Source organism: Pogoniulus pusillus, chromosome 2 (assembly GCF_015220805.1).
Source record: "Pogoniulus pusillus isolate bPogPus1 chromosome 2, bPogPus1.pri, whole genome shotgun sequence".
Classification (NCBI taxonomy): Eukaryota; Metazoa; Chordata; class Aves; order Piciformes; family Lybiidae; genus Pogoniulus; species Pogoniulus pusillus.
In genome coordinates this window covers 5,484,349-5,935,386 of record NC_087265.1, presented here as the reverse complement: position 1 = coordinate 5,935,386, position 451,038 = coordinate 5,484,349, and the positions used below count along the sequence as shown (strand labels likewise).

Below are 451,038 nucleotides of genomic sequence, written 5' to 3'. Positions count from 1 at the left end.
AATCTCATCAGCCCCCCTGCCTTCCGCTCTGCCTGCTTCACCTTGTGAACCTGGGGGGGAGAAGCAAAGGAGGCAGCCTCAAAAGTCTGTATTTAACAAAGGCAGGTAAAGAATTTTACCTTTTTAATCTCTTTTTTGGTATTTCTGATGCTCACTGGCTGGGAAATCTGCTGTCTCTCTTCTACATTTTAACATGTACATGCATATATTTAGGGTGCATGCACATAGGTCTCGGTATTTAACTGGTGTATTGCAAACTGTATCCATGTTCCAAGAAATAACAATGGAATGCAAAGAACTCTTCTCAGTTTGTCTGCAAGAAACGAGCTCTCTGCACAACCTTTGCCTACAAGATGGAACTGTACCTTTTCTAGTCCTAAAAACAACAGCAAACAGGAAAAGCAGACTTGCTTCTGAGCTAGAGTTTGGGGTTTGAGTCTTGCGCCTTCCCTCTCGCCCCGGTGCGACAGTGTGCCGTGGGATTGTGAAGTGTCACCTGGTTTTGGTTGGATCTCCACAGGTTGTGTGTTGTGGTGGGGTTGGGTTTTGTTTGGAAGAAAATTTGAGCTGTTTCTGGTGAGATGCTGGAACAGGTTGCCCCAGGGAAGTTGTGGATGTCTTCTCCTCAAAGGTGTTCAGAGCAAGGTTGGATGAGGCCTTGAACAACCTGGGCTAGCAGAAGGTGTTTTTGCCCGTGGCAGGGGGTTGGAACTAGGATATTGAGGGTCCCTTCCAACTCAATCTGTTCTATGAATGTATGAAAGAAGAATCACAGAGCAGTCTTTTGGTATCTGCTGCTGGCTGAAATTTGCTGCTTACTCCCTGGCTGAAGGAGCTGCTGCAGCTGGATAATGAAAGTGTGGTGGCTTGTCCAGATATGGCTCACTTGAAGTTTACACATAGCTAAAGTTATGTTTACTCTTTTTATTTACCTTCTCAGTATCCTGCCCACTTCTACTTCCCTCTAAGTGTGTGGTTCACTTCATCTTTGTTTCACAAGCAAGGACTTTGGAGTGAAGATGTGCCCATGAAAGCAACATCTGTGCTCCAAAGAGTTCAGGATCCCAACAGCTGTCTGTATGTTGGATGGTGAACAATCCAGCCTTAACCTGACAGCAAACAAAGATGTGAGCACACCTTCTAGTGGCCTTTTTGTGCCTGAAAGGGGATATGAGAAAGCTGAGAAGGGGCTTCTGGCAAGAGTTTGTGGTGACAGGGTGAGGGGCAATGGCTTTGAGCTGGGAAAAGGGAGATTTAAAATGGAGATTAAGAAGAAATTCTTTCCTGTGAGGGTGGTGAGACTCTGGAATAGGCTCCCCAGGACGGTTGTGGTTGCCCTCTCCCTGGAGGTGTTCAAGGCCAGGTTGGATGAGGCCTTGAGCAACCTGGGCTAATGAAAGGTGTGAGGTTGGAACTAGATGATCTTCCAACCCAAACCCTTCTGTGGTGCTGCGTCACATGCAATGATGAGTTTTGCATCGATTCTGTGATCCCATCATGTTTTAGAGGGCAGATGCAGTAGCTGCAATCAATCTCATGGCAGCCAAAGCCTTCTGACATTGAGTGCCTGCAGCATTCCCAAGAGGAATGGAAGACACAGCTTCCTTTGAAGTGCTGGATTTGAAGTCTCCACAAGGACAGTAGGTTGTGTCCATAGTAGCTGGGCAACTCCTTGTCACCCCATTTTAGACAGAGAGCATGATTCCAAGCTCTCACTTTGCCTGGTGTGATCGTGCCTTCAAGTGCCACAAAGCACAGCAACAGTGGAATGATGTCACCCAGGTGGTGTCACCCCAGACTGGTGTTAGGGTAGACATCAGCAGGAAGTTCTTCATGATAAGTGGTGAAACACTTGAATGGGTTGCCCAGGGATGTGATTGAGGCCTTGTCCTTGGAGACCCTCAAGATCAGAATTGGTGTGGCCCTGGGCAGACTGATCTAGTAGGAGATGTCTTTGTTGACTGCAAGGTGGGGTTGGTCAAGATGACCTCTGAGAGTCCCTTCCAACTCAATGCAGTCTTTGACTCTCTGTCACCCAGATGTGGTAGAACCTTTGGTGGGAAGGTTTGCCTGCCTGAAGCTTCTTGAGGAGCAGAAGTGTGTTTACAGAGATGCTGAAGAGATGAAGATCAAAATACACAAGTGTGTACCCTCATGGAGGGGTGGTGGCTGTGATGGTCCTTCCCTACCCACCTTCTTGTTCATGGAGAGGTAGAAATGCTTTTAAATGTGGTCACCTGGTAGAGCTGGAGGAGAGCAGATGAACTTTTGAACACACAATCTCTTTCTGTACATGCTTCTTCTTTACAGCTCTTTTCCCTGTAGGACAATTCCCATTTTTTCCCAGGACTCTGCCCAAGTGAACTTTGCAGCAGTGCTGCTTTGAACCTCACTCAGTTATTGTTTGGAGGCTGTTGTCTTCCCATGAGTCACAACCTTGATTTCTATTGCTTTTGTGTTGTGTTGTTTTGCTTTCAGCTAGCGTTGGAGATCTGCCTTTGTTCTTCTTGGAATCATTCTTGGGATATTAGGAGGGGAGGAAAATAGGGAAGGAGCTTTTCCAAATGGTTATTGAAGTGTGGTCTGCAGAGTGCCATTTTCCTAGCAAAAAAAAAAAAAAAAAGACAATACAAAACCCCAAATAAATAAAGTCACATTTCAGTAATCTTAAAATGCTTCTTTTGGTTCAGCAGGTAATAAACTTGGTAAATCCTCTCTGCCTCTGTGAGCTGAAAGTGGTGCAGGTTTGTGCTCGTGAGGAGAGGTGGAATGTAGAACCTGCAAAATGCAGGCAGCAATCTCTGTAGCTTCACTTCTTGAGTGATTTGTTTTCTTCTCCAGGGAGGGTTAGTTGTTGTTTTCCAGTGCATTATACAGCATGTTCCTGGGTGGTGGAGTCACCAGCCCTGGAGGTGTTCGAGAAAGATGTGGACATGAAACTTGGGGACAGTCTCAAGTTGTGCCAGGGGAGGTCTAGGCTGGATGTTGTTAGGAAGTTGTTGTCAGAGAGAGTGATTGGCATTGGAATGGGCTGCCCAGGGAGGTGGTGGAGTCACCGTCCCTGGAGGTGTTGAAGCCAAGCCTGGCTGGGGCACTTAGTGCCATGGTCTGGTTGATTGGCCAGGGCTGGGTGCTAGGTTGGCCTGGCTGAGCTTGGAGGTCTCCTCCAGCCTGGTTGATTCTATGGTTTAATGGCCATAGTGGTGTTGTGTTGAAGGTTGGACTTGGTGATCTTAGAGGTCTTTTTCAACCCACACAATCCTGTGGTTCTCTGTGTGGCTGTTAAATGTGTCTGATGGGCACCTTTGACACTGTGAAGCTCAAGTGCCTAAAGTTCATTCAGTGAACCTTTTTTTTCCCCTTCCTGTGCTCATTCAGCATCCTTCATGATATTGAATTAGCATCCCTGGAGGGGTTTCTAAGCCATGTAGATGTGGTACTGAGGGACATCACTGAGTGGTGGACTTAGTAGTGTTTGGTTAATTTTGGACTTGATAACCTTAAAGATCTTTTCCAACCATAACTATTCCATTTCTGCTTACTATAAGATCATCTAGAGTCATAGAATGGTTTGGGTTAGAAGCAACCTTAAGGATCATCCAGTTCCAGCCTCCCTGCCATGAGCAAGGACATCTCCTACTAGCCCAGGTTGCTCAAGGCCTCATTCACTGTGGTCTTGAAGACCTCCCGGGAGGGAGCATCCACAGCCTCTCTGGGCAACCTGTGCCAGTGTCTCAGCACATGATTTATGATAGATGTATTTAGCAGTAATTTTGGTTGGAAAAGACCATTAAGATCCTTGAGTCCAACCACTAAACCAGCACTACCAGGTCACCACTAAACCATGTCCTTCACCACCACATCTCCATGGCTTTGAAGCCCTGTCAGGGTTGGGGAGTCCACTACTGCAGAAAGGGGATGGAGGGAAACTTGAGGGGAGATTGAGACTAGAGATGAGGGAGGAATTCTTTCCAGTGAGGGAGGTGTCTCCCTGGGAACAGATTGCCTGGGGAGGTTGTGGATGCTCCCTCTCTGGAAGTGTTCAAGGCCAGATAGAATGAGGCTTTGAGCAACCTGGGTGAGTGGAAGGCATCCCTGCCCCCATGGCAAGGGGGTTGGAACTGGATGATTCTGAATGTCCCTTCCAAGCCAAACCTTTCTCTGACTCTGTGAGTTTATAGCTCTTGTTACAGTATTTCCCTCCCCTGCCCTCCAAGCACTTCTCAGACATCACTTAGGAAATACTAAGCTTGTCCTTGGGTCTTGGTAGTCAGCTGGAATTGTTTTCAAGGAACTCTGCTGAAGTATCTTAATCCAAGACTGCTTGGCCTTGCAGGCATCCTCCTGTGAGCAGGTCCTTCTGAATGGCCTAATAAAGCATTAATGCTGTGACTTGTCAGACTAATTATGTCTGGAGAATGCTTTGTCACTAATTGAAGTGGATGTAATGGTAAAGCCTTTCGGCGGTGCATCACTGAGCATTGCAGAGCAAGGATGAGGAGCAATGGGTTTAAACTGGCAGAGGGGAAGACTTAAACTGGATGTTAGGAAGAAGTTCTTGACAGTGAGGGTGGTGAAATGCTGGCACAGGTTGCCCAGGGAGGTTGTGGAGGACAGCACAGAATGTGATCAAAGATCAACCTCCCTGGAGGTGTTCAAGGTCAGGGCTGAGTTGGTGATGTGCTGGGGTGAGAGTCTCACTGCTCCTCCCTCTGGTCTTCGTGTGATGTTCCTCACCATGAGGTGATTCAGCTCAAGGTTTCCTTCACACAGTGGTGTTCAGGCTGCTCCTTAACACCCAAGTGAGGCATTTTCTCAGCCCTTGTGGTTAGTTTTCCTTTGAGGTTTCAGCTGTGCAGACACAGAGCAGTCCAAGCTACCCTGTGGTGCTCTCTTCTTCCATAGTCAAGTTTTCCCTGATGGCAATCAGGCTTTAGCAGCATAAGTGGGGGGAAAAAAGTCCTGACAGCAGAGGTTAACTTCAAGTGAAGTTGTAGTGGTTGTAGGTATCATTGGAAACTCCCCAGAGATTCTCCTCATGTTCATGTTTCCTGTGCTGGAAGAAGGTACAGTTGCTAAAGCTGAGCCTGGGAAAAGAGTCAGGTGCAGGGCAGAGAGCAGCTGGGGCACTTGGATGATGTCTGTACTTCAGTTAATGGAGATTTAAAACTAAGCCTTCTTTCTGGTTGATTCTATGATTCTGATTTTTCTGGAAGCAGGAGGTCCCTCTGGATAGACAGAGGAGTGGGTAGGTGGGCAGAGGGATGGCTGGATGGACAGAGGGATAGGAGAGTGGACAGAGGGATGGCTGGCTGGCTGGATGGACAGGAGCTGCTGGTGAGCAGCACAGGCTGGAGAAGAGTGAAGGTTAAAACCAAACCCCAGAGGGTTTCTCCTTGCAGCCCTGAGGGCCAGGCAGCTGAGCTTTGCAGGTTGCCTGTGCCCTTCCTGCCTGGCAGTGTGATGCAGAATGCAGGAGGTGGTGGAGGTTTGGGAAGTCCAAATGGCTAAAGCTCCTCTTTTTATGTTGTTTGGTGGCAGGCACAGATCTGCTGAGGGCCTCTGGTTCCCTTCCCACATCAGCAGCAGATGGCAAGGTCTGTATCTATATATTCCTCTCCATGTGGCACACTTGGGCCCATCTGTGCTCCACAAACAAGCCATGGCACAACTGGAGCTGCTCCAGAAAGGTTATGATCATCTCCTCTTTCTGCCAGCCAAGCCTTGATCCAGACCCTGCATTATAGCTCGTTTCAGGGGCCAGCTTTTGCATCCTGCCCACTGCTCCCCTTTTGAAGCCACCTGCTCTAGTGGAAGGTGTTCCTACCCATGGCAGGGGGGTGGAACTGGATGATCTTGAAGGTCCCTTCAAACCCAGCTCCTTCTGTGATTCCATGATTTCTTGCTGCATCTCCACCTTAGAGACTCACAGAATGGTTTGGCTTGGAAGGGACCTTCAAGATCAGCCAGTTCTAACCCCCCTGCCAAGGGCAGGGACACCTTCCACTAGCCCAGGTTGCTCAAGGCCTCATCCAGCCTGGCATTGAACACCTCAGACTGCTTCCCTCCAGGGAGGCCAGATGGGAGCAGGATCCTCCTTTTTATCAGCAAACACTTGAAAGTAAAGGCTTTTATTGTTTAAAGGGAAATTTGTCATATCCAAGGTGATCAATCACTTGAAGCCTCTGCTGCCACCAAAAGAAACCCCTTTGTCTCCTTTGCAGCACCACAAATGCTTGTTGTGGGGCTTGGGGACCTGACTGTCACAAAACTACTTCTGTTTGTAACCTAACTCACAGCTAAAGCAGTGTGGGTCAGGCTGCTCAAAGAGCTTTTTGTGGCACAGGCATGGAGTGGTAAGGAGCAGAAAGGTAGGATGGAGGTGGGACTGAAAGACCTGGAGTTGTCTGGGGGTGGGTCAGTGCTCCTTTGTGGCAGTAGTGATGGTTTAGCACTTGAGCCTGCTTTCAGCACAGGAGACACAGGGACCTGTTGGAGCGAGGCCAGAGGAGGCCACAGCAATACTAGTAGGGCTGGGAGGCCAGGCTGAGAGAGTTGGGCTTGTTCAGCCTGGGGAAGAGAAGGCTCCAGAGAGACCTTGTGGTGGCCTTGCAGTGCTTGAGGCAGATCAGAAAGCTGGGGACAGACTTTTTCTCAGGGCCTGTTCTGGCAGGACAAGAGGTGATGTATCTTTGGGTGAATTAACAAGTGTGGCCATGAGGTTGAGGGTGGTTCTCCTCCTTGTCAGACCACATATTGAGTCCTGGGTCCAGTTCTGGGTTCCTCAGTTCAAGAGGCAAGAGTGGAGGCTGCAAAGCTGCTGAGGGGCCTGGAGTATCTCTGTGAGGAGCAAAGGCTGAGAGCCCTGGGGCTGTGGAGCCTGCAGAAGAGCAGCCCCAGAGGGGATCTGAGCAATGCTCAGCAAGAGCTAAAGGACCTGTGGAGAGCAAAAAAGAGGCTGGGGCCAGACTTGTCAGTGGTGCCCAGTGCCAGGCCAAGGGGCAGTGGGTATAAACTGGAAGCCAGGAGGTTCTACTTGAAGAGGAATTTGTTTGGTGTGAGGGTGCTGGAGGTCTGGAGCAGGCTGCCCAGAGAGGTTGTGCAGTCTCCTTGTCTGGAGAGCCTCCAAGCCCAGCTGGGCATTGTGCTGCTGGGCAAGCTGCTGTGGGTGCCCTGTTTTAGCAGGGAGGTTGGACTGGATGATCTCCAGAGATCCCTTCCAGCCCTGCTGGGATCCTGGGATCATATTCTATAGATCTTCACAGACTTCGTTGCTTTAACTCGCTGCCCAGTAGTGAGGAACAAAAAGCACAGAGCCTCAGTGGCATGGTGGGAGGGGGCAGCAATCCTGTGTAGATGTGGAAGTTCAGAATCCTGGGGTGATTCTGAAACTCTGAGGTAGCCTTTGCCCAGCAAAAGCCCTGCAGCTGCTTGAGGTCTCTCTCGTTGAGAGCTCACTGGCACAATAAACCATTCATGTGAATTCAGGAGAATCAAGGTAGAAGTCTCAGGACAAGCCCTGTTCTTTAGGTGAGGTTTGCAGTGGCTAACTTGGGTGCAGTGGTGAGGGCCTCAGGAGAAGCTGTGGAAATAAAGCAGCATCACTGCTGGCTGCTGCTTGTCTCTCTCTGTGTGCTTGAGCATGAGCCTGTCTGAGCAGATCCTCCTCTCACGCAGGAGGGGACGGGGGCAAAACCAAGACCAGATTAGAGGAGCTGTAGCTTTGAGTCATGCCATCTGTGTGGGAAGGATGTGTCACCTAAGCACCAAACTACTCTTTATGCTTACCTGCTGCTGAAACCTTGCCTGGGCAAAAGCTGCTGCTGGTTCCCTGAGGAGCTGGGGCCTTCAGAGGGAAAGCAGAATGTTGTGTGTGGTGACAGTGCTGTGCTGGTAGGACAAAGTGTGCTGAGTCCAGTCCTGCTGCTGGTAAGCCCAGACCAGCTGGTTCTCAAGGCTTGGGCAATGCTGGGTGGAAACTTGCTCCTAGAATTGTTTTGGTTGGGGAAAAGCCTCTAAGATCAAGTCCAACCTTCAACCTAAGACCACCATGGCCATTAAACCATGTCCCAAAGTGCCATGGCCACTTGTTTCTTGCACACCTCCAGGGATCTGAAGCTGAGCTTGCTATGGCTCTACCTCTGTGTGTGTCTAGCAAAGCTCTGATCCTCCTGGATTAGGCTGGGGGTGGAGTTCAAGGAGGTGATGTAGCTGCAGTTGATGGACATCCATGTCTTAAGTGGTTTAGTCAGTTCTTAATGTGCAAGCATATACTGATAAAGTCCTAGAATCATGGAGGGGTTTGGGTTGGAAAGGACCTTTCAAGGTCACCCAGTCCAACCCCTCTGCACTCAGCAGGGACATCTGCTAGAGCTAGAGCAGGTTGCTCAGACCCCAAACAACCTGACCTGCAATGGTTCCAGGCACTGGAGCATCTGCCACCTCTCTGGGCAACTTGGGACAGGCTCTCAGCACCTTCAGTTTAAAAATCTCTTCCTTCTCTCCAGTCTGAATCTCTCTCTTTCAGTTCAAACCATCCTTGTCCTGTCACAACAGGCCCTGCTCCAAAGTCTGTCCCCAGCTTTCCGATCAGCCCCTTTAAGCTCTGTAAGGCCACCAGAAGGTCTTCCTGAAGCTCCTGGCAACTCCATTCCACCTTCATTCCCTCCATCAAGCAGTGGGTAAGGAACAATTTCATGCTTGCTGAGCACCTTTATTTATTACTTCATGTGAGGAGGGAAATGCTGCAGCAGTCTGGGGAAGGAGGTGACCCTCTGCTCTTTGGTAAATACTTAATTGCTCCCTGAGGGTGTTCTAAAGGAACCAACCCCACTGCTGGTACTGCAGGGCTGTCCCTGTTCCTGCAGCTCTTCCTGCTCTCAGGAGCACAGTGGCACAGTTTTTCCTGCTTCCCAGTCTGCAAACCTTCAGATTTCTGCCCCTAGATTTGGGTTGTGTGGTGCTTAACTTCACCTGCCCTTAAAGAACAGGGTTCTCAGATGCTGGAGCAGGCTCCCTGGAAAGCCGAATCCCCATCCCTGGAGGTGTTTCAAAGCTGCAGAGATGTGGTGCTGAGGGACCTGGTCTAGTACCAGCCTTGGCAGAGTTAGAGAGTGGTTGGACTGGGTGATCTTAAAGGGCTTTCCCAATACTGTGATTTTCAGATGTGAAGGAAGAGTTGCTTTGAACCTCTGCTGGCATTCGAGCACAATTAACTTCCCTTTTTGTCTATTGACACTTAAAACTTTGAGTTCCAAGGGCTTGCTCTTCAGCAAACAGAATCATAGAATGTTAGGGGCTGGAAGTGACCTCAAAAGCTCATCCAGTCCAACCCTCTGCCAGAGCAGGAGCACCTAGAGCAGGTCACACAGGAATGCATTCGGGTGGGTTGTAAATGTCTCCAGTGATGGAGGTTCCACAACCTCTCTGTGCAGCCTGCGCCAGGGCTCTGGCACCCTCGCAGTGAAAGTTACCCCTTATGTTCACATCAAATCTGCTTTGCTCCAGCTTGCACCTATTGCCCCTTGTCCTGTCACTGGGCATACTGAGCAGAGCCTGGCTCCAGCCTCCTGACCCTGCCCTGCACATCTTTATAGGCATGAATGAGGTCACTGCTCAGGCTCCTCTTCTCCAAGCTAAAATTCCCCAGCTCCTTCCACCTTCCTCAGCAGGGAGATCACAGTATCACAGTATCATCAGGGTTGGAAGAGACCTCACAGATCATCAAGTCCAACCCTTTACCACAGAGCTCAAGGCCAGACCATGGCACCAAGTGCCACGTCCAATCCTGCCTTGAACAGCCCCAGGGACGGTGACTCCACCACCTCCCCGGGCAGCCCATTCCAGTGTCCAATGACTCTCTCAGGGAAGAACTTTCTCCTCACCTCCAGCCTAAATCTCCCCTGGCACAGCCTGAGGCTGTGTCCTCTTGTTCTGGTGCTGGCCACCTGAGAGAAGAGAGCAACCTCCTCCTGGCCACAACCTCCCCTCAGGTAGTTGTAGACAGCAGATTTCCACTCCATCTCTGTGGCTCTGCTCTAGACTCTTTCAAGCAGTTTCCTGAGGTCCTTCTTGAGCTGAGGGGCCCAAACCTGGAGACAGTATCCCGGATACATCCTCACTAGGGCAGAGCAGAAGGGGAGAAGAACCTCTCTCACGAGGTTCAGCTGCATTTTCAGCTTTCCAGGGTGGAATTCCCTCTCATGCTGCAGTTTTCACAACTGATTTTAAAAGCTGCCAGGTTTTGCTCTAGACCTGAAGCCTGATGGGTTTCATCTGGCTCTGGATTACAAAACCAGCTGATATCCAAAGGCCAGAGTGATCCCTGTCTGGTCTCTCCTGTGCCAGGCATCTCTTTGTAGGTTATCAGCTTTCCTCTAAACCATCAGTTGAATGTGCTGCTAAAAACTCGGTCACCTCTTAGCCCAAATCAATGCTGACAATGTCACGGAGGCATTTCAGGGTCTGTTTTGAAGACCACTAACCCCTTACTCATGGTGGCTTTTATAGCTTAGGATGAGCTTTTGTTGAGGACAGCCACACAGGGATGTCACTGGCCTCCTGATGTGCCTGTGATGCTTTCTCCACACCCAGCATTCTGTGCTTCTGTCCTCCACAACCTCCCTGGAGGTGTTCAAGGCCAGGTTGGATGAGGCCTTGAGCAACCTGTTCTAGTGAGAGGTGTCCCTGCCTATAGTGGGGGGTTGGAACTGGATGATCTTTGAGGTCCTTTCCAACCTAAACCATTCTATGACAAAATCCAGTCTAAACCTTTCTCTGGTGCAGCTTGAGGCCATTTTCTCTCATCCTATCACTTTTTACTAGGGAGAAGAGACCAACCCCCACCTGGCTCCAGATTCCTTTCAGGGAGCTGTAGAGAGCAATGAGGTCTCTCCTCAGCCTCCTTTTCCCCAGGCTGAACAGCCCCAGGTCCCTCATCTGCTATTCTCCAGCCCCTCACCAACTGAACAAAGTGAATGGCTGCATCACCTCACCCTTCCACATCCCTACCAAGCACAGCTGAGAACATGGTCAAGCATTGCCAGAGCTGTCACAAGAGCTTCCCAAATCCAAGGTAAGCTGTCTCCTTCCTTGAAAACCAAGGTGCCCTCCACAGCAGCAATGCCAGCACACCCTGGCTGAGGTGGCAAGGCCACCTTTGCATCTGGTGGCTGCAGGTTACACGACAGCAGGCGTGGGGGCTGCCGCCTTGTTGAAGGACGCCACAGCTTTAGCCACAGGCAGGGCAGTTGTGCAGCTGTTTCTATCCATCCACCACCGTGGTGTGTCTCTATAAAAAGGCCAATGAAGTCATCATGCTTTTAGCCTCCTCTGGCATCGTTTTCAAGGAAATGAGCTGGAAGTCTGCCAGGCTCGGCGGAATGAAAACTGTTTCACAAATGACGTTTGCCTCCCCCCTCCTTGCTGCTTTGTTGCAGAGGGGGAATAAAAATGCATCAAGGAGCCTGAGTCACTTCTGACAGGTGAATCATAGAATCAAGCAGGTTGGAAGAGACCTCCAAGCTCAGCCACTCCAACCTAGCACCCAGCCCTGGCCAATCAACCAGACCATGGCACTAAGTGCCTCATCCAGGCTTGGCTTCAACACCTCCAGGGATGGTGACTCCACCACCTCCCTGGGCAGCCCATTCCAATGCCAATCACTCTCTCTGACAACAACTTCCTCCTAATATCCAGCCTAGACCTCCCCTGGCACAGCTTGAGACTGTGTCCCCTTTTTCTGTTGCTGCTTGCCTGGCAGCAGAGCCCAACCCCACCTGGCTACAGCCTCCCTTCAGGTAGCTGTAGCCAGCAATGAGCTCTGCCCGGGGCCTCCTCTTCTGCAGGCTGCACACCCCCAGCTCCCTCAGCCTCTCCTCACAGGGCTGTGCTCCAGGCCCCTCCCCAGCTTCCTTGCCCTTCTCTGGACACCTTCCAGCACCTCAACATTTCTCTTGAAGTGAGGGGTCCAAAACTGGACACAGTACTCCAGGTATGGCCTGGCCAGTGCTGGGTACAGGATGAGACAACATGAGAAGATCCATACAGGAGACTGGGCTCGTCCTCAACGTGTGTGTGAGTGGGGAGGGACAGAGGGGCTCAGGAGGCAGTACAGCCTCTTTGGCATGGGGCTGAGCAGCAGGAATCCTGCCTTACCTCAGCATCAGACTGGAGGGAAGGGCTTGTGGGTTTTCTGCTGAGTGCATGACACCAGGGATGTGTAAGGCCAAAGAAAAATGAAGTGTCTCATGAATTCCAGCTTTGGAGGTTGTAACTTTCCTGCTTGTTCCTTTTTGTTCTGCCCCTGGTGCGAGTTCTTCAGGTGAGATCCCCATTTATGTCACCAAGGGAGTGTCAGTGGGAGCACTTCTGTTAGAAGCTTGTGTTAGCTCATGAGCTCCTCCAGATTCTACCACTGAGGATCATAGAACTGTTTTGCTTGGAAAAAACCTCTAAGATCATCCAGTCCAACCTTCAACTCAACACCACCACAGCCATTAAACCATGTCCCAGAGTGCCATGGCCACAGGTTTCTTGAACACCACCTCCTTGGGCAGCCTGTTTCAATGCCTGAACACTCTTGCAGAAAGAAATTGTTCTTCATCTCCAACCTAAACCTCCCCTGGTGCAACTTGAGGCCATTTCCTCTTCTTCTACCACAGAAGCACACAGAGAATGTTAGGGTTTGGGAAGGTGTCCTCCTGATACTGCCCTGCACATCTTTGTAGACATGAACAAGGTCACAGCTCAGGCTCCTCTTCTCCAAGCTGAAGAGCCCCAGCTCCTTCCACCATTTCTCTTCAGGGAGGTGTTCCACTCCATATCTGTGGCTCTGCTCTGGATTCTTTCAAGAAGTTCCCTGAGGTCCTTCTCCCAAACCTGGAGACAGTATTCCAGATGTGACCTGACCAAGGCAGAGTAGATCACCTGATACTAGGCAGAAGAAACCAACCCCCATCTGGGAGCTATGGAGAGCAATGAGGTCTCCCCTCAGCCTCCTCCAGACTTAAAAACCTCATTTCCCTCAGCTGCTCCTCTCCAGCCCTCTTCTCCAGAGCCTTCACCAGCTTTGCTGCCCTTCTCTGGACACATTCCAGCCCCTCAACTGAACAAAGTATTGAAGGTTTGTCCTCACCAGTGCCCAGTACAGGTGGACAGTCCCTTCCCTACTGCTGGCCACACCATTGCTGATCCAGGCCAGGACATTGCTCCTAGGATGCGATGCCAGGTGAGCTGGAGGTGTCATTCCTTATTGCAATGAAACCTCACCTTACTGACTTCAGTAATGAAGTCCTTGTCTCGTTGTCTGGTGCCACTGCAGAGCTGAGCAGCAGGAGCCACAACAGATTCCATACAGCTGGTTAGCACTGTTAATAATAGCCCCGAGGAGAAGTTCTCATGGTGGCTGTTGTGTTAATGACCTTTGTGTTGTGTTAATGACCTTTCAGGGAGCAATCTGCTGCTGGGAACTGCTTCTGCAAAGTCCTACAAGCCACAACTAGCAGGCAGGCTTCATATTTTATGGACTACTGTGGATTGTATTTCAGGATGTGAGCTCCCATCTCAGCAATGTCAGGCAGGAATGCTGAGCATGTGGCAGTCTTTCCCCTCACTTTACAGTTGGAGGTGTTGGTCACTTTTTATCTGAATGTTTTCCACTTAAATGAGCTGAGGAAAAGAGAGAAACTCCCCCAGATGGCTCCCAGGCACACCTAACAGAACGTTTTCAGTTGGAAAAGCCCTCTAAGATCTCCCAGTCCAACCAGCAACCCAACAGCACCATGGCCATCAAACCATGTCCCCAAGTGCCATGCCTACGTGTTCCTTGAACACCTCCAGGCATGGTGACTCCAGCACCAACCTGGGCAGCCTGTGGCAATGCCTGACCACTCTTGCAGCAAAGAAATTGTTCTTCATTTCCAACCTCAACCTGCCCTGCTTACAATTTCAGACCATTTCTTCTCGTTCTATCACCTGATACTAAGGAGAAGAGACCAATCCCCACCTGGCTCAAACCTCCTTTGAGGGACCTGTAGAGAGCAACCAGGTCTCCTCCCAGCTTCCTCTTCTGCAGACTACACACTCCCAGTTCCCTCAGCTGCTCCTCACCAGCCCTGTCCTGTAGACCACTCAGCAGCTTTGCTGAAGTCTCTCATGCTGCAGTGTAACCATGAGCTGTGTCCAGTTCTGGGCTCCTCAATTCAAGAGAGATGTTGAGGTGCTGGAAGGTGTCCAGAGAAGGGCAAGGAAGCTGGGGAGGGGCCTGGAACACAAACCCTATGAGGAGAAGCTGAGGGAGCTGGGGGTGTGCAGCCTGCAGAAGAGGAGGCTCAGGGCAGAGCTCATTGCTGTCTACAACTACCTGAAGGGAGGCTGTAGCCAGGTGGGGTTGGCCTCTTCTGCCAGGCAAACAGCAACAGAAGAAGGGGACACAGTCTGAAGTTGTGCCAGGGGAGGTCTAGGCTGGATGTTAGGAGAAAGTTGTTGTCAGAGAGAGTGATTGGCATTGGAATGGGCTGCCCAGGGAGGTGGTGGAGTTGCTGTCCCTGGAGGTGTTGAAGCCAAGCCTGGCTGGGGCACTTAGTGCCATGGTCTGGCTGACTGGATAGGGCTGGGTGTTAGGTTGGCCTGGCTGAGCTTGGAGGTCTCTTCCAACCTGGTTGATTCTATTATTCTATGAACACTTCAGCCCATTTCTTACTCAGCATCCCTCAGGTCAGGAAGGCTGCAGCCACCTGAGCTGTCTGTTGGTGAAGGGATTTAGTTATTATGGTATTTCTTGAGTGCACTCACTGAGCTTTGATCTAAATCTCACCCTTTCCACAGCAGCTTCTGGCACCTTGCCTTTAGATGAGTCTTTTAGAAGTTCACATCTCACCTGAGTTGCATCTTTGGTTTTTCCATTTGCTAGAGTCAGAGTCTGGGAGTCAGAGGGGTTCAGAGCGAGAGAGAGAGAGATCAAGTGGGCAATGTGTGATGCCACTTTACCAGGAGCCTTTCAGATGAATCCTGCATGAATTTGAACCCCCTTGGGATGGGGAGATGCCATAAGGACTGAGAGTAGCACTACTCTTCTTTGGCCCATGGGAAAAAAACAAAGTAAAAGGACTTTTATGTCAAACACACCTTTCTAGTCAGTTTGTTCCCTTCTTGGGAGCATGTCCTTGGTGAATACAGGCATTGATGCCTCAGTACTAAATAGTGGAATTTTTCCTTCTCATGTGAGTTCCAGAGGGACTTGGACAGACTGAAGAAGTGAGCCCAGCTGCACCTCCTGAGGCTCAGTAACTGAAGAAGTGAGCCCAGCTGCACCTCATGAGGCTCAGTAAAACAAAGGATGAAGTCCTGCACCTGGGTTAGGGCAACCCTCGATATAAATCCATGCTAGGAGATGATGGGATTGGGAGCAGCCCTGCAGAGAAGGGCTTGGGGATGTTGGTGGGTGAGAAGCTGGACAAGAGCCAGCAAAGGGCAGTTGCAGCCTGGAGGGATGATGGCAGCCTGGACTGCAGCAAAGGAAGTGTGTCCAGAGATGGAGAGAGGGGATCCTGCCTCTCTGCTCTGCCTGGAAGCATTGCAAGGTTGTTTGGGGCTCTGAGCAACCTGCTCTAGCTGCAGCTGTCCCTGCTGAGTGCAGCAGGGCTGAACCAGATAAGCTTTAGAAGTCCCTTCCAATTCAAAGCATTCTGTTCTGATTCTCTCATTCTGACCTCTGAGGTGGGAAAATTCTTGTGTGTGCACCTGCTGTGGACCACCCAGAAGAAATTGGGTTTCTTCCTTCAGCATAAGTGAAGTGGAGCCACAAACCACGTTTGGGAGAGAAAAGAAGCAGGCCCATCAATGCCAAGAGGCAGTGAGCATCATGTAATAGACCTCTCTGCAGCTGCATCACTCTGCAACCAGTTCCTGGAGGTCTGTGGCTCTGAATTATAGATCAATCACCTTATAACATCTGCACTTCTCATTGTAGCTGCTCCAAGCTAACTATTTGCAGCAGTAGTGCTAATGGTGGTTTGAGTTGTCCAAAAGACAAAAGATTTGTGTTATCTTTACTGCAGAGTAATGAGACAGAGGCTTGCCCAAAGGGGCAAGTGTTGGAGACAGGAGGAGAACTGAAATTCTGGCTGCTAGTCAGAGCTTTGTAATGGGAATTTACAGCTGATGTTTGTGCCTCTATGCATGTAGAAGTTTATTTGTCTTGGAAGGAGGAACCGTAGAAGATGGAATGGCCTAGGTTGGAAGGGACCTGAGAGATCATCAACTCCAACCTTCCCGCCATGGGCAGGGACACCTCTCAACTAGATCTGGCTGCTCAAAGGCTTCATCCAACCTGCCTTGAACACTCCCAGGCAGGAGTCATTCACAGCCTCCCTGGGCAGCCTATTCCAGAGTCTTACCACCCTGATAGTGCAGAGCTTCTTCCTAAGATCCAGTCTAACCCTGCTCTGCCTCAGCTTCAAACCATTCCCCCTTGTTCTGTCTCTAGACTCCCTTAGGAAAAGTCCCTCTCAGTTTTCCTCTGGGATCCTTTCAGGTACTGCAAGGCAGCTCTAGGGTTTCCCCAAAGTCCTATGTTAACCAGGCTGAACTCTCCTGGCTCCCTCAGCCTATCCTCACAGCAGAGGTGCTCCAGCCCTTGGATCATCTTTGTGGCCTCCTCTAGGCTTGCTTTGTGTCCTTCTTATGCTGAGGACACCAGAACTGGGCACAGTGTTAGCAGTGGGATGTCACAAGAGTGGGCCAAAGGGGGAGATGCTTTGAATCTCTGAAGAATAAAAGGTTCTTTGAACAGGACCTCCCCTTCCTTTCCTGGTTTATGCTCACTTCAGTCAATATTCTGCTAGCTAGCAATCTCCTGCTAACAAAGGAAGGAGCTGTGTGCTGTATCTGAGCTCGCCTGGGAAACCTGATGAATATACTCAGAGCTGGGTTCGTGTTCTTCAGGAAGCCTTCCTTTGATCTGCCTTCTTTCTGTGCTGTGCTTATGTGGCAAACCCTGCTGCTGGCTCGAGAACAGTAGGAGGAGAGATAAATCAGGCTGTTTGACATCATCTTGATGATGTTTTCTCTCAAGACTCTCAAAGGACCTAAGTAAAGAGCACTGGAGGGTGTGACAGGTGCTGCCATGTGAGGAGAAGTACCCTTCTGAGCTCCCCTTCCAGAGGCTTACCCTTCATGCCAATGACTACATTCAGTCAGGGAAAAAACCACCAAGCACCAAACCAAGGCTGCTGCTGACTTCATGTCATGTAAATATCTTGGGGTGACCCACAGTAGCTTTTGCACTGCTTCCAGTCTGGGTTTTTCTTCTGAATCTCACACTAATGTTAAAGTTTCTACAGCTAGTTGGAGTGTTAGGTTGAGAACTTCACCTGGGTCCTCTTTGCTGCATGATATCACCAAAAAAAGGTAACAGTTATTTGGCATCTTGTTCATGTTTGTTTCATTTTAGGCTTATTTGAGGTTCTTTTTCTTTCTCCTTCTTTGATCCTCTCTTGAGTCACTGTTTGGAATATCCCATTTGGACACAGGGACCTAGACAGGCTGGAGGAGTGGGGTCAGGAGAACATCAGGAGGCTGGATGTTAGGAGGAAGTTGTTGGCAGAGAGAATGATTGGCATTGGAATGGGCTGCCCAGGGAGGTGGTGGAGTCACTGTGCCTGGAGGTGTTGAAGCAAAGCCTGGCTGGGGCACTTAGTGCCATGGTCTGGTTGGTTGGCCAGGGCTGGGTGCTAGGTTGGTCTGGCTGAGCTTGGAGGTCTCTTCCAACCTCCTTGATTCTATGATTCATAGATATCAATAAGATTCTCTCTCAGCTTTCTCTTCTCCAGTCTGAACAGCCCAAATCTTTCTTCATAGCAGAGATGTTCAAGTCCCTTCATCATCCTTGTAGCTCTTTGCTGGACCCTCTCCAGCAGATCTTTGCTTTTCCTGAACTGGGGATCCCAAAACTAGACACAGTATTCCAACTGTGATCTCAGCAGAGCAGAGTAGGAGGGGGAGGAAAACCTTTCCAGACCTGCTGGCCACACTTTTACTCATGCCTCCCAGGATACCTTTGAGTCTGTGCTGCTACTCAGCCTGCATTAACCTGTCAGTGTCAAAAAATAACCATGAAAACAAGACACTGAAGATGATTTACTCCTGACATTTCCATTGCCTCTAAGTATAGGCTTTGCCATGACCTAAGAATTTATATGAATGCTTTAAGAAAGAGGGTAAGCAGCACCATAGTCAAAAGTGAAGCTCTACTTGGGTTGTGTTTTTACCCTCTCTTTAAAACCCACTGTGTTTTGGTGGTGCTGCCTTTAAATATAGCAATGAAAGTAAACAACTCTGCTTGCAAATATTTGGGGTGTATATATATATATATGTGTGTGTGTGAAAGAAACCCAAGTCATGCTTTTACAGATAGTGAGTCTAGCAATTCTGGTTCCAGAGGACAGGATCAAAGGAAGCTGGGTCTATCAGTTTGTTGGGTTGGGTTTTCACTTAGTTAATCATTCAGCTGCTAGTCTAGTTGGAAGCTGTTCAGCATTAGATCCTGCTTTGTCTCCTGTGTTTTGGGTTGGAAGTGACCTCCAAAGGTCATCCAGTCTAAGATCATCCATCATCTAAGAGGGGAGGTTGTGGCCAGGAGGAGGTTGCTCTCTTCTCTCAGGTGGCCAGCACCAGAACGAGAGGACACAGCCTCAGGCTGTGCCAGGGGAGATTTAGGCTGAGGTGAGGAGAAAGTTCTTCACTGAGAGAGTCATTGGACACTGGAATGGGCTGCCCAGGTGTGATGGTTTGGGCTCTTACCCGCCCCCCCACACTTTATATTTGCCCCAGCTAACTCAGACGGACCCTGGGAATATAGATGAAGCAATTTATTTACAGCTAGCAGAATTTACAAGCAGCTATTTACAATATATACAGTTATATACAATTATATACAGAAATATACAAAGGATAGACAATACAAAAGCACAACTCCCCTCCCAGAAACCTGAGTCCCCAGGAGGGGCTCTCAAACCACCCCAACACCTCCCCCTGGCCCCTCTCAACCTTACCCCAGTTCTCAGGAAGAAGAGAGGTGCAGCCAAGAGGTTAGGGAGCAGGGTTAGAAAGCAGTGATGTTAGAAAGATGTGTCTCGGTCTAAGGCAAAAGCAAGAGTGAGAGACAAAATGGAGAAAGTTTACTTCTTCTTCCCAGAGCTCTCAGCGAGACTCTGAGAGAAGTTGACATCAATTGTTTTCATTTCACTGCCTGTTATCTAGTTCTGTTACCAAAACATTCCAGCTTGCTTCAAACTAGCACACCGGGGAGGTGGTGGAGTCGCCGTCCCTGGAGCTGCTCAAGGCAGGACTGGACGTGGCACTTGGTGCCATGGTCTGGCCTTGAGCTCTGTGGTAAAGGGTTGGACTTGATGATCTGTGAGGTCTCTTCCAACCTTGGTGACACTGTGATACTGTGAACTCGACACCACCATGGCCATCAAACCTTGTCTCCAAGTGCCATGCCCACATATTCCTTGAACACCTCCAGGGATGGGGACTCTACCACCTCCCTGGGCAGCCTGCTCCACTGCCTGACCACTCTTAATCCTCATGTCCAACCTAACCCTCCCCTGGCACAATTTGAGGCCACTTCTTCTCGTTCTATCACCTGGCACTAGGGAGATGAGATCAGCCCCACCTGGCTCCAATCTGCAATCAGGCAGCTGTAGAGAGCAGTGAGGTCTCTCCCCTCAGCCTGCTCTTCTCCGGACTAAACAGCCCCAGGTGCTCCTCATCAAACCTGTTTTGCAGCCCCCTTCAGCAGCTTTCTTTTGTTGCTCTGGACCTGCTCCGGTGGAGATCACAGCCTCAAGGAAAAACTTGGACTGATAATTGACTTAGGTAAGTGCTTTCTAAATGCTCAGCTACCTGAATGTTGTGGCTTTGGGTCTTTTTTGTTCCAGCTTTGTGGAATGGCTGCTAGGCAGAAAGGACTGGCTGCTGAGTCTGAGGGAGGGAATGCCTCTGAGGAGGCCTGCAGGAGAGGTGCTCAGAGGCTGCAGCAGCTCTGCTGGGAGCACAGGCTGGGGGAGATGGGGCTGTGCAGGCTGGGGAAGAGAAGGCTCTGAGGAGACCTTGGAGTGGCCTTCCAGTGTCTGAACCGGGGGGGCTACAGGAGAGGTGCTCAGAGGCTGCAGCAGCTCTGCTGTGAGCACAGGCTGGGGGAGTTGGGGCTGTGCAGCTTGGAGTAGAGAAGGCTCTGAGGAAGGTCTAAAGGAAAGGTGCTCAGAGGGCTGCAGAAGCTCTGCTGTGAGCACAGGCTGGGAGACTTTGGGCTCTGCAGGCTGGGGAAGAGAAGGCTCTGAGGAGACTTTATTGTGGCCTTCCTGTGTCTGAACTGGGGGGTCTGCGGGAGCTGTGCTGTGAGCACAGGCTGGGGGAGTTGGGGCTGTGCAGCCTGAGGAAGAGAAGGCTCTGAGGAAGGTCTATAGGAAAGGTGCTCAGAGGGCTGCAGAAGCTCTGCTGTGAGCACAGGCTGGGAGAGTTGGGGCTGTGCAGGCTGGGGAAGAGAAGGCTCTGAGGAAGGTCTATAGGAAAGGTGCTCAGAGGGCTGCAGAAGCTCTGCTGTGAGCACAGGCTGGGGGAGTTGGGGCTGTGCAGCCTGAGGAAGAGAAGGCTCTGAGGAAGGTCTATAGGAAAGGTGCTCAGAGGGCTGCAGCAGCTCTGCTGTGAGCACAGGCTGGGAGAGTTGGGGCTGTGCAGCCTGGGGAAGCGGACGCTTTGAGGAGACTTTATTGTGGCCTTCCAGTGTCTGAACCGGGAGGGGGGAGGGGGCTGCAGAAGAGGTGTTCAGAGAGCTGCAGCAGCTCTGCTGTGAGCACAGGCTGGGGGAGTTGGGGCTGTGCAGGCTGGAGAAGAGAAGGCTCTGAGGAGACCTTATTGTGACCTTCCAGTGTCTGAACTGGGGGGGCTGCAGGAGAGGTGTTCACAGGCTGCAGCAGCTCTGCTGTGAGCACAGGCTGGGGGAGTTGAGGCTGTGCAGCCTGGAAAAGAGAAGGCTCTGAGGAAGGTCTATAGGAAAGGTGCTCAGAGAGCTGCAGCAGCTCTGTTGTGAGCACAGCCTGAGAGGGTTGGGGCTGTGCAGCCTGGGGAAGAGGAGGCTTTGAGGAGACCTTATTGTGGCCTTCCTGTGTCTGAACCGGAGGGGGCTACAGGAGAGGTGCTCAGAGGCTGCAGCAGCTCTGCTGTGGGGACAGGCTGGGGGAGTTGGAGCTCTGCAGGCTGGAGAAGAGAAGGCTCTGAGGAGACTTTATGGTAGCCTTCCAGTATCTGAAGGGGTCTGCAGGAGAGGTGCTCAGAGGCTGCAGCAGCTGTGCTGTGGGGACAGGCTGAGAGAGTTGGGGCTGTGCAGCCTGGGGAAGAGAAGGCTCTGAGGAAGGTCTATAGGAAAGATGCTCAGAGGCTGCAGCAGCTCTGCTGTGAGCACAGGCTGAGAGAGTTGGGGCTGTGCAGCCTGGGGAAGAGGAGGCCCAGAGGAGGCCTTATTGTGGCCTACCAGTGCCTGCCGAGGCCTGTGGGGGGGCACTACTGACAAGGTCTGGTATTGACCGCATGAGGAGCAATGGGTTTGAAGTGGCAGAGGGGAGGTTGGAACTGGATGTTAGGCAGAAGTTGTTTGCAGTGAGGGTGGTGAGACACTGGCACAGGTTGCCCAGGGAGGTTGTGGAGCACAGAAGCACAGAATGGGATCTTTGATCCCATTCTGTGCTTCTGTGCTCCACAACCTCCCTGGAGGTGTTCAAGGCCAGGTTGGATGAGGCCTTGAGCAACCTGTTCTAGTGGGAGCTGTCCCTGCCTGTGTCCAGGGGTTGGAACTGGCTGAGCTTTGAGGTCCCTTCCAACCTAAACCATTCTGTGAGAGCTCAGGAGGGACTTTTTTAGGGTGTTGGGTAGTGATAGGAGTGAGGGGAATGGATCCAAGCTAGAGGAGGGCAGATTCAGCCTGGATGTTAGGAAGAAGTTCTTCAGCATGAGGGTGGTGAGAGCCTGGAACAGGTTGCCCAGGGAGGTGGTGGAAGCCTCATCCCTGGATGTTTTTAAGGCCAGGCTGGATGTGGCTCTGAGCAACCTGATCCAGTGTGAGGTGTCCCTGCCTATGTCAGGGAGATTGGAACTGGCTGATCCCTGAGGTCCCTTCCAGCCCTGAGAGTTCTGTGATTCTGTGGACAACATAAAATAGAAGCAACTTGCTAATGTTAATGAAGAAAAAGGACTCAGTGACACAACAGTGCCCATTGGAATGGGCTGCCCAGGGAGGTGGTGGAGGCACCATCCCTGGGGGTCTTCAAGAAAAGCCTGGATGAGGCACTTAGTGCCATGGTCTGGTTGATTGGATAGGGCTGGGTGCTAGGTTGGTCTGGCTGAGCTTGGAGGTCTCTTCCAACCTGGTTGATTCTATGATTCTATGATTCTAACTATGGGTTAAAATATGGCCTTTGCCAGCAGCACAATGCTTGTTTATGCTGGGTGGCCTCTTGGTGACCTCAGGAGGTTAAATTTAGTGCCTGTGATGTCAGCCAGTTTATCCACACAAAGGGCAAGATACAGCAATGGGATCTCTGGCACTGGATCTCCTGTGTAGTTCTCATTCGGGTGCAAGGGTGGATGAAAAGCCTCTTGTGGCTTCGAGGTGTTGTCTTCAAGAGGTAGCTGCAGGCCTGCAGTTCAAAGATGTGAGCTGCTTGGGGTTTGTGGTGTGGGATCTGGCCTTGGCTTGTTAACCTCTGCACTGGGATCCCGAGAGAGAGAGAGAGGCATTACAAAAGGAACACGAGGGGATGGATGTTCAGAACAACACCAGATGTCAGTGACCAGCAGGGAGGCACTTCTGCAGTAGTCCTGTCTTTCAGGGGTGAGGAGCTATGATGTAGCTACTCTCTGGTCCTTACAGACAGGTCCTCTCTAAGGATTGCCCTCCTGTACTCAGCACTGCTCAGGCAACACTTCAGAGATGGGTGCAGTTTGGGGTCCTCACTACAAGTAGAGATGAGGTGGGTCCAGAGGAGGGCAATGAAGAAAATGAAGGGTCTGGAGATCAGGTGTGGTGAGGAGCAGCTGAGGGAACTGGAGGGGTTTAGTCTGGAAAAGAGGAAGCTGAGGAGTGACCTCATTGCTCTCTACAGCTCCCTGAAAGGAGGTTGCAGTCAGGTGGGAGTCAGTCTTTTCTCACAAGGAACAAACAATAGGATGAGAGGAAGTGGCCTCAAGTTCTATGGGAGGATTAGGTTGGACATAAGGAACACTTTCTTCCCCAAAAGGGTTGTCAAGCTCTGTCTGAGCTTGCCCAGGGCAGTGGTGGAATACCCATCTCTGGAGGGTTTAGGAAGCTGAGTAGCTGTGATGCTGAGGTCCATGGTTCAGCAGTAGGCTTATAGTGCTAGGTTAATAATTGGGCTTGATCTTAGTCTTCTCCAGCCTAAATGACTGCATAAAGTTGATGTCCTAGCATCCTAGGAATAGCAGAGTTTATCCTTAAGGGGGAGAGATTGCTTGCAGGAGCTTGCAAGAGAACTGCACAGCAAATCACATCTCATTCATTGGAACACAAACCCTGTGAGGAGAGGCTGAGGGAGCTGGGGGTGTGCAGCCTGCAGAAGAGGAGGCTCAGGGCAGAGCTCATTGCTGTCTACAACTACCTGAAGGGAGGCTGTAGCCAGGTGGGGTTGGGCTCTTCTCCCAGGCAACTAGCAACAGAAGAAGGGGACACAGTCTCAAGCTGTGCCAGGGCAGGTCTAGGCTGGATGTTAGGAGGAAGTTGTTGTCAGAGAGAGTGATTGGCATTGGAATGGGCTGCCCAGGGAGGTGGTGGAGTCACCATCCCTGGAGGTGTTGAAGCCAAGCCTGGCTGAGGCACTTAGTGCCATGGTCTGGTTGATTGGCCAGGGCTGGGTGCTAGGTTGGACTGGATGATCTTGGAGGTCTCTTCCAACCTGCTTGATTCTATGATTTGGAAACACTTGCTGGTTTTGTGAGCATAGCAAATAGAGTCACAGAATCAGTCAGGGTTGGAAGGGAGCACAAGGATCAGCCAGTTCCAACTCCCCTGCCATGGGCAGGGACACCTCACACTAGATCAGGCTGGCCAGAGCCTCATCCAGCCTGGCCTTGAACACCTCCAGGGATGAGGACAGAGGAAGGCAAGCTTCTGTCGAGCTAGGAAAGCTGATTTAAAGCAGGTGATTAGAGCGAGGTGTAATAACAGCCAGTACTGTAGCAGTGACTTAGGAGGAGGGAATGCCTCTTGGAGGAAGAGCAATGTCAAGTCCAACTGTTAACCAGACCATGAACCCAGACTTGTTGAAAAGAGCCATGAAGGAGGATGGTGAGTCACCAGCCACGGGGCTAATTTAGGCATCCGTGGAGATCTGAGCTGGAAACAACAATGAACTACATGTTCAATGAAAAGAAAAATTGCTTCTTCACTCCATAAAGGCTTGTCATCACTTTTGGGGAATGCCACTTTATGCATCCAATCAGTGCTGCAGAGAAAAGCAGCTCTGGGTTATTCCTGGAATGCACACACAGAGGATCTGGATGGGGAGGGCAGAGGGTTAAGCTGACATGGCTCTTGTGAGACTCTGTCGACATGCTGTGTTCGTTTTTAGATGTCTTCAAAAGAGGCTGAGAAAACTGAAGGGCTCTTAAATCCACAGAAAGCAGACTAAAAGGGGAAGGATTGCCTAATGAAGCAAAATGTGAAGTATTCAATGACATATAGCTTGCCTAAAGGTGGAAGAGAGGGATCTGCAGCTCTCTGCAGAGCATAAAATGCTTGGCAGGAGTGAATGAGATCTGATCTTTCATCTGGATATAAATATTAACCTCTGGAAAGAGTTAAGGGACAAGATGGGTGGCAAATGGCTGAGAGCAGCCCTGAGGAAAAGGCCCTGGGGGTCTGGGGTGATGCAAAGCTCAACATGAGCCTGCAGTGTGAGTGCAGCCCAGACAGCAACCCTGTGCTGGGCTGCAGCAGGGCAAGGGAGGGGATTCTGCCCCTTTGCTCTACTCTCCTCCGATCCCACCTGGAGTCCTGTGTGCAGTTCTGTAGCTCCCAACACAAGCAGGACATGGAAATGTTGGAGCCAGTACAGAGGAGGCCACCAAGATGCTGAGAGGGCTGCAGCAGCTCTGCTGTGAGGACAGGCTGGGAGAGTTGGGGCTCTGTAGCCTGGAGAAGAGAAGACTTGGAGGAGACCTTGGAGTGGCCTTCCACTATCTGAGTGGAACCTACAGGAGGGCTGGGGAGGGACTATTGACAAGGTCTTGTAATGACAGGACAAGGAGTAATGGGTTTAAACTGGCAGAGGAGAGATTGAAACTGGATGTTAGGAAAGGGTTCCTTGCAGTGAGAGTGGTGAGACACTGGCACAGGTTTCCCAGGAGGGTTGTGGATGTTCCCTCCCTGGAGGTGTTCAAGGCCAGGTTGGATGTGACCTTGAGCAACCTGTTCTAGTGGGAGGTGTCCCTGCCCATGGCAGGGGGTTGGAGCTGGATGAGCTTTGAGGTCCCTTCTATCCTAAACCATTCTATGATGTCCCTCAAAGGCTCCCAACAATCATTTATTGAATTCTGTGATGGAGATGATGAGAGGAGATAATTGCTGGTGTTGGTTTTTAAATGCACCTACTTGAAGGAGTAAAGCAAATCCTACAATGTGAAACAACTACATGATCTAAGAGGTCACTTCTGTTACTGCTACCATGATTCTGCTCCATGTATCATATAAAATCTGACCTTCTAAAATACTTGGTGCATTAGAATTGCACTCAACCCGTTTATTACGTGTTCTTAGGCCTTCTTCCCAGGCATATTGGTTGTTAATCATGCTCCTTTCAAGTTTTTCTCCCTGCAAGTAGCCAATTTTCACATGTTCCTGGGTCCCTGTGTTCAGCTCTGTACCATAAGTAGTGATGGAACTATTGACACTTGTTAAGTTGATGAAGAGCTTCAAGTAGGCTTAAGGGATGAAGTTAAAGACAGGGTTACATTAACAAATTAATTCAAATTCCAGATTCTTCTTCTTTCCTCTTGAAGCTCAGAGATTCTTCCAGCATAGAGTCATGGAATCATAGAATATGCCAGGCTGGAAGAGACCTCCAAGAATTGAGGTAGTTTTGATTCAGGCAAACCAAAGGAATTTAGTTATCTCTCATTTCAAATTAGTTGTTGTTGTGAGTTCAAGGCCTGCCTGGATGTGCTCCTGTGTGATCTGCTTTATGTGTTCCTGCTCTGACAGGGGGGTTGGACTTGGTGGTGTTCAGAGGTCTCTTCCAACCCCTACCATTCTGAGACTCTCACCTCTGAGTGAAGAAAATGTCCCTGTTTTTCCATCTGATTGCTGCCACTGATTTGCCCAAGGATCCATTTCAGCAGGGACCTGGTGTAGTGCACAGAATCACACAGAAACATGCAGGTTGGCAAAGCCCCTCAGGATCACCAAATCCAACCTAGAACCCTCCTCTACAAGATTCACCTTAAACCAGATCATAGAATCAACCAGGTTGGAAGAGACCTTCAAGATCATCCAGTCCAACCTATCAACCCTTAAACACATCCACGACCCTTAAACATATCCAGGCTGGGTGACTCCACCACCTCCCTGGGCAGCTTATTCCAGTGCCTGACCACTCTCTCCATGAAAAACTTTTTCCTGATGTCCAGTCTAAACCTACCCAGTCTCAGCTTGAGGTCAAGCTCTGCTGTGTTTTGGCTTTCCTTGGGAGCTCAGAAGCATCCAGCTCTCTTCTCCTTCATGTTGCTGAGAACAGGTGGCCTGCTGTAGGGTCACCAAGTATATTTTGGGCTGAAACTCGAGCAGGCTGGAGCCAGATTGGCTGTGCTAGCCACATGAGTAATTAGGAGCTGATACACCAGAGGCTTGCTCTTGCCTGGTGCTGCTCAGGAGGGAAGGCTGGAGAGGCTTTGCTCCTAAGGATATTTACTGGATGTTGCTGGTAAGAACATTTAAATCCCATTTAATTTCTTTTCCCTGCAGTGGGGTCTTGAGCTGTTTCCTGATCCTGTAAGGTTTGAGGAGTTGTGGTTATGCTTTGCCCATAGAAGTCAGATTTTCCTGTTAGGATTGACCAATTGCAAATTCCAATAGGAGGAAAAGAAGCTGGAATTCAGTTTTGGAAGCATAACTGAAAGGTGTAATAGGGGCAGCTGGTAGAGATTGTATCCTTGTACTCAACCTCTGCTTCTTGACTTTTATTCATAACCTTTGGCTTACTTTTCCACACAAGATGCTGCTTATTAATGGGAGTTATTTTAATGGTTATCATTCTGCTTTAACCAATTGATTAATTTATTTTTTGGGGGGTGTGTGTAATTTCTCTCAACACATTGGAACTAAGAAGGGACAGTATTCCATGTTCCTATATTTAACCTGCAGTACTAGACTCCACTTGCCTCAGAAGGAATTGCAGCTTAGCCAGCTAAACAAAACCCACCCCTGTCATTTGATAGTATTGGTTTTCATGGCAAATATCTTTGGACTCAGGAGCAGCTGTTCCAAAGCCTCATCCCCTACCAACATTAGAAACAGGGCTGCAGTTCCCTGGTGGAAAATTGTACCTTTGCCTTGCAGCAAAATCCTTGTGTTAATTAATTTGTTTGAAGGGGTTTTTTTTGATAGCAATTTGTGCTTTGCCCTCCATCCAGCTGAATGGATTTTCATCTCTTAGGTCTGAGGAAATAGAGAGGGGAGGCAAAGCCACAAGAGCTTAACAAAAACCAAACCTCAGAGGACATCTATGTAAGCTAATGCAGGGAAAAACACAAATTGCCTCATTAACCTAAGGCCACTGAAACCCAAATTCTTGCAGTCTTTTCCTACATTATGTTTTTATTTATGGTAATAAAAAAGGGATTTTTAATACTCTTAATAATACTATTATATTATTATACTCTGTATTATATAGTATGTAATGTTGTTATCTTATTAATATTATATATTATTTAAACATTATTAAAGTAATACCTATTATTAATGATATTATTATTATTAAAATAAGAGGCAAAGCTCCCATTCAAACAGGAGCTTGAGTAATGTGAGGAAATGGTAGAGAATAGTTGCAAAGAAATGAAATGTTCTTCATATCACACTGTGGTGATTGAAAAAACCATAACAAAACAGGCTTCCAGAAATCAGACTTCCTCTGATACCAGGGCTGGGTGCTAGGTTGGACTGGATGATCTTGGAAGTCTCTTCCAAACTGGTTGATTCTATGATTCTATGGGGGTTGTTTGTTTAGTTCCAGTATTGGTGACACAGCTATTAGAATCTTGTCCCAGATTGTGGTTCCTATCAAGATGTTTGAAACTCAACCCAATGCATTCCCATAATGGTCAAAGCAATGCCAGAACCCAACAGCTTTCTGGGGTTCAAGTTCTTTCTGCTGTTTCAAGTTCTTTCCCTGGTTTGCTGGGTTGGAGTAATCTGATTAGCTGCTAACCATGGGCCCAGGTGCTTTATGAACTTGTTTAGTAGCTTAGAATCATAGAATTGGCAGGGCTGGAAGGAACCTCAAAGATCATCGAGATCTACTCCCCTCTGCCATGGCCAAGGACACCTCACACTAGATCAGGTTGCCCAGAGCCACATACAGCCTGGCCTTAGAAACTTCCAGGGATGAGGCTTCCACCACCTCCCTGGGCAACCTGTTCCAGGGTCTCACTACCCTTATGGTGAAGGAGCTTCTCATAGTTATAGAATCACAGAATCAAGCAGGTTGGAAGAGATCTCCATGCTCATCCAGTCCAACCTAGCACCCAGCCCTATCCAGTCAACCAGACCATGGCATCAAGTGTCTTTTCTTGAACACCCCCAGGGATGGCAACTCCACCACCTCCCTGGGCAGCCCATTAGTTCTTTATTCATGGCCTAATACTTTCTTATTCATTTGTTGCATGACCAGTGAGTGGGGGAGAGACAGAAGAATACCCTCAACATGGAGGAAGAAGAATATGAGGAGGTTGTGGAGGTAAGAAGGAAGTCTGAGTGTGGAATATTTGTCTCCTGCCTTGTGAATGAATGTATTAATCACTTGAATGAGACGTTGATGGCTGCTTGCTGTTTGATCTCTGACAATTAGGCTGCTGTGAGATGCCTGTTAAATGGTTTCATCAATAAAAAGCAACAACAACAACAACAAAAGTGCTCTCAGTGGAGCAAGGTCTCCCTGGGTTCCTGTCAAAGGCTTGATTATTGCCATTGCTATTCACCAAGGTGTCCTGGCACTGAAGTGCATTAAAAGGAAATGCCTCCTTGTGAAAAATGAATCAGGTTATTGGGTTTTCCCCTTGCCCAGCTATTCCATGAAGGCCAAGTGCTGCCATTTTTCAGCCTCACTTTGCTCACAGTGGTGTTGGTAGGGGGTTTATTTTGCAGCAGTTCTGTAATTTCCTTATTCCAACTGGTGGTTTCATAGAATCATAGAATCAACCAGGTTGGAAGAGACCTCCAAGATCATCCAGCCCAACCTAGCACCCAGGCCTGGCCAGACCATGGCACTGAGTGCCTCATCCAGTCTTTTCTTGGAGACCTCAAGGGACAGAGACTCCACCACCTCCCTGGGCAGCCCATTCCAATGCCAATCACTCTCTCTGTGAAGAACTTCTTCCTAACATCCAGCCTAGACCTACCCTGGCACAACTTGAGACTCTGTCCCCTTGTTCTATTGCTGGTTGCCTGGGAGAAGAGGCCACCCCTCACCTGGCTACAGCCTCCCTTCAGGGAGTTGCAGACAGCAATGAGCTCTGCCCTGAGCCTCCTCTTCTGCAGGCTGCACACCCCCAGCTCCCTCAGCCTCTCCTCATAGGGTTTGTGTTCCAGACCCTTCACCAGCTTCATTGCCCTTCTCTGGACACCTTCCAGCACCTCAACATCTCTCTTGAATTGAGGGGCCCAGGACTGGACACATCACAGCATCTCAGTTTCTCTCTGTGTGGAAAGAGGCAAGTGCAGCCAGTGGCTCAAGTATTCAGTGCAGCAAAAGCAGAGGCCCTCTGATGTCAGCATCTTTGACTCTGTAGTTGAGTTTTAGACCTGTCTGTCCTCTGTGGTGCAGTCTTCTCCCAAAGATTCTTGGAAATGGAGAGTCATGGCAGGAATTCCCTGTCTTCCAAGTGGCAAACTTAATACTTGCATTGTTGCTGTGTAGATCTGCGGTGATGTTGGTCCCAGCACAGATGCAGTCAGTAGCAAGAGTAACGGCTTTAAGTCGCTTTATCCTCTTCTATCCACGTGGGTGATGCCTAGGAGGTGTTGAAGGTCTGTGTGTCCATCATTCCTGGGATGGAGAAGCCCCTCTATGTATGTAGTGTTCATGTGCTTGGTCTCACTGGTGCAGTAGAATCTCTGCAGCCAAACTCATGAAATCACTTGGGGTGCCGGTGAATGAGGACTAAAAGCAAAACCAAGGTGCCAGAGAGGTTGTGGAGTCTCCTTCTCTGGAGGCTTTCAAAACCTGCCTGGATGTGTTCCTGTGTGACCTGCCCTGCCCACACATCTTGCTTTGGCAGGAGGGTTGGACTGGATGATCTCTAGAGGTCCCTTCCAACCCCTAACATTCCAACATAGTTTCTCTGCTTAAATAAGGGTTGTAACCATCCCACACCTCTACTGCGAGGCTTGCTGATTACTCCTCTGCATAATTATAGATGCAGTGGGCCATCTCTTTTCCCTCCTGGCTTGCCCTCTGTCATCCAATCCATGCTAGAGAGGATGACTTGGGAAGCCACTTCCCAGCCTTGCCTCTGTGCCCACTGCAGTGCAGAAACGCAGCAGTTTTGTGGCACCAAGGTATCATTAACCAATTCAGCCTTGGAAGTTGCAGAGATGGAGCTAGATTTAAACCTGTAGATATCCATGGGGCTGCATCAGGGATTGATCTGTTGACAGGGCATTTAAATTCACAGTTCTATGCCTCACTGTTGAAGTCCCAGCAATCTGATTAAAGACAAATCCCTGGGAACTGGGGAACCTACAGCTTGATGCTACGAGTGAGTGCCGTTGGAATGAGTTTGTTGCTGAGACAGATGAGGGCAACCAACAAAGAAGGTGGCCTTACCTGCTGCTTTATTTCTATTCCTAAATGAAGTTGTGATATGAAATACATGAGTGGTTATAACCAATTGCTCAGTGTCTCACAGAAGGTTTGGGGCTGGAAGGGACCACCAGAGATCATCCAGACCAACCCTCCTGCCAAAGCAGGGTCACCTAGAGCAGGTCACACAGGATCACGTCCAAGCAGATCTTGAAAGTCTCCAGAGAAGGAGACTCCACAACCTCTCTGGACAGCCTGCCCCAGGGGTCCAGCACCCTCACAGTTAAGAAGTTTCTTCTAATGCTTTCATCTCTTGTGTTCCAGCTAGTACCTGTTGTTCTTTGTCCTGTTGCCATGAAAAAGAGCTTGGCCCCTTCACCTCGATATCCACTCCTCTGATGTTTATAGACATTGATAAGATCCTCCTTCTTACCCTTTCCTTCTCCAGAATAAACAGCCCCAGGTCTCTCAGTCTTTCCTCATAGGAGAGATATTCAAGTACTTCAGTCATCCTTGTAGCTCTCTGTTGGACTCTGTCCTACAGATCCCTGTCTCTTTTGAACTGAGGAGCCCAAAATGCTTACAGTATTGCAGGCGTGGTTAGACCAAGGCAGAGTGGAGGGACAGGAGAGCCTCCCTAGACCTGCTGATTGAGGAAAAGGAGAATCTAATAACAAATGTAGTCATCTCCCAACTCTGCATCTCTGCACTCCATTCAATGGACTGTTGATTTTGGCAGTGTGACAGCTTTAAGCCTTAACTGGCTTCATAAGTTTCAAATAGGGAATGAGAGAACACTTTTTGCCAATTGAATGAGTTAAAGGCAGTTTGGAAGATAGGAGTTATTGGTCAGAAAGTCCTTTTCAAAGGCATTGTTGCCACCTAGTCACAAACACACCAGGCCTTCATCACATTTCTGGAGAAGACTGAAGGGAGAAGTTCTTCCCAGAGTGAGTGATTGGCATTGGAATGGGCTGCCCAGGGAGGTGGTGGAGGCACTGTCCCTGGGGGTCTTCAAGAAAAGACTGGCTGAGGCACTTAGTGCCATGGTCTAGTTGATTGGATAGGGCTGGGTCATAGGTTGGACTGGATGATCTTGGAGGTCTCTTCCAACCTGGATGATTCTATGATTCTATGATACAAATACCTGAGGGGTGGGGGTCAAGTGCCTGGGGCCAAGCTCTTTTCAGTGGTCAGCAACAGTAGGATAAGAAGCAACAGCTGCAAACTAGAACAGAGGAGGTTGCACCTCAACATGAGGAGAAATTTCTTTGCAGTGAGGGTGCCAGAGCCCTGGAGCAGGCTGCCCAGAGAGGCTGTGGAGTCTCCTTCTCTGGAGACTTTCCAAATCCACCTGGCTGCATTCCTGTGTGACCAACCCTAAGGGATCCTGCCTTGGCAGGGGCAGTGGACTCAATGATCTCTAAAGTTCTGTGATTTCCTATTGCCATGTAGTTGTGTTTGTGCTTTGTGAGCCTTAAATGCTCCCTGTAACAAAATCAGAGAATGGTTTAGGTTGGAAGAGACGTCAAAGCTCAGCCAGTTCCAACCCCCTGCCACAGGCAGGGACACCTCCTGCTAGAACAGGTCACTCATCCAACCTGGCCTTGAACACTGTCATGGAGGGAGCATCCACAACCTCCCTGTGTAACCTGTGCCAGTGTCTCACCACTCTCACTGCAAAGAAATTCTTCCTAGTGTCTAGTCTAGGTCTTCCCACTTCGAGTTTAAACCCATTACTCCTCGTCTTGTCATTACAAGACCTTGTCAATAGTCCTTCCCCAGCCCTCCTGTAGCCCCCTTCAGGTCCTGGAAGGCCACTCCAAGGTCTCCTCCAAGCCTTCTCTTCTCCAGGCTGCACAGCCCCAACTCTCTCAGCCTGTCCTCATAGCAGAACTGCTGCAGCCCTCTCAGCATCTCTGTGGCCTCCTCTGGACTGGCTCAAACAGTTCCATGTACTGTATTTTTTTGGCCCATGCTTATTTGTTGCTGCTGGAATGATTCACAGATTCATAGAATGATTCAAGTTTAAAAGGACCTTGAAGATCATTCAGTTCAGCCCCCCTGCTATTGTCAGAGCCACCTTCCTCTAAACCAGGTTGCTCAAAGCCCCATCCAGCCTGGCTGTGAACACCTCCAGAGAGGAGACATCCACAGCCTCCCTGAGCAACCTGTGGTATGTTGAGGGGTTTGTCTGAACAGCTTTTTGTAGAATCAGTCAGGGTTGGAAGAGACCACAGGGATCATCCAATTCCAACCCCCCTGCCATGCCCAGGGACACCCTACCCTAGATCAGGCTGCCCACAGCCTCATCCAACCTGGCCTGAAACACCTCCAGGGATGAGGCCTCAACCACCTCCCTGGGCAACCCATTCCAGGCTCTCACCACTCTCCTGCTCAACAACTTCCTCCTCACCTCCAGGCTGAATCTCCCCACCTCCAGCTTTGCTCCATTCTCCCTAGGTCTCTCACTACCTGACAGCCTAAAAAGTCCTTTGCAGCCTTTTTGTAGCCCTCTTGCAGGTACTGGAAGGCCACATTAAGTTCACTGCTGCTATGGACAAAGGCAGAGCAGTCAGTGTTGCAGGTGGTACTGGTGAATGTTGCAGACCTTGGCTACTTTAGGATGACCTCTGAGGTACTCTCCCATAGTCTTTTCATCACCAAAGCTGTGAGATGTGGGATGGACAAGTGGACAGAAACGTGGCTGGCATGAAATGGTGCTCACTGGTACACAGCCTAGCTGGCAGCCAGCAATTACTGATGTCCTTCAGGGAACTGTAGCTAAGAAGAACTCTGAGGCCAACCTCAGAGAGGGGAACCTACTGCAATGCTCTCAGAGTATTGCCCAACACTTGGAAAATGTATGGTTTTGGGATGCTGCTGCTTTGTTTTAGTATGGTCATCACAGTCTTCTCTCCTGTGGGCAAAATGAGGTCAGGATCCTGCATGAATTACCTGGGGGTCTGACTAACTGAGGAATATATGGGGGAAAAAAACCCCAATCATTAATGCAAAAACTGAGCAGGTGCTCAGAATTACTGAGGATGCAAGTGTGGCTGTGGAGGAGCTGATGAACTACAGTTCTCTTTCTCCACAGCTTACCAGAAGATAAAGTTTGGTCTTCTCTATGGTCAGTGCTAAGAATGATTTGGTTTCCTCTTCCTTTTTCTTTCCATAGTACTACATTGAAGAGACAATTATTGAGGAAGGTGAACCACATGAGGTAAAGGTCCCTGTCACGTTGTATGTGGTGGATGTCTGTGTGTAACTGATGTGTAATGATAATCAGTGACCTTTTGTATTCTGAGGTTCAGTGTTTCATATAAAGCAGACAACTATCAACCAACACTTGCTTCTTCATGCTTCACTCCCTCTGCAAGATGCTGTTATGGAATGATCTAGAGGAATTCTGGCTTGTTCTTGAGCATCCTGGCTGCCACTCTTGGGTTTCCATTAGAAGGAGCTGAGGATGTGTCCTATCAGAAAAGCACTGTGCTAATTTCTGCCCTGCCTTGTGTCATGCTGTCAGTCTTTACTCCTGCCCAGCAGCTGTTTGCACAAGAGCTGACAGAAAGAGGTTATATGAATAACAAGAAACCCAGACAGGGAGATTACTGGATGAACACATGGACAGCAATCCAATTCTTAGTGTAAAAGCCAATTATTAGGGTGAAAATAAGCACAGCTGCAGTGGATCTGAATGTGAGTTGCTATATACATGTGGCCACCAGGCAGAGATATATTATACTTGACCTTCTTGTGAAGAGAATCCTTGAACACAGGATGGAAGGGAGCTCATCTTGTCCAACCCTTCATGGGAAAAGCATGGTCATCATTTCTCTCCAAACCTCTCTTCTCCTTTCTGTTGGGGTGTTGGTTCCTACTGAAGGAGACAAATACAGAAAGTGTGGCACAAGCTGTGGCAGTGCCCTTGGTGTGTAGAGGAGCAAGTGTCAGGCAGAGCCTTTCTGCAGCCAGCCCTTAGCAGGACCTCTGCCCATCAGCTTCTGCCTGCTAGAAGCAGCCACTGGCTGCGCCAACCTGCCCTGAACTTCAACAAGTGCCTCAGTGAGCAGAGAAGTTTCCAGCCCTGACCAGAACTGGTTCTGCTCTGGCTCAGGCTTACCAGTGTATGCTGATAAAGAAGTTGATAAATGATTTAATGGGTGCTTGAGTGACTGATTATTGAAGCATCCCAGCTGTGTCTCTGCCAGGGCTGTGAGCTGGCCATGAGAAAATGCTGTTTGGTGGAAAATGTGAGTTTTAGGTCTTTGTGCATTGTGTGTTCACGACAGGATGGCAAAGACTTGGCCTTGGCTGTCTCCTGTGTCTAGGCCTTTCCTTTTGCATGAAGACAGTAAGCATCTTTGAACTGCCTCCACAGATTTCAGTTATGTCATTAGAAGCCCTGATTCTGTTTCTTCAACACAAATTGGGCACTGAGAATGTTTCTGCACTGGGCTGTAGTTGCCAGTGGTGTTGCCACCTGAGAACTCTCCAGATTCCATGCGAAAAAGAGGCCACAAAAGCCTTCTGGATACTTACAGAGTTTGATAGCAGCCATTCCCTTCATTCCTTGTGGGAGATTTTTAGCTTGAGTGATCCCAGCAGGAAAATGGTCACTGACTTTTGGTCCTGCAGATGGTTCCTAGATAAGCCCTGAGCATCCTTTGCTGAGAATAGGGCAGGTGAAAATTGCTCATTGGGTGGTCTATAGTCGTAAAACAAACAATTCTTTTCTTCTTTATTCCCAGGTGGTCACTGAGATCACTGAGACTGTTAGTACAGACTACACAGACTACACAGATTCTGAAACAACTACCTACACAACTGAGCCTGCAAAACCTCCTTCTCCTGCTGCTGCTGCTGCTGGAGATGCACCAGCTCCAGTCAGGAAGAAGACAATCCGGACAAAAGTGGACACATCCAAGTTTTTGACACCTTACCTGCAACACAGTAATAAAATGAAGGACCTGTTCAGTGAGGTAAAGTCTTTCTTGAGGAACATCAGCTTTAAAAGTATTTAATAGGCACCTTCCTGCTGCTGTTTCATCTCCTGTGTTTAATTTTGTGTGGTATATTATTAATGTGGCTTGCCTGAAGTAGAAGGTTTCCTTCTTTTAATTAGCCATTCTCTTGCCTCTCCTCTTTTCTGCTTGAGTGCATGAGATATGAAAAGTGCCTTGAGGCAGGTGGCTGAATGCTGTCAGAGATGTCAGGTAATAGGACTCCTGCACTGCTTGTAGTGTCTGAGTGAAGGATCATAGAATAGTTTTGGTTGGAAAAGACCTCTAAGGTCATAGAGTCCAACCTTCAACCCAACACCACCATGGCCATTAAACCCTGACCCAAAGTGCCATGGCCACACATTTCTTGAACACCTCCAGGCATGGTGACTCCACCACTGCCCTGGGCAGCCTGTGCCAGTGCCTGCCCACTCTTGCAGCAAAGAAATTGTTGCTGATCTCCAACCTAAACCTCCCCTGACACAGTTTCAGGCCATTTCCTTTTGTTTTAGCATTTGTTACTGGGGGAGAAGAGCCAAATCTCCACCTCACTCTAACCTCCTTTCAGGGAGCTGTAGAGAGCAATGAGGTCTCCCCTCAGCCTCCTCTTCTCCACACTAAACACCCCCAGTTTCTCAGGTGCTCCTCCCCAGCACTGTTCTCCAGACCTTTCCCCAGCTTTGTTGCCCTTCTCTGGACCTGCTTCAGCCCCTCAGTGTCATTCTTGGAGTGAGGAGCCCAAAACTGAACCTAGGATGATAACAGAGACTAATGTTTCTTGAACAGCAAATCTCAGTATTATTTCTAAGAGAATATTACTTTATGTCTCTACCTATACTCAAGTAAAAATCTTTGTGCACGGTGTACAGGAACAAGGAGCAACCTAAATCCCTGATGTGGCATAGCAAAGCCCAGTAAACCAATAAGAGAGTCTGTTGTGGAAAGAGGAAAACCACTCTGCACAGAGCCTCTTTCCTGTATTTTAAAGTCTGTTATCCACCAGCATGCACTCTTTAGAGGGTAATGTGAGAGCTCAGGTCTAGGAGTGCTACCCTCACCCACATATTTGCTTTATCTTTGGTCACTGAACCAAATAACTACGAGTTTATCAATATCAAACTCCTAAGGAGAATATAATCAGTTGAAAGTTAACTAAAGCAGGCTAAAGATAGAAATTTGTGGATTAATTCATAGAGTGGTTCAGGTTGGAAGGGACACTAAAGATGACCTAGTTCCAACCCCCTGCCATGGGCAAGGACACCTTCCACTAGGACAGGTTGCTCAAGGCCTTGTCCAGCCTGGCCTTGAACACCTTCAGGGAGAGGGCATCCACAACCTCCCTGGGCAACCTGTTCTAGTGTTTCACCACCCTCACTGGAAAGAATCTCTTCCTAATATTTGGTCTACAGCTCCAATCTTCAAGCTTCAGCCCATTGCCTCTCATCCTATCAGTACTAGCTCTTGTCAAAATGGGTGCTTTGTCCTGTGTCAGATGGAAGAAAATCAGCTGGTTGAAGTAATCACAACTCTGTAAATATAACTGATGCCAGTTTCTGTTATTCCATTATCTGCCCCAAATGCCTTCACTAACCAGATAAAGAAGTCAGCAGTTGCTATATTGTTTCTGCAGGGCTTTAGGATGCATCTTAATTGTATTTGTCACTGTTTTCTTGCAGAACAAGTACAAAGAGAAATACAGGAAAGAAAAAGGCAAACCCTATGCTTCCACAAGTGATACCCCAGAGATCCGCAGGATCAAGAAAGTGCAGGAGCAGCTCAGTGAGGTAGGCAGCAAGGGTCAGGATTTGCTGAGTGGGAAAGCAGCAAATCGAGTCACAGGTTGAAATGATGGAAATGGAAGTCCTCCTTTTGGGGTGATATGGTGCTAAGGCAGACAGAAAGTTCAGCAGAAAGAAGAGTGAGGAACACAGAGCATGATTGTGAGTGCTGCCTTGTGGGTTCAAATTGAGGGTTCTCAGGAAGCAAGAATCAAGAACCACAGAATTAACCAGGTTGGAAAAGACCTCTAGGATCATCGAGTCCAACCTATCACCTAACCTTTCTTATTAACTAAACCATGACACAAAGTGCCTCATCCAGCCTCCTCTTAAACACCTCCAGGGATGGCGACTCCACCACCTCCACGGGCAGCCCATTCCAATGCCAATCACTCTTGCTCTGAAGAACTTCTTCCTAACATCCAGCCTGAACCTGCCCTGGTAGCTTGAGGCTGTGTCCTCTTGTTCTGTCACTGGGTGCCTGGGAGAAAAAAACAAACCCCACTTAGCTACAACCTCTCTTCAAGTAGCTGTAGCCAGCAATGAGGTCTGCCCTGAGCCTCCTCTTCTGCAGGCTACACATCCCCGGTTCCCTCAGCCTCTCCTCACAGGGCTGTGCTCCAGGCCCCTCACCAGCCTTGGTGCTCTTCTTTGGACACGTTCAAGCACCTCAACATCTTTCTGAAATTGAGGGCCCCAGAACTGGACACAGTACTCAAGATGTGACCTAACCAGTGCTGAGCACAGGGATGTGGTGGCTCCTTCCTGGCTGACCCACAGCACTACTTCATTGTGCCTAAAGAGGTCTCATAGCTTCTGACTGGGAGGTACAGGCATGGGAGATGGTTCACAGATTGCATTGGGTTGGGAGGGAGCCACAAAGGTCACTTTGTCCAACCTCCCTGCAGTGAGCAGAGGCAACTCAAACTAGTTCATGTTGCTCAGGGCCACATCAAGTTTGATCTTGAACTGTCTTCAGGAAGAGGGACCTCAAGCACATCCCTGGGCAATCTGTATTTCACCACTCTCACTGTGAAGAGCTTCCTCTAATGTCCAACCTGCTCCACTCTCAAACCATTGCCCCTTGTCTTATCACCACAGGCACTTATAGACACCTCCTCCCCAGCCTTCCTGTAGGCCCCCTTCAGTTATTGAAGTGCAGCTCTAAGGTTGCCCTGAAGCCTTCTCCTCTGCAGGCTGAGCAGCCCAAATTCTTTCAACCTGTTCTTACAGAGGTTTGTAGCTTCCCTCTGGACCCACTACAGCAGGTTCATATCACTCTTGTGTTGGAGCTCACCAGTGCTCAGGAGGAGAGTGTGTGCTAAGTTCTGCTCCACTCCTGACAAGATACTTTGAGGACCATGATGCAGCAATTCATGTGCTAATGCTGTCGAGCTGGGAGTGGTATCACCATGTCGAGGTGGTTCTGTACCCGCTGGGCACAATCAGTGGAATAGAACAGAATGATGCTGGGTGGAAAAGACCTTCAAGACTATAAAGTCCAACCATTATCTAACTCTGTCAAGTCTGGTGCTAAACCATGTATCTGGATCACATCTCTGCATCTTTGAAACACTGCTGGGGTTAGGGATTCAACCACTTCCCTGGGCAGCCTCTTCCAGTGTTTGAGAATCTTTTCAGGGTATGAGTTTCTTCTGATATCTAACCTAAGCCTCCTTTGGTGCAACTCAAGGCCATTCCCTGTCATCCTGTCACTTGTTAAAGCAAGAGGAGACCGACCCCATCTTGCTCCAAACTCCTCTCAGGGAGTTACAGAGAGCAAAGCCTCCTTTTGTGCAGGTTGAACAGCCCCAGGTCCCTCAGCTGCTCCTCACCAGCCCTGTTGTGCAGACTGTGATGGTTCTGGTTTGACACTGCAGATGACGTTTGCATGGCAATGAGCTGTGCAGTGCAGATGTACCACATAGCAGGGGGATCTCTCCATCTCCTTAGACAAGGTGGGGGTGTACTCTTCAGAAGAGCTCTGATTACAGGACGACACTGCCTCCAACTTGGATTCACAGCTCTTGAACCTGTCTCCAGGCTGCATTTCTTTGTCAGTTGACTCACAAGAAGTTGGTTTCCATAGGATGCCTCTCTGAGGAACAGCTGGTTCCTAAATACTCAAATTGAGTTCAGGTTTTGGGTGCTTGCAGCATCAAGAAGTCGATGTTCTGCTTTTAAATGCCAAACTGTCAGATTTGGCTGTGAATGTGACAGTGTTTTTTTGGGTGCCTGGTGCAGGTGAAATACCGCATGGCTGGGGAAGTTGCCAGAACTATCTGCCACGTTGATGAGAAGGCCATGGACATAGAACATGCAAAGAAGGTGTCACAGCAAGTGAGCAAGGTGAGAGTTCTGGCTTTCTGGCAGGCTTGGTGTATCATGAGGTTGCTGCTATGAATAAATGTTTGAACTTGGGGCTCTAAAGCTGTGTTTATACAATGGTTTAGAAGCACAAGGAGGGAGAGCAGAGGAGGTCACAAGGTGAGAGTAAGTACAGAACGGTTTGGGACAGAAGGGTCCTTCAAGATCATCTAGTTCCAACCTCCTGATGTGGACAGGGATGCCTCCCACTAGACCAGCTTGCTCAAGGGCCTGGCTTTGAACACTTGCAGGGTTGGAGAACTTCCACAGCTTCTCTGGGCAACCTGTTCCAGTGCCTTACCACCCTCATGGAGAAGAATTTTTTCCCAGTGTCTAATCTAAATCCAGCTTCTTCCAGTTTGAAGCCATCACCTCTCATCGTGTCACTATGGGCCTCTGTAAAAAGTCCCTCCCCAGCTCTCCTGTATCCCTCTTCAGATACTGGAAGGCTGCTCTGAGGTCTCCCTGAAGCCTTCTCTCCTCCAGACTGAGCAACCCCAACTGTCTCAGCCTGTCCTCACAGCAGAGGTGCTGTAACCTTTGGATCATCTTTATGGCTCTTCCAACAGTTCAATGCCCTCCTTGCGTTGGGGGCTTTAGAGCTGGACCCAGAACTGCAGTTGGAGTCTTATGAGAGTGAAGTAGAAGAGGGCAATCACCTCCCATATTAAATGCTTTCAGTTGGCATTAAATGTTACTGGTTTAAGAGCTTTCCCTTGGGGAAAAGAAAAATCTTTGTATCATGGAGTTAGTTCACTAAAGACAATGTTTTCTAATGATGGAGTAACAAATGTGCTGCTCTTTCTTTCCAGGTATTATACAAACAGAACTGGGAGGAGAATAAAGATAAGTACCTGCTTCCCCCTGATGCTCCAGAGCTCGTGAATGCAATAAAAAACACAGCAATGTTCAGCAAGGTAAGAGGGGAAAACCTCCCCAAAAAATCACAGGCCTGGGCAGCTGAAGTGCAAGAATCATCCCACATCAAAGGTGAATTCATAACAAACATCCTGACGTTTTCCTGTTGTTTAGAAACTCTATACTGAGGACTGGGAAGGAGACAAAACATTGTTCTATCCCTACAATGACAGTCCAGAGCTCAGAAGAGTGGCAGAGGCTCAAAAGTCTCTGAGTGATGTAAGTATCAAAGCTGGATTGACAGCTGCATGACTGCACAGTGTAACTGGGTGGGCATCTTGGTAGACTTTGAGTAGGTAGAGAAGCTTCTTAATGCAACAGAAGGTCAAAATACATGGGTGGGCTCTGATAGTAGTGATATTTGAATTCAAAAAATAGGTGCTTTAGAGCAGTGTAAATCTGTTGGCAATTTGATGCCAGATGATGAGTGAAATACCCAATTTATTACAGGTCTTCTGAGGTAAGCAGCAAGAGGATCTCCTGTATCTCTCCATATTCCTGGAGAAACTCTCAGGCTTGGCTCTAAGCCCAGTTTTCACTGTTGTGACTGCAAATCTGTCTCTCTAGAATCACAAAGAGTCACAGATTGGTTTGGATTATTCAGCTGTGAGTGAACTTGGAAGCCGTTCAGCATTAGATCTTGATTTGTCTCCTGTGTTTTGGGTTGAAAGTGACCTCCAAAGGTCATCCAGTCCAATCCTCTCTGCAGTCAGCAGAGACGTCCTCAACTAGATCATGTTGCCCAGAGCCCTGTTGAAGCCTCACCTTGAATATCTCCAGGGATGGGGCCTCAGCCACCTCCCTGGGTAACCTGCTTCAGTGTTCCAGCACCCTCACAGTGCAGAACCTGTTCTAATTCTCCTCTTCTCTAGATTGAAGCCTTTGCCTCTCAGCCTGTCTCTGCAGATAAAGAGTAAGGCATTCATGAGGTTGTGTGTGATTTGCTGAACCCTTCAAGCAGTTTTCTGGATGTTCAGAAGTTCACTAGTCCAGGTTTATCAGGAGCAGCAGAGAACTATCCATGAAAACATTCCCAAGGAACTGATTCTTTCCCTCTGCAAGAGACTCCTCAGTAGCCCTCCAGCATAGAGAGATGAAAAGGGCTCATGCTGCAGTAGCTGTGGGCAGAACTGCTTTTGTTGATGACAGCGTTGGTGCTTCAGTTGGTGATTCCTCTAAGTGTTGACTTCTTTCCTGTTTTCAGATTGTCTACAAAAAAGGGCACGATGAACGTAAATCTAAGTTCACTTCTCTGCCAGATCCACCTGAAGTGGAACAAGCCAAGAAAGTGACAAGGCAGCTGAGCGATGTGAGTAGAGTGCAGAGCTCTTCTCTCTGCAGAAATGTCACTTTTGGGGTGAGGGAGGCAAAAAAGGTACCTGAAGGAAGGGAGAACAAAAGAAAAGAGCAGAGCTCATATGAAGAAGCCTCTGGTTTTCAGTGCTGGAAGCCAGTTCCCTTCCCTGAAGTGCCTAAGAGAAAATGCTGCCCCAGCCTCGGGTGAAAGGTGAAACTTTGTTCTTGCCAGTGAGTTCAGATTCCACAGAGCAATGTGTTTAGTTATTGGTCAGCATTGTGAAGGTTCCCTTTTCAGTCTTCTCCAGGCTAAACAGTGCCAGGTCTCAGCCTCTCCTCATCAGAAAAATGCTCCAGAACCCTCAGCATCTTTGTAGTCTCTGCTGGATGCATCCTAGGCACCACTGACAAGAGTCTGGCCCCATCCTCCTGCCCTCCACCTTTTAACTTGTTGAGCCTTGAGCAGATTCCCTTTGGGGCTACTCTTCTGCAGGCTCCACAGCCCCAGCTCTCAGCTCACAGAGATGCTCCAAGCCCCTCAGCATTCTTGGAGCCTCCACTGGACTCTCTCCAGTATAGTTGCCTGTATCTCTCTTGAACCTGGGAAATCAGAACTGGACCCATTAGTCCAGATGTGACTTCACTAAGGCAGAAGAGAGGGACAGGAGAACCTTCCTCAACCTGCTGCCCACACTCTTCTCAGAGAGTTGCATTAATCTCTTGTGGTTACATTAATCCCTTGAAACAAACCCATTTGGTAGGTGAAATAAGGTAGCATTTCACATAGGCAAAATGTCTTTAGTCATAGAATCAGTCAGGGTTGGAAGGGACCACAAGGATCATCCAGTTCCAGCCCCCTTGCCATGGATAGGGACACCTCACACTAGATCAGGCTGTCTAGAGCCTCATCCAGCCTGGCCTTAAACACCTCCAGGGATGAGGCTTCCACCACCTCCCTGGGCAACTTGTCCCAGGGTCTCACCACCCTCGTGGTGAAGAACTTCTTCCTAACATCCAGTCTGAACCTACCCATTTCTAGCTGTGTTCCATTCCCTCCCGAGTCCTATCACTACCTGACACCCTAAAAAGTCCCTCCCCAGCTTTCTTATGGGACTTTAATCTTACCTTTCTTAATCTTACTTTCCACAGCATAAAAGCTCAGTTGTCATCAAGAAAATGGTTAGATGTTTAAGAGGGGCAGGGATCTGCTGGAGAGGGTCCAGCAGAGGGCTGCGAGGATGATGAGGGGACTGGAAGGCATGGCTGATGAGGAGAGGCTGAGGGACCTGAGGCTGTTTAGTCTGGAGAAGAGAAGACTGAGAGGGGATTTGATCAATGTTTCTAAGTATCTGAAGGCTGCCAGGAGGGGGGGGACAGGCTCTGCTCACTGCTGCCTGGGATAGGACAAGGAGCAATGGGTGTAAGTCGCAGCAGAAGTTCCATCTTAACACAAGAGCGAACTTCTTTCCTGTAAGGGTCCCAGAGCACTGGCACAGGCTGCCCAGAGAGGTTGTGGAGTCTCCTTCTCTGGAGCCTGTCAAGGCCTGTCTGGATGTGTTCCTCTGTGATCTGTGTTAGTATTGTCCTGCTCTGGCAGGGGAGTTGGACAAGATGATCTCCTTGGGTCCCTTCCAACCCCTAACATCCTGTGATCTTGTGATGTGTAAAAAGCAACATCAGTGACACAGTGCTTTGAAATGAAGAAAATAGCAACCTACTAAATGCTAAGCTAACTAAAATGTAGATTTTTCTTTTTAAACCTTGGGTTTGATATTTAGGTTGTGGTAGCAATTTAAAAGACCAGTTTAAAAAGATCATTTCTCTGGGGGAAAAAAAAAAGGAATTTAAGTTGGAATTTCAAGCAACCATTTTGATTGTGAATTACACCACCCCCACCCCCTATTTATTTATTTATTTATTTAAGTTAAGCACTAAAAAAATGTAGAAGTACCTCCTGTGGAAAGTGATGGTGACTGTAGCTGCCAATGCAGCACAAAGTCAAACCTTGGGAAGACAGGAACTGTGTTGAAATGGTTGCTACAAGATTCCCACGTGCTTGAGCGTGGTCTCATAGCAATCACACCAAGCAGCCCAAAGATTCAAAGAGATTCTTCCTAACAAATTTCAGCAGCAATAACCACTAAGTTCTGCCTCCTAGAAGAGGGGATTCATTTCTCTCTCTGTTTTCAGTCAGAGAAATCACTGAAGACTGAATGTTAGTGAGGAATACCACACAAACTCCACACGATTCAATGTGAATCCCACCGGAGACCTTTATTATCACACACTATCACAGTATCATCAAAGTTGGCAGAGACCTCATAGATCATCAAGTCCAACCCTTTACCACAGAGCTCAAGGCTAGACCATGGCACCAAGTGCCACGTCCAATCCTGCCTTGAACAGCTCCAGAGACGGCGACTCCACCACCTCCCCGGGCAGCCCATTCCAGTGCCCAATGACTCTCTCAGGGAAGAACTTTCTCCTCACCTCGAGCCTAAATTTCCCCTGGCATAGCTTGAGGCTGTGTCCTCTTGTTCTGGTGCTGGCCACCTGAGAGAAGAGAGCAACCTCCTCCTGGCCACAACCTCCCCTCAGGTAGTTGTAGACAGCAATAAGGTCTCCCCTGAGCCTCCTCTTCTCCAGGCTAACCAATCCCAGCTCCCTCAGCCTCTCCTCGTAGGGCTGTGCTCAAGGCCTCTCCCCAGCCTCGTCGCCCTTCTCTGGACATGCTCAAGCATCTCAATGTCCCTCCTAAACTGGGGGGCCCAGAACTGAACACAGTACTCAAGGTGTGGTCTAACCAGTGCAGAGTACAGGGGCAGAGTGACCTCCCTGCTCCTGCTGACCACACCATTCCTGATACAGGCCAGGATGCCACTGGCTCTCTTGGCCACCTGGGCACACTGCTGGCTCATGTTCAGGCAGGTATCAATCAGCACCCCCAGATCCCTCTCTGTCTGGCTGCTCTCAGTCACTCTGACCCCAGCCTGTATCTCTGCATGGGGTTGTTGTGGCCAAAGTGCAGCACCCTGCACTTGGAGCTATTGAACCCCATCCCATTGGACTCTGCCCATCTATCCAGGCTGCCAAGGTCCCACTGCAGAGCCCTTCTGCCCTCCAACCCAGTCACATCTGCCCCCAGCTTAGTGTCATCTGCAAACTTGCTGATGACTGACTCAGTTATTGTTCACTCTGACTCCATTTATTTAGTCTTGAGCATGGAGCACACACCTACACATTAGCATAATCTAGGCAAGAACAACTCAGACTCTTACATACATCACACCTTGTTTTTCTCATAAGCCAGGTGCCCCACTATCTTTCCTCTCCCGTGGGAGGCATCCTGAAGCTGTGGGAACCAAGGCTGAATGGTCACAGGCTGGCCGGTTTTATTCCTTCTCACATCACATTCCCGCAACTGAAGTGGCCAAATTCTATTTAATGTTGCTTTGACAATAACTGATAAAGGGGTTGTAAGGCAGAGGGAATCATAGAATGGTTTGGAAAGGATCTTAAAGATTATCTAGTTTCAATCCCACTGCCATGAGCAGGGACAGCCTCCTACTAGACCAGGTTGCTCAAGGCTTCATCCAACCTGGCTTTCAATACTTCCAGGCTTGGATTATAGAATCACAGAACTGTTTTGGTTAGGAAAGACCACTAAGCTCATCCAGTCCAACCATCAACCCAGCACCACCATGGACGTTAAACCATGTCCCCAGAGTACCATGATTAGTAGGATTGGTTTAAAGATATTTGTGCATAAAAATAAGATCACAGAGCCAAAAGTTTCAACAGCTGGAACCAGTCTATCACCAAAGAAATCTGGATCCTCCATCTGACCAGCCTGTTGTGGTGCCTCACCACCCTCATGGGCAAGAATTTCTTCCTAATGCCTCATCTAAATCCATCTTTTCCCATTCTCATCTTGTCCCTGCCTGCCTCTGGAAAAGGTGTAGCAACTTTCAAAAGACCTTTGAACCCAAATCTGTGGAACAAACCCACAGTTGTTTCTTGGGGACTCAATTTTATCACAGAATCACAAAATGTTAGCTGTTGGAAGGGACCTTGACAGATCATCTAGTCTAACCCCCCTGCCACAGCAGAGTCATCTAGCATAGGTCACAGTATCACAGTATCACCAAGGTTGGAAGAGACCTCACAGATCATCAAGTCCAACCCTTTACCACAATTCTCAGGGCTAGACCATGGCACCAAGTGCCACACCCAATCCTGCCTTGAACAGCTCCAGGGACAGCGACTCCACCACCTCCCTGGGCAGCCCATTCCAGTAGCCATCCAGGTCATCTAGGAACATGTCCAGGTTCCTATGTGTCTCTGGAGAAGGACACTCCATAACCATTCTGGGCAGACTGCTCCAGTGCTCTGTACACCCTCACAGTGAAGAAGTTTTTCCTTGTGCTCAGGTGGAACCTCCTATGCTCTGTCTTGCACCCATTGCCCCTTGCCCTATCATTGGGCATCGCTGAGAAGAGCCTGGCTCCATACTCCCAACACTCACCCTTCAGTGAGGTCACCCCTACAAGAGCTGGATGCAATAGAATGCTGCAGATTGGAAAGGCTTTTTGCTGTCTGTTTGCTTTTCTGGTTGGCTTTGTGGTAAACTTTAGCTCTCCTACTGTAACTCCAAATGTATTTGATAAGAATGAATGCTTTCAGCTATAATCCCTTTTGCCTGCTACAATAAGGATGTATCCTTTCTATCAGGCAATCTGCAATAATGCAATATCCTTTCATTTTCTTCTAGGTTATTTACCACAAGGACTATAAAACCAATGTCAAAGGCAAGTGGAGTCAGACTCCATGCTATGATGTGGCAGTTGCAAAAATGAATGCAGAAAATCTAAGCATGGTAAGTGAGGACTTCAGAAAATCTCTAACAGATTCATCCTCTCTTTATGTTCATATAGAAAGCACTGAAGGATTTTTGCCTGGTTCAGGGAACTGTAGAATTGTTTGGGTTGGAAAAGCCATCTGGTCCAACCATCAACCCAACTTCACCGAGGCCATTAAACCCTGCCCCAAAGTGCCATGCCCACGTGGTTTTTTCAGCACCTCCAGGGAAGGTGACTCCACCACCTTCCTGAGCAGCCTGTTCCAATGCCTGACTGCTCTTGCAGCAAAGAAATTGTTGCTCATCTCCAACCTAAACCTCCCCGACACAATTTCAGGCCATTTCCTCTCGTTCTACCACCACCCCCCACCTCACTCCAGCCTCCTTTCAGGGAGCTGTAGAGAGTGATGAGCTCTCCTCTCAGCCTCCTCTTCTCCAGACTAAACACCTCCAGTTCCCTCAGCTGCTTCTCACCAGCCCTGTTCTCCAGACCCTTCACCAGATTTGTTGCCCTTCCCTGGACCTGCTCCAACCCCTCAATGCCCTCCTTGGAGTGAGTGGCCCAAAATAGAACCCAGTATCTGAGGTGCAACCTCGCCAGTGCTGATTACAGGGGAATCATTTGCTAAATAAGCTACTTGGTGGATGTCTGATTTATGATGTAAGTGCATTTGATAGGCTGTTTTCTGTTTGTCTACCTTCCTCACAGAGAAAATACCAGGAAGACTTTGAAAACATGAAAGACCAAATCTACTTTATGCAGACTGAGACTCCAGAGTATGAAGCTAATAAGCGAGCTTCAGAAAACATCAGCAAGGTGTGTCCTGTGTGCTGCCTGTTGGCTGGCTTCAGAATGGCAGAATCACAGAGTGTCAGGGGCTGGAAGGGACCTGCAAAGCTCAGCCAGTCCAACCTCCCTGCCAGAGCAGGACCTGCAAAGCTCATCCATTCCAACCTCACTGCCAGAGCAGGACCTGCAAAGCTCAGCCAGTCCAACCTCCCTGCCAGAGCAGGACCTGCAAAGCTCAGCCAGTCCAGCCCCCTGCCAGAGCAGCAGCACCTAGAGCAGGTCACATAGGAACACATCCAGGCAGGTTTTGAATATCTCCAGAGAGGGAGACTCCACAGCCCCCCTGGGCAGCCTGTTCCAGGGTTCTGTCACCCTCACAGGGGAAAAAATTCCTCCTCATGTTTACTTGGAGCTTCCTCTGCCTCAGCTTCCACCCAGTGCCCCTTGTGCTGTCACTGGGCATCACCCAGCAGAGCCTGGCTCCAGCCTCCTGCCACTCACCCTCCACATCTTTATAACCACTGCTGAGGTCACCTCTCAGTCTCCTCTTCTCCAAGCAGCACAGCCCCAGCTCCTCAGGCTCCTCTCATAAGAGGGATCTTCCATTCCCCTAATCATCTTTGTGGCTCTGTGCTGGACTCTCTCAAGTAGTTCTATGTCCCTCTTGAACTGGAGTGGGGCAGAGTTCTGAAGTCACAGAAATACTGAATTTTCTAGATTGGAAAAGACCTTTAAATTCATCCAGTCCAATCATTAACCTAACACCTCCAGGGAGGGGACATTCACAACCTCCCTGGGTGACCTATGCCAGTGTCTCACCACCCTCACTCCAAAGAACCCTTTCCTAACATCCAGTTTCAGTCTCTTCTCTGCCAATTTAAACCCATTACCCCTTGTCCTGTCGTTACAAGACCTTGTCAGTAGTCCCTCCCCAGCCCTCCTGTACGCCCCCTTCAGATACTGGAAGGCCACTCCAAGGTCTCCTGGAAGCCTTCTCCAGGCTGCAGAGCCCCAACTCTTGTAGCCTGTCCTCATAGCAGAGCTGCTGCAGCCCTCTGAGCATCTTGGTGGCCTCCTCTGGACTGACTCCAACAGCTCCATATCTTTCTTGTGCTGGAGGCTCCAGAATTATACACAGTACTCCAAGTGGGGTCCTGTGTGCAGTTTGACCTTGAATGTCACCTTATGACCTTCCATGATAGCACCCATCAAGTGAGTTTTCTTTCAGTGAAGGAGAATTTGCTCCATTGTTTTGTTGTGATGCTGTGTGGTTGATTTTGAGTTGGAGCAAATCACAAATGTTCTTAAGCAAACCAATTTAGGCTGGCTGAATGTGGAGCAGTTTTCCAGTTTTTATCTCTGTGATGCTGTGCTGGACCATCTTTTGTCCAACATACAGAACTCCTCTGGCTTCTGCACTAGAATCTGCATCAACAGAGGCAATCTCTGGTCATTGTTGTAAGAATGTGACTATTCAGAGCTGTGAGCTGATAGCTGGCAAAGCAGAGTGTCTGGAGAGGGACCTAGCAGTGGGGACATCAGCTAAATAGCTCTTGATTGTTTTATGTCTCTGCCTCCCATCTCCTCACCCACTCAAATCTCCAATCTGAGTGTCTCCATGATTCCTGATTTAAAACCCAGGATATCTTCCTCAGAAGTTTGTGATGATAAAGATTAGGGAGCTTTTGGCTTTCAGTAGTGATCTCTAAGCCCTCACCCTGTTTATTTTCATTCTTTTGAAGAAAAAATACAGAGCAGACTATGAGAAGAACAAAGCTATTGCAGACTATAATGTGCTGCCTGCCACAGAGAACCCCTTGCTGAAGCAGTTGAAAGCTGCAGGAAACATACTGAGTGATGTAAGTATTGTCAAAGTATCATAGGATGGTTTGGGTTGGAAGGGACCTTCAAGATCATCTAGTTCCAACCCCCCCACAATAGGCAGGGACACCTTCAACTAGACCAGGTTGTTCAAAGCCTTGACCAACCTGGTCTTGAAGTACAGCAGAGTGGTTTTCAGCTAAACTCAGTTCTTCCCAAGGCTTCTCCTTTGGATCTCTTGAGTTTTACAGACCAACATCTGTCATGAGATCCCACCACCCAGAACTATGTAGGTATTGAGACATTTCTCCACACAGAATATAGCAGTAGCTGTGGTGTGATGTTTGGGGGTAGTTAATTATTGTGTAGTTCATTTTAGACCCCTGTGGAAAATGGGTCAGAGGATGGCAGTTCTTCCCACCCTGCTTTAAGGGAGTTCAGTTGGTGCAAATAAGGATAAAAGCTGTGGCACTTTCACACACTCCTGTAGTGGCTCTGGTTGTTCATTGTCATGGCTTTACTTGCTGTTTTCACCTGCCTGGACAGAAGTTGCCTATTTCTCAGTCCCAAAAGTTCCAACCCCATTAGTCAGATCTTCCTCTACAGACTCAAGGGTCACTCTAAAGAGCTTAAGTAGTCATTGGAATCACAGAAACCTTCAGGTTGGATCACCAAGTCTGACCCATATCCTACTTAGAATCATAGAATCAACCAGGTTGGAAGAGACCTCCAATCTCATCCAGCCCAACCTAGCACCCAGCCCTATCCAGTCAACCAGACCATGGCACTAAGTGCCTCAGCCAGGCTTGGCTTCAACACCTCCAGGGTTGGTGACTCCACCACCTCCCTGGGCAGCCCATTCCAATGCCTGACCACTTCTGCTGGGAAAAGGTTTTTCCAACTATCCAGTCTAAACCTACCCAGTGGCAGTTTGAGGCCATTCCCTCTTGTTCTGTCACTACTTACCTGTGAGAAGAGACTGGCACCAACCTCTCCACAAGGTCCTTTCAGGTAGCTGTAGGCAGTGATGAGGTCTTCCCTCATCTTCCTCTCTTTCAAACTCACCATCTCCATCATCTTCAGTCACTCCTCATAAAGCTGAATTAAAATGCCCTCTGATTTTTAGCCTTCTGGCAAAGCTTTTCTCTCAAACCATTTCAGTTTTGCCTGTGCTGGGTTGAAGGTGTTGTGAGTGGCAGGGAACTCTGCCTGACCCAAAGTGATTTTTTTCTTCTGCAGAAGCTGTACAAAGAAGCCTATGAACAATCCAAAGGAAACAGAATGAACTACTGTGACACCCCCAAGTTCCAGATTGACAATGCCATGAAGAACTTCAGTGATGTGTGTATCTGAATGGTGTGGTGCTGCTCAGTGCTGACACCCCTGATTTACTTTGCTTTGTCAACTTGTGTTTGGTTTGGTTTGTTTTCCAGGTTAAATATAAAGATTCCTACCAAAAGAATATTTTGGGACACTATTTGGGCAGCTTTGAGGACCCACATCACACACACTGCATGCAGGTGGAAGCTATGAAGAGTGATGTAAGTGTGGCAAACGTTTGCACCATCATACTTCCATTTTAGAGAAAACTCAGCTGGGGTTTCTCACTCAATGATGCTTTTGTTCCTAGAAAAATTACAAAGCAGATTATGAGGAGGAAAAGACAAAATGCTACTTCCCTCAGACCATAACTCAGGAGTATGAAGCCATTAAGAAGTTGGAGCAATGTAAAGATGTAAGTACAGGACACTGGTTGTACTCAAGTAGCCACCTATACACAGTATCTGCTTCTGAGGCAGGTAGACATTTATGCTGTGGTTCCAGTTCACAGATTCACAGAAGGGTTGGAAGGGAGCCTCAAAAGTCATCTTGTCCAATCTCCTGCAGTCATCAGGGACATCTCCAGCTAGATCAAGTTGCTCAGGGCCTTATCAAGTCTGACCTTGAATGTTTTCAGGGATGGGGCCTCAAGCATATATCTGGATGACCTGTTCTGGTAGAATCACAGAATCAAGCAGGTTGGAAGAGACCTCCAAGCTCATCCAGTCCAACCTAGCACCCAGCCCTCTCCAATCAACCAGACCATGGCACTAAGTGCCCCAGCCAGGCTTTGCTTGAACACCTCCAGGGACAGTGCCTCCACCACCTCCCTGGGCAGCCCATTCCAATGCCAATCACTCTCTCTGACAACAACTTCCTAACAACATCCAGCCCATACTTTCCCCAGCACAACTTGAGACTCTGTCCCCTGGTTCTGTTGTTGGTATTTCACTATCCTTATTGTGAAGAACTTCCTCCTGATGTCCAGTCTAAATCTCCCCTGCTCCAGTTTCAAACCATTGCCCCTCACCCTATCACCACAGGCCCTTCTAAGCAGTCCTTCCCCAGCCTTGCTGTAGATCCCCTCTTTAGATATTGAAATTCATCTCTAAGGTCTCCCTGGAGCCTTCTCTTCTCCAGGCTGAACAGCCTCAACTCTCTCAGCCTGTCCCCATAGGGGAGGTTCTCCAGCCCTCTGATCATCTTCATGGCCTCCTCTGGACCTGTCCATCAGGTTCATGCCTCTCTTGTGTCAAGGGTCCCCAAGCTGGGCATGGGTCTCACCAGCTCCATCTGCTTGCCACACTTCTTTTGTTGCAGTCTAGGATGCCATCGGCCTGGGCTGCAGGTGCCCATTGCTGGCTCTCATCCAGCTTCTTATCCTTCGACTTAACTCGCATGAGTTTGGAGTTCAGGCTTAGCACATGTGGCTTTTAACCACTACGTTCATCTGCACTTGTGAGCCCTTGGTGACATCTAGTGATCGATACCGGTATAGCACCACCTGGTTTTGAGCAGCTGAGCTCCATTTAAACAGAGGGAGAGTACCAAAATGAGGGACGAACCCCAAACATTTACTTCCTTAAGCCAAAGTATTTTTACATTTATGAAATCATAGAATGGCAGGGGTTGGAAGTGACCTCTGAAGATCATCAAGTCCAACCCCCCCCCTGCCAAAAGAGAATCACCCAGAGCAAGTCAGGCAGGAATAAAGCCAGATGGATGTCTGTATTTTAACAGTACTTTAGTTGCTTTAATTAATAATAGTTTTATTTCGTTATCAATAGTTGGAGAGTACTTTACATATGTGGATATAACATACTAACATTCATAGAATCAAGCAGGTTGGAAGGGACCTCTGAGCTCATCCAGTCCTACCTAGCACCCAGCCCTAGCCAGCCAACCAGACCATGGCACTAAGTGCCCCAGCCAGGCTTGGCTTCAACACCTCCAGGCACAGCAACTCCACCACCTCCCTGGGCAGCCCATTCCAATGCCAATCACTCTCTCTGACAACAACTTCCTCCTCACATCCAGCCTAGACCTCCCCTGCCACAACTTGAGACTCTGTCCCCTTCTTCTGTTGCTGTTTGCCTGGCAGCAGAGCCCAACCCCACCTGGCTACAGCCTCCCTTCAGGTAGCTGCAGGCAGCAATGAGCTCTGCCCTGAGCCTCCTCTTCTGCAGACTGTACACCCCCAGCTCCCTCAGCCTCTCCTCACAGGGCTGTGCTCCAGGCTTCTCTCCAGCTTCATCACCCTTCTCTGGACACCTTCCAGCACCTCAACATCTCTCTTGAATTGAGGAGCCCAGAACTGGAAGTTTCATCTGAACAACAAAAGAATAGACTAAATTTTGGAACAAAATCTACCCTAAAGTTTCTATCATGTGGATTTCTCACTAGTGGTTTTCTTTAAGAGGCAATGGAATGTTTAAAATGGGCCAAATAATATGAAGATTCTGTTGCCATGGTTTATGTCTCTGTGTGTATATAATTTTCTTTCAAGGAATGTCAAGGTAAGTCTTGGCTTGGCTGTAAAACACTTTGAAGAATGTCCATATGCTCTCAGGTGTAGATTACACTGTACCCCATGCTTTAAAATACTGTTATTATCCAAAATGTTAACATTTAGGCTTTAAAAGTACTTCTAACACTTTCATTTTCTCTCTGCTGATGTTAAAAAAGGATTTAATCTGCACACATGCCAGAACTGCTGATGATCATAGAATGGTCTGGGTTGAAAGGGACCTCCAAAGGTCATCCAGTCCAACCCCCTCTGCAGTCAGCAGAATCCTCTACTAGGTCAGGTTGCCCAGAGCCCTGTTGTTGAGCCTCACCTTGAGTACCTTCAGGGATGAGGCCTCAACTGTCTCCCTGGGCACTCTGTTCCAGTGTTCCACCATGCTCATGGTGCAGAACTTGTTCCTAAAATCCAATCTGAGTCTCCTTTTCTCTGGTTTGAAACCATTTTCCCTTGTCCTGTCTTTGTAATCCCAACTCTAAGCCTTATGAAATGCTCACAGGAACTTTCTGCAAATATGTTTATTCTCTTCCTTCAGCACACCTACAAGAAGCATCCTGATCAAACTAAATTTACTCAAGTGACTGACTCTCCAGTGCAGAAGCAGGCAGAGATCAACAGCAAACAGCTGAGTGATGTAAGTAAACTGGTTGCTATACTCTGACATAGAATCATATAGAATCATAGAATCAACTAGGTTGGAAGAGACCTCCAAGATCATCCAGTCCAACCTATCCCCCAGCCCTATCCAATAAACTAGACCATGGCACTAAGTGCCTCATCCAGTCATGACCAAGTTCTGCCCTGTGGCCACCTTTGCTTTATCTTCCAGTTTTGAGAGAGCTCACACACACCAGCTCAGAAACAGTTGTGGGTGTTCAAAGGTTCCCTTGCCTCTGCTAGACAAGTGGATTTGCATCCCTCCCTAACAGGTTCTAGTCATCAAAGAATGTCCCAGTGTCAAAAAATGCCAGACTCTTGTGATGATAACAGCCATAGAATCATTTGGGTAGGAAGGGACCTTTAAGGTCATGAAGTTCTGCAGCACTGCCAAGTCACCACCAAACCATGGCCCTCAGCACCCTTACACGGCTTTAGAAGCCCTCCAAGCATGGGGACTTCTCCCCCACTGCTCTGGGCAGCCTGTTTGGAGCTTGACAACCCTTTCAGGGAAGAAATTGTTTCTCGTGTCCAACCTAAACCTCCACTGGCACAACCTGAGGGCATTTTCTCTTGTCCTCTCACTTGTTCTTTGTGAGAAGAGATCGACATCCACCTCACTGCAACCTCCTTCTGGGGAACTGTAGAGAGCAAGAAGGTCTCCCCTCAGCTGAGCAACTCACTCTTAAGTTGCTAAGGAAGAAGCCAGTAAGGGTTTTGACCACCCACTGGGCAAGGACTTAGTCTCTGACTTTCCTTGTGGAGGAAGTAACAGGAGGGCTTCAAGTTGTGTTACTCAGCACTACAAAGCATTTACAGTCTACAAACACTGGGCTGCTAAATGTCTGTCTTCTTCTTCTTTCATTTCCCTTTCTCTCTCTTTCCCCTCCTGCCTGCTCCCTCTCTGTCCCCTCCTGCCTGCTCTCTCTCTGTCCCCTCCTGCCTGCTCTCTCTCTGTCCCCTCCTGCCTGCTCTCTCTCTGTCCCCTCCTGCCTGCTCCCTCTCTGTCCCCTCCTGCCTGCTCCCTCTCTGTCCCCTCCTGCCTGCTCCCTCTCTGTCCCCTCCTGCCTGCTCCCTCTCTTTCCCCTCCTGCCTGCTCCCTCTCTGTCCCCTCCTGCCTGCTCCCTCTCTTTCCCCTCCTGCCTGCTCCCTCTCTGTCCCCTCCTGCCTGCTCTCTCTCTGTCCCCTCCTGCCTGCTCTCTCTCTGTCCCCTCCTGCCTGCTCTCTCTCTGTCCCCTCCTGCCTGCTCCCTCTCTTTCCCCTCCTGCCTGCTCCCTCTCTGTCCCCTCCTGCCTGCTCTCTCTCTCTGTCCCCTCCTGCCTGCTCTCTCTCTCTGTCCCCTCCTGCCTGCTCTCTCTCTCTGTCCCCTCCTGCCTGCTCTCTCTCTCTGTCCCCTCCTGCCTGCTCTCTCTCTCTGTCCCCTCCTGCCTGCTCTCTCTCTGTCCCCTCCTGCCTGCTCTCTCTCTGTCCCCTCCTGCCTGCTCTCTCTCTGTCCCCTCCTGCCTGCTCTCTCTCTGTCCCCTCCTGCCTGCTCTCTCTCTGTCCCCTCCTGCCTGCTCTCTCTCTGTCCCCTCCTGCCTGCTCTCTCTCTGTCCCCTCCTGCCTGCTCTCTCTCTGTCCCCTCCTGCCTGCTCTCTCTCTGTCCCCTCCTGCCTGCTCCCTCTCTGTCCCCTCCTGCCTGCTCTCTCTCTGTCCCCTCCTGCCTGCTCTCTCTCTGTCCCCTCCTGCCTGCTCTCTCTCTGTCCCCTCCTGCCTGCTCTCTCTCTGTCCCCTCCTGCCTGCTCTCTCTCTGTCCCCTCCTGCCTGCTCTCTCTCTGTCCCCTCCTGCCTGCTCCCTCTCTGTCCCCTCTTGCTGTTCTGCCTTCATCTTTCTCTCCTCTTCCCTCTTTGTCTATGCAGATACTGTATAAAGCCAAAGGTGAAGAAGTTATTCACAAGTACCACCTCCCTCCAGATGTGCCCCAGTTTATACAGGCTAAAGTCAACGCCTACAACATCAGTGATGTAAGTATAATTGGAACCCAGAGCTCTTGGTCCTCTTTACAACATGAAGTTTCTGTTCACAGGTTGTCAGGGGTTGGAAGGAACCCAAAGAGATCACTGAGTCCAAGCTCCCTGCTAGAGCAGGACCATAAAATCTAGCTCAGGTCACAGAGGAACACATCTAGACAGGCCTTGAAAGGCTCCAGAGAAGGAGACTCCACAACCTCTCTGGGCAGCCTGTGCCAGGGCTCTGGGACCCTTACAGTCAAGAAGTTCCCCCTTGTGTAGAGGTGGAACCTCCTGTGCTGCAGCTTCCATCCATTGCTCCTTGTCCTATCCCAGGCAGCAGTGAGCAGAGCCTGTCCCCTCCTTCTGACCCCCAGCCCCCAGATATTTACAAATATTGATCAAATCCCCTCTCAGTCTTCTCTTCTCCAGACTAAACAGCCCCAGGTCCCTCAGCCTCTCCTCATCAGGCAATGCTCCAGTCCCCTCATCATCCTTGTAGCTCTCTGCTGGCCTCTCTCCAGCAGATCCCTGTCCCTCTGAAACTGGGGAGTCCAAAACTGAACACAGTACTCAAGTTGGGGGACTCAGCAGGGCAGAGTAGAGGGACAGGAGAAGCTCCCTTGATCTGCTGGACAGACTCGATCCCATTGGCCTTCTTGGCCACAAGGGCACATTGGTGTCAGCTAGAAACCGTTTGCTCAGAATTCACCTTTTCTTCCAGAACTATTACAAAGCTGGATTGGAAGAGTTAAAATCCAAAGGCTATGATCTGAAAATCGATGCTATTCCTATCCAGGCTGCCAAGGCTGCTAGACAGGCTGCGAGTGATGTGAGTACCTCCTTCCTAAAGGAATTGTTTAATCCTTAAGAGCTTAGTTAAACAGTGCACAGGTTTCTCCAGACAGCATTATGAGAGGTGAGAATCATAGAATGGTTTGGGTTGAAAAGGATCTCCAAAGGTCATCTAGTGCAACCACCTCTGCACTAAGCAGATTTTGGCCAGAGCCCTGTCAAGCCTCACCTTGAATATCTCCAGGGATGGGACATCAACCACCTCCCTGGGCAACATGTTCTGGTGTTCCACTACCCTCATGGTGCAGAACTTGTTCCTAACATCCAATCTAACTCTCTTCTTCTCTAGTTTGAAGTCGTTGCCCCTTGGCCCTTATGAATAGTCTCTCTCCATCCTTCTTGTAGATTCTTAGTCTTTCCCAGAGGCTTAGCTTGTGTGGAACTTACTTTGTGCTCACCTTAGAATTGCAGCATCATTTTGGTTGGAAGAGACCTTTAAAATGGTCAAGTCCGACCATTAACTCAGTGCTACCAGGTCACCACTAAACCGTGGCCATTAGCATCTCATCTCCACGGCTTTGAAACCCCTGCCGGGATGGAGACTCCGTCTTGCTTGCTTTAGACAGGCAAATGCTACCACACTGTGGTTGTTAACCCACATTTCAGAGGAGAGATTACATCAGCAGCTCTTGCAATCCTTCCGTGACATGTTTCCAGGAAAGAGCATCTGGTTTCTGCCCTCCCTCCCTCCTCCCTCCCTTTCTCCCTTTCCCTCTCCCTTCTTCCCTCCCTCCCTCCCTGCCTCTCCCCCTCCCTCCCTCCCTCCCTCCCCCCCTCCCTCTCTCCCTCCCCCCCTCCCCGCCTCTCCCCCTCCTTCCCTCTCTCCCCGCCTCTCCCCCTCCTTCCCTCTCTCCCCGCCTCTCCCCCTCCCTCCCTCTCTGCCTCTCCCCCTCCCTCCCTCCCTCTCTCCCCCTCCCCCCCTCTCTCCGCCTCCCCCTTTTCTCCCCCTTCTCCCCACTGGTGTCTCTTTCAGTCAGCACAGCACACCTCTCTGCTCCCTTTCCAGTACAAATACAAGGAAGCCTATGAGAAGGCTCGGGGGAAGCACGTTGGCTTCAGAAGCCTGCAAGATGACCCTAAGCTTGTCCACTACATGAACGTAGCCAAGATTCAGTCTGATCGCGAGTACAAGAAAGACTATGAGAAGGCCAAGACTAACTACCATACACCTCCAGACTCGTTCAGTGTCCAGGCTGCTAAACATTCTCAGGATGTAGCTTCCAACACCCACTACAAAAACCTGATCCATCACTACACTTACCTGCCAGATGCCATGGCTGTGGAGCTTGCAAAGAACATGATGGAAATTCAGAGTGATGTAAGTATTCCCATGATCCCAGTTCCATGGAGGTTTGCCTGCATGCTGTGGCAAAGGAAAGACAGGTCTCTATGAAATGAAAATGGCCATTCCTAGGGGGGATGGTGGTCTGAGTTTCCTGTCTCCTAGAGAAGATCATTAGGAGTTTGTTTTGCTTTATTCTTTAGGGCTTCTTTGAAGTTGTCTTGGTTATATGCTCATGTGAGATAAGTATGATGGTGTAGTTGGACTATTATTAACTACCTGGGACAAAGGAGTGGACAAAACCTAACTGTTGATATTATTAGAGATACTTCCAGAGACATCTGGCATAGAAGATCTCTCCTGGGACCTTCTAGATCCTTCGTGCAAACAAATAGTTATTGGGGCACTCTGTACCTCTTGTTGGAGATGGAATTTGGCTCTGGATGGATCCCTGCAGAGGTCTGGGTTGGAAGGAACCCTAGAGATCATCTACTTCACCCTCTCTGCCATGGGCAGGGACACCTCTCAACTAGACCTCGAAGCTCCATCCAACCTGTCTGGAATGCTTCCAGGGGAGGGGCATCCACAACCTCCCTGGGCAGCCTATTCCAGAGTCTCACCACTGTCATATTGAAGACCTTCCTCCTAACATCCAGTCTAACACTACTCTCCCTTCAGCTTCAAACCATTCCCCCTTCTTCTGTTGCTAGACAACCTCATGAAAAGTCTCTCTCCAGCCTTCCTGTAGGGTAACTTCAGCTCTCAGGTCCCTCCTTCTCCAGGCTGAACATCCCCATCTCCCTCAGCCTGTGCTCAGAGCAGAGGTGCTCCAGTCCTTGGATCATCTTTGTGGCCTTCCTCTGTACTCTCCGAGACCCCTGCTGTTAGTGAACAGACTGGTTAGGCTGTGGTCATTGTTTTGAACAGAGTTATTACAGCTCTGGGGAGAAAATCTTACTCCATCTTGGCTTTCTCTCTTCCAGAATGCCTACAAACAGGATTACAACAGCTGGTTCAAGGGTATTGGATGGAGCCCCCTTGGTTCTCTGGATGTTGAAAAGGCCAAAAAGGCTGGAGAAGCCCTAAATGAAAAGAAATATCGACAGCACCCTGGGACCCTCAAATTTACAAGCTTGAATGATTCCATGGCAATGCTTTTAGCTCAGGACAACACCAAGAAGCTGAGTGATGTAAGATAATTGTTGTTACTCATTTATGAGTTAGATGTGACTGGCTGACAGGCCAGCTCAGAAACCTTTCCATCTTAAAACTGGAAAAACAGTAAAATTGCAATTTGTTGGTAAGAATGAAACAGAATTAGAATGGTTTGAGTTGGAAAGGGACCTTAAAGACCATCCAATTCCAACCCCCTGCCGTGGGCAAGGACACTTTGTAAGAGATTAGGTTGCTCAAGGACCCATGCAACCTGGCTTTGAGCACTTCCAGGCTTGGAGCTTCTCTGAGCAGTTCTCTGTTCCAGTGCTTGGTACTGGAAGAATTTCCTCCTAATGTCTAATCTAAATTGAGCTTCTTCCAGTTTGAAGCCATTAGCCTTTGTCCTGTCACTCTATGCCTTTGTAAAAAGTCCCTCTCCAGCTACCCTGTAGCCCCTTCAAATCCTGGAAGGCTGCTGTAAGGTCTTTCTAGAGCCTTCTCTTCTCCAGGCTGAACAAGCCCAGTTCTCTCAGCCTGGTCTCACAGCAGAACTCTGCCAGCATTGCTGTGGCCTCCACTGGTCCTGTTCCAACCTGTGCTGTGCTGAGGACTCCAGAGCTGGCCTGAGCACAGCAGAGGGGCAGAATCCCCTCCTTGCTGCTGGGGATCAGCCCAGGACACAGCTGGGGCTGTGCTGGCAATGCACATTGATAGCTCATGTTGAACTTTTCATCAACCAGCACCCTCAAGTCTTCTCTGTAATGTCTCTGTTTGTCATTATGACCAACCTTGTGCTTGTCAACAACAATTTGCTTCTTATTCTTTGCAGATAGCATATAAGAAAGAGGGTGAAAAAGTAAAGCACAAATACACCCTGGATCCTGATGTTCCTCAGTTTATCCAAGCCAGAGTCAACGCCATCAATCTGAGTGATGTAAGCATAGCACCAACAGTTTGTTTTCCAGGATATCTTTGTCTGTCACTTCCTTAACAGAACAAATTAACCTCTGTTTCTTCATGCTGTGGTGCTGAATTTAGAAATGCACAAGCTGTGAATTCAGCTAAACTTTTACTTCCAGGAGGCAGTTAGTCTGGTGCTTCTTAAGCACCTTTTAATGCTGTCTGATCATAGAATCATAGAATCATAGAATCAAGCAGGTTGGAAGAGACCTCCAAGATCATCCAGTCCAACCTAGCACCCAGCCCTAACCAATCAACTAGACCATGGCACTAAGTGCCTCACCCAGGCTTTGCTTGAAGACCCCCAGGGACGGTGCCTCCACCACCTCCCTGGGCAGCCCATTCCAATGCCAATCACTCTCTCTGTGAAGAACTTCCTCCTAACATCCAGCCTATACCTACCCTGGCACAACTTGAGACTGTGTCCCCTTGTTCTATTGCTGGTTACCTGGGAGAAGAGGCCACCCCCCACCTGGCTACAATGTCCCTTCAGGTAGTTGTAGACAGTAATAAGATCACCCCTGAGCCTCCTCTTCTCCAGGCTAAACAGGCCCAGCTCCCTCAACCTCTCCTCATAGGATTTGTGCTCCAGGCCCCTCACCAGCTTTGTTGCCCTTCTCTGGACATGTTCCAGCAACTCAACATCTTTCATGAACATCCTTCATGAACATCAGAATGAGAAACCACTATCACTTGTAACACAATTTCCACATCACCTAAAACACACTGCAGAGGCAGGCAATTCTCTGTACGTTGCTTCCTCCTACTGGCCTCTCAGAGGACATTGACTCACCCAGTGGAAAGACTGCGATGCCTTTTCCTGCCATTCCACCACTACTCTGCTTCCTTTCCACCACTCCTTGCACCCATCCAACACCCTGAGTATCTCCCTTTGTGATATTAATTTTTTTTGGTGGTATTATCAGCCCTCCAGGCACTAGATAAAAGCTGCCATCTCCTTTAGCAGCCTTGAAATACTTTTAGCCTGGCCAGACACTAACTGCTGACAAAAAACCCAGCCAGACTGATTTCCTCAGTCACTTCACAGAATCACAGAATGTTGTGGGTTGGAGAACACCTCTAAGAAAGAGTCCAACCTTCAACCCAACACCACCATGGCCATTAAACCATATCCTAAAGAGCCATGTCCATGTGGTTCTTGAACACCTCCAGAAATACTGACTCCACCACCTCCCTGGGTGGCTTCAGAGCACACAAGGCATGATTTTGGTGCCAACAGGAAAACAATTTGGAAAGCTCAGTCAAATGACAAAAGATTTTGGTTAAGGGATGGACAAAAATACCATTGAGTGAGGGGTTCCACATAAAAATTGCAAAATGTGGTTGTGGAGTCAATGATTTAGCTAGATGAGCTGAACTGACTGTCTTGGTTGGCTTCTGGGTCTTGGTGGACTGGCTTTTGGGTCTTGGTGGGCTTCTGGGTCTTGGTGGGCTGGCTTCTGGGTCGTGGTGGGCTTCTGGATCTTGGTGGGCTGGCTTCTGGGTCGTGGTGGGCTTCTGGATCTTGGTGGGCTGGCTTCTGGGTCGTGGTGGGCTTCTGGATCTTGGTGGGCTGGCTTCTGGGTCGTGGTGGGCTTCTGGATCTTGGTGGGCTGGCTTCTGGGTCGTGGTGGGCTTCTGGATCTTGGTGGGCTGGCTTCTGGGTCGTGGTGGGCTTCTGGGACTTGGTGGGCTGGCTTCTGGGTCTTGGTGGGCTGGCTTCTGGGTCTTGGTGGGCTGGCTTCTGGGTCTTGGTGGACTGGCTTCTGGGACTTGGTGGGCTGGCTTCTGGGTCTGGGCAGTAGATTTTGTTGTTGTAACATCACTAGTTTGCATGCAGGTCACTATTTCTGCCTTGCATGTGTACAAATTGAGTATTTTTATTCCTCAAATGATAACAAAAATAATATCTTAAACCTCTTTGTTGAAGTTGCTGCTCATAGCACTGCTGACTGAGACCTTTTCTGTCCTTACAAGGCTAACTACAAAGCTGACTGGAAAAAAACCCTTGCCAAAGGCTACGACCTGAAGCCAGATGCCATTCCTATTATTGCTGCAAAGGCTTCTCGAAATATAGCAAGTGATGTAAGTAGCATTTCCACCAAGTGGGCTGCACACAGCTACCACAGCACAGCTGTCTATATGCTCTGTGTGGAATGGTGCAGAGCCACTTAGAGCTGAGGACTGAAACTCTTGTGATACTATGAAGCAGCAGCTGAGTTACGTGAACCTCTGGAAGAAACTTGCTTCTTTAGAAGTGTAGCCTAATATGAGAGTGCTGCTGAGATGGGGCTCTTTGTTCTGTGGGCCTCAAGTGTTCACCAGCTCGTTTGCAAGTTCATCTGATGTAATTTCACAGAATCACAGAGTGTAAGGGGCTGGAAGGGACCTCCAAAGCTCAGCCAGTCCAACCCCCCTGCCAGAGCAGGACCTCCAAAGCTCAGCCAGTCCAACCCCCCTGCCAGAGCAGGATTTGCAAAGCTCAGCCAGTCCAACCTCCCTGCCAGAGCAGGACTTGCAAAGCTCAGCCAGTCCAACCTCCCTGCCAGAGCAGGAGCACCTAGAGCAGGTCACACAGGAACACATCCAGGCAGGTTTTGAATATCTCCAGAGAGGGAGACTCCACAACCCCCCTGGGCAGCCTGTTCCAGGGTTCTGTCACCTCCACAGGGAAAAAATTCCTCCTCATGTTTACTTGGAGCTTCCTATGCCTCAGCTTCACCCAGTGCCCCTTGTGCTGTCACTGGCATCACCCAGCAGAGCCTGGCCCCAACCTTCTACCACTCACCCTCCACATCTTTATAATCATTGCTGAGCTCACCTCTCAGTCTCCTCTTCTCCCAGCAGCACAGCCCCAGCTCCTCAATGTCTCCTCATAAGAGACATGTTCCATTCCCCTAATCATCTTTGTGGCTCTGTGCTGGACTCTCTCAAGCAGTTCTATGTCCCTCTTGAACTGAGGGCCCCAGAACTGGACACAGCACTCCAGATGCAGCTTCACCAGGGCAGAGTAGAGGGGCAAGAGAACCTCTCTTGACTGCTAACCACAGCCCTTCTAATACACCTCAGAATGGTATTGCCCCTTCTGGCCACAAGTGCACATTGCTGGCTCATGGGCAACCTCCCATCCACTAGGACCCCCAGATCCTTTTCCCCTTTGCTGCCTTCCAACAGGTCAGGTAATATGCCTGTCCTCTCTTCAACACAGAAGCACAGAATGGGTTGGCTTTGAAGGCATCTTAATAATAATCTCATTCCAACTCCCCTGCCATGAGTAGAGACACCTTCCACAGGTTGCTCAAGGCTCTGGAGCCCTATCTACCCTTCATGAGCTTTACAGAAACGTGGCTGTCTTCAGACAGCTTCCCTGAGTGGCCACAGCAAAGCTTGGTGTACTCTGACACAAGCCACGAGAGGACATTTGGAACACAGAAGTAAATCAGCTCAGTGAAGCAGAAGGCTGCAAATGATTTTCATTCCCCACCTTGAATGTGCCTCCCTCCAGTAGCTGAATATTGGGGTAGCTAATTGCTTGGTTGCCTTGGGTTTTACATGTTAGGCTGTTAATTTAAAAGATTAGATGTTCCTGAGAGTTAGAAGTCTGTGACAGTAAGTCAGAATGTGGCAATGGTGAGGGAGGGCACTGCCTGTCTAGGTTTAACTCTATACCTGGAGTCAAGACAAGCTGAGAAATCCTGCACTGCTTTCCCTTTTGTTGACCTTAAAATCCTGTGCTGCCTGGCAAACAGTTTATGAGTTTATAGAATCCCAGTCTGGTGGGGGTTGAAAGGGACCTCTGGAGATCATCCATTCCAACCCCCACTGCTAAAGCAGGGGCACCCACAGCAGCTTGCCCAGGGTTACAATGTCCAGGTGGGCTTGGAATCTCTCCAGAGAAGGAGTCTCCACAACCTCTCTGGGGAACCTGCTCCAGGGGTCCAGCACCCTCACACCAAAAAAAGTTCTCCACATTTTCAAATATAATTTCCTGAGTTCCATTTTGTGCCTTTTGGCTCTTGTCCTGGGCACCACTGACAAGAACCTGGTCCCAGCCTCTTGCTCCCCACAGGTCCTGCAGCTCTTGCTGAGCATTGATTAGGTCCCCTTTATATCTGCTCTTCTGCAGGCCCAACAGCCCCAGGGCTGTCCCTTGCTGTTGAAATCACAGAATGGTAGAGGTTGGAAGGGACTTCTGGAGATCAAGTCCAATCCTTCTACCAAGTCACATTCACCTAGAGAAGGTTACACAGGAACACCTCCAGAGGTGGAGACTCCACCACCTCTCTGGACAGCCTGTTCCAGTGCTCTGTCATGCTTAAAGAAGTCATAGAATCATAGAATCAACCAGGTTGGAAGAGACCTCCAAGATCATCCAGTCCAACCTAGCACCCAGCCCTCATGTTTAGATGGAACTTCATGTTTTAATTTCCTGCGTTCCAAAAAGTCTCATGTTAAGTTTTTGTATTCAAAATGCTGAGCTTCCATGGGTTCAGTTATCCCAGGTGTGTTTTCTTTCCTGTAGGTAAAGCTTGCTTCTCTTTCTTCTCCTGTCTCTCTAGTACAAGTACAAGCAATCCTATGAGAAAGATAAAGGCAAACAGGTTGGGTACCGCAGCCTGCAGGATGATCCCAAACTCGTGCACTACATGCACGTGGCCAAGATCCAGTCGGATCGGGAGTACAAGAAGGATTACGAAGTCACCAAGACCAAATATCACACTCCTTTGGATATGTTCAGTGTCACAGCTGCCAAGAAAGCCCAGGAAGCAGTGACCAACACTGGCTACAAGCAGCTAATTCACAACTACACGCTCCTGCCTGACTCTGTGAATCTGGAGCTATCGAGAAATGTGATGCAGCTTCAGAGCGATGTAGGTGATGAATGCCAGGAGAAGATTTAAGGCCTTAGCTGGTTGTATAGAATCATATAGAATCAGTCAGGCTTGGAAAGGACCACAAGGGTCATCTAGTTTCAACTCCCCTGCCATGGGCAGGGACACCTCACACTAGAGCAGGCTGGCCACAGCCTCATCCAGCCTGGCCTTAAACACCTCCAGGAAGGAGGCTTCCACTACCTCCCTGGGCAACCCCTTCCAGGCTCTCACTGCACTCATGGTGAAGAGCTTCTTCCTAACATCCAGTCTGAATCTACCCATTTCCAGCTTTGTTCCGTTCCCCCTAGTCCTATTGCTACCTCACAGCCTTAAAAGTCCCTCCCCATCTTTCTTGTAGTCCCCTTGAGATACTAAAAGGCCACAATAAGGTAACATCAGAGCCTTCTCCTCTCCAGACTGAACAGCCCCAACTCCCTCAGGCTCTTCTCACAGCAGAGCAGCTCCAGCCCTCTGCTCATCCTTGTGGCCCTTCCCTGGACACCTTCCAGCACATCCATATCGCTGTTGTACCAGGGGCTCCAGAACTGGATGCAGTGCTCCAGGTGGGGTCTCACCAGTGTGGAGTAGAGGAGGAGGAGGATCACTTCCTTCACCCTGCTGCCCACACTTCTCTTGCTGCAGGCTCTGGTTTTGTACTCAGCCTTTCTAATTTTCCTCATCTCATTGTGTTTGTGTTTTTCCCTTTTCCTTTCTTTTTTTTGTTCAAAGAATGTGTACAAAGCAGACTTCAATAACTGGTTGAAAGGAGTTGGTTGGATACCACTTCAGTCCCTGGATGTAGAAAAGGTCAAGAAAGCCACCCAGATCCTCAGTGAGAAGAATTATCGCCAGCACCCAGACAAGCTGAAGTTCTCCATCCCAACAGATGCAATGGAGCAGGTGCTGGCCAAGCAAAATGCCCAGACCATGAACAAGGTGAGAATTGCTGCAGGTGATGCTAACTGAGACAGAGATTGGATCTTGGTCTGACAAAATCATAGAATCACAGAATGGTAAGGATTGGGAAAGACCTCTAGAGATCATCCAGTCCAACGCTCTGCCACAGCAGGATCAGCTAGGGCAGGTCACACAGAAACACATCCAGATGGGTTTCGAAAGTCTCCAGAGAAGGAGACTCCACAACCTCTCTGGGCAGCTCTCTCCAGGCTTCCAGCACCTTCACACCAAACAAGTTTTTCCTCCTCTTCAGGTGAAATCTCATGGATTCCAGTTTGTGCTTATTGCCCCTTGTCCTGTCACTAGGTGCCACTGACAAGAGTTTTACCCCAGCCTCTTGCCTCCCAGAGGTCCTTTTACTCTTGTTGAGCACTGAGCAGATCCCCTTGGGGCTGTTCTTCTGCAGGCTCCACAGTGCCAGGTCCCTCAGCCTTTCCTCCTCACAGAGGTGCTCCAGGCCCCTCAGGATCTTTGTAGCCTCCACTGAACTCCCTCCAGTAGTTCCCTGTCTCTGTGGAACTGGGGAGGCCATTTAATGCTTTGTCTCTTAGTGCAGGAAGTATTTTTAACCAATGAGCTGAAACCTCCCTGAATTTCTGTCAGTTTTGTAGAAGCTTCTTTGAAAAGGAAATCTAAATTTAGATGAAATTTGAGTTTCCTTCCTTGAATAGAAATCTTCCAATTTGTCTGGGATACCATTGGATCCCTATTCCATACTTGCCACAGAAAGAGGATGTGTGAGATGAAAAGAATCTCTGCTGTGCATTAAATCAGGGAAGAGTGCAGAATGCAAATTCTCAGTTCCAGTATTTCTTAGCCATCAAAACATACTCTGCAGATTCCTCAAAGCTGTAAAGAGCAAGAAGAAATTTAATACTGCCACTCAGCAGTGATCTTTGTGAAGGTTATGTGAAGTGACATTTTCAGGTTATTTCTAGTGCTTATGGAGTCATAGTAAAATGATTAACTGCAAATAAGCAAACCAAAAGCAAGCTCTACCAGGAGAAGTTTAGGTTGGATATGAGGAACAATTTCATTGCTGCAATAGTGGTCAGAGATTGGAACAGGATGCCCAGGGAGGTGGTGGAGTCACCATGCCTGCAGGTGTTCAAGAAAGGTGTGGGCATGCCACTCTGGGACGTGGTTTAATGGCCATGGTGGTGTTGGATTGAAGGTTGGACTTGATGATCTTAGAGGGCTTTTCCAACCTTAATGATTCCATCTCAAGTTGCGCCAGGGTAGGTATAGGCTGGATATTAGGAAGAAGTTCTTCACAGAGAGAGTGATTGGCATTGGAATGGGCTGCCCAGGGAGGTGGTGGAGTCGCTGTCCCTGGGGGTCTTCAAGAAAAGACTGGATGAGGCACTTAGTGCCATGGTCTGGTTGATTGGATAGGGCAGGGTGCTAGGTTGGACTGGATGATCTTGGAGGTCTCTTCCAACCTGGTTGATTCTATGATTCTATTCTATGATCATTCTTTTCCTTTCTGCCTGCAAAGCCTTTCTAGTGCTAACCATTACTTTGTAACTGCAGAGACTCTACACTGATAAATGGAACAAGGAGAAGACCACTATCCATGTGATGCCAGATACTCCAGAGATTCTGCAGTCCAGAGTGAACCAGATCACCATGAGTGATGTGAGTTACATTCAGTGTCTGCTGCACAGGTCAAAAAATGGTGTAGTTTCTGTGGAAAGTTCTTTTTGGAAAGCATTTAAATTTCAGCTGTGGGATGCTTTGTTAGGTCTTTATAACGAGGTTTTTGTTCTCTTTCACGTTAGAAACTTTACAAAGCAGCATGGGAGAAAGACAAGAAGAAAGGTTATGACCTGAAGCCAGATGCTATTCCAATAAAAGCAGCCAAAGCCTCCAGAGATATTGCAAGTGATGTAAGTTTGATCTGCTGACTCTCCTCAGAGGAGCTACAGAGGCAGTCAGGACGTTTTCAGGGTGCTTTTATGAACAAGCATTTTGGCTTGTCTGTGTTTCAGTTCTGTGTATAGTGGGACAAGCCTTGGCTCTCCATTGGAGTAACAGTTGTGCTATTCTACTCTTTCTCTAGCAAGCTGTCAAGTCTTGTGTGCCTGTGTTCACCAGGCTGTTCTGTGAGATTATAGAACTGCAAAATGGTTTGGGTTGAAAGGGACCTCAAAGATTATCTATTTGCAATGCCCCTTCCATGGGCAGGGACAGCTTCCACTTGGCCAGGTTGCTCAAGGCCTCATCCAGCCTGGCCTTGAACATCTCCAGGGAGGTTGTGGAGGACAGAAGCACAGAATGTGATCTTTGATCACATTCTGTGCTTCTGTCCTCCACAACCTCCCTGGGCAACCTGTTCCAGTGTCTCCCCACCCTCACTGGAAAGAATTTCTTCCTCATCTCCAGTCAAAATCTGCTCTCATCAAGCTTCAACCCATTCCCTCCTGTCCTTTTATAGTTGACTAAAACTGAGCTTTTGTGATGAAAAAGAACTGACTTTTTTGGTATCTTTTCAGAAGTGAAATTGAACTTCATAATGCAGGGGGGGTTTGACTGAAATGTTTCTGTCCTTCCTTTTTCCTGCTGACAGTATAAATACAAACTAGCCTACGAAAAAGCCAAAGGGAAGCACATTGGGTTCCGCAGCCTTGAAGACGACCCCAAGCTGGTGCACTTCATGCAGGTGGCCAAGATGCAATCTGATCGTGAATACAAAAAGGACTATGAGAAGGCAAAGACAAATTTCCACACTCCAGTGGACATGTTCAGCGTTGTGGCAGCCAAGAAAGCACAGGAAGTGGCTACAAATACCAACTACAAGAACTTGATCCATACCTACAACGTCTTGCCAGATGCTATGAGTCTCGAGTTAGCCAAGAACATGATGCAATTGCAAAGTGATGTGAGTGAGCTACACTTCAGCCTTTCTTTGTCAATTCAGTGATGCTCAGTTTATGAAAGCATGCTGCAAGATGCAGGTCCATCTTCTTAGTGGAATTAGTTCAGTTATGTACTGAAATGTAGTAAATTAAAGGTGACCTTCAGCAGGGATAGCTGTTGTGTTTCTCTAAGACTGAAATATTTGGGCTCAGAAAGGAATCATTTATATAGAAAGTAAAATGGATTCTTTACAGACTCCATCAGGCTCTTCAGGAGCAACAGTTGTTTGCAGGCTAAGACAGGAAAAGCTTCACCTTTCGCTAAGACTTTCATCTTGTGCTTCCAAAACGACCTCTTTTTGGAAGGGGAACCCAGCTAGGCTTACTCAGAGGCTGTCTGAGGGGCTTTTTTTGTCTCAGTATAGTGATTCAAGATGATCCTCTTCTTCAGGATGGCCTTGGCTTGTAATCTCACCTGTCAAGCTATACCCATCATAAAGAGGATCTGAATGTTGTGTGAAAGATGGAATAATAAAGGCCCCACTGTAACAAATGTGTCTCACAGTATCACAGTATTATTAGGATTGGAAGAGACCTCACAGATCATCAAGTCCAACCCTTTACCACAGAGCTCAAGGCTAGACCATGGCACCAAGTGCCACGTCCAATCCTGCCTTGAACAGCCCCAGGGACAGCGACTCCACCACCTCCCCGGGCAGCCCATTCCAGTCTCCAAATAAACCTTGCATGCACCTTGATGCTGTTTGCTTCTTTTCAGAGCAAACACATTCCAAATGTAATATTAAACACAAGAAGAGCTGTCATGGGTTACAGACTTTTTGCTTTCATGCATCTGATTTTTTTTTTTTCCCTTTCTGCCTCCAGAATCAGTACAAAGCAGATTATGATGAAACCATGAAAGGTGTTGGATGGATGCCACTGGGCTCCCTAGAAGCTGAGAAGAACAAAAAGGCCATGGAGATTGTTAGTGAAAAGAAGTATCGCCAGCACCCAGACAAGCTGAAGTATTCTGTTCCTATGGATTCCATGAACATGGTCTTAGCTTTAAACAATGCTAAAATCATGGATGAGGTAAGAAAGTGATCACTAAAAGTCATTCAAGCTTGCAGAAATAAGGCACAAATTCCACTTAATTGTGTATAGTCAGTCCTCTTGTATGCATAGCTTTGGAAATCATCCAGCTTGGCAGCTAATGAACATGCCTGACTAATTGTGCTTCACCTCAATAGACCTTTGATACAGCTGAATATCCTGATGCCTCTAAGAAAAACATAGAGAGACAAACCTGGAGGTTACATTTTATTAACAAAGTTGACCCAAGGTAGCTGATTTTAGACTTCAGCAATTGAAATCTAGGGGTTGAGAGCACTGGAGTAATCTCTTTTGGAAGTAGAACTTTAACTAATGCCTGTTGCAGCAATTTTGCTACCTGATAGGGAAGTTTTTATCCTGAGAGATTTATTTAGTGATTCTCCTCCTGATCTGGTGTAATCTGCTGGTGTTCTTTAGAAGTATCTAGATTTGCTCTGCTTTTTAGTTTGATGGACCATTAGAATCTTACACACACTCTTCTCAGTTCTGTTTCCTCTAAGCACAGCTCTATTGCCTCTCTGAACTGACACTTGTTTTCCAGCAGATAAACCAATGATCTTCCACCTCTAGCAATTATTTCTGGCTTGTTTTTTTTGCTTGTGGGTTAACTTTGGTAGACAGCTAAGCACCACACAGCCACTCACTTCCTCCTCCTCCCCACGGTGGGATGGGGGAAGAGGAAAAGCAGAGTAAAACCATAAAGAACTTATGGGTCAAAATAAAAAATGTTTAATAAGTGAAAAATAAAAAAGGAAAGAAAACAAAACAAATGATGCAAGTGCAACCACTGGGCACCTCCCCTGGGCAGATTGATGCCCAGTCATTTCCCAAAGGGAAGATGTCTGACCTCTCTAACCCCTTTCTTCTCCCTTTAGTTTTGCTGATCGTGAGGTTTCATGACATGGAATATCTCCCTGATGATTTGGGTTCATCTGCCTGGTTATGTCCCCTCCCATCTCCTTGCAGACCTCCCCTTAAGTCTGTGGGGGCAGAAAGAAACAGAAGGGCTTGATAGTTGTGATGGTTTGAGTGTTACCTGTGCCCCCACACTTAAGAAAATCACCCAGACTAGACTCAGCTCATCTGGAAATTGAATGAAGGTTTATACTGACAGCTTAGCACAATGTACAAGCAGACAGTTACAATATATACAGCTAGAGACAGAAATAGACAAGGTAAAAGTAATACAGAAACACAACAGCCCTCCCAGAAACCAGAGTCTCCAGGAGGGGCTCCCAACAACCCTTCTACCTTCTTTCCACCCCTCTACCTTATCCCAGACTTTGCCTTACATGCAAGGTGAGGTTGGAGGATCAGCCAGGGGGATTAGAAAACAGAGGAATTAATTACACAGAAAGCAGGCCAGGGAGAAAAGTACAGGCACCAGCTGCAACAGGGAGCCACACTGGGTTATCTGTGTTTATGTTCCTGTTCTCACACATCTCAGCAAGCCTATGAGTGCAATACACATCACCACTGTTTCCTTTTCACAGCTTATAATCTAATTCCTCTCACTAAAACATTCCAGCTTGTCTCAAACTAGCACAGCTACTGATGTATCCCAGCCCATAAACTTCATGCTCAGGACAAAGGGGGAAGGTTTCTGAGATTGAAAGGATCTTTTGCTCCTGCTTTTGCCTGCATTTATTGTGACCACTGGACATTAACTGGACTGAGTATAACTTTGTACACTTCACGTTGGCATTGGGACTAATTTGGCTGTTCCATGAAACCCATTTCCATTCCAACCCACTGGTCTTCTTTTCCTCATTCCCCTTCTCTGCTGGGCAGGGCTCATCAAGCTACTAGGATTTAACCTTGGATTTGGGCTTAGCGTAGACAGTTGACATCTCTTGTTTCTCTTTTATCCTTCCAGCACAAGTACAAACAAGCCTGGGAAGAAGACAAAAAGAAAGTTCACATCACCCCAGATATCCCACAGATTGCTTTAGCAAAAGTGAATGCATTTAATCTGAGTGATGTAAGTACTGTTCGTAAGCCTGGGATGTAGCTCTTGGGTGTTTAATTAGGGATGAGGCAACAGCAGATGAAACTATCTCTAATTCTCAGTTTCTTACCTTGTAGTAACTTTACAAGCAAGCTACAAATTTTCCTTTTCCCCACTTCCTTCCCCAAAATTAAGTACAAAAAGCTGCCAAAGGGGGAAAAAAAGACTATAAATATATAGTCAGGTTATGACATAGAATCATAGAATGGTTTGGGTTGGAAGAGACCTCCAAAGGTCATTAGTCCTGATCATATGGGTGACTAAAATATACTGATTACTACCAAAGTAGTAGAATTTATCTATTATCCATCTTTGCTGCTGCACTTAGCATTTTATTTCCCCATCAACTATGTTTTGCACTGGATTCCAAGTTCTGACAGATTAACCCTCTACTTTTGGTCACGGATGACAGAATGGTAAAGGTTGGAAGGGACCTCTAGAGATCATTGAATCCAGCCCCACTGCTAAAGCAGGTTCACTAAGGGCAGGAAAAAATCCAGATGGGTGTTGTTAATCTCCAGAGAAGGAGACTCCACAGCCTCTCTGGGCAGCCTGCTTCAGAGCTCCAGTACCTTCACAGCAAAGGAGTTTCTCCTCCTGTTGAGACAGAACTTGCTGTGTTCCAGTTTGTGCCTATTGCCCAATGTCCTATCACAGTACACCTTTGAAAAGAGCTTAGCCTCTTCTTCTTGGCACCCAGCCCTCAGATATTTATAAACATTAATAAGATCCCCTCTCAGCTTTCTCTTCTCCAGACTAAATAGCCCCAGGTCTCTCAGTCTTTCCTCATAGGAGAGATGTTCAAGTCCCCCAGTCATTCTTGTTGGACTCTCTCCAGCAGGTCCCTGTCTCTCTTGAACTGGGAAGCCCTAAACTGGACACAGTATTCCAGGTGTAGTCTCACCAGGTGTGATGGTTTGGGTGTTTACACCCCCCCACACTTTGGAAATCACCCAGACTAGACTCAGCCAGCTCTGGAAATTGAATGAAGCTTATATTTACAGCTTAGCTCAATACACAGGCAGATATTTACAGTATATATACAGTTACAGACAGAAATATACAAGGTAAAAGGTAATACAGACACACAGCAGCCCTCCCAGAAACCTGAGTCCCCAGGAGGGGCTCCCAACCACCCTTCCAGCTTCTCCCACCCCTCTCAACTTTAGCCCAGTCCCAAGGAAGAATGGAGGTTCAGCCAGGGGGTTAGGAAGCAAAGAGGATTAATCAGAGAGATGACAGAGAGGCTAGAGAGAAGTGCAGCTCAGGCAATTCCCCAAGAAGAAGAAGTGGTGCCTTATCTATGTTTGGTTTCTTGTTCTTATACATCTCAGCAAGCCTAGGAGTGAAGTAGACAACACCCTTGTTTGTCTTTCACAGCCTGTAATCTAGTTCTTTCCACCAAAACATTCTAGCTAGCTTCAAACTAGCACACCAGGGCAGAGCAGAGGGAGAGAATCTCCCTAGACCTGCTGGGCATACTTTTCCTGATGCACCCCAGGATGCCATTGGCCCTCTTGGCCACACAGGCACATTTCTGTCCCGGGTAGTGTCACAGAGAGTTTTTCAGTAGGCAGTTGTTAAATCTCCAGATGCTGAATAATTAATAATGTATTTGCAGAGAAATAAACATACTTGTCTATTTTTAATAGCTGTCATCCTTAGAGATGTAACTTTTCACCATTGTTTTATTGTCATGCCTTTTTGTTACAGGTTTTCATCACAGAATGATTTAGGTTGGAAGGGACCTTAGAGATAATTCTGGCTGCTAGTCACAGCCTTTTAATTGGGATTTACAGCTGATATTTGTACCTCTGGTCTATAAATGTAGAAGATTATTTGTCTTGGAAGGAGGAACCACAGAATGATGCAATGGCCTAGGTTGGAACACAAACCCTATGAGGAGAGGCTGAGGGAGCTGGGGTTGTTTAGCCTGGAGAAGAGGAGGCTCAGGGCAGACCTCATTGCTGTCTACAACTACCTGAAGGGACCTTGTAGCCAGGTGGGGGTTGGGCTCTTTTCCCAGGCAAGCAGCAACAGAACAAGGGGCAGAGTCTGAAGTTGTGCCAGGGGAGGTCTAGGCTGGATGTTAGGAGGAAGTTGTTGGCAGAGAGAGTAATTGGCATTGGAATGGGCTGCCCAAGGAGGTGGTGGAGTCGCCGTGCCTGGAGGTGTTGAAGCCAAGCCTGGATGAGGCACTTAGTGCCATGGTCTAGTTGACTGGATAGGGCTGGGTGCTAGGTTGGACTGGCTGAGCTTGGAGGTCTCTTCCAACCTGGTTGATTCTATGAAATTCTATGACCTTAGAGATCATCTACTCCAACCTCTCTGACATGGGTAGAGATATCTCTCAACTAGATTTGGCTTCTCAAGGCCTCATCTAACCTGGCCTTGAATACTCCCAGGCAGGAGGCATCCACAGCCTCCCTGGCAGCCTATTCCAGAATCTCATCACTCTCATATTAAAGAGCTTCTTCCTAAGATCCAGTCTAACCCTACTTTGCCTCAGCTTCAAACCATTCCACCTTGTCCTGTCTTTAGACACCCTCATGAACAGTCCTTCTGCAGCCTTCTTGTAGGATCCCTTCAGGTATTTTAAGGACACCTCTAAGGTCCCCCTGGAGTCTTCTCCTCACCAGGCTGAACAACCCCAGCTCCCTCAGCCTATCCTCATAGCAGAAGTGGTCCAGCCCCATCTTTATGGCCCTTTTCTGGTACTGGTGTCCGAATGCTATCATTTAAATTAAAGAATGTGATTCATCTTTCTTTGTCCCTGAGTGCCTTAAACAACTGCTCAAGGAGTATAAAGAATGTGATTCATCTTTGTCCCTGAGTGCCTTAAACAACTGCTCAAGGAGTACAAAGAATGTGATTCATCTTTCTTTGTCCCTGAGTGCCTTAAACAACTGCTCAAGGAGTATAAAGAATGTGAATAGTCTGATTCAAGTCATCATATAACATTAATCAAATTATCTTCAAGTGCCTGTGCTTTAGGGGTTGGTTTTTTTTTTGTTTTGCTTTGCTTTAACGATGTTTCTTTTCTTTCTTTTCACAGAAAATGTACAGGCTGTCGTTTGAAGAAACTAGGAAGAAAGGCTATGACCTCAGGGCTGATGCTATCCCTATTAAAGCTGCCAAAGCTTCCAGGGACATTGCTAGTGATGTAAGTGCTTGAAAATGATCACTTCAGATAGTGTAAACCATGAATTTCTTGGCACAATGTTATCAACCAACTATCTGAAGTGCCTTTATTCTCTGGTTTGTAAATAACTTTGACGTATTGATGTGTGTCCTAAAACATTTTCGAGCAGGGTTAAAGAACAATTTCCCCATTAGAAAGGTTAGAAAGGTTAAGGAGATGCTTGGTGTGATGGTGCTTGGACGCTGTGTAGATGTGCGTTGTGTTTTTGTAGTTTAGACAAACTGGTCAGAGATCAGCCTCAGAAGTATCTGAGAAGAGCAGATCAGGACTTAAACTGTACCACTGCAGTAAAAGGAATTTGTTCTTTTCCTGAAAGCCCCATTACGTTTCTTGATGCTGATTGCTTCTGGAATCAGAACCATTCACAACTCCTTTGTGTACCTATGGTGTGTGCACAAAGGGATTTGCTGTGGCAGAGGCAAAACCATCCTGAGAGACAGATGAAGTTAGAGCTCACATTTGATATTGACAATACTGGGGATGTTGCAGCCACTGCAAAGTCAATTTGATCTGCCACTGCTCTCGGTCTGAGGGAAGGATGCTTCCATTGTGAGTTCCTTCCAAGCAGTAAAGGAAAAAAAAATAAAGAATTGATCCTTGGTCTGTGTAGATTGTCCAAGGTGGATAAGAATTTGAGGAAAGAATTAATAAGTTGGATTGTTTGCTCTATTAAATGAAAAAACATGTACTCCAGGTGGGATCTGATGAGAGCAGAGTAAAGGGGCAGAGTCCCCTCCCTTGCCCTGCTGGCCATGCTGCTCTTCATGCAGCCCAGGACATGGTTTCATATTTTCATTGTGCTATTCATAAAGAGATTGGAAAATGATTTAACCTCAGGGTACATTGAACCTTGTGCAGGAGCAGAATAAACTGTGGTAAGGAAATTTCATTTAGTAGGAAAGTGTTTCCAGGTACTTTTAAAAGGCACATGAGACACTGTTGTGCTTTGGAGGGCATCCTAAGAGCAGGTGGACAAAGCCACCACTCTGATGTCTTCTCAACATTGTGGAAGTTTTGCTTGAATGTACTTTTTGTGAGTTTGTTTTTACCTTCTGAGATAGATGCTGCCTATTAAAGTCTCTGCCTCTGCTTCTTTACAGTATAAATACAAATTAGGCTATGAACAAGACAAAGGGAAACTTGTAGGCTTCCGTAGCCTTCAGGATGACCCCAAACTTGTCCATTACATGCAAGTGGCCAAGATGCAGTCTGACAGGGAGTACAAGAAAGCCTATGAGATGGGCAAGACACACTACCAAACTCCTTCTGATGCGCTCAGCATCGTGGCAGCCAAGGAGGCGCAAGATCGCGTAACCAACACCAACTACAAGAGGCTGATCCACCAGTATATGCTGCTGCCAGATGCCATGAGTTTAGAGCTCTACAGAAACATGAATCAGATACAGAGTGATGTAAGTGGCTCTTTTCTTTCTGTCACTCACAGCTGTGACTTCTTTCCCCTGTGTTTTCGTTATGGCTTTGTATGGAAAGCAATGGGAATGTTTTGTGTTGTGGAATCAGATAGAGGTTTGGGTTGGAAGGGACCTCAAAGATCATCTAGTTCCAACCTCCCTGACATGGGAAGGGACACCTTCCACTACACCAGCTAGCTCAAGGCCCTATCCAACTTGGCTTGAAACACTTCCAGGCTTGGAGCTTCTACAACTTCTTTGGGCAGCCTGTTCCAGGGCCTCACCACCCTCATGGAGCAGAATTTCTTCCTAATCACAGAACAGTAGAGGTTGGAAAGCACCTCCAGAGATCACTGAGTCTAATCCCCCTGCCAGGGCAGGATCCCCTAGGGTAGTTTGTACAGAAATACATTTAGGTGGGTTTGGAAAGTGTCCAGAGAAGGAGATTCCAGAAGCTCTCTGGGCAGCCTGCTCCAGGGCTCTGTCACCCTTACTGCAAAGAAGTTTCTCTTCATGCTAAGGTGAAACCTTCTCTGTTTCAGTTTGTAGCTGTTGCTCTTTGGCTTATTGCTGCTGACCACTGAGAAGAGCTTGGCCCCAGCCACTTGACACCCACTCCTCAGACATTTGTATACATTGATGAGATCTCCTCTCAGATGTCTCATCTAAATCCAGCTGCTTTCAGTTTGAAGGCAACAAAGCTGGTGAAGACACTAGGGGAAAAAAAGTGTTATGAGAAGCATCTGAGGGAATTGAGATTGTTTAGTGGGGAGACCTCATTGCTCTCTACAACTCTCTGAAAGGAGGTTGCAGTGAGGTGGGGGTTGGTCTCTTTTCTCTAGTATCAGTGTTGGAATGAGAGGAAATGCCCTGAAATTGTGCCAGGGGAAGTTTAGCTTGGAGATTAGGAACAAATTCTTTGCTGCAAAATGGTCAGGGATTGGCACAGGCTGCCCAGGGAGGTGGTGGAGTCACCATCCCTGGAGATGTTGAAGAAACATGTGGACTTGGTGCTTTGGGAGAGGGTTGAAGGTGTTGGGTTGAAGGTTAGACTCAATAATCTTAGAAGCCTTTTGCAAGCCACAAAGTTCTATGAGTCTATGGTTCCCTCTCTTCCTCATTGCCTGAGCCATTGGTAAGCTGTGAACTTTCCCTGTTGTGTTGTGATTGGCAGAATGAGTACAAGCAGGATTACAACGAGTGGTTCAAGGGGATTGGTTGGAGCCCTGTTGGGTCTCTGGACGTGGAGAAGTCCAAGAAGGCCACAGAGATTGCAAGTGACCGCAAGTACCGCCAGCATCCCAGCCTCTTCCCCTTCACCAAGCAGACCGACGCCATGGACCTGGTCCTTGCCAAGCAGAATGCAAATATCATGAACAAAGTGAGTTGTTTGTGGGGCAGATGAGGCAAATGTAACCCATTTTCCTGGAGGCAGGGAATCAATGTGGCTGAGTCAGGAATTATAAAACATATAATTGTTTTATTTTCCTGGAACCCTGTCCCCAAAACTAGAACAAAAATTAGTGTAGTTTATTAACAGATTCAGTTTGATGAGGAATTTCTTCCAAAAGGATATTATAGGTAAGTTTAGATATTGATGAAGTCAGGAAATGGAAAAGGCTAAGCCATAAACACAGCTTTACCCCACTATCAATCAGGCTGAGCAGAAGATTAAGGGAACAGCCTGTATTATTCATGGGGATGAAATAGACATTCAGCAATGATCCCTTGCTGGATTCCTCTGCAGGAGCAGCTTTCTGATGTTGCAGGCAACATCCAATAATAGAGATCCATGCTGCAGAAGCCCTTAGGCAAGTGCCAGAGCTGCCAAACTCAGAAATGTCTCAAGCACTTTTCCCTGGGTGGGATGGTTGTGGAACCATGCTGCCTTCTCAGCAGCAGGGGGGAGCCAAAACTGCTAGGGTGCCCCAGTCCAGGAGGCAGCCAGGAAGTTGGCTACTGATAGGGTCTGAGAGAGTGCAGTCCAGATGCCTCCAGCTCTCTCTCAAAGGACCCCAGGGCTTGCCAAGCCTGCAGGTTTGCACAGAATGGTGCAAAGGTGGGGAGACCTGCCCAAAAGCAGCGACAGGATGAAACCAAGAACCATACAAAAGGTAGGAGCCATCCAAAAGCAGAGATGGCCCAGTCAGAGCTGGAACCTGTCCTTCGCAGTGGCAGGGGGCTCTAAAGGCAAGGACTCTCAAGGCAGGAAGCCCCAAGGCAAGAACCCTTGCTCCCTTTATGCTTTTTCTAGACAAAGTGTCCATTTACACTGGGTGTGGAGACCCATCCAGCCACCAGCCCGATTCCAGCACAGGCTTCCACACAGGTCAGGCCACGTGTGGAAAGAAGACACCTTTGGCTGCCCCCCTTCAAGCCTGCAGGATCAAGGGGGGGAAGCAGTTTTTATGTCTTCTTCTCCCATTCAAACCCATAGAGTGGGAGGGAGAAGAAAGGAATTTGGGGTACCCCTGGACACTCATATCACACAATTACAGAACTTTAAAGGTTGGAAGGGACCTCCAGAGATCATCTAGTCCAGCCCTCCTGCCAAAGCAGGATCCTCTAGGGTAGAGAATCATAGAAATCAGCCAGGGTTGGAAGGGACCACAAGGATCATCTAGTTCCAACTCCCCTACCATGGGCAGAGACACCTCACACTAGATCAGGCTGCCCACAGCCTCATCCAGCCTGGCCTTAAATACCTCCAGGGATGGGGCCTCCCTGGCCAACCCATTCCAGGCTCTCACCACTCTCATGCTGAAGAACTTCCCCCTCATATCCAGTCTGAACCTACCCACCTCCAGCTTTGCTCCGTTCCCCCCAGTCCTGTCACTCCCTGATAACCTAAGAAGTCCTTCCCCAGCTTTTCTGTAGGCCCTCTTAAGATACTGTTTCAGTCAACACTGTCTCAGCCTCTGTCACCACCTTTGCTCTGGGTAAAACAGCTGCCCCTTACAGGTTAATGAAACACTCAGTTACTGACAAATACTTTTAGTTAAATAAATATTTTCATTGCTGCCTCTCCAACCTCTGTTCTTCCCATTCTTATATAGAAATGACTGGCACTGAAAATTGTGGTAGCAGGGTTTTGTCAGAAGTAAGACAGCAGATTCTGGATTAAGGCAGAAAATCACAGAATGATTTGGGTTGGAAAGGATCTTCAAGGTCATCTAATTCCAACCCCCCAGCCATAGGCAGGGATGCCTCTTACTAGAGCAGGTTGCTCAAGGTCCCATCCAGCCTGACTTTCAACACTTAGAGGCTTAGAGCCTCCACAACTTCTCTGGGCAACCTGTTTCAGTGCCTCACCACTCTCATGGGGAAGAAATTCTTCTTAATGTGCAATCTAAATTCAGCTTCTTCCAGTCTGAAGCCATTACCCCTTGTCCTGTCACTCCATGCCTTTATAAAAAGTCCCTCTCCAGCTCTCCTGTAGCCAACTTCAAATCCTGGAAGGCTGTTCTAAGGTCTCCCTGAAGCCTTCTCTTCTCCAGGTTAAGCAACCCCAATTTTCTCAGCCTGCCTTCAAATGAGAGGTGCTCCAGCCTTCACTGATCATCATTGGAGGCTCCTCTAAACCCACTCTAACAGCAAAAAAAATCTATAGTTTTGTCTTTTCACTCTTCCTTATCCAAAGTGTGTAAATGCAAAGTTGAAAACCTCTCAAGATCATTGTGTCATTGATATTAACACATCTGGTGTTACTTCTCTCAACAGCATGCTTATACTCAGGCTTGGGAGAAGGATAAAACTCAGGTTCATGTGATGCCTGATACACCAGACATTCTCCAGGCCAAGCAGAACAAGACAAACTACAGCCAGGTAGTGTTTTTAATACTTTCTGCTTTCTTCAGGCTTATTCCAAAACAATTAATTGGTGTAAGTTAGAAGGAATGGAATGGGGATGTTGAGAACAGAGGGATGAATTTGTATGTGAGTAATGGTTTTCAGAGGAGCAGCAGGTTATCATCTTTGGGTTAGCAAAGTAACAGTCAAAATGACATTATAATGTATGGAAAATACATGTCCTGTGTTTGGAATCTGGGTGTAGGTGCAGATTTCATACCCTTACCACAGAAATCAGTCATGTTAAGGGTTCCTTGCTGAGAAATTACCCATTTGTGCTGCATAGCTTTAACTTGGCACGTGGGAAAAAGAAATCTGTGCCATGATTCTAACTGCCCTGCCAGCTTTCAGACCTGAGAAGGTGACAGTTGTGGCAGTATAGAACACAGGTTTTGCTTGACATGATTCCTCAGAGGCAAATCTTTGACTCACTGCTTAAAATCAACTGTGCCCAAGCTGAACTAGCTATTAAATGACTAAGTTATAGCCTTATTAATTCCATTTTTAACCCAGTTGGAAAGTTTGCTCCCAGGGAGAGATGTTTCAGATTCTCCAGATATGTTTCAAATCCCCAAGATATTTTAGAGTAGGATGCTGCTGATAATGTAAACACTTTAACCACCAGCCCAGGATCTGGAAGACCTGTGTTCTATGCTTCCCAGGTTCCCATTCCAGTAACTTTTCTCTCACAACTGAAGCCAGTTCTCCTGTAGTTGTCCACTGAGGTGGCCAGGATTTGGTTGAATGGATCATTGACATATCTAAGGAGCTGTATTAAGGCTTTTTAATTAATTAAGGCTGTTTTTCATTTTAGAAACAATACAAGCTTGGCTGGGAGGAAATGATCAAGAAAGGCTATGACCTCACACCTGAAGCCATGTCAGTGAAAGCTGCCAAAGCTTCAAGGGACATTGCAAGTGATGTAAGCAACCTTTCTAGTTCAATGTGATGCATAGTTGCCATAACCTGCAGTCCCACCAGATTGAGATGCACCTCTCTGCTAAAAGTGTGGCCTGGAGCAAGGAACAAAACTGCTGGCAAAGTTCCTTCCTGATCTCTTCTTGTCAGTGAGGACACTTTAAAAAAGATTGCTCAAGCATCTCGAGAGCTCCAAAGATTGTGTGTTGCTAGGAGCTGTCTGCTCTTTTGGATGTTGCATTTCCAGAGCAGCAGTAAATTTGATGTGATCAGCTGACCCCAGGGGCTGTACTGAGAAGTCCTCTTTCCAGCTCTGGAATAGCCACTGCTGCCATCACTGCTTGGCATGAACGCAGCTTCTCCATTTATGGAGGAGATTTTATTCATCACAGCATCACAGAATGCACTGAGTTGGAAGGGACCCTCAAAGCTCATCTTGTCCAACCTCCCTCCACTCGCCTCCAACTAGAGCACTTGCTTAGGGTCCTGTCAAGTATGACCTCAAATGTCTTCAGGGATGGGGCCTCCACCACATCCCTGGGTAACCTGGTCCAGTATTTCACCACTATCCTGGTAAAGAAGTTCCTCCTGATGTCCAACCTAAATCTCCTCTGCTTCAGTTTCAAACTGTTGCTCCTCATCCTGTCCTCACAAGGCCTTCTGAACAGTCCTTCCCCAGCCTTCCTGTAGGTTCCCTTCAGATATTGAAATGCTGCTCTAAGGTCTCTTGGGACACCTTCTCTTCTCTAGGCTGAACAACCCCAACTCTCTCAGTCTGTCCTCATAGGAGAGGTGCTCCAGCTCCTGATAATTTTCATGGCTTTAATTGTGGGGAAATGCTTCCAGTGTTTAAGCATCTCTATTTTTCATGGATGATTATTTTATTCATCAGTGTATCAAAATTTGGGAGTTCTGAAGAGTCTCTGTCAGTCAGATGGCAGAGAAACCCAGCCTTAGTGAACCCTGTGCACTCTTCCTCTCCAGCAACACTTTTCATTCCCAGAACATGATGCCCATTAACCAAGGGGTTACAGAGGCCGTACATGAGGTGCCAGAACAAGCTGCTGTCATTTAATTCATAATGAGAAGCATTAAACTGAGAGAATCTCTTGATGCTTTGCTTATCTCTTTTACCACTCTCTGTTTCTTATTCTAATTTTACCTTTGTAACCTTCATCCTTCTTTCAGTACAAGTACAAAGAAGGCTACCGCAAGCAGCAGGGACACCACATTGGGTTCCGAAGCTTGCAGGATGATCCCAAGATGCTGTGGTCTATGCAAGTAGCAAAGATGCAGAGTGACAGGGAATACAAGAAGGACTTTGAGAAGTGGAAGACAAAGTTTAACATGCCTGTGGACATGTTGGGCTTCCTTTTGGCTAAGAAATGCCAGGAACTGGTTAGTGATGTAGACTACAAACACATACTCCACCGCTGGACTTGTCTGCCAGACCAGGTTGATGTCACCGAGGCAAAGAGGATCTATGACCAACAGAGTGATGTAAGCTTCCTCTGCATGGACTGAACTTCATTTTTGTCCTGCATGTTGGAAAGTATCTTTAATAACTCTCTTGTGCTGTTGGTGCAGACCAGATTGAAGCTAAAGTCCCAGAGAGCCTTTAAATGTGGTTTAATAAATGAACAGGGGGAGATAATGATTTTGATGACTTTTTGTTTGTTTTCCTTAACAGAATTTGTATAAGTCAGATCTGCAATGGCTCAGAGGCATTGGGTGGAGTCCTTTGGGATCTTTGGAATCCGAAAAGAACAAGAAAGCTTCTGAAATACTGAGTGAAAAGAAGTACAGGCAGCACCCTGATACTATTAAGTTCACGAGTATCCCAGATGCCATGGATATTGTCTTGGCAAAATCTAATGCCAAAAACAGAAGTGATGTAAGTTGCCTCTGGAGACAGAGCATGTGCTTCCAGAAAGGAATCTTCATTTTCAAGTCTCCATATCAGACTATATGCTTAAGATGTACAAACAGATGTTTATAGCCAGTGCCTTAATGCTCAGCTGTCAAGATGTTGTTCAGAGGAGTCAGGTCTAAGAGTGCCGTAGAACTTAGTTAATTATAACAGCATGTGATGGTTTGGGTGTTCCCCCCGCCCCCAGACTAGACTCAGCTGGCTCTGGAAATTGAATGAAGCTTATTATTTACAGCTTAGCAGAATATACAAGCAGATATTTACAGTCTATACAGTTATAGACAGAAATATACAAGGTAAAAGGTAATACAGAAACACAACAGCCCTCCCAGAAACCTGAGTCCCCAGGAGGGGCTTCCAGCTGCCCCTTCACCTTCCCCCTACCCCTCTCAACCTTAGCCCAGTCCCGAGGAAGAATGGAGGTTCAGCCAGGGGGTTAGGAGCAAAGTGGACTAGTCAGAAAAAATGGATGGTGCAGTTGGAGAGAGAGAAATGCAGCTCAGAGCTTCCCAGCAGCAGAAGTAGGTTATCTACGTTTTGATTTTTGTTTTTATACATCTCAGCAAGCCTATGAGTGAGGTAGACATCAGCTTTGTTTTCCTTTCACAGCCTGTAATCTGGTTCTTCTCACCAAAACATTCTAGCTAGGCTCAAACTAGCCCACAGCAAATAAGCCCTTTACAAAGTAGGGTGTAAATGTGCTCTCATAATTTTGTTTCCTTGTCATTGGATGGATATAAAGAGGGGGGAAACGAGGCGGTAATGCAGTGTCTTTGCCATTTGATGGATATAAGGAGGGAAAGCAGGTGGTATTTCATAGAATCAACCAGGTTGGAAGAGACCTCCAAGATCATCCAGTCCAACCTAGCACCCAGCCCTAGCCAGTCAACTAGACCATGGCACCGAGTGCCTCATCCAGGCTTTGCTTGAAGACCTCAAGGGATGGTGACTCCACCACCTCCCTGGGCAGCCCATTCCAATGCCAATCACTCTATCTGACAACAACTTCCTCCTAACATCCAGCCTAGACCTACCCTGGCACAACTTGAGACTGCGTCCCCTTGTTCTGTTGCCCGGGAGAAGAGCCCAACCCCACCTGGCTACAGCCTCCCTTCAGGTAGCTGCAGACAGCAATGAGGTCTGCCTTGAGCCTCCTCTTCTGCAGGCTGCACACCCCCAGCTCCCTCAGCCTCACCTCATAGGGTTTGTGTTCCAGGCCCTTTGATTTGAACACCTTGTGTTGCTTACATGGCTCATGCTTTCAGTCTGTCTTTGCTTAGCTGTCACAGGGTAAAAGTAAGCTGAATTTACTGCTGTGCAATGAGCTTTTCACCAGACAAGGCATTTTTGTGTCTCTTTGCAGATACTCTATAAAGAAGCTTGGAACAAGGACAAGACTCAGATTCACATCATGCCTGATACTCCTGAAATTCTGTTGGCTAAATCAAACTTGATTAACATGAGCGATGTAAGTGTGTCTCTAGGATCTGTCTCCTATGAAATGTGGATGACTTCTTGTGCCTTGAGTGTAAAAAGCAGTGGAGTAGTTCTACAGTTCTAACACCTCTAAGCACACTTGGGATCTTTGCCTGTGAAAACCATGGTGCACTGGGAAGCCCAAACAGAGTTACTAAAGCATGAAGTGGAATTTGCTAGGGTATAAAAAAATAGCAAGAAAATACTCAGCACAAGTCAGCAGTTTTCTCTTTCATCCCCCCTCCATAATCATATTAATGTTGTAAATATGTGGGCAGTGATTTTAACAAGCCTCCTATTGTTGTTAAAATGTCTCATTGTATCTAACTGCCTCTTTAGAATGATGAAGAATTGTTTGCTTTAGATCAAATTGCTGCTTATAATGGGGCAAGTGTAGACTGCACAGAAAGGTGATGAAATGTTAGTAGCTCTATCACAGAATCAACCAGGATGGAAGAGACCTCCAGGATCACCCAGTCCAACCTAGCACCCAACCCTATCCAGTCAACCAGACCATGGCACTAAGTGCCCATCCAGTCTTTGCTTCAACACCTCCAGGCACGGTGACTCCACCTCCTCCCTGGGCAGCCCATTCCAATGCCAATCACTCTCTCTGACAACAAATTCCTCCAATCACTCTCTCTGACAACAAATTCCTCCTAGCATCCAGCCTAGACTTTCCCCAGCACAACTTGAGACTGTGTCCCCTTCTTCTGTTGCTGGTTGTCTGCGAGAAGAGCCCAACCCCCACCTGGCTACAAGGTCCCTTCAGGGAGTTGTAGACAGCAATGAGGTCTGCCCTGAGCCTCCTCTTCTGCAGGCTGCACACTCCCAGCTCCCTCAGCCTCTCCTCACAGGGCTGTGCTCCAGGCCCCTCACCAGCTTCGTTGCCCTTCTCTGGACACCTTCCAGCACCTCAACATCTCTCTTGAATTGAGGAGCTCAGAACTGGACACAATACTCAAGGGGTGGCCTGACCAGTGTTGAGTACAGAGGAAGAATAACCTCCCTCCTCCTACTGGCCACACTGTTAAGAACTGAAGAAGACAAAAAATATGACAGTTGAAGTTGAGGGTAGAGAATCATGGGCCTGTGTATTTTAGCTCTGTAGAGGACTCTAGGAATCATCCAGACCAGTATCCTAGGTATAGGAATTTTTTTTATCTCAAATGGGTTAATCAGCAAACATAGAGGTAGTCACTTGTAAAAAGTTTAGCTAATCAATTACAAAATACCTTACAGAATCTTCCAAACCCCCAGCATGTTGAAAGTTGGAAGGGACCCTTGTAGATCATTCAGTCCAACCTCCCTGCTAAAGCAGTGGGTAGATCATTCAGTCCAACCTCCCTGCTAAAGCAGTGGGTAGATCATTCAGTCCAACCTCCCTGCTTAAGCAGTGGGTAGATCATTCAGTCCAACCTCCCTGCTAAAGCAGTGGGTAGATCATTCAGTCCAACCTCCCTGCTAAAGCAGTGGGTAGATCATTCAGTCCAACCTCCCTGCTAAAGCAGTGGGTAGAACATTCAGTCCAACCTCCCTGCTAAAGCAGTGGGTAGATCATTCAGTCCAACCTCCCTGCTAAAGCAGTGGGTAGATCATTCAGTCCAACCTCCCTGCTAAAGCAGTGGGTAGATCATTCAGTCCAATCTCCCTGCTAAAGCAGTGGGTAGATCATTCAGTCCAACCTCCCTGCTAAAGCAGTGGGTAGATCATTCAGTCCAACCTCCCTGCTAAAGCAGTGGGTAGAACATTCAGTCCAACCTCCCTGCTAAAGCAGGGGCACCCACAGCAGCTTTCCCAGGGTTACAATGTCCAGGTGGGTTTGTGTGATGGTTTGGGTGTTACCAGCCCCCCACACTTAAGAAAATTGACTAGACTCAGGCAGTCTGGCAATTGAAGAATGAAGCTGTATTTACAGCTTAGCACAATATACAAGCAGATAGTTATAATATATACAGCTATAGATAGAAATATACAAGTGAAAAAGTAATATAGGAACACAACAGCAGCCCTCCCAGAAACTAGAGTCCCCAAGAGGGGCTTCAAACCACCTTTCCTCTTTCTTCCCACCACTCTACCTTACCCCAGACTGCCTTATGTTCAAGGTGAGTTTGGAAGGTTGTCTGGGGGGTTAGAAAGCAGAAGGATTAGTTAGGCAGCAAGTTAGGTTAGAGAGAGAAGTGCAGCCCAAAAGACAGAGATTCTGTTCTCTATGTTTATGTTCTTGTTTTTATACATCTCAGCAAGCCTATGAGTGCAGTAGACATCACCATTGTTTCCTTTTCACAGTCTGTAATCTAATTCTCACCAAAATATTCTAGCTTGGATCAAACTAGCACAGTTTGGAAGCTCTCCAGAGAAGAAGACTCCATAACCTCTCTGGGCAGCCTGCTCCAGAGCTTCAGCACCCTTACACCAAACAAATTTCTCTTGACATTCAGATGGAACCTGCTGGGTTCCAGTTTGTGCCCATTGCTCCTTGCTGGACACTACTGACAAGAGTCTGGCCCCATCCTCTTGCCCCTCACCCTTTAGGCATCGATCAGCCTTGAGAAGATCCAAATAAAAAGCTAAATATGGAATTTACTTTGATAAAAGAAATTATTTGCAGCCTCCTGCTTCGTTTTCAGCAGTCAGGGGAAGAAAGCTGTGGTGTTGAAAACCTCTCTAAAGGCTTTTATTTGCAATGACTGCTTTGAATCCTTCTCCAACAGAAACGTTACAAGCTGGGCTATGAAGAGCTGAAGAAGAAGGGCTATGATCTTCCTGCTGATGCTATACCACTCCAGGCAGCAAAGGCATCCAGAGACATAGCTAGTGAGGTAAGTCTGGCAGGGTGAAAGGAACACTGGGCAATAGAACTGGCACACCCTTCAAATTCAGTTGCCTTATTAAAAGCTAGAGGTCTAAAGTTTGAGCAGTGCCTTGCTGTCCTCACCAGAGGTTGTTTAATTCTTAATGATGTAAAGTTAATTAAACACAATAGTTTATTGCTACTAAAAAACATGGTAATGTATTGTGGATGTGGAAGGAAAACACTGCAAGGATGGGGGAAATGTGAAAGGGAAAAAATGTGGTAGGAAAATACGAAGATATAAAATTGATAGGAGGATCTTAATGGCTGTGTTAAGAGATAAATTGAAATCAGAGCTTCAAAAGAGGTGGTAATTATTGCTTCTCTGTTCAATTAGTACAAATACAAAACTGCATACAGAAAGCAGCTAGGCCACCACATTGGAGCCCGCAACATCGAGGACGATCCCAAGATGATGTGGTCAATGCATGTAGCCAAGATCCAGAGTGACAGAGAGTACAAGAAAGCCTTTGAGAAATCCAAGACTCACTTCAGTAGCCCAGTGGACATGCTGGGAATTGTGTTGGCCAAGAAATGTCAGGAGCTGGTCAGTGACGCTGATTACAGGCACCCCCTGCATCGCTGGACCTGCCTACCAGATCAGAATGATGTTGTCCAGGCCAGGAGAGTGTATGACCTGCAGAGTGATGTAAGTTGTTCTTCCTGGCAGGGTGAAAACCACAAGTGTCTCTTGTGTTCTGTTGCTTTGTTTGAGAAGGACCATGTGTGGAGCTTAAGTATAGGCTGATTCTGTGTGACTGAGACTGTGTTGTGGCCATACCGTCTGTCCTGGGCAGGGTGGATTCCTCCCCCGGTAGAGTAAACTCATTACAACATGGATTTTTGGAAAGTCAGGGAAAATGAAATTGTATTTCTTATAGTTTCAACTAAATACAACAGAATAAAGAGAATAAACTAATACAGAAAATATAATAACTTTAAGGAAGATGGGGAGGGGGTCATGCAGCGGCAAAACAGCAAAAGCAGCAGCAGCAGGTGAAAGAGTGGTGAGGGAAGATAGCAGCAGGCACAGCAGGAGCAGCAAAGTGCAGGTCCAAGTTGTGCTTCCAGACATGAAAATGATAGAATCAACCAGGTTGGAAGAGAGCTCCAGGATCATTCAGTCCAACCTATCACCCAGCCCTCTTGATGCTCCAGTGAGATGAACTAATCTATTGTTGCCATGATATGGCCTATCCCTAGAATATTCAGCTCCCCACTCAGAGCTTCTACTTTTAAGTTTCTCTATTCCAATTTTTTCCATGTCTGAGCTAGAAGTCTATCTCAAAAGGCCACACTGTCCTGCTGAGAGTTGATGTGGTGAAGGGTCAGGGATGAAGCTCCTGCTTTGTGGTGACAGAATATTCCAGTCTTGCCTGGAGCAGTTTGGAGGTGTGCTTGCAGCAGGTGACTAGAGATTGCCAAATGGGCAGGTATTTCCTAGGAAGGTGAAGCAGATGGAAAGGGAATGTTTGTGGATTGCTTGGCACCTTCTTGTGCTGCTGTAGGAATGGAGAAAGAGATGTTGGAGCTGAGATTGGTGTGGGTGACTTGTTGGTGGATGCTGGGCTGACATAGGGGAAAGTTTTCTTACAGGTAAAGCTTCCCTGTGTAGGAGGAATGGTTCCCTGGAGTGAGAAGATTGCTAAGCTGCTTTGTGTCTTTGCTTGTCCTTTCAGAATGTCTACAAGTCTGATCTTCTGTGGCTGAGGGGCATTGGCTGGTCCCCAATTGGTTCCCTGGATGCCGAGAAGAACAAGAGGGCGAGCCAGATCCTGAGCGACAAGAAGTACCGGCAGCACCCGGACACCATCCGTTTCACCAGCCTGCCTGACTCCATGCCCATGGTTCTGGCAAAGCACAACTCTGCAATTATGAACCAGGTCAGATTGCTGCTGCTGTTTGCAAGGCAACGGAAGTGAGGACCTTGCTTTGCCAGCACGTAGGGCTCTGTCCTTCCAGGCTGGAATTGTGCCAGGGGAAAACTGCACCCCCTAGCATCAGGGGTTTGCGCTGCTTGTTTGAGTTGACACTGTCTGTGGTGTGGCTGGAGCAGCGAGTGGGTGTGGTGTGGAAAAAGAGAGAGGAGTGTCAGAAGGGTTCGAGAGCACTGCTGGTGTCCCTGAGCCAGTGCACAGAAGAGGCCCCCAGCCTCTCTCTGTTGCTGCCATTTAGTGTTGGAGTTTGCTGCCCTGCTCGTGTGTGATCTCGTGTGCCCTCGTGCTCCTCTTTGCAGCGTGCGTACACCTCAGCCTGGGAGAAGGACAAAACCAGCATCCACATCATGCCAGACACCCCTGGGATTTTGCTAGCCCAGCAGAACAAAGTGAACTACAGCGAGGTAGGTGCCTGAGGTGGGCCTGAGGGCTGCTGCGAGTGCCTTGCTGCGTGGCAGGAGGCAGAGGTGTGTGAGGGGAACGTTTGTGTGTGTTTCAGAAACTGTACAAGCTTGCGATGGAGGAGGAGAAGAAGAAGGGCTACGACCTGCGGGCAGATGCCATTCCTATCAAGTCTGCCAAAGCCTCCAGAGACATTGCAAGTGATGTAAGTACCCGGCAGCCCTTGGCCACCCAGCCTACTGGGCAGTCTCCAGGGGCTTGTGCTGACACCCAGGGTTTGCCACCTTTAGCCAAAATGAGACCACACAGCTCCTACCTGTTGTCAGCATCCAGCTAATCTGTCAGTGAGTTTGCTCTGGAGGGTCTACCTCTGGCTGTCCCTACATGTTATGAGTAGGCCGAGGGACTGTGTGGCTGTTGTGGAGAGAGTAAATGTGGAGGTGACTGATGCACAGAGTCCAAAGCATCATCTCTTCTTATTCTGTGGCAGCATTTCCTCATGCAAGAGCGTGGACTGTTGAGGTGATGTGCAGCCCTTGGTTCTGCCAGTCTGCTCTCCCATGATATTGCAGCTGAGCTGGTTATTAGGAACAAAAATCCAAATCAAGTTTTGCTGTCACTTAAGGCACTTCCAGATTCTCTCTGGACTGAGGGCAGGTCCAGTGACTGTACAAGCTGTCATTACTATACTCCCGAGTATCCTTTCAGGCTCAGCACTGCTGGAGCTGAATTTGCTGTCTCAGAAGATATTCTGTAGTTCAGATTTCTTCTCCTTACAGAGATGAGTTCAATCTCTCCTCACTCTCACTCAGCATTTCAGTAATAGAGCCATTACTGTCCCAAGCTCATTGCAGCTGAGGACATGCACTGGGATGGGACAATAAGGCTCCTGAGCACTGTGCAGGAGAGCGTGGTGCAATGAAGTGTGTCAGCTGCTCTGGGCTGTGTGGGTGAGGGCAGACAGGGCTGCACAGGACAAAGCCCAGGTTTTCTGCTGGAGAAGTCTGCTGGTTTTCCCCCAGTTTGGCATCCCAGCCAATGAGCTATCCTCTCAGTGGGAGTGCCTGGGTTGTGTGGAGATCCCCTCTGCTTGCAGGAATTGCTCCTGGTTCCTCTGCTAGCTTGGTTAGAGATGACATCTGGTCTTCTCTGTACCTCCAGTGCATCTGCATGTGGTGGGGTGGGATGCAAGTGTAGGGCACAGTTGGAATATGCTGTGCTTAGTCGCCTCTTCATATGGTGATCTTCCCAGGCTCCATTAGCAGAGCATTTGCTGACAGAACAGTGTCAGAAGGGAGCACAAATGGGCTGACACTGAGGTGCTTTATCCCCACAGTTCAAGTACAAGGAAGGCTACCGCAAGCAGCTAGGCCACCACATTGGAGCCCGCAACATCGAGGATGATCCCAAGATGATGTGGTCAATGCACGTAGCCAAGATCCAGAGTGACAGAGAGTACAAGAAAGCCTTTGAGAAATCCAAGACTCACTTCAGTAGCCCAGTGGACATGCTGGGAGTAGTGTTGGCCAAGAAATGTCAGGAGCTGGTCAGTGATGTTGATTACAAGCACCCTCTGCATCGCTGGACCTGCCTGCCAGACCAGAATGATATTGTCCAAGCCAGGAGAGTGTATGACCTGCAGAGTGATGTAAGTTGGTCATTCCTATTCTTTCCTGTCTGTGGGAAAAACAGATGTGTCTCTTTTGCTCTATTGCTTTGTTGGAGAAGATCCCTGTGCGGGACATGAGCTCAGGCTGATTCTGTGTGACAGAGACTGTTGTGGCTGTACTGTCCTGCTGAAACGTAGAATGGTTTGGGTTGGAAGGATCATTAAAGGTCATCTAGTTCCAACTCTAATGTCAAAGGCAAGGGCATCTTCCTCTAGACCAGGCAGGTCCAAGCCTCATTCAACCTGCCCTAGAATGCTTCCAGGGATGGATCATCCACAACTTTCTCAGGCAACCTGTTCCATTGTCTCACCACCATCTTAACAAATAATGTCCTCCTAATACCTGATCTAAATCTACTCTTTCCCAGATTAAAGCAGTTACTGCTGTGCTTCTGTTGAGAAGACACTTTCAGTTTCTACATTTCTCATCCAAATCTCTTTAGTTTTTCATCTTGCATTTCATGAGAAATCTCAGCTGTTCGGCATTCTGCTTGCTGAGATTTTGTCATTGATAAGTAAGGCTCAAAGTTTGCATGGGGCCGTATTTTTTAGTCCACAAGAACCCTGTCTTGCTTGGAGTGCTTTGTGCAGGGAGTTGTGCCAGGTGGCTTGAGTTCTATATGACAAGAGAAGGGCAGTGAAATCAGTTTCTTTTGGAGGATAAAGAGTCGAGCAAACACGAATTGTAGCACAGTGGGGAATGGTTTGAAGACCACTAAGTGGTGAGTTATTAGGCTTCTCCTATACATCTGCCAGCTAAAGATTGCCAAATGGAACACAGCTTTCACACAGAGACTAAGGCGATGAAGAGGGAGAGTTTGTGGGGTGCTTTGAACCTGCTTGTATTGTTGCAGGCAAGCAGAAAGAGTTTGTGGGGATCTGAGGTTCATGAGAGTCCCTCTGTGGTGGTTGATGGTTCACTGTGGTTTGGTAGATTGAGCTTCTGTGGATAGGAGGATTGGTTGCCTGGACTGAGAAGATTGCTAAGCTGCTTTGTGACCTTGCTCGTCCTTTCAGAATGTCTACAAGTCTGATCTTCTGTGGCTGAGGGGCATTGGCTGGTCCCCAATTGGTTCCCTGGATGATGAGAAGAACAAGAGGGCGAGCCAGATCCTGAGCGACAAGAAGTACCGGCAGCACCCGGACACCATCCGTTTCACCAGCCTGCCTGACTCCATGCCCATGGTTCTGGCAAAGCACAACTCTGCAATTATGAACCAGGTCAGATTGCTGCTGCTGTTTGCAAGCCAACGGAAGTGAGGTCCTTCCTTTGCCAGCACGTAGGGCTCTGTCCTTCCAGGCTGGAATTGTGCCAGGGGAAAACTGCACCCCCTAGCATCAGGGGTTTGCGTTGCTTGTTTGAGTTGACAGTGTCTGTGGTGTGGCTGGAGCAGCGAGTGGGTGTGGTGTGGAAAAAGAGAGAGGAGTGCCAGAAGGGTTTGAGAGCACTGCTGGTGTCCCTGAGCCAGTGCACAGAAGAGGCCCCCAGCCTCTCTCTGTTGCTGCCATTTAGTGTTGGAGTTTGCTGCCCTGCTCGTGTGTGATCTCGTGTGCCCTCGTGCTCCTCTTTGCAGCGTGCGTACACCTCAGCCTGGGAGAAGGACAAAACCAGCATCCACATCATGCCAGACACCCCTGGGATTTTGCTAGCCCAGCAGAACAAAGTGAACTACAGCGAGGTAGGTGCCTGAGGTGGGCCTGAGGGCTGCTGTGTGTGCCTTGCTGCATGGCAGGAGGCAGAGGTGTGTGAGGGGAACGTGTGTGTGTGTTTCAGAAACTGTACAAGCTTGCGATGGAGGAGGAGAAGAAGAAGGGCTACGACCTGCGGGCAGATGCCATTCCTATCAAGTCTGCCAAAGCCTCCAGAGACATTGCAAGTGATGTAAGTACCCGGCAGCCCTTGGCCACCCAGCCTACTGGGCAGTCTCCAGGGGCTTGTGCTGACACCCAGGGTTTGCCACCTTTAGCCAAAATGAGACCACACAGCTCCTACCTGTTGTCAGCATCCAGCTATTCTGTCAGTGAGTTTGCTCTGGAGGGTCTACCTCTGGCTGTCCCTTACACATTATATGGGTGGACTCAGGTACTGCGTAGATATTGTGGAGAGAGCAATTGTGGAGCTGACTGATGGGCAGAGTTCAAAGCAATGTCCCTCGTGGACATGGGGTAACATCTCCTTGTGCAAAAGTGTGGATTGTTGAGGTGATGTGCACTGCCACTCTGTTCTCCTTTGATGCTCCAACTACAAAACCCAGCTAGATAATAGCAAAGAAAGCTCAAACCAATTTTTTGTTGGAAAATAAAGGCAGTAGAAAAGTAAATTGAAAGAAAATATTACTATAAAAATGGTTTGCACATCTGTTTGGTGCCTCTGTTTAAACTCCCAGGGTAGTCTCTTTGTCCTTTTGGTCTTTATCTCCTTAACAGTTTGAATAGGATCTTACTTGAATCTTGTGCTTGCAGGTCGCTTACTGATTCTTCAGGTAGGACGTGGAGCTTTCGTATTGCTGCCATCACATGGAGACCTTTCTTACTCCCACATACTGATTAGCAGCATTAAATATGTAAGGCAGGGAGTGTCTTCAAAAATGTGAAATCCAATACAGGCAGAAGAAGTTCAATGAATACTTTTGTCACTGTACAGTGCAGTTGATCAGCTAAATGCTGTCTTGCTCTAAAGTCCATATGTTTGCAGATACTGAGCTGTCTGGAGGTTCTGCCACAGGAGTTTCTGGGGATGTAAAGAAAACTAAACTAAGATTGACTGACAATATTTTTGCCTGCAGTTCAAGTACAAGGAAGGCTACCGCAAGCAGCTAGGCCACCACATTGGAGCCCGCAACATCGAGGACGATCCCAAGATGATGTGGTCAATGCACGTAGCCAAGATCCAGAGTGACAGAGAGTACAAGAAAGCCTTTGAGAAATCCAAGACTCACTTCAGTAGCCCAGTGGACATGCTGGGAATTGTGTTGGCCAAGAAATGTCAGGAGCTGGTCAGTGATGTTGATTACAAGCACCCTCTGCATCGCTGGACCTGCCTGCCAGACCAGAATGATATTGTCCAGGCCAGAACAGTGTATGACCTCCAGAGTGATGTAAGTTGTTCTTCCTGGAGGGTGAAAACCACAATGCCTCTTGTGTTGGTGTCCTAAAGGGTCAGGGAGGAAGTTTATGCCATGTCCTGTTTTACGGTGACAGAATAATCCTGTCTTGCCTGGAGTGCTTTATAGAGAGTGTTGCAGCAGGTAACTGGAGATTGCCAAATGGGGCAGGTCTTTCCCTGGGCAAAAAGAACAATGAGAGGACAGGAGGGTTTATGTATTCCCTCTCATTTCCTCCTTTGTGCTGCTGTAGACATGGGGAGTGAGCCTGAAGTAGGAGTTGCTGCATGTAGGAGCTGAGCTTGAGGGTTGATTCCTAATGACTTACAGCTTAACCCAGAAGAAACACAGTTTTGGAGGCCAAGCTTCCCTGGGTAGAAGAGGTTGCCCGGAGTGAGCAGGTGGCTGAGCTGCTTTGTGTCTTTGCTTGTCCTTTCAGAATGTCTACAAGTCTGATCTTCTGTGGCTGAGGGGCATTGGCTGGTCCCCAATTGGTTCCCTGGATGCCGAGAAGAACAAGAGGGCGAGCCAGATCCTGAGCGACAAGAAGTACCGGCAGCACCCGGACACCATCCGTTTCACCAGCCTGCCTGACTCCATGCCCATGGTTCTGGCAAAGCACAACTCTGCAATTATGAACCAGGTCAGATTGCTGCTGCTGTTTGCAAGGCAACGGAAGTGAGGACCTTCCTTTGCCAGCATGTAGGGCTCTGTCCTTCCAGGCTGGAATTGTGCCAGGGGAAAACTGCACCCCCTAGCATCAGGGGTTTGCGTTGCTTGTTTGAGTTGACACTGTCTGTGGTGTGGCTGGAGCAGCGAGTGGGTGTGGTGTGGAAAAAAAGAGAGGAGTGTCAGAAGGGTTTGAGAGCACTGCTGGTGTCCCTGAGCCAGTGCACAGAAGAGGCCCCCAGCCTCTCTCTGTTGCTGCCATTTAGTGTTGGAGTTTGCTGCCCTGCTCGTGTGTGATCTCGTGTGCCCTCGTGCTCCTCTTTGCAGCGTGCGTACACCTCAGCCTGGGAGAAGGACAAAACCAGCATCCACATCATGCCAGACACCCCTGGGATTTTGCTAGCCCAGCAGAACAAAGTGAACTACAGCGAGGTAGGTGCCTGAGGTGGGCCTGAGGGCTGCTGTGTGTGCCTTGCTGCGTGGCAGGAGGCAGAGGTGTGTGAGGGGAACGTTTGTGTGTGTTTCAGAAACTGTACAAGCTTGCGATGGAGGAGGAGAAGAAGAAGGGCTACGACCTGCGGGCAGATGCCATTCCTATCAAGTCTGCCAAAGCCTCCAGAGACATTGCAAGTGATGTAAGTACCCAGCATCCCTTGGCCCAATAGGTTCTTAGAGTTTTTGTGCAGAGATAAAGACAGTTTAAAAGTAGGTTTTAACATAACAATACATTGCCTATGTGTGGTTGGCATCTCTGTATAAACTTCCATGTCCATCTCCATGTTCGTCACATTTTTACTCATCAGGAGACTAAATAGGAGTGGTTTTGGTAGACATGCTTGAAGGATATAGTTTCTGTGCTGGGTACTTTGTGAACTCAATTTTGGTACTGCTCTGGTAATTTGGACACCTTTTGTACTCTCATTTACTAAGAGCAATTTGTGGGGGTGAGAATAGCTTCAGAACTGGTCCATGGATACTGTTGTAGCTATAGAGCTCAGTTCACAAGGTGAATACTTTCTCCCTCTTAATCTCTGCAGTTTCAGAAGCTGAGCTGTCTGAAGGTTCTGCCCCAGAGGCTCCTGGGGACATAAGTAAAGCTATGCTGAATCTTGCTGAGAACCTTTCTTATTTCCTATAGTTCAAGTACAAGGAAGGCTACCGCAAGCAGCTAGGCCACCACATTGGAGCCCGCAACATCGAGGACGATCCCAAGATGATGTGGTCAATGCACGTAGCCAAGATCCAGAGTGACAGAGAGTACAAGAAAGCCTTTGAGAAGACCAAGACTCGCTTCAGTAGCCCAGTGGACATGCTGGGAGTAGTGTTGGCCAAGAAATGTCAGAGCTTGGTCAGTGACGTTGATTACCGCCACTACTTGCACGAATGGACTTGCCTGCCAGACCAGAACGACGTTATCCATGCTAAGACAGCTTATGACCTGCAGAGTGATGTGAGTACTGGCTGATGAGTGTGGCAGAAAGTGTAATTTCCTTGCACTGTAAGCTCTAGAAGCTGCACTCCTGCAGAACTCTCTCTCATACAGTGATTTTTCACACTTGGTTTTCTTTACCTTTTCCAAGCAAGACCATTAGGTCTTTAAGAGTGAATGAATCTCTTTAAGAAACCTTGAGTGTTATCAAGTTTTATATGCAGCCTATCAGTCAACCAAGCAGTAGAATTAGCTGATATTATCCTTGATAATAGTCTAATTTAATACTTTCAACTGCATAGAAACAGAAAATTGCTTTTTTTGGGCTTTTTGATTTCAAGATTTTGCCAGGATTCCTTGCTCCTGTGTTGGAGAAAATAGTTTCAGTTGAGACCTGCTGTTCTTAAGAAGTGACTAAATAAAGGTTGTGAATAAAGGTTACAGGAAAACCTTATACCTACTTCCAAGATTGTGTTTTAATCCTTTTACTATTTAACCATTCCCTGACATTCTGTTGGGTGAAGAGATGCCTCTTAGAGACAGATAGCAGGGGCTGAGGCCAGGTTGCTAGCAGAGATTCTCTCAGATTGTGCTAGGAAGAAGACAACTTATAGGAAGTAACCATTAGCTGCATGGTGTATGTTAAATGAGACATGAATATTAAATGAGACAATTGTCCTTGTGCTTTGTACCAGAACTGCTACAAGTCTGACCTGGAGTGGTTACGGGGGATTGGTTGGGTGCCAATTGGATCCTTGGAAGTTGAAAAAGCCAAGAAGGCAGGAGAGATCCTGAGCGATAAAATCTACCGCCAGCCTCCAGACACCATCAAGTTCACCAGCGTCCCTGATTCTCTGGAGATGGTCTTGGCCAAGCAGAATGCACAGACCATGAATAAGGTGAGTCTTGATTTGGTGAGGTGACATATCAGCAGTCTTCACCTCAACCCTGGAGACAGCGTTAGAGCTCCAGATCTGTGGTTTCCTGTGTGGGATTTCAGCCTGATGAGGCTCTAAATGTGTGACTTACCTTCTTGGTAATCTGGAGGTGAAGTTGTTTTCAGCAGATGCTAATTTAATAGTAATACTCTGGGGAGCATTCTGTCCATTTTTTTTCTAAACATATTTTTTTGACAGAATTCTTTCTTGTTTGCTAACAAGTCAATAAACTTATGCCCTCTTTCAAACAGACCTTGTTCACCTTGTTCATGTTGAGCATTCTGTGTCTTTTATGGCAAAACAATAATTTTTTTAGCAGAGTTCTTTCCAGGTTATTGATTCCTTACCTGGACACAAAGTCTCTTGGTGAGTGAATATAAAATCTCCATTACTTTGGAATTAAAATATTCCAGATTTGGAGAGCAGATTTATGATTCTTGTGGTTTAGGAGGTCTCCAAGTAGTCCACTTTTCTTGTTTATTAATTCCTCTCCTGGACATGAAGAAGAGTGACAATAAATTCTTATTACTACCTAGAGAATAAGGGTTTTCTAGACTTGCAGTACAGATGTGTAATTGTTCTTATCATAGAAGCACAGAGTGGCTTGAACTGGGAGTATCTTCAATGAACATTTAGTTCCATCCCCCTGCCATGGGTAGCAACACCTTCCACTAGACCAGATTGCTCAAAGTCTCATCCACCTCAGTCTTAAACGCTTCCAAGGATGAGGTTTCCACAATTTCTCTGGGCAACCCATTCCAGCATCTCACCACTCTCACAGTAAAGAACTTCTAGTTTAGGAGATGTGCAAGGAGTCCCTGTTGGTTTCCATCCCTACATACTTCTAACCAGCATCATTTCTCTGCAGCGTTTGTACACTGAGGCCTGGGACAAAGACAAGACTCAAATCCACGTCATGCCTGACACCCCTGAAATCACCCTGGCCAAACAGAACAAGCAGAACTACAGTGTGGTGAGTGTGGGGCTTCTCCAAATGCAACTGCTCTGTTTCATGCCTGGATCATCTGCAGTCTGATGAATCTAGGTGATCATAGAATGGCTTAGGTTGGAAGGGATTTTAGAGATCAAGCTCCTCGACATGGTCAGGGAAACCTCTCAACCAAATTTTATGTCTCAAGGCCTCATCCAGCCTGGGCTTGAACACTCTCATGGAGGAAGCATCCACAGCCTTCTGGGCAAGCATATTCCAGAGTCTCACCACCCCTGTACTGAAGAACTTCTTCCTAAGATCCAATCTAAACCTACTCTCCATTAGCTTCAAATCATTCCTCTTGTCCTGGCTGTAGACACCCTTAGGAATAATCCCTCTGCAGCCTTCCTGTAGGATCCCTTCAGGTATTGGAAGGCAGCTCTAAAGTGCCCCTGGAGTCTTCTCTAGGCTGAACAATCCCAGCTCCCTCAATTTATCCTTGCAGCAGAGGTGTGTCAGGCCTCTTGCTTGTGTGCTGCAGTGCATAGACACAACAGTGAGCACTGCTAAACGTAAATTCTATTAGACATTGTGTCTCATGAATTTTGGGAGTCCTCTCAGCCACTGTGCATACTGTTGGCTAGGGACAAAACTAATTCCAACTCTGGAAATAGCCCAAAGTTAATTTCCAGCACAGTTCTGAAGAGCAGTGATCCCAGTTCTAGATGTCAGTTTAAAGAAACAATTTCACCTTGGTAAGAGGTGGGTTTAAAAAGCAAAGATTGCTCCACTTGTGAAGAAGAATGGATTATCTCTAAGAAATGTCAGTGATGTTTATAGTGTTGAAGGGGAAAAAATGTTACCTGATGCATTTATCAAAGACCTTCTGTTGATGTCAGTTGTTATCAGCTGCTGACCTGGGGTTTTGAGTTAGACAAAGCTGGCTTAGAACAAAGCTAACCACAGGGTTTTAAATCTCTTCCAAAGCCCTTCAGTTTGCATACAATGTAAGATGTAGAACTTTACTTATAAACCCTCTTGTTTAATTCCCTAACCAGAAACTCTACAAGCAGGCCATGGAAGAAGACAGGAAGAAAGGCTATGACCTGAGAAGTGATGCAATCCCCATTCAGGCTGCCAAAGCATCCAGGCAAATTGCCAGTGATGTAAGAACCTACTGCTCTTCTTCTTTGGGTGGTGATGAGCTCACAGTTATCAACTGGATTCATAGAATCATAGAATCAGGGTTGGAAGGGACCCCAAGGATCATCTAGTTCCAACCCCCCTGCCATGGTCAGTGACACCCTACCCTAGGTCATGCTGGCCACATAAAAACCATTCCAGTTCAAGTGTGATCCTAAAGAATAAGGTTTTGGAAGCAAGTTATTAGATATGTGTAAAGACTTAGTTGTGAAAGTTAAATGTTGAGAAGCTGTAAGGAGAACAGAATGTTCATTTATAGCTCATAAAGCTGTATCTTGAATTAAATCTCAACACTCTATAATTACATTCAGTAAAGATTAAATATATTGAGTAAGGAGAGGATTATTTCTCACTGCTATAAGTGTAGATAGTTTTTTTTCACACAGTATCACAGTATCATCAGGGTTGGAAGAGACCTCACAGATCATCAAGTCCAACCCTTTACCACAGAGCTCAAGGCCAGACCATGGCACCAAGTGCCACGTCCAATCCTGCCTTGAACAGCTCCAGGGACGGCGACTCCACCACCTCCCCGGGCAGCCCATTCCAGTGCCCAATGACTCTCTCAGGGAAGAACTTTCTCCTCACCTCCAGCCTAAATTTCCCCTGGTGCAGCCTGAGGCTGTGTCCTCTTGTTCTGGTGCTGGCCACCTGAGAGAAGAGAGCAACCTCCTCCTGGCCACAACCACCCCTCAGGTAGTTGTAGACAGCAATAACTTCAAGGAGCTTACTGCCAGAATCCCTGTTTAGGACTCTAACACGAAATTCAAAAGGGGAGTGTAGGAATCCATGGTCTTAGACTAGAATGGTCTAGTCAGTTTGGTGTTTTTTTACTCTAGCCTGTAGAAGAATGCAGAAGCCTTGTTATTGCAGATATCCAACATGAGGAACTGGCACTTAAAGGTGATGTAAAATTATGACTCCTTGGTTGCTATTTCAGTACAAGTACAAGGAAGGCTACCGCAAGCAGCTAGGCCACCACATTGGAGCCCGCAACATCGAGGACGATCCCAAGATGATGTGGTCAATGCATGTAGCCAAGATCCAGAGTGACAGAGAGTACAAGAAAGCCTTTGAGAAGACCAAGACTCACTTCAGTAGCCCAGTGGACATGCTGGGAATTGTGTTGGCCAAGAAATGTCAGAGCTTGGTCAGTGACGTTGATTACCGCCACTATCTGCACCAGTGGATGTGCCTGCCAGATCAGAATGATGTTATCCATGCCAGGCAAGCCTATGACCTGCAGAGTGATGTGAGTAAATTGTTAATTCAGTAAGAGACAATTAAATAATCCTGGGTCTTTCAGTCAGTGATGGAATAATTTTGGTTGGAATAGACCTTTGAGATCATCCGGTCCAACCATTAGCCTGGCATTGCCAGGTCACTACTAAACCATGGCCCTCAGCACCACACCATCTACACCTGTTTGAAATCCCTCCAGGTATGGGCACTCCTTTACTGCCCTGGGCAGCCTGTTCCATGGCATGTTATCCATGCCAGGAAAGCCTAAGACCTGCAGAGTGATGTAAGCTCTTAGTGCCTCAGTGTTTAGTGAGGAATGTCTTTGATGCTTTACATAAGTGGGTCAGGCCATCTGCTACCAAAGTGGTAGAACAAAGATTTTGTGTCTTGTTGATAGTTACATGGTTAATTATAACTGAGCTATCCAACAGGACATGTTATTTAAATGATATTTAAATTGATTTCTGTAGTTCCAGAGTTTTGCTCACTTATTTGACTCTCTGTAATTTGTGATTCCACTCTCAGTGTAGGTGAAATGTATTTATGTTTTCCAAAGCTTTCTCTGGAGTTTTGTATTGATTTCAATTAAATATTGATAGTGATTTTAGTTAACTGTGGAAAAAATGCACTCTACAAACTTCATTATTGGTTTTTATAACTAGAATAACTTGTGTCCTGGTTTTTGTACCAGAACTGCTACAAATCTGACCTGGAATGGCTGAGAGGTGTTGGCTGGGTGCCAATTGGATCCTTGGAAGTTGAAAAAGCCAAGAGGGCAGGAGAGATCCTGAGTGATAAAATCTACCGCCAGCCTCCAGACACCATCAAGTTCACCAGCGTCCCTGATTCTCTGGAGATGGTCTTGGCCAAGCAGAATGCACAGACCATGAATAAGGTGAGTCTTGATTGGGTGAGGTGACACATCAGCAGTCTTCACCTCAACCCTGGACACAGCATTAGAGCTCCAGATCTGTGATTTGCTGTGTGAGATTTCAGCATGCTGAGGCTCTAAATGTGAGACTTACCTTCTTGGTAATCCGGAGGTGAAGTTGTTTTCAGCAGATGCTAATTTCACTGAATCACAGAATGTCAGGGGCTGGAATGGACCTCCAAAGCTCATTCAGTCCAACCTCCCTGCCGGAGCAGAATCACCAATACCAGATCACACAGGAACACATCCAGGCGGGTTTTGAATATCTCCAGACAGGGAGACTCCACAACCCTCTTGAGAAGCCTGTTCCAGTGTTATGTTGCCCTCACAGGGGAAAAAATCCCTCATGTTTTGTGATGGTTTGGGTGTTACCTGCCCCCAAACACAAGAAAATCATAGAAAAGTCATAGAATCATAGAATCAGCCAGGTTGGAAGAGACCTCCAAGATCATCCAGTCCAGCCCTATCCAGTCAACTAGACCATGGCACTAAGTGCCTCATCCAGGCTTTTCTTGAACGCCTCCAGAGATGGTGACTCCACCACCTCCCTTGGCAGCCCTGTCACCCAAATCACCCAGACTAGACTCAGCTGCTCTCGAAATTGAATGAAGCTTTCTGTTTCCAGCTTAGCACAATATCCAAGCAGATATTTACAATCTATACAGCTACAGACAGAAACAGGCAAGTTAAAAAGTAATACAGAAACACAACAGCCCTCCCAGAAACCTGAGTTCCCAGCAGGGGCTCTCAATCACCCTTCCACCTTCTTCCCACCCCTCTACCATATCCCAGACTTTGCCTTATGTTCAAGGTGAGTTAGGAAGCCAGAAGGATTAGTCACACAGATGACAGGTTAGATTAGAGAGAGAAAAGTGCAGCCTCAAAGGCAGAGAGCATACAACTCTCTTATGTATGTTTGTGTTCTTATCCATCTCAGCAAGCCTATGAGTGCAGTAGACATCACCATTGTTTCCTTTTCACAGCCTATCATCTAGTTTTTCTCACCAAAATATTCTAGCTAGGCTCAAACTAACACATGTTTCCATGAAACTTCCTATTCCACCCATTGTCCCTTGTCCTATCATGGGGCATCAATCTGATACCTTCCAAGTTAAATGAGATTTGTCAGTTGTGAAACTTAGAGTATTTCTATACCCTCGAGTTGGTAATGCTTTACCTCAATTTCAGTTGGTCTTTAATATAGTGAATTTCTCTACTTGAGCTTATCTCACAATCTGGTAATAAACCAAAGAATTTGAGGGCAGTTTATGGATTATCCATATTTTCAATAATTTAGCATAGTATTTAACATGTAGGAGTTCTTCTGAGTTTGTAGCCATGATCTCTTGTTAATTATGTCGATAAACTTATGCCCTCTTTCAAACAGACCCTGTTCATGTTGAGCATTCTGTGTCTTTTATGGCAAAACAATAATTTTTTTAGCAGAGTTCTTTCCAGGTTATTGATTCCTAACCTGGACACAAAGTCTCTTGGTGAGTGAATATAAAATCTCCATTACTTTGGAATTAAAATATTCCAGATTTGGAGAGCAGATTTATGATTCTTGTGGTTTAGGAGGTCTCCAAGTAGTCCACTTTTCTTGTTTATTAATTCCTCTCCTGGACATGAAGAAGAGTGACAATAAATTCTTATTGCTACCTAGAGAATAAGGATTTTCTGGACTTGCAGTACAGATGTGTAATTGTTCTTATCATGGAAGCACAGAGTGGCTTGAACTGGGAGGGTCTTCCATGAACATTTAGTTCCAACCCCCTGCCATGGGTAGCAACACCTTCCACTAGACCAGATTGCTCAAAGTCTCATCCACCTCAGTCTAAAACGCTTCCAAGGATGAGGTTTCCACAATTTCTCTGGGCAACCCATTCCAGCATCTCGCTGCCCTCACAGTAAAGAACTTCTAGTTTAGGAGATGTGCAAGGAGTCCCTGTTGGTTTCCATCCCTACATACTTCTAACCAGCATCATTTCTCTGCAGCGTTTGTACACTGAGGCCTGGGACAAAGATAAGACTCAAATCCACGTCATGCCTGACACCCCTGAAATCACCCTGGCCAAACAGAACAAGCAGAACTACAGTGTGGTGAGTGTGGGGCTTCTCCAAATGCAACTGCTCTGTTTCATGCCTGGATCATCTGCAGTCTGAGAAACCTTCCCTTCTCATTCTTTAAGTTGATCCCAAATACATATCCTCCAAACTGTGTCTTTAAACCCATGTTTGCATAATGGTACAGGTAGTGCACAGATACAGCAGTGAGCACTATTAAGAGTAAGTTGCATGAGAGGCTGTGTGTCTGCAGTGGATTGTTGAAGTCCTTTTTAGCACTGAGCATTCTGTAGGGAAGGCACAAAATTCATTCCTGTACTGGAAATGCCATAAAGTTAATTTCCAGGATGTTTCTGAAGCAGGGACCCCAGTGTTGGATGTTGGTTTAGGGGAAAAAAAAATCACATCAGGAAGAGGTGGGTTTAAAAAGTAAGTTTTAATCCACTTGTGTAGGAGAATCTCAGAAATCACAGAATCACAGAAACATTCAGGTTGGCAAAGCCCCTCAGGATCACCAAGTCCAACCAATATCCCTACTTTGCAAGGTTCACCTTAAACCATATCCCCAAGCACCACATCCAAACAACCTTTAAACACATCCAGGGTTGGTGACTCCACCACCTCCCTGGGCAGCTCATTCCAATACCTGACCACTCTTTGCCTGTAAAGATTTTTCCTAATATCCAATCTAAACCTACCCAGTGGCAGTTTGAGGCCATTCCCTCTTGTTCTATCACTAATTACCTGTGAGAAAGAGACCAGCACCCACCTCTCCACGGGGTCCTTTCAGGTAGCTGTAGACAGTGATGAGGTCTCCCCTCAGCCTCCTCTTTTTCAAACTAAGCAGCCCCAGCTCTTTCAGTCACTCCTCATAAGATTTATTCTCCTGAAAATAATCCAAAGCTGTAGTTACTGCTGTGCTAATTAAAGTGTTGAAAGAATCACAGAAGCACAGAATGCCACTTTGGAAGGGACTCCAAGCATCATCTGGTACAACCTGCCTAAATGATAGTGTAGTTGAAAGGAGCTGACCCTGTCAAGCTGAGTCTTTAAACTGCCCACTGTACTGGAACACACTGCTTCCTTTGGGAGATTGCTCCAGTGTCTAACTGTTCACAGGATCACAGGATGTTAGGGGTTGGAAGGGACCTCCACAGATTACCAAGTCCAACCGAGCTCCCTGCTGGAGTAGGAACACAGAATCTAGAACAGGTCACTCAGGAATGCATCCAGACAGATTGTAGAATCAGTTGGGGTTGGAAGGGACCACAAGGATCAGCCAGTTCCAGCCCCCCTGCCATGCCCAGGGACACCCTACCCTAGAGCAGGCTGCCCACAGCCTCATCCATCCTGGCCTCAAACACCTCCCTGGGCAACCCATTCCAAGCTCTCACCACTCTCATGCTCAACAACTTCCTCCTCACGGCCAGTCTGAATCTCCTCACCTCCAGCTTTGCTCCCTTCCCCCCAGTCCTGTCACTCCCTGATAGCCTAAAAAGTCCCTCCCCAGGTTTTTTTTGTAGCTCCCTTCAGATCCTGAAAGGCCACAAGAAGGTCACCTGGGAGCCTCCTCTTCTCCAGCCTGCAGAGTCCCAACTCTTTCAGTCTGTGCTCACAGCAGAGCTGCTGCAGCCCTCTGAGCATCCTCCTGGCCCTGCTCTGGACACACTCCAGCATCTCCACATCCCTCTTGTAGTGAGGGCTCCAGAACTGGCTGCAGTACTCCAGGTGGGGTCTCAGCAGAGCAGAGTGGAGGGGGAGAATCACCTCCCTCTACCTGCTGGCCACACTTCTCCAGGGAAGGAGACTCCACAACCTCTCTATTCCAGTCCTCTGTGACCCTTACAGTAAAGAAGTTCTTCCTCATGTTGAGGTGGAACTTCCTGTGCTGTAGTTTACATCCCTTACCCTTTGTCTTGTCACATGGCACAACGGAGATATGTTCTTATGAGAAACGTTCTTATACTGAAACATTTTCTTCTGAATTAGAATGATTTTGGTTGGCAAAGACGTTTAAGATCATCAAGATCACCATTAACCCAGCACTGCAAGTTTATCACTAAACCATCTCCCTTAGCACCACATCTACACTTTCATCTTCTGTTGATATGAATTTCATATCAAGTGCAGATGTGGGGCTTTGAGTTCAGATTGTTAAATAAAAGTGGGTTAGAATAAATCTTGAACCAATTTTTAAAGTCTACTTAAAACCACCAAACTTTGGCACAGCTTCTATTATACAGAACTTATGAACCCCATTGTTTTTTCCCCAACTAGAAACTCTACAAGCAGGCCATGGAAGAAGACAAGAAGAAAGGCTATGACCTGAGAAGTGATGCAATCCCCATTCAGGCTGCCAAAGCATCCAGGCAAATCGCCAGCGATGTAAGAAACTTCTTTGTTCCTTTGCGTGGTGACTTCTGATCTCTGCAACCTGACAATTATCAACTGGATTCCATAAAAAAGCATTTCAATTGAAGTCTGATCTCAAATAATAGATTGTTGGAAGCAAATTATCAGATGTTGAAATATTTATTTGGGAAATGAAATGTTGAGAAGTTATTAGGACAATGTAATGCTGCTATCATGTTCATATTATAGCTCATAAGCCACTATCTGTAATTAAATCAGTGTGTGCATTATTATATTTAATAAGGGTTAAGTATATAATAACATAAGTAAATATTATTGTATTTAATAAGGATTAAGTATATTGAATAGAATCATAGAATGATTTGGGTTGGAAGGGACCTCCAAAGGTCATCTAGTCCAACTCCTGTGGTCAGCAGTGACATCCTCAACACAATGGATCACATTGTCCAAAGCCCTGTTGAGCCTCACCTTGAATATCTCCAGGGATGAGGCCAAAAGCAACTTCCTGGGCAACCTGTTCCAGTGTACCAGCACTCTCATGGTGCAGAAGTTGTTCTTAACATGCTTTCTAAATCTGCTTTTCTCTAATTTGAAGCCATTGCCCTCATCTTGTTGCTGCAGACCTTTGTAAACGTTCCCTCTCCATCCTTGTTAGCCCACTGCAGGTACTGGAAGGTTGCTATTCAGTCTCTCCAGAGCCTTCCCTTCTCCAGGCTGAATAACCCCAGTTTCCTCAGCCTGTCCTCATAGCAGAGGTGCTCCAATGATGAGGAGAAGATTATTTATCACCAATATTAGTGGAGATTGTTTGTTTTCAGAAAAATTACTTCAGAAATCTGTTTAGGATCAAAACACAGATCTCAAAAAGTGAATGTGGAGATCCACATTGTTAGCCTCAGAGTGGCCTATTCACTTGGAATTTTTTTACTCTAAGACCAATTCAGAAACTTTGTTATTGCAAATATTCAGCATGAGTAACTGGCACTTAAAGGTGATGTAAAATTATGACTCCTTGGTTGCTATTTCAGTACAAGTACAAGGAAGGCTACCGCAAGCAGCTAGGCCACCACATTGGAGCGCGCAACATCGAGGACGATCCCAAGATGATGTGGTCAATGCACGTAGCCAAGATCCAGAGTGACAGAGAGTACAAGAAAGCCTTTGAGAAGACCAAGACTCACTTCAGTAGCCCAGTGGACATGCTGGGAATTGTGTTGGCCAAGAAATGTCAGAGCTTGGTCAGTGACGTTGATTACCGCCACTATCTGCACCAGTGGATGTGCCTGCCGGATCAGAATGATGTTATCCATGCCAGGCAAGCCTATGACCTGCAGAGTGATGTGAGTAAATTGTTAATTCAGTAAGAGACAATTAAAAATCCTGAGTCTTTCAGTCAGTGATGGAATCATTTAGGTTGGAAAAGACCTTTGAGATCATCCAGTCCAACCGTTAGCACTGCCAGGTCACTACTAAACCATGGCCCTCAGCACCACACCATCTACACCTGTTTGAAATTCCCCCAGGTATGGGCACTCCTTTACTGCCCTGGGCAGCCTGTTCCATGCCAGGAAAGCCTAAGACCTGCAGAGTGATGTAAGCTCATAGTGCCTCAGTGTTTAGTGAGGAATGTATTTGGTGCTTTACATAAGTGGGTCAGACCATCTGCTACCAAAGTGGTAGAACAAAGATTTTGTGTCTTGTTGATAATAAAATGGCTAATTATAACTCAGCTCTCCAACAAGACATGTTAATTAATTGATATTTTAATTGTTTTCTGTAATTCCAGATTTTTGATTACTAGTGCTTTGCCTTTGTCTGCATTGTGATTCCACTTTTGGGGCGGCTGAGATGTATTTATGTTTTCTAAGGGCTTTCTCTGGAGTTTTGTATTTATTCAAATTAAATATTGATAGTCCTTTTAGTTAACTCTGCAAACTTCTCAGAACCATGTAAACTTCATTATTGGTTTTATAACTAGAATAACTTGTGCCCTGGTTTTTGTACTAGAACTGCTACAAATCTGACCTGGAATGGCTGAGAGGTGTTGGCTGGGTGCCAATTGGATCCTTGGAAGTCGAAAAAGCCAAGAGGGCAGGAGAGATCCTGAGCGATAAAATCTACCGCCAGCCTCCAGACACCATCAAGTTCACCAGCGTCCCTGATTCTCTGGAGATGGTCTTGGCCAAGCAGAATGCACAGACCATGAATAAGGTGACTCTTGATTCTGTGAGGCAGCATCAGCAGCCTCTGCTCCATGTTAGGTGATTAATGAGAAGCTAACTTCTTTTGCAATGCAATATTAATCTCTTCCTCTGTCCTTTCTTTTTCTCTGTGCCCTTTCCTTTTCTCTCTGTGCCCTTTCCTTTTTCTCTTGTCTCCTGTCCTTTTTGTTTCCCCTTTCTCCTGTCCTTTTTTTTCCTCTTGTCTCCTGTCCTTTTTTCTCTCTTGTCTCCTGTCCTTTTTTTTCTCTTGTCTCCTGTCCTTTTTTTTCCTCTTGTCTCCTGTCCCTTTTCCCCTCTGTCTCCGGTCCCTTTTCCCCTCTGTCTCCTGTCCTTTTTTTCCTCTGTCTCCTGTCCCTTTTTTCCTCTTGTCTCCTGTCCCTTTTTCCCCCTCTGTCTCCTGTCCTTTTTCCCCCTCTGTCTCCTGTCCTTTTTCCCCCTCTGTCTCCTGTCCTTTTTCCCCCTCTGTCTCCTGTCCATTTTCCCCCTCTGTCTCCTGTCCTTTTTCCCCCTCTGTCTCCTGTCCTTTTTCCCCCTCTGTCTCCTGTCCTTTTTTCCTCTCTGTCTCCTGTCCTTTTTTTTTCCTCTCTGTCTCCTGTCCTTTTTTTTTCCTCTCTGTCTCCTGTCCTTTTTTTTTCCCTCTCTGTCTCCTGTCCTTTTTGTTTCCTCTGTCTCCTGTCCTTTTTTTTCTCTTGTCTCCTGTCCTTTTTTTCCTCTTGTCTCCTGTCCTTTTTTTCCTCTTGTCTCCTGTCCTTTTTTTCCTCTTGTCTCCTGTCCTTTTTTTCCTCTTGTCTCCTGTCCTTTTTTTCCTCTTGTCTCCTGTCCTTTTTTTCCTCTTGTCTCCTGTCCTTTTTTTCCTCTTGTCTCCTGTCCTTTTTTTTCTCTTGTCTCCTGTCCTTTTTTTTCTCTTGTCTCCTGTCCTTTTTTTTCTCTTGTCTCCTGCCCTTTTTTCCTCTGTCTCCTGCCCTTTTTTTTTTCTGTCTCCTGTCCTTTTTTTCTCTTGTCTCCTGTCCTTTTTTTTCCCTGTCTCCTTCCAGCGTTTGTACACCGAAGCATGGGATAAAGACAAGACCTCCATTCACGTCATGCCTGACACACCAGAAATCCTGCTAGCCAAACAAAACCAAGTTATCTACAGCCAGGTGAGTGAAACTGAAGGTTTGAGGGAATCAAAGGCTTTCTGACAAGTACAGTTTTGTCATCTCTGAAATTTAATTAATCTGATAACATCATTGAGTCCTTTAGTGACACAAATTGCCAGCTCCAGTGCTAAAACTCAGAGTTATTCCATTGCTAGATTTATTTTCCTTGGGGGGATCTAATTGGGGTTTTACAATTTATTATCTCCCATAAAAGAGCAATAATTTCTATATCAAGGTAAGGAAAGAGACATTTTGACTTCTAGAACATACTTTTCCTTGTCTTCCCTAAAGGATTTCCACTTTGACAGTATCTACAACATAACAAGATCCTTGAAACCTGCATTTTATTTCTATTTTCCTAGGGAAGGTAGGGCTGTGTTCAGTTATTGAAGTTGTCTGAGTATTAACAATATTGTTTAGGGACTTGTTTTTATTACCCAGGTGCACTTAACTGAAGTCTCATTCTGGTTTTGACACAAAACCTGTGGTTTTCCTTACAGAAAATGTACAAACTAGCTTTGGAGGAATCAAAGAAGAAGGGTCACGACCTGCGTTTTGATGCCATTCCCATTCAGTCTGCCAAAGCATCCAGAGAGATCGCCAGTGATGTAAGCAGGGCTTTTAATTGTGTCTGTCTGGATTTGGTAACAGTCAGAATGTTTGTTCCGTTGTTTCTTAATCACAGAACTTTAGAGGTTGAGAGAGACCTCCAGAGATCATCTAGTCCAACCCCTTGCCAAGGCAGGATCCCCTAGGGTAGTTCACACAGGAATGCATTCAGGCAGGTTTTGAGTGTCTCCAGAGGAGACTCTACAACCTCTCTGGGCAGTCTGATACATGGCTCTGTCACCCTCACTGGAAAGAAGTTTCTCCTCATGTTGAGGTGAAACCTCTGTTCCTGTTTGTAGCTGTTGCTCCTTGTCTCATTGTTGCTGAGCAGCGAAAAGAGCTTGGCCCCAGCCAAGTGACCCCCACCTCTCAGATATTTGTACACATTGATCAGATCTCCTCTCAGTCTTCTCTTCTCCAGACTAAACAGCCCCAGGGCTCTGTCTTTGTAGTGGAGATGCTTAAGTCCCCAAATCATTCTCGCAGCTCTCCTCTGGACTCTCTCCAGCAGGTCCCTGTCTCTCTTGAACTGGGGAGCCCAAAATGTAATACCCTAAGGTTATAAAATAGATAACGCTGAAATCCAGTGATTGTAGTGCAGGCCTTTATAATGTGAAAGGAATGGGGCATATATCAGAGGAATAAATAAACCAAGGGTGAATACTGTAATAATTCCATTCGATGTCCCTGGATGTTCAAGTAAGGTAATCAGTAACACAAATGAGTCTATGCTAGAGTTGGTTAAATGAATTGGATTCAAAAGAAGAAATAGCCTTAAATCTCTCCCCAAAATAGATACATTAGTAATAAATAAATTCTAAATGATTGTTTTCCTCAGGAAAAAAAACATCAATAGTTCTGTTTAATTACTGTGTCTGAACACAAAAGCAGGAAAAGAATTCTGCAGTGATTGTGATAGGGAAGCATCACTTAGCACCCAGAGAATATGAATTGTTTATGCTCCTTCCTTAGTATTTAAACTGTCTGTTTAAATACTAAGACCAACCAACTCAGACTCATCAAGGTCTTTTGCAGTGAGATTTTAAAATCAGTCTTTACATTTTAATCTTAATAGTGAAAGAATGTGGAGCATCAAACTTGTTGGCAAGTAGGTGACAGGAAATGTTCTGTGGTGATATAAAATAGCAGGCAGAAGGATACAACAAAAATCTGAAGAAGGTACTAAAACAGGTGAAAGAAATAAGCTTCTTCTCTGAGCAGATTGTTAATGCTTTTGTTTAAACTCTGTGAATTGTTTATTAATTAGTATGTGTAATAGTTTAATTGTTTATTGTATTTATTATCACACCATGTCAATGTCAATCTATTTTATTGCAGTACAAGTACAAGGAAGGCTACCGCAAGCAGCTAGGCCACCACATTGGAGCGCGCAACATCGAGGACGATCCCAAGATGATGTGGTCAATGCATGTAGCCAAGATCCAGAGTGACAGAGAGTACAAGAAAGCCTTTGAGAAGACCAAGACTCACTTCAGTAGCCCAGTGGACATGCTGGGAATTGTGTTGGCCAAGAAATGTCAGAGCTTGGTCAGTGACATTGATTACCGCCACTATCTGCACCAGTGGATGTGCCTGCCGGATCAGAATGATGTTATCCATGCCAGGCAAGCCTATGACCTGCAGAGTGATGTGAGTAAATTGTTAATTCAGTAAGAGACAATTAAAATCCTGAGTCTTTCAATCAATGATGGAATCATTTTGGTTGGAAAAGACCTTTGAGTTCATCCGGTCCAAGCATTAGCACTGCCAGGTCACTACTAAACCATGGCCCTCAGCACCACACCATCTACACCTGTTTGAAATCCCTCCAGGTATGGGCACTCCATTACTGCCCTGGGCAGCCTGTTCCAGGTCTTGACAACCCTTTTGGAGAAGAAACATTTCCTAATACCCAACCTAAACTTCCCGTGGCACAGCCTGCTCAGTTACTTGTGTCAGACATGTTGATAGAATCAGAGAATCAACCAGATTGAGACCTCCAAGCTCATCCAGTCCAACCTAGCACCCAGCCTTAGCCAATCAACCAGACCATGGCACTAAATGCCTCACACAGGCTTTGCTTGAGCACCTCCAGGGACGGTGACTGCATCACCTCCCTGGGCAGCCCATTCCAATGCAAATCATTCTCTCTGCCAACAACTTCCTCCTAACATCCAGCCTATAGAAGGGAAGTGTTTAGTAATCGATCATCACATTTATGTTTGTTTCTGTTTTCTTCATCCTTAGCCTCATGTGTAAAATGTGTGTAAATCTATTTGTGGTGTTCTTCAGTAACCCTACTGTGTTTATGATTTAATAGTTATTTTAATGTTCAGTTGTTTACAAAACCATACCATGCTAATAGGTAGGAATATCTACAGTTGTACATGTAGCCTGAGATATGCTTAATTATAATTACCTTAATCTTTGATCACAATCACACCTGCACATGTATCTGCCATCATTTTTTTTTCCCCAGGCTGTTTACAAAGCAGACCTGGAATGGCTAAAAGGTATTGGCTGGGTTCCTATTGGCTCCATGGAAGTTGAGAAAGCCAAGAGAGCTGGAGAAATCCTGAGTGACAGGAAGTATCGTCAACCAGCGGACCAAATCAAATTTACTAGTGTGACAGATTCTTTGGCCATGGTCTTAGCCAAGCAAAATGCTGAGATCATGAACAAGGTGAGGGTTTATTTTGTCAGTATTGTTGCTAGCTAATGGAACTTGTTCATGAGGTGGAAAACATGAAATAAGAAGACTAAACACTTGTGTTGTAGGCCTAGAGAAAATGAAAGCCCTAATGCAGCCTTTTCTCAGGCATCTCTGTCTGAGCTAAAGAATTAGTAAAACCATAAAGAAAAAGATTATTTTTTTACACATTGATGAGATCTCCTCTCAATCTTCTATTTTCCACACTAAACAGCTCCAGGGCTATCAGTCTCTTTCCATAGAGGAGATGCTCAAGTCCCCAAATCATCCTTGTGGCTCTTTGCTGGACTCTCTCCAGCAGGTCCCTGTCTCTCTTGAACTGGGGATCCCAAAATCGGACACAGTGTTCCAGGTTGGGATCTCACCAAGGCAGAGTAGAAGGGGAGAAGAAACTCCCTACCCCTGCTGGCCACACTTTTCCTGATGCACCTCTCCTGGCCACAAGGGCACATTGCTGGCCCATGCAGAACTTTCTGCCCACCAGCACTCCAAGGTCTTTCTCCACGGAGCTGCTTTCCAGCAGGGCAGCCCTAACCTGTGCTGATGCCTCATATTATTCCTCCCCAGATGCAGGATTCTGTATTTCTCTTTATTGAACTTCATGTGGTTTGCCTTCATCCAGTGCTCAGCTCGTCTAGATCTTGCTGGACAGCAGCACAGCCTGAGGGGTGTTGGCCATGCCCCAGTTTTGTATCATCAGCGAACAAAAAATGTCAAGGATATATTTTCTATGACTCCTGCTTTCAGTTTTGAAGTCTTCCCATCACAACCCTGGCAAAGGACCTTGCTAAAGGACTGTGTTTCCCTCTCTCCTAGCGTTTGTACACAGAAGCCTGGGATGCAGACAAGACGTCGATTCACGTCATGCCGGACACGCCAGACATTCTGCTAGCGAAGGCCAACGCCGCCAACGCTAGCCACGTAAGGACCTTGGCATGGAAGCTAAAGTCGTGGGAGCTCACACATTGAGGAGCATTTCTTTGAGCAAAATATCACAGGATCACAGAATGGCAGGGGCTGGAGGGGACCTCCAGAGCTCAGCCAGTCCAACCCCCCTGCCAGAGCAGCGTCTCCTATACCAGATCACACAAGAATGCGTCCAGGCGGGTTTTGGATATTTCCAGAGAGGGAGACTCCACAACACTCTTGAGAAGCATGTTCCAGTGTTCTGTTGCCCTCACAGGGGAAAAAAATCCCTCATGTTTTGTGATGGTTTGGGTGTTACCTGCCCCCACACACAAGAAAATCATAGAAAAGTCATAGAATCGGCCAGGTTGGAAGAGACCTCCAAGCTCAGCCAGTCCAACCTAGTACCCAGCCCTATCCAGTCAACTAGACCATGGCACTAAGTGCCTCAGCCAGGCTTTTCTTGAACACCTCCAGAGATGACTCCACAACCCCCCTGGGCAGCCTGTGCCAGGCTTCTGTCACCCTCGCGAGGAAAAAATTCCTCCTCATGTTTCCATGGAGCTTCCTATGCCTCAGCTTCCACCCAGTGCCCCTTGTGCTGTCATTGGGCATCACTGAGCAGAGCCTGGCTCCAGCCCCCTGGCACTCACCTTTACAAAGATTATAAGCATGCATGAGGTCACCTCTCAGTCTCCTCCCAGCAGAAGATTCCCCAGCTCCCTCAGACTCTCCTCATGAGAGAGGTGTTCCATTCCCTTCATCATTTTTGTGGCTTTACTTCCAAAGTGATCATTCATGAGAATTGTAAGGAAAATACTGTGAAATGTAGGAAGTCTTTCAGACTCTTGACAAACCATTTTCTGTCTTCTTTTTGTGTAGAAACTTTATGTGCAGGCCTGGGAAGAGGCCAAGAAGAAGGGTTATGACATGAGAGCTGATGCAATTCCAATCCAAAGTGCAAAGGCATCGAGAGACATAGCAAGTGATGTATGTTCTTCCTCTACATTTCTTTTCAGTTAGCTAGAGAAGTAAGAATGAACAAGTGATGTAAAACATACCAATCCATGGTGGATCAGAGTCTCCTTGAAAAGCCTACTAACAAAGGATTCACTCCAGAGAGAAAATGGGCAACAGGTTCTAAAGGGAACAATGAATTCTAAATACTAACATTAAGCAGATATTAAAAAGAAAAAAAATGGAATGAAAATTAACAAAAGCAGTGGAGCAAAAATCTGTTAGGTAGTTCTAAACACTGAGTATTTTGTAGCATAGAAAAATAAACTCTGATCAGCAGCAGTAAGGAATTCTGGGAGACTCATCCCAAAGTCACGCTTGTGATCAGCAGCAGTATGGAATTCTGGGAAATTCAACCCAGACTCACATTTGTGATCAGCAGCAGTATGGAATTCTGGGAAATTCATCCCAGAGTCACATTTGTGAGCAGCAGCAGTATGGAGTTCTGGAAAGTCCATCCCAGAGTCACATTTGTGATCAGCAGCAGTATGGAATTCTGGGGAATCCATCCCAGAGTCACATTTGTGATCAGCAGCAGTATGGAATTCTGGGGAATCCATCCCAGCGTCACATTTGTGATCAGCAGCAGTATGGAATTCTGGGAAATTCATCCCAGCGTCATATTTGTGATCAGCAGCAGTATGGAATTCTGGGAAATTCATCCCAGAGTCATATTTGTGATCAGCAGCAGTATGGAATTCTGGGGAATCCATCCCAGAGTCACATTTGTGATCAGCAGCAGTATGGAATTCTGGGGAATCCATCCCAGAGTCACATTTGTGATCTGCAGCAGGATGGAATTCAGGGGAATCCATCCCAGAGTCACATTTGTGAGCAGCAGCAGGATGGAATTCAGGGGAATCCATCCCAGAGTCACATTTGTGATCAGCAGCAGTATGGAATTCTGGGGAATCCATCCCAGAGTTCCTGTGTCCTTTAATGTTTCTCTCTGTGTTTGCAGTACAAGTACAAGCTGGCCCACGAGAAGCAGAAAGGGCACTACGTTGGGTGCAAAACTGCCCAGGAGGATCCCAAGCTGGCACTGGCGGCGCGTGCCATGGCGCTGCAGAACGACCGCCTCTACAAGAAGGCCTACAATGACTCCAAGACCCAGATCCACTTGCCAGTGGACATGCTGGCAGTGCAGGCAGCCAAGGAGTGCCAGACGCTGGTCAGCGACGTTGACTACCGCCACTACCTGCACCAGTGGACCTGTCTGCCTGACCAGAACGATGTGATCCATGCAAGGCAGGCCTATGACCTACAGAGTGATGTGAGTGAGAGTAACTATTGTAAAGCTTCATGGCAGCTGTGTCAGGTTCTGGGTGTTAGTGACTGGGTGAAAATCCTTTCAAGTGCTCATTGCTGAGCTTGCAACTAGTCTTGCTATGCTTATTTTACTCCAGATTGGAATAAGCTGATATTAAAAAGAAACTCTTCACTACAAGAGTGATGAGGCACTAGAACCAGTTGCTCATAGAAGTTATGGAGGCTCCAAACCTGGATTTATTCAATTCTAGGTTGGATGAGGCCTTAAACAACCTGGTGCCACTGCCTGTGGCAGGGGGGTTGGAACAAAATGATCTTTAAATTCTCTTCCAACTCAAACCATTCTATGGTCTGTGATCTTTTCCAAATTAGTAATGTTTTCAGCTTAGGGGCAGGAAACATTCTGGGCAGTTGATGTGGAAAAGAAATGCCTGTGTTGCTGCAGAATGTTTGGTTGCAGATGGCATCACCGGTCTGCACGGAGCAAATGCCTTTAAAAGATGAGTAGTGTCCTAGCTCTGGACAGCAGAGATTTAGGTGTGTGTGGGAAGGACCTGGTACACCACAGTCTCATTTTTCTGCTTGCTGTGTAACTGCAGGAGAAGAAGGCTGGGGGGAAAGCCTTGCGTGAAATGTCTCTGCAGACAGAGTTGTCTCTGTGGCAGCGGTGACCTTTGGTTTCTTTGCAGAACGTGTACAAGGCAGACCTGGAATGGCTGCGAGGCATCGGCTGGTTGACAGAAGGTTCTGTTGACGTGGTCAAAGCAAAGAAAGCCCAGGAGCTGCTGAACGAGAGGCTGTACCGCACGCGCCCCGAGGAGCTGAAGTTCACCAGCATCACCGACGCACCAGACGTCGTCCGGGCCAAGATCAACGCTGCACAGATCAGTGATGTGAGCTCAGCTTTGGTCTACCTTTCGTTTGCATCGTGGCATTTCCCTCCCTTTGTGGTGGAGTTGTGGTGAATTATGCAAAAGTAATAATCTGTGTTAGTTCTGATATCCAGGCAAAGATTGTGAAGAACTGTTTAGTGACATTCAGTCTCACCAGAAGACCTATTCACTAGGTTCAAAATGCACAGCTTGGAAATTTATACACACAGGGAACAGGCAAAAGTAGAACACTTATGTCTTAAAGTGGAAAGTGCTAACATTATACTGGAAGAGAAGGTTTTTATACTGCATATCCACTAGATGGACACAGGAAGCTCCTTTCTGTGTATGGCAGAAGGCAATTAGTGAATTACAAAAAGCTTTAAGTATTTACCCACAAAATAGCATCAGACAGTACCCAAAGCATATGAAGGAGTTGCTGTCAGTGGTCTCAAAGCCGTTAGAGGCTTTGCAGTTTCCCAGGCTCTTCGCTCAGGAAGCTGGGAGTCTGTAGCATAGTCTCTGACCTGGTTCCTCTTGATTCCCAATTCAGCAGAAGCCTTGCAGAGAGGCAAACAGGATGTGATGCACTGTGCAATCTTGGCACAATGTTGTACTGGCTATGCATGCTTATTGCATGCAGGCATTTAGAGCCTGTTCCTGGTGAACTCGAGGCAGTGGAGTTTCCAAGTGTGCAGGCATTTAGAGCCTGTTCCTGGTGAACTGGAGGCAGTGGAGTTTCCAAGTGTGCAGGCATTTAGAGCCTGTTCCTGGTAAACTCGAGGCAGTGGAGTTTCCAAGTGTGCAGGCATTTAGAGCCTGTTCCTGGTGAACTGGAGGCAGTGGAGTTTCCAAGTGTGCAGGCATTTAGAGCCTGTTCCTGGTGAACTCGAGGCAGTGGAGTTTCCAAGCGTGCAGGCATTTAGAGCCTGTTCCTGGTGAACTGGAGGCAGTGGAGTTTCCAAGTGTGCAGGCATTTAGAGCCTGTTCCTGGTGAACTCGAGGCAGTGGAGTTTCCAAGTGTGCAGGCATTTAGAGCCTGTTCCTGGTGAACTGGAGGCAGTGGAGTTTCCAAGTGTGCAGGCATTTAGAGCCTGTTCCTGGTAATCTTGAGGCAGTGGAGCTTCCAAGCAGTTCAGGGTGCAATAAGGAAGCAGCTCATCCCTTTTATCAGTACAGCCCAAGACTAATAGGCCTTTGGACATAGATTAGCCAATCTGAATGGCATGTTTCCAAGCTTGACCATATTAGGTGAAACCAGGGCTTTCATTTTCATTTCCTGCAGTTGCTTCTTGCAGCACAGAAGGAGGGGGAGCAGGGAAACATATCTGGACAAACCACAGTGCTTAGACTCAGTGGCTCCAGCTTCTTTGTCCTCTTTCCCACAGTTGCTTCTCCCCACAGCAGAAGAGTGGGGAGAGCAGAAAAACATGCTTAGGCAAGGCAGGACATGTATAAGCCCATTTTTTGGCCTATTTAGGCCTATCACAAGAAGAGAGTACAGTTTCTGCTTTGGTAATTGTGCTGGTGGGCAGGTTTGGGAGTCACCTGCTCCTCCCCACCCCAAATTCACCAGACTAAAGTCAGCTGTCTGGAAGTTAAGGAAGCTATATTTTACAGCTTGGCACAATTTACCAACGTATCTGTATACAATATATAGAGATATTTACAAATACATACACTAATATACAAGTTGAAGGTAATACAGAAATACAAAACCCCCTCCCAGCAGCCAGACTGCCTAAGAAGGGCTTCTGACCAACCTCCTACCTTCTTTCCACCCCCTCCCTTATCTCAGGATCCCTCTTACATGCAGAGAAGAGCTGGAAAAGGGCAGTAAGGAGTTAGATGAAGATTGATTAATACAAGTTATGCAGGTTCAGGCAGAGATAGTGAAGTAGGTGACAGCCAGGCAGAGACTGACTATCTTTGTTATGGTTTCTTGTTTTAATGTGTCTCAGCAATATAATTATCACTATTATTTCTTTTTCACAGCCAATGATCTAATTTCTCTCTTTAAAACTTTCTGATTAGCAGAGCTGGTTTGAGGCGAATTGGAATGTTTTAAAGAGAGAAATTAGATCGTTGGCTATAAAAGAATAGCAATGATGAAGTCTGTACCCATTCATTGATTTGCTAAAAGGGATAAAAGCCAAAATGCAAATAATTCTGTCACTTCTGCCTCAGAATCCTTCCTCCTTTTGCTGCTTCTTCACTCTGCTCTAATATCTTCCATAACAGATAGCAAGTGAGCTCTGCTGATTGTTTTGTCTGCCTGGAAGAGAGAGGGAGAGGGGCTTTGAGCCCCTTCTGGTCAGTTTCTTTGTCCAGGAGGGGGTTTGGATTGCTGCATTATTTCTAAGTTGTATGTGATTGTAAATACTTGTAAATATATTGCACACATATGCTTGGAAGCTTAGCTTTGCTGTAAATAGAGTTTTCTCTCACTTCCAAACTGTCTGAGCTGCTTTGGTAAATTTTAGTAGTGGGGGAAGGGTGGAGGGAGTCTCTCAACCTTCTACAGGAATGACTAAGCTACTTCAAACCAGTATTATCAAGCAATTCCTCTGAGTGGGTTCTTTTCCCTCTTCAAACCATAGTGAAGTGTCACTGTGCTTCCTTCCTCCTCAGCGTCTGTATCGTGAAGCCTGGGATAAAGACAAGACCCAGATTTCCATGCCCTCTGATACCCCTGTGATGCTGCAGTCCAAGGTCAACGCTCTCAACATCAGCAATGTAAGAGAAGAAATCCTCTGTGTGTGAAGCGTTATTAAAGAGGAAGAAGAGTGCTCTTCCAGAGCAGGTGTTAAGGATATCAGCAAGTCTCAACTGCATCTAACAAGGATGATCAATTTTCTTTGCAGAAACATTATCAGAAGGCCTGGGATGAGGCCAAGGCGAAAAGTTATGACATCAGAGCTGATGCCATTCCCATCAAACATGCCAAGGCTTCCAGAGACATTGCTAGCGAGGTACAGTCTTCTCTTAATATGGTTGCTATGTCCAGGAGAAGTTCAGTTCAAAGGGCTAACAGCTTAGAAAGCTGGAAGCCTACTGTTAACTGCAACCAGGGGGGCAGTATGTGGCTGCTGATGTTGTCTCTGTGTTTCTAGTACAAGTACAAACTGACCCATGAGAAATTTATCCCAGAGTCACATTTCTTAGCAGCAGCAGCAGTATGGAGTTCTGGGAAATTCATCCCAGAGTCATGTTTGTGAGCAGCAGCAGTATGGAATTCTGGGAAATCCATCCCATGGTCACGCTTGTGATCAGCAGCAGTATGGAATTCTGGAAGGTTCATCCCAGAGTCACATTTGTGATCAGCAGCAGGATGGAATTCTGGGAAATTCATCCCAGAGTCACGTTTGTGATCAGCAGCAGGATGGAATTCTGGGGAATCCATCCCAGAGTCATGTTTGTGATCAGCAGCAGTATGGAATTCTGGGAAATCCATCCCAGAGTCACATTTGTGACCAGCAGCAGTATGGAATTCTGGGGAATCCATCCCAGAGTTCTTGTGTCCTTTAATGTTTCTCTCTGTGTTTGCAGTACAAGTACAAGCTGGCCCACGAGAAGCAGAAAGGGCACTACGTTGGGTGCAAAACTGCCCAGGAGGATCCCAAGCTGGCACTGGCGGCGCGTGCCATGGCGCTGCAGAACGACCGCCTCTACAAGAAGGCCTACAATGACTCCAAGACCCAGATCCACCTGCCAGTGGACATGCTGGCAGTGCAGGCAGCCAAGGAGTGCCAGACGCTGGTCAGCGACGTTGACTACCGCCACTACCTGCACCAGTGGACCTGTCTGCCTGACCAGAACGATGTGATCCATGCAAGGCAGGCCTATGACCTACAGAGTGATGTGAGTATGTGTGCAGACATGGTGGTTGCCCTTTGTGCTACTTAATTTATTCCTGCCTGATTTTGATAGGTTAGACTGGGTGATCTTGGAGGTCTCTTTCAACCTGGTTGATTCTGTGATGGTTTCATGAATTATAGAATGGTTTGGGTTGGAAGGAACCCTAAGGATCATCTAGTTCACAGAATTACAGAACTTCAGAAGTTGGAGGAGACCTCTGGAGATCATTGACTCCAACCTCTCTTCCAAGGCAGGATCACCCAGAGTAGTTCACACAGGAATGCATCCAGGTGGGTCTTGAAGGTCTGCAGAGGAGACCCCACAACCTCTCTGGGCAGCCTGCTCCAGGGCTCTGTCACCCTCACTGTAAAGAATTTTCTCCTCATGTTGAAGTAAAACCTTCTCTATTCCAGTTTGTAACTGTTGCTCCTTGTCTTATTGCTGCTGACCACTGAAAAGAGATTGATCCCGGCCACTTGGCACCCATCCCTCAGATATTGGTACACATGCATAAGATCTCCTCTCAGTCTTCTCTTCTCCAGACTAAACAGTCTCAGGTTTCTCAATTCCAATCCCTTGCCATGGTCCTACCAGACCAGGTTTCTCAAGGCTATGTTCAGCCTGGTCTTAAACACTTTCAGATATTAAACACATCTGATATTAAACATCCACAAGGGATGTTTCTGATGTTACTGCTCTTATCTGCTCTTATTCTATCCTTTAAAAAGTATTGGTATTACCTCTGATTGTTTTTAACTCTTAGTTGGTGTCTGTTATGTTTGATATGCTTTTGGAATATTGTGGTTTGGAGACCATGAAGTCTCCCATTATGAGGAGACTTCTGGAATAACACCTGTGTGCTACTTTGGACTCAGGTGGCTTTTATTACTAGTTGACTTGGAAGTTTGTTAATGGCAATAAAACTATGTAAAGTGGCAGGTAAGGTATTTTAGTAGCTGATGTCAAAGCAGGAGGAGTCAGTCCATCTGATTTCCTGACCTGACTTTGCTGCTTACCAGTTGCTGCTTCAATTTTGAGTTTCAGTGGTGAGATTCATTCTCCTTGCTGATAGATTTGTTTGATTAAAACTTCAATAATGTTGCTCAATACTGTTCAAGAATTTGCCCATTAGGTCAAATCCTCATTACCTCTAACTCCTTTATGTCCTATCTTTTTTGTGACCAGCTTGGCTTTTTTTGTGTGGACTTGTAAACTGAAGAGACTAGAGAAACAAATATTGCGAAGGAGGCAGGAGGACTCTTTTAAGATCTCAACACTCATCATTCTTTATGGCAGTATGGTTTATAGAATCAACCAGGTTGGAAGAGACCTCCAAGATCATCCAGTCCAACCTAGCACCCAGCCCTATCCAGTCAACCAGACCATGGCACTAAGTGCCTCATCCAGTCTTTGCTTCAACACCTCCAGGGACAGTGACTCCATCACCTCCCTGGGCAGCCCATTCCAATGCCAATCACTCTCTCTGTGAAGAACTTCCTCCTAACATCCAGCCTAGACCTCCCCTGGCACAGCTTGAGACTGTGTCCCCTTGTTCTATTGGTGGTTGCCTGGCAGAAGAGGCCAACCCCACCTGGCTACAGCCTCCCTTCAGGCAGCTGTAGACAGCAATGAGGTCTGACCTGAGCCTCCTCTTCTGCAGGCTGCACACCCCCAGCTCCCTCAGCCTCTCTTCATAGGATTTGTGCTCCAGGCCCCTCACCAGCTTTGTTGCCCTTCTCTGGACACCTTCCAGCACCTCAATATCTCTCTTGAATTGAGGGGCCCAGAACTGGACACAGTACTCAAGGTGTAGCCTGTTGTTTCTCTTCTATTTAACTTCACAAAGTTTAGAATCATAGAATTATTTTGGATGGAAAAAGACCTCTAAGATCATCCAGTCCAACCACCAACCTAACACCCCATGGTCATTAAACCATGTCCCAGAATGCCACATCCACACACTTCCACTTATCTGTTGTTTAAGGAATCAGCTACTTCAAACCTAGTTCCCAGGACACTGAACACTTTTTGATTGAGAGCAGCCCTGAGAAAAGGGATGGGGGCAATGAAGGGGGGTGAGAAGCTCAGCATGAGCTGCCAGTGTGCACTTGCAGCTCAGAGGGCTAACCAGATCCTGGGCTGCATCAAGAGAAGTGTGGCCAGAAGGGCGAGGGAAGTGGTTCTTTCCCTCTACTCCACTCTAGTGAGACCCCACCTGGAGTAATGTGCCCAGTTCTGGAGTCCCCATTACAAGGTGTGCTGGAACATGTCCAGAGAAGGGCCACGGGGATGAGCAAAGGGTTGGAGCTGGTCTGCTCTGAGGACAGATTGAAAGAGTTGGGATTGTTCAGTCTGGAGAGGAGAAGTCTCTGAGGAGACCTTATTGTGGCCTTCCAGTATCTGAAGGGGGCCTAAGGAAATCTGGGGAGGTACTTTTTAGGATGCCAGGTAGTGATATGACTGGGGGGGGGTGAAGCAAAGCTAAAAGTGGGTAGATTCAAATTGGATGTTAGGAAGTTCTTCACTGTGACAGTGGTGAGACACTGGAACAGGTTGCTCAGGGAGGTGGTAGAAACCTCATCCCTGGATCTTTTTAAAGCCAGGCTGGATGTGGTTCTGAGCTACCTGATTTAGTGTGAGGTGTTCCTACCCATGGCAGGGGGTTTGGAACTGGATGATCTTTGAGGTCCCTTCCATCCCTGACAGTTCTATGATTCTGAAAAGGATGACTCCAGTAGACACTTAATGAATGTCTGCTAGATGACGTTTCAATGTGACATTTCACAGTATCATCAGGGTTGGAAGAGACCTCACAGATCATCAAGTCCAACCCTTTACCACAGAGCTCAAGGCTAGACCATGGCACCAAGTGCCACATCCAATCTTGCCTTGAAAAGACATCTGCTGCTTTATGTAGTTTAAAATAATGAACATTTTAAACACCAACTTTTCCTAATTACTTTTTTCCCTGACTTTGTCTGTAGGCTGTCTACAAGGCAGACTTGGAATGGCTCCGTGGAATTGGCTGGTTGCCTAATGATTCTCCAGAGGTTAAGAGAGTGAAGCAGGCCCAGGATCTCCTGAGTGACAACGTGTACCGCACGCCCATCGACAGCCTGAAGTACACCAGTGTGGCTGACTCTCCAGAAGTTCTGCTGGCCAAGGCCAATGCTGAGCAAGTCAGCATTGTACGTTGAGCTCTTCTACAAGTTGTTTTAAGGCTTAGCAGCAGAATCTCAGAGAAGAAACCCCAAAGGGGTTGGAAGGAAGCTCCACAGATCATCAAATCCGGCCCCCCTGCCAGAGCAGGATCCTAGAACCTAGAGCAGGTTGCACAAGAACACATCCAGACAGGCCTTGAAAGTCTCCAGAGAAGGAGACTCCACAACCTCTCTAGGGAGCCTGTTGCAGTACTCTGTGACCCTTGTAGTCAAGAAGTTCTTCCTCATGTTGAGGTGGAACTTACTGTCCTGTAGTCTATACCCATTACTCCTGTTACAGGGAGCAAATGAGAAGAGTTTGTTCACTCCCTCTTGACCCCCAGCCCTCAGATATCTATAAACATTGATTAGATCCCCTCTAAGTCTTCTCTTCACCAGACTAAAAAGCCCCAGGTCCTTCAGTCTCTCCTCACAGGGCAGTGCTCCAGCCCCTTCCATCACTTCTGTAGCCCTCTGTTGGACTCTTTCAGGTAGATCCCTTGTCCTTCCTGAACTGAGGAGCCCAAAACTGAACACAGTATTCCATGTGAGATCTCACCAGGGCAGACTAGAGGGCTAGGAGAACCTCCCTTTGAGCCATCCTGTTCCCTAAGTGCCAGGTCCATGCACTGCTTGAACAGCCCCAGGGATAGCAACTCCACCACAGTCAAAGAGAAATTTCGCTGCTAAAGTCAAATTGTTTGGTGGTATTTTAAGTCAGATCCAACACTTCCCCAGCAATTTTATTTGTTAGAGATAATTGGGGAGAGAGTTATGGAATTTCCTATTATTAACAAGTGAGTTTCCATATGGACAATATCATGAAATGCTCTGTTTCCACAGCCAAAATACAAAGAAGCCTGGGAGAAGGACAAGACTATGATCCATATTATGCCAGACACACCTGAAATCAACCTAGCCAAAAGTAATGCTGTTAATTATAGCAAGGTATGCTTAGCATTTTATTTTCTGCTTCTCTGTAAACCAGCGTTGTGTATCCTGTGAATTTCATAGAATCACAGAATTCCAGGTTGGAAGGGGACCCCAAGGATCATCTGGTCCAACCTTTCTAGGTGATAGTGCAGTTGAAATGACGTTGCCCAGCACCCTGTCAAGACATGGTGTAAAACTGTCCCATATAAGGGAAGCCACTGCTTCCCTTGAGAGATCTCAACATTGACCTTAAAAAGCTGAAAGTAACTCATGTGAAGCTCATAGAATGGTTTGAGTTGGAAGGGCCAATAAAGATAGAATCATAGAATGGTTAGAGTTGGAAGGGCCATTAAAGGTAGAAGCTCATAGAATGGTTTGAATTGGAAGGGCCACTAAAGATAAAAGCTCATAGAATGGTTTGAGTTGGAAGGGCCATTAAAGACAGAAGCTCATAGAATGGTTTGAGTAGGAAGGGCCATTAAAGGTAGAAGCTCATAGAATGGTTTGAATTGGAAGGGCCACTAAAGATAAAAGCTCATAGAATGGTTTGAATTGGAAGGGCCACTAAAGATAAAAGCTCATAGAATGGTTTGAATTGGAAGGGCCACTAAAGATAAAAGCTCAGAGAATGGTTTGAATTGGAAGGGCCACTAAAGATAAAAGCTCAGAGAATGGTTTGAGTGGGAAGGGCCATTAAAGGTAGAAGCTCATAGAATGGTTTGAGTGGGAAGGGCCATTAAAGATAGAATCATAGAATGGTTGAGGTTGGAAGGGCCATTAAAGGTAGAAGCTCATAGAATGGTTTGAGTTGAAAGGGCCATTAAAGATAGAATCATAGAATGGTTTAGGTTGGAAGGAACCTCAAAGATCATCCAGTTCCAACCCTCTGCCATAGGCAGGGACACCTCCCTCCAGCCCAGGTTGCTCAAAGTGTCACCCAACCTGGCCTTGAACACCTCCAGGGAGGGGACATCCACAACCTCCTTGGGCAACCTGTTCCAGGGTCTCACCCCCCTCACTGTCCATGTTGGAAAGGTAGGAAGGTTTTCAGCAGTGTTTCTGGCTAGGAGCAGGACTAATGCACAAACACTGTCCCAGTACTTCAGCCGCCGCGGCTGTGAAGTGCACGTGTCCCGACTGGCAGATCCCAGAGCATTTAGCATCTGTGTGGCATTCTGCTGTCCTTTCAGAAAATGTACCAGGAGGCTTGGGATGAGCTGAAGACCAGCTATGACCTGAGGGCGGATGCAATCCCCATCAAGGCAGCCAAAGCATCTCGAGAAATCGCTAGCGAGGTAAGCGCCGGGAGGTGTTCCAGCCCTTCGCGTGCTTCCAGAGAGGCCGGGTGGTAATGGTGCCCTTTGCTCTCCCCCCCAGTACAAGTACAAACTGGATCACGAGAAGCAGAAGGGCCACTACGTGGGCGTCCCCAGCGCCAAAGACGACACCAAAATGCAGTTTGCCCTCGGCATAGGCAAAGTGCAGAGCGACCTGGAATACAAGAAGCACTTTGCCAAGTGGAGGACGCAGTGCCACCTGCCAGTGGACATGCTGTCCATCGTCTCAGCCAAGCAGGGCCAGTCTTTGGTCAGTGACATCGACTACCGCCACTACTTGCATCAGTGGATCTGCCTCCCAGATCAGAATGATGTCATACACGCCAGGAAAGCCTACGACCTGCAGAGCGATGTAAGTTGGTGTCAAGATTGACCTTCGTGGCCACCCTGGCTCCTCTGAGAACCACTGAATGGTTTCAGTTGGAAAAGATCTTTAAGATCATCGACTCCCATTGTCACCTAACTACCAAAGCTGGGGCTAAACCATGTCCCTCAGCACCACTTCTCTGTGGCTTTGGAATGTCTCCAATCGTGGGGATTCAACCACCTCCCTGGGCAGTCTGTTCCAGTGTTTGAGAACCCTTTTGATGAAGACGTTTCTTGTAATTTCTAAGCTAAACCTCCCCTGGTGCAACTTGAGGCCATTTCCTTTTCTTCTGTCATAGATCCATAGAACTGTCAAGTTTGAAGAGACCTTTGAGAGATCATCAAGCCCAAGTGCTCACCTCATTACCTCATGCCTACTGCTAACCCACTACCACTAAACCATTTCCCTAAGCACCACAGATACGTGTCCTTTAAATACTTCCAGGGATGGTGACTCCACCACCTCCTTGGGCAGCCTGTTTCAATTCCTGATAACCCCTTTGGTGAAGAATTTTTTCCTAATATTCATCCTGAGCCTTCTCTGGCACAACTTAAGCCCCATTCCTCTTGTCCTTGTTTACCAGGCAGCAGAGCCCAATACACACCTGGCTCCAAACTCCTGTCAGAAAGTTCTAGGGAGCAATGAGGTCTCCCCTCAGCCTCTTTTTCTCCAGGCTGAACAACCCCAGTTCACCCCAGACCTGTTCTCCAAGCCCTTCATCAGCTTTGTTGTGCTTGTCTAGTCAAGACTAAGAGTCTACTCCAGCTCTAAGCAGTGAGAATCTCTGCTCCGACCTCCTGTCAGAAAGTTGTAGGGAGCAATGAGGTCTTCCCTCAGCTCCTATTTCTCCAGACTGAACAATCCCAATTCACCCCAGACCTGTTCTCCAGACCCTTCCTAAGCCTTATTGCCCTTCTCTTGGGTCTACTCAGGCTCTAACCAGTGGGAATCTTCTGCTGAATCCAGTGAACTGGCTTTGCTGTTTCTTAGGGATGCAAAGCTGTGTGCCAATGTTATCCAATGTCAGGCTTGAAGTGTGTCAACACAGCAGTAAAGCTCATGCTGGAATTCCTCCTCTTAACCAGCAGAAGTAAATACCACTGCTTATGATTCTTGCTGGGCTGTAGAGGGAACTGTAGCTCACAGCATGGCTCCTGTTTTGTTTTTCCAGGCTGTTTACAAAGCTGATTTGGAATGGCTCAGGGGTATTGGATGGCTGCCCAACGATTCAGTTGGAATCAACCACGTCAAGTATGCTGGAGATCTCTTGAATGAGGTAACAAAATGGGTTTTTTCCAGGCTCACATTTTCTGAGGGCTGTTTGCAGTCTGAAGTATTTTTTTGATGATCAAACACAGCTACATTTTCCAAAGTAGAAAACAGAACTGGACTCTTTCCATAGCATTCGTTCTGTATATGGAGAGCTTTCTTTTCCATGTCACCTTTCTTGTCCTGTCTGTGTTGTCAGGATTTCTGTGTTAGCTATGGAGTCACAGAAACATCCAGGATGGAAAAGCCCCTCAAGATCACCAAGTCTAACCTAGAACCCTACTCTACAGGATTCACCTTAAACCATATCCCTAAGCACCACATCCAAAAGACCCTTAAATATATCTGGAGTTGGCAACTCCACCACCTCCTTGGCTAGCTCATTCCAGTGCCTGACCACTCCCTCTGTGAAGAACTTCTTCCTACTGTCCAAACTAAACCTATCCAGTCTCAACTTGAGGCCATTCCCCCTCGTTCTGTCTCTTCCAACATAATATTCCCACATAATCTGTCTGTTGTCTTCTCTTGTGTAGAGAAAGTATCGAACCAAAGCTGAAAACCTTCCGTTTACTCCAGTGGCAGACAGAGTTGATTATATTACAGCAAAGAACAGTGGTGAAATTCTCAGCCAGGTGAGTTTGCTGGGCTGTTAAACTGACCTGTACATTTACATGATAGGATTTGAACTTTAAAAGGGTATTTATTGTAACTTTTAATATAAAATACCCATGCCAGAGTTCTCAGTCTCTGTGAATTCCATGAATCTGTGGCATAAAGATGGACAGGACTTAGCTCATCTCCATCACTCTCCTCAACCAGAATCATTGACATGCACACAGTCACTTGCACTCCATCAACCTTCCTATTTACACCAACATGAGTTTACACTTCTAACTGTGTAAAAATAGAGATGAGCAAAGCTGGTGTGCTGTCACCTTGCCATTCTTTACAGTTTTTGAGGCTGAGATAGTGCTGAATAAAGAGTTTTTCTCTTAAAAAGCTTAAAATCTAGTGCCCTGCTTCAAGCATCTTTTGCCTGGCTCTTTGCTGTACCTCCCTGCAGACCAAACTCTGACTTCTGAAGATTCTTCTTGGAACAAGATTTTTTTAATTGCCTCTGAGAGTTGTTATGATTTCTTCTCTTGTATCATTTCTTTTTTGAAAGTACCTATTTGGGTGTGTATTTGGTGCATCACAACCAATAGCCTTGCAATTTCAGGGTGTTATACATTATTGCATGCATAAAATAATGGGTCTTGGTACTCTGTCTTCCTAATTTTATGGTTGTGCTGCAAGGTAGTCATTTCCTTCTCCGTTCTAGATCAAGTATCAGAAGGCATGGAATGAGGCCAAGTCAAATTATACTCTGACAGATACACCCCAGCTGGATATGGCTCGAGAGGCAGCCAGAATTCTTAATCAGGTATGTGACCTCTCCTTGACAGCAGACAGCATAGCTCACGTAAAAAGCTCTTTGGAGGAACACAGCAAAAGTTGACTCATTAAGAGTCACAGAAACATCCACGTTGGCAAAGCCCTTCAGGATCACCAATCCCAACCTATAACCCTACTCTACAACATTCACCTTAAACCATATCCCTAAGCACCACATCCAAACCGCCCTTAAACACATCCAGGCTGGGTGACTCCACCACCTCCCTGGGCAGCTCATTCCAGTCCCTGACCACTCTCTCTATGAAAAACTTTTTCCTATAACCTGAACCTCCCCAGCCTCAGCTTAAGGCCATTCCCCCTTGTTCTGTCTCTACCTGTGAGAAGAGCCCAGCAGCAGCCTCTCCACAACTTCCCTTCAGGTAGCTGCAGACAGCAGTGAGGTCTCCCCTCAGCTTCCTCTTTTTCAAACTAAACAGCCCCAGCTCCTTCAGTTGCTCCTCATCAGATTCATTCTCTAACCCCTTCACCAGCTTCATTGCTCTCCCATGGACAAAAAGAAGATTCTATAGGGAGGATTTATTATCCTTGAACTTTCATATAGATCACTTCAGTATGATTATGATTATTGTAGCGTTGAATTCCTCTTTGCTTCTGTTTTCCACAGAATTTATACAAGGAAAACTGGGAGAAAGAAAAAGCCACTGGTTACCTCTTACCTCCTGACAGCGTGCAGATCTCTCATGCCAAACGCTCCAACGATGTCCAAAGTGAGGTAATAATCCTTCTCCCTAGGAGAGCAAGGGCTTGGAAGCCTGCAAATGTTAAAGGCTCTGCAAGCTCAACAACAGGCAGAGAATGATTTCCATTAGGGGTAAAACCCAGACCTTTTATGACTCATGAAGTCCACTGTCCTCCAAAAATCCAGACACTTTGTCATTATGGGGTTTAACAGATCCAGGCTCTCCTTTCCACCTTCATTTTCTCTAGGAACTGTCCTTTCAAAATCAACTCAGGTGGACTTCCTTACGTTATAAATGTCAAATAACTGATGTTTTGGTTAAAATATTTAGCTCTGCTTTTACTTTTAGGCATACTGTGGAGTCTTCCTCCTTCAGCAGCTGTAAGCTAGTATGCACATTGCATTTTAAGCTTCTGCACATGACTGTTGACTCTTGGTTTGAATACACAATTTATCAAAACTGGGTGATGTAAATACCTTAAGCAAACATCCTCTCTTCAGACTGTCTCAGTTTCTTACAACATCTGTTACAAGACTGAGGCTAAATGCACTAATCACAGAATACTAGAATGGAAGAGCTTGGAAGGGACCTCTGGAGATTGAGTCCAACTCCCATGCCATGGCAGAGATACTTAGAAAGGGTCAAACAGGACCATGTCAGAATGGGTTTTGAATGTCTCCAGAGATGGAGACTCCACTGCCTTTCTGAGCAGCCTTTTCTAGTGCTCTGTCACCCTTAAATAAGTTTCTCCTCATGCTTAGATAGAACTTCTTTTGTTTCAGTTTGTTCCTGTTACCCTTTGTCCTGTCACTGGGCACCACTGAGTAAAGACTGGTCCCTTCCTGCTGGCACTCATTCTTTAAGTATTGATGAGATTTCCCCCTGCCCCCGCCCTCAGTCTTCTCTTTTCTAAACTAAAAAGAGCAAATTCTCTCAGCCTTTCCTCATAAGAGAGATGTTCCAGGCCCTCAGCATCTTTGTAGCTCTTGAAGAAGCACTGGGAATCATAGAATGGCTTAGGTTGGATCAACTACTCCATAGAATCATATAATCTACCAGGTTGGAAGAGACCTCCAAGACCATCCAGTCCAACCTAGCACCCAGCCCTGTCCAGTCAACTCCCACCTCGCTGTCACAGGCAGGAACACCTCTCAGCTAGACTCAGGCCTCAAGGTGCTGCCTACAACTTGCAGCCAAACCTGGCCTCCGGGGACTAGCTGCAGTCTCCTACCCAGCTTCAAATCAAGCTGGAAAATATCTTTTGTTAAGGAACATTTCCTCACAAGGCTTTCCTCTTGTGTGGAAAAGGAGATTTACTGGGGAATGGCAGCATATTAGTCTAGGAAACTGCATTTTTTGGTGAGAGGACTGTGTGAAGTAACACAGCTGTTTGTGTCCTATTTTTATCTGAAAACCTAAAGATGAGAGCTGAGCTCCCTCTATCACCACTTTGTGTTAACAAAACCATAGCTCTTCACAAGCCCACACCACAGCAGATGCACCCAGTGTTGATTTCATGCCTATCTCTTCCCTTTTCCCATCAGCTTAAGTACAAAGCTGAGTATGTCAAGCAAAGAGGCCACTACGTCGGAGTTCCCAGCATGAGAGATGACCCAAAGCTGGTGTGGTTTGAGCACGCAGGCGAGATCCAGAACGACAGGTTGTACAAGTCAGACTATCAGAAAACAAAGTCCAAAATCCACATCCCACCAGACATGGTGTCAGTTGTGGCAGCAAAGGAAGGCCAGAACTTGGTGAGCGATGTGGAGTACCGCCAGTACCTGCACGAATGGACTTGCCACCCTGACCAGAACGACTGTATCCAGGCCAGGAAAGCCTACGACCTGCAAAGTGATGTAAGTGGTGTTACAGATGTGCTGTATTACAGAATGATGGAGTTACTAAGGTTAGAAAAGACCTTTGAGCTCATCAATTCCAACCATGGCTGCTAAACTGTATCCTGAAGCACCACATCTACACACTTCACAATATCACAGTATCATCAGGGTTGGAAGAGACCTCACAGATCATCAAGTCCAACCCTTTACCACAGAGCTCAAGGCCAGACCATGGCACCAAGTGCCACGTCCAATCCTGCCTTGAACAGCTCCAGGGACGGCGACTCCACCACCTCCCCGGGCAGCCCATTCCAGTGTCCAATGACTCTCTCAGGGAAGAACTTTCTCCTCACCTCCAGCCTAAATTTCCCCTGGCGCAGCCTGAGGCTGTGTCCTCTCGTTCTGGTGCTGGCCACCTGAGAGAAGAGAGCAACCTCCCCCTGGCCACAACCACCCTTCAGGTAGTTGTAGACAGCAATAAGGTCACCCCTGAGCCTCCTCTTCTCCAGGCTAACCAATCCCAGCTCCCTCAGCCTCTCCTTGTAGGGCTGTGCTCAAGGCCTCTCCCCAGCCTCGTCGCCCTTCTCTGGACACGCTCAAGCATCTCAATGTCCCTCCTAAACTGGGGGGCCCAGAACTGAACACAGTACTCAAGGTGTGGTCTAAGCAGTGCAGAGTACAGAGGCAGAATGACCTCCCTGCTCCTGCTGGCCACACCATTCCTGATGCAGGCCAGGATGCCACTGGCTCTCTTGGCCACCTGGGAACGCTGCTGGCTCATGTTCAGGCGGGTATCAATCAGCATCCCCAGATCCCTCTCTGTCTGGCTGCTCTCCAGCCACTCCGACCCCAAGGATGGTGACTCCACCACCTCCCCTGGCAGCATGCTCCTACTCCTCACCACTTGTTTTGTAAAGAAATTTTTCCTGCTGTAGTGGTTTGGGTGTTAGCTGCTGAATTAGTTGGGGCAATTAATGAGGCAGGGATTATAAAATATTTAGTTATTTCAGTTCTGAAAAGCTGCTCCCCCAAACTATACACAAACCCATGAAATTTGGGTTTTAATTCAGTCAGGAAAATCTTCACAAGGTTGCTTATAGGCAATTTAGTACTTTAGGAGAAGCAGAAAATTGGAAAAGGTTTAGCCACAGAATGGCTCCACCCCACTTACAAATAAACAGCCTGGAGCCCTAGGGGAAGTCTGTTTTACTCACAGTGGTGGAGTAGAATTTAGCCATAATCCCTTGGCTCCTTTGCAGCAGTGCTGGAACTCCTCAGCGTCTTGATAGCCTTTGAGAGGCTTCTAGATCTTCCCAGGCTCTAGCAGGGTGCTGAGAAAGAGGCAGCAGATCTCTGAACCCACCTTGGTTCCTCTTGGCACAGAGATTTTGAAGAGGTGCAGGCAAGATCTCTTGCAGGTGTGCAGAGAGCACCATGTCAGTGGCACTTCTCACCAGGTTGTGAGGCACTTAGTGCCTTCCCCTGGTAAACTTGAAGTACTTAAGTTTCCAGGTAGTTGAAGGCCAAAACATCACAGAATCACAGAATTTCTTAGATTGGAAAAGACCTTCGAGATCATTGAGTCCAAGCATTAGTTTCACACTGACAAGCCCTTGACTAAACCAAATCCCTCAGCACAATATCTCATCACTATGAATGGCTATGGTTAGAAAGGACCACCAAGATCATCCAGTCCATCAAGGCTAAGGTGGTCTGAAGCATGAAGCAGAGCACAACACATTGTCCAAGCCAAGAGCAGTGAGGCAGAGCAGCACACACTGAGGCAGAAGGAGCACAACTGCTTGCAACTTAGCTCCATTTCTATTACTTGCCAGAGTGTAATGACTCCTTTGGCCACAGAGATTCACCAATCAGAAAGGCATTTGCCAAACTGACCAACCAGGGCTTGCTCACCCTCGTTTGGGCAAGACACTCACAAGAGCATAAACACCTGTGGGTACCTGATTATCACTTTGGGAGGAGACATAATGGCCCAAGCCTTTGCTTTCTTCCTGCCCTTGCTTCCCCCATCAGCAGAGGGGTGGGGCAAGCCAAGACATCTAATAGGCTTATTAACCTTCCATGACACCTGCCCCCCTTCCCCCCAAATAATTCACCAGACTAGATTCAGTCATCTGGAAGTTAAGGAAGCTATATTTACAGTTTAGCAGCATGGCACTATTTACAAGCATATATATGCTACGGGCTGAGTGCCACAGGCATCAGAAGAAGAAGAGACAGGGAGAATGCCTGATGCAAGCAAATTCCAGTTTATTGTACCCCAAGCATGGGTTTATGTATGTTTCATCAGAAGGCTACATAAGAAGGTTACAAATCATGTTAGACTTTAATTGGTTACATATATTTGCATTAAGGATTAGGCTAGGATTACACACTAATTGCTAGGATCCTTTACCTATTTCTTATCTTAACAAAACTATATTATCTGGTCCTTCAGAGGGTATATGAAGTTAATCCTGAGGAGGCAGTTATGGCATCTAGGTAAGAAAGACAGACACCAAGCAGTACCAAGCAGTTAGATAAGACTTGGGGCCTCTTGTTTTACACACACCACGTTCCTTTCAGAGGCACTTTGACCCTACACTTTCACCCAGGTCAATGTGCTGCTTTCAAGCTTATGCTTCAGTGTACAATACCATAGAATCACTACATTTAATATTGCTATACCCAACATAGATATACTATGTATTGCAAATATTTACAGCTATCTGTAAGTTAAAAGTAATACAGAAATACAAAACCCCTTCCCAAGCAGCCAGAGTGCCCAAGAAGGCTCCAAACCAACCCCTCTCCTTCCTTCCACCCTTTCCACCCTCTCCCTTATCTCAGCATCCCACTTATGTGCAGGGTGAGCTGTAGAGGGTCAGCAAAAGGGGTTAAGAAGGGAATGATTAGTTGGGTTACACAGATGCAGGCGAGCCACAGACTGCCTTATCTTTGTGCCCTTGTTTTTATATGTCCCAGCAGAACAAATGGGTGATCTAGACCTCACCATTATTTTCCTTTCACAGCCAATAATCTAACTTCTCTCACTAAAGTCTTCCCATTAGCCTCAAACCAGCACACCTAATGTCCAACCTAAACATCCTCTGGCAGAACTTCAGCCCTCTTAGCTTGGTCCGAGTGCGTTGTCCGCATTAGGTAAGACTGAAAAATGCCATCCCAAAGTGAAGAATTTCTTTCCTTTTTTGCTTGCTCTTTTCTGATTTAGAACGTTTACAAATCTGATTTGGAATGGCTTCGTGGCATTGGCTGGATTCCTCTAGATTCAGTGGAACATAAGAAAGTTAAGAATGCACAAGAGCTGATAAATAAGGTAAGATAAAAGTCTCTGAGCAGTTCTGCGTTCAGCTTTTTCTTTCTTGGCCCATGCACAGTGTGTGTAAAATAAGATTTCATTTCTTTCTTTGCAGAGATCATACACAAAAGAAGCCCTTGAGAACTTCTCCAAATACACCAGTGTGGTGGACACTCCTGACATTGTTTTGGCAAAGATGAACTCTGTCAACCAAAGTGATGTATGTATTTCTTAAGCTATTCTGTTAGTTAGAATCAATTTAGTTGACTTCATTGCTCTTGCTAAACGCTGATGTGATGAAATTTCTTGCTTCTTCTTAACCTTGTCTGTGTGTCCATTTGTGTGCTTCATGAGCAAGACTTTTACTAGGCTAAATTAAGCTGGGTAGAAGTTATATAAATGAACAACACAACAATGCTACCCAAAAATAATGTTCCTTTTTTTCCTGCAGAAGAATAAAACGTGTCACTTACTTTGATTTTTGCTCACACTAGCTTAAAATTGACTCCTGAACCAGCAGTTAGTTGTACAGTGGTGGAGTTTCTGGTGTTGCTACTAACCTGTAATTGTTGATTAGTACTCTCTGCAGATTTTGTGGTGTGGTATTTGCCTGTGCATCACAGTGGTTGGAATGTACTACACAACATGATCACAGAATGTTAGGGCTTGGAAGGGACCTCCAGAGATCGAATCAAACCTCCCCTGCCAAAGCAGGATCACCTAGAGCAGGCCATACAGGAATATATCCATGTGGGTCTTGAGATCCTCCAGAAAAGAGACCCCACAACCTCTCTGGGCAGCCTGTTCTAGGACTCCAGCACTGTCAAAAAGTGTCTTCTCCTGTTGGGATGGATCCTCCTGTGTTCCAGCATTGTTCCTTGTCCTATCATTGGGCACCACCAAAAAGAGCCTGGCACTTTCAGCTTGACACCCACCCCTCAGATGCCCTCTTAGCCTTCCCTTCTCCAGACTAAACAGCCCCAGATTTCTCATGCTTTCCTCATAGGAGAGATGTTCAAGTCCCCCACTCATCCTCCTATCCTCCACTGGACTCCCTCCAGCAGGTTCCTGTCTCTCTTGAACTGGAGAGCCCAAAACTGAGCACAGTATTCCAGGTGTGGTCTCACCAGGGCAGAGTAGAGGGGGAGTGGAACCTCCTTGGCCTGCTGGACACACTTCTGTTGATGCACCCCAGGATGCCATTGGTCCTCTTGGCCAGAAGGGCAAATTGTTGTCCCATAGATAACTTGATGTCCACTAGGTCTCCAAGGTCTTTCTCCACGGAGCTGCTTTCCAGCAGGATGACCCCTGGGCTGTGCTGGTGCCTGGTGTTACTCCTCCCCAAGTGCAGGACTCTCCACTGGTCCTTTTTACCTTCATGAGGGTCACCTTCACCCAGCTCCCTAGCCTGTCCAGAACTCACTGGATGGCAGCACAGCCTGGTGGGCTGTCAGCCACCCCCTCTAGTTTTGTATCATCAGTGAACCCTCTGAGAGTATACTCAATGCCCTCATCCAAGTCACTGATGAAGATACTGAACAAAACTGGACCCAGCACTGACCCCTGGGGAAAACCCCTGGCTAGAGGCTGTCAAGTGAACTCCACTCATGGTCATATCCTGAAGATACAGTAACAACAGCAAAGCAGTGTTTGTTTCTACTGGATGGGCTAGTTAGGATAATGGATTCCTCCTGTGGAATTAACATTGCTGTTTGTTTTCTTTTGCAGCTAAAATACAAAGAGACCTTTAACCTTGAGAAAGGCCAATACATTGGATCTGATGACACCCCTGCACTGAACCATGCCAAGGACATGGCCTTACTCTACAGTGATGTAAGATTTCCTAACTATCATCTCACTCAGCTTGAAGTTGTTACTTTTGAAAGGAGCAGAATGTGGAGTGGACCTCCAAGAACTCTCCTATTTCTGTCGTTAGTCTGTTGGGTGCCACTAGAAAAGTGATTTAGTCTCTTTATTATCACAGTATCACAGTATCATCAGGGTTGCAGGAGACCTCACAGATCATCAAGTCCAACCCTTTACCACAGAGCTCAAGGCTAGACCATGGCACCAAGTGCCACGTCCAATCCTGCCTTGAACAGCTCCAGGGACGGCGACTCCACCACCTCCCCGGGCAGCCCATTCCAGTGTCCAATGACTCTCTCAGGGAAGAACTTTCTCCTCACCTCCAGCCTAAATCTCCCCTGGCACAGCCTGAGGCTGTGTCCTCTCGTTCTGGTGCTGGCCACCTGAGAGAAGAGAGCAACCTCCCCCTGGCCACAACCTCCCCTCAGGTAGTTGTAGACAGCAATAAGGTCACCCCTGAGCCTCCTCTTCTCCAGGCTAACCAATCCCAGCTCCCTCAGCCTCTCCTCATAGGGCTGTGCTCAAGGCCTCTCCCCAGCCTCGTCGCCCTTCTCTGGACACGCTCAAGCATCTCAATGTCCCTCCTAAACTGGGAGGCCCAGAACTGAACACAGCACTCAAGGTGTGGTCTAAGCAGTGCAGAGTACAGGGGCAGAATGACCTCCCTGCTCCTGCTGACCACACCATTCCTGATGCAGGCCAGGATGCCACTGGCTCTCTTGGCCACCTGGGCACACTGCTGGCTCATGTTCAGGCGGGTATCAATCAGCACCCCCAGATCCCTCTCTGTCTGGCTGCTCTCCAGCCACTCCAACCCCAGCCTGTATCTCTGCATGGGGTTGTTGTGGCCAAAGTGCAGCACCTGGCACTTGGAGCTATTGAATGCCATCCCAGTTTGGAGCATTTCTTTGGTCCCTTCCAGTTTGGATCATTTAAAGCATTTCTTTCCTTATCAAACTGCTCTTAAAGCATTGCTGTGTGGTGTTTGGAAGTAGCAGTAGTAGTGATGAAGTAAAGTTTGTGTGACAAACCACTTTATAATTCCATTTAATGACATCTTCTAAAACTATTTATGGCTCTGATATTTAATATGAGAGAAAAAAAAAGTAGAATATTTACATTATTAAGCAGTTACTTGGCAGGAGTCTTAATAATTTTAATTGGGAACCTCTCATTTTGGAGATTGTGGTCACTCATTTATATGAGTAGCTGCTTCATAATGCAGTCTGAAGGGAAAGATATTTAATAGTTCACAAAATACCTCTTAAAAAATGCCCCAACAAAGTTAATGCTCTTATAATAAACAATAATATTGGAGAGCTTTCACAGTTTTGAGCATGTAGCTCTCAAATGATCAATGTCAGTTCTAGACTGTACTTTTTAAGCAATAGTTTATTGTTAGTTCCAAGCCTGGGAGAGTTTTCTAAGCAATAGTTCATGTGTTTGGGAGGCTTTTATTCCTCTTCTGGATGAGCTATTTTGAGTTCCACACACAATAAAGCAAGCAGAGGTCAGTTTTTGGGCTCAGGTACATTCCTGAACTGAGACACTTCTTATGTGTGTCACTCATTCTGCTTTACACATGCTGAGTAAATGCTCAGAATAAACATTCTTCATTTGCTCTGCTGGGACAATTCCTGGAATAAGGAACTACATTGTAGTAGTTTATTAGTATGATGCTAATTTAGTGCCAGAGAAGGATTTTGGTTGAAAAAGACCTTTAAGATCATCGAGTCCAAGCATTACCTAACTCTACCAAGCCTGGTACTAAGCAGTGTCCCAGTCTAGCATATTCCATGTGCATATGAATGGCAGAGGCAGGTTTCTTACAATGCATACTGGATTTTTTTAATCAAAAGTTGTATGTTTTGCCTAGAAACGCTACAAAAAAGCTTGGGAAGTCAGCAAGCCCATTGGATATACCCTGGATGAGAAATACATTCCAGTGGTGGGAGCGAAGCATGCAAACTACATCAACAGTGAGGTCAGTGAGACTGTTCCATTCTCTCCTTTCTTTCCCTTCTCCCTGTGTTGTTAGAATCATAGAATAAGTCAGGGTCAGAAGAAACCACAGGGATCATCCAGTTCCAACACCCCTGCCATGGACAGGGACACCCTACCCTAAAGCAGGCTATCTAGAGCTTCATCCAGCCTGGCCTTAAACGCTTCCAGGGATGAGGCTTCCACCACTTCCCTGGGCAACCCATTCCAGGCTCTCACCACCCTCATGGTGAAGAACTTCTTCCTAACATCCAATCTGAGTCTACCCATTTCCAGCTTTGTTCCATTCCCCCCACTCCTATCACTACCTGACAGCATCAGAAGTCTCTCCCCAGCTTTCTTGTAGGCCCTCTTAAGATACTGAAAGGCCACAAGAAGGTCACCTCAGAGCTTTCTCCTCTCCAGACTGAACAGCCCCAACTCCCTAAGTCTCTCCTCATAGCAGAGCAGCTCCAGCCCTCTGCTCATCCTCCTGGCCCTCCTCAGTACACCTTCCAGCACATCCATAGCCCTCTTGTCATAGGAGCTTCTGAACTGGATGCAGTACTCCAGGTGGGGTCTCACCAGTGTGAAGTAGAGGGGGAGGATCACTTCCCTCACCCTGCTGCCCACACTTCTCTTGATGCAGCCCAGGCTCTATTTGGCTCTCTGGGCTGCAAGAGCACACTGCTGGCTCATAATTGAGTTAAAATGAACTTTAACATTTCCATCCGAATGGTTTCTTTTCGCAGCGTAAATATAAGGCCATATATGAGAAGCTGAAAGGCCACTACCTGGCTGGGAAGGACATTGGTGATTTCCCCAGTGTGGTTCATTCCCTGGAATTCCAGAAAATGAGGAGTGCAGTAAGTGGATACTTAGTTTTGATGGAGACTTTACTCTTCAAGTGTGATATATTTAAATATGAATGATGCAGTGCTTTGCAGAAGCAGTGAAAGTGGTTTCAACGTGGCTATGTTTCCTGAATGGTTGTTGTGTTGTTGAATAGCACAGAATTGTAGGGGTTGGAAGGGACCTCTAGAGAGCATCGAGTTCAACCTCCCTGCTCAAGTCACACAGGAACACATCCAGGCAGGTTTTGAGAGTCTCTAGAGAAGGAGACTCCACAACCTCTCTGAGCAGTCTGCTCCAGGGCTCCAGCACCTTCACAGCAAAGAAGTTTCTCCTCCTTTTGAGGAGAAACTTCCTGAGTTCCAGTTTGTGTCCATTGCCACTTGTCCTGTCACAGGACACCACTGAAATGAGCCTGGCCCCTCCTTTTTGACACTCATCCTTGAGGTATTTATAGACATTCCTAAGATCCCTTCTCAGCTTTCCCTTTTCCAGACTAAACAGCCCCAGGTCTCTCAGTCTTTCCTCATAGGAGAGATGTTCAAGCCCCCCACTTATCCTCCTATCCTCCACTGGACTCCCTCCAGCAGGTCCCTGTCTCTCTTGAACTGGGGAGCCCAAAACTGAGCACAGTATTCCAGGTGTGGTCTCACCAGGGCAGAGTAGAGGGGGAGTGGAACCTCCTTGGCCTGCTGGACACACTTCTGTTGATGCACCTCAGGATGCCATTGGTCCTCTTGGCCAAGAGTGCAAATTGCTGTCCCATAGATAACTTGATGGCCACTGGGACTCCAAAGTCTTTCTCCACAGAGCTGTTTCCAGCAGGATGACCTCTGGGCTGTGCTGGTGCCTGGTGTTGTTCCTCCCCAGGTACAAGACTCTGCACTCATCCTTGCTGAACTCCATGAGTCGTTGAACCTGAAATGGTTTAGGAGATGAAGGAAGGATTTGTTTAGCTGTTAGAATATGGGAAGAAGCAAAACCTTTTCCTATTTCAGTTTAAGAATCTGAGCAGTAAGAAATGCTGCACAACTTGGGGTATTTTTGCTTTAGAGAAGAATTGTTGATTTGAGATTGAAATAGGGATTTAAGAACTGGTAAAGTCAGTTCACATTTGGTGTTCCTTCATTTGCACCATTGCATGTCCAGTGTGCCATGCAGGGCACAGAGTTATTGTAATGCCAGCTCTTTTGTTTTCATTCAGACAGGCAGATTTAAGTAGATTAAAACCATGTTTGTAGCATGTGATTTTTATTTTTCCTTTGAAGTCTTGTTAATTTTTCTCAGCAGCTGTTAAATCTGCAAGCAAAACCCATTCTTGTCCTGCTAGAACCTCATCAGAATAAAAGATGATTCATATCAAAGTTAGGATTTCGTCCTGTCCAATCCCATGGAAGCTTATCCACTAAATCATAGAATTGTTTTGGTTAGAAAGACTTCTAAGTCTAACCAAAGACCACCATGGCCATTAAAGCATATTCCACCCTGCCATGGGCATATGGTTCTTGAACACTTCCAGGCATGGTGACTCTGCTACCTCCCTGGGCAGCCTGTGCCAATGCCTGCCCACTCTTTTTGTGATGGATTTGTTTTTCTTAGTAGCCAACCTAAACCTCTCTTATCAAATGCCATAGAAGCTTAGCCATAAAATCATGGAATTGTTATGGTTGGAAAAGACTGAGTCCAACCAAAGACCACCATGGCCATTAAACTGTGTCCCACCATGCAATGGGCACATGGTTCTTGAACACCTCCAGGTACGGTGACTCCACTACCTTCCAATGCCTGACCACTCTTTCTGTAATGGATTTTTTCTTCCTAATAGCCAACCTAAACCTCCCTTATCACAACTTCAAGCCATTCCCTGGTAGCACTGAGCCAGGCTTCCAAAAGCCCCAGTCAGATGCTCCAAAAACAGATGCTCCAAAAGCACAGCTCAGGTTGTGCTATAACCTGCAGCCTGCTCAGAGTCAAAATTACTCTTCTGTCTTCTCCTCTTTCCCCTAATCTCTCCATTTTAGTTGGCCTACAGGAAGAACTATGAAGACACCAAGACAAATGTCCATATTCCAAGTGACATGATGAACCACGTGCTAGCCAAAAAGTGCCAGTATATCCTCAGTGACCTGGAGTACCGACATTACTTCCACCAGTGGAGCTGTTCACCTGAAGAGAATGATGTTATCCAAGCCAGAAAAGCCCAGGAGATTTTGAGTGATGTATGTGATTCATTTAGCTGTTTGACATTTTAGTTGCCTTCCATGCCATTGTTTTTCCTGTTGAGTATAAAATGCTTTCCTCTATCTTCCCACAGTATTTAAATAGTAAAGGAATAATCAAGTCTTTAAACTTCCAAATAGTTTGGAATTCCTGTTTGAGCTTGGTTCAGATTCAGGAGTAACCTTGTCCACTGAGTTTGCACAAGAGGAAGATAGTAAATGTGGAGAAGGAAGAAATGCTGCTTTCTCCAAGCAGAAGGCACATTCCTTCCTGACTTAATACTCTCTTTTCTTCCTTATAGGTGGTGTATAAAGATGACTTGAACTGGCTGAAGGGAATTGGATGTTATGTCTGGGATACTCCACAAATTGTGCAGGCAAAAAAATCCTATGATCTCCAGAGCCAAGTAAGCATGGATTCACAGACTGCATCAGGTTGGGAGGGACCCTCAAAGCTCATCTTGTCCAGCCCCTTAGTAGTGAGCAGGAACACATCCAACTAGATCAGGCTGCTGGGGGCCACATCAAATCTGACCTTGAATGTCTCCAGTGTTGAGACCTCCATCACATCTCTGGGTAACCTGTTCTAGTATCTCACCACCCTCATAGTGAAGAACTTCCTCCTAATGTCCAACCTAAACCTCTCCTGCTCCAGTTTTGAACCATTGCCTCTCATCACCACAGGCCTTTCAAAACAGTCCCTCCACAGCCTTCTTGTAGGTCTCCTTCAGGTACTGAAATGCAGCTCTGAGGTCTCTGTGGAGCCTTCTCTTCTCCAGGCTGAACAGCCACAGTCCTTCCAGTCTGCCTTTGTAGGGGAGGTGTCCCAGCCTTCTGATATCTTCATGGCCCTGCTCAGAACCTGCTTTGGCACCCCAGAGCAGAGTGGCAGAATCCTCTCTCTCCATCTGCTGGCCACACTTCTTTCCATGCAGCCTGACCTGGATTGGTCTTCTGGGCTGCAAATGCCCATTGCTAGCTCATGTCCATTCCTCCATAAGTAAAGATTTCCTAGGTTAAAGAATTTTTTTCTTCTGTATATGGGACTGACCAAGCAGAACAAAGTCATTGCTGTTACATCAGAAATATTTTGTCCACTCTTTCACTTTTGCCTGTAGAGGAATGATCACTTTTCTTACTGAAAAGGCAGAAAGTTTAGGGGTATGGAAGGACAGTGGAGCTGTGGCTTCTAGCAGTGAGAAGATAACACTTTGCCTTTCTGTAGGCCACCCTGTATACAAGATACCTCAGTGAGGTACTTATGCTGGGGAAATAATGCCTCTTGCCTTGCTGCCTGTACTCTTGGCCTATATTAGTTGCTACAAAGTGAAGAGCAGTTTTCTTTATCCCTTGGTTCCTTGGCTATATAATGAAGTATTTCTCTTCTATGGCCTGTCACTTTTACAGCTGATCTTAAGTAAGCTGTAATCCTGGGTTTGAGTTGTCCAGAAGTTGCCCAGAATTGATTTGAAGGGAATCTGGCAGGGAGTTTCCTGCTAATTTTCACAGATTGGTCATCTTGTCCAACCCTCCTGCAGTCAGCAGGGACAACTTCAACGAGCACAGGCTACCCAGGGCCACATCGAGTCTGATCTTGAATGTCTAATCTGATCTTGAATATCTAATCTGATCTTGAATGTCTTGAATTTTCAGCATTAACATCTTGGCTTGATTTTCTTTCCTCAGATAAAATACACAGCTGCAGGAAAGGAGAACTTTCAGAACTTTGGTGTTGTTACTGACACCCCTGTCTACGTGACTGCAGTGCAGAGTGCTGTCAATGCCAGTGATGTGAGTCTCCCCATTTCTTGCTTCCACTCAGGCTTTCCTTCCTGCTCCTTCTGCCAACTGAAGCAAGCTAACTAAATCTTTTTCATTTTCCAGGTGAAATACAAGGAGGATTATCACAAAAATAAAGACAAGTGCATCCCTGTGGCTGAAACGGTGGATTCTGAAAGAGTTCAAAGTCTGAAACATCTCTTCAGCAATGTAAGCATTTCTACAATGATTTTTCCCCCTTTTTTCTTTTCAGATGCTACTATGTGGAGGGTTTTGGTTGATTTTGTTTGATCACTGGTCCCCTCCAACCGCTAACATCCTGTGCTCAACATCCAAACATGGAGCTTATCAAAGGCAGTGATATCCACCTTGACTGTGGAGGAGATGCTGTGTTTCAGGCAGGAGGCAGATTTTCTGTCTGTAGCCCCAGCCTTGTCCAGCTGCATGCATTAATAAATGGATTCCTTGAAGAAAAATTGCACCTGAACAAAATTGGGACCTTCCATGAGAAAAGACATGAGGAGTTAGAAAGCGTTTTTGTTGCTCTTTATGTGTGCTGTAGTGCAGGCTCTTGGTATTAAGTAATAGTTCCAGTGTATAATAGAGCCATGAAATGGTAGGGATTAGAAGGGACCTCCAGAGACCATCAAGTCCAACCCTCCTGCCAAAGCAAGATCACCTGCAGGTTACACAGGAACACATCCAGATGGGTCTTGAAAGTCTCCAGAGAAGGAGACTCCACAACCTCTCTGGGCAGCCTGCTCCAGGGTTCCAGCACCTTCATAGCAAAGCAGTTTCTCCTGTTGATGAAGTGGAACTTCCTGTGTTCCTGTTTGTATCCTTTGCCCCTTGTCCTATCACAGGGCACCACTGAAAGTAGACTGGACCCTTCTTCTTCACACCTACCCTTCAGCTATTTACAGACACTAATAAGATCCCTTCTTGGCTTTCCCTTCTCCAGACTAACCAGCCTCAGGTCTCTCAGCCTTTCCTCACCACACAGGTGTTCAGTCCCTTCATCATCTTTGTACCCTCCACTGGACACTCTCTAGTCTATCCCTGTCCCTTTTGAACTGGAGAGCTCAGAACTGGCTACAATTCTCCAGATGTGATCTCACCAGGGCAGAGTAGAGAGGGAGGAGAACCTCCTTTGGCCTGCTGCCCACACTCTTCTTCATGCATCCCAGAGTTCCATTGACCTTCTTGGCCACAAGGGCACATTGGTGGCTTATGGATAACTTATATAAAACCAAAAGTGTTTTATTGTTTCTGTTAGCCTTTGATCATGACCCAGCAGAAGAGTTATTCCACTCACAGAGTATTTCTATTTCCCTACAGAACCTCTACAAAAAGGCCTGGGACAAAGTGAAGGCCACTGGCTACATATTGCCCTCTGATGCTGTACCCCTGGCACGTGCAAAAGAGCTGAAGCACAATGCTAGTACTGTAAGTGAATCACATGCCTCCTTCTTCTTTAAACCATCAATTCTAGCAAGGAAATCCATCATGCCTTGCATACACTGTAGGTATCACTAAGAGGGGTGGTTGTTTTTTTTTTAATGCTCTTCAGTTTTAATTTGGATATGTTTATGTGGATAATCAGTATTCTGTGCTAAGCTTTTAGATAACAGCCCCTTGGCTGCTGCTTCTCAGAAGGAGAAAAAAACCCTCACGTTTTATAGGAATAGAAACTGTCTTCAAAATGTCCATTTAGTGATTTTCTTTTTGAGTCCAAACTGCATAAGCATCCAAGTCAGAAAAAACACTAAATGTCTTTAAATGATGCTTTACTGAGTACAGAAAAACATGATCTTGTGCTTGACTGAACAGAGGCTTGTGAGAATCATAGAATCAGTCAGGTTTGGAAGGGACCACAAGGATGATCCAGTTCCAACTCCCCTGCCATGCCCAGGGACACCCTACCCTAGAGCAGGCTGCCCACAGCCTCATCCAGCCTGGCCTTAAACACCTCCAGCCATGAGGCCTCAACCACCTCCCTGGGCAACCCATTCCAGCCTCTCACCACTCTCATGCTCAACAACTTCCTCCTCATGGCCACTCTGAATCTCCCCACCTTCAGCTTTGCTCCATTCCACCCAGTCCTGTCACTCCCTGACAGCCTAAAAAGTCCTTCCCCAGATTTTTTGTAGCCCCCTTCAGATGCTGGAAGGCCACAAGAAGCTCACCTGGGAGCCTCCTCTTCTCCAGCCTGCACAGCCCCAACTCTGTCTGTGCTCACAGCAGAGCTGCTGCAGCCCTCTGAGCATCCTCCTGGCCCTGCTCTGGACACACTCCAGCATCTCCACAGCCCTCTTGTCATGGGGCTCCAGAACTGGATGCAGTACTCCAGGTGGGGTCTCAGCAGAGTGGAGTAGAGGGAGAGAATCACCTCCCTGGCCCTGCTGGCCACACTTCTCCTGCTGCAGCCCAGGCTCTGGTTGGCTTTCTGGACTGCAAGTGCACACTGCTGGCTCATGCTGAGCTTCTCATCCACCATCACCCCCAAATCCCTCTCCTCAGGGATGCTCTCCAGCCAGTCACTGCCCAGCCTAGATTTGTGCTTGAGATTGCCCTGACCCAGCTGCAGGACCTTGCACTTAGTCTCGTTGAAGCTCATGAGGTTGGCTTGTGCCCACCTCTGCAGCCTGTCCAGGTCCTTCTGGAAGCCATCCCTGCTCTTCAGCCTGTCTGCTGCACCACACAGCTTGGTGTGGTCAGCAAACTTGCTGAGGCTGCACTCAATGCCTCTGTCCATGGCACTGACAAAGATGTTGAACAAGACTTGGGGTCTTGACAGGAGAGGTCACTCTCTTTATGGATAACTTCAAAGGGAAGAGCTGGAGTCTTCTGCATCTATTTAATTCTGGAGCCTTCAGGTCAGCTGCTGTTATTTTGATTTCCTTTCTTTACAATTTAAAGTGAACCAGAAAACCAAGATGCTGCTTCAAAGTCTCTCTCTGCTGTTGGGCACAACTAAATATTTTGCTTACTGATTAAAATTCCCACCCAAAATTGAAGACTTGACCCACTGAAGTCAGTTATTTATTGCTTTTCTTTGCACCTGCTTAGGTAAAATACCGAGAGGAATACGACAAGTTTAAAGCACTCTACACACTGCCCAGAGGTGTGGAGGATGACCCCAACACAGCAAGGTGTCTTCAAGTTGGAAAGCTTAATATTGATGTAAGTGCTTTCTGAGCTGTGTTTCTTGGTAAAGCCAGGGCTCTTCTCTCAGATGCATCCAGATCCTTCATGCAGATACTACATTTCCACATCCATTTGATGGTGCTCAGCATTTGCTGACTTCTGTAGCACACTGACACGTGTCTTTTCAAGCTCAGCTGTTAAGCTCCCTGAGTGGCTAAACCCTAGTGCCACATCTTTATGTGTCGAAGTGGAGCACTACAGAGTCTGCCTCCCTCTAACACAGCAGTACAATGAAAATGTCACAGATCAGACTTCAGCAGCCTAGCCATGGTTCTGCAAATTGTTTTTAGAGCAGGCAAGATGTAAATTTTCACACACTCACAGGTTGCATTGAGTGGGAAGTGACCCTCGAAGGTTATTTGGTCCAACCCCCTTGTAGTCAGCAGGGATACCTCCAGGTACATCAGGCTGCCCTGGAGCACATGGAGTCTGATCTTGAATGTCTCCAAGGATGGGATACCTCCAGGTAGATCAGGCTGCCCTGGAGCACATGGAGTCTGATCTTGAATGTCTCCAAGGATGGGGCCTCATCCACGTCCCTCAGTAACCTATTGCAGTGTCTCACCACCCTTTATGGTGAAGAACTTCCTCGTGACATCCAACTTAAATCTGCCTTGCTCTAGTTTCAAACCACTGCCCCTCATCCTATCACTGCAAGCCCTTCTAAACAGTCCCTCCCCAGCCTTCCTGTAGGTCCCTCTCAGATACTGAAATGTATGCCTGGAGCCTTGTCTTCTCCAGGCTGCATGTAGCCAAAGTGATTGCTCTCCCACTGCCACCCCATGAAAATATCAGTCGTTTTCCTTCAAATCCATCTGCTTCAGACTCTCTGTCAGCATTGCTAACCTACTGCTTTAACCCTGCAGCGTCTCTACAAGGAAGCCTATGAAAAGAACAAAGCCAAAGTCCACATCATTCCAGACATGGTAGACATCATCTCTGCTAAGGATGCTCAGAAGAAGATCAGTGAGGTCGATTACCGCACCCATCTCCACGAGTGGATCTGTCTGCCAGATCTGCAGGTCAATGCCCACGTCAGGAAGGTGACAGATCAGCTCAGCGACGTAAGTTCCTAAACCATGTGTCCTTGGCTGGCTCCAGAACCATTCTTGCTCTTATGACCAGGCAGAAGTTGTTTAGCAAACACTTAGTGGGAGCTCTCTGCAGCTACCACCTGCATCTGTTGCATTATGCACTGCTAAGCAGCCTCTCTATTTTCACAGGATCACAGAGTGTCAGGGGCTGGAAGGGACCTCCAAAGCTCAGCCAGTCCAAGCCCCCCTGCTAGAGCAGGAGCACCTAGAGCAGGTCACACATAGAATCATAGAATCAACCAGGTTGGAAGAGACCCTCAGTATCATCCAGTCCAACCTATTACCCAGCCTTATCTAGTCATCTAGACCATGGCATGAATACATCCAGGCAGGTTTTGAATATCTCCAGAGAGGGAGACTCCACAACCCTCCTGGGCAGCCTGTACCAGGGTTCTGTCACCCTCACAGGGAGAAAATTCCTCCTCATGTTTAAATGAAACCTCCTATGCCTCAGCTTCCACCCATTGTCCCTTGTGCTGTCACTGGGCATCACCCAGCAGAGCCTGGCCCCAGCCTCCTGCCACTCACCCTGCACATCTTTATCAGCATTGCTGAGGTCATCTCTCAGTCTTCTCTTCTCACAGCAGCACAGCCCCAGCTCCTCAGTCTTTCCTCATAAGAGACATGTTCCATTTCCTTCACCATCTTTGTGGCTCTGTGCTGGACTCTCTCAAGCAGTTCTGTGTCCCTCATGAGCTGGGGGTTCCAGAACTGGACACAGCACTCCTGATGTGGCCTCACCAGGGCAGAGTAGAGAGGCAGGAGAACCTCTCTTGACCTACTAACCACAGCCCTTATGATACACTCCAGAATGGTACTGACCCTCCTGGCCACAAGTGCACATTGCTGACTCCTGGGCAACCTCCCATCCACCAGGACCCCCCAAATCCTTTTCCCTTTTGCTGCCTTTCAACGGGTCAGTCCCCAACCTATCCTCCCTGGGATTGTTCTTTCCCAGGTGCCAGATTCTACACTTGCCCTTATTGAATTCCATTCAGTTTCTCCCTGCCCACCCCTCCAACCTGTCCCAGTCTGGCTGAATGGCAGAATAGCCTTCTGCTGTGGCAGCCACTCCACCCAGTTTGGTGTCATTGGCAAACTTGCTGACAGTGCCTTCTGTGCCCTCAGCCAGGTCATTGGAGGTGTTCAAGAGAAGCCTGGATGAGGCATTTAGTGCCATGGTCTAGATGACTGGCTAGGGCTGGGTGCTAGGTTGGACTGGATGAGCTTGGAGGTCTCTTCCACCCTGCTTGATTCTATGATTCTGTTTTCTTTTCATAGTGCTTTTGTGTAGAGATGTGGCTTGGTGAGAGTCATTTCAGTGTTATCAGTGAGGGCACTGGGTCATAACATCACACTTCAACCAGTTCAACCACCCCCATCTGAAAATTGCCCTTGTTTTGTTGAATAAGATGTAGAAACTGGTGAAGGCTGAGAAGATCCTGGTGCTGCACATTTGCCCTACATAGGTCAGCCCAGGACAAGGCCATCAATAAATCACTGCCCCGTAAGATATGCAAAGAGTACTCTGACAAATCATTGTTTTGGTTTTTATTGGCCAAACTGAAGAGTTTTGATTTTCTTGAGCAGATGAAAACTTCAGATGCTGCTAACCTCACTCGATAGCTGCGTTTCAGAATGAACTGAGCAAGAAGAGCTTACAGATTACTGTAATTGGCAGTAAGAGATTAGCAATGAACCTTACAGATTGCTTCTTTGCTCTGCTTCCTTAGGTGATATACAAGGATGATCTGAACTGGCTGAAAGGCATTGGCTGCTTCGTCTGGGACACTCCAGAAATCCTCCATGCCAAGCACGCCTACGATCTGCGCAGCGACGTGAGTGGATGCTTTGGGCTTGCCTTTTAGTTGCACTCACTCCATTGCAGTAAAAGGATGGAGTAGCTTTGTTCTAGGCCACGTGTGATCTGGGAAGTGTTATAAATCCTGCTCTGCTGAAGTTTCCCTATCTAAGTGTTTAAACTTTGCTGCTCTGGAAGTAGAGATCACTGGGTTAGATCTCTTTCTGGAAAGCACTGTGTCATAGAGTCACAGAGTGGTATGGGTTGGAAGGGATGTCCAGGAGATCATCAAGTCCAACTCCCCTGTCAAAGGAAGATTACCTGCAGGTCACACAGGAACACATCCAGATGGGTCTTGAAGGTCTCCAGAGGAGCAGCTCTCTGGGCAGCCTGCTCCAGGGCTCCAGCATTCTCATAGCAAAGTTTTTCTTCATGTTGAGGTGGAACTTCCTGCACTCCAGTTTGTGTCTGTGATGGTTTGGGTATTACCCACCCACCCACACTTTGGAAATCACCCAGACTAGACTCAGCCAGCTCTGGAAATTGAATGAAGCTTTTATTTACAGCTTAGCTCAATATACAAGCAGATAGTTACAGTTTATATACAGTTATAGACAGAAATATACCAGGTAAAAGGTAATACAGACACACAGCAGCCCTCCCAGAAACCTGAGTCCCCAGGAGGGGCTCCCAACCACCCTTCCAGCTTCTCCCACCCCTCTCAACTTTAGCCCAGTCCCAAGGAAGAATGGAGGTTCGACCAGGGGGTTAGGAAGCAAAGTGGATTAATCAGAGAGATGACAGAGAGGCTAGAGAAAGACATGCAGCTCAGAGCTCCCAAGCAGAAGAAGTGTGACTCCCTTATCTATGTTTGGTTTCTTGTTCTTATACATCTCAGCAAGCCTGTGAGTGATGTAGACATCATCACTGTTTCCCTTTCTCAGCCTGTAATCTAGTTCTTCTCCCCAAAACATTCTAGCTAGCTTCAAACTAGCACAGTGTGCATTGCCCCTTGTCCTATCACAGGACACCACAGAAAAGACAGAGTCATAGAGTCACAGAATGGTATGGGTTGGAAGGGATGTCCAAGAGATCATCAAGTCCAACTCCCCTGTCAAAGGAAGATTACCTGCAGGTCACACAGGAACACATCCAGATGGGTCTTGAAGGTCTCCAGAGGAGCAGCTCTCTGGGCAGCCTGCTCCAGAGCTCCAGCATTCTCATAGCAAAGTTTTTCTTCATGTTGAGGTGGAACTTCCTGCATTCCAGTTTGTGTCCATTGCCCCTTGTCCTGCCACAGGACACCACAGAAAAGACCCTGGCCCCTCCTTCCTGACACTCACCCCTCAGATATTTATAAGCACTAATAAGATCTTCTCTCAGCCTTCTCTTCTCCAAGCTAAACAATCCCAGATCTCTCAGCCTTTCCTCATCAGACAGATGTTCCAGTCTCTTCCTCATAGCCTCCATTGGACACTCTCTAGTTTATTCTGGCCTGTTTTGAACTGGGGGAGCCCAGAACTGGCCACAATACTCTAGGTGTGATCTCTCCTTGGCAGAGTAGAGGTAGGAACAAACCCTCCCTTCAGCTGCTGGCTGCACTCTTCTGAATGCACTTCATAGATTTTAGTCCTTCTAACACTTCAAGGGTTCTGAATGAAGAATTATTTAAAGTAAAGCATTCTCATTAAAACATACAGATTTTGATGGTTTTCTTTTCTTCTCTCAAGATCTTATGGCACACCTTTAGTTGGTGATTAAGCCATTGAAATAGGAGAGTATCATAGAGTCAACCAGGTTGGAATCCATCCTGGGTTTTGAGAATGTGTCTTCCCTCATTGAATATTCATCCTGTGGCTGCTGTGTCTGTTCTGTCAATGGGCATTGACATTTCCTAGCAGTCTTTAATCAAACTTCTCAACTCCTCTTACCTAATAAGAGAGATAAGTACTAGCACAGTAGACAATAGATAGAAAGCAATGGCATGTTCATTTGTTTAGCCAGAATTTCTGTATGCTTTCTGTTTAAATGCTACCTTACTAATAGAATAGCTCAGTAATAAATAGTAAGCAGGTTAATTGCATGTATATTATTAATGACTGGCCTGTTTAATTAGAGCTCTTCAATTTCTCTCTACAGATTAAGTACAAATCCAAGGCAGAAAAAATGAAGAGTAAGTTCACTGTGGTCGTGGACACTCCTGTCTATGTCCAGAATGTTCTCAGTGGCTTGAATTTAAGTGAAGTAAGTGTCTGTATCATCTCTCACCCCCAATATTGCACATGCTATTACCTCACAAGTTCTAGAAATATGACTTTTAAAACCAATTTCAATTTAATAATCATGTCTGCTTATCTGAAACACATCACCTGTGCCTTTACTAAGCTATCAGTAAAGGATAGCTCTTTATATATGATCTATACCTTTACAGACTTAGAGATATCTAAAAAGCTGTGTTTACACAGAATCACAGAATGTCAGGGGCTGGAAGGGGCCTCAAAAGCTCATCCAGTCCAACCCCCCTGCCAGAGCAGGGTCACCTAGAGCAGGACACTCAGGAACACATCCCGGGCAGGTTTTGAGTATCTCCAGTGAAGAGGACTCCACAACCTCTCTAGGTAGCCTGTGCTGGTGCTCTGTCACCCTCACAGGGAAAAAGTTTTTCCTTATGTTCCTGTGGAACCTCCTCTGCTCCACATTGCACCCATTGCACTTTGTCCTGTCATTGGGCATCACTGAGCAGAGCCTGACTCCATTCTCCTGACACTGCCCTGCACACCTTTCATAGAATCAAGCAGGTTGGAAGAGACCTCCAAGCTCAGCCAGTCCAACCTAGCACCCAGCCCTATCCAGGCAACTAGATTGGATGCCTCATACAGTCTTTGCTTCAACACCTCTAGGGATGGTGACTCCACCACCTCCCTGGGCAGCCCATTCCAATGCCAATCACTCTCTCTGCCAACAACTTCCTAACAACATCCAGCCTAGACCTCCCCTGCCACAACTTGAGACTGTGTCCCCTTGTTCTGTTGCTGCTTGCCTGGCAGAAGAGCCCAACCCCACCTGGCTACAGCCTCCCTTCAGGTAGTTGTAGACAGCAATGAGCTCTGCCCTGAGCCTTCTCTTCTCCAGGCTAAACAACCCCAGCTTTGTCAACATGAATGAGGTTATTCCTTAGTGTCCTCTTCTCCAAGCTGAAGAGCCTTAGTTGCCTCAGCCTGTCCTCAGCAGGGAAAAGTTCCACTGCCTTCAGCATCTTTGTAGCTCTGCACTGGAGTCTTTCAAGCAGTTCTCTGAGGTCATTCTCACACTGAGGGGCCCAGAACTGAACACAATATTCCAGGGCACCGTAGAGGTGCAGGACAACCTCTGTCAACCTACTCACCACAGCCCTTCCAGTAGTCCTCAGGGTCCCACTGGTTGCCTTGGCCACAGGGTCACATTGCTGGCTCATGGTTATCCTGTTGCCCCCCCCAGGATTCACAGTTCCTTTTCCCTAGAGCTGCTCTCCAACAGATCAGCTCCTAACCTATCACTAAAATCACGAATTAACTGAATCAAAAGAACATTTCCCTTCCTTTTTACAAGAGAAATTCCTGTGTATAAGCAAACACTCGACCCGGTGAGAGAACAGCACAGCTGTGACTCCTCTTGTGACTTCTTCTTCTCAGGCTGTCTACCGTGGGGAATATCAGCACAATGTCAAAGGCAAAATGATTCCTACTGATAAAACAGTGGATTTGGAGCGGGCATATCATGCAAACAAAATACAGAGTGAGGTAAGTAACACACTTTGGGGGTCACAGAGGCTCTGGTGTTGGAAGAACAGATCCACTTCAAGTTCATGTGTGCCTTTAACCCTTCAGATAAAAAAAGGTAGATTCCCCTGATTGAAAATAAAAGTGGGAGAAGTCCTTGTTTCATCTGCACTCTGCAGTAAAATGCAGACACAAGGGGAAAGCTTTTGCCAGTTGCCAGAAAGCTGTTTCTGATGCAGCTAATGAAAGCTCTCAGATGTCACACCCAGTTGCCACATGCTCTCTCTTTCTCTCTTGCAGAATCTGTATCGCTGGGCTGGTGTGAATGCTCTCCCCACTGGATACAGCCTCCCCACAGACACTCCCAGCTTCCAGCATGCTAAGCATGTCCAGTACATTGGCAGTGATGTGAGTAATGTACTAAGGCCTTCTACCTCTTGAGCAGCAAGGCAATATTTGATGCCCACCCTGTGTGAGCACACAAGTGTTTGAGGCAGTTGGTGCTCAGATGTGAGACTGCTTATCAGAGAACAAGGAACAGGGTGTGGATGCCTCAGCCAGGAACTGAGGGTGACCACAATCTAGGCTGTGACCTCATCATCATCCAGAGTGAAGTCCCACTCTACCTGAACGTGGTGGGCAGAGCAGGGTGCTGAGAATGGGTTGCATCACTAATTCTAGACAAGGTGAGGAGTCAGAGAATCACAGAATGCATTGGATTGGAAGGGACCCTCAAAGGTCATCTTGTACAACCCCCTTGCAGTGAAAAGGGACACTTCAACTGGATCAGGTTGCTCAGGGTACCATCAAGTTTAACCTTGAATGTCTCCAGAAATGGGGCCTCCACCACCTCTTTGGGCAACCTGTTGTACTATTTCACCACCCTCACAGTAAAGAACTTCCTCCTGATGTCCAGTCTAAAGCTACCCTACTCTAGTTCAAAACCATTGTCCCAGGCACCAGGGTCAAGATCTGTATTGGTCTGATATAATCTTCCCAGAGACTCAAAATCTGACAGAACAATACAGTAATGAGATGCTTTCCCCTGTCCCCCTTTTGGAAAGAAAAGGGTTGGATGTAGAGAAGAAAAAGGGCTAAAACACCCAAAGAATAGTCCTGCTACAATTTGGAAGCTAAAAGGAAAACTGTCACAATAAATAAAAGGTATTTAAGGTAGGGGAGTTACAAAGAGGTATAGGGAAGGGAAATAAGGTACAAAAATATATATACAACCAGATTGATGCCAATGGATGGAGGTAGATTCAGAAAGTAGTGGTCCCACGTGGCAAAACAGGAGCAGCAGGAGCAAGAGTGGTGCTGTCAGACAGGCAGGGAGGGCAAAGAGAAAGAGAAACAGCAAGATCCTGTGTTTTTGTAGGGGGTGTAGACAGGAAATGGATTGGGCTAACCACTACACCTGGAGTCAGGTTCAGACCACCCCCAGGGAGGAGTCAGGAGGACCTGGGATTAGGTTCAGAGCACTCCCTGGAGGGTTAACGCTTTACAAGATCCAGCCAGGAGCTGTGTGAAACAGAGCAAAGATTAGGGTCAAGCTACCTACAACAGAGGTCCAAAGTAAATCCAGGAGATGAAGGGCTAGAGGCAAGCTCCTGATAACACAGGACCAATGTTCATGCAGGAAATAAGGACAAAAACAGGGAAGACAGGTGTGCATACAACATAGCTCATGTAAGGTCTGATGTCCCATGGGTGCCTGGTCAGGGCAATTAAATCTCATTACTGCACTCAAGCTGCACCATTGATAATGATTGCCTTAAGAGAATTGAAATGCTACCAACCTCCAGATTTACCTGAATAAATTACTATCAAAAAGCTAAATTCCCTTAGACAAATCTGAATATTTTATTGAATGCAGGAGAAATTTAAAGCATTGTTAATCTTGAGCCACTTTATCAAGGTTAAAAATGATGGTGATGGAATTATTTAACTCTGATACAGCCACATCTTAGTTGTTTATCTCTAAGAATCTCTTTGTACAGCAAAAAATTACTGTCAGAACTGCAAGGTAAATAGAATCACAAACAAATTAAGTTTCTGTGTGGTTTTTCTTCCTTTTATAGCTGAAATATAAAGAAGCCTATGAACACATGAAAGCTAAAGGGTATACTCTGGGACCAAAAGATGTTGGGTTTGAGAATGTGAAGAAAGTGAATCAAGTCATTAATGAGGTACAGTAAAGACATGTGTTTGCTTTCAGCCCAAAACAGGAGGGATGAGAGAAGGATCATGGAATAGGGTTGTAGGATCTCTGTTCTTGGAGGCTTTTAAGAGCAATTCAGACAAATATCCACCCAGAATGGCAAGAGATCATTGATTCCATCTTGGAGTTGAGCTGTTTGATCTTTTAGGGTTTTTGACAGTTCTTAACTGCCTGCATTCCTGCAGAAGTGATGCTATAACAAGATAAATTGCTGATCTGCTGCTTGATTAAATCTGGATAGAAATGATTTTATCTGTCTGACACTGGGTCTAAGTTTTTTTTTGGTTTCAGATATATGTACTCACTAATTTGATTCTAATCTATTCTATTCTAATCATATGCTGGATTCACAGAATGGCTTAGGTTGGAAGGGACCTTAGAGATCCTCTACTCCAAACTCCCTGCCATGGGTAGGAATGCCTCTTGACTAGACTCAGCTGCTCAAGGTCTCATCCAACCCCTCCTTGAACACCCCTAGGGAGGAGACATCCACAACCTCCCTGGGCAACTGATTCCACAGAATCACAGAATTAACCAGGTTGAAAAAGACCTCTGGGATCATCAAGTCCAACCTATCACTTAACCTTTCTAACTAACTAAACCATGGCAATAAGTGCCTCATCCAGCCTCCTCTTAAACACCTCCAGAGAAGGTGAACTTGTAGAATAGAATCATAGAATCATGAACTCCACCACCAGAGTCTTACCACCCTTGTACTGAAGAACTTCTTCATAAAATCCAATCTAAACCTACTCTCTCTCAGCCTCCACCCATCCCCCCTTGTCCTGTTGCTAGATACCCTTATGAAAAGTCCCTCTACAGCCTTCCTGTAGGACCCCTTAAGGGATTGGAAGGTATTGTCTTTAACACAGACACATTTACATGCTTGTAGGATCAGTATAATTCTCCATGTGTTAGAGGTGCTGCTGCCAGTAACAGTTGTGGAAGATCTTCCCCTGCTTAGAGAACAGCATGTTTCTTGCTAGCTATACCTAGCATAAAACCTGCCCTTCAGAGTGAGAGAAGCACTCAGACCCTGTCAAACTGCTTGTTGTGTTGAGTTTCTAACACGAGGAATGCTCTCCTCTCTTCTGCTACAGAGGTTGTACCGAGCAACGTACCACAAGAACAAGGACAAGATCCACACTACCCCTGACACCCCAGAAATCCGTCAAGTCAGAGCCACCCAGGAAGCTGTCAGTGATGTATGTGTCCTTCCAACAGAAAAACCAGAAGACAGTCAGGATAATTCAGCCTGACCAAACATGTGAAATGCTGCCTTTCTTTTGTCTTCCAGCTGATCTACAAGTCAGACTTCTTTAAGATGCAGGGACACTTGATTTCCTTGCCATACACTCCTCAAGTGCTGCACTGCCGCTACGCTGGGGACATCACAAGTGATGTAAGCACCTTCTGTAACAGCACCTGGTGTTTGAATCCAGCAGGCCTGCTGCTTCTATACTCAAAGTGGTGTTTGGCCTCAGAAAATCATAGAATGGTTTGGGTTGGAAGGGACCTGAAAGATCATCTGATTCCAAACCCCTCTGCCACAGGCAGAGACACCTTCCATTAGACAAGGTTGCTCAAGACTCCATACCACCTGGCCTTGAACACCTCCAGAGAGGGGGCATCCACAGCCTCCCTGCAAACCTGTTCCAGTGTCTCAGCACCCTCACTGGAAAGAATTTCTTCCTCATCCCCCTTCTAAATCTCCCCTCTTCCAGGTCCAAGTTATTGCTCCTCTTTCTGTCACTACAAACCCTTGTAAAAAGTCCCTCCCCAGCTCTCCTGCAGCCCCCTCCCTAAAGGTAAGGGAAGGCTACTCCATGGTCTCCCTGGAACCTTCCCTTCTCCAGGCGTAACAGCCCCAACTCCCTCAGCCTGTCCCCATAGGGGGGGTTCTCCAGCTCTTTGATCATGTTTATATCTTCCTCTGGAATGCTCCAACAATTCAGTGTCCTTCCTGTGCTGGGGGGGCACCAGAACTGGACACAGTGCTGCAGGTGGGGTTTCAGGATAGCGGAGTAGAGGGACATAATCACCTCCTTCGTCCTGCTGGCCACACCTCTTTTGATGCAGCCCAGGACACTGTTGGCTTCTGGGCTGTAAAATTACCATTGCTGGCTCATGTTGAGTCTCTCATCAGCTGACAACCCCAAGTCCTTCTCCTGAGGCCTTCTGTCATTTGCATTCCATTTTGGAACTGTGCTTAGGGACTGATGACTGAAATTATCCCCAAAGTTAACCGTTTCTAATTGCCTCATAGATTAAATACAAAGAGGATCTCAGGTGGCTGAAGGGCTTGGGTTGCTTCCTGTATGATACTCCTGATATGGTTCGTGCTCGTCACCTGCGTAAGCTTTGGGTAAGGTTTTTCTCCTGAGAACCACATCTAGCTACAACTGAGTTATTTACATACACACTCTTCACTTACAAGTACTTTACTTGTGCTCTTTGTATACCCATTTCTTTACTTCCAGAAGTTAAGTGCATGAAACATAGAATCATTAAGGCAGGGAAAGGCCTCTAAGATCATCAAGTCCAATCTTCTACCCAACACCTCCACAACCACTAGGACCATGTCCTGAAATGCTCTATCTACTTGTCTTTTGAACACCTCCAAGGATGGTGACTCCATCACCTCTCTGGGCAGCCTGTGCCAATGCCTGACCTAAAACTCATGAAAATTGATAAAAACCTCTGCCAGAGTTTCTTGCTCTGCACCTAGTTACTTGCTTCAAAGCACTGTAAAATCTTCTTTACTACCACGAGTAAAAGCTGCCTAAGTAATCTGCTTTTCTTTTTTCCCCAGTCTAATTACATATACACTAACACTGCCAAGAAGATGTTGCCTAAATACAAAGTAGTGTTGGATACTCCTGGATACAGAGCAGTTCAGGAACTAAAAACCCACTTGAGTGAAGTAAGTTCCACATTGTTTTTGCACATCTTTGTTAGCTATGATTAAACTCAAACCCTCTGAGTGTTGGGTTGGGTTGTTTTTCCTGAAATACATGAGGTGTTAGAACAGCAAAGCTGTGATTGTTCAGCTGTTAAATGAATGAGATAGAGGAAATAATTCATGGACTTGTCTTTTTCCAGCTGGTTTACAGAGCTGCAGGCAACGAGCTGAAGACAAAATACACTTCTGTCCTTGATACACCTGACTTCTTGAGAGCCAAGACAGGACAAAAGATACAGAGCCAGGTGAAAAACTTGTACTGATAACAATCCCAGTCAAGGAATCCCTCTTAATGTAGTGTTTAAGTACAGCAAAATCTTTGCAGGCCACTTCAAACCAGTGTCAAATTTCCAGAGAGGATGTTTAAGTGACTGCTGCTGATTTTGAAGTGGCTTTAAGCTTGGCTGTTGACCACATCTGTGGAATGGACATGTTCAGATTTGTCCTTCTGAAACAGAGCATCAAACCCTGCTATGGTGCGGTTCAAGTTCTTTTAAGACTCTGCCATTGTCAGAGGGATAAATATTTGTATCCCTCTACCTTTGTTCATTATAATGTCATTACTCACATTGTAGTTCATTATAGAATCAACCAGACTGGAAGAGACCTCCAAGCTCATCCAGTCCAACCTAGCACCCAGCCCTAGCCAGTCATCTAGACCATGGCACTAAGTGCCCCATCCAGTCTTTGCTTCAACACCTCCAGGGACGGTGCCTCCACCACCTCCCTGGGCAGCCCATTCCAATGCCAATCACTCTCTGACAACAACTTCCTCCTAACATCCAGCCTATACTTCACCCAGCACGACTTGAGACTGTGTCCCCTTGTTCTAGCCCCACATTTTGTGGGGTTTTTACATTTGCAGGTGTGAGGGATGTTACTATTCTGTATTGATTTTGATATCCAGGAGATGACTGTTAATAACTATGAAAACTGTTTATGAACATTAAAACTCACCAGAAAACGTATTCACAGGTTCAAAACCACACAGGTTGGAAGTCTAATCCTGCAGGGAACAGGCAAAACTAGATCTTTTATTTCTTAAAGTGGCAAATGCAAATCTTACACTGCAAGAGGCCTTTAAGTATTTACTCTCAAAGTAGTAATCAGACAGTACCCAGAGCACGTGGAACTCTGTCTTGTCGGCTGCTGAGACTTGATTCTTCCCAGACTTCTGGGGAAAGGAGGCAGACAATCTCTGACCTTGTCTCCTGGCTCCTCTGGATGATCTGTGTGTCTCCATGACTTGTAGTCTTAGCAGGAGACTTTCAGGTGCAGGCAGGATGTCTTGCCATGTGCATTCTCAGCACAATGTCTGGCTGGTTATGCAGGCTGATTGCATGCAGGCATTTAGAGCCTGTTCCTGGTAAGCTCTCCAGGCAAATTCAGGATGCAAAATGAGGCAGTAGCAGCCCCATGCTACCTGCTTATCCCTTTTATCAACATCCAACCCAAGACTAATGGGGCATTGGGCATAGATTAGCCAATCAGAATGGCACTTTGCCAGGCTTCACGTTAGGTGAGGCTAGGGCTTTTGCCACAGTATCACAGTATCACCAAGGTTGGAAGAGACCTCACAGATCATCAAGTCCAACCCTTTACCACAGAGCTCAAGGCTAGACCATGGCACCAAGTGCCACATCCAGTCCTGCCTTGAACAGCTCCAGGGATGGCGACTCCACCACCTCCCCGGGCAGCCCATTCCAGTGTCCAATGACTCTCTCAGGGAAGAACTTTCTCCTCACCTCCAGCCTAAATCTCCCCTGGCGCAGCCTGAGGCTGTGTCCTCTCGTTCTGGTGCTGGCCACCTGAGAGAAGAGAGCAACCTCCTCCTGGCCACAGCCACCCCTCAGGTAGTTGTAGACAGCAATAAGGTCACCCCTGAGCCTCCTCTTCTCCAGGCTAACCAATCCCAGCTCCCTCAGCCTCTCCTCCCACGGTTGCTTCCCGCAGCATGGAAGGAGTGGGGGCAGGGGAACATGTCTGGGCTTGGCTAAGCCTATGTTTACCTCATCAAGCCTACCACCACAGCAGAACAAAGTGAAGATACTCACCAGAAAAGAACACACCTTCAGGATGCTTTAATCTAAAGCTAGGTCTGGATGTGGGGCAGACAAGATCATTAATGCCCAAAAGATTTGACTTCTTTCTTTGTGAGGATGTTGCTAGCACTTAGAGAATATCAGGAGTATGAAGTGAGATGACATGGAAGAGGAAAGGACAATTTATTCTTCCCTGGGATGAATTCTGTAGTTCTGTATAGATTGAGAATTATTTACAGTCATTTTCAGGGAGACAAAGTAAAACTGAGATTAAATGTGTGGGGGTTTGTATTTTTTTTCCTTCTTGCTGCAGTACTTGTATGTGGAACTTGCCACAAAAGAGAGACCTCATCATCATGCTGGTAATCAGACTCAAGCCTTAACACATGCCAGGCATGTAAAGGACATGATCAGTGAGGTAAGGCATTGGGGTTTTGTTTGAGTGCTGTGACCATGCTGAACTCTTTACAGGTTTTATTTCTAGCCATAGTGATAGTTTCAAGGCTCCACTTCCCATTTAGTTTTGTGTCTCTTATGCTCTTATGTTGCCTGTAGAAGTTTTGATGAAAGAGTACAGGTTGGGGTTTTTTTTGGGTATGATGTTAGAATCACAGAATCATAGAATCAGGCAGGGTTGGAAGGGACCACAAGGAGCAGCCAGTTCCAACTCCCCTGCCATGCCCAGGGACACCCTACCCTAAACCAGGCTGCCCACAGCCTCAGCCAGCCTGGCCTGAAACACCTCCAGCCATGGGGCCTCAACCACCTCCCTGAGCAACCCATTCCAGCCTCTCACCACTCTCATGGTGAGAGAGTGACTTCCTCCTCACAGCCAGCCTGAACCTCCCCACCTCCAGCTTTACTCCATTCCCCCCAGTCCTGTCACTCCCTGATAGCCTAAAAAGTCCCTCCCCAGCATTTTTGTACCTCCTGGAAGGCCACAAGAAGGTCACCTTTGAGCCTTCTCTTCTGCAGCCTGCACAGCCCCAACTCTTTCAGTCTGTGCTCACAGCAGAGCTGCTGCAGCCTCTGAGCATCCTCCTGGCCCTGCTCTGGACACACTCCAGCATCTCCACAGCCCTCTTGTCCCAGGGGCTCCAGAACTGGCTGCAGTACTCCAGGTGGGGTCTCAGCAGAGCAGAGTAGAGGAGGAGAATCACCTCCCTGGCCTTGCTGGCCACACTTCTGCTGCTGCAGCCCAGGCTCTGGTTGTCTTTCTGGGCTGCAAGTGCACACTGCTGGCTCCTGTTGAGCTTCTCCTCCACCAGCACCCCCAGGTGCCTCTCCTCAGGGCTGCTCTCCAGCCACTCACTGCCCAGCCTGTATTGTTGTCGTTTTTTATAAGATACCTGTTTCTGAGTGCTTGTTTGCAGGCTCTAAGCTGTGCTGGCTGCAAGACCCAGGTCTTTCTAGGTCTGAAGAAGCTGAACTTGTTTCTCAAAGTTTTGACAGAAGATCTGTGCAAGAGTGACTTTATTCACTCAGTGTAGCATCCCTGGGTGTTAGCATAATAGCAGTTTAGCAAATGCTTCTAAGATTGAAAATGTAATTTTCCTTTTCTCTCTCTCTCTCTCTTAGAAAAAGTACAAAATTCAGTATGAGAAGATGAAGGACAGATACACACCTGTCCCTGACACACCAGTCTTGATCAGAGCCAAGAGAGCCTACCTGAATGCCAGTGACGTATGTAGCTCCTGAATGCTTTCACTGCTGCTATTTCTTGCTTTCCTTATGAACAGAGGAGAAAAAGGACACCTGGGGAATGTCCTGGTTGTCCAAGAGCCCATGCTCTGTGTCATCAACGAGGTCACCCCATTTCCCTTTCACGTGATGGAGGTCATTCACTTTTACTTGATGTCATTGCAGTGCTTTTCAATTTATTATCATTAATTTTCATTCATAGAATCACAGACTCAACCAGGTTGGAAGAGACCTCCAAGTTCATCCAGTCCAACCTAGCACCCAGCCCTGTCCAATCAACTAGACCATGGCACTAAGTGCCACATCCAGTCCAACCTAGCACCCAGCCCTGTGCAATCAACCAGACCATGGCACTAAGTGCCTCATCCAGGCTTTGCTTAAACACCTCTCCAGGAACAGCAGCTCCACCACCTCCCTGGGCAGCCCATTCCAATGCCAATCACTCTCTCTGTGAATTGTAGAAATGGCTTAGGTTGGAATGGACCTTAAAGATCATCCACTCCAACCTCCCTGCTGTGGGACAGAGGAAATTAACAAGTTTTAAAGTTGCTGCCACATGAAATCTTCAGTTAGTGCAGGCTGGAGTGAAATATCTGATGCTAGAGCCAAGCTGGAATAACTTTTAGCAGATCTTTTCTTCTCAGCTTTGTGTCAGAAATAAACTTGCCTGTCACTGAGAATGAGCTCAGTTAGAAGCAGATTGGAGAGGGAAATTGTCTGAGCTGCTGCCCATAAGGTTAAGGTGAACCTGAATTTTCCTTCAAGCATTTAATACTGATTTGTGACTGAAAGCAGTACCTAAGGGTACTCTACCCCACTCATGAGGGCTTTGCTGAAAGGACATGTACTAAGCTGCTGTTTACTTCTGGTGAGTAGTCTTACTGCTCTCTTAGTGACTTAAATACTCCAAAGCAGCATCCCAGTTCTTTTACACAGCTGAAATCTGTGCTCTTGAGAATATCATTCTGCAAAGGCTGGAAAGATCTTCCTGCTTGCTTCCATATCAGGACATGGAAGAGGAGATAAATATATATTTATATGCCCATTTTCAGTATTTTAGAGTAATCTTATGACACCAGGATGTTTTTTCCCCTCAGCCTTCAGTTTGAATATGAATAGGTTGAAATATGGCTTTAAATGTGTCAACTCCTCCTCTGTCCAGTTTTCACTCATCTTCCTGCTTTCTTTCTGCTTTCTTCTTGCCTTCTTCTATATTATATATATATATATATGCACATCCCTTTAGATATTTATCCCTTTACTTATTTATATATTTGTACCCATTTTCAGTATTTTAAAGTAGTCCTGTGGCATGTGGATGTTTTTCCCCTCACCCTTCAGTTTGAATGTGAATAAGATGGAATATGGCTTTAAATGTGTCAACTCCTTCTCTGTCCAGTTTTCACTCATCTTTCTGCTTTCTTTCTGCTTTCTTTCTGCTTTCTTTCTGCTTTCTTTCTGCTTTCTTTCTGCTTTCTTTCTGCTTTCTTTCTGCTTTTGTGATGGTTTGGGGGTTACCCCACCCCTCCACACTTTTGAATTTGCCCCAGCTAACTCAGACGGACCCTGGGAATATAGATGAAGCAATTTATTTACAGCTAGCAGAATTTACAAGCAGCTATTTACAATATATACAGTTATATACAATTATATACAGAAATATACAAAAGATAAACAATACAAAAGCACAACTCCCCTCCCAGAAACCTGAGTCCCCAGGAGGGGCTCTCAAACCACCCCAACACCTCCCCCGGCCCTCTCAACCTTACCCCAGTTCTCAGGAAGAAGAGAGGTGCAGCCAAGAGGTTAGGGAGCAGGGTTAGTAGGAGCAGGGTTAATGAGATGTGACCAGGTCTAAGGCAAAAGCAAGAGTGAGACAAAATGGAGAAAAAGTCTTTCTTCTTCCCAGAGTTCTCAGCGAGACTGTGAGAGAAGTTGACATCAATTGTTTTTCATTTCACTGCCCGTTATCTAGTTCTTCTACCAAAACATTCCAGCTTGCTTCAAACTAGCACTGCTTTCTTTCTGCTTTCTTTCTGCTTTCTTTCTGCTTTCTTTCTGCTTTCTTTCTGCTTTCTTCCTGCTTTCTTCCTGCTTTCTTCCTGCTTTCTTCCTGCTTTCTTCCTGCTTTCTTCCTGCTTTCTTCCTGCTTTCTTCTATATTATGTACATATACACACATCCCTTTATATATTTATTACTCTATTTATCCCTTTATTTATTTATATACTTATGCCCATTTTCAGTATTTTAAAGTAGTCCTATGACACGTGGATGTTTTCCCCCCTCAGCCTTCAGTTTGGATGTGAATAGGATGAAAAATGGCTTTAAATGTGTCAACTCCTTCTCTGTCCAGTTTTCACTCATCTTCCTGCTTTCTTTCTGCTTTCTTCTATATTATATATATATGCACAGCCCTTTATTTATTTATATATTTATGCCCATTTTCAGTATTTTACAGTAGTCCTATGACACGTGGATGTTTTTCCCCCTCAGCCTTCAGTTTGAATGTGAATAAGATGGAATATGCCTTTAAATGTGTCAACTCCTCTGTCCAGTTTTCACTCATCTTCCTGCTTTCTTCCTGCTTTCTTCCTGCCTTCTTCTATATTATATATATATATGCACATCCCTTTAGATATTTATCCCTTTATTTATTTATCCCTTTATTCATTTATATATTTATGCCCATTTTCAGTATTTTAAAGTAGTCCTATGACACCAGGATGTTTTTCCCCTCACCCTTCAGTTTGAATGTGAATCGGATGAAAAATGGCTTTAAATGTGTCAGCTCCTTTTCTGTCCAGTTTTCACTCATCTTCCTGCTTTCTTCTATATTATGTATATGTAAATATCCCTTTATATATTTATCCCTTTATAAACTTCTTTATTTATTCCCATTTTCAGTATTTTAAAGTAGTCCTATGGCACATGGATGTTTTTCCCTCAGCCTTCAGTTTGAATGTGAATAGGATGAAAAATGACTTTAAATGTGCCAACTCCTTCTCTGTCCAGTTTTCACCCAAGGTCTTGGCCAAGCTGCAGCTGGTTGCAGACAATTGCAGCTCCTTAAACCTCCCCAGGGCTTACATTAGGGTGTTGGGCAGCGAAGTATCCCTGGGTAGCATTGCTCTGAGGGGTAGGAAGTTTGTTTTCCTGGGAGATCAAGGTAAAAGATTGGTTTGTTTTTCTCCTCAGCTGCGCTACAAAGAAACCTTTGAGAACACAAAGGGCAAATACCACACAGTGAAAGATGCTCTGGACATTGTCTACCACCGGAAGGTCACCGATGACATTAGCAGTGTATGTATGCAACATTGGCATTCCTGATGAGTGTTTGCCATTTGATCATAGAGGTGTTTCTTTGGTTGGAAAAGCCCTCTAAGATCACCCAGTCCAACCATCAACCCAACACCACCATGGCCATCAGCCCCTGTCTCAAAGTGCCATGGCCACACATTTCTTGGAACGTCTCCAGGGATGGGGGCTCCAACACCTCCCTGGGCATCCTGTGCCAATGCCTGACCACTGTTGCAGCAAAGAGATTGCTCCTCAGCTCCAGCCTAAAACTTCTTGGGCACAACTTCAGAATGTTTCTTTTTGTTCTGTGTCCTGATACTAGGGAGAAGATATCAATCCCTAGCTCACTCTAACCACCCTCTGGGGAGTTGTAGAGAGCAATGAGGTCTCTCCTCAGGCTCCTCTTCTCCAGACTAAACACTCCCAGTTCCCTCAGCTGCTCCTTACCAGCCCTTTTCTCCAGACCCTTCACCAGCTTTGATGCCCTTCTCTGGACCTGCTCCAGCCCCTCAATGTCTTTCTTGGAGTGAGTGGCCCAAAAGTGAACCCAGGATTCAAGATGTGGCCCCACCAGTGCCAACTACAGGGGAACAATCCCTGCCCTGGCCACACTGCTGCTGCTCCAGGCCAGGATGCTGATGGCTTTCTTGGCCACCTGGGAACACTGCTGGCTCATTTTCAGCTGCTATCAACCAGCAACTCCACATCTTTTCCCCCTGGGCAGTTTCCAGCCACTCTGGTAGCCTTCATGAGCTGATTGTGACCCAAGTGCAAGACCCAGCACTTGGGCCTCGTTGAATCTCGTCCCATTGACCTCAGCCCACTGATCCAGCCTGGATGTCCTAGGACATGCCATTCCTGCTATTGTTCTATTTAATTGAATCCTATAATTAGATTAATATAAACAGTCCTGATCATGTTAATTTCTTTCCTTCTCTGGAACATTGCCCACTTGGTTGCCTTTGATGTTTGCAAAGGTGGAATGCAAATTAATCTCAATTCCACTGTGATGTTCTGATGTTTCAGAGAAAGGAATGTCTTGAAACTGCATGGTCTAGAGTGTTCTGTCCTTTGATTGTTCTAATTCATTCTTCCATCTTCTTTGTAGGTGAAATATAAGGAAAACTACATGAGCCAGTTAGGAATCTGGAGGTCAATCCCAGACCGTCCGGAGCACTTCCATCATCGTGCAGTCACGGATGCTATCAGTGATGTGAGTTCAAATAATTCCTGGATGTCTCATGGTGGAAGTTAAAATTGGGTTTCCAAAATGAAAACCAAGGTTTATTTCCTGAGAAAGGGAAGGCAGATGAATTTTTTGAGGGGATTCACCCTTTCACCTGGCAGATCTGGGAATTGAAAGAGCAAAAATGGCTAAAATTGGTGCTCCTCTCTGGAAAGTAACAGTTGTGTTTGCTTAGATTTCTTTGTTAACCCTATAACAACCTTTAATTGTACACATCTATGTGTATACAAACACCCCTTAATTATAAAATCATAGAATCACAGAATCACCAGGTTGGAAGAGACCTCCAAGCTCAGCCAGTCCAACCTATCCCCCAGCCCTATCCAGTCAACCAGACCATGGCACTAAGTGCCTCAGCCAGGCTTTGCTTGAAGACCTCAAGGGATGGTGACTGCACCACCTCCCGGGGCAGCCCATTCCAATGCCAATCACTCCCTCTGTCAACAACTTCCTCCTAACATCCAGCCTAGACCTCCCCTGGCACGACTTGAGACTGTGTCCCCTTGTTCTATTGCTGGTTGCCTGGGAGAAGAGACCAACCCCACCTGGCTACAATGTCCCTTCAGGCAGTTGTAGACAGCAATGAGGTCACTCCTGAGCTTCCTCTTCTCCAGGCTAAACAAGCCCAGCTCCCTCACAATCAATGGGTTTTAAAATTCATAGACTCATGGAATAGTTCTGCATTGGAAGAGACCTTAAATATTATCTAGCTTTAATGCTCCTGCCATTGGCAGGGACACCTTCCACTAGACCAGATTGCTTAAAGTTCCATCCAGCCTGGCTTGGAAGACAGAAACATTGGTTAATTCACACAGGAAGCACAGTAGCTAATGATAGATTACATCTGAGGACAAACTGAGTGCACCAGAAAATATGAGTAGCTGTAACTTCTATCACAGTGAAATAAGAGTGGATGCAGCTCTGCCTGCTACACCTTGTGTAAAGGTGCCATTTCAGCACTGATCAGCTGCCACTTGCTGCTGCTTTAAAGTGAATCCTGCTTCTTTTCTAAAGGTTAAATACAAAGAAGACCTAGCATGGCTCAAGGGCACTGGCTGTTATGCATGGGATACCCCAACCTTTGTTCTGGCAGAACAGAATAAGGTGCTCTACAGCGGGGTAAGTAAAACAGGCTGAGTTACTGTGAGTTTGTTCATTTCATTTAATGATTGCTCAGATTGTAGACAAGTTTTCATGCATCAATCCATTGACATGAAGATGTGAAGAACTCATGGTAGAACTTTGTATATAGCACTGAAAAATCTCAGTTCTAGCTGTAAAATGAGGAGGTAAAATCATAGAATCAGTTAGGGTTGGAAGGGACCACAAGGATTGTCTAGTTCCAACCCCTCTGCCATGGGCAGAGACACCTCACACTAGATCAGGCTGTCTAGAGCCTCATCCAGCCTGGCCTTGAACACCCCCAAGGATAAGGACAGAGGAAGGCAGGCTTCTGTGGATCTGGGAAAGCTGTTTTAAAGCAGGTGATTGGAGCAAGGTGTAATAACAGCCAATATTGTAGCAGTGACTTAAGGAGGTGTAATAACAGCCAATATTAGAATCACAGAATCAGCCAGGATTGGAAGGGACCACAAGGATCAGCCAGTTCCAACCCCCCTGCCATGGGCAGGGACACCCTACCCCAGATCAGGCTGGCAACAGCCTCATCCAGCCTGGCCTTAAACACCTCCAGGGATGAAGCTTCCAGCACCTCCCTGGGCAAACCATTCAAGGCTCTCACCACCCTCATGGTGAAGAACTTCTTCCTCACATCCAGTCTGAATCTATCCATTTCTAACTTTGCTCCATTCCCTTCAGTCCTATCACTATCTGACACCCTAAAAACTCCCTCCCCAGCTTTCTTGTCTTCTCCCCTCTGTTCCTTGCAAAGCTATCAGTTCCACAATGTTTTTTTTCCAAGTGATTTCCAAGTTTAGCTTTTCATTTCCTTACCCTTCTTTGTAGTAACATAGAAATTCTTTTGTGTGTGTCTGCCTTTGCCTGTTTGTTGTTTTTTCCCTTCTCCAGTGTAAGTACAAGGAGCAGTTTGAGAAGACCAAGTCAAATTTTAAGTATGTAGCTGACTGTCCAATTAATGAGCACGTTAAATATGCAACTCAGCTGATGGATGGGGTAAGTTAATGTTTCTGCAGTTACATAGTGAAGTAGTCAGTGTGTGAAAACTGAGTTGAGGACTGATCTTCCTCATGGAAATTGTAAATAAATAAAAATATAGTCAGGCTAAAAGATGACTTGAAGTTGGACTAAAAGCAGGAGAGAGAAGGTTGATCTTATTGTCTGCCTGAGTATTCGGGCAGGGCAATGAAATCTTGAGCCCAGTTCCATTACTTTGTCATCACAGGAAATGTCTCCTGGTAAATCAAAGAATTGTCAGGGTTGGAAGGGACCTCAAGGATCATCCAGTTCCAGCTCCCCTGCCATGGGGACACCTCACACTAGATCAGGTTGCTCAGAGCCACATCCAACCTGACCTTAAAAACCTCCAAGGATGAGGCTTCCACCATCTCCCTGGGCAACCTGTTCCAGTGTCTCACCACCCTCATGGGGAAGAACTTCCTAACATCCAATCTGAATCTCCCCTCCTCTAGCTTGGATTTATTCTCCCCAGTCCTATCACTACCCAACACCCTAAAAAGTCCCTCCCCAGCTTTCTTATAGGCCCCCTTCAGGTATTGGAAAGCCAATATGATATTACCTATCCTAGGTAAGAAAAACTTCTTCAAACAGATGCCATTCCAGTACCACTGTTCTCATTTGATTCCCAATTTAATAATCAGTGATCCCAAAGTTGTAATGGAAGCTTCTAAGTGTAGTTTTCTCATTGTTCAGCAGAGAAAAGAAGGGAAAAAATGGAGATGGAAAACAGAAATGAGTAAAATTCTAGCAATGAGGGCTCCTCCATACATTGAAGTGAACTTACCTAAATGTCTTCTGTTATCTAAGTGCTGAATTGAGTTTGCCCAAATGTCTTTTGTTATCTAAGTGATCACTTTTATGATGAAAGATGATAGGTTTTGCTTTAAAAATATGATGATATAACCTTGTAGTTTACCTCTGCACCTCATTGTCTCCTCCTCCTCCACAAATCAAGAATCTGATTCCATGCAAAGTTGCTTCTGCAGTTAGGTTTTGGTGCTGTCATAAAATGGGTTACTGAGGAGTGGCAAGGAAAGAATACAGGCAGCCTTAAAGTGTTGATTAGGCTTTCCAGTGGGAATTCAAAGATGCATGTAGAAGTGGGAATATTTTCTCTCTGCTTTGTTTTAATTTCTTCTTTTGTTTCTTCTCTTCTGAACGTGATCTTCAAGCCCAGCCTTTAGCTAGTCTGTGTAAAGAGGTCTCTTCTGTTTGTTTTCCAATGGTCAGATCTATGATCTCTTTGTGTCTTCACTCTCTCTTAATTTGTGACACTGTATTATGCCATTCTGAGCAGAAATTGTATAAAGCTGCCTATGAGAAGCTCAAAGATAGGTACAGCGTTATTGTGGATGATCCTAGGAATCTCCTGGCCAAGTGGGGGACCAGACTGAGCAGTCAGGTACTGTAGGAGCACTGCCCAGTGCTGCCAGAAAGTGCCTGGTTCATTTGCAGCTGCTCTGCCTGCCTGAAGTGTCTCCAGCTGGCAATATCACAGGGCTCACCTGGGATGTTGCGACGTTCCCGTTGGATGGATCAGACACTCTCTGTATTGCCACCCAAAAAGAGGTCTTGCTTTTTGAGTGAGCCAATCTCTACTGTATGAAAGTACAGATGCCTTCATACACTGTGCATCAACTGACATCACAAACCCAGTGCCTCGTGGGGTCATTGGGGAGCTTGGAAACAAATCCATGCTGCTGCAGCATGCATTTGGGGTTTATTACCTCTCTTTCAATGACCTCTAAGGCACTATCTTCTTGCTCATTACTCAAGCAACAGTGCCTGATTTGGCTTTTGTGTGCTCTCACCACCATCTGTCATTTACTCTTGCCTTCCAAAAGCTGTTTTCCTTAATGGAATATTAAGCAAATCTTTTCCTAGAATCATGGAAATGTTTGGATTGAAAAAGACCTCTAAGATCACTGAGTACAACCATCAACCCAACGCCACCATGGCCATCAAACCATGCCCACGAATGCCATGTCCACAGTTTCCTTGAGCACCTCCAGGGCTGGTGACTCCACCACCACCCTGGGCAGCCTGTTCCAATACCTGCCCACTCTTGGCAGCAAAGAAACTGTTCCTGCCTATTCCTGACATTCTTAACTCTACAGATGTAAGATGGATGCACATCAGAATGAATATATGTAGTATCTTGCCTAAATCTCTCCACTCTCCAAGTGTCTGGGATCTAGAGCTGTGCTGTTGTTTATGTTGTTTACAAGTCTCTTTTGTGCTTCATTGCTGTTTGCATGAACAGAGAAAGTATAAATCCTTTGCCAAGATGCTCCTGCAACAAGGATGTAATGAAATTCTGAGGCCAGATATGCTGACAGCACTCTACAATACTTACTTATGGAGCCAGGTAATATGAAGAGCTGCTGCTATAGGACACACCTACATTATAGCTGCTTTGACTTCTAATATTTAGTGCTTGGGAGTTCTCTACATTTCTGTGGATAGCAGAATCCAGAGTTTTTTGTTGATGTGCTTAATATTGGCTGTGATAAAACATCTTTGAGAGCACAATGTCTGAAACGTTATCGACTGCAGCGTTGACTTCACTCAGCTCTGGCTGATTTTTTCCTCCCTTTTCTCCTTTCATATTAAATAATTGTGATAGCTACTTCTAGATAACTTCACATAGTTACATAAAGATCAATATTCCCCACATTTAATACACTAGCTGTTCTGGAAAGGTTTCCTAACCCAGATTCTCATTCTGCCACCCTTTCATTGTCTGCCCACCCCTCCTAGCACAAGTCTCTTAGCTCAGTATGAAATAATTTGGTGAGTAGATGACAACATTTATCTGCTTGAGAATGGCATCAGAATGTGCCTGGATGCTGACCAGAGGCAGGCCTTACTTCTGAGTGCTCTTAGACGTGGTATAGGTGCACAAGTCTAAGGCAAATCAGGTTTTCATCAATGTCTTTGCTTGCTGCTCAGGCAGCCACACTATATAGTATATATATAACAAAACAGGCTCCTGTTGCCCCTTTTTGACAGTTCTAATTAGAATCAGAAGGTAGACAGTGAGCTCAGTTCATCTATTTGTTCATACAGAACAAAGAGCCTGACCTTTATATTTCTGATGAGGTAAAAGCAAGCCTGGCATGACTCTGACATTGTTGTGAAGAATTAACTTTCCATCTATTCTACCTTGATTTAATCTGGATTCCAGCAAATATATTTCCCTTGTGCCAGCTGAATGAAGTTGTGGCTCCTTTAGATAACTGTCACATATTTATTTCAGCTCTGAAATCACAGCTGCTAGCAGTGACCTTACTCTTTTCAGTGGTAAAAATGATTCCTGACTGGGCTGAGTAAAGCCAGCAAATAGAAATACAGCAGTAGAAACCAACTCCATGAGAGAGAGAGGAGTGGTGTTCTTTGTCACTGTTAGCACAGCTCATAAATTCCTCAGTGCTAAGGGACTGAAGGTCTTTATTACACATTTTTGTTCAATTTATCCACATTATCTCATTAAAAAGCTCCTTGCAGGTAAGTTTGTGTGTTTATGTGTGTGGTGAAGCAAAGAAGAAACCACTCTGCCTGACCTGCATGTTTATCTGAGTTGACTTCATGTTGTGGTTTGTTGTCTGGATATAATTAGTTATATCAGGTCTGTTCTAGTCCTGTAGGAAAAGCATGGGTTCATTTTTCTGATGCAAGATAAAGAGCATGAAAGTTCCTTTTAAAACTGTGCTCCCACATCTTCCACCTGCCCTCAGGCTGCCTACAATGAGTTCCCAGTCCTGCTGTGCAGTGTTCTCATTGAATTCTATGAGAACTGGGATAGAGCCCTGGTAGGAAGATCTCTGAGAAGAATATTAGCAAGATGAAACTTCTCCTCTCAAAGCCTTTAAAACAGCCTGGGGTTATGAGATATTCATTTATCTTCTGCTGTGTAGGATGTTCTACATTTCATTTCATTTGATGAATATATAAACATAAGATACTGCCTGGTTATGAATTCTGAAAGTCATTCATTGGCCAAGATTGTGTTTTTCAGAGTGGAATTGAATAGAATTGTTTGGGTTGGAAAAGCCCTCTAAGAACATTGAGTCCAACCATCAACCCAACACCACCATGGCCATTGAAACCTGTCCCCAAGTGCCATGTCCACACATTTCTTGAGCACCTCCAGGCATGGTGACTCCACCACCTCCCTGGGCAGCCTGTGCCAGTGCCTGACCACTCTTGCAGGAAATAATTCTTTTCCTGATATCCAATCTAAACCTTCCCTAGCTCAATCTTGGAGATTTAGGATAGGAGTGAAGCTTCCCTATGTAAAATTAATGACACAAACATGTAGGCAGCCTCTTGGGCACATTAGAGGTTTGCAAAGCATAGCTCATTGTGCATGTTCAGCTTCTGTTGTACTTTGGGGGTGGAAGGATCTTGCAGTTTTATGTGTGAATGCAGAGGCATCTCCTGAAGAGGTCTTGCCTTGGGTTGTGTGGTTACCACAGAGGCCTTGCCTTGGGTTGTGTGGTTACCACAGAGGTTTTGCCTTGGGTTGTGGGGTTACCACAGAGGTCTTGCCTTGGGTTGTGGGGTTACCACAGAGGTTTTGCCTTGGGTTGTGGGGTTACCACAGAGGTCTTGCCTTGGGTTGTGGGGTTACCACAGAGGTTTTGCCTTGGGTTGTGGGGTTACCACAGAGGTCTTGCCTTGGGTTGTGGGGTTACCACAGAGGTCTTGCCTTGGGTTGTGGGGTTACCACAGAGGTCTTGCCTTGGGTTGTGGGGTTACCACAGAGGTTTTGCCTTGGGTTGTGTGGTTACCACAGAGGTCTTGCCTTGGGTTGTGTGGTTACCACATGCTCTCCTCCCCCAATCACCAGGTCCAATACAAAAAGGACTATGAAAAGAAGAAAGACAAATACACAACGGTTGTGGATACTCCAGAGCACTTAAGGACTACAAAGGTCAACAAACAGATCAGTGATGTAAGTGTGGCCATTCCCTTTCAAGCCTGCTTCCTTCTCTGAATGCAGAAGAGGACATTTTCACTACTCCATTATTCAGCTTTTCTCGTCTTGATATTCTTTCTTTTTTTACAGCTGACACCAATGATGTAGAGAAATAATCTGGGATTGTTTGTTTATTTTCATCCTCAGATTATTTACAAGCTGGAATATAACAAAGCAAAACCCAGAGGCTATACCACCATCCAGGACACCCCCATGTTACTGCATGTACGCAAGGTCAAGGACAGGATAAGTGATGTAAGTAAATCATCCTTGACTGTGGCACCCAAAAGACACTTAATGAACTTTCTACTTGACTGTGCAACACTTTTAACTCAGCTATAACACTGTCATTAAGATTTGGCTTCTTGTTCAAGGCCCTGGGGTTTGTTTGCATGTCAGACTCCTTGTGTGAATCATAGAATCAAGCAGGTTGGAAGAGACCTCCAAGCTCAGCCAGTCCATCCTAGCACCCAGCCCTGGCCAATCAACCAGACCATGGCCCTAAGTGCCCCAACCAGGCTTTGCTTCAACACCTCCAGGCACAGCGACTCCACCACCTCCCTGGGCAGCCCATTCCAACGCCAATCACTCTCTCTGACAACAACTTCCTCCTAACATCCAGCCTAGACCTCCCCTGCCACAACTTCAGACTCTGTCCCCTTCTTCTGTTGCTGCTTGCCTGGCAGAAGAGCCCAACCCCACCTGGCTACAACCTCCCTGCAGGTAGCTGCAGACAGTAATGAGCTCTGCCCTGAGCCTCCTCTTCTGCAGGCTGCACACCCCCAGCTCCCTCAGCCTCTCCTCACAGGGCTGTGCTCCAGGCCCCTCACCAGCTTCGTTACCCTTCTCTGGACACCTTCCAGCACCTCAACATCTCTCTTGAATGGAGGAGCCCAGAACTGGACACAGCACTCAAGGTGTGGCCTGACCAGTGCTGATCACAGGGGCAGAAGAACCTCCCTTGTCCTGCTGGCCACACTGCTCCTGAGCCAGCCCAGGATGCCATTGGCTCTCCTGCCCACCTGGGCACACTGCTGCCTCATCTTCAGTTCCTCTCTACCAGCACCCCCAGGTCCCTCTCTGCCTGGCTGCTCTCAGCCACTCTGTCCCCAGCCTGTAGTGCTGCTTGGGGTTGTTGTGGCCAAAGTGTAGAACCTTGCACTTGGCCTTGTTCAGTCTCATCCCATTGGCCTCTGCCCACCCATCCAGCCTGGCCAGGTCCCTCTGCAGGGCTCTTCTACCCTCCTATACATCCACAGCTGCTCCTAGCTTGGCATCATCTGCAAACTCACTGAAATGTTTCCCTCCTGCCTTTCCAAGCGTTCCATTGCCAAGCTGAGTGCTCAGTTGGGAGATTCTAGCAAGGGATTTTCCTCAAGCACTGATTGTGTCCATCATGAGATAAAATGTCTTTAAAGCATCTCTGTTAGGTGCAAAACCCTACAAACAGGCAGAGTTTCCTGTTCATGTGATGTATCTTGTCCTCTGCTTCATGCTGAATCCTGCCTGCTGAGAAGTGCTGCTGGAGAAGACCTTTCTTTGAGAGGGTTGGTGGATATGGAGTCATGGTGACTGAACTGCCTTTCCTTCTGTTAAGAGTCAGCCCTGAGAGGAGCCATTTTTAAAATCAAGTGTTTCATATCTTGATGGTCTCCTTGGTGGTGGTGCAGTTGTCTTTGGAAACGTTTTGTGTTTGTCTTTCTGCAGCTGAAGTACAAAGAGGTGTACGAAAGGAACAAATCTCACTGCAACGTCAAAGTCGATTCGGTTCATATTAAGACTCCCAGGAACACTTACAAGCTGAACAGCAATGTGAGTTGGGTCTAATTTAACACTTTAATTTTATCATGGGTGATGTTTGGGGTTGGCAGTCATAGAATCATAGCATGGTAGGGGTTGGAAGGAACCAACCCTTCTGCCAAAGCAGGATGACCTAGGGCAGGTCTCACAGGAACACATCCAGGTGGGTTTTGAAAGTCTCCAGAGAAGAAGACTCCACAAACTCTCTGGGCAGCCTGCTCCAGGGCTCCAGTGGTTTCTCCTCATGTTGAGGTGGAAGCTCCTAGGTTTCAGCTTGTACCCATTGTTTCTTGTCCTATTATTGGGCACCACCAAAAAGAGCCTGGCACCTTCATCCTGACACTCACTCCTCAGACATCAGTAGACATTGATAAAATCCCCTCTCAGCTTTCTCTCCTCCAGACTAACTGAGGTCTCTCAGTTGTCAGGGATCACCAGAAGTCATTTTTAACTCCATTGAAAATCCTGAACTTAGATTTTGCTTCTAGTTCTCATTCTGCACATTGTCCTTGAGGTCATTTGGAGTCCTTGTATGTCACAGGATCACAGAATGGTAGGGGTTGGAAGGGACCTCTGGAGATTATCAAGTCCAGGCCCCCTGCCAAGGCAAGTTCACCTGGAGAAGGTCACCTAGGAACACATCCAGGCAGGTTTGGATGGTCTCCAGAGATGGAGACTCCACCACCTCACCGGGCAGCCTGCTACTTCACATACCTACTGTTCCTCTAGACCATCTCTCTTTTTCTGACAGTAGCCCCAGAAGCTCTCTGTGGTGATGTTCTTGTAGACAAAGCATGGGGAGCTTTGTCCCAGTCCATCCTAGGAGGGCTGGTTCATAGATCATAGGTCATAGAGTGGTTTAGGTTGGAAGTGACCTCAAAGATCATCCAGTTCCCACCCCCTGCCATAGACAGGGACACCTCCCACTAGAACAGGTTACTCAAGGCCTCATCCAACCTGGCCTTGAACACCTCCAGGGAGGGATGCTAGGTAACCTTTAAATGTCTCTTCCAATCCAAAAACATTCTGAGAAGCTCTCCTGGGTTTTCTGTGCTTGGTGGCCCAAGCAAGAAAGCTCTCAACCTTCATCAAAGTCATCTTGTATTCCTTTCCCCACCTAGCAGAGGACAAACTAGTGTGAATGGACTCCTTGCATGATTGAGAGCACAGCTCTAGTCTGATGTAGGTGCACTTTCCTAGAGCCATAGAGCCATACAACTGTTGAGCCTGGGAGACACCTGTGAGGTCATCAAGTCCAGCTACTCCCCTAGAGCTCACAACCCCAGCACTCATCTCTCCTTACCTAGAATTTCATAGAATCAACCAGGTGGGAAGAGACCTCCAAGCTCATCCAGTCCAACCTAGCACCCAGCTGTGGCCAATCAACCAGACCATGGCACTAAGTGCCTCATCCAGGCTTTTCTAGCACAGACCAAAGAGAATTTGCACCTGTGTGAATGCCAGGTGTAAAATACACAACTTCCATTTAACTCCTGGATGGTTTTCCTTCTTCTTTCCCTATAAACAGCTGGATTATAAGAAGAAATATGAAGCAGCCAAAGCCCACTGGCACTGGATTGCTGACAGGCCTGACTTTGTTCAAGCAGCCAAGTCATCTCTGCAGCAAAGTGACGTAAGAAAACTCACAACCAACTGAACATTCCCTTTCCCTACATCTACTTTCTTAAAGGTAGAAGTCTTGAGACTCTCTTTTGTCTTTTCTTCCTGCAGTATGAATATAAACTGGACCGGGAATTCCTAAAGGGATGCAAACTCTCTGTCACAGATGACAAAAACACAGTATTGGCCTTAAATAATGCCATCCTGGCCAGTGATGTAAGGACTTGAACACTCTTTCTTTGTTCTGCTAGGACTTTGCTTACTGAACAAACTACTTGATTGGAAATAAGGATTGGATTGAGGAAAGTTGTTCTCAGTCCCACTTCGTTATTTGGGTTATTTCATTATCAAAGTGGCAAGATCTGAACAGATTCAGTCTTGTAGTGTCACTGGATTGGGTCATGGATTAAAGCTCACAGTATCACCAAGGTTGGAAGAGACCTCATAGATCAGGTCCAACCCTTTACCACAGAGCTCAAGGCTAGACCATGGCACCAAGTGCCACGTCCAGGTCAGGGGTCTGTGATGTGAAATTGTCATGTCACAGAATCGTTTTGGTTGGAAAAGACTTCTAAGGTCACTGAGTCCTACTGCAAACCCAGCACTGCCAGGCAACCTCAGTGCCACACCTGCCTGGCTTTGAAACCCCTCCAGAGATAGCTTCCTCTAGCTTGGATCCATTCCCTTACAGTCCTATCAGTATCACAGTATCACAGTATCACCAAGGTTGGAAGAGACCTCACAGATCATCAAGTCCAACCCTTTACTACAGAGCTCAAGGCTAGACCATGGCACCAAGTGCCACATCCAATCCTGCCTTGAATAGCTCCAGGGACATGGATTCAAAGTTAGCATGCCTGAATATGATATGAATATCCTAGACCTTTGCTGTGTCTCTGCATGGCTGACATGAAAACACCTGGGGAAACCAGAAAGTATCTTCAATCATCAGTAATACTACAATAATAGCCATCATATTAAGAAACATTCAATGTATTAATAAGTATTTGAGATCATAATAAATATTCACTAAATACATCATCATTGTATTAATAAGCATTCAGTATATTAGTGAAGATCCAATGTATTAATAAGGATCCAGTGTATTTATAAAGATCCATTGTGTTAACAAGGATCTACTGTATTAAAAAGGATCCAGTTCATTAATAAGATCCAGTCTATTAATAAAGACCACTGTATTAATAAGGATCCAAGAAATTAATAAGAATCCACTGTATTAATAAAGATCCAATATATTAGTCAGTAAATATCTACTATATTAACAAGGATCCACTGTATTAACAAGGATCCACTGTGTTAATAAAGATGCAATATATTAATAATGATCCACTGTATTAATAAGATCCCAACATATTAATAAGGACCCAATATATTAATAAGGATCCAGTGTATTAATACAGACCCATTGTATTAATAAGAATCTAATGTATTAATAAGGATCCACTATATTAATGAGACTCCACTGTATTAATAAAGATCTTATATAGTAATAAATATCTAATATATTAATAATGATCCAATATATTAATAACTATCTAATCTATTAATAAAGATCCAATGTATTAAAAAGGATCCAGTATATTAATGAGAATCCACTGTATTAATAAAGATCCAATATATTAATAAGGATCCAGTGCAGTAATAATGATCCAATGTATTAATAAATATCCACTGTGCTAATGAGGATCCACTGTATTGGTAAGGATCCAATGTATTAATAAATATCCAATGTATTCATAAGGATCCACTGTATTCATAAGGATCCAATACATTAATAAGGATCCAGTGTATTAATAAATATCCACTGTATTAATAAGGATCCACTGTATTGGTAAGGATCCAATACATTAATAAGGATCCAGTGTATTAATAAATATCCACTGTGCTAATGAGGATCCACTGTATTGGTAAGGATCCAATGTATTAATAAATATCCAATGTATTCATAAGGATCCACTGTATTAATAAGGATCCAATACATTAATAAGGATCCAATGTATTAATAAATATCCAATGTATTCATAAGGATCCACTGTATTAATAAGGATCCAATACATTAATAAGGATCCAGTGTATTAATAAATATCCACTGTGTTAATGAGGATCCACTGTATTGGTAAGGATCCAATGTATTAATAAATATCCACTGTATTAATAAGGATCCAATGTATTAATAAATATCCACTGTATTAGTGAGGATCCACTATATTAATAAGGATCCAGTGTATTGGTAAGGATCCAATGTATTAATAAATATCCACTGTATTAATAAGGATCCAATGCATTAATAAGGATCCAATGTATTAATAAATATCCACTGTATTAATAAGGATCCAATGCATTAATAAGGATCCACTGTATTAATAAATATCCACTGTATTAATAAGGATCCAATGCATTAATAAGGATCCAATGTATTAATAAATATCCACTGTAATAATGAGGATCCACTGTATTAATAAGGATCCAGTGCATTAATAAGGATCCACTGTATTAATAAATATCCACTGTATTAATAAGGATCCAATGCATTAAGAAGGATCCAATGTATTAATAAATATTCACTGTAATAATGAGGATCCACTGTATTAATAAGGATCCACTGTATTAATAAGGCTCCAACACATTAATAAGGATCCAGTGTATTAATAAATATCCACTGTATTAATGAGGATCCACTGTATTAATAAGGGCCCACTGTATAAGTAAGGATCCAATGTATTAATAAATATCCACTGTATTAATCAGGATCCAATGTATTAATAAATATCCACTGTATTAATGAGGATCCACTATATTAATAAGGATCCAGTGTATTGGTAAGGATCCAATGTATTAATAAATATCCACTGTATTAATAAGGATCCAATACATTAATAAGGATCCAATGTATTAATAAATATCCACTGTATTAATAAGGATCCAATGCATTAATAAGGATCCAATGTATTAATAAATATCCACTGTATTAATAAGGATCCAATGCATTAATAAGGATCCACTGTATTAATAAATATCCACTGTATTAATAAGGATCCAATGCATTAATAAGGATCCAATGTATTAATAAATATCCACTGTAATAATGAGGATCCACTGTATTAATAAGGATCCAATGCATTAATAAGGATCCACTGTATTAATAAATATCCACTGTATTAATAAGGATCCAATGCATTAATAAGGATCCAATGTATTAATAAATATTCACTGTAATAATGAGGATCCACTGTATTAATAAGGATCCACTGTATTAATAAGGCTCCAACACATTAATAAGGATCCAGTGTATTAATAAATATCCACTGTATTAATGAAGATCCACTGTATTAATAAGGGCCCACTGTATAAGTAAGGATCCAATGTATTAATAAATATCCACTGTATTAATCAGGATCCAATGTATTAATAAATATCCACTGTATTAATGAGGATCCACTATATTAATAAGGATCCAATGTATTAATAAATATCCACTGTATTAATAAGGATCCAATACGTTAATAAGGATCCAATGTATTAATAAATATCCACTGTATTAATAAGGATCCAATGCATTAATAAGGATCCAATGTATTAATAAATATCCACTGTATTAATAAGGATCCAATGCATTAATAAATATCCACTGTATTAAAAAGGATGCAGTGTATTAATAAATATCCACTGTATTAATAAGGATCCAATGCATTAATAAATATCCACTGTATTAATAAGGATCCAATGCATTAATAAATATCCACTGTATTAAAAAGGATGCAGTGTATTAATAAGCATCCTCTGAATTACTAAGCATCCTCTGTATTGATAAGGATCCACTGTATGAATAAAGATCCCATATCTTAATAACATTGCCGGTGAGGGCTCTGGGAATATATAAACTGGAATAAATTTAATCAGCAATCGACCCAGGGCTGGGAGTTCTGCAGATGTTTTGTGCTAAGAAGCAGGCACAGCTGTAGTTAATGGCTTTTAACTTTGGTATTGCTTACAAAGATTTCTTTTCTTCCTGCTAGATAAAATACAAAGAGAAGCACAACAAAGCCCGAGGGACCTGCCTTGTTGTGCCAGACACACCTCAGATCCTCCTGGCTAAGAACGTCAGCTCTCTGGTGTCTGAGGTAAAGCACTGAAGAGTTGTTTCGCAGAGGCAGTAAGGCTGAGAAAGGCTTCTCAGATCATCAGCTCCAGCCAGCAAGCCAACACCTCCATGGCCACGGAGGGCTGGAGGGAAGGGTTGAGGCTTGCTTCGCTGTGCTTTACCTGTTTCTTATCCTGTGCTTTCAGAACAAGTACAAAGAGCATAGCAAGAAGCAGCTTCCACATGGGTCTTTCACAACCCTGCCAGAGACGCGAGACACTGCGCACGTGAAAGAAGTGACCAAGCATGTCAGTGAGGTAGGAAACTCATGTGCTGGCTGCCTGTGCAGTCACCAGCAGTGTATCACAGTATCATCAGGGTTGGCAGAGACCTCACAGATCATCGAGTCCAACCCTTTACCACAGAGCTCAAGGCCAGACCATGGCACCAAGTGCCACGTCCAGTCCTGCCTTGAACAGCTCCAGGGACGGCGACTCCACCACCTCCCCGGGCAGCCCATTCCAGTGTCCAATGACTCTCTCAGTGAAGAACTTTCTCCTCACCTCCAGCCTAAATCTCCCCTGGCACAGCCTGAGGCTGTGTCCTCTCGTTCTGGTGCTGGCCACCTGAGAGAAGAGAGCAACCTCCTCCTGGCCACAACCTCCCCTCAGGTAGTTGTAGACAGCAATAAGGTCTCCCCTGAGCCTCCTCTTCTCCAGGCTAACCAATCCCAGCTCCCTCAGCCTCTCCTCGTAGGGCTGTGCTCAAGGCCTCTCCCCAGCCTCGTTGCCCTTCTCTGGACACACTCAAGCATCTCAATGTCCCTCCTAAACTGGGGGCCCAGAACTGAACACAGGACTCAAGGTGAGGTCTAACCAGTGCAGAGTACAGGGACAGAATGACCTCCCTGCTCCTGCTGACCACACCATTCCTGATGCAGGCCAGGATGCCACTGGCTCTCTTGGCCACCTGGGCACACTGCTGGCTCATGTTCAGGCGGGTATCAATCAGCACCCCCAGATCCCTCTCTGTCTGGCTGCTCTCCAGCCACTCCGACCCCAGCCTGTATCTCTGCATGGGGTTGTTGTGGCCCAAGTGCAGCACCCTGCACTTGGAGCTATTGAACCCCATCCCACCTGCCATTGTCACCTGCTCCATGCTTTAGTTTGCATGCAGAAGCTCAGCATGAAACCCCCACTTATAGAAGATTAATTCCTCACAGAATACAACTTGGGCAAAGTTGGGAATCTGTTGAAATATCCTGAAGAGAAGTGACAGTTTGGAGTGTTAAGAGGTGCCCTGAAGTCTAAATTTTTTTGTGGCACATGGTTTAAATACAAATCCCATAGCAAACTCTTGTAATCTGACAAACTTATTATGACAAACAATGCATTTGGCAGTTCCAGTGAGCTTATTTCTGACTCTCATAGAACTGTGGGATCATAGAATGGCTCAGGTTGGAAGGGAGCCTAAGTATCATCTACTCCAAGCTCCCTGCCATGGAGCTTGACCTGCCATGGAGCTGAATCTGACCTCTCAGCCAGATTCAGCTGCTCAATGCCTCACCCAACCTGGCCTTACAAACATAGAATCAACCAGGTTGGAAAAGACCTCCAAGATCATCCAGTCCAACCTATCCCCTTGAACACCTCCAGGCAGGAGGCAGCCATAACCTCCCTGGACAACCTGTTCCAGATTCTCACCACCAAAGAACGTCTTCCTCAGATCCAGTCTAAGTCTACTCTTCTTCCTCAGTCTAACCCTACTCTGCCTCAGCTTCAAACTATTCCCCTTGTCCTGTCTCTAGACACCCTTAGTAACTAAGTCCCTCTCCAGCTTTCCTGTAGGATCCCTTCAGGTATTGGAAGGCAGCTTTAAGATCACCCCCAGCGTTTTCTCTTCTTCAGGCTGAACACCTCCAGCTCCCTCACCCTATCCTCAGAGCAGAATTGCTCCAGCTTTTGGGTCATATTTGTGGCCTTGTCTGGGCTCATTCCAGCAGCTCTGTGTCCTTCTGCTGAGGACACCAGAACTGGAGGCAGTACTGGAGGTCAGGTCTCACCAGAGCAGAGCAAAGAGGCAGAATCCCCTCTCTTGCCCTGCTGCATTCAGCACACAATTTGCCTTTTTGGGCTGCATGATCTCACTGCTGGCTTGTGGTGAGCATCTTATCACTCAATACACCAAAATCACTTTCTTCAGAGCCACTCTCAACCCAGCTTGGATTTTAGTTTGATTGGCTGGACTCAGATGCATGTACTTTGATGTGAAATGAAAACATCACAAATTACCCTTTTTGCTCTTAACAGACAAACTATAAGAAGAAGTTTGTGAAGGAGAAGGGCAAGTCTAATTACTCTGTCATGCTGGAGCCCCCTGAGGTGAAGCATGCCATGGAAGTTGCTAAAAAACAGAGTACAGTAAGTTTGTCTTGCTTTCTTTGTGAAGTAAGTAGCTTTGTCTTAGCAAATCCCTTCAGAGTTACAGGATCCTAGCGTGGCTGGGATTGGAAGGGACCTCTAGAGATTGTCAAGTCCAACTACTCTGCCAAGGAGGTCACACAGGTGCATGTCCAGATGGGTTTTGAATGTCTCCAGAGATGGAGACTCCACTACCTCTCTGGACAGCCTGCTCCAGTGCTCTGTCACCCCTAAATTTAAAGAAGTTGCTCCTCATGGTTACACAAAACCTCTCATGTTTCAGTTTGTGCCTCTTATCCCTTGTCCTGTGACTGAGCACCACTGAAAAAAGCCTGGTCCCACACATCTGCCCCCTCACCCTTTAAGAACTGATCAGCATTGAGGAGATCCCTCCTCAGTCTGCTCTTTCCCAGACTAGTAAAACAAAATTTTCTCAATCTTTCCTCATAAGAGAGATTTTCCAGGCCCCTCAGCCTCTTTGGAGCCTCCATTGGATTTTCTCCAGTAGTTTCCCATCTCTCCTTCACTGAGGAGCCCAGAACTGGACCCAGGACTCCAGCTGTGGCCTCACTAGAGCAGAGCCGAGGGGAAAGAAAGCCTCCCTCAACTTTCTGCCAACACTCTTCTTGATACACCCCAGGAGACCATTGCTCTTCTTAGCCACATTGCTGGTTACCTGGCATAAAACTTATTTCTGGTTTCCCTCCTAGCCTCCATGTTCAGAAACATAAGGTTGCAAATATTTACAGATGTAAAATTGCCCTTAAAATAAGGATTTCTTCCATTGTCCTGTTTCTGCTTAATCACAACATGAGGTTCTGGTGTCAGTTTCATCATTTTCTTCATTCCTCCAAATACAGCCAGAATTGCACATGCTTCGTTTCCAGACAGCTTCCAAACCTAGCCTCCTAAATCCATTCCTTGTGAAATTATTGGCCAAAACCACAGGATTCTCACATCAAGTTGGAGGGGACCCTCAAAAACTCATCTTGTCCAACCCCCACTGCAGCCAGCAGGGATGTCTTTTAACTAGATCAGCTCGCTCCCCATGTGTTTGCACTGTGCCCTTGGGTCTATTCCTCAGCATCAATCCTCAATCCTTTTCTTTCCTTTCTCTGCCATAATGGATTAGGTTGAATACAAGAAAGATGCCAAGTCAAACCTCCACTACACTCCTATTGCAGATCGCCCAGATATTAAGAAAGCAACTCAGGCTGCCAAGTTAATTAGTGATGTAAGTGACCTTTAAGTCTTCTGTGTAATACCTCAGTAACAATTTTACTATTAGGTGCAGCAGAAGTAAAATAATTCAAGGGAATAACCTTCCCTCCTAAACTATATCTATTTATTTATGTTTCCTTATCAGATTGAATATAAGAAACGTGGAGCAGCTGGCATTGGTGTAAGCATGCTGGGACGTCCAGACATTGAACTGGCAAAGGAGGTGTCCAAGCTGACGAGCCAGGTAAGGAAGCAGGGAGAGGAATGAGACATGATGTTAATTTAAGGAGTAATCCTACTATTAGAACTGAAATGATTAGTCAGTGAGGGGATAAGGGACTGTTTTAAAAGGGGGGACTGTCTTGAAGCAAAAATTGAATCCCAAAGCAAAGTATTTCATAGAATCAACCATGTTGGAAGAGACCTCCAAGCTCATCCAGTCCAACCTAGCACCCAGCCCTATCCAATCAACCAGACCATGCCACTAAGTGCCTCATCCAGTGTTCAGGTTGGAAGAGACCTCCAAGCTCATCCAGTCCAACCTAGCACCCAGCCCTATCCAATCAACCAGACAATGGCACTATGTGCCTCATCCAGTGTTCAGGTTGGAAGAGACCTCCAAGCTCATCCAGCCCAACCTAGCACCCAGCCCTATCCAATCAACCAGACCATGCCACTAAGTGCCCCAGCCAGTCTTTTCTTGAACATTTCATTGCTAAACAAACATTTCTACTGACTTACTAAATGGCAGTTGTATAGAATCTCCTTCAACTGGCACCACGACAAGGGCTTTGCAGTACTGGGCACAAAGTGTTCACTGTGTTCTTTGTTTTTAGCTTTTCTGGATGTTTGCTTTAAAAGAAGCAATTTTTTTTACCTAACTCTTCTTACCCATCCTTTATAGAATCACAGAATTGTTTTGGTGACTAAGACCTTTAAGATCATCCAGCCCAACCATTCTCTAACTCTACCAAGGCTAGTGCTAAACCACATCCCTCAGCACCACTTATCTGTGTCTTTTAAACCCCTCCAGGGCTGGGGATTCAATCACCTCCCTGGAGAGCCTGTTTGGGAGTGTCTTTCTCATATCTAGCCTAAACCTCCCCTGGTGCAACTTGAAGGCCATTTCCTCTCTTCTGAGGTGGATATTCTGAGTGGTTTTCAGCCACTTTTTCTCATTTGTGCCTTTAAAAGAATCTTGGCTTGAAATTGATATATCCATAGAAGCTTACTGACTTTTACACAACAATCCTGGTCTCTGACCACTCTGAAGCACAGCCTTGCTACACTCTGTGACTATTTTTTCCCACCAGCACCTCAATTCAACTTGTTTGTTTGGTTTGTTTCTCACCACTTGATGCTTTTAAATCCTGGGTTCATTTAATTTCTGACCTTGCTTTCTTGCTACACATTATAGGCTGAATACCTCAAACAACATATGAAAGGGCATGGAGCTGCATCTTATGATACCCCATGGATGAGAACCTTTAAGAAAGCTAATATTCTAAGTAGTCATGTAAGATCATTTTAAGTGTCTCTTGCTTGCCTATTATCTTACAATTCCAAGCTGCTAAAAGGTTTATGTTGCACTGGATCTAGTTTTGTCAAAGGTGTTGAATGTGGCAGCACTTGTTAGATGTGACCACCTGGGTTGGCTTTTTTTTTCTCCCTCATGGGCATTCTGTGGTTGGGGAGTTTGTTTCAGACACACAGATGAAGCTTGCAATGTTGTTGTGCCCTTCAGAATGCTTTTGGAGCTCCCAGTCTTTGGAACTGAAGATTGAAATGTTGTTGTGCCCTTCAGAATGCTTTTAGAGCTCCCAGTCTTTGGAACTGAAGATTGAAATGTTGTTGTGCCCTTCAGAATGCTTTTGGAGCTCCCAGTCTTTGGAACTGAAGCTTGCAATGTTGTTGTGCTCTCCAGAATGCTTTTGGAGCTCCCAGTCTTTGGAACTGAAGCTTGCAATGTTGTTGTGCCCTTCAGAATGCTTTTGGAGCTCCCAGTCTTTGGAACTGAAGCTTGCAATGTTGTTGTGCCCTTCAGAATGCTTTTGGAGCTCCCAGTCTTTGGAATTGAAGCTTGAAATGTTGTTGTGCCCTTCAGAATGGTTTTGGAGCTCCCAGTCTTTGAAATGGAAGCTTGCAATGTTGTTGTGCCCTTCAGAATGGTTTTGGAGCTCCCAGTCTTTGAAATGGAAGCTTGAAATGTTGTTGTGCCCTTCAGAATGCTTTTGGAGCTCCCAGTCTTTGGAATTGAAGCTTGCAATGTTGTTGTGCCCTTCAGAATGGTTTTGGAGCTCACAGTCTTTGGAATTGAAGCTTGAAATGTTGTTGTGCCCTTCAGAATGCTTTTGGAGCTCCCAATCTTTGGAAGTGAAGCTTGAAATGTTGTTGTGCCCTTCATAATGCTTTTGGAGCTCCCAGTCTTTGGAATTGAAGCTTGCAATGTTGTTGTGCCCTTCAGAATGCTTTTGGAGCTCCCAATCTTTGGAAGTGAAGCTTGAAATGTTGTTGTGCCATTCATAATGCTTTTGGATCTCCCAATCTTTGGAACTGAAGCTTGAAATTATGTTTTACTCTTCATAATGCTTTTGGAGCTCCCAGTCTTTGGAACTGAAGCTTGAAATATTGTTGTACCCTTCAGAGTGGTATTGGAGCTCCCAGTCTTTGAAACTGAAGCTTGCAATGTTGTTGTGCCCTTCAGAATGCTTTTGGAGCTCCCAGTCTTTGGAACTGAAGCTTGAAATGTTGTACCCTTCATAATGCTTTTGGAGCTCCCAGTCTTTGGAACTGAAGCTTGAAATATTGTTTTGTCCTTCAGAATGGTTTTGGAGCTCCCAGTCTTTGGAATTGAAGCTTGAAATGTTGTTGTGCCCTTCAGAATGGTTTTGGAGCTCCCAGTCTTTGAAACTGAAGCTTGAAATATTGTTTTGCCCTTCAGAATGGTTTTGGAGCTCCCAATCTTTGGAAGTGAAGCTTGGAATAGTCTTGTGCCCTTCAGAATGGTTTTGGAGCTTCCAGTGTTTTTAAACAAAGTTTCCAATGCAATTTATTCCAATGCACATTATGAAATGTGAAAAGTCACCTTTTTCACCTCAAAAAAACCAAAGCCAGACAAAAAAGCTTGAGCTGATGCTCCTGAAACTGCAAAAAATAGTAGAAAACTCCATTTATGACAAACCTGAGCAATGGTGCTGATATTTTCCAGTGCCCACTCATATCATATGCATAACATTGGCACCAAAACTTCATTTTAACTGTTCAACCTTCTATTTAAACTTCATTTTAACTCTCCTGCTCCCTTCATGCTGGAACAGAAGCACAGTGTGTGACTGAATCAGCCCCCACAGCCTCTGAGAAGCGTACCCAGTGGTGATGCGAGGGCATGTAGCTGCTTCTGTTTCTTGCCATCTCTCCTGGTTTTGCCACATCTAGCCACGACTGCTGCATGGAATTGTTGCATGTCTGAATGTCAGCCACTGTGGGCGTCAGGAAAGCCAAGAATCTTTTCAGCAGAAGCAAGGATTTTTGTACTACAAGCAAAAGAAGAAACTACATTTATTCCTCTTGAGCAAGGAGAATCTCCTTCTCCATGCTTTTTGCTCCAGTGCTACCCACTTCTCCTCTTACTAAAAGATTGGTTAAGTTTTGAGAGAAAATTAACTATTGTAGTGAGGGAGCAAAGAGTAATTGGCATCATCTGTAATTTGCTTTTTCTCTTTGATATTTCTTCTCTTCAAACTCTTTCTAAGGCCTCTTTGTGTCCATTTTGCTCACTTGCCTTTTCATCACTGGATTTCACCCACCTGCCTGGCATGCTGGCTGGTAATTTTGCATAGGTCTTGCAATACATTTTCTTCTGGGCTTAGGGAAAAAAACCCTCAAGTGAACCCCGTGGCATGATGGTTTGGTCTTGTTCCTATGTTGCATGGCTTGCAAAACTGAACAGATTCCAGTGTAGCCCTGCTTGAATTTAACTGGTGTGAGGGCAGAACCAATCCTGAATCCTTTATGTCACAACAAACTGTGAATGTTCTTTGTGTTGCAGCAGCTCTGACTCGTGGGTTTTCTTGGTCTGAATGTTGTCATGTTACACAAAGCAAAAGAGCAGGAGTGGCATCCAGCATGAACCATGTGGTGCTGCACGGGCAAGAATGAATTCCAAGTGCAAGATGTGATTTAGTTCTGCATTCAGTCACCTTTCTTGCCTTCACTAATATAAAATGATCTGTTTGTGCCTGTGATTGTCATAAACCCTTTATCATGAGCCTCCTGTTCCTCACTTCAGTCATCAGTTCTTCAGTATCTTATTTAGTTCTGTGTTCAGTCACTTTTCTTACCTTTACTAATATAAAGTGATCTGTTAGTGCCTCTAATTGTCCTAAACCCTTTATCCTGAGCCTCCTGCTCCTCACTTCAGTCATCAGTTCTTCAGTATCTTATGTAGTTCTGTGTTCAGTCACCTTTCTTACCTTTACTAATATAAAGTGATCTGTTTGTGCCTGTGATTGTCATAAACCCTTTATGCTGAGCCTCCTATTCCTCACTTCAGTCATCAGTTCTTCAGTATCTTATTTAGTTCTGTGTTCAGTCACCTTTCTTACCTTTACTAATATAAAGTGATCTGTTAGTGCCTCTAATTGTCCTAAACCCTTTATCCTGAGCCTCCTGCTCATCCCTTCAGTCATCAGTTCTTCAATATCTTATTTAGTTCTGTGTTCAGTCACTTTTCTTACCTTTACTAATATAAAATGATCTGTTTGTGCCTGTGATTGTCATAAACCCTTTATCATGAGCCTCCTGTTCCTCACTTCAGTCATCAGTTCTTCAGTATCTTATTTAGTTCTGTGTTCAGTCACCTTTCTTACCTTTGCTAATGTGCCTCTGATTGTCATAAACCCTTTATGATGAGCCTCCTATTCCTCACTTCAGTCATCAGTTCTTCAATATCTTATTTAGTTCTGTGTTCAGTCACTTTTCTTACCTTTACTAATATAAAATGATCTGTTTGTGCCTGTGATTGTCATAAACCCTTTATCATGAGCCTCCTGTTCCTCACTTCAGTCATCAGTTCTTCAGTATCTTATTTAGTTCTGTGTTCAGTCACCTTTCTTACCTTTACTAATGTGCCTCTGATTGTCATAAACCCTTCATCCTGAGCCTCCTGCTCGTCACTTCAGTCATCAGTTCTTCAGTATCTTATTTAGTTCTGTGTTCAGTCACCTTTCTTACCTTTACTAATGTGCCTCTGATTGTCATAAAACCTTCATCCTGAGCCTCCTGCTCCTCACTTTAGTCATCAGTTCTTCAGTATCTTATTTCACTTCAGTTTTCAGGTGGCTGTGTCTTGAGAGCTCAGTTTTTTTTCCTCTGAGGACCCATTAGTTCTTTTTTTTTAACACATCAGTCCCAGTGCTCCAGATTTTCTGCATGCTTTCTAGAAGTATGATTTTGGTCCTGAAGAAGGTGAAATCCTTGCAGAAAGACTGATGAGGTGGTTCAGTGCTTGTTGTTTAGAGCAGGGGATGGGGGTTAGTAGCTTCTTTACTATCAAATACCTCTAAGGAAATGCTCATTGGTAAGGAGAAAATATTGCCCTGCTTGTTTCCAGTCCAGACAGAACAAAGACTACAGAGAAAAAAAACAGATAAATCCTCACAATTTCTTCTATTGATGTTTACTCTTAATGATGCTAACTATGGGATCCATTTAGATAAGCCAGAACTTTAATACTTTGAGCTTTCCTTGCACTCCTCAGTAATAGAATCGTAGAATCAGGCAGGGTTGGAAGGGACCACAAGGATCAGCCAGTTCCAACCCCCTGCCATGCCCAGGGACACCCTACCCTAGAGCAGGCTGCCCACAGCCTCAGCCAGCCTGGCCTGAAACACCTCCAGCCATGGGGCCTCAACCACCTCCCTGGGCAACCCATTCCAGCCTCTCACCACTCTCATGCTCAACAACTTCCTCCTCACGTCTGGTCTGAACCTCCCCACCTTCAGCTTTGCTCCATCCCCCCCAGTCCTGTCACTCTCTGATAGCCCAAAAAGTCCCTCCCCAGCATTTTTGTAGCCCCCTTCAGATCCTGGAAGGCCACAAGAAGGTCCCTTGGGAGCCTCCTCTTCTGAAGCCTGCACAGCCTCAACTCTTTCAGTCTGTGCTCACAGCAGAGCTGCTGCAGCCTCTGAGCATCCTCCTGGCCCTGCTCTGGACACACTCCAGCATCTCCACAGCCCTCTTGTCCCAGGGGCTCCAGAACTGGCTGCAGTACTCCAGGTGGGGTCTCAGCAGAGCAGAGTAGAGGAGGAGAGTCACCTCCCTGGCTCTGCTGGCCACACTTCCCCTGCTGCAGCCCAGGCTCTGGTTGGCTTTCTGGGCTGCAAGTGCACACTGCTGGCTCCTGTTGAGCTTCTCATCCACCAACACCCCCAGGTGCCTCTCCTCAGGGCTTCTCTGCAGCCATTCACTGCCCAGCCTGGATTTGTGCTTGGGTTTGCCTCAACCCAGATGCAGGACCTTGCACTTTCTTCATCTCTGTTAGCAAAATATACTAACTCCAAATTATTCCCAGTGGAACTATCCCCTTTGTAGGCTTGCAAGGAGGAATTAGCCTCTAGCTGCATATGCAGCAGTGGGATAGGACAAGTCATGATGGATGAAGAACTTAGCTTCATTTAATCTGTGAGCAAAACTAATTCCCCATCAATATATCAGTGCCTCCAGCCTAGATCTGATGGATTATTGTGGCTTTCAATGCTCTCTGCTTTATCTTGCTGCTGCTGTGGTTTGGAAGTGTTACTAAGCCTCTAGTGTGATCTAACTCCTAGTTATTAATTGTGTCACTGCTGTTTGTCATCAGTAGCATCCCTCTTCCTCTCTGATTCACACAGTCCATGGGATGTGCCTAACAGGATAAAGTATTTGATCTATTGCCATCTTCCACTGCTCTTATATCTTGAGGTGGTTTGGGAAGCTCTTCTTTTCTCCAAGAAGTATGTAAAACAGTTATTTTAAATACTCTTTGTCAGGGTTTGGGTTTTTTTTCTTGCCTCTTTGACACAAGGCATCTTTTATCTGTGTACAGCTCCCATCAAGTGACAAATTCTTCACCCCTGAGGGTCAGGACTTAGCTGTCTTTCACCAACGCAATTCTCTTGACTCTCTGTCAGTTGTTTTTCACAACGAGGTGATGTAACCTGAATGCAAAACTGCAGGTGGTGATACACAAATGCAAATGTAGATTGTCTTTCCACGTCAGGTCACCCCTGAAAATTGCTTTCATTCCAGTGGATGCCTTCGAGTTGCTCCTCTTGGAGTTCTTCTGCTTCCCATCAGCACGGAAGTAGGGTCTCTACCTTTTTCAGCCAGTAAAGATGAAGAACAGGTGTAATCCTTGGTTGTTGTTTTTTTTCAATGTAGGTGAAATACAAGGAGAATTTTGCCAAAGAGCTGGGTAAAAAGCCCAAATATGATTTGAAGGAGGCTAAAATCTACAAGACCATGAAAGATGCTCACAACATGGCTAGCGAGGTAGGTTTGCTTCTGCTTTTCCCTAAGGGAAGCTACAAGTTCCCACACAAAGGAGGTCTTTGGTAAAGAAATCCATGGATGCATTCAACTCAGTCTCCCAGCCTCCTCTCAAAGAATCACAGAATGCCAAGGACTGGAAGGGACCTCCAAAGCTCAGCCAGTCCAACCACCCTGCCAGAGCAGGAGCACCTACAGCAGGTCACACAGGAATGTGTCCAGGAGAGTTTTGAATATCTCCAGAGAGGGAGACTCCACAACCTCCCTGGGCAGCCTGCTCCAGGGTTCTGTCACCCTCACAGAGAAAAAAAAATCATCCTTATGTTTAAATGAAACTTCCTCTGCCTCAGCTTCCACCCAGTGCCCCTTGTGCTGTCACTGGGCATCACCCAGCAGAGCCTGGCTCCAGCCTCCTGCCACTCACCCTGCACATATTGATAAATATTGCTGAGGTCACCCCTCAGGCTGCTTCTCTCCAAGCAGCACAGCCCCAGCTCCTCAGTCTCTACTCATAAGAGAGATGTTCCATTCCCCTAATCATCTTTGTGGCTCTGTGCTGGACTTTCTCAAGCAGTTCTATGTCCCTCTTGAACTGGAGGGCTCAGAACTGTACACAGCACTCCAGATGCAGCCTTACCAGGGGCAGGAGAACCTCTCTCAACCTATTCACCACAGCCCTTCAAATACACCCCAGAATGTCATTGCCCCTCCTGAACAAGAGCACATTGCTGACTCATGGTCAACCTCCCATCCACTTAGGACTCCCAGCTCCTTATCCCCATGGCTGCCTTCCAACAGGTCAGTCCCCAACCTCCACTGATCCCTGGGGTTATTCTTTCCTTTGCTGATGTGGTTTGTCCTTCCTGCCCTGCAGGTGAAATACAAGGCAGATTTGAAGAAGCTTCACAAGCCTGTCACAGACATGTCTGAATCCCTGATCATGAACCACGTCCTGAGCACCAGCCAGCTGGCCAGTACCGTAAGCTCACTCAGCCCAGCTCCAGCTGCCTTTTTTCCCCCCATCACTATCCATCCCATTCCAAATTGATCTCTGCTAACTACTTCTGTAACACCTCCTCCCTCCCTTATTCCTGGGCCATCACCTGGTAGTGATCTCTTCCTCTTACTTTCTAATGAGCCTTTCCTAGTTAACAGCAACTTTGCCACATTTATCCTCTGGGAAGTGAGACCTTCATTAGCTGTCAGACTGCTAATATTTTAAACCCTCTAATGATTTTTGATGAGCTGATTCTTTATTACATTTTAACTGATTGTTTTACACTAACCACAACAAAAAACCCTCCATTTTCTTGTTGCTTTTTTTTTCTTACCACACTTAAAATTACTCTTTTTTTTTTGCTCTGTTTGGTTTCTTTTTAAACATTTCTGTTTAACATCCCCCTGCTGTAGATGTACAGACTTATGCTTAACAAATGAGCTGATAATATTACTGAGACAAGACAACAATCACTGTTGCCTGCTACAGCCTTTTGATATATTCACTGTTTTCTTCTTCTTCTTCTTCTTCTTTTTTTTTATAACTTATTTTAATCCTGGCTTTGGGGGAGAAGAAAATTCTTCTTTGCATTCAAAATGGTCCAAAAAACCTCACAAATACCCAATCAAAACCAAAAACCTTCACCTACCTTTTGAGAAGTGATATCTTATGCTGGGTCTTAAACTTCTTTGTTTTTTCTTTTGCTGCTTCTTTCTAATTTCTCTTTGATATTCCATTGAGGTGTTGGCATTGATTGGACCTAAGAAGTAAATTTGCTGAAGGATTATTTGCTTTTTCTTGTTTTGTTTGGGTTTTTTTTTTTGATTGAGATGATTTTTGACACCTTCCCTTCAGTACCAGTACAAGAAGCAGTATGAGAAGAGTAAGGGTCACTACCATGTGGTGCCAGATAATCTTGAGCAGGTTCATCTAAGGGAGGCATCAGAACTACAGAGCCACGTAAGTTGGTTGTGTGTTTCTCCTTTATCCCACTCACCCAGCCCCACTCTCCAGCACTGGAGTGACCCTAGCAAATTCTCCACTATTTAACAACCTCTCTGCCCATCTGCTTTATAAACACCTCAGTAAACAAGTCCATGAGAAGCATTTGCATCTCTGTGACTTTAGAGTGCACATAAAATACCTCTGTGACTTCTTCACTCCAGAGCAGGTCCCCAGGTGGCTTATGCCTGTCGTACATGGATCTCTTTGCACAACAGAATATATTCATCAGGGTGACTTCCTTTAGACTAAAAGGACCTTGGAATCCTGTGCACAACAGAATATATTCCTCAGGGTGACTTCCTTTAGACAAAAAAGACCCTGGAATCCTGTGCACAACAGAATATATTCCTCAGGGTGACTTCCTTTAGACAAAAAGGACCCTGGAATCCTGTGCACAACAGAATATATTCATCAGGGTGACTTCCTTTAGACAAAAAGGACCCTGGAATCCTGTGCACAACAGAATATATTCATCAGGGTGACTTCCTTTAGACAAAATGCACCTTGGAATCCTGTGCACAACAGAATGTATTCATCAGGGTGACTTCCTTTAGACAAAATGCACCTTGGAATCCTGTGCACAACAGAATATATTCCTCAGGGTGACTTCCTTTAGACAAAAAGGACCCTGGAATCCTGTGCACAACAGAATATATTCATCAGGGTGACTTCCTTTAGACAAAAAGCACCTTGGAATCACAGGAACTGGAAGGACTTATTGCTGACAGTATATTTTCAACTGCTTTATCCATTCTATCCTCAAGGACACCTCTTGTCACCCTTATTCTGCAAACCAAAATGGCTTTAACCAAAACAATACCTACTGCTGCTATTAAATGTGCCTGGTACTTTCCCCTCTGGAATACAGCAAATGATGAATCATTCCAGGCAAACTCATACTCTGATTTGGTCTCTAATTCTCCCTCTTCCAGGTTCTATTCCAAGTAAACAAGGGAAAAATACTCTCATAACACAGATTTATTGCTCTGCTGCCTGACATGGAGAGCAAAAAGGTTTCACAGGATAGACAATTGTTAAGCACTTTGCAGTTAAAGTCACTACTTGCTGCCCCACTCTGAGGTCAGGATCTGTCTCAGCCAACACCAGGTCATTACCTCATGCAGCAGGCTGGAAATTGGTGCCTTATAGGCTGGATGCCATAACTTAAAGCAAGAATATATTCTTCTTTGTGGACGTTTAGCTTCCTGGATTCCCCTGCACAGAATTAGATAGCAAGTGGCTAAATTGCATCTTTTCAGTCCCTCCTGCTAACACACTCCAGTGATCTGCTAACATGTAACTGGCTGAACTCATGAGCAGCCTTCAAGTTACCTTTCTACAGCTACCTACTTTCTTCCTTGTGCTCAGTAAATTCCTCACACCTGAGCTGACACTGCAAGAGGAAATTAATGAGTAGAATTTTAGGTAACACACGTTTTGCTACAAGCCTGACCCTTGGTTTTACATCTTATGGTCAGTAATATGGATTTGATGAAGGTGAACACTATTAGATATTCACTTTTTTGCCATGGATCATAGAATCATAGAATGCTTTGGGTTGGAAGGGACCTCTAGAGGTCATCCAGTCCAACCCAGCCCTTCCAACTGTTGAGCAAAGTAGGCACACAGTAGTTAAGGAGTTGTTTCTTTAGTTATTTAGGAGGGTAACTTTTGGGTTAGTTAAGGAGTTGGCTCTTTGACTATTTAGGAGGATAACTTTTTGGTTAGTTAAGGAGTTGTTTCTTTAGTTATTTAGGAGGGTAACTTTTGGGTTAGTTAAGGAGTTGGCTCTTTGGTTATTTAGGGGGTAACCTTTTGGTTGGTGCAGGAGTTGGCTCTTTGGTTATTTAGGGGGTAACCTTTTGGTTAGTTAAGGAATTGGCTCTTTGATTATTTAGGGGATAACCTTTTGGTTAGTTAAGGAGTTGGCTCTTTGGTTATTTAGGAGGATAACCTTTTGGTTAGTTAAGTAGTTGGCTCTGATTATTTAGGAGGATAGCCTTTTGGGTTAGTTAAGGAGTTGGCTCTTTGATTATTTAGGGGGTAACCTTTTGTTTGGTGCAGGAGTTGGCTCTTTGATTATTTAGGGGGTAACCTTTTGATTAGTTAAGGAGTTGGCTCTGATTATTTAGGAGGGTAACTTTTGGGTTAGTTAAGGAGTTGGTTCTTTGATTATTTGGCAGGGTAACCTTTTAGTTAGTTAAGGAGTTGGCTCTGACTCTTTAGGAGGGTAACCTTTTGGTCAGTTAAGAAGTTGGCTCTGATTATTTAGGAGGGTAACCTTTTGGGTTAGTTAAGGAGTTGGCTCTTTGGTTATTTAGGGGGTAACCTTTTGGTCAGTTAAGAAGTTGGCTCTGATTATTTAGGAGGGTAACCTTTTGGGTTAGTTAAGGAGTTGGCTCTTTGATTATTTAGGAGGGTAACTTTTGGTTAGTTAGGGAGTTGATTCTTTGATTACTTAGGAAGGTAACTTTTTATTTTGTCCTTCTCAGGTGAAGTACAAAGAAAAGTACGAGAAGGAAAAAGGAAAACCTATGCTGGACTTCGAAACTCCAACATACCTAACTGCAAAGGAATCTCAGCTCATGCAGAGTGAGGTATGGTTAACATCAGTGCTAAGAGACTAAAGAAGCCTTTGAATTTATGTTTTGGTAGTTAACTTTGCACAGTGATTTAGTTCAGCAATCCCAGTTGCATCTTGTGCATGCCGATAGGCTGGAAAATGATAGCTGTGTCACATTTGTTTCTGTCAGTTATGAAATACCATGTTTAAAATCCAGAAAGCTTTCTTGTGTCTATATTATCTGTCAGTTTTCAGTGGGAAGCTGTCACTAAAAGAAGCTTAAGCAAGTCTTGGGATCAAATATGTCTCACTTAAAGCTTTTGCACAGGAATGTAGCCTGTGTCTTGTTATCACAGCCCATCAAAAGTAGCCTGGATATTCTTTTCACCTCAGAAATCTCTTTATGAGGCATCCATTTATTTCCTGCTTGTCTCTACTGTCACATTGTTCTTCACTGACCTGTCATTCTATTTCCTCAAGCAGGCTTTTTTTCCCCTTTCTGTTTATTTGAAGCATAATCTTGTCCTGTCACAGATGAAAAACTGCTGTATTGAGACATGAATCATCACGAGTCCACTGAATGTTTTCTCTGCATAAAATATATGTACCTAAGTAGCAAAATATCTTTAAAAGAAGGCAGAATCAGGTCCTATTTCCACTGAATGTAATGAGCTGTTTCATGGCCTTCAGCAGAAACAGGATTTAATACCTGAGGTGCCCAAGGCACCGACTGCAGCAGGTTGTCATCGTGATGTTAGCCCAAGAGCACTGCTCCATCCTCCCAGCAGGTTTTTCCACCTCATCAATGTAATAAATCTTTTGCTATTTTGCTTTTTGTCTTCTTGCTCTCATTAGAAAGAATATAAGAAGGACTTTGAAGAGTCCATTAAGGGCAGGAACCTTACTGGCTTGGAGATTACACCATCCTTGTTACATGTCAAATATGCAACCAAAATAGCAAGCGAGGTAGCAGTTATTCCGTGCTTCTTGCCTCTGTCAAGCCAAATAATTCCACTAAGTATCCTCAGCAGCATTTTCTTCTTCACCACTTCCCTTTTCCTAACCATTCCCCATCAAGCATGTTCACATCCATTCTGTGTTGTGCTCCGGTTTGTCGTGGTCGTTCTTTCATTGTCTGTTAACTGTGTTCCTATTTGACTCAGTCATCCCTTTCTGACATCCCTCAGCTTAACTGTTCCATAGCAAGGTGTGCGTGCCTTTGGAATTTCTCTTGAACAATAATTACTCTCTGGCAGTTCTTCTATAACCCTTGACAATATTCTTTGGTGTTTGGGGGAAAAAAATTCCTTTTTCTTTGGGAATTTTTTCCTTTCCTTTCCTTCCTTCTTTCTTTCTTTCCTTTCTTTCCTTTCTTTCTTTCCTTTCTTTCCCTTCTTTCTTTCCTTTCTTTCCCTTCCTTCCTCTCCTTTCCTTCCCTTCTTTCTTTCCTTTCTTTCCCTTCCTTCCTCTCCTTTCCTTTCCTTTCCTTTCCTCTCCTTTCCTTTCCTTTCCTTTCCTCTCCTTTCCTTTCCTCTCCTTTCCTTTCCTTTCCTTTCCTTTCCTTTCCTCTCCTCTCCTCTCCTCTCCTCTCCTCTCCTCTCCTCTCCTCTCCTCTCCTCTCCTCTCCTCTCCTCTCCTCTCCTCTCCTCTCCTCTCCTCTCCTCTCCTCTCCTCTCCTCTCCTCTCCTCTCCTCTCCTCTCCTCTCCTCTCCTCTCCTCTCCTCTCCTCTCCTCTCCTCTCCTCTCCTCTCCTCTCCTCTCCTCTCCTCTCCTCTCCTCTCCTCTCCTCTCCTCTCCTCTCCTCTCCTCTCCTCTCCTCTCCTCTCCTCTCCTCTCCTCTCCTCTCCTCTCCTCTCCTCTCCTCTCCTCTCCTCTCCTCTCCTCTCCTCTCCTCTCCTCTCCTCTCCTCTCCTCTCCTCTCCTCTCCTCTCCTCTCCTCTCCTCTCCTCTCCTCTCCTCTCCTCTCCTCTCCTCTCCTCTCCTCTCCTCTCCTCTCCTCTCCTCTCCTCTCCTCTCCTCTCCTCTCCTCTCCTCTCCTCTCCTCTCCTCTCCTCTCCTCTCCTCTCCTCTCCTCTCCTCTCCTCTCCTCTCCTCTCCTCTCCTCTCCTCTCCTCTCCTCTCCTCTCCTCTCCTCTCCTCTCCTCTCCTCTCCTCTCCTCTCCTCTCCTCTCCTCTCCTCTCCTCTCCTCTCCTCTCCTCTCCTCTCCTCTCCTCTCCTCTCCTCTCCTCTCCTCTCCTCTCCTCTCCTCTCCTCTCCTCTCCTCTCCTCTCCTCTCCTCTCCTCTCCTCTCCTCTCCTCTCCTCTCCTCTCCTCTCCTCTCCTCTCCTCTCCTCTCCTCTCCTCTCCTCTCCTCTCCTCTCCTCTCCTCTCCTCTCCTCTCCTCTCCTCTCCTCTCCTCTCCTCTCCTCTCCTCTCCTCTCCTCTCCTCTCCTCTCCTCTCCTCTCCTCTCCTCTCCTCTCCTCTCCTCTCCTCTCCTCTCCTCTCCTCTCCTCTCCTCTCCTCTCCTCTCCTCTCCTCTCCTCTCCTCTCCTCTCCTCTCCTCTCCTCTCCTCTCCTTCTGCAGAATGCAAAACTTTGTTTAGTTTGGCTTTGCAGCTTTTGTGTTCTTTCTTCTGCAGAAAGAGTACAGGAAGGATCTGGAAGAAGGTGTCAAAGGTAAAGGACTAACAGCTTTAGAGGAGACTCCAGATATGTTAAGAGCCAAGAATGCAACTCAAATCCTCAATGAGGTATGTCACAGAATCAGAGTATTATAGGGGTTGGAAGGGAGCTGTGGAGATCATTGAGTCTAACCCCTCTGTCAAGGCAGGGTCACCTGGAGAAGGTCATGCAGGAATACATCCAGGAGGCTTTTGATGGTCTCCAGAGGTGGAAACTCCAACACCTCTCTGGTGCCTGCTCCAGGACTCTGTCAACCTCAAATTTAAGGAGCTCCTCCTCATGTTTAGATGAGAGTTTCTTATGGTTCAGTTTGTGTTCATTACCCTTGTTCTGTCACTGGGCACCACAGGTCCCATCCTCCTGACCCCCAACCTTTAAGCATTAATCAGCATTGATGAGATTCCCTCCTCAGTCTTCTCTTTGCCAAACTAAAAACCCCAATTCTCTCTTTCTTCCCTCACAAGAAAGATGTTTCAGTCCCCTCAGCATCTTTGTAGTCCTTTTGCTGTACCCTCTCCAACAAGTCCCTGCCCTTCCTGAACTAAGGAGCCTAGAACTGGACCCAGTACTCCAGCTGTGACCTCACCAGGGCAGAGTAGAAAAGGAGAACATCTCTGGACCTGCTGGTTACACTTTTCCTGATGCACCTCAGGATGCCATTGTTCTTCTTGGCCTCAGGGGCACATTGCTGGCTCATGGTCATCCTGCTGTCCACCAGGGCTCCCAGGTGGTTTTCCCCAGAGCTGCTCTCCAGCAGATCAGCCTCCAGCTTGTCCTGATCCATGGAGTTGTGTCAAAAGTTATTGGGAAAACACCTGAGAGGATATAAAAGCCTGCAGCTGTTCAATGCTGTGCAGCACCTGTCTGAGCTTTGTCATTCCCTGAAGCAGGCTGAAAACTGAAAAAGATGAACATTTTAATGTTGTTTATGGTTTTGCTGCCTAACAAAATACCCTTAAAGTGAAGACCTTTACTGACAAAAGCATTTTGTGCTTAGAGGTTTTGAGTTCTTCCAAGAGCTTGGTTATTATTACCAGGCTAAATTCAGTAGGGTTGGCACAGAGAGATAGGAATGATATTGATTCACACAAGAGAAACATTTTAGGCCTTGGTGGTGGAAGATCTCTTTGGAAAGAGTGGCTGCTGCAATGCTGAGTTTTTAAAGATGATATTAATCCCCAAATGACACAATTTGTGTGTCTAATTGTGAGCTGATGTAAGCAGTGTCCATATTTGCTGGTGTGGTCCTGAAACCACCTGAAGCTGGCGTTGCAGTCACTTTGTCAAAGTATCTATTTGCTTTCTTCATCTGCAGAAAGAGTACAAAAAAGCCTTGGAATTAGAAATCAAAGGCAAAGGTCTGACAGAACTGGCTATGGAGACACCAGATTTTGTGAGAGCAAAGAATGCCACTGACATTGCTAGCCAGGTCTGTATGAATATCATCATCTGATGTCCTCTCTAAAGGAGCATTTGTTAATGTTCATTTGCTGTTTAGATTGAATGAAAACTCCTGTCCACCTATGATTTAGGCACCTAAATGTGACCTTTCCTCCCAACAGATCAAATACAAGCAGCTGGCAGAAATGGAGAAAGCCAACTTCACCAGTGTGGTGGATACTCCAGAGATTGTTCATGCCCAGCAGGTCAAGGACCTCTCCAGCCAGGTATCTTGAGAAAAGCCACGAAATCGTTATTCATGTGGCAGCCTCAAGTGGATCACAGAATCCCAGCATGGTGGGGGCTGGAAGGGACCTCTGGAGATCATCTACTCCAACCTCCCTGCTAAAGCAGGGGCACCCACAGCAGCTTGCCCAGCATCACGATGCCCAGCTGCAATTGGAAGCTCTCCAGACAAGGAGACTCCACAACCTCTCTGGGCAGCCTGCTCCAGGCCTCCAGCACACTCACACCAAACAACTTTCTCCTCGTCTTCAGATGGAGCCTCCTGGCTTCCAGTTTGTGCTTATTGCCCCTCACCCTGGCACTGAGAGGAGTTTGGATGCTAATCTGGAGCACCTAAAAACCTGTCCTAACAATCAGCAGACAGCCCAGAAAAACAAACCTCTCTAGAGCTGTCACCTCTTACACTGAATTCCCTTTCAATATAGAAATAAGTCAATTTCTAGACTGAATCAACAATTTCTGTTGCTTTTGCAATACCAATTTTGTTCTAAGTAGATTTAATTTTCCTACTCCTTAATAACTTTACTGTTTGAAATAAATCTTACACAGAGGTACAATCTGAATTTATAACCAAGTAGTACTCACATTTCATTAAATCACAGAAAGGAACTTAAGGATCATCCAGTTCCAACCTCCCCTGCCATGGGCAGGGACAGCTTCCACTAGCCCAGGTTGCTCAAGGCCTTGGAGACCTCTAGGGATGGAGCATCAACAACCTCCCTGGGCATAGAATCATAGAATCAGTCAGAGTTGGAAGGGACCACAAGGATCAGCCAGTTCCAACCTCACCGCCATGGGCAGGGACACCCTACCCTAGAGCAGGCTGCCCAGAGCCTCATCCATGCTGGTCTTGAACACCTCCAGGGACAGGGCCTCAACCACATCCCTGGGCAACCCATTCCAGCCTCTCACCACTCTCATGCTGAACTTCCTCCTCACAGCCAGTCTGACTCTCCCCACCTCCAGCTTTGCTTCATTCCCCCCAGTCCTGTCACTCTCAGCCTAAAAAGTCCCCCCCCATTTTTTTTGTGGCCCCTTTCAGATGCTGGAAGGCCACAAGAAGGTCACCTGGGAGCCTTCCCCAGCCTGCACAGCCCCAACTCTTTCAGTCTGTGCTCACAGCAGAGCTGCTGCAGCCTCTGAGCATCCTCCTGGCCCTGCTCTGGGCACACTCCAGCATCTCCACATCCCTCTTGTAGTAGGGACTGCAGAACTGGCTGCAGTACTGCAGGTGGGATCTCAGCAGAGCAGAGGGGCAGTTTCCCTAAGGATGGGCATCATGTAACAAAGGCCAGTGCCAGAATGTTTTGTATTAGTGAGATCTTCTATTTTGTATTTCCCATCAGAAAAAGTACAAGGAAGATGCAGAAAAGACCATGCCATACTATGTGCCCGTGGCAGACACTCCAGAAATGCAGAGAGTCCGGGAGAACCAGAAGAACTTTAGCACAGTAAGTAGAGAAATAATAAACACCATCAGTTAAAAAAAAAAACCAACCAGCTTTTTTTCATTTCACAAGATCCCAAAATCACACTCTCATCCCTGCTAGGCTGCCTTTATATCCTCAGGGTATCTGCAGTTACAGGTTTTGCTATGTCTGTAGTAGCCCTGTTAGGTGTTATTCACGTACTTAGACTGCATCATGTTGGGAGGCAGCCTCAAAGCTCATCTTGCCCAACTCCCCTGCAGTCAGCAGGGATACCTCCAACTGCATTATCATAGAATCAAGCAGGTTGGAAGAGACCTCCAAGCTCAGCCAGTCCAACCTAGCACCCAGCCCTGTCCAGTCAACCAGACCATGGCAGTAAGTGCCCCAGCCAGGCTTTGCTTCAACACCTCCAGGGATGGTGACTCCACCACCTCCCTGGGCAGCCCATTCCAATGCCAATCACTCTCTCTGACAACAACTTCCTCCTAACATCCAGCCTAGACCTCCCCTGCCACAACTTGAGACTGTGTCCCCTTGTTCTGTTGCTGCTTGCCTGGCAGAAGAGCCCAACCCCACCTGGCTACAGCCTCCCTTCAGGTAGCTGCAGACAGCAATGAGGTCTGCCCTGAGCCTCCTCTTCTGCAGGCTGCACACCCCCAGCTCCCTCAAGCCTCTCCTCACAGGGCTGTGCTCCAGGCCCCTCCCCAACTTTGTTGCCCTTCTCTGGACACCTTCCAGTATTTCAGCATCTCTCTTGACTCGAGGAGCCCAGAACTGGACACAGCACTCAAGGTGTGGCCTGAGCAGTGCTGAGTACAGGGGCAGAAGAACCTCCCGTGTCCTGCTGGCCACACTGCTCCTGAGCCAGGCCAGGATGCCATTGGCTCTCTTGGCCACCTGGGCATGGGGGGAAAAAAATCAATTCTTTTCAAGTAGATCTCCTGAGGAGTTGATTTTAGCACCACTCTTAGTGAGATCAAGGACACCACTCTTAGTAAGATCAAGCTGTGCCATAAAATACTCCCATTTAAATTAGTTAACAGGAGATCCTTACCTCGATTCATTACAATATCCTGAGAAGTTCCAGGTTGCATCTAAACCATTTGAGTCTCGACAATGAAGGTTAAGGACTTCACCATTTGACTTTTTAACTTTCCCAACAGCTTCAGTACCAGTGGGACCTCCAGAACAGCAAAGGCAAAGTCACAGTTGTGCAAGACACACCAGAAATGCTGCGTGTGAAAGAAAACCAGAAGAACTTCAGCTCGGTAGGGACATTTTCTGCTTTCTCAGTTAGAAAACCAAATAAATCACAGTTTAATATGTGGAAGAGCCAAAAAAGAGTTCTTTTATTACAGCTGTTTGTGCTCTTGATCTACTTTGATGCCTCTAAGAGCTTTTTCAAACAAAATTCATTTTATTCTAAGTAGATTTAGTTGGGTTTTCCTACCCCTTTTTATCTGCTGGTTTTTTGCCACCCCTTTTTCTATCTGCTCCTTTTTGCTACCCCTTTTTATCTGCTGGCTTTTGCCACCCCTTTTTCTATCTGCTCCCTTTTGCTGCCCCTTTTTCTCTGCTGGCTTTTGCCACCCCTTTTTCTATCTGCTCCCTTTTGCTGCCTCTTTTTCTCTGCTGGCTTTTGCTACCCCTTTTTATCTGCTGTTTTTTTGCCACCCCTTTTTCTCTGCTCCCTTTTGCCACCCCTTTTTATCTGCTGTTTTTTTTGCCACCCCTTTTTCTGTCTGCTCCCTTTTTCTACCCCTTTTTATCTGCTGGCTTTTGCCCCCCTTTTTCTATCTGCTCCCTTTTGCCACCCCTTTTTCTCTGCTGGCTTTTGCTACCCCTTTTTATCTGCTGTTTTTTTGCCACCCCTTTTTCTATCTGCTCCCTTTTGCTACCCCTTTTTCTCTGGTGGATTTTGCTACCCCTTTTTCTCTGCTGGCTTTTGCTACTCCTTTTTCTCTGCTGTTTTTTTCCACCCATTTTTCTTCTTCTGTTTTTTTGCTATCCCTTATTCTCTGCTAGCTTTTGCTACCCCTTCTTCTCTGCTATTTTTTTGCTAGTCCTTTTTATCTCCTGTTTTTTGCCACCCCTTTTTCTGTCTGTTGGCTTTTGCTATCCCTTTTTCTCTGCTGGCTTTTGCTACCCCTTTTTCTCTGCTGTTTTTTTGCTGCCCCTTTTTCTCTGCTGGCTTTTGCTACCCCATATTCCCTGCTGGCTTTTGCTACCCCATATTCCCTGCTGGGTTTTTTTGCTACTCCTTTTTCTCTGCTGGCTTTTGCTACCTTTTTTTATCTGTTGGCTTTTGCTGCCCCATTTTTATATCTGTTGTCTTTTGCTACTCCTTTTTATCTGCTATTTTTTTGTTGAGTGCCCTGCTTGAACTCTCTCACATATACATAGCTGGAATGTAGTTTAAAACAATCAATCCTGTCCTTAAATTGCTGTTCCTGGTATTTTTTGTCCTGTTTCCATGCAAGTGTTGTACTCTTGTTGTGTTGCAACTGTTGTCTTACACTGAAAAGTGAAGTGCCTGCCTGAGTTGCTTCACCTTCTATACATTAGGATGAAGTGCCTCAAGCCTGCTCTCTCATTTGGTCACTAACACCATTAGCATAAAGAGCAATTGAGTGGAAAACATTTGTGTGAAACACAGTCACAGAATCATTAAGGTTGGAGAAGATCTCCAGGATAATAAAATCCAACCTCCATGGCTGTCATGGGTTGAGTTAAATCTGCTGCTGACCTTCAGCTTCCAAACGACAGCAGCGGAGTCAACTCAACCCATGACAAGGACCATTAGAAATCAATCCATATGAAAATAAAGGTAACCAAATTGGAACAAAAACAGCAAACAAAGCCAAGCTCTTTTGCTGTTCTGCTATAAATTATCCCTGAAAATACCTCATGGTCAACCCCTTGTTTTGCACAAATGGACAGACCTCGGTCAAGCAACAAGGCAGTGGCTGGAGGTGATCCTCTGAGCTGCACTGCTCTGTACAGATCAATGTCAGGAGCCTGTATTTGCTCTCTAGGAGACATAATGTTGTGTTTTATGTGCTTAACCTTGTTGTCTTCATTCTAAATATTAAGATTTTGTATAAAGAAGATACTGGACCTGGAACTACTATTGAAAAGACACCAGAGATGCAGAGAGTTAAACGAACCCAGGATGCAATCAGCTCGGTACAAAGCAGTTGACTTTTAATACTCTACCAGTGCTAATTCAACATGAAACAGTATTCCCACCCCCACCCCCCCCTCTCTTCTTTCTTTACATGCTGCTAACAGTTGTTTGGCAATAATCCATCCAACTAAGGGTTACCTTCTAAACCTTTTTGCCTATTCTTGTACTTAAACAGTAATCTTTCTAATGATTCACATCCAGTTGATTACTTACAATCCAGTTCTGAAACATGAAAGCTCTTGCCAGCATTTTTTTTTCCCACCTCATCCCAAGCACAGTTTATTTAGGACAGGATCAAAGAATCGTTTAGATTGGATTGAACCTCTCAAGATCATCTTCAAGTAGAATCAGCTAAAGCAGGACTGTGTCCAGCTGAGTTTGGACTATCTCAAAGGATGAAGACTCCACAGTGTCTCTGGCCAGCCCGTTCCAGTGTCTGGCCACACCCCACAGCTAAAGAGTGTTCCCCTGTGTTCAGATTTGTGTCTTCTGTGTTCAGATTTGTGCCCATCACCTCTTGTCCTGCCAGCTGAGCACTGCTAAGAGTCACTCCCTCTTCATTCCTCTTCGTGCAGCACGACCCTTGGGGTCTATCACCCAAAGACTCGCTGAGGGTTTGCTCTGTCCCTTCCTCCAGGTCACTAATGAGGATGTTAAGCAATGTCGACCCCCATTATTGACCTGGAGTGGGTGCACCACTGCTGGCTTGTCTCTAAGCAGTGCCACTGATCACAGTGCTCTGAGCCTGACCACTCAGATGGTTTCAGTCCATGTCATTGTGCATGTAGCTAACGCTGCTCTGTTAGCTTGTCTGTCAGGATGCCAGGGCAAACAGTGTCCAAAGCCCTATTGCAGCATGTCTCAGCAAGCTTTTATATCCTGTGCAAATGCTCTAACCCTCTAAAACTGGGATAACTGTGTGCATATCCCTCTTGAAACTGAAACATTTTTTCATGCTGCTTTTGAATACTGACATCATTTTACCCCTGAAAGTCCCCAACATTTCAGCCTTTTGTTTGACCCAGCATTAAATATGTTCTTCTGAGGTGCTCTTTTTGCTGTTGTTATGCTGAAGTGGGAATGCAAATAACACTTGAGTTGTTCAAATGTTGTGTGACAACTCCCAACCTTGAGTATGATGGACTTCCACAAATCCAAACCTCTTCTTTCGTGGGCAGTAGGACCAAATGGTAACCAAGTGGTTAGAAAACCCTTTGAGGGAAGTGCTGTTCCATCTCATCACCAGCTAAGTTTGACTTCTAACAGACTGCTTGGAAAGAGGATGAGCACTTTGCTCATGGTGAAGCCAATGAGAACTTCTACATTTTCAGTCTGAGTGAGAAACCTCCTCATTTTCAGTCTCCACAAGAAACCTTCTACATTTTCAGTCTGCACAAGAACCCTACGTTTTTGATCTCCACAAGATCAGGATGTTACTCTTTACCTAGCCATAAATGAATCCAGGTGCCTATTTCAAGGCCATTAGGCTAAGATTCCCAAAAATGCCTTCAATTTTTTGATATCCCTTCCTAATTTTTTTACCTTTTGGGGTTTTTTTTTTTTTTGCAACTCAGTATAATAAACCTTGAAATGTTTCAGTTGTTTTCAATCAAAGGGTTTGTTCTTGCTGGAGTTAAGCTCCTGGGAGACATCAGATAGCCAAAATTGAAGCTTCAGTTGAAAAATTCTGCTCAAAAATCTCTGATTGTTTTTTTTTTAACCTTAAAATGAGTTGTTGTTAGTGCTTTGTAGAAGTGTGAAAGAGTTACTTGTTCATAGAATCAACCAGGTTGGAAGAGACCTCCAAGCTCATCCAGTCCAACCTAGCACCCAGCCCTATCCAGTCAACCAGACCATGGCACTAAGTGCTTCATCCAGTGTTCAGGTTGGAAGAGACCTCCAAGCTCATCCAATCCAACCTAGCACCCAGCCCTATCCAGTCAACCAGACCATGGCACTAAGTGCTTCATCCAGTCATTAGGTTGGAAGAGACCTCCAAGCTCATCCAATCCAACCTAGCACCCAGCCCTATCCAGTCAACTAGACCATGGCACTAAGTGCCTCATCCAGTGTTCAGGTTGGAAGAGACCTCCAAGCTCATCCAGTCCAACCTAGCACCCAGCCCTATCCACTGAACCAGACCATGGCCCTAAGTGCCCCATCCAGGCTTTTCTTTTCTGTTAGATGACTCTGAAAGGAAGTTACTTGAGGATTTCCTTTGACCAGAATAAGTCTCAATGAGCGTGGAAAGGATCTTTCTTTCTCTATTCTTACAACTGCTTGCTCACACCTGCCTCAGCTGAGCTTTGACCTCAGTCTCTTGACTTTTTCCTGCCCATCTGTGCCTTTGCAGATTAAGTACAAGGAGAGTATTGGAAAAGGAACTCCCATTCCTGACCTGCCAGAAGTGAAGCGTGTCAAGGAGACCCAGAAGCACATCAGTTCGGTAATGATCAATCTTTTCTCTTCCCCTTTACACTCATAGCCCACTCTCAGGAGCATCTTAGGGTTCCTCATTCCCAGTCCTCATTCCCTTTTGAGCTGTTTATTGCATTTTACAGCTCCCTCCTGACCAGATTAATTGTTTTTTTTTTTTCCCCAATGATTCTTCATTTTTTCAACCCTTTTCCTTATTTCCTCCCACCCCTTTCTTGTTATTGCTTTATTTTGCTGGGTTTTGTCATTCTTTCAGTGTGAATTTTGGGTGTTTTTAAAGCTTATATTGCAATTGTTTTACTGGTTGCAAGAGGAATCACAGGTGTATTCATAATGTATTTCTACATGCTTTAGGTCTCAACCCAGTCCAAGCATCTCCTTCCATCAAAAATGCAGTTCCTTTAAATCAAACACAAGTTAAGCTAAACCTAACAAAATGAGAGCTAAAGTTCAGTTGTTTTCCTTACTGGAGACCTAAAATGAAGTAAAACAAAACACATAATCAGAGATCAAAATGAAACAGAGCCCACAACTAATAGTTCTTTTTGTTTTAAACCTGTCTGTGAAAGGTTCAGCTCTTTGTTAACCCCATAAAAACCCTTCCAGAAATGTTGGCTGGCTGGAAAGTGATGCTGTTGAGTTTCCTAAAGCCCAAGGTGAAAGCAAAACCTCTTTATCTCATGCCAGGGCAGGAGGATATTTAAGTTTGCCTTCCTCTAATGAGTGATTCCACTGCCTTCAGCATGTTCAAGTACCTCAGCACAGGCAGAAAGCCCTGGGGTTAAGCAATGAGTAAAAGAACTCAGTTCGCAGATGATCCCAGCTGACATTTACCTACCAGCCAGGGAAATGATCTCTCCAGATGTACTGTGGAAGGCTGAGGGTCATCTCACCTTGCTGGCTGCTTGTGTTCTGCAGGTGATGTACAAAGAGGACCTAGGGACAGGTACCCCCACACCTGTCACTCCAGAAATAGAGCGAGTCAAACGCAATCAAGAACACATTAGCTCGGTATTTAAACGTCAAACCACTCCTAACGACTTCCTCTGGCTTAACACCCTAACGTAAAGAGCTGCTTTTCTTCAACGCTGTGAAGAAAGCCTCTCTCCTCCCTTTGCCCTGGCAATATCTTAACTCATTCATATTCCATCTGTCGGGTGCCTTTCACTTTCTTTCCTTTTCCTTCTCTCTCTCTCTCTTCCCTCTTTTCTCTCTCTCCCCTCTTTTCTCTCTCTCCTCTTTTCTCTCTCTCCCCTCTTTTCTCTCTCTCCCCTCTTTTCTCTCTCCCCTCTTTTCTCTCTCTCCCCTCTTTTCTCTCTCTCCCCTCTATTCTCTCTCTCTCCCCTCTTCTCCCTCTTTCCCCTCTTCTCCCTCTCTCCCCTGTTCTCCCTCTCCCCTCTATTTTCTCTCTCCCCTCTATTTTCTCTCTCCCCTCTATTTTCTCTCTCCCCTCTATTTTCTCTCTCCCCTCTATTCTCTCTCTCCCCTCTATTCTCTCTCTCCCCTCTATTCTCTCTCTCCCCTCTATTCTCTCTCTCCCCTCTTCTCACTCTCTCCCCTCTTCTCTCTCTCCCCCCTCTTCTCTCTCCCCTCTTCTTTCTCTCTTTTAATCTCATTTATATTCTATCTGTGGGGTGGTTTTCATTTTCTTTTCTTTTCCTCTTCTCTCTCTGTCTCTCCTCTCTCCTTTTCTCTCTCCCCCCTCTTTTCTTCCCTCTTTTTTCTCTCCCCTCTTTTTTCTCTCCCCTCTTTTTTCCCCTCTTTTTTCCCCTCTTTTTTCCCCTCTTTTTTCCCCTCTTTTTTCCCCTCTTTTTTCCCCTCTTTTTTCCCCTCTTTTTTCCCCTCTTTTCTCCCCTCTTTTCTCCCCTCTTTTCTCTTTCCCCTCTTTTCTCCCTTTTCTCTCTCCCCTCTTCTCTCTCTCTCTCCTTTCTCCCATCTTTTCTCTCTCTCCTCTCTTTTCTCCCCTCCTTTCTCTCTCCTCTCTTTTCTCCCTTTTCTCTCTCCCCTCTTTTCTCCCTTTTCTCTCTCTCCTCTTCTCTCTCTCTCCCCTCTTCTCTCTCCCTCTCCTCCTCCCTTTTCTGTCTCTCTCCCCTCTTCCTTCTTCTCTCTCTCTCTCTCTCCCCTCTTCTCTCCTTTGGGAGTGGTTTCCAGCTTTACACGCATTTAAAACCCAGAACTAGAAGCCAGCTGTGCCATTCAGGTGGTGTTTCTCCCCCATCTTTGTTTTACCCTTATCTTCCAGTCAAGCATTGACCAAATAATCCACCATCAGCCTCCTCTTTAATGTTTGCCTCTAGACTGAGTGTGAAATTAATGACCAAGTGTTCCTAACTGCAGGCAACTCACAAAGTGCTCAGGTTTCGTGGGCACTAAATGGCTCAGATTTCATGGGGTCGGTTTGGAGGAGGGGGGGAAGGGTTTAGGGGGCTTTTGTGGGGTTCTTTTGGTTTTGTTTTGGGGGTGTTTTGGTGAGGGATTTTTTTGGTGGAAACTTTCTTGTACCTCACAGGTGTTATACAAAGAGGGCCTGGGGACTGGCACCCCAACACCGATCACTCCAGAGATGGAGAGAGTCAAACGTAACCAAGAGAACATTAGCTCGGTACTGCCAAGCCCCTACTGCTTCAAATGCAAACCCAACCCCTTTAACTCATTACATTTTCCTTCCACTTCTTTGTTGAGCTTTGACCAATCCTTTCTTTACATCACTAAAACCCTCTCAGCATCCTTATATCTTCCAGCATCCTTTTATCTTCATCTTTTCACTCCGTCTAACTTAGTGGTGGTGAAATGCTTCCAGCTCCTGAGGTTTTAACCCTGGTTTCTTTCAAGGAGTTGAGCAGCACCTCGTGTCCTTTTCTCAATCCCCCCCTAGCAGTAGCATCTGGGTGCTGTGACTTTCCTCCTCAGTAACAAAGTAGATCCTCCCACTAGCCTTCAGACTCACCACACTGGTTGCAATGCAAATGACAAATGAACCCTTAACACCTCTTGGAGCAAAAGGAGCTAACATGAGGAGCCTGTGCTGCTTCTTCACCTGTTTCTGCTGGGTTGGGTGCTTTCTGGTGGCCTACAGGTCCTGTGGGTGGCATCTCCACATCATTTCAGTTGGAAAACATGATGAAAATTGCATATTTAAAGCAAAAAACCACCAAGTAGTAATGAACTACTGTTGTCAGGGTTGTTTCTACTCCTTCTATTCTACTCATTGTTTCTACACATTCCAGTCAAGCAACCATGATGGGAGAAATTTGTCCTCTGTTTTGAGTAGCTGAGGGCTTGTTTTTGGTTCACCTTGACCCAATCAGGACATGCCAGAGAGGAAATTCAGTGCTGACTCGAGATGAATGGGCATAGTTCAAAAGAGCCACTGCTGTAAAACATTCAGTTCCATTTAATTGTCTCTGGGCTCACCAAAGCTCTCTTCTGCTGATGAGCCTGGCTGGAATTTTAGAGGCAAATAATCTGCTGGTTGGAGGAAACAAAGAGAATCTTAGGACAGCTTAGGTTGGAAGGGACCTTAGAGATAATCTATTCCAACCTCCCCACCATGGGCAGGGATGCCTCTCAACTAGACTTGGCTGCTCCTGGCTTTGAACACCCCCAGGGAGGAGGCATCCCTGGGCAACCTATTCCAGAGTCTCACCACTCTCATACTGAAGAACTTCTTCCAGTCTAACCCTACTTTTCCTCAGCTTCAAACCATTCCCACTTGTTCTGTCTCTAGACACTCTTAGGAAAAGTCCCTCTGCAGCCTTCCTGTAGGATCCCCTCCGGTATTGGCAGGCAGCTCTGAGGTCCCCATGGAGTCTTCTCCTCTCCAGGCTGAACATCCCCAGCTCCCTCAGCCTGTCCTCACAGCAGAGCTGCTGCAGCCACTTTGAAACAAGCAGAAAAATCTTGCAAAGAGCTTTCAGGGGATTTACCCCAAGCTGTGCTTTGCACCAAACACTGAATGAATCATATGGCTTAGGTTGGAAGGGACCTTAGAGATCATCTACTCAACTTCCCTGCCAGGGAGTGTGGCCCATGCTCTGCCTTGCACCAAACACTGAATGAATCACACATTCACAGCATGGCTTAGGTTGGAAGGGACCTTAGAGATCATCTACTCAACTTCCCTGGCAGGGAGTGTGGCCCATGCTCTGCCTTGCACCAAACACTGAATGAATCACACATCCACAGCATGGCTTAGGTTGGAAGGGACCTTAGAGATCATCTACTCAACTTCCCTGGCAGGGAGTGTGGCCCATGCTCTGCCTTGCACCCAACACTGAATGAATCACACATCCACAGCATGGCTTAGGTTGGAAGGGACCTTAGAGATCATCTCATCCAACCTCCCACTAGCCCAGGTTGCTCAGGGCTTAGAATCATAGAATCAGTCAGGTTTGGAAGGGACCACAAGGATCATCTAGTTCCACCCTCCCTGTCATGGGCAGGGACACCTTACCCTAGATCAGGCTGGCCACAGCCTCATCCAACCTGGCCTTAAACACTTGCAGGGAGGGACAAGGTCCACCTGCCATTATCTGTGTGCAGCCAGGCAAGATGACAGCAAAGCTCCTAGGAATATTAGCTGCTGATTTTAATTCACTCCTTTTTTGTTAGCCTTGGAACAAGCCTGACAAATCTATTTGAACTCTCACTGTCTTAAATCACTTCTCCTGTCTCTTTCTCTCTCTTTTTCTCCTCCCACCCTTCCTCTTTCCATTCCTTTCCTTCTTTTTTTTTTCTCAATGCTTCCCTGTTGCCACCCAGGTGTTGTACAAAGAGGGGCTGGGCATTGGGACCCCAGTGCCTGTCACTCCTGAGATGGAGAGGGTCAAACGCAACCAAGAGAACTTTAGCTCGGTATTTGTTCTTCATCACTTAAGAAGCAATAACAATAACAATTAAGAGGAAAAATAATCCTCTCTTTAACTCTTTAATCCCTGCAGATTTTCTTCTCTAATTAACTTCTCACTCCCCTTAAACTTTCCTTTGGTCATTGATAAGTATATTTTAGATGTTATATTCTCCCCACAATCTGTTTTAATCCTCGATGCTCCAATCCTTGATGCTTCCTGCCCTTTCATTTTGAACCCCCTTTTTTGGGGGGGGGAGGGGATATGTGTGTGAAGATTAAGGTATGTTGCAGTTTTAAAAGGCACTGGAGGGGGTGGGGGAGTGGTTATTGGCTTCATTTCATTCCTCTCCTGCTTTATTAATCTGTTGAAGCACAGCCAAGAAGTATTTCTAGCCAACAGAAGACTTCTTACCATAGTTGACTGCTTTATACTCCCTTTCTGGTCTATTTAATTCTCTGTTACCAGCAAATTCAGTGGGATTGTTGAGTTCTTTACTGGGTTTAAATTCCTGTGTTACCATTTCATTTTCTTAACTGGCTTTAAACTCATATTACCACATACATTTCTTTTTGTCTTAAACTGGTTTCAAACCCTTATGTTACCTTTGCTTTTTGCCCTTAACTGGTTTTAAACTCCTATAATGCCACATAGACCTCTTTATGCCCTTAACTGGTTTCAAACTCCTATGTTACCATTGCTTTTTGCCCTTAACTGGTTTCAAACTCCTATAATGCCACATAGACCTCTTTATGCCCTTAACTGGTTTCAAACCCCTATGTTACCATTGCTTTTTGCCCTTAACTGGTTTCAAACCCCTATGTTACCATTGCTTTTTGTCCTTAACTGGTTTCAAACCTCTATGTTACCATTGCTTTTTGTCCTTAACTGGTTTCAAACCTCTATGTTACCATTGCTTTTTGCCATTAACTGGTTTCAAACCTCTATGTTACCATTGCTTTTTGCCCTTAACTGGTTTCAAACTCCTATGTTACCTTTGCTTTTTGTCCTTAACTGGTTTCAAACCCCTATGTTACCTTTGCTTTTTGCCCTTAACTGGTTTCAAACTCCTATGTTACCTTTGCTTTTTGCCCTTAACTCGTTTTAAACCCCTGCAATGCCACATAGACTACTTTTTGCCCTTGACTGGTTTCAAACTCCTATGTTACCATTGCTTTTTGCCCTTAACTGGTTTTAAACCCCTATGTTACCACTGCAGTTTGCCTTTAACTGGTTTCAAACTCCTATAATGCCACATAGACTTCTTTATGCCCTTAACTGGTTTCAAACTCCTATAATGCTACATAGACTTCTTTATGCCCTTAACTGGTTTCAAACCCCTATAATGCCATATAGACTTCTTTTTGTCCTTAACTGGTTTTAAACCCCTATGTTACCATTGCTTTTTGCCCTTGACTGTTTTCAAACTCCTATAATGCCACATAGACTTCTTTATGCCCTTAACTGGTTTCAAACTCCTATAATGCCACATAGAGTTTTTTTTGCCCTTAACTGGTTTCAAACCCCTATGTTACCATTGCTTTTTGCCCTTAACTGGTTTTAAACCCCTATGTTACCATTGCTTTTTGCCCTTAACTGGTTTCAAACCCCTATGTTACCATTGGTTTTTGTCCTTAACTGGTTTCAAACCTCTATGTTACCATTGCTTTTTGTCCTTAACTGGTTTCAAACCCCTATGTTACCATTGCTTTTTGTCCTTAACTGGTTTCAAACCCCTATGTTACCATTGCTTTTTGCCCTTAACTGGTTTCAAACCCCTATGTTACCATTGCTTTTTGCCCTTAACTGGTTTTAAACCCCTATGTTACCATTGCTTTTTGTCCTTAACTGGTTTCAAACCCCTATGTTACCATTGCTTTTTGTCCTTAACTGGTTTCAAACTCCTATGTTACCATTGCTTTTTGCCCTTAACTGGTTTTAAACCCCTATAATGCCACATAGACTTCTTTATGCCCTTAACTGGTTTCAAACCCCTATGTTACCATTGCTTTTTGCCCTTAACTGGTTTTAAACTCCTATGTTACCATTGCTTTTTGCCCTTAACTGGTTTTAAACTCCTATGTTACCATTGCTTTTTGCCATTAACTGGTTTCAAACCCCTATAATGCCACATAGACTTCTTTATGCCCTTAACTGGTTTCAAACCCCTATGTTACCATTGCTTTTTGCCCTTAACTGGTTTTAAACTCCTGTGTTACCATTGCTTTTTGCCCTTAACTGGTTTCAAGCTCCTATGTTACCATTGCTTTTTGCCCTTAACTGGTTTTAAACTCCTATGTTACCATTGCAGTTTGCCTTTAACTGGTTTCAAACTCCTATAATGCCACATAGACTTCTTTATGCCCTTAACTGGTTTCAAACCCCTATGTTACCTTTGCTTTTTGCCTTTAACTGGTTTCATACCCCTATGTTACCTTTGCTTTTTGGCCTTAACTGGTTTTTAACCCCTATGTTACCATTGCTTTTTGCCCTTAACTGGTTTCAAACCCCTATGTTACCATTGCTTTTTGCCCTTAACTGGTTTCAAACTCCTGTGTTACCATTGCTTTTTGCCCTTAACTGGTTTCAAACTCCTGTGTTACCATTGCTTTTTTCCATTAACTGGTTTCAAACCCCTATAATGCCACATAGACTTCTTTATGCCCTATGTTACCATTGCTTTTTGCCCTTAACTGGTTTTAAACTCCTATGTTACCATTGCTTTTTGTCCTTAACTGGTTTTAAACTCCTGTGTTACCATTGCTTTTTGCCCTTAACTGGTTTTAAACTCCTATGTTACCATTGCTTTTTGCCCTTAACTGGTTTTAAACTCCTGTGTTACCATTGCTTTTTGCCCTTAACTGGTTTCAAGCTCCTATGTTACCATTGGTTTTTGCCCTTAACTGGTTTTAAACTCCTATGTTACCATTGCAGTTTGCCTTTAACTGGTTTCAAACTCCTAAAATGCCACATAGACTTCTTTATGCCCTTAACTGGTTTCAAACCCCTATGTTACTTTGCTTTTTGCCCTTAACTGGTTTCAAACTCCTATGTTACCATTGCTTTTTGGCCTTAACTGGTTTCAAACCCCTATGTTACCATTGCTTTTTGGCCTTAACTGGTTTCAAACCCCTATGTTACCATTGCTTTTTGCCCTTAACTGGTTTTAAACCCCTATGTTACCATTGCAGTTTGCCTTTAACTGGTTTCAAACTCCTAAAATGCCACATAGACTTCTTTATGCCCTTAACTGGTTTCAAACCCCTATGTTACCTTTGCTTTTTGTCCTTAACTGGTTTCAAACCCCTCTGTTACCATTGCTTTTTGCCCTTAACTGCTTTCAAACCCCTATGTTACCATTGTTTTTTGCCCTTAACTGGTTTTAAACCCCTATGTTACCTTTGCTTTTTGCCCTTAACTGCTTTCAAACCCCTATGTTACCTTTGCTTTTTGCCCTTAACTGCTTTCAAACCCCTATGTTACCATTGCTTTTTGCCCTTAACTGGTTTCAAACCCCTATAATGCCACATAGACCTCTTTATACCCTTAACTGGTTTCAAACCCCTATGTTACCATTGCTTTTTGCCCTTAACTGGTTTCAAACCCCTGTGTTCCCATTGCTTTTTGCCCTTAACTGGTTTTTAACCCCTATGTTACCATTGCTTTTTGCCATTAACTGCTTTCAAACCCCTATGTTACCTTTGCTTTTTGCCCTTAACTGGTTTTTAACTCCTATGTTACCTTTGCTTTTTGCCCTTAACTGGTTTCAAACCCCTATGTTACCTTTGCTTTTTGCCCTTAACTGGTTTCAAACCCCTATGTTACCTTTGCTTTTTGCCCTTAACTGGTTTTTAACCCCTATGTTACCTTTGCTTTTTGCCCTTAACTGGTTTTAAACCTCTATAATGCCACATAGACTTCTTTTTGTCCTTAACTGGTTTTAAACTCCTATCTTACCATTTCTTTTTGTCCTTAACTGGTTTTAAACTCCTCTTACCATTTCTTTTTGTCCTTAACTGGTTTTGAACTCCTATGTTACCATTTCTTTTTGTTCTTAACTAGTTTTAAGCTCTTCTATTACCACATAGACTTCTTTTTGTCCTTAACTGGTTTTAAACTCCCACCTTACCATAGAGATTTCTTTTTGTCCTTAGTTGGTTCTAAACTCCTGTGTTACCTTTTCATTCTTTTAACTGGTTTTAAACTCCCTGTGTGCTACCATACAGATTTCTTTTTGCCCTTAACTGATTTTAAGCTCTTTTATCACCACACTGAATTCTTTCTGGTTTTAACTGCTTTTAAACTCCTATGTTGCCATATAGGTGTCCTTTTTTTCTGTTGTCCTTAACTGGTTTTCAACACATCTATATACACACACCTCTTTTTTTTGCTCTTAACTGCTTTTGGACTCCCACATAGGTGTTGTACAAAGAGGATCTGGGGACAGGCACCCCAACCCCTGTCACTCCTGAGATTGAACGAGTCAAACGCAATCAAGAGATCTTTAGCTCGGTATTTTTTGTTGTCTGCCCTCCCCAAAGCAGCAATTTCCCTTTTAATCCAGTTCAAAACCAATTTTAACACCAGTCAAAGACTCCTGGATTTTCCCTGTAATCAATTTCCACCCAAAAAAGAACATCCTCTTCCCCATGGTTTGACTTTTTTCCCCCTCCCCTTCCAGAGCTGTTAACTTACTTTGGTTTGATTTACATCGTCCTACTAATGATGAATTTTAGATTCTCTGTTTCCCTCTTTCTTGTGACCATATTTTCCCTCCCCCCCCTTCCTTTAATAGCTGATTCTCCTCTTGTTCAATCCCTGGGTGTTGTGGGTTTTTTTCCCCCTCCCTGCTTTGACCCCACATAATTAAATCTGCTCATATCTATTGCCTGATCCAAGGCTGTGGATGCGACCTTGGTGTAACAGTGCTCGGATATGTGCCAGCGTGACCTGCTGTGATGTTTATGGGATGGGTAAACAGAAGAGAATTGATTTCCTTTGTTCCTTTTCTGCTGTATTTGATGCTTTCTTCCTTTAGGAAGCCTTTGTGTTGTTGCACAGGAACAGTGGTCTGAAACTCCAGCTGTGTGTGAACTGCTTTAGATGCGGTGGTTGGCAGCACAGGTTTGCAGGGTGAAAGCTTAGGAGCATGAAGGCGTTTGTTAGGGTGAGGAAAGGGTTGGGGAGCACTGCTCATGATGTCTCAGGTACAATTTGCACAGTATGATTGTGTCTCTGTGTCCTCCCTGAAACAAGGCAGGGATGAGAAACTTCTCATAGCATGGCTTAGCTTGGAAAGGACCTTAGAGATCATCTACTCCAACCTCCCTGCCACAGGCAAGGATGCTTCTAAACTAGACTTGGCTGCTTGGCCTTGAACACCTCCAGGGAGGAGGAATCCACAACCTATTCCATAGAATCAAGCAGGTTGGAAGAGAACTCCAAGATCATCCAGTCCAACCTATCCTCCAGCCCTATCCAATCAACTAGACCATGGCACCAAGTGCCTCATCCAGTCTTCTCTTGAACACCTCCAGGGACAGTGACTCCACCACCTCCCTGGGCAGCCCATTCCAATGGCAATCACTCTCTCTGTGAAAATTCCAGAGTCTCACCACTAAAGTTCTTCCTAAGATCCAGTCTGAACCTACTCTCACTCAGCTTAAAACCATCCCTGCCTTGTCCTAGTTGTGATAGTGTTTTACTCAGGGAATGGATGACCTGGGGAGGAGAGCCTACCAAAAATATGGGGAAAGGACTTTTTACAAGGGCTTGTGGTGAGAGGATGAAAGGGAAGGGATTGAAGCTTGAGGAGGGCAGATTCAGACTGCTGATTAAGAAGAAATTCTTTCCAGTGAGGGTGGGGAGACACTGGAACAGGTTGCCCAGGGAGGCTGGGGAGGACAGAAGCACAGAATGGGATCTTTGATCTTTGATCCCATTCTGTGCTTCTGTCCTCCCCAACCTCCCTGGAGGTGTTCAAAGCCAGGTTGGATGAGGTCTTGAGCAACCTGGGCTGGTGGAAGTGGCAGTGGGGTTGGAACTGGATGATCTCAAAGGTCCCTTCCAACCCAAACCATTGTATGAATCTGTAAGTCTGTGAGGTGTGTGCATACAGGAAAACTTCAAGGAAGGTGCATTAGGAGCCTGATCCTCTGACGCCTTGGGTATGGTCTGGAGCATTTCACCTTGCTGCCACTGAGAAGAAAACACACTTTGTTACAATCCACATAAGGCTTGGTTTCCTAAGTACCAGTTTTAAATACCCACCTTGAGAAGCACTTCAGCAAGTCAGGAAGCTATTCTGGCCAAAGCCACACTGCTCTACCAAGGGCTTGAGATCTTCAGGGTTTTCAACTCATGTTTGACTTGTGTGGGTATCTGAATCCCCAGGGCATCTCAGGAAACCACCTCATGCTCTTCCACCTTCTTCTCTCAGCAGACTGTTGCTGTTGTGTGCTTGTGCTTGATTTTTTTCTTACCTTCTTTTAACACAGCCCTGTCACCCCACAGGTGTTGTACAAAGAGGATGTGGGGACAGGCACCCCAACCCCTGTCACTCCTGAGATTGAACGAGCCAAACGCAATCAAGAACACATTAGCTCGGTACCTCTGCCTTTGGAGAGCAGAAAAGTCCCTTGATAATCTCTTTTTGAAGTGCTTCTAACACACACAAACACACACACAAAATATTCCTGCTCCCCTATAATCAACTTACACACAGATTTAAAGCCCTGTGAGGCTGAGGGTTCATTACCTTCCATAATGGTCCCTTGCATCATTCCTGCTCCCCTATAATCAACTTACACACAAATGTAATTCCTTTTCAGGTTGCTGGGTTTTTTTCCCTTCCATAATTGTCCCTTGCATCGTTTTTGTTCCTTGCATCAATTTTGTTCCTTGCATCAATTTTGTTCCTTGCATTTTTGTCCCTTGCATCATTTTTGTCCCTTGCATCATTTTTGTCCCTTGCATCTTTTTTTGTCCCTTGCATCATTTTTGTCCCTTGCATCATTTTTGTCCCTTGCATCTTTTTTGTCCCTTGCATCATTTTTGTCCCTTGCATCTTTTTTGTCCTTTGCATCTTTTTTTGTCCCTTGCATCATTTTTGTCCCTTGCATCATTTTTGTCCCTTGCATCTTTTTTGTCCCTTGCATCATTTTTGTCCCTTGCATCTTTTTTGTCCTTTGCATCTTTTTTTGTCCCTTGCATCATTTTTGTCCCTTGCATCTTTTTTTGTCCCTTGCATCATTCCTGCTCCCCTATAATCAACTTACACACACATTTAATTCCTTTCCAGGTTGCTGTTTTTTTTTCCCTTTCCATAATTGTCCCTTGCATCATTTTTGTCCCTTGCATAATTTTTATTCCTTGCATTTTTGTTCCTTGCTTTTTTGTCCCTTGCATTTTTGTCCCTTGCATCATTTTTGTCCCTTGTATCATTTTTGTTCCTTGCTTTTTTGTCCCTTGCATCATTTTTGCTCTTTGCTTTTTTGTCCCTTGCATCATTTTTGTCCCTTGCATAATTTTTGTCTCTTGCATCATTTTTGTCCCTTGCATCATTTTTGTTCCTTGCTTTTTTGTCCCTTGCATCATTCCTGCTCCCCTATAATCAACTTACACACACATTTAATTCCTTTCCAGGTTGCTGGTTTTTTCCCCCCTTTCCATAATTGTCCCTTGCATCATTTTTGTTCCTTGCATTTTTGTCCCTTGCATCATTTTTTGTTCCTTGCATCATTTTTGTTCCTTGCTTTTTTGTCCCTTGCATTTTTGTTCCTTGTATTTTTGTCCCCTGCATCATTCCTGCTCTCCTATAATCAACTTAAACACAGAAATTAAAATCCCTTTGAGGTGGTTGTTTATTTTTCCCCTTCCATAATTATCCCTTGCATCATTTTTGTCCCTTGCATTTTTGTCCCTTGCATCATTTTTGTTCCTTACATTTTTGTTCCTTGCTTTTTTGTCCCTTGCATTTTTGTCCCTTGCATAATTTTTATTCCTTGCATTTTTGTTCCTTGCTTTTTTGTCCCTTGCATCATTTTTATTCCTTGCATTTTTGTTCCTTGCTTTTTTGTCCCTTGCATCATTTTTATTCTTTGCATTTTTTCCCTTGCATCATTTTTGTCCCTTGCTTTTTTGTCCCGTGCATTTTTGTTTCTTGCATCATTTTTATTCCTTGCATTTTTGTCCCTTGCATCATTCCTGCTCTCCTATAATCAACTCACACAGAGAAATTTAAATCCCTTTGAGGTGGTTGTTTTTTTTTTCCCTTCCATAATTGTCCCTTGCATCATTTTTGTCCCTTGCATTTTTTGTCCCTTGCATCATTTCTCTTCCTCTTTTTAATGACCTAACTTTTAATTCCACTTTTCTTTTGAGCCTGATTTACCTTTCAAAATGTTTTTTCTCCTTTCCCTGTCACAACGATGCTTAGTTTTGTGTTGTGTGGTGGTTTGGGAGGGGTCTTTTTGCCTTTGATTTTACTGAAAAGATAAGAACTAAACTCTGGAGTGCCCGACAGAAACCCGTGGCAATGCCCTCGATTTAAGAGTGCTCTGACCCTGATGTTTGTGCGATGGGTGAAGGCAGCAGAGCTGATTCTTTTGCTCCTGTTGTGTTAGGTTTGATGCTTGGAGCCTTGAGGAAGCTTTAAATGTTCGATGCACAGTTTTTCTCTCCAGCTCCTGGGCAGCACACTGAAGGTGGTGGTGGTAGCTCGCTGCCAAGAGGCGCTGCAGCCTTGGTGTTCAGTTGGGCAGTCCTGGGGAGCCTTTTAATTTCTCCCTTCTCTCCCAAGCCTCGGCTCAGGGCGCCTCTGAAAAGCACTCAGTCTGTTTTCTCACTTGCTGTTGTCTTCTTGTTGCTTCTGTCTTCTTTTAACGTGGCCCTGTCACCCCACAGGTGTTGTACAAAGAGGACCTGGGGACAGGAACCCCAATACCTGTGACTCCTGAGGTTGAGAGAGTCAAACGCAATCAAGAACAGCTTAGCTCGGTACTTGGTGGAGGACAAGCAGTGGTCCCTTTAACTCCACTCAAACAGCTCTTGTTAACCTCCTCTTAGAAATGGCCAGCCCCACTCCTGCCTTCCTGCCATGTAATCAACTCATACAATCATCTCTACTCAATTTCCCACTCTTCCTGACCTAACCACTCTTCACATTTGATGTTATTCACTTCTCGTTTGACCTTTTGGTTCCCTCTTCCAACTTCCTTCTCCTCTCCTGTGTGCTGTTTTCTCCTCTGAACCCAACCTGTTCCCTGTTTTTAATGTTCTATGATAAAAGAGGGGAGGGTTTGACTTTTCTAACAGGCTCCAGTGGTAACCCAAAAGCTCCAGGAAAATGCATCTGTGTTGGCTTTGTGGCACAAACCCATAAACCTCTTTGCCTTCAGGCTCTGGTGGGTGCAGTCCCATCTGCCTCCCTTCCCCAGGCTTAGCTTTTCAGGGCAGACTGAGCTCCAGCAACCCAAACCCATCATGTTGGCTGTCATCCTGACCGAGTTTATGACTCTGTTGTTTCTTTTGCCTGCTTCTCTTTTGTGGCTGCACAGGTGTTGTACAAAGAGAGCGTGGGGACTGGAACCCCCACTCCTGTCACCCCAGAGATGGAGAGGGTCAAACGCAATCAAGAGATCTGTAGCTCGGTACTTTGCCAAGGGAAAAGAATAACCCAAACCCAACACAAGTTCCCTTTTAACTCTGTTTAAAACCCCCCCATTTTAACAGGTGTTTTTTTTTCCTACTAAAGGGGTGTTTTAACACGAAATAATTCTGCTCTAGAGGCAGGGCTGGAAGTGATGACTCCTTACGTGCTGCAGTGGTGACTTCTTTAACCTGGGACAGGGTTTTTAATTCCTGAAGAGTGATTTTTTTCCCCCCCTCCCTGCCCTGTTCTAATCCTAAAAACACTTAACAAAAGAAACACAACAACCCTCTCTCGTTTTTTGCCTCTGCAATGCTGGCATTTAATTAAGTACAATTCACTTACAACTGCCCTCAGCCCCTCCGCTGGGCCTTTTTGGTGTTCTCCTTGCTGTTGTGCTTACACTGTGCAGTTAAAAAGCCAAACCCTACTCCTCTAATCAAACGTTGCTGAGCGCCTGCTTTGAGGAATAAAAGCCAAGAAGAAGAAGAAGTGGGGAGGGGAATGCCCTTGGGTTGGAAGTTTGCCTGTGGATGAGAACTGTCGATTCATTATTGTTGCTTTCTTTGGCTCCTCTCTTGTGTCTCCTAGGTGTTGTATAAAGAAAACATAGGGAAAGCCACCCCAACCCCTGTCACTCCTGAGATGGAAAGAGTCAAACGCAATCAAGAGATCATTAGCTCGGTATTTGCAGCAGGAAATCAGTCGCTAAAGAGCCTGAGTGAAGCCTTTAACACAACTGCAGCAGTTCAGTCACCCTTGGGGCTTCCTAACTTTACCAAACCTCCTCCCTCTATGCTTATGAACAGCTCCTAATAGCTTTTGGTTAACGGTGCCTGAGGCAGGACTTTGCTAGCTCTGGGTCTGACCTGGTGTGGGTGGATGTTGGTTTAAGCTCTTACATAACCACATCGATTTCTTTTTGTCCTTAACTGGTTCTAAACTGCTCTGTTAGCATTTAATTTCCTTAACTGGTTTTAAATGCTAATATTGCCACGTAGGTTTCTTTTGCTCTTGACTGGTTTTAACCTCCTATTACCATATAGATTTCTTTATGGCCTTAACTGGTTCTAAACTCCTACATTACCTTTGCTTTTTGTTCTTAACTGGTTTTAAGCTCCTGTGTTACCATTTCCTTTTGTTCTTAGCTGGTTTTAAGGTCTTACATAACCACATCAATTTCCTTTTGTCCTTAACTGGTTCTAAAGTCCTATGTTAGCATTTCAGTTTGTTCTTAACTGGTTCTAAACTCCTATGTTACCATTTCAGTTTGTCCTTAACTGGTTCTAAACTCCTATGCTACCATTTCAGTTTGATCTTAACTGGTTCTAAACTCCTATGTTACCATTTCAGTTTCTTCTTAACTGGTTCTAAACTCCTATGTTACCATTTCAGTTTGTTCTTAACTGGTTCTAAACTCCTATGTTACCATTTCACTTTGTTCTTAACTGGTTCCAAGCTCTTCTCTCACCACACAGACTTCTTTTTGTCCTTAACTGGCTTTAAACTCCCACCTAACCCATACAGGTTTACTCTTGTTCTTAACTGGTTTTAAACTCCTGTTGCCACTTTACCAAACCTCCTCCCTCTGTGCTTCCAAACAGCTCCTAATAGCTTCTGGTTAAGGGTGCCTGAGGTGACCTGGTGTGGGTGGATATTGTTTCCTCTGCGGTTGCTTTTCTTAACCCTATGGGTTTTTCTTTCACTCCAAGTGTGTGTCAGGCAGAGTCGATTCCATCTAGGACCCCCCTCTTGCCGTTTGCCATTCATCGAGTAGATCAATGGCAAAGCTGCAGTTGCTTCTCCTGGGGGCAGCTCTCTCTAACCTTTTCTGAGTGGAGTGATTCAAAGCTACGTTGTCTGTTTGGTTTGGGGGTGGTGGTGATGCCTTTTTAATGACATTTGGATACTCCCTTGTATCCTGTAGGTTTTGTACAAAGAAAACGTGGGGAAGGTGACCCCAACCCCAATCACTCCAGAGATGGAGAGAGTCAAACGCAATCAAGAAATCATTAGCTCGGTACCTGCCAAGAGATCTCTTTCTCTTCGGGCTTATTTCTTGTCTTTGTGCTTCTATCTTACTAAAGTAACCTTCTAACTGCCTACTGGGAGTGGGTTTTCACTTGGAAAACACCTTTGTTTCTGCAAGTTAATTGCTTCTCTTCTAAAACAAAACTAGTTCGGTGTTAACAGTCTGCGCCAGGCGCCCAGGACCTTTCTACAACCCGGGCTGTGTAGCTGTGGGCTCTGTCCAGACAATAGGAAGAGCTTAGTGTCCTCTGGTGAAGCTATTTAGGTTCATCTCTCTGGCCTTTGAGAGATTAAGCTCTCCCTCCCCGTCTCGTCTTCCCCTCTTCCTCCCCTGCCTGCTCGTCTTCCCCTCTTCCTCCCCTGCCTGCTCACCTTCCCCTCTTCCTCCCCTGCCTGCTCACCTTCCCCTCTTCCTCCCCTGCCTGCTCACCTTCCCCTCTCCTTCCCCCCTGCTCACCTTCCTCTCTTCTTCCCCCCTGCTCACCTTCCTCTCTTCTTCCCCCCTGCTCACCTTCCTCTCTTCTTCCCCCCCTGCTCACCTTCCTCTCTTCTTCCCCCCCTGCTCACCTTCCTCTCTTCTTCCCCCCTGCTCACCTTCCTCTCTTCCTCCCCTGCCTTCTCACTTTCCCCTTTTCTTTCTCCCCGCTCACCTTCCCCTCTTCCTGGCTTTTCAGGGGTGTTTGACTTCAGTGGCAAACACAAACCCCAACCACCTCTTCCCCCCGGAATCCTCCTTCCAAGCCAGGTGGGCTCGTGTTGCTGTGACAGCTGACTTAGGAGGCATTAGAAGGAACGGCCCAGCAGCCCCTCCAAGGGTTGCCAAGCCCTGGAACAGCCTGCCCAGGGTGCCAGGGTGGTGGTGGAGTCCTCATCCCTGGAAGGACTGCAAAGGCCTGCAGAGGTGGTGCTGAGGGATGTCGTTTATTGCTGGCCTTGGCAGTGCTGGGTTAATGGTTGGACTCTATGATCTTCACGATCTTTTCCAGCCTAAACCTGTGGTTCTATGAAGAGGAACAAGACTGTTCCTCCTCTTCTGGGTGCTGTGCCTGAGGTAGCTTCTTGGTGGCCTCACGGGCTGGGCAGGTGTGTAGCTGCAGCACTGCAGCGACAGCAGACCCCAGCCCTCCACACCCCTCTTGCTTTGGCTGCTCAGTGTGGGTGCAGCAACAGAACTCCTCCCGAGGACAGGCAGGCAGGCAGGCAGCAGATAATCCACTTCTTGAAGGCTTCCCCCGGGCCCACAGGCAGCCGTAGCTGGACAGAGCCCACCTCTCTTAACAGCAGCCAGCAGCTTTCCTTCTGTCCCAGCCTGCCAGCAGGTGTTTGGCTTTTGCGCAGCGCTGCCTACGGTAACCAGCCCTGATTTACTGAGGTTTGAGAACAGCAATAACCTCTGTGCAAAGCCTTTTGGGGGCCGGGGAGGCGGGGAAGGGGGGGGTGTTAAGATTCTGGATACATCTTTTGCATCCCACAGGTGTTGTACAAAGAGAACTTGGGGCGAGCAACCCCCACCCCTGTCACTCCAGAGATGGAGAGAGTCAAACGCAACCAAGAACAGATTAGCTCGGTATCGTCTGGTGGAAGGAGAGAGCACTTGGGGTTAACAGCTTACAGCCTGCCTGCTGGTGTTTAACCCTCTGGGTGGTTTGAGCAAGCCCGGAAAGGCAGCGCTTAAGATCTGACCATTTAAAAGCAGCTTTTTTCTTTCTAGTTTTCAATTAACTTTTTAACACTTCTTCTTTTCTCTGGCCCTTTTTGTTTTCTCTGACTCTTTTTTCCCCCTCTCATTTTATCCTCAGACCCTTTTTTTTCCTTTTTATTTTTTCTTCTTCTGGGCTTTCTTCCTCTTTTTTCTTTCCTCTGATCTTTTTTCACCTCAGCTTTTTTTTTCCTCCTCTCACTTTTTTTAACTCCTCTCACCTTTTCTTCCTCCCCTCGCCTTTTCTTCCCCCCCTCTTTTCTTTCCCCCTCACCTTTTCTTTCCCCTTCTCACCTTTTCTTCCTCCCCTCTATTTCCCCTTTGCTCTTTCTCTTTTCCCTCTCTCCTTCTCCTTTCCCTTCCCTCCTCTCCTCCTTCCCCCCTCCCCTTCTTTCTCCCCCCTTCTCCTTCCCCTCCTCCCCTTCTCTTTCCCCCCTCCCCTTCTTTCTCCCCCCCTTCTCCTTCCCCTCCTCCCCTTCTCCTTCCCCCCCTCTCCTTCTCCTTTCCCCCCCACTTCTCCTTTGCTCCCCTTCTCCTTTCCCATCCTCTCCCCTTCTCCTTTCCCCTTCTCCTTTCCCCTCCTCTCCCCTTCTCCTTTCCCCTCCTCTCCCTTTCTCCTTTCCCTCCCTCTCCCCTTCTCCTTCCCCCCCTCAACTCCTCTCCTTTCCTCCCCTTCTTCTTTCCTCCCCTTCTTCTTTCCTCCCCTTCTTCTTTCCTCCCCTTCTCCTTTCCTCCCCTTCTCCTTTCAACTCCCCCTCCTTCTCCTTTCCCCCTCCCCTTCTCCTTCCCCCCCCACCCCCGCTCCTTTCCCCCCTTCTCCTCCCCCCCTTCCCCTTCTTCTTTCCCCCCCTCAACCCCTCTCCCCTTCTGCTTCTTCCCTCTTCCTCGCCCCTCTGCTCTCTCCGGGCGGCTGGTGCTGTCCGCAGTCCCAGCAAGAGGAGGGGGCATGGTTTGTCCCCGTGTGACCCCGAGCTGTGCTCTGTAGGGCAGCTGCTAGTCGGGCGCATCAGCTCGGTGCTGAACCGGGACAAGCCTTGCCCTAAGAATAACCACTCTGGACAACTCCTTTCTAACCGGTCTTGATTGTCTCACTTTCCCTTCACTTGGCCTATTTTGCCTTTGATTTTGTTGTTGTTTGGTTTTCACCTTTTGCTCTAGCAAATAACTTCCAGGGTGCTTTGTTTACTGCCCGAGGTGTCTCCTGCCCCTGCAGTGCTGTGTGCGCTGAACAGTAACAGCAGGTAGAGCAGAGCCGGGGCTGGGGGGCAGCTCCAGGCTGATCTGGGGGCACCACTTCGTGTGCTGCAGGTTTTGTACAAGGAACAGATGGCGAAAGGGACCCCGACCCCGCTGACTCCAGAGATGGAGAGAGCCAAACGTAACCAGGAGAACATCAGCTCGGTGAGTTCTGCTCAGCCAAGACAGGGAGGTATCACACAGTCTCACAGTACTATTAGGATTGGAAGAGACCTCACAGATCATCAAGTCCAACCCTTTACCACAGAGCTCAAGGCTAGACCATGGCACCAAGTGCCACGTCCAAGGTGCATGGAAAGGCAACAGCTCAGCCCCAGCAATCCTGGCTCAGGCCAGCAGCGCAGGTGCCCATGGACCTGCTCACTTTGCACGTGTGGAAAAAAACAGATCCTTTACTATGTGGCCCTGGAGGTGTCCCTGTTGACTGCAGGGGGTTGGACAAGATGACCTTTGAGGATCCCTTCCAACCTGATGCAGTCAGATCTGTGAATCCCTGCTTTCTGCTGAAACAACTGCTGTGATCAGCTGCTTTAGTCTGGGGCTTTAAACTTCAACCTCAGTTAACAGCTGTGGCTTTCAAGGCTCTTGAAAGTCTCTTCTGGTCTTAGCTTGTAGGAGTGTGTGAGGGGCAACAGAGCTGGTGAAGGGCCTGGAGAACAGATCTGGTGAGAGGCAGCTGAGGGAACTGGAGTTGTTGGGCCTGGAGGAGACTGAGGGGAGACCTCATTGCTGCCCACAGCTCCCTGAAAGGTTGGAGTGAGGTGGGGGTTGGCCTTTCCTCCCCAGGAAGAAGTGATAGGGCAAGAGGAAACAGCCTCAAGTTGCATCAGGGAAGGTTTGGGTTGGACATTGGGAGAAATGGCTTCACAGAAAGGGTTGCCCAGGTGAGTGGTGGAGGTCTCATTCCTGGAGCTTTCAAAGCTGTGCAGATGTGGTGCTGAGGGCCATGATTTAGTGGTGCTCTGGCCGTGCTGGGTTAATGGTTGGGCTGGATAACCTGAAAGGTCTTTTCCAACCCAAACAGCTCTGTGAGCTAGAACTGACCCTTCACCAGAACACTGCAACTGCTGTTAGATTTCTGACACTCTGTAGCAGCCTGACAGATCTGGAAATGGCCACTTCTGGGCCATCCTCCTACCGTGCAGTGAGTTGTCCTGGGAGGCTGTGGATGCCCCTTTCCTGGAGGTGTTCAAGGCTGGGTTGGATGAGGCCTTGAGCAACCTGGGCTAGTGGGAGCTGCCCCTGCCCATGGCAGGGGGTTGGAACTGGATGAGCTTTAAGGTTGCTTCCAACCCAACCCTTTCTATGCTGACCACTATTGCTGCATTGCCTCTGCTTGCTCTGAGGAGGTTAACAAAGGCAAGGAGCTCAGTTAAAAAGAGAGATGTTTGGGATCAGGTCCACACCTCCCCCTGCCTCACACAGCTGTAAAAGAGAACTTTTGCTTTCCTACCTGATGTTTTCCACCAGCACAGCTCCTGTTTGCTTTGTTCCCCACCCTGTTCTTTGCCAGGTTGCTGCAGTGCAGCTCATTCCCCAGGCTGCAGGAGCAGCTTGGTGCCTTCTGCTCATTTCCCTTTTCCTCCTCTGGCAGGTCCTTTACTCGGACAGCTTCCGAAAACAAGTCCAAGGCAAAGCTGCCTACGTGCTGGACACACCTGAAATGCGGCGTGTGCGAGAGACCCAGAAGCACATCTCCACAGTAAGAGCCTTGCTACATCTGTTTGGAGCTTGGCAAGTTGAGTTACCTTCTAAAAACCTCACCTTGCTCCACAGCTGCTCTTGGGGGGGCAGCTGAAGGCTACAAGAGTTGAGGATGCTCAGGACTAACCTGTGTCCAGTTTACAAGCTGGACTTTGGGACGACACACCTGGAAGGGCGCTGGCAGTGTTGGAGCACAAACACTTTCGTTTGGTTCCTGGATGTGTTCCAGTGTGACTTAGTCTAGGTGACCCTGCTCTAGAAGGTGTGGCTCCAGGGAGACCTTAGAGCAGCCTTCCAGTACCTAAGAGCTGGAGAGGGACTTTGGACAAGGGCTTGTAGTGATAGGTTGAGGGGGAATGGTTTGAGGTGGAAGAGGGGAGATGTAGAGTAGATCTTGGAAAGAAATTCATTCCAGTGAGGGTGGTGAGACACTGGCACAGGTTGCCCAGGGAGGCTGTGGATGCTCCCTCCCTGGATGTGTTCAAGACCAAGCTAAGAGAGGCCTTGAGCAATCTGATCTAGCAGGAGGTGTCCCTACACATGACAGGGGGTTTGGAACTGGATGATCTTTCCTTCCAACTCAAACTTGACTGCAGGCATCACTGAAGTGAGCAGGAATCCAAACTGCTCATCGTGATGGTCTTAGAGGTCTTTTCAATCCGAAAGCAGTCTAAGGTCTCAGCCACGGGGAACAGAGCTTCCATTGTAACCTGCAGGTGAAATACCATGAAGACTTCGAGAAGAGCAAGGGCAGCTTCACCCCTGTGGTGACTGACCCCATCACCGAGCGTGTCAAGAAGAACATGCAGGACTTCAGCGACATCAGCTACAGAGGCATCCAGCGGCGCGTGGTGGAGATGGAGCGCAAGCGCGTGGACCAGGACCAGGAGAACCTCACAGGTCAGACCTGCCTCTGCTCTGCAGAGCTTCAGCACTGCTCCACAGCTGCCCTGCAGGAGCAGTACTGCACTGATACCAACTCAAAGCCATCCTCACCTAGAGACGGTTTGCAGCTGAGCTGGTACCAACTCAAAACCATCCTCACCTAGAGATGGTTTGCAGCAGAGCTGGTACCAACTCAAAGCCATCCTCACCTAGAGACGGTTTGCAGCTGAGCTGGTACCAACTCAAAGCCATCCTCACCTAGAGATGGTTTGCAGCAGAGCTGGTACCAACTCAAAGCCATCCTCACCTAGAGACGGTTTGCAGCAGAGCTGGTACCAACTCAAAGCCATCTTGACCTAGAGATGGTTTGCAGCAGAGCTGGTACCAACTCAAAGCCATCCTCACCTAGAGATGGTTTGTAGCAGAGCTGGTACCAACCCAAAGCCATCTTGACCTAGAGATGGTTTGCAGCAGAGCTGGTACCAACTCAAAGCCATCCTCACCTAGACATGGTTTGCAGCAGAGCTGGTACCAACTCAAAGCCATCCTCACCTAGAGGTTTGCAGCAGAGCTGGTACCAACTCAAAGCCATCCTCACCTAGAGACGGTTTGCAGCAGAGCTGGTACCAGCTCTAAGCCATCCTCACCTAGAGGTTTGCAGCAGAACTGGTACCAGCTCTAAGCCATCCTCACCTGCAGATGATGTCTGCAGCACAGTTCATGTTGAAGATGCCCCTTCAGCAGCTGAGATGAGGTCTGCCTGTCCCGTTGTGCTCAGCTGTACAGTGCCATGCTGGATTTGCACCTTGGACTTGTGTTTTTAATGTAATCTCTCTGCATGCCAGAGAAATCACAGAACAGCCCAGGTTGGGTGGGCCTCAGAAGACCACCTGGTGCAGCAGCTCCTGGGAAAGGGAGCCTAGATAAGGTTCCCCAGCCCCACGCCTGGCCAGTCACATCTCAAGAGAGCTGCAGTGTAGCAGTTCTCTGCTGTAGGAGACATCTCAAGTGTGAGGTGATGCCCTGGGAAGGGTCCCTCTAACAGGCAGACTGAGGACTGAGGTCCAGCATGGATACAGTGCTCTGCAGAGGGCAGGATGGGAAGGTCCTGAGAAGACTTCCCACATCCACCACCCAACTCTAGACCCTCTGGAGGTGAGGGAGCTTCACTTTCTAAATACTCCAGCCCCCCACACTCCCTATATCTCCAGCCCTGCAGCTCTGGGGCTGTTCTGACAGCTTCAGGAGCAGAACACAGCAGAAAGGTCTGACCCATGGGGCTCTCCAGAGGGCTCTATCCTCCTCTGCTGTAGGTTAAGTTCTGGACTACTGCTGCCCTTCTCTGCTTCACTTCACCCCTGCTCAGGACAGATGTGTGCTCCTCATCCTCCCCAGGAGTCACCTGAGCTACAGATCTCCTCAGAAAATGCCACTTCTCTCTTGCAGGCCTCCGTGTGTGGCGCACCAATCCCGGCTCAGTCTTTGACTATGACCCAGCAGAAGACAACATTCAGTCCAGAAGCTTGCACATGATCTCTGGTAGGTCCCATGGGCTCTGCTCTTCTGCAAAATAGTGTCAGACTTGTGTCAACCCAGTGAGAACTGACAACCTGGGGGGACCAAAGGACAGCTTGAAGCTGTAGGATCCAAGGCAGCAGGACACAGCCACCACCAGCATCAACAAACTGGTCCTCAGTTGCCTCCTTCCTGGCTCACTGCTGCAGATGTGTCCTTAGTGACAGAGAACACTCTCAGGGATGGCTCAGCTCTGACAGCTGAGGAATGTAATGATGCCTGGGTAGACAAGAAGGCCAAGAGAATCCTGGCATGGGTCAGGAAGAGTGTGGCCAGCAGAGCTAGGGAAGTGATCATGGCTCTGTAGTGGGCACTGGCCAGGCCATGCCTTGAGACCTGGGTTAAGTTTTGGGCCCCTTCCTCCAAGGTCACTGGGAAGCTGGAGCAGGATAGAGTTGGGCAACAAAGCTGGTGAAGGGTCACCAGGACAGGTGAGGAGCAGCTGAGGGAACTGGAGGTGTTTAGTCTGGAGGAGGCTGAGGGGAGACCTCATTGCTCCCTGAAAGGAGGCTGGAGCCAGGTGGGGGTTGGTCTCTCCTCACAAAGTGACAGGATGAGAGGAAGTGACCTCAGTTTGCAGCAGGGCAGGTTTAGGTTGGATGGCAGAACATTTTGACTGAAAGGGTTCTCAGCCATTGAACAGGCTCCCCCAGGTTGGTGGTTGAATCATCACTGCTGGAGGGGTTTCAGAGAGGCAGAGATGTGGTGCTAAGGGCCATGGCATAGCACCAGCCTTGGCAGAGTGAGATAAGGGTTGGACAGGAATGTCTTTTCCAACTGCAAAGATTCTGTGATGGGAATGAAAAATGTGGAAGGAGCCAGTGCTGAGGGGAAGGAGGTTGGAGAGAGGAAAATATATTCTGGATATTGAAGACACTAAAGATGACAGGGACATAACTGTGCCTTTGAGCAGACCTTCACCATGGCGCCTGTAGGACACTTACAAAGCACTACCAACCTCTCTCGAGTCTCATCACCACCACCCTGGGACTCTCAGGCTTTTGTCCACAGCTTTTGTAACACAAAGCAGCCGATTCCGCAGCCGGGGGCAGTTCGCTCCTCAGCTTAAGCTCAGTTTTTGTGCTCGGTAAGGCAGCAGGGGGTGTTTTCAGCGAGTGTGCACCTACACCTCTGCATAGCTACAAGGCAAGCCCCTGCTGCGCGTCTGTGCTAACGCACAGGGATGTGCTCTGGGGCTGCAGCTCCTCACAGTCCCCTTCTCTCCCCGCAGTCCAAGCCCAGCGCCGCAGCCGGGAGCACTCGCGCTCTGCCAGCGCCCTCAGCCTGAGCGGCGGCGACGAGAAATCCGAGCCCTCGGATGGTGTGGATCAACATCTCTCTTTCTACAGCTCCGGGGGCTTCTTCACCTCAACTGCCACAGGTACTGTAAGGACAGGCAGGCCCTTTCTTCGTGTTGGAGGACAAAGAGTCCTGCTAAAGCAGGGGCAGCCACAGCAGGCTGCTCAGGATCACAAGGGCCAGGTGGGTTTGGGAAGAGTTGCCCAGGGAGGTGGCTGTGGCCCCAGCTCTGGATTGATTCTTCAAGGTAAGGCTCGACAAGGCAGCCTGATCTAGCTGAGGATATCCCTGCTGACTGCAGGGGGGATGGGACTGCACAACCCTCAGAGGTCCCTTCCAACCCAAACCAGTCTGCTTCCAGCTGGGGCTTTGTAGACTGGAGAAGAGCAGCCTGAAGGGAATCTCACTGATGGTGACCAGTGCTTCAAGGGTGGGTGGCATGAAAGCAGGACCAGGCTGTCTACAGCAGTGCCCAGTGACAAGACAAGGGGCAACAGACACAAACTGGAACATAAGAAGTTCCATCTAAACATGAGGAGGAGCTTCCTGAATTTCAGGTGATGCAGCACTAGAACAGGCTGCCCATAGAGGTGGTGGAGTCTCCATCTCTGGAGACATGCCAGACCTGCCCAGATGTGTTCCTCTGTGACCTCCTCTAGGTGACACTGCCTTGGCTGGGGCAGGGGGGCGTTTGGACGCAATGATCCCCAGAGGTCCCTTCCCACCCCTACCATTCTGTGCATCCCTCCAGAGACAGAGACTCTGTAATGTCTCTGGGCAGCCTGCTGTGGCCCTAGGGCCTGCTCAGTGCAGCTCTGCAGTAACACAGCTCCCTTTCCTTTGGCAGTGGGCTACAAGCATGCCAAAACCATCGAGCTCCCACAACAACGTTCCTCTTCCGTTGCCACCCAGCAAACAACTGTCTCGTCGGTTCCTTCCCACCCCTCCACTGCTGGGGTAAGTCGCCCACCCCTTGGCCTGAGACTCCACCCCAGCACAGTAGTTTAAGGAGGAAAAGAGGAGAGCCCTGGAGGGCTCCAGTAGCTGTTGCTGTGTTGTCCATCATGCTTCAGCTGATGTTCCTCCAGAACTGAGTTGGGAACATGTCTACCCACTGGGCTGAAAATCAGGTGAAGATGTAACAAGGTGTTTGCAGTGAGACACCTGAGAAGTTTCATGCTTGTTCCTACTCCTGAGCTTAAGTCTTAGAGAGATGCCAATGGGTATGGCATCATCTCCCTGAGATGTGCTGGGAGGTGACACCTTTAAGTTACAGCTGGAGCTAGATTCTTTTCAAATCCACTCAGGACTAGTTCAGCTTCAGTGTCACCAGAACAAAGAGGCTGTCACCAAAGGTACTGCTGTACTTGGGCAGCTAAGTTACCGAGAAGAAACATTCTTCCTAGCGAGGGTGCTGAGACCCTGGCACAGGTTGCCCAGGGAGGCTGTGGATGTCCCCTGCCTGCAGGTGCGCAAGGGCAGGTTGGATGGGGCCTTGAGCAACCTGGTCTGGTAGGATCCCTGCCCATGACAAGAAGGTTGGAAACGGATGATCTCGAAGGTCCCTTCCAACCCAAACCATTCTGTGAATCCATGAGATGAAAGCAGGAGCTGAAAGCCTGCTGCCAGCAGGAGAGCAGTGAAATGATACAGAACAGACCTACCCAGCAGAGCTACAGGCTGAAGACAGAGTGGCTGGAGAGCAGCCAGGCAGAAAGAGACCTGGGGGTATAGGTAGATAGTAGCTGAACATGAGCCAGCAGTGTGCCCACAAGAGCCAGTGGCACCCTGGCCTGGCTCAGGAACAGTGTGGCCAGAAATACAAGGAAGGTTCTTCTGATACTAGACTCAGCACTGCTCAGGCCAAACCTTGAGTACTGTGTCCAGTTCTGGGCTCCTCCATTCAAGAGAGATGTTGAGAATGTGTTCAGAGAATAGCAATGAAGCTGGTGAGGGGCCTGGAGCACAGCCCTGTGAGGAGAGGCTGAGGGAGCTGGGGGTGTGCAGCCTGCAGAAGAGGAGGCTCAGGGCAGAGCTTATTGCTGTCTGCAGCTCCCTGAAGGGAGGCTGTAGCCAGGTGGGGTTGGGCTCTTCTCCCAGGCAAGCAGCAACAGAACAAGGGGACAGAGTCTCAAGTTGTGGCAGGGGAGGTCTAGGCTGGATGTTAGGAGGAAGTTGTTGTCAGAGAGAGTGATTGGCATTGGAATGGGCTGTCCAGGGAGGTGGTGGAGTGGCTGTGCCTGGAGGTGTTGAAGCCAAGCCTGGCTGGGGCACTTAGTGCCATGGTCTGGTTGACTGGCTAGGGCTGGGTGCTAGGTTGGACTGGATCAGCTTGGAGGTCTCTTCTAACCTGGCTGATTCTATGGTTCTGATTCTCACTCGTGGTTTTCTGTGTCCTCTAACAGAAGACCTACAAGGCCATGTATGATTACACAGCAGCTGATGCTGATGAGGTGTCCTTCAAGGATGGGGACACCATTGTGAACGTGCAGGCCATCGACGAGGGCTGGATGTATGGCACCGTCCAGAGAACCGGCAAGACGGGCATGCTGCCAGCCAACTATGTGGAAGCTGTCTAAGCCTCAGCACCTCTGCCTGCCTGGCACTGCTCAGCCCAAGCCTTCTCTGCAAGTGCCTCAGAAGCAGGACAGGAGCAAGCTGCCTCTAACCCCACCCATCAGCAAAAGAGAAAACAAAAGGAGTGTTTTGGTAAGCGTTGCCTGGACTGCCAAACATTTCACTACCGCTGTTTAACCACCGGGCTGTGAGCCAGGGCAGCGTCTAGAGAGGAACCCAAGCCTGACACTACAACTGGTTTACTCCTCTTCCCATGAAGTATGATTTTTCTGGGCTACTTTAAAATGTTTGTATCCACTTCTTTTCCATTTAACTAACATTTACTCTTAGTGTCTCCAACCATTTATCTAGGGGAAGGAACCCAACTGAAAGCAAAAAAACCTCTCCTGCTTGCTGAGCTCTTCCTCATCTGTTGTTCTGGGGTCAAAAGCTGTTACTGTGGCTTGGTGCCTCAATAAAGCTGATGTTTCTGCAGCAGGTTTGGCGTGGTCACTGCTGAAGGAATCAGCCTCACTGCAGACTGCTTTGAGAAAGGGAATTAGCTCAGGTGGTAAACCCAGAACAACGTCGAGTCAAGCTCCAAGGGGCTGTGAGTGGACAAATGGTTTCCTACCTGAACACAGAGGTTGTTGCTGCATCATCTCCTCAAGCATCTGGTAGCAGCCAGGCTCCAGGGAAGACAGGATAAGAAATCACTGTGTGCTGAGTCCAAGATAAAGGTCAAAAATGAGTTAGCAGAAGTTGAACGTTAGTTCTGAGGGCCTTTGTCCAAAGTGAAGCCTGCCTTGGTCTACAGGAGCTTGAAAAGGTAATGTTCTTCTTCAGCACTTGCTGTCTTGCTGTGATCTTTTGAGGTGTCAGAGACAACTTAAGAATGCAGGAGTTGGACAAGCCCAAGGAAGCAGCTTTGGAACCAAAAAGAACATTTCCAGGAGAGCAAGAAGACCTGCAGGTGAACTCACCACTGGCACTGATCAGATTACAGCTCCAGAACACCTCTGTCCTGCCCATTCTCCTCATCAGGTGTCTGAACAGATGGGTTGGAAGTGACCCTCTCAAAGGTCATCTTGGCCAACCACCCTGCAGCTAGCAGGGACATCCCCAACTCAATCAGGCTGTCCAAGTCTGCTCCTGAATGAGGGCAAAGAACATTTAGAGTCCTGCTGACACCTTAAGAGAACCTGTTCCTGCCTTTAGGCAGGACCTTCTCTGTGAGCCTAGAGCAGGCCTGAACAGATCTGATGGGACACAAACCCACCAACCCACACCAATGTTACCAAGTTTGGGAACTATCACTCATCTCCTGGTTTATTTGCCCACGTTTAAGTTGTACTATGTCCTGCAGCATCTCCTCTCCATCCAAGGTCCATTTTGACAGCTACAGTACAATATATACAAATGAATGTCCAGAGTAAAAGCCAAGAAGGTCTGAAGGTCTCCCAGAAAGCAGCACTGCAAATTCATGCAATTAAAACTCCAAGAAAGTCATAAATTATTAACCAACATTTGCCATTTAGTCTGTACATAAATATACAAAGAAGCTCCTGGTACATCCATTTCCTTGAGGAGGAACAAAGAATAGTCTTCTCCACAGAACTGCTGCAAAGCCAGAGAACGTGGGGGGGCTGGGAAGAAGAGCCTGAGAGGGTTTGGAATGGGTCACCTCCAAGAGGAGCAGCTTCTAACTCTGTGTGTGTGTGTCCTACAAAAATAGATCTCATGCTGGCATCAACCAGCAGTTCCTGGGCTGCGAGGAGTTAAAATGGTTGTCAAAGAGGTTACTCTGTCAGTTTCAAAGGCAAGGAGCAGAGCTGTGGGGTCCACCTCTTAGCAACCAAGAGTTTGCAGCAATAAGAACACTTCAGATTGGAGAGAAAAAAAACCCCAAACAGTAAGAATTATTAATAATTTAACTCCTCTGTAGGTTTGGTTTGAGAGTCTTTTTTTTTTAGCTGTTGCATCACTTGATCCAAGTTTTTCTTTCACTACCTGAAAGAAATATGCATAGCAAGGCAAGACAAACTAAAAGGGGAACACACAACCCAAGAAATCAGAACACACACCAAGTAAAAAAAAACAGAAAACCCCAGAACCCCACAACATGTTTTTGCTTGGGTAGGTGCTAAAAAATGATCTCCTCTAGTGCAAAATGCACAGGTTCAGGAAGAACTCACCCTAAGGAAAAAAAAAGGGTTGGGGGAAACCTCTTGTAACAAAAATCCTCCTTACTGAGAAAGAAGAGGCTAAGAAGCTTCGTGAGGTGGAGACTGCCAGCGAGCCTGCAGGGTTTTGGTGATGCAGTTTGTCATGGCCAGCAGCTTGGTTTGCATCTGGAAGAGTTGGCTTCCTGAACAGCAGTGCAGGAGGTCTTCGGAGCTCAGCTGCACGGCGAGCGCCTCCACTTGGCTCAGGAGATCTGCAGCTGGAGTTGGGACGACTGCTTCTGCCACATCTGCAAAGGAAGGAAAGGAGGGAAGTGTGGTCTGGATTAAAAGCTGAGCAGACCTGATGCCACAGCTTGGGTTGTACACCAGAATATAGCCAAGCTGAAGTGTTTGGCTCCACGTGACAAAGGCAGCCCTCAGAACTCCTTGCCACCTGTCATGGAGATCTTCTCGGTGATGCCTGATGGCAGCACAAGGGGCAGGGGGTGGCAGCTGAGGCACAGGAAAGTTTCATTTAAACAGGAGGAATTTTTTCCCTGTGAGGGTGACAGAACCCTGGAACAGGCTGCCCAGGGGGGTTGTGGAGTTTCCCTCTCTGGAGATACTCCAAACCTACCTGGATGTGTTCCCATGTGACCTACTCTAGGTGTTGCTGCTCTGGCAGAGGGGTTGGACTGAATGAGCTTTGGAGGTCCCTTCCAGCCCCTGACACTCTGATTCATTATGTTTGAGCATGACAAAAACCATGCTGAAATAAATAAAACTAAGGTCAGAAGTCACACATGGAATGGTGAGGGTTAGAAGGGACCTCTGAAGGTCATCTAGTGATAGAATCATAGAATGGTTTGGGTTGGAAGTGATCTGGTTCCAATCCCCCTGACATGGGCAGGAACACCTCACACTAGATCAGGTTGCTCAAGGCCTCATCCAACCTGGCCTTGACCATCTCCAGGGAGGGAGCATCCACAACTTCCCTGGGAAACCTGTGCCAGTGTCTCACCACCCTCACTGGAAAAAAAAAGTCTTCCTAATCATCTCCAGTCTCAATCTGTCCTCTTCTAGCTCAAAGCCATTCTGCCTCATTCTGTCACCCCAAGCCCTTGTCAAAAGTCCCTCCCCAGCTCTCCTGCAGCCCCCTTCACATATTGGAAGGCTGCTCTAAGATCTCCCTGGAACCTTCTCTTCTCCAGGCTGAACCCCAACACCTTCTAGAGCAGGGTCACCTCGAGTAAGTCACACAGGAACACATCCAGGAACCAAATGAAAGGGTTTGATTGTGTTCTGAGCCTGCCAGTGTCCCTCCAGGTGTGTCACCTCAAAGTCCAGCTTGTAAACTGGACACAGGTTAGTCCTGAGTTTCCATCTCCAGTTAACCAAATAATTCAAGGCCAGGCTGGATGAGGCCTTGAACAACCTGCTCTAGTGGAAGGTGTCTCTGGCCCACGGCAGGGGATTTGGAACTGGATGATCTTTAAGGTCCCTTGCAATCCAAACCACTCTGTGAATTGTGTGGGAGGCACAAACATGGGCTTCTCGGCCAGGGCCACCAGGCCAGACTCCAAAAGAGCTCAAAAATGTAGGCACTCAAATCCAAACTCAGCATGCAGGCGATCCCCCCAACTCCTGTCCCATGCCCCTCAGGATGAAGCTCTGCTTCACCTGGCTGGTGCTGTGCACACCCAGAGCCACAGCAGTTACACAGCTCAGGAGACATCCTGGCTGAGACCCAACATGAACTTAAGTATGGGAAGAACGAGTTAAGCCAGGCTCTATGTGTGCCCCTTGAGGGAAAACCCTTAATTTCCCTTAAAATTCTCTTAAAATTCCCTTAAAGTAGCCAACAAGGTTCCAAAAGCCACTGCTGCTGGGTTCCACCAAGAGGCCACCACCCAACTCAGCTGCTAGGAGTGGCTATCACTACTCCTTCCCTCAAAGAACAATCAAGTGGTCCCAGGAGGGAAGAGCAGCAGCAGCCACGTGGCAGAACACCCAAATGCTAGCAAAAAGGCAGCAGCTACCTGTGGACCGTTGCTCTTCTGCACAAAGAGGTTCTTCCTCTTCATTAGCCTCTGCATCTTCAGAGGGGTTTTCCATGTGTTTAGCTATCTCCACATCCTCAGAGGGCTCCTTCATGGCCTCAGGTTTCACTATGTCCTCAGAGGGCCTCTCTGCATCCTGAGGCTTCTTCGCATCCTCAGAGGGCTCCTCCAAGTCCTGAGGCTTTACTGCACCCTCAGAGGGCATCTCAAAATCCTGAGGCTTCTCTGTATCCTCAGAGGGCTTCTCCAAGTCCTCAGGCTTCTCTGCATCCTCAGAGGGCTTCTCCAAGTCCTCAGGCTTCTCTGCATCCTCAGAAGGCTTCTCCACATCTTCAAGCGCTGCTATTGAGTCTTCAAGTCCTCGAGATTTGACCTGAAGATGTTTTGGGAGAGAACAAGAGATCTGTTTCTTGCCTCTGGAAAGGTACAGGACTAGCTGGTGGGACATGTTCTAACCTCCTAATAACCACAACCATTACTGCTGTAAGGGGAGACCTGCAATCCTGGAAGGAGGTTGCAGTGTGGTGGGAGTTGGGCTCTTCTCCCTAGTAGCAGGTGACTGAAGGAGAGGAAGTGGCCTGAAATTGTGCCAGGGGAGGTTTAGGTTGGACATGAGGAACCAGAGTAGTCAGGCATTGGAAGAGGCTGCCCAGGGAGGTGGAGGAGTCCCCATCCCTAGAGATGTTCAAGAAACATGCAGACATGGTACTTGAGAACATGGTTTGATGGCCGTGGTGTTGAGTTGATGGTTGGCCTGGATGATCTTAGAGGGCTTTTCCAACCCAAAGCATTCTGTGATGCACCCCCCATCCCTGATTCTTCCTCATGAAGGCCATCAGCAGCCCTGGAGGCTAAGACTGGGTTGTTGGGAAGCAGAATCACAGAGTTAACCAGGTTGGAAAAGACCTCTGAGATCATTGAGTCCAACCTAGCACTTAACCCTTCTGATGAACTAACCCATGACACTAAGTGCCTCACGCAGCCTCCTTTTAAACACCTCCAGGGATGGTGACTCCACCACCTCCCTGGGCAGCCCATTCCAATGCCAATCACTCTTTCTGGGAAGAACTTCTTCCTAACATTCAGCCTGAACCTGCCCTGGTGCAGCTTGAGACTGTGTCCTATTGTTCTGTTGCTGTTTGCCTGGCAGAAGAGCCCAACCCCACCTGGCTACAGCCTCCCTTCAGGTAGCTGCAGACAGCAATGAGCTCTGCCCTGAGCCTCCTCTTCTGCAGGCTGCACACCCCCAGCTCCCTCAGCCTCTCCTCACAGGGCTGTGCTCCAGGCCCCTCTCCAGCCTTGCTGTTCTTCTCTGGACACATTCAAGCACCTCAGCCTCTTTCTGAAATGAAGAAAGAACCTTACCTGTTGCTCGTGGTAACCTCTGAGAGCTTTCTTAACATTGTAAACTTTGGGTGAGAGGATGGGCAGGTTCTCGATCTCGGATGCCGTCAGGTTGCTCAGGTCACCTACTGTCCTGATGTTCCTCGCTCGGATGACCTGCACCATGCCCCTGGCACTGCAGAGAGGCAGACAACAAAGTGCTATATGAGGTTACAAATCATGTCCTTTCTGCCTGGCACAGAGCAGGACAGGAATGCTGATTCTTGTGCACAATAATGAAGGGCAACCCAAAATTCAGTGAGATTTCATCTACAGAAACACATCTCCAAGCAGTTTGCCCCACAGCCATCAGAGAACAGCTTTCTGGAGCCTGTTCACATGCCATGAGTGGAAGCAAAAGGAGTTGAATGCACCAGACAAGGCCATACTGAGCAGCTCCCACAAAGTGTGGGTGGGAAGTGAGCTGAGTATCTGGCCTTGGCCCATGTGAAATGGAGATTCCTGCCAAAATCCACCTTGCTCCACACACAGCTCCAGCTGCCTGCCATGGACCACAGAACGGTTTGGGTTGGAAGGGACCTTCAAGATCATCTAGTTCCAACCCCATGCCATGGGCAGGAACACCTCCTGCTATACTGGGCTGCTCAAGGCCCCAGTCAACCTGACTTTAAGCACTTCCAGGTTTGAAACCTCCACAGCTTCCACGGGCAATCTGTTCCAGGGTCTCACCACCTTCATGGGGAAGAATTTCCTCCTAATGTCTAAATTCAGCTTCTTCCAGTCTGAAACCATTACCTTTTATGCTGTCACTCCATGCCTTTGTACAGTCCCTCTTCAGGTATCCTGTTCCCCCCCCCCAAATGCTCCAAGATTGCTCTGAGGCCTCCCTTGAGCCTTCTTTTCTCCAGACTGAAAAACCTCAAACTCCCTCAGCCTGGCCTCACAGCAGAGCCCTGCCAGCTCTCCCAGCACTGTGGCCTCCTCTAACAGCTCCCTGTCTGTGCTGTGCTAAGGACTGCAGAGCTGGCCCCAGCACTGCAGGTGACCATTGCAGGTCAGGCTGTTTGGGGCTCTGGGCAATCCGCTCTAGTTGCAGATGGGGTTGGACAAGGTGAGCCTTAAAGGTCCCTTCCCACTCAAACCAGATTAAATCAGAGAATTGAGCTCTGTGGTAAAGGGTTGGACTTGATGATCTGTGAGGTCTCTTCCAATCCTGATGATACTGTGATACTGTAATTACAGAGTGGTGTGGGTTACAAAGGACCTCTGGAGGTCACTGAATCAAATCCCCTGGCAGAGCAGTGTCACCTAGGGAAGGCCATGCAGGATCACATGGTTTGGAATGTCTCCAGTGACGAAGACTACACCACCTCTCTGGGCAGCTGCTCCAGTGCTATGCCACCCTTAAATTAAAGAAGCTCCATCTGAACATGAGAAGGAACTTCGGGGCAGGTTTGTGCCCCTTCCCCTTTGTCCTAAAAGCAGCCTGGTCTCGCCCTCCTGCCACTCAGGCCTCGTTCATGGTTTGAGGCTAACTGGAATATTTTAATGAGAGAAATTAGATCATTGGTTGTGAAAAGAAAACAATAATGGCAGTCTCTGTCATTCCTTGGGCTTGCTGAGAGGGATAAAAAGCCAAAATGTAAATGATTTGTCTGGTCTGGGATGCTGTGTGTGAATACACTTCCTCTTTGGTCTGCTCTAACATCTCTCCACTAATCTTGGCTAACAGAAAACAACCTAAGCTTTGTTGGTTGTTTTGTTTGTCTGTCTGGGAAAGTAGAAGGAGAAAGAGAGAGGGTAGCTTTGAGCCCCTCCTAGGCAGTTTCTTTGTCTGGGATGGAGTTTGGATTTCTGTATTACTCCTACTTTGTACCTAATTGTAAATAGTTGTAAATAGATTGTGTCTAGATGCTTGTGGATGCCCTCAGCCTCAGGAGAGGCTGAGGGAGCTGGGATTGTTTAGCCTGGAGAAGAGGAGGCTCAGGGGAGACCTTATTGCTGTCTACAACTACCTGAGGGGAGGTTGTGGCCAGGAGGAGGTTGCTCTCTTCTCTCAGGTGGCCAGCACCAGAATGAGAGGACACAGCCTCAGTCTATGCCAGGGGAAATTTAGGCTGGAGGTGAGGAGAAAGTTCTTCACTGAGAGAGTCATTGGACACTGGAATGGGCTGCCCGGGGAGGTGGTGGAGTCGCCGTCCCTGGGGCTGTTCAAGGCAGGATTGGACGTGGCACTTGGTGCCATGGTCTGGCCTTGAGCTCTGTGGTAAAGGGTTGGACTTGATGATCTGTGAGGTCTCTTCCAACCTTGGTGATACTGTGTAAATCCTGCTTTGCTGGAAACAGAGATTCATCTTACTTCCAAGCTGGCTGAGCTGGTCTGGTAAATTCCAATAGTGTGGGAGGTGAAGTTCCTAACCCATGTCACGTATTGATCAGCACCGATGAGATACCCATTGTGCACGAGAAGATTAGGGTTTGTGCAGTCAAAGAAGGTGACATCTAAACAGAAGCAATGCCCTTACCAGAGGCTCGTTGTGATCTGAGGTAGAATGACACTAACTGGAGTGGTGCAGCCAACCAAAGCAGGGTACATACATTCCTTCCGGGAAGGGGGCGACTCCATGGCCATTTCCTTGATCTTGAATGACACAGAGCATTAAATTAACTATCACACAGCTGAATATGGAAAACACAACAACAACGAGAGAGGGGAAAAAATGAATCAAATCACTTCTTACTAAACACTTCTTGGAGCTTTTCAGTTTAGATTTACGTGATTCTAGGGGCAGAAATCCTTTGGTTGGAGTGGTGACACGCTGGGTAGAAAAAGAGGAGAAAAGATCTCTCAGGATCTCTCAGGGTTTAGGGAAGCACAAGATTCTGGCTAGATCTCAGAGAACGTTTGTCTTCAAAGGAGGAGGCAGGGGCACAACTCTTACCTTACACCCCCTTGCAAGAGGCTAGGGACCTCTGATACATGAGAATTTAGGCCGTGCAGAAGACAGGCAACAGAACTTACCTTGGGCTGACCATTAGAGAGGACTTTAAGGCTTCGTGAAGACGGTGAAGAGTGGGACCTGACGACAGGGCTCCTCCTGTCGATGTCGTCTGCCAGCCCCTCTTGGTAAATGGGGTTTGCAAAGGAGACCCGGCGAATCTGGGTTGGAGAGAGGAGCAGATGGCATGGGATGGGCTCAAACCAGCACCTTCTGCTGAAGCCAAGTCTGAGCAGGCAAAATAGCCTGAAATGAAACCACCAAAGCTCCCAGATGGGGTTTCATCCAAGGACAGAGCTGTGGCTCCCTCACTGCTAAAGGAAATGGGGACCTGGACCTGCTGGAGCTGGTCCAGAGGAGGCCTCAAAGATAAGGGAGAGGAACATCTTCCTTAGGAGAGCCTGAGGAGCTGAGGCTCTGCTGTTTGGAGAGGAGGTGCCTGAGGGCTGACCTCATTCATGTTGATAAAGATGTGAAGGGTGAATAACAAGATGCTGGAGCCAAGCTCTGCTGGGTGATGCTAAATGACAGGACAAGGGGCACTGGGTGGAAGCTGAAGTTCCATGTAAACATGAGGAGGAATTGTTTTCCTTTAAGGATGACTGAACACTGGAACAGGCTGCCCAGGGGGGTTATGGAGTCTCCCTCTCTAGAGATATTCAAGAGCTGCCTGGATGTGTTCCTGTGTGACCTGCTCTGGGTGATGCTGCTCTGGCAGAGGGGCTAGACTGGCTGAGCTTTGGAGGTCCCTCCTAGCCCCTAACCCTTCTGAGATTCTGTAACAGTCAGAGCAGCTCTCCTATGAGGACAGGCTGGAAGAATTTGGGTTGTTCAGCCTGAAGAGAAGGCTCCAAGGAGATCTCAGAGCTGCTTTTCAATATCTGAAGGGGACCTACAGCAAGGCTGAGGAGGGACTATTTACAAGGGCCTGTGGTGACAGGATGAGAGGCAATGGTTTGAAACTGGAGCAGGGGAGATTCAGGTTGGATATCAGGAGAAAGTTCTTCACAATGAGGGTGGTGAGATAGTGCAACAGGTTGCCCAGAGATGTGGTTAAGGCCACATCCCTGGAGACATTCATGGTCAAATTTGATGGAGCCCTGGGCAGCCTGCTCTAGTGTCCTTGCTCACCTTAGAGGGTTTCTTCTAACCCAAAGCAATCTATGAAATACTCAATGCATTTGGGAAGGAGCTGCTCAAAACCCAGTGTGAGCCCTGGTAACCCTCCTACTGGTTCTGCAGCAACATCTGTGGCACTGCAGCAACTGGGCAGCAGCTAAGAACTTAGGGGCTGTTCTGATAGCACAACTCCCCATCCCACACACTGACAAAACAAGCTTGGCAGTGCTTGTAGAGTCCAAAAATGAACCTCCACCTCTTTAGCTTCAGCACAAGATCACTTAAAATGAAGAACAGAGTAACAGAATCTGTGACTCAGATTTGAAGCCTGTTACACTTCAACACCCCTGTGATGAACCGAGTGAGTGCTACCAGGTGGTGAATCTCATCACAATACCTTATTAGCAGGTGAGAGGGAATCGTCCTCTTGGCTTCTTTTGACACCTCTCTTTAGAATCCCCGTGGATGGAGAAGCTGAAGGAGACCACACACAGCGTGCCTGCACACCATTGGGGCTCTCACTGACTGCAGAACTGACATCTGCTGGCTTCTGAGGTGATCCCACACCTCTGTTTTCTCCTGCATTCTCTTTGTCTAAGGCCATCTCTTCAGGCACTGTCATTTCACTCTTCACCAATTCCTCCATCTCTGCATCTTGAACACCACCACAAGTTTCTCCTGCAATGCTCTCAGCTTCTTTAGCATCCTGATGGCTTTCCAGCTCCTTCAGCTGTTTGCTCTCGGGCTGGCTAACAGTCAGCACCTCAGGGGTTTCCTCCAGTTGCCTGCTCTGACCCCTTGCTTCATTTTCTGCAGCTGCTGCTTCTTCACTTTGGTCCCCTGCTGTCAGACTGCTGTTACCAGGCTCATCTGAAGCAGGCTCAGACAGACACTGCCCAGCTTGGTCAATCTTATCAAAGGGTCCTTGTATTTCCACTAAGGAGAGGATAATTTCACCTTCAAGGCACTCTGCATCTAGATTCTCCTCCACCACAAGGCTATTCCCTTGCAGGTTCTCTCCAGAGGATCCCTCTCCTTCCACTTGCAGTGCACTGAGCTTTTTGGGAGGATGCACTGGAGTGCTCATTGCACAAGGTGCCATGGGCAAGCTCTCGTCAGACTGGGAATTACCAGACAGCTCTGCTGTGCTCGCAGACGTCTGAACCAGGGTGGTTTGGGGCTCAGTCTCTTTATGAGTGGCCTCTTTTGGGGATCTGGTGAAGGATGTCTCTTCCTCCTTTCTCTTTTTAGGACAGCAGCTGCAGTTCTTTAATCTTTTCAGCCTTCTGCTCCTCTTGAGTTGACCCTCGGGTGTTTGTGAAGAAGAAACTTCACCAACTGAAGCCTGTGAACCAGAGTCTTCTGTGGGGGGCTGCTTCTCAGCATGGTTGGTTTCCTCTGCTGCTTTCAAACCTTGATCAGATCCATGGGGACTGGTGAGCAATTCCACCACGGTGCTGCTCTTGCTTTGCTCCATACTTGTGTTCTGTACGTCAGGTGAAGCCTCAGAGCTGGCAGATCCCACAGCTCTGCTAGTGTCTGCTGGAGTGACCTCGTTTGGTGGCTCACACGGTTCAGCTGTCAGTGCAGCATCCTTGCTGGCTTCCTGGCTCAGCTCAGCTCGATTTGCTTCCTCCAGACTCTTAGCTTCGTCTTCTTGGGAAGACACCTCCTGGCTACAGCTTCCTGGCTGTAGATCTTTCAATCTGCCTTCAGGGGGATCATCTTTATTTTTCACTTTGGAGGTTTTTCTCCTCCTTATGCTTTCTTGCTTGATCTCAGAACCCTCAGCCTCTGAATTTTCAATGCTGGAAAGCAACCCTTGGGAAGATCTTCTCGTGTGGTATCGTGGGCGTTTTGGCTTCATCTGACCTTCTGTGCTCTCACTGCTGTCACGACCTTCTGTGTCAGCCTTTAAGTTATCTTCTGGCTTCCTTGCACTTCGGTTTGCTTCCTCAAGACCCCCTGAAGCAGGAGACTCCTTTGAGCTCAAGTCCTCTGCAGCTGTTCTCTCAACTAAGTTGCTTTCTGGTTTATTTGTACTTTCTGCTGTCTTCTCAGAAGGCACCTTCTGCTTTTGGGATCCATCCTCTTTAGTCTGTGGCACCTTTTTCTGCCCAGATTTTTCATTGTCTTTATGTCTGCTTCTCTTTTGTTGGCCATCTTCAGCCTCCTGACTACCTGCTGTGCTTTCTGCAGCTTCTGACCGCCGCCTTAAAGACCGCCTTAGTGGCTTCTGGATAGGAGACATAGGTGGAACCTGACTGTCCTCAGCTGTCACCTGCTCAGAGGGCACAGTGGTCTCTGGAGGTGTATTTTCTTTAGCATCCATGTCTGCTACCCGGTCCTTCTCTATTTCTTCTATGACATCCTCAGCTTTTTTAATGTCCATATCTGAAGAGTGGAGAGCTTGGGACTGAGCAAGGAGAACCTGCTCCACATCTTCTGTGGAAAGTAGCTCAGAACTATTTCCTGCACTGCCAGAAGCACGAGACTCTTGTTCTGACTTGGTTAGCACCTTGGCCTGCTTATGTCCTTGGTGCTCCATCTTGCTCTGCCGCCGAGTCAGCCTCCGGATGGCAGTAAAGATCTGCTCAGACTCAAATTTTGAAGGCTTTTTATTGTCCTCCTCAGCTTTCTCTGGCTCAGCACTGGTCTGGCACGTTGTGCTTTCCCGTTTACCTGCCAGAGAAGCACTTGCAGACATCCCTGACACACTGTTCAATGGTGACAGGCTAAAAGGCCTGTTCTCTGAGCTATCAAACTTCTCCAAGGTGATGAAGGACTGTCGGCGGCTGGCAGGCTGTGGCGTGCCAGAGATGACATCGCTCGAAGCTGAGCTGCTGCTGACGTTGGAGGTGGTTTCATTCCCTTCCAGGGGCTCCTCTGGAGCTGCTTCCACACTGCTCCTATCTAATTCCTCTCCAGCTGATGCCTCCTCCAGAATCACTTCACCTGTCTCCTGTTTGGAGTCTTCCATACTCTTTGAACTTGAGCTCTCCTCCAGGCAGGTTACAGGTGATTTTGGCAGCAGACAAGCAGCTTTCTCAGCAGGAGGATCTGGTTTGCTGGGCTCTGAGAGTTCATCTGTTTTGTTGGTGCATACTTCACTCTTTTCCTTTTCTTCCTGTCCCAAAAACATTAACAGCAAAATACTGGAGTTATACTATAAAAACAAGGCTGGGGGGAAAACCAAGCACCACTCTGGTGGAATAGAACACAACACACTCTTTTTTTGTGAGACCCCACCTCAAACACTGCCCCTAATTCTGGTGTCCCAGCACTAGGACACAGAGCTGCTGGAGTGAGCCCAGAGGAGGGCCACAAAGACAATAAAAGGGTTGGAGCACCCTACTATGAGGATAGGCTGAGGGAGCTGGAGGTGTTTAGCCTTGGGGGAGACTCCAGGGGGACCTTAGAGCTGCCTTCCAGTACCTGCAGGGATCCTAGAGGAAGGCTGCAGAGACAGAGTCTACAGACAGGACAAGGGGGAATGGTTTAAAGGCAAGGGAGAGTAGGGTTAGGTTCGATCTTAGGAAGAAGTCCTTGAGCATAAAAGTGATGAGACTCTGGAATACACTGCCCAGGGAGGTTGTGGATGCCTCCTCCCTGGGGGTGTTGAAGGCCAGGCTGGATGAGGCCTTGAGCAGCCAAGTCTAGCTGAGAGGAGTCCCAGCCCATGGCAGGGAGGTTAGAATAGATGAGCTCTGAGGTCCCCTGTAAAAAATCTGTTGTGCTTTGCCTATTATCTGTTCAACTCCAGCTGGTCAAGTGTTTACCCAACTCTAAAAAGTGAACAGATTTGTCTTAAGATTTACAGTGTTTTTTACTTCCCCAAAGTAGCTTCCCCAGTAGCTCCTCCAAATCCCCCGTAGCTTCACCCAGAAGCAGCTCAGGATGTGGACACACAACTCAAGATGTTTAAAAGCCTCTAGAATAATATGGAAATTAACATCAAAACTTTTAAAAGTGAGAATAGCTCCAGAAAATCATGATGTGGACTGAATTCCTCTGCTAAAGTGTCGTGGAAGAGAAGTGAGTGTGAGGATTACCAACAGAGCTCAGCAATTAAATGGTTCTTAGCACTACAACTCACAGTCTGTTTGTTACTTTTGGGGTATTTTTAGTCAAATATAGCTTTGGGGATAAAGTGAACCAGCAAACTATTAACATAGAATACCCATAAAATATCAGTGGTCACACAGAGATCACAGAATAAACCAGGCTGGAAGAGACCTCCAAGCTCATCCAGCCCACCTTAGCAACCAGCCCTATCCAATCAACCAGACCATAGCACCAAGTGTCTCATCCAATCTCTTCTTGAACATCTCCAGGGATGGTAACTCCACCACCTCCCTGGGCAGCCCATTCCAATGCCAATCAATCTCTTTGGCAAGAACTTCCTCCTAACATCCATTCTAGACCTCCCCTAGCTTGATCTCTTAAGTGCAGATGGACAAAACAATGTAACTTAAATATATTGAGTGAGGTTTGAGTTTTGTTGTTGGTTTGGGGTTTTTTTCTCCTACTTTAGAAGTTTTCAAAGCAACTTTGAAACAATTTCCTACCATAATCAAAGAGTTTTGCCATGAATCAGCAGATCTAACATGAAGAAAACCTCACTGGTTAGAATTCTGCTGTCTTAATTACCACTGGTTAATAAGAACTCACCGGAGTTTCATCTGTAATAACTACTTCTGCATCTTCTACTAAAGGTGGTTTCTCCCTGAAACAAAAGTTCATTAAATCAGAAGTGTTGCAGAGGAAAGGAGATCTCTTTAATGCATAAAATGGCCACCTTGACTTACAAAGAATCTTCCTGGCTTTGAGTGTACTGAGAGAACAAGGTTGTGTCTTGTGAGCAGTCCAAATTGTTGTACATAGCAGGAATACCAACCCTGAAACAAAAATCAGGAATGGCAAGTCAGAGTTTTGATTAAAAACCATTAAAATAAGGACAGGAGAAGTGGAGTGCATTCATCACAAGAGGACAGGAGAAGTGGAATGCATTCATCACAAGAGAGCAGATAATTGGAGAAGTGGAAAGAACTTCCCAACTCCCAATATACTCAAACTGCAACACCCATCCTGTGCAGCACCTATGAAGTATCAGGTGAAGTGGTGGATGGGCACCAGTGGTGCTCCTCAGGGCTCAGTGCTGAGGATAGTTCCCCTTAATATCTTTATCAATGATCTGGATGAGGGGATTGAGGCTCCCTCAGTAAGCCTGCAGATGACACGAAGCTGGGAGGGAGTGCTGGATCTGCTGGAAGGAGGATCTACAGAGGGATCTGGCCAGGCTACATCGATAGGATGAGGTCAGTGGGATGAGGTTTAATAAGGCCAAATGCCAGGTGCTTCACTTGGGTCACAAAAACACAATGAATGCTCCAGGCTTGGGGCAGTGTGGCTGGAAACTGCCTGGTAGAAAAGTGGCTGAAGATAAGCCAGCAGTGTGTCCAGGTGGCCAAGAAGGCCACCAGCACCCTGGTTTGGATCATGGATAGTGTAGCCAGTGGGATCAGGGCAGGGATTGTGCACCTGTACTGTGTAGTGGTGAGGCTGAGGGGAAAAAGATCTGGGGATGATGGTTGACAGTGAAATAGGAAATGAGAGGACAACCTGGTTGATTCACAACAGTGAAGAAGGGAGAGTCTGAGACAGAGGAACTGAAGTGATGTCAGTGTCGGAACACAGTGTATGAAGTTGCAAGCAGAACAAATTACATCTCTTTGACCTCAGCTCACCTCTTTGACTTAAGAACTTCTTTTTGATGCTCTGTCAATACTCTTGTTTTTGTCTCTGGAGGAATAAACACAAAATCAGCAGATTCCTCCTCTTCCAGAAGTATCTCACTTTTAGGCTTCAAAGATGGAAATTCTAGTTTTAACTGCAGAAAGGAAAACCCAAATGAATTAGAAACAGAACAGAAGAATTGGAAGTGTTTTCATAGTTCAGGTGCAGCCATCCTACATGGAACACTCCTTATCCTGTCAGCATATTAATTCATTGGCACAGCCTGAGTCCCTGCCCACGGCAGAAGAGTTCAAACAAGATGATCTTCAAGGTCCCTTCCAACCCAAATCATTCTGTGATAAGTCTTCCATGAAATCCTTCAGTAGGTGCTAACTTCCTTCATGAGATTTACTGTGTATGTCTTCAAGAATCCAGCAGATGTGGCACTTTGGGACAGAGAGGTGCCTGGGTGGAAGGCTGGATTGGATGAAGATCTTTTCCAGTTGCAAGGATTCAATGATTCTGTGATTTTCCCCCTCCAACACTAGCATCTAGGATAGATTTTGTAACCCTCTGTGTCCTTCTGCACCTCCTTCAACATCATGAAGTCCCAAGGCTGTAAAAGTGGAAGGTATCTCACTACTCACAGGGTTTTTATTTCCTGTTGTTGACTCAAATCACCAATCCCTTAAAGAACACAACACCCTGCTTTCCTGAGGCCAGTGACAGACTGAAGCACACAGCACAACTCTACCAAAACCAAGATCCACCTCAACACCAGAACCTGTTCTAACTGCATCCAGATTCAGGTGTGAATCTTCTCCCTGCCTGTCATTTCTCCCATGCACCAAGCAGCCCTCCATGTCCCGTCCTTAAAACTCAATCCTAACTTGGCAGGGAATTTTAACAGGAAAACTTCAGGTGTGCTCTACAGCATAAATGTTAAAGAATAGCAGAAAAGGCACTTCCCTGAGAATTTATAGCAGCACACCAGAGGTTCTGCTGCAAGACAGAAGGATTGGATTCTATCACACCTTCCTTACCTTTGTAGATGTTGCTTGCATGTTACTGGCTTTGTCTTTTACTTCCTTATTAATTTCAGTAGTCTGTGCCAACACTGAGTCTCGTTTCTGACCCAGCTTTACTTCCATTCCACTCATCTTTGCATCCAGCTGTGACTCTTCCACCTAGCCAAATAAAAATGCTCTGTATGAAGAAACTTCAAGCTCACAAAGAAAGCCTGAGATGTATTTTCTATATCTTATCTGTCCCACACTCCAATTTCCCCCTACATTACACCAAGGGCAACTTAAAAATTATTTCAAACAAGCTGGTAACAGTTTATGCTTTTTAAAGCTTGGGCTTTAAGAACCAGCTCAGTCCTCTCACAGTGCTCAGACAGCAGTTTATCATAGGTCCCTCCCTGGAGGTGTTCAAGGCCAGGTTGGATGAGGCCCTGAGTAACCTGGGCTAGTGGAAAGTGTCCCTGCCCATGGCAGGGGAGTTGGAACTAGATGACCTTGTAAGGTCCCTACCAACCCAAACCATTCTAAGGATAATTCCAAACACAAAGCAAGTGTAGGTCAATGATAGTAAAACTCAAAAATGGACCTCACCCCCAGCTACAGAACAATTCCCACAAAGTCATGCACAATGAGGCAACCACTGGGGTCAGTAAAATATTTACCACATCAGAGAAGCGGCTGCTGTAGTCTTCAGCCATCTCAACGTTCTCAAACCCAGGCAGCAAGAGTGGCATTTTCTTTTTGGCTTGGCTCAACACAGCTCTGTTCAACAAAAAAGGAAGTTAAGGATATGGAGGAGGAGGTACCCAGTAATATCAGGACATGGTACACAGCAGCATCAGTGATCCCCCAGCTGCACAAAAAGCAGCATGTGAATTGGCACTGTTCTGGTGCGCATTTCTTTGTGCATAACCCAAGAGATCTTCTTTTAAAAGTCACAGAATCCCAGCATGGTGGAAGTTGAAAAGGACATCTGGAGATCATTCAGCCCAACCCCTCTGCTAAAGCAGGGGCATCCACAGCAGCTTGCCCAGGGTCACAACTGTCAGCTGAGTTTGGAAGCTCTTCAGAGAAGGAGACTTCCACAACCTGCTCCAGGGCTCCAGCACCCTCACACCAAACACACCTTCTGTTCCTATGGAACCTCCTGGCTTCCAGTTTGTGCCCATTGCCCCTCATCCTGTCACTGGGCACCACTGACAAGAGTCTGACCCAGCCTCTTGCTTTCCACAGGTCCTTTAGCTCTTGCTGAGCATTGATTGGATCCCCTCTGGGCCTGCTCTTCTCCAGGTTCAATAGCCCCAGGGCTCTCAGTCTTGCCTCTTCACAGAGATGCTCCAAAGCCCCTCAGCATCTTTGGAACCTCCACTGGACTTCCTCCATTAGTTCCCTGTCTCTCTTGAGCTGGAGAGGCCAGAACTAGACCCAGGATTTCAGATGTGGTCTTACTAGGGCAGAGTGGAGGGGGAAGACAAACTCCCTTGACCTACTGGCCATGCTCTTAGTGTGCTCCAGATGCTTGGCTATGAGGGCAGATCAGTGGCTCATGGGGATCTCATCCACCTGCACTCCCTGAAGAAAGATATAACAATCCCCACCCCCAACTGTAGCTTACTTTAATTCCTCAGGGTAGGTCAGTGCTGCAGCCTTGGCAAACGTGGCATTCCAAAATTGGGCAGCCTGGTTACGGATCTGTTTGCTCTTGTGCTGGAAGATGGCACAGAGCAATGGGGAGAGCCGCTCCAGCAGCTCATGATCGTAGGAGCCGGTGCAGTGAGACTGCAGGCACAGCATTATTTCAGCCAGCAGCTTTTCCAGCTGAGGGAGGGGAGAAGAAATAGAGATTTTATTAGGTTCAAATATTGGAGATGTTTGTTATTTTAAAGTTTAAAACATCATTATCTCATAGAATGATTTGAATAAACGAGCTCAAACACTGTCACAGAATCACACAGAATCCATCAGGTTGGAAGAGATGCTCAAAAGTCATCTTGGCCAACCCTCCTGCAGCCAGTAGGAACATCTCCAACTAGAGCAGGCTGCCTGGGGCCACATCAAGTCTCTAGGGATGGGGCCTTAAGCACCTCCCCCAGCAAACTCTTCCAGTATCTCACCACCTTCATTGTGAAGAACTTTCTCCTGATGTCCAACCTAAATTACCCCTGCACTAGTTTCAAACCATTGTCCTTTATCTATCATCACAGGCCCTTCTGAACAGTCCCTCCCCAGTCTTCCTCTAGGTCCCCTTCAGACAGTGAAATGCTGGTTTAAGGTCTCTACAGAGCCTTCTATTCTTCATGCTGAACCACTCCACCTCTCCCAGCTTGTCCCCACAGCAGAGATGCTCCAGCCCTCTGATAACCCTTGTGGCAACTCCAGGAGGTCCACGTCCTTGTGTTGGGGACCCCAGAGCTAGACAAAGCACTCCAACTGAGACCTCTCCAGAACACAGTGGAGTGGCACAATCACCTCTCGAGCTGCTGACCACACTTCTTTTGGCACCAACAAGACCAGAACACACAGTAAGTATCACAGTATCACAGTATCACAGTATCACCAAGGTTGGAAGAGACCTCACAGATCATCAAGTCCAACCCTTTACCACAGTGCCCAAGGCTAGACCATGGCACCAAGTGCCACATCCAACCTTGCCTTGAACTGCCCCAGGGACGACGACTCCATCACCTCCCCAGGCAGCCCATTCCAGTGCCCAATGACTCTCTCAGTGAAGAACTTTCTCCTCACCTCTCCTCAGCTATTTTTTCAGTCAAACCAACAATTTACACATTCAATCTCTTCTTTCATTACAATTATTGTTGGTTTTTAGAGTAGAGGATGAACAGTAAAACTCCTCTTGAACATCGTTCCCAACTCCAGCATGCTCACCTTGTTGTTAAGATGACTGTAGGCTTTAGGGACATCAGGAAGCCTGCCAAAACAAAACAAGCCAGGTTTTATTTTGCTATCTCCTTCATCTCCAGCACAAATATCGAACACAACTCACTCAAGCACTGCACACTAGTTTCAGTGCCCAATCTGATGAAATAATGCTGTGAAAGAAGCCTCCTGTTGAGTGATTAAAACACTTCCTATCCAAGTAGTTTAAGCTAAGCCTAATCCTTTAACCTCCACTAAAACTCAAATGCTAACTTTAAAACCAATTCAAAAATGGGTAGTAATTAGTACAAACTTAAAATGCAAGGGGATTTTATGAAATAATTTCTGCCTGCCTTACTTGTGTCACTTTTAACCTTCTCCCCAAACAGATTTTTGTGTCCCACAAATACCTGCATTAAAAAGATGAAGTGTGGTCTGATTTAAGTAAGTTCAGGTAAATAAATCCCTAGATGCAGCTTGGAAACAGTGAGAAAATGGCATTAAATAGTTCATTTTATAAGCCTGAGACATGCAAGCTGAAGAGGTTCTATTTAGAGGGTCTTCTATTTCCCTGCATATGAATTCCTTGAAAAGCAGACTTCCAACACTCAGTCCTCCCTTATAATGATTAATCATAGAATTGTTTAGGCTGGAAAGGATCTTTAAGCTCATCAAGTCCAGACATTAACCCAGTGATGCCAGATCACCACTAAATCATGTCCCTTAGCACCACGTTTCCATGGCTTTGAAACCCCTCTAGGGATGGGGACTCCACCCTGGGTAGTCTGTTTCAGGGCTTAACAATCCTTCCAGGGAAGAAATTGTTCCTCATGTTCAACCTGAACCTCTCCTTGTGCAACCTGAGGCCATTTCCTCCGTCCTATCTGTTGTTCCTCAGGAGAAGACACCAACCCCCACCTCACTTCAGCCTCCTTTCAGGGAGCTGTAGAGAGACAGGTCTCCCCCTCAGCCTAATTTTCTCCAGGCTAAACAACCCCAGGTCCTTCAGCTGCTCCTCAAAGGATCTGTGCTGGTCCAGACCCTTCAGCAGCTTTGTTGCTGTTGATTCTAGGAAAGGCTCACATGCAATCAGATGAGATGGGAGATGCAGAGGTGGTGCTCAGCTCAACCTGTTCCAGTGGGAGCTGTCCCTGCCTAAGGCGGGGGGTTGGAACTAGATGACCTTTGAGGTCCCTTCCAACCTAAACCAATGATTCTATGATTAAGAAGTGGATTCTCACCTCTGAGACAAGGACCTCAGCACCTCATTTTTCACACAGACAGATTAGATTAGCTTTCAGCTCCAACCTTGTCCTTTCTGTAGTGTTTGGGTGCATTCAAAAAGCACTAACTTAGAATAACATGGTGCTGTCCAAGCTGAGACTTGGCAGGAGGTGAAATTCCTCAGCCAAAGCTCTGAAACCCCCTGAACTATACTCAGATACTGCTACTGACTGCACAAAACACCACCAAGGCACAGCAATGCAATGACTCTGAAAATACTCACTTTGTTTTCTCATAAAAGACTGCCAGGGGGCTGGATAAAACTGCAAACATGCTCCCAATCACCGAAGGCAACGACACGTGGCTGATGATGTTGTGAAGAACAGCAAGAATGGAAGGACCAACAGAAATCAATGTTTCTGAGCACGCTTCTTTGGAACTGAGCATGTGGAAAGTGTTCAGTAACATCACCAGGAGTTTAAACAGAGAAGCAAGCTTGCCAAGGGGCTCCTTTTTCTTCTTGGCCCAATCTGTAGAGGACTGTGGAGCTAATAAAAAACCTTCTATTAATTTTTTTCTTAACCAACATACATAAAAACAAATCATATTTGGTCTACATTGAGAAACAACACATGGGATACCTAAACTATCCACATAGAATCACAGAATCAAGCAGGCTGGAAGAGACCTCCAAGCTCAGCCAGTCCAACCTACCACCCAGCCCTGGCCAATCAACTAGACCATGGCACTAAGTGCCCCAGCCAGGCTTTGCTTCAACACCTTCAGGGATGATAACTCCACCATCTCCCTGGGCAGCCCATTCCAATGCCAAATCACTCTCTCTGCCAACAACTTCCTCCTAGCATCTAGCCTAGACCTCCCCCAGCACAACATGAGACTCTGTCCCCTTGTTCTGTTGCTGCTTGCCTGGTTCTCATGAGAACTTGAGATTCCTAAACTCTGTTTACACACAATTGAAAACCAGATCTAAAGAGAAGGCATTCATTTGTAATGGATAATTTTATCATATCACTACAAATTTGACTCCTTTTTATGTTTTAGAGTTGGTCATTTGGAGTATCTTTAATGCCCATTTGTAGCCACCCTACAAATAACACCTTACATGCAGGAATTCTGGGACAGATGAGAGAAAGGGAAGAGGAAGTGTCAAGTTTTAGTAGTTTATTTATATATAAAGTGAAGTTTCCTTCCTTTTTTTCCCTCATCAACATTTTTGATTCAAGCATTTTACTCTCCCACCTGTCCAGCACAGTACCTTACTACTACATAATAAATTATGAAGCAGAGAAGTTATACAAACTTCAAGAAGTTACACAAACTTCAAGTTTTATACTTATGTTATTCTGTCAATTACAGTCACAAAATGTTATTCACAACTTCAGCTTTAGCAGCTATAAATCAGAGTAGAAAACAAAAGCTATAAATGAGAGTAGAAAACAAAACAAAGAACATTTTAAATTCAGTGATTTTTTTTGGTCTTCTGTTTTTACACAAAGCAGCTCCAGGAGCAGTAGCCTCTTTCCAGTGCTTTGTTAACAGCTGACTGTCAGTTTTAGTAAGGTATCATCTCATTAGACATTAATTAGGTCTCCAGGGAGACCTCAGAGCAGCCTTCCAGGATCTGAAAGGGAGTACAGGAAAGCTGAAGAGGGATTTAGTAAAAAGGCACAGAGTGACAGGATGAGGAGTAATGACTTTAACCAGACTGTAGATGATGATCCATAGATCATACAGATCTGCTTCAGATTCCATCTGAACCAAGTAAAAGCAGATCATCTCACATAAAAAAATCAGTTCACAACCAAAATATCCAACACTTCAGTACCCTCTCCTATGAGCACAGACGGAAAGAGTTGGGGCTGTGCAGGCTGGAGAAGAGGAGGCTCCCAGGTGACCTTCTTGTGGCCTTCCAATATCTGAAGGAGGCCTACAGAAAAGCTGGAGTGGGACTTTTCAGGGTATCAGGGAGTGACAGGACTGGGGGGAATGAAGCAAAGCTGGAGGTGGGGAGATTCAGGCTGGACACGAGGAGGAAGTTGTTGAGCATGAGAGTGGTGAGAGTTTGGAAAAGGTTGCCCAGGGAGGTGGTGGAGCCACCATGCCTGGAGGTATTTAAGGCCAGGCTGGATGGGGCTCTGGCCAGTCTGATCTAGGGTAGGGTGCCCCTGCCCATGGCAGGGGGGTTGGAACTAGATGATCCTTGTGGTCCCTTCCAACTCTGACTGATTCTATGATTCTACACAGTGCTGTTTTATAGTGAACTGAAAAGTAGCCTCAGCATTCACATCAATTTCGGATGTGTTTTGTCACCAACTACTGAGCTGCTCAACAAACAGTAGAGGTCTGATCCTCAAATCTGCATATGGGATTGTATTTTTAACTCCTTGTATGAGTTTTTTGACAAACCCTTCAGTGCTTAGGATCTGCAGCACACACAAACCAATTATAGCCTACAGTCATCACTTAATTAACTCTGTCAACCAGCTCTGGAAGATAAGACACAGAAAAACCCAATATTGGAATATTTTCTTACATCTGTTTTTTGGCTGATATTTAGTAGCATATGGTGTGAAGTTGATGCAGTCAACCATAACTGATAGAATATGTGTGAGACCATCCATCATTGAAAACATCTGAGGAGGAAACAGAAGTTATCAAGGGAGCAACAGTGACAGCAAAAACAACCCTGCTGGCCATTCAGAACATCCATGCAAACAGCTTTGGTATTTCAAAGCAGATTAAAAATTCCCTGCATTATCAACAGGTAAGAGTCAGAGATTAAAGCACAGGCTGAAGAGTCTCTCCATTCTATACATCTTATATACCATTTAAAGATGAAACCCAGGAAGAGGCAGTTTGTAAGGTGCTAGATTTAAGATGCATCAAAAGTTCAAGGTAGTAGGCAAAAGATCTCACTCTCAATCCAGACCACTATGCAATTCCATGAATGGCACAAGTCATGACCTCTGCATCCTACAGGGTTAATCAATCCCCTGAGTTTTGTGGCATTTATTACTTCAACCTGAAGTTATTTAACATATCCACACACACCTCAACTGGGCAAATCACAGTTCCAATGACGACAACATTCACTAAACCATTATGACATCAGTAGAAGACAAATCCAAAGGCTGCTTAACAGCAATTTTATTATGTAAGCTCTAGAATTATTTTTACTCTTTCAATCTATTTCTGACAATTCCTAAGTCCTATCAGAAAAGAGATTTTTCATATAGCTTTAAACACTTGAAGTGTTCAAAACCCCTATATCTGAAGAACCTGTTGTGAATTCTATTTAATTTAAAGCATTATCTGTTTCAGTATCCATAGAGATCAGTATCACTGGTTTATACTCACTACTGGAGTTTCACCTTCTAGCCCAGATATTATTTTGGCACAGAGCTCTTCACAGCAGAGGTTTTCTTCTGCTGTTGCAACTAAAGCAGCACAGCGAGCAAAGGCTCTGTAGAGGTCCGACCAGGTGCGCAGCAAGGATTTCATCGTTGGCTTGTTGAACAACAGAAAGAAAAGAGTTGTAAATATCAGTGTCTGGCCATAAAGAGAACAACTTCAAGTTTTCCTCTTCTGTCAAAGCCTATGTAGCTTGAGAAATACAAGTTGGGAGTAGTGGTGCAATGTATATGCACAGGGTAGGCAGTGGGAAACCAAGATGGGAGTAGTAGTGCAATGTATATGCACAGGGTAGGCAGTGGAGTTGGAAGCAGATGATCTTTTAACATCCCTTCCAGCCCAAACCATTCTAGTAAGTCTATGAATTAGCAAAGAGCACTTCAGAGTTTCTACAGTGTTTTTAAATCAACATTATGCAATGGAGGCCCCAAGCCTGGAAGTGTTTAAAGTCAGTGTGGCTGGGGCATTGAGCAACCTGCTCAACTTGCCATTGGAATTTGCTTCTTGTCTGGTGATTGGAAAACAGAAGGCTTCAGAAAGACTTTAAAGCAGCCTTCCAGGATTTGAAGAGGTCATCAGGAGAGCTAGAAAGGGACTTTTTACAAAGGCATGGAGTGACAGAACAAGGGGTGATAGCTTCAGACTGGAAGAAGCTTGATTTAAATGAGACATTAGGAGGAACTTCTTCCCTATGAAGGTTGTCAGGCACTGGAACAGGTTGTCCAGGGAAGTTAAAAAGCTTCCAAGCCTGGACATGGTCAAAGCCAGGTTGGATGAGGCCTTGCTGTAGTAAGAGGTGTCCCTGCCTATGGCAGAGGAGGTTGGAACTAGATGATATTTAAGGTCCCTTCCAACACAGCCCATTCTGTGACTATGATTCACTGTTACCTGTGGAAATTCCTGAACGGGGAAGATGTGTGACACTGGTAGCAGCAAGGCACTATAAATAGCACTGAAGTTGTGTTCCAGTGCATCACCCTGATTTACTTCATTAGTCTGCAAAGAGAAAACAGGTTTCTGATGAAGAAAAGATGCAAAGCTGAATGGCAGAAGGCTGTTCTAAGCACATTGACTTTGCACACAAATCTGCCAGTGGTGTTCTGAACTTAACTATTTTGAAAGCACAAAGGGCTACAAAAGCACTGTTTCTGAATTCCAAAATTCATTACAGTAATAGAAATCAACTAAAAAGTGGCTTGTGTGGGTTTTACTTATTTCAGTAAGCAGCAACAATGAAGGTGATGAGCAGAGGGCTGGATCACTTCTCCTGTGAGGACATTCTGAGAGCTGGGGTTTTCAGACTGGTGGAAGCCTCATCCCTAGAGGTCTTTAAGGCCAGGCTGGATGGGGCTCTGAGCAACATGATTTAGTGTGAGGTGTCCTTACCCATTGCAGGGGGGTTGGAAGGAGATGACCCTTGAGGTCTCTTCTAGCCCTGTGACAATTCTATGATTCTATGACTGGAGACAAGAAGGCTTCAGGGACACCTTAGAACAGCCTTCCAGGATTTGAAGGGGGCTACAGGAGAGCTGGAGAGGGACTTTTTACAAGGGCTTGTAGTGATAGGATGAGGGGCAATGGCTTCAGACTGGAAGAAGCTGGCTTTAGATGAGACTTTAGGAAGAAATTCTTCCACAAAGGGGTGGTGAGGCACCCAAAGAGGTTGCCCAGAGAAGTTATGGGATCTCCAAGCCTGGAAGTGTTCAAAACCAGGCTGGATGGGACCTTCAGCAACATGGACTAGCGAAAGGTGACCCTGCCCATGGCAAGGAGTTGGAACTGGATAACCTTTAAGATCCCTTCCAACCCAAGCCATTCTATAAATACTTTCCTCCAATTCTAGGATTTCTAGGTTTAATGACACAAACGTGAACTCAACAGCTCCTACATTATAGTTTGTGCACTTCTAGCATCTGATCTGAGGAAGTTCTTGAATATTTTAGATAGCCTTCATTAAGGCTTCCAATCAACAAGTCCAAGATCACTAAGAAACACTGTCCCAATTACATCCTAGAAGTCACAAATTGCTATTTGTTTTTTTTTTTTTCACATAAAGCAAACAAGCCTCTTAGGATTTAAAAGGTCCTGGAGGACAGGTTTGGAGCAACAAGGCTACACCAGGAGGGAAGGCTTGAAGCACATCTGTATTTACAGTCTTACAGGAGAACATCCCCAACAATATATTGAACACTGTACTTCAGAGTGATGACCTTTAGTGAGTGGAAATCACACTCTGGATCACCCCTCCACTACTGCCCTTCATCCTACCTCACTGCAAATGTTCATACTCCAGTCAGGGACTCCAAAAAAAGGCTACACACATCCAGGTTCACAAAGAGTACCAAACCTTATTTAGTTTTACCATCTGTGCTAGTCTGAGCCTAGCTGGGATATTTTGCTGAGAAGAACTAGATTATAGGCTGTGAAAAGGAAACAATGGTGATGTTTACTGCACTCACAGGCTTGCTGAGATGTATATAAACAAGAACATAAATAGAGAGAAGGGAGTTGCTGTTGGGCTCTGGGCTGCATGCACTTCTCTTTCACTTGCTGCCTAACTAATCCCTCTGCTTCCTAACCCACCCTGGCCAATCCTCCAAACTCACCTTGAATGTAAGGCAAAGTCTGGGGTAAGGTAGAGGGGTGGGAAGAAGATGGGAAGGTGGTTGAGAGCCCCTCCTGGGGACTCTGGTTTCTGGGAAGGGTGTTATGCTTCTGTATTACTTTTTCACTTGTCTATTTCTGTCTATAGCTGTATAGATTGTAACTATCTGCTTGTATATTGTGCTAAGCTGGAAATATAGCTTCATTTCTCTAATTTCCAGATCAGCTGAGTCCAGTCTGGGTGATTTTCTTAAGTGTAACACCCAAACCATCACATCATCCCTCCATGGAGCTGCCATTCCTAGAACTACATTAGAAGATCAGCCCAGTTTTGCTATGTTGGGTTTTTTTTTTGGAGGTGTAGGGAAGAGAACAAAAAGCCACCATACCCGATTGATCCATTCAGTGAGAGGATTAACAACAATACTCCACATTCGCCAGAGATGCTCCTTATTTTCCACTTGCTTTGCATTCTGGTTAATAATGCAGATCACAGATTCACTGAAAGCCAAGGGAGATGTAGGCCCAGACAGAACATAACCCACAAGTGATTCTAGAATGACAAAGAACCTGGGGAAGGAAATACAGAGAGTTATTTCTGATTTCAACTGAAAGAAAGTTTTGTGAAGGTTTAGAGACACCACCACATACCTCTCTTCTGTGACACAGCATTCCAAGAGGTTGTTATGGAAAGGCAGCTGGAGTAAGAACAAAGCTGGTGTTCCCTTAGAAGAGAAATTGAAAAGATCAAACCAACATAAATATTGATCAAGTGAAATACTTTAAGCCAGCAAACTGCAGTTATTAAAAGTGGTGCAAAAAGTGGTCAATTTCTGTGGCTTCACAAGAAAAATAAGGGAAAGATGGAAGCCTAAGCTTCTGCTAAGCCTGGGGCTTCAGCAGAATATCAACTAGAGCTGAAGCAAACCACTTTTCTATTTAAAAGGTTGTGAGATTTATAGTACTCAGTCATAGAATCAACCAGGTTGATATTAATGTTGAGGCAGTGATGAGGCAGCAGTGTGCCCAGGTGAGCAAGAGAGCCAATGGCATCCTGGGCTGTATCAGGAACAGTGTGGCCAGCAGGACAAGGGAGGTTATTCTGCCCCTGAACTCAGCACTGGCCAGGCCACACCTTGAGTGCTGTGTCCAGTTCTGGGCTCCTCCATTCAAGAGAGATGCTGAAATATTGGAAGGTGTCCAGAGAAGGGTGACAAAGCTGGGGAGGGGCCTGGAGCACAGCCCTGTGAGGAGAGGCTGAGGGAGCTGGGGGTGTGCAGCCTGCAGAAGAGGAGGCTCAGGGCAGAGCTCATTGCTGTCTGCAGCTACCTGAAGGGAGGCTGTAGCCAGGTGGGGTTGGTCTCTTCTGCCAGGCAAGCAGCAATAGAACAAGGGGACACAGTCTCAAGTGGTGGCAGGGGAGGTCTAGGCTGGATGTTGTTAGGAAGTTGTTAGCAGAGAGAGTGATTGGCATTGGAATGGGCTGCCCAGGGAGGTGGTGGAGTCACCATCCCTGGAGGTGTTGAAGCCAAGCCTGGCTGAGGCACTTAGTGCCATGGTCTGGTTGACTGGCCAGGGCTGGGTGCTAGGTTGGATTGGATGAGCTTGGAGGTCTCTTCCAGCCTGGTTGATTCTATGATAAGTCTGCATTCTGGGACATGGAATAAGATGACTTAATGTATGAAGAGCTCTGCAGAAATATGATCTCCTAATACTTTGCTGCAGAAATGAAGGTGAAGCTCCGGAATGAAGTCAGACTTACATTTAAAAGGTCCATATCAGCAATCTGATAAGCTGGTGATCCCAATACTTTTCCTGGCAGTTCCTTAACAGTAATATCAATGAGAGACTAAAGTAGAGGAAAAAAGGAAAAAGAATGTAAATCTTTTATTCATGATGGCTCATGCATGTTAACACCACAAATTAAAGCAAAACTGTAACAAGTAAAATGAATGTTCCATCATGAAAAGAATTGTCCTTTGAAGCAGAAGGTTCTGGAAGGAGAATCATGTACCCAGTTCTGTGAACACTGCTGAAACCCATAAACAACACTCAGCCTTCTGCTGAGAATTACACAAGTCAGTTTTTTACAACAAAGAGGTTGGATGTTAGATGCAAAAGGCTGCTAGCAATCAGAATCCAAAACATCAAACAGAAACGAGACTCCAAACCCAAACAAAGCCACCCAACTTACCAGTATTTTCTGCACAGGAAGAGAATTGGATCTAACAATGTTTTTTAAGGCCTGGAGCAACAGAGTCAGCACTTCTGAGCCTTGTTTTTCTTTCTTATTTCCTGGAATAATTAATATTATGTTTGCAATTAAAACAGAGCTAAGTAATAGTTACACTGCCCATTATTTAGGACTTTTAAGAACTCTAAGGTCAAAAAAAATCTGTGTTTATATACACACACTCCCCAAATAATTAATAGATCTGGATTCCAAGTCTCTGAAGTATAACTGAAACTTCAAGTTTAAATGCAAATCTTTTGTTATTTAGTGGAAACACCCTCACAAAATAGTTTTGGTTGGAAAAGGTCTTTCAGATCAAGTCCAACCAGTAGCTAACTCTACCAAGGAGGGTGCTAAATCACATTCTCCCCCCCAGCAACACGTCTGCCTCCAGAGATGGAGATTCAACCACCTCCCTGGGCAGCCTGTTCCAAAGTTTGAAAATCCTTTCAGTGAAGAAATTCAGTAATGTCCAAGCTAAACCTTCCCTGGTGCAACATGAGGACCTATCTTGTTCTCTCACTTGTTACTAGAAGAAGAGACCAATACCCATAATAGTATGGGCCCCTCAATTCAAGTGAGATGTTGAGGTGATGGAAGGTGTCCAGAGAAGGGCAACAAAGCTGGTGAAGGGCCTGGAACACAAACCCTATGAGGAGAGGCTGAGGGAGCTGGGGGTGTTTAACCTGGAGAAGATGAGGCTCAGGGGTGATCTCATTGCTGTCTACAACTACCTGAAAGGAGATTGTAGCCAGGTGGGGGGTGGCCTCTTCTGCCAGGCAACCAGCAATAGAACAAGGGGACACAGTCTCAAGTTGTGCCAGGGGAGGTCTAGGCTGGATGTTAGGAGGAAGTTGTTGGCACAGAGAATGATTGGCACTGGAATGGGCTGCCCAGGGAGGTGGTGGAGGCACCGTCCCTGGAGGTCTTCAAGAAAAGCCTGGATGAGGCACTCGGTGCCATGGTCTGGTTGACTGGATAGGGCTGGGTGCTAGGTTGGACTGGCTGAGCTTGGAGGTCTCTTCCAACCTGGTCGATTCTGTGATTCTATTATTAAAACCTTCAATTTGATGCACTAAAATGAGATCTTTTGCCATCATCCCAGCAAAACTCTTAATTTCTCTTCATCATCTTTCTTTCAATTAGATTTTTAATATAACATTAATCATATTCTGAACTTTCACAGCCTCCACAGAGTAATAAACATGACTTTAAATAGCAAACACGGTCTGTACACCTGTAAAAAACACTACACTATGAAACAGGATTTAATTGAAGAAAAATAATATCTCTAAGTCACATAATAATGACTTTAATCCTTGTTTTACACTGAATGTCTCAATTTCTCCATACCAAAGACTTGGAGTGGGGTTAGTTCTTTTGGAAAAGCAAAGATTTCTTGAACAAAAAAAAAGTCAAAAGTGCTTTAAAGTTTCTTATTGCTACATGCAATACACCTGCAGTCATATGCTACTTTGCCTTCCCTAATAAGGCTCTCTATGGTATTTTATTAGTCATAGAAAGATGTAAGTATGAAAATTAGCAGTTAGAATCATAGAATCAACCAGGTTGGAAGAGACCTCCAAGATCATCCAGTCCAACCTAGCACCCAGCCCTATCCAATCAACTAGACCATGGCACTAAGTGCCTCATCCAGGCTTTTCTTGAAGACCCCCAGGGACGGTGCCTCCACCACCTCCCTGGGCAGCCCATTCCAATGGGAAATCACTCTCTCTGTGAAGAACTTCTTCCTAATATCCAGCCTATACCTACCCTGGCACAACTTGAGACTGTGTCCCCTTTTTCTGTTGCTGGTTGCCTGGGAGAAGAGGCCACCCCCCACCTGGCTACAATGCCCCTTCAGGTAGTTGTAGACAGTAGTAAGATCACCCCTGAGCCTCCTCTTCTCCAGGCTAAACAGGCCCAGCTCCCTCAACCTCTCCTCACAGGATTTGTGCTCCAGGCCCCTCACCAGCTTTGTTGCCCTTCTCTGGACATGTTCCATCACCTCAACATCCTTCTTGAATTGAGGGGCCCAGAACTGGACACAGTACTCAAGGTGTGGTCTGACCAGTGCTGAGTACAGGGGAAGAATAACCTCCCTTGACCTACTGGCCTCACTGTTCCTGATGCAGGCCAGGATGCCATTGGCTCTCTTGGCCACCTGGGCACACTGCTGCCTCATCTTCAGCTTACTGTCTATCAGTGCCCCCAGGTCCCTTTCCTCCTGGCTGCTCTCCAGCCACTCAGTCCCCAGCCTATAGCACTTCAAAAAGAGCCCAAGATGCCCAAGATCAAGCTTTACCACTAATGAAGCAAATACTACTTAAGGTCTAAATAAATAGGTGTTTTTTTAAGACTAGTCAGTAGTGGCAAATAAACAGAACACCTTTGTTACCTGATTCAATAGCTGTTTTTACATATCCATTGATGTCCTTCCATATAACATTCAGCATACAATCTAGGACAGCAAAAACATCCTAATAAGTTTCTCATCAAAACAATTAAACAAAACTGCAGTTAAAAACACACAAAATTTGCTAAACAGACTTTCATGTAACCCAAAACTGATAGGTAAGATTTTTCAAACCAAGTCAGACCACTTCCATTTCACATAACACAGGAATATGACAGGGAGTGGTTAGGTTTTTTTATGTTTTCTCACACCCAGTTTATTTTCCAGAGAAGAACTCAAACTGGAGCACAAAATTCTTACCAGGAACTTCTTTTCCAATGGCAATAAAACCATCCTGAACTGCATTTATAAAGGTGCTGGCATGCTTACAAAAAAAAGAAGGGGTACTGATCAGTGGATTCTGGAGAGGCTCTAGGAGAAAAAGGAAAACATGTGCCACAGATCTGTTATTTTTCAGTTTGTTGGTAAGATAAACTTTTAAAGTGATCAAAAGTATAGGTGTACTTAGAGCATTTAACCTAACACCAGCTTCTAACGTTAAAGGCAACTAGCAGGTTGAGGAGGGAGACTGGGATATTAGGGAGAAATTCTATACAGTGAGGGTGGTGAGACACTGGAACAGGGAGGTCATGGATGGCCCTTCCCTGGAGGTGTTCCAAGGCCAGACTGGACAAGAGCTTGAGCAACCTGAGGTAGTGTGAGGGGTTTCTGTCCATGGTTGGGGGTTTCACTGAATCACAGAATCAGTCAGGGTTGGAAGGGACCACAAGGATAATCTACTTCCAACTCCCTGCCATAGGCAGGGACACTCTACCCTAGATCAGGCTGGACAGAGCCTGGACTTAAACACCCCCAAGGATGGGGCCTCAACCACCTCCCTGGGCAATCCATTCCAGGCTCTCACCACTCTCATGATGAAGAACTTCCTCCTCACTAGAGGGTTCGGAACTAGATGATCTATAAGCTCTCTTCTCCAACCCAAACCATTCTATGAATCTAAGAAATGTATAAAGTATTTCACTCTAAAAATTTAAAACTGGTAATTACATATTATGTGCAAGCAGATGAAGAAAACACATACCTAAACTAAGCACAACTTTGTTTTGCTTAGCAAAATCTAAAACTTCTGGTCCCATCAAGAAGTGAAGCAGCATTTCAATTCCCAGCAGCTGGATGGATGGAATTGCGACCAGTCCTGCTGCGCTGGAATTGAAGTTCATCCTTGGTGTGGCAGGGCTTGGAAATGGGTAAGGACCTAAGTAAAGGGAGAAAAAAAAATCTCACATCACTTCTGCAACCAAGTGAGAAGAAAAGATCCAACAGACCAAAAGTTAGTATGAAAGAACAAGCCTCAGAACAGCATTGGCTGTAAGAGACCTCTAAGAGCCAGGCTGTGCTCCTAATTCAGGAAGGTTTAACATCACAGATCTGTTCTGAAAGGATAAATATCTCCCAAAGATTGCCAAGTCTTGGACACCAGACCTTATTTTGGCAGTTAAAAGTATTTACAAGTACAAGGCTTCCAGTACCAGCAGTCTAGAATTATACAGGCCAGGCTTCACATACAGAGAAGAAAGAGGAGATCCTTACATCAGGCATTTACAGCTAAGAAATCCCACCCACGTGAGCTTCACAAGTGTTTGAAGTATCAGTTATTGATGTGGGTTACTGTTTAGGCAGGAACTAAAAATGCTACACAACTAAACATGGCATATATAAAGAGCACAGACAGTAACACAAAAACAGCAGTGTGCCCTCATGGCCAAAAACGCAGATGCTCTCCTGGAATGGATGAAGAGTGTGGCCAGCAGGTACAGGAAAATTCTCCTCCCCTGCTACCCTGCCATGCTCAGACCACATTCTGGAGTCCTGGGCTTTCCAGTTCAAGAGAGACAGGGAACTACTGGAGAGAAGGTGCTGAGGGGATTTGAGCATCGATGTGAGGAAGAAAGGCTTGAGAGACCTGGGGTTGTTCAGCCTAGAGAAGAGGAGCCTGAGAGGGGACCTTCTCAGTGCTCAGCAAGAGCTGAAGTGTGGGGGGCAAGACTCTTATTAGTGATGTCAAGTGACAAGACAAGGGGCAGTGGGCACAAACTGGAACCTAGGAGGTACATCTGAACAGGAGGAGAAAGTTGTTTGGTGCGAGGGTACTGGGGCCTGGAGAAGTTGTGGAGTCTCCTTCTCTGGAGACCTTCCAAACCTCCCTGGCCATTGTGATTGTGGGCAAGCTTTTGCAGAGAGGTTGGACTGGATGATCTCCAGAGGTCCTTTCCAACCCTCACCATGCTGGAATTTTGATTATGTGAAAAGCCTCCAAATGAATTCCCTGGCCAACAACGCAGAACTTTAGCTACTTTCACAGGTTAAAAAGCTCTGTCTCCAACTGCCGCAAAATAAGCCACTGATAGATATAAACTAAGAGGTCCACTCCAATCCCCAGTATGCTTGTGGGACTCTAAATTCCAGCAAGAGCTCCCTTGCAAGAGAGAGCACATCTCAGGACAGCAAAAAGTCCTCAACACACAATGTGATAAGCACAATGTTGTAAACTTGTAATACTGACTACAACAGCCTGATTCTACCCAGTCTAAGACACTCTCTCTGAGCTCTCCAAGAGCCTACAGAAAAACAACTGTTTTCAGTAATACATAGCAAATGAAAAAGCATAAACAGGTTAAATGGAACAGATTACTTCATGAACCTAGAACAGAATTGCAAACAGGCTTGTGTTTTAATACCTGATTTCTGTGCCGGGGTTGCTGGAGTTGAACTTTGGTTGGCTGCTACACGTGAGGGAGTTCCTTGCAATGCAGCAGCAGTAGAAGAATCAAGACTTAAGGTACTCTGGATTAACGGTACACAAACCTGCAATGACACCAAACCTTAGTGACAACAGGTATGACAAGCTGTAAGCCACAAAGAAAAGGATGGTTCAGGTATCAGGGAGACTGTGCTGCTGTTCACAGCATCAGTGATTCCATTTCTGGGGGTATATATAGGTAATATTTTTAAGATGCTGTATAAAAGCACACATCTTTATATATGAACTGGAAAGTTAAACAAAAACTCATCTTAGAACGATCCATCTATGCTAAAATAGGTGATTTTCTTTACTCCTCATCCTGAAGTTAGAATTCAGGAGTCTAACATTATGTTTGTTCTAGTTATAATGTGAGTAGTAATGAAACACTTGAACCATTTTTCTCTCTGCATATCAGCATTTTGTCATCTTTTTGGTGTTTTCTCCTACCCCAAAATTCCCAAGGCAAACACTTGCACAGTGAAAGCTGCTCTATTTCTAGCTCTGTTACCTGTTCGAAGTTGGCAGGCAGCTGAGGTCCCAGTCTCATGAGTAAATACCACCAGACCTCCAGTTTGGTCAGTGCCAAAGCTTCTGTTCTCACATGGATGGAGCTCAGTGGTTGCATGAGCAGTTTCAGCCTTTTAGCACTGCACAGGATATCTTGAAGATCAAAAAGATATTTTTAAGCAATATAACTGAATAATTAAATCACAGAGCAACAATAATGGAAAGTTGTGAAACCATTTGGGTTTTTTTCAATGCAATATGTTAGCTTAAAATTCAATTTGCAAACCTGAAATCTACACTAAACCAACCTTCAAGCTATTTTACTGCTCTAACTGCTGCCTAAAGCCCTGGAAGTTCCTTCCAGTGCCAAAAATGAAATTAAATCTACAGAATATTAACATAAAAAGCAGGAAATTCACTCTTGCTATGTTAAGAGTCTTATCTGCCAAAGGGGAAGAAAACCCAACACTTCACATCTATGTGCATTAGCACTGGATGAGAATGACAGCTCTTAAATAACAGCATTCTGAGTCCACCAAGAACCATTTCCTGTCTCACTGAGTTAGAAACTGCTTGGTATGTCTGGACAGAAGTTTGTTCAAGCCTGTGCAAGTGTTCAAAGAGAAAAAGTTTTTTTAGCCAGTTCATCAGCATCAGCCCATGTCCATTAAAGACTGGTAAGGGATAGCTGACAGCTGCTCTGGTAGCCATGCTGGAACATGCACAGTGAACATCAATCCTGGTGTTCTTCTGGTCAGAGGAGTTTTATCTTCTGATTACATTAATTAACTGTTCTGAGGAACAATCATAGAATTGTTTGGGTTGGAAGGGACCTTCAATATCTTGTTCCAACCCTCTGCTATGGAGAGGGAAACCTGCTAGCCCAGGTTGCTTAATGCCTCATCCAACTTGGTCATTAACATCTGGAAGGTTTGGAGCCCCCTCAACTTCTCTGGACAAATTGAAAGAATGCTTAGGAAAATCAGTAAAAAAATGTTATTTCAGGAAGACAGGAAGAATAAAAAAGGGAAAAGGAACTGTATTTCCATGAAGAAATAGTAAATGTTACTTGAATTTTGCTCTAAGGGGGAAAATCCTCCTTTTTTAAAAAGTTAGTGCAAGAGAAAGTGAATTAAAACCACAAAATAATCGTTTTTAAAGGTGAGTAGCAAGCAGATGTTCTGCTTATATAGTTAACAGAGTGAATGGAAGGAACAGTATCTAGAATCATTCCCTGAGAGCCTGGCAGAGGTTTTAAACCACTCTTATAAGATCTTTGATATTACAAAGCACCAAACTTCCTGTTCTTAGATGAAGGGCAATGCATGTTCTTTAACTCAGGTAAGGACTGCAAAGCTCTTTGTGCTAAGGCAACTTCGCTCAAGCACCTAAACTGAGTAAAACATTGACCTGTTCTAGTGGGAGGTGTCCCTGCCTATGGTGGAGGGTTGGAACTAGATGATCTTTGAGGTCCCTTCCAACCTGAACCATTCAATGATTCTATATGACAACCTGTTCCAGTGCCTCACCACCCTCATGGGAAGTATTTCCAACTAATGACTGGCTAGGGCTGGGTGCCAGGTTGGATTGGGTGAGCTTGGAGTTCTCTTCCAACCTGGTTGATTCTATGATCTAAGTCCAGCTTCTTTCAGCTTGAAGCCACAGCCCCTTGTTCTGTCACTCTATGCCTCTGTAAAAAAGTCTCTTCCCAGCTCTCCTGGTGGCCTCCTCTAATGTTGGAAGGCTGCTCTAAGGTCTCCCTGGAGCCTCCTATTCTTCAATGACCATAACAAATGACCATGTAAGAATCCAATTCAAATTGCAACTTAAATTCAGCTAAACTAAGAAACATCTACATTCATCTTTCTCTTTAGTAAGTATAATCTAGTGTTGTTTTAAACACGTCTAGAATCCTGAAGCACTGCTCCTCTCCAATTAATCCAGAGTCAAACCCACTATCAACAGAATGTTTTAGTCTCTATTTCCTTGCTGTGAATCAAGTAAAGCACCACAAACCAAAGTTTTGTTCATTTTCTCAAACTGATTTCTCAGAGGAGAAACATTAAGATAGAATTACTGATCAAACTGTGACTTTTCCTTCAAAACAACCACCCAAAACACCCAATTTCTTGAATTTCACTGAGGTATATGCAGAGCCAAAACAATTCAGGTTTGTTCTTTTTTAATCTACCTGGATTTAGAGCAAAATTATCAATTAGACTCTTCCATGCAATGAAGGCTATTTTCTTTACCACTGGTGAGCCACTACGAAACCCCAGTTCCTCCAGCTGCAGCAAGGAGTTGATAAAACTGCCACTACGATGCAGAGCCTGAAGATGAAACAAATCATAATGAAGATATTTCTGTTCAGCAGAAATCCCCTCCCTCCAAGACTCAGGATGGGCAAATTTCCTACTTACCTTTCCAAGCAGTTTGACAAAGAGAGGCCACAGTTTCAACACATAAGTTTCATTTTTTGTGGAGAACAATTTCTGCAGTTCTGAAATCAATTTCTGCAGACAGAAAGGAACACAATTTCTACAAGAGATACACTCAAAGTAGTCAACATACACCTATCTGGAGTCACAAACAGCATGGGATTAACACTGTCTTTGTATCAGAGGGATTTGTTTCTGTACCTTGTATTTGCTGGTAAGTCAGTTCAATGTTTCTACCACCTGATTAAATTAGTCAAGGTTATGGTTGGGTTTAAATAATGGTAGCAATCAAGAAATGAAAAATCCATGTCCTTAAATACCTCTAGTGTCTTTAACTCAACACAAAACCTACTGTGACCCTAAAAAAGCACCTTGTTTGAGATGCACAGGAAGTTCCAGTTCACCATGAAGAAGAACTTCATTACTGTAAGGGTCACAGAGCACTGGAAAAGGCTCCCCAAAGAGGTTGTGGAGTCTCCTTCTCTGGAGACTTTCAAGACTTGTCTGGGTGCATTCCTGTGTGACCTGTCCTAAATTCTATAGCCCTGCTATGGCAGGGTGGTTGGATTCAATGCTCTCCAGAGGTCCCTTCCAACTCCTAACATCCTGTGATTTATTTCTAAGCAGCAGCAGTGAATAAGACAAAAATAAATGACCCCACAGCTCTGGAAGTGAAGGAGAACATGACAGTTTCATATAAAGACCTAGAGGGTCTCTTGTTGCACAGGGTGAGGAAACTTAATAGTCATGGAAGATGCTAAAGTACTCAATGTGCTTTCCTGGCTCCATTTTTATACTCTCAGGCCTCTGATATCCATTTCCCTGGTTGCCAGGCACATGGGTACTACCCATGGTGGGTGAAGAACCACCTACCTGTGGGCAAGAACAACCAAGCTGATTTTAGTTCAGTGTTCTGCTTTCAGCTACGAAAAAGTTAATTTTTTTCCTAGCAGCTGGCACAGTACTGTGCTTTGGATTTAGCAGGAGGACAATGTTGATAACATGCTGATGTTTCAGTTGTTGCTAAGCAGTGCTTATCTAAAGTCAAGGATTGCTCAGTTCCCTGTGCTCTTCAGCAAGGAGGCCCACAAAAGAGCTGGGAGGGACCATGGCCAGGAACTAGCCAAAGGGAATATTCCATACCATAACATGTCATGTATATGAACTAGGGGGTAGCTGATTGCTGCCTGGGGACAGGTGAGCAACTACACTGTGCAACACTTGTTGAGTTTTATTTCTTTTACTACTGTTATTGTATTTTATTTCTGTTACAAAACTTGCTCTTAACCTATAAAGTTTACTTTTTTCCCCCTTGATTCTCCTCTTCGTCCCACTGAGCAGGGGGAAGGAGAGAGCAAGTGGCTATGTGGTGCTTACTGTCAGCTGGGGTTAAACCTTGACATTGAGTGAGTGAATTATCTCCAAGAGACAATGACAGCTTAATGATGTGGATTAATCCTATCAGCACAGGCCATTTAAAAGGAGAAGTTACTTTCCTAACCACTGGTTGTCAGAAATCCACTGGCCCTGTATTTATGTTGCTGTTCCATTAATTTTGCTGTCCAAAGTGCTGTCAAGCCGCTGTCAACTCACTACCTATACCAAGAGAATAAAACAAAAAACCTCTCCAAGCAACCAACAATTCACCAGAAGGCAGCATTTCCACTTACTGTGGTCATCAGGTGCTCAGTGACAGCAGCCACCTCCTGCTGTTTCTGGAGCAGCAGTGGCATGCCCATCTCCAGGGCAGTAGCACCTCGTAATTGCACCTTGTGAGTGGAATGGACAACGAGAGGGATGATCAGTTTTGCCCACCTCACTGCTTCTTCTCCCATCTGGGCTGGAGTTTGCTCCACTAAGCTATATTAAAAAGAAAAGAAAGGAAACAATCCAAATATAGGTATTACAAATCTTGGTACCATTAATGAATGTTCTAAAATCAATCAATTTACAGGAAACCATTCTATAAAACTTTGTTTCTAACCAATTTTGACAGTTCCTTTAAAGCAGCAATGCTGAAATGTTTTTGTCAGATAAAATCATAGAATGCAAACAACCAAACCCATCCCACACTACTGGTTTGGGAATGTCTCAAACCATGAAAAAATAATGAATCTTTTAATTTAAAATTAATCTTTGCACAAGTGTTCTCAAATGGTTTTGGTTGGAAAAGACCTTTAAGACCAATCATTAGTTTACCAAGTCTGCTGCTAAACCATGTCCCTCAGCACCACACCTCTCTTTTAAACACCTCCAGACATAGGGATTCAACCAACTCCCTGAGAAGTTCCAATTTGAGAACCCTTTCAGTGGAGTTTCTTCTATTGTCCAGCTGGTGCAACTGGAGGCTGTTTCCTCTCATCCTATCACTTTTCACTAGGGAGAAGAGCCCAACTCCCACCTGGCCCCAGCCTCCTTTCAGGGAGTTGTAGATAGCAATGAAGTCTCTCCTTGGCCTCCTCTTCCCCAGGCTGAACAATCCAAACTCCCTCAGTTGCTCCTCCTTAGCCCCATTTTCCAGATCTTTCACCAGTTTTGTTGTCTCTCAGTGGAGACAGCCTCTCAACATCCTTCTTGGAGTGAGTGGCCCAAAAATTGACCAAGCACTCAAGGTGCACACACAAGCACCTGCCTCTTCAGTGCTGAGCAGAGGGGGACAATCACTTCCTCGGTCTTGCTTCTCCAAAAGCAGAGCAGACTCAGATTTCCAGCTTTCCTCTCTAACACAACTTTTTGGTCAAAAGAGCTGAACTGAGAGCCTGCACAAACTATCACATCCTTACAAGCTGCCAAGCACAAAGTTTGCTCATCAACCTGCCCTTGTATGTTCTCAGCAGCCCAAGCAGCTCCCACAGGCTGGGTGAGTTGGAAACAACAGATGTCTGCTTCTGAAGAACTCAAACTCTGAAGCAGCACAAGATTGCACAGATTCAACATGCATTAGGCCAGTTGAGTGTTCCTATCTTATCCCTCTGTCACCAAGCTGCTAGGAAATAGTTTGTCACTATGTTTAGACCATCCCACACAGAAGACAACATGGCTATCAGAAATGGGAGCACCCAGCAGATAGTCAAATCAGCTTGGAGAACCAGAAGGGTTTGTTGTATTAAGGAAAACTGCTGTCTTCCAAGGGATTTTATAAAAACTACAGGACAAGCAATACTTGAAAAGATTTTCCATTCCATCTGTCAGCAGCCAGACTTCTGAACCAAGTTACATCTTACTGCTGCCATTGATCATCCTGAGACTCTCTGTTTACAGATTCTTTTCAGGTACAACTCTGGGTCTTGGTATATCACTTTCCACAAACAAGTCTAGCGAAGTTCAGATTTTCAAGAGGAACTGCTGTGCAAGAAGTTGCTAAAGTAAGTTATAATATTCAACTTCTCTGCTTCAAAAAACAGATGCACTAGAGAAAATAAGCAACTAATTACTATCTCAGTTTAAAAGGGCTTTGCAGTTCAAACCAGATGCAAAGTTTAATGCTTAAAAAGTAAAGATATAAACTGGACACGTTCCTGTGTGACCTTCTCTAGACGAATCTGCCCTGGCAGAGGGGTTGGCCTTGACCTCCAGAAGTCTCTTCCAATCCCTACTGTTCCATGATTCAATATATTGGCTAAGAAATTAAACTGGTACTGATTCAACATACTGGCTAAGAAATTAAACTGGTACTTAGTAAAAGATAAAATCTGACTATTCTGGCACTGACCAAAAAACAACAAAATAACCCAAGCCAAACTAATAATCAAATCACATTCATATTATTTGCCCTAAAAAGCCCCCTGTGGAATTAAACAAAAGCTTGAGAGAAACACTGCAGTAACATTTGTAAAGCACCACAGAAAGCCTTTAAGGTAAACCCCACAGGTCTGACCTTCTCAATCAGGTAGGTCATGAAAACAAAAACTAGAATGTAAGAACAAGACTTGAAGTGCCCAAAACTCTGGAACTAATTCCTAGCCAAGCATTAAAAATGAAAGCAATGAAGGTTTAGCTGAACATTGACCATTTGTGCCAAAACTGTTGTATTATCACTACTTCAAGAGAACAGCTTGCAAGCAGAGAGGAAGTTATCTGCTCATGCTATTGCACTGTTCTGTCTGTAAAGCAAAACACTGAGGGAAAAGTCTTCAACATACTGAACAGCTCAAAGAGCACTTCAGTATATTTAGCACCACAAAGATTTTGTTTCAAGTGATGCCCCAAAACACTAAGCAACTGTTTTACCAACTTCATCTTGCAGTGAACATACCGTATAATCACATTTAGTGCTTCATATTCAACCACTGAAGACTGTAAATCCCCTTTAGTAAAGATTGCTTCCAAGGTAGAAATAATATTGGGCACCTGAAGAGAGAAGAACATTTAGAATGAGGACCTAAGAAGAAATACTTCCACAAAGAGCTGGAATTAGATTTTCCCAGGAACGTGATCCTTGGTTTTGTTTTAACAGTTAGGGCTCTGATCAAACTGCAGCACTATCCAAAGGGTGAGGAGCCAGAAGATGGGGCCAGACTCTTGTCAGTTGTACCCAGTGATAGGATAAGGGGCAACAGGCACAAACTGGAAGCCAGCAGGTTCCATCTAAAGATGAGGAGAAACTTGTTTGGTGAGAGGGAACCTGGAGCACACTGCCCAGAGAGGTTGTGGAGTCTCCTTCTCTGGAGAACTTCCAAAGCCACCTGGCCACTGTGATGCTGGGCAAGATACTGTGTGTGCTCCTGCTTTGGCAAGGGGATCGGACTGGATGATGTCCAGACCTCCCTTCCAATACTCACTATAATGGGACTTCTCCCCAGTGGTGCTTCACAGAGAAGCAACAATTTCTTGTCTGGTTTCCCCTGCAGCTGCCCTTAAAGTATTTCCCAGAACCTTGGCCCTAAACTTGACCATCAAGCTAGTGGAAAAACAACCTTCAGATTGAAAAACTACTGAATAGGGAGCAACAAAGAGATTGTACGAGCCTCATCTGTGCCTTGTGAAATCAGATCCCCCGAAGAAAGCAGTGAAGAAGCTTACCTCCTTTTGAACAATTTCAGAAGGAAACGTCTGCTTAGAGATCACCCAAAGTGCCCGGGTGCGAGTGTTCTTGTCTGAAGTTTTGACAGCAACACTGGTCACCTCTGACAGCAGGTCTCGTATCTCAGTTGCTGAAAGCAGAACACACAGCACTCAAAATCTGTTTTTACATACCCTCTGAAAAAAGGTCTTCCTTCTCTCCAGTCTGAGCCTCCCTCTTTTAATAGGAACCATCACCCCTTGTCCTGTCACAAGGGGCCCTTAGAAAAAGTCTGTCTCCAGCTTTCTGATCAGCCCCTTCAAGCACTGAAAGGTCACCAGAAGGTGAGCCTTCTCTTCTTCAGGCTGAACGATCTCAACTCTCTCAGCCTGGCCTCCCAGCAGAGGTTTTCCACCCATGTGATCACTGCTGTGCCCTCTTCCAGACCCGTTCCTTTACACTGGTCTCCCAAAGAACACCATTTGATGTTTTAAAGACAACTTTTTGGCAAAAAAGGCTCAAACTGTATCAACAGAGACATTATTAACATAGTTCATCTATGTTACCTTTATAAGACACCATTAAACTAGAAGACAATTTTACCTAAAACAACTACTGGTACAGATTTAACATTTAATTATTCAAAACTTCTTGGATTTCAAGTGAATTTAGCAGCACTTTGGTCAACTTCCCTGCTGTGCTGGCATTCATAAATCTTAGGGTCTACAAAATGCTTTATTAAAGCTGTAACTGAGGCAACAAGAAGTTAATTACTAAAAAAACAATCAGGCCAACTGATGACTTGCATGCAACTGGGAAGAGAGATGGAGAAATCCTGTATTCCTTTAAAATTCAAAGACAATGAAGCCAGCTTTCTTAAAGGATCTCTTTATTAAGGAAACAAACTCACATACATCCCTTTCCTCACTCAAGAGTACATGGTTTTTGTCCTCCCTCCTTAACTCTCCACTGCTTTCCTTTCTGAAGCCTGACATTCTCTAACAAAATTGGCTGTAATTTAATAAATGGTTTAAAAGCATCACAGGGAAAAGGAAGGATTCCACACAAATATTATTACAGGTGTGTAAAGCAAGGTAAGTTTTGCATCTAGGAAAGCAGGCACTGAAAAATTGAGCAGAACTTGAAAGGACCAATTTCAACGAACAGAATTGCAAAGTCACATCAAAAAATGCTCTCTGCACACAGAATCATAGAATCAGCCAGGTTGGAAGAGACCTCCAAGCTCATCCAGTCCAACCTAGCACCCAGCCCTGTCCAGTCAACCAGACCATGGCACTAAGTGCCTCATCCAGGCTTTGCTTCAACACCTCCAGGGATGTTGACTCCACCACCTCCCTGGGCAGCCCATTCCAATGGCAAATCAAACACATACACATGTGTGACTTTGTTCAACCGTTCCTGAGGTTAAGACATACAGAGAACTCCGAGGGATAAACACACCCCCACACCAGCATCCACACTGAGGCTGGTTTGCCTACCTGATAATTCAGATACGATACTTGAATTAAAAACGCAGAATCCCAGTGCCTGCAATGCTGCATTGTTCAGCTCTGAGTTTTGATTAGAAATATGTGCCTGAAAGAAAAAAAAACAAAACACACACAAAGAGAAATTTTCAGTTGACAGGAGTAGCTGTGAAGTGTTGTCTTGAGATCGACACTCCTGCTTTATGAAGAAGGCTCTCCAAAGAAAACACTTGATGCAAAATGTACCCTTGTAGGAAACCCATCCTGATTACACACACTTCAAATCAATCTGAGCTTCTCAAGATACTTTCACTCTCTAATTTAGACATCTCTACTGAATTAAGTTCTACGCATAGAATCACAGAATCAACCAGGCTGGAAGAGACCTCCAAGCTGATCCAGTCCAACCTAGCACCCAGCCCTAGCCAGTCAACTAAACCATGGCACTAAGTGCCCCAGCCAGGCTTTTCTTCAACACCTCCAGGGACAGAGACTCCACCACCTCCCTGGGCAGCCCATTCCAATGCCAATCACTCTCTCTGACAACAACTTCCTCCTAACATCCAGCCTAGACCTGCCCTGCCACAACTTCAGACTGTGTCCCCTTGTTCTACTGCTGGCTGCCTGGGAGAAGAGGCCAACCCCTACCTGGCTACATCCTCCTTTCATGTAGTTGTAGACAGCAGTGAGGTCACCCGTGAGCCTCCTCTTCTGCAGGTTGCACACCCCCAGCTCCCTCAGCCTCTCCTCATAGGCTTTTTTTCCAGGCCCATCACCAGCTTTGTTGCCCTTCTCTGGACACCTTCCAGCACCTCAACATCTCTCTTGAATTGAAGAGCTCAGAACTGGACACAGCACTCAAGGTGTGGCCTGACCAGTGCTGAGTCCAGGGGAAGAATAACCTCCCTCGTCCTACTGGCCACACTGCTCCTAATGCCAGCCTAGGATGCCATTGGCTCTCTTGGCCACCTGGGCACACTGCTGCCTCATCTTCAGCCTACTATCTATCAGTACCCCCAGGTCCCTTTCTTCCTGGCTGCTTTCCAGCCACTCTGTCCCCAGCCTCTAGTGCTGCTTGGGGTTGTTGTGGCCAAAGTGCAGAATCCTGCACTTGGCCTCGTTCAATCTCATCCCATATATGGTTCTTTCTTTGTTTATATGCTGTTGCTTGACTCACCAATTGTTTTTAAACACCTAAAGCAAAGAGAAAAAAAAAAAGCAACTACGAATGGTCTTTACATTAATCTTCAGAAGAATGTTACAGCTGCTGCATATTCCAAATCCCCAAAGTGTTTTTCTAAAGGCAGAGGGAATGCACTGCATTGGTTTTGACTGCAAAACACTGATGAACACATCCAAGATCCTGTATTTTACTGTTTTTCTCTAGCAACTCTGAAGATGTATTTTGCCAACAAACACTCACTGCTACATCACTAGCTTTAATTCATAGAATGGCAGGGACCTCAGAGCTCATCTACTCCAAACTCCCTGCCATGGGCAGGGACGTCTCTCAACTACACTTGTCTGCTCAACGACTCATACAATCTGGCCTTCAACACCCCCAGGGAGGCATCCACAACTTCCCTGGCAGCCTATTAAAATGTCTCACCACCTTTGTGCTGAAGAACTTCTTCCTAAGGTCCGGTCTAACTCTGCTCTCCCTCAGCTTCAAACCATTCCCCCTTGTCCTGTCTCTAGACACCCTCACGAAAAGTCCCTTTGCAGCCTTCCTGTAGGCTGGTATTGGAAGGCAGCTCTACGATCCCCCCAGTCTTCTCTTCCTCAGTCTGAGCAACCCCAGCTCCTTCAGTCTGTCCTCTGGGCAAAGGTATTCCAGTCCTTGCATCATCCTTGTGGCCCTCATCACTACTTGCTCCAACAGCTCTTATTATGTAAACGAGCTCAAAACCAAGCCCTACAGTGGCCACCATAACTCTGGCCATCTCAACTCATCTTTGTTCACTGAAGGGTAGAAAGCCAAACCAAAAAGACATACCTTGAACACTTTGCAAAGCCGAGGAAAGTGTTTTCTGACGTTTGCAGTGAACTGTTTGCTCTCCTCACCGGTCAAGCGACTTGAAAGGAGCAGGAAGGAAACCAAGCAAAATCCACAGGTTAAACGTGTTGTGATTGGCATAACTTTTAAACTTCTAAGCATAACTCATTAGCTAACACAGAAGCATTTCTTTGCCTAGCAAGCTAAAACTTGATCACAAGCTACAACACAGCTCTCATTGAAGTTATAGAGCAAAACTATCACTCAGCACAGTTTGCCTGACACAATCCTGTTCAAGGCAGGATTGGACGTGGCACTTAGTGCCATGGTCTAGCCTGGAGCTCTGTGGTAAAGGGTTGGACTTGATGATCTGTGAGGTCTCTTCTACCCCTGATAATACTGTGATACATCAGCAAAATACTGTGCTATAAAGTACACAGGTCCTATTAGACTAGAAAAAAATTAAGTGGTTAATGACTCTTTTTGTGCTTGTGGGGTATTAAAAAGAGAAAACCTGGACGGCTTTGTTTTGTCAAGTTAGAATCACTAACTCACACGTTTCTATAGAAACCAGAGAAACAACTGCACAACCTTCAGATGATCATGAAAAAAAACCCCACAACAGACAAACTTTCCACAGCACTACAGGAGCTTTAAGAAGTTCATTCCTCTAAATCAGTTGTGGAATGCAGGCTCCTCACACCAGGAAAATTCTAGTTTGACAACCCGCAGTGATGACTTTGCTTGTTTGTGAAGATTCACAGGGGAAAAGCTGCACTTCTCCCATAAAACACCAACGAACCACCAGTGCCACACAGCACAACTCGTGCTAAGCGCAACCATCCAGAAGACAATCTTGAGGATCTAGATAATACTCTAGGTTAGGACGTTTTGTCAGTTACTACCAGCAACCTGTAAAATCTTCTGCTTGCGCTCGGCACCGCTGCTTATCTAAGCGCTTACACCTTCAAAGCCAGCAGTAAACGGCAAGCCAGGAACTCAAGGAGGTAGCGATGAAAAGCGATCGCGCCTATGCATATGCTAACAAACCCCAAAGATCCAGGCAAAAGCAGAACCTCACGGCTAACTAGCACCTTCCAGAAACGAATGCAATTAATACCCGACCACTCTAAAACCCCCCAAACACCGCACCGAAGTTCGCCGAGCGTGAAGCTCAATCGCAAAGCCTTTTCCCAACGCGAAAAAAAAGTTCCGATTTCCTCAAGATTCCTTCATTCGCCTCGGGAAATGCAAAGGGAAGGACTTTTGGGTGAGCGGACGGCAAAAAGCCTCCCTCTCCGCCTCCGTGCCGGCACGCTTCCCGCGGCCACGCAGCCCCCCGCGGCCGCCCCAGTTCCAGCCCGGGCCGCAGCTTCCCTTCCCGCGGGGCTCACTCCGCCCTGACCACGCGGGCCTCCCCTCCGGGCCCGGCCTGCACACCGCGGCCCCCTCCACCCCTCCGCGCCGGCTGGGAGCCACACGGGCCGAGCGATGCCGCGATTCCCTCGGCCGCCCCGGGCCTCCCCGCTCCCCTCACGCTGCCCCAGAGGCGGCGCGGCCGCCCGGCGCTTACTTGACGATCGTGAGGTGCGCGTCGGTAAGATCGCCCGGAGGAGCGGAAGAGTCCTCCAGGGTTTCCAGCAGGGGCTGCAGGCTGGAGCTGGCGGCGGGAGCGCTCATGGTAGCGGGCGATCGAGCAGCCCTGCGCCGCCGGTCCAGCCGCCGCTGCCCCTCACCACCTTCCCGGGCAAAGATGGCGGCGGGCGGGACGGGCGGCGCGCGAGCCCGGGCCGCGGCGGCACAGCCAATGGGAGCGCGGGGGCGGGCGGGGCCCGCGGCCGAGCCGGGAGAGCATCGCCCGCGGAGCGCCGAGCGATCGATGCCTCCCGCGCCCCGCGGAGCGCCGAGCCACAGATGCGTTCCCGCGCCCGCGGAGCGCCGAGCGATCGATGCTTCCCGCGCCCGCGGAGCGCCGAGCCACAGATGCGTTCCCGCGCCCGCGGAGCGCCGAGCGATCGATGCTTCCCGCGGCCCGCGGAGCGCCGAGCGATCGATGCTTCCCGCGCCCCGCGGAGCGCCGAGCCACAGATGCGTTCCCGCGCCCGCGGAGCGCCGAGCGATCGATGCGTTCCCGCGCCCGCGGAGCGCCGAGCGATCGATGCTTCCCGCGGCCCGCGGAGCGCCGAGCGATCGATGCTTCCTGCGCCCGCGGAGCGCCGAGCCGCCGATGCGTTCCCGCGCCTCCCCCAGCCTCGTCGCCCTTCTCTGGACACGCTCAAGCATCTCAACGTCCCTCCTAAACTGGGGGGCCCAGTCACTACCTGACATCCTAAAAAGTCCTCCTCAGCTTTCTTGTAGGCCCCTTCAGATATCAGGCCACGATAAGGTCTCATCAGAGCCTTCTCTTTTCCAGATCTGATCCCCACAGGTCTCTTCCAACCTCTACCATTTCATGAATCTGGGAAGAAGTTGTCCCCTACACAGCATCAGCCCTCTGGCTGCAAGGGCATTTCCAGGCAGGCAGTTCTGGGCCCCCCAGTTTAGGAGGGACATTGAGATGCTTGAGCGTGTCCAGAGAAGGGCGACGAGGCTGGGGAGAGGCCTTGAGCACAGCCCTACGAGGAGAGGCTGAGGGAGCTGGGATTGGTTAGCCTGGAGAAGAGGAGGCTCAGGGGTGACCTTATTGCTGTCTACAGCTACCTGAGGGGAGGTTGTGGCCAGGAGGAGGTTGCTCTCTTCTCTCAGGTGGCCAGCACCAGAACGAGAGGACACAGCCTCAGGCTGCGCCAGGGGAGATTTAGGCTGGAGGTGAGGAGAAAGTTCTTCCCTGAGAGAGTCATTGGGCACTGGAATGGGCTGCCCGGGGAGGTGGTGGAGTCGCCGTCCCTGGAGCTGTTCAAGGCAGGACTGGACGTGGCACTTGGTGCCATGGTCTGGCCTTGAGCTCTGTGCTAAAGGGTTGGACTTGATGATCTGTGAGGTCTCTTCCAACCTTGGTGATACTGTGATACTGTGATACTGTGAAGTATTTCCTCTACATCCCTTGGTTCTGACCCATCTGTCTTCCTCCCAGACTGCTCTTGGAGCTCTGGGATGACATTTTATAACAGGAGTACATGAAGAGGTTTATTCAGCCCACGAGGTGGCAGGATTAAAAAGCAGATTCGAACTGCAGCTTGATCCCATTAAAGCAGCACAGGGAACTTTGCTTCCTGATGCTCCCACGAAGTGTGAACAAAGTGCTGGTGGGAACTGAGCAGCTGCAGTGCTAGCTGCAGTGCTAGCTGCAGCACTCATCTCCAGCACAACCAAGAAGCAGCATTGTAGAGATGTATAGAATCATAGAATCATCATAGAATCAAGCAGGTTGGAAGAGACCTCCAAGCTCACCCAGTCCAACCTAGCACCCAGCCCTGGCCAGTCAACCAGACCATGGCACCGAGTGCCTCATCCAGGCTTTGCTTCAACACCTCCAGGGACGGTGCCTCCAATGGTTTGCATTGGAAGGGACCTTCAAGATCATCCAGTTCCAACCTCTGCCCATGGCAGGGACACCTCCCACTAGTCCAGGTTGCTCAAATCCTCATCCAACCTGGCCATGAACACCTCCAGGGAGGGAGTATCTACAGCCTCCCTGGGCAACCTGTTCCAGTGTCTCCCCACCCTCACTGGAAAGAATTTCTTCCTAATCTCCAGTCTTAATCTCCCCTCCTCCAGCGTCAATCCATCCTCTTTCACCCTATCCCTACATGCCTTTGTAAAAAGTCCCTTCCCAGTGAAACAATCCCACAACAAAAGATCCAGGATGAAGTAAATACAAGGAAGTGATGATTAGAACAAAGCAATAATGGGGCTGGTTAGCTTAAGTTTCTCCTCCTCATTTGCAAACCTCTTTCTGAGAAACTCCCAGCCATAGAACCAGAGAGTGGTTTGGCTTGGAAAGGACATGGTGTGTGGGGAAAGGACATGGTGTTTGGGGAAAGGACATGGTGTGTGGGGAAAGGACATGGTGTGTGGGGAAAGGACATGGTGTTTGGGGAAAGGACATGGTGTGTGGGGAAAGGACATGGTGTGTGGGGAAAGGACATGGTGTTTGGGGAAAGGACATGGTGTGTGGGGAAAGGACATGGTGTGTGGGGAAAGGACATGGTGTTTGGGGAAAGGACATGGTGTCTGGGGAAAGGACATGGTGTGTGGGGAAAGGACATGGTTTTGGGGGATATGGCTTAGTGGTGGACTTGGTAGAGCAGGGTTATTGGTTGGACTCCACGATCTCCAAAGTCTTTTCCAACCTAAATGATTCTGTGCCCATCTATTTCCAGCCTTCCTGCCATGGGCAGAGACAGCATCCACTAAGACCAGGATGCTGAAAGCCTTGTCCAACCTGGCTTCAAATCATAGAATCATGGAATCATAGAATCATCCAGGTTGGAAGAGACCTCCAAGATCATCCAGTCCAACCTAGCACCCATCCCTAGCCAGTCAACCAGACCATGGCACTAAGTGCCTCATCCAGTCTTTTCTTGAAGACCCCCAGGGACGGTGCCTCCACCACCTCCCTGGGCAGCCCATTCCAATGGGAAATCACTCTCTCTGTGAAGATCTTCCTCCTAACATCCAGCCTAAATAATTCAGAGGAAGATTCTCAGTCAGAACTGGACTGAGAAGGGCAGGAAAAGACTCAGGGTGAAAGGCAAAAGAAACCCTCCCAACTTATTTACTGCTGCAAAGCAAAGGAAATCTTTCAAAGTCTAAAGTGTTGTCAAGAAACAAAAAGAATCCATTGGAAACTCAGCATGTTATTAAAACAGAGGTAGCTTTAATGCTGCTTCAGGCTGAGGAGTTTGAACTGGAGTTAAGAACACATGGAGAGTGATTTCTGTTCAACTACTCAAGTGGTTCAGTCTTCTTCAAACCCGTGTGAACAACATACAGCACCTTGACAGGACCTTCTGAAGGGATTTGCTGTCTCTCAGCAAGTTCTTCTGATGCTTTATTATCCTTACAAAGTCTTTTGCTTGATTCTTTGCTGAGTGCAACCACAGAAACGAAAGGAAGTGAACATCTCAGTTATCAACATCTCAGTTATCAACATCTCAGTGACCAGCAATGTGCCCCTTGTGGCCAAGAGGGCCAATGCTGTCCTGAGGTGCATCAGGAAAAGTGCATCCTGCAGGTCTAGGGAGGTTCTTCTGCCCCTCTACTCTGCCCTGCTGAGACCACACCTGGGATACTGTGTCCTGTTTTGAGCTCCCCAGTTTGAGACAGGGATCTGTTGAAGAGTGAATGGAGAGCTACAAGGATGATGGAGGGACTTGAACATCTGTCCTGTGAAGGAATGCTGAGAGCCCTGGGGCTGTTCAGACTGGGGGAAAGCAAGCTGAGAGGGCATCTTATCAGTGCCTATAAACATCTGAGGAGTGCAGGTCAAGAAGAAGGTGCCAGGCTCTTTTTGGTGGTGCCCAGTGACAGGACAAGGAACAACACCAGGTACAAACAGGAACTCAGGAAGTTCTGCATCAACACGAGGAGAAACTTCTTCATTGTCAGGGTGCTGGAGCCCTGGAGCAGGCTGCCTAGAGAAGCTGTGGAGCCTCCTTCTCTAGAGCCCTTCAAAACCCACCTGTGTGACCTGCTCCAAGTGATCCTGTTATGACAAAGAGGTTGGACTGGATGATTTCCAAGGTGCCATCCAACTCCTACCATTGTATGATTCTGTGATCTCCAGATGAGGAAATCCTCACTAAATTAACTGGGCAGTTTCTGACTTATCTCACAACGAACTTACACTGATGATATCACTGATCTGTGCCGTTCTTATTGCTTCCCAGCTGTTGAGTTTGTGGCTGCTGGGCCAGTCACAGGATCATAGAATCACAGAATCGACCAGGTTGGAAGAGACCTCCAAGCTCAGCCAGTCCAACCTAGCACCCAGCCCTGGCCAATCAACCAGACCATGGTACTAAGTGCCCCAGCCAGGCTTGGCTTCAACACCTCCAGGCACAGTGACACCACCACCTCCCTGGGCAGCCCATTCCAATGCCAATCACTCCCTCTGACAACAACTTCCTCCTAACATCCAACCTAGACCTCTCCTGCCACAACTTGAGACTGTGTCCTCTTCTTCTGTTGCTGGTTGCCTGGCAGAAAAGCCCAACCCCACCTGGCTACAGCCTCCCTTCAGGTAGCTGCAGACAGCAATGAGCTCTGCCCTGAGCCTCCTCTTCTGCAGGCTGCACACCCCCAGCTCCCTCAGCCTCTCCTCACAGGGTTTGTGCTCCAGGCCCCTCACCAGCCTTGCTGCCCTTCTCTGGACACCTTCCAGCACCTCAACATCTCTCCTGAATTGAGGAGCCCAAAGATGGACACAGCACTCAAGGTGTGGCCTGACAATGCTGAGCACAGGAGCAGAAGAACCTCCCTTGTCCTGCTGGCCACACTGCTCCTGAGCCAGCCCAGGATGCCATTGGCTCTCCTGCCCACCTGGGCACACTGCTGCTTCATCTTCAGCTACTATGTGCCAGTACCCCCAGGTCCCTCTCTGCCTGGCTGCTCTCAGCCACTCAGTCCCCAGCCTGTAGTGCTGCTTGGGGTTGTTGTGGCCAAAGTACAGAACCCTGCACTTGGCCTTGTTCAATCTCATCCCATTGGCCTCTACCCACCCATCCAGCCTGGCCAGGTCCCTCTGCAGGGCTCTCCTACCCTCCAACAGCTCCACAGCTGCTCCTAGCTTGGTGTCATCTGCAAACTTCCTGATGCTGGATTCAATCCCCTGGTCCAGATCACCAATAAAGATGTTGAACAGGACTGTGCCCAGCCCTAGGGCACAGCACTAGTGCCAGCTACCACCTGGATGTTGCACCATTCACCACCACTCTCTGGGCCTGGCCCTCCAGCCAGTTCTTGACCCATATCAGGGTGAATCAGTCCAAGCCAGCTTGGCCAGGAGCTGCTTGTGGCAGACAGTGTCAAAGGCCTTGCTGAAGTGCAGGCAGACTACACCCACAGCCTGCTCCATAAAAGCCTTTTGAGTTCAGGGACATCAGTCAATTAAAATAAGAACAATACTTAATATTAACAGGCACAGAACTTACAAAACCACAGCAACAATCTAAACAAAAGATAATAAATATGTAAAAATCAAGGAAAATGAGGAGAGAGAACAACATTCAGACATAATGGAAACAGTCACCCCACGAAGTTTGTGTCAAGGAATGAGGAAAAAGAGCAGTTTAGATAGAAAAATAATTTTAAAGCCTTTGGTAACAAAGAATCCTTTGGATCTTTACAGTACTTGTCATCTAAAAATAGCCTTCTATTATTCACCTAAGTATAACTTACTTCCTAGTGATACTTTTATTAACAACACTTACAGAGAAGCAGGAAAAAGATCAGAAAGAGGTGCAGAAAATGTCTGAGCTGAAGAAGCAGATATCCCAGATGGGCTCTAAACCCAGTTTCTTCACGAGTCTGTCTCCTTCCTCTGCTCACATAATACCAAATTTTCCAGCTAAGAAGTTATTTTTCCCTTGGGAAGTTGTATTCTTTCCATCACTTGTCTTGGAAGGCATGTCCATGGTCATGTATCTAATCTGAAACCCACCAGCAGTCACTGAGGCATCTGTCAAAAACTTCAAGGTCATAACATTGCCTGGGACAAGAAGAAGAAAAGCAGAGGTCACATTTTTTAAGTCATTTTAAAGGTGCTCTTTCACCTGAGATCTTTCCAGTGAGGGTGGTGAGACACTGGAACAGTTTGCTCAGGGAGGTTGTGGATGTCCCCTCCCTAGAGGTGTTCAAGGCCAGGTTGGATAAGGCCTTGAGCAACCTGGGCTAGTGGAAGTGGCAGTGGGGTTGGAACTGGATGACCTTTAGGGTCCCTTCCAGCCCAAACCATCCTCTGAATCTTTAGAGGAATCCATGTAGCCTGTCTCCTTCCAAGCTGGGAGGATTCTTAGCCACACAGAAAACCAGGCAGATTTCCCTCAGTTTCCTTTGTTTGCAGAGCCCAGAGGTTGATGAAGCTTTGCTGCACCCAGCACTTTCTGCAAAGCTATTCTTTAGAGTGCTCCTCAGCTTCACTCTATCTGTGAAATGTTAACACTTCATATGTGCAAGCAAAGCCTGGCTGAGGCACTTAGTGCCATGGTCTGGTTGATTGGACAGGGCTGGGTGCTAGGTTGGACTGGCTGAGCTTGGAGGTCTCTTCCAACCTGTTTGATTCTATGATTCTAAGTGACTTATCCAACCTCCTCTTAAACTCCACTACCTCCCTGGGCAGCCCATTCCAATGCCAATCACTCTTGCTCTGAAGAACTTCTTCCTAACATCCAGCCTGAACCTGCTGTGGTGCAGCTTGAGGCTGTGTCCTCTTGTTCTGTCCCTGGGTGCCTGGCAGCAGAGCCCAACCCCACCTGGCTACAGCCTCCCTTCAGGTAGCTGCAGACAGCAATGAGCTCTGCCCTGAGCCTCTTCTTCTGCAGGCTGCACACCCCCAGCTCCCTCAGCCTCTCCTCACAGGGCTGTGCTCCAGGCCCCTCACCAGCTTCCTTGCCCTTCTCTGGACACCTTCCAGCACCTCAACATCTCTCCTGAATTGAGGAGCCCAGAACTGGACACAGCACTCAAGGTGTGGCCTGAGCAGTGCTGAGCACAGGGGCAGAAGAACCTCCCTTGTCCTGCTGGCCACACTGCTCCTGAGCCAGCCCAGGATGCCATTGGCTCTCCTGCCCACCTGGGCACACTGCTGCTTCATATTCACCTACTATGTGCCAGTACCCCCAGGTCCCTCTCTGCCTGGCTGCTCTCAGCCCCTCTGTCCCCAGCCTGTAGTGCTGCTTGGGGTTGTTGTGGCCAAAGTGCAGAACCCTGCACTTGGCCTTGTTCAGTCTCATCCCATTGGCCTCTGCCCACCCATCCAGCCTGGCCAGGTCCCTCTGCAGGGCTCTTCTACCCTCCAACAGCTCCACAGCTGCTCCTAGTTTGGTGTCATCTGCAAACTTACTGATGCTGGACTCAATCCCCTGGTTCAGAGCCTGTGTCTTTGGAAACTTTAACTGTACATTATTAGGGACAAAAAGTGATTTTTGATGATTTTTGGTTTTTTTTACCTAGTACAAATGGGATGGTGAGCCCCTGGAACAAGTTGCCCAGGGAGGTGGTAGAAGCCTCATCCCTAGAGGTGTTTAAGGCCAGGCTGGATGAGGCTCTAGACAGCCTGATCTAGTATAAGGTGTCCCTGCCCATGGCTGAGGGATTGAAGCTGACAATCCTTGTGGTCCCTTCTAAGCTTGACTGATTGATTCTATGAAATGCATTACCTGTGCTAATGATGTCATCTGGCAGCTCATCTCCACAAAACCTGGAAGAAAAATGCAAATGGTCATGACCAAAAGATGCTGAAAATATGCCACAGGACCCTACCATCCAGCTGCAGTTGGTGGGGCTGAACTGCTTCTAGGTATTCAGGTAAAGCAGGTGCCTAAATGAGTTTTGTTCTTATCCTACAGTAAGGCTTAGGGAAGGAGGGAGAAGGAAACATTTGTCAATATTAGCAGGAAGCAAATGATGCAAACCAAAAAAAGGAGCAATCAAAAAAGACATGCAGGGAAAGAGCAAGGACCCAAGGCTAAGAATCACAGAATGGTTTAGGTTGGAAGGGACCTCAAAGATCATCCAGTTCCAACCCTCCAAGGAAACCATTTAGAGTCATCTGTAAAGGCAAACTTACCTGCAAAGGCAAAGCTGTTTCCTTCCTTTGCTACACACCATTTAGAGAGAGGGTGTGAAAAGAGGCAGGGATTCCAAAGTGGGTTCTGGTTTATTTTCCCTCTTGGGCAGGGATTGTCTCCCTGTACTCATCACTGGTGAGGCCAAACCACAAATACTGGGACCACATTTAGGCCCCTCGCTCCAAGAAGGACATTAGGAGGCTGGAGCAGGTCCAGAGAGGGCTTAACAAAGCTGGTGAAGGGTCTGGAGAACAGGGCTGGGGGAGGAGCAGCTGAGGGAACTGGGAGTGTTCAGCCTGGGGAAGAGGAGGCTGAGGGGAGACCTCATTGCTCTCTACAGCTCCCTGAAAGGAGGCTGGAGACAGGTGGGTGTTGGGCTCTTCTCCCTAGTCTCAGGTGACAAAAGAAGAGGCAATGGTCTGAAATTGTGGCAGGGGAAGTTTAGGTTGGAGATGAGGAACAATTTCTTTGCTGCAGGAGTGGTCAGGCATTGGCACAGCCTGTCCAGGGAGGTGGTGAAGTCCCCATCCCTGGCAGTGTTCAAAACCCATGTGGCTATGGCACTTTGGGGCATGGTTTAATGGCTGTGGTGGTGTTGGGTTGATGGTTGGACTGGATCTAAGAAGGCTTTCCCAACCCAAACACTTCTATGATCCTGTATTAAAGCTGGACTTGCTTTACCTGCCCACAAAGCCATTGACATCATCATAGCTGTCATAGATCTCCAAGAAATCAGCCATGCAAGCGGTGTCATCTTCAACATCAAACTCCAGGAACTGCAGGTGGACGCGTTGTCCATACTTCACTCTAATGTGCCAGTAGCAAATTTGGTCGTTTTCATACTCATTTGGGTAGCCTGGTGACTTAAAGATGTGCTTGGAGTCTGTGAAGACTCCACCACATTCTTTTCCTAGGAGGAAAATAAAACCATCAGAGTCGAAGCCTTCATTCTGGACATGGCTGTGGTTTAGAGCTTGGTGCACCTTGACCCTTGGAACACCCAGGGGGACAGGACTTTTCATCTGTCTGAGCACTTCAGAAGAAGTATGAAGCATTCTGAGCTTGTGGGAGCAGATATTTGGGAAACAAGAGGCTTGATCCAAAACTCACTGGCTGACTGGAAAAGCTTTCACTGACTTCATGGAATCATAGAGTGGTCTGACTTGGAAGGGACCTCCAAAGCTCATCTAGTCCAACCCCCTCTGGGTCAGCAGAGACATCCTCACCAGCCCTGTTCTCCAGACCCTGCTTCGTTGCCTTTCTCTAGACCTGCTTCAGCACCTTAATGTCCTTCTTGGAGTGAGAGGCCCAAAACCAAACCCAGGATTTAAGAGGTGACCTCACCAGTACCCAGCACAGGGGCAGCAGGATCCCTTCCCTGGTCCTGCTGGCCACACTATTGCTGACACAAGCCAGGATGCTGGTGGCCTTCTTGGCCATGTGGACAGTTGCCCCAGGACTTGCACTTTGGGCTTCTGTCCAGGTGGGAAGAGCATCATACTGTTAAGGCTGTAGCTGTGTCACCTGCATACAGGCCTTGCAGCAGTGTCCATCAAGAGTGAACACAAATCCTTTTAGGAGAGAGACTGACCTCATCAGCTGCTCGTGGGCTGTTCTGTTCTCCCTTTGTCCTCTGTCCAGACCCTGCCCTTGGACAGTAACCACCTCTCAGCCCAGAGGAAAAGGCTGACAAGCAGGACGTGGGGCTGACATGCAGCAATAATTAGTGCAGTAGTTCCTCTTGCAGCTTTGTCTGCTGAACATCTGTGAGTGTCCCCCACCCCACAGAGCTATTTGATTAATAACTGCCCAGCTCACACAAACAACCTCAGGCCCTCTGAGCACAAACAAAATGTCCACAGCTGGACAGACGTCACAGGCAGCTCCAGCTCCAAGCTCTGCCAGGCAGGGGAGGATGCTTGGGGGAGTAGGAGAGCCAAGCTGGGCACAAAGCTTTGCTATTCTTGTTGGTCCCCACTTTTCTGTCCTCCCTGCTATATGAAGTGGTATCAAGAAGCATGCTCAGATGGCCAAGAAGGCAAACAGCACCAGCAAAAGTGTGGCCAGAAGGACTAGGGCAGGAATCAACCCCTTGCACTCAGCACCAGTGAGGGCTCACCTCGAGTACTGGGCTCAGCTTTGGACATGGAGGTGCTGAAGTGTGTGGCAGAGAAGGGCAACAAACTTGGTGAAGGTCTGAAGAACAGGGCTGGGGAGGAGCAGCTGAGGGAACTGGGGGTGTGTAGTCTGGAGAAGAGGAGGCTGAGGGGAGAGCTCATTGCTCTCTACAGCTCCCTGAAAGGAGGCTGGAGTGAGGTGGGGGTTGGGCTCTTCTCCCAAGTAATAAGGGAGAAGAGGATATGAGGACAAGACCTCCTGGAAAGACAAGAGGAAACAGCCTCAAGTTGCACCAAGGGAGTTTTAGGTTGGACATGAGGAACAATTTCTTCCCTGGAAGTTTTATCACAGCCTGGACCAGACTGCCTGGGACGGTGGTGGAGTTCCCAACCCTGGAGGAGTTTCAAGGCCTTGGAGATGTGGTGCTGAGGGCCATGGTTCAGTGGTGACCTGGCAGTGCCGGGTTAACAGTTGGACTGAACTCCAGAGTGATTCTGTGACTCCATAAATTGGAAGAGCAGCCATGTCAATATTGCACTCATGGGCAGTGTGCTGAATGCAGGGAGATTGGAGAGATGTCTCATACCTGGTGAGGGCTTCTCAGTTATGTTTGAATTGTCTCTCTGGGTCTGCTTTGGAGATAACACTTTTGCCCACCCAATCACACACACACAGAGAGAGCACTACTGGGAGCTGCATCTCTCAGGTGTTTCAGTGCTAGACATGGCCCTGAGCTCCATGACACTGAGCTCTGACTAAGCCAGAGCAGCTGTAGGTAACAGCAGAGGCTCCAAATAAAAGTCTATCATAGAATCAAGCAGGTTGGAAGAGACCTCCAAAATCATCCAGTCCAACCGAGCACCCAGCCCTAGCCAATCAACCAGACCATGGCACTAAGGCTTTGCTTGAACACCTCCAGGGATGGTGACTCCACCACCTCCCTGGGCAGCCCATTCCATTGCCAATCACTCTCTCTGGTTTTCTTCTCAGTGTTTGTGTGTGTTGTACAGAAATGGGACCCCTGCAGAATGTCTGTCCCCATGAGCATAGGCAGACATTGTAATCATCTCCCAGGGGAAGCAGTGGAGTACCCTGCAGTGAGCAGTTTGAAAGCTCCCTAGGATAGGACAAGGAGCAATGGATGGAAGCTGCAGCACAGGAGGTTCCACCTCAACACGAGGGAGAACTTTATTACTGTAAGGGCCTACTGGAATGGGCTCCCTAGAGAGGTTATGGAGTCTCCTTCTCTGGAGACTTTCAAGGCCCATCTGGATGCATTCCTCTGTGACCTAAGAGAGGTTGCATGGTCCTGCTCTGGCAGGGGGTTGGGGGTTCTGCCCAGGGAAGTGGCGGAGTTGCTGTGTTCAAGACTGGATGAGGCACTTAGTGCCATGGTCTGACTGACTGGATAGGGTAGAGTGCTAGGTTGGACTAGATGATCTTAGAGGTCTCTTCCAACCTGGTTGATTCTACAATTCTATGACTCTGGCCACAACTTCCTCCTAACATCCAGCCTAGACCTCCCCTGGCACACCTTGAGGCTGTGTATCAACACCCCCTTCTCCGGCAGCACCCCTACGGCGCTGGAGCTGCCCAGTTCAGAGCCTGGGTGCCTCTGACAGCCTGGTGTGCAGTCAGAGGTGCAGAGCTGAGGAGCAGGGGCATGGTGTGAGGCCCACCGTTGGGGTTGTAGCAGTAGGCATCCCATCTCTCGCTCCTGTTGAGGCGGATCCCGTAATCCACAATCCCAGTTCTCCCAAAGCCGCAGTTGGCTCCGGCTTTCACGATGGGATAACCAACTCTGCCCTTTGCCATCCAGCCAGCAGCACACACGTGGAAACCTGCAAGAGGCAGACAGGGAGGCTTAGGTGTGATACATCAATCCTAGGGAAGAAGCTCTGCTTTATAGTCAGAGAATCACAGGACCACGGCTGGACAGCAGGAGGAAGTTCTGCGCAATGAGGGTGGTGAGATACTGGAAGAGGTCGCCCAGAGAGGTGGCTGAGGTTGTCACCCTGCAGGCATGCAAGATCAGAGTTGATGTGACTCTGGGCAGCCTGTTCTAGCTGGAGGTGTCCCTGCTGACTGCAGGGGGGTTGAACAAGATGACCTTTGAGGGTCTCTTCCAACTTGATGCAGTCTGTGAACCTGGGACTCTGGGACTGAGAGGCTTGTAAGGTCCCAGGCTTTTTGCCCAGATTGCAAACCACCCTCTCCCTCAGCTGTGCTACCTGCAGAGCTGTCAGGGATGACATCCACACACATCTCCCCTGTGCTCTGGGTGCAGCATAGCCCTGGAACCAGCAGTACCCAGCTGGGAGCTGTCAGGCCAAGCTGGGAAGCAGCAGGACCTCCCTAGCTACTGCACCTGGGGGCTACAGAGAAGAGTGCTTCTCCTAAGGGAGCTTCTCTCGCAGATGTGCACTGCTGCTTCTCATATCATCAGTCAGGCTCTTTTCATCATGTTTATTCCTAAGAACGGTTTGGGTTGGAAGGAACCTTCCAGATCATCTAGTTCCAACCCCTGCACCGTGGACAGGGGCTCCTTCCACTGGAACAGGTTGTTCAAGGCCTCATCTTTGAGCCTTCTCTTGTCCAGGCTGTACAGCCCATTTTTTTTTCAGCCTGTCTTTGTAGGAGCAGTACTCCAGCCCTCTAATTGTCCTCATGGGACCCTCTCCAGCAGGTCTGTGTCTCTCTTGTGTCAGGAGCCCCATAGCTGGACACAGCACTGCAGGTGAGGTCTCCTCAGAGTGGAGCAGAGTGGCAGGATCTCCTCTCTCCACCTCTGGCCACACTTCCTTTGCTGCAGCCCAGGCTGCCATCAGCCCTCTGGGCTGAAAGTTCCCCTTGCTGCCTCATACCCAGCTTCTCACCCACCAACACTCCCAAGTCCCTCTCTGCAGGGCTGTTCTCAATCTCTGGGGATGATGATCCTCAGCCTAGACTGATATCAAGAGTCGCCCAGACCTAGGTGCAGGGCCTTGCACTTTGCCTTACCGAACCTGCTGAGCCCACAACACTCCAGAAAACACAAAGCTGCTAACACCACAAACAAGCAACACAAAAAGCAAGCAGCCATGATGCTGTCCAAACCTATTTTTCTGGCTGCCTCCAGCTGCTGGTAGGTGGCCAGGTGTCCTCCCTCGTACTCGCAGACGGCTTTAGCCTCGGCGTAGGTGAGCTGGTACTTGCCCGAGCGTGACTCCCGGTGGTACACCCCAGCTGCTCGTTCTGTGGGACCAAAGCAACCCATTAGTGCAGCAGTTCCTTATCCCAGCACAGCTGGCCTGCCTTCTGGGCTGCCCTCAGGCAACCAGCAACAGAACGAGGACACACAGTCTCAAGTTGTGCCAGGGGAGGAGAGATGTTGAGGTGCTGGAAGGTGTCCAGAGAAGGGCAACAAAGCTGGTGAGGGGCCTGGAACAGAAACCCTATGAGGAGAGGCTGAGGGAGCTGGGGGTGTTTAGCCTAGAGAAGAGGAGGCTCAGGGGTGACCTCATTGCTGTCTACAACTACCTGAAGGGAGGCTGTAGCCAGGTGGGGCTTGGCCTCTTCTGCCAGGCAAGCAGCAACAGAATAAGGGGACAGAGTCTCAAGTTGTGCCAGAGGAGGTCTAGGCTGGATGTTAGGAGGAAGTTGTCAGAGAGAGTGATTGGCATTGGAATGGGCTGCCCAGGGAGGTGGTGGAGTTGCCATCCCTGGAGGTGTTCAAGACAAGACTGGATGGGGCACTTAGTGCCATGGTCTGGTTGAGTGGATAGGGCTGGGGATAGGTTGGACTGGATGATCTTGGAGGTCTCTTCCAACCTGGTTGATTCTATGATTCTAAGTGTTTGCCTTGCAGAAAGACCTTTAAGATGGTTGAGCCCAACCATTCTCTAACTCGAGGTAGCTGTAGTAGCTTATGGCTTGCTGAAAAATTCCAGCAAAAGAAATGGGGACTTCAGGGCAGAATGTAAATAAATTACAGCACTGGATGTAAAGGAAAAATCACAGAAGCACACAGAATCACAGAAGGGACCTCGAGAGATCATCCAGTCCAACCTCCCTGCCAAGCAGAATCCCCTAGGGTAGTTCACTCAGGAATGCATCCAGGTGGGTTTGGAAAGTCTCCAGAGAAGGAGACTCCACAACCTCTCTGGGCAGCCTGCTCCAGGGCTCTGGCACCCTCACTGCAGAGAAGTTTCTCCTCATGTTGAGCTGAAGCCTTCTCTGTTACAGTTTGCAGCTGTTGCTCCTTGGCTTATTGCTGCTGACCACTAAAAAGAGCTTGGCCCCAGGCACTTGACCCCCACCCCTCAGGTGTTTGTGCACATGGATCAGATCTCCTCTCAGCCTTCTCCAGACTAAACAGCCCCAGGGCTCTCAGTCTCTCTCCATAGGGGAGATGCTAAAGTCCCCCAGTCCCCCTCGTGGCTCTCTCCACCCTGCTGGTCTCTCTCCCACAGGTCCCTGTCTCTCCTGAACCAGGGAGCAGGACACTGGACACAGTATTCCACCCAGAGGCATGCTCTTGCCACCTAGAGGCATGCTCTTACCACCCAAAGGCATGCTCTTGCCACCTAGAGGCAAGCTCTTACCACCTAGAGGTGTGCTCTTACCACCTAGAGGCATGCTCTTGCCACCCAAAGGCCTGCTCTTGCCACCTAGAGGTGTGCTCTTACCACCTAGAGGTGTGCTCTTACCATCTAGAGGCATGCTCTTGCCACCCAAAAGCATGGTCTTGCCACCTAGAGGTGTGCTCTTACCACCTAGAGGCATGCTCTTGCCACCCAAAGGCATGGTCTTGCCACCTAGAGGTGTGCTCTTACCACCTAGAGGCATGCTCTTGCCACCCAAAGGCATGGTCTTGCCACCTAGAGGTGTGCTCTTACCACCTAGAGGCATGCTCTTGCCACCCAAAGGCATGGTCTTGCCACCTAGAGGTGTGCTCTTACCACCTAGAGGTGTGCTCTTGCCACCCAAAGGCCTGCTCTTGCCACCCAAAGGCGTGCTCTTGCCAGCAGGCATGTTTTTGTTCGGAGGAAGCACTGAACATCAGAGCTCGCCAGACTGTGGTCAGCCCTTGAACAACAGAAGATCAACAAACGCAGGGAAGGACTCTCCGAGGAGCACTCTTGAGGCAGTAGCCATGGGAACGAGGGGCTGGTGACAGCAGCCCTGGGTCTGCGTATCCTCTGTGACTCAGGGGAAGCTCCTTCTGGCTCGCTATCACAGCCTCCTTTTGGCTGGAAGGCAAAGTGCCTGTGCAAGATGAATCAGAGCTTTGTTTGGAGTCTCCAGAGAAGTTGTATCAGAGCTACTTGGACAGAGCAGAGGCAGCGATTAAAGGGAACGAAGATGTGAAACCAAAATATCTGAGCTTGTGTCACAGAGGGCAGGACCAGAACCACTGCTGGCTGACATTTCTGCTGCACAGAAAAGGAATCCACTTTCTTCTTCATCTATTCCCCCCCAACACACCTCCTCCTTCTCTGTTACAAGCACAACATAAAGCAGCTTTCCAGGGAAACCTAGAAACTGTCACTGCTGCTACAAGCTGTAGAAGCTTTGCACAGCCTGCTTGTCTGGTGCCATATGTATGGACATCTGTCCCACAACCAATCTGCATAGCTAAGCTGAGCTTGGGGTTTGCTTAGGCCTGCCTTATTCATAGAATCATAGAATCAAGCAGGTTGGAAGAGACCTCCAAGATCACCCAGTCCAACCTAGCACCCAGCCCTAGCCAGTCAACCAGACCATGGCACTAAGTGTCCTGGATAACCTGAGCTGAGAGAGGCACACCTGCAAAACAGGAAGAATTTTGTCCAGCAGTGATTTAAGCGTGGGGGGAAACCAGAAGCTTTCCTTGGGGTGTGATCAGAGCCAGGAGTTTGGCCAAAGATAAAATAGCCATGGTCAGCACTGAGTTGTGCTGAGATCCCTTCTTAGGTCATACATTCATGGAATGGTTTGAATTGGAAGAGACCTTAAAGATCATCCAGCTCTGACCCCCTGCCATGGGTAGGGAAACCTTCCACTAGAGCAGGTTGCTCAAGGATTTGCCATTGGAATGGGCTGCAGGGAGGTGGTGGAGTTGCTCTCCCTGGAGGTGTTGAAGCAAAGCCTGGATGGGGCACTTAGTGCCATGGTCTGGTTGACTGGCCAGGGCTGGGTGATAGGTTGGTCTGGATGAGCTTGGATCTTCCAACCTGGTTGATTCTATGACTTTATAATTCTACAGGGATCAGCCAGTTCTGACCCCCCTGCCATGCCCAGGGACACCCTACCCTAGAGCAGGCTGCCCACAGCCTCAGCCAGCCTGGCCTTAAACACCTCCAGGGATGGGACCTCAACCATCTCCCTGGGCATCCCATTCCAGCCTCTCACCACTCTCATGCTGAAGAACTTTCTCATGTCCACTCTGAACCTACCCACCTCCAGCTTTGCTCCATATCCTCCTTGTGCTGGGAGCACCAGAACCGGACACAGTGCTCCAGATGGGGTCTAAGCAGAGCAGAAGGGCAGAATCCCCTGGTCACACTGCTTTTGCTGCAGCACACTTTCTCTCACTACATCCCAAATCTGTTTTGCACTGGATAATTATTAAGACATCTAAGAAGAACTCTAAGAACTCTTTAAACCAATCTGAGACCAGAACAATCCCCACCAGCTATTCCCACAGTGTTTTAAACCTATCTGAGATAGAAAACCTCAGTTCCCACAGCATTTTAAACCTATCTGAGATAGAAAACCTCTATTCCCACAACATTTAAACCTGAGATAGAAAAACCTTCTTCCTATGGCATTTTAAACCTATATGAGATATAAAACCCCTATTCCCACAGCATTTAAACCTACCTGAGATATAGAAACCCTACTCCCACAGCATTTCAAACCTATCTGAGATAGAAAGCTCCTCTTCCCACAGCATTTAAATCTGAGATAGGAAAAAAAACATTCCCACAGAATTTAAACCCATCTGAGATAGAAAAACCCTTTTCACCCAGCATTTAAACCCATCTGAGATAGAAAAACCCTTTTCACCCAGCATTTAAACCCATCTGAGATAGAAAAACCCTTTTCACCCAGCATTTAAACCCATCTGAGACAGAAAAACCCTTTTCACCCAGCATTTAAACCCATCTGAGATAGAAAAACCCTTTTCACCCAGCATTTAAACCCATCTGAGATAGAAAAACCCTTTTCACTCAGCATTTAAACCCATCTGAGATAGAAAAACTCTTTTCACTCAGCATTTAAGCCCATCTGAGATAGGAAAACCCTTTTCACCCAGCATTTAAACCCATCTGAGATAGAAAAACCCTTTTCACATAGCATTTAAGCCCATCTGAGATAGGAAAACCCTTTTCACCCAGCATTTAAACCCATCTGAGATAGAAAAACCCTTTTCACATAGGATTTAAACCCATCTGAGATAGAAAAACCCTTTTTACCCAGCATTTAAACTCATCTGAGATAGAAAAACCCTTTTCACCCAGCATTTAAACCCATCTGAGATAGAAAAACTCTTTTCACCCAGCATTTAAACTCATCTGAGATAGAAAAACCCTTTTCACCCAGCATTTAAACCCATCTGAGATAGAAAAAACCTTTTCACATAGGATTTAAACCTATCTGAGATAGAAAAACCCTTTTCACATAGGATTTAAACCCATCTGAGATAGAAAAGACCTTTTTACCCAGCATTTAAACCCATCTGAGATAGGAAAACCCTTTTCACCCAGCATTTAAACCCATCTGAGATAGAAAAACCCTTTTCACATAGGATTTAAACCCATCTGAGATAGAAAAACCCTTTTTACCCAGCATTTAAACCCATCTGAGATAGGAAAACCCTTTTCACCCAGCATTTAAACCTACCTGAGATAGAAAAGCCCTTTTCACCCAGCATTTAAACCTATCTGAGACATAAAACTCCTTTTCCCACAGCACTTAAACCTACCTGAGATGCAGAAACCCTATTCTCACAGAATGTAAACCCACCTGAGATATCAACACCCCATTCCCACAAGCATTTCAACCTATCTGAGATACAGAACCCTCTTCCCACAGCATTTCAAACCTGAGTTATTAAAAAACCCTTCCCATAGCATTTCAAACCCATATGAGATATAAAACCTCCATTCCCACAGAATTTAAACCTATTTGAGACACAGAAACCCTCTTCCCACAGCATTTCAAACCTATCTGAGATATAAAATCCTTCTTCCCACAGAATTCCAACACATCTGAGACATAAAACCCCCACTCCCACAGCATTTAAACCTATCTGAGATAGAAAAACCCTTTTCACATAGGGTTTAAACCTATCTGAGATAGAAAAACACTTTTCACATAGGCTTTACACCCATATGAGATAGAAAAACCTCATTCCCACAGAATTTAAACCTATCTGAGATATAAAACCCTCTTCCCACAGCATTTCAAACCTATCTGAGATATAAAACCACTCTTCACAAAGCATTTAAACCTATCTGAGATACAAAACCCCCATTCCCACAGGATTTAAACCTATCTGAGATAGAAAAACCCTTTCCACATAGGATTTAAACCCATCTGAGATAGAAAAACCCTTTTCACATAGGATTTAAACCTATCTGAGATATAAAACACCTCTTCCCACAGCATTCAAACCTATCTGAGATAGAAAAAAAACCTTTTCACATAGGATTTAAACCCATATGAGATAGAAAAACCTCATTCCCACAGAATTTAAACCTATCTGAGATATAAACCCCTCTTCCCACAGCATTTCAAACCTATCTGAGATACAAAATCCATTTTCACACAGCATTTTGACCTGAGATAGAAAAACCCTTTTCACATAGGATTTAAACCTATCTGAGATAGAAAACCCCTATTCCTACAGAATTTAAACCCATATGAGATAGAAAACCCCCATTCCCACAGAATTTAAACCAATCTGAGATATAAAATCCTCTTCCTACAGCATTTCAAACCTATCTGAGATATAAAACCCCTCTTCCCACAGCATTTAAACCTATCTGAGATAGAAAACCCCTTTTCACATAGGATTTAAACCTATCTGAGATAGAAAAATCCTATTCCTACAGAATTTAAACCCATATGAGATAGAAAACCCCCATTCCCACAGAATTTAAACCAATCTGAGATATAAAATCCTCTTCCCACAGCATTTAAACCTATCTGAGATAGAAAACCCCTTTTCACATAGGATTTAAACCTATCTGAGATAGAAAAACCCTATTCCTACAGAATTTAAACCCATATGAGATAGAAAACCCTCATTCCCACAGAATTTAAACCTATCTGAGATAAAAAACCCTCTTCCTACAGCATTTCAAACCTATCTGAGATATAAAACCCCTCTTCCTACAGCATTTTAGAGCAATATGAGCTCTAGAAAGCCTCCTCCCACGTTGTCTGTAGCCCTTTTGAAAGCTTCTCTCCACTCTTGCCCGGTGTGAGCAAACACCCTGCCAAAGCAGAGCCATTTCTGTGCTTTCCTAGAAAGCCAGGAAACATTCTCACTATTATTTCCAGATCATTTAGTTTCATCTGTGGGAGCCCAGGCATCCCAAGTATGCTCATGCAGAAAGTCATTCATTCCTTTGGCAAATGTTTCTTTTCATACTTGTTTGCCTTCATTAGAAGCAACTGTTGGTCAATGTTGTTTTCACTGCCTCATGCTGCTGGAAAATGCATCCAGAGGAAATATTCCAACTGGTTTGGGTTTTTTTTTTGTCCCTCCCCCTCTCCTTCCCCTGCACTTCAGAGAAATAGCAACCACAGAAATAAAGTCATGAGGACAAAACTCAGAGAGAAGCACCACCTAAAATGATCAAAAGGTGATTCAATGATCCAAAAAGTGATAAAAGGGGCAAATAAATCAGTCAGAAAATGGTAAAGTGAGCAAAGAAAAGGATGAAAAATGATCAAGTGAGCAAAGACCAAGATCAAAAGGTGATTAAATGATTAGAAAATGATAAAAGAGTCAAATAAATTGATCAGAAAATGATAAAATGAGCAAAGAAAAGGATGAAAAAATGATCAAGTAATGAAAGAAAGAGATCAAAAGGTGATTAAATGACTAAAAATCATAAAAGAGTCAAATAAATCAGAAAATGATCAAGTGAGCAAAGAAAAAGATGAAAAATGATAAAGTGAGCAGAGAAAAAGATGAAAAAATGATAAAATGAGCAAAGAAGGTGATCAATAGGTGATTAAATGACTAAAAAATTATAAAAGGGTCAAATAAATTGATCAGAAAATGATAAAATGAGCAAAGAAAAGGATGAAAAATTATCAAGTGAGCAAAGAAGGTGATCAAAAGGTGATTAAATGACTAAAAAATGATAAAAGGGTCAAATAAATTGATCAGAAAATGATAAAGTGAGCAAAAAAAAGGATGAAAAATGATCAAGTGAGCAAAGAAAGAGATCAAAAGGTGATGAAATGATTAGAAATGATAAAAGGGACAAATAAATCAATGAGAAAATGATCAAGTGAGCAAAGAAAGGGATCAAAAGATGGTTAAATGGTCAAAAAATGACAAGAGGGTCAAATAAACCAATCAGAAGGTGATAAGGTGAGCAAAGAAAGGGATCAAAAGTTGAGTAAATGATTAAAAAATTATAAAGGGGTCAAATAAATCAAGCAGAAAATGATAAAGTGAGCAAAGGAAGTGATCAAAAGGTGATTAAATGATCAAAAACTGATAAAAGGGTCAAATAAATTGATCAGAAAATGATAAAGTGAGCAAAAGGAAGGACAAAAAATGATAAAGTGAGCAAAGAAAGTGATCAAAAGGTGATGAAATGATTAAAACTGATAAAAAGGTCAAATAAATCAATTATAAAATGATAAAGTGAGCAAAGAAAGTGATCAAAAGTTAAGTAAATGATTAAATATGATAAAAGGGTCAAATAAATCAATGAGAAAATGATCAAGTGAGCAAAGAAAGAGATCAAAAGGTGATTAAATGGTCAAAAACTGATAAAAGGGTCAAATAAATTGATCAGAAAATGATAAAGTGAGCAAACAAAAGGATGAAAAATGATAAAGTGAGCAAAGAAAGTGATCAAAAGTTGAGTAAATGATTAAATATTATTAGAAGGTCAAATAAAATGATTGAAAAAGGATAAAATTAGGAAAGAAATAGATAAAAAATGATAAAAGAAAGTGATAAGAAAAATAAACTATCGAAAGGCTAAAATGGTCAAATTAAATGATAAAGAGCTGAGATGATAAAATAAAGTGATAAAAAATGATAAAGTGGTCCAAAAAGGGTTAAATGGTCAAAGAAAATGATCCAAAGTGATCAAATAAAACCATCAAAAAATGACTGCCTGATAAATAAGATCAAATAACATGACAGAAACATCAGAAAATGATCAAATGTAATGACCAAAAAATGATTAAATGGTCAGATAAAATGAGAAGATGCTCAAAAGAGCAAACAAAATGACAAGAAAATCATTAGGTGGTCAAAGAACTGATTAAATGCTCCACATGTGATTAAATGATCCATGAAAATGATTTTTAAGATGAGAATATGACTAAAGAAAATGATAAAAACTGAGAAAGCAATGAAAGAAAATGATCAAAAATGAGAAAATGACCAAGGAAAATGATTGAAAATGAGAAAATGACCAAAGAAAATGAACAGAATTGAGAACGTGACCAAAGAAAATGATCAAAACTGAGAAAACTAAGAAAGAAAATGATCAAAAATGAGAAAATGACCAAAGAAAATGATGGAAAATGAGAAAATGACCAAAGAAAATGATAAAAACTGAGAAAACTAAGAAGGAAAATGATCAAAAATGAGAAAATGACCAAAGAAAATGATTGAAAATGGGAATATGACCAAAGAAAATGAACAGAATTAAGAACATGACCAAAGAAAATGATAAAAACTGAGAAAACTGAGACAGAAAATGGTCAAAAATGAGAAAGTGACCAAAGAAAATGGTTGAAAATGAGAAAATGACCCAAGAAAATTAACAAAATTGAGACCATGACTAAAGAAAATGATTGAAAATGAGAAAATGACCAAAGAAAATGATGGAAAATGGGAATATGACCAAAGAAAATGATAAAAACTGAGAAAACTAAGAAAGAAAATGATCAAAAATGAGAAAGTGACCAAAGAAAACGATGGAAAATGAGAACATGACTGAAGAAAATGATAAAAATTGAGAACATGACCAAAGAAAATGATCAAAACTGAGAAAGCTAAGAAAGAAAATGATCAAGAATGAGAAAGTGACGAAAGAAAATGATTGGAAATGGGAACATAACCAAAGAAAATGATCAAAACTGAGAAAACTGAGAAAGAAAATGGTCAAAAATGAGAAAGTGACCAAAGAAAATGATGGAAAATAAGAAAGCGACCAAAGAAAATGATAAAAATTGAGAACATGACCAAAGAAAATGATCAAAACTGAGAAAACTAAGAAAGAAAATTATCAAAAAGGAGAAAATGACCAAAGAAAATGAACAAAATAGAGAATATGGCCAGAGAAAATGATCAAAACTGAGAAAACAAAGAAAGAAAATGATCAAAAAGGAGAAAGTGACCAAAGAAGATGATAGGAAATGAGAAAGTGACCAAAGAAAATGATGGAAAATGAGAAAATGACCAAAGAAAATGATCAAAACTGAGAAAATAATGAAAGAAAATGATCAAAAATGAGAAAACGACCCAAGGAAACGATGGAAAATGAGAACATGCCCAAAGAAAACGACCCCCCAAAACGATGAAGTGACCCCCAAAGTGATTCAATGGCCAAGATAGGATGCAGCGGTCCCGGGAAGTGGAAGCAGATCAAATGCCTCGGTGCAGCGGTGCGGTGCTAAGAGCACAAAGCTCAACTTTCTCTGGCTGAGTGCTGCCAGAGCAAGGCAGGCAGCTCAGCAGCACAGCACTCGGGGCTGGAAAAGCTTCCTTACCTAACCAAATGGAGTTATGCAGCACTCCATCCTTGAACCCCCAGGCTCCAGCCTTCTCCCACAGCAGGGCAGAGAAGAAGAAGAGTGCGATCATCTCTCTCCCCAACCTCACGGGGCTGTACATCTTCCCTGGTGTGTGTAAAAGCGCTGAGGGTGACTCCTGCTAGCAGCTGGCTAGATCCTCGTGGAACATCTGGTGGCCAGATCTTAAATAGTGCTTTCAGCTGTGAGGTCAGCAAGGCTGCTCCAATTGTGCTCGCTGCAGGCTTCTTACACAACTCACTGTGGTGTCTGCAGTCGCCCCTCTGACTCACTTTTGGCTCTCTCCGTGCCCAGCCTCTCCAAGAATCCATCTTGTCCCTCACTACTGCATGAATGCTTTCCTCAGCCGCTCTTCAGCACCAGCAGGCTGCAGACTCCATCAGACAGCACAGCTAACCAGCAGCCTGTGTGGACTCCAGGAGCTTTAAGGTCCTTTCCAACCCAAACCATTCTAGGAACCTATGAATCTTAGAGTTGTTATTGTTTGGGGCTTCCCCCCCCCCCCCCAAACAAAACAAATCCATGCTTCTACAGACCTGGTCGAGTTAGAGGATGCTTGGACTTGTTGATGTGATAAAGGTCTGTTCCAACAGAAATGATTCTGTGATTCTATGATTTTACCTGCTTAGGTTGTTTCTCTTCACACCATTTACAGCAGCAAAAAGGATCCCAGGAATGATTCTGTGACTCTGTGATTTTACCTGCTTAGGTTGTTTCTCTTCACACCATTTATAGCAGCAAAAAGGATCCCAGAAATGATTCTGTGATTCTATGATTTTACCTGCTTAAGTTGTTTCTCTTCACACCATTTATAGCAGCAAAAAGGATCCCAGGAATGATTCAGTGACTCTGTGATTTCACCTGCTTAGGTTGTTTCTCTTCACACCATTTATAGCAGCAAAAAAGGATCCCAGAAATGATTCTGTGATTCCATGATTTAACCTGCTTGTTTCTTATCACACCATTTATAGCAGCAAAAAGGATCCCAGGATCCCATAAATGATTCTATGATATTACCTGCTTAGGTTGTTTCTTATCACACCATTTATAGCAGCAAAAAGGATCCCAGAAATGATTCTGTGATTCTATGATTTTACCTGCTTAGGTTGTTTCTCTCCACACCATTTACAGCAGCAAAAAGGAATCCCAGAAATGATTCTGTGATTCTATGATATTACCTGCTTAGGTTGTTTCTCTTCACACCATTTACAGCAGCAAAAGGAATCCCAGGATCCCAGAAATGATTTTATGATATTACCTGCTTAGGTTGTTTCTTATCACACCATTTACAGCAGCAAAAAGGATCCCAGGATCCTAGAAATGATTCTATAATATTACCTGCTTAGGTTGTTTCTTATCACACCATTTACAGCAGCAAAAAGGATCCCAGGACCCCATAAATGATTCTATGATATTACCTGCTTAGGTTGCTTCTTATCACACCATTTACAGCAGCAAAAAGAATCCCAGGATCCCAGCACGGTGCAAGTTGGACCTCTAGAGCTCATCCAGTCCAACTTGTTCCTCCTTGCAAAAGCAGGGACACCCACAGCAGCTTGCCCAGCAGCACAATGTCCAGCTGGAAGCTCTCCAGACAAGGACACTACACAATGACTTTGGGCAGCCTGCTCCAGACCTTCAGCACCTTCACACCAAAGAAGTTTCTCCTCATCTTCAGGTGGAGCCTCCTGGCTTCCAGTTTGTGCTCACTGCCCCTTATCCTGTCCCTGGGCACCACTGACAAGAGTCTGGCCTCAGCCTCTTGCTCCCCACAGCTCCTTTAGCTCTTGCTGAGCATTGCTCAGATCCCCTCTGGGGCTGCTCTTCTGCAGGCTCCACAGCCCCAGGGCTCTCAGCCTTTGCTCCTCACAGAGATGCTCCAGACCCTTCCACATCTCTGCAGCCTCCCCTGGACTCTGCACAGTAGTTCTCTGTCTCTCTTGAACCAGGGAGCCCAGAACTGAACCGCTGCCCCTTGTCCTGTTGCTGGGCACCACTGAGAAGAATCTGGCCCCATCCACTTGACCCCCACCCTTTATCTATGTATAAAGACCAAGGAGATCCCCACCCCCAACCCCAGGGCTGCTCACTCTCCTCTTTCTCTCTCTCACACACACACACACTACCTCCCACTCTCCTTTCAACATTCTCTTCTCTCACCTTTAATTTGGATTTAATTTCCCAGCCACCCTAATGAATGAAGAGCTACAAGGAGAACATTTCACACTGCCTGCTCCAATTCACTTTCCCCACACAGATTCTGTTCTCGTGAGTCAAGCTCCCAGATCAGCAGAAAACTGCAAGTGTCAAAAACAGATGCTCTTTGTTCTGCAAAGTGGGAAACGAAGCTGCAACCTTCCCCCTCCAAACCACAGTTTAAAGTCTCTAATTCATAGCGTGACAGCTGTCTGCTTGCCTTCCCTTCTGGCTGCAAGAGGATCCTGCAGCTGCTCCTTGTGCTGAGTGGGAGAGCAGAGAGGGGGGAAGATGAGAGGATGGAAAATGGTCCTGGAGCTCTATGGTTTTCAGCAGCCCTCAGAAGAATTTGCTCTCCACATCTGGTAACTTCTGAGTCAGGAGCTGTTCAAAAAGCTATGCTGATGGGTGTGAGGACAATGGAGTTGAAGGGAAGGAAAAGGAAAGGGTGGAGGTCTCTGTGTCTGCTCTAAAGTATTTCACATAGATGACTTACACCAAGGAGGAAGACACTCCTCAGAGAATCATAGAATCATAGAAGGGCTTAGGTTGGAAGGGACCTCAAAGCTCAGCCAGTTTCAAACCCCCCCTGCCATAGGCAGGGAAACCTCCCACTAGAACAGGTCACTCAAGGACTCATCCAACCTGGTCTTGATCACCTCCCTGGGCAACCTGTGCCAGTCTCACCACCCTCACTGCAAACAACTTCTTCCTAACACCCAATTTCAATCTCCCTTCTGCCAGTTCAAAACCATTCCTCCTCATCCTGTCATTACAAGACCTTGTCAGTAGTCCCTCCCCAACCCTCCTGTAGCCCCCTTCAGATCCTGGAAGGCCACTCCAAGGTCTCCTCAAAGCCTTCTCTTCTCCAGGCTGCACAGCCCCAACTCTCTCAGCCTGTCCTCATAGCAGAGCTGCTGCAGCCTCTGAGCACCTTTCCTATAGACCTTCCTCAGAGCCTTCTCTTCTCCAGGCTGCAGAGCTCCAACTCTCTCAGCCTGTGCTCACAGCAGAGCTGCTGCAGCCTCTAAGCATCTTTCCTATAGACCTTCCTCAGAGCCTTCTCTTCTCCAGGCTGCAGAGCTCCAACTCTCTCAGCCTGTACTCACAGCAGAGCTGCTGCAGCCCTGTGAGCATCTTTCTGGACTTGCTCCTACAACTCCTCATCACCTCAGGCCCACCACCAAGAGAGGAATGCCTGGCTATGTTGGGTACACAGACACACACATGGAGTCCTCCCAGCTCCAAAGTGGGCAGAAGATGAAGGGGAGAGCTGTGGGGAAACAAAGGCTTTCCCCTGAATCAGAGCTGCAAAGAACCTTCCACTAACACATGGAATCCTACAATTCTCTGGGTTGGGAAAGCCCTCTGAGATCTTTGAGTCCAATTATTGAGTACAGTTAGTTCTGGGCCCCTCAGATCAAGAATGACCTCAGGGAACTACTTGAATGAGTCCAGCACAGAGCCACAAAGATGCTGAAGGGAGTGGAACATCTTCCTTACAAGGAGAGAGTGAGGAGCTGGGGCTGGGCTGCTTGGAGAGAAGCCTGAGGGGTGACCTCAGCAATGGTTATAAAGATGTAAAGGTGAGTGCCAGGAGGATATGCCAGGTGATGCCCAGGATGGCAGGACAAGGGGCACTGGGTGGAAGTTGAAGCATAGAAAGTTCCATGGAAGCATGAGGAGGATTTTTTTCCCTGTGAGGGTGACAGAGCCCTGGAACAGGCTGCCCAGGGGGGTTGTGGAGTCTCCCTCTCTGGAGATATTCAAGAGCTGCCTGGATGTGTTCCTATGTGACCTGCTGTAGGTGCTGCTGCTCTGGCAGGGGGGTTGGACTGGCTGAGCTTCGGAGGTCCCTTCCAGCCCCTCTGTGACTCTCTGAAACATCAACCCAACACTACCATGGTCATTAGAGCACATCCCTGGGCAACCTCTAAGATCATCAAGCCCAACCATTACCTAGCTCTACCAGGGCCACTACTACACCACATCCTTGAACAGTGACTAAAATCTTTCTTGCTGCACCTTCACCCCTGTTTCTTTTTCTTGCTTCAGCAGACTGAAGTGCCAAATCCTTTAGGACCTCTCTGTAGCAGGCAAGTTGTGTTCCAGCCATTACTGTGCCTCACTTCAGGTCTCTGCTCAACAACAAACAAACTGCTCCTTTCATCTTTCCTGTAGGTCATATTTTCTAGACTCTTAATCATTCTTCTTCTTCTCCCCTGGACTCCTTCCAGGTGGCCTCCATCCTTCTGGAAGTGTCATGCCAGAAAAGCAAACACAGAGCCCCAACAAAAGGCTCTGCAGTGTCAGAGGGTGCAGAATTGTCTCCTCTGATCTCCAGATGGCACTTTGGTTCACATGAAACCCAAAGGGGATGTTTGCTGTTGGGGAGATTTCCCTTCACAGTAACAAGTTAGGGTTTTTAAGATGCCAATTTTGACTCAAAATGCCTTTGGCAAGAGGATGCCTGATAGGAGATATTAACCTGCTTCTCCAGGCTTGCTTTTCCTCTCTGCTTTGGGGTTTAGAGAAAGCTGGGAAATGCAGGAGAAATGGCTCTACTGCCCCTCTGCTCTGCCCTGCTGAGGACACAGCTGGAGTCCTGGGGCCAACTCTGAGCTCCCCAGGCCAAGAGAGACAGGGAACTACTGGAGAGAGTTCAGAGGAGGCTGTTAAGATACTGAGGGGTCTGGAGCATCTCTGTGAGGAGAAATCGCAGAACCACAGAACGTCAGAGGCTGGAAAGGACCTCGAAAGCTCATCCAGTCCAATCCCCCTGCCAGAGCAGGTCACACAGGAATGCATCCAGACAAGTTTTGAATATGTCCAGAGAGGGAGACTCCCCTGGGCAGCCTGGTCCAGCCCCTGGGGCTGTGGAGCCTGGAAAGGAGCAGCCCCAGAGGGGATCTGAGCAATGCTCTGCAAGAGCTAAAGGAGCTGTGGGGAGCAAGAGGCTGGGGCCAGACTCTTGTCAGTGCTGCCCAGTGCCAGGACAAGGGGTAATGGGCACAGACTAGAAGCCAGGAGGTTGCATCTGAAGATGAGGAGAAACTTCTTTGGTGTGAGAGTGCTGAAGGCCTGGAGCAGGCTGCCCAGAGAGGTTGTGAAGTCTCCTTCTCTGGAGAGCTTCCAAGCCCAGCTGGGCACTGTGCTGCTGGGCAAGCTGCTGTGGGTGCCCTGCTTTGGCAGTAGGGCTGGACTAGATGATCTCTAAAGGTCTCTTCCAACCCCCTCCATGCTGGGACTGTGGGACTCTGTGAATAGAGTTGCCCTTTGGGCCATGGTTTAATGGCTTTGGTGGTCTCAGGTTGATGATGGGACTCAATGATTTTAGAGGTCTTTTCCAACCAAAACAATTCCACGATTTGTGTTTCAGCTTAGTGAGAAACTCACTTCTGATGAATTCACCAAGCAGCTTTCTAAGCTGTCCCACATTTGCTGTACTTAAAGGAGAGCAGAAGGAATTTCTAATCCCATTTCCTACCTTTTTCTCTCCCCTCTACACTTACAATGATCCAATATCAGAAGAATTTTCTAACGTGAGGATTTATTTGGCCACTTGTCTGGAGAACGAGTTCAAGGAGGGGTGGCTGAGGGAACTGGGGTTGTTTAGTCTGAAGATGAGAAGGCTGAGGGGAGACCTCATTGCTCTACAGCTCCCTGAAAGAAGGATGGAACCATGTGGGGGTTGGGTGCTTCTCCCTAGTATCAGGTGTTGGAATGGCCACAATGGCCAGAAATTGTGGCAGGGGAGGGTTAGATTGGAGATGAGGAACAATTTCTTTGCTGCAAGAGTGGTCAGGCATTGGCACAGGCTGCCCAGGGAGGTGCTGGAGTCACCATGCCTGGAAGTGTTCAGTAAACCTGTGGCTATGGCACTTTGGGGCATGGTTTGATGGCCATGGTGGTGCTGGGTTGATGGTTGGACTGGATGATTTTGGAAGTCTCTTCCAACTGAATCAATTCTATGATTCTGTAATAAACTTTCAGAGAGTGTTTTCCCTTGTCCCTGAGTGTTCTCTAGAATCATAGAATCCAGCAGGTTGGAAGAGACCTTCAAACTCATCCAGTCCAACCTAGCACCCAGCCCTGTCCAGTCAACCAGACCATGGCACTAAGTGCCCCAGCCAGGCTTGGCTTCAACACCTTCAGGCACAGCGACTCCACCACCTCCCTGGGCAGCCCATTCCAATGCCAACAACTTCCTCCTAACATCCAGCCTAGACCTCCCCTGGCACAGCTTGAGACTGTGTCCCCTTGTTCTGTTGCTGCTTGCCTGGCAGCAGAGCCCAACCCCACCTGGCTACAGCCTCTCTTCAGGTAGTTGCAGACTAGCTTCCTCTCCTTTGCCTCAGAGTTTGATTCTCATGGAAATCCATGCTCATATTTATCAGCAACATCGAGAAGGCTCAGGAGTGAACTCATTGCTGTCGATGACTACGTGCAGGGAGGCTGTAGCTAGGTGGGGAGCAGGAGCAGGTCCAGAGAGGGGGTAACAAAAATAATTACAAGGCAAGAGAACCTCCCCTAGGTAGGCAGGCTGAGAGAGCTGGGGTTGTTCAGCCTGGAGAAGAGAAGGCTGTGGGGACATCTTAGGGATGCCTTTCAGTATCAACCAGCAACAGAACAAGGGGACACAGTCTCAAGTTGTGCCAGGGCAGGTCTAGGCTGGATGTTAGGAGGAAGTTGTTGGCAGAGAGAGTGATTGGCATTGGAATGGGCTGCCCAGGGAGGTGGTGGAGTTACCGTCCCTGGAGGTGTTCAAGCAAAGCCTGGCTGAGGCACTTAGTGCCATGGTCTGGTTGATTGGCTAGGGCTGGGTGCTAGGTTGGACTGGCTGAGCTTGGAGGTCTCTTCCAACCTGGTTGATTCTCTGATTCTATGGGTGAGACATTTAGTGCCATGGTCTGGTTGATTGCCTAGGGCTGGGTGCTAGGTTGGACTGGATGAGCTTGGAGGTCTCTCCCAACCTGGTTGATTCTCTGATTCTAAGGTAAGAATGAAGCACTCTTTGCAATGATGCTTTACTTAAAGGAAAGAGAAAAAACCCTCCCTGTGAAAGCAGAGCAAAGCAAAGCCATTTGGGATGATTAAGAGCAGATGTTAGAAGAGGTATAATGGATTTGCTTCTAAAAAACCCTGAATGCTTGCCAAGGTGAAATATCTCTCAGTCAAAGCCCTACAGTGACAGTAAAGCTAAATAAAAGAGTTGAACCTATCCAAGTTAAAAATATCTACAGAGAGAAAACTTGCAGTGTCTCAGGGATGTTCCTCTATGGATATAGTTTTAAATGATATAAATGTGTATTAACTGCAACACCACCAAAAAGATCACCCACTGTTGTAAGCACAGTTTATAGACTCTGATAGCAAAGAATGGGTAATGTGGTAGGGGCATGCCAAGACAGCCTCCAGAGATTGCCAAGCAGCTCCTACAAGAGAAAAGAACTTGCAGCTCCTACAAGAGAAAAGAACTTGCAGGTCCAGATGCTGCAAAGCAAACTGCCACAGTTTTGGAGGGGTGTGTGGAAAGCACAGAGCCACAGAATCGTAGTGTGGGTTGGGTTGGTAGGAGCCTTAAAGATCAGCTAGTCCAACCCTTCTGTTGGCTCAAGTCCAGCTTTTCATGCACCACTACCCCAAGGCCTCCTCTGCAGGGCTGCTCTCCATCCCTTCACAGAATCACAGAACCACAGAACCACAGAATCATAGCATCATTGGATCACAGAACCACAGAATCATAGCATCACAGAATCACAGAACTACAGAACCACAGAATCATAGCATCATAGGACCACAGAACTACAGAATCACTTAATCATAGCATCACAGAATCACAGAACTACAGAATCACTGAATCATAGCATCATAGGATCACAGAACTACAGAATCACTTAATCATAGCATCACAGAATCACAGAACTACAGAATCACTGAATCATAGCATCATAGGATCACAGAACTACAGAATTACTTAATCATAGCATCACAGAATCACAGAACCAAAGGATCACAGAATCATAGTATCACTGAATCATAGCATCATAGAATCACAGAACCACAGAATCATAGCATCATTGGATCACAGAACCACAGAATCACAGAATCATAGCACCACAGAATCACAGAACTACAGAATCACTGAATCATAGCATCATAGGATCACAGAACTACAGAATCACTTAATCATAGCATCACAGAATCACAGAACCAAAGGATCACAGAATCATAGCATCATAGGATCACAGAATCATAGCATCATAGAATCACAGAACCACAGAATCATAGCATGATAGAATCACAGAATCAAAGGATCACAGAATCACAGCAACATAGAATCACAGAACCACAGAGCCACCAAGCCACAGAATCACAGAATCAAAGCAATGTAGAATCACAGAACCACAGAATCATAGAGCCAGAGAATCACAAAACCACAGGATCATAGAATCACAGAATCACAGTCACAGGATCAGAAAATCACAGAATCATAGCATCATAGAATCACAGAGCCACAGAATCACAGAACCACAGAATCATAGAACCACAGAGACACAGAATCACAGAACCAGAGAACTACAGAGCCACAGAATCATAGAGCCAGAGAATCACAGAAGCAAAGCAAGACAGAGTCATAGAACCACAGATCTACAGAGCCACAGAATCAGAGCCAGAAAATCACAGAAGCACAGAACTACGAAATCATAGCAACACAGAATCACAGAGCCACAGAATCAGAGAACCACAAAGCCACAGAATCAGAGAAGCACAGAATCACAGAGCCACAGAACCACAGCAACACAGAATCACAGAGCCACAGAGAACCACAGAGCCACAGAACCACAGCAACACAGAATCACAGAGCCACAGAGAACCACAGAGCCACAGAACCACAGCAACACAGAATCACAGAGCCACAGAGAACCACAGAGCCACAGAACCACAGCAACACAGAATCACAGAGCCACAGAGAACCACAGCAACACAGAATCATAGAATCACAGAAGCACAGTATCATAGAGCCACAGAATCACAGAAGCACAGAGTCACAGCAACACAGAACAACAGAACCACACAATCATAGCAACACAGAATGAGAGTCCCAGGATCACAGAAACATAGAATCTCAGAACCACAGAATCACAGAACCATAGAATCATACCAACACAGAATCATAGAGGCACAAGATCACAGAATCATGGCATCATAGAATCACAGAACCACAGAATCATAGAGCCACAGATCACAGAACCACAAAATCAAAGAATCCTAGAATCACAGGGTCATAGAGTCACAGGATCATAGCATCATAGAATCAACCAGGTTGGAAGAGACCTCCAAGATCATCCAGGCCAACCTATCCCCCAGCCCTATCCAGTCAACCAGACCAATTGAATTTCCAGTGGGCAAGATCTTATTGTCTCTAGTTCAAAGGATCATTATATAAAGATGTTTGATGTGACTGAAGGGGCTCTTGGAAATGTAAGTTCTACACACAATCTTGAACCTCCTGATTATGATGGCATTGAAGCACTTGCTATTATGGCAGACAACCTTTTCAGTGGATCCAGAGATAATGGAATTAAGAAATGGGATTTGGCTCAAAAAGACCATCTTCAGCAAGTTCTTAATGCTCATAAGGACTGGGTGTGTGCTCTTGGGCTGGTACCTGGCATCATAGAACCACAGAACCATAGAGCCACAGAATCCTAGCAGCACAGGGTCACAGAGTCACAGGATCAAAGAATCACAGCATCATAGAACCACAGAACCATAGAGGCACAGAATCCTAGCAGCACAGGGTCACAGAGTCACAGGATCAAAGAATCACAGCATCACAGAACCATAAAGCCACAGAATCCTAGCAGCACAGGGTCACAGAGTCACAGGATCAAAGAATCACAGCATCACAGAACCATAAAGCCACAGAATCCTAGCAGCACAGGGTCACAGAGTCACAGGATCAAAGAATCACAGCATCACAGAACCATAGAGGCACAGAATCCTAGCAGCACAGGGTCACAGAGTCACAGGATTCAAGAATCACAGAACCACAGAACCATAGAGCCACAGAATCCTAGCAGCACAGGGTCACAGAGTCACAGCATCAAAGAATCACAGCATCATAGAACCACAGAACCATAGAGGCACAGAATCCTAGCAGCACAGGGTCACAGAGTCACAGGATCAAAGAATCACAGCATCACAGAACCATAAAGCCACAGAATCCTAGCAGCACAGGGTCACAGAGTCACAGGATCAAAGAATCACAGCATCACAGAACCATAAAGCCACAGAATCCTAGCAGCACAGGGTCACAGAGTCACAGGATTCAAGAATCACAGAACCACAGAACCATAGAGCCACAGAATCCTAGCAGCACAGGGTCACAGAGTCACAGGATCAAAGAATCACAGCATCATAGAACCACAGAACCATAGAGGCACAGAATCCTAGCAGCACAGGGTCACAGAGTCACAGGATCAAAGAATCACAGCATCACAGAACCATAAAGCCACAGAATCCTAGCAGCACAGGGTCACAGAGTCACAGGATCAAAGAATCACAGCATCACAGAACCATAAAGCCACAGAATCCTAGCAGCACAGGGTCACAGAGTCACAGGATCAAAGAATCACAGCATCACAGAACCATAGAGGCACAGAATCCTAGCAGCACAGGGTCACAGAGTCACAGGATTCAAGAATCACAGAACCACAGAACCATAGAGCCACAGAATCCTAGCAGCACAGGGTCACAGAGTCACAGCATCAAAGAATCACAGCATCATAGAACCACAGAACCATAGAGGCACAGAATCCTAGCAGCACAGGGTCACAGAGTCACAGGATCAAAGAATCACAGCATCACAGAACCATAAAGCCACAGAATCCTAGCAGCACAGGGTCACAGAGTCACAGGATTCAAGAATCACAGCATCACAGAACCATAAAGCCACAGAATCCTAGCAGCACAGGGTCACAGAGTCACAGGATTCAAGAATCACAGAACCACAGAACCATAGAGCCACAGAATCCTAGCAGCACAGGGTCACAGAGTCACAGGATCAAAGAATCACAGCATCACAGAACCACAGAACCATAGAGCCACAGAATCCTAGCAGCACAGGGTCACAGAGTCACAGGATTCAAGAATCACAGCATCACAGAACCATAGAGCCACAGAATCCTAGCAGCACAGGGTCACAGAGTCACAGCATCAAAGAATCACAGCATCATAGAACCACAGAACCATAGAGCCACAGAATCCTAGCAGCACAGGGTCACAGAGTCACAGGATTCAAGAATCACAGCATCACAGAACCATAGAGCCACAGAATCCTAGCAGCACAGGGTCACAGAGTCACAGGATCAAAGAATCACAGCATCATAGAACCACAGAACCAGAGGATCACAGAATCAGAGTCACAGAACATTAAAGACATATTTTGAGGTCCCTTCCAAGCCCTAACATTCTGTGCTCCTGTGAGCTCGTATTTGCACTGTAGCAATTCCTACACACCTCCTATTTTAGTTATTTTCCATGAGTGAAAGCAAGACTGGAGTCAAATCACCAATGCTCACTCAACCACACAGAGACATTTTTTTGCAAGGCAGGCTTTGTGTTGGGGAAAGAAACTCCTCTAAGCTTCTGTGCTTTAAATAAGAGGTGATTCTACCAAATCCTCCCATGTGTGAAATGAGAGATCATTATTTCTGCCTACAAAGGACATCTAATCAGCAGCAGTGAATATTTCCTTCTGCAAAAGGGTACAAAGAAAATCCAAACCGTTTCCTTCTTTGATTCTTTATGTAGCTACAATAATTCTGTGGCTTTTCAGTTTTGGGGCACTGTGAGAATGAGCTTTCTCCTGGCAACACTTGAAATACCCAGAGTAGACAGAATGAACTAATAACCAAATTAAAGAGCAGAGTTAAAATTCACATTACTCACAATTTCAGTCAAATATTGCCTAAGTTGTTGCAAAATGAACCGAGGATTGCCCAGAAAAAGTCAACAGTAAATTAGTTTTTCTTTGTAACTGAGTTCAGGCCACACCTTGAGTGCTGTGTCCAGTTCTGGGCTCCTCCATTCAAGAGAGATGTTGAGATGCTGGAAGGTGTCCAGAGAAGGGCAGCAAGGCTGGGGAGGGGCCTGGAGCACAGCCCTGTGAGGAGAGGCTGAGGGAGCTGGGGGTGTGCAGCCTGCAGAAGAGGAGGCTCAGGGCAGAGCTCATTGCTGTCTGCAGCTACCTGAAGGGAGGCTGTGGCCAGGTGGGGTTGGGCTCCTCTGCCAGGCAAGCAGCAACAGAAGAAGGGGATACAGTCTTGAGTTGTGGCAGGGGAGGTCTAGGCTGGATGTTAGGAGGAAGTTGTTGTCAGAGAGAGTGATTGGCACTGGAATGGGCTGCCCAGGGAGGTACTGAAGTTGCCATCCCTGGAGGTGTTGAAGCCAAGCCTGGCTGGGGCACTTAGTGCCATGGTCTGGTTGATTGGCCAGGGCTGGGTGCTAGGTTGGACTGGATCAGCTTGGAGGTCTCTTCCAACTTGGCTGATTCTATGACTCTCTGTGACTCAGCCAGTCCAACCTAGCACCCAGCCCTGGCCAATCAACCAGACCATGGCACTAAGTGCCTCAGCCAGGCTTGGCTTCAACACCTCCACACACAGTGACTCCACCACCTCCCTGGGCAGCCCATTCCAATGCCAATCACTCTCTCTGACAACAACTTCCTCCTAACATCCAGCCTAGACCTCCCCTGGCACAACTTCAGACTGTGTCCCCTTCTTCTATTGCTGGTTGCCTGGCAGAAGAGCCCAACCCCACCTGGCTACAGCCTCCCTTCAGGTAGTTGTAACCTTCTGTGAAGAGTTAGGTCATGGATTCCCTTACAGCCTCCTCTCAGCAAGGTTAGGTTATGGATTGCCTTACAGCCTCCTCCCAGCAAGGAGGTTAGAATGAGATGATACTGAAGGTCTCTTCCAACTCCAACCAGTCTGTGACTCTGTGATACGTGTGGGTACCACTCGCACCCTGTGAGCTCAGGAGGACCTAGTTGGTGTCTCTGATCATTACCTCACACATGCAATGCCACAATTTCAACATTCAATGTGGTGCTAATTAAGATGCTTGGCATTGTGTCCCAATCCTGGAAATGCCCAGTTGCACAAGCTGTCTGGAAATGGGGTTATAATGGTATGGATTATTCCTGTTGCTTCTGGGATGACAACCCCTGTAGTCTTGCCCCAGCTTTGGCAGTCTGAAGCACAACACCACCAAGGGAGTTATTCACTGGGGATAAAGTCACACTTTCCTCTTCTAATCATTCTGGACTAACTCTGGACTAAATCTGCTAATCATTTGAATCATGACTGCAACCTCTCTCTGATGAGGAAAGGCTGAGAGGTCTGGAGCTGCTCAGTCTGGACAAGAGCAGCCTGAGGGGGGAATCTTAGCTATGTTTAAAAATACCTGATGGGTGTCAAGAAGTGGCCAAGCTCTTTTCAAAGGTGATGGGACAAGGCAGAACTGCAGAACCACAGAACCTTAGAGGTTTGAAGGCACCTCCAGAGATCATCAAGTCCAACCTTCCTGCCAAGGCAGGAGCCCTTAGGGTAGTTCACACAGGAATGCATCCAGGTGGGTTTGGAAAGTCTGCAGAGGAGGAGACTCCACAGCCTCTCTGGGCAGCCTGCTCCAGGGCTCTGGCACCCTCACTGCGAAGAAGTTTCTCCTCATGTTAAGCTGAAGCCTTCTCTGCTCCAGTCTGTAGTCTTTGCTCCTTGGCTTACTGCTGCTGACAACTGAAAAGAGCTTGGCCCCAGCCACTTGACCCCCATCCCTCAGGTATTTGTACACATTGATCATAGAATCATTGAATCAACCAGGCTGGAAGAGACCTCCAAGATCATCCAGTCCAACCTAGCACCCAGCCCTGGCCAATCAACCAGACCATGGCATTAAGTGCCCCAGCCAGGCTTTTTCTGAACACCTCCAGGCACAGCCACTCCACCACCTCCCTGGGCAGCCCATTCCAATGCCAATCACTCTCTCTGACAACAACTTCCTCCTAAGATCCAGCCTAGACCTCCTCTGGCACAGCTTGAGACTCTGTCCCCTTCTTCTGTTGCTGCTTGCCTGGCAGAAGAGACCAACCCCACCTGGCTACAGCCTCCCTTCAGGTAGTCAGCACTGAGCAGATCCCCTCTGGGGCTGTTTTTCTCCAGTCTCAACAGCCCCAGGTTTCTCAGCCTTTCCTCCTCACAGAGATGCTCCTAGACAGGGGTTAGCAGGGGACTTGGACAAGATGATCCCCAGAGGCCTCTTCCAACCTCCACCATGCTGGGATTCTGGGATTGTTTGTTTTTTAGTCTCGATTTAACATGCAGCTAGGATGACTTCTGAGATGTAAAACAGAGCAGCAGGAAGCATGAATCATTTATTTGAGAGCTGGACACAGCAAAGTACCTTTAGTCAGAATCAGTGGCACAAACCCTCAGTGTCTGAGAGGAAAACAAACCTGCAGAAACTAAAAGCAGCTTTTAAAAGTGAGTAACAATTTGTTTGGAAAGGAGCTGGGCTAACAGCTGCTGGGTCTTTACCTTCCAAAACTGCTTTCTGTGCTTGGGCACAGGGAGAAATTGAAATGCAAACTAATCCAAATCCAGTTAACCCCAGGATATTTGGTGGGGAGGGGAGAGAAGAAGAAGAAAATTGCATTGAGTGCAGCCTCAGCAAGTTTGCTGACCACACCAAGCTGTGTGGTGCAGCAGCCAGGCTGGAGGGCAGGGATGGCATCCAGAGGGACCTGGACAGGCTGCAGAGATGGGCACAAGCCAACCTCAGGAGCTTCAACAAGACCAAGTGCAAGGTCCTGCAGCTGGGTCGAGGCAATGCCAAGCACAAATGCAGGCTGGGCAGGGACTGGCTGGAGAGCAGCCCTGAGGAGAGGGACTTGGGGGTGCTGGTGGAAGAGAAGCTCAACATGAGCCAGCAGTGTGCACTTGCAGCCCAGAAAGACAACCAGAGCCTGGGCTGCAGCAGGGGAAGTGTGGCCAGCAGAGCAAGGGAGGTGATTCTCTCCCTCTACTCTGCTCTGCTGAGACCCCACCTGGAGTACTGCAGCCAGTTCTGGAGCCCCTGGGACAAGAGGGATATGGAGATGCTGGAGTGTGTCCAGAGCAGGGCCAGGAGGATGCTCAGAGGGCTGCAGCAGCTCTGCTGTGAGCACAGACTGAAAGAGTTGGGGCTGTGCAGGCTGCAGAAGAGGAGGCTCCCAGGTGACCTTCTTGTGGTCTTCCAGGATCTGAAGTGGGATACAAAAAAGCTGGGGAAGGACTTTTTAGGCTGTCAGGGAGTGACAGGACTGGGGGGAATGGAGCAAAGCTGGAGGTGGGGTGAGTCAGACTGGATGTGAGGAGGAAGTTGCTGAGCATGAGAGTGGTGAGAGCCTGGACTGGGTTGCCCAGGGAGGTGGTTGAGGCCCCGTGGCTGGAGGTGTTTCAGGCCAGGCTGGCTGAGGCTGTGGGCAGCCTGATCTAGGGTAGGGTGTCCCTGGGCATGGCAGGGGAGTTGGAACTGGCTGCTCCTTGTGGTCCCTTCCAACCCTGCCTGATTCTGTGATTCTGAGATTTTGTGAAAATGGAAACATCCACAACCCAGGAAATCTTCCATCTATACCCTGGAGGTCTGTGTGGAGAAGGAGGTGGAGGTTCCAGAGAAGAGCAAGAGGCAGTCATTAGTCACCCCTTGGCTTCACATTGGGTCTTTAAAAGGGTGAAAGACATCTGCAGGCAGGTTTCTGAGTGTTCTGCAGGGGCTCTGCCAAGGGACTTTAGGGTGGAGACTCAATCACAGAATGACACAACTCTCTCTGCTATAAAAGACCTCTAAGATCATTGAGTCCAACCTTCAACCTAAGACCACCATGGCCACGGAATATGAACACTCAGTTTCTACCTATTCATTGAACAAACTGAGAGCACAAACTAATTTATGCTCTCATAGACAAGGCAAATGATATTCTGTGATGTATGAAGAAGAGTGGGACCAGCAGGACAAGGAAGGTTCTCATCTCCTTCTATTCTGCCCTAGTCAGGCCATATCTGGAGTCCTGGGTCTAGTTCTGGGCTCTCCAGTTCAAAAGAGACAGGAAACTGCTATACAGAGTCCAGTGGAGGCTGGAAAGATGCTGAGGGGCCTGGAGCATCTCTGTGAGGAGGAAAGGCTGAGAGCCCTGGGGCTGTGGAGCCTGCAGAAGAGCAGCCCCAGAGGGGAGCTGAGCTAAAGGAGCTTTGGGGAGCAAGAGGCTGGGGCCAGACTCTTGTCAGTGCTGCCCAGGGACAGGACAATGGGCAGTGGGTACAGACTGGAAGCCAGGAGGTTGCATCTGAAGATGAGGAGAAACTTCTTTGGTGTGAGGGTGCTGAAGGCCTGGAGCAGGCTGCCCAGAGAGGTTGTGGAGTCTCCTTCTCTGGAGAGCTTCCAAGTCCAGCTGGGCGTTGTGCTGCTGGGCAAGCTGCTGTGGGTGCCCTGCTTTATCATGGGGGATTGGACCAGATGATCTCCAGTGGTTCCTTCCAACCCCCACCAAGCTGAGCTTCTGAGAGACCCTCATACTACTCCCAGGCAGATCTCCTCTACTCCCTCTCCTTCTCTCCTTTCCCTCTCCTTTACGTCTCCCTGATGTAAAACACCTCCCACGGTGCCATTTGTTTTGCCTCTCTAACCCAAGCATCCCCAGCACAACACACACAGAGCGTTCATTAGCATGCAGTGATTTACAGCCCCAGCTCTGCAGTGGAGCTCAAGCCTAACGACCTGGCTCTCAGATGACTTCTCCTGCATTGTTTGCTTTCTAGTGGGTGTGCTGGGACTATTTACCCAACCACTGCATTGCCTCATAGTGCTGTCTTCTGGGACACACATCTCAGGGAAGCTGAAACATTCCCAAGCCCTGCTGGATACAGTTCAGAATCCTTCCTGTAAGGGATGTAGATCAGTACAATTCTGCTTGTGTTGGAAATGGGCTTCTGCACTCAGAAGCAGCAGATACTTGACATCTAAAGGGACTGGATGTTCACTGTATATTTTTCTCTCTTGCTTTGCTGCAAGAAAGGTATAATAAAGGACTTTGTTTGGTGATGTAGACCCCCTTGAAACTAAATCTGGCACCGAGGCACCCTCTACACCACCCTCAGTCAATGAGGCTTTGTTCTGATCAGTGCTTTCATAGATTCATGGGATGGTTTGGGTTGGAAAGGACTTTCAAGATCATCCAGTTCCAAGCCCCTGCCATAGGCAGGGACACCTCCCACTAGAACAGGCTGCTCAAGGCCTCCTCCAACCTGGTCTCTAACATCTCTATGGAGGGAGCAGCCACAAGCTCCCTTTAAGCCATATTTGATCATAGAACTGTCAGGGCTGGAAGGGACCTCAAGGATCATCCAGTTCCAGCCCCCCTGCCATGGGCAGGGACACCTCACATTAGAGCAGGTTGCTCAGAGCCACATCCAACCTGGCTTTAAACACCTCCAGGGAGGAGGCTTCCACCACTTCCCTGGGCAATCTGATTGTTCCAGACTCTCACTACCCTCATGGTAAAGAACTTCTTCCTAACATCCAGTCTGAATCTACCCATTCCTAGCTGTGTTCCATTCCCCCCAGTCCTATCACTACCTGACACCCTAAAAAGCCCCTCCCCAGCTTTCTTGTAGCCCCCTTCAGACACTGGCAGGGTACAAGAAGATCACCTCAGAGCTTTCTCCTTTCCAGACTGAACTGCCCCAACTCTCTCAGTCTGTCTTCATAGCAGACCAGCTCCAGCCCTCTGCTCATCCTCATGGCCCTTATCTGGACACTTGTGGTAAAGGGTTGGACTTGATGATCTGTGAGGTCTCTTCCAACCCTGATGATACTGTGATACCTTCCAGCATTACCCTGAAATAAGTTGGTTTTCATCCCTGCTGAGCCTGCTGACCCCTCCTGTGTGCCATACTGTTTTTTGACCCCAGGATGAACTGGATTGGTAAAAGGAGCTAATTAAGCCCAACTTTGTTCAGAGTTAGTTGTTTAAGCTGGTTCATTTCCCAGTCTAGATTGCCACATGGATGCACAAACACTCAGGACATGGGAGAAGACAAGGAAATAAAGGATAGATAGCATCAGAATCATAGAATTGTTTAGGTTGGAAGAGACTTTTAAGATCATTGAATCCAACTGTTAACCCAGCACTGCCAGGTCACCACTAAACCAAGGCCCTCAGCACCACATTTACACAGCCTTTAAATCCTTCGAGGGATGGGGACTCCACCACTGCCCAGGGCAGCCTGTTCCAGGGCTTGGCAACACTTTTAGAGAAGAAATTGTTCCTCATGTTCAACCTAAACCCCTCCTGGTGCAACTTAAGGCTGTTTCTCAAGTTACAAGTGACAGGACAAGAAGAAAAGAGGCAAATCCCCATCTCGTTCCAGCCTCCTTTCAGGGAGTTGTAGAGGGCCAGAAGGTCTCCCCTCAGTCTTCTTTCCTCCAGGCTGGACACCTCACCAGCCCTGTTCTCCAGACCCTTCCCCAGCTGTGTTACCCATTTCTAGACCTGCTTCAGCCTCTCAATGTCCTTCTTGGGAGTGAGAGGTCCAAAACTGAAGCCAGGATTTGAGGTGTCCTCAGCAGTGCCCAGTAGAGCTGCTTCAGAGACACCACCCTGAGCGTGTCCCTGCTGTAGCTCACCAAGTTTTGCTGACTGTGCTGTCTCAGCATCTTTCTTCCTCAGCACCACATCTCAGCATCTTTCTCCCTCAGCACCACAGCTCTGCATCTTTCTCCCTCAGCACCACAGCTCAGCATCTTTCTCCCTCAGCACCACAGCTCTGCATCTTTCTCAGCACCACAGCTCAGCATCTTTCTCCCTCAGCACCACAGCTCAGCATCTTTCTCAGCACCACAGCTCAGCATCTTTCTCCCTCAGCACCACATCTCAGCATCTTTCTTCCTCAGCACCACATCTCAGCATCTTTCTCCCTCAGCACCACAGCTCTGCATCTTTCTCCCTCAGCACCACAGCTCAGCATCTTTCTCCCTCAGCACCACAGCTCTGCATCTTTCTCAGCACCACAGCTCAGCATCTTTCTCCCTCAGCACCACATCTCAGCATCTTTCTCCCTCAGCACCACAGCTCAGCATCTTTCTCCCTCAGCACCACACATCTGCATCTTTCTTCCTCAGCACCACACCTCTGCATCTTTCTTCCTCAGCACCACATCTCAGCATCTTTCTCCCTCAGCACCACAGCTCAGCATCTTTCTCAGCACCACAGCTCAGCATCTTTCTCCCTCAGCACCACACCTCAGCATCTTTCTTCCTCAGCACCATCTCTCAGCATCTTTCTTCCTCAGCAGCACACCTCTGCATCTTTCTTCCTCAGCACCACAGCTCTGCATCTTTCTTCCTCAGCACCACATCTCAGCATCTTTCTTCCTCAGCACCATCTCTCAGCATCTTTCTCACTCAGCACCACAGCTCTGCATCTTTCTCCCTCAGCACCACAGCTCTGCATCTTTCTCCCTCAGCACCACAGCTCTGCATCTTTCTTCCTCAGCACCACATCTCAGCATCTTTCTTCCTCAGCACCATCTCTCAGCATCTTTCTCACTCAGCACCACATCTCAGCATCTTTCTCCCTCAGCACCACAGCTCAGCATCTTTCTCAGCACCACAGCTCTGCATCTTTCTTCTCCATCAGCACCACAGCTCAGCATCTTTCTTCCTCAGCACCACACCTCTGCATCTTTCTTCCTCAGCACCACACCTCTGCATCTTTCTTCCTCAGCACCACATCTCAGCATCTTTCTTCCTCAGCACCATCTCTCAGCATCTTTCTCACTCAGCACCACATCTCAGCATCTTTCTTCCTCAGCACCACACCTCTGCATCTTTCTTCCTCAGCACCACATCTCAGCATCTTTCTTCCTCAGCACCATCTCTCAGCATCTTTCTCCCTCAGCACCACATCTCAGCATCTTTCTCCCTCAGCACCACAGCTCAGCATCTTTCTCCCTCAGCACCACAGCTCAGCATCTTTCTCAGCACCACAGCTCTGCATCTTTCTTCTCCATCAGCACCACAGCTCTGCATCTTTCTCCCTCAGCACCACAGCTCTGCATCTTTCAAACACCTCGGAGCAGTGTGGCTGGAGAGCTGCCTGGCAGAAAGGGACCTGGGGGTTGTAATAGACAGGCAGCTGAACATGAGTCAGAAGTGTGCACAGGTGGCCAAGAAGGCCAATGGCATCCTGGCTTGGATTAGAAATGCTGTGGCCAGCAGGAGCAGGGAGGTGATTGGGGGTGTTTGTCCTCTTGGACTCAGCTTTGGCGAGGCCTCACCTCAAGTGTTGTGTTCAGGTTTGGGCACTGCAGTACAAGAGAGATATGATGGTGATGGAGTGTGTCCAGAGGAGGGCAATGAAGCTGGGGAAGAGCCTGGAGAATAAATCTTATGAGGAGAGACTGAAGGAGTTGGGGATGGTTAGTGTGAAACAGAGGAGACTGAGGGCAGACCTCATTGCTGTCTACAGCTACCTGAAGGAACATGGTGGAGAGGCTGCTGCTGGGCTCTTCTCACAGGGAATTGGAGACAGAACAAGGGGGAATGGCCTCAAGCTGAGGCTGGGGAGGTTTAGCTTGGACATTAGGAAAAAAGATTTTCATAGAGAGAGTGGTCAGGCACTGGAATGAGCTGCCCAGGGAGGTGGTGGAGTCACCCAGCCTGGCTGTGTTTCAGGGTGGTTTGGATGTGGTGCATAGGGCTATGGTTTAAGGTGAATCTTGCAGAGTTGGGTTCTAGGTTGGACTTGGTGATCCTGAGGGGCTTTGCCAGCCTGGATGCTTCTGAGGTTCTGATTCTGTGACTCTGACCTCCAGGGATGATGATTCAGCCACCTTCTTCTGGGGACCCTGTTCCAGGTTTTTATAAGCCTTTCATAGAAGAAGTTTAATTTTTCCCAGGCTCTGGAAATCTTGAAGGCATCTTAGAATCATAGAATCATAGAATGAACCAGGTTGGAAGAGACCTCCAAGATCATCCAGTCCAACCTAGCACCCAGCCCTATCCAGTCAACCAGACCATGGCACTAAGTGCCTCATCCAGACTTTTCCTGAAGACCTCCAGGCACAGAGACTCCACCACCTCCCTGGGCAGCCCATTCCAATGCCAATCACTCTCTCTGCCAACAACTTCCTCCTAACATCCAGCCTAGACCTCCCCTGGCACAACTTCAGACTCTGTCCCCTTCTTCTCTTGCTGCTTGCCTGGCAGAAGAGCCCAACCCCACCTGGCTACAGCCTCCCTTCAGGTAGCTGCAGACAGCAATGAGCTCTGCCCTGAGCCTCCTCTGCTGCAGGCTGCACCCCCCCAGCTCCCTCAGCCTCTCCTCACAGGGCTCTGCTCCAGGCCCCTCCCCAGCTTTGTCGCCCTCCTGTGGACACACTGCAGTACTGCAACATCTCTCTTGAATGGAGGAGCCCAGAACTGGACACAGCACTCAAGGTGTGGCCTGAGCAGTGTTGAGTACAGGGGCAGAAGAACCTCCCTTGTCCTGCTGGCCACACTGCTCCTGATGCAGGCCAGGATGCCATTGGCTCTCCTGGCCACCTGGGCACACTGCTGGCTCATCTTTAGCCTACTATCTATCAGTACCCCCAGGTTTCTGTCAGCCAGGTTTTGAGAGAAAGCACAAAGTAACTTGGGCAGCCCTGGAACATGATTTTGTTGGAGTGTGAAAGGAGCACACATGCCATGAGAGCACCTCATTGGTGGAACATGCTTGTAAGCATCATCAAGCCAAAGCACTCAGATGCTGCTAGGCCTGCCTGGAGAACAAGGCTCCTTTGCAGCTGGGGATTCCTCAAGGATCAGATGGGGTTTCCTTACAGCAGTTCATGATCTAAGAACCTAAATTCCATTTACTTCCTTCTTTGGATCTGTTCTAACTGTACAAAGAACCAAAACACTCTTTCCTCTAGGTAATGCCACGAGATTCTTAACTGTCCAGAAGCTGAGGTGTGCTAAAATTGGTTTGGCACCAATAAAAGGTAAGGTCCTGGCTGTAAACCTCCTTCCAGTTCACACAACGTATTGTGGAGCCTAATCCTAGGCTGCCAGAAGGGTCATGGAGTTGTGCTCAATTTCCCAGAGCAGATTTCTAGGCTTAGCAAAAATTTTTTAGACTCCTGAAGAACAAATCTTGGAATCTATGTGGACTGCTCAGAAAAATCCTGAGAGTTTTAAAGCTTCTTGTACTGTTCTATCATCATAGAATCATTGAATCATCCAGTTACAGCTCCCACCATGGGCAGGGATATCTGGACAACTAGGCAAGGTTGCTCAATGCCTTGTCCAGCCTGAGCTTGAACACCTCTAGGGAAGGGGGATTCATCATCTCCTTGGGCAACTTGTCCCAGTGCTTCACCACTCTCACTGTCAGGAATTTCTTCCTAATCTCCTAATTTCTTCCTAATCTGCCTTCTTCCATCTCCAATACATTCTCCTTCATCCTATCACTCCAAGCCCTTGCCAAAAGTCCTTCTCCAGCAGTCCTGTAGCCCTCTTCAGGTACTGGAAAGCTGTTTTAAGGTCTCCCTGGAGCCTTCTCCTCTGCAGACTGAACAGCCCAAACTCTCTCAGGCTGTCTCCACAGGGAAGATGCTCCAGATCATCAGGACCTCCTTTGGATCTGCTCCAACAGTTCCACATCCTTCTTTGAGGAGACCTTGTAGTAGTCTTCCAGTATCTGAAGGGGGCTACAGGAGGACTGGGGAGGGACTATTGACAAGGCTTTGTAATGACAGGACAAGGAGTAATGGGTTTGAACTAGCAGAGGGGAGATTCAAACTGGATGTTAGGTAGAAGTTCTTTGCAGTGAGGGTGGTAAGACACTGGAATGAGTTGCCTAGGGAGGTTGTGGAGGACAGAAGCACAGAATGTGATCTTTGATCACATTCTGTGCTTCTGTCCTCCACAACCTCCCTGGTGGTGCTCAAGGTCAGGTTGGATGAGTCCTTGAGAGACCTGTTCTAGTGGGAGGTGTCCCTGTGGGAACTGGATGAGCTTTGAGGTCACTTCCAACCTAAACCATTCTGTGATTCTATGATTCCTGTGGTGGGGGCACCAAGATTGGACATGGTACTTGAGAGGGGATCTCACCAGAGCAGAGCAGAGGGGCAGAATGACCTCCCTCATCCTGCTGGTCACATTCCTCTTGAAGGAGCCCAGGATGCCTTCTGGGCTGCAAGTGACTATTGCTATGAGAGGGGATGTAATAAATGCTTATAAGTATCTGAGGGCTGGAAGGGAGGAACAGGGACAGACTCTGCTCACTTTTGCCCTCTGACAGGGCAAGGGGCACTGGATGGAAACTAAAGCACAGGAAGTCCCACCTCAACATGAGGAAGAACTTCTTGACTGTAAGGTTCAGAGAACACTGGAACAGGCTGCCCAGAGAGGTTGTGGAGTTTCTTTCCCTGGAGCCTTTAAAGTCCTATCTGGATGCATTCCTGTGCAACCTGCTCTAGATTCTATGGCCCTGCTCTGGCAGAGGGGTTGGACTGGATGATCTCCAGAGGTCCCTTCCAACCCCTGTGATTGCTGGCTCACGTTGAGTTTTTCATCGACTGCACCCCCAAACCTTTCTCATCAGGACTGCTCTCAAGCCACTCCTCACCCAGCCTATATTTGTGCTGTATTTTCCTCCTTGATTTTCCCCCTTAGCTACTCTTCAGAGTTGTGAAATCAACACTCTTCCCTTTACTCTGGATTCACATCTGGTTAACACTGCATATTCATCACACAGAAACCAATTAACATATCAACTCCAGGTCAACTCCATTTCAGTGAAGGAACTTGGCCCAGTTCAGTGCCTCAGCTACATTTCCTTCACCAAACAAGCACAAACACACTGCTGAGCTCAAATCCCAAAGCAGGCTGTGTAAACAGCTCGGTGTGGCTGCATTCCCTGGGGTTCAGAGCAATAAAGCTCTTGCAGATCGGCAGTGACTTCTCAAGCTGACCACTGGAGAAAAAAGCCTGCCACTCTGACATTTAAATCCGAAATCTGATGTACTTAGGTCATAAGACAATCACCTCCCTCCTCCCTGGCTACTCCAGCCTAACCTCTCCCTTTTACTCATCTCATTAGTAACCAGCTTTGTGTTTATAAAGCAATAGTAAACATAGTTATCCATTGTCAAGGCAGAAAATCAGAAGTAAAAGAGCTCGAATCCAGGGGCAGAGCTTCATCCCTGCTACTTTAACAAGCAGATAGGGACACTGGAAACTGCTCTAACAACAACCCGATGGGTAAAGCTCCTGCTGACGGCAGTGGCACAAGGTGATTGCCATCCAAGCAGGGTGCAATCCAAGATTCTCTCTGTACAGCCAAAGCAAGCAAAAGTTCTGAAAACCTTCATCTGGCTGCTGTTGTGCAGTCCCCCTGCAGTGTGCATGCAAAGGCCCAGGTCAGCTTCTGCTCTTTCTTCAACCGATTGGCATATTTTGCATTTCAAAGCCCAGCCAAATGCGCTGCAACTCTCCGCTGCTATACAGCTCACAGGCTTGAAGGGACTCTCACAGCTCATCCTGTTCACCCTCCCTGCAGGGACAACTCCAACCAGAGCAGGCTGCCCAGGGCACCAGCAACTTTGACCTCGAATGTCTTCAGGGATGGGGTCTCAAGCACATCTCTAGGCAACCTGTCCCAGTATTTCACTGCTCTCACTGTGAAGAACTTCCTGCTAATGTCCAATCTAAATCTCCCCTCTTCAGTTTCAAACCACTGCTTCTCACCCTATCACTACAAGCCCTTCTAAACAGACCCTCCCCTGTAGATCATAGAATGGTTTAGGTTGGAAGGGACCTCACCCTTAGATCATAGAATCAAGCAGGTTGGAAGAGCTCTCCAAGATCATCCAGTCCAACCTAGCACCCAACCCTAGCCAGTCAGCTAGACCATGGCACTAAGTGCTTCATCCATTGAATCATGGAATCATAGAATCAACCAGGTTGGAAGAGACCTCAAAGATCATCCAGTCCAACCTAGCACCCAGCCCTATCCTATCAACCAGACCATGGCACTAAGTGCCTCATCCACTCTTTGCTTCAACACCTCCAGGCACGGTGCCTCCACCACCTCCCTGGGCAGCCCATTCCAATGCCAATCACTCTCTGTGTGAACTTCCTCCTAACATCCAGCCTAGACCTCCCCTGGCACAATTTGAGGCTATGTCCCCTTGTTCTGCTGCTGGTTGATACTGAAAGGCATCCCTAAGATGTCCCCACAGCCTTCTCTTCTCCAGGCTGAACAACCCCAGCTCTCTCAGCCTGCCTACCTAGGGGAGGTTCTCTTGCCTTGTAATCATTTTTGTTACCCCCTCTCTGGACCTGCTCCTGCTCTCTCTTGTGTTAAGGGTCCCATAGCTGGACAGAGTACTGCAGGTGAGGTCTCACCAGAGCAAAGTGTTGAAAGTCTGCTGTGAAAGAAAGGTGAGTCCACCTTACTAAGTGGCAAAGTCACTTTCTACTCCTCTGTTGAATCCGTCGGTGGAGCGCTATGGGAAAATGACTCTTGGTTGACCAATATGGTTAGATGGTCAAATCCACAATGACTTATATGCACTTCTAGCAAGAAGAGGTGGGCTCCACCAAGATTGGTTACAGTCAGAGGGTCCAGAGTTACAGGGAGGTGACCTTATTGCTGTCTACAACTACCTGAGGGGAGGTTGTGGCCAGGAGGAGGTTGCTCTCTTCTCTCAGGTGGCCAGCACCAGAACGAGAGGACACAGCCTCAGGCTGTGCCAGGGGAGATTTAGGCTGGAGGTGAGGAGAAAGTTCTTCACTGAGAGAGTCATTGGACACTGGAATGGGCTGCCCGGGGAGGTGGTAGAGTCGCCATCCCTGGAGCTGTTCAAGGCAGGATTGGACGTGGCACTTGGTGCCATGGTCTGGCCTTGAGCTCTGTGGTAAAGGGTTGGACTTGATGATCTGTGAGGTCTCTTCCAACCCTGATAATACTGTGATACATTCTAAGGGTCAGCCTCCATCACCACCCACTCCAGCCCCTTTGGTTATCTAGTCTCTGCCCACTGCAGCTGTGTGTGGGGTGCTCAGCTGTTTACAGCTCGATTTCCTGGGCCAGCAGGGCTCCCAAGGATGTTCTCAGTGCAGGTTGCTCATGTTTATAAATTTATGTCCTCGACTGGTGAGAAATTCTTCCACGCTCCTCCTCCAACTGCTTGGCTTATTTTGTATTTCTGAGGCTTAATTTCTTTAGCAGCCAGTGCTGGCTGGCAGCTAACCACACCAAAACACTTCACCAAGGGGACAAGTCTGTTTACAATTTTGAGGGTGACACTGCAAAATTAGTCAGCTTAAAGGAAACCTGAAAGCAATAAGTTTGTTTTCTTTCCCCTTTATCTAGGACATAGACACTGCCCAAATTTTGTGTGTGACTGCAATGCATCTATTACGAGCATCGAAAGAGGGAGGAAGTCTTGGATCCAGCCAGCTGCCTCCAACTGCTTGGCTAGAGGCTTGGATGGATTGTGTGCTCCTGAATCCGAGAGCAAGATGTGTGGGGGGCTTTCTTTTCACCACCCTATGCTGCACACACTTTGTACCTGCCACCTGAGAGCTCCCATCACGCGAAGTCCAACTTGTCCTTCATAAGGAAGCGAGTCAGATCAGCCCACGTGGGATCCCGACGAGACTCTTTTCCTCTTCTCCTTTAGTCACCTACATGAAGAATCACAGAATCAAGCAGGTTGGAAGAGACCTCCAAGCTCATCCACTCCAACCTAGCACCCAGCCCTGGCCAATCAACCAGACCACGGCACTAAATGCCGTGTCTTGAACACCTCCAGGGTTGGTGACTCCACCACCTCCCTGGGCAGCCCATTCCAATGCCAATCACTCTCCCTGGGAAGAACCTCCTAACATCCAGCCTACAGAAATATCACTCAGTAGCCAAACCCTTCAAGAAGGAAGTGCTCCCTCTTCCTCAAAGTGCTTTTCTCCTCCTGGATGAGGCAGCACCTTGGGTAGTGATTTAAGTTTTGGGCCCCTCACTACAGGAAGGACATTGAGCGTCTGGAGTGGGTTGCACAGAAGCGCAACATAGCTGGTAAAGGATCAGGAGAACAGGTCTGGTGAGCAGCTGAGGGAACTGGGGGTGTTCAGGAAAGGAGGCTGAGGGGAGACCTCATACCTCTCTAATCTGAGAATTTAGTTGGCCAGTTTGGAGAACAAATCTTATAATGAACACCTAAGAGAACTGGGGTTGTTTAGTCTGAAGAAGAGGAGGCTGAGGGGAGCCTCTTGTTGCTCTCTACAACTCTCTGAAAGGAGGTAGAAGCCAAGTGGGGTTTGGGCTCTTCTCTCTAGGATCAGGTGATAGAATGAGAAAAAATGGCCTGAAATTGTGCCAGGGGAGGATTAGTTTGGAAATGAGGAACAATTTCTTTGCTGCAAGAGTGGTCAGGCATTGGCACAGGCTGCCCAGGGAGGTGGTGGAACCACCATGTCTGGAGGTGTTCAAGAACTGTATGGCCATGGGACTTTGGGACATGGTTTCTTGGCCATGGTGGTCTTAGGCTGACAGTTGGACTCAATGATCTCAGAGGCCTTTTCCAACTGAAACAATTCTGTTACTCTACAAAAGCTCCTGCAGATGAAGTTGGCATTGCATGTAGGCTGTTCATCAATCACTTTGCTGCCCAATTCTAGGTGTGTCTGCCATGGCTCATTTTTGTGAAACTAGAGAGTGAAGGGTTTAAAAATCAACCATGCACCTCTAGGAAGGAGGATGAAGCCCTCTGCTTGGTGCAAGATGGCTGCCCCCCCAACCCATGATCTCACCTTGTTTCCCTAACCCAAAGATGTCAAGCTCCTTCTGAGAGGGTGAACTCTGAGAAGGTGAGTTCCTGAGATGCTGGGCTCTCTCTGAGATCACAGAATCACAGAAGATTAGGGGCTAGAAGTGACCTCCAAAGCTCACCCAGTCCAACCCCCCTGCCAGACCAAGATGTCCTAGAGCAGATCACACTGGATCACATCCAGGCAAGCCTTGAATATCTCCAGAGAAGGAGACTCCACACACCCCTGGGCAGCCTGTGCCAGGGTTCTGTCACCCTCACAGGGTAAAAATCCCTCCTTATGTTTCCATGGAACTTCCTATGCCTCAGCTTCCACCCAGTGCCCCTTGTGCTGTCACTGGCATCACCCAGCAGAGCCTGGCCCCAGCCTCCTGCCACTCACCTTTATATCTTTATAAACATAAATGAGGTCACCCCTCAGGCTCCTCTTCTCCAAGCAGCAGAGCCCCAGCTCCTCAGGCTCTCCTCCTAAGGAAGTTGTTCCACTCCCTGAACAATTCTCGTGGCTCTGCACCGGACCCTTTCAAGCAGTTCCTTGAGGTCCTTCTTGAATTGAGAGGCTTGGACCTGGCACAATATTCCAGATTAGCCTCACTAGGGCAGAGCAGAGAGGGAGGAGAACCTTTCTCAGCCTACTACTCACAGCCCTTCTCATACACCCCAGGATGCCATTGGCCTTCTTGGCCACCAGAGCACATTGCTGGCTCATGGTCAGCCTTCCATCCACCAGCACCCCCAGGTCCTTTTCCCTTCATTGCTCTCCAGCAAGTCAGTCCCCAACCTTTACCAATCCAAGGGGTTGTTCTTTCCCAGGTGCCAGACTACACTTGCCCTTGCTGAACCTCATTCCATTTCTCCCTGCTCAGCCCTCCAGCCTGTCCAAGTCTCACTGAATGTGGCAGCACTTCTGGTGTGGCAGCCACTCCACCAGAGATGGTGAGCTCCTTCTGAGGTGGTGGGCTCCTTCTGAGGTGGTGAGCTCCTTCTGAGGTGGTGGGCTCCTTCTGAGATGGTGAGCTCCTTCTGAGGTGGTGAGCTCCTTCTGAGGTGGTGAGCTCCTTCTGAGGTGGTGAGCTCCTTCTGAGGTGGTGAGCTCCTTCTGACATGGTAAGCTGTCTCCAGAATGGTGGACTGCTGCTGTCCCAGGGAAAGGTCCATGTGGCCACCATCTGCCAGTTGGTTTTTTCCAGAGCTTTCCCAGATACTACTTTTTGGAGTGTGTCTTCTCAATTAAGCAAGGGTCTTTCCATCACTGGATGTTTCATGCTTTCTGTCAGTGCCCAGCAAAGAAGGCTGACCTGTTGCTTCTCAAGTAAACACACAGCCCCAGAGAATGTGGTTTAAAATGAAACAAAGAAAGAAATACATAAAATTCACCAGAATCAGCCTGAGGGTGCCAAGCCTTAGTCATTTCACAGGAAAATCCAGATGACAAACAAAACAGATTGCAGCCAAGAGAAGAGATGAGTGACAGCTGGCAGTCTGTTACTTGGACAGGGGCACTCTGGCTGTGTGGCTGGGCCCAAAGAGTGGTGGTGAATGGAGCCACATCCAGTTGGCAGCTGGCACTAGTGGTGTGCCCCAGGGATCAGTGCTGGGCACAGTCCTGTTCAATAGCTTTACAGATGATTTGGATGAGGGGATTGAGTCCAGCATCAGTAAGTTTGCAGATGACACCAAGTTGGGAGCATGACCTGGGCAGGCAGCACAGATAGGCATAGTCCAATGCCAGGAGTTTGAACAAGTCCAAGTGCCAAATTCTGCACTTTGGCCACAACAACCCCATGCAGTGCTACAGGCTTGGGACTGAGTGGCTCAGAGCAGCCAGGCAGAGAGGGACCTGGGAGTACTGGTCAACAGCAGCTGAAGATGAGGCAGCAGTGTGCCCAAGTGGGCAGCAGAGCCAATGGCATCCTGGCTTGTATCAGGAACAGTGTGGCCAGCAGGACTGAGACAGTCCTTCTGTCCCTGTACTCAGCACTGCTCAGGCCACACCTTGAGTGCTGTGTCCAGCTCTGGCCCCCTCAATTTAAGAAACATCTTGAGGTGCTTGAACATGTCCAGAGAAGGGCAAGGAAGCTGGTGAGGGGCCTGGAGCACAGCGCTGTGAGGAGAGGCTGAGGGAGCTGGGGGTGTGCAGCCTGCAGCAGAGGAGGCTCAGGGCAGAGCTCATTGCTGTCTACAGCTACTCGAAGGGAGGTTACAGCCAGACAGGGTTGGTCTTTTCTGCCAGGCAAGCAGCAACAGAAGGGGACAGAGTCTCAAGCTGCACCAGGACAGGTTCAGGCTGGATGTTAGGAGGAAGTTCTTCACAGCACAATCACAGCAAGAGTCATTGGCATTGGAACGGGCTGCCTGGGGAGATGGTGGAGTCATCATCCCTGGAGATGTTTAAAAGGAGGCTGGATGAGGCACTTGGTGCCATGGGTTAGTTAATTAGGTGACAGGTTGGACTCAATGATCTCCAAGTTATTTTCTGGCCTGGCTAAATCTGTGAAATAGGAGAAATGGAAGGGAGATGATGACTGCCTTGAAGCATTGTTGCCCTCTCTGAAGGTGCAGCACAAGCAGCCTTCCCCATCCTGCACACGGGTGCTGCCCGTGGCTATCTAGCACAGGTACCTCAGGGCTCTGCAGCCAAGGCTCTGATAGCTGATGGGTAGTGGAGCCTCCTTGATAGTGGATGAAAAAGCTGGACATGAGTTGGCAATCCATGCTAGCAGCTCAGAATCCCTGAATCCCAGCCTGGTGGGGGTTGGAAAGGACCTCTGGAAATCATCAGGTTCAAACACCCTACTAAAGCAGAGGCACCCACAGCAGCTTGCCCCACTGGTAAGTGAGTTTGGAATCTCTCCAAGGAATAAGACTTCACAGCCTCTCTGGCAGCCAGGTCCAACCATAGGTCATAGAATCAGCCAGGGTTGGAAGGGACCTTCAATATCATCCATCTCCAACCCTTCTGCCAGAGCAGGACCATTCAATCTGGCTCAGGTCAGACAGGAACACATCCAGACAGGCCTTAGAATCATAGAATCATGGAATCAGGCAGGGTTGGAAGGGACCACAAGGATCAGCCAGTCCCAACCCCCTGCCATGCCCAGGGACACCCTACCCTTGAGCAGGCTGCTCACAGCCTCAGCCAGCCTGGCCTCAAACACCTCCAGCCATGGGGCCTCAACCACCTCCCTGGGCAACCCATTCCAGCCTCTCACCACTCTCATGCTCAACAACTTCCTCCTCACATCCAGCCTGAATCTCCCCACCTCCAGCTTTGCTCCATTCCCCCCACTCCTGCCACTCCCTGACAGCCTCAAAAGTCCCTCCCTAGTTTTTATGTAGCCTCATTACGATACTGGAAGGCCACAAGAAGGTCCCCTGGGAGCCTCCTCTTCTCCAGCCTGCACAGCCCCAACTCCTCCAGTCTGTGCTCACAGCAGAGCTGCTGCAGCCTCTGAGCACCCTCGGTTCGATGCCCTCCTGAGCTGCGGGCAGGCTCGGCAGAGCCCTGCCCTCCCTCGGTTCGATGCCCTCCTGAGCTGCGGGCAGGCTCGGCAGAGCCCTGCACTCCCTCGGTTCGATGCCCTCCTGAGCTGCGGGCAGGCGCGGCAGAGCCCTGCCCTCCCTCGGTTCGATGCCCTCCTGAGCTGCGGGCAGGCGCGGCAGAGCCCTGCACTCCCTCGGTTCGATGCCCTGCTGGGCTGCGGGCAGGCGCGGCAGAGCCCTGCCCTCCCTCGGTTCGATGCCCTGCTGGGCTGCGGGCAGGCGCGGCAGAGCCCTGCCCTCCCTCGGTTCGATGCCCTGCTGGGCTGCGGGCAGGCGCGGCAGAGCCCTGCCCTGCCCTCCCTCGGTTCGATGCCCTGCTGGGCTGCGGGCAGGCGCGGCAGAGCCCTGCCCTCCCTCGGTTCGATGCCCTGCTGGGCTGCGGGCAGGCGCGGCAGAGCCCTGCCCTGCCCTCCCTCGGTTCGATGCCCTGCTGGGCTGCGGGCAGGCGCGGCAGAGCCCTGCCCTCCCTCGGTTCGATGCCCTGCTGGGCTGCGGGCAGGCGCGGCAGAGCCCTGCCCTGCCCTCCCTCGGTTCGATGCTCTCCTGGGCTGCGGGCAGGCGCGGCAGAGCCCTGCCCTCCCTCGGTTCGATGCCCTCCTGGGCTGCGGGCAGGCGCGGCAGAGCCCTGCCCTGCCGGCGCGGAGGGATGAGGCCGCGGGGGCGGTGGCGGGGCCCGGCACCACCTTCCCCGCGTCACTTGTAGGAAGAGGAGCGGCACGGCGAGGGCAGGGCACACCCAGACACACACCCACCCCCCGGCGCCGCCTCCGCCAGCGGCAGGGGGAAAAGGAAAGCGAAAGCGGCGGCGCTGCTCGGGGAGCGCGGCTGCCAGCGGGGCTGCCAGCGGCGCAGCGCAGGACCTGTCGCCGTGCGGAGCGCTCGGCTGCCGTGAGTTGTGCCCGGCTGCCGTGAGTTGTGCCCGGCTGCCGTGAGTTGTGCCCGCCGCCCGGGCTGTCCGTGCGTCCGCCCTCCCGGCAGCCAGCCCCGGGCCGGTGAGCTCGGCAGCCAGGCCGGGGTCCGCCAAGCAGAGGCCTAGCCCGGGGAGCTGAGGGGCTGGGGTTGGGCTGCCAGAGCTTCCAGTGTGGCCCGGAGCCGTGGTTATGGTCCCCTCAGAGCACGGGGGACAGCACAGGAGTGCAGGCAGGACACTTCTCTTACCTCCTGACCCGGCCGTCCTGCAGCAGAGCCGAAGGAGGGTGGGCTGCAGCAGCTCTCCTTTCGCTTTGCTGAGTGGGGAAGAGCTGGAGAGGTTGGGAAAGCTTCGTTACTTACCGCAGACCAGAGAGGCATTCCCGAGTCATTAACCCAGAACGGCCTCATTTCAACTCACCTGCTGTTGATTGCAGCAAGTATCATAGAACTATGGAATGGTTAGGGCTGGAAGTGACCAGAGAGAGTGATTGGCATTGGAATGGGCTGCCCAGGGAGGTGGTGGAGTCGCCGTGCCTGGAGGTGTTGAAGCCAGGCCTGGATGAGGCACTTAGTGCCATGGTCTGATTGATTGGCCAGGGCTGGGTGCTAGGTTGGACTGGCTGAGCTTGGAGGTCTCTTCCAACCTCCTTGACTCTATGATTCTATGACCTTGGTGTTACCATCTCTGGAGGGGTTTAGAAAGAGGCTGGATGAGGCATTTAGTGCCATGGTTTAGTTAGAAGGGTTAGGTGATAGGTTGGGCTTGATCTCAGAGGTCTTTTCCAACCTGGTTAATTCTGTGATTCTATGATTCAAGATCATCTCTTTTCAACCCACTTCCACGGGCAGGAACACCTCCTGCTAGCTAGACCAGGTTGCTCAAGGCTCCATCTGACCTCCCTTTGAACAATTCCAGGACATGGTAGTGTTGGGTCAAAACCAAACTAAGAATTTCCGAGAGAGAGGATGAGAAATGTCCAGCTGGGTCATGATGCAACAGGTGTTAAATGCTCCTTAGAGAGTGTCTAACCCTTGCTGTGAAGCCCTTGTGCACCCCAGCAGCATTTACTTGTGAACTTGGACACCTTAGCATCAGAATCAGTGGCTCATAAGCTTCTCTTCAATCCCTTTTATCTGCTTCCACCAAATGTTGTGGCAGCAGAATCTGCATTTAACTTTATCTGCTGTGGAAAGGAAGTGTTATTGTTGGTGTTCAGCAGGTTTAAGGGTTATATCTCTTAAAGCACAGAGCAAACAGGATGCTGAGGGTGTGTGTAACAGCATGAAAGTAGTGTAAAGGTAAGCACAGAAGTTTCAAGACAGTAGAATTAAATTGTGCAATGTAGAATTCCTCACATGGGTCCTTAGCTCTTAAGTTTAGTGAGGAAGGAGGCTTCAGATGCCCAAAATAGCCTTGGGCAGCCTTGGGGAGGGACTAGTTACAAGGACTTGTAATAACAAGACCTGGATGTTAGGAGGAAGTTGCTGGCAGAGTGATTGGCATTGGAATGGGCTGCCCCGGGAGGTGGTGGAGTCACCATCCCTGGAGGTGTTGAAGCAAAGCCTGGATGAGGCACTTAGTGCCATGGTCTGGTTGGTTGGCCAGGGATGGGTGCTAGGTTGGGCTGGCTGAGCTTGGAGGTCTCTTGCAACCTGGTTGACTCTATGACAAGATGAGGAGGAATGGGTTTAAACTAGAAGAGAGGAGATTTAAACTGGATATTAGGAAGAAGTTGTGGTAAGGCAGTGAGTGGCACAGGTTACTCAGGGAGGTTGTGGAGGACAGAAGCACAGAATGTGATCTTTGATCCTCCACAACCTCCTTGGAATTGTTCAAGGCCAGTTTGGATGAGGCCTTGAGTGACCTGTTCATGTGGGAGGTGCCTATGGTGGGGGGTTGGAACTGGCTGAGCTTTGAGGTCCCTTCCAACCTAAACCATTCTGTGATTCTATGAAAACACCACATTTTTGCCTATGAAATGATACAGCATTCACCTGTAAAAATTGGGTTAGCTCAACACAGCTTCTGCTGCTGCAATAAAAAAGAGAAACCAAAGCACACAAGGTTGTAATTATTGTTTCCCCCCCTGTTTACTTAGGCTGCAATGGATTTAACAAGTTCCCCCCTACCTTTGGAAGAGAATGGGTTTGTAAGTATCTCCTGATGAGAGAAAAATCTGCCTTTGCCACTATCTCTGAGGGTTTCTGCTAAGAGGGCAGTGCTTCTGAAATGTCTCATCTCATTTTCTTCCAGTCTTTAATACTTTGGGAATTCCTCATCCCCACCTCCTGTTTCCCTGGGGAAAATCCCAGTCCAAAGTGTCTGCATTACAGATTCTGTCAGAATTTTCCTTCACTCATCTGCCTTGCTGGAGGTTTCTTTGGAATTTCCTTTCTCCTGGTGCCTCTCCTTGGTTCAGTTCCCTGGGTGGGGAATTTCCCTGTGATGCCTTGAGGTTTCCTTCATTTTTTCCCCTTCTTTCAGGTTGAAAAAGGTTGGGTTAGATGATTTTTCAGTTAAAAGAAAACACCCAAACCACACACATCCTTTTTAACCACTCTGGCTGTAGCATAACCTTTCACTTCCCTGCTCTTAGCTCCCACGAGCAAGGGAATTTTTGTATCCACTTTCAAGTTATAGGCAGATGGGGATTTCCCTGTTGCTTAACAGGCATTTTTCAACTGGCCAAAGTAGCCAGGGTTAAAAAAAGGCTATTTTATTTGTTGTTGGTTTTAGGAAATCCCTGGAGGTGTTCAAGACAAGCCTGGATGAGGCACTTAGTGCCATGGTCTATTTGGTTGGCCAGGGCTGGGTGCTAGGTTGGACTGGCTGAGCTTGGAGGTCTCTTCCAACCTGCTTGATTCTATGACTCTATGACCAGGAGAATTGACAAGATAATCTGATTTAGACCTTTTACATGCCTAAAATTCATGAGTCACATCCAAGCTTTATGTAATCTTAAGTAGAAGGGAGGGATTGTTTTAACTGACCTCTCTGGGTTTTTTTTTCTTCTCCCTTCTGTAGAATATTGAAGCCATAGAAACAAAACAGAGAAGATTTTCTCTCTTCTTGGGCTTTATCCAGTTGTAGTTTTCCCCTGGTGGTGAACTTCTGCCCTGAAAAACTGACATTCTGAAATGCTTCTTTTATCACCTTCCTCCTGCTTGATGTTAAATTTCATTGTCCAAATTCCTTGGGCTTGGAAGCATCCCATTTGGGCCTGGATATTTTTTAGACATTCTCTGAGAGGAACTGCTGAGAAAGCAAATTAACATTTCTGGGTTTGAGGTACTGAGTTCCATGTGGAGGAGCACAGAGCCAACTTACTTCTACTATTTGTCACAGAATCCCAGCATGGTGAAGGTTGGAAGGGATCTCTGCAGATCATCCAGTCCAACTCCACTGCTAAAGCAGGGCACCCACAGCAGCTTGTCCAGCAGCACAATGCCCAGCTGGGTTTGGAAGTTCTCCAGAGAAGGAGACTCCAGAACCTTTCTGGGCAGCCTGCTCCAGGCCTCCAGCACCCTCACAACAAACAAGTTTCTTCTCATCTTCAAGTGCAACTTCCTGGTTTCCACTTTGTGCCCATTGCTCCTTGTCCTGGCACGGGGCACCACTGACAAGAATCTTGTCCCAGCCTCTCATCCCCCACAGCTCTTTTATCTCTTGCTGAGCATTGCTCAGGTCCCCTCTGGGGCTACTCTTCTGCACAGCCCCAGGGTTCTCAACCATTCCTCCTCACAGAGATGCTCCAGGCCCCTCAGCAGCTTTGGAGCCTCCACTGGACTCTCTACAGTAGTTTCCTATGTGTCTTGAACTGGAGTGCCTAAAACTTTACCTAAGAGTTCATCTGTGACCTGACCCATGCAGGGTAAAGGGGGAGGATAACCTCTCTCAACCTGCTGGCCACACTCTTCTTCTGCATCCTAGGACACCAATTGGCCTTCTTGGCCAATAGGGCACATTGCTGGCTTATGGGCAACTTGTCCAACAGCACTCCCAGGTCCTCTCCTCCTAACCCTAACCCTCACCTGTACTGATGCAAGGGGTTATTCCTGCCCTGGAGCAGGATTCTACATTTGTCTGTGTTGAACTTCATGAGGTTCCCCTCTGCCCAGCTCTGTAGCCTGTCCAGGTCTGGGTGAATGGCAGCACAGCCTGGCAGGGTATCAGCCACTCCTTCCAGTCTGGTATTGTCAGCAAGCTGGCTGAGAGTTCACTCCTTCCCTTCATCCAGGTCTTTGATGCAGATATGGAACGAGATTAGACCCAGTTCTCACCCCTGGAGAGGATCACTAGAGACAGACCTCCAACTGCACTCTGCACTGTCTATCACAACCCTCTAAGCTCTGTCCTTCAGCCAGTTCTCAACCCACCTCACTGCCCACTCATCTAACCCACACTTCCTAAGCTTCCCTGTGAGGATGTTATGGGAGGGACAATGTCCAAACCCTTGCTCTAATCGAGGTAGACAATATCCATTGTTCTGCCCTCATCCTGTCACATCATCACAAAGGCTATCAAAATATTACCCTGTGGCTGTTTTCAGTCGAGTAGTTAGCAAATAAGGATTGCTAACCAGGATCCATTTGCTTAGATTTTTGTCCTGCCTGGCCATTAAAATAGTTCAGTCATTTGGCCTGAGTGTCTGAATGGATTTGGAAAGGATTCTGTGGCACACACTGTGCTCTGGCATGCAGGTTCTAGGAAGATTTCATTACAAAACATAATTGATCCTGCAAAATGTTTGACTCCCCACATAATGTGCCTGCATAACTGAAGGAAAACAGCTACAAGGGATACACAGGCAAAATACTTTAGCCTTTATTTGAGGGACATGTGTTGGAAACTATCATGGTGAAATGCTTCATCCAGTTGCAGGAGGTGTGGGGTTTCATTCTGACACTTACTGGATGTTGGAGTGTCCTAGTTACTGCTTAACAAGGTGTAAAACCTCTGTGTGCCTTTTCTTTCCTCCCCAGAGGATGATACCCCCTGACCCTTGTGACACATCAATAGATGAGATGGAAGGACTTAAAGAAGAACTGAAGAAATGGAAGGCAAGTTCTGTAAAGCATGTAGAAATCACAGAGTCATTAAGGTTACAGAAGGCCTCTAAGATCATCCAGTCCAACCTTCTACCCAACATCTCCATGACCACCAGACTGTGTCCCAAAGTGCCACATGTACTCATTTAAGCTGTTTAAACACCTCCAGGGATGGTGACCCCTGGGCAGAAATAAGATGAAAGATATTTAGAAGACCTTTTCTCCATCTTTCTGAAATCAAATCAAGTCTCCCCCAGCTAGAACATGTTTAATATGTTCTTTAGTCCTTGATGACATATGTTTGAGTTGGTCTCAGGGAGAACTACACTTGTAAGACTAAGAAGAATATTTATCCAAAGTGTTAAATATAAAAGACTTAAAATTTTGTTTGTTCCTGTGGAAGGGGAAAAAAAAACAAACCTATAACTAAAAATCTTCCACTTTTTACTCTCCAGGAAAGAGTTGAAAGAGCTGAGAAAGCAAAAGCTGACCTTCTTCTTGCTAAAACAAGTGCTGATGAAGAGTACTTTAAAGCAGAGGAGGAGTTGACCAAACTGAAGGACTTGCAAGAGAAACAGCATAAGGTGATTATTATGTCTAGGGAGACCCAGGAGGTATGGAAAAGGTTTGCTCACAGCTCTTAGTGTTTGGGGAGCTAAAGAGGTGCTGATGAGAGAAAACAGGAGCAGTATTTTCTTTTCACTTTCTACATCTCTATTGGTTTGCACACTGACTTGAGTGTTCTACACTCAAGTGGCAGATTAAGAACCACTGCAATAAAATAAGTCTTAGGGTGATGTTGGCAGCACTGACACCTGTTTTCTGTAGAAGATGCAGACAGACAAAAGCAGTCTTCCAAGAGTTGCCACTAAGAGATGATGTTCAGTTTGGTGTGATTCAGCTAAAACTGACACTGCTTTGTTAGCCTCAGATGTTAGAGCACCCAGGGGATTACCATTTTTTGGCTGACAGTGAGCTTGGCAAAAGCCAGAACCTGTTTGAAGAGGCCTTTTCTTCTTAGCACTAATTGGTTTTAGAACTAATTGGTTCATGTCTTCCATGTGCCATGCAGTGATTGGTACCACACCAGGGGGAGTTTACAGAGGCTGTTGAGGTGGTTTCAGGGATGTTTGGTTTGGCCTCTAAGTCACTGATGAGAAATTACAGCTTCACTGTTACAAGCTATGAAAATACAATCAGGAAGTTAACTACCTTCAAGTCGGGCATGAGATTTTTCTGGAAGTTTGTTTGGTTCTCCAATCAGAAATGTTTGGATTTTATACCCAGAATTGATCATTATCCTCATCTGGCTTTTGTCATTGACTTCTAAACGCACCCAGGGTTGGGGACTCCACCACCTCCCTGCATAGCTTGTTCCAATTCACTGGTGTGGAGGAAATATGTAGCAGAGAGGAGGTGGAAGAGGTTCTCCTCCTTACTTCTTCAGCTCCTGGTCTTAGTAACTTCGTAGATAAAGAAAAATTAGATTTCTCAACATTTTTGATTGAGTAAACACTGCTGGTTTTACTCCCTGGGTGGTCATTTTGAGGTAACCACAGTAGCCAATTCACCTGAAGAATCAAATTTCAGCAAGATACTTTGTGTACCTTATTCTTCTGCTGATGTTCCACTTAGCCAATGCTAATCAAAACTAGTCTGTAATAGTTTGCAACTGAAGTAAGCAAGTGGTTTCAGTTTGTTAGGAGGAAATTCTTCACAGAGAGTGATTTGCCATTGGAATGGGCTGCCCAAGGAGGTGGTGGAGTCACCATCCCTGGAGGTGTTCAAGAGAAGACTGGATGAGGCACTTAGAGGCATGGTCTAGTTGACTGGACAGGGCTGGGTGCGAGATTGGACTGGATGATCTTGGAGGTCTCTTCCAGCCTGGTTGATTCTGTGACTGTGACTAAATATTTCAAGTGGTGAATTACTGTAAGAGAGCAATCTTCCCACAGAATCCCAGCATGGTAGGGCTTGAAAGGGACCTCTGGAGATCATCCAGTCCACCCCCACTGCTAAAGCAGGGGCATCCACAGCAGCTTGCCCAGCATCACAATGGCCAGGCAGGTCTGGAATCAATTTAGACAAGGAGACTCCATCACCTTTCTGGGCAATCTGCTCTGGCACCCTCACACCAAAGAAATTTCATCTTCAGATGGGACCCTCCTGGGTTCCAGTTTGTGCCAAATTCCCATTATCACTGCTGACAAAAGTCTGGCCCCATCCTCTTGACTCCTGCCATTTAGATATTGCTGAAGATTGAGAAGATTCTCTTCTAGTTGTGCATAGCTGGAATTGACTACAGCTGAGGTGTTTCCTTCTCATTCTATTGTGCTCCCTGTCCAGCAAACACTGGCTTTATTATTTATTTGCTTGATGTCCTTTGAGGATTCACAGAATCACAGAAACATTCAGGCTGGAAAAGCCCCTCAGGATCACCAAGTCCAACCCCTATCCCTACTCCACAAGGTGCACCCTAAACCATATCCCCAAGCACCACAACCAGATGACTTTTAAACACATCCAGGGTTGGTGAGACTCAACCACCTCTCTGGGTAGCCCATTCTAATGCACTGGTGTGGAAGAAATATGTAGCAGACAGGAGATGGAAAAGGTCCTCCTTCTTCCTTGCTGAAGTGTGAAGAGGGAAGAGAAGCATGTCAGAAACTGTCCTCACTTGGTCACCTAAAAGGAAACAAGGGCTACTAAATAGCACCTGGTACAGAACTGTCTGTGCAGTTGTAGGCTCTGACCTTGCATGCAAAAAGGACTTACATGACAGTGGAAAGCACTGTGAGGTTTATGTGCTTGGAATCACCAACTCCTCTTTCAACCTCCCCTCTTACTGCAATGTACTTTGAAACTGCACTTCAGTGAATTGAATTTGTCTTGGGGATAGATAGAGCTGTGTGCAAATTGCATCCTGTGTGGCTGCCATGGAGGCCTGTAGGTTTTGCTGCAAGTTACTTTTGTGTTCTCTGCATTTCATTTTGCATTTCATACTTTCTGGGGGCTCTAGCAACAAGTCAACATAATCAACCAAGAGAATGCTGAGCTGAAGAGTGAAATCGAGCTGCTCCAAGAAGACCTGGTGAAATACAGCTCGTTGCTGTCACAGTGTGGTCAGGTAAAGGTGGAAATGGTTTTGCAGTTTGTCTTTTGGAAGGGGGGGCAGATGCTTAGCATTTGAAACTGCACTGATTTCTGTCTAACATGTAGCCTGAAGTGTTCTCATTTACCTGGTGAAGGATATGGAAAGAAATACAGGTAGGTGAGGTCCTGAAAACATCAGAGGAAGGCAGGCAAGCAGAGAATTAATAGCTGAAATTACAAATACACATATTAGAGATTTTCAAATGCTCTCACTTTATATTTCTTGAGCAAGACACTGCCTGCCTCAACAAGCTCCTGGCCAAGCTGGCAGCTCGTGGCTTGGACAAATTCACTCTGATGTGGGTTAAGAACTGGCTGCAGGGCCAGGCCCAGAGAGTGGTGGTGAATGGTGCCTCATCCAGTTGGCAGCTGGCACTAGTGGTGTTCCCCAGGGATCAGTGCTGGACCCAGTCCTGTTCAACATTTTTATTGATGATCTGGACCAGGGGATTGAGTTCAGCATCACTAAATTTGCAGATGGCACCAAGCTAGGAGCAGGTGTGGATCTGTTGGAGGGTAGGAGAGCCCTGCAGAGGGACCTGGCCAGGCTGGATGGGTGGGCAGAAGCCAATGGGATGAGATTGAACAAGGCCAAGTGCAGGGTTCTGCACTTTGGCCACAACAACCCCAAGCAGCACTACAGGCTGGGGACTGAGTGGCTGAGAGCAGCCAGGCAGAGAGGGACCTGGGAGTGCTGGGAGAGAGGAGCTGAAGATGAGGCAGCAGTGTGCCCAGGTGGGCAGCAGAGCCAATGGCATCCTGGGCTGGCACAGGAGCAGTGTGGCCAAGGGAGGTTCTTTTTCCCCTGTACTCAGCACTGGTCAGGCCACACCTTGAGTGCTGTGTCCAGTTCTGGGCTCCTCCATTCAAGAGAGATGTTGAGGTGCTGGAAGGTGTCCAGAGAAGGGCAGCAAGGCTGGTGAGGGGCTTGGAGCAGAGCCCTGTGAGGAGAGGCTGAGGGAGCTGGGGGTGTGCAGCCTGCAGAAGAGGAGGCTCAGGGCAGAGCTCATTGCTGTCTGCAGCTCCCTGAAGGGAGGCTGTAGCCAGGTGGGGTTGGGCTCTGCTGCCAGGCAAGCAGCAACAGAACAAGGGGACACAGTCTCAAGTTGTGCCAGGGCAGGTCTAGGCTGGATGTTAGGAGGAAGTTGTTGTCAGAGAGAGTGATTGGCATTGGAATGGGCTGCCCAGGGAGGTGGTCGAGTCACTGTCCCTGGAGGTGTTCAAGAAGAGACTGGATGAGGCACTTAGTGCCATGTCTGGTTGATTGGCCAGGGCTGGGTGCTAGGTTGGACTGGCTGAGCTTGGAGGTCTCTTCCAACCTGCCTGATTCTCTGATTCTAAGAAATTGATTCTCCAATCAATCCACTGTACAGCACAGGTAGCATTTGTTTCAGCCTCTCTTCAGCTTCTCTTGTTTGTATTGTGTATTGTGTCATATTACTCCACATCAGAAATCAATTACAGCCAGATATATATTAGTGATACCAAATAGGATCCAAAGTGGTGAAACTGCTGCAGATTGAGATGTTCAGAAATGGGAACTTTGGGAAATGTCAGCTTTCAGAAGCTTGATTTCATTCCAAATTGGAACAAACCCAAATATTTGGGGCAATTTACAGGGAAATGAAAACACTGATCAGTTTGTGTTTGTACAGAGATTGAAACACCATCCAAGTGTTCCTTTCTTTAATGTTCATAATAGTAGCTTTAGCTTTCTAAATGACATTTCTGAGTGCAAGAGATGTCAGTCAAGTCCAGCCTCCTAAATTTCCTGTGCAGTCATTGGAGAGGGGAAGGCTCCTCTGGAAGGAGAGTCAGTGTGACCAGCAGCCCTACCCAAGGTCTTGAGCTATCTTCAGGAAGGGTCTTTCTCTTTCCATTGGCAGTAGAGGGCTCCTAGATAAGGTGCTAGTTTTGAGGGTAGGTGTAATCACTCTGGTTCTTTTATCTTGTCACAAGCTATTTTTCTTCCACACAGGGCTTGTCTTGGTTCTAGTTTAAATTTCCCAGAGACTCAACTATAGTTAATAGAACCAAGAACAATTTATAGGACACCTTTCCCTCTTCCCTTTCTTTTTTTTTTTGCCAAAGAAAGGCAGTTAGGTGTAGAGAGAAAAAGGTAAAACACATCCAAATAAATAGTCTCACTCTGATTTGGAAGTTAAAAGAGAAAACCTTGAGAAATAAAAGGCATTTGAGGTAGGGGAGTTACAAAGAAGGCATAGGGAGGGGAAAAGAAGATATAATATATATATATAAGCTGATTGATGGCAAATGTTTTGTCTGCCTCGTGGAATGATGGCCATGTGGTAAAACAAAGAGCAGCAGGAACAGGAGGGCAAGAGAGATCAAAACAGAAGTTCCTCTGTTTTTATAAGGGGCTAGACTACACCTGAAGTAAGGGTCAAACCCATCCCCAGGAAGGAGTCAGGAGGACCTGGGGTCAGGGTCAAGACCACTCCACCAGGAGGGTTAACCTTTTACAGGGATTTATTGTGTAATAGTTACATGAAGGGAAAACAGAGTTATCTGAAACTCCCTCAAACAGTCTTTCTTCACCAGCATCTCCATGAACAGTTCTAATCTAGTGATAAAATCCTTGGGTGTTCTTCTCTGTTTTACTAAGATTCCAACAGACCAGGCTGTTGAGCAGCAGAATTCTCCTTCTGGTGTAAAGCTGTGATGCAATCAGGCAAAAATAAATGGCAACACAAACGACTCTGGTTTGGCAGATTTGGGATACCAAAAGTATTCTGCTTCTGCAGGGGGAAATCATAGAATCAAGCAGGTTGGAAGCGACCTCCAAGCTCAGCCAGTCCAACCTAGCCAATCAACCAGACCATGGCACTAAGTGCCTCATCCAGGCTTGGCTTCAACACCTCCAGGGATGGTGGCTCCACCACCTCCCTGAGCAGCCCATTCCAATGCCAAGCACTCTCTGGCAAGAACTTCCTCCTAACATCCAGCCTGTACCTCCCCTGGCACCACTTGAGGCTGTGTCCTCTTGTTCTGTTGCTGGTTGCTGAAGCCCAGCAAAAAATCCTCCTGGACTTCAGTTGAATTGAACTCTATTTATTAAGGTCAAGTTGAAATTCAAAGTTAATGAACTAAAAAAACCCCAAACAAACCCAAACCTCATTAACAAATAGATAAGTCCAACTACTTAGTTGAGTTGGAAAGGTTGTAGCTGTTTACCCAGCCATGGCTTTAACCTGCTTGACTGTCAAGCTTTCAAACCCCCAAATCTCAATGGAAAACAACAAATTGTTCTACTCTTCTGCAACAAAAGACCTCCAGAAGTGACCTTATTTTATTTCTCTCTTTTTTTTCTCTTTTGATTCTAAAAATACCAAGATCAAGAAAAAGGTGGCAGAAGTGCAGATGAAATTCAGTCACATGGAAGGCAAGAAGGATGATTGTCTGGACATGGACACTCACTGTCATTTTACTGTAAGGACAAAAATCCCCTTCAGACTGAATCAAAAGCAAGCACTGATCACTTTTGAGGATGAAGAAGGTAAGTCTTGTTGCTAGTCCTCAGCAACAGTAATGAGGTGAAGTCTGGAGAGCACTGTCCACATTGGCTGTTCAGTTTGGAGAAGAGGAGGCTCCCAGGTGACCTTCTTGTGGCCCTCCAGTATCTGAAGGAGGCTACAAAAAAGATGGGGAGGGACTTTTTAGGCTCTCAAGGAGTGACAGGACTGGGGAGAATGGAGCAAAGCTGGAGGTGGGGAGATTCAGGCTGGATGTGAGGAGGAAGTTGTTGAGCATGAGAGTGGTGAGAGGCTGGAATGGGCTGCCCAGGGAGGTGGTTGAGGCCCCATGGCTGGAGGTGTTTGAGGCCAGGCTGGCTGAGACTGTGGGCAGCCTGCTCTAGGGTAGGGTGTCCCTGGGCATGGCAGGGGGGTTGGAACTGGCTGATCCTTGTGGTGCCTTCCAACCCTGACTGATTCTATGATTCTAAGATATGTATTTTAAGTGTCATATTAACTACAATAAAGACACTGAAGGGCTGGAGCAGGTCCAGAGAAGCACAGCAAAGCTGGTCTAGGGTCTGGAGAACAGGGTTGGTGAGTGGCATCTGGAGGAACTGGAATGGTTCAGCCTGGAGAAAAGAAGGCTGAGGAGAGACTTCATTGCTCTCTACAACTCTCTCAAAAGAGGTTGGAGCCAGGTGGGGTTTGGTCTGTTCTCCCAAGGAAAAAGTGATAGGACAAGGTGAGGTACTAAGGGGTGTGGTGTAGTACCAGACTTAGTTAAGTTAGGTGATGGAACTCAATGATCTCAGGAGTCTTTTCAACCAAAACAGTCCCCTAATTGTATGAGAAGAGGAAACAGCCTCAAGTTGTGCCAAGGGTGTCTCAGGTTGGACACGAGGAATGATTTCTGCCCTGATAAGGTTGTCAAGGTCTGGATCAGGCTACCCAAGACAGTGGTGGAGTCCCTATCCCTGGGAGGATTGAAAGGCTGTGTAGATATGGTGCCAAGGGGCATGATTTAGTGGCAGTGCCAAGTTAATGGTTGGCCTCAGTGAAAAGTCTCTTCTGACCAATGTGGTTCTGTGATAAATGTCATTGCCAAAGGGCAAAGATTTACATAAACATTTGGAGGAAAAAAAGAAGTGTCAAAATAGAAAGCAAAGAAATAATGCACAGAGAACCTTTCACAGTTGGGATACCAATCAGTAGGGAAAATAAATCCAGCAGGCACTACAGGGTTTTTGTTGGATCTCCACACTTCAGCTCTCAGCTAACACAAACAGTGCTTGGTGTTTGAAACTGGACTCTGCTCCTACCTCACAGAGTATTGTCAAAAATGACTCAAAATGTTCTGACAGCCAAATTTGATTGTTTCTTTTACTTCTGTTGGCAGCACTTAGAGAATCCCAGCATGGTGGGAATTGGAAGGGACCTCTTGGGATAATCCAGTCCAACTGCCCTGCTAAAGCAGGGGCACCCACAGCAGCTTGCCCAGCAGCACAATGCCCAGCTGGGCTTGGAAGCTCTCCAGACAAGGAGACTCCACAACCTCTCTGGGCAGCCTGCTTCAGGCCTCCAGCACCCTCACAACAAACAAGTTTCTCCTCATCTTCAGATGCAACCTCCTGGCTTCCAGTTTGTGCTCACTGCCCCTTGGCCTGTCCCTGGGCACCACTGACAAGAGTCTGGCCCCAGCCTCTTGCCCCTTACAGGTCTTTTATATCTTCCTGAGCATTGCTCAGGTCCCCTCTGGGGCTGCTCTTCTGCAGGCTCCACAGCTTCAGGGCTGTCAGCCTTTGCTCCTCACAGAGATGCTTCAGGCCCCTCAGCATTTGGATTCTCCACAGTAGTTCCCTGTCTCCCTACTGGTAGATGTCTCATGATGGGTCTAAGGGAGCAGAGGGATGGTGCACTCTAGAGATACAGTGGATTTTACCTGGTGCCTGTGAGGAGTGGGATTTTATGGAGATCAACATGCCTGAAGACATGGAGAGTGGGATCTGGTTGTCCTATTTATTTCTCTTATATTGATGCAAAAGGAGATTCTGTGTGAGAGACTGGCAAAGGTTTTATAATGACAAAGGAAAGCTTCTCATGTCAGAAAACTTGTGATTTTCCTTAGTTGCCCAAAGGCTGCTGAAAAAGGGGAAGCACACTCTGATCCTGGACAACAAAGCAACAGATGTGAAAGTGATCCCTCTCAAACTTGAAATGGGCTTCAGGTTTGAGGTAATCCACTTTCATACTGAACTATAAAAAGACAAAGTTAGAGTGCTTAAAAAGCTTCAAGTTCAGTGTTCTTCGATGCTGGGCCCAGAGAGTGGTGGTGAGTGGTGCCACATCCAGTTGGCAGCTGTCACCAGTGGTGTGCTTCAGGGATCAGTGCTGGGCACAGTCCTGTTCAATAGCTTTATTGAAGATCTGGACCAGGGGATTGAGTTCAGCATCAGTAAGTTTGCAGATGACACCAAGCTAGGAGCAGCTGTGGAGCTGTTGGAGGGTAGGAGAGCCCTGCAGAGGGACCTGGCCAGGCTGGATGGGTGGGCAGAGGCCAATGGGATGAGATTGAACAAGGCCAAGTGCAGGGTTCTGCACTTTGGCCACAACAACCCCAAGCAGCACTACAGGCTGGGGACTGAGTGGCTGAGAGCAGCCAGGCAGAGAGGGAGCTGGGGGTGCTGGGAGAGAGGAGCTGAAGATGGGGCAGCAGTGTGCCCAGGTGGGCAGCAGAGCCAATGGCATCCTGGGCTGGCTCAGGAGCAGTGTGGGCAGCAGGACAAGGGAGGTTCTTGTGCCCCTGTGCTCAGCACTGCTCAGGCCACACCTTGAGTGCTGTGTCCAGTTCTGGGCTCCTCCATTCAAGAGAGATGTTGCAGTACTGCAGTGTGTCCACAGGAGGGCGACAAAGCTGGTGAGGGGCCTGGAGCACAGCCCTGTGAGGAGAGGCTGAGGGAGCTGGGGGTGTGCAGCCTGCAGCAGAGGAGGCTCAGGGCAGAACTCATTGCTGTCTCTAGCTGCTTGAAGGGAGGCTGTAGCCAGGTGGGGTTGGTCTCTTCTGCCAGGCAACCAGCAACAGAACAAGGGGACACAGTCTGAAGTTGTGCTGGGGGAAGTATAGGCTGGATGTTGTTAGGAAGTTGTTGTCAGAGAGAGTGATTGGCATTGGAATGGGCTGCCCAGGGAGGTGGTGGAGGCACCATCCCTGGAGGTGTTGAAGCCAAGCCTGGCTGAGGCACTTAGTGCCATGGTTTGGCTGATTGGCCAGGGCTGGGTGTTAGGTTGGAGTGGATGAGCTTGGAGGTCTCCTCCAACCTGGTTGATTCTATGATTCTATTCTATTCATCTCTCTTTTCAGCTCCATGTCACTATTTCTGGGAAGAAGATCAATGTTTCAGAAATACCTGATCTATCCATCCCTGATGAGTGGATGAGAGACAAATTAGAGCTGAATTTCTATAAGCCTGGACAAGGAGGAGGAGGAGAAGTAGAAGCTGTGAAATACGACAGGGAGTCTAGATCAGCTGGTATTACATTCCTCAAACCTGGAGGTACAGTGCAAGATACTTTGTTAGCTATGTGGCCAGAGCAGCAGATCCTGTCTGCTCTGTGTCATGGCCTGTGTTAACCACTGGATGTCGCAAATGCTGCCCACAGGGAGTGTAGCAGATGAGGAAAAGCTGTGGGTCCACCCACGCAGCTGTAAGCAAGGCAGTCACACAATCACACAGAATTAGAAGGGACCTCTGGAGATCATCCACTGCATCTCCTCTGCTAAAGCAGGGCACCCACAGCAGCTTGCCCAGCAGCACAATGCTTAGCTGGGCTTGGAAGCTCTCCAGAGAAGGAGACTCCACAACCTCCCTGGGCAATCTGCTGCAGGCCTCCAGCTCCCTCACAACAAACAAATTTCTCTTCACCTTCAGATGGAACCTCCAGTTTGTGCCTGTTGCCCCTTGTGCTGTCGCTGGGCACCACTGACTAGAGTCTGGCCCCAGCCTCTTGCCCCCCATGGGTCCTTTAGCTTTGCTGAGCATGGAGAAGATCCACTCTGAGACTGCTCTTCTGCAGGCTCAGCTGCCCTAGGGCTCTCAGCATTTCCTCCTCACAGATATTCTCCAGGCCCCTCAGCAGCTGAGTAGCCTCCACTGCACCCTGTACAGCAGTTCCCTGTCTCTGTGGAACTGGGCAGCCCAGATCTAGACCAGTACTCCAGATATGTCCTCTCTAGGGCACAGCAGAGGGAGAGAAGAACCTCCCTTGGGCTGCTGGTCACACTCTTCTCAATCCACCCAAGATGACCATTGGCTTTCTTGCTTATGATGGCAGATTGTGTTGTTATGGTGAACTTGTCCACCCAGTCCTCCTAGGTGCTTTTCTGCAGCATTTCAGTATGCTTTCTGATCAGACATGATCTGGTGTGCAGTTTGTGAGCTTCATTTTTGTCTTAACTTTGACAAACTCCCATTTTTTTTCCTTTGCACTTCTAAACACTTGAACTGCAAAAAAGAAAATCAGTGGAATGTGTTTGATTTTAGCTCTTGTCTCATGTCAAAGAAATTGCACAGGCTTTCAGATTGCCCAACTGTGTGAAGACTGCTGGAGCCACAGCCACTTAGAGCAGCTGCTTTAGATTTATTGCAGAAGCTTTTGTGAGTATTTAATGATTGTGCTTGTTTGGAAATGCCAAACTTGTTTGCTGAATGCATGTGAAGGATTTGCAAGTGTACTATCACCTCTAAATCCATGTAAGATAGAGAAATCTGTTCCTTGATACACTTAAAAAGAGCATCTTAAATTGTATTACTGACTCCTCTTTTGATACTCTCTATTACAGCAGCTCAAAGCATTGCAAGGTGCACTAAATACCCGTTCCTTGTAAGTAGAAGGTGCTTCAGGCTCTCTGTGTCCCCAGACACCAACACACACTTGGAGAAACTTCAGGTGAGAGAATCTAGTCCAGGCTAATCCACTCAAAGAGAAGAGGGAGGTGGGAAATGGGAGATGTGGGCAGAAGAGGAAGCTCGGGTGATCTTATAGCTGTCTAGAACTACCTGAAGGGAGGCTGTGGCCAGGTGGGGTTGGGCTCTTCTGCCAGGCAGCCAGCAACAGAAGAAGGGGACACAGTCTGATGTTGTGCTGGGGAGGTCTAGGCTGGATGTTAGGAGGAAGTTGTTGGCAGAGAGAGTGATTGGCATTGGAATGGGCTGCCCAGGGAGGTGGTGGAGTTGCTGTGCCTGGAGTGTGGAAACAAAGCCTGAATGAGGCACTTAGTGCCATGGTCTGGTTGATTGGCCAGGGCTGGGTGCTAGGTTGGGCTGGCTGAGCTTGGAGGTCTCTTCCAACCTGGTCGATTCTGTGATTCTAAGTTTCATCTCTGAGGGCTGCAGAAGCTTTTGTGTCATGGACTTTAGGAAACTTAGTAGCAAGCCATGAGTCTGCAGTCTGCTGCTCTGCTGCTAATCTTGTGTTTTGCCACCTGAAACATAATCTAATTGAAAAGGGTGTGTGTGTGTGTGTCTTTCCCTGATTAAAGTATCTCATTATTTATCATAATGGCTGTGCCAGACAGGAATCAGATACTGAACTGCTTGTGAAGTAGGTCAGTTGCAGACACAACATCTTTGGAGTCACAAAGCACTGTCATACTCATCCCCAGTGTGATTTGTGTGTGATAGTCTCAGCAGAGCCCCTTGTTCTAGGAAGGACTTACTCATTCTTTTAGTCATTCACTCACCCCAAGTCCTGGTTTCTTTCCCAGTAACACCAGTCTGTCTGCATGCTCACTGAAGTCTCCTTTGCCTTTGTGTGAATAGATTGTGATCACCTCAGCACTGTGTATATAATCAGAGCTATGTAATTAAAGCACCACTTGGAGTATGTGTATTCATGAGATGGATCCAAGTGTCCTTTCCAGCTGTGAATTCTGGACTGGCATGGATTGTTGTGGGGTGATGGCTGTCTGGAGTCAGCAGAGATCCCCAGATCTAGCATATGTATGAGTGGAAGAATGTAGGGCTGGCTTTTCATGGTTTGCTGGGTTAAAATTTGGCTGATGGCTGGGCCCAGAGAGTGGTGGGGAATGGAGTTAAGTCCAGTTGGTGGCTGGTCACCAGTGGTGTCCCCCAGGGCTCAGTGCTGGGATAGTTCTCTTCAGTATATTTAACAATGACCTGGGTGAGAGGATAGAGGCTTCCTCAGTGTGCAGGTTACACTAAATGTGGTGGCAGAGTTTATCTGCTGGAGAGGAGGAAGGCTCTGCAAAGGGACCTGGCCAGGCTGAATCCATGGGATGAGGTTCAACAAGGCCAAGTGCACTTAGGTCACAACAGCCCCATGAAGGCTCCAGGTCTGGGGCAGAGTGGCTGGAAACTGCCCAATAGAGAAAGTCCTGAGGGCCTCTCACTCCAAGAAGGACACTGAAGGTCTGGAACATGTCCAGAGGGGAAGGAAGCTGGTGAAGGGCCTGTGAGGAGCAGTTGAGGGAACTGAGATTGTTGCAAGTCTGGAAAAGAAGATACTGAGGGGAGACCTCATTGCTCTCTACAATTCTGAGAGGAGCTTAGTCACTTCTCACAAGCTGCAAGTGATAGGACTGGAGGAAATAGCCTCAAGTCGTGCCTGGGAAGGTTTAGGTTGGACAGGAGGAACAATTTCTTCCCCAAGAGTGTTGTCAAGCCCTGGATGAGGCTGCCCAGAGCAGTGGTGGCATCATTCCTAGAGGTATTTAAAAGCCATGTTGACATGATGCTGAAGGACATGGCTTAGTGGTGACCTGGCAGTGCTGGGTTAATAGTTGGACTCAGTGACCTTAAATGTGTTTTCCAACCACAGCTGTCCTGACAGCAGTGAATGGGGCTAGAACTTGGTAGTACATGGTAAGAACTTGGAACTGCAGCTATTTGCAGTGACAGAAATGTACCACACTTGTTTGAAATAGAATCTAATATCCCATCCATGTCTGATCCAAGCCATAATCTGATCCAAACCCTATCTGATCCAGGAATGATCAAGGATATTTATTCTCAGTGCCTGCCAGTTCCTTTAGCTGTACTTCTAACACCACTTTGGTTTCTTTCCTCAATAGGTCTACTGTGGGATTTCTAAGAAGACCCTTCTGCTGAAAGGAATTAAAGGGATGGATGATGATGATGAAGAAAGTGTCCAGGACATGATTGAAATTCATTTTCAAAGGCCCAGTAATGGTGGTGGGGAAATAGAAGCAATCAAATACGTATCAAATGGAGCAATGTGGGCTTGTTTTGAGGAGGACAGTTAGAATGCCAGGAAAGAAAGTGGAAGTTGAACTCAGGAAGTTCTGCCTCTTTCTTTTTTTGCTTCATCAGAGGCAGAGGACATTCTGTAGGCATTGTGCTTTAAAGTACTGAAGTTTATACTTGAAAAAGAACTGCTTATCCTTCTGATCTGTGGAACAGCAAATTCAAACTCACTGCTGGCTGCTTCAGAGGTGAAGCTGATGAAAGCTTTTACCAGTACTCGACACTTTTAAGACCTTGCAAACTTTAGGAAGGTCTCCTGCTCCACAGTGGGTTAAATCTACTCCTTCTTACTCTTTGGTTGCAAAAGCCATATGTAATCTCACTCAAAAAGTGTCCTCACAGCCCTGCTTTTATCAAGTGCCTTAACTTCAGGAGGTGGCTCTGAAAGAAGTGCAGCCCTGCTGAGGCTGCTGTGGGCTGCCATACCTCAAATCCCTGAAGACAATTTTCCTGTCATTACCTAAAATCTGCATTCTCAAAAGTAGAGTAGGAAATGGAGAGTGTAAAACCACCACAGATTTACTCAAGAAACTGCACCTTAGAGTAAAGGTTATAGCAGAAATACTGCTTTAAGCTGTCAAAAAGCTGTTTCCTAGGGTCAGAGCCTCTGATAACTTAATAGCCAGCAAGTTAATATTAAGTCCCCAGGTTCCCCTTTGGTTTGCAGTTTGTCCTTCAGTTCTTCTTCTAAAAGACCTTGGCAATAAAACAGAAATGGCACATTACATGAGGATTTCTTTTCCAAGCTGGAATGTTCTTCCCTTTCTGCTGACATCCTTTTTATTTGCTACCCTGTTGGGGGCTAAAATGGTTTGGCAACAGTTAACTTTGAAGCAGCATGAGTCTAACCTTGAAAACGATTTGTTTTCATGGTATTTGCCAGCTTAGTATGCAGGAAAAGGGCAGTGAACCCAGCTGGCACAAGAGCAGCACTACAAAAATACCTCAGGTATCTGTAGTTAATGAGGCCTGTTCTCTATAAACATCTTATCAGTGATCTGGGTGAGGAGATCAAGGCTTCCTCAGTAAATTTGTGGATGACACAACATCAGGTGGCAGTTTTGATCTACAGAGGGATCTGCCCAGGCTGGATCCATGGGCCAAGGCCAATGGGATGAGGTTCAACACGACTCAAGTGCTGGGTCCTGCACTTGGGTCACAACAACCCTGTGAAGGCTCTAGGTTTGGGGCAGAGTGGCTGGAAGTTGCCCAGTAGAGAAAGTCCTGGGGGTGTTGGCCAATAGCCAGCTGAAGATGAGCCAGAGAATGCCCAGGTGGCCAAGAAGGCCACCACCACCCTGGCTTGGATCAGCAATAGTGTAGGCAGCAGGACCAAGGTAGGGATCATACTCCTGTACTGGGCACTGGCAAGGGCACAGCTTGAGTACTGCATTCAGTTTTGGGCCAAGAAGGACACTGAGGTGCTGGAGTATGCCTAAAGGAGGGCAACAAAGCTGTTGAAGGGTCTGGAGAACAAAGTCCTTAGAAGAGCAGCTGAAGAAATGGAAGTTGTTCAGCCTGGAGGAGAGGAGGGTGAAGGGAGACTTGAAAGGAGGCTAGAGCCAAGTGGGGCTGTTTTCTTCTCCCAAGGAACAAGTGATAGGACAAGAGGAAATAGCCTGAACCTGCACCAGGTGTTAGGATGGACACGAGGAACAATTTCTTCCTTGAAAGGGCTGTCAAGCTCTGGAACAGGCAACCCAGCTGGTGGAGTCCCCATCCCTGGAGGTGTTTCAAAGCCATATGGACATGGTGCTGAGTGCCATGGTTTAGTGGTGCCCTGGCAGTGCCGAGTTAATGATTGGACTCCACGATTTTCCATGACGTTTCCAACCAAAACTGATTCTGTGGTCCCATTCCAGAGAAGCTGTTAGGCAGGGAGAGTGATTTGCCATTGGAATGGGCTGCCCAGGGAGGTGGTGGAGTTGCCATCCCTGGAGGTGTTCAAGAGAAGACTGGATGAGGCACTTAGTGCCATGGTCTGGTTGACTGGGTAGGGTTGGGTGCTAGGCTGGACTGGATGAGCTTAGAGGTCTCTTCCAACCTGGTTGTTTCTAGGATTCTATGATTCTCCAGACTAAGCAGAATATAGATGGAGCTGGTTATGGGACACTACAAGGCAGCCAGCACCACAGCTGAGATGGGATTGACTGCTGGGTGAGATAGATGTGGCTGCAGCACCTCTTGCTGTTTAGAGCATGCAAAGGCATGGAATTGATTCCCTGACAGTTACTAAATAATTACCATTATGCAATTAAATAATTACAATTAAAAGCTGGAGTACTGATTTATGGAGATTGGGGAACAGTCTTAAAACGTTGATGCCTTAAAAAGGGGGAGGGAAAAACCTGATAAAGATAAATAATGTCCTCAATTTTAACTCAATTAGATGCTAATAAATCCTTTAACAAGTCAAAAAAGCCTTATAAAGAACCACAGCATGGGGGAGGAGTAAGAAAATGCAGGTTTTAAGTGCCTAAAATAAAAATGAGCTTGGAAACAACATGTTCAAGGTACTATTTGTACAAGCTTTGCCTTTTCTCACTGCTGAATATTTACACTCCAATCAAGTCAAAGCCACAGCAGTGCCACATAAAGGCTGGGAGACAACGACAGGACAAAACAGGCACTCCAGAGTGAAGAACATTTTGCCCATGTTCCTATAAAAAGGGCAATAGCTTTTGGCTTACCTGCTGGAGTGAAGTCACCTTGGGCTGGAAGTCTGAGGAAGAGCCAGGGTGGGTTGTCCTTGTGAGGCAGTGGTGCCAGATGCTGCTGGTTAAATGGTTACCAGGGTTAGCTGTTTGCCAGGGGGTGCCTGGGTACCAAGGGTTAGCTGTTTGCCAGGGGATGCCTGAGTACCAGGGGTCAGCTAGTTGCCAGAGGATAGCTGTTTGCCAGGGGTGCCTGGGTACCAAGGGTTAGCTGTTTGCCAGGGGATAGCTGTTTGCCAGGGGGTGCTTGGGTACCAGGGGATAGCTGTTTGCCAGGGGGTGCTTGGGTACCAGGGGATAGCTGTTTGCCAGGGGGTGCTTGGGTACCAGGGGATAGCTGGGTACCAGGGGTCAGCTGGGTACCAGGGGTCAGCTGGGTACCAGGGGTCAGCTGTTTGCCAAGGGGTGCCTGGGTACCAGGGGTCAGCTGGGTACCAGGGGATAGCTGTTTGCCAAGGGGTGCCTGGGTACCAGGGGACAGCTGGGTACCAGGGGACAGCTGTTTGCCAAGGGGTGCCTGGGTACCAGGGGACAGCTGGGTACCAGGGGACAGCTGTTTGCCAAGGGGTGCCTGGGTACCAGGGGACAGCTGGGTACCAGGGGACAGCTGTTTGCCAAGGGGTGCCTGGGTACCAGGGGTCAGCTGGGTACCAGGGGACAGCTGTTTGCCAAGGGGTGCCTGGGTACCAGGGGTCAGCTGGGTATCAGGGGACAGCTGTTTGCCAAGGGGTGCCTGGGTACCAGGGGTCAGCTGGGTACCAGGGGACAGCTGTTTGCCAAGGGGTACCTGGGTACCAAGGGACAGCTGGGTACCAGGGGACAGCTGTTTGCCAAGGGGTACCTGGGTACCAAGGGACAGCTGGGTACCAGGGGACAGCTGTTTGCCAAGGGGTGCCTGGGTACCAGGGGTCAGCTGGGTACCAGAGGACAGCTGTTTGCCAGGGGTGCCTGGGTACCAAGGGACAGCTGGGTACCAGGGGTCAGCTGGGTACCAGGGGACAGCTGTTTGCCAGGGGTGCCTGGGTACCAAGGGACAGCTGGGTACCAGGGGACAGCTGTTTGCCAAGGGGTGCCTGGGTACCAGGGGTCAGCTGGGTACCAGAGGACAGCTGTTTGCCAGGGGTGCCTGGGTACCAGGGGTCAGCTGGGTACCAGAGGACAGCTGTTTGCCAGGGGTGCCTGGGTACCAGGGGTCAGCTGGGTACCAGAGGACAGCTGTTTGCCAGGGGTGCCTGGGTACCAGGGGTCAGCTGGGTACCAGAGGACAGCTGTTTGCCAGGGGTGCCTGGGTACCAGGGGTCATCCGTTTGCCAGGGGTGCCTGGGTACCAGGGGCCGGCTGTTTGCCAGTGGGTGCCTGGGTACCAGGGGCCGGCTGTTTGCCGGCGCCGGAGAGCCGATTGCAGGCGTTAGGACGGTACCGAGCGTGTCGGCCAAAGGCTGGTCCCGCTCCCTCCCGAGCCTGCCGGCGGGGGCGGGCGGCAGCAGCCCTTCCTCCTCCGCCCCTTCGCTTTCGGTTTCACTGCCGGGCCCGGGCCGGGCCCTGCCGTTCCTCGCCGAGATCCCGCCCGGCAAAGCCCCGTGCCGGGCAGTGCTCCCCGGGACGCCGAGCCAGCGCCATGGCAAGTGCCTGCGGGCGGGGGCAGGGCCGGCAGGGAGGGAGGGAGGGAGCGATCCCCGCCGGGGGCGCCGGGCACAGCCCGGCCCGGGCCTGCTGCCGCCGCGGGGAGAGGACCTCCCGCGCCGGGGGGGGAAGCCTCGGGGGAGGTAAACGCTGCAGGCTGGGAAGCGACCCCCAGTGAGCTCCGCGGGGGTCGGCACGGCCAAGGGCAGGTCCTGCAGATGGGTCAGGGCAGCCCTCGGGATCGACCCAGGCTGGGGAGGGAGGGCTGGAGAGCAGCCCTGGGGAGAAGGGCTTGGGGGTGCTGGGGGTGCAAAGCTGGACAGGAGACAGCAGCCAGCACTGCCAGCACAGCCCCAGCTGTGTCCTGGGCTGATCCCCAGCAGTGTGGGCAGCAGGGACAGGGAGGGGATTCTGCCCCTCTGCTCTGCTCTGCTGAGACCTCACCTGCAGGGCTGGGGCCAGCTCTGGAGTGCTCAGCACAGCACAGGCAGGGACCTGCTGGAGCAGGGCCAGAGGAGGCCACAGCAGTGCTGGCAGGGCTGGAAGGGCTCTGCTGGGAGGCCAGGCTGGGAGTTGGGCTTGTTCAGGCTGGGGAAGAGAAGGCTGCAGGGAGACCTTCTGGTGGCCTTGCAGTGCTTGAAGGGACTGATCAGAAAGCTGGGGACAGACTTTTTCCCAGGCCCTGTTGTGCCAGGACAAGAGGTGATGGTTTGAAGTGCAAGAGGGAAATTGAGGCTGGAGAGAAGGGAGAGATTTGTCACACTGCAGGTGGCGAGACCCCAGGTTGTGCTTGTAGTGATAGGATGAAGAGCAAAGGTTTTAAACTAGAGCAGGGTAGATTTATCGTAGAATCAGTCAGGGTTGGAAGGGACCACAAGGAGCAGCCAGTTCCAACTCCCCTGTCATGCCCAGGGACACCCTACCCTAGAGCAGGCTGCACACAGCCTCAGCCAGCCTGGCCTGAAACACCTCCAGCCATGGGGCCTCAACCACCTCCCTGGGCAACCCATTCCAGCCTCTCACCACTCTCATGCTCAACAACTTCCTCCTCACATCCACTCTGACTCTCCCCACCTCCAGCTTTGCTCCATTCCCCCCAGTCCTGTCACTCCCTGAGAGCCTAAAAAGTCCCTCCCCAGCTTTTTTGTATCCCCCTTCAGATCCTGGAAGGCCACAAGAAGGTCCCCTGGGAGCCTCCTCTGCTGCAGCCTGCACAGCCCCAACTCTTTCAGTCTGTGCTCACAGCAGAGCTGCTGCAGCCTCTGAGCATCCTCCTGGCCCTGCTCTGGACACACTCCAGCATCTCCACAGCCCTCTTGTCATAGGGGCTGTAGAACTGGATGCAGTAGGTTGGACACTAAGAGCAAGTTCATTACCATGAGGGTGGTGAAATACTGGAACTGGTTGGCAGGAGACATGGTTGGGAGCCCGTGCCTGGAGACATTCAAAGTCCAGCTTGATGTGGCCATGAGCAACCAGATCTAGTTGATGTCCCTGGTGAGTGCAGGGGGAGTAGACAAGACCACCTTTGAGGTTCCCTTCCAACTCAAGTGTCAGCTGTGATTCTGTAGTGGATTCATCCCAGGCCAGGTTGCTTTGGGCTCTGAGTAACCTGAGCAACCTAGTTGCAGGTCTCCCTGCTGACTGCAGGGAGGTTGGACTAAATGACCTCTACAAGTTCCTTCCAACACAAACCATTCCATGCTTCTACCATTTCTGCCTTGCAACAGCCACCAGAGTCAGACCACTCTTAGGAGCGATTCAGCACAAGCAAACTGCATATCATGGGTTGGGTGTCTGTATTCTAACCCCAGTAGCAGGCACTGGAGTGTTGTTCCCAAATACCAGCTGGCAAGGTGCAAGATGCTGTCTGGCAGCTGAGTGCTCCCAGCTAGTGCAGGGGCTGTGTGAAGCGTGAGGACACCCTGCATAAAGCCCTGCCAATCATGGAAGCACCCTGTTTATATTCTCTTCATGTTGCCTCATGGCTGCAGAGACTTGCTTCCACATCACCCCTACCACCAAAAGGATTGCCTAATAGAGTTACAGCTCCTGGCTCCTTGGAGTTTGGTGGGCAATAAAGAGGGCCTCGTGCCTCTCTGAATTAAAAGCCTGCGTGGCTGTACAGCTTCATTGAATCATAGTCAGGGTCAGAAGGGACCACAAGGATCATCTAGTTCCAACTCTCCTGCCATGGGAGGGACACCTCACACTAGATTAGGCTGTCTAGAGCCTCATCCAGCCTGGCCTTAAACACCTCCAGGGATAGTGACTCCACCACCTCCCTGGGCAGCCCATTCCAATGCCAATCACTCTCTCTGCCAACAACTTCCTCCTAACATCCAGCCTAGACCTCCCCTGGCACAGCTTGAGACTCTGTCCCCTTCTTCTGTTGCTGCTTGCCTGGCAGAAGAGCCCAACCCCACCTGGCTACAGCCTCCCTTCAGGTAGCTGCAGACAGCAATGAGCTCTGCCCTGAGCCTCCTCTTCTGCAGGCTGCACACCCCCAGCTCCCTCAGCCTCTCCTCACAGGGCTCTGCTCCAGGCCCCTCACCAACTTCATTACCCTCCTCTGGACACCTTCCAGCACCTCAACATCTCTCTTGAATGGAGGAGCCCAGAACTGGACACAGCACTCAAGGTGTGGCCTGAGCAGTGCTGAGCACAGGGGCAGAAGAACCTCCCTTGTCCTGCTGGCCACACTGCTCCTGAGCCAGCCCAGGATGCCATTGGCTCTGCTGCCCACCTGGGCACACTGCTGCCTCATCTTCAGCCTCTCTCTCCCAGCACCCCCAGCTCCCTCTCTGCCTGGCTGCTCTCAGCCTCTCTGTTCCCAGCCTGCAGTGCTGCTTGGGGTTGTTGTGGCCAAAGCGTAGAACCCTGCACTTGGCCTTGTTCAATCTCATCCCATTGGCCTCTGCCCACCCATCCAGCCTGGCCAGGTCCCTCTGCAGGGCTTTCTTACCCTCCAACAGATCAGATGATGTGGAACTGGGTAAAAGACATGCTAGCAAAGACTGATTTTTTTTTGTATGGATGCTTTAGTGTTTAGAAATGTAGCTGAGGGCATGCAGGACATTCTGTTTGTGTCAGGGACTGAGTTATCTGGGAGATCTGAGTTACACAGTGGTTTGCCTAATATGATTGAATGTGATAGTTTGGGTTGCTACTGTAGGTCTGATTGTAGTTTGGGGGAGAAAGAAATCACAGATTCACAGAATCACAGAATGTCAGTGGCTGGGAGGACCTCAAAAGCTCACCCAGTCCAAACCCCCCTGCCAGAGCAGGATCACCTAGAGCAGGTCACAGAGAACACATCCAGGTGCTGTAGGAATAAACAGGCTATCAGTGAGGTCTTTACCTTGTCTGGAAGTAGTAGCAGGTAGTTAGGGGTTAAAGACAGTCTCCAACCGAAGTGTGGGAGGGAGCACTGGGCAGAGGGATTGTTTCCCAAGCAGCAAACCGTCCTGCTGAGAACCTTTGAAAGAGGAAAAAGTAGTCAGTTATGCCCCTTAACCAACTGACCTAGAGGCATGGAGTCAGGAGAATATCTGGATGAGGGGCAGAGAGGGGAGATTGAGACTGCATTTGAGGAAGAAATTCTTTGCAGTGAGGATGGTGAGACACTGGGACAGATTGCCCAGGAAGGTTGTGGATGTCTCCTCTCCTTGGAGCTGTTCAGTGCCAGGTTGGGTGAGATCTTGAGCAATCTGTTCTAGTGGAAGGTGTCCCTGCTCCATGTCAGGGGGTTGGAACTGGATCATCTTGAAGGTCCCTTCCAATCCAAACCATTATCCCTGGATGTGTTTAAGGCCAGGCTGGATGAGTCTCTGGCCATCCTGATCTAGGGTAGGGTGTCCCTGCCCATAGCAGGGGGGTTGAACCTAGATGATACCTGTGATGCCTTCCAACCCTGCCTGCTTCTATGATTCATTCTGGGAGTCTATGTTTGACCTCAAGTGCAGTCACTCTGAGGTGTTTGACAGTTGGTTCCCATGGATGCTGCCATGCAGACATACTAAATCCTTCTCTGTACTCCAAAAACTCAGTGAACTGTTACAGGATTTATTTGGCACTACTCCATTTGCAGGGATTTTGCTGTGGTATTTCTGTTCTTGTTTGAAATGTTCTTGTTTGTGTAGTAAGAGTGGGAAGAAGAGATCCTTTTCTTAACAAGAGGCATGGATCCAAATCCTGCTGGGCTTGGGTTTCATGTCTGCAGCAGTGGGAGGTTTGGCTCTGATGGAAATCATGTGTGTAGTTAGTTGTTTTGTGCAGTGTGAGTCTCAGATGACCAGAAGAAGGTTTGCTCCAACTTAACAAGGTTATCCATTTGCTAAGTGCAGGGAGCGGAGTCAGAGCACAACCCCAGATCCCAGCTCTCATCAATTTCACAGTAGCATAGCTTAGGTTGGAAGGCACCTCACAGATCATCTATTCAAACCTCCCTGCCATGGCTAGGAACAGCTCTCAACTAGATTCAGTTGCTCAAAGGCTCATCCAGCCTAGCTCTGAACACCTCCAGGTAGGCAGTATCCACAGCTTCCCCAGGCAGCCTAGTCCAGAATCTCACAACCCTTGTGCTGAATCGAACTCAGAATTGTCAGGGCTGGAAAGCACCTCAGGTATCATAGAATCAGGCAGGTTGGAAAGGACTACAAGGGTGATCCAGTTCCAACCCCCCTGCCATGGCCACAGACACCCTACCCTAGAGCAGGCTGCCCACAGCCTCAGCCAGCCTGGCCTGAAACACCTCCAGCCATGGGGCCTCAACCACCTCCCTGGGCAACCCATTCCAGCCTCTCACCACTATCATCATGCTCAACAACTTCTTTCTCACAAAGGAGGAGTCTAGTTCCAAGGAAGGATCATCTAGTTCCAATCCCCATGCCATGAACAAGGACACCTCACACTAGATCAGGTTGCCCAGAGCCTCATCCAGCCTGGCCTTAAACACCTCCAGGGATGAGGCTTTCACCACCTCCCTGGGCAATTGATTCCAAGGTCTCACCACTTTCATGCTGAAGAACTCCTTCCTAACATCCAGTCTGAATCTACCAACTTCTAATTTTGCTCCATTCCCCCTAGTTCTGTCACTACCTGACAGCCTAAAAAGTCTCTCCCCAGCTTTCTTGGGGCTGTCTTCAGATGCTGAAGACCACAATGAGGGCTCTGTGGAGCCTTTTCTTCTCTAGGCTAAGTAACCCCAGCCTGTCTCCATAGAGCAGCTCCAGCCCTCTAATCATGACTGTGGCACTTCTCTGGGCACATTTCCAGCATGTCCATACCTTTCTTGTAGTAGGAGCTCCAGTACTGAAGCTCTTCCCAATTTTCAGTCTAAACCAGTCTCTTAATTGCCCTAATGAATGCATTTGTTGTCTTTTCAAAAGGAAGTGGAGGTCACTTCAGTGCTTGGGGGTCACCACTGCTGGTCACATTTACAGCGTGCCTTGTCTCTGTGTGCAGGCAACAAGAGATGCTCCTAAATCTGCCAGGAAGGTTGTCATTGCTGGTGTTCCAGATGGCATTCTGCAGGATGATGTCATGGCTGACATACTGATGATTCATTTCCAAATGCCAAAGAACAGTGGTGGAGATGTGAAAGAAGTGGAGTACCCAACGCGGCTGAGGGGAGTTGCGTATGTGACTTTTGAAGATCAAGAAGGTATTGAGGCTGATGCCTTGCAGTCAGTAGCACCACCCCCAAAAGAACTAGAATCAGAGAGCCACAGACTGATTTGGGTTGGAAGGGACCTTAAAGATCACCTAAGTCCAACCCCACTACCATGGATGGGGACATCTCTTGCTAGATCAGGTTGCTCGAAGCCCCACCCAACCCATGAACATGCTTGGAGCCACCTCCTGCTTAGATCAGGTTGCTCCAAGCCCCACCCAACCCATGAACATGCTTGGAGCCATCTCCTGCTTAGATCAGGTTGCTCCAAGCCCCATCCAACCCATGAACATGCTTGGAGCCACCTTCTGCTAGATCAGGTTGCTCCAAGCCCCATCCAACCCATGAACATGCTTGGAGCCACCTCCTGCTTAGATCAGGTTGCTCCAAGCCCCGTCCAACCCAAGAACATGCTTGGAGCCACCTCCTGCTAGATCAGGTTGCTCAAAGCCCCATCCAACCCATGAACATGCTTGGAGCCTGGGCAGGTTCTTCCAGTGCCTCACCCACCCCAGTGGTAAAGAATTTCTTCCTAATGTCTCATCTAAATCCACCACCTTCCAGTTTGAAGCCATTCTGTCACTCCATGCCTTTGTAAGAAGTCCCTCTCATAGAATCAAGCAGGTTAGAAGAGACCTCCAAGCTCAGCCAGTCCAACCTAGCACCCAGCCCTGGCCAATCAACCAGACCATGGCACTAAGTGCCCCAGACAGGCTTGGCTTCAACACCTCCAGGCACAGCCACTCCACCACCTCCCTGGGCAGCCCATTCCAATGCCAATCACTCTCTGCCAACAACTTCCTAACAACATCCAGCCTAGACCTCCCCCAGCACAATTTGAGACTGTGTCCCCTTGTTCTGTTGCTGCTTGCCTGGCAGAAGAGCCCAACCCCACCTGGCTACAGCCTCCCTTCAGGTAGTTGCAGACAGCAATGAGCTCTGCCCTGAGCCTCCTCTGCTGCAGGCTGCACACCCCCAGCTCCCTCAGCCTCTCCTCACAGGGCTGTGCTCCAGGCCCCTCACCAGCTTTGTCGCCCTCCTGTGGACACACTGCAGTACTTCAACATCTCTCTTGAATGGAGGAGCCCAGAACTGGACACAGTACTCAAGCTGTGGCCTGAGCAGTGCTGAGCACAGGGGCAGAAGAACCTCCCTCGTCCTGCTGCCCACACTGCTCCTGAGCCAGCCCAGGATGCCATCAGCTCTCTTGGCTACTCAGGCACACTGCTGGCTCACATTCAGCTACTATCTACCTCTCCAGCTTTTCTGTAGCCTGCTTCAAATCCTGGACCTGAACCCATCCTCCAGGCTGAACAACCCCAACTCTCTCAGCCTGTCCCCATGGGCCAGGTGCTCCAGCCCTCAGTCATCTTGGTGGCCTCCTCTGGAGTTGCTCTAACAGTTCCATGTCCTTAGCTTAAACATAAAGTTAAGGATTTTGAATTGTTTACTGTAAGGAGGATTTTAGAGAGCTGGGAGACTAACACCTCCCCTCTAGTTAAAGGTTTGGGATTTTCTGTTTATTGAAGCCCTGACTCTGAACATGTTTGGTGTTGTGCTTGGGGCTAGGAATAAATTTACACCCTGCACAACATGAATTTGCAGTCAGACCTTTGAAAGTGACTCTCTGCTACTTAATATTCTGAGAAGATTTCCTTTCTCTTCCTCCCTGCACAATCATGGAATCACTGAATGGTAGGGGTGAGAAGGGACCTCTGGAGATCAGCAAGTCTGACCCCAGCGTGCTGAGGCATGTTCAAGCTAGAGTTCACTCAGAAACACATGCAGGTGGGTTTCAAATGACTTCAGAAGTGGAGACTCCAAAATCTCTTTGGGCAGCCTGCTCTAGGACTCTGTCACCCTTAAAGAAGTTCCTCCTCATGTTTAGATCAAAGTACTGATGGTCAATTTTAACAGCCATGGAGGTGCTGGGTTGCAGGTTGGGCTGTATCCCCTTAAGCGTTGTTTTGGTTGCAAAAGCCCTCTACAACAACACACTGAAGCTTCCACTTCAGCCAAGCACTTCAGCTCCTCATAGACAAGCAGAAAGAAGCAGCTAAACAGAAAGGAGCTTAACCTAAGCAATGAACCCAGCCAGCACCCGTGAGTGATGCTGCAGTTCCATCAAGCCTAGCCCTGCCTAACCGGGGGGCCACCAGGCCCCCCGGCCTTTGATCACCTCCACCATTCACCCAGTGCACACCATGGGGACTCACCAGTGATGATGGGAGGAGGATCCCTCTGCCCAGTTGGGCAACCTTAGGGCTTCTGCCCTCCCTGGGGCTGATTATAAAGGAGAGTGGTCAGGGAGGGCAAAGTGGTCACACCTGGGGTGGGAGGAGACTCCAACAGGACCCAGGTGCTGTGAGTTTGGGGGAAATGCAGTGCGGGGTCGGGAAAGGGGCAGGCACGGTGGGAGAGGGGAGGTGGTGCTGAAAGGACAGAGGTGGAGAGAAAAAGGGTGAAGGTGAAAGGAAGAATGGATGTATTCCTGTGTGGTCTGTGTTAGATAGTATTGTCCTGCTCTGGCAGGGGGGTTGGACTCAATGATCTCCTTGTGTCCCTTTCAACCCCTAACATCCTGTGAGCCTGTGAAAAGAGGAAGATAGGGGAAAAAGAAAGACGTGGAAAGGAAAGGAGGGAGATGTATAGGCAAGGAAGAAGATGAAAAGACGAGGAAGATGGAGGATAAAGAAGGAGATGGAAAGGAAGGGAGGAAGATGGGGGAAAAGGGGAAGATGGACAAGCAAGGAAGGAGATGGAAAGAAAAGAAGGAAGATGGAGGCAAAAGAAGGAGATAGAAAGGAAAGGAGGAAGATGGGGGAATATTGGAGAAGAAAGGAGGGAGATGGGGGAAAAGAGGAGAAGAAGAAGAAAGGAGGGAGATGGGGAAAAAGTGGGATAACAAAAATAAAACCTGAAACTGGCCTGTAATAATAAAACCAAACAGATGCTCCTGCTCTGGCAGGGGGCTTGGACTGGATGAGCTTTTGAGGTCCCTTCCAGCCCCTAACAGTCTCTGGTTGTGTGATCATCTTCCCACTCTGACAATGCATTTTAAAACTCAGCACAGGCACTGGCTGAACCACCTCCTCTCCTCTTGGTACAGCTGCAGTCATGACACCAAAGTGCCTGAAGCTTCCACCCAGATGTCTGAGGGTTGATTAAATAAAACACTGAGCCAGTATTTTGTGTGAGCTGTGGTCACGGCCCTGTGGGACACGGTCCCGGTGCTGTTGGGTTGATGGTTGGACTTGATTATCTTAGTAGTCATTTCCAACCATAGTGATTCTGTGATGCTTCTGTGTAAAGTGTTGTGGCCCCAGAGTGTGCACTGAGTGCTTCTGCCTTTCCCTTCAGTTGCAGAGAGCGTCCTGCAGAAGGGTGACCATCAGCTGGAAGACAAGAGGCTCACCAGACACTACCCCCTGAAAGTAACCCGCTACTGCGAAGAGGTAAGCGCTCATTCCTTCCTCCCCTTGCACTCCTGTTGCTCTGTTAACCAGCACTCAACTTCTCCACTTCCAGGTCTTCACCTCTGTCACCTCTGTCCTCAACATGTCTGTTTTCAAAGAGCAGTTTGTGGTAGAAGATCTGCTGCAAGAAATTCAGAGGAGGAGCACAACTTTGAGCTTTGGGCCTTTACAATCCAATGGGCATATTTCAGTTCAAGGGTCATTTCCAGAGATCCAATTGCTGAGAGACTTTCTCCTACTCAAAGCAAAATGCCTGTCAGAGGAGGACAGAAGAGGAGAGATTCAGTCCCACCAGAGACCAAGGAGGAGGCTACAACAGCAGCAGCTTAAAAGAGAGCTGAGTAACTCTGTGCGTGATGCAGGTGGGGAAATCCAAATGGTTGTTCTTGACACAGATGTGTATTGCTACATGAAGGCTTTTTCCCCTTGGAGACTCGAGGAAGGTGCTGATGTTGTCATTTCTGACATCACTGATGGTGATACCACTACACTATACATTAAGAGTGCTGGACATAGGTCTGATGTTGGACAGATCTCAAGAATCAGAGAGCAGATTGAAGATCACTCTGTAAAACTTTACAGCGCTTTAGGTAAAGAAAGGATCTCCTTTAAGGAGCACACCAGAGCTGAAAAGGAGAGGTACCAAAGGCTGTGTGAACACTTAAAAGCCCATTTCCCTCATGTCTTGATCCTTCATTATGATACTCACATTGATGTTATAGGAAGTCCTTCTGAGATAGTTCAGTTTACAAAGGTGGTGAGCAGTAAGATTCAAAGCTGGTAGAAGTCAGCGTTGATGCTGCTGATGTGAGGCTTCTCACAGAGGCTGTAGTGGTGCAGCCTGCACTCCTCTTTGTGTGTCTCTCTCACCTGCAAGCTGGGCAGTCTGCACATGAGGGTGGACAAGTCCATTCCCTTTCAAATATCAAGTGAAGTTTAGAATAGGAAAGAAATGATCTTACAAGCTTGCAGTCTGAAGAAATTAGGCCTCTTTTATCTAGGTGGAGCCACCTTTTTCCTGTTGTTAGCTGCATTTGGGGCAGATTCATTCCCATTTTGCTGTCAGGGAACATATGATGAGAAAATAGAAGGTTTCTAAGAGCTCTTATTAGCAGAAGGAATCAGACTGACAGAGCTGGGCCAGCCATCCTGATGTGAAACACTGTGTGGAGGTTTGTCAGTTAGACCTATCTAGGTGTAGCCACCTTTTTCCTGCTGTTACCTACATTTGGGGCAGATTCATTCCCATTTTGCTGTCAGGGAACATATGATGAGAAAATAGAAGGTTTCTAAGAGCTCTTATTAGCAGAAGGAATCAGACTGACAGAGCTGGGCCAGCCATCCTGATGTGAAACACTGTGTGGAGGTTTGTCAGTTAGACCTATCTAGGTGTAGCCACCTTTTTCCTGCTGTTACCTACATTTGGGGCAGATTCATTCCCATTTTGCTGTCAGGGAACATATGATGAGAAAATAGAAGGTTTCTAAGAGCTCTTATTAGCAGAAGAAGTCAGCCTGACAAAGCTGGGCCAGCCATCCTGGTGTGAAGCACCATGTGGAGGCTTGCACAAGGAGATGAGCCCTGAAAGCAGGACTGGCAGCCTTCTCCTGTGGCCTTCCTGAGCAAGCCCTCATTACTGAGATGCATGGAGCAGGCAGATCTTTGACATCTGAGTGATTGGAATGATTCTTAAATTGCTTCTTAAATTTACAGGCTTGCCATAAGCTTAGAAGATGGTACTGGGAAGTTCAAATCATCAAGTTTGTTCTCACAGTTTGCTTTTTCCTAGCTGTTAACAGCTTCTGCAGCATCCCTTGGCCATGTTCTTTAGCCATGAAAGTACAGCCAAAGTTTTGATGTGAAGATCTGGGGGCATTTGGACTCTGGAAGCAGAATCTGGTTATGCAGATCCCTTTCTAGATCCATTGCAGTGATACAAAACCTTGATTTAGACTTATGGAGCTAACTGGGATTTCATGGTACCAACATGTTCAGACTCCTTTGTCCAAGCATCCAGAGCTGATTTCTCTTATGTGCAGCATTAAAGAAAGGTTACACAAAATACTGGCTCAGTGTTTTATTTAACCAGCCCTCAGACATCTGAGTGGAAGCTTCAGGCATTTTGTTGTCATGATTGCAGCTGTACCAAGAGGAAAGGAGGTGGTTCAGCCAGTGCCTGTGCTGGGTTTTAAAATGCACTGTCAGAGGGGGGAGATGATCACACAATCACAGACTGTTAGGGGCTGGAAGGGACCTCGAAAGCTCATCTAGTCCACCCCCTGCCAGAGCAGGAGCATCTGTTTGGCTTTATTATTACAGGCCAGTTTGAGGTTTTATTTTTGTTATCCCACTTCTTCCCCATCTCCCTCCTTTCTTCTCCTTCCCCTCTTTCCCCCCTTCTCCCTCCTTTCTTCTTTTCCTCTTTTCCCCCTTCTCCCTCCTTTCTTCTTCTATTCCCGCCTTCTCCCTCCTTTCTTCTTCTCCTATATTCCCCCATCTTCCTCCTTGTCTTTCATCTCCTTCCTTGCTCTCTTCATCTTCCTCTTTTCCCCCTTCTCCCTCCTTTCTTCTCTTTCTCCTCTTTTCCCCCTTCTCCCTCCTTTTTTCTCCTATATTCCCCTGTCTTCCACCTTTTCTTTCCATCTCCTTCCTTGCCTCTCCATCTTCCTCTCTTCCCCTATCCTTCTCCTTTCCTTTCTATCTCCTTCTTTTCCCCCCCATCATTGTCTTTTCACCTCCACCCTTTTTCTCTCCACCTCTGTCCTTTCAGCACCACCTCCCCTCTCCCACCGTGCCTGCCCCTTTCCCAACCCCGCACTGCATTTCCCCCAAACTCACAGCACCTGGGTCCTGTTGGAGTCTCCTCCCACCCCAGGTGTGACCACTTTGCCCTCCCTGCCCACTCCCCTTTATAATCAGCCCCAGGGAGGGCAGAAGCCCTATGGTTGCCCAACTGGGCAGAGGGATCCTCCTCCCATCATCACTGGTGAGTCCCCATGGTGTGCACTGGGTGAATGGTGGAGGTGATCAAAGGCCGGGGGGCCTGGTGGCCCCCCGGTTAAGTAGGGCTAGGCTTGATGGAACTGCAGCATCACTCACGGGTGCTGGCTGGGTTCATTGCTTAGGAGGCATTACTTACAGCTCCTTTTTTTTTAAGCTGCTTCTTTCTGCTTGCCTCTGAAGAGCTGAAGTGCTTGGCTGAAGTGGAACCCCACGGAGGACCAGCAGTGTGTTGTTGTAGAGGGCTTTTGCAACTGAAACATCTCTTAAGATGATAAAGCCCAACCTGCAACCCAGCACCACCATGGCTGTTAAACCATGTCCTAGAGTGACATAGTTGCACCTTTCTTGAACACCTCCAGGCATGGTGACTGCACCACCTCCCAGGGCAGCCTGTGCCAGTGCCTGACTGCTTTTGCAGCAAAGAAATTGTTTCTTGTGACCAACCTAACCCTCCCCTGGCACAATTTCAAGCCATTTCTTCTCATTCTTTCACCTGATACCAGGGAGAAGAGCTCAACCCCCCTCTGGCTCCAGCTTCCCTTCAGGGAGCTGTGGAGAGCAGTGAAGTCTTTCTCCAGGCTGCAAACCCCCAGCTCCCTCAACCTCTCCCTGTGGAGCTTTGGTGTCCTTCTCTAGATATGTTCAAGCACCTCAACATCTTAAACTCTCTCAATTCCCTCATCCACTCCTCACCAGCCCTTTTCTCCAGGCCCTACACCAGCTTCACTGCCTGGACACCTTCCAGCCCCTCCACCTGCTTCCTTGCATGAGTGCCCTAAAACTGAGCCCAGGATTTGAGGTGTGTCCTCATTAGTGTCCAGTACAGAGCCACCACCCCTTTCCTGCTTCTGCTGGTCACACTCTTGCTGATCCAGGCCAGTTTAATGGAAGGTGGCAGAGCTGGGGCTGGGAGTGCTTGCTCAGCCTCTTTTCTGGTCCCTGTGGAGCACAGACAGCTCCTGAGGGCTGTTTTGAGTGCTGCCCACAGAGCTTAAGCAAAGATAGGAAGTTTTTCAACCTTACAATAGAGAAAATCCTCTCTGGAGGATAATCCCTTAATGAAATTAGTGCTCTTTTCTGGTGCCTGGATTGCTCTTCCCTTTAGACTGGAAATGAGGACTCACTTTATGGCTAGAAATATTAATCTCACTCTATTGATACCACCATTTTTCAGAAGAAGAGCTGTCAAGGGCCAGTTCTCACCATGCCAATGCATACAGGTCTGGAGCCCTCAACACAAGAAGGACATGGAACTGTTGGAGTGACTGCAAAGGAGGCCACCAAGATGCTCAGAGGGCTGCAGCAGCTCTGCTATGAGGACAGGCTATGAGAGTTGGGGCTCTGCAAGCTGGAGAAGAGAAGGCTTGGAGGAGACCTTGGAGTGGTCTTCCAGGATCTGAAAGGGGCTAGAGGAGGGTTGCGGAGGGACTATTGACAAGGTCTTGTAATGAGAGGATGAGGAGGAATGGGTTAAAACTGGCAGAGGGGAGATTGAAACTGAATGTTAGGAAGAAATTCCTTGCAGTGAGGGTGGTGAGACACTGGAGTAGGTTGCCCAGGGAGGCTGTAAATGCCCCCTCCCTGGAGGTGTTCAAGGCCAGGTTGGATGAGGCTTTGAGCAAACTATTCTAGTGGGAAGTGTCCCTGCCTATGGCAGGGGGTTGGAACTGAATGACCCTGAGGGTCCCTTCCAATGCAAACTATTCTACAATTCTCTTTCCTGAAGGGCCTCAGGTTGTTTTCTGATTCACAGCCTCAATATTTGTCCTTCACCTCAAAAAAGTGAGGGCTGGACTGGTAAACCTGTGTCACAGAATCATCCAGCTTGGGAGAGACCTTTGAGATCACAGAGTCCAACCAATCACCTAACACCTTCTAATAAACTAACCCATGGCACCAAGTGCCTCATCCAGGCTCCTTTTAAACACCTCCATGCATGGTGACTCCACCACCTCCCTGGGCAGCCCATTCCAATGCCAATCACTCTCTCTGCCAACAACTTCCTCCTAACATCCAGCCTAGACCTCCCCTGGCACAGCTTGAGACTCTGTCCCCTTCTTCTGTTGTTGCTTGCCTGGCAGAGGAGCCCAACCCCACCTGGCTACAGCCTCCCTTCAGGTAGCTGCAGACAGCAATGAGCTCTGCCCTGAGCCTCCTCTTCTGCAGGCTGCACACCCCCAGCTCCCTCAGCCTCTCCTCACAGGGCTCTGCTCCAGCCTCCTCCCCAGCCCTTCTCTGGACACGTTCAAGCACCTCAACATGTTTCTTAGACTGAGGGGCTCAGAGCTGGACACAGCACTCAAGGTGTGGCCTGACCAGTGCTGAGTAGAGGTTTTAAACCATTCAGTTTAAGCCGTGACTGGTTCCTGCTGTTTGAGTCAGGTTTGCCAACACAACAGCTCGCAGCACCAGCCCGGGTGTCACTCTGGGCTCAGCTGCCTGGCCAGCAAAGTCATTTTTTCCCCTTGCCTGTTTTTTGCACTCAAAGCCCTTCAAGTCCTGCAAGGCTCCCAGCTGAACAACAATGTTTTCTTGTCGAACCCTGCTTCAGCTGTAACATCTCCTCTTCAGATTCACTGCCCCAGCTCCCCTTTGCCCCCATGTCCTTGGCAGCAGCTCTGCAGCCATGCTGGCTTGCATTGTCTCATTGTTTGCCTGGTGCTTCCCCATCTGCTGTCCCTGGTTTCACACCCAGGATGTCATTTCTCTAGACAAAAAGAGCTTTTTTTTTGCTTTGGTGGCTTTGTTTATGGAGTGCTTAGTAAATAGGGAGCTGGCTCAGGGGGTGGATTAGTGAGGAGGAGCTGTTATGCTCCAGGCTTTCTCTCTCTTTGCATTTCCAAGCTACATTTTCATCTGAGATTTGCAGCAGCAGCCAGAAACGTCCCACCTTCACAGAATCCTTACACTGTTTGGGTTGGAAAAGACAGAGCTAAGATCAAGCCCAACCATCAACCTAAAACCACCATGGCCATTAAACCGTGTCCCAGAGTGCCATGGCCTCAGGTTTCTTTGCTGCCTCCAAGGATGGTGACTCCAGCACCTCCCTGGGCAGCCTGCTCTGATGCCTGACCACTGTGGCAGCAAAGAAATCACTCCTCATGTCCAACCTAAACCTCCCCTGCCACAATTTCAAGCCATATAATTTTGTCTTTTCACCTGGTACTAGGAAGAAGAGCCCAACCCTCACCTGGCTCCAAGCTCCTTTCAGGGAGCTGTAAACAGCAATGAGGTCTGCCCTCAGCTTCCTCTTCTCCAGGCTGAACACCCCCAGCTCCCTCAGCTGCTGTTCTCCAGACCCTTCAGCAGTGTCATTGCCTTTCTCCAGACATACTTCAGTCCCTCAATATCCTTCTTGGAGAGAGAGGTCAAAAGAGAAGCCACTTTGGCACCCTTGATGTTTCCTTGTTGCAATTCAAAGCCAGGGCAGCACAGGGTCTTTACTATTGGTAGTAGAGAGGCTGTGGCATGTCCATCCTCTGACTGACTGAGCTGCTGCTTTCAATAGCAGGAACCCTCCCCCAAACCTGTTCTCCTGCACGGTGCAGGTGTTGCTGTGAGATACAAACAGTGCTCCAGGAGAACAACATCACAAGTGAAGCATGGATTTGCTGCAGATGCCATGGAAAACAGCAAATCACAGAACATCAGGGGCTGGAAGGGACCTCCAAAGCTCAGCCAGTCCAACCCCCCTGCCAGAGCAGCAGCACCTAGAGCAGGTCACACAGCAACACATCCAGGCAGGTCTTGAATATCTCCAGAGAGGGAGACTCCACAACCCCCCTGGGCAGCCTGTTCCAGGGTTCTGTCACCCTCACAGGGAAAAAATCCTCCTCATGCTTCCATGGAGCTTCCTATGCCTCAGCTTCCACCCATTGCTCCTTGTCCTGTCAATAGGCATCACCCAGCAGAGCCAAGAAGAGATGTTTAGCAAAACAGATTGGGTTTTGTCATGGAGTCATCACATTGTTTGAGCTGGAAAAGACCTTCAAGATCATTGAATCCAACCATTCTGTAACTCTGCCAAGGCTGATGCTAAACCATGGCCCTCAGCACCACATCTACAGGTCTTCTAAACATCACCAGGAGTGGGGGTCGAACCACCTCCTCAGAGAGCCTCTTCCAGCATGTGAGAACCCTTTCAGGGAAGAAGTTTCTTCTGATGTCCAACCTAAACCTCCCCAGGTACAACTTGAGGCTGTTTTCTTTTGCAAACAGCATTACTGGAAACGAAGTCCTCCTTTAAGACAATGTTTAGGCTTCATCTGGCCACACTAAAGACTCAGAAGCATTACTAAAGTGAAAGGTTGCCCAGGGAGGTGGTGGAATCCCCACCCCTGGAGATGTTCAAGAAACCTGTGGACATGGCACTTTGGGACAGGGTTTAATGGCCATGGTGGTGTTGGGTTGAAGGTTGGACTGGATGATCTTAAAGGTAATGGCCATGGTGGTGCTGGGTTGAAGGTTGGACTGGGTGATCTTAAAGGTAATGGTCATGGTGGTGCTGGGTTGAAAGTTGGACTGGGTGGTCTTAAAGGGAATAGTGATGGTGGTGCTGGGTTGAAAGTTGGACTGGATGGTCTTAGAGGGAATAGTCATGGTGGTGCTGGGTTGAAAGTTGAACTGGATGGTCTTAGAGGGAATAGTCATGGTGGTGCTGGGTTGAAAGTTGGACTGGATGGTCTTAAAGGGAATAGTCATGGTGGTGCTGGATTGAAAGTTGGACTGGATAGTCTTAAAGGGAATAGTCATGGTGGTGCTGGGTTGAAGGTTGGACTGGATGATCTTAGAGGTAATGGCCATGATGGTGCTGGGTGGATGGTTGGACTGGGTGATCTTAGAGAGCATTTCCAAACAAAACAATTCCATCACTCAGTAATTGTGCCTGCTGGAAAACAAGTCCCACTTTGCTTCCCTTTCCCTCCTGACACCCATAAATTACCTTTCAGGAAGTCTGCTACCAGTGGGACGGTTAAGAAGGAATCCTTCCTCTAACAGCAGAAGGCAGCACTGCCGTTTTTCGGGTGGATTTCCCCACTCGTTTCTGCCACCACCTTTATGGCAGGAGCTGCACAGGTCCTTTATTCCCCCAGACAGCCGAAGGGCGGAGCAGAAAGAACAGAGCTCCGCTCTCTTTGTCCAGGTGGAACCATTCCATCCTCCTCAACTGCCTGTGGCTGCGGAGGAGCAGTGTGGGAGGTGCAGATGGCAGCGGCAGCCGCTTGGCCAGGCTGCTGCAGAAGCAGGGTGGGTTTCCTCCAAGGTGGAAGCTGTGCCTGACAGTCACAACTGGTCCCTGAGCGAGCTCACAGGCAGCAGGCTGCGTGCGGTGCATGCGGAGCTGCTGCGCCCCTTCCTCCCCAGCCAGCCAACGGCTTGATGGCTCCTGGCAAGCTGAAGGGTACCACGATATGGTTCCTCAAGGGTCAGGTCTGATGGCATCTGCTTCTTGGGTTGGGCTTGAGGAGATGAGCAAGGGCCACCTTTCCCAGGCGGTTCCACCATCCCACTTCTCCTGCCATAAAGGCGGGGAGCACAAGAGGGAGCCAAATGCCTTGGAGCTGGAATGCTGAAGTCGGCTGGGGTCCTGCCGGGGGATGCCCGAAGTAGGTCCTGCTCTGTCTCTTAGCTGGTGGAAGTGGAGCTCAGGTCACATTTGCCTGGAGCAGATGTGAGTGGTAAGATGCTGGAACAGGTTGCCCAAGGACTCGATGATCTATGGAGGTCCTCTCCAACCCCTAACATAGAATCACAGAATCAGTCAGGCTTGGAAGGGACCACAAGGATCAGCCAGTTCCAACCCCCCTGCCATGCCCAGGGACACCCTACCCTAGAGCAGGCTGCCCACAGCCTCAGCCAGCCTGGCCTGAAACACCTCCAGGGATGAGGCCTCAACCACCTCCCTGGGCAACCCATTCCAGGCTCTCACCACTCTCATGGTGAAGAATGGTCATAGAATGGCAGGGGCTGGAAGGGACTTCAAAAGCTCATCTGGTCCAGCCCCCCTGCCAGAGCAGGAGCATCTAGAGCAGGTCACACAGGAACACATCCAGGTCTTGAATATCTCCAGAGAGGGAGGCTCCACAACCCCCCTGAGCAGCCTGTTCCAGTGCTGTCACCCTCACTGGGAAAAAAATTCTTCTCAGGTTCACATGGAATCTCCTATGCCTCAGCTCCCACCCAGTGCCCCTTGTGCTGGCACTGGGCATCACCCAGCAGAGCCTGGCTCCAGCCTCCTGCCACTCACCCTGTACACCTTTATCACCATTGCTGAGGTCACCTCTCCCAGCAGCACAGCCCCAGCTCCTCAATCTCTCCTTGTAACAAGAACGTTCCATTGCTTTTATCATCTTTGTGGCTCTGTGCTGGACTCTCTCAAGCAGTTCTATGTCCCTCTTGAACTGGGGGGCCCAGAACTGGACAGAGTACTCCAGATGAGGTCTCACCAGGGCTGAGTAGAGGGGCAGGAGAACCTCCCTCGACCTACTAACCACAGCCCTTCTGATACACCCCAGGATGGCATTGGCCCTCCTGGCCACAAGAGCACACTGCTGGCTCATGGCCATCCTGCCATCATTTTAAGCATCCCGTGGTTGAGGTCACATCCCTGAAGATGTTTGAGATGAAACTTGATGTGTCCCTGGACAGCCTGGAGGTGTCCTTGCTGCCTGCAAGATGACTTTTGAAGGTCCCTTCCACCCCCATGCAATCTGTGACCATTGAGAGTGGTCCCTTCTGGTCTTCCCTCACTGATGAGATGCTCTTACAGCAAGCTCATTCAGGGCTCAGTCAAAACATCACATTCCATGATTCTGTCATCCACAACCTCCCTGGAGGTGTTCAAGGCCAGGTTGGATGAGGCCTTGAGCAACCTGGGCTGGCCTGAGGTGTCCCTACCCCATGGCAGGGGGGTTGCAACTGGACGATCTTGCAGGTCCTTTCCCTACCCAGATCATTCTGTGATGCTAAGCTGTAGGAATGCTTCCCCTCTCTGTGAGGTCGGGGTGGGGGTTGGGGGGGGTGGCATTTCATTCAGGCATGCTCTCCATTTCCCAGACTTTCTGAATAACACTGGGAGAGGCTTCAGCATCCTCTCTGCCAAACCAAACGAGGGAAGCAATGGTTGTGCAGGCTCATTAATGCTGAGCGCCCGCAGACAGACCTGCAGGGGCTGTGATGTTATTTACATGGGGTAGAGGCAGGTCTGTAGGGAAGCAGGCTGATATTTACATCAAGAAATGATCTTCTTTCAGGAGGGTGTGTGTGTGGGGGTCTCATTTAGATGCAGAAGGGACAGAAGCTGTGAGTAGAGGCTGACACAGACACATTTTCACCTGGGCTTCCAAAACCGCACTTGGAAATGCCATCAGATATGCTGGCTTGGGTAGCCCCTGGAGTATCTTACACTAAAAGAGGGTAGACTTAGAGTAGATGTTAAGTAAGAAACTTGCTACTATGAGGGTGGTGGAATGCTTGGACAGGTTGCCCAGAGAGGTAGTAGAAACCTCATCCCTGCAAGCACTCCAGGTCAGGTTGGCTGGAGCACCTCGCCTACGAAAACAGCTGCTCTGCTATCAGGAGAGCCTGAGGGAGTTGGGGCTGTTCAGTCTGGAGAGGAGAAGGCTCCCAGGGGACCTTCTTGTGGTCTTTCAGTATCTGAAGGGGGCTACAAGAAAGCTGGGGAGGGGCTTTTTAGGCTGTCAGGTAGTGACAGGACTGGGGGGAATGGAGCAAAGCTGGAAATGGGGAGATTCAGAGTGGATGTTAGGATGTTCTTCAGCACGAGGGTGGTGAGAGCCTGGCACAGGTTGCCCAGGGAAGTGTTGGAGGCCTCATCCCTGAAGGTGTTTCAGGCCAGGCTGGATGAGGCTGTGGCCAGCCTGATCTAGTGTGAGGTGTCCCTGCCCATGGCAGGGGGTTTGGAACTGGATGATCCTTGTGGTCCCTTCCAACCCCAACTGATTCTATGTCCCTGTCCATGGCAAGGGGGTTGGAACTGGATGATCCTGCAGCACAGGAGAGCTTCTTTACTGGAAGGGTCCCAGAGTACTGGAACAGGCTCCCCAGAGAGGCTGTGGAGTCTCCTTCTCTGGAGCCTTTCAAGGCCTGTCTGGATGTGTTCCTGTGTGCCCTGAACTAGATTGTATGGTCCTGCTCTGGCAGGGGGTTTGGACTCGATGATCTCTTTGGGTCCCTTCCAACCCCTGACATCCTGGGATCCTTGTGGTCTCTTCCAACCCTGACTGATTCTATGACAGGCTGAGACCATTAAGACTGTTCAGCCTGGAGGAAAAGGCTCTGGAGAGACCTTAGAGCTGCATTTCAGTATCTGAAGGGGACCTACAGGAAGGCTGGGGATGGACTGTTTCCAAGGGCTTGCAGTGATAGAGTCATAGAATTATAGGTGTTAAGCTAGAGCAGGGCAGATTTAGGTTGGAGAGGAGGAGGAAGTTCTGCACAATGAGGGTGGGGAAACACTGGAACAGGTTGCCCAGAGATGTGTTTGAGGCCTCATACCTGGAGACTTTCAAGGTCTAGTTTGCAATCATAGAATCAAGCAGGTTGGAAGAGACCTCCAAGCTCATCCAGCCCAACCTAGCACCCAGCCCTGGCCAATCAACCAGACCATGGCACTAAGTGCCCCAGCCAGGCTTTGCTTCAACATCTCCAGGGACAGTGACTCCACCACCTCCCTGGGTAGCCCATTCCAATGCCAATCACTCTCTCTGACAACAGCTTCCTCCTAGCATCCAGCCTAGACCTCCCCTGCCACAACTTGAGCTGACCCTTCTGCTTCAAGGGGGTTGCCCTAGATGACCTTAAACGGGTCCCTTCCTGCCCCAGCTCTCCTATAATTCTCTGTTTTTCCCACAGCTGGAGCTAGGTTGGAGTTCAGCTCCATCAGCATCCCACTGCTAGAGAAGGAGAGCAAATGAGGATGAATCAGCTATGGAGGACAGGAGAGAACTTGAAGATGGAAAGATTAAAGAAAGCCCACAGAACAGCAGTGTTTGTAACAGCTACAGTTGCCAGCCCTCCCCCCAAAGCCTGAAGTCAACCCCCAGCTGACTGTGTTTATCTCTTTGTTGGCTGGATGCTGCTTGCAGAGCTGTCCCCCCACCTCCCATCACTGCTCCTCAATACTCCAAGCTGCCACGCTCTGAGCTCCCCCCACCACGTCCCAGCCTGCCCACACCACCCACCTTCTCTCAGTCCCTCTCCCCAGCCAATAAGATGTGGGCTTCACCACCCCAGAGTCATCCTCCCATCCTCCAAAGGGAGCTGATGATTAATGGGAGGCAGCTGCTTGGCTCCCTCTCCTCCTTCCCACAGCATTTTGCATTCCTGCTCAAGCACAGAGCCATGCTTGGCTGGCTGCAGCAGCACAGTGATGCTGCAGAAACAAGGCCAGATTTCACACCCCCCTTCCTCCTGCTGGCCTGGAGCTCTTGGGGTAGCAGACATTGATGTGGTGAGTGTCAGAGCCACGGAGGAATCAGAATGGTTTGGCTTAGAAGGGACCTTAAGGATCATCTGGTTCCAAAGCACTGCCATAGGCAGGGGCACCTCCTGCAAGAACAGGTTGCTGAAGTCCTTATCAACCCCTGAACACTTTCCAGCCTCCACAGCTCCTCTGGGCAACCTGTTCCAGTGCCTCACCACTCTCTTGGGCAATAATTTCTTCCTAATATTTAATTTAAATGGAGTTTCTTCCAATAACTCTCAGCCTGTCACTATGCCTTTGTCAGATGTCCCTCTCAGGCTCTCTTGTAGTCCACTTCTAATCCTGGTCTTCTCCCCTGCCTCCTGGTCTCCAGGCTGAACAGCCTCACCTCTCTCAACCTATCTTAGCATGAGAGGTTCTCCAACCCTCAGCATCTTTTTGGACTCCTCTGGATCCACTCTGCCACTTCAGTGTCCTTGTGCTGGGGGGCGGCAGAATTGGACACAGTACTGCAGCTGGGGTCTCACCAGAGCAGAGGGGCAGAATCTCTCCCTGGCATAGAATCAAGCAGGTTGGAAGAGACCTCCAAGCTCAGCCAGTCCAGCCTAGCACCCAGCCCTGGCCAGTCAACCAGACCATGGCACTAAGTGCCTCAGCCAGGCTTGGCTTCAACACCTCCAGGCACAGCCACTCCACCACCTCCCTGGGCAGCCCATTCCAATGCCAATCACTCTCTCTGCCAACAATTTCCTAACAACATCCAGCCTAGACCTCCCCTGGCATAACTTGAGGCTCTGTCCCCTTCTTCTGGCCCTGGCTGCCTGGCAGCAGAGCCCAACCCCACCTGGCTACAGCCTCCCTGCAGGTAGCTGCAGACAGCAATGAAGTCTGCCCTGAGCCTCCTCTTCTGCAGGCTGCACACCCCCAGCTCCCTCAGCCATTCCTGCTAAGACTGTCCTGCTGGACACACTTCTTTTGATGCAGCCCAGGATCCCTCAGCACTGCCAGACAAAGAGAACTCACTAAATACCTGGGTCACAGCAGTAGAAGAGTTAAGCAGCAAGGTCTATGCTCTTCCCCAGGGGAGAGACTATTGTAGCTTGTAACCCCTTGCTGTCTAATTCCAGGTGGTGATTAACCAGCTCCTCTCCCACCAGCCACCCTGACATGGAGAAGCTGACAATTTCCTGGGGAAAACAGCTGTGTTTTCACTAAGGAGCCTCAGGATCAGCAATACTCTGATACCTGAGCACAGTTGCAGCCCCAGCTCTGGCACCTGAGCACCTCTGATAGTTCTTACTGTTGTTTCCCAGAAGTTTTTGTTTCTCCCACTGTTAAACATGCTAACAGGCAGAAAGTCTGCTCCTCAGGCAGGGAAGTCCCTCCTTTGACGTGTTTGTCTTGTGGGCTGCTACTACAGGCTGGGGACAGAGAGCAGCCAGGCAGAGAGGGACCTGGGGGTGCTGGTAGAGAGGAGCTGAAGATGAGGCAGCAGTGTGCCCAGGTGGGCAGCAGAGCCAATGGCATCCTGGGCTGGCTCAGGAGCAGTGTGGGCAGCAGGACAAGGGAGGTTCTTCTGCCCCTGTGCTCAGCACTGCTCAGGCCACACCTTGAGTGCTGTGTCCAGTTCTGAGCTCCTCCATTCAAGAGAGATGTTGAGGTGCTGGAAGGTGTCCAGAGAAGGGCAGCAAGGCTGGTGAGGGGCCTGGAGCAGAGCCCTGTGAGGAGAGGCTGAGGGAGCTGGGAGTGTGCAGCCTGCAGCAGAGGAGGCTCAGGGCAGAGCTCATTGCTGTCTACAACTCCATGAAGAGAGGCTGTAGCCAGGTGGGGTTGGGCTCTGCTGCCAGGCAAGCAGCAAGAAAAGAAGGGGACACAGACTCAAGTTGTGGTGGGGGAGGTCTAGGCTGGATGCTGTTAGGAAGTTGTTGGCAGAGAGAGTGATTGGCATTGGAATAGGCTGCCCAGGGAGGTGGTGGAGTCACCGTGCCTGGAGGTGTTGAAGCCAAGCCTGGCTGGGGCACTTAGTGCCATGGTCTGGTTGACTGGATAGGGCTGCGTGCTAGGTTGGATTGGATGAGCTTGGAGATCTCTTCCAACCTGCTTGATTCTACAATTCTATGATTCAATCAGGTTAGAGGATGGCCAGCAGGGCAAGGGAGAGGATTCTGCCCCTTTGCTCTGCTCTCTTCAGACCCCACCTGCAGTCCTGTGTGCAGTTCTGGAGCCCCCAGCACAAGAAGGTCATGGAACTGTTAGAGCCAGTCCAGAGGAGACCACCAAGATGCTCAGAGGGCTGCAGCAGCTCTGCTATGAGGACAGGCTATGTGAGTTGGGGCTCTGCAGCCTGGAGAAGAGAAGGCTTGGAGGAGACCTTGGAGTGGTCTTCCAGGATCTGAAGGGGGCTACAGGAGGGCTGGGGAGGGACTATTGACAAGGTCTTGTAATGCCAGGATGAGGAGGAATGGGCTTGAACTGGCAGAAGGGAGATTGAAATTGGGTGTTAGGAAGAAGTTGTTTGCAGTGAGGGTGGTGAGACACTGGCACAGGTTGCCCAGGGAGGTTGTGGAGGACAGAAGCACAGAATGTGATTTTTGATCACATTCTGTGTTTCTGTCCTCCACAACCTCCCTGGAGGTGCTCAAGACCAGGTTGGATGAGTCCTTGAGTGACCTGTTCTAGTGGGAGGTGTCCCTGCCTATGGCACAGGGGAGTTGAAACTGGCTGAGCTTTGAGTTCCCTTCCAACCCAAACTGTTCTCTCATTCTGTGGCACGTGGAATGAGATCTACCAGGAGAAGACAAACTGGGGCAAATTAAGCAAAGCAGGGAAAGGAATAGCACAGGGCAGTGTGAGGCTGAGTTCCTGGCAGAAACATGTTTTTATATCACATGGTAGAATGGAGCATTTTGCTTATTTAATTTGCACAAGCTTGAATTCATTTCTGCAGGGCTGGGAGCTTGAGAAGTGGTTTCATTCCCTCCCTCTGGTGTGTTCACAAATGGCTTTGCAAATGACCTGCATTCTATAACAGAGCAGCTGGGCAAAAGAGAATCATAGAATCAGGGAAAAGCCCTCTAAGATCACCCAGTCCAACCACCAACCTAACACCACCATGGCCATTAAACCATGTCCCCAAGTGTCATGCCCACGCATTTCTTGAGCACCTCCAGGCATGGTGACTCCACCACCTGCCTGGGCAGCCTGTGCCAATGCCTGACCACTCTTGCAGCAAAGGATTTGTTCCTCATCTCTGACCTAAACCTCCCCTGGCACTGTTTCAGGCCATTTCCTCTCATTCCATCACCTGATACTTCACAGACAGGAAGTCTGTGAAGCGAGGCTGAAGAGCAGTAAGGTCACTTTAGGAGCAGCTGCGATGCTATCAAGGACAGCACTGCTCCTCCTGGCCTTTGGTCCTGCTCTGATGCCCATCTGAAGCTACAGCTGTATGTAGGAAACAGACAGGAGCCTGCAGTGGAAGAAGCTCTGGCTCAAGCCATCTGTGTTGTTCTTCATAAAACTTTTTATCAGAGAATTATTTTGAGCAGGAGAAGACCTCTGAGATCATCCAGTCCAACCAGCAACCCACCACCACCACATCCATTAAACCATGTCCCAAAGTGCCATGGCCACATGTTGCTTGAACACCTCCAGGCATGGTGACTCCACCACCTCCCTGGGCAGCCTGTTCCAATGCCTGACCACTGCTGCAGCAAACAAATTGTTCCTCATGTCCAATCTAAACTTCTAGGTCATTTCCTCTCATTCTATCATCTGATACTAGGGAGAAGAGACCAACCCCACCTGGCTCCAGCTTCCTTTCAGAGAGTTGTAAAGAGCAATGAGGTCTCCCCTCAGCCTTCTCTTCTGCACACCATACACCCTCAGTTCCCTCAGCTGCTCCTCTCCAGACCCTTCATCATCTTTGTTGCCCTTCTCTGGACATGCCCCAGTCCCTCACTGTCCTTCTTGGAGTGAAGGGCCCCAAACTGAACCCAGTGTTCAGGGTTTGGTCTCACCAATGCCCAGTACTGGCTATGATCTGGCTATGATCCTGTGCTAGTATGAAGCAGGCTAGAACGTTTTGGTGAGAGAAAGTAGATATTTGGCCATGAAATGAAAACAATGGTTATGTCTACTCCCCTCACAGTCTCGCTGAGAGGCATGGGAACAAGAAGGAAAACATTAGATAACACTTTTCACCATCTTCTCACTCTGCTTTTGGCTTCAGACTGAGCTACATCTCCCTAACCTCACTGCCACTAACCTTGCTCCTTAACCTCTTGGCTGAACCTCTTTTTCTTCCTAGGATTTGGGGAAGGTTGAGAGGGACAGGGGGAAGGTGTAGGGGTGGTTGAGAGCTCCTCCTGGGGACTCAGGTTTCTGGGAGGGGAGTTGTGCTTCTGTATTACTTTTACTTTGTGTATTTCTGTCTATAGCTGTATAGACTGTAAATAGCTGCTTGTATATTGTGCTGCTGTAAATAAATAGCTTCATTTATATTCCCAGAGTCTGGCTGAGTTAGCTGGGGTACCTTCTAAAGTGTGTGGGGGGGTGGGTAACAGCCAAACCACCACAGATCCCTTTCCTACTCTTGCTGGCCACACTATTGCTGATCCAAGCCAGGATGCTGGTGGCCTTCTTGACCACCTGGGCACACTGCTGGCTCACATCAGCCAGCTACCAACCAGCACCCCCAGGTCCTGTTCCACTGGGCAGATTCCAGCCACTCTGTCCCTAGCCTGCAGCCTTCAGGCAGTTGTTGTGACCCGGGTGCAAGACCATACCTGTTCCATACAGTAACACATTGCCTTGGAGTACCAAAGGGAGGACTATTTCCATCTGGCTAAGATACAAGCACAGCTGAATAGATCAGTCCTGCTTTTGGCCCCTTTGGGAGCAGGTGACAGGCAAAGCTTGTGCTCACTCTGACAAAAATGAGGATGTTCAGTATCTAGGCTGATGCCTTCAATCTCCAGGGCCATCAGTCTGTACCCCTGACAAGCAGTGAATGATAGACATGTCATAATTGCTTACATGTTACTCCAGCTCACATCTTCAATATTAAGACATCTCTCTGCTCTAAAATCTTTCCTCTGGATGTGTTTGTGTGGCACCTTAGGCTTGGGAGATTTTGACTTGCTGAAGCAATGAAGCTCTTCAGTTCACTTGGGCTCCTGCAACAGTGTGATTTGGGTTCCCTCACTTGCAAAAGGTTTCCTACAGACTCATGCTGTGAAGGTTTGGTTCCCCCTGCCATCAACCTCAGCCTAGGAGGAAGTTCATTCACAGAGAGAGTGATTGGCATTGGAATGGGCTGCCCAGGGAGGTTGTGGAGTGGCCGTGCCTGGAGGTGTTGAAGCAAAGCCTGGATGAGGCACTTAGTGCCATGGTCTGGTTGATTGGCCAGGGCTGGGTGCTAGGTTGGACTGGCTGAGCTTGGAGGTCTCTTCCATCCTGGTTGATTCTATGGAGATGTCCTCTGTGAGAATCCAGCTCATTAACATGAAATTCACACAATCACAGAAGTGTCAGGGCTGGAAGGGACCTCAAGGATCATCCAGTTCCAACCCCCCTGCCATGGGCAGGGACACCTCACACTAGAGCAGGTTGCTGAGAGCCACATCCAGCCTTAAATACCTCCAAGGATGAGGGTTCCAACATCTCCCTGGGCAATCTGTTTCAGGCTCTCACCACTCTCATGCTGAACAACTTCCTCCTCACAGCCAGTCTCAATCTCCCCACCTCCAGCTTCGCTCCTTTCCCCCTTGTCCTGTCACTCTCTGACAGCCTAAAAAGTCCCTCCTCAGCTTTCTTGTAGCCCACTTCAGACACTGAAAGGCCACAATAAGGTCTCCTGAGAGCCTTCTCTTCTCCAGACTGAACAACCCCAACTCTCTCAGTCTGTCTCCTACCACTGTACTATCTCCATCACTTACAAGTGGGTTACACCAAGTGCTGGGTTATGCTTGCAGGGCACAAAGATTTCTCCTTGGGCCTGATGCTGAAGGGTTGGAGTCTGACATTTACTTCTTGCAAGGTCTTGCTCTCCAGCTCTTTCTCCAGAGAGGTAAAGCCACCCACCCAGGCAGAACTGGTGCAAAGTGGGTGCTAATGTGCCTGCGTTTTCATAGCTGGCCAAGGATTGGCATTTCTTTCTTCTTAGAAGGGTTGAGCAATCTAGGCAAGGAGGGCAAATGCTTGCCCCAAGGCTGCACATTCCAGAGAAGAATAGAAGTTCTTCCCAGAGAGAGTGATTGGCATTGGAATGGGCTGCCCAGGGAGGTGGTGGAGTCACCATCCCTGGAGGTGTTGAAGCAAAGCCTGGATGAGGCACTTAGTGCCATGGTCTGGTTGATTGGACAGGGCTGGGTGCTAGGTTGGGCTGGCTGAGCTTGGAGTTCTCTTCCAACCTGCTGGATTCTATGAGTCTATGGTTGTGAGAGCAAGGAGGCAGCCCTGCCCTGGTGATTCCATCCATCAGCCTTTCTGCAGCTGGGATTCCCAGTTTCCCCAGGAAGAATCAGAGAGTGTAGCTGGTGTAGCATCTTGTGGGAGTATGAAACCATGGCAACACCGTTTGCAGCATTTCTGGGCTGTTTAATTTGGCCTCAACATTTTACAGCCTTTTCTCCTTTGGCTATTTCTGTGAGGTTTGATCTGGATTGTAACAGCCTGGCCTAAGCCAGATTTTCTCCCTCCCTACACTTGTCCCCTAAAGACAGCCTCATGATGTAGTGTTGGAAGCTTCTTGCTTACAAGCCTTAGGTAGACAAAAACTTGGCTTGCTGTAGCATCACATCATCTGCCTGGCCTTGTTTTAACCTTTGAAACTGGGCTAAGGGTGCTCAGCCAGAGAGCTGCCTGGTGGCAATGGTGAGGAGAACTTCATTCTTGAGGTTAGAATGAGAAGAAATGGCCTTAAGGTGCACCAGGGGAGGTTTAGGCTGGACATGAGCAATGATTTCTTCATTGCAAGAGTGGTCAGGCACTGGTATAGGCTGCCCAGGAAGGTGGTGGAGCCACCATCTCTAGGTGTTTAGGAAAGGAGTGGACATGGCACTTTGGGACATGGTTTAATGGCCATGGTGGCATTGAGTTGATGATCAGACTCTTAAAGGCCTTTCCTAATCACACACATTCCATGATTCACAGGCTTCATTCCTATTTCCAGAGCCAGCTGAGTCTAGTCTGGGTGATTTCTAAAGTGGGGGGGGGGGGGGGGGGGGGGCAGGGAACACTCAAACCATCACAATCCAATAGATACAATTTAGCTTGGAAGGGACCTCAAAGATCATCCAGTTCCCTGGTGATGTCTCAGGGCAGGGAGGTAGTGGTGGGAGTGCTGGCTGGTGGAAAATCAGAGGGGGGCAGCAGATGGCATCCTGCCATAGAAGCATAGAAGCAGTCAGGGTTGGTAGGGACCATCCAGTTCCAACCCCCCTGCCATGGGCAGGGCCAATTCACCCTAGAGCAGGCTGCCCACAGCCTCATCCAGCCTGGCCTTAAACACATCCAGGGATGAGGCCTTCAACACCTCCCTAGGCAACCCATTCCAGGCTTTCACCACCCTCATGCTGAAGAACTTCTTAATATCCAGTCTGAATCTATGTACTTCTAGCTCTGTAATTCATGGAATGATGAAGAAGAGAGCTCAGACAGCTGACAGGGGGGACATTTCTATCTTCTGCAGAGGCTGTTTTTTGTGATCACCTTAGAATCACAGAATCAGGCAGGGTTGGAAGGGACCACAAGGAGCAGCCAGTTCCAACCCCCCTGCCATGCCCAGGGACACTCTACCCTAGAGCAGGCTGCACACAGCCTCAGCCAGCCTGGCCTTAAACACCTCCAGGGATGGGGCCTCAACCACCTCCCTGGGCAACCCATTCCAGCCTCTCACCACTCTCATGCTCAACAACTTCCTCCTCATGGCCACTCTGAATCTCCCCACCTCCAGCTTTGCTCCATTCCCCCCAGTCCTGGCACTCCCTGACAGCCTAAAAAGTCCCTGCCCATCTTTTTTGTAGCCCCCTTCAGATCCTGGAAGGCCACAAGAAGGTCCCCTGGGAGCCTCCTCTTCTCCAGCCTGCACAGCCCCAACTCTTTCAGTCTGTGCTCACAGCAGAGCTGCTGCAGCCCTCTGAGCATCCTCCTGGCCCTGCTCTGGGGACACTCCAGCATCTCCACAGCCCTCTTGTCCCAGGGGCTCCAGAATTGGCTGCAGTACTCCAGGTGGGGTCTCAGCAGAGCAGAGTAGAGGGAGAGAATCACCTCCCTGGCCCTGCTGGCCACACTTCTGCTGCTGCAGCCCAGGCTCTGGTTGGCTTTCTGGGCTGCAAGTGCACACTGCTGGCTCATGCTGAGCTTCTCATCCACTAGCACCCCCAGGTCCCTCTCTTCAGGGCTGCTCCCCAGCCACTCACTGCCCAGCCTGCATTTGTGCTTGGGATTGCCTCGACCCAGCTGCAGGACCTTGCACTTGGTCTTGTTGAAGCTCCTGAGATTGGCTTGTGCCCACCTCTGCAGCCTGTCCAGGTCCCTCTGGATGCCATCCCTGCCCTCCAGCCTGTCTGCTGCACCACACAGGTTGGTGTGGTCAGCAAACTTGCTGAGGCTGCACTCAGTGCCTCTGTCCATGGCACCCACAAAGAAGTTAAACAAGACTGGTCCCAGAACTGATCCCTGAGAGACTCCACTTGTCACTGGCCTCCACTTGGCCATGGAGCCATTGACAGCCACTCCTTGGGTGCAGCCATCAAGCCAGTTCTTGATCCATCTCATGGCCCACCCATCAAACCCATGTGTCACCAGCTTGGAGACCTTAAAAAACAAACCCCAGCCAAGCCAGCTCATTTAATTTCAAATGCAGTGCCTCCCTACCACACCTAATTCTCCCATTTCCCAAGTACATTAGCTGCATGATCTCCAAGATGTGCTAGAAGGATGTCATCAGGTAGCAGCCTTGACTGTCAGACATAAAAGCTTAATAAGTGCCATGCTTTACATTTATATATATATATATATTTGGGTGCAATCAAACAGAAAAGCTTCCACTCACTCACAATTACCAGAGGTAATTTCAAACACAGCTGTCAAGTGCTTCTCCTGGAAATTGAAGGTTGGGTTTGGGATTTTTTTCCCCTTTCCTTTCCTCTAAAGTGCCTTATTTTGTATTTCAACTGAGATTGAAGTCATTTCTGATGTCTTTTCTTTGTGTGCAGGTGTTATGGGAGAGAGGTGAGGCTTGGTACTCTGCTGAGAAGGTGTTTCTCTGGTTGTGCTTAAGAGTAGGCTGCTCAGAGAGAGTAGAAGCAGGCAGTGCTTTGGGTTGGAAAGGACTTTTAGAGATCATCTAGTCCAAACAGCCTCCTCCATGCACTCAGCAGGGGTATCTGAGCAGGTTGCTCAGAGCTACAAACCTGACCTCAGAGCCTCAAACCTGACCTGAAATGGTTTCAGGGGTCATAGAAACATTGAAAGGTTTAGGACTGCAAAGCTCATCCAGTTCCAACCCCCTGCCATAGGCAGGGACACCTCCCACTAGAACAGGTCGCTCAGGGCCTCATCCAACCTGGCCTTGAACACCTCCAGGGAGGGGCAGAATGACCTCCCTGCTCCTGCTGACCACACCATTCCTGACACAGGCCAGGATGCCACTGGCTCTCTTGGCCACCTGGGCACACTGCTGCCTCATGTTCAGGCGAGTACCAATCAGCACCGGCTCAGCCTGATTAATAGTGCGGAATGCTATATTTAGTAGGTCAGTCCTTTCCAACTTCTGACTTCCAAAATAGTCAAGTTACCTCTGGTATCCTTGTAGATCTTCTCAACCTGACTGAATCTGCTAATTAAAACTGAGTTAATGTCTCTCTATAGTTTTGGGAAGGTAAAATCATTCTATTTTTCTATACATTCCTGACTTGGCTGCATTCATTCCCTGCCTCCACAACACTGTTCTCCAGGCTGAGCAGTGCTACAGGCTGGGACTGAGTGGCTGGAAAACAGCCAAGAGGAGAGGGACCTGGGGGTACTGATAGATAGTAGGCTGAAGATGAAGCAGCAGTGTGCCCAGGTGGGCACAGGGCACAGGTGGGCACAGTGCTGAGCACAGGGGCAGCAGAGCCAATGGCATCCTGGGCTGGCTCAGGAGCAGTGTGGGCAGCAGGACAAGGGAGGTTCTTCTGCCCCTGTACTCAGCACTGCTCAGGCCACACCTTGAGTGCTGTGTCCAGTTCTGGGCTCCTCCATTCAAGAGAGATGTTGCAGTACTGCAGTGTGTCCACAGGAGGGCGACAAAGCTGGTGAGGGGCCTGGAGCAGAGCCCTGTGAGGAGAGGCTGAGGGAGCTGGGGGTGTGCAGCCTGCAGAAGAGGAGGCTCAGGGCAGAGCCCATTGCTGTCTGCAGCTCCCTGAAGGGACATTGTAGAGACCAACCCCCCCAACCAGGTGGGGTTGGGCTCTTCTGCCAGGCAAGCAGCAACAGAAGAAGGGGACAGAGTTGCAAGTTGTGCCAGGGGAGGTCTAGGCTGGATGTTAGGAGGAAGTTGTTGTCAGAGAGAATGATTGGCATTGGAATGGGCTGCCCAGGGAGGTGGTGGAGACACCATCCCTGGAGATGTTGAAGCCAAGCCTGGCTGGGGCACTTAGTGCCATGGTCTGGTTGATTGGCCAGGGCTGGGTGCTAGGCTGGACTGGATGATCTTGGAGGTCTCTTCCAACCTGGTTGATTCTATGATTCTATCATTCTATGATTCTATCATTCTATGATTCTATCATTCTATGATTCTATGAACAAGCCCAACTCCTTCAGCCTGGCCTCACTAGATCAGTTTTGATCACAGAATGGCTGGGAGGGGCCCTCAAACTCAGAAACAATCCGGTTGGAAAAGCCCCCCCTAGGAGCACCCCCCCGAGTCCAACCCATATCTCTACTCTACAAAGTTCACCCTTTAACCATATCCTCAAGTACCACATCCAAACGACTTTTAAACACATCCAGGGTTGGTGGCTCACAGATCATCTTGCCCAGCCTCCATTCAGTGGTGGTCCCCTGGCTTGAGACCAGGGTAGATGGAAGACTGATAGCTGAGTCTGAACATGTAGAGCTGAGACCCGAGGAGGCTTGGAGCATACTGAGACTGCTGAAGTCAGTTAAGTGCTGGAAGATCTCTGTTTTCCTCCAGAGCTGTCACATCAAGGAGCCCCAAATTGTCCCAGATGGGTGATGTGGAGCACTCCCAAAGCTGACTTCTGAAAGGAAATGAGGTGTCAGTGACACCTGTGCTGTAATCCCTCCAACCCTTCTGTGGGGTGCTGAGGAGGAGGGGCTGAACCCCCTCTTCACCTACAGGAGAGAAGAATTCAAGCCCAGATGCCAGTGCTTTTAGGAGTCCAGCAAGAGTGGAAGTTAGAGCTGTGCTGAGGAGGACAAGAAAGTGTCATTTCCCTGCTAAGAGGCTGCTGTTGAGGCTGCAAAGGCTCACTCAGCCCTGACCAAAGAGGTGCTTAACCCAAAGTGCATCCCTTAAGTGCTTTGCTGGATTGGAACCTTATCAGTATGAACTTCTGCATCTAATGGTGAGCCAATCTGAGAGGCACTCTGCTGCCATTGTGGCCCTGGGAAAAGACCTTTCTTTTCCTTTTGAAGAAGCTGATGGCCTTTCAGAGGCCATTGTTGAGCTCTGCAGGCTGTGCCAGGGGTCTCTCTGAGCCCCCCAGTTTGATTTCAAACCCCATAACAAGACTTCTCCAGATGTTGGTCTCACCATTTTAAGGAAGGGCTGGGGGCGGACACTTGAGTATTGTGAAGTGGCTTTGGACTGTGCTGTCCCAAAGGACAGTTTTTAAGGCTCAGCTTGACAGGGTGCTGGGCCATCTAATTTTAACGAGACTCCTAGCTGGAAAGGTTTGGACCAGATGATCCCTGGAGTGCCTTCCAACTTGGCATCCTGTGACAGGCTTGGAGGAGACAAGGATTTGAGGGCTGGAAGTGAGCAGCAGCACACTGCTGGGGATGCTGAGGCCAGGGGAGTGAGAGGCAGCTATTGGATCCCAAAGCCTTGCAGGAGGTTTGGGGCAAGGCTCCTGCATATTTTCATCACCAACTCAGCAGCACAAGGCAAGCCAGGAACAGAGAAGGAGGAGAGTGGTGAAGGATGGTCCAGGGGGTCCCTGTATTTGTGTTTGGGGTGACATATGTGCCCTAGGTCCCATTCTTCAATAAGTTTGCAGAAGACACCAAGCTAAGGGCAGGTGTGGAGCTGTTGGAGAGTAGGAGAGCCCTGCAGAGGGACCTTGCCAGGCTGGATGTGTGGGCAGAGGCCAATGGGATGAGACTGAACAAGGCCAAGTGCAGGGTTCTGCACTTTGGCCACAACAACCCCAAGCAGGACTGCAGGCTGGGTTTAGTCTGGAGAAGAGAAGACTGAGAGGGGATTTGATCAATGTTTATAAGCATCTGAAGTGTGACCACGACAGGAGGACAGGCTCTGCTCACTGCTCCCTGGGATAGGACAAGGAGCAATGGATGGAAGCTGCAGCACAGGAGGTTCCAGCTCAACACAAGAGGGAATTTCTTTCCTGTAAGGGTCCCAGAGCCCTGGCACAGGCTGCCCAGGGAGGTTGTGGAGTCTCCTTCTCTGGAGCCTTTCAAGGCCTGTCTGGATGTGTTCCTGTGTGATCTGTGTTAGATTGTATTGTCCTGCTCTGGCAGAGGGGGTTGGACTGAATGATCTTGTGTCCCTTCCAACCCTTAACATCCTGTGATCCTGAAGATCTCCTTCCAACCCAACCCATTTTATGAATATATCATCTTTCATGGGCTTAGATCTCACTTTCCCTTCCCCTGCCCCTTGCAGTAGGACCATCAGTGATGGGAGTTGTCCTTTCTCAGCCACGCAGGAGAGCATTGGAGTGCAGCTCCAACGCTCAGATCCTGATTTCACCTTAGATCCTGGTTTCATCTCAGCTTTCACCCCTGGTTTCACCCCCCAGCTTCTAAACCCAGGCTCTCCCTCTCCAAAAGCATCCACATCCTTCATTTAAATGCTCCTTTTCTCTTCCAGGGCTGCCCTAACCATCACCCCCATTCCTGCAGCAGCCACTTTGCGGGCTTGCAGCTCAGCACAACCCATGTGCACCACAGGGACTTTTTTACTGCCTGCCTGAGCCCATCATTGATGGCCAGGATGAAATCATTCTGCTTTTTATTTCTTCATTACAAGCCCACAAGCAGCTCTTTCAGGGCAAATGGAGTCTTGTTCTCTAAATGGCTGTAAACAGCAGTGGAATGCGCTGTAAAAGCAAGCAAGAGAGAAGAAGGGGAGAAAAGCACAAACCCAGGCATGTGTCCCCAATCACAGCACAGGCTCTACCCCAGTGCTGCACCTTTTCCTCTTTGTGAGCCCCCTGAACACAAAGGTTAAAGCTGAAAACTCTTCAAAATCCAACCTTCATGCACCACTGGGAGCAAGAAACTAAATGCCTGGGTGTGCTCTGACCTCCAGTTTGGAGAAGAGTTAAAACAGAGAGAGAGAGAGAGGAGAAAAAAATGTTAATCACAGCAAACAGCCTTTTTCCTGTGTGGCTTGGTCCATGCAGCATAATCATACCCAGATGTGCCAGTCTGGATTTTCTCACCCACCCCAGTTGTCTTTCTTTTCTGCCATCTGAGGGCTCTGGTGTGCTTCCAGCTTGAAGTTCACAAAGTACCCACACAGCCTCACAAGCAGGTTTTCCCCATGGATTTTCTTGCCAAAAAGGATTTGAGGAGAAAAGCAGAGGTATGTTTGATGAGGTTTAGCTCAATTCCAGCATTTGCAGGAGACAGAAAATTTGCATGGAAACCTTACTGCTGAGGGCAAGTTCTTCCCTTCAACTAATCAACTGGGCTGCATTTGGCACTGCCTTCTCAAGGCTACTCTGCTCTGCTCAACTGGGCTGCATTTGGCACTGCCTTCCCAAGGCTGCTCTGCTCTGCTCAACTGGGCTGCATTTGGCATTGCCTTCCCAAGGCTGCTCTGCTCTGCTCAACTGGGCTGCATTTGGCACTGCCTTCCCAAGGCTGCTCTGCTCTGCTCAACTGGGCTGCATTTGGCACTGCCTTCCCAAGGCTGCTCTGCTCTGCTCAACTGGGCTGCATTTGGCACTGCCTTCCCAAGGCTGCTCTGCTCTGCTCAACTGGGCTGCATTTGGCACTGCCTTCCCAAGGCTGCTCTGCTCTGCTCAACTGGGCTGCATTTGGCACTGCCTTCCCAAGGCTGCTCTGCTCTGCTCAACTGGGCTGCATTTGGCATTGCCTTCCCAAGGCTACTCTGCTCTGCTCAACTGGGCTGCATTTGGCATTGCCTTCCCAAGGCTGCTCTGCTCTGCTCAACTGGGCTGCATTTGGCACTGCCTTCCCAAGGCTGCTCTGCTCTGCTCAACTGGGCTGCATTTGGCACTGCCTTCCCAAGGCTGCTCTGCTCTGCTCAACTGGGCTGCATTTGGCACTGCCTTCCCAAGGCTGCTCTGCTCTGCTCAACTGGGCTGCATTTGGCACTGCCTTCCCAAGGCTGCTCTGCTCTGCTCAACTGGGCTGCATTTGGCACTGCCTTCCCAAGGCTGCTCTGCTCTGCTCAACTGGGCTGCATTTGGCATTGCCTTCCCAAGGCTACTCTGCTCTGCTCAACTGGGCTGCATTTGGCACTGCCTTCCCAAGGCTGCTCTGCTCTGCTCAACTGGGCTGCATTTGGCATTGCCTTCCCAAGGCTGCTCTGCTCTGCTCTGCTGAGACCCCACCTGCAGGGCTGGGGCCAACTCTGGAGCCCTCAGCACAGACAGGGGACAGAGGATGCCACAGCAATCATCTTGGTAGCCTCTGTGGCTAAGCACTCCTGTGATGCCCACTTGTGCTCCCACACTGATGTGGATATGTCCAGTGTTATTTCATAGAATTCCAGCCTGGTGGGGTTGGAAGTGACCTCTGGAGGTCCTTCAGTCCAACCCCCCCTGCTAAAGCAGGGCACCCATAGCAGCTTGCCCAGCAGCACAATGCCCAGCTGGGCTTGGAAGCTCTCCAGAGAAGGAGACTCCACAACCTCTCTGAGCAGTCTGCTCCAGGCCTCCAGCACCCTCACAACAAACAACTTTCTCCTCCTCTTCACATGCAGCCTCCTGGATTCCAGTTTGTGCCCACTGCTCCTCGTCCTGGCACTGGGCACCACTGACAAGAGTCTGGCCCCAGCCTCTTGCTCCCCACAGCTCCTTTAGCTCTTGCTCAGCATTGATCAGATCCCCTCTGGGGCTGCTCTTCTGCAGGCTCCACAGCCCCAGGGCTCTCAGCCTTTGCTCCTCACAGAGATGCTCCAGGCCCCTCAGCAGCTTTGCAGCCTCCTCTGGACTCTCTCCAGCAGTTCCCTGTCCCTCTTGAACTGGGGAGCCCAGAACTGGACCCAGGACTCCAGCTGTGCCCTGACTAAGGCAGAGTAGAAGGGCAGGAGAAACTCCCTCAACCTGCTGGCTTCCCAGAGATGCTTCCTTCTCCTCAGCACCTTTGGAGCCTCTTCTTGACACCCAGACACCCATCTTCAGATATTGATAAACGTTAATAAGATGTTAGCACAAGGAGCAATGGATGGAAGGTGCAGCACAGGAGGTTCTGCCTCAACATAAGGGGGAACTTCTTTCCTGTAAGGGTCCCAGAGCACTGGCACAGGCTGCCCAGTGAGGCTGTGGAGTCTCCTTCTCTGGAGCCTTTCAAGGCCTGTCTGGATGTGTTCCTGTGTGATTTGTGTTAGATTGTATTGTCCTGCTCTGGCAGAGGGGTTGGACTCGATGATCTCCTTGGGTCCCTTCCAACCCCTAACATCCTGTGAGCCTGTGAAGATCTTCTCTCAGGCTCCACAGCCCCAGGGCTCTCAGCCTTTCCTCCTCACAAGAGATGCTCCAGGCTCCTCAGCACCTTTGTAGCTTCTGCTGTGCTCTCCCCAACAGTTCCCTGCCTCTCAGCCTAGAACTGGACCAGATTTGGCCTCAGCACAGCAGAGCAGTGTTGGAACAGAACCTCCTTTGCCTTGCTGACCACACTTCTCTTCATACACCCCAGAATTTCAGGCTACACTTAAAGATTGTTTCTCCCACTTCTTTCCTCCAGAACAACCTTAAAGCTGCTGGCAGCAAACCTCAAATACCTAAATCTGAATGCTCGCAGGGTAGAGATTGAAAGAACTGAGTTAAGAGCTGAGTTCTGCCTAGATTATTTCCTCCCCTTCCCCCAAAGCAATGAAGCAGGGAACAGAAAGGTTCAGGGTGTAGAAGCAGAGCATTGTCCCATGATGGCAACCACAACCCAGCTATTAAGCTTATCTCCTAGCTGCTAAATATAGAAGCAGATGCATGTGTACTGTCAGCTGGATAATGCCTGGGATTTTTACAGCTTGACACAAAAATGACATATCTGAGGATTCAAAACTTCCAGTTTTGTTCTGCACATTGCTTTAAAGGTTCCTTCTTCTATTATTGTTACCTTCCAAGCAACCTTTTTCCCTTCCCCCTCACTCCATCAGTGGAGAAAATCCCAGTAGATGGTTTGAATCAATTGAGGGAGCACAGCAAATCCTACTCCCTTTTATTTGTCCTTTTAAATGTGTTTCCCTCCCCATCCCCTTTGCTTCTTTTGACGAAGGAGAAGTTCACAGCTATTGATTAAGGAGAAGTTCACAGATGCCAGCAGCAAATCAGGAGAGATGGGGGGGAAAAAAAAGGATGGATAGAGACTGCCAAGACAGCTAAGAGTGAGATAATGGCCCAAAAACAAAAGAAAGGACTTAATGGAAAGGGAAATGGAATGCAGGGGAAAGGTCTTGACAAGGTGAAAGGGTTTCTGTAGGTAGGCTCCGTTGAGTTAGAGCTTAACTGAGTAGTCAGAGCCGAACTGAGAGCTTAACTAAGAGTAGGTTACTCAAATGAGACAGGGGAAAATAGCTGTTGAAGGAGATGTAGGAGGTCGGGTTGAGAACAAAGAGCATTTTCAATGTGGCTGGGAGACCTGGGGCTGTTCAGTCTGGAGAAGAGAAGGCTGAGAGATCTTATTAATGTTTATCAGTATCTGAAGATGGGTGTCTGAGTGTCAAGAAGAGGGTCCAAAGGTGCTGAGGAGAAGGAAACATCTCTGGGAAGCCAGCAGGTTGAGGGAGTTTCTCCTGCCCTTCTACTCTGCCTTAGTCAGGGCACAGCTGGAGTCCTGGGTCTAGTTCTGGGCTCCCCAGTTCCAGAGGGACAGGGAACTGCTGGAGAGAGTCTAGGGGAGGCTGCAAAGCTGCTGAGGGGCCTGGAGCATCTCTGTGAGGAAGAAAGGCTGAGAGCCCTGGGGCTGTGGAGCCTGCAGAAGAGCAGCCCCAGGGAGGATCTGATCAATGCTCAGCAGAGCTAAAGGAGCTGTGGGGAGCAAGAGGTTGGGGCCAGACTCTTGTCAGTGGTACCCAGGGACAGGACAAGGGACTATGGACACAAACTGGAATCCAGGAGGTTGCATGTGAAGAGGAGGAGAAAGTTGTTTGTTGTGAGGGCTCTGGAGGCCTGGAGCAGGCTGCCCAGAGAGGCTGTGGAGTCTCCTTGTCTGGAGACTCTCAAGGCCCATCTAGATGTGTTCCTGTGTGACCTGCCCCAGGTGATCCTGCTTTGGCAGGCTGTTGGACTCGATAGACTCCAGAGCTCACTTCCAATCCCTACCATTCTGTGATTCTGTGATTTTGTTGGACTTCAAATAAGAGAAAGTCAGAAAATGGGATCATTTGAGCTGTAATTTTGCTGTAATGAACAATAAAAAGCTTTGAGAATTCCAAATGCAGCAAAAGGAGAAGACACATAAATGTGCTCAGAGAAGACCTAGAATCATAGAATCAAGCAGGTTGGAGGAGACCTCCAAGCTCATCCAGTCCAACCTATCCCCCAGCCCTAGCCAATCAACTAGATCATGAAAAGAAGGAATAAAGGTGGAAGGAATAGGGGAAAGTACAATAAGAGGCATCAGAGAGCAAATAGAGCTGAGGATCAGTCTGAGGAGATTAATGGTGATTAGAGAGTTGAGCAGAAATCTCATTTGTGGGGCTCTGGCCTTTGAGCTGAGGTTGGTGGAGGTTAAAGCAGAAGATAATTGTCTTACAAGCTTTGTCTGGCAGCTGGGTGATATGTGAGGATGGGATTCCTCCATCACCTCTGGCTTCCTGGCATCTCAGGAGGGACAATGAGGACCAGGGATGAGTGTAAGTTGCCTTCAAAAAACAGACTGCACAACAGTACTTTAGCCCAGGGATGCTGTGGATGTGGCCTCCCTGGAGGTGTTCAAGGCCAAGCTGGATAGGACCTTGGGCAGCCTGGGCTAGTGGGAGGTGTCCCTGCCCATGGCAGGAGTTAGATGAACTTGAATGTCACTTCTAAACTAACTCATTCTATGGATCTATGATTCCAGAGATGCTGGGGTGAAGTGAGTGGGAGAAAATCTACTTGGATGTTAAGACTGGGGGTGCTGGTTGACAGCCAATTGAACATGAGCCAGCAGTGTGCCCAGGTGCCCAGGAAGGCCAGTGGCATCCTGACCTGGCTCAGGAACAGTGTGGCCAGCAGGATAAGGGAAATCTTTGGCCCTGAACTCAGCACTGGTCAGGCCACACCTTGAGTGCTGTGTCCAGTTCTGGGCTCCTCCATTCAAGAGAGATGTTGAGGTGCTGGAAGGTGTCCAGAGAAGAACAGCAAGGCTGGTGAGGGGCCTGGAGCAGAGCCCTGTGAGGAGAGGCTGAGGGAGCTGGGGGTGTGCAGCCTGCAGAAGAGGAGGCTCAGGGCAGAGCTCATTGCTGTCTGCAGCTACCTGAAGGGAGGCTGTAGCCAGGTGGGGTTGGTCTCTTCTGCCAGGCAAGCAGCAACAGAACAAGGGGGCACAGCCTCAGGCTGTGCCAGGGGAGGTTTAGGCTTTTCCAAGCTGAGTGATTCTGTGATTCAGTACATAGGATGGCAGCAAGCAATCGATTCACTGTCACCAGTAGGTCTGTGACACCACCAAACCAAATCATAAAATCATAGAATCAGGCAGGGTTGGAAGGGACCACAAGGAGCAGCCAGTTCCAACCCCCCTGCCATGCCCAGGGACACCCTACCCTAGAGCAGGCTGCCCACAGCCTCAGCCAGCCTGGCCTGAAACACCTCCAGCCATGGGACCTCAGCCACCTCCCTGGGCAACCCATTCCAGGCTCTCACCACTCTCATGCTCAACAACTTCCTCCTCATGTCCAGTCTCAATCTCCCCACCTCCAGCTTTGCTCCATTCCCCCTAGTCCTGCCACTCCCTGGTAGCCTAAAAAAGTCCCTCCCTATGTTTTTTGTAGCCCACTTCAGATCCTGGAAGGCCACAAGAAGATCCTGAAGATACAACCTTTCAGGAGAGCATGAGCTTGTTCTCAGAACATCTGCCCTAAGTGATGAGGGGGAGGATGGAGCATTGCAAGTGGTAGGAAAGCTGAAAATCACACTGTGGGCAGAGAAGCAAAAACCTCTGAGCCTGTCAGAGACAGTTAGAAAGTCTCTGCCCTGCTGGAAATCTGATTTTTTCCAAGGAATTCCCAGGATTCTCAACATCACAGCTGCTGGGGGAAGCTTGAGCTGTGGTGTAACCCAGAAGAGAAGTGGCTGTGGAAGGCTGGAGGAGAGGGATTAGTGCCTGCATGTGAGATGCTGGAGGAGAACACCAATTACTGGGGAAATTACATTTTCCAGGAGGCTTAAAATCGTCTTCTTTTTTAAACCTCCTATTGCAAACATGTTAGAAATGTGCTGTGAAATATTTTGACTTCAGAAAGTGCATTTTCAGAGTGGGGAGAAAGAAGAAGACATCCAAATCCCACACGCCTCCGTGTTTCTGCACAGCCGTCGCTACACGATGGCCTAGCAGCAGGCACTGGGTGTAGTTTCTACTCAAAGGCAAGGAATTGGAAGCATCAAATGGCCAAGGGTGGGTTGGGAAGGTCAGAAGAGGTGAGGAGAGCAAGAATTGATAGAGTTGTAGGATGTCAGGGGCTGGAAGGGACCTCCAAAGCTCAGCCAGTCCAATCCCCCTGCCAGAGCAGCAGCACCTAGAGCAGGTCACACAGGAACACATCCAGGCAGGTCTTGAGTATCTCCAGAGAGGGAAACTCCACAACCCCCCTGGGCAGCCTGTTCCAGTGCCTGAACACCTGCTCAGGAAAGAACTTCCTCCCAGCATCCAACCTAAACCTCCCCTGATGCAACTTGAGGCCATTTCCTCTTGTCCTATAATCAGTAATTGGGGAGAAGAGACCAGCTTCAGCCTCACTACAGCCTCATTTTAGGTAGTTTTAGAGGGCAATAAGGTCCTCTCTCAATCTCCTCTTCTCCAGACTAAACACCAATTCTCTCAGCTGCTCCTCTCCCCAGCCTCATCAATCTGCTTCATGTCCCTCAAAGCTTTAATAGTTTGCACATTCCTTCCTAGAAAGCTTACCCCTGTAAGAACTCATGGCTAAGGTGGAACTAGGGCTTGTCAAGAGCTGAACCCTCTAGCATTCAAGAGCAGCAGAAGGGAGCTCATCCTGACCTCCTCACCCATGTGGCACATGCGTGCATGGTGCCACCAGCTGCTCAGACAGCATCACTGCTTCACCTTGAGCACTGGCAAGCAGGATCTAACCTCCATTCAAGGGATATCATCCCAGAAAGGAGTTGGGAACAGCACAGCCAAGCTTTGGGTTAGACTCCCCAGTGCCCAACCATGCTGGAGACAGAGTGTCTGAGAGCAGCCAGGCAGAGAGGGACGTGGGGGTGCTGGTAGAGAGTAGCTGAAGATGAGGCAGCAGTGCCCAGGTGGGCAGCAGAGCCAATGGCATCCTGGGCTGGCTCAGGAGCAGTGTGGGCAGCAGGACAAGGGAGGTTCTTCTGCCCCTGTGCTTAGCACTGCTCAGGCCACACCTTGAGTGCTGTGTCCAGTTCTGGGCTCCTCCATTCAAGAGAGATGTTGAGGTGCTGGAAGGTGTCCAGAGAAGGGCAACAAAGCTGGTGAGGGGCCTGGAGCACAGCCCTGTGAGGAGAGGCTGAGGGAGCTGGAGGTGTGCAGCCTGCAGAAGAGGAGGCTCAGGGCAGAGCTCATTGCTGTCTGCAGCTCCCTGAAGGGAGGCTGTAGCCAGGTGGGGTTAGGCTCTTCTGCCAGGCAAGCAGCAACAGAAGAAGGGGACAGAGCCTGAAGTTGTGGCAGGGCAGGTCTAGGCTGGATGTTGTTAGGAAGTTGTTGTCAGAGAGAGTGATTGGCATTGGAATGGGCTGCCCAGGGAGGTGGTGGAGTTGCTGTGCCTGGAGGTGTTGAAGCCAAGCTTGGCTGGGACACTTAGTGCCATGGTCTGGTTGTCTAGGGCTAGGTGCTCAGTTGGAGAGGATGAGCTTGGAGGTCTCTTCCAACCTGCTTGATTCTATGATTCTATGCTCCAAGCCCCTGCCACGCACTCTCTACAACAGAGCAAGAGTATTTCTGCCTTCCTGTCTGATTTTTCACACAGATCACAGATTTCTGTGCCAAAATCGTGCTGTAGGGAGGCTGCCTGGTTGCTCAGCAACTGCTTTTGTAGAGAACAAGGCTTGGGGTGCCTGCACGCCTCTGATGGAAAGAGAACTAGGTCAAGATTTGGAGAAAGCTCTATAAAGGGAAGAGCAAGCACTGGTGGCCAAGACAAGGAACACTCCACTCTATTTTAGTTGATGGAGATCAGCAGCAAAGTGTTACAGGAGGAATAGAATACACTGAATTTGGCCAGCAGTGAAGCTTTGGGTGGAAAAGTGTCATATTTGTTCTTCCTTGCTCCAATTAGCTGTGAAAAGGAGGGGAATACATAGGCTGCAAGGATCATAGAATCAGAGAATGTCAGGGGCTGGAAGGAACCTTGGAAGATCATCTGGCCCAGCTCCCCTGCCAGAGCAGGAGCACCTAGAGCAGGTCACACAGGAACACATCCAAGTTCTTGAATATCTCCAGAGAGGGAGACTCCACAGCCCCCCATGGCAGCCTGTTCCAGTGCTCTGTCACCCTCACAGGGAAACAATTTCTTTTCATGTTCACATGGAACCTCCTATGCCTCAACCTCCACCCAGTGCCCCTTGTGCTGGCACTGGGCATCACCCAGCAGAGCCTGGCTCCAGCCTCCTGCCACTCACCCTGCACATAGTGATAAACATTAACAAGGTCACCCCTCAGGCTCCTCCTGTTCCATCTAACAAGCTCCAGCTCCTCAGCCCAATGCCCACCTCCTGCAAGTGTGCCCAACGTCCTCCTCCTGCAGACCTCTTCTGTGTGACCTCCTGGGAGCTCCAGCTCCTTCTGAGCTGTTTCTCCTGCCAGCTTAAATGGTTGCAAACATCTCAGGTCATCAGTGCACATCGATCCTTCTCTTAATTTCTCACAGTCTAATTAGTATGAGGATAATTGGAGGAGGAGGAGAAGGACCTCACTGCTGTGCCAGGGGAGGGTGAGCAGAGCTGGGCACAAGTTTCTGTGGATGTAAAACCTGCTCGGGGAGCTTGGGATGCTCCAAATGAAAACACTGCTGAGTTGTTCCATTGCTGAGTCTGCTGAGAGGCTCCCAGCTCTTTATAAATTGTTTAAATATTAATTGGGATGTGGCCATCCATGCAGGTGTCTTCCTCCTCTCTCTTCCCATGCCTCTCTCCCGAGGTTGTTTGGCTTTTCAGCTGCTTTCCTCTTCTGATTCACTGTGAATGTTTCATACTGAGTGATTCAGCTGTGCAGAGGCAGCTGGGAGGTCTGCAGGAGCTGTGCCTGAGCATGGAGAGAGACTCCAGAGTCAGGGAAAAGGGAGATCTTGTTCCCAAGTCTTTGGTTCTTCATCCCTCTGCAGACAGGTGAAAGTGAGCTGTGCCCTGGGGGTGCTTTTGGTGACCTCAGGGAAAAGGGAAGTGTTGGGGTTGTATCTAACAGAGCTTAACCTCTATGCAAAGTAATTGGAATCATAGAGTGGTTGGCTTGGAAGAGACCTTTAAAGGTCTTCCAGTCCAACCCTCATCTGCAGCTGGATCAGGTTGTCCAAAGCCTCATTCATAGGCTCAGAGATTCCTGGAATGGCTTGGGTAGGAAGGGATCCTCAAGATATCTCATTGCAAGCCCCTGCCGTGGGCAGGCACACCCAGATGAGATTGCTCAAGGCCTTTGAACCACCTGTAGGAAGAGGACATCCACAACCTCCCTGGGCAACCTGATCCAGTGTCTCACCACCCTCACTGGAAAGAATTTCTTTCTAATATCCAGTCTAAATATACTCTCTTCCAGTTTAAATCTGTTTCCTCTTGTCCTGTCACAACCTGGCCTAGAGCAGTCCCAGGAATGGGGCATCTACCACTGCTCTGGGCAGCCTGGGCCAGGGCCTCACCACCTTCACTGGAAAAAATGCCTCCTATCTAGACTCAATCTGACACCAGTGTGTGGACTAGATCTTAGTGCTTCCCTCATGGAATCATAGAACCAACCAGCTTGGAAGAGACCTCCAAGCTCAGCCAGTCCAACCTAGCACCCAGCCCTGGCCAATCAACCAGACCATGGCACTAAGTGCCTCAGCCAAGCTCTGCTTCAACACCTCCAGGCACAGTGACTCCACCACCTCCCTGGGCAGCCCATTCCAATGCCAATCACTCTCTCTGACAACAACTTCCTAACAACATCCAGCCTAGACCTCCCCTGCCACAACTTCAGGCTCTGTCCCCTTCTTCTGTTGCTGCTTGCCTGGCAGAAGAGCCCAACCCCACCTGGCTACAGCCTCCCTGCAGGCAGCTGCAGACAGCAATGAGCTCTGCCCTGAGCCTCCTCTTCTGCAGGCTGCACACCCCCAGCTCCCTCAGCCTCTCCTCACAGGGCTCTGCTCCAGGCCCCTCACCAGCTTTGTTGCCCTCCTGTGGACACACTGCAGCACTGCAACATCTCTCTTGAATGGAGGAGCCAGAACTGGACACAGCACTCAAGGTGTGGCCTGAGCAGTGCTGAGCACAGGGGCAGAAGAACCTCCCTTGTCCTGCTGCCCACACTGCTCCTGAGCCAGCCCAGGATGCCATTGGTTCTGCTGCCCACCTGGGCACACTGCTGCCTCATCTTCAGCTCCTCTCTGCCAGCACCCCCAGCTCCCTCTCTGCCTGGCTGCTCTCAGCCACTCTGGCCCCAGCCTGTAGGTCAGCTTGGGGTTGTTGTGGCCAAAGTGCAGAACCCTGCACTTGGCCTTGTTCAGTCTCATCCCATTGGCCTCTGCCCACCCATCCAGCCTGGCCAGGTCCCTCTGCAGGGCTCTCCTACCCTCCAGCACATCCACACCTGCTCCTAGCTTGGTGTCATCTGCAAACTTACTGATGCTGGACTCAATGCCCTGGTCCAGATCATCAATAAAGATATTGAACAGGACTGTGCCCAGCCCTGGGACACACCACTGGTGCCAGCTGACACCTGGATGTGGCACCATTCACCACCACTCTCTGGGCCTGGCCCTGCAGCCAATTCCTGACCATATCAGAGTGAATCTATCCAAGCCACGAGCTGATTATCTTAAAGGTCTTTTAGAACCAAATTGGATTCTGTGATGCTGTACAAGGATGATGCACAGGCCTCTCTCTTTCGAGGAGAGACTGAGGAGCTGGGCCCCCTAGTTCCAGAGGGACATAGAACTGCTTGAGAGAGCCCAGCGCAGAGCCACGAAGATGATTAAGGAAGTTGAAGATATTCCTTATGAGGAGAGCCTGAGGAGCTGGAGCTTGTTAGCTGGGAGAGGAGACTAAGAGGTGACCTCATCAATGTTTGTAAAGATGTAAAGATGAGTGCCAGGAGCATGCAGCCAGGCTCTGCTGAGTGATGCCCAGTGACAGCACAAGGGGCATCCACAAGGGTGGAAGTTAGAATCATAGAATCAGGCAGGTTGGAAGAGACCTCCAAGCTCAGCCAGTCCAACCTAGCACCCAGCCCTGGCCAGTCAACCAGACCATGGCACTAAGTGCCTCTTTCAGGCTTTTGGATGGAGATGTGGAAGTTGAGGCATAGGAAGCTCCATGGAAACATGAGGAGGAATTTTTACCCTGTGAGGGTGACAGAACCCTGGCACAGGCTGCCCAGGAAGGGTGTGGAGTCTCCTTCTCTGGAGGTATTCAAGACCTGTCTGGATGTGTTCCTGTGTGATCTGCTCTAGGTGATGCTGCTCTGGTAGGAGGGTTGGACTGGCTGAACTTTGTGGAGATCCCTTCCAGCCCCTCTGTGATTCTGTGCCCAGATGCCCCTTGGGACCTCTTCCAACCTGGCATCCTGTGATTCTATGTGAGACATCTCCACGCACCTCAGTGGGACCCACGTGTGCTCACCCCAGCCCCACACTCCGGAGCAGGGACACCAAATATCCCACCGAGTGGCTTTCCTGCTCCATTTGCAGTGCTGGCCCAAGGGAGCAGCTTGCAGTGTGGGTTAACTCCTGGCCTGTCTGGGAAGCAGCTCTTTGGTTCAAACAGGTGGGTGAGGAACACCTCACATCTGACCTTGGGGAGGAAGGAGGAGGACAAGCACTTCCCTTTGATTTAAAGTGTCACTGAAGCATTCCTAAACCTTGCTGTTGCTTGGGGTGGTTTTTATTTTGCACCGTGTTAATTTAAATCCCTTTTTATTTAATCCCCCCTCCCAGTCTGAAATGTTAATTATCTGCAAATCACTTTCTGCAGGAGTTGTTTCAGCCCTGAGAAAGCTGCACATGCTCTGCTCCAGGCTGATATTTGAGCGTGCTCCGGTCCCACGCGGAGCGGGAGAGTACCGGGAGAGATGGATTCCAGATGTTGGCAGCTGTCACGTGGGAAGGGTTGAGTTCAGAAGTAATAGAGTTCCCTGAGTATCTGATTTGGGCAGCCACCTCCACTTTTGTCTAAGGAGAAACTGCAGAGGAAGTGAGAAAGTACAAGACAAAGGAGTATTTTTAGCTGGCTCAGCTGTGGAGCTGCACAGAGAGGCAGGAATGGAGGAGAGCGACTGGGACATAGAATCAGAGAATCAGGCAGGGTTGGAAGGGACCACAAGGATCAGCCAGTTCCAACTCCCCTGCCATGCCCAGGGACACCCTACCCTAGAGCAGGCTGCACACAGCCTCAGCCAGCCTGGCCTGAAACACCTCCAGCCATGGGGCCTCAACCACCTCCCTGGGCAACCCATTCCAGCCTCTCACCACTCTCATGCTCAACAACTTCCTCCTCACGTCCAGCCTAAATCTCCCCACCTCCAGCTTTGCTCCATTCCCCCCAGTCCTGTCACTCCCTGATAGCCTAAAAAGTCCCTGCCCATCTTTTTTGTAGCCCCCTTCAGATCCTGGAGGGTCACAAGAAGGTCACCTGGGAGCCATGCTCAGGTTCCTGCTGGTCAAGGCAGAGAAGAAATGGTCCTTTCATTTGCACTCTCTCCTGGCTTCCAGCAGCATTTCATGGAATGGTTTTGGTTGGAAAAGGCCTTTGAGGTCATTGAGTTCAGCCATTCTCTACCAAGGCTGCTGCCAAACCGTGTCCCTCAGCACCACATCTCTGCAGCTTTTAAACACCTCCAGGGATAGGGATTCAACCTTCTCCCTGGGCAGCCTGCTCCAGCCTTTGAAAACCCTTTCAGTGAAGAAATTTCTTCTCATATCCAACCTAAACCTCTCCTGGTGCCACTTGAAGCCCTTTCCTCTTGTCCTGTTTCACCTTGAGTTGTACAGAGACCAGCTCCAGGACAAGCAGCTCTCCCTCATTTGCCTGTGAGTGCACCAAGACCACCCAGAGGTCCTTGCCATGATTCCCATCTCTGTCCCAGCTGCTTCTTAATCACTGATGTGTTGTTTTTCCTGTCACTGAACTGTTACCTTCTGAGAATGGGACTTGTTCAGTGCAGGTCCCATTCCTGAGACAGAAACCAGCTCCTGTGCAGGAGTTCACTGGGGATGTGCTGGTTGCTCCAGAGCTCAGCATGTAGCACTTCCCAAACCAACATGGAATCATAGGGTCACGGAATCATTTTGCTGGCAAAAGACCTTTGAGATCGTTGAGTCCAACCATGAACCCAGCACTGCCAGGTGACCACTAAACCACAGCCCTCAGCACCACATCTGCATGGCTTCTCAATGTCTACATGGACAGAGACTCCACCAGAGTGCTGGGAAGCCTCTTTCAGGCCTTGGCAATCCTTTTCTGGGAAGAAATTGTTCCTCGTGTCCAACCTGAACCTCCCCTGGTGCAACTTGAGGCCATTTCCTCTTTTCCTAACACTTGTTACAAGGGGAAACAGGCCAAGACCTACCTCACTCCAACCTCCTTTCAGGGAGCTGCAGAGAGGCAGAAGGTTTCCCCTCAGCCTTCTTTTCTCCAGGCTGCACAACTGCAGGTCCCTCAGACTTGATGTGGCCCTGAGCAGCCTGATCTAGATGGAGGTGTCCCTGCTGACTGCAAGAGCATTGGAGAAGATGAGCTTTGAGTGTCCCTTCCAACCTGATGCAATCTATGAGCCTTACATGTGAGGAAAAAATCTAAGGCAGATGTTTTCCTTCTCTGTTTTATCCCTTCCTGGTATCTAAGCCACCACCTGTCACCATGCACATGAGATAAACCCAGCTCCATCTCCTTCAAACGTGGATCACAAATCAAGTCATTTAACAAGGTGACAACAAAAAGCCCCCAGAGCAAAGTGTCTCAATTTGCCTCCCCCCTTTCCCAAATGTCTTGGGACAGAGACATGCTGAGAGGCTCTGGAAATCAAGTTGACATCTTCTCTGCTATTGATTGTTTGATGTGTTTCTCACAGGCACACTTCAGTTTGTCTCTTGTCCTCACTTCCTGGCTCCAGTGAGTCCCTCAAGGCCCTGGCAGGCAGCAGAAGCAGAGGAATCATTTTTCAGGTTGAATAAATTCTTTTCAAAGCAAAGCCTTCAGTGGCAAGAAGCTAAAACTGAGAGCAACTTCTCATGGTCTCCCAAACTTGTCTTGCTTCATGTTGGTAAGTGTTGGCATTAATGATCTTGTCTTTGCCCACGTTGCCTGGGGAGGCTGTGCCACCACAGTGGAAGGTGTTAAGGCAATAGAAGGTGCTACCACCATGCAAGTTGCTAGCATCATGCAAAGTGCTAGCACCATGCAAAGTGTTTAAATTCAGAGATAGAATTATGGAATCATGGAATCAACCAGGTTGGAAGAGACCTCCAAGATCATCCAGTCCAACCTATCCCCCAGCCCTATCCAGTCAACCAGACCATGGCACTAAGTGCCTCATCCAGGCTTCTCCTGAACACCTCCAGGCACAGCAACTCTACCACCTCCCTGGGCAGCCCATTCCAATGCCAATCACTCTCTCTGCCAACAACTGCCTCCTAACACCCAGCCTAGACCTGCCCTGGCACAACTTGAGACTGTGTCCCCTTGTTCTATTGATGGTTGCCTGGGAGAAGAGGCCACCCCCTCTCCTGCCCACCTGGGCACACTGCTGGGTCATCTTCAGCTCCTCTCTACCAGCACCCCCAGGTCCCTCTCTGCTTGGCTGCTCTCAGCCACTCTGTCCCCAGCCTGTAGCACTGCTTGGGGTTGTTGTGGCCAAAGTGCAGAACCCTGCACTTGACCTTGTTCAGTCTCCTCCCATTGACCTCTACCCACCCATGCAGCCTGGCAAGGTCCCTCTGCAGCGCTCTCCTACCTTCCAACAGATTCCCACCTAGCTTGGTGCCATCTGCAAGCTTACTGATGCTAGCACCGCACAAGATGCTACCACCACTCAAGGTGTTATCATGAGGGAAGGTGCTGCCACCAACACAGAAAGTGCTGTTGTGATGGAAGGTGCTACCACCATACAGGGTGCCACCAACTTGCAAGGTGTTATCCTGATGGAAGGTGATATCACCACACAAGATGCTACTGCCATGCAAGGTGCTACCAGCATGCAAGGTGCTACTATGATGGAAGATGCTACCACCATGGAAGGTACTATGAGCATGCAAAGTGTCAACACCATGGAAGGTGCTGCCATCATGCCAAGTGTTAACACTACAGAAGGTGCTACCATCATGCAAGGTGTTACCATCATGCAAGGAGCTACCATGATGGAAGGTGCTACCACCACACCAGGTGATACTGTGACAGAATGTGCTACCATGATGAAAGCTGCTACCACCATGCAAGCTGTTATCAGCATGCAAGATGTCGCTGTGATGGACAGTGCTGCCACGTTGGAAGGTGCCACTGTGCATGGTTATACCACAATAGGAAGTGCCACCACTGTTCATGGTGCTAGCACAATGGGAAGTGCCAGCACTGTGCAAAGTGCTACCATAATGGGAGGTGCCAGCACTGTTCATGGTGCTACCACAGTGGGAGATGCCAGCACTGTGCAAGGTGCCACCACAATGGGAGATGCCAGCACTGTGCAAGGTGCTACTACAATGGGAGGTGCCAGCACTGTGCAAGGTGCTACCAGAATGGGAGGTGCCAGCACTGTTCATGGTGCTACCACAGTGGGAGATGCCAGCACTGTGCAAGGTGCCACCACAATGGGAGATGCCAGCACCGTGCAAGGTGCTACCACAATGGGAGGTGCCAGCACCGTGCAAGGTGCTACCACAATGGGAGGTGCCAGCACTGTGCAAGGTGCTACCAGAATGGGAGGTGCCAGCACTGTTCATGGTGCTACCACAGTGGGAGATGCCAGCACTGTGCAAGGTGCTACCACAGTGGGAGGTGCCAGCACTGTGCAAGGTGCTACCAGAATGGGAGGTGCCAGCACTGTTCATGGTGCTACCACAGTGGGAGATGCCAGCACTGTGCAAGGTGCTACCACAGTGGGAGGTGCCAGCACTGTGCAAGGTGCTACCAGAATGGGAGGTGCCAGCACTGTTCATGGTGCTACCACAGTGGGAGATGCCAGCACTGTGCAAGGTGCTACCACAGTGGGAGATGCCAGCATTGTGCAAGGTGCTACCACAATGGGAGGTGCTACCACACGTGAGGTACTACCACAATGGAAGGTGTAGATATGCCAGAAGGTGCTTGGTGAGCACCTCTAGCACAGGGATGGCACTACACTGGCAAAGCAGACCCTGAGGAGCTCCCTGTCTCTCTGAGGCTGGTCTCAGCAAGAGCTCCTATTGCCTTCAGACCTTCACCCCAGCAGGATGCTTGCACCACTTTGTGCTCAAGGACCACAGCGTGGGGCAGGCAGGAGGTCTGGCTGTGCTCCAGCAGCTCCTCTCTCTCCAGCTGCAGGCCTGGCTCTGGCACAAGCTGTTTCTCAGCAGAGCGTGGGTCCCATATGGCTGCTGCAGAAATACACTTGGAGAATGTAAAGCAGCTGCAATTCCAAGAGCTCTGCTCATGGTTGTTATTCTTCACCCAGGGCAGCAGGTGGGATGGAGGCAGTGGGATGCTCTGGGGCTGCTTCCTCCACTGGTACCACCTGCAAATCTGCCTTGAGCTTCAGAAAGTGACCTCCTTAGCCAAGGAACTCTCCTGCTTTTGAAGATGTTACACTAAAAAGGCACCTCTGTGCTGTCCTGCTTTGAGCCAGAGCAGAACCTGTTCTCATCTGGGCTGGGACTCCCCAGCTCAGGCTCTGCTCACTGAGGCACTTGCTGCAGTGCAGGGCAGCCTGGCACAGCCAAGGGATGTGTCTAGCTGGGAGAAGCTGATGGAGAGAGGTCCTGCCAAGGGCTGGCTGCAGAAAGGCTCTGCCTGAGGCTTGCTGCTCTGCACACCAAGGGCACTGCCACAGCTTGTGCCACACCCTGAGGGGCAGCAAGGCAGAGCTGGCACATGTGGGGAGAGCAGCCAGGACAGGTGAGACTCAAGTGCTCAAAAGGGGATTGCAGCCCATGGATAGCATCTTCAGGATCCAGCTGAGGGATCCCCAGGGCCAAGCCTCTTCTTCCCTGGCTGCTGTCCTAGTAGGACTCTGTCTCTTCTTCCTTCCTTCCCCATCCCTTTGTTGCTGAATCCAATTCCAGAATCCAGCTCTTGAATCCAGTTCCCAACTGCTGCTGACTCCAGCTTGAGATTGGTCTGGTTTAGGTTGGAGATTAGGAACAATTCCTTTCTGCAAGAGTGGGTCAGGCACTGGGATCCCTTCAGATACTGGAAGGTTGTTATTAGGCCTCTCCTTTGTATGTGACCTTTGGCAGGGGTAAAGGCACCAAGCACCTTGACTGGAGGGATTCAGGGGCATCCATTACAAGGACTGGAGGGATTCAGATGCATCCAGCTCCTATTAGAAGAGAGATGTGGAGATGCTGAAGCATGTCCAGAGAAGGGCTACTGGGATGATCAGAGGGCTGGAGCAGCTCTGCTATGAGAACAGGCTGAGGGAGCTGGGGACGTTTAGCCTGGAGAAGAGGAGGCTCTAGGGAGGCCATTAGCAGCCTACCAGTGCCTGCAGTGGGCAACAAGAAGGATGGACAGAGACTGGTTACAAAGGCTTGTGGTGACAGGACAAGGGCAATGACTTCAAAGTAGAGCAGAGCAGATTTAGAGCAGAACAGATTCAGATTGGATGTTAGGAACAAGTTCTGCACTATGAGGGTGCTGGAACACTGCAACAGGTTGCCCAGGGAGGTAGTTTGGGCCCCATCCCTGGAGATATTCAAGGTGAGGCTCAACAGGGTTCTGGCCAGCCTGATTTAGTTGAAGATGCTCCTGCTGACTGCAGAGGGAGTTGGACTGGATGACCTTCAGAGGTGCCATCAATCCAAAACATTCTGTGGTTCTATGGCTCCAGCCTGGATTTTCCATGGCCAGGAAGCCTGGATAGCTGGAAGAGGAAGCCCACAGGTTGTGATGGAAAGCATTCAGCTGGAGCTGTTTCAGAGGAGAGCCGCGGAGATGACGGAGGAGCTCGCCTGATAATGAGAGACACTGGGAACTCAATTTGTTTTCCTTAACGAAAAGAAGGTTAAGAGAGGCTCTGTTGGCAGCCTCTAATTACTTCTGGAATTTAAATGTGATAATGGAAGGCTCCCTGGCCAGGCAGATGAAAGTACCCACAACCTGCTGCCTGCCAGATTGAAATGCAGGTTGGAATTAAAAGCACATTTTCAGCGGTGCAGGTTATTAACCACTGAAACAAGCAGTGAGAAAATCCTTGGGTTTGAAGAGATGATTTTTCTTCCCCTCTCCCCCTTTCTGTCTTTAGTTCAAACAGAGAAGTCCCCAGGCATGTTTTACACAGCAGTTCAGAGTAGATAATCATTAAAGCTTCTTCTAACCTTATCAAGTATTAATATGTCATCACCCTTCTGCCCTCCTTTTATGCTCCACTCATCAACCAATAATGGGTTTTTTTTCCTCATTAAACACACAGATTTCTTGAATGTAGTGGTTAGTAGTGGTAATGAGTGGAGGGCTGTGTCCTACAACCCCCTGGATGAACGTGGTGGGAACCATCTGCAGCCAAATGTGACTGTCCACTGCCACAGTGTACAATCCCCCCTGATCTTGGAGTTTAGAGTCATAGAAGCCTCTGGGGTTTGGCATAGGATTATTGGATAGAATTAGAGCCATGAGGATGATTTGGGCACTTGGGCATCTCCCCTATGGAGAGACACTGAGAGCCCTGAGGTTGTTTAGTCTGGAGAAGGAACTATCTGGTTCCAGGAACCATCTGCAGCCAAGTGTGACTGTCCACTGCCACAGTGTACAATCCCCCCTGATCTTAGAGTTTAGAGTCATAGAAGCCTCTGGGGTTTGGCATAGGATTATTGGATAGAATTAGAGCCATGAGGATGATTTGGACACTTGGGCATCTCCCCTATTGAGAGATACTGAGAGCCCTGAGGCTGTTTAGTCTGGAGAAGGAACTATCTGGTTCCAGGAACCATCTGCAGCCAAGTGTGACTGTCCACTGCCACCATGTACAATCCCCCCTGATCTTAGAGTTTAGAGTCATAGAAGCCTCTGGGGTTTGGCATAGGATTATTGGATAGAATTAGAGCCATGAGGATGATTTGGACACTTGGGCATCTCCCCTATTGAGAGATACTGAGAGCCCTGAGGCTGTTTAGTCTGGAGAAGGAACTATCTGGTTCCAGGAACCATCTGCAGCCAAGTGTGACTGTCCACTGCCACCATGTACAATCCCCCCTGATCTTGGAGTTTAGAGTCATAGAAGCCTCTGGGGTTTGGCATAGGATTATTGGATAGAATTAGAGCCATGAGGATGATTTGGGGACTTGAGAAACTTCCCTGCAAAGAGAGACTGAGAGTTCTGGGGCTGATTAGTCTGGAGAAGAGAAGGCTGAGAGGAGATCTTATCAATGTGTACAAATATCTGAGGGGTGGGGGTCAAATGGGCTGCCCAGGGAAGTGGTGGAGTCGCTGCCCCTGGAGGTGTTGAAGCAAAGCCTGGCTGAGGCACTTAGTGCCATGGTCTGGTTGGCTGGATAGGGCTGGGCACTAGGTTGGACTGGCTGAGCTTGGAGGTCTCCTCCAACCTGGTTGATTGTATGACAGAGGTGGGTGCTACATGCTGTACCAGGGACCAGTTGGGCTGGAGCATTGATCAGGAGCTGCAGGAGCTGCCAAGAGGACTAACTGCTCATCAAGTAGGGTCATGGCTTCAGGGGCAAAGGCTGTCAGGGATTTGCTTAGAACCATTTTGGTTGGAAGACACCTTGGAGATCATTGACTGCAACCATTAACCCAGCACTGCCAAGTCGCCACTGAACCACAGCCCTCAGCAAGGCTTTGAAACACCTGCAGGGATGATGACTCTGCCACTGCCATGGGCAGCCTGGCCCAGAGCTTGCCAGCCCTATTGGGAAAGAAATTGTTCCTCATGTCCAACCTAAACCTCTCCTGGTGCAATTTGAGGCTATTCCCTATTGCTTGTTACTTGGGAGAAGAGGCCAACCCCCATCTGGCCCAAACCTCCTTTCAGGGAGTTGTAGAGATCCAAAAGGTCTTCCCTCAGCCTCCTGTTCTGCAGGCTGAACACCCCCAGTTCCCTCAGCTGCTCCTCACCAGCCCTGTTCTCCAGACCCTTCCCCAGCTTCCCCAGGAGTTGTTATTCCCAGGAAAAGACAAGGCTTGGCTTCAAGTTGCCCTCCACACTTGTGGAAGCCACAGATTGCAAACCATGTAGGGAGAGATGGAGCTACAAATGGAGGGGAAATCTTCCTATCTGCTGTGGTAGGAAGGAAAGGAACCATCAGCCAGCCTGAGGCTCCTGAAATGGTTGTCATAGAGACCCTGCCACAGCAGCTCTCTGGAGAAGCATCTAGGGATGTAGGTATGTCTGGGAGCTGCTAGGGAAGGTGGAAGCAAGAAGCTTGCTCAGCTTTGTAGCAGATGGTGCCATTAAAAGCCCAAAAGTGCCAGTGAGTAAGGAAAGGGAGGTGTGAAAATGAAAATGCAGCCTCTCCAGTTGGCTTTGATATAGATTCATAGATTTGTGCAATCATAGAATGGTTTGAGTTGGAAGGGACTTTAAAGATCATCTACTTCCAACCCCCCTGCCATGGGCAGGGACACCTCCCACTAACCCAGGTTGCTCAAGGCCACATCTGACCTGGCTTTGAACACCTCCAAGGAGGGTTCATCCATGAAAGAGGAGGCTCAGGGGTGACCTCATTGTTGTCTACAACTACCTGAAGGGAGGCTGTAGCCAGGTGGGGTTGGTCTCTTCTGCCAGGCAAGCAGCAACAGAAGTGGACACAGCCTGAAGCTGTGGCAGGGGAGGTCTAGGCTGGATGTTAGGAAGAAGTTGTTGTCAGAGAGAGTGATTGGCATTGGAATGGGCTGCCCAGGGAGGTGGTGGAATCGCCATGCCTGGAGGTGTTGAAGCCAAGCCTGGATGGGCACTTAGTGCCATGGTCTGGTTGACTGGATAGGGCTGGGTGCTAGGTCGGACTGGGTGATGTTGGAGGTCTCTTCCAACCTGCTTGACTCTATGATTCTATGATTCTGTGATGTCTCTCCACCACAACTTGAGTGTTAGGAGTGTTTGAATTAGATCTTTAAGATCCCTTCCAACCCAACCCATTCTGTGATTCTGTGATGTCTCTCCACCACAACTTGAGTGTTAGGAGTGTTTGAATTAGATCTTTAAGATCCCTTCCAACCCAACCTATTCTGTGATTCTGTGATTCTGTGATTCTGTGATGTCTCTCCATCACAACTTGGGTGTTAGGGGTGTTGGAATTGGATCTTTAAGGTCCTTCTAACCCAACCCATTCTGTGATGTCTCTCCACCATGACTTGGGTGATAGGGATGTTGGAATTGGATCTTTAAGGTCCCTTCCAACTCAACCCATTCTGATATTCTGTGATGTCTCTCCACCACACCTTGAGTGTTAGGAGTGTTGGAATTGGACCTTTAAAGTCCTTTCCAACCCAGCCCATTCTACGATTATAACTTGGGAAACTTTTCTGGCCCTCACAAGGAGACAAAAGAATTTGTGTCTCCTGTAGTACAAGAAAATGATGTAGATGTATGCAAACCCTGGTGTAAATGAGGCAGCTATTTATCAAGTGATTTATTGAAGTATCTGTTTGACACCCAATAAAGTACTTGCAGGAAGGAGGTTTGATGGCTTGAGCTGGAAGATGACATCTCAGTGAGCTGCCTAAAGCTCCTCAGGAGCTGAAACCCATCACATTATTTAGATAGTACATATTGGTACAGCCTGTTAAAACAGAGTTTATCATAATTTATTAGGGGAGGGAAAAAAAAGCCCAACCCTCACCAAAAAGCTCTCCCTGTTAATAATTGATTCATTATAAATAATGCATTAAGAAATGCTGCTTTGATTTAAAGCTCAGGCTGCTAATGTATGCTAAATTCTGGAGCCTTTGATGGCTGTCAAATCCAAGGCAATCTTGTGCATTTGCAGCCCTGCTGCTCAGCCACCACAGAGGGCAGGTGGAAGCCTTGCCAAAAGGGCTGGGGTTTATGAGCTTGCCATGGGAAATGGGGGTGAGGAAAGAGGAAGGTGAGACCTGCCCCCCAAAAAACTAAGATAAAAGAGCAGGGTTTCTGGTTTATATCGTTAAGGAAAGGCACCTTGAATCCTGGGGGCAGCTTTAGGTCCCTCACACCAAGGAGGGCATTGGACACTGGGAAAAAGTGCTGTATGGTGAGGGTGATGGATGTCCTGGAGTCCTGTACCCCTAAATTCCTCTCCTGCCCGGACTTCGGGGGGAAAGGGGAAAAGCCGCCTGGTTTCCCCCCCCCTCGCCTGCCCTGCAGCCGTGAAGGGGGCGGGGACTGCCCCGTGAGTTCCCGCGCTGGAGCCAGGCTGGGATTGGCCGTGCGCCTTCGCGCCTAAGGTGTGGTAACTCTGCCCTTTGTCTAGCCAAGGTTATAACTATTGGGGGTCTTCCCGCCTTTGGGGTTCCCACTTTGGATTTTGCCCGTGTTGGACGCATGTCTCTGCCTGAATTCGTTCACTCCCCTGTGCCTGGACTGCAGAGAGACTAAGGACTTGCTTTGGTGTTAGGCACACACCTTTGTCTGCCTAACGACCCTTAACGACCCTTAACGACTCCTGCAGCCGCTGGAGGAGGAAGACAGACCGCACGAGCCAGCCTGAGTGAGTTCTTTGGCTTAGCTTAATTTAGTAAGAAACCGCTATTAATTAATAGCTGAGTCCTTTTCCAAAAACTGACTTCCAAATATATATATAGTCAGATTATTAATGGTATCCTTGTAGAGTTCTCATGTAACTGAACCTGTTTATCAAACGAAATTAATCTTTGTATATATAGTTGTGGGGGCGGGTTTTGTAAAAATAAAAAATATCTATTTTTGATAAATTTTCGACTCGGCCACGAATTATTACTGCCCTCCGCAACAGTGCAACACTGAAGCAGGTTGCCCAGGGAGGTGGAGGCCCAGGATGCTCATGGTGGGAGAAGTTCACTCAAGGGTTCTGAGCAACCTGCTCTAGTTGGGGGTGTCCCTGCTGGTTGTACAGGAGTTAGTCTAGAGGACCTTTAAAGGTTCCTTCCAACCCAAACCAGTCTATGATTCCATGACTCTATAGTTCCACAATCCCAGGATTCTATGATATCATGATCCCATGATTCCATTATTCTATGATTCTATGAATCCACAATTCCCCAATTCTATAATTCCATAATTCTATGATTCCCTGATTCAATGGTTCCATGATTCTATGATTCCATTATTCTATAGCTCTATGACTCCACAATTCCCTGATTCTGTGATTCCATGATTCCATTATTCTATCACTCTATGACTCCACAATTCCCTGATTCTATGATTCCATGATTCCATGATTCCATTATGCTATAACTCTATGACTCCACAATTCCCTGATTCTATGATTCCATGATTCCACAACTATGATTCTATGATTCTGTGACTCTATGAATCCATGATCCCATGGTTCTATGGTTCCATAATTCCACAATTCTATGCTTCCTTTATTCTCCAATTCTATGATTCCCACAATTCCCTGATTCTATGATTCCATTATTCTCCAATTCTATGATCCCACATTTCCTTGATTCTATGATTCCATGATTTTACTATTCCATGATTCCATGACTATGAATCTATGATTCTGATTCCATGATCCCAGCACCTCAATGTCCCTCCTACAGTGTGGTGACCAAACAGGCAGTTTTCAGGCACTGTACCCCAAATAGGTTGGGCTGGTTTGATAGGTTGGACTGGTTGGATAGATCGGACTGGATGATCTTGGAGGTCTCTTCCAACCTGGTTGATTCTATGATTCAGTGAAATCTGGAGCCTTCATGAGGCTGTTGTGATCCAAGTGTAGGACAGAGCACTTAACCTTGTTGACCCTCATCCCATTGGCCTTGGACCATGGATCCAGCCTGGCCAGGGCTGTGTAAATGTAGCAACATGTTGATGTTTCTGCTAGAGATGTTTTCTTATCAGGAAGAAAAGCCAGGCAGCAGAGATGATTATCACTTAACTTCCATCCTCTTTATTAATTTATAATGGGTAATTTGGGATGCTCGAGCACTTATTGCCAAAGCCTAGAAACAGACAATTCCCTCCTAGCCACTAAATCACTGCTCCTGGGATAATTAAGGGACTGGGAGCATTTATCAAGCTTTTACTAAATTTATGATCCCTCCCTCAGGTCTCTTCTCCTGGTTGTGTGTCTCTGGGTGATGGAGAAATTTGACCCTGTGGTATGAGTTTCCCCGGGGCAGGGATGTGGGGGATTGAAGTGGGGTGGTGGAAGCCTCATCCCTGGAGGTGTTTAAGGCCAGGCTGGATGAGGCTCTAGACAGCCTGATCTAGTGTGAGGTGTCCCTGCCCATGGCAGGGGGGGTTGGAACTGGTTGATCCTTGTGGTATCTCCCAACCCTGACTGATTCTATGATTCTATGGCTGAGGTCCTTGTTGCTGCCTTGGAGCTGCTAAGCCACAGGTTACTGCTTCACCTACCTCCACTGAATGCCAGAATCCCAGCATGGTAAGGTTTGGAAGGAAGCTCTGGGAATCATCCAGTCCAACCCGTCTGCTAAAGTAGGGGCACCCACAGCAGCTTGCCCAGCAGCACAGTGGACAACTGGGGTTTGGAGTTTCTCTACACAAGGAGACTCTACAACCTCTCTGGGTAGCCTGCTCCAGATCTTCAACATCCCCATACCAAAGAAGTTTCTCCCCATCTTCAGGTGGAACCTCCTGGCTTCCAGTTTGTGCCCACTGGCCTGGCACAGGGCAACACCAACAAGAGTCTGGCCCCAGCCTCTTGCCCCTCACAGATCCTTTAGCTCTTGATGAGCAGTGAGCAGATCCCTTCTGGGGCTGCTCTTCTGCAGGCTCCACAGTCCCAGGGCTCTCAGCCTTTGCTCCTCACAGAGCTGCTCCAGGTCACTCAGCAGCTTTGCAGCCTCTTCTGGACTCTCTCCAGTAACTCCCAGTTTGTCTTTAACTGGGCAGCCTACTGAACCCAGGACTCCAAATACAGCCTCACCAAGGCATTGTAGAAGGGCAGGAGAACCTCCCTCAACCTGCTGGCTATATTCTTCACTTTTCTTGAATTCATTTTACCTACTGTAACCTTCCAGTGTTGCCTTGTGCCAGTGAGCTAAGGGGACAGAGGGTGCAGCCGAGGGGACAAGGATGCAGTGGGACAGGACGGGGGCTGGCAGCTCAAACCAAGACCTGGGAGGAGTTTGGCAGCTGTGAGCCTGAGAAGCAGGCAGGTCAGTTATGAGGTGGGAGGAACTCCATCACCTCTTCCTGACTGAGGCTGTGGGCAGCCTGCTCTAGGGTAGGGTGTCCCTGCCCATAGCAGAGGGGTTGGAACTGGATGATCCTTGTGGTCCCTTCTAACCCTGACTCATTCTCTTATCTCTGCTGCCTAGGTTGGGTTGAAGTTGTTTAGCAGTTTTGGACATGATATTCAGTGCCAGAGAGAGTGATTGGCATTGGAATGGGCTGCCCAGGGAGGTGGTGCAGTTGCCATCCCTGGAGCTGTTGAAGCCAAGCCTGGATGGGGCACTCAGTGCCATGGTCTGCTTGATTGGCTAGGGCTGGGTGCTAGGTTGGACTGGCTGAGCTTGGAGGTCTCTTCCAACCTGCTTGATTCTATGATTCTATGTCACTTCCCCCCAGAATTATGCTTTTTATGGTCCTCTATGGTTGCAGCAGAAATTTCCTACCCTCTTCCATCTAAGGCTTGAGAAGCTTTCCTGTCCCACTCGTGCTAATTGCCTTCAGGCTAAGAGTTGAGCTTGTTCAGCCTGGAGAAGAGAAGGCCCCAGGACACCTTCTGGTGGCCTTTCAATGCTTCAAGGGGCAGAGAAGAAAGCTTTTGAGCAGGACCTGGTGTGACAGGACAAAGGGTGATGGGTTTAAACTAGAAGAGAGAGATTCAGACTGGAGAGAAAGGAGAAATGTTTCACACTGAGGGTGGTGAGAGCCTGTCCCAGGTCACCCAGAGAAGTGGTAGATGTTCCATGCCTGGATCCATTCCAGGTCAGGTTGATTTGAGCTCTGAGCAGCCTGCTCTAGCTGTAGATGTCCCTGCTGAGTGCAGGGGGGTTGGACTAGATGACTTTTAAAGATCCCTTTCAATCCAACCCAGTGTGGGGTTCCATGATTCATCACAGGAAAGCCCTGACAGGACCCCACAGTGCTTGACCATCCCAAAATCCCAGCGCCAGCAGTTCCTAACCACAGTCAGCTCCATTCCAGGTCTCTCCTATGGATCAAAATAGCTCCAAGAAGCCAAGAAGGGAAATCTGATCTGCAAACCCAGGAGCTGAGGGTATAATTTCCATTGGAAATGAGCTGCTGGGGGTGGCTGGCTGGCAAAGCCACATCCCTGGGGACACTCCTGGGCTGTTTGTTCCCCCTAATGTTCTCGCTATTGACTGGGGGAGAAACAAGAGTTGGTTAATTGTCTGTGGCTGTACTTTGCTTTGGTTTTTTGTCTCTGCTAATGGCAGGGGCTGTCCTGCCTCTACACTTTAATGGCTTTCAGATGCCAGAGGTCCTATTAGAAGCTCGGGCCCCATACGGAGACCACCAGCAGCAAACAAACTTGTTGCTGCTTTGAGGTTGCAAACAGCAAAGGAAAGGATGCCTCTTCCTCTCTCCCAAACCCTCAAGGCTCATATATTTTTGTGAAGAGCTTCAGAGAGGAGTTTCTATCAAGTGAGCTTTTGTCCTGAGGCAGTTAGGGAAGGCTGCAAGAGCCTGCCCTGGTCCCTGCACAGGTACCTCTATAAATAATGAGACATCTAATATTTCCACAGCTGTAGGCTGCCAGATGGCTCTGCTTTTTTAAGCTTAAAGGGACTTCCTTCCTCTGCAAAGGGAAAAAGCCAACTCTGTCAAGTCCTATAAACTCATCCTTTTAGGAGCAGGCACGTCCCAGAGACCTGCCTTTGAACCTGGAGTGGAGGAAGATTCTCAGGGATGGGGAGAGCAAGCCCCAAGCAGGGTCAGGAAAGTGCGTGGGAAGGTCTCTGGACCCTTGGCAGGAGATGATGGTGAGGGCTGGTGGCAGGAGCCACCACTGCCCTGCAGGTCAGGATGTGGCCTTGTGTCAGGGCTTCAAGAGAAAAGTAACATTCATAACAACCCCCTGGTAATAGAATCATGAAATCAGAGTCCTTTTAGAATCATGAAATCATAGAATCAAGCAGGTTGGAAGAGACCTCCAAGCTCAGCCAGTCCAACCTAGCACCCAACCCTATCCACTCATCTAGACCATTGCACTGGGTGCCTCATCCAGGCTTTGCTTGAACACCTCCAGGGATGACAACTCCACCACCTCCCTGGGCAACTCATTCCAGGCTCTCACCACTCTCATGCTCAACAACTTCCTCCTCACAGCCAGCCTGAACCTCCCCACCTCCAGCTTTGCTCCATTCCCCCCAGTCCTGTCACTCCCTGAGAGCCTGACCAACCTTATTGGGGAATAAATTGTTCCCCACGTCTAACCTAAACCTTCCCTGGTGCAGATTAAGGAGGCTTCCTTTTGTCTCAGGATCACAGGGTGTCAGGGGTTGGAAGGGACCCAGAGAGATCATTGAGTCCTGTTGCTTGCTCCTTAGAAAAAGAGGCCAACCCCCACCTCAATCCAGCATCTTTTCAGGGAGCTGTAGGTAGGAGAGCCCTGCAGAGGGACCTGGCCAGGCTGGATGGGTGGGCAGAGGCCAATGGGATGAGATTGAACAAGGCCAAGTGCAGGGTTCTGCACTTTGGCCACAACAACCTCAAGCAGCACTACAGGCTGGGGACAGAGAGGCTGAGAGCAGCCAGGCAGAGAGAGACCTGGGGGTGCTGGCAGAGAGGAGCTGAAGATGAGGCAGCAGTGTGCCCAGGTGGGCAGCAGAGCCAATGGCATCCTGGGCTGGCTCAGGAGCAGTGTGGCCAGCAGGACAAGGGAGGTTCTTCTGCCCCTGTGCTCAGCACTGCTCAGGCCACACCTTGAGTGCTGTGTCCAGCTCTGGGCCCCTCAATTCAAGAGAGATGTTGAGATGCTGGAAGGTGTCCATAGAAGGGCAGCAAGGCTGGGGAGGGGCCTGGAGCACAGCCCTGTGAGGAGAGGCTGAGGCAGCTGGGGGTGTGCAGCCTGGAGAAGAGGAGGCTCAGGGCAGAGCTCATTGCTGCCTGCAGCTCCCTGAAGGGAGGCTGTGGCCAGGTGTTGTAAATGGGAGTAGTTGAAATCTGAGTTTGGGGTAAAATGCAATGAGGCCGATTTAAAAGTTATGAACTATTTGTTAATACACCCAAAACAATTCCCCCAAACTTGTTTGCAGCTCTCCACACACGTCCTTGGATGCGGTGAGCAGAACTCTGTCACAGACTGTCTCTGCACAGTGCAATCTGGAAAGGTTTCAGAACGTGACTTTGACAGAGAGTCCGGCGGCTTCATTCACAGTATCACAGTATCACAGTATCACCAAGGTTGGAAGAGACCTCACAGATCATCAAGTCCAACCCTTTACCACAGAGCTCAAGGCTAGACCATGGCACCAAGTGCCACGTCCAATCCTGCCTTGAACAGCTCCAGGGACGGCGACTCCACCACCTCCCCGGGCAGCCCATTCCAGTGTCCAATGACTCTCTCAGGGAAGAACTTTCTCCTCACCTCTAGCCTAAATCTCCCCTGGCGCAGCCTGAGGCTGTGAGGCCGGTTCAAACCCTTTAGCAACTCGAACAAAGAATGGAGGATACTCACCAGTCCTAACGGCTGTGGCCCAGAAGCATAGGCAGGGAAATATCCAACAGAGGTCCTGTGGCAAACTCCACCTGGGCTGCTGGCTGAGGTGGCTTGAGGCGATAGCTGAGGCATGGCTGAGGTGGCTTGAGGCGGCTGAGGTGGCTTGAGGTGGCTGAGGCATGGCTGAGGCGGCTGAGGCATGGCTGAGGTGGTTTGAGGAGGCTGAGGCATGACTGAAGCAGCTGAGGCATGGCTGAGGTGGCTTGAGGTGGCTTGAGGTGGCTGAGGCGATGGCTGTGGTGGCTTGAGGTGGCTGAGGCATGGCTGAGGTGGCTTGAGGTGGCTTGAGGTGGCTGAGGCATGGCTGAGGTGGCTTGAGGTGGCTTGAGGTGGCTGAGGCATGGCTGAGGTGGCTTGAGGCAGCTGAGGCAATGGCTGAGGTGGCTTGAGGCAGCTGAGGTGGCTTGAGGCGGCTGAGGCGATGGCTGAGGCCGCAGCTGAGGTGGCTTGAGGCGGCTGAGGAGACGGCTGAGGCCGCAGCTGAGGTGGCTTGAGGCGGCTTGAGGCGGCTGAGGCAATGGCTGAGGCTGCAGCTGAGGTGGCTTGAGGCGGCTGAGGCCGCAGCTGAGGTGGCTTGAGGCGGCTGAGGAGACGGCTGAGGCCGCAGCTGAGGTGGCTTGAGGCGGCTTGAGGCGGCTGAGGCAATGGCTGAGGCTGCAGCTGAGGTGGCTTGAGGCGGCTGAGGCCGCAGCTGAGGTGGCTTGAGGCGGCTGAGGAGACGGCTGAGGCCGCAGCTGAGGTGGCTTGAGGCGGCTGAGGCCGCAGCTGAGGTGGCTTGAGGCGGCTGAGGCGACGGCTGAGGCCGCAGCTGAGGTGGCTTGAGGCGGCTTGAGGCGGCTGAGGCAATGGCTGAGGCTGCAGCTGAGGTGGCTTGAGGCGGCTGAGGCCGCAGCTGAGGTGGCTTGAGGCGGCTTGAGGCGGCTGAGGCAATGGCTGAGGCTGCAGCTGAGGTGGCTTGAGGCGGCTGAGGCCGCAGCTGAGGTGGCTTGAGGTGGCTTGAGGCGGCTGAGGCAATGGCTGAGGCCGCAGCTGAGGCCATGGCTGAGGCGGCAGCTGAGGTGGCTTGAGGCGGCTGAGGCAATGGCTGAGGCCGCAGCTGAGGCCATGGCTGAGGCGGCAGCTGAGGTGGCTTGAGGCGGCTGAGGCGACGGCTGAGGCGACGGGCGGGTGAGTGGCAGATCAGAGAGGAGGGAAGGAGCAGGCCAGCCCCTTTTCCTCTGTTCACCCCCACTTATAGGGTAATGGCCGAGGCTAACGGTCTCATTGGCCACACAATCACCCGATCACCTCTGGCAATCACCCAAGGAGACACAGAAATGGCAGAGCCCCCAGGCTGTTGTCTTCCACAGAATGGGGGCTGCATAGGCCTGCCCCGGGACAGGGGCGCGGTGCCCATGGAGCCCCTCTCAGGCAACCAGACTAAGCTGCCTGGGTTTCCTTTGTCCTGTTTCCCCGCCTCTGGCTGCCATGCAGACGGGCAGGTAAAGGAGACAGGACATGCTTAAGCCCATTTTGTGTCCTGCAGGACTATTCACCACACCAGGTGGGGTTGGGCTCCTCTGCCAGGCAAGCAGCAACAGAAGAAGGGGACACAGTCTCAAGTTGTGCCAGGGCAGGTCTAGGCTGGATGTTAGGAGGAAGTTGTTGTCAGAGAGAGTGATTGGCATTGGAATGGGCTGCCCAGGGAGGTGGTGGAGGCACCGTGCCTGGAGGTGTTGAATCCAAGCCTGGCTGGGGCACTTAGTGCCATGGTCTGGCTGATTGGCCAGGGCTGGGTGCTAGGTTGGACTGTTTGAGCTTGGAGGTCTCTTCCAACCTGCTTGACTCTATGATTCCATGATTCTCTTATTCTCTGGTTCATCACCAGCCCTGTTCTCTGGAGCCTTTGCCAGCTTGTCCACCCACATTCCCAGCAGCCAGCAACCATTCAGGAAAGGGAAAAGGCCATGAGTGCTCAACAAGCACCTTCTGGCCAGCCGATGGCCCAGCCTGAGGGTGCAGCTGTCTAAGCTCCCCCATTCCAGGCAGCAGGGGCAGGGGGCTGGGATCGATGGTGCCTGGAGGCAGGGAAAGGGGAGCACTGGAAATGAGTGCTTCATTATTCCAGGGCCTGGAGAGGTCAGCTGGGAGGAGAGGTCAGCTTGGAAAAGAGGCTGGAGCTGGTTCCCTGGCAATGGCTCCAGCCCCTCTCTCGTTAGATTTTCTCTGCAGGGATCATTAAGCAGGAGGGGAGCAAAGGGCAGAGTGGGGCTCAGCTGGCGTCTGCGGTTACGCTGCTGGTGGCAGACACAGCTTTGGCTTCTCCTGCTTTAATGTCACCTGTGCCACACTGGCTCCACTCCCTCTCCATGGATAGGTCTCCTTTCCATGGACTACTTCATCTGAAGCCTTGACATCAGTCTGCCTATGACTAAGGAGGTCTTTAGACTTGTTAGGGCAGCAAAACTGGTGAAGGGTCTAGAGAACAGGGCTGGTGAGGAGCAGCTGAGTGAGCTGGAGGTGATCAGCCTGGAGGAAAGGAGGATGAGGGGAGACCTCATTGCTCTCTACAGATCCCTGAAAGGAGATTGGAGTGAGGTGAGGGTTGGTGTCTTTTCCCTAGTATCAGGTCACAGAATGAGAGGAAGTAGCCTGAAATTATGTCAGGGGAGGTTTAGGTTGGAGATGAGGAACAATTTCTTTGCTGTGAGAGTGGTCAGGCATTGGCACAGGCTGCCCAGGGAGGTGGTGGAGTCACCATCCCTAGAGGCATTCAAGAAAGTTATGGCCAAGGCACTTTGGGATATGGTTTAATGGCTGTGGTGGTGCTGGGCTGATGGTTGGACTGGGTGATGTTAGAGATCTGTCTCAACCCAAACTATTCTATGCTTAGATTTTCCTTTGAGGTCCCTCGTGCCACCCTAGGTGGGTGGCTAACAGCCAGCAGGGTACCACCTCCCACAGGGGCTGTCTGCAGAATGCCAGTGATGCCAGTAAGTAACACTGACACCCTGGCTAAGTGACAAGAGGTCTTCTCACTTTAATTGGCAGAACTGTGAAATGTGAACAATAAAAATGAGGTGGAAATGCTGCCCTTGCTTCAGTCTGGACTGGATGATCTTGGAGGTCTCTTGGAGGTCTCTTCCAACCTGGTTGATTCTATGATTCTAAGAGGGATGTGGAGATGCTGGAGTGTGTCCAGAGCAGGGCCAGGAGGATGCTCAGAGGCTGCAGCAGCTCTGCTGTGAGCACAGACTGAAAGAGTTGGGGCTGTGCAGGCTGGAGAAGAGGAGGCTCCCAGGGGACCTTCTTGTGGCCTTCCAGGATCTGAAGTGGGCTACGAAAAACATGGGGAGGGACATTTCGGCTTCTCAGGGAGTGCCAGGAGTGGGGAGAATGGAGCAAAGCTGGAGGTGGGGAGAGTCAGACTGAATGTGAGGAGGAAGTTGTTGAGCATGAGAGTGGTGAGAGGCTGGAATGAGTTGCCCAGGGAGGTGGTTGAGGCCCCATGGCTGGAGGTGTTTGAGGCCAGGCTGGCTGAGGCTGTGGGCAGGCTGCTCTAGGGTAGGGTGTCCCTGGGCATGGCAGGGGGGTTGGAACTGGCTGACCCTTGTGGTCCCTTCCAACCCTGCCTGATTCCATGATTCTATGCTACGATTCCATGTCTCCTGCAGCTAACTCAAGCATGCAGAGCCAAATAAATCAGGGCTGGGCATTACCAGCACCAGCAAGAGAAATGAATCCCAGCTCCTGACATTTGTTTTGACACATCAGCTCCTCATCTGTCTGAGCAGCTCAGCAATGGCTTTTGCTCTTTCCAGGGTGCACCTGGGGGGCTGCAAGGCTGAGCTGGCTGCTGAGGTCAGCACACAACTATGCAAACAGCCTCTTTCCCCAAATTAATAGCACATGGGCTCCATGGTCGGGCTCTTGGGCAGGAATTCAAAAAAATAGAGATATAAAACTTGGCTGATTTACTGGACTGTGCCTAGACTGAAATGATTAATTGTCTGACTTGCTGCTTCCTTTTTTTTTTTTTTTTTTTGCAATGCTGCAACCAGTATGAACAAAAAATGGAAGGGTTAATGGGAATGTAGAGGTAAATGTTACCTCAAAGGCTTTAGAAGCATAGGGGTTGGATGGGACCTCTGCAGATTATCCACAGCCTCCCTAGGCAACCTGCGCCAGTGTCTCACCACCCTCACTACAAAGAACCCTTTCCTGACATCCACTTTCAATCTCCCCTCTGCCAGTTCAAACCCATTCCTCCTCATCCTGTCTTTACAAGACCTTGTCAATAGTCCCTCCCCAGCCCTCCTGTAGGCTCCCTTCACATACTGGAAGGTCACTCCAAGGTCTCCTCCAAGCCTTCTCCAGGCTGCAGAGCCCCAACTCTCTCAGCCTGTCCTCATAGCAGAGCTGCTGCAGCCCTCTCAGCATCTTGGTGGCCTCCAACAGTTCCATGTCCTTCTTGTGCTGGGGGCTCCAGAACTGCACCCAGGACTGCAGGCAGGGTCTGAGGAGAGCAGAGCCAAGGGGCAGAATCCCCTCTCTTGTCCTGCTGCCCACACTGCTCTTGCTGCAGTCCAGCACACTCTCATAGCCTGTTCTCATAGCAGAGCTGCTGCAGATGTCACCTCCATGGATAGTGACTCCCCCACCTCCCTGGGCAGCCTGACCTTCATCATCCTGCTGAGTAGCAAAGGGTTGTGATGGATAAGTTACAAAAGTTAACTTTCAGAGTCCTTCATACCTGGCAGTGAAGAGAAGTGTGAGCAATGAAGAGAAGTGTGAGCAATGAAGAGAAGTGTGAGCAATGTCCGTCTGATCTGGCTGACCTCGGTGTTAAATGGCAGAGGGCTGCCATTCCCCATGCAAACCAGTCACCTCCTGTTAAAATTCCCTCTCCAACCAACCAGAAATGGTTTGAGGCCACGATGAAGAGAAAACAAAACCACAGCACAGCTCTAAACCTAGAGTGCAGCGACAGCAGCTGGCACAGCACCGACGAGCGGCATCGGGAAAGTCAACTTGGGTGCTTCAATGACGGGCAGAACAGCCAGGGCAAAGGATGTGCCCTTGGGGGGTATTGTGTCAGGTGGAGATGGCAGAAACATCTCTACATGTCCCTGCTGGTCCTTGCAAACAACCTAAGCTGAGGAGATGCTGATGGGAGCTGGGTGATGCTTTGTTGGTGCTGCCCGGGGTTACTGAAGCGCAGATTCACAGCTGGCTGCAGGACCAACACCTGCCCTGTGCTGGCTGCTTTGACACCCATCTGCTGTGACACTTGTTGTCACATGAGGTTAATGGAACCCAGAAGTATGGCTGGTTTGGCATCCTGATCTTTCTTAAAGCACTGGCACATGGAATCATGAAATGTTGGAATGGTTTGGGTTGGAAGAGGTCTTTTAGATCATCCAGTCCAACCACAAATCCAGCACTGCTAAACCATGGCCCTCAGCACCACACCTATAAGGCTTTAAAAGCTCTTCAGGACCCCACCACTGCCCTGGGCAACCTGTGCCAGTGTCTCACCACCCTCACTGCAAAGAACCCTTTCCTAGCATCCAGTTTCAATCTCCCCTCTGCCAGTTTAAACCCATTCCTCCTCATCCTGGCATTACAAGACCTCACCAGCCCTCCTGTAGTCTCCCTTCAGATACTGGAAGGTCACTCCAAGGTCTCCTGGAAGCCTTCTCCAGGCTGCAGAGCCCCAACTCTCTCAGCCTGTCCTCATAGCAGAGCTGCTGCAGCCCTTTCAGCATCTTTCTGGCCTCCTCTGGTCTGGCTTTAACAGTTCCATGTCCTTCTTGTGTTGGGGGCTCCAGAACTGCACCCAGGACTGCAGGAAGGGTCTGAGAAGAGCAGAGCCAAGGGGCAGAATCCCCTCCCTTGCCCTGCTGGCCACACTGCCCTTGCTGCAGCCCAGCACAGGGTTGCTGTCTGGGCTGCACTCACAGTGCAGGCTCCTGTTGAGCTTTTCATCACCCCAGACCCCCAGGGCTGCTCTCCATATCCCAAAGTACCCAGGCCACAGGTTTATTGAGCACCTCCAGCTATGGTGACTCCATCACCTCCCTGGGCAGCCGGTGTCAATACCTGACCACTCCTGCAGCAAATAAATTGTTCCTAATCTCCATCTTAAACCTCCCCTGGTACAATTTGAAGCCACTTCCAATGCCTGACCACTCTTGCAGCAAAAGAAATTGTTCCTCATCTCAAACCTGAGCCTCCCCTGGCTCAATTCTCTGCCTGTCATCAGTGGCCCACTGCTGGCTGTGCAGCCAGGCAGCGATTGCTCCAAGAGCAACACAGGGAAGAGTTAATATTCCAATTCTGGAACATTATCTGTCATGTGCCAGTGCTCTGTAATTATGCCTTCCACCCCCCCACACTCCCTGCTTCTTAGAAAAAGGTTATTACAAGAACCTTTTAATCTAAAAGGCCAATTATATTGAGGCAGTGACTTCCATACTTAGATCTCCCTTTTTTACACGCAGACTGTTGTGTGAGTTTAGCAAATTGTATGGAAGCTTTGCCTAGTGGAAGCTTGAAAACTGGATTCCTGCTCACATCGATGGGAGCCTACTGCAGCCAGGAGCCCCCTGCAGCCAGGAGCCCCCAGCCATGCTTGCAGCTAGGGAAATGGTTCAAGGGTGAGTGTTTCACTACAGAGTCACAGCTTGCTGTGCTTGGAGAGGACCTCTAGGGAACCTCCAGTCCAACCCCAACCCTAAAGCAGCAGCTTGCTCAGCATTGCAATGCCCAGCTGGGCTTGGAAGCTCTCCAGAGAAGGAGACTCCACAGCCTCTCTGGGCAGCCTTCTCCAGGGCTCCAGCACCCTCACACCAAACAAGTTTCTTCTCCTCTTCACATGAAACCTCCTGGGCTCCAGTTTGGGTCAATTGTTCCTTGTCCTGTTGCTAGGCAGCTCCTGCAGGAGTTTGGTCTCCTATTTAGAAGGAGACTCCACAACCTCTCTGGGCAGCCTGCTCCAGGGTTCCTGCACCCTCACATCAAACAAGTTTCTTCTCCTCTTCAGATGAAACCTCCTAAGCTCCAGTTTGGGCCCATTGTCCCTTGTCCTGTTGCTAGACACCACTGACAGGAGTTTGATCTCATTGTCTTACCTTTCCCCCTTTAGCTCTTCATCACAATTGGTAAAAGTCACCTCACAGTACCTCTCCTTTGCACATCTGCACATTGGAGGGGCTACTTGCTCCAGGTCATGAAGATACTGTGGTGCAGTAAGACCTGGAGAAGCTGAATTTCCAGCTGATGAACTCAAGCAGCCAATGAAGCATCGATTCAGTCTCCTTTGTACCCTTCCTTCTGCAGATCATCTTAATGAGACCTGAAGTGAGCCCTGGGGCTGTGGAGCCTGCAGTAGAGCAGCCCCAGAGGGGATCTGAGCAATACTCAGCAAGAGATAAAGGACTTCTGGGGAGCAAGAGGCTGAGGCCAGACTCTTGTCAGTAGTGCCCAGCGACAGGACAAGGACTAATGGGCACAGGCTGGGACCCAGGAGGTTCCACCTGAAGAGGAGAAGAAAGTTGTTTGTTGTAAGGGTGCTGGAGCTCTGGAGCAGGCTGCCCAGAGAGGTTGTGGAGTCTCCTTCTCTGGAGAGCTTCCAAAGCCACCAGGTCACTGTGATGTTGGCCAAGCTGCTGTGGGTGCCCCTGCTTTAGCAGAGGGGTTGGACGAAATGATCTCCAGAGGTCCCTTCCAACCCCTACCATGCAGGGATTCTGGGACTCGTAAGCAATTACAAACCCCATGTCTGGTCGACACTCAAATCTTGCATGAGCAGAAGATGCTGAAGGCAAACTGATGTTTTAAATCCACCTGCAAGGAGAAACCCTTTCTTCCCAACAAAACAGAATCATAGAAATGTAGCATCAGTAAGGGTTGGAAGGGACCACAAGGAGCAGCCAGTTCCAACCCTCCTGCCATGCCCAGGGACACCCTACCCTAGAGCAGGTTGCCCACAGCCTCAGCCAGCCTGGCCTCAAACACCTCCAGCCATGGGGCCTTGACCACCTCCCTGGGCAACCCATTCCAGCCTCTCACCACTCTCATGCTCAACAACTTCCTCCTCATGTTCAGTCTGAATCTCCCCACCTCCAGCTTTGCTCCATTCCCCCCACTCCTGTCACTCCCTGAGAGCCTCAAAAGTCCCTCCCTAGCTTTTTTGTAGGCCCCCTTCAGATACTGAAGTTATCATGGTGAAGAGCTTCTTCCTAACATCCAGTCTGAATCTACCATTTCCAGCTTTGTTCCGTTGCCCCCAGTCCTATTACCACCTGACAACATAAAAAGTCCCTCCCCAGCTTTTTTGTAGGCATGGGTTGGCTTGGAAGGGACTTTCTCTCCCTGAAGAGACTCAAATAATGTTGTTTTCACTGATCTACAGTGAGAAATAATGAGCCTGAAGGACACCTAATGGAGAAGAGAGTTGAGTTTCAGAGCACCTCCTGCATCCATGGTGTTAATTGAGTTGAAGCACTGCTCTGGATGATGAGCTCTGTGAGGAAGGTGAATGGTGGAGCTGCAGGTCCCTGGGTATCAGCTGCAGAGAGGGGAATGGTTGTTTGGCAGGAAATTGGAGCAAGCATTCTCCTGTGGTCAGATGAGTTCTCTTGGTTCCTAATTACTCAATCTTTTAGCCCATGAGATGGCATTTTGTCAATACTGCTGGAGCTGTTGTAAACGAGGCAGAGATGGGAGGAAATGTTCTGAGATTGTGTCAGGGGACTTTGAGGTTGGAGATGAGCAATGATTTTTTGTTGCTACAGGAGTGGTCAGGCTTTGGCACAGGCTGCCCAGGGAGGTGGTGGAGTCATCATGCCTGGAGGTGCTCAAGAAACCTGTGGCCATGGCACTTTGGGACATGGTTTAATGGCTGTGGTGGTGTTGGATTGAAAGGTGGGCTGGATGATGTCAGAGGTAATGGCCATGGTGGTGCTGGGTTGATGGTTGGACTGGGTGATCTTAGAAGTAATGACCATGGTGGTGTTGGATTGATGATTGGACTGGATGATCTCAAAGATAATGGCCATGGTGGTGTTGGGTCGATGGTTTTGTGACTCCATGGTTCTTTGGCTCTGTGATTCTGTGATTCCATGGTTCTATGATTCCACAGTTCTTTGGCTCTGTGATTCCTGAGTCCATGGTTCTTTGGCTCTGTGATTCTGTGATTCCATGGTTCTATGATTCCACAGTTCTTTGGCTCTGTGATTCCTGATTCCATGATTCTTTGGCTCTATGATTCTGTGATTCCATGCTTCTGTGATTCCATGCTTCTATGATTCCTCAGTTCTTTGGCTCTGTGATTACTGATTCCATGATTCTTTGGCTCTATGATTCTGTGATTCCATGACTCTGTGATTCCATGATTCCATGATTATTTGGTTCTATGATTCTGTAATTCCATGACTCTGTGATTCCTTGGCTCTGATTCCATGATTCTATGATTCCATGGCTCTATGATTATTTGTTTCTATGATTCTGTGATTCCATGACTCTCTGATTCCAGGACTCTCTGATTCCATGATTCTCTGACTCCATGATTCTTTGATTCTATGCTACTCACATCTTTCCAGGCCTCCAAAAGATCATCTGGTGGACATCTGGTGAGCATCTCCAGCAGGCAGCAGCAAAGGGCTGCAGGCAAACTTCTGTTTGACTTGACACCATCCCCATAAGCTGGTTTCACAAGCTGGAGCAAACTGGAGATGGGAAGATATCATAACTCCAACAACAAGTGGCCCAGGGCTTTTGTTTCCAATAAATGGCCAAGCTCCTGTAAGCCTGGCAATTAATCTGATGGATCTTCTCAATTTTGTCAGCCCTTTCTGGGCCATGCTTCTTTAATCTGCCAGGCTCCAGCTTTCATTAAAAACAAACCTCAGTGACAGTGAGGTAAAGCTGCTCAAAATGCTGTTGCTAATCTCTGCTGCTCTGCCTTCTCCCTGGAATTGCTTTTCCATGGTGATTCTACAGGAGCTGCTGAGTGTGGCACCTCTGGTGCTGTCAGAGCTCTTGGATGCCTTAATCAGAGGCTTTACAGCTGTCATAGGATACTGTAGCAGGAGAGATGGGCTTGCTGATGGTGAGGATTTGTGAGGCTCATCCATCTTTCTTCCAGCTTTTGTGGCTGAATGAAATGAGGACAAGGGTGTGAAATGTTTTACTGCCTTTCAGAAGGATGATCAGGTAGGGATATCTTTATGGCTTGTGTTCTGATTCTCCTTCTCAGAGAGAGTGATTGGCATTGGAATGGGCTGCCCAGGGAGGTGATGGAATCACCATCCCTGGAGGTGTTGAAGCCAAGCCTGGATGAGGCACTTAGTGCCATGGTCTGGTTTATTGGCCAGAGCTGAGTGCTAGGTTGGACAGGATGAGCTTGGAGGTCTTTTCCAACCTGGTTGATTCTATGATTGTCTTGGGTTGGCACCTCTCTAGAGGAAGCTGCCAGCTCCAGAAGGACCATATCTCATCCCAAAAAGACAGCCAGATCCATGTGCCAGCTGGCTGCCAGCTCTGCCCATGGAGGCGTTCAAGGCCAGGTTAGATGAGGCCTTGAACACCTCCAGGGAGGAAGCAGCCACAACCTCTGCATGTGGAGTAACTACACCCAGCCTGAAGGAGCCCAGGTCCTTCTCCCCAGAGGTGTAATGGGTTTAAACTGACAGAGAGGAGATTGAAACTGGATGTTAGGAAGAAGTTCTTTGCAGTGCTGGTGGTGAGACACTAGAATAGGTTGCCCAGGGAGGTTGTGGATCACAGAATCATATTCTGTGATCCACAAAGATCACATTCTGTGATCCACAACCTCCTTGGAGGTGTTCAAGGCCAGATTGGATGAGGCCTTGAGTGACCTTTTCTAGTGGGAGGTGTCCCTGCCTATGGCAGAGAGTTGGAACTGGCTGAGTTTTGAGGTCCATTCCAACCTAAACCATTCTGTGAGGTTGAGGGTGAGGGGAGACCATCTTGCTCTCTACAACTACCTGAAATGAGCTTGAAGTGAAGTAGGGGTTGGGCTCTTCTCCTTAGTAGTATGTTGGACTTGATGATCTCTAAGGTCTTGTCCAACCTCAACAGTTCTATGGTTCTATGAAATGACAGGACAAGAGGAGATGGCCTCAAGTTGCAGCAGGAGAGGTTTAGCTTGGACATTAGAAGAAACTTCTTCACTGAAAGTGTTCTCCAACACTGCCCAGGTAGAATCTTTGTCCCTGGAAGTGTTTAAAGAAGCAGAGATGTGGTACTGGTGGACATGATTTAGCACCAGCCTGGGTAGAGTTAGAGAATGGTTGGACCTGATGGTGGACCTGATGATAGAGAATGGGTGGACCTGAAGAAAGTCTGCAAGGTTGTTTCCAACCAAACCCATTCTGTGATTCCAAGGTTCAGATCAAATTTAACCAGGGCTAGCAAAGCAGTGACCCTAAAGCTGGTCTTTTCCTGCAGAAGGTGCCAGTCCCAGGTAAATAAACTCTGCAGAGCTACTGGGAGATACTTTAGGTGCTGCCCTGGCTTCAGAAATGTCATTGATCTGCTGGGCTGAGCCTGGACATTTCCTCCTGCAGCTTCTGCCAGCCATGGGAGATGCTTTAGGTGCTGCCCTGGCTTCAGAAATGTCATTGATCTGCTGGGCTGAGCCTGGACATTTCCTCCTGCAGCTTCTGCCAGCCATGGGAGATACTTTAGGTGCTGTCCTGGCTTCAGAAATGTCATTGATCTGCTGGGCTGAGCCTGGGCATTTCCTCCTGCAGCTTCTGCCAGCTATGGGAGACACTTTAGGTGCTGTCCTGGCTTCAGAAATGCCATTGATCTGCTGGGCTGAACCTAGACATTTCCTCCTGCAGTTTCTGCCAGCCACATGTAGCCCAAGGTACATGTAGTAAATTAAGTGGAAGGTAATTTCTGTCTGTGGCCTCAGCTCCTTTCCTGGTAGACATCCAAAAGGAGTAAATTCTCCCAAGTGTAGCAGCCAGGTCTATTCTAGGAGGCAAATTTATCTCAAGCCTTGATGTGACATCTCTTTCAGCTCACAGTTTGGAGGGGATTTTCTCCTGCTTTCTGGCTGACACAATCAAAGAATTGTTCAGGCTGGAGAAGATCTTCAAGATCATCCAGTCCAACCACGAACCCAGCACTGCCAGGTCACCACTAGACCATGTCCCTCAACACTGCAACTGCATGGCTTTGGAACACCTCCAAAGAGGATGGTTCCAAGAAGACTTCCCTGTTCAAGAGCTTGGCAACCTTCTGGGAGAAGAAATTTCACAGGATCACAGCATGGCAGGGGCTGGAAGGGACCTCCAAAGCTCAGCCAATCCAACCCCACTGCCAGAGCAGCATCACTTAGAGCAGATCACACAGGAACACATCTAGGCAGGTCTGGAACATCTTCAGAGAGGGAGACTCCACAACCCCCCTGGGCAGCCTGTTCAGGGGAAAAAAATCCCTTGCAGACTTTCTTGTAAGCTTCTTTGTAGGCTTTGGTGTAGGCTTTCTGGTGGGTTTTTTGTAGGCTTCCTCATAGACTTCCTTGTAAGTTTTCCTGTAGGCTTCCTTATAGACTTCCTTGTAAGTTTTCCTGTAGGCTTCCTCATAGATATCCTTGTAAGTTTTCCTGTAGGCTTTCTGATAGGCTTTCTGGTAGGTTTTCTTGTAGGCTTTCTTGTAGCTTTTTGTGTAGGCTTTCTTGTAGATTTTCTTGTAGACTTTCTTGTAAGCTTCCTTGTAGGCTTTCTGGTAGGCTCCCTTGTAGGCTTCCTGGTAAGCTTCCTTGTAGGCTCCCTTGTAGGCTTCCTTGTAGGCTTTCTGGTAGGCTCCCTTTTAGGTTTTCCTATAGGCTTCCTTGTAGCCTTGTAGGGCTTCCTTGTAGATTTTGTAGATTTTCTTGTAGGCTTCTTTATAGGCTTTCTTGTAGGATTTTTTGTGGTCTTCCTTGTAAGTTTTCTTGCAGTGTTCCTTGCAGGTTTCCTTGTAGACTTCCTTGTAGGCTTCCTTGTAAGTTTCCTTGTAGGCTTCCTTGTAATTTTTCTCATAGGATTTCTTATAGGCTTCCTTGTAGATTTTCTTGTGGCCTTCCTTGCAAATTTTCTTGCAGGCTTCCTTGTAGGCTTCCTTGCAGGCTTCCCTGTAGGCTTCCTTGCAGGCGTCCTTATAAACTTCCTTGTAAGTTTCCTTGCAAGCTTCCATGTAGGCTTCCTTGCAGGCTTCTTTGCAGGCTTCCTTGTAGGCTTCCTTATAAGGTTCCTTGCAGGCTTCCTTGCAGGCTTCCTTGCAGGCTTTCTTTCACCCCTCTTGCAGGCTTCCTTGTAGGCTTCTTTCACCCTTCTTGCAGGCTTTCTCTCACCCTTCTTGCAGGCTTTCTCTCACCCTTCTTGCAGGCTTTCTCTCACCCTTCTTGCAGGCTTTCTTGCAGGCTTTCTTTCACCCTTCTTGCAGGCTTTCTTGCAGGCTTTCTTTAACCCTTCTTGCAGGCTTTCTCTTAGACATTCCTGCAGGTTTTCATGTAGGCTTTCTCGGTGCTCACGTCGGGTTCATTCCTGTGTTCTGAGAGCAAAGCCACCCTTAGCCTTCTCCTGTTCTTTCTTTAATGCTGGGCAGGAAATGCCTTGATGCAATATTTACCACGGAGGCCTGGGGGACTTGGTGTGATTGAAGACAGGATCTTCCTTTTGACAGCTTAATGCATTTTACATTACACTGTGGCTGCATCCTTCTGCTTGCGCCGAGCAAGCCGGCGCTGAGTCCCCTTTACCAGGTCCTGGCATGACACACAGATGCTGTCCCTTTGCCCTCCTCACACCACCTCCTTTTTTCTTTATGAGATTTTGGTCATCTCCCCTCTTTTAGGGCTTGACTAAATGCAAGCTGATGATCAAGTGGCAGTTAATGGCCAGTTTCACTGGTAGCCACTTCTTGGACTGATGGTGCCTGGATCAGTGTGAAAAGCTCCTTTGGTTGGACTGGATTGTCCCTGGCTTTGTGTCTTTGATACAGACAGTGAGGAATTCTCTGAGTATGGGCTTAGTGCCCTCCTCAAAGGACTCTGAGTAAATAACAAGGAGGCTAAGGAGGCTATGAGAATGATGAGGACAATGCTTTTAGCAAGACCTGTTGTGACAGGACAAAGGGTGAAGGTTTTAAACTAAAAGAGACTGGAGAGAAGGGAAAAACTCATGACACTGAGGGTGCTGAGAGCCCGTCCCAGACTGCCCAGAGAGGTGCTAGATGCTCCATCCCTGGAACCATCCCAGGTCAGGTTGTTTGTGACTCTGAGCATCCTGCTCCAGTTGCAGCTGTTCTTGCTGAGTGCAGAGGAGTTGGTTTGGACGAGCTTTAAAGGTCCCTTCCAGCCTAAACTATTTGATGATGTTTGGGGCTGCAGTGGTCACAGTGCTTGCAAAATATCTACTTGTTGGCTGTAGAAGAAAAGAAAACAAAGAACTTCCCAGGTCTATGAGGAAATCTCACCAAATTCAGACTAATTTAAATCATTATTAAGGCCCACTGGACTGGGCTGGAAGACAGTGAGGAGAGGAATGTGATTGTTGTCCTCTGCTTGACACTTAGGAAGCTACACCTTGAATCCAGGGCTCAGTTTTGGGCCACTCACTCCACAAAAGACCTTGAAGTGCTGGAGTGTGTCCAGAGAAGAGCAGTGAAGCTGGTGAAGCACCTTAGACATAAGTCCTGTGAGGAACAGATGAAGGAACTGGGGCTCAGTAGCCTTCAGAAGAGGAAGCTGAGAGGGGACTTCATCACCCTCTACAACTCCCTGGAAGGAAGTTGGAGCCAGGTGGGCTCTAACAAGAGACAGAACCTGGTCTAGTGGGAGATATCCATGTCCATGGCAAGGGAGCTGGAACTAGGTGATCTTGAAAGTCCCTTCCAACCCAACCCACATCTACAAGAAAGCTGGGGAGGGACTTTTTAGGCTGTCAGGGAGTGATAGGAGTGGGGGGAATGGAACAAAGCTGGAAATGGGGAGATTCAGACTGGATGTTAGGAAGAAGTTCTTCACCATGAGGGTGGTGAGAGCCTGGAATGGATTGCCCAGGGAAGGTGGTCAAGACCCCATCCCTGGAGGTATTTAAGACCAGGATGGATGAGGCTTTAGACAGCCTGATCTAGGTTAAGGTGTGGCAGGGTAGTTGGAACTGGCTGATCCTTGTGGTCCCTTTGAACCCTGACTGATTCTATGATTCTACAACTACCTGAAAGGAGGTTATAGCCAGGTGGAATTGGTCTCTTCTGCCAGGCAAGCAGCAACAGAAGAAGGGGACACAGTCTGAAGTTGTGCCAGGAGAGGTCTAGGCTGGATGTTAGGAGGAAGCTGTTGGCAGAGAGAGTGATTGGCATTGGAATGGGCTGCCCAGGGAGGTGCTGGAGTCACCATTGCTGGAGGTGTTCAAGGAGAGACTGGCTGGGGCACTTAGTGCCATGGTCTAGTTGACTGGACAGGGCTGGGTGCTAGGTTGGACTGGCTGAGCTTGGAGGTCTCTTCCAACCTGCTTGATTCTGTGATTCTATTATTCTATGATCTTGGAGGTCTCTTCCAACCTGGTTGATTCTATGATTCCATATCTTTCTGTTTATCTCTCAGCCTTTCTGTGAGGGCTGCTCCCAGCTCCGCACCGATGCTTTGTGTGCTCAAAGGAGCTCCAAGCATCCTTCATTCACCTTACAGCCAGCACCCTAAAATGATGTTTTAAGCCACCTTGTTTAAATCAGTCTGAGCAATTTCAATCTGCATTTTCTTTTTTGCCTGCTGGAGAAATATTTTGGCACAGTGCCTGAGCAAATAGAAGCAGTGGCCAGGGTGGGGGAATCTCCATGCTCAGCGTTCAGCTGAGTGTTTACTGCCAAAATTTGCTGGTTTGCCCTTTTGTTTTTAACTTATTTTATTGGTTTGGTGTGTTTTGGTTTGTTTGGGTTGTTTTTTTTTGTTCCCCTCGAGATATTTGAAAGCTCTTTACCTGGGGAATTTGGGAACTGCATTGCTGGAGGCAGCAAAAGCCACCCACACATCTGTATGCCTGTGATGTGCCTGCAATCAATACGACTGCCGGCAGGCTCTGAATGCCCAAAGCCCCCCATCTACACCACAAATGCACCCAGCTGATAAGCAGCTGCCAGCAAGGAAGGACTTGGTGCAGACAGGAGGGGGAAAAAAAACACAAAGAAAGAAAATAATGTCACCCCTGCAAAGAGATATGCAACCCTGGATGAATAAATCCAATAAATTCCCTATAAATCTCTTGTTAGAGCCTGTTTTATTGAACCAGGCAGCGTGTTTCAGCACTTGAGAGACTGTGGAGAGGCTTATTTATTAGCCCTGCAACAGGAATGCTTCCCTCTTGCCTTTGTCTGCTTTATCTGGCTTGTCACCCTCTGGTTGCAAGTGTGGCTCTGGGGCTTCTGCCTTTATTTGGGGAGGTTTATCATTTAGGCATAAGATGCTTTGTTCCTAGCCATAAAAAAAAGAAAGGAACAAAAAGGTGTTCTTTGTGCATGTGTTTGACTGGCAGAAGAAGTGTCTGGCATGGAATCATAGAGTGCTTTGGGTTGGAGGGGACCTGAAAGATCATCTAGTTCCAAATGGATGGGCAGGGGCACCTCCCATGTTGCTCAAGTCCTCATCCAAGCTGGCTTTGGACACCTCCAGGGAGGGAGCAGCCACAGCCTCCTTGGGTAACCTGCTTCAGAGTCATAGAATCATAGAATCAGGTTGGAAGAGACCTCCAAGCTCATCCAGTCCAACCTAGCACTCAGCCCCGTCCAATCAATCAGACCATGGCACTATGTGCCCCAGCCAGGCTTGGCTTCAACACCTCCAGGGACAGTGACTCCACCACCTCCCTGGGCAGCCCATTCCAATGCCAATCACTCTCTCTGGCAACAACTTCCTCCTAACATCCAGCCTAGACCTCCCCTGGCACAGCTCGAGACTGTGTCCCCTTGTTCTGTTACTGCTTGCCTGGCAGCAGAGCCCAACCCCACCTGGCTGCAACTTCCCTTCAGGTAGTTGTAGACAGCAACATGGTCATGTTGGATGTCATTCCTGAGAGCCCAGCCAGGCAATACAACTGGAGAGAGACACTTGGTTCAGACCTGTATTAAGTTTCCAGCAAACTGGGGTGAATAGAAGCCTCTCTGACCTAATATTATGTTGATTCCCAAATAATTACATTTGTTATTTGCAGGATCTGCAGTAAATCGAGTTGTGGCAGTTATGGGGCTGCTTCACAGAAGCAATTTCAGAGATCATTAAATATATCTTAGGTTGCTTACACATTACATTAACCCCTCCAGCGCCTCAAGACTGATGACATCCATTCACCAAAGAGACAGCTTTGATGGGGCTGGATGCCAAAGGCAATCCAACAGAGATAAATGCAGGAAATGTAGGCAATTACTGCTGGGGGAGGTCTGCTCTTTGCTACAAAGACTCAAGGATTCAAAAGTTTGTGCTAGGCTCATGTAAACCTATACTCCAGCAGCCTGTCCAGGCTCTGTGCTGCAAGAGAAAGGGCAATGTCCACAGGGCATCTGCCTGCTCATTCTCCTGGGGGAATTGCCCTTTGTTCCCAGTTAGGTTAGGGAATCATAGAATGGTTTGGGTTGAAAGGGACCTTAAAGATCATAGAATGGTTTGGGTTGGAAGGGACCTTAGAGATCATAGAATGGTTTGGGTTGGAGGGGACCTTAGAGATCATAGAATGGTTTGGATTGAAAGGGACCTTAGAGATCATAGAATGGTTTGGGTTGGAGGAGACCTTAGAGATCATAGAATGGTTTGGATTGAAAGGGACCTTAGAGATCATAGAATGGTTTGGGTTGAAGGGGACATTACAGATCATAGAATGGTTTGGGTTGGAAGGAACCTTAAAGATCACAGAATCATAGAATGGTTTGGATTGAAAGGGACTTTAAAGATCATAAACTGATTTGGGTTGGAAGGAACTTTAAAAATCATAGAGTGTTTTGGATTGAAAGCAGCCTTAAAGGTCATAGAATCATAGCACTGTTTTGCTTGGAAGAGACCCCTGAGATTATCAAGTCTGCCCATCACCTTGTTCCACCCCTCCTGCCATGGACAGGGACACCTCATACTAGAGCATGCTGCTCAAAGCTCCATCCAACCTGGATTTTGAACAGCTCCAGGCTCAGAGCCTTCAAAGCTTCTCTGGGCAACTTGTTCCAGTGCCTCACCACCCTTGTGGGGAGGAATTTCATCTTAGTGTTTAATCTAAATCCATCTTCTTCCCATCTGAAGCCATAATTCCTCATCACATCATTCCTTGCCTTTGTACAAAGTCCCTCTCCTGCTCTCTTGTAGCCCACTTCAAGCACTGCAAGGCCACCAGAAGGTCTCCCTGCAGCCTTCTCTTCCCCAGCCTGAACAAGCACAACTCTCTCAGCCTGGCCTCCCAGCAGAGCCCTTCCAGCCCTGCCAGCATTGCTGTGGCCTCCTCTGGCCCTGCTCCAGCAGGTCCCTGCCCATGCTGTGCTGAGCACTCCAGAGCTGGCCCCAGCCCTGCAGGTGAGGTCTCAGCAGAGCAGAGCAGAGAGGCAGAATCCCCTCCCTGTCCCTGCTGCCCCCACTGCTGGGGATCAGCCCAGGACACAGCTGGGGCTATGATGGCAGTGTTCCTGTCCAGCTTTGCACCCCAGCACTCCAAAATCCTCCTCCCCAGGGCAGCTCTCCAGCCCTTCATCTGCCAGCCTGGATTGAATTTGGAGGTTGCCCTGACCCATGTGCAGGACCTTCTCTTGGCGTTATTCACCCCCATGAGGTCCAAACAGCCCTTTTATTCAGTGTAACCCAGTCCAGTAGCTCCCCACAGCCCTTGGCAGTCAGAGGCATCAGTGGAAACTGCACCATCCGAGGTCTGCTTTGGTTTCTTGTCAGCCAGCAGCAATGCTGGCTCTTGCCTGCAGCCACAAAGAGCTTTGGGGGGGGTGTGTGTGCAAAAGGCTCCCGTGCTCTTCAGAAGAGGCCAGGGTGGTCGTTGTGCACTTGAGAGCTGGACTGTGGCTGCCCATCCCGAGTGCAAAGCTGTGTCTGTCCCAAGGCAATGCCTGTGTTTCCACTCTGGGGACAAAGGAAGGCAGCAGAGAGAAAGAAGCCGCAGCTGTGGGGCAGAGAAGGTGGTTTGATGGTCAGTAAACTTCCCCATCAGGCAGGAAACACCAGCTCGTGGTCCCCACCCTCCCTCAGAGGACTTCCTTGGTGTTACTAAAATATGCTCAAATGCCAAGGAACAGCAGAAATGTCTTCAAGTGGGGAGTGAGCTGAGGTGGGAGGGGGCACGCAGGGGTCAGATACCGACGTGGCCTCCTCTGATGTTGGTTTTCACACTGCGGCACAGGGGACTGAAAAACCTGGGGACAGACTTCTCAGCAGGGCCTACTGGGACAGGGAAAAAGGTCTGGGAACTCCAAGAGGGAGATTTAGGCTGGAGAGAAGGGGAAAATATTGACATTGAGGGTGAGATTCTGTCTCAGGTGGACGAGAAGTGGGAGATGTCCCATCCCTGCAGCCATCCCAGGTCAGGTTGTCTGGGGCTCTGAGCAACCTGCTCTAGCTGCAGAGGTTGCTGCTGATTGTAAGGGGGGGTTGGACTAGATGAGCTTTAAAGGTCCCCTCCAACCCAAACCACTCTGGGATGTGATGATTCCGTGATTTCCCAAGTGGAGCTTCATGCACAAGTGTAAAGGACTGGGGTCTAAACCAGCACCAGGCAGGAACCAATCTAGGCTGCAAGACCTGGAGGAGAAACTCTTAAGATCCTTTTTTTGTTGAGTCTGATCTAATTCAGCTCTTGTCTAATGCAATGCTCGATGTGCTAATGCAATTTTAACCCATCCTCAAGATGTGCAGTGCTGGGTTAGACTCCTTTTGCCTCAGGGGTTGTTTTTATTGTCAGGTTATAGTTTTGCCTCTGCTGCCATCAATTGTTGCAGTAAAAATGGAGTGAGCACACCCTGGGTCTAATAAACCTGGAGGTAGGACAAGGGGTGATGGTTTGAAACTAGAGCAGGGTAGATTTAGGTTGGACATTAGGAAGGAGTTCTTTACCAGGAGGGTGGTGGAGCAGGTTGTGCAGGGAAGCTGTGGACACCTCATCCCTGGAAGTCTTTAAGGCCAGGCTGGGTGAGGCTTTGAGCAACCTGATCTAGTAGGAGATGCCCCTGACCATGACAGAGGGCTGGAACTCTGGAGCTAGATGATATTTATGGTCCCTTCCAACTCAAGCCATTCTGTTTCTGTGCTCAGAGAGTGCCCACTAGCTGCTTACAGGCTGCCAACAGGGAAACCAGCATCTCTAAGGGATGGAGATGACTCTGTAGGTGGCCAAGCTGAAGATAATCATAGAATCACAGAATGGTTTAGGTTGGAAGGGACCTCAAAACTCACCCAGTTCCAACCCCATACCATAGGCAGGGACACCTCCCACTTGAACAGGTTGCTCAAGGCCTCATCCAATCTGGCTTTGAAGACCTCCAGGGAGGAAGCATCCACAAGCTCAAGAGAAGACTGAATGAGGCATTTGATGACATGGTCTACTTGACTGGCTAGGGCTGGGTGCTAGGTTGGACTGGATGAACTTGAGGGTCTCTTCCAACCTAGATTCTGTGATTCTGTGTGGAGTAACTAAACCCAGCCTGAAGCAGCTCAGGTCCTTCTTCCCAGAGCTCTGTAGCAGAAGGGAATGTGTGCTGCAGGCATTACCCAGCTGCATTCTCCATGACTGGGGTGGGGGATGGAGCCCAGCAGAGAGTAAAGCAAATGAATCCCTGGAGTGTTACGTGCTGTCGGTGGGGAGGGGAAGGAGGAGTCCTGCTCCAAGTCCCCCTCCCCAGTGGCTACATCACATTGTGCTTTTCAATCCCAAGGTAAACTCAGCCCGTGGCTGCTGCTGGCTGGAGAGAAAGTAGTGTAGGCATGGTGGGGATATGCCTTTCCTTGCTGCATTTAAGGGTTTGTTTCATGGCTTCAGTGAAGGCATTTTATGTCTTTTATGGAGTCCCAACATGGTAAGGGCTGGAAATTACATCTGGACACCATCTAGTCCAACCTTCCCTGCTAAAGCAGTGCACCCACAGCAGCTTGCCCAGCAGCACAATGCCCAGCTGGGATAGGAAGCTCTCCAGAGAAGGAGACTCCACAACCTCTCTGGGCAGCCTGCTCCAGGCCTCCAGCACCCTCACAACAATACACTTTCTTCTCCTCTTTTGATGCACCTCCTATGTTCCACTTTGTGCCCATTGCTCCTTGTCTTGCTGCTGGACACCACTGACAAGAGTCTGTCCCCAGCCTCTTGTTCCCCACAGGTCATTGTCCCTGGAGGTGTTGAAGCAAAGCCTGGATGAGGCACTTAGTGCCATGGTCTGGTTGATTGGCCAGGGCTGGGTGCTAGGTTGGAATGGATGAGCTTGGAGGTCTCTTCCAACTTGGCTGATTTTATTATTCTATTCTATGATTCTATGATTCTTTAGCTCTTGCTGAGCATTGCTCAGATTCCCTCTGGGGCTGCTCTTCTGCAGGCTCCACAGCCCCAAGGCTCTCAGCCTTTCCTCCTCACAGAGATGCTCCAGGCCCCTTAGCATCTTTGCAGCCTTCCCTGAACTCTCACCAGTAATTCCCAGTTTCTCTCAAAGCCAGGCCCAGAATTTCATGAGCTGTGAGGCTGTCTCAGGGCTGGGGGTTGCAGCAGCTTTTTCTGCAGAGCAGGCTGGGTGAGGGACATGCAGCTGCCTGCATCACGTACCAACAGCACCATCCATCCTAGCAACACAAACACCCAGAAACAAGAAATGCCCAGAAATATCTTCCTTCCCTAGTAACCTCTTCCTTCCCTACAAACATCTTCCTCTAGTTCAGCACCACAGCCTGTGCTGGGAAGGAGAACCTCTGCCCTGGAGACCCTAAATAATGCTGCTAATGCAAAGAGAAGATGCCTTGTTTGGCAAAGCTTTGGGTACCTCACCCCTCCAGCTCTCAGCTCAGGCTCTTTACCAGTCTGGAAGCTGTAAAGATATACCTTAAAGCTGTGCATTTTTCTCCTGCCCACAGTTGTGAGGGGTGGGGTTGGGTGCAGGCTGCAGCTGGGTGGCAGACAAGCAGGAATCACAGAATGCCAGGTTGGAAGCATCACAGGATCACAGGATGTTAGAGGTTGGAAGGGACCCAAGGAGATCACTGAGTCCAACCCCCCTGCCAGAGCAGGACCACACAGTCTAGCACAGACCACAGAGGAACACAGCCAGACAGGCCTTGAAAGGCTCCAGAGAAGGAGACTCCACAGCCTCTCTGGGCAGCCTGTGCCAGTGCTCTGGGACCCTTACAGGAAAGAAGTTCCCCCTTGTGTTGAGCTGCCCAGGGAGGTGGTGGAGTTGCTGTCGCTGGAGGTGTTCAAGAGGAGACTGGATGGGGCACTTAGTGCCATGGTCTGGTTGATTGTCTAGGGCTGGGTGCTAGGTTGGAGTGGATGAGCTTGGAGGTCTCTTCCAGCCTGGTTGATTCTGTGATTCTGTGATTCTGTGATCTGTTCTTATGGATTTCTGTGCTGTGAAATTAAGGTGCAAACGAAACCACAGATCACCACAAAACTACTTATTAAAGGATAAAGTTGGACAAAACAGAGGGGGAGAGAGAGAGAGAAGGGGGAGAGAAAGATAAAGAGAACGATGGAGAAGAAGAGAAGAAGCAGGGAAGGAAAAGAGCTGGGATCGTATTACCCTCAGTCGCAGATGAGGGGGAGAGGGAGAGATGGGTGTGTGGCCCAGGGGTGATCTTAGATCATCACACAGGATGAGGGCAATGGCTTTAAACTAGAGCACAGCAGACTTAGATTGGATGTTAGGAACAACTTCTGCACCACGAGCATGGTAGAACACTGCAACAGGTTACCCAGGGAGGTGATTGAGGCTCCATTCTTGGAGCTATTCAAGGCGAGGCTCAATATGGTTCTGGGCAACCTAATTGTAGTTGAGAATGTCCCTGTTGACTTCAGAGTGGGTTGGACTGGATGACCTTTGGAGGTCCCTTTCCAGACCAGCCCATTCTGTGACTCTATGAACCCAGTCTTGCTTTTCTCATCTACCCATTGCCCTCCTTTCTGTGGGCAGCAGTGGCGGACCCTTGGTGCACTTTTCCCATCACATTAGTTTGTGTGGGAGCTGCTGTGACATTCT

At 47.9% G+C, this 451,038-nt stretch overlaps 5 protein-coding genes and 2 long non-coding RNA genes across 9 annotated transcripts; 4 read left to right on the top strand and 3 right to left on the bottom strand.

Moving 5' to 3' along the window:
- Positions 1–19,820: 19,820 nt before the first annotated feature.
- Positions 19,821–237,829, top strand: NEB (nebulin). Its single transcript, XM_064154908.1, has 139 exons — positions 19,821–19,881; positions 28,959–29,024; positions 34,270–34,314; positions 35,846–36,076; positions 37,774–37,881; positions 40,120–40,224; positions 41,055–41,159; positions 41,275–41,379; positions 42,365–42,469; positions 47,228–47,332; positions 48,024–48,131; positions 49,847–49,963; positions 51,165–51,266; positions 51,359–51,466; positions 51,556–51,660; positions 54,305–54,403; positions 56,326–56,430; positions 57,140–57,247; positions 58,277–58,588; positions 59,536–59,742; positions 60,537–60,641; positions 62,645–62,752; positions 65,227–65,538; positions 66,271–66,477; positions 68,032–68,136; positions 68,280–68,387; positions 69,068–69,379; positions 70,242–70,448; positions 72,346–72,450; positions 75,533–75,640; positions 76,780–77,091; positions 78,266–78,472; positions 80,812–80,916; positions 81,755–81,862; positions 83,047–83,358; positions 83,549–83,752; positions 85,152–85,256; positions 87,979–88,086; positions 88,456–88,767; positions 89,798–90,001; positions 90,355–90,459; positions 90,555–90,662; positions 91,794–92,105; positions 93,144–93,347; positions 93,701–93,805; positions 93,901–94,008; positions 94,913–95,224; positions 95,670–95,873; positions 96,227–96,331; positions 96,427–96,534; positions 97,038–97,349; positions 98,024–98,227; positions 99,135–99,239; positions 100,256–100,363; positions 101,341–101,652; positions 102,334–102,537; positions 104,569–104,673; positions 106,915–107,022; positions 108,039–108,350; positions 109,018–109,221; positions 110,267–110,371; positions 110,872–110,979; positions 112,319–112,630; positions 113,460–113,663; positions 114,507–114,611; positions 115,479–115,586; positions 116,575–116,886; positions 124,597–124,800; positions 125,656–125,760; positions 126,936–127,040; positions 127,123–127,434; positions 128,621–128,725; positions 129,252–129,350; positions 130,040–130,141; positions 130,778–130,885; positions 132,398–132,709; positions 135,924–136,028; positions 136,126–136,230; positions 137,739–137,843; positions 139,753–139,860; positions 140,609–140,722; positions 142,730–142,927; positions 143,230–143,334; positions 144,614–144,718; positions 144,812–144,916; positions 146,045–146,152; positions 147,776–147,889; positions 148,780–148,977; positions 150,741–150,845; positions 152,948–153,052; positions 154,480–154,587; positions 154,867–154,974; positions 156,648–156,755; positions 157,888–157,992; positions 158,085–158,189; positions 159,054–159,152; positions 159,600–159,710; positions 159,890–159,994; positions 162,105–162,209; positions 163,370–163,474; positions 166,690–166,794; positions 167,900–168,004; positions 169,052–169,156; positions 170,066–170,170; positions 171,492–171,596; positions 175,047–175,151; positions 175,323–175,430; positions 176,883–176,987; positions 178,504–178,608; positions 178,707–178,811; positions 182,633–182,737; positions 182,904–183,014; positions 185,007–185,117; positions 186,250–186,351; positions 186,484–186,582; positions 193,758–193,868; positions 194,740–194,844; positions 195,718–195,822; positions 198,360–198,464; positions 199,286–199,396; positions 201,051–201,161; positions 202,409–202,522; positions 202,656–202,760; positions 204,126–204,230; positions 205,373–205,477; positions 207,303–207,395; positions 209,750–209,842; positions 210,751–210,843; positions 212,342–212,434; positions 214,594–214,686; positions 224,920–225,012; positions 227,834–227,926; positions 229,367–229,459; positions 230,910–231,017; positions 231,736–231,919; positions 233,351–233,443; positions 234,711–234,860; positions 235,626–235,735; positions 237,184–237,829. The coding sequence occupies exons 2-139, from the start codon at positions 28,992–28,994 to the stop codon at positions 237,355–237,357; spliced, it is 19,278 nt and encodes a 6,425-aa protein (XP_064010978.1). The 5' UTR covers positions 19,821–19,881; positions 28,959–28,991; the 3' UTR covers positions 237,358–237,829.
- Positions 237,830–238,645: 816 nt separating this feature from the next.
- Positions 238,646–284,534, bottom strand: RIF1 (replication timing regulatory factor 1). Of its 3 annotated transcripts, XM_064154920.1 has the most exons (35): positions 284,375–284,534; positions 282,802–282,880; positions 280,818–280,914; positions 279,339–279,469; positions 278,572–278,666; positions 275,987–276,176; positions 274,299–274,391; positions 274,070–274,208; positions 271,880–272,031; positions 271,307–271,433; positions 269,650–269,823; positions 268,869–268,979; positions 268,551–268,613; positions 266,114–266,214; positions 265,682–265,768; positions 264,571–264,644; positions 264,309–264,489; positions 262,204–262,311; positions 261,262–261,411; positions 260,438–260,537; positions 258,167–258,431; positions 256,669–256,711; positions 255,398–255,600; positions 254,445–254,544; positions 253,801–253,944; positions 252,769–252,911; positions 251,830–251,919; positions 251,693–251,747; positions 247,419–250,148; positions 245,926–246,063; positions 245,645–245,722; positions 245,429–245,544; positions 242,925–243,078; positions 241,539–241,932; positions 238,646–239,807 (listed from the first exon to the last, which is right to left on the bottom strand). In XM_064154920.1, the coding sequence occupies exons 1-35, from the start codon at positions 284,479–284,481 to the stop codon at positions 239,599–239,601; spliced, it is 7,221 nt and encodes a 2,406-aa protein (XP_064010990.1). In that variant the 5' UTR covers positions 284,482–284,534; the 3' UTR covers positions 238,646–239,598. The 3 variants fall into 3 exon arrangements, with proteins under 3 accessions (XP_064010990.1, XP_064010998.1, XP_064011005.1); XM_064154928.1 differs by lacking the exon at positions 245,645–245,722; XM_064154935.1 differs by lacking the exons at positions 238,646–239,807; positions 241,539–241,932; positions 242,925–243,078 and having other exon boundaries at positions 245,490–245,571.
- Positions 284,535–289,869: 5,335 nt separating this feature from the next.
- On the bottom strand, positions 289,870–299,663 carry TNFAIP6 (TNF alpha induced protein 6). The gene is made up of 6 exons (XM_064154283.1): positions 299,339–299,663; positions 297,747–297,884; positions 296,330–296,491; positions 293,214–293,442; positions 292,122–292,162; positions 289,870–290,452 (listed from the first exon to the last, which is right to left on the bottom strand). The coding sequence occupies exons 1-6, from the start codon at positions 299,661–299,663 to the stop codon at positions 290,289–290,291; spliced, it is 1,059 nt and encodes a 352-aa protein (XP_064010353.1). The 3' UTR covers positions 289,870–290,288.
- Positions 299,664–340,023: 40,360 nt separating this feature from the next.
- NMI (N-myc and STAT interactor) lies at positions 340,024–359,890 on the top strand. The gene is made up of 10 exons (XM_064154896.1): positions 340,024–340,183; positions 342,307–342,357; positions 345,191–345,268; positions 345,712–345,840; positions 348,276–348,383; positions 351,764–351,926; positions 354,011–354,117; positions 355,244–355,436; positions 356,723–356,829; positions 358,973–359,890. Exons 2-10 carry the CDS (start codon positions 342,313–342,315, stop codon positions 359,162–359,164), a joined length of 1,122 nt encoding a protein of 373 aa, XP_064010966.1. The 5' UTR covers positions 340,024–340,183; positions 342,307–342,312; the 3' UTR covers positions 359,165–359,890.
- A 3,510-nt stretch (positions 359,891–363,400) lies between these two features.
- RBM43 (RNA binding motif protein 43) lies at positions 363,401–374,714 on the top strand. The gene is made up of 4 exons (XM_064154870.1): positions 363,401–363,500; positions 368,969–369,167; positions 372,537–372,631; positions 372,705–374,714. The coding sequence occupies exons 1-4, from the start codon at positions 363,498–363,500 to the stop codon at positions 373,434–373,436; spliced, it is 1,029 nt and encodes a 342-aa protein (XP_064010940.1). The 5' UTR covers positions 363,401–363,497; the 3' UTR covers positions 373,437–374,714.
- On the bottom strand, positions 366,901–371,429 carry LOC135181635 (uncharacterized). Its single transcript, XR_010304948.1, has 2 exons — positions 371,393–371,429; positions 366,901–366,980 (listed from the first exon to the last, which is right to left on the bottom strand). It is a non-coding gene; the product is annotated as an uncharacterized LOC135181635 (long non-coding RNA).
- Positions 374,715–375,605: 891 nt separating the features above from the next.
- Positions 375,606–385,166, top strand: LOC135181639 (uncharacterized). Its single transcript, XR_010304952.1, has 3 exons — positions 375,606–375,638; positions 380,605–380,731; positions 384,530–385,166. It is a non-coding gene; the product is annotated as an uncharacterized LOC135181639 (long non-coding RNA).
- The last annotated feature ends 65,872 nt before the right edge of the window (positions 385,167–451,038 follow it).

Coding starts and splice junctions, on each gene's coding strand:
- NEB (XM_064154908.1), top strand. CDS start 28,992: ATGGAGGAAGAAGAATATGAGGAGGTTGTGGAG. Junction 93,806..93,900: donor ACAAAGTGAACTACAGCGAG/GTAGGTGCCTGA, acceptor TGTGTGTTTCAG/AAACTGTACAAGCTTGCGAT. Junction 99,240..100,255: donor ACAAGCAGAACTACAGTGTG/GTGAGTGTGGGG, acceptor TTCCCTAACCAG/AAACTCTACAAGCAGGCCAT.
- RBM43 (XM_064154870.1), top strand. Junction 369,168..372,536: donor GACTTTTGAAGATCAAGAAG/GTATTGAGGCTG, acceptor CTTTCCCTTCAG/TTGCAGAGAGCGTCCTGCAG. Junction 372,632..372,704: donor TAACCCGCTACTGCGAAGAG/GTAAGCGCTCAT, acceptor CTCCACTTCCAG/GTCTTCACCTCTGTCACCTC.
- RIF1 (XM_064154920.1), bottom strand. CDS start 284,481: ATGAGCGCTCCCGCCGCCAGCTCCAGCCTGCAGCCCCTGCTGGAAACC. Junction 271,434..271,879: donor TGCCTGCCAACTTCGAACAG/GTAACAGAGCTA, acceptor GTGTCATTGCAG/GTTTGTGTACCGTTAATCCA. Junction 262,312..264,308: donor TCACTGAATGGATCAATCGG/GTATGGTGGCTT, acceptor TTCTCTTTGCAG/ACTAATGAAGTAAATCAGGG.
- TNFAIP6 (XM_064154283.1), bottom strand. CDS start 299,663: ATGCCTGCTGGCAAGAGCACGCCTTTGGGTGGCAAGAGCAGGCCTTTG. Junction 297,885..299,338: donor CAAGAGCATGCCTCTAGATG/GTAAGAGCACAC, acceptor TTGGTCCCACAG/AACGAGCAGCTGGGGTGTAC. Junction 296,492..297,746: donor GGAGGCAGCCAGAAAAATAG/GTTTGGACAGCA, acceptor TGCCTCTTGCAG/GTTTCCACGTGTGTGCTGCT.
- NMI (XM_064154896.1), top strand. CDS start 342,313: ATGGATTTAACAAGTTCCCCCCTACCTTTGGAAGAGAATGGGTTT. Junction 355,437..356,722: donor TACATTCCTCAAACCTGGAG/GTACAGTGCAAG, acceptor TCTCTATTACAG/CAGCTCAAAGCATTGCAAGG. Junction 356,830..358,972: donor CACACTTGGAGAAACTTCAG/GTGAGAGAATCT, acceptor TTTCCTCAATAG/GTCTACTGTGGGATTTCTAA.